This window comes from Equus quagga, chromosome 9, assembly GCF_021613505.1.
Source record: "Equus quagga isolate Etosha38 chromosome 9, UCLA_HA_Equagga_1.0, whole genome shotgun sequence".
Lineage (NCBI taxonomy): Eukaryota > Metazoa > Chordata > Mammalia > Perissodactyla > Equidae > Equus > Equus quagga.
The window spans coordinates 109546146-110122861 of NC_060275.1; the positions used below are offsets into that span (position 1 = coordinate 109546146).

Genomic DNA, 576716 nt, shown 5'->3' on the forward strand with positions numbered 1-576716 from the left:
TTCAAGCAACATTTGTTGAAAAGGCAATCCTTTCCCCATCGAATCACCTTGGCATCTTCATTGAATACTAACTGATTATATATGTGTGGGTCTATTTCTGGACTCTCTCTTCTTTTCCAGTCATCTTATGACTATCTTTTGCCAATACCACACTGTTGATTACTGTAGCTTTATAGCAGTCTTGAAATCTAGGTAATATAAGTACTTCAACTTCATTCTTCTTTTTCAGAATAGTTTTGGCTAAACTATAGGTCCTTAGCATTTTTATATAAACTGTAGAATCAACATAACGCTTCCACAGAAAAGCCTGCAGGAATTGATAGATTCTTCCTTGAGCATGAATGAGGTCACCAGGCCAACTCATGGTGCTTGTCAGCCTCTGGAGTAACAAAAACAGAATTTAAAGTATTAATGATATTAACCAAAGATAAGTGGAGGTCAAAAGTACAATAATAAAGTCGGAAGGCAGTGTTTGTGCAGTAGAAAAAACCCACAGCTATGGGAGACAAACTGTCCTGGATTCATGTCCTATTTTCCCACTTTCTCATTGTGTGACCTTAGTGCAAGTGGATTATAAGACAGATTTTCTGCCGTGAAGATTAAAAAGATCTCTCCAGCTATCTCCTGGATATCAAGGTAACTCACATTCAATGACAAAAATGAACCCCTCATTTTCCTTCTCAAGCCTGCTCTTGCTTGGGGGTTTTGTCTTATTGACATAGCCCCAACTCCCCACCATCTGCTCTAGCACGTATGTGCTCTTTGTAGCAGCCCAGAATCTTTAGAACATCTCTTTACATTTTGATTTTTCCCCAACATAAAAACAAAAACCAATGACGTTTCCCAGCCTCCTTTGCCACTAGGATGCAGACATGTGACTTCAAGTCCACCAATCAGATGTACCAGCAGGGACTTTGATTCCCAGGGGAGCTGTGTGAGGGTCTCCTGATGTGAGGAAAGAGGCAGGGCAGGTCGTCTCCATCCTGCACACGCAGCATCCTTCTGGAGTCTCCCTGCCACCTTCACCAGGGAGTTGTTCCTTGAAACTCAGCCTAGAACCTGATCTACACTTCCGTCCAGATTCTCTTAGGCAACTAATACCCCACTGTAATCCTCTTTCTTTCCAAACTAGCTAGAGCAGATTCTATTGCTACAATTCCAAACCCAGAGCAGTACCCTAGGAGCAATACACACTAAGTACTGAAGCCACGTGACCAGCCCTAACTCCTTATTCTCCCTTACCACTGTGGCCAGTCCATCACCAGGTCTTACTGATTCTGCCCCCGTCCCTCCAAACATCTTCTGAATTTGTCTACTTCTCTGCTCCACTCTCCTAGCCCTACTCAAACCACCATTATCTCTCATCTGGACTTTGGCAATAGCATCTCATGGGTCTCTCCTTCCACTCTCAGTCCCACCTTCCAATCTCATCTTCACACTCTATCCAGCGTCATCTTTAAAAAAGGGCAAATCTAATATTATCAAGTTCCTGATTAAGACCCTCCAACGGCTCATTATTGCTCCTAGTGTAAAGTTCAAAATCTTCAAACAGGTTTACCCAGCCCTGTGTAATCTGCCTCCTGCCTCTCTCCTCAGATCCACCAGGCACTGCTCCCTGCTCCCTCTGTCTCCAGCTACACCGGTATTCTCTCTGTTCCTTGAATGGGCCAGCCCTTTCCCATCTCAAGGCCCTCCCTCATTCATTGTTCCTTACACCTGGGAAATGTCCCATTTCCGCCCAGCTGACCCTTCCTCATCCTTCAGACCCAGCTCCACTTTACACCTCAGTGAAGTCCCACATACTCTACTTCCTCCCAGCATTTCTTATCGTTGTGATGAAGTCGCCCTGTTTCTGATGGAGTAGGCAGTATAGCATAGACTGTCACGGGTTCTACGGCAGACTGTAATACAGACCTGCTTCCTTCATTTCCTACGTGTGTGACTTTGAACAAGTTACTTTATCTTTCTTGCCTCAGTTTTCTCATTGGCAAAATGGGCATAATAATGGCACTATACCTACATCTAAAGTTTGTTGTACTTAGAACATGGATTGGCATATTTTCTTGTAAAGGGCCAGAAAGTAAATATTTTAGCTTTCATGGTCTTCGTCTCAATTACTCAGCTTGGCTGCTCTAGTGCCAAAGCATTCATAGACGATAATCTGTAAATGAATGGGTATGGCTCTATGCCAACAAAACTTTACTCATAAAAACAAGCACTGGGCCATAATTGGCCCATGGATTGTAGTTTGACAACCCCAGCTTTGGCTAGGCTTGACACAAACCACATGATCAGTGTTAGCTATTATTACAAATTGCTTAATTTCCTTCCTTTGTGTTAGAACATAAGCTTCATGAGGGCAGGGACTGTGTCTCTCTTACGTGCTGTATCCTCAGCCCAGCTTGGTAAGTAGTACACAGCATAGGCTCAATAAATTCACATTTAATGAATGAATATGTCAAGAACTTAACCCAGAACCCAGGGCAGAGCTGGTACTCAAGGACTGTTGGTTTTCTTCATCTTTTTGTTTAAGAATGGTACCACTAACTCACTCTTAATAGGACTTATATTTTGAGGATTTTTTTTTTTTTAAAGTAGAAATGGGGGACTTGCTTTCCTGGGCATTGATTTTCAAGGGCAGAATTTTCTAGTTAAATAACATGACTTTAATGGTTCTTGATACATGACAATAACATTATATATTATAATACAATATCTAGAACTTGTAGGGTGCCTACCAGTCGCCGGATGTTTTAATATAATTCTTTCATCTTCATTACAACCCTATGAAGCAAAGATTCCCTATTTACAGATGAAGAAACTGAGGTTTGGAAGGTTAATCATTTCGCCAATGAGTAGTTGGCAGAGCTGGAAACTGGCCCCAGGTGCATTGGCTTCACGTTCTATCCTCTGTCTGCTAAGCTACATCGCTCCTCACATCACCAGACTGCTTTGCAAGGGGGCCGACAACAAGGCTCCCTTACCAGCTCTAGGTATTATCATTAAAACAAAAATGCTTTCTAACTTGTTTGGCAGAAATCCATAACAACGTAAAAATTGTGCAGATGCTGTGGAAAACAGTTTGGCGCTCCCTTGATAAGTTAAACATAGAATTCCCATATAACCCAGTGGTTCTGTTCCTGGATATGTATACTCAGAAACTGAAAATAGGCACTCAAACAAAAATGTGTAGAAAATGTTCAAAGCAGCATTATTCACAATAGCCAAAAATTGCAAGCAACCCAAGTGCCCATTTACAGACAAATGGAAAAACAAAATGAGATATCCATACAATGGAATATTATTTGGCCGGAAAAAAAGAATAAAGTTCTGATACATGTTACAACATGGAGGAACCTGTAAAACATACTCAATGAAAGAAGCCAGAAGCATTAGGCCACATACTGTATGATCCCATGTGTGTGAAATGTCCAGAATAGGCAAATCCATAGAGATAGAAAACAATTAATGATAACGAGGGGCTGGGGGCAGGGAGAAGTGGGGGTGACTGCTAGTGGAGTTTTTTTTTGGGGGGGTGAACATGTTCTAATATTAGTGGTGATGGTTGCACAACATGAATGCAATCAAGCCTCTGAACCGTACACTGTACATTTAAAGGGGTGAATTTTATGTTATTCGTAATTTAACCCCAATAAAAAAAAGGCCATAACAAATCTGGAATATGATAGGGAAATAATTTTCTAGAACTATCAACATCCACTCCCACAACCCCTTCTTGCTACTGCTCACCCTATGCTCTTTCTTCTTCTTCTGGAGAAATATTTAGCTTTCTCCCAACTACACTTGGGTCCAAATGGCCCACAGACAACCTCTCCCCGCCTTCCGGCTGTCAGCCGCCTCTGGACCCGAGCACAAGGCTGCCGCTCAGCCCGGTGAGTCTAACCTCCTCTGCTCTGTCCTCAGGAGATCTGCTGAGCTCCAGCAGAGAAAAGCAGGCTTTCTGCTGATGCACGAGGCTTCCTTGGACCCAGGTGGTTTAGTTCTAAAATGCCCTGGGGGCCTCTTGCTCACGTTCTCGCCTGTGGCTGAGGGAGGAGGACGAATTCAATGGGCCACTGCCGGGCGTTTGTCCACGGCCACGGTGATCTTTCTCTCCAACCTGGAGAGTTTCCTTGGAAACCAAGTGAAGAGACCGTCACTCACCGCTTTCGACTCTTCAACTTATTAACTCTGTGCAGTTTTGAACAGTTTGTCTTGCTCGAAAAGAAACTCCAGAGGCTGCACTTTTGTTGCTAATTCTTTTTAAACCTGGGTTCTTGCCAGGCTTTTTAAAGGGCCCGTACAGAGTTCCCCTATGAATGCTTGAACGCAGTTAACAACACCACAAATTGTACCTACCATGTGTCAGGCTTTCCATATGATCACTCATTTCATCCACATGACAACCCATGAGGTGGGTACAACTGCTATTCTCATTTTACAGATTAGGAAATTGAGGCACAAGGAGGTCAAGTACCATGCCCAAGGTCAACAGGCAGCACCATTTTTAGACTATATTGAGTAATTTCTTCAAACCCCTATGGGATACCTGCATTTTACAGGAGGCCTCTGGAGAGGGGAGCCTCGGCCCAAAGGGTGGACTCTCAGTGATGGAGTGGCAGGCACTGTCACAGGTGGCAGGAGAGAGATTTTGAAATTTTGAAAGGTCAGGTACCTCTCGGCAGAACTCCTCACATCCCCCCATCTGGGCATTCCGAGCACCGGAAGCAGAATGTCCCTGTTTTGACAACCCTTGTCATATGACAGACAGGTTTAAAAAGCACAGACTCGGGTCAGGCAGAGCTGGGAACAAATCTTGCCTCCATCACTTAGTCACTGGGCAGATGACCTCGGAAATTCCTGAGGTGAGGCTGGCGGAGCCAGGAGGGAGTCTTCCTGAGAACACGTCTGCCTGGATGGGATTTTGGGTTTCTCGACCTTGACACTACTGACATTTGGGGTCACATAATTCTTCGTTGTGAGGGGCTGCCCCGTGCCTTGTAGGATCTTGAGCAGTATCCCTGGCCTCCGCCCACTAGATGCCAGTAGCATCTCCCCAGTCTTGACAACCCACAATGTTTCCAGCCGAGGCCAAATGGGCCCTGAGGGGGCAAAATGGCCGCTGGTTGGGGACCACTGGATTAGAGGACTTAAAGCCTCTTCTCGTTCAGAGATTGTTTTATGATTCCAGCGTCTGCTCTCAACAAATAGGGCTGTTTTACGTGACATCATCCGTTTACACGGAGTGGGATCAGAGCTGAGAGTCACCATTAGATATGCTGAAGGGGAACCAGACTTCTGGAATTTGTTATGAGCAGCCTTTTCCTCTCAGTGGGAATAATCTCGCTCCACTTCCACCCAGAAGAGCAATCTTGCCACTCAAGGTAATCCTGTATTTTCTGGTGAAAACGAAAGCCTCTGCTGAGTCAATTTCTCAGTCACCTCAAAGTTCAAAGTCCCTCTCAGGCCAGTCCCGTCCCCCCCCCCCCCCCCCCCCCCCGTCTGTGTGATCTCTCCTCTCTCACTCTCCTCCTCCCTGAGAAGTCCCTTGGGCAGGGAGGAGCTTCTGGAACGCCGGGGTGCCCGAGGCATGTGGCTGGTTCTCTGAGCAGGCCTAGGAGATGTGTCTTCCAGCTTGGTTTTGGGGCGGGACCTCGTCTTATTTTCTGCGTACACTGATTGCTCCCCTGGATCCTGACCCCCTCCCCTTGCTGCCTGGGCGCCCAGCCACAGCCTCCTTCTGGCTCCAGCTCCGGGCTGTCCCCCCGGCCTTCTGCGTCCCCTTGCTCCAGTCCAGATGACCCCTGGCAGACCCCTGATGGAATCCTGTTACTGCCTGGCCCCTCCAGGGCTACAGGAACGTCCCTGGATCTCCGTTGTGCTGGGTGGGGTGTAGGTGGCTCTCTCAGGCCATTCTCTTTCCAGATCTGCACCGTCACCACCATTTCATCGCTGCAGCCCATTCCCCTCTCCCCTCCCACCCCATGTTCTGCCTCCTGCCCGGGTTCCAGGAAGGAAGTGGGGCACAGTTCATCGTGCCTTTGGAGCCTCAATCTTGCCACTGCGATTCTGGAGAAAAGTGGAAACACGGCCATTTCAGTATTTATTTTGCATAAAGCTAACTTGAAAGTATTTGGCATTGACTCTATAACTCCTCTAATGCCCCACTCCAACAATCTTTCAAGACCATGGGGACCACGAGCCACTGAACTCACCACCAGTAACTTGCCTCATCCCTCCTGGGCCTCCACATTCCTCCTTACCCAGCTGAAAGCCCACCCTTGGTGGGTTGTAAACACCTCAGTTCCTTCTCTTGTCTCACTTCATTACTTTCAGTTGGTGTGTTAGTCAGTGTTCTCCAGAGAAACAGAACCAACAGAATGCATATATATATATATATATATATATATATATATATATATATAGAAAGAGATTTATTTTAAGAAATTGGCTCCCATGATTATGGAGGCTGGCAAGTCCAAAATCTGCAGGGTGGCCTGGCTGATGTTTCAGCTCAAGTGCAGAGGCTGTCTCTGCTGGAGAATTCCTTCCTGCTCAGGGGAGGTCAGTCTTTTTTCTCTTAAGGCCTTCAACTGGTTAGATAAGGCCCACCCACCTTATGGAGGGCAATCTGCTTTACCACCAATTTAAATGAAAATCTCACCCCCCCCCCCCCAAATCTCTCAGAAACATTCAGAATAATGTTCAACCACATATCTGGTATCTGGGCACTGGGGTCCAGCCATGCTGACACATAAAATGCACCAAAACAATTGGCTAAAACACAGCCCTGGTTAAACTCACTGGCTGCCTGCTCTGAGCCTGAACCCTACATAGCTGAAGGTGTTGGGAGCAAGATGCCCACCATGTCCCACTGGAAATGAAAGATCAGTAATCCTCAAGCCTGTCCAGCAATTGTACTGTATTCCCTGGTCCAGTCACTCCCACTCCTACATGACTATTTCGAGCCTCCTCCCCATCCTCAGTTTCAGTGGGCAACCTTGGTCCCTGTGACTCAGAAAGAGACTTCTGCAGGTCCTCACCACAGCATCTGCTACCTCCAGGCTGCACCTGTGCTCACGAGCTCTCCCTTCTCCTCTCTCACCATGGATGAAATGCCCAGGCTCCTGGCAAAGGCCAATCCCTGCCTTGTGTCATAGGTGTCACCTCTCTCCTCTGCCCAAGGTCATTCTCCAGTAATTCCTTCCTGTGTCTCCTGAATCATCGATTTTGTCTTTACTTCTTGATTCCCATGGGTACACACACTTTTCTTGACCTCACTAAGAGCTCCCACTCTATTTCCTTTTCACAGTACAACTTCCATTTTTGCTGCTTTCAATCTCTTTTCTCCCATTCTCTTAAACTTTTGTTTCATTGTGGTAAAATATACATAATGTAAAACTTACCTTTGTAACCATTCTAAAGTGTATAATTCAGTGGTGTTAAGTACATTCACAATATTGTGCAACCATCACTGCTGTCTAGTTCTAGAACTTGCTCCTCATTCCAAATGGAAATCTTGTACCCATTAAGCAGTCATTCCCAATTCCTCCCCTCTTCCAGGTGCCCCCAGTCCCTGGCAACCACTGATATGCTTTCTGTCTCTATGGATTTGCCTATATTGGATATTTCATATAAATGGAATCATACAATATGTGGTCTTTTGTGACTGGCTTCTTTCACTCACCATAAAGTTTTCAAGATTCATCTGTGTTGTAGCATGTGTCAGTACTTGCTTCTTTTGTATGGCTAAGTAATATTCCATTGTGTGGATATACTACATTTTGTTTATCCATTCATCTGTTGATGGACGCTTGAGTTGTTTCTTCCCATTCTCTTTAAACCCTTTCCAATCAGGCTCTTATTACCACCAGTCCACCAAAACTGCTCTTGTCAAGGTCACCAATGACCTCCATGTTGCTAAATCTCATGGTTGCTTCTCAGTCATCATGTGACTTGAACTACCAGGAGCGCTTGCCCTGGCCAATCACTCTCTCTTCTCAAAGCACTTCTTCACGAGGCTTGCAGCACACGCATTGTCCAGGTTTTCCTTCTTCCTTTCTGGAAGGTTCTTCTCCGTCTCCTCTGCTGGTCCCTCCTCTTCTCTAACCTCTTAATATTGGAGTGTGGTCCTTGGACCTCTTTCCTATCTGCTCTCCCTCCTTTGGTAATGTCGGCCAGTCCCATGGCTTTCAGTACCATGTAAATATGGGCAACTGCCAAATTTCTATTTCTAGCCTCAATATCTTCCCTGCACTCCCAACTTATATTTCCCCTGCCTGCTCAGTATCTCCATTGGGATGCCAGCAGTTGTCTCAAACTTAAAAATTTGTCTCAAATCTCAAAATTGCTGAAATCTTGGACTCATCCTTGATTTCACATTTTCTCTCCTACTCTGTATCTAATTGACCAGCAAATCTCCTTGGCTCCATCTTCACATACAGCCAGAATCCAACCACTTTTTGCTACGTCTACTGCTGCCCCCCTGACCCAAAGCACCAGCATCTCTTCCCTGGATTACTGCGCAGTCTTCCCCCTGGGCTCCTGGCTTCCACTTTCTTTTCGAGTCTAGTCCCAACACAGCCACCTGAGTGTTTTTGTTAACACGTAAGTCAGACCATGTCTCTCCTCCACTCTAAACCCTTCAATAGCTCCCTGTCTCACTCAGAGTAAATGCCACATCTTCATCATGACCCCTCCCCAAGTCCAGGCCAGGACAATGAGTTTCCTTATCATTTCCCTGGGCCAACTGGCAGATTTTCTTTCTTAGACCACCGCAGGGGCCTCAGTTCCAATTCTCCACCTGGGACAGACCCAGGGTCTTCTCTCCTGTCCATGTGTGGTCATTAAAACATAAATTCCTTAGTTACCAAATGAAGCCACCTATATCACGCCACCATCAGTTCGTGTTGACTATGCCAGCTGATTTTCAGATTCATTTTTGTTTTTGGCCCCAAGGCTATCCCTTACTTGTTGAGGAGCTTGGGTATGAATTAAAAAAATTGTTATATTTTGGTCAGCACTTCTTTGTTATGTTGTTTGCCGTATTGCCAGAAACAGAGCTCTCCCTTTTCTCTGCATCCGGTCCTGATGTCCCCCAGAAGCCCTCATTGCTTGGATGATGCTTTTGGGCCGTTGTCCAGCTCGAAGCTTTGCCCCTCTCTCAGACGTGGTTCTGTAGTCAACTTCTAGACCTGCGACTAACAGCAAGAGGTGTTCTGTCATCTTGTTTTCAGCCCTCAAATTTTGTGTGTGAGCCTCTAGCCTGCCAATTAGGGGGTGACAGGGTGAATAAATGCCCTCCTCTGCCCAAAATGTGTGAAATCCCTGGAACCTGTGAAAATCTTACCTTATATGGCAAAGGAGAATTTGCAGACATGAATAAGAGTCTTGTGGGGCTGGCCCCGTGGCCGAGTGGTTAAGTTCGCGTGCTCCGCTGCAGGCGGCCCAGTGTTTCGTTGGTTCGAATCCTGGGCGTGGACATGGCACTGCTCATCAAACCACGCTGAGGCAGCGTCCCACATGCCACAACTAGAAGGACCCACAACGAAGCATATACAACTATGTACCGGGGGGCTTTGGGGAGAAAAAGGAAAAAAATAAAATCTTTAAAAAAAAAAAAAACAGTCTTGTGATGGGGAGATTCTCTTGACTTATCTGGGTGGGCTTGATATATTCACAAGGACAAGGGGCCTTCCAAGAGGGTTGGACACGGGGAGTCAGAGAGGAGAGAGAAGGCCATGTGACGATGGACACAGAGGTCAGAGTGATGTGCTTTGAAGACGAAGGAAGGGGACACAAGCCAAGGAATAACAGTGGCCTCTAGAAGCTGGAAGAGGCAAGGAAACAGATTCTGGATTAGAGCATGCAGAAAGATTGCAGCCCTGTCCACACAGGGATTATATTCCAGGGACACTGATTTCAGACTCCTGACCGCCAGAACTGTAAGATAATATATTTGTATTGTTTTAAGCCACTGAAGTTATGGTAATTTGTTACAGCAGCAATAGAAAACATACCCAGAGGATTTGGGTCAACTAGATGGGGATCCAGCTCCTTGTTCCTTCATGTCAGCACTGTCCAGCAGAGTGAGGGAGGTGACTGGATGCTGGAGACTGGTCTGTTCTGCGGGTCGTCCTGGGTCTGAGATGCCTGCAGGGCCAGGACAAGTGCGTACGCTTCGGTGCTTTGCTAGAAATGGGTTGTTGCCAGTTTCTCAGTCTGAGACTCTGGGAAATGAAGCCGGACAAAAGCTGAGGACGGGGGTCAACTGAAGCCTCAGGCTGGAGGGCTTCTGCCAGGGCAGTTGCAGGTGGTGGTGGAGAGTGATGGTCACTTCCATGGTGGCCAGGGACACAGAGAAGTTGAGCAGGTGGAGAGGGGAGTTCAGCACCCATGCACTGAGCATTGACCCTCTCAGGGGCTGCCTTTTTTCTTGATCGTGGTAAAATACACGCAACATAAAATTGATCGTTTGAACTGTTTTGAAGTACACAGTTCAGTGGCATTAAGTACATTCACATTACTGTTATCCACCTCCAGACATTTTTATCATCCCAAACTGAAACTCTGTGCCCATCGAACACTAACTCCCCGTTCCCTCGTCCCCAGCCTCTGGCAACCACTATTCACCTTTCTATTTCTGTGAATTTGACTGCTGTAGGTACCTCATGTAAGTGGAACCTTGTAGCATTTGTCCTTTTGTGATTGGCTTGTTTCATTTGGTATAATTTCTTCAAGGTTTATCCATGTTGTAGCATGTGTCAGAATGTCCTTCTTTTTTTTAAAGACTGAGTAATATTTCACTGTATGTATCTACCACATTTTGTTTACCCATTCATCCGTTGATGGACACTGGGGCTGCTTCCACCCTTTGGCTATTGTGAAAATGATGCAGTGGACATAGGTGTACACATATCTCTTTGAGTTCCAGGGCCTGACTTAATGTGTTGCTTTGTTAGTTGGGGAGCAAGCTCTGAGAGGGATAGTGTGAGCCTCATATAGGGCCCCAGCCTCTTGTCCTTTATGTGGGGTCAGGTGTGTTTCAGAATTTTTTTTTTTTAATTTTAAAAGGATAATTCAGTGTATATATGGTATGTTATGTGATACCCACAGCATCATTATAGATAGAAAATGAATGGACCTACATCAGTTTCAGGTTTGGTTTTGCCTTCAAATGTGTTTGCCACAATTTATTTCCAATGTTTAGAGCTTTTTAGATTTCAGAATTGTGGATAAGGGATTGTGGACATATATCAAAGGTTATCAGTTTGAGGAGATAAGAAAAAAAATAAATGTCTTCACTTCTAATCCATTACTGTCCCCTGTGTGTAGTTTACCTCTAGAAGCATTTTGGTAGAATTAATTAGTCAATTCAGGGAAGAAAGTGATTAAATTGAAGCAGCCAATTAAGTATTTGGTAAGTCTATCAGTACGGCCAAAGGACTTCAGGGCTGCACATAGCTCTCAAGTCAATGGGAGCTGTGGAGAGGATGATGCTTTGACAACAGTGATAGGGAGGAAATGAAACAGACTATGTTAATCATCTGAAAATTAAAATTCAAAGTTGAGGTCAGAGATGTACTCATAGCACTCATTAAAGAAAGTTAAGCAGGATTTAACTAAGGGTCCTCAGATGGGTGGGAGGCCTTGAGAAAATAAATACATTTGTTTTGGATTTATTTTTATTTATTTAATTTTTTTAAAGATTGACACCTGAGCTAACATCTATTGCCAATCTTCCTTGTTTTTAATTTCTTCTGCTTCTCCCCCAACCACCCCAGGACACAGTTGTCTATTCTAGTTGTGAGAGCTTCTGGTTGTGGCATGTAGGACACCACCTCAGCATGGCCTGATGAGCGGTGCCGTGTCCGCGCCCAGGATTTGAACCTGTGAAACCCTGGGCCGCTGAAGAAGAGCATGCAAACTTAACCACTCAGCCACGGGGCCGGCCCCCACTTTGGATTTAACTACCTAATTGGGATGGTTTTACCATTTTTGAGATCTTATTCTATGTGAAGCTTTGTGTTATGCACTTCAAATCCATTCTTTTATTTAATCCTTATAAATCTCTGCAGTGTATATTTTCCTGTCCCAAGATAGGCTCTGCAATTTTTGGGACCCAGTGAAAACTGACAATGTGGGACTCGTTGTTCAGTAAGTATGAAGAATTCTTTTTTTTTTTTTTTTTGAGGAAGATTAGCCCTGAGCTAACTCCTGCCAATCCTCCTCTTTTTGCTGAGGAAGACTGGCCCTGAGCTAACATCCACGCCCATCTTCCTCTGCTGTATATGTGGGACGCCTACCACAGCATGGCTTGCCAAGCTGCGCCATGTCCGCACCTGGGATCTGAACCGGCGAACCCCGGGCCGCCGAAGCAGAACGTGTGCACTTAACCACTGCACCACCCGGCCGGCCCAAGTATGAAGAATTTTAAGATTGCAATAGCAGAGCATTAAACCAAGCACAGGGTCCTTCTAAGTGTGGGTCCCTGTGCGGCGGCCAGGAAGCCAGATGTTACTGCCCCCATTTTTCATATGAGGACACTGAGACAGAGAGGGGCTGTGTCTTGCTCACAGTCAGATAGCTCCTATGCTGAAGGCCAGAAGACAGGTGGGCCTTATTGGTCATTGTATTCTGGGTTCAGCCCAGGGTAGATTCTCAGTGAGTACTATAGGACAGCAAATCAAGATAATTCAGTAAGTGCTAAGGAGTGTCTTGACCCTTCATATGTATCGATGAGAAGCATAAGAGAGAGCAAGCTAAAATCTGACAACGTATGCAAATAGTTCATGCTAGTAAATCACTATAAATATATGAGACACGTGTCCTGACTCTCCCACCAGGCTTTGTGGGATCTGTTTGTTAATTCTTCTTGGAGGGTAATATGAGCCATCTAACTTGTGAAGATTTCTCATTAAACAACTATTTGCCTAATTGGGAGAAATCAAACTAAGTGCTAATTAGTATCTTCCAAAGAATAAAAATAGATCTCTAATCACTCATTTATTGCCTAGCACAGAGAGCACCAGGGAGCTGTGTCTTCAGAACCTCAGTCTTATGTCATGTTTTACAGAATTCACGCAAACCCCCACACGTCAGTTCCACGGCAGTAGCGACGCGCAGCTGAGATGCTTGAACGCGGTTGATTTCCAGAGGCTGTTGTCATGAGAAACTCATGTGCTATAATTGTGCTTGTGCAGCTCTGACAAAGAATTCCTCCACAATTATGTGGCTAGAATTACGCTAGTGAAATGCAAGTGACAGCTGAAGACAACAAGAAGGAATGAGAATGGCTAAAGGTATGACAAATAGTTACACTCACCAGATATTGGGACTTGGGGAACAGCTTTTGGCAGATGATGGCACATTTGGACTTCTGTGTTCTCCTTCTGCAGGATTCCGGAGAGATGGTTCTGTGACAGCTGACATTTCCAGCTGACCTTCTATCTGAGACTCTTGGCTTCACTGGTTTAAAATTAAAATGCTTCTTTTCCCTGCTACTGACATGGACGTCCTGCAACATCTTGGGGATCACTTAGGGTGCTCCAATGAAAGTGGCCGAATGATGGAATGGGGACCTATCATCTCCTTCCAACAAGAATGGAGGGAAGGAGTTCGGGGGTGGGATGGGGTGGAGTTCAGCATCTCAGGGATGTCACAAGGGATCCCCCAACTCTTCTCATATTTCCACTCCACCATCCTCAGCATCTTGGCTCTCTTCTCAGCTTTGCCTTCTCAAGTACAAGACGTCATTTCTTCATAAAACTATGTCCAGATACAGGGAAGGTGTCTTAGTTTGGGTTCCCCCAAAGCAAAGCCAGATCCCATTTATCTGTGATCTGATCCAGGAAGCAGGAGTGGGGGACCAGGGACATGAGACAGGGAAGGAGGAAAAGCCAATACAAGGGTGTGTCACTGAGCTGCTGCTGTGGGTACCAGGGGCTAAGTTCTGCTGGATCTCCTGGGAAGTACACAGAGTGTGGTCAGGATTGTCCACGTGGAAGATGAGGCTCCTGGTGTCTTCATCCACCGCTTCTGTTCCCCAGAGGCTGGGAGTGTTGAGAATGTAGGTGTTTGAGGCGGCAGGGAGCAGCATAGGAGAAGACAAAGGCAAAAATGTAAAGAAGCTCAGTGTGTGGGCTAGAAGTGGGATGCTGTCAGCTCAGGGTGAGTATGAGCTCCTAAGAATGACCACCACTGTGGTGGAAGGCCGGAAATTAAGGCTCAATGGTATGTGCTGCCTTGATGTCTGAAACTGGGAGGGCAAGTTCTTCTCCCTACTCTGCTCCCACAGATAAGGTCCCCTAGCCAAACATCCTCCTCATCACAGGACCAGGCACTCTTCCTGCTTATTCCCAGGTATGGGCGCCAGTCTCCTGCCAAACAACAGAATTATTCAAACAAGCCCATCATATGCTCCTGTGGGAACCAAAGGGCACCCCACCATCTTGATACAAAGCCTGCTTAGCCCTGCTTGTTCACTGTCCCCGAGTGCAGCCTGTGTGGCATGCAGTGTCCCCCTCCCCTGGGTGTGAGTATTTGTGACTGATACACTGCTGTCACTCTCGTCTGTTCAGGGTCAGGTGTTGTGTGTTCAGCCATCCCCACAACCCTACAGTGGGAATCCCTCCCACCACCGATGGTGTGAAGATATCTGGCTAAGAACGTCCACCACGGCTGTGGCTGAAATCAACGTGGACCAAGGAGGGATGTGCTGCTTCATCCCTGGGTCCGCCTGACATTCATACCTGAGTTTCATATACTGGATTGCTATTGTCATGCCTTCCTATGAACCGGTCATAGGCTGACCTGGCTTGAGCCAAACATCATCCCATAAACAAGCTGCCTTATTCCTTCATTGTGTAAGTATTTATTAAATAGCTATGTGCCAGGCATTGTTCTAGGCTATGGGCATCCAACATGGAAACAAGTGGGCAGAGTCCCTATTCTCTTGACACTTACGTGACATAAGTCATATAGTAAACAAATAGATACATAGTAATGGGTTGAATTGTGTCCCTCCCAAAATTATGTGCAAATCCTAACCCCTCTTACCTGTGGATGTGATCTTATTTGGAAATAGGGTCTTTGCATATGTAGTGAAGTTAAGGATCTCAAGATGAGATCATCCTGGATTTAGGATGAGCCCTAATCCAATGACTGATATCTATAAGAGAAAGAAGAGAGAGGTTCTAGACGTGGATACAGACGGAGGAAGGACATATGAAGACACAGGCAGAGATGGTCACCAGAAGTCAAGGAACACCAGGATCCACCAGAAGCTGGAAGAGGACGGGGCGGGTTCTCCCCTAGAGACTTCGGAGGGAGTGCAGCCCTGCTGACACCTTGATTTAGGGTTTTGGTCTCCAGAATTGTGAGAGAATAAAGTTCTGTTGTTAAGCCACCCAATTTGTCATAATTTTTTATGACAGCCCTAAGAAACCAATACACATAGTAAGTCAGGTAGTATAAGAGCTGGGAAGGAAAATAAAGCAGAGTTAGGGGCTGGAGAGGCTGGACGGGTGGAGGAGATGCCCCTCTGGGCAGAGTGATCAGGAAAACACTGGTCCTCGCTCATCCTTGTGTCTGATTTCCCTGATCACAGCCTCCTGGCCTCTGCATATGTGTCTTGCCCCAGCTATGTTCTCAGATCTTGATTTATGATCTTGTCTTACACTCATCTGAAGATGGCAGCTCAGTGGGGACTCTGTTTACTTCTCTGCAGAAAATATACAGCTTCCTTGTGGGTAGGGGCGGGGTGACAAACTCAGATGAGGGCCTGTGAAGGACAAGGTGGAGGGCAAGTGGCCTTTCCTCAATCTGGCAGCTGCTGCTCTGCACCAGCTGGTTGTTGCCATGTGGTGGTGAGGCCAGCACTGCCAGATCTTCCATTGCCTCAAGTGAGGCTAGAAATCTGACAGAAGTCTCTCTCTCTCTCTCTCTTTTTTTTTTGCATATACTTTAAAAAAATCGAGGTGAAATTGACATATAGTATAAATTAACCATTTTAAAGTGGATAATTCAGGGGCATTTGGTCCATTCACAATGTTGTATAACCACCACTTCTATCTAGTTCCAAAATATTTTCATTACCTGAAAGGGAAACCCTGTACCTATTAAGTAGTCACTCCTTATTTCCCCTCCCACCAGCCCCTGGTAACCATCAATCTGCATTCCATCTGTACGGATTTACCTATTCTGGATCTTTCATATAAATGGAATCATGCAATTAAATGTCAACAACAAACAGCAATAAGACACGATGTGGGCCGAATAAGGTGGCCTTAAGACATTCAGTTTCTGACCTCTGGCTTGGCCATTGACAGGTGGCCCCTCATATCAAAGTGATGGGTTCCTTTGGCAGCTGTCTCTGTGGCCTGTTAGGATGCCGATAATGCCAGGCTGGGGAGTGGCCAGGAAGGTCTGCTCTGGGTAAGTGGTTTTGGTGGCTGTGTTCTGATTCCAATATTGTCCCCAAGAAGAAACATGGTTGTGACCACTGGCGCTGGAAAGGCAGCCCCTTCCCGGTACTTAAGAGGGCTCTAAGGGGTTAAAAAGGATGCTCCCTCTTTCCATGGTCTAGTCTAACCAGCGACTGGGGGAGAGAGAGTGCTCCAAATTGGCATCCAGACAGGAGATGAGTGGAAGGAAAATGGCACCAGCATGGGATTCAGATTTCATAGCCACATGGTCCATGTGTTCAAGAAGTCCCCTTTTCAACCTGGAATTCTGCTCTGAAGAACAAAATATGTACTATTTGTTTGTTTTCCCACAGGGAAGATGAGATCATACTCTTCCTTTCAGTTTAAAGTGAGGAAAAAATTAGATGTTACTGTTCTAAGGCTGTGTTCATTCTTTCTCAGTCATTCATTCCTTTAGTGAATGGTTATTGAGCACCTGCCAGGTACCCAGTGGGATAAAGATACATTACCTGACATCCTTCGTATTTATTAGTAGAGGGTGGCTGATAAATTAAAAAAAAAATAGTGTTACCAAGTGTCAGCAACAAGGAACCATGGGGTTAGAACTAGGAAAAGATAGATTTTACCCAGAAGAGGGGGAGGGAGGCATTAAAACTTGCATTTACTTCTTCTCCGACCACTGAAGGTGGTTCTGGAATTCTTTATCTGTACAGCAGTCGGGGTGGGAGCCAGGGGCAGGGGAGGTTGGGAGTGGAGGGCAGAAAGAGTGAGTGGGGACTGAGCCCATTTGCTCAGCTCACCCAGCTCTGCACACAGGCTCTGGGCCGCTTCTAATTCCTTGGCCCTGAGGGGCCAGTTTTTCCTAATTTGCACAAAGGCATTGTATAAGCCTGGTTCCTGGCTCTCTACAGTTCTGCTCTTTAGTTTGGGGTTCACATTTGCAATGCTCTTGTTGTTGTTTTTGGAATATAAGTATATAGAGTAATGGGATTTATTATTGCTGTAAGTGATCCTTCTCCAGCCAGCTTATTAAAAATAGGATTCCTTCTCTTCTGGCTGGAGTGGTCTAGGTGTGGTGTCGCCTCAGGCCGAGAGAAGGATGCAATGACTCACTTAGGTTCTTTTCCAATGTCTACTTCAATGAATCCGGTTCTCCTTAGAGCCTATGAGTCACTTTCCCTGCTCAGTGACTTGCATGACAGGGTGGTGAGATAACCAACAGCTCAAGGAGCCAACTGGTAGGTTTTGTAAAGGATTGCAAAGACATGTAGACTTTTAAAGACCTGGGGGAAACCCAGAAGTGTGGAAAATATAGTCATTTAAGAATATGGCTCCCCAAACAAGGAAAAATATCTTCCAACAGTCGTGTCACTTTCCACCTTCTCACATTTCACTTTTGTTTAAGAAAGCACGATTGGCCATGTCAGAAATACTGCGGGTGCCTTTGCAAACAGCTGTAGCGTTTGTGCTCTGCTAATTGTGCAGTTTGGGTAACTGTGTCGTCCACTGAAGTTAGAGTGTCCCCTACCCTCTTCTCCACTTAGCTACTCAGCATTCCTGGCCTGCACTGTGAGACGGATCTAGAGAAAAGGCATTTTCATCTTAGCATCATCAGGTTAACTTGAGTAATGTGAGAAATAATGTGTGAGAAAAGACCTTGTATTTCTGGATGTTATTAAATGTGGCTAAGGACAGCGAGGAGAAAAGAGATGTTATCTCTTGTTGCCTCATCAAATTTGACTTGAACAGTGAAAAACCTGTTGGGTGTCAAAAATGGAAATGGCAAAGTTATCAAAACAATGTCCTATCTGTCTGAGGGGGTGCTCTCACGGACATTTTCTTTTTATCAGAGTTTGATAACTTTCAAAGGAAAAATTATTTTATGGAGGATATTTCAAATAAGTCCATGGAAAGGTGAATTGTCTGAAATGCAAACTCGCCATCCTCTTTTGTGTGGGGGAACTGCCAGATGAAAGACAGGAGCTTGATTTGTTCATTAAGACTATTTATTCACCTGGGCCCTGGCTATGGATTTGTTTGGCACCACGAAGAGAAGGAAACTTTGTAAAATGAACTTATGGCATATTCTAGTTATCTTTTGCTGTGTACCAAACTACCCCAAAGCTTACTGGCTTAAAACAATAGCATTTTTATGATGCCTTGTGATTTTGTGGGTGAGGAATTTGGGCAGGGCTCTGCGGCATAATTATTCTGCTCCATGTGGTGTCGACTGAGGCCGCTCGATGGTATTCAGCTGGCAGATGAGCGGGTCTGGAGGGAAGACAGCTTCACTCATGAGTCTGGCACCTCAGTGGGGATGGCTGGAAGGTCGAGCTCAGCTGTGACTGTGGACTGGATGGCAACTCCAGCATGGCGGCTCAGGGCTCCCACAGACCAAGGTGCAGATATCAAGCTTTCTATACAGCCTACCCTTGGAAGCCAAGCAGCATCCCTGTCTCTGTGCTCCAGTGTCTAGTGCAATTACAGATCAAGGGAAGTGGAAATAGACACCCCCTCTCAATGGAAGGAGGGTCAAAGAATTTTTGGCCATCTTTAATCCACCACATAGTCTAAGAGATATATTTTTCAGCCAGGATCTTAGGAATACTAGAAACTTCTCATACTTTACCAAGATTGGATCCTTTGGTGATCCCCAAAGCAGCCGTTTGGAATCTTTTCCATTTCTTTCTCTTAAGCCTTCAGCTTAGCACCTCCTGACTAGGAGATGTCTTTATTCTCACTTTCCTGATAAAACATGGACCATTAGGCATAAACTGAGCAATGCGGAAAAAAACATGGATTCTTGAGCCAAAGAACCTACATTCAAAAGTTATTATTTACCATCCTTAGCCAAGTTACTCGACCTCTCCGACCCTCAGTTGCCTTGTTTGCAAAAATCACTGTGGTGTTATTGACAAAATGTGTATAAAAAATGCTTTATACAAACTTTGTTGTTAGTGCCATTGAGTTGATTCTGACTCCCAGTGAGCCTGTGGAAAGCAGAGTGGAACCCTGCCCAGTTTTTTTGAGCCGTCCTCTCACCTTCCGGTGCTACATCAGACTATGCTCTGCTGCTATTCACAGAGTTTTCATGGCCAATTCTTTTAGAAGTGGGTGGCCAGGTCCTTCTTCATAGTCTGTTTTAGTCTAGAAGCTCTGTTGAAACCTGTCCACCATGGGTGACCCTGCTGGTATTTGAAATACCAGTGGCATAGCTTTCAGCATCACAGCAACATGCAACTGCCATAGTATGACAACCAACAGGTGGGTGGTATGGCTCCCTGACTGGGGAACCAACCTGGGCCGTGGCAGTGAGAGTGCCAAATCTTAACCACTAGACCACCAGGGCTGGCTATACAAACCTTAGTGAGTGTAATTTCAAATGTCGTTGACTTTGAGTCCCGTTCTATACAAACTTGTCTTGACATGGGTTATTTTCCTGACGGTGGCATTGATTAAAACAAATCATCTAAACTCCGAGAATTTTAATTATTTACAAGGTTGAAGAGATGATTAAATAAACGATATGAAACCCTCTGTAGCTGTCAGTGCATTATAACGATAAATAACGTATCAACAGTATCAGCATTGCAGTCCACTTTTAATTGCTTTGTATTCTATGTGGTCAGAAGTGACTGCCCATTTCTCTGACCATTGCTTATTTTCACGGTGCCCTGATGTTGGTGATACTATGGAATGAAGAATAGAGGAAAGAGACTTTTTTAAGGGTGGGAACAGACAACCAGCTATATCCACAATAATTTATGTAGTCTAAGCATATGTGCATAATTCACTATTATAATGACATAAGACCCAACCAAGTTGATCTGGCACATCTAATGATATACATAATCTTTGCTTTTAGTGCATGGTAATTAGGCATTAAAAGTAAGATTTCACATAAATAACTGTAATTAGTATCACTTGGATGCTACCAAAGCAAATTTTTAATCTATTCTATCTTTTATTTTTTTCTAGTATCCATAACTAGCAACAATGCTAACAGCTTTCCCTGATAACCTGTACTGTTTAGTTCTTTTCATTCATTCATTCAGTCACTCATTCACTGATTCATCAACCATTTATTGGGCGCTCACTGCATGCTAGGCATGGTGCCAGGTACTGCAGATAGAGCAGGTAATGGAGAGGCAGACAAGACAGAGGGGTTATTTCAAGGCAGTGTTAACCCTCCTGCAGCAGGATAGTTCAGCATCATTAGAGCACACAAAGGGCACATTATCTAATTATAAGGTTCCACTGAGGACTCCCTGGGGGAGAAGATGAGGCCTAAAAGAATTTAAGCAGGACAAGGGATTGGGTGAGGAGGGGAAGGACAAAAGAGAGCACAAAACTGGTGCTGAGACATCAAGTGGGCAAGACCAGGGAGGGGCTGGGAGGGGCCAGGTCAGGAAGGCCCTGCCGGCTATGTTAAGCAGTGAGATCCGATGAGTGGAAATATTTAGGAGGTAGACGTGGCAACTTGCTCCATGAGGGGCCAAGGGAGAAGGGGAGCCAAGGAGGACATCCACGGTTTTGGGTTGTGAAAGAAGCATCTTTTCTGAGACAGAAGGAGGAACAGCTTGAGGCAAAGACATTTGTCCTGAACACGTTGAGTGAGTGTGAGCTGCTCATGGGATATCCAAGAGGAACTGCCCTGCAGGCAATTGATACACGGATCTACAGCTGCGCTGTCCAAGATGGTAGCCGCCAGTCCCTTGTTGCTATTCAAATTTAAATTAATTAAAAAGAAACAAAATTTTATTTCTTCAGAATTTCAGTTCTTTAGTCATACTGGTTATGTTTCCAGTGCTCAGTAGCCACATATAGCCAGTGGATACCATATTGGACAGTGCAGATACAGAACACTGCCATCTCTGTATTAGAGGTGCTGTAACAAATTACCATGAACTAGGTGGCTTAGAGCAACAGAAATTCATTCTCTCATAGTTCTGGGGGCTAGAAGTCTGAAATTACAGTGTCAGCAGAGCCACACTCCCTCTGGAGTCCCTGAGAAAGAACCTATGACTTTCTCTTAGCTTCTGGTGTTGCCAGCAGTCCTTGGAGTTCCTTAGCTGTACATGCATTGCTCCAATCTCTGTTCCCGTCCCTCCACGGCATTCTTCCCTATGTGAACATCTCAATCTTTCTCTCCTTATGAGAACACCAGTAACTGGATGGCCGCTCTAGTCCAGTATGACCTCATCTTAGTTTGGTGACATGTGCAAATAGCCTATTTCCAAATGGGGTCATATTCACAAGTACCAGGAGTTAGGACTGAACATATCTTTTTGGGGAACACAATTCAGCCCATAACTACTGCAGAAATTGTATCGGACAGCACTGTGCTGGAGTCTAGAGGATGAAAGAGGGAGCTTCAAGCCATGGGAATAGAGCCGACCCTCCAGGAGTAGATGTAGAGAGAGAAAGGAGGAGTCTTGGAACAGACCTTGAGGAACACTGATATTTATGGGATGGACAGAGGAAGAGAAACTCACAAAGGGACTGTGAAGGAAAGGCCAGTAGGGTAGACGAAAAACTAGAGTATGGAGGTTTGCCAGTGAAAGATCCATTTCAAGATGATAAGTGTGGTCAATAAAATTAAAAACTGCCAAGAGGTCAAGTAGAAAAAGGACCGAGGGGCCGGCCCGGGTGGTGCAGTGGTTAAGTCTGCAGGTTCCACTTCTCAGTGGCCCGGGGTTCACCGGTTTGGATCCCAGGTGCGAACATGGCACTGCTTGGCAAGCCATGCTGTGGTAGGTGTCCCACAAATAAAGTAGACGAAGATGGGTGTGGATGTTAGCTCAGGGCCAGTCTTCCTCAGCAAAAAGATGAGGATTGGTAGTAGTTAGCTCAGAGCTATTGAAAAAAAAAACTTAAAAAAGAAAGAAAAAGGACCAAAAGAACCCACGGGATTTAGCATCAAGGAGGCTGTTGGCAAAGACTCTTTCAGTGGAGTAAAAGGGCAGAAGTCAGATTGGGCTGGGAGTTAGTGACAGTTACGGCAGAAGAGGTGGCAGCGGTGGAAATGAGAAAGGAAACACAAATTCAAGGGATGCAGGCCAACCATAGGGCTTGGTCACAGGATGCGCATTGAGAGAGGAAGCGAGGAGATGTGGGAGACGCCTCTGGCTTAGGGGCCTGAATATTTGGTGATGTTATGCTCTAGTTTGGCACAAATAGAAGAAAGTTTACTTCTGGGATCTGCATGGATGAGGACTGGAGCTGGAACCCTGGCTGATCACCCCCCTGATGAACTGTGACACATGCCCTCTATTTGCCTCTGCACATCGCCTGCATTATCCATCTCTACTGTCCTAATCAGCCTTCTATACTTATTCATCCCCCTCAAAACTTGGCTGTAAGTGACTTTAACTTGTCCTCTCTCCCCCTCAGGGTGTCTGCATGATCAGCCCCTCCTGATTTGCCTTGCTCCCTGCACTCTAGGCACGTGGGTCTTATCTCAGTTTCTAAAAGAGGCCACATTCACGGCTCTGTCTGGAAAGCTTTCTGCCATCACCTCTCATAGACTACCCCTGCTGACTCTAGGTTCCACCTTTTATGTCACTTTCTCAAGGAAGAGTCTTTGATCTTAAATCAGGTCCCTCTGTTCTAATCTTCACTACACCCCTTCCTTTCCCTTCATAGCCCCGATCTTGGTTTGTAATTATATATTTACTAGTATGATTAACATATTGATCCGCCTCCCCCTCTAGAATGTAAACTCCATGAGGGCAGGCACTGTGTTTCCTGTTCACACTGAGTCCTCAGTGCTTAGCGTAGGAGATATTTGAGAAATACTTATTACATTAATTACTTAAGGAGTGATATCTTTTGATGCATCCTTCCTCCCACCCCCAGCATTTTATTATAAACAGTTTCAAACAGACAACAGGGCTGAAAGAACCTGACACTGAATACCCAATACTACCACCAAGAGCTACCAACATTTTACCACACTTGTTTTATCACATATCTATTCCTCCGTGTATTCCTCTGTCCTTCCGTCAATCTGTCTCGTTTTCTTGACTGAGCCACTCTTTGATATTTCTTCATGTGTGTAAATATGTCAGTCTTTCAGTTTCCCAGCTCAATATTCCTGAAAGACTGTCAATCCAGGGCAAAGGCCATATGGAAAGCCTATGGGTTGGCTCCCTTTAGAGTTGGTAGCCACTTCCTTGGTCCGATCAGCTGTGGTGATGTATATGGGATCCTATGGTCCCAATTAGTGGGGCTGTGGGTGTCGCCATCTCCCTTTGGTGGTGACATGAGTAGGATGGGCACCATGATATTCCTGGTATAAGCTTCAAACAGGTACAAGTGAGGATCAAGTGAGAGAAATGATATGAATTTCAATTTTGTACTTGTTGGGTTTTAGGTGCCTGGGGAATAATTGATTGCCACTGTCCATCAGGGACTTGGAAACGCTATGTCTGAGGTGAAAGTAGTGGTAGGGCATGGGTGTATAGATTGGACATATAGGTTTGTATTCAGTAGCATTTCCAGTATATCTGTAAAGGAGGGGCAACGATTTGACTGGAAGTCGGGCAAGGGGACCACACTGCATAGATTCTTGCATAAGAGGAAGAAAATGTCAATCACCTGTGAATGGAGGGGGAGCTGATGTGGATTGTCCCCAGAACACTTGGCCACCATTGCTATTGTCTAGAGATGATGGCTGAAGCTGTGAAGGTGGGGGACATCCCTCATAGACAGAATGACTATGTAACTTGTTATCTAAACATGAGACACTTCTGCAAGTGAAAGTGGGGCAACAGATGCAGACCAGATTGTCCCAGAAACACTGGTCTGGAAGGTCACCGGACCCATAGAGAGAGAGTAGAGAAGAATGAGAGAGAGCGACCAGGGACAGAGCAGCAGCTATATTTCAGGGTTGGGTGAAATAACGAAGCTGATGAAGGAGACAGCAAGCTTACAGCAGTGAAGAGGGAAGAGAATAATGCCCTGTGGGTCAAGGTTCAAGGTAGAAGGGAGTTTAGGGAAGCGATAAGGAATGCGGCCAAGTCTGTGGCTGTCAAGTAGGAAAAGAACCAAGACACGGTCTGTGGCTTTGCTCTTTAGAAGCTCACCCAAGACACATGTCCTTCATGGAACTAGGCTAGTGGAGCAGATTACAGGGGCAAAAAGAGAGCATGAGGCAGGAGGAAGGGGCCATGACACTGACTGGTTTGGAAGGAGTTCGGCAGTGGAGAGCAAGTGAGAAAGAAGACACTGACTTCAGGGCAGGTGTGCAGTAGAATCCTGTTCTCAGGAACTGTTAGTAGGTGCTCCTGGGTAACAGAATTTGGGCAGCAGCTATATAACATTCCCCTTTTCAAGATTCACAAATAATAATTAACTATTGATATTAACTATGATATTAACTTTGAAATAACTATGATATTAACACATTAATGATTACTATACATTAATTATATACATAATATAATACACATTCATATTAATACACATTGATATTAATACACAGTGATACTAGTACACAATGATAATAATAGCGAGCACTTACATAGGGTTTATTATATGCCAGTCACTGTCTTAAATTCTTTACCTAAATAAATTAAAATTAATTCTTTCAATTGCCCTATAGGGTAGGTGCTACTATTACCCTTGTTTTATTGATGTTGAAACTGAAGTGCAAAGAAGCTAACACTTGCCCAAGGCTGCAAAGCTGGTGCGAGGACTTGAATGCTCATCTATGCAATAACCTATTTATCCTATAAGGGGTGGAGGGCTGACCCTTGGTGGTGTTTGGGACACTTCCTGAGAGAGATCAGAAGGAGAAAGTGAGACCCAAGCCAGAGCAGAGGAAGGGATTTTGAGCCAAAGGAAGGGATGCTGATGGACGTCGCAACCCATAATACTATATTTTCACAGAAGGTGAAATTCACTGTGGGGAGAGGAGGGTAGGGGTGGAGGTGGGGAGCTGAGAGAAGGCGAAGGCTTGTAACAGCTGCAGAGAGGGATGGAAAGGAAATCATGTAGTGATTAGGAAAATGATTGTCAAGAAGCATTCAGAACCCAGCTGTGAGATGGAAAACATAAATGTGTAGTGGAACCACTTGGCTCAGTTAAAATTTTTGGTCATCAGCATTTAGGCAGTTACAAAGCAGAATATATTGTCTTGACCCCAACTCTTGAATCTACTTATGCTCAGAGGGTGTTAGATATTACTGCTCCATTAGGTCATCCGACTTCCACTCTCCTTCCCCTTCCTTCTGACTAATGAAATTGTGTCTAATTCTCTGCTCCCACCCCAAAGACTTGAGACAAAATTCAGAAGGTGAATTCCTTACTTAGGACCTCATCACGGGAGCGAACGTGATGGCTCTGGAGAACCAACAGCCCAGAAAGAATGGCATCAGGGAGGAACGGAGGGTGGGAGGAAGGAGAAAATGGAAGCTCATAAAGCAGCTCAATTGTCCCTCTATCCTCAGTGCCAAAGTCAACCCAAACAATGACCACCCCGAGTCAACCTCCGTGTTAGTCTTTCTGGGAACATCTGAAAGGAGACCCAATCACTGATTCTGAGGCAGGTTGAGCTACGTCACTCTTCCTGCCCAAAGGAGAGGAACATTACAAGCTTCAGCACGGGGTAGAATGCAGGCTCTAAAAGGACAGAAGCTTGTGCTGGGGGTCTGGTAAAAGGGCAGAGCATGCGCTCACAGAGAAACAAAAGCCATTTCAGAGACAGTAAGAAATTACCGGTAGATCCTTTTGGGGTTCGTGTTGTTACAGACATGCCACTGATCAAGTCCTAGAGGATAAGCATAGTTTGAGCAGAGGATGAGAAATATCTGCAAATCATAGAGGCTCTGAAATAAGAAAGCGCTATCTGAGAACCGACCAGACTGAGGCCAGAGCACTATGGGACACACAGAAACACCTGTTAGAAGCAGCGTGAGTTGGGACCACGAAAACCTGGCTGGACCAGCACAGAAAACATTCTCTTACCCTCCCATTGTTCCTAGTGGGGAAGTCAGAAATTACTAACTCTAAGTTCATTTCCTCCTACTCTATATCATTATCATTTGGGGTGTATAATTACACTTAAGTCAACGATACTGTAAACTACATTTAGTTTTCATTCCATGGCATGAATTCAGTCATTCTTACCAAATCCATAAGCACTGTTATGAATAATTTTCTGGACTGGTTGGCTCCCTCCTATCTATCAAATTCAAGATTCTAATTCTCAGAGTGGACGAAACAAGGAAATTTAGTGATTAGCATTTCAAAAATGCTGCTCTTATGAGGCTTATTTCTGTTGGGGAGTGTTATTCATTACATTGGAATTTACATTCAAGAATGTGTCTAACTAATTTGACCTTGAAGCATTTCCTTCTCTCTCATTTTTACAGCTTTATTTATATTTCACATACCATGAAATTCACTTAAAGTATACAGTTCAGTAATTTTTGGTATATTCACAGCATTGTGAAGCCATCACTACAATCTAATTTTAGAATAATTTCAACACTCCAAAAAGAAACCTCTTCCCATTAGGAGTCATTTTTCATTTCCCCTCTCTTCCTCCCAGGCCCGATGTAACTACTAATCTACTTTCTGTCTCTATTGATTTACCTATTCTGGACATTTCACATAAATGGAATTAAACAATCTTTTGTCTTTTGTGATTGGCTTCTTGCACTTAGCATTATATTTTCAAGGTGCATCCATATTTTAGCATGGATACGTACTTCATTCCTTTTTAATGCCAAATAATATTCCATTGTGTGGATATATTACATTTTGTTTATCCATTCATCATTTGGATGGATAAGGTGGTATTTCTATACAATGGAATATTATTCAGCAATTTAGATGATTTCCATATTTGGCTATTATGAATAATGTTGCTATGAACCCTTGTTTCCAAGTCTTGTTTGAACATGTATTTTTATTCTCTTGGGTGCATGCCTAAGAGTAGAATAGCTGGGTCGTATAAGTCTGCATTTAGCATTTGGAGGAACTACCAGACTGTTTACCAAAGTAGCCACAGCATTTTACCAGCAATGAAAGAAGGTTCTAATTGGAGAAATCCTTACCAACATCCTTACCAACACTTGCTGCTGTCTGTCTTTTTAATTTTTTCCATCTTAGTGTGAAGTATTATCTCATTGTGGTTTTGATTTGCATTTTACTAATGACTAATGATGTTGAGTATCTTCTCATGTGTTCCTTCTGTCTCTTTATCTTTGCCCCTCCTCCACATATTTTTGGAGAGACTTCAACATAAAAAGCATGGGGACAAAATATCACATTCTCCATGGTTTTACAATCTTGTTAAGGCAACAAGAAAGTGGCCCAATGAGAGTCTCAAGCAATAAGGGATTCGGAAGTTCAGCAATACACTCATCCGCTGCATGATGACATTTCAATCGGTGACAGACCGCATAGACAACAGTGGTCCCATAAGATTAGTGCCGTATAGCCTAGGTGTGTAGGAGGCTCTACCATCCAGGTTTACATAAGTGCACTCTATCATGTTTGCATAACAATGAAATCGCCTAACAATGCATTTCTCAGAAGGTACTGCCCAGCTATGTATACTAATAAAGCCTCCCATTCAAGAGACACACATGCTCAAACATTTTTAACTACAGTGACATGGATGTGTTCAGAACTCATTTGCAAATGTTCTTCTCTTATTACTTTCCTTGATCCCTATACCTTGCACATATCTGCTTCTGTTATTTAAAAGTGTCATTGTATTATATTTAATGGTTGACTGTTGGATTTTGAGACTAGAGGCCATATTTGTCTCACTTTCCCTGTATCCTATTGCCTATATATTTTAGTTCCTGCTGTGTAATGTGTCCAAAAAAATGCTGAACAATATCAAAGAGGAGCCAAGTACTCACAGATATTATTCTGCTCAAAAGTTAAGATAGAATTAATATCTCCTTTTGAAATGCATTTCTAGGAAACAGGAAACAGAAGAAAGAATTTTGACCGTAATTTTACTTACATTAATAGGCTCACATACACACAAACCGATGTGTAGTTCCAACGTCCTCTCATGTAGACACACAAGGGCCCAGGTCCTGAAGTGCCTGAAGGAGCAAGGGAGGATCCTTGCCTTATTGGGGCAGGATCAGCACAAAAAAAGAGAAGGCATTCAGTGGAGTGGAGAAAAAGCCCAGTGTCTAGAACTAGAGGCAAGCTGGAGCAGAGCCAAGTTTAAATTTTGGTCTGGGACTCCGTGTAGTTCTCGTTCTGGTGATTTCAGGGTCTGGAGAGGGCTGAACGTACAGATGGGCTGTACCCATAGGCAGGAAGTTCAACAGACAAGCTGTAGAAAGGAATGTCCAGAAAGGGAGAGATGGTAACTGGGCAACCCAACTGCAAGGGACTGGCTATGGCTTCAATAGTTGATTAATTACCCTATTACCAGACCTGAATGTGGAAGGGACTTTAGATTACGACTCTAATTCGGATGTGTGGGTTTTTTTCCCCCACACCAAGCAATTTTCCGACACCAGCTGGGTGTCCTACAATTCAACTCAATTCTGACACTATCTACCTGGAGATAGTGTCAGATCCCACAGGTTAAGGACTCAGTTGTACAAGACTGCCCCTCCACTCCCTTTCAGATGCTATTGCAAGTCCAGGTTGGTGCCTGTGTTATTGACCAACCAGCTATAGATTGGAGGTTCCAATGACCCCCTCCTTGGGTTCAATTAATTTATTAGAGCGACTCACAGAACTCAGAGGAAAATTTTACTTACCAGACTACTGGTTTGTTATAAAAGGATGTAACTCTAGAAACAGCTAGACTGAAGAGATGCATAGGACAAGGTATGGGGTAAGGGCCTAGAGCTCCCATGCTCTCTCCAAGCATGCCGCTCTTCCCAAATCTTCACATGTTCACCAACCCAGAAGCTCTCTGAACCTACCCTTTTCAGTTTTTATGGACGCTTCATTACTAGGCACGACCCACTGAATCATTGACCGTTGGTGACTGAACTCAACCTCCAGCCCCTCTTCCCTTTCCTGAGGTCAGAGGGGTGGGACTGAAAGGTTCAACTCTCCAATCACGTGGTTGATTCTCCTGACAACCATTGCCCATCCTTAGGTGCTTTCCAAAAGTCATCTCATTAATGTAGCAAAAGATACATTTATCACCCTCATCATGGGAAGTTCCAAGAGTTTCAGGAGGTCGGTGCCAGGAATGGAGATGAAGATCAAATACATATTTCTTATTATAAATCACAGTATCACAAAGGGTCTCAGAAGATCCTCTAGAATGAGTGGGGAGATGTTGAGATTCTCACAACCTATACTATTAAAATCTGCCAAAAGGAGGAAAGAAAGTGGAGAGGATGCATCTTTCACAAAATAGATTGTATTGTTGAACTGTAATGTCATCAGCCATTAACTTCTTGTTGCAGAATAACCGAAAGAACAATATAGTGAATGCTAATCCAAGTGGTATTTGATGTTTATAATTGGGCTCAGCATTCATATGTGATCTTCCATCCATCACAATTCTTGCACTTGATCAACCATCTGTGCTTCTCAGAATTTAAAATCACATGTTGTTAAAATATGCACACTCAAAGTAGCTTGAACATTAACCCTCTTCATTACGTTCCCTGGTGTGATGCAACCTTTTAAGCAAACTGAAGTAATGCTGTAGTAAATTGAGAACTCTATGTATACTTTCTAGTACCTTCTGCTTGTGGAATTTGGGAAATAGGTCTTGCCACATTTTAAGGGACATGTGCCTTTTGGTATTAATGTAATTGTTATTGGTGGACATAGAAATATGTTTCTTAGGACTAAAAACTCTTAAAAACTCCATTAAAGAAAGCTAGTTTTGAAAAGAGTGATATAATCACTGTATTTCTACAATGAACCTAAGAACAGAGGAGCCTTTATTTAACCTGAACCAGGTCTATAACTTCCCCAGGATTTTGACTCCCACTATTTATGACTCATGCTGTACAATGTGCACAAACACTTTGACAAGGATTTAGAGGGAAATAAAGGAACATTTTGGAAAAGTGGAGACTAAAAAGAGCACTGCGTGCTTATTCTCTGCAATGAATTTTCCCAAATATTGGCTTCACCCAATAAATGGTCGTTTAGAGAAATGTTTTAAAGGGGGCTACATGTACTTATGACGCTAAAGAATGAAAAGGAAATAAACAAGAATAAATTAAAAAATAAAAAGGAAAAAATGTTGAGCCACCGTTCTTCAAACACTACCAAGGAATGGTGTGGTCAGGGAGAAACGGAATGGAGGTGAGCATCTTACTATTTGCCTGACCTGTTTCTCCCTCCAGCTATTCAAATTGAGATTGTCGCCTGCATTGTTAGCCCTCCTAGAAGCACAAACAAGGTCTTGGTTGCTTGAATTCAATCTTCTCAAGCCTGTCCTAAAGGTATGGCAGGAGTTAACAAGAGGGAAGTATTTTCCTGTATTCTTTTGGTGGTTCTATTCATTCATTTAAATTGCTTTTGAGATATCTCTCTGAGTAGTGGCCAATGGTTCCCTGCGCAGTCACAAAAACAAGCTGTGACAGCCTTGGGTGTTCTGGGACAGTTTCTCTCCAAGCCTCCTCAAACTCCGCACTCTTCCTGGCTACAGTTCTCCATTTACTCTCATCTTTCTGGAAAAATACGAGCTCTGAATTTAGAATTCCTTAGGACCAACTTTAACTTTATCTCTGTGGCTTTTTGGACATCAGCTTTTCTACGCTTTTGTGTTCTGCCCCTTCCTTGATTTGGAAGCGTCTGGGCCCCCAGGTCTGGAGCACCTCACCGCAGCTCCTGGCCCTGTCCTGGCCTGGTCAGCCAAGCACCCCATCCTCACTCCTCTCAAATTCCCAGGGAGAGGAAGGGCCATTCAGATAAGGAAAACTGAGAGAGATTTCTAACTATTTATGCACACACACACACATCCGTATTTCTCACTAATTCAGACAAATGAATGAACTTCAGCCTGTTGGAAAAAGAAGTGCCATGTTTATTACTTTTAAATATACGCAGCGATTAGGCTCAGGATAGCAGAGCACTGCTTAGCAAGAGTCCTGAGGGAGTCAGATTTGATGAATATATAAGAATGCTTTCCAATTAACTTACCAATGATTTATGAACACATAGTTCTCGGGAGCGCTTACAAATATTTGAAAACTGTAATCACTCACAGAAGGATTCAACAGGCCAAATTTTTTTCCCCCAAATAAATTTTGTATACATCATTCATTTACTTAGCGAATCTCTTCTTTACAAATAAGGAAAAGACACACTGGAGCCCAGACTTGTTCACGAGATCATGAACGTCCAGGCGTGTGGAGGCTGAATTATGAAACTTTGCACATCTAGGGTCTCGAGAAGGTCTGTCTCCACGTTTGCCTTAACGCACTGGATTTGTAGGGTCACTTCAGAAGGAACATGGCTTCCCCAACGTCTTATCACACCGTTCTTGCCTTGGTGAGCAAAACCCAAGAGACTAACAGTGGTTGTCTCAATAGTGGCAATGACAAGTGGCCTAAAATGAGATTCATTTAAGTTTTAAAAATTACATTAAAATATTAATTTTATTTAAGTCTTTATATACTGCTTAAGTCTCTTTCTTAAAGTCCCAAAAAATGCACAGTTCTACTCAGAATGATGGTGATTATCTTAATGCAAGAGCCCTGGGATAAAGGAGATGACGGCAGCCTGACTGTCGGTCAGTCAGCAGCGGCCACATCTGGGGTGGATGGAGCAAATGAGGAACTGGTTGGAGAGGGATCTGAAATGTTAGTATGTTTGGCCATTAAGGAGAATAGACATATTTCTTGAACTAAAATTGTCTTTATTTGTTCAAGGAATTTAGTGGACTTTACAAATGCTCTTTCATTTGACAGTAAAAAAAGTGTTTTACTCATCTTTTTTCCTGAGTACAACATCCGGCACACGGCCAGTGCTTACAACATATTTGATTGTTGAATGAATGAACGAATGAAGAAATGAATGGAATGGTATGGTGTGAGATGGCGGTTGAAAGGGTGAGAAGAAAGTTTTCACATCCTCGAAGTGGATTGCAGTGGACACCTACTGCATGTCTGCCTTTTCCGTACCCTGCCTCCCTCCAGTGATGATGGGTCCCCACGTCTTGTCGGCTCCACTGGCCACAGCTGAGTGGGCCAGGGTGAATGCTAGATCCAAGATTCTCCTTCAGGAACTGGGGTTAAGACACGCTTGTCAGTCTGGCTCTGCTGGGTGCTTGAGCTAAGGAGTTGTAAACTGGGTGTCATCGAGAGCAACCTCCTGCTGTGTCACTGGAGGCAAAGCTCTGCTGGGAGAGCTACTTAGAGGCGGAAGCTAGGGAGCAGGTCACACTGGGGAGCCACAGAGGAGCTCACTGGATGCTTCCGTCCTGCTTCCAGGCTAGACCTCCTGCCCTCGGGCTCCTGAGATACACCTGTAACCTCCCTGTTCCTCATCCTCTTTGCTTAAGCCCATCGGAGGGGGTTTCTGATACTTGTCACCAAAGCAGCTTGACAAAGATGAGATATTTTGAAGTTCACTTTCCCTTCCTGGCTTGAGTTTTCAGAAAGGACAATAAAGATTATGAAGCGTGTCAGAGCCATGTGACAAAGTCTTGTCTTTATTGGCAGGAAAATTTTTTTTCCTCTGAGGAAGATTAGCCCTGAGCTAATATGTTGCCAATCTTCCTTTTTTTGTTTGAGAAAGAGTGTCCCTGAGCTAACATTTGTACCAATCTTCCTCTATGTTGTATATGGAATGCTGCCACAGCATGGCTTGATGAGCAGTGTGTAGGTCTGCGCCTGGGGTCTGAACTGACGAATCCTGGGCTGCCAAAGCAGAGCATGCAAACTTACCCACTATGCCACTGGGCTAACCCCTGTTTTTTTTTTTTTTCCTTGAGGAAGATTAGCCCTGAGCTAACATCTATGCCAATCTTCCTCCATTTTATATGTGGGTCGCTGCCACAGCATGCCTGATGAGTGGTGTAGTTCTGCCCCTGGGAACCAAACCTGTGAATCCAGTCTGCCCAAATGGAGTGTGCTGAACTTAACCACTACGCCACAGGGCCAGCCCTCCAGGAGAAATTTTTTAGGTGCCCAATTCTAGTAATCCTCTAGCATATATTCTTCCTGATCTTCCTCCTCCAGGATAATCCTGTGAACTACTGTAACTCTACGGTTATTTCTGTCAATCAATGATAGTACACATACCGTTTTCCAAATTCAAAATGGCAACTGAGGAAAAAAACTGTCCCAAACAAGGTCTGGTACAGAAATTTTTTACAGACATAATTTACGACTCCTTCTGGGAAGTAATTAGCATTCCTGAGCAGTTTTCTGATAGACTTTAAGGAAATCCTTCTAGAAAGTTATGTGCCTACCTACCTACTCAATTGGTCATCTCCTGTGAGGAATCTGATGTCACCAGGCATATTTTGTGTCGTATCATATCAGAGGATAATTTAAAAAACCTAAAAGTATGATTCTTATATAAATATAAAACAGCATGTGTCAAAGATTTTTTTTTTTTGGAGGAAGATTAGCCCTGAGCTATCATCCGCTGCAATCCTCCTCTTTTTGCTGAGGAAGACTGGCCGTGAGCTAACATCCATGCTCATCTTCCTTTACTTTCTATGTGGGACACCTACCACAGCATGGCTTGCCAAGCAGTGCCATGTCTGCATCCAGGATTTGAACTGGTGAACCCTGGACCGCCGAAGTGGAACATGCACAATTAACTGCTGCACCACTGGGCCAGCCCCTGTCAAAGATTTTTTTAACTTATTAATAAGAGATCCAGCTAGTTTAAAAATGATGGGAAATATTGAATGCTATCAATGAAACAATGCTGAATGAGCAATAGTTTGATACAAAACTGGTTAATATCCTATGTGACAATAAAATGGTGACTTTTATGATTATCTTTTCTCCCAGACAGAAATCATGTTTCATTTTCACTTTTACTGCACAGAAATCTAAAAGCTAAATTGTAACTTCAGAGTCTGTATCATATTCAATGGTAAATAATAATTCAAAGGAAGGTAACATCTCCTGAAGAATTAAATAATCCTTGAGTGGGCCAGTTAATAAATGATGCTCCATTATAAGACTGAAAAGTCACACAAGCTTCTTTCTTTCTTATTTCCAAGTTTTGGAAAAGTTTCTTAACAGCTACTTCTTTTTTTCTATAAATACCTCTAACAGAAGGGATATCTTTGAATTGGCTGGCTCTACTCTTGTGGAAAATTTGAAATAAAACTTTGACACATGCTCTTTGCAATTTGGCTGAGAAATTGCTTTAACACTTCAATATTAAAAATTATTAGTAAGGTCGCCCAAATGCCAGAAAGCAGCTGTTTCTTTGATAGGTTATTTCATTCGTTTTTGATAATCTGAGGCCATACCTGAAGGCCCAAAGTAAAATATACAATGTAAAGACAATTTAAATAACAAGGAACTCTTTATGCATTCATATCATTTTTATTTTTCACCATTAATTTTTTAAAAACACTTAAGTAATGAATGGTCTATATTCAGATATAGGTGGAAAATATTGTTTTGACAAAAATCTAAATCCTTTTTATGGAACTTTATTATTTTATTAGAACATTTCACATTGGCCGAAAATAAATGTAGTTTTATTATATATATTTCATACTAGCATTTAACACTTTCTGTAACTGCACACCCCAAGTTACATGTTACAATTTACTATTAGATATTGAGGTCCCTGCACTGTTTTTTTGGGTAATACCGTCTCCATTTTCAGATAGAAATATTTTGGTAAACCGTGGCTCAACAAATATAAAGTATAAAGTAATAGTCTTTTCTGTTTCTTTTATAGTGTGTACCTTTTAGTTTAATCCTCCTGTGGCAATTTTACATTTTCTCAGATGGATTAAAAAATCATTCACCCTGTGTGCTTAGCTTTCTATGCTATGAGATTTTATTTTTGGTGGAATGTCTAAGTTTTAATTATAAAAGCATTTTTATCACTAAAATTTTGCAAATAATGACGCTTCAAAATATATCTCTCTTTTGTTTGTTTTGTATCAGATTGTTGTTGAGTCACTAGTAATTGTTGAAAGATCTGAAGAGCAGAGCTGAGGTTTCCTTGAGAAAGAAGAAATTCTGCCTGTGGGCTGTGGCTTCAGCTCCTCCCAAGTGTTACCAGCCTGATCTTCCTGACAGCCTGCCCTGTGGACTTTAGATCTGCCAGCCCCCACGATCGATCGTGGAAGCCAATTCCTTGAAATAGATCTCCTTACAATATATATATTTAGATACAATATATATAGTTTGCAAACTATATATATTATGCAATATATATAGTTTTCAATATATATAGTTTGTATAATTATATACAATATATATAGATACAAAATATATAGATACAATATATATAGTTTGCATATGTGTGTGTGTATGCATGCAGGTATGTATGTACTATACACATATATCCTGCTGGTTCTGTTTCTCTGGTAGAAGTCTGACTGATATACCTTTGAAACTGGTAAAGAAGGCTAGGAACTAGCAAACTGCTCCCCTCTTCACTATGAAGAAACTCTCTTTGAAGAGTTTTTAACTTTTAAAAATTTGCCCCCTAAATTTGAGGTTATAGTTACTACGCTACTTTAAATTTCTCCTTCCTTACTTCCGTAATTACTCTAATAATTAGTATTTCCAAACTTTAACAAAGTGCATCACACACACAACAGCCTCATGTTGATGTTGTTAAGGGGATTTAAAGGATGGGGGCAGTATTGAATGCATGGCGGTCTCAACCAGGGTTCTTAACTGCAAGCAACAGAAATTGACTACAGCTAACTGAATCAAAAAAAAAAAAAAGAATGTATTGAATGCATACTGGGCAGGTCAGAATAGCTGAGAATGTTGGACAGTGAGAGTGAGGCTTGGCAAGTGGCCAGGAGGATCTATAACAGCAGCCAGGAACTGGTCAAACATTCTGCCACAAAACCAGCCTGTTAAGGATATTGCTACCTCCCCGATCGACTTCTGGACACGCTGCCTAGGAGGCACCTCTGCCACACTGCCTCGGGAACTGGCAGTGTTGTTGCTGCCACCCTCTGCCAGAATCTGTTCTCTACTGTCCCATGTTTTGGGGTTACCAGCTCCTGTTCAAGTCCAAGGTGGGTGCATTTGGTTGCTCACGCCTGGGTCACATGCTGATCCCCTAGTGGTAAGGGTGTCTGGGAGAGTGTTTGGTACTTTTGGTTTCTATAGAGGAAGGAGGGCTCTGCTTGGTGGGAAATTCTCCAAATATATGAAGGGGATTTGGATGGGGTCAAATGTCTACCATAGTACCTTCTGGCACCATCCTTCTGTGGAAGCCTGCATGATGGTAGCAGCCTAGACATCATGGAACAGTCATGCTGGAGCAGCTGGCTGATACCAGTGGGGAAACAGAGCTGAGTGAGACCGGTAGGAGCAGCTGGAGCAGCCAAGTGGCTGGAGGGCACCTGAGGATGGTGCCGGTGGGCTTTGTGGACCACGAAAGACCGGGAGGGAAAAGGTCATCTGCACGGAAGGACCTGGCCAAGACACACAGACCCTTATAGCAGCATCTCTGAATGATGCCTGTGGAGAGGAGCCATGCCTGCAGCCCTTCTCATTAGCATCAGACAAAAGCATCCATAGGATGGCTGGCTGCCAGGCATCTGCTCATCTTCCAGCAGGACTGACACCCACCTGTGCCTGGAGGCTTTGCTCAGCTCATGTTACCTACTCAGAGGAGACATCCCTGCTTCAGCATCCAAGGGCGTTTGTAAGCCCTCTTATCCCCGACCTGCAAAACAGATAGTGGGGATTCTGGACACTGAGGGAGATGGCGGTAGCCATGGAGTAGAAGAGAGGCCACCCATCCAGAGTCTGTACTTGGGTGGATCTGAACATAACCAATTGGATATTTTATTCACAGGTTATTTGATCCCTGTCACCCCCCCCCCCCCTTTCCTCAGGCTGGGACAGTGGTGAAAGTTACTTCTAGTTTGTGACTGTCTAGTTTATAACTCTTATATTTGAAAAATAAAATTAACCCACAAAATATCTAATAGTTGGCAGTTGCCATGTCACTTAGGAATGCTTTCAGTTGCAGGGAACAGAAAACGCAATCTATAATGCTTTAAACAAACAGGAGTTAATTTCCCATTATGACAAGTGGGTCTGGGAGTGGCAGTTGCTACTGTTCAGAGACTCAAAGATATTAAAGTAATTACTTTTGTGATTCAGAGAGCTTTTCCCTCAGGGTCATTGCAATGGACTGAATATTTGTGTTCCTCCCAAATTTCATATGTTGAAATCCTAATCCCAATGTGATGGCATTAAAAGGTGGGGCCTTTGGGAGGTAGGTAGGTCATGAGGGTGGAGCACTCATAAATGGGATTGGTGCCCTTAGAAGAAGAGGTCAGATTCTTTCTGCCGTGTGAGGATACAATGAGAAGCTGGCAGTCTGTAACCTGGAAGAGGGCTCTCGCCAGAACCAGACTATGCTGGCACCCTGATCTTGGACTTCCAGCCTCTAGCACCATTAGAAATAAATTTCCGTGGTTTATAAGCCACCTTGTCTACAGTACTTTGTTCCAGCAGCTTGAATTGACTAAGACAGTCCTAATATGGCAGATTGCAACAGCTCCCAGCACCATGATCGCATTTCATCTGGAAGAAAGTGTGAAGGGGACAGCTGAATCTGTCTCTTTCAGGAGGAAAGCAAAAGCATTCCCAGGAGCATTCTGCCATTTATGGTTCATAAGCCAGAACTGCGTCACATGGCCACCTGTAACTACACGGGAGCCTGGGAAATATTTACCATTTCCTGCATATGTAGGAGAGATAGGCAAAGAAAAATGAGATTGAAATGGGGGCGGGCTAGCCAATCAACAGTGACTTCCATTGCCAAGTTTTATAATTTGAATTAATATTGAGTGTGAACTGATCATTCCTTCACTGTCTATTGATGCTTGCTAGCCCATAATTTGTGAGAGGCAACAAAAGTTTCCCCCCCAAATTAGGAATAAAAACAGTTAATAACATTCCATCCAGTAATCTATTTTTTATGAAATTAGAGGTTACTATCATATGATTTCAGTGACAGACAAATACAAGCAATGACATGGAATGCTACATTCCTGACAGAGCAGTGTAAAGCACTGTGACTTTGAAAATCAGACCTGGAGAAGGAAATGCATCATTTTTAAGTCTTGAAATACATTATAAAACACAGTACAAAAAAAAGAACCTGGTTTCTAGTCCTGCTTCAGTTAATAAAAAGCTATGTGGCCTCTGGCAATTCACTCTTCGTCTTCTTTTCCATAAAATGATCATCTTTTCTATTAAGTGAAATCATAAATTATATTGGTTCTTGTCAGATCTGAAAATTTATGATGTAATTAATCTTGATGTCTTTGATTCCATGTGGGTGGACAATAAGTAAATCATCCTGTGTTTCTTCATTTCGTCCTCTTAAATTCAAGAGCTATCTTTTGAGCACCTACTGTGTGTTGGGCAACAGAGGTACCAAGGATGGATCTCTCGTTAAAAGATCAGTTTAAGTGGGGGTTTTAGTTTGAGGTTTTAAAATTTTCAGGAAAAGAAAGAAACTGAGTTATTTTCCCGAGGCACATTAGCCCAATTCCTTCAACGGTGGGATCATTTCTAGCCATGGTCTGAGCAGGCAGGATCTAAGGAACCCAGAGTCTCTTCCAGCTCAAGCATCTTCCCCGCCGCTTGGTCATCACATCAGGGTTCCTATGAGTGAGCTGACTCTGTCTCCAGAAGATCAAGTTTAAGCATATGGCTGTGGGAGGGGCTGGAGAGCTGCCTGCGTCTGCTATCTGCCCAACTACTAACTGCTGGAATTAATCTAGAATACTGGTCAGGAAGCCACAAGGAGGTCCTCTGAGGATGGTGCCTAGGGCAGGAACTCGTGGCCTGGGATAGCTGTAGAAGGTCTGGAACTCAGGCCAGATCCAAGGAAGTCTGCTCCAGCTTGGGGATCCTGAACAACATACACCCCTCTGGGAGCAAAGAAGAATTTTCAGCAGGAAGAGAAGACCAAGGACAAAATTGTCTAGTTCACAGTTTTGCCTAAGACGGCACAGACCAGGGAACCATAGGACTGTATTGATTGTCTCACCCCTGGCTTTCTTTCTGAATTCACCCAGATGCATGTTGGTGGGCCATCATTCCTGGAGGTGTCCCTCCTTTCTCCCACCCTCTCACCTTCCTTACCTTCTGTCATCTCGATATAGTCTAGAGGTTAGGCACCAGGTGGAGCTAAATTGCCAGTGCTTACAAATCATTCCACTTTTCCGGTTATGTGGCCTTGGGCAAGCACTTCATATCTCTTTGTGTCTCCTCTGTAAAACGGGGGCAATGTGATAACGGCCAAGCTTGGAAGGTGTTTTAAGATAAAATGAGTTAATGCACAATAATCACCGAGGAAAGTGTTAGCTCTCATTTTCCCTTCTCAGACCTACTTACAATAGACACCCTTTTTCCTTGGGGCTGTATTCCCAAGGTCAAGCTGAGTTTTCACCTCTAATAAAAAAATGACTCTTTTCTTGAGGGTCTGGTTCTAAACTCTTCTAAGGTGACTATTAGGGTGCACAATTAACTTTGACAATATGCTAATGAGACCTGCAGGGTGATGACACTGTGCAGTCCCTGAGAAAGCAGGGGCAGACGGAACCCAGCTACCTTGAGTCCCGGGTTGGCATTCCCTTTAGGCTAACACGCAGGGCATCATGGGGCAAAGATGCCTTTTGCAGGCAAAGTTACACAAATTGCCCACAAAGTCAGACAGTTAAAATGTCATTTATTTCCACTCAATTTTGCAGTCAACCTAAAACTGCTCTAAAAAATAAAGTTAAAAAACTGCTCTAAAAAAATTAAGTTTATTAATTAATAAAAAAGATAGGGCCAAAGAAAAAGTCATTTCTAATTTTCTTAGTTTCTGAAGAGTATTTAGTTTATCACTGCTTAAGGATTTTTTTTCCCTAATACGAATGTGAACAATTGTTCAAGACTTAATCTTAGTAGCCCTTACGAGCAGATGCATCTTCTCCTCTCTGTGGAGATTTGGGGCTGGTCTTCCCACAGTTTATGTAGAGCTTTCTAGAGATTTAGTTTAATATGGTAGCCACCAGCCACACTGGCGATGGAGCATTTGAAATGTGGCTAGCCCGATCTGAAATGTACTGTTAGTACACATACGATTCCGTGGACTAAGTATGATAAAAAGAATGTAAAATATATCATGAATAATTTTTACATTGACAATATATTAAAATAATATTCTGGATATATTAGGTTCAATGAAACATACTATTAAAATTAATTTCACCACAACTAGAAGGACCGGCAACTAAGATATACGACTATGTACAGGGAGGGTTTGGGGGGATAAAGCAGAAAAAAAAAAAAAAGGAAAGAATTTCCATTGAGCTCTAAGCTGAAGAACCAGCTGTGGATGTACCTGACAAGGAAGCAATGAGAGGAACCGAAGTATGAGTCAAGGCTGCGGGAAGATGTGTGAACTAAAGTTGAAACATTCTATATTCCATTTTGAATTTTTTTCTCCTGAAGCTAGAAACACATAAAAGTCCACATTTAAACAAAATAACGTGGACTTGGCTGATGCTAGAAGTAACAGTCAGCTGAGACCTAACAGAGAGCTGATGGAAAACAGGCAAGAAATGGCACCTGGGGCTCGGTGGAGGAAAGCTCTGATTTCCGTTCTCCCGGAGCCGGCTTTCGAGCGGGCTGCGGGGTAAGTGGCCCGGGTCGCGCGGACCCGGGGAGGCGCTCGAGCGCTAGGAGCAGGAGGGACCGGGTCCAGGCGGAGCATTGCTCGTCGCCATGGCAACCGCGTGAGCAGCAAACAGCCGGAGGTGCCGGGCGGCTGGCGGCCCGAGCGGACGCCGGGGAGCAGCTGCAGGAAGAAGACGGCAGCGGCGGCGGCGGGGCCGAGCACCCGACGACTGGCCACCCGGCCACGTCGCTGCGTGTCCCCGCAGAGCGCAGGAGCGCAGCGCCATGGACAAGCTGGTACCGTGCTTGCTGGGGGCGCGCAGCTCCTGCGTCCTGCCCGCCCCGCTGCGGCGCATGCGCAGCCGCTGGGTGCCCGGAGCTCTGGGTTCCATGGGGTCCACGCAGGGGCGGGTCTCTCTTCTGTTTAGGGCTTGAACTTCAGAGCGTGGGTCCTGAAAGCGCTGTCGTGAGCTTGTAGGGCTAGAGATGCTGGTTTTGAGATCTGCAGGTTTTTCTCAGGAAGTGCTGGTCAATCATGTGCACCAACCAAGGCACCCATAAAATGTAAAAGCAATAGGTTCAGGGACTACCTCTCCCCTTTGTCTTCAAGTTGCTGTTTTCCCTCTTCCTCTTACTGCGCAAAGGCCCCTGGTGGTTAGCGACGTGGACCCAAGCAACCCATTGTCCCATTGAGAGCATCAAAGATACCCAGGTGTGGCGCAGGCTGCTTTTCTATGAAGTTGTTGGCTGTTACTAGCTCTCATTGGCTCTTGGGCTTGGACAAAAGCAAATGTTTAGTTCCCTTGGAGAGAGGGAGAGGGATGGTGTGCCGAGAATGCGCCACCGGGTAGTTTCGTTCTGTCTTTTATACTTGCGTCGGTGCACAGTAGTGAGAAACGGCTGGAGGCGAGCTCTGTGCATTTAAATCAGCTTTCGCATTTGGTCTCTCTCTCTTAAATGAATACTGTGGAATGAAAGAAAATCCAGGTACTTGTTTTTGCATTTATCTTCAAGGGAGATTATAGTTTTTCATTTTGCTACACTATCTATAGCTCCATAACTCCAGAAACCTATTATTCTAAGAATAAAATATGCACCCTGTCATTACGTTTAATAAACGTAAATTCATACTTATTTAATGAAGAGCAATGCATATAGTTTATGTGAATAATACTTAAAGGTTTTCCTCCTCTCTGTAGAGGTTTACCTTGCTCAAAATTTGCTGTTTTATTCTTGTGAGCATCTCGTTATGGAGGATATATTAATGTTCTTATTTTCATATAATTTAGATGTCATAAGTACTTGGAATATCCAATATATCTATTTTGTGTTTCATTAAGACAAATACTCATTAGTTCTTTTTAGTCTTTTTGGTGACTCCTCTCCCTATATTCTGTCAAAGAAAAAAGTGACCCTGAAATGACGGATGGTATTTCTACTGCTAATACCTGTAAACCAATGACTTTTTTTGTATGTCCTAAGTATAAATCCATGTATTATATAATCTTACCTAAGTTTATCAAGTTTTATGCTATAGGTGATGTGGGGTCGGTGAGCTGAGGAGTCGAAGAAAGATTTCTTGGACTCTCAAGGTCTGGCAGTGGTGCTCTTTTATTTAGAGAATAGTACAGAATAGCATGGGGACAGGACCCATGGGCATTCAGAGCTCCTGCTGCTGCATGGGGACAGGACCCATGGGCAGTGAAGAGCTGTTGCTGCTGCTTCATGGGGACAGGACCCATGGGCAGTCAGAGCTCCTGCTGCTGCCCTGAGTTGAGGGTTAGGGCTAATTTTATAAGGCATGGGTACGTGACTTATTTTTACTGGAAAAAGAAAAGATGATGTAAAAAGTCATTAAATGATTTCAGTGCAGATGGGGTCTGGTTATTGTGCGGTCATATAACTTTTAGATACGAATCTGGCCATATAGATCGGCATGTAGGTGAGGATACCCTGGGCTTCTCTCCCTGGGGCAGCCCTAATTCATACCATAAAAAAAATCCACTGGGTCATATAGTTTGGCATGTAGACCAGGTCACCTTGGGCTTCTCTAGCTGGGGCAGCCTTAATCCACATCATAGGGATGTAAAACACGGCTATTAGCCTTATACCGTGTTCTTAAATTGATTATGCTTGCTGTAAGATTTTAGTGCTGTGTCCTTTTGCTCTACTTTCCCTTGGTCTGTTCAAGTTTGCATAAAAACTATCTCATATCTCTTGTTTAACTTCTGTAGTAATCTAGGAAATTAAATTGATATATCTCTTTTTATCTACTAAAATTGCAAAGACCAAGAAAAAAAATTATTGAAGAATGTTTAATAACATGGAAAAATGTTCACAATTAATACGTGAAAAAAGTAGGTCACTGAAGCAATATTGTTCCAGTTTTATAAAAATAAAAAAGGTATGTAAATATGTATGGAAAACAGAATAAAAGGACACACTGAAATATTGGTGGTGATTATCTCTGTCTGGTGGCATTAAAGAGGATTTTATTTTTCTTTATTTAAAAAATTTCCATAATGAATATACATATGATAAAAATATATTTAAATATAAATTATCATATTTAAATACCTAAAAGTATATATTTACATAAAAGTACAAATATATTTATCAACAATGATAAATATTTATATAAACATATACATTTTGTAGTTTAGACAATTATAAAGAATAATGCCCCCTAAATGTTTACAGAACTTTCTTCTCCCAAGACAAACTTAAGTCCTTTGGTAAAGATTTTCTGTGCGCACTGGCAACATCCTTTGTGAGGATTGTTTTGCACCTCATGCTCTCTCCCCCAGCTGAGTGAGCAGCCCCTATTTTACATAAATTGGAAACAGAAGGAAGATGGTAAATGAGCATGCCCAGATCAATGTGAAGAGCAGCAAGAATGAAACAAATGTATGGCTCAGTACTGTTTCTTATGCAACATCATTTTCCTGACCCCCATCAGTGGCAGTTTGTTGTCCCTAATCTGAGGTTGGTGTGGAAAGGATTTTAGTAGCTATAATAATTTATCATCAGTGCTGTAAATATGGATTTCAGTGGTTACAGTATTTAGGAAAAATAGAAACAGACTGAGGCACATAAATTGTTACAGCTGTGAAATGTGAAGTCTGCAGGACTTTAAATTGCCCTGAGGAAGGTGGCGGGGGTGGGGGTGGGGGTGGGGGTGGGTGGAGGGGTGTTCTGTTTTTCTCTCAGGTCCAGGTTGTCTGAGGCTAGTATCAGCATTTGAAAAAGGCTGCTGAGTATAGGTATTTCGAGGAATTGGCTCCCCTGTGTAAGAAATGTTAGGAGGAAGTTTACCTGCTACATTTTCTCCTTTAGTCATGCTAAGTTCTTTCCTGGCATTGAGCGCGGTGGCTGTTTATTTATACCTCTCTCCTGTTTGCTTTTGGCTTTACTTTTTGAGGCCTTACTTATAACAGCCAGCAGAGAGTAAATTTGCCTTTCCTCTGCCTTTTAGTTCTATTTAGGCCCTCAAAAGATTGGAATGTCCACTCACATTGGTTTTTAAGGGGGAAAAGGTAATAGAAAATGACTCATTAGTAGACTTCAGCTCAAACTGCTGCTGTCCAGGGTTAAAGACCCATTGGGCCATGCTGACCCCACATTGCTTGGATTTCAGAACAGATCTGTGGTTTGGCACTCATGACTTTTTCCTTCTCCCCTTCCCTTCTCTGCTTTAGGCATCAAAAGCCTTTCACTAGCTTGCCCACCACTCATGGCAGAAAGGTGGCTGTTACCTTTCAGATGAAGAACAGCTGGGACCAGACTTTTGACTTAGATTTGTGGTCCCTATATCACAGTAAAAGATATTTACACAGGCACTAAGCAGTAATATTAGAAGCATTTCCTTTCAAATAAAAGAGGAATCTCCAGAACATTGGAGACTGCTGGTTATCGTTGCTGCACGTCAGATCACCCCCAAACTTAGTGGCTTAAAATAGCAACAATCATTGTATTATCTCTTCCAATTTCTGCAGGTCAGGAAGCCAGGAGTGGAGTCACTGGCTGGTTCTGGCTTGAGGGTGTAGGGAGGAAGAAATATTGCTCTACTCTTCTAGGTTCTTCTGGCTAGTCTAAGAATTAAAGTGACATGAGACAGAGTAACCGGAGAAAATCAAACAAATTTAATGACATGTTTACATGGGAGAAAACTAGGGAAACTGAGTAACTTGCCAAAATAGCCAAAGCCACCACCTTAAATACCATCTTCAGCTAAAGACAAAGGAGGATGTTGGGGGTAGGGGTTTGGGACTTCAAAGAGGAGGAAGGCAATTCACATGGAGATTGAAAATCAAATGTTTGGTAAACAATGTTTGTCATGCCTTGCACAGGCAATGAGACATAGAGAGGACTTTGATCAAATGGGCCTTGCTAGGTTCCTCTCTGTCTACCACACCTTGTTCATCTTATACTATAGTTATCTATGGTGATAGCTTCTTCCTGGAACAAGCCTATTGTCTTAAGTTATTTTAGGCAGTTAGGGGGAAGATCAAAGTTTCTTGCTGAGTCTTTTGTTCTTAATATTCAAACCAAAGAGACATATTTGGGGTAGGGAACTGTCTCCCCTACATTCCCACCTTTGAAACGTCAAGAAGTTTCACAGTCCAGAAGCTGAGTTGGTAGATTGTTCCATCTCATTGAACCAGTCTCTTAGTCCTGTCAATAGGTCAGTCCAGTTAAATTAATTTTAGGAAGCAGCAATGCAGGTGAGCTCCCCAAGTTAGGCCTATATTGCACAAGCAAGCAATCAGGTATTTAATAAGAGGCATTCTATGGAAACAAAAAGAAAAAAGTTAATGGTTGGAGCAAATTATAAACCAGTTTCTGAGCCCAGGGGACAGCCAGTCACGAAGATTTCTGGATGTCAGGGTTGAAGCATCTTTTGTAGTTTGAAATGTCTCTGATGATATCATTGGGTGTTCAGTTATCTTTCTAAGTAGCTTACACAGCAAAAGCCATGAAGGTTGCCTAAGTATGGTCTATCATGGTGATCTTTTTAAAGTTTATATTGAGTTGCCAAGCTTTAGCTTTCAGGGCTTCAGAAAAAAGGGGATTTAGTTCTCAGTGATTCCAGATCAAAAGGATGGAAAAAATTGAAAATGTTAGTTTGGAGATTTGTAGCCACATATTTGAGGAACCTAGAAGAATTTAGGATCCATACAGTTTACAGGTGGAAAGCAAAAACCTCAAAGACAGTTAACAGAACTAGAATCTAATGTCAACACAGGTATGCTACTGAAACCTAATTTTTCCCTCGAAATCACCCTCATTTCTACCAAAGATAGCCAAATTAAGAGTAATTTGTTTGCAAAATGTTTTTTTAACAAAGTTGGCCAGTTTATTTACATACATACAGCAAGAGTGCTGATTGATCATATAGGGTCTTTTAAATCTGCTTTGCTGGAACTTTTCGTGAGGAATTTCAGATTGAACTTTTAAAGGCCTCTCGAGGCCAGGAAAGCCAACCTAAGGACTTGTCATCAGACTCTGCCTGTAATACCTGTAGATTTGAGGGAATGCCTCTCTTCTCAAGGTCCCCAAAATATCTTGAGGTTCTTTTACCTGCCAGGAAGTGACCTTCTTTACTCACTTGCTAAGTTTGCTGGGAACCCTGTAAGCAAAGTACCAGGCTGATATTTCCAAAGGGCTTTATTTATTCCATAAAGTCAACCTTTGTTCCTTAATGCTGCCTGGTAGTATTTGAGTCTATGCATGTCTCTCTTAAATATGATATTTCAGTCAAAGCCTTGGTAATATAACCAATGTTGGCAATTGTGTCCTATTACAAGGAGAACAGATTATTTTATTTTATTTTATTGAGTTCATGTTGGCTTATAACATTGTGTAAATTTCAGGTGTACATTACTTTATTACAGTTTCTGTAGAGACTGCATCATGTTCACCACCAGTAGTCTAGTTTTTATCTGTCACCATACATATGTGTCCCTTTAGCTCTTTTGCCCCTCCCCACCACCTTTCTCCTCCAGTAACCACTAATGTATTCTCCTTATCTATGTGTTTTTTTGTTTATCTTCAACATGTGAGTGAAATCACACAGTCTTTGTCTTTCTCTGTCTGACTTATTTCTCTTAGCATAATACCCTCAAGGTCCATCCACGTTGTCACAAATGGCATGATTTTGTGTTTTTTTTTTTTTTGGCTGACTAGTTATCCATTGTATATTTACACCCCATCTTCTTTATCCATTCATCCATTGGTGGGCACTTGGGTTGCTTCCACATCTTGGCTATTGTGAATAATGCTGCAATGAACATAGGGGTGCATAAATCTTTTTGAATTATTGATTTCATGTTCTTTGGATGAATACTCAGTAATGGAATAGCTGGATCATATGGTATTCCTATTTTTAATTTTTTGAGAAATCTCCATACTGTTTTTCATAGTGGCTGCACCAGTTTGCATTTCCACCAGCAGTGTATGAGGGTTCCCTTTAAGGAGAACAAATTCTTATTAAACTTATGTAAAGAACTAAATTGCCATGAAAATAAGAATACTCATTTACTAAGAGTTTCCAAATTCTGGAGGGTTCAGGTAGGGAGAAAAAGATAAATGTTTCAATTCTACTTACAAAGGTATAATTTGCCAAATTGCTATAAGTCATAGTTAGCTTACGAGAAAAGAGGAAAAGATTTCCTTAAATCTGGAAAACCAAAACATGCTTAAAAAGCAATGTTTCAAATAAGTCACAAAAATTATAATCATCTTCATCAGTTCATTCAGTCCTATATAATCAATTCTTGATCTTTTGTTAGCAGTTTTATGAAGCCATCAGTTTCTCTGTTAGAGTTCTGTAATTTCTTACCCAGTTCAGTTTTATGATCTTACGGTTTATTAGAAACCTGGATTGTAGAGTAAGTGTCAGATTCCTTTTTGTGAATCTCTCAGAAGATGAAACATATTTGCAAAATCATCAGAGTAAAAGAATAACTGTCTGTAAATGACAAAAGACTTACAATGGTGTGGTTAAAGATCTGACTACAATGCAAGTGACAGGGAAATTTTGTTATTTTTGTAACATTTTAAGATCATGACTAGAATTATATTAGGACATATCAGATTTTTAGGAATTTTATATCAATTTTTTAAGAAAATGTATATTAACAACATTTACCCATGTACTGTAACCTAAGGAGGTTTATCATCATTTTTTGACAGTGATTCCCATGCAATTTAACATACTAAATAAGCCTAATTAGTTTAGTATCTCCCTCTTTGTAGGAAAGAACAAATTCTTTGAAAGTCTCAGGGGCCCACTGGAAATTCTCAAAGTTACTTTCATATCAAAAGAAAGACTTTGTTTATGGTTTGAATTTTGGGAAGTTTGTCAAAAAGTATCAAAAGATTTTAAAACTCTTAGTCAGATAGGATCATAGGTCACTGTGAAACAATGCTTAGTTATTCATTTAACCAAAGTGACAAGGGAAGATGTTAAAGGCAAACACAGAAAGTGAAGTGTTAAAAAACCTTAGCTGTCTTAATAGACAGGCCTCAGCTTTTAGAACATAGTAAATTATTTTGACAAAATTTAAGAATCCTTGCCTTTTAGGTAGACTTACTGAAAAATAGGAAAAACCTTTCATAATCTTGTTATCAAGAGCAGACTAAAAGTCCAAGAAAATCATCCTTTTAAGAGAGAGAAAACCAAATCCTAATTTGGCAGTAGTTTACTTTTATATTAAAGCTCATTTGCTTTCTTAAATTCATTCCAATCTTAGCCAACTTGACCATGTACAAAACTCTTTTCTCAGGGTTCCTCTCCCAAAAACCTTTTGTAACTTTCTTTTTTACATTCAAAATTTGTCCCATGCTTTCCCTCATTCTTAGCCTCTCCTTAGGGCAAAAAATACTTTCCTCTTTCCCATGACCAGTATTACTTTAGGACAGATTTTCTTTCTCAACAAAACAAACAAACAAAAATATCTCCATTCTTTATACCTTCTTTTACTGAAAACATACAATAGGTCTGTCATTTAACTTAATTTAGCAAAACTCTAAGGTTTCAAGTTACCAAAATGATTTTGGAAGCTATTTTAAGGACACATGCCATAAAATATAATTATTTTTGTGTGTAACAATATAATTATTGTTAAATAAATATTATTGTTATCTATAAACTCTTATCTCACTTACATCTATCTAAATCATTTGCTCCCAACAATTATGTTTAGATTATCCACAAAAACTTCATGAGACATTAGACAAAATTAGCTATCACTCTAAGTTATTTTTACTGAGAAATTTTATAACAGAGATAATGTAAGCTTATTTGACTAATAAATTCAAGTAGAATAAAGCCTGTATGTCTGCATTATGTCCAGTGCTGAGGACATAACTTTGAAGACATGCCTATTTCAATCAAATCAACAAACTTAAGTAAGCTTTTATTTACCAAAGATTATTTTATATCATGTTAACTTGAAGAAACATTTGGGTTATTTTCCATTACACTTAGAAATAATTTATATAAGGGCTTACCTTAAACCAATTAAATAGAACTCTTAATTTTGGCCATACCATCTGGGGATAGAAAAATATCTCACATTTACAACACGTATATGTAGACATACATGAACACATAGACATAGACCCTATAGCTTCTGTTAAATTTTTGCTATAAATTAGGTAAGATACAAAACTCACTTGTTTATAAAAGAATAATTGGATCCAAATTTTATTTTAGCAGTTGGAGAGAGTTAAGTTCACCTATCAAGTCATTATACTAATATTTGTGGAGAGGACTTTTAAGTTTTTTTTTAAAAAAATTGCCAAATTTCCAAATATTTCCTCTTTCTCTCTCTCTCTTTTTTTTTTTTAGGTTGCATTGATTGAGCTAACTGGGATCAGTCTCAGGCCATTGTGGGCTGTGTTTACATTTCTGATTTTGTTGAGATTTGCAAGACAAAGGTAGTTGCTTTTAATTTCTCAAATAAGTGGGGTTTAGCCTGAATGATATCAAAAGGCTGATCCACTCATCCAGTCACATTTTCTTCAATTTGCTTCTTTATATCAGGGAGATTTTTAACTACGAGGTAAATCAAGAGATTTTTTTAAGTTCTAAAACTTCAGGACAATGTGCCATACCTTTAAAAGTCTGCACAAAGTATTTAACAAAGACCCTCTTCCCGAGTGCACAATTGAACCCTAGACTAATTCACCTTGGGGTTTGGCTTCCATTATCTTTCCTATTAGCTGTGGAATATCAGCCACCAGTTTCTGTCTCTCACTGTGTGGGCTCAGGCAACCTTATTGACTCCTTTTAGCATGTTTAATTAACATTGCATAAAGAGTGGATTTATATGTCCTCTGTTTTACAATATCAGGCGGGGGAAATGTTCCCCAGTGAGACACCATGTCTATCCCCATAATACAACCCATATATTTAATCAGGCAGAAGAGATATAGTCACTTCACATAAAGCCCATTTAAATACACCAATTCTTGTATGGAGTTTCATCTTAGTTCCATCAACTCTTATACCTCTAACCATAGCTTCTGTTAGGATTTCATCAACAAGTCTCAATCTTATAATATTGGGTAGGGGAAGCATTCCTGGCCAGACATATGGGGCATCTATTCCCATAAAACACTCAGGCAAAGTTGACGTAACTGCTTCATATAATCCTAGCTCAAACATTCCAACCTTTATAATCCTATAAACTCTTACACTTTTATGTTTTCTCAATCTAATTGTAGCCTGAGTCAGTGTCCCACCAATGGGTTTTGGTAGCATAGCTCATGGGGTTCCTGCTTCAAGGAGTCTCAGAAATTTCTCCTCTCCATCTCCCAGTCATTTTACCCATTCCTGTGTAAAAGGCTTTGAGTCCCCAGGGAGGGGTTGAGGGGTTGAGCCAAGAGACCCTGGCCTTTTTGTCAATCTTTAACTTGATTAACTGGCTTCACTGTTGCACTAAGCGATTGTTGGTCAGGCTTCTCATTGTGATCTCTGCCTTCCAGCTTTTAAATTTCTCCAAACTGGGGTAAATAGACCAGACTAGTTTGGGGCCCTTTAATGTTGGGTTGACTAGCATGGGGTTCCTTTGGCCTCCCCAATCTTAGGGAATAGTGTATTAAAACCTTTGTTTTAACTCTATTAATGTCCATTTTATTCATCCTATTTTTTTTGTTGTTGTTGCTTTGTCTCCCCAAATCCCCCCAGTACATAGCTGTATATTTTAGTTGTGGGTCCTTCTGGTTGTGGCATGTGAGATGCCACCTCAACATTGCCTGATGAGTGGTGCCGTGTCTACGCCCAGGGTCCGAACTGGCTAAACCCTGGGCCGCCAAAGCGGAGTGCACGAACTTAAGCACATGGCCACGGGGCTGGCCCCCATTCTATTTTTTAATAACCATCTAAAGATTTCCATCCTGCTAGGATGAGTCCCATGACTCTTTCCTTTCTGATTTCTCTTTGTTTTGCCCCTTCCAATATTTGCTTTATTTACCTTGTTTCCTAATAACCTTTAAAAAAATTTCCACCTTATTGGGAGGTGTCCCTTGATTCTCCCCTCAGTTTGTTACCATTCTCTTGTTAATTAATTTAATGCTTCATTAGTATCTGTAAGACCATAAGAGGAAGCTGAGACCCCAAATTCAATTAAGTTCTCAAGGCTAATTGTTATTTCTTTGTATTTCTTTTTAATTTGGTCTTTCCATAGGTATTAATAAAACTGCTGTTTATGATGAGAGCTCTCTAAAAATTTTTCCAATTTAGAAGTTTTTCCAATTTAAGGATCCATTATCTGGCCATTGATGAGTAGAATCTTAATAGCGACTCAAACCAATAAGCCTTTTATGGCTTAACCATGGAGGTATGAGTTGTCCCCATAAGTCAATGCAAAAGAAGCAGACCTCAGAAGATCCAGAAAGTTCACTCCCAAAAATAGTCTAAGAAAGCAAAGGCCTTTGTTGCACAGGTGGTCAGGATGGTGTAGTGAAAACAGCATTAGCAAGCAATGAAGGTTGAGACAACAAGTGCCCCTTATGGACTGGGATCCCTTATGATAAACTCTCCTGAGAGTTGACACAGCCAGACAAAGAGAGTGCATCTCGGAACCCCAGGCTGTTCAACTTGCTGCTGAGATGCATGCTGATATGTGCATCTTGGATGGTGGAGATCAGAGAGGATATTTTCACTGGTCACAAAGCCAAGCTTTCAAGACAGATCTAGATGAAAGGGAAAACCTCATCTGATTTTTTTTTCTTATATGCACATAGCGGCTTTAGCTAAGCCTTGGGTCTCTTGGAGCCAAACTAACACCTAAGAGCCATGTGCCATGGAGTTGGGGATTGTGTGTTATCTTTTTGAGGTGGTGATTGCCCTAATGGCTCTTAAATGCTTGATCCATGCGCACCAGTTTTGTAGCTTTGGTTTCCAAGATGTCCCTTAGCAATAGCTTTTAATTCCTGTCCATATTAACCCATAGCAAAGTTTGTCATCAGACTATGGGGCAGGCCCAGACAACAGGTTTATAGGGCTTATGCCTATGTCTTGCCCTATGGTTTTTCTTTTTTATGACAAATGACACAAATGACAGAGACAGGGAAAAACAGGGACCATCTCTGGGAAGAGAAGGATCAATAACAACCAAAGAGTACTCTACCGAATTTCCCAGAGTTGCCGAGTCCAAGAAACTAGCTTCACAAATATTTTCTCCTGCTAGTCTAAATTTAGAAAAGGAAAAAACTCACCACTCCTACTTCCACTGGACCCTACAGGCAGAGATTTGGGAAACTGACTGGTAAGAGCTCTTACCTCCTGCTGGCTGTTGTCAGAGGTCCAAGATCTCTCAGTTGCACTGGTGTTGGAGCGTGTATTATCCAGTCAGTTAAGTTTTCTTCCATCCTCATCGCCAACTGTAGGGAGGAAGAAAATTTTCTCTACCCTTCTAGGTTCTTCTGGCTGGTCTGAAAATTAAAGTGACATGAGACAGAGTAACAGGAGAAAATTGAACAAATTTAATAATATGTATAAATGGGAGAAACCCAGGAAAACTGAGTAACTTGCCAAAGTGGCCAAAGCTAACACTTTAAATACCATCTTCAGCTAAAGACAAAGAAAGATGTTGGGGATAGTAGTTTGAGGCTTCAAAGGGGAGGAAGGCAATTCACGTGGAGATGGAAAAGCAAATGTTTGGTAAACAAATGTTTACCGTGTCTTGCAGAGACAATGAGACATGAACAGGACTTTGATCAAATGGGCCTTGCTAGGTTCCTCCCTGTCTACCACACCTAGTTCATATTATACTACAGTTATCAATGGTGATAGCGCCTTCCTGGAACAGGCCTTCTATCTTAAATTCTAATAGGCAGTTAGAGGGAAGTTCAAAGTTTCTTCCTGAGTGTTTTGTTCTTAAAAATATTCAAGCCAAAGAGACACATTTTGGGGTAACAAATTCTGCTCCCCTATAAGGGCATCTCCTATGGTGTTTGGGGGGCTGGAGAGGCATCTGTATCCATGAGTCTTAGATGCCTCCATGTGTTTTTTTTGCATGGGCTTCCTCAACAGCACAGGCGGCCTACGTTCATGGTGGCCGAAAGCTTCAAAGAGAATATTCTAGAAAGCAAGGCAGAAGCTCGTGACCTTTATGATCTAGACGTGGAAGTTACTTCTGCAGTGATCTATTGATCAGGACAGTCACACCTCCTCCTTCCCTGCTTGTAGGGTGGAGACCCCACTCAATGGGAAGAATGCCCACCTCACATGAGGACACCAGTTATATTGGACTAGGGCCCACTCTAATGGCCTCATCTTAACTTGGTTCAGTCTGCAAGGATGCTATTTCCAAGTAAGTTCACATCTTGAGGTACTGGAGGGTTAGAACTTCAACATATCTTTTTGGGGGAATATAACTCAACACGTAACAGTAATATAATGCATCAAGCTATTATTAATAATTTTCCTCTTAGTATGAATTCTTATTCTTTTCTTTAAAATATATTATATTATTATATTATATATAGTTTTTACTTAAAAAGTAGTTAATGGTCATGGGAAAAAAAGGAAAAAAACCCCTTACGTAATATAAAAGGGTGTACAATTCAAGGCATATCTTTATCTCAGCCCTGTCCTCTAGCTCCCTCACTGGAAGCAATCATTTCAATGGTCTTTTTGGGACTCTCCTCTTGGAAACTTTCTACATACCTCAGTATTTGCATCTATGTTCATCAGTGATATTGGCCTGTAGTTTTCCTTGTCAGGTTTTGGGATCAGGGTGATGTTGGCTTCATAGAATGTGTTAGGGAGTGCTCCATCTTCCTCAATTTTCTGTAATAGTTTGAGAAAGATAGGTATTAAATCTTCTTTGAATGTTTGGTAGAATTCTTGTATTCTCTTTCTTAATGTGGGACTCCCCAATTTGCATAAGCCTCAGACCCCACTAGATTGAGATCCACCCCATATTGGTTAAATAAGTGCTATTGTGGGTGACTTGAGAACTCTGGGCTCTGGATGGATGGGAGGTGAGAAGGAGAAAGGGGGTGAAAGGGAGGAAGAAAGGAACAGAGATTAATTTTGCCTTTGTCACAGTTTTCCCTCCGGCTAGCTTTGGTGGTTAGGGCATCAGACATCATTTGTTAAATGCCCATTGGATGTGTTACAAGGCAATGTGGGAGACTTAAAAACTGAAGATATGGGTCTTTGTTCTCACAAAGGTTTAACTGTCTCATTGGGAAGACAAGCACACCAAACACTGCTGAAAATCCTAAACAAGTTAAAATGAAAACTAACTCAGTGCAAAATGCATGAGATTATCATGTCATGAACGGCACAGTGGGGATCAATGTGGGGCAGAGCTTCAAACTGACCTCCATCAGCTGCTCGGAGCCCTGTCTGATGATGAGCTTGTGACTGGGAGCTCCTGAAATGTGGTTATTCTGCCTGTATTGACCTGGGTTTGCTGCTAGTCATGTGTGATGGATGGATGCTGCTGAAGATGGATTGTGGCAATGAACCTGCACGGTTGTTCCAGGTGAAACTAAGGATGCAAACAGCTAGCCATGCAGATAGAAGAATGTTATAGCAGATGTGGCAATGCAGCAGACAGACAAATTGCATGAGCAGCAGTCTTGGAGCAAAGAGGCAGAGCCTGGTGAAGAGCTTTCAAATTGAGGTCATTCCTCCCCAACCGGGTTATGATTCCTTTTTCATCTAAGCTTATAAGTGGAGAAGACGGTCAGACCACCAGTGGCTCCTTTGTGGTAATAGTACTGAAGAATAGGGTAATGTTATTTTCCGTGTCATAGTGGGCTTTGATGATATGTAGTTGGGTCTGGGGTTAGGTATCTTTTCATATCTGTCACACGTAATGAGTCGTTCTACAGCAGGGTTCTACTCTTTTGTCTTTGTTCTTTGCTGTACAACTGTTTTGCTGAAGTTGATTATAGTCATGATTTTCAAGGTCTATATTTCTTTAATGTATCCTAGTTTTTTGGCTATTATAGAATTGATGAAGGTACTTTTCCAGGAAGGTCAATGTAAATAATTAATTATCTCAATGGCACAATTCCTTTTGAGGGAGGAAATTGCTTTTGTTTGGGAAAAACAAACAAACTCCAGCTAAGTCACTAGAGGTAGGAGGGCAAAGCCTGAACAACCCAGGAGAATGTCTTATAGCAAGTTCACTGTCTGGCAGGGTGGGTGGGTAGGTGAGGGGTGTGGGAGATGTGGAGGTGCTCAGGAGGAAGGCTGGGGGATACCTGAAGCTGGAGGCTGGACATGTGCAGTGGAAGAGTCATGGAATGATCCCCCAGGTGTGAGGTGAGTGGAGAGCCTGGGAGTGGGGATGCCTAGGGTTCATTTGGAAATTGTCTTCCCTCTTTTGGCCTCTGAGGAGGTCTGCCATATTCATGAGCCACGTTGTTGTCTCCTGGAATTTGAGCAATGGGCAGTGTTATACATCTGGTCCCCTCAGAGGGAAAAGCTCAGAGCTGGAGGGGGTCTTGAGCCCTTCAGCCCCTGGGGGGCTGTAGAAATCTTGCGGAGGGCACAGAATTGGTGCTTGGGCCAGATTCATCTAGATCTCCAGAGGCTAGCACATCACAGCTGACTTCTGGGTATCTCATTGCATGGGGTGTGAGAATAAATCAGCAAAGATGATTCCAGAACCATCCCTGAAGCAAATCTTTTTATGGACATGCTCATACTTTTTAAGGTTTTTTGAAGGTTGGACTATAGGATTCATTTTATTTATGCCCTTACGTTGTTAAGGGGAAACACCTATGTCTTGCTCTGGCCCAATGCTGAGTTTATTAGGCAATTAAAAATGCTTATTAATGGAATAATCTTTTCATAAGACTAAATTCTATGTAATCTCCATTTTATTAGCTTTAGAGTTAATAATGCAGTGGGTGGAATATTTGATTTTCCTCTTGCTGAGAAAATTAGTCTTAGAACCCTTGGGTATTCAGTACCCTTTTCCCAGGCTTGTGTAGACCTAAAAATTTAAAAATGAGAAATCCCTTCCAGTCACGTCATTTACCTTTAAACTATGTTCTACCTGCTTAAAGACAAAATTTAGAGAGAGTAATAAAATGCAGCGTATTTAACTTCCTTCTGAACATGTTGAAGCATCTGCATCATGATTACATTTGTTCACCAACTTCATAATGATTTTGGGACTTAATTTTATTTTTGTTAGAATTCTAGATTCTTCCTTTTAAAGCTAAACGTGTAGAGAGGTGCGGCCAAGGGAAAAGACAGACGCTCATTCATTGAGGATGTTAGTCACATCCTGTGTTTGCGACTCCCCATTGCCATTTCATTGGCTTATATATGCTTTAAGGGTGTTAATGAATAACAGAAATAGGTTTCCACTCTCAAAAAAGAGCTTTGGCGTTTCTGGCCTCGTTAAGGCATCTGAACAAGAAACTGGGTCACTGCCTAGGGTCCTCTGTAGTGGTGGTTGGGTGGGGCGGGGAGAGGCTGGCAAAGTTTCACCTTGGGAGTTTTAATTATGTCTTGGTCACTGTGTGCAAATATATGCCCAATGAACTAATGTTTTAAATCTTATAAAAATTTAACAATGGCTAATAATGTATTCTTACCTTCTCGATCTCCTTTTAGAACTGGGAAATCACATTAGATGAGAGTGGAATACTGATGAGTTGGCAGTTTTTCCTTAAGTGTGTTACACAAGGACAGCTCCATTACGACGGAATCCCTTGGATATAAAAATGTATTCTTGAAGTGGAATTTCTTAAAAACAGACTTTGAAAGTCAAATTTTTAGGCCACTGGCACCAAAATGAAGTAAAATAGGGTCCAGCACATCATTAGTAAATTACTAAGTGCACAGAAATTCAGTTAAAATTTTTATGTTTTGGTTAAAGGCTAAAAAGCAAAGATTAGATGCAAATGATCTTTTAAAACAAGAATGTAAAAATTCTGAAAAGAGATGTCACGGGCTTCCTTTCATTTTCACCTTTATCTCTGTTCTCTGAATTTCTTAAATGTGCTGTGTGCAGTTTTGTGAGTAATCTGGGAATGTGGTGGAGGTTTTGGTTGGGGCCTGGGATTTGTATGCTTGTGGAGGAGACCATGAGGATAATCAGTCATCTTCGGCGGAATGTTGGGGTTTTGAAGAATTCCCAGCAATTCAGAGATGCGCAGTTCAGCTCAGCAATGTCTATTCCTGCACCTGACCCATCTTTTGAAGATGCGCACCAAACTGTTCGTTCCATCAAGTAGAGAGCCCCTCTCTTTTTTTTTTTTTGAGGAAGATTAGCCCTGAGCTAACTCCTGCCAATCCTCCTCTTTTTGCTGAGGAAGACTGGCCCTGAGCTAACATCCGTGCCCATCTTCCTCTACTTTCTACGTGGGACGCCTACCACAGCATGGCTTCGCCAAGTGGTACCATGTCCACACCCGGGATCCGAACCGGCAAATCCCGGGCCACTGAAGCAGAACATGGAAATTTAACTGCTGCACCACCGGGCTGGCCCCGAGAGCCCCCTTTAACACGACTTGGCAATGGCAGTGACATGAACAATATTATTTTAAAGCAATTTAATCCCGACGATTTAAAAAATACCTGTTTCCTGGAAGGTTGCTAAAGGAGTGAGCTGACTGGCCAAAATGAACTTTCGGCGCATTCTCTGTGCGTTTGTAACACTGCTTTCCAGCTCTTTGGGGTTGTCTTCATCTCCTGAACAGCGCTTGCTTTATTTATATTAAGATTACTTTTTTCAAAAGTCTGTTAATTCCTGCTTTGTGTACTGGAGGATACTGCAGCGAAAAAAAGGATTTTGCTTAATGCTTGTTACGTATGACACCCAAACGTCTTTACAAAACTTAATCCTGACCGTGTTTTTAAGAGATAAAGACGCATTCACTACTTTTGCAAATGGGGATTTTTGCCTGAAGTCTGTGTTGAGGGACAGAGGAAAAGAAAGAAACAGTTCTCTTCCTGTTTTTAGGCTTCCTGAGTTTCCACATGTGTTTGTGTCTGCTTCCTCGACCCGTAAAGCCCAGTAGTAGAAAAAAGAAGAGCTCTGCCTCACATCCCTCTCTTCTGTCTTCCAACACCTCCCTCCTTTCTCTCCCTACTCTCCTCATTCCGCCAGGCTTCTTCCTGCTCCCTTCTCCTCTTCCACCTCCTCCTCTCCCTTTTCCTTTCCTTCCTTTCCCCTAACCCCTGCCTGTCCCCGTGGGTCTGGGTCTACCTGAAAAGGACGGCTCTATCCAGAGGGGACGATGCAGGTGACCCCCTCCTCCTCAGGGCTGAGCATGGCCGTCTGCAGAAGTAGACTTCGCGTGTTCCTACAGCCTTGGTCTTGAAGGAGACAAACTCAAAGAGTGCGAACTAATATTTAAGTTTTCTCATACTTTCAGCTTGGGTGTGACATACACTCCTCCTCCCCGCCCCCCTTTTTTTACAGTTTGGTTTTCTTTTGCTTAGTTAAAAAAAAAATGATGACTTTCATGCTGGTCAGGTTGAGGCACGCTCGAGAGAGGTGAAGTCCACACTTGTAGGTAGAGGTGTAAATCCAGCCCCTGGTCACCTATTGTGCTCTGGGAGGGCGGGCAGCCAGCTTGAGGATTCAGAAAAAAAAATTGATAGCCTCTTATTTAAGACATTTTACCTGCCTGTTTCTGGATTCTTGCAGTTAATTTATTTGGGATTAACCATTTCAATATTTTTAATCTATTTTCCAGCTTACGTTTTTCCTTTTCCTTTTTTAAAAAACCAGACTCTCTTTAATAATAAAATCTTGGAGGCATCAAACAACTTAAATTTGTGGTTTTTTTTTTCCTGAGGAAGATTTGCCCTGAGCTAACATCTATGCCAATCTTCCTCTATTGCGTATGTGGGCTGCCACCACAACATGGCTGCCAACAAGTGGTGTAGGTCCGTGCCCAGGAACTGAACCCTGGGCCACTGAAGCAGAGTGTGCCAAACTTAACCACTAGGCCACAGAGTGGCCCCCTTGAGAAATTTTTTTAAAGCAAATGTATGTTGTTCCTTTGTGGCACACAATTTCCTCTCTGCCTCCCTCCCTCCCTCCCTTCCTTTTCCTTTATGTTCTGTATTTATTTTTTCTCTTGTTTTATTAGTTAAGAACACAGACTCTTGAGGCAGATTCCCTGGTTCTGAATCCTGGCTCCACTGCTCATTAGCTGTGTGACCTCGAGTAGGTAACTTGACCTCTCTGTGCTTCCATGTGTTTTAATCTATAAAAATGGGGATAGTAATAGTAACTATTTTATAGGCACGTTGTGAGGATTAAGTGAGTTGATATTTAGAGGGCCAAGTAGAGAGTAATACTAGGAAGGAAAATAAAAATAAGACAAAGTAAACTAGGAAATACAGATAAGCAAAAAAAAACATGAAAACAAGTCAGCCTACCTCTCAGTCTCAGAAATAATCACTGTCGATAGTCTGTCTCTCTGTGTCTCCACATGTATGTACTTGTAATTTATTTTTTCATTTTTAATTTTTTCTACAAAAATTGATTCATATTCTTTGGGATCCTGATTTTTTTTCATTTTACAACATATCATAAACAAGTTTCAATTTCATTAAAACGCTTCTTTAACAATTTTTAATGGGTGCATGAATTTCGTTGTATAACTCTGCAGTAAATTATTTTGTGAATCTCTTACTGTGAAGCTGTAAAGATTTTATTGTAAAGTATTTCTCACATTCATAATTACAAAGAAACGTATACTGGCTGTTGTCATCACAGTATCGCTGTGCTTCTCCCATCCTACAAGCAGCACACCCTCCGCTCCTGGGCCCTTTCTACCTCCTGTGGGCCTCCATTTCTGCCCTGGCTTCATCTGATAAATGCTGTTCTAGGAGGTTTTTTTGGTTAAGCAGCAAACACATATTCACCCCTCCAAAATAAAGTGAACCGGAACCAAAGACCCCGCAAACGCTCTCTAATAAAAATGCCTCCCTCGCGAGAGTAGGAACCTGAGGAAGTAGTAACAAAATGCACACGGCTAGTGGACAAATAAAACACTCGGTGTGGTTTAAATTTATCCTACTTTTACCTAAAAGCATCTGTAATAAAACAATTTTCAGCTTTTTAAATTTAGAGATTTCTTAAATTCTCAGATTATTGCAAGTAAATTTCAATTTGTCAAAATATCCAATTCTCATCAATCAGAACTGAGCCAAGCCTGGAGCGAATCTTTAACTAGGTAAAGAATGCAATGAATGGGTAAAGCTCCCCACCTGGTGGCTGTCCAGGAAGTAGCTTCCTGGAATTGGCCTTTTTTGCTTTTGGTTTCCAAGTGACAGGTTTGTATGTGTGTTAAATGAACACTATGTGTTTATTTTTCTCCAGGCAAAAGTAGTCATTATTCGAGGAGTCCCTTTGAAGCATCTTATTAAATTCTCTCATATTTGGTGGATAGTGAGGCATTAAACTGAGTTTAATGCTGATACGATCTTTCGTTCTCTTGTGTGAGAAATGGATTGGTGATATGTTACTAAAGTAACTCTCCCTGTAATCCGCTCGCGGGGAATCAATTGTTCTATGTCTTGTGTTTCAGTTACTGTAGTATCCTATTGCATTTTCTGTTACAAAAAAGAAAACTAGCCAAGAATTTTTCCTCTCAACCATAGTCAGCTTCTAAGTTTACCATAGACCTCATTTAAATCAAGAACATCTTGAAGGAGTTCCCTGAAAAGCAGAGCCCAAGGCATGGATTTATGTTACCAATTTATTAGGAGTGCCATCGCAGGAAAGCAAGAGTGAGGGAAAGCGGAGTGAGGTAGGGAGGGCGGGGGAACCAATGTGAGGGTGTGTTATTTAGCTGGCTGCCTCCAGGCGGGGGTCTGGTCGGCCACGTGAACCTGGGGCAGTCCAGTAGGTGGAAGGACGAGAGTTTATCTCATGCTCCACTTCCCCATTGGTGAACGTCTGCTTCAGTGACATTAATTCCCTGCTCTCCTGGTCATGCATCATGAGTGACAAGCAGATTCCAGGTGTCCTGTTGCAACAGGAAAGCTCTGGGGCAGGAGGTGAGAGGCATGCAGTCTGGGCATGAAGCAAGAGATGTTGTGGGGCTGTATGTATGAGAAGGTGGTCACTGCCCAACCAGAGCTGGATGCAGCAGTTGACAGCTGGGGCAGAGCAAGTGGTCCAGCGCCCCAGAGACAGGTGAGGCTGAGGGATGAGAGGGGGTGCATGAAAGTGTGTGACCCAATGACCTTGTTTAGTGCGTTTACTCCAGATTCAGCTCACAGGAAGCTATGGAGGAACTAAATAAATATTGGCTATGGATTTTAATATGTTTCTAGTAAATTCTTCCTGCAGGATTCCATGCCATTGTAGTAGTGATGTCATGTATGGGTTAGGATTCTTTTAGTTGCAAGAAACTTAAACCAAGTAAGGAGAGAAAGGGGAATGGGCCAGAGTTGTCTCGGGGAATCACAGTGTGGATAGTGACGATGCTGGATCTGAGAAAGGTGCAAGGGCTGGGATTGGCAGGTCACCCAGATGCTCTTCATTCTTGTCTCTCTCTTCCTGAAGACTGGCTTTGTTTGCATCCACAGTCTGCGTGTAGGCAGAAGAAGCCAACCCATTGTTTCTGAGCTTTCACATTTGCAGTCACCAGAGAGGTTCTCTCTTAGTTCTAATTCCAAATTCCAGGAAGAGAATCTCTCCAGCCTAGTCAGGTGTTCTCTGATCCAAACAACACCGTAGGGTAGAGGGGCTGGGCCTTTCTGAAATGACTCCCGGGGGCCTAGAGGCCAGAGAGAGGAGGTTACGAAGCCGGGGGTGGAGGGGGCTTACTGTCTTCTGGACTGATACACCAGTTGAGACAGGGTTTTCCATCACTGGGCCGCTCAGAATGCTCACACATCCTCCTTCCAACATTCATTTCCTTCCGTAATGGATGCATTGCCTCTCCCATCCCCCCCACCTTCCCCCCGCCCCCTGCCAGGAGACAATCTGAAGTTGTGTCCAGCTTTTGCACCTAGTGGTGATGTCCCCAGGTCTCCTGATGGTGGTCACTCCTTTGGTGTGGTCATGATCCAGGCCAGGGAGTGCTTCTATGGCTGGAAACGAAGTGAGAAATTGTTTAGTCATCCTCAGGACAACTGATGTAACAGCATGGGGTGGGAGATGGGGAACAGGGCCACTGAAACCCAAATGCCCATTTGAAAGACACTGGAAGGATCAGAAGCCTTAGTGAAGCCACTGTGGGCTGGTCACTGGTTCAGAGCATAGGCCATTTGTGGACAGGGGCGCAAGGGGGATGGCGGGTCCGGGATTCTCATGGCATCCTGTTGCCTACTGGCCAGTGCCCTGAGCTCCTTGCTTGGTCTGTTTCCGCCAAGCTCTGTCCACAGGAAGGCATCCCTCCTTCAGGGCTCTCTGGGCAGTTCCCTGTTAGGTGTCGGGTTCGAATGCTATATAGCTTTCACAGGTGAGTGAATGTCCTATGGCTGTTGTAACAAATTACCACAAACCTAGTGGCTTAAAACGACACTAATTTATTATCAACAGTTCTGTAGATTAGAAATCAGACACTGGTTTTACCTGGGTAAAACCAAGGCATTGGCAGGGCTGAATTCCTTTTTGGAGGTTCTATGGGAAGCTCTTTTCCTTGGCCTTTTCCGGCTTCTAGAGGCTGCCCACATCCCTTGGTTTGTGGCCCTTTCACAGCCGGCAGCATCCCATCTCTGCGATCATTCTTTAGTCACATCTCTTTCTCTGACCCCCCACTCCTGCCTCTGTCATCTACTTTTAAGGGCCCTTATGATTACATTAAACACACCTGCATAATCCAGGATAATCTCCCGATTTTAAGGTCAGCTAATTAATTCCATCTACAACCTTAATTGCCCTTTGCCATGTACCCTAACATATCCACAAGTTCTGGGGGTTAAGATGGGGATGTCTTTGGGGGCCGTTATTCTGCCTGCTACTCTGCTTGTGGTCCTGGAACCCCCGCCCTGACGTGAGGCTGGTGCTAGGGGATTGCGTCAGCATCAAGTGGGAGTCAGGAAAAATACAGCTTCCTGGGCCTTTCGCACAATGGCTCTGATTCAGTGGCTTTGTAGTAGGCTCGAGAATCTGTGTTATCCCCAAACATCCAAGATAATTCATATGCCTTCCAGGTTTAGGACGGTTGCCTAACCTGTCAGGTGCGCCCATTTTGGGAATCAGGTGGTGGAGGTTGTCTATACAGATACCACAAGTCTAAGAAGGATGGGGTGGGATGAGGTGGAGAAAGAGAAGATGGAAGGAACTAATTTGGGAGTGAGGGGCTCACAAATAATTGCCACTTTCCCTCCTTGACTGAGAAGGATTGAGTGACCAAGGTGATGTCAGACCGATGGAGATCAAAGTAGTTATCTCTTAGTACTGATAAAGCTGATTGGAAAACACTGCTTTCTGTCTGCAGCTGTTCAGCCTCCCCCACCAGCTGAATAACAGAGACCTCCCTCTCAGGGCTGCCCCTTCTAGAAAGGATGGCCACAGCCAGGCAGCAGACTCACAGAGGAGAGGGGAGAAGAAATGAGAGAGAGCCAAATGTGAACAAGACACCATCCTGGCTCCAAAGAGCTCACAATCAGGTGCAGTTTTCTTCAGAAGTGTGTGTCCTAGACCACGGATGTCCAAATCATCAACACATATTTATTGAGCACCTGCTATGAACCAGGTGCTGTTCTAGGTGCTGAACTCAACAGACCGAGTCCCTGCCCTCCTTAGCTTCCATTCTGGTGGGAGAATACGTACTATGTCAGCTGCTGATGAGTGCTCTGGACAAAAGTAAGGGAAGCAAGGGGGCTGGAAAACTCTGAAGAGTGGGCGGGGTGGTGGGGCTTGTTATTTTATATAGGGTGGTTGGAAATTGCCTCACTAATAAGGGGGCATTTGAGTAGGGTCCTGCAGGACTTGAGAGAATCATGTGGATACTTGGTAAACAGAGTTCCAGGGAGTAGGAACAACGTGTGCAAAGGTCCTGTGGCCTGAGAGTGCTTGGCATGTTAATAGAATAGCTAGAGGGAGGTCATGTGTCTTGAGGGGAGTGGCAAAGAGGAAAAGTGGTAGGATGTGGAGTAAAAGAGATATGGGGAGATCATGGAGCACCTAGTAGGAAGAACACACTCTGACCTCCATTTTGAAAGGACAATTCTGGCTTGTGTGGGAAAGAAGAAGGGGAAAAGTAGAAGCATTTGGTAGCTATTGTCATAATTTGGGTAAGAGATAATGGTGGCTTGGGCAGGAGTGGTAGTGTTGGATGAGCTAAGAAGTGGTCAGATTCTGGATGTGTTTTGTAGCAGTGCTGAAAGGATTTTGTGATGCATTAGAAGTGAAAGGAGGTGAGAGAGAGCAGAGTCAAGGATGACTCCATGGTTTTTCGCCTTAGCACCTGGAGGTATGGTGCTGCCTTCCCCTGAGATGGGGAGGACCATGGGAGGAGAAGGTTCAGGAGGGAAATAGGACATGATTTGGGAAATGCTGAGGTTGATGTCTGTGAGACACTCGCAGGGAAAATGTGAGTTGGATTTCCATGGCTGGAGTTCAGAGGAGTGGTCAGGGTTGGAGATAGGAATTTGAGGTCATCTAGGAGGACATCAAGGAGGACATCAAGGAGGACAGAGAAGAGCGCTGAAGCCTGGGCTCTGAGGTAACCTGAACTTTGGAGGTCTATAAGGTGAGACAAGAAGAAGTCAGTGCGTCAGAGTAGAATCCAGAGAGAGTGTGTCCTGGGTCAAGTGAAGAAAGTGTTTCAAGAAATGAGGGTGATCAACGTTGCCAAACCCAGCTGAAAGTTAAGATGAAGACAGAACTTCCCTTTGGCTTGAGCCACATGGAGTTCCCAGTGCCTTTGATGGGCTGTCTCAGTGTAGTTGAGGGAACAAAAGCCAGATTGGGGTGAATTCAAGAGAGAAGGAGGGTTGCAATGGGTGAGAGTAAGTAGAAACCATTCTTTAGAGGCGTTTTGATGAGAAGGGAAGTAGCTGGGGTAGGGGGATGTGGGATCAAGAAGGAATTCATTCATTCCACACATGTTTTTTGAGCACCTCCGCTGTCTCAGTCATGGCTTTAGGAATTTGGGTGATATCAGTGAACTAAACCAAAAAATCTCCGTCCTGCTGAAGCTTACATTCTAGTCAAGGGAGGCATTATACAATAATGTGAAACTAGCACATTTTATTTATATGTTGGAAGGTGATTCATTGAACAAAAGGAGAGAGAAAGGTAAGGAGCTTCAATTGAGGATGGCCAGGGGGATTGAGATTTTCAATATGGTGGTTGAGTAGGCCCAATGATGAAGGTGACATTTGAGGGAGGGCTTGTGGGTTGTGTAGGTCTGGGCCATGTGGACATTTGGGGGAGGACCACGGCAGCAAAGGGAACAATAGGTGCAAAAGCCCTAGGTTGCAGTGTGGCTGGAGGGCAGTAAGCATATTATCTACCTACCTACCTATCTATCCATCTATCTATCTAGATTTATTTTAAGGAATTGGCTCACATAATTGTAGAGCCTGGCAGGTCCAAAATCTACAGCCTAAGCTGGCAGGCTGGAGACCCAGGGAAGAGTTGATGGGCTGCAGTTCAAGTCCAAAGACAGTCTGGAGGTAGGATTCCCTTTTCCTCAGAGTACTGCCATCTTTTTTCTCTTAAGGCCTTCAACAGATTGGATGAGGCCCACCCACATTATGGAGAGTAATCTGTTTTACTCAGAGTTTGCTGATTTAGTCAATCTCATTTAAGAAATACATTCACAGCAACATCTAGACTAGTGTTTGACCAAATATGTGGGTACTGTGCTTAGCCAAGTTGACATGTAAAGTTCACCATCACCATAGGGGTGAAAGATGTTGGGTTCTGGTACTGAGGCATCTCTTGGTTCTTATAACCTGGCTGGAGGCAGGTGCCCTCACAGACTTGAAGCCTGTGTGTCTGTACATAAATGTGCTTGATGCCTTTCTTCTTGTGAGGGGTGATGCTGGACCCCATGAGATCAAAGCTGCAGCCCCTTTTCCCCTTGGTTCTTACAGAATTCCCATGGAGCTCCTGTGCAGCCTCTTCCCATGAGACTCAGGCCTGAGCCATAGTTTAGGGCCTGAAATATTGTCTGGGAGAGTCACCCTTCTGTGTCCCCTCCCTGGTGCTCCCCTGAGATTCCGTGCTGTCTTCTGTGGGTCCTTTTTCTCCATTGGCCAAAATATGGGAAGGGGAAGAAAATCCCCTAAAATTCTTAGTAATTCAACTCTTATGAATCACCCTCTGTGAGGACTTCCCCAGCTCATCTCACACGTCCGCATGTGTCTAGATGTGTTTGAATCCCACTTGGCCTGGGATGGGATATTGACATGAGAGATCTGGGATGATTCCTTCCTCCTTCAAAGGAGAATTTGGAGCTTGGAGAACTTGTCTGGCAATGAACCCGAGGGGCAAGAAATGGGGAGGCATTTAGCCAGAGCAAGGAAAGAGGAAGGCAGAGGAGAGAGGCGACGGGGGAGGGAAAAGCTGTGGAAGGTCTGAGTGTGAGAAATTCTGGAACAGCTTTGGGGGGTGAGAGAATGAGGGGGCAGAGGCAAAGGGCTTTTGAGAAATGCTGCTGTGGGTTACAAATTGAATCCTTTGAATCCCCTTTAATATTCTTGGAGATACGCAAGCAAAAATTAGAATTTTTTTAAAACTACTTTTGCCTCAAGACTCTAATACTTTCTATAAGACTCCCTGGTGAGACTGAGCCATGTGGCTCCCAGCTTTTTAGGTAGCGTTGCAAATATCTACTTGACCACCATGTGGTAGAGAAGTCAGAAAACTTTACAATCAGACAGACCCTTACTCCAGCTGGGCCACCTACAGTGAGATGCTTTTCAAAGCTGCATTTTTCTCCTCTATAAGATGGAGTGAATCAAGCTGCCTTGCAGGGTTGTCATGGGGATCCATTGAAATGAGGCACGCAGAGGACTTCCTGGCACACAAGACTTGGTCAGCAAGTTACTGAGCCTCCCCCAGTCTTCCCACTTTTCTGCCCTGCCCATCGTCTAAATAGACCTGAATAGATACTCTGCTTCTCCTGAGCTGATGAAAATCTTCTAAAGACCTCTGACACTTGGCGTGGCATTTTTTTTTTTTTTTCTGAGAGGATGAGAAGCTAAGGAAGTGCCGATCACTGGGAACAAAGATACAAAAGCTGCATGCTTCGCACGCCATTCACATTGGCCTTCCCAGTGAAGTCGAGGACTGGGGAGATGAAGCGCGCAAGCCTGGACTTGAAGACCACTGTGTGAACGAGCAGAGGCTGAGAAGTGACAGCTCCTCAAATGGTCCTAGAAATATTTATCCTTTACCTTAAGGAATGATTCCTGGAGTTTCAGGTAGTGAGCCATCTGTCAAGACTGCTATCATGAGTGACACTTTGTGATCAAATGTTTCCAAAACACCAACGCATCCATCCTTAGCAACAGAGTTGCTTGGAGACTAGCCCCACCTTGTGGAGAAGCCTAAAAATATTTTAGTGACACACTGCTCCAGGTTAAGGAATTGAGGCAAAATACATTTGAGTTTTAATATTATTCCTCTTTTCAGAAAATACTTTGAAGTTTTATATAATCAGACCAGTATGTTTTGTGTGAAACTTATAAGTGTTATTTTTTGTAGGTGATGAAGTCACTTCATCAGGTGATACTGACTCTTTGTAATTGTATTAATATCTTTAAAAAAAAACCAACAAAACTCCAGGTGGCTTACCCTTAATTTCTTGCACAAAGCATTATTTTTACAATTCTGGTGCTTTCTTTTATGTCAGTTTTAAGAAAAATCTAGGATAAAGCATGCTTGTGATTCCCTTGAACTTGAATAAGGCTTCCTACAAGCTCGAAGAGGCCAGGGAAGGAGGAATGAAACAGAGCTGGACCGATGAGAAGGTTTTGTGTTATGTAGTCAAAACTTTCTCTATTTTTCTAGAAGTTTAACAATGTTGTGAAATGCAACAGATTCATACATATTCTCTCTCTGGGTGTGGTAAATGTTAAGGAAAGGGCTGAAGAAGGATGCAGAATCACTTCTTACTGGAGACTCTTACACCAGCTCTTTACTTTCAAATATGCAAAAAGACCATGAGCTAGGAGCCCCGAGTTCTTGTCCTGGCCAGTCACCCCCTGCCTCCATCATTGGGAGAAGTGACTAAACCTCTCCAGGCATCAGTTTCCTAGCCTTTCCTCTGAGGAAGTTGGAAAAGATGATCTTGTAAGATTCCACCCTTCAGGTTCTAAGAGTGGAAGCAAACCCAGAAACATCGCATGATGTATTGGAGGAGAGTGAAAATGACCTCTTCCCCCCCAGAGGCCACAAGTGTGGGCTGAGCGCGAGGTGGCAGTGCACAGGTGCAGCTGCACCGGGAATGTGAGCTTGCTGGACATGGAACTCCCTGTGCCTGCAGGACCTGGTGGACGGTGATCACAAAAGCCCAAAGGTATGACTTGAAGGATCAGAAAACACTGGTTCATGACGGGAATTTCAGGTACCATGGTCACTTGGAGGTTCTACTGGGCTCACTGGCAAGTCAGGAGCTGCTTGAAGAAGAGAAGAGTTATTTCCAAAGTGGGCAAGGGACCCCTGCTATGATTTTCTTCTCCAGGCTCCCTGCAATATCCCACCTTCCCCAGAAACTTCAAGTTAGGTCAGAGGGCCAGAGGGGCTTGCACCAGATGGAACCATGTCTTGCCCTGGGCCCAACTAAAAGCTGGAAGCCTTATACATTACTGTGTACAGGGCAGGAGCGCTACACCCAAATATGGGATTTTTGCCTGCAAAATCTAAAAAGGCTCAGTAAGAATTGTGCTTCTTTTTAGTTCAATAAATCATATTTGGAACAGCAGCTGTAATTGGAGTCAGTCTCTGATTAAGCTTACTTCATGCTTCTCAACCAAGAGCAATTTCATCACCCAGAGGACATTTGGCAATACTATCTGGACACATTGTCACAACCGAGGAGGGTGTGCTACTGGTATCTGGCAGCTCGAAGCCAGGGATGCCGTTAAACATTCTACAGCGCAACGATTATCCAGGTCAAAGGCATCAGTAGTTCCAAGATTGAGGAGCCTGCTCTAAGATCGTCTGTCTTGAGACAGATACTGGTAGAATAGGAGAGTTGAAAGCATTTGTGGTAGGAATTGCTACCTGCATCTGTCACATCTCTGATGGTGTTCGCTGCTTTCTGCTTTCTGTTTTCATAGGGAGAGGGTGTTCCAGGAGAGTTCATACCTGGAAAAATGGAGGATTCTCCCATTTTCCTATGGTATCTATTCTGACTATATACCTAAGCACTGTGAAAGTGACCACAGGATGAATTCATGTGTCCCCTGGGTCACAGGGTGAGTTTATGTATCCACTGGGTCGCTATGAGACAGACTTGGCACCATGCACCGTTTATTACTAACCACTTTGACTGGTGGCCCACGATGGCATGCTTTATTAATCCAGAGCAGGAGTCACTAATTTCCAAAGGTTTGGAAATCTCCCTCCTTCAGTACACAGTCACCCTACTCAGTGGCTGCCACTCTATGGGTCTGTATTCTTCATGCTCCCTATAATTGTCATTTGTAGGAGAACTTGGGGTTTCTAAGGCCATGGCCTTCAATATCACTTCATTCTAGACAACCACAGGTGACAATTTAAGTATCTGCTTTGCCACTGTGTGCCATGACTGTAAGTGTCCCAATGTCTGAGGGCACCTGGATACAAGTCAGATTCCACATCACTGTGGGGAGCACTTTCCTGAATCTCACTTCTTGTACCATTTACTTGGAGGTGGTTCTCAGTTATAGACATTAATATCCACTTTAGCTGTTTAAAGAGCAAAGGACTTATCAAGGGGTACAGCTCTCATTCTGAATCATTGGGAGTTTTGAATAAAATAAGCGGTAGGCTGAGCTTCTGAAACCACGTGCAGAACTGGGCTACTGAGGGAAGTGTGGCCTCTGTGATTAGTGAGCTGCTCTCCTGGTTCCAGTTCCAGGATGACATCACCTCTGCCATAATTTGCGCTAGTGCAATGGATGTCTCACACCCTATCTCTCCTCAAATCTTAGTCTGAATCAAAATCTCATGCAAGTTCATCTGATTGGAAGAACCTTAATTACATGTGGATCCCTAGCTGCAAGAGAGTGGCAAAGGAGTCTGGGAAATGTAATTTTGAGCTTTCAAGTTACTGCAATACGAAAACCAAATACTAGAAATGGATTGGCATGGATGGAAGGAGCAAATCTTTAATATTCACTGCAGAATGCAAAATGGAATTTTGTATAAGGCTGAAATTCAGCAGATATGTACTGGTACAGCCATACTAGTTGTTGAAAGGTTGAGTACCTCCATTCCGTATGGCAAGTAAACTCTGTTTCAGAACCCTTGAGGGCCCCATTGTTGCCCTGGCCACTCTGTCCGCTCACTTGGAATCCTCAAACTTTCTCCATTATCCAGCAATTTAAGGATTACTGCCTGGCCAGAGCTTTGGGCTGGCATCTGTTCTTTGTGTTGGTGTTCAAGTCCATCAATGCCCCTAAAATTCTGCCTCTTGGGTGCCTCTTATTTTCCCTCTCCCTCTGTGGATGCCACAGGGTCAATCTGTGCCCCACCGATAGTCCCCAGCTCCTGGGAAGCCCCAAGGCAGCATGCCATAGGACAGTCCTGGTCCCCACCAGCCTCTTAACCACCTAAACCAGCTTTCCATGGCTTCTGGACCATCCACATGTCTCCTCCTGGCCAGGTGGGCTCCGAGTTGTTGGGGCAAATGCCTGGTGCCCACCTGGGCCCATGAAGCTGCAGTTGTGCGCTCCTGTAGAAACTGGTCTCCTTAGGACTTTGGTTATAAGAAAGTCAGGGAAAGAGGGTGAGTAGTAGTGGAGGCCACCCAGGTACCGATTTGGCATTTTAGTCTCCCTGGACACGATGGGTACTCCTGAGGCAGGAGAGAGACCCTAGGGGATGCATGGGACGTGTAGGGGTGGTTGGGGCCAGGGAAAGTCACTTGTCAGCATCCCTGTTGAATTTTACTTCCATTTATGGAACAAGTTCATTAAAACCCTTCCAATGCGAACATATCATAGGCATTAATGAATATGTATATATACCAAGTCTATCTCATAGCGACCCATATATATGCTATATATATATAACATTGCTCTGTGCCATGCATGTTCTGAAAAAGATTAATTTAGGTACTATAATGAGCATCCTCCTCCTCTCCCTTTTATGAAGGAGGAAACTGAAGCATAGAGAAGATGCGTTGCAGCAAAGCAATAGAGGAGGCAGCCCAGCCCGAGAGCTGTCCTTCTTAACCACAGCACTGCACCCTCTCTCACACACCTCAATGGTTTGGTTGGCTTTGACCTTCAATATGACATGCCAACAAGCACCCTTGAAGACTTACCTGTTTATTATTTTCCTTCTGCTGCTGTAACAAGTGACCACAAACTTGGTGGCTTAAAACCCACATCTATTCTCATCCAGCATTGGAGGTCAGAAGTCCAAAGACAGTCTCACTGGGCTAAGAGCAAGGTGTTGGCTGGGCTGCGGTCCTTCTGGAGCCTCTAGGGGTGAATCATTTTCTTTCCTTTCCATCTTCTAGAGGTCACCCCATTCCTTGGCTGATAGCCCCCTCCTTCAATATCTCTAACATTCTTCTTCACGTCTGCTTCTCTCTGGCTCTGAACCCACCTGCCTCTTGCCTATGAAGACTGCATGATTACATTGGGCCCACCCAGATAATCCAGGATACTCTCTCCCCTCCCCCAATCCTTAATTTATTCACATTTTCAAAGTCCCTTTTTCTGTGTAAGGTAATATATCCACAGGTTTATGAGATTAGGACATGGGACATTTTGGGGGGCTGAATAATAATATTTAGCCTATCACAGTTACCGGAGATTCTGAATATGTAAAATCTCAGTATTATGAGGGCTAGGAGGCATGCATTTGTGTATTCTTCCATTTTTACACCAAAAGTAGCATTCAGCATGCACTGCTCTGCACCATGGTTTATTCGCCTAATACCATGTCCGGAGATCACTCATAGCGCCATAGAGGAGTCTCCCTGTGCCTCTCTACTCTGTTGCGTGGTTGTACCATGGTTTATTCAGACAATCTCTTATTGATGGACATTTGAGTTGAGCTTAAATGCTCTTGAGTGGCTGGCCCCGTGGCCAAGTGGTTAAGCTTTCACGCTCCACTTTGGTGGCCAAGGGTTTGCTGGTTCGGATCATGGGTGTGGACCTACTCACCGCTCATCAAGCCATGCTGTTATGGCATCCCACATGGAAGAACTGGAATGACTTACAACTAGGATATACAACTATGTACTGGGGCTTTGGGGAGGAAAAAAGAATAGAGGAAGATTGGCAACAGATGTTAGTTCAGGGCCAATCTTCCTCACCAAAAGACAAAAAAGAAAAGCAGTTACAGAACAAAACACTCTTGACTCCTTTTTTTCCCTTGAAACATTTTTCTATTTTGCTTTGAGTTCCAATAGATTCCTCTTTCTTGGCTCTCCTGCTGCCTCTCTGACTGTTCTTAGTTTTATCATTTTCTCCTTTCCCTCGACTCATACACTGAATCTCACTGTTTTCTGATGCCCCATGTTCAGGTCTCTGCTCACTTTCCCCCTTCTCCTTAGGGGAACTGATTTACATCATTCTCACTTTTATGCCGATGACCCTCAGATCCATGTCTCTAAGCCTCATCTCTTTTCTGGGATACAGATTTACATTTCCAGCTATTCATTGGAACATTGCCACGTGAGTGTTTTTTAGAGACCTTAAATTCAACATGGCCCCAAGTGAAACTCATCAATTTTCCCTCCAAACTGCTCATCTGCACGCAGTTTCTTATCTCAGATAATAGCTTTATCATTTACCACATTGTTCAAATGAGAAACTTAGCATGTCCCTCAGATCTTCTCATCCCCAACGTCTGCTCAGCCACCAGATACTGTCAGTTCTGTCTCGTCTCTGTTCCTGTGGCCGCTGCCTTGGTTCAAGGCCTTCAATCCCCTGGTCTGGGGCTTGGAATCTGGAGGGAGTAGTACAAGGTCAAGGTGCTTGTAGCCTATTTGTGGTGGCAGCTGGGGCAGGGTTGAAAGTCATGGGCATCTGGTGACTACGTCTCTCCCTGTGACCTTGGCTGATGTTTTTTTTTGTTTTTTTAAATTTTTCCTTCTCCTCAAATCCTCCCCAGTACATAGTTGTATATTTTAGCTGTGGGTCCTTCTAGTTGTGGCATGTGGGATGCCACCGCAGCATAGCTTGATGAGTGGTGCTAGGTCTGCGCCCAGAATCCAAAGCAGTGAACCCCTGGGCCGCTGAGGCAGAGGGCATGAACTTCACCACTTGGCCACAGGGCCCGCCTCTTGGCTGATCTTTTGACCTCCAGCCTTTCTTAGTTCTCATCCAATTTCTGAGCCTGATCCTCCACTCTTCCTTTCTATCCTGTGTCCTTTTTTCAATATCATTCCGATAAATTTCTTTCCTGCCATTTCCCCAGTTATCCAGAGTTGATTCCAGTTGTCTATAACCAGGAGTTCTGGTTGATCCACATAGTGATAGGAACAGTAGAAACCAGGGGAGAAGGAGAAGGTTGCAGCCATCAAAATGGTGGAACACTTGGGCACGGAGAATGCTCTCTGCATCCGGAGCCTGACCACTGTAGTGACAGATGACCTCCAGAGCCACTGTGGGGTGTGATGGATGTGGCACTTCTCTGTGAGGCTGGCTGAGCAGTTGCTGAGATGATTTTTTATTTGCTTATTTATTCTTAAACTCCCGTTATCTATGACAAGGACCCCCTCCTTGACCAAACTTTAGTCAGCCTTCTCTGAGCCCTCTTTTTGACTAGGCCTCATCCATGATCTGCCAAGCCCAGTTTTAGCAAGAATCCTGCTAAGCCAGTAGAGCGAGAATCCCCCACCTTTGGTATCTAATCAAGTTGCTCATCCCCCGACTTGATATCTAATCCTCTTAGTAATTTTCTGTGCACTGACCCCTGCCTGTGGCTCTCAGTCTCCAGCTGCCCTTGCTGTGTTTGGAGTTAAGCTTAGCTCCAAACTGAGGTCTCTCTTGCTTACTGCAGTAGCTTGAATAACATCTGTTTTGCTGTTTTTAGCAAGTGTCCTTTGCAGTTTCTCTTTAACACTTGTGTTTATGAGTGTTTTTCTGTTCCTTGCAATCCCAAAAGAACCTCAAAAAGAAGAAGTGTTCTATAATATTAAAATTTAAACACATTGAATGTTTTATTAGAAACTTATTGTTTTCTAAGGTATCAACATGTGATATTTCATTATTTCTTGGAGTCATGTTTTTTTTTTCTGTGAAAAACTTAAATTATGACATCTAAGTGAGAAAATATCTGATTTTCTAAAACTCAATTTACACACAGTAATTCAGGTGCTTATCTGTTATATAAAAGTATCTATACACATTGGCACCTGCTTGGAATTCAAATCAAAATGTAGACATCCAAATAAAATAATATAAAATAAATACAAATATAAAAAAATAAAAAAATAAAATAATATCAACAAATAAGAAAATTTCTAAGGGTTGAGTTCCATGTGGAGGACTGCTCAGAGTCAGGAGAGTGTCAATCAGAGCATCCTTTTGGAGGAGGTAAGTTTGGAGTCAGGTGGTGAAGGAGTTGAGAGTCAGGGATTAGTAGAAAGACAGAGAGGCATTTTATAGAGAAGATTACTTAAAACGCTGTGTTATCAACACAGAGATACTTTTCCATGGGCCTTGACAAGTCTCTTTATGTTTATGACTCTCAGTTTCCTCTTCTGGAAAATGGGAATAGTAACATCCACTTTTATTTTAAAAAGCTGATTTTTATGTTATCAAATATATGCAAAAAAGAACTGAAAAGTGATCAATGGAGGGAGATATGGAAAAACATACTCAGCCAAGAAGCTCCTTATCTCACCTGCCTTTCTTGATTCAAAGAAACCTGCCCAGAGCAGAACTGAGCCCCGGGAAACCCATATTCCAATTTCTTCCCTTTCTAGGAGGTTTGGGAAAGAGTGGAAGGTTCTTAGGCCTTCAAGGATATGGAAGAAGCTATGAGGACAAGAAAGGAACTACTGCCTTATTTCTAGTTTTTCTCCATTCTTATGAAACTAAACCCAGCCCCACCCCACAGTACTTGATACCAAAAGAGGACCTTGTGGCCTGGGCATACTTGGGCACCGACGTGCTGATCAGTGAGTCTGGGTCAACAGGAAGTGGGTGTGCTCTACGCGGTGTAGGAGTAGGGAGGTGGTAGAGATGGGGGGGAAGGATGCTGAGGGACTTGTGGAAGGAGGTAAATGGAAGCCTCAGAGATGGTTTTCCAGGATGCAGCTGAGCTGTGCCTTGTCCAGAGTCTTAAAGGTTCCCTGTATACTGATGAGAGGCATAATCAAGTCGGGTATAGCATTGGTCCAGACCAGAGGTCAGCAAACGATTTCCGTAAAGGGCCAGATAATAACTATTATAGGCTTTGTGGGTCTCAGTTGCAACTACTCACCTCTGCTGTTGTAGCATGAGAGCAACCATTGGCAATAGGTAAATGAATAAATGTGTCTGTGTTCTAATAACATTTTATTTACAAAGACAGGCAGTGGGCCAGATTGTGCCCATGGCTGTGGTTTGCCAATCTCTGGACCAGACGTTAGGAATGCTGAAGAAGGGGATGCTGATTTAAATCACACCTCACCAAGATGATGTGGGTCCCTCGGTGCCCAGATCTTCACCTCTCCAGTGTTGGGGGTGACTTCTCTGTGCACCTTCCTCGCATTCAGTGTATCAGAGTGGGGTCCCTCCCAGTTTCTCCTCACCTTGTTTCCTGCATTCGTTCCCCCAGAGTTGCAAACCCAACAAATTCTTTAAAAGAACCATAGAATGCTGAATAACACTGAGGGTTTGGATACTTTTTAAAGAGAAAAAAGGGCTTTCTTCATATTGTAGGGAAGCAGGACACTCATTTTCTACTGGGATCTTCATATTTCACGGTAGCATGGAGTGAGTCCAGATTTAGGGGCACCTTTCCTGGAGAGCGTGATAAGGAATCTTGACAGAACAGACCTGGAATTTCAGAAAGGGGACCTGGGGACCAGGTAAGGAATGAGTAGGAAGATCTAAGGTGCTAAAACCACCTCCAGTTCCCACCGCTTCTCTCTGCTCCAGCTCCCCTCCCACCTTCATGCCATTCCTTCTCCTAAGCACCTGGGGGCTCCAAGGACTTGTCGTGGGTGGTGGGCTGGTTCTGAAAGACCTGCACTCAAGGCATCAAGGGACAGGGCTGGTCATTGAGTAGGGGGTGGTTTGGCTAGCTCAGCTTGATGAGGACCCCCCACCCCCACCGACCCTCTCCGCCTGCGTTCCCTGGACGCTGTCAGTGAATCTGCGTGTGTTCCTCTCTTCCCTTTCTCTGTTCATCAGTCCTCTTGAGTCTTTAGTGGGATTTATTATATTCCAAATGGCCTTTGTGATTTCTGTTCTTTAAAATGCGTTAACGTTTTCTGTGTTCTAATAAATGATTAATTTTGTCAACTATCTATGCCACTATAGAAGAATAATATTTGGGCAGTATAAAGTTTAATATATTTCTATTAAAACATTCTATTAGCATATCTTTTTGTTATGGTTTTTCTGTTAATGTTGACTGTATTTCTAACAGGTTTTGCTTATTTTATTTTAATGCTGATTTTTGGCACACAGCTATCATATGTTTATAGTGGATTATACATTTTATAAAAATAAAATGCCTGTCTTAGTCCAAACCTTTAAGACTTTTGTCTTTAATTCTACTTTGTATGATAGTAATATTGAAGCCGCCGTTCATTTTCTGTATATGTGCTGTATCTTTTATCCAGTCTTAAAAAGAGCAATTACAAATCAATAGAAAGAAAATTACCAGGAGAAAAATAGGAAGGGACATTAATAGGCAATTCACAAAAGTAAAAAACTCACAAATGTCCAATAAATATTTTTAAAATGTTGAGCTTCACAATTGTCAAAGCTTTGCAAAATATTCCGGCAGTGGGATAATACTGATCCACCATTTCTCATCTATCGTATAGGCAAAGAGGAAACAAAATTAAATAAATTTCTCATGAGAACCAAGGGGTATAATTTTTAAAGAATAAATTTTTTCTAATAATTCATTGAAATAAGCAGAGATCTATACAAGGATTTGTACACAGATATTCATTATAGTGTTGTTTATGGTAGTGAAAAATTGGAACCAGTCTAAAAGTCAAAAAAGTATTGACGAAATAAGTGAAGACCTATCTAATCAATATGATATGCAATCATTACATCATATTTTGAAGAATATTCACTAGTATGAGAATTTTCATGATAGCTTGTAAACTAAAAATAAAGGTATATATATGTGTATACATCTATACATTATATGGGTATATGTGTGTATGTATATATATTTTATGAAAATGGGAGCCAGGGCATTTCTCATAGAAAGTAGACTGGAAGAAAATATGCTAATAGTGTGCAGATTAGGGTGATACTTATTTTTCTTATATTTTCCACAATGAATGTGTATTATTTTTACAATAAAAACTTCAAAACTGTATTTGAAAATGTTAGTATTAGAATTGTTTAAAAGAGGTTGAGGATCTTCAAGAAGAGAATACTATTTCCTTTTACATAAGAGAAAATGATCAAAATCATTCCAAGTGAATTCACTATGTAACTGTATCAATACTAGAATCACTCTATGGATATATTTGCAGTTTTTCTTTAGAGATTGATGTCAAAATTTTGCCTCTTCAATGTGCCATCTCGTGTAGTCAGATATATTTTGTCATTCATAATTATTTCATTATTTACTTTGGTTCATATGATAAAGATAGGCAAAGTTTCTAAATTGGGAATTTTTTCAAGGGAAGCCATTTGAACATAAGTTTTTTATGGCTTAGAATTATGAAAAAGGAGACTTTGGCTTCTCTTTCATTAAAGCCTTCAGTAATTTCCCCATCATTCTGTCTTCTTTGTAAATATGAGATGGTAAATGTAAATTATTGATAACCCTTGACGTCCTCAGGAGACATGGTTCCGTCTTGCATTTCCTTAGCTCTTCTGGTGGTGGGTATGGGTGAGATATTCTTCCAGCCACTGGATGGCAGCTAACCTCCACTCGTAGTCCGCTTTTTCCAGAATCCTTTCCACAGTGTTAGACGGTGCATCATTTAACTTATTGTGCTTGAAAGGAGAAAAGGAAGGAACCCAACGTGTAGTATCTCTGGATTAATCTCATTTTATTAACCTCCAAACATAAGATTTTATAGGGCATAAGATTGAAATGCTGTAAATCTCGTGACTGGAATTCTGAGGATTTCTTTTTAAAAGGAAACGTAAAAAGCCCGATAAAGCTAAGCCTGTTGATTGCAGGCCCAGTGCTCCTTTCATGTGTCCGTAGATCCATTATTAATAGCAGAGCTTGACCAACTTGACATTCCCACACTACAAATAATACTGCAACAACAATTCCCTGTACGGGAAATATTTGTAAACCTTAGCTGATGGCTCAGAGCCATGGTAAGTTGATGCTCAGTACATTGAAATCCACTCTTCTGAATAATTCAGTTCACAAAATTCCAGTTTGCACTTCTATCCCATTTGATGATCACTCAGGAAAATGACAATAAAACAGTGCACCTGCTTGTATATTTCAGCACAAGAAAAAATGTGAGAGTCGATCATGGTGTAAACCTCACGCTTCAGTCTCGGCTAATGGCAGAAAGTAGAAATGCAGAACAAACAAGTACACGTCCCCTGTTTATGGGCACAGAGGAGGAACAGTGGCACCTAAGGAGGGGCTGGAATTTGCCTTTTATGCTTATCAATGATTCCTTTTACTGCACATACCAAACACTGCCACTACCGATAGCAACAAATTAAAAAAGGAAAATGACAAGAACTGAATAACGACGGCATGAGCAATGACACCTTGCAGAGGGTTAGAAAAATAGAAGGTACATAACAAAAAGAAGTATCATCCTTGTGTATTACCATATACAGTATAGGTGATTTAAAAAGGATCACTTGATTTATTTTTAATGAGCGCCTGTTGTGTGTCAGATGCTGTGCTAATCACAATATTCAAAACCCTTGTTAAAAAAAAATCGTAGTACGAATTTTATTTCTAAAAAGTAATTATCATTCAGGATGAAAACTTAGAATCAAGGAATGAGAAATAGATTTTCAGAGGGGGGCACCCTGAGATTCAGGGACTCCATACAGGAAAGAATGTGGGAGCAGATTCTTGTCACGTGAATGGGCGTTTGACCTGCGTGGAAGGAAGGAAGTTTCAGACACACTCTGAAGGTGCGTTTGGAGACGAGCTTGCACCCCCACTGGTGAGAGTGGACGATGGGTGGTGTCCTTGCACAAGGGGGTGGTTTGTAGGGAAGGACAGGAGATGCCTTGAGGCTCGCTCTTTTGTCAATGTTGCACATTCTTGGCAAAGACCTCTCCTCCCCTTTAGGACTCTCCTTTCCCTATATATTAGAATAAAATTTTAATATTTAAATAAGAGTTTTGAACTGATTTTAATATTTCATCTCTACAAGAGTTGAATAGAACTAAGCAGGGAAAAATAAACTCTAAACCGACTGCTTACCACTTGGAAGACTTTCTACGGGACAAAATTTTGTGATTTAAAAACGTTTTGCGTTTCATTAATTATCTTAAAAAAAGAGAGAGAAAGAAATGTGATTCCCAAATGGGGATAACAGTTTGGAGAAAAATTGCCTTCAATTGGAGTTTTTTTGGTAGTAATTGCCTCACGTTTTCTCTTAGGGGACTGCTATTTTTATCTTTGTGCGTTTTCTGGGTTAGAAAAGCAATCGATTTTCTCCTATTGCTCTACATCACTCGGTGAAGGAAGGCCTTCAGTGTCTGTTTTTCTACGCTTTGTTATTATTATGTAATAAGCGATTGGGCACCTCAGGTTGTTTTCTTCCTTTGTTCAGCAGGGAAACCCACTCACCAAGCAGTGCTCCTTGGTCTGTCTTAGCCTTAATGTTGATGATGTGATCCTAATTTGTTTTAAAATGATGCTCAGAATGGCAAGAAAATCAGTGACAACGTGAAAGAGAACATGTGGGATCTGGTTGAGAGAGAACTTTCCTTAAGGCTTTAAGATGAGAAAAGGCGGAGACTGAGCAGATGGGGAGGTGAAGAGAGAAGGAAGAACCACAAGGTGGAATGGGGCTCACTCAGGAAGCAGCAGAGATGTGAATGCTGGGGTAGTTTCATGGGGAACAGAGAGGTGCTGTCCTCTTTCTAGAATTTTCTGTTGGAGCAGATGCAAATGTTAACCCTTTGCTTTGGGAAAGGGAGAGGAAGGAAATAGAAAAGCAGAGAGAAAGTATTTTCTCCTGGCCTGCTCTAGCTCACTTTCAGAACACTTACCTCAGGAACATATTTTCCTTTATTTTCTTCTCTTATGAAAGGAAAATAATACAGGTGTTTTTAGTGTTTTAATTTTTCCCTTTAATTTTTGGGTATGCTATTGCTCCTACTTTATTTCAGTGATTTAGACCAATTTCAAAACTGAGTTTTACGAAATGTTCTTTTCTTATTCTTTGAACCATATTGCATATTAAAGATATATTTATATACATTGACCCATGAGCTTAATATAGCAGCCTGGATTCCCATATACCTTGATAGGGTCTTACAATTCAGTACTTTATTGTTGACTAATTGTAGCTTTATCTCCTTTGCTAGATTATAAACTCTTTATATCTTATACTTGAATAACGTTGTGTTGGGGGTATCAGAGAAACTCAATAAATGTCATGGTGGTTGACTTTGATGAGATTAATGAGCTATACCAAAACGTTTCTCAAAATATATAACACTTCTTAAATCACACCTAAAGAGGAAATTAATTTCCTTACCACATAGAAAAAGAATTACACCACCAGGTTTGATCCTTTGGGCCTTTCTTTGCTATCTTTGGTTCCTATTAAACAGGAACCTTCCCACGTTTTTGATGACATAATAACTGAAAGTTAAAACCACCCAAAGAAAGTAACTGTTCAGATTAATTTCATGTCAAATACTAAATCACCAGGTAGGGCTACGTTTTCAAAATCCTTTCCTTATCCTGGCCTTCATGTTTTCATCTCTAGGTTTATACACAAAGAACAAGTATCATGGTCCAGAGGGCATCATTTGTTCAAGATATGGGCATCTAGAATGGAAAAAAAAAAAATCTCTGTGGGGAAAACAGTATTACTGAAGGTGTCACAGCATTGCAATGTTAAAGTGATCAACCTTGTTTCAGGTGGTTCCAGTGATACCATAATTTTTACAGTGTTTTGTATGTCATGTTATAAGATTGTATGTGTAGGATTCATAGTGAGAGAATGTTTCAATAACTTTAAGCATGCTGTGTGCTTGGGATCCAAGTGGTAGAGATCGCTCACTAAGGCCAAACATTTTCCTTAGAGCCGAAAGGTGCCTGCAAGATCATCTGGTCACCTACCTCGTGTTGTTCTTGGGGAAAAGCGGGCGAGTGTCGCTGGTGGTTTATTAACATCACACAACCTAGCAGGATCAGGATTAGAAGTGTGGCTTCTCAAAGCCAAGACCACATTATTTCTATGGAGATACATGGAAGTGTCAGCAGGGGAAGACAAGAAGAGAAGTGGGAAGGATGTTCCTGAGATTTTCTTGGTGTATCACTCTCTCAGTGCCAAACATTCTTAATTCTTACACTTTCCACTTGGAAGGTACATACAAAATAATGTCTGGAACGTGCATTCAGCATCAAGCATCTCTCTTCCTCCAATGTGTACCTGTAGAACCTGGATGTTCTGTCTAGTGTATGCTTTACTGTAAATGAAGCAGCTTTCTGTGCGCAGAATCTCTGGGAATTCTCCCGGCTTTCCTCCTTCCTCTCTTTTGAATTTTGACAGATGAGGCTTCTGGAAAACTTATGCATCTTTTTTAGCTTATGCTGTACAATTTCAACTCCTGGAAATGGTGGCAAAACCAAAAAACTATACCACTTCATTTGAAGCTTTAAAAATTACTATTTTTTGAGGGGAGGCAGCTCAAATGATTATTGAATCAATATATTATTGGTTCTTTTATTTTCTTTTTATCATGACGTTTTTCTTTCTATTATGATAAAATAAAGAGAAAGGTGCTGGATGCTTTTGGTCTCACATATACTGACCTTCATGTTTTCAAGATGAAAAGGCCAATAGGAAAAGTAAAGAATCAGAGGTTTATTAACATTTCTTTAGTCATCTAGTCTAAAAAATGTATCCTTTCTCTAGATTCCCCCATTCCTGTTTGAGATATTATGATTCTTCACTTTGCCCAAGCTTGACAAAATGGAATTATCTTTGACAACTGTGTCTACTTTGCTCCATTACCAGTTGTAAAATTCCTTCTATCTGTTCCTTCCCGTTGCTTCTTCACCCCGGCTTTGTATTTAGGAGTAACTTAAGGGGAGCAAAATGGTGGATGGGACAAGAGGACTTGCTTCTTTTTATTTAGCTTGTTTATTTGTTTTGGAGTGGCTTGGGTGACCACTGCTTCCATCTGTCTCTCAAATCCTTTATTTCCTCATGCCCAGAATGCTGACTTGAATCTTTCTCCACCTCAATTTTTCCTGTATGCAACAACCAGCATAATCTTCCTAAACAAGACTTTCATCAAGTTATTCTCCAATGACTCCCTAATGCCTACGAGAGCCAGCTACCTTAGGTTGACACCCACGTTCAGCCTCCACATACCGTTCAGAGATTAGTCAATCACGTTTCCTTGCAACTGCAGCAAGAGAGAGGCTCTCTTTTGAATTCCAACCTCCATCCTTGCCCGTGATATCTTTCCTGTAAGTTATGTCCTGCCTTTCCCTATTTGAATCTTACCCTTCTTCAAGGCTTGACTTAAGTCCTACCTTCTCCAAGAAATTTTCTGTGATCATTAGATATTGCAAAACTGTATTTCATCTGATTTAAGCCATCATGAGATAAAAGACACACCACTATTTCATTCACCACTGAGATAGAAAAACAGTTGTCGATTAAACTAGGATGCATTGCTGTCTTCAATTTTTATTTTAAGTGAGAAATCTCTTTTAGATTTACTTAAACATAGATTTAGAAAAATTATATATCACTCTTGTGCATCTATACAAATATAAATGTAATGAAAGGTTAAGAAATGTCTAAAACTTCTTCTTATTCAGACTCTGAGTCTTCTGGGATTTTCTTTCCATCCCCTGTCATTCATTCCATAAGTTGTGATGCTGGTGTTTTCTTGATCTTCCCAGAAGGTGTCAGTGGAAGATTTTCAGAAAACAACCAGGACACACAGTCCTTTCTCAAATGGATCTTCAATGGTTTGTTGACTGTAATATCAAGGTGCTGCAGGGGACCTGTCATGCCATCTGGAGTGACAATCGAGTCTGTACAGACTCTGGCAATGACAACTATGTCATGATTGCTGCTGACCAACAGCAGTTATAAGGGGACGTTGAATATCAGATGCATGCAGTTTCATCGTGGTAAAAAGTGGAAAAAATGTGCAACTCAGAATGGATGAAATATGGTGCTTTCTCATCCCATGGAACTCATTTACCATTTTTATATGCTGTCCCTGTATCATTGTTTACAAGGCCATTAAACTGATGAATGTGTTTGATTCCGCTGAGCCTCAGTAAGACATTCTTAGAGATGGAAATCTATGACAAATATGTAGATGGTAACTGGTAAAACTTAGATCCGCTCTTTTCCTTGGGACATACTCAGAAATGAGGAGCAAAATTTCCAGACAGCTCTAGACTGGAATTTGTGGGTTAGGTTAAGTTCCTTGGAAATTTATTCCCTACTTTGATATTGTTATTAATTGTAGTCAAACTTTTTTGCAAATAAAAAATATAGTTGTATCTTTTGTTAGGCGCCTGTGAGGATCCAGGAGTTTTACATATATTTAAATCATCACAAGTCAGGTGGGTTTATTTCTAATGTACAACTTAGGAGACAAAAGCTCCCAGAGCTAGAAGAGGACAGAGCTAGGGTTTAATTCTAGGTCTGTCTGACCCCACCGCTTGCACTTTCCTATTATGCTGCATGGCACAGTTTGTACATACAGGGCTGCAAAGCCCAAAATAGGTGACTTCATAATTTAGGGAGGAGTTTAGGAAATTTCACACTTTGGAATGTAAGTTTAAAATGGCAATAATTCAGAACACAGATCCAAGTGAAGCTTGCACCTTCTTTTCTTTTTTTTTTTTTCTTTTTTTATTTTTTTTTAAAGATTTTATTTTTTCCTTTTTCTCCCCAAAGCCCCCCGGTAGATAGTTGTGTATTCTTCGTTGTGGGTTCCTCTAGTTGTGGCATGTGGGACGCTGCCTCAGCGTGGTCCGACGAGCAGTGCCATGTCCGCACCCAGGACTCGAACCGACGAAACACTGGGCTGCCTGTAGCGGAGCACGCGAACTTAACCACTCGGCCACGGGGCCAGCCCCCCCTTCTTTTCTTTTTTCATGGCATTTTCACAACTCGTAATTATATTTTATTTATAATTGTGTATTTATTTATACTTATTTGTTTAATATCTTTCCCAAGTGACGGCAAGAACCACGGTTTTTCATTATTTCTGAGACGTACATTTTTCACATTTTAACATCTGTGAATTCAGAATTCATCTTAACATTGATGTTGTATTTAAGTTTAATAGACAGCATTTTACTTTTTCTCTTTGTGTTCCATAAAATAATTATGCCCCTCACAATGAATGTTTTTTGTGTTTGATTAAATGTGTGCTTTAATTAGCTGCTCTATGCTTAGTACGTAGTACAGAGACTGATCCCATAAAAGGCACTCACAAACGTTTGTGCAATGAAGGAATGAATGAATGAAAGTGGAACTTTCAACTTTGCCTGAAGGTATTTGGATTTCTGGATGAAGTCTCCTGCCTACATGAAGCCCATTGTCTACTCTTGTTTTCTCGTTCTGTCTGACTTGAGATTTGTGTATGGCCAGTTTTGTCCGCCTAGAAGGGTACATGATCCATCCAGACAGGCCTGGAGAACTTAGCTTAAGAGTTCCTGTAGGAGGAGCCTCGTCAGCAGAAGCTGTTGCCTGGTGGAAACTCCTTGTAGGAAAGCCCTCTTGAGTTTCCCGCTGAGCTGTGTTTAGCTCCTCTCCAATGACCAGAAATCAGTTTTATTTCAGGCAGGGAATTAGGTGCAGGTGGGCGGGTGTAGATTCAGGCTTGTGCTTGGCTTTGTTTGTGCTGCTAAAGGACATTTCTCAGCAAGCCTCCCTCAGTGGTCTGGGACCTTCAAGGGAAGACCTTAAGATACCTACCATCTCTACCTTGCCCAAAGGGGGTTGAAATTCAGCCACAGAGGTTGGAAGACTTTACAGTTTACTGTGAAGCCTCGAGAGAGCCATGGTTATGCCTGCCAAACTCAAAATGAATGCCATCAGCCATCTATGGAAATCTTCCCAGAAAGTAACTCTCCCCAAGAGATAACGTTGTAAATGGGCTGCTGATGAAATGAGGATGGTGCCTAAAATACTATTAGGGAAGCACCGATTTAAATGTCACTAATGAAAGATAGGCGGTGATATAATGAATTGTAACCTCTGTCCTGAGGTCATGTATTGACAGAGGATTCTTAGGACTGATACTGAGATGCTGAGCCAGGAGGATGAGAAAATACTGCTATTTGCTGGTGACGTTTCAGCATCCCACAGAGGGGAATGACTTCCAGTCTAGATAGTGTCTTCATTCCTAATTAGAACAGAAAACAGCTGCTTACCAATACCCGGAGGCTGATTTAAAAAATATCCCATAAACAAACTCTACCTTCCTGTGCTCTAGTTGTTTGCTTACCAAATAATACTCAGGTCTAAATGTTGTCTCTTTATCAACCCTACATATGGAGGCCACCCTCCAATGTTGGCTACTGACCAGGCGAATCTCCCAAGTTGAGAGACCAGATTGGCAGTAGGTGTCTTAAAACCGAATTATCATCCTTGCTTTCAAGTTCATCTTGTGAGGTTGATTAGCAGGATATTAGCAGGACGAGGTCCCTGTTTCCTGATTATCCTTGGATGACTTGATTGGATTTGAGTTCCTAAACTGGAATTCCAAGGACTAAATCCTGGATTCAACAAGCCCAACCTTAAATGTCCTACCTTTTATTCGTCTTGCAGAGAGAAATCATATCTACTAGATCTCTCAGATCACGTTGGCTGTGATTTCCCATCGTGTCTTCACAGTAAGGATGATCAAGATGTTTAGACACATAGAATAAATTACCTTGGTTTATTTGTATGTATAGCTGTGTGAGCACAAGTAATTTATGGACACCATTTGCTATTTGCATATGAAATAGGCTTCTTGTTCTTTATGGGGAGAAAATGGCTCCTTTGGGTCACAATTAGCCTATCTGACAATTAGTCACAATTAGTTACAATGCTGGTGGTTAATTGTGCACGCAAAGTTGTTTAGACAAAGTGAGACTGAATTTCTTCAGTCTTTATTCAGAGCAATTTATTCAGAGCTGTGGCTTCTCTGCTTTCTATTTTGATATGGTTTAACGTTTCTCACTGTTCAAAGAAATTATTCAAATATCTCTATTGACTCCCACCTTATTGTTGGGCGGTGTAGAGAATCAAACGAACCTCAGAAGTGTTGCGACAGAGCAGTTCAAATGTTTGGATTGGTTGATAAACATGATTAAGAGGCACGGTTAAACTGCATAGCGTATAAACAGTATTACCCTAACAACACTAGGCTTTGGGACAGAGGAGAGGCTCAAGGGGAGAGACTCTAGAAGGAAAACTTGAATAGTACAGGTGCACTTTTAATTTTCATTTTGTGTGTATGGTGAATAATACATGCAAATTAGAAATGTAAAAGTGAACTTCTGGTCCTCCAGAGGACTCTTCATTTGAAAACCTGTTGGATGATGGGTAGGTCTCCCAGGAGTTAGAAGATCGTTCTGGAAGAGTCCATCAGCTGAACAGGTTGCTGTGATGTTTAGGACTGGTAGGAGACAGCTCTGGAAGCAGAGCGTCACCCGCGTTTTAACGGTAAGGATCTGTCGTCTGTAAGATTGCACGTGGGTCTGGGACTATCATCTCTCACACCTCTGTGGAAAAATACCTAAAATAGTTCAGTTACACACTGGTGAACTTATGAGAAATATATTCGTCTCCTAACTTTTGGAGAGTGCATAAGGCTACATGTTGATATTTCAAATTAAATAAAAAAGGATTGGCGTCTTTAGGCATTTCTGTACCTCGCTGCCTAACCTCTAGCTACTTTTAGAAGTACACACTACATCTTCTGGGACGATGCTTGCCTGAGGGGAAAAAACACATTCAAGGTGCTTTTGGGACTTCGCATTCTTTCAGACTCATAAGCTTTTGTTGGCTATGACAGACAGGTAAGGCAGAATCTAGGCTGCGAGCTTTCTAGGCTCTTTGGAATCGCCCCCTTGTTCTATATGCCTGGAAATGAGGTCACAGACCGTGAGATGCAAGGATGTAGGTTTGGAGTCACATTGAGGAATGAGCTTCCCCAGCATTGGGCTCAGCGCAGCAGCTCTTTATTATGCAAGTGCAGAGACAAGCATTTGGAACCTCTTCCCCTGCTGATTAATGTCAGAAGAAAATGGAGGTTTCTCTAGGACTCCCTTCTCCACTTTGACCCATGCTTCCTCAGGGCTTGATCACCGTATCTTTTATGCATCCCCAACAGCCCAGATGATTCCATCTAACCTTGCAGCCTGTTTCCCCGACAAAACAGCAGGAATGCTATCTCTGCATCTTCTATGCATATTTCTAGAATGTTTCTGCATTCATTCTGCCACCTGCCACCCTCCACTTCCCCGAGCCCCATGATTCTGCTGCATCCTTCCCAAGGTTGACATCTTCCAGCCAAGCCCTTGAACTTGTTTGCCTGCAAACACTTATTCATTCTTTAGGACCAAGTGCAAGCGTCGCCTCCTCTGAGAAGCCTCCCCGACACTTTGAGGAGGAGGTGAGAGTTCTTTCCCTCTGCCCTCTCAGTACTTCGCTTCCGCGGAGCCCTTGTCACATCACTGTAGTGAAATGACGTTTGTCTACCTGTCTCTTTCCCTCCCTAGATTGTGAGTTCCTGAAGGACAGGGGTGATGTTCTCTCCATTTTTATACAGCTGTTCATTAATGCGGAGCCTGATACTAATACCCCTCAATTTGTGCTTGCGCAATAAATGGAATGAATTGAAATTTTCTCATCTGGATGTTTTTCCTGTCCTTTACTACTGAGTCTAAAACATTAACATCAATGATAAAATCTTGAGTATAATTATTGAATTAGAGTCTTCCTTGGCAGGAGCTACCTTTTGGGAGTAAGCTAAGTTTTTTGGAAGTTTCAAGATATGTTTAGGACGCTGGTTCTGTTCACACCACTGAAGTACGATATTAACAGAATTACGTTAATCATGTTGCAGTATATTATGTAAATAATTACATGTTTTCAATTTAGTGCACTGATATGACAATTTGTTAAATGATAAAGTCGTGAACTAAATAACCAATGGCAAAGACTCCAAAACTACTTAACGTATAAATCTGTTTTTATTTAATTTTGGTCTGGAACTATTACTTTAATGGTGCTATATTGTAACTAGGTTATTGTCATATAATGACTCACTTTAGCCAGAATATATGTGCAAGTAACAACCAAACGTAACATAAGCTCTATGGCGTTAGAAAAGTCAAGCCACATATCCTTTTTCCTGTATAATAACCACAAATGCTTTTCAATAAAAAAACTTGAAATAATTCTGTTTATATTCACTCACTTATTTGCAAAAATATGGTCGATATGATATCTGCCTTCTTTATGCTTTTCTCATAGATAAAGAATGCTTAGTACCAAGTTACAAGTGTACAATGGACACGAATTCCAGACTTGTGGATTCTGTTATTCTTTCTTTCCCTAAAATTAAACCGAAATGTATAATTTTGTTGGTTGACTTTGTTGACTTCCAGAAAAAAACAACTTGCAACATTTATGACAGCCCTCGACTTAAATTCATCTGCTTGCAGAGCTGGTTTTAAAATGAAGGAAAGTACTCCCCCTGCTGTGGGGATGTGTGGTGTTCTGTTTTACGCTGTGTTTATTTCTGCTGGAGAATACTGCTGCTCATCGAGTTTCAGGTTGCTGGGTTTCTCTAAACAGGGATTTGTGTGGGAGTAGAGACTGTGGGGGGACAGAGAGGGCATGCTGCTCTGGGGAGGCTCAGCTCCTTCCTCTGCTGAGCAACTCTGCAGGGAGGCAGCCAGTGCCCCCGTGGGAGTGCACAGTAGAAGCCAAGGCAGAAAAGAAACTTTGCTTTCAAAGAGCGTTTGAAAGCTGAAAGGATGTCAGTTTTGCTATTCTCTGGCAAAATAGCCAAACCGGTTTCAGTATCCTGTGTTAATCAGGTCCGGGCTTGTTTGGCTCAGCAAAGAGATTTCAAATATACAGGGCAAAAGAGTTTCCTTGGAGCTTCAGGAGGTCAGCGGATCTAGGATTTAGCTAGTGAGCGGGGAGGGTACAGATGCTGCTTGTTAATACCCAGGTGAATACCCTTGAGCCTGAATGCGATAATGCCCAAGATACCCATGTGGTAATCATGTCATAGCTAGACCCCAGGGAATGTAACTCTAAGTGTAAAATTCACCCATTCCACAAATATCCATTAAATGCCTACTTTGTGCCAAACTCTGTGACCCGCGAAATGTCAGGGTAGAGCACATCTCAATCTCATGGAGTTTAGAGACGAAACTTGTTCTATCAATTTTTGCACAACTCTAGGAATGAAAAAAAAAGAGATCTAGAGTTGGAGGGACCCAAAATTTATGCCCCTGGACTTTCTCTATTAAGTTCCTACCTCAAGTGAGAACCTGGTAGAACGAATCGATCATGATCAATTCATAAAATGATTTCCTTTGGAGAAGTGTGCTTGCTGGGCTGCATGTTAGACTCCCCAGGCAGGCTTTTGAGAAATACCAACACCAAGGGCCCACTCAGGAACTAGGGAAGTCAGTGTTTCTTGGGGGTGGGAGGCCCAGGCATCAGTATTTTAAGGCTCCCAGGTGATTCTAATGAACAGCCAGCTTTAAGCATTTTGGTTTATTTTGATAAATAGGGGTAGTTTGGAAATTTCACCCCGAGTCATATATAAAGTGAAGTGGCATATTATATTTTGTCAGCCTATGGGTGAAAGCCACTTGAATTATATGGCCCCTGCTGCCAGAGGGAACTCTTGGAATTCTGTGAGAGAGGTATTCCTGATTTTGGAGTAAAACCACTGTGGGGTTGCGGGAAGATAGAATATATGGCCCTGTGAAGGTCTGATAAATCTTGATCAGGAGTGGAAATTTGGTGTGCAGAAAATGACTAAGTTAGAATTTGGATGATGGATCTTGTGGGGAGAGGAGGCTGTGGTGATGGGGATACCCCTAGAACAGGTTTTGGGGCGGCTTGGCTGAAAAAAATCCCATGTGGTAAAAGCTAAAGAGGGGACCTTTTATTTGCTTGGAAAGAACGACAGATAAGGGAGTTAGTCAATGGGGAGATTTAGAGGCCCTGAAAACTCCAGCGAAAAGAGACAAGATTCCAGAACTTACTTTTCTGACACAAGAAAATGGATGGGACCTTCGCTGTTTAAGTGCTATCTCTTAGCAATGGAGGGAGAGTGCAGCTCTTGTCAAATAAAGGAGGGCTTCACTGTAGCACCTGCTGTGAGTGGATCAGCCAGCGTGGAGTGTCTTTTCCCTCCAGAAACCACTTTGCTGAAGTGCTCTTAATGTGGGGAGACGTGCAACACTTCCTCTGCAGCTGTGGCCCTTCACCTGGAGAAACGAAATGAAAGAGGACTAAGAGGCGAGACGTGAAAAGTACAGTTAGGAGTTGAGAGTTGCTAAATTGTGGTTCTCCCAGCCAATTAAGAGCAGGTTTGGATGGTCCAGGAAGCATCACGCGGCAGCCTCTCTCAGAGAGGAAATAGGGCCCTGTGGGTTAAAATGAAGATGCTGGAAGACGAGGACGGAGGTCTTTCTTTGTTGGAAGACATGGAAATTGGGTTAAGTTTGTAGAGACGGCTCTACATGGAAATGAGTAGGAGAAATTGCTTCTCTCAGTTTCTGTAATTCGACGTGTTTAAATGGGATGTAGGCTAAGTGAGGTTAGGTATATTTGCTGTAATTTGAGGGAGAGCTATGACCCATACTAACGGTAGAATTTCATGCAGTGCTTTATGCTCAAGTCACAACAGCATCGAAGATCTGGGAGCTTATTGACTGAACTCTGAGCCTGCAATTGTGGACTCACATTGAACCAGAATAATTTGTTCCAGCCCTTAATTACTTGAGAGTGACTTGTGAAATGATTAACTTGGTTAATTTATCCACTGATCAAGTATCAGTTGAGACTCTCCTCTCTGCCAGGCACTGTTCTGGGCCGTGGGGTATTGCAAAAATCCAAATAGAAAATATCGCTCACTGTGGAGCTGACACTCTTGTAGGAATGGTGAGATTCAGTTGATATTTATCTTATTTGACTGCTCAGGTGGTAAGAAGGATCAGGTTAGGTATAGGGCAGATAGGTGAGCTGAACCAGCGTGGGCCATTTGGGTATCCTCCTTAAAAAAAGAAAAGAAATACAAATTTTACAAGTAACCAGGCATTTCAGCTAGGCATATACTTTGAGTAGTTTTCCTTTCTGCTCCTGAATTTGCCCAGATTCATCCACAGTTGGGGGAAATGGAATAGAGTGAAGTTAACTGGCCTAAAATGATCAAACCCTGTCCTTGGCCTCTTTTGCTCCATGTTTCCTTGAGTGATTAATTATCTGTGGACTTGAGATTGATGTTGGGAACCAAATCGAAATCAGTCTCAGAGGTATTTACTTTGGCGATTTAAGATAAGGAGTTTCAACTGTAATTCATAGACTCCACATTATTCACCGTTATCTCCAGTGGGGATTTTAATCAATGTTATACTGTCTTCTACTTAACTGTTTGTTACACTGCTATATGCATACATATACATAAAAGAACAAAACACCCACATCAAATAAGTAGAAATATATTCATTGAAAAATATGCAACAGACCCTCATTAAAACTGATTTCTTTTTCTTTCTCAGATTCAGAAATGCAATAAGGCTAATTGTGTTGCCTAGAAAAACTGTTTTTTTTAAGCAAAGAAATATTTTTTTGGCTGAAGAACCCATTCCTTGCCCCTCTCACTTTGCTGTTCAAAGGCCTCGTATGAGGATCTAATGTATTCAGTATGAAGTAGATAAAAGTGAAGCTGTTCAGGAGGAAGCACCCATGGGCCGGGGACGCACGGAGCCCAATCTACCAGCTGCCCAAGCAGGGAGCTCACCTCCCAGGCACTTTTAGGAGTCAAGGGTGGGGTGGAGAGTTGCCATTCACTGAGACACAAGAGTGTGGTGGGAAAGCTGGACACAGGGTGTGCCAGGTGGAAGCAGCAGTCCATCCTGGCCCTAAAATATCACTGATATAACTCTGAAAATGGTACTACCTTAACTCTGGTCTCTACCCACTATAACTCATGAAACGTATACGGGGTCTAGAGTGCCCTAGATAACCCTTGAGTGGAAATTTAAAGAAAACATGTTGGGACTGGCCCCATGGCCAAGTGATTAAGTTTGTGTGCTCCACTTTGGTGGCCTGGGGTTCGCCAGTTGGGATCCTGGGCGTGGACCTACGCACTGTTCGTCAGGCCATGGTATGGTGGCATCCCGCATGAAGGAACTAGAATGACCTACAACTAGGATATACAACTATGCACTGGGGCTTTGGGAAGAAAAAAAAGAGGAAGATTGGCAGCAGATGTTAGCTCAGCTTATCTCCTAACCAAAAAAAAAAGTGATAAATCTTGATATTCTGTGCCCTTGATATGATGTGGTGAAAATGGCACTAAAAAAAAAAAGAAAATATGCTTATGGAATATCAACTTGAATGGACGCAAAATTTTTAGTTGCCTGGGACACCCTGCATCCTGTCTTGGCCCTCCAGACACCCCAGGGCTTGATCCCCAGCCCTGCCACTTACTTGGCTGTGTGCTCTTGGGAAAATTGTTAATAGTTCATAGTCTTGATTTCCTGATGTGGAGATGATAATGTCTGCTTTGCAGGGCTTTTGTGACAATGAAACCTAAACACAGTAAGTAAATGATGACTAGCAGATCCATAGCTAGCAATGTAACCAGGAGAAACAGAGCAAAATGCCCCCTGACACCTTTAGGAGGGTTGGGGAAGAGATTGTCTCTGCTCAGCCACAAAGGGGCTCCTAGACCTGACAGCTCCATCCTCCATTTCTGGCTGCCAGTGGCATCAATGGGGTGGGCCTGGATCAGAGACAAAGTTGCCAACAGGGCTTTCTAAGGGTAGAGGGAGCTTAAACATTTGTACAATTAAGAAATCGTGCTAAAAAGGTTTTGCTTCATCTAAATTTTGATGTCCAAGGTCAAAGCCTTGGCCATGCCATTTAAATTCAAGTGCTGATTAGTATTGTCTCAAGACTGCACCCAATTTAGTCTTCACAAATACCTTTTGAGTTTGGACTTTTCTCTCCATTTTACAGGCAAGGGTAAGTCTCTCACGTAGTTGGGGATTATCAACCTAGAACCAAAATGAAATGTGTGTAGTTCGTACACAGTTTATACCCAACTGTGTAGACCTGGGCTTGGGTTCTACAGAGTGAAAGGCAAAGGTTAGTATATCAAAAAAATTGGATGGGTGGGTTTGTCATGAGAAAAACTCACAGAGCTTCCTCATGAAAGTATGTGACATTGGGTCTTCACTGAGATTTGTATTTTAAAATCTCAAGTCTCTGGTCTGTTTTAACTTTTGAACCAATGAGAAGCAGCCCAAATGTTAGAGAAGGAATGGAGCTTAGCTGTCGCTTAGTCCAACACTTTGATTTTGGAGTTGTGGAAACTGAAGCCTGGAGAGATTAAATGACAGATGCAAAGTCTTGCAATTAGTGGCAGATTAGGACCAGAACCTATGACCCCACTCTGCCACCAGGACTTGATTGTTGCCCGGCCTTGAAAGCTGCGCTTGTTTCTCGTGAGGTAGCACGTCTATCACTCTCGCATTCCAAGGTGGTAGTAATATACCCTGTCACCAAATTGCAGAAAGAGTTTAATACTGTTCTCGATTCCTTTGGACAGTGAATAGGTTTCTGGCCATCCTCCCCACTCCTGTCAGCTGGTGCTTGCTCATGCAGCGCCAAACAGTTTTAATGTGACTTAAAAAAATTCTATAATTTCCTTGTTGCTGTCACCCTGCCCTCATTCTCCAAGTGTTCTAAACATTTCAAAGGCCAGCAGGACGAGCCGCCTCTGAACGGCTAGTCATCTGACTGCTTGTGGCTGCAGTTCCTTAGCAGCCAGGAAGCTGTGGGTTTAAGTTTATGGACTGACAATGCACTGATCGGATCACTAAATATTTGTTTGACGTTGTTAACTTTTTGTGCTCAAAAAAAAGTCCCTTATTGTACCAGGATACCTTAGTACAAGGCAATGAATGTTGAGACTGATAAACATTGTGGTCTTTTGTCTGCATGGCGCTGGGGTTTACTTCATATTACTTGCCATTAGGAGATAGAACAGTTTATGTAAGAACATATTCAATGCTGAATGTGCTTTTTAATACAGCTCTGAAGGCATTTACTGTAAACACACATTGATGATTTGCTTTATATACATAAGCTGCTTTTGGAAGTGTTTTTCCTCTGGGATATTTAAATAAAAATAGAATAATTAGTGTTCTGTTTTAGGGACCAATCTCTCCTTTCCTACATTAGAGTATATAAATATATATATTTTAAAAAATATATGTATCTTCTTTTCCTTTGGAATCTTATAAAATCAGGTCATGGAGTAATGTGTTGCCATGGCAGAATCTTATTTAAGCGTCTGTATTCTTTGCAAGCCTTCGGTTGCTTTACGTCCTGACTCTTGTGGCTTTCTGTTTCTTCTCTTTCTTTTTGGCCACCCAGCATTTGCCATCTCATTGTTTTGTTGCTCAGTTCCTGGCACCCCCCGGTTGCCTATCATGTTCTCAAGCTGCTGAAGACATTTAGTACAAACTCAGAGAGGTCACTTTGAGAAAAGCCTTTTATTCCTCCCTGCTAAGAAGGTAGAAAACAGTCAAAACAACAGGAGATCTTCCTGATTTTAGCCACATTTGAAAAGAGATTTAAATTTACTTCTATTTGACGTTTCTGGACTGTATACTTTGTGTCAGGACCTGTGTCAGTTCCTTTTTAGAGAAATGGCAAGAATATAGGTAAATTGTTTATTTTTTTTAAACTTAAATGCTCCCTCCATCCGTACCCCCAACTCATTCTTCTCTCAAGTAGTCCTTTCAGGCTCAGAAAAATGTGTGTAAATTGCATAGGTCTGGTGATGGCCTTTCAATCACTTTGAAATCTCTAACATTTTCCTCTTTACTTTTTCTTAAGTCTTTTGTATCTTAAAATATTCTCCTCTGACTCTAAATTCCTCTCTATCTACTAGTACCACACCTCTTTCCTTTATAGTCAAGTTTCTGGGAAGGGTATTTTATATTCAATATCTTTGTATTTCTCTTTTCCCAATCATCTTTTTCTCAAATCTACATTCATTTGCTTTCTGTCCAACCAATGAAATTATTCTCATGCGGATTACTCTATCTCTGCTGCATAACAAACCATACCAGAACTTGATTGCTTACAGCAGCAACAACTGTCTATGCTCTCTCTTGGGTGGGTGACTGGGCTCAGCCGGGCAGTTCTTCTGTTTCACATGGCATTGGCTGGGTTACAGTCATCTGTAGGCTTCACTAGGTTGGAATGTCCAAGACAGCTTGAGAGTTGGTGTGGGGGTGTCAGCCAGGAGGTTGGCTGGGCCTGTTGACCAGAATGCCTTGGTTGTTTGCTATGTGGTCTCGCAATGTGGCTTGGACTTCTCACAGCCTGGTGGCTGGGTTCCAAGGGAGCATTCCCAAGTGCAAAGGCAGAAGACAAAGGTGTCTTAAGGACTAGCCTAAGAAGTTTTACAGTCTCACTTCTCTCCTCATTCTTTTGATCAAAACTGGTCACAGAGCCAATAAAACTCAAGAGGAAGGGAAATAGAGTTCATCTCTTGATGGGTTGGTGGCATGATCACATTGCAAAAGAGCTGTGGGATGCTGCAGCCATCTTGTAAACACAGTTGCTAAGGATATCCTACTTGACTCAACCAATCCTCCATAACATTAGAACTATTGGCCATTCTCCATGGTTACTGGTGCTGCTGCCTCCTGGTTCCCTTTCTATCCCTCTGCCTACTTATCTTCAGCCTTCTCCATTTGTTCTTCTTTCCCTCCCTATTCCTGGCATGTTAGTGTTCCCCAAGGTTCTTTACCTTCATGTCTTTTCATTTTCCATTTCTTTCTTAGAAAGTCATATCCACCCTCATGGTTTAAACTTTGATTTATTCATTCATTTGACAAATATTTATTGAAAAACTAGTATGCATATACCACCTGCACAACCCCAAAAGATACCATTTACATTGGAGTTTTTATCTTGGCTGTCCATGTCTGTGCTTATTTCCAGCATATCTATTTTATATCATAACAATGGTTCTCAGTGGGGGGTGATTTTGCCCTACAGGGGATGTTTGGTAATGTCTGGAGACATTTTTCATTCTCAAAACTCAGTCTTGGGGAGCTACTGGCATCTAGAAGGTAGAAACCAAAGCTGCTGCTAACTACCTCCAGTACGTAGGACTGCCCCTCACAGCAAGAATGATCTGGCTCATAGTGTCAATTGTGCTAAATTGAGAACCTCTGTCTCTATCTGTATCTGCAGTGCAATTTCTCCTTGAGCTCCAGATCCACATTCCCAGTGGTCTGTCTCTCTCAGGCTCTAGGAATGCCACCATGATCCACCTGATTGGCCTTCCTCCCTCCAGGCTCACATCACTCCAACCCACTTTGCACGGTGCTGTCAGAAGTACTGATTTTTTGATGTAGCACAGACAACTAAACATCTCTCCTGATTTGAAACTCATCAGGGATCCGCCGTGGACTTCAGATAATGTTTAAACTTTCTAATGTGGTCCACAAGATATTTTATGATTGGATTTCTTTCTCATTTCCCATTGTATCTTTCTAGTCCTTTTTAGTTCAGCCATCCTGGCTGCCCTGTGGTTTCCAGAATGTGCTGTGCTTTCTTATGCCTCTTGACCTTTACATGTGCAGAAATGCCCCTATGGCAGGGAGTGTGGCCAACTCTCCTTCAACTCTAGGCTCAAGCCACTTCTTCCTGCAAGTTTTCCTGTATCGCTCCCTCCTATTCCTCAGCCCCAGGCTAGAGTGGGGGCTCCTCCTTTTTGTTCCTTCTCTGAAGACCCATAAATGCCCCTGCCTATGTCTCATTCCCCTGTAACAACCATAATGCCCTCCTGTTGTATTTGCTTTTTCTGCTTATGTCCTGCCAACCAGACTGGGAACTTTTTTGAGGTCACTGGATTGCCTTTGCCTCTACAGTGCTTGTACAGGTTTGGGGTTTAATAACTGTTTGTTAAATAAAAGAAGGCATCCAGGGGGACCACTTCTCCTCTTCCAAGTAGGAGCTACTTGTTGTTAAAGATACTGCACTTAATTCAAGAAATGAATTGGAAGTTGCATATTTACCAATGGTATAATGGTTGAATAAATTATGGTGAATCCATGTTGTTAAATATTTTTCAGCTATTATATAGGTTGGAATACTCTGAATTAAACCAGAAAGAAGTCTGTGATGTATTACTAAGGGGAAAATGCACGAAAAATTTTTATGGTATAATATAAAGAAGTACACACATCTCTATACGTTTGTATATGTTTGAGCATTGCACATATGGAAAGATATGCTTCAAAATGCCTTGTTTACATTGCCTCATTATTGTAATTAACAATCAACAGTTAAAAAGTAAGCAATGGCATTCAGAAATTAGTTTCAAGACCAGATATGAACTTGTAGACAAACAATAAAGATAGGAGATAGTGTAGAAGAATATTATTTTAGTAGCTTAGGGAATGTTTACAAAGTGGGTATCTCTTTTCTTGTGTGTCTGTTGAATGCTTATGTATGCATAGAAACAAGTCTGTAAAGATTTAGAACAAAATATTAACAGTAATACTTTCTGGGTGGCAGATGATTTTTATTTATTCTTTTGGCTTATCTGTATTATTTAACTTCAGAACAATGAGCACATCTTATTTTCATAATAGAAATAACATTCTCTCTAAAAATAGAAGATAGTACAAAAAGAACTGGTACCGTTACGCTCTTATCTGAACACTCAAGACTTGAAAAAGCAACACAAGTATGAAGTTATTACAAAATGAATCCATTTGAGAACAGCAGGTACTACATAAGATTTTTGTTCCTTTCTTGTAGCAACGACTGAAGGAAGAGAAGGAAGCCAAGCGGGCACGTTTGGATGGTCGGCATGACTACCTATTTGCCATTGTAGCTTCCTGCGTGGACCTGAACAAAACTGAAGTGGAAGATGCCATTCTCGAGGGGAATCAGGTGCGATGCATTTGAGTTCTCACTGACTTGATTACGGAGGGCGCAGAGGGTCTGTTGACACTGTCCTATGTCAGGATCCATGCTGAGCCTCAGAGGAGGGCATCTGTTTTGACATGGACAGGACTCCATTCTGACTCTGTAAAAGTGATGGCAGGATAAGCTTAGGGCTCTCCAGCTCTCCATGTTGAATGGGAACTTATAATTGTCATTTGAGTTCCACGATTCTGACCATGATGTCTGCATCTCTCTACATCCAGTGAAGCCCGGCTGAAGTACCATTTTGGAACCAGAGGTTGCAGAACAGAATCTCCTCTCAGCTACTAATTTATCTTTTTTGGCGTTTATCCTGTTCTAATCTGGGAGATTGAATTGTGCCATAGTTTCCTGGATTTGACTTTGGTTTGGCAGCTGAATCTTGTTTCTTTTTCTTCCTGACCTTGATTTCCATTTTCTGCCATGATCTCCCTCTAAAACCTGGGATATAATTTGCTTGGTGATTTGACCACGGATGGGGAAGACAAAACTAGGGGAAGATATAATTTCCTGGGGCTGTAAGGAAGGCCTCCCAGGACGCCTGTGATCACTCCTGAAGTTTTTTTACATTTAAAAAGAGAGAAAGCGGGCTCAGCCCCGTGGCCTAGTGGTTAAGTTCAGCACTCTCTCCTTTGGTGGCCAGGGTTGGGTTCCCAAGTGCAGACCTACTCCACTCATTGGTGGCCATGCTGTGGCAGTGACCCACGTTCAAAATAGTGGATGATTGGCACAAATGTTAGCTTAGGGGCAATCTTCCTCAAGCAAAAAGAGGAAGATTGGCAATGGCTGTTAGCTCGGGGTGAATCTTCCTCAGGAAAAAGAAAAAAGAAAGCAAACAAGGAAGCCCTTTTTGTTGTCAGGGATGTCACACTGTTGATAATGCTTTTCAGTAGTAGGCTTGTAAATGTTTAACAACCAGCTTTGGGAAAGAGGGTGGAGGGAGGTACTATTTTGAGTATTTGCTGATTTCCATGGCCCCAACCATGGCTGATTCCAACCTACCAACATGGTGTTACTAAATGCTAAGTTGGGAACTGTTGTGATCAGTTGGCTGCCGTGAGCCAGTATGAGCCAGCTCCAGCATTCAACTGGCTTTGTACCTTCCTACTGTGCCACTCTGGTAGGGTTAATAGGAAGCAGTGGAACAATTAAGGGTGGACAACACTCAAATGGTTAAACTACAGGATGAATCAATCAGGAGTTGAAGAAATGTCCTTTTCTTCCTCTTTTTCCTCTTCATCACAGCTAACATTTATTGCATATTTACCACGTGTTAGTCTCTGTTCTAAGTGATTTTCATCTTATATACCATTTAATCTTCATAATACCAGGAGGTAGATAATGTTATTCCCCAAAAATGAGGCATAGAGGGAGAGAAGGTTACACACCCTGCTTCCCAATTCAGACATCTGGATTGGGGATAATACAGGTGGAATAAATGAGTAAAAGTTCTGAACTGTAGGAAGCCCAAGTCAAACTGCCGTATCGTATTCAGGACCCAGAAGTGTCAGAACCTGGAGGGGTAAAGGCAGCATCCTAGCTCAGGCTCAGAAGCAAGGCTAGGGAGGTAGGACTTTCAATACTGGCCCTGGTGGAAGTATCTTCTTTACCACATTCTTTACTTGGAAGTTAATCTCAATGAATCCATCCTGCTCGTCCTCATGGCATCCTCAACCAAGGAAATGTGACAAGGAAAACAGAGCAACTTGCTTTTCCTTATACATGATGGTTTTATTTATAACATGGTAGAAATTGAAGGAGGCTCATTTTCAAACTTAAATTTCAGCTAGATTTTATCCTTTAAAAAATTTTTATCTTAAATTGTGGTAAAATACAACATGAAATTTACAATCTTCATCATTTTCTAAGTGTACAGTTCAGTAGTGTTAAGTACACTGACATTGTTGTGCAAGCAATCTTCAGAACTCTTTTCGTCTAGCAAAACTGCAACTCTATGTCACTAAACAACAACCCCCTCTCCTCCTTCCGCTGCCCCCTGGAAACCACCCTTCTACTTTCTGTCTCTACGAGTTTGCCTGCTTTAGATATAGCCTACAAGTGGAGTCATACAGTATTTGTCTTTTTGTGATGGCTTATTTCACTTAACAAAGTGTCCTCAAGTTTCATTCATATTGTAACATGTGTCAGAATTTCCCTCCTTTTTAAGGCTAAATAATATTCCATCATATGTATATAGTGCATTTTGCGTATCCATTCATCTGTCAATAAGCAGTTGGGTTGCTTCCCCCTTTTGGTTACTGTGAATAATGCGGCTATGAACATGAGTGTGCAAATATCTCTTCGAGATCCTGCTTTCAATTCTTTCGGGTATACCCAGAAATGGAATTGCTGAATCATATAGTAATTCTGTTTTTAATTTTTTGAGGAACTGCCATACTGTTTTTCACAGTAGCCTCACCATTTTACATTCCCACCAATAGTATACAAGGGTTCCAATTTCTCCACATCCTTGCCAACATTTGTTGTTTTCTGTTTTTTTGATAGTAGCTATCCTAATGGGTGTGTAGATTTTATAGTTTTTCTTCTCATTTGAATTCCAAACTGTACTATTTCATTCAACATAAGACCCTCAAGGACCATCCATGTTGTCACAAATGGCCGGATTTCATCATTTCTCATGGCTGAGTAGTACTCCATTGTGTATAAATATCACATCTTCTTTATCCATTCGTTCCTTGATGGGCACCTAGGTTGCTTCCAAGTCTTAGCTATTGTGTATAATGCTGCAATGAACATAGGGGTGTCAGTATCTTTATGCCTTTGCATTTTCAAGTTCTTTGGATAAATACCCAGCAGTGGGATAGCTGGATCATATGGTAGATCTATTCTTAATTTTCTGAGGATACTCCATACTGCTTTCCATAGTGGCTGCACCAGTTTGCACTGCCACCAGCAGTGGGAGAAAGTCAAATACCGTACAATCTCACTCATAAGTAGCAGATAAAAACAACGACAAACAAACACATAGCAATGGAGACTGGATTGGTGGTTACTATGGGGGAAGGAAGGGAGAGGGAAAAAGGAGTGATTAGGCTCATATGTGAGGGGATGGACTATAATCAGTTTTTGGGTGGTGAACATGATGTAATCTACACAGAATTCGAAATATATTACGATGTACATCTGAAAGCTATATATTGTCATAATCCAATGTTACTGCAATAAAAAAATTTAAAAAATTAAAAAAACAAAAACAAAAAACTCTACTATTGACTATGTGTGGAAGTGCTTCCATTGGTAGCAGGCCGGTTGACTGACTTCTAGACATGCAGTGAACCTCAGGGGCGGGGCTAAATTCCAGGCTGCTGTTAGATGAGTGTTCTGTAGTCATGTGTGTTCTCATGGCAGTTTTCAGTGATTATTGCAATTTCATTGTAATTATCCCTAGTGTGTTAGACTGGGTTTTGAAAGGTTTGTTCTCTCTTTCTGATCTGCAATTGAGTGACAGTGAAACATCTATATTTATATCTGCTATCAACAGCTTAACACTTTAGGAAATTAGTGAACAAAGAGGGACAGTCTCTTCAAACGTGTGTATATAGCAAATATTTTTATGATTAATGGAATTACTTCTTTGAATTGGATCTTCACTATGGTGAGACATTTATTCTTTCATGGTTTTTATGTTGAAAAATATATGATCCCATCTATGTGGTTTGGATTAGATGCAGTCCCATCTGAATAAGAAAGCTGGTAGTAAATGCTGATTAACACAGTTTCTACGTCAGAACAAAGTCCTTGCCTTGCCTTTCCTTTTCCCCAGATTGAAAGAATCGATCAGCTTTTTGCTGCTGGAGGCCTTCGTCACCTCATGTTTTACTATCAGGACGTGGACGTAGCAGAAACAGGTAACCAAATTTGATGTGACATGACATAACCCAGAAATGTGTTGTTCGGCTTATCCAAGGATGGCATGAAGGAGGGCCGCTGTGAGAACTTCCGCCCTGGGAGGTGGGACAGGTGGGGAGGTGTGGAGGGTGAGGCCCCAGGGGAACGGGTTCTATTTTCAGCCCAAGCAAAGGGGACAGATAATGGTGAGTATTCAGCCTGGTTCTTCTAACTTTATTTGGGATGTTTTGTTTCCTTTTGCAAGCTGTGCTGGTGATTGGTGAATAATAAAGTAGTTTGCATTTTGAGACTTCCTTTCCTTACATGCTAGTTCATTCTATGTAGTTATGTTCTAGGACTTCTTATGGCCGTCTGTGTTTTCTCTAGATAGGCACTATTTCCTTTAAACATTGGAATTGTTGCCAGTAAGTGTAACATGAGTTTTCCAGTTAAATATCATATTATGTTTATTTTCTACTGACTGTGATTCAAACTGTCATACTGAATGACAAGTTCAGGCATTTTCACTTAAGAAAAATTTCAGATCTTTGTGTGGATTCAACTGGCATATCCCCATTCAACTTTTATGTGGATTCATATAATTTTAAAGCCAAAGTAGGGACATAAACAAATATATTATGACTGTATTAAAATATCATGTGCAGTCCTTTTATGACCTTTTTGAAGAAAGGGAAAATAGTTATTGCTGTTGGCATATAGTATGACTATGTTTCTTTGTTTAAAAACTGAGGAAATTATATATGCATACTCCAAATGACTGGCATTTTCTCCAAATTATCATCTGATATTTTGTGGTTAGAAAATCCATTACATTTCTAGTGAAAAATCAAAACAAGACAGAAGTTTTGAATTCTATCCCCAAATGTAAGCCTAAGTCAGTTCACCCATGGACTAGGCACTGAGTGAGTCTGGCCTTTGTGTATCAACCTTACATTGAACAAGAAGAGTTCATGGGATGTAAACATAAACGGAGGTTTATTTTTGTTTCCTACTCTCCCTTTAAAGCTTTTCGGTGGGAGTAGCTTTTCTTCTGAACTTGGATTAAAATTCAGACAATCCCATGACTTTCTGGATATTTTTGGATAAGAAGAATTCCTATGGTCACTTCAGATTACAGACACAATTTCAATTCAGAAACTGAGAATACCTAGTTAATCAAAACTAGTTGATCTAAAGTTAAATATTCCCCACTCTTGGCCCTCCCTCTTTCTTTCATCCCCTCTCCCTCGCAGCAGGGGCCTCTGAAGGTCGGGATTTGCCATGGGAGAGGAGCGTGGGGTCCTCCTCTGTTTCCTGAACTTATCCCTACCCCTTGTCCACATCATGTTAATCACAGTTTCTGACTGTGTCAGGCTCGAAGCAGGACAGACACAAGAGGTAAGACGTGTCAGGGAAGTTTTTGCTTGAGTGGCACTATCTTGTGCTGGCTGACCTGGCTTTCCCTGGGCCTTGCTCAGATGAGAAAACTCAGGCACAGAAAGATTAACTGACTTACCCAAGGTCACATGGCTAGGAAGTGCAGCCTGAGACTGGAGCCCTGGGAGTCTGACTCTAGAGCCCACACTGTTCACCACGCTGCTCTCCTGCCTCTGCATGATCCTGACTCTAGCAATATACTGAAGGGCCAGCCAGACTATGACAGAGGATGAGAAGCAGGGGGAGTGGAGGGCTGCAGTTTTGTAGTCAGAGATGGTTTTTGATCTTGGCTCTGCTACGTGTTGGCTGTGTGACTTGGGACAGGTCACAGCTGCCTTCAGGTTTGTAGTAAGTTTTAATAACAGACAAAGTGTCAAGCAGAGGGTCTGACACACAGCACCAATAGATGCTGTCCCCTCTCTCTCCCCTTCTCACTTCCCCTTCTCACTGTCTCCTCTCTCTCCCCTTCTCATCTCCTTCTCATCATTGAAGATGGAGAGATGACTTTTACAGCTGTAGCAAGAATCTGCTCTGGACAAAACTCTCTTATTCCTGTGCCTCCCATTCCTGTTTTTTTCCTGGAGCAACAATTTTGAAATGAACCTATGATCTAGAATCAAACAGATCCTTTTAGATCCCTTTAGAGTTCAGGTTATAGATTGCCCAGATGGTGGACCTTCTAGGGCACATGGACAAGGCAGCATGACAGTATTTTAACAAGAAAATTTCATTCCAAGAGGCAACCATGTGGACTGTATATAGCATTTGTGAAACTAAAATTCTTTTGCATTTGTAGGACAACTTGGCTCTCCCACAGGAGTAAATTCTATTTCTGGAAAGATTAAAAAACCTAAGGTGTTTGTGACCGAGGGAAAAGATGTTGCTCTTACAGGGGTATGTGTCTTCTTCATCAGGACCGACCCTTCCAGAGCCATCACCCCTGAGAACATCCATCGGGTAAGGGGCAAAAGCAATCCTTTACCCCGAATTACCAAAATCACATAAATTTTACAAAAACATCCTTCCCTATGGAGACAACCATTGTGTTCATTAAATATTTAAAACTACTTTCAAAGAATTATTTTTAAAAGCATTTAAAACAAGTAATTAAGAGGACGTTTGCTTTAAATCTGTTGAGTAAGAGGGCTTAATATTCAATTTATTAACAAAAATTGATATAACATTATATGTGTGTATGTTCACATGTGCGTATATGTGTGTGTGTGTAACAGTGAAGTCTGTCCTTTTAGAAAGTATTCCCCATACGTAATTTACTTAGTGTCAAATTTCATCCATTTAAAAGTGGGTATACAACTTTATTTTTTGTGCGAAGTAAGGTCTTCTGTACCAGTCTCGCCTGCCCTCAGTGGGTGCATAATCTGCTTGGAGCAAATAACTGGTAAACATCCTGTGTCTACTTGTTTCATGCTTTTATTTTGATGATTGCAATTTAGAATAGTATAAAGCTTACGTCTTAATCAAGGTGTCAGAATAATAATTTGCTGGATTGAGAGACTGAGCATACAAATGGCCAATGGCTAGACCATATAGAAAATAGAACTTTGACCAAGAACTTGCAGCAAGCTGCCTGGGAAACCGACTCCCTTACCTGCAGTAAACAAGCAGGTAGCCAGCCTGCTATGTCAGACTTGCAGGAAGCCAGCGAGGAAGCTACACGATAGTTGCTCTAACAATCGGCCAGCAGGGCCAGGACTTGATTGATGGCTGACAGCTTCCCTAATTTTTGTCCCCACTTCCAGCTTGGGACCAGCCAGAGAAACCCAAATGTGTACCCCTAACCAATCACACAGGATATCCCCTTTCTAGCTAGCCTGCCTCCAGCTTCCCCATGCCAACAGCCTCTGTCTGGGGCACACCTTCCCTGTTCTCCACTGTGAAGCTTCCCCACTCCTCTGCCTGCCTTTGAGTCTGCCAGATGCAAGTGATGTGGTCAACTCCCTTGCTCTAGCAAGCTCTGAAAATAATAGCCTGTGTTTTTCTCATTTGATTGGTCCTCACTTATTTCCATAGGATATTTGGTTAATTAACACATTCAGAAACGACTTAGTAGCTGTGTTGCAACTGAGGATAATCTTTATGGTAGAGCATCCCCTAATCGTTTTCCAGGAGGTGAGCTTCAACATGTTGGATACCGCAGATGGAGGCCTGCTCAATAGTGTGAGACGTTTGCTGTCGGACATCTTCATCCCTGCTCTCAGGGCCACGAGCCATGGCTGGGGTGAGCTCGAGGGTCTGCAGGAAGCATCCAACATTCGGCAGGAGTTCTTGAGCTCTCTGGAAGGCTTTGTGAGTGTCCTGTTGGGCGCGCAGGAGAGTTTGAAGGAGAAGGTAAGAACAAATACGTTATTCTTTCACAAATAGTCAGATGGTGAACTAATGCAACATATAAATGCATAATCCTTCTCTTGGATGGTCTTAATTCCACTACCCTGCAAATCTTGAAAAAATGTCGTGGGCATTTTTATGATCCCCTCAAGATCTGGCAGTGACTAGATTTAAGTTCCTATAGTTTATAGTGATTAATACATTAGGGGTTCCATAGAAATGTTGGCTGTGATGTAGGGCTTTACTCAGTCATGTCAGATGTTTGACTGCAGAAAGAAGAGTATGAAATGCTTGCGGCATTGTTCTGCATTTGAGAAGGAAAGGGGTTGGAACCAGAGAGAGAGAGAGAGAGAGAGAGAGAGAGAATGTGTGTGTGTCTAATGGGTGGATGGTGGGTAGGGATGGAGGAAATCCTGAAGAGAAGGGAGGAGAGAGGAATTGATATCTCGAGAGAGTAGATCTGGTCCTGTGGTCCAGCTAGTGACCAAAGGGCCTTTAAGAATAAGTTTGGCAAATGTGGAATTTAGCTTCCATAAAATTTGTGCTAGCTACAATAAGCCTGTGTAAGTGATTACTCAGGGTAGAGGGTGGTGGATGCGAAACTGTGACAGATGACAGCCCAGATCAGGCATGTATCGGAGGTAGAGAAATGGATCCCGTGATACCAGTGACAATGTAGCACTCACCACGCTCCAGAGGATACTGAGACCTGTTGGGTCCTATTGGGATATTGGGCCAGAGGGAGGCATTAAACTTTCTAAAGGATGTGGAATGCAGGAGGTGGGTAATTTTATCTGGACAGGAGCAGGTTGATTCCAGCTAACGTCTGAGTTGTATTTCCTATTAATTATGATGCAGGCCATACTAAAATGCAAGTTGAACCAAATTAAATTGCTGTTCTACTGAGAAAAGCCATGCTTTCATATAGTTCCACTTCATATTGTAGTAGAGGTATTAAACAAAGGGTGGGATGGATCCCCACACAGGAGGAAGGCAGTGCCACTTCATGAAGCCCAGAGCCCTCCCCTGTGGAATGAAGGAGTCTTCTAGATGTGGCAGGAGGAAGGTGCAGTGTCGGGGAGGCAGGGGTGGAGGCTGGGAGGTCCTTCCAGTCTGGAGGCAGCCTCAAGGCACAGGGGTGTAGAGCATGTGGCTGCCCTGGTGGGTTTTTGGAGCTCTTGAGAATGTAGTAAAGTGAAAAACACTGAGCAGGGAGGCCAGGCTCAGGGAGGACAGAGCAGTGCCTCTGAGCCCCATGTGGATGGGGCAACACAGAGCTTCTGAGCAGGGGTGGGCTTGGGAACCAGGACTGAGGGCCATCAGGGGTCAGAGCTGGCAGGCCTTAATTAGGAAGGCAAGTAAAGGAAACAGGAAACCTGGAGGGGGCCGGCCAGATTGCTACAGTGTCCCCTTGCAGCAGGCCTCAGTAGCGGGCTACTACCTCATCCCACAGGCCTCTTTTGGCTGGTTTGAAGGGGGCAGAGTGTGAACCCAGCATCTCCCCAGCCTGCACCTTCCACACATCCCAGCACACTCTTTGGTTTTACCTTGGTTTACCAAGAAGCTCTTAGGGCTGGGCTTTGTGAAGGGCTCCTCGGCCATGTTGGCATTTGAGGGTGACAAACAGCCATACCCTTTCCTGCTGGTTCTGAACCAATTGAGAGAAATATACTAGCTCTCTTGTTGGTATAGTGGGGTTGGACCTGAGATATGAATTTAGAGATTTACAGTGCCAGGTGCACCTTTACCAGAAGGCCAATGTCCTTATCAAATATTAAGGTCCATTTTGTGTTATATGTGTTTAAAGATACACTAGGTTTCTTTCTTTCTTTCTTTTTAGAGGAAGATTAGCCCTGAGCTAACATCTGTGTCCATCTTCCTCTATTTTATATGTGGGATGCCTGCCGTATAATGGCTTGATAAGCGGTACACAGGTCCGCGCCCAGGATCTGAACCAGTGAACCCTGGGCTGCCCAACCCGAGCGGATGAACTTAACTGCTGCACCACCGGGCTGGCCCCTTACACTAGATTTCTTTATCAAGTCAAAATCCAACACCCGGCCTTCCCTACCCCCTTCCTCTCACTCTCCCCAATGAAATGAATTTGTGTTTTTGCTATTGGTTAGTTTCAAAGAAAAATGTGATAGATTATAAATCACCCCTCCCCTCAATCAATTTCCTTGAAGCTCCTCCACTTTCCTTGGTTTCATGAGTTGATGCTTTAATTTCTAGGTTCCTTATCCATTCCCAGATTCTATGATCTTATGACTCTCTATCTCTCTAGTTCACTCTTTCTTTTTTCTTTTGACCACAAATTTCATGTCAGAATCAATCCTCTCAAGTGGTGTCCTTAATACATGGGGAATATTGGGCATTATACGTTGCGCTATGCTTTCGTGATCTTTCTTCAGGGAGAGGGGAGTTGAGACTAGAGGATTCCCTTAAGATCCGTCTAAGCCGAGGGGTCAATCAGAAGTGTGTTAGTGTGTGTGAGTGTGTGTTTATAAAAGCATCCACTTATTATTTAACTTTCATTTTAATTAGGTGAAGCTTCAAAAGTGTGACATATTTGAACTGAAAACCCTGAAGGAACCAATAGACTATTTGACTCTAGCTAACAACCCTGAGACTTTGGAAAAGATAGAAGGTTGTATGAAAATATGGATCAAACAGACAGAACAGGTAATTTTCAGAAACCAAACATCAGTTTCAGATGCCATGTTACTGAACAAGTGAATGGAAGAAGGTGTATCATATGCCATTCCCATATGCCTAAATATTTTTATCACAAGTCCCTAAAAAGTTGACAGGTTCAATGTGGTTTTAATTTATAGTCATTAGTAAAGAAGAGAGAGTAAGAATTCTAAGAGGTGAATGTAAGTGACTTTATATACTTATTTAACTAGAAGACTGAATGTCGCCAATTTTTTTCTCACGGTATAATTCACTTTGGTGAGAAACTGTAGAGGTACCAGGAGTTTTCCAATTCAGCATGTCCTCCAAAAGGGAGCTTTAGACTTAACTTTCAAAAAAAATATTTTCAGAAAAGTCCTAAGTGAAGGTGGACTTTGCATCAAAAATTAAGCACAATGAAAATTAACCAACTTAAGGCGTGGGGGCTTTCCAAGGTTATACTGCTGAGAGCTTATAGTAAGTGAACAGCCAAGGCTGAGGTCAGGTCCTCCAAAACTTCATTAAAGCTCCTTGCGTAAATAGTTTACAATTAGAACCAGGCAACTAAATTTTTGTTGAAGTAGTAAAAGGCTGTCATTTGAAGCATGCAAATGAATGAAAATATATCATGATTCAAAAAACATAATTTACTTATTTCCTTACTTTTTTGCTTATGTATAACTTTCCTATCTCCAGTCCAACTCAATGGTTTATGGTTCTCCTGTGCATTTACAGGTCCTTGCTGAAAACAATCAGCTGCGGAAGGAAGCGGATGACCTTGGGCCCCGAGCAGAGCTGGAGCACTGGAAAAAAAGGCTATCCAAATTTAACTACCTTTTGGATCAATTAAAAAGCCCGGATGTGAAGGTTGTGTTGGCAGTGCTCGCTGCTGCCAAGTCAAAACTTCTGAAGGTTGTCAGCCATTTCTTTTTGCTTTACGAAATGGGAATGAAAATTCTCTATGTGTATTTTCATGTCATAGAGTAGTTAGGAACATAAATATGTTATTATAACTTTATGAAAAAAATTTAAGATTGGATAATATTGCCTTTTTATACTTTTGGATACTGTGGAAATAGCCTTTGAATTAAAGGTATTTGTTGGTGTATATATATATGTATATGTATTATTAGAGGGCATTGCATATAATTAAGATGTAACATAATAACATAATTTTATATATATTATGAATTCAGACCAACAAGGAATAGTAATTAATGAAACTTACCTTAGCTATGTTTTTTTTAAATCCTAGTATATTAGTTTTATATCGCTGTGTAACAAATTACCCCAAAACTTAGCAACTTAAAACACACATTTATTATCTCACAGTTTACGTATCAGGAATTTGGGTGCAGCTCAGCTAGGTGCTTCTGACTCTGGGTGCCTCAAGTCTCTCATGAAGTTGCAGTTGGGCTGTTGGCTCATCTGAAGATTCAGCTGGGGCAGGATCTGCTTCCAAGTTGTTCATGTGGTTGTTGCAGAATTTGATTTCTTGCTAACTATTGGCTGGAGGCTTCCTTCAGTTCTTTACCACATGGGCCTCTCCACAGGGCGGCCTCCAACATGGCAGCTGGCTTCCTTTAAAGGGAGTAAGTCAGAGAGTGCAAGAGAGCACCCCACATAGAAGCCATGGTCTTTGGTAAACTAATACCAGAACGGACATCCCCTCACTTTTGTCACATTCTATTTATTAGACGTGAATTACTAGATTCAGCCCATGATCAAGGGCAGGGGATGACACAAGAACATGAATACCAGGAGTTCATGATCATTGGGGACCATTGTAGAGGCTGCCTACCACACCTGGCATTGGTGCCATAAAGACACGTTAGCTATTTGCATGGATGTTTCAATCTGTGAAAATAATTTAAATAATCAATAATAATCCATTTCAATGACCGTGCTTTAGATTTACCTTGTATCATTGCTCAAAGAAATATAGTCATTCATTGGGTTACAGTTCAGAAATATTAATAGGGGGACTTCCATGAAGTCAAATGAACATGTTAGCTTGTGCTAGATAATTTCCTTTCACTTCTCCCACTCTTAGATATCTTTCCATTTTGAAGTGTCTGGCTCATAGCACAGTCCCGGCATATGGTTGGCAGTTAATAAATAATTGCCATATTAATGGATGAACAGAAGTATAGGGTTATAAGGAAAAGGAGTTCAGATTAGAATGGAGGGAAGATAGAAAATATAGGGGTGAGGTACAAAGTGGATCCAGTAGCCAGTGGAGGAGAGAAGGTATGTGCTTAAAGGGAGGTGCTGCCCTCTTGATCCTCTGTCTTAGTTATTGAACAGATTTTGTAAGAGAAGGCCTTGAAGAGATGATTTTAAAGATATAGTCAAAAATTTTAAATTGCTCTTCAGTGTGGCAATGTCCTTCATCTCTCTGGATTCAGTTTTATGCAAGATGTACAGGACAAACTGAAGGTGTGACCCAAGTAACTTGTGGTGACTCTTAGCAGCTTTAAATTGGAAGTTCCTCTGTTAATAATTGCATGAAAATTGCTTTCCTGTGTTGTGCTTAGACTTGGCGGGAGATGGATATTCGAATCACTGACGCAGCTAACGAAGCGAAGGACAATGTCAAATATTTGTACACACTTGAAAAGTGCTGCGACCCCTTGTACAGCAACGACCCTGTGAGTTAAAGAGTTCTACTCCCTTAGTCTACTGATGGTCCTTTGATACTAGCCGAGTTGAATATGAGGTTTGGTTTGTTGATACTACAGCTTGTTGGAAAAGTCTTAGAAACCTCTTTTATTTTCAAGAAAATTGTATATATATACATGTCTATATTTCTATCCATCTATCTATCTATAGATCTATCTATCTATTGAAGGTGTATATGTCATGTTATATTTTAAAAACATTTATTGCATATTCCATTAAATATTGAAATTGACGTTCTGGACTATACTCAAAGAACTGTAGGAAGACTCATTGCTGTTTTTTCTTTATCTTTTAACTTTAGGAAATGCCTACTTTTATTTATTACAAAATGGACTGTTAACACCACCTCCTTGTCATTAACAGAAAGCTAATGCATTGAAACCATTCATTGCACTAACTGCATGCATTAACTGCATAGGAATAAACGATGCAAATAAAATTACCAATTAAATATATTTATGTAAAGTATTAGATAATATTTTAAAAATTTAAATAAAAATCTCTTAGTTAAATTTTATTCTAATGAAGATAAAATGATTAGACCTTAGAATTTTGCTGAACTTGGTAATTGTTTCCCTGAAAACTTTTGTGATGTCTTCCAGATATCCATGATTGATTCTATTCCTACACTTATCAATGCAATTAAAATGATCTATCGTATCTCTCATTACTATAACACCTCTGAGAAGATCACGTCTCTCTTTGTAAAGGTAGGTGCATGGTGTAGAGTCCATGGTCACTTATATTTCTTTACCAATGGTCAATTTTTTGATAATTAAAAATTACCGCATTAGCACAATTCAGTAACTATGTAGTCTACAATTTTAAAAAAGCTTAATCTCTCAAGAGAGATAGAATTAAGTTTATGTGAGAGGCTGATTCTAGCAAATCATAAAACATTATTTCTCAAAGTCATTATATTAATATATATTGTGTTATATAATAAAAATTAAAAAAGATTCTTTTTTGGATTTTCTTTTTCTATGTTATTTAGCACATTATTTATTCCTATTGGGTAATTTTAATTAAGAAAAACTACATTTTACTGGCTACCTCCTGTTTCATATTTTATATGCCACTGTTTCAAATTTATTTGATGCCACAGTTGTTTACTTGATGTTATTAGAACAGTAATCATGGTAATAAAAGCCACTGCAATGTTCTAGTAATCCATAAAGCAATTATAATGATTTTGCCAAAAAACATAGCAATGTTTAAACCTTATGTCCTAATTCCTAAGTGTTTGTGGTGAGCACTATTGCTTTTCCCATTTTGAACATTCTCAAAAAAGTAAATGACTTTTTCACTACCAAGGCAAAAATATTAAATGTTGTATCAAGATAGAGGCATTTTCAACTCATCAGGACTTGTGTTGTGTATAACTAATGCAGTAGGAGTCATGATTCTTCCTGGGAATAGGGACATCTAGCCTTGAGAGCTCAAGGGGAGACTTCCTTCTGCTCTCGTATTTAAGCAGAAAGGTGGGAAATCCACTAGATCCTTTCCCAACTTCTTCACACTTTAAAACTATACGTTAGGGTCATAGGGGATATTCCCTGGGGAGACGTCTCAAGGCCAATATGCATTATTACTCTAGGTTTCATGTGTATTAATGCAAGCCTTGTTTTTGAACAAAATTGTGAAACTACCATCTACCTAAATTTCAAAAACATTTCATTATGGAAATTTTGAAGAGGTACAAAAGGAAAGAGAATTGTAACCTGAACCCTCGTGTACATATCATCCAGATTCAGCAACTATCAACACACGGCCAATCTCATCCCACTTACACTCCTGACCTTTTCACTGCAAATCCCAGCCACCATATCATTCCATGCATACAGCAGTCATCTAATTTTCCTTTTAATTTATAAAAAAGTCACCAAGAAAATTCTGAAGTTTTTTTAAAGTTGGGAGGGATGAATAAAATGTTAGAGGTTATTTGTATTAGCTTTAATTTTCTCTATTTCCTTCTCCTTTTGACATTTCTGCTACAGATCATGTGGCATGAAACGATCGGGGGGACAATCCTTTACGTGGCACTTAGAAACTGTGAGTTAAAATATAGAGCAAGCCACCTAAGGAGATGGGGGAAATTCAACAGCTTTTAGGTAGAGAAGTGAATCTTTTCGTGGTTGGTTAAGACTTTCATCCAGCATAAACAAGGTGCCCCGAATTGTTGATTTCCCATAGCACTTCTAACTCTGTGATTTCACAAATGATTTTGACAATACATGTGTGAAATCTACAAAAGTCGAACAAATAGAAGCAGAGAGTAGAATGATGGCTGCCAGGGGCTGGAGGGTGGGGCAAACGGGAGATGTTGGTGAAAGGGTACAAACTTTCAACTATAAGATGAATAAGTTCTGGGAATCTAATGTACAGAATGATGATTATAGTTAATAATACTGTATTGTATACTTGGAAGTTGCTAGGAGAGCAGATCTTAAGTCTTCCCTACACGTGTGCGCATGCACACACACTCACACACTCACACAGACACAAATGGTAACTATGTGAGGTGACGGATGTGTTAATTAACTTGATTATGGTAATCATTTCACTGTCTATACGTATATCAAACCATCACATTGTATACCTTAAATATATACAATTTTTAATTGTCAATTATGCTTAAGTAAAGCTGGGGAAAAAAGGGTTAGTGCTTGATCATAGTTGCGATGGGAAAAAATAACCCCAAAGTTCCGGTTCACAGGCTGTCCACTCTGAGAGGTAGAAGAGTTAAGGACCCTCTGATCCACTTTATAGCTGATGGCTGTTTTATGTACATAACATGATTTTATTGGGAAACTTCAGGTGACCAATCAGATGATATCTGCATGTAAAGCTTATATTACCAACAATGGAACCGCTTCCATCTGGAGCCAGCCACAGGATGCTGTTGTGGAAAAAATATTATCTGCGATTAAACTTAAGCAGGTAATGGTCAGCCTAATATTTAGATAACGTTTCATTATTTTTATGTTGTTTTTGCCAGTGCATCTTAAATTGTTATCATATTATTGGTTGTTAAGAAGAACAGTAATTCTTTACCATTAAGAAAATTGAATATTAATAAACCTTTCCAGAAAATTCATTCACTTATTCTACCCTCTTTGCGTGCCTACTATGTCCCAGCACCACACCAAGTACTGGAGATGCAAAGATGACTGAAATGAGGTAGTTTTCCCTAAGCTTCTTATAGACTAATAGGGAGATAGACATACAGTGAGACTGTTATTAACATGGTAGGACCAAGGTCGAAAGACTGCATCTTTGAGCTGCATCATGAATAATTAGAAATTTACTAGATTGGAGGATGGCAAAAGATGATATTCCAGGCTGATGGACGAGTAAATACCAAGGGATGAAGCTGTGAAAGGGCTTGCAATGATAATCCATCCTAAGTTTGCCATCACCTTTACTTAAGAGAATAAGGTTGATATCTTTGTTATGTTCCCTTTCTTATATTTTGCTTTTTTATTTTAAGGAATACCAGCACTGCTTTCACAAGACAAAACAAAAGCTTAAACAAGATCCAAATGAAAAACAATTTGAATTTAGTGAGATGTATATTTTTGGAAAGTTTGAAACTTTCCACCGACGCCTTGCCAAGATAATGGATATCTTTACAACATTCAAGACGTATTCAGTCCTGCAAGATTCTAAAATTGAAGGGCTGGAAGAAATGGTCACTAAATACCAGGTATTCTCCTTTAAATTTCTACTCTTATCCATAACTAAAACTTTAATGTTTTATGGAAATAACTGTACTTAGAATGATTCAAATAGTCCTTAATGTAAAATATAACCTCATCGCCCTTAAACAATAAAGAAATTCAATTAAATTTGTTTGAGAATTGTATAATGGTGCTAATATGTTCTTTTCAGGTGTGTGGTTATGAGAATGACTTCCCAATGGCCTAAAATTAATCCTCGTTAGTAAAAGCATTTTCATTAGTAGCGCAAGAAAAATGTTTAAATATGACATTATTTCATTTATTCATGCAAGAAATATTTAATGAAGCATATACTATGTGTCAGGCACTAGTTGGCACTGAGTTCTGAGTGGCAGGTGATTATTTCTGCATTTAAGCATTTTATTTGGACACATGTTAAAAAATAAAAGAGACTAGATTTTATTGTAGCTCTACCACTCCTAATTATTTTGACTTCTAACTGCTTCATCTTTTAAGGGTATACATGTGACTAATCCTGGTTTATAAAGTGGGCACAGTGATCTAATGATGTTTTGAAGATTTTTTAAAAACAATTTACAAACAAAATGTGTTTTAAATTCTTGATGGGGATGTAGTGAATTTTTTTCTTGTTTGGGGACAGTGACACTAAAACTTGAATTTGAAAAGGATCATATAATTTATTGCTATACAGTAGTTTTTGTACTCTAACAGTTTAGGCCAATATAAGGAGTCTCTTTCATTTCCTGAGTACACCAGATTTTGGAAGAGAAAAAGAGAAGACCTTTTTTATATAGCAGGAAACATTTTAGGTGGGCTGTGTGTAATCTGCAAGGTGGATAATCTATACTTTGAAATCGACAGTTTTTCAAGACAAAGAGAGAATATGTCCATTAATTTTTCAATTTGGAATTTATTTGTTTTCTATTCTTAATGAAAAATAACTTTGGAACATATTGCAAAGTTTATTTTTGAATGAGAAGTTGAGTTATACGTCTAAATGCAGATAAAGACCATTCTAACCTGATAAAAATACTGGGAGGAGAAACGGCTTTGAAATCTAACGTGAAATACTGATTAGAATGGATGTGCCAGAGGGAAGTGAGATAAAATGTAGATGGTTTGTGAAAGCATAAGGGGAGATTTTTGTGTATTAGTCCCAGTGTTGGAAGCTCAAAATGAAACTCGGGTTCCTTACACGGCTGTCAAGGCTCTGTCCACCCCTCCTGCCTCCTTACTGGCTCCTTTCTCCTCATTGCGTGTTCTCCAGACACAGGACAGGTCAGTTCGGCCCACTTTATGGTTTGCAGAGCTTCTTTTCTGCAAAGTTCTGCCCTTGGATCATCACATGGTTATTTCCTCCATGGGCGCCAGATGTTAATTTAAACAATTGTCTCGATTAAGTTTTCCTTTGTCTCTGTTTCCCCTCAATCACTCGATGTCACATTACTCATTTTATCACTGTCTGAAATGATCCTGTTCATTTATTTGTGACTTACATACATTCTGACCCCTTTTCCCTACCAAGGATGTAAGTTTCCCGAGGGATGTTTGTTCTGTTCATTCCTGTATCTTCAGAGCTTCCTGGCACCTAGTAGGTGTGCAATAAATATCTGTCAAGTAAATGATTAAGTAGGTTGAGTTTGACTAGTTGGTTTAAAGGTCGTGATTAATCAGTTTATTCACTTAATTTAGTACTCTTAAGTGACCATTAAATCCAATCATATAGTAGAATTTTCTAAGGTCCCCAAATCTTTTCTTTTTTTTTTTGGTGAGGAAGGTTGGCTCTGAGCTAACATCTGTTGCCAATCTTCCTCTTGTAAGTGATTCTAGTTCTTCTATGTGGGATGCTACCACAGCATGGCTTGATGAGTGGTGTGTAGGTCTGTGCCCAGGATCTGAACCCACGAACCCTGGGCTGCCATAGCAGAGTGCACGAACTTAAGCACTACACCACAAGGCCAGCCCCCTCCCCAAATCTTTTTAATTACCCCATTGAAATGTAATGCAGCTTTTCCGTACTTCTTTTAGACATTTCATATAATACAATGGGTCATATTCTATATATACAACTTATAAATTGAACTCATTTTGTAGTTATATAGCGTGAAAGTGTAGGTTGTTTTAACTAGTAAACTTGATTCACGAAGTTATGCAGTTTATACACTTTTGTCTGTTGAGAGATTTGAATTGATGGGTAAATGGAAATGACTTTGAAGAGGAGATTGTGGAAGGAGGGCTAACAGTCTTCATAAAAATTATATGCCTGTGTCAACAGTGTGGGCTCCCGAGTTTGAGAATGGCTTAGAATCTGGTTAAGAGTGATCACAGAGCATTATAGCTCATTATTCAGAGCAAACAAAACTTCAGATAATAGTATTTTCAAGGAGATAAGTTGCCTAATTTGTACTTTTGTAGTCACAGACTGCAGCTTTGCAGGGTGGGAAGAAGCAATTAATTCTAGAGATTCTTTAAGCGGTAGATTGTGGTTTGACATTTTATTTAAGATACTTGAGGCTTAGAAGATAGTATTTCATCTATAGATATTATAACCGTTTTCTCCCTCAGTTTGTGTTCTGTTAAAGTCTTATTTACTTTCTGAGGAGATTTAACCTTTTTAATAAAAAAAATCTTTTAGTGCATTCTCCTCTGGGCTTCTTTTTTATTATTTCAGATGTGATTAGTAAGAAATTTTTAGAGAAAAGCACCTTTCTCACTTTTAAGATGTAGTTTTTATTTTATATTTTTCTTCAAAAATGCATAAAACCTCATGAAAATGCTTTCCAAATGATTTCTTTGAAGGCAGTAGGCAACGTTCTACTGCCTGGAATAAGCATTAAGCAATGTGAGTCATTAAAGAAATAAGGCTCCTTTTAAGTGGATTTTTTGAAAATGATTCTACAGGTTCTATGTTTAAAGGTCATTTTAATTAAGTAATGCAAGAATATTAAAATATTGTCTTATTTCTTTCATCGCTTTTCAGAGTATTGTTGCCACTATAAAGAAAAAGGACTATAATTTCTTAGACCAGCGGAAAATAGATTTTGACCAGGATTATGAAGAGTTTTGCAAGCAGACTAATGACCTTCATGTAGGTTGTATAATAAATTCCTGATGACAGTCGTGTGTTTATGTTTTCCGTATGTATAATGCTGCTAATCATTACCCATTCAGAGGGGAGAGACGTCTTCATCGTGGAGGTGACCGATGGCAACCTCAGCCTGTGTTTTGTGATTTCAGATTAATAATTGAAGGCTCTTTTTCATGGATTAAAGGGTCTTAAATATAGCTTTGGATAATGATCTGTAATCACAGACTTTTGCATGTCTTCCATTCTAGTTCTTAGAAAATTGACTTTCATCTTCTGTTGAAACGTAATGCTATTAGAATATAGAAATTTGTTACCATTTGTTTGTTACTTTATAGCAATGATTATGACCAGAGGTTGCCTAAGCAAACGGTCAGCAATGGCTGCAGATCCCAAAGGCAGGGCTGCAACTGGCCTTAGAAATAGCGGCACTAGGACTGACTCAGACTCTGGACCCCTTTCTCCCTTCCTTCTCTCGTTCCCCACCCCTACTCCTACTCACTATTACTGCTAGTACACAGACCAGCCATCCTGACCTCCAGTCCACATGAGCAGCGTATGGCCACCTTCAGCTGCTGAGAACATATCGGAGGACCAACCCCAGCTCTAAATGCCTAAGGAAGAGTTTGGGTTGGCCAGTTCTAGTGGGGTGCCTCACCCCAGGCATATCACTTGTGGGGTCATGTAGTAAAAGCAGGGGGATGGGACCCCCTCTGAGGTGGTTGGGAATGTTTGTATCAGAGAAGGGGAATCAAGGAGGGTGAGGTGGGGAGACAACCCAATAGATATTGACCATAATTCATATGCAGACTTCTTTTTATCCCAGTGAGGTGCAAAGTGTGCACCTTTCTGATTACAAAAGGAAAATGGCCATTCTGTTGCTTCTTTTCCAAAATTTTTGGTTTGAAATAAATTGGTATACCTCAAGGGGAAAAGACCTCTGAGGCATTTTTGGAGGGGTGCGTTCAATGGCAAAAGGAATCATCACAAAACTAGCTAATTCTATACATTAGGTTCTGATCTAAGCACGTTATAGGTGTTACTCCATTTAATTATCACAATAATCCTATTAAATTGGGTGTTCTTATTACTCTCATTTGTGGAGGAGGAAAAAGGTAAAGTGAGGTTCAGGGACTTGCCCAAAGTCACAAAGATAACAAGTAGTACAGTTGGGATTAAATGCAGGCATTCTGGCTCTAGGATTCAAGTTTTTAACTATTATGCTGTAAGACACTTTTCATTTGCTAGGACGATACAGTGCCTGTAATAATTTAAGCAGTGACCTCTTTTGGGGGCCAATTCAGACATAAGGACTTGATCTCTTGTTGGAAACTGATGGCCAGTGGCAGATCCTGATTCTCTGCTCCTTGGTCAGTGTTCATTTGTCAAGTCTTCATGTGTGTTTTCCATCAGTTTCTGATCACATGGTACTTCAGTAGATTATATGTGGAATATAGGTATTTGGTGAACACCTTGAGGGCAGGAATCGTATTCCTTCCTATCTGTGTCTTCAGGGCCTAGGGGATGGCACTTTATATAAATGGAGAGCAAAGAATGTTGGCTGAGTTAATGTGTGAGTAATGAATTAATAAGAACAAGACTTATTGCAATTAAACAAGCACTTACTGTACATCAATTATGTATTGAGCTCTATGCTGTGGGTTATGAATACAGAAATAAATTTAGTAGGTTTGCCCTCGAAGCTCACAGGCAGACAGAGGCAGACATGTGATATGATTGGAATATAAGTACATATATGTTAGAACAGAGTAATGAATATATCATTAAAAAAAAGACAAATAGTAGCTAAAATGACAAACTATGAAAGTATAATATTCTGATATTGCACCAGGAAGTAAGGATTCAAAGTGAAAAAGATAAAGTCCAGAGAAGTCCTAAAGAAACTTACAGGGAGGACAGGCCTCAGAATCTGAGAATTGCTACAACTCATACAGTAGGATGTGAACCTGGGAGGAAAATAATCCCGCACTTCTACTTACCCAGGATTAGGAAAGCCTTCAGAGAGAGGCTGTGCTTGATGCTAGAACGGTGTGTATGTTCTAAACGTAATGGAATGAGTGTGACGGAGAGACCTTTTCAAACCTGTGTCCACTTTTTATAATACCAAGAATATAATTTTATAATTGTTCTATGGCCTGGTTTTTAAGCATTAGTTATAGACATTGGTTCCTATTCTCCTTAATCTCTCTCTCTCTCTCTCTTTTTTAAATTCAACACTATTATTTATCTTATCTTCCATTTCAGAAATAGTCCATTTCTCTTTGGTTGGATGACTAGTTTTCCGTTGACTTCTTTGTCCCTTTTTCCATCCTCTTTCGCTTAACCAACCTTTCTACTCTCTCTCCTTTAAATCACACACCCACTCTCATGAATTCAGCCCTTGTCTTTATAAAACAGGAGTAAAAATACTGACCTTCCTATGACCCTGGATGGAGTGAGTAGGGGGGATGAGTCTTGGCGAGGAAGAATGGAGAGGACCAGTAACTGTGGTATCTCCAAGATGAAAGGCTGGAGGGTGGGGGGGGTACATGACTGATCTGAATTAGGATTGTGTTCAGGGCTCCACTGTCAAGGTGATTGGAACCTGGAAGCCTGTCCAGATTTAGGGTTCATGCTGGTACTAACAGGTCAAAGGGAGGCAGTACGTTGGAACCAGGTGGGCCATTGGAAGTCTAGAAGCCCACTGATTCCAGGAGGTAACGTAAGGCAGGACTTAGTAAAGGACAAGCTGTTAAGGTGGTAAACTGAGTTAAGAGAAAACTGAGTAGGAGCTGAGAGCCCAGATCTAACAAAAGGACTAGTATGAAGATTCCATGTCTGGACTCCAAAAGACTGTAAGAATGGACCAAAGGCTCAGAGAGAAAAGAAGACTAGTTTGAGGTTTTAGATGTTCATAGAGAACTCAACTTAGGCCTTTGTGAAGCCATAGGGTGGAAAGCAAAGAAAACCAGGTCCAGGTGTTGGGGCTCAGTAAAGATTTGCTGGTTTCTGATGTTAGAGGAGGGAATGGAAGCATCACCAATGTTCTAGTTGTGCATAGTTTATACACAGAGACTTCTTTATGTGGTGAAAACATCTGAGTGTTTATTTATGTAGGCTAACTGTACTGCTCTGTAGGGTGGGAAGATTTCTTGATCCTGGGATGTGGTGTTTACAGATGAAATAACATCACTTAAAAATATGTAAACATATATTTTTATATATACTTGTACATAAAGTGTACATATATAAAGTGTACATATATATATATATATATATATATACAAAATGTACATACGCTTTCAATAGAAGTAGCGAGAAGTACTGAAGGCAATATTATAATAGGCTTAGTGATCCTTCAACTTTTGGCTTTGGTGAATGGAGGAGGGAGAGTGCTACTTGCCTCCTAGATAGCGATGTCTTTTCCAGTGTAAAGTGTTTCTAGGGGTGTCCTGGATATTTCCGACTGGTTATCTTGTCAAATTACTTGTGTAAAATCAAGTTCATCCAGGTACTAATTCTGGCTGCATGTGCAGCTGGCTTCCGGATTTTATCACTGCAGGAATTAATGATCTCTTTAGAATTGCAGAGGCTCAAAACTTCTGTCTGGTAAATCGAGAAAAAAAAGATTGATTGGAACTTTACCTTGAAGCACAAAATAGAAAATAATGAAATAATGTTTTCTGCCTTTTATTTAATTCAATTTGGATTTTAATGACCACTCTGTGCTAAATCTTAGAATGAACAGAGAATAAGTCATGTACTTCATTTTTTGGTACAATTGTTTGGGAGGACAAAATTGTACAACAGGATAAGATGTGTGAGGCTCTCAGGACAACCCATAATGAAGTTCATTTTGGAAAATAGATTTGCGGGCTTTATGAAAGAGGTGTTTCTTAAAACTTTGATTATTATTATTATTTTTTTTTGCTGGGAAAGATTTGCTCTGAGCTAACATCTGTTACCAGTCTTTCTCTCTCTCTGTTTTTTTCTCCCTCTCCAAAGCCCCAGTACATAGCTGTATATCCTAGATGTAAGTCCTTCTAGTTCTTCTATGTGGGATGCCACCACAGCATGGCTACTGACAGACAAGTGGTGTGGTTCTGTGCCTGGGAACTTAACCCAGGCAGCTGAAGTGGAGCATGCCAAACTTTAACCGCTAGGCCATCAGGGCTGGCTCAAAACTTTGATATTTGAGTCATTCTTTTTGAATTTATCTTTTGAGGAGCTCTTTGTTTATTTTTCCTGTAGGGATCTCGTGGCCCTGGAAGGGTTTCTATAGTGTGGTTTTGCACTCCTTCTGCTGGGGTCCTAGTGGTTTTGCCATCCCAGATAACTGTTCTATTAATTTCTTGGGTTAGACCCCTCTCATCTCATGTGCAGTATAGACTCAGACCCCTTATCTAGCTGTGGCACAGGTAGATATCAGTTGCTCTAGGGCAGGGCACAGCGAACTCCCCCCACAGGTCAAATCCTGCCTTGCCTCTCTGTTTATGGATTGTCTGTGGCTGCCTTGGCACTGCCGTGGTTGGTGAGGAGTGAAACAGACCTATGTCCCATAAAGCTGAGGAGAGTTACTATCTTGCCCTTTACAGAGAAAGTGTGGAATCCTGCTCCAGGGAGCCTATTGTATTCACTCACAGCTCTAGGCTGATGGCAAGACCCTTTGTAGATGGAGTCCTTTAACCCCTCTTGGGTGGGCTGGAGAGCACTTCAAGGCCCTGGTTTTCTGCAGGGGTCTGTTCAGAGTGTTAGGACCCCACGGCTGCTCTACCCACATTGTGATAAAGCCCCCACCCCCTAGGCCCTGTATATGGCCCAGTACCCCTGGAACCTGCTGCGCCCCAAGCCCCATGACTGCTCTCGCTTTCCAGTCCCTCTTTCTTCTGGCTTCTGGGCATTTATCTTTCTTTCAAGCTCAGGTGAGTATTAAATTTTCTGTTATATTTTATCCTATATTATATGTGTTTGTAGAGAATGGGGGGCTATTTTATCTTGATACTAAACAGGACTTTTCGCAATGCTAATTCATTGTGCATAATCAGACTTTATTCTATTTTAGAATGAGATGCAGAAGTTTATGGATGGTACATTTGCAAAGATTCAAAACACAAATCAAGCTCTAAGTATGTTAAAGAAATTTGAAAGGTAAAGATTAGAAATGTTTTTCTAGGTTTTATTTTCTAAAATTGGGGTAATATGAACACAGTTTAGTTTATGTTATCATCATTATTTTTTCATATTCTAAAGGAAAGACAATCCTCTCTTGACAATCTGGATAACAAGGTCACAGTTTTTAAGTTCTTCAGAGGATTAAGAGTTTGTTTTATTTCCTCTTAGCTTTGAAGGACCTCGTGACTGCCTGTCATAATATTACTTAATGTTTAAGTAATTTGAAGAAATTCTTAACCAAGTTGCTAGTTTTGCCTAGATTTTGAGCATTGATATTATTTTTTAAAAAACCACTTTGTTGAGATATGATTGGTAGATCTATACAATTTTGATGTTTCTAACATACCAAATAAATATCTTATTCTCTTCCATTAGCATATGTTTTAAAATAAATCTTAAAAAAGATTGCTAGGTATCTTCCCATTAATTCAAACCTTTCACTTTTTAAAAAATCAGATTGAATATACCCAATCTTGGTATTGATGACAAATACCGGCGTGTCCTTGAAAACTATGGGGCTGACATTGATATGATCGCAAAGCTGTATACAAAGCAGAAATGCGATCCTCCTTTGGCTCGAGACCAGCCTCCCATTGCGGGGAAGATCCTGTGGGCCCGTCAGCTCTTCCACAGGATTCAGCAACCAATGCAGCTTTTCCAGCAGCACCCAACCGTGTTACGGACGGCTGAAGCCAAACCTGTGATTCGCAGTTACAACAGGGTGGCCAAAGTCCTCCTGGAGTTTGAGGTTCTCTACCACAGGGCATGGCTTCAACAAGTGAGTCTCTCTTTTGTATTCTTCAAAGACGTGTCCATCGTCTAATCAGTGGGAAAGCCTCCGCTAGCGTTGGGCAGTTTTATTCCATAGAACGTTGGGTTTACAGGGGGTTAATAAGACAGGTTTGCTTGAATGTGGGTAATCAAAGAGTAGAATATGTCCATGAAGAAAAATAATGATTAATTTTGAAAATATATCATAAGCCAGGTAACAGAAAATTATTTGTATTTAATTTACAAACTCCTGAGGGAGAAAATCCTGTTTATTGGTTCCTTTATCTGGTTGGTTAGGACTTTTTTCTTTTTTTTCTCCATTACATTCCTTAATGTGTCAGTAAACACTAGTATGTCTGTTAAACAAAATCTTAAATTTCCTTTGGCCATACTAGGTTAGTCAAATGACATTTAATACCCTGTCAACCTTTGTATTTCTTTGTAAATTGGCAGGAAGCATTTCGGAGGATAAAATTCAGCCTTACAAGGCCTTTAAAGTGGTATCACATTTTCCTGGTTCAATTTTTGGTGTCTGAGCTAATAACAGAGATGTCTCTGTAGTGATATGCATTGCTTTTCTAGATAACTGAAAACTGAGTTTAATAGGTTTCATGAAACTTTTATTAGGAAAAATAACTGAGTAAGCATGAAGGTATCAGGGAGCTAAATGGCTTCTGAGTAGTCACCATTATGCGGTATCCACTTATCTGTCAGGTGTGAGAATCATGACCCATGCATTTTGTTGAAATTGACTGTGCAACATTACTAACAAAATGTGAAGGCCTTTTTCTGAAAATGAATTTAGGAGAAAGTGAGTGATCCCATGGTCTTTACTTTGAGAAGCTCAAGTCCATGGAAGAACACTTAATGATCCTCATTCCCAGAAATGGCCAAGCTAGAAAGCCTGTGTATGCATTGAACTTTCTAATAGCAATAATGTTGATCTCTTCTCACAGATTGAAGAAATTCACGTGGGTCTTGAGGCTTCTTTATTGGTGAAGGCTCCAGGCACGGGAGAATTGTTTGTAAACTTCGATCCTCAGATATTAACCTTATTTAGGGAAACAGAGTGCATGTTGCAGATGGGTCTGGAAGTTTCACCCTTTGCAGCTGCCCTTTTCCAGAAACGGGATATATACAAAAAGAACTTCAGTAACATGAAGGTATAGTACTTTCATTTTTACCCCTTCCTGGCTATCCCCAGTTTGCATTAAAAAAAATCTGGTCGTGGTCCCTCTTGAGGAATAGAAAATTCCCAGGATGGCAGGAGTGGGGTGAGTAAAGGGGAGAGCGCCATGGAGTCAGGCTGTAGAGTTGGCCAGGTCATTACAGATCTCATAAACCAAGGTTATAAGTTTGAGTGCACCAGGAAGCCATAGGAGGAATTTGAGCAGGGGAAAAAGCATGATGTCTTTTATAATAAAAATCCTTCTTGCTGCTGAGTGGAGAATAGATTTTGAGGCGGCAACAGGGTCAGTGTAAAGACAGTTTGTAGGCTGTTGCACGGGTTTGGATGGAGATGTTGGTGGCTTGAACTAGGGTGGCAGCAGAATAGATCAGTGAATTAGAGAGTTACGTCAACAGGCAAGTTATGAGAGAACTTAAGGATAAGTCCTGTATTTTTGATGTGAGCAACTCACTGGATTTACTCGAGGTAGGACTATTATATATTGCTGTGTAGGCTATATTCTGCACAGCTTGCTCAATAGCATGCAGTGGCTCTGAATGGAAGTTGCATTTATGGAGATGGCAAAGACTGGAACTAGTTTATTTTAGGAGACAGGAGGGAATCAATAGTTCCCATCTTAAGTATAAGATGATCTTTAGATATTCCAGTGGAGAAGTTGTCCATGTAGTTAGTCTGGAGTTGAATGGAGAAGTCAAAGTTCTGGCATACTTTGAGAGTTATCAGAATATAGTTGTTGTTTAATGTCATTGTTCTGGATGAGATCTCCAAGGAAGAAAATATAGATAAGGAAGAGTAAAAGGCCTAGACCAAACTCTGGGTTGCGCCAATCTTAACAAATCTGATAGAAGAGGATGAATATGCCAATAAAACTAAGGATTTGCCTTTGAGGTGGGAGGAAACCAAGTGTCAAGGAAGCCAAGAGTAAGTAAGGCCTCACAAGGGAGGCACTGGGCAGCAGTGACAAATACCGCCCAGAGGATGATCAAGATGAGGTCAGAGAGGCAGCCATGATACTTGACAACATGGAAACCATTGTTACAATTTCATAGTGCTTAACATCATGGGATAAGGCCAATAAGTCCATGCATTTGCATAATGCTTTACATTTTAAATCATTTTCATGTTCATTATTCCATTTTATCTTTTCTGCAACCATATTAGATAATTGGGACAGAATACTATTATGTTATTTTATAGATGACAAAGCCATGGCTTAGAGAAGTTGAATGACTTACCCAAGGTCTCATAGCTATTGGTGACAGAAGTAGGGCTAGAACCCAGACTTGTAGTCTACTGTTTTCTCACCCCTTCATGTTATATTAAAATGTTAATATTGGCAATGGACAGACGTTCTTCAAATGTAGGCTCTTCAAATACTAGTCAGCATGTTGGGATTCGCTTTTAGACTCTTCTTACATGTTAGGAAAATCCATTGGTAAATCTACATATTTACAAAGAAAATAGTATTTTTACTAAGAAACAAAATTTGTCAGGATATAAAATTGCTAATGATAATTTTGTCCACAGAATTGGTGTTTCAGTTACCTGTTGCCTGTGACAAACAATCCCAAAATGTAGTGGCTTAAAACCACCATTTCATTATATCTCATGATTTTATGATTAATGAATTTAAGCAAGGCTTGGCTAGATGATTCTTCTGTTCCCTGCGGCATTGATTAAGGTTATTTAGCTCAGCTGGCAGATGTTCTATCTGGAAAGTCTAGGATGGCCTCATTCTTATGTCTGATTCTTTGGTGGGGATGGCTGGAAGCTTTGCTCAGCTGGGACTAAGGACTGGGGTGTCCATGCGTGGCCTGCTAGTATGGAGACCTCAGGGTAGTAGAATTTCTTATTTGGCAATTTAGGGTTCCAAGAGTGTGTGTTACAGTAAACAAGGAGGAGGCCTCATGACCTTTAGGACAGCCTCATATGCCTCACAGCATCACTTCTGTTGTAATCTATTGGGCTCCATAAGACCACTCAGATTCAAGAAGAAGGGACATACCCCATCCCATGAGGGAAGGAGGGTCAAAGGATGTTTTAAAACCGCCACAGTTGTAAATGACAATTTGAGCAAGTAAATTATCATCTGGTTGACATTTATCATATCTTTGAGGTTGGAAGAGTTGAAGGTTCCTACCCAACATGAGTAGCTGGTAAGAGCAGATCTATTGGCAAGTTTGGGGGACCATCTCAGGTGTTGCAGAAGTATTGTGCTGACTATTTAACAGAGCTTTCAGGCTTCTACAGATACGCCAAAGTAGCTGAGAGCTTGTTTTCTTCATCTGTTCCTTGGAAGGCAGTTCAAATGAGAAAAGATGAGCCAGCATAGACCAGTAGTTACGAGTATAGGTTCTGAAACCAATTTGATATGCATTCAAATCATTATTTTTTGGCAAATTACTTTACTCTTCTGAGCCTCAATTTCTCATTTATAAAATGGATGAATACTACTTCATAGGATTAAAGAACTAAGGTTGGAAGCAGAAGGCTAATTGTAAGAATTTCTTCCCAAATAGAATAAGTGATGGACATTGAAAAAAAGGTGAGCAGTGGAGAAAAGCTTTAGGAAATGTATAAGTAGCTGCTAATAGAACCATCAAATTTAGGCTTTTCCAGAGTGGCTTTCATGGAAATTGAAAGGATATATAGAAATTGTGTAAAAGTATTATAAGAAGAAAGGATTATGTGGCCCATTTGGGAAATGTTGGGTTTAACAAAATTCACAAAGTCCAGTGGGCTTCTTATTTCCTTTTGTAGTTTTCCAGAATCATTAATATTAACTAACTGTCCATGGGGGGAGACATTGTATACAGTGCTTTCCAAACTTGTCCATCCAGGGATCTTTTTTCTTATAGGATTTCTTGAGGCTAGTATTTCAGGTAAAACACTTTGGGAAACATTAATCTAATGACAAAGTAATACCAACATGCACATTACAAATATGAGCTTAAAACAATAGTATTTAAGAAGTGCATTAAAGTTACTTTCTTATAATTAATAAATAGTGACATTAAAAGGTAGGCTGGAAGCTCTATTAGTCTTATTTAAAAATGGTAACATACGAGCAAAATACTGACACAGTTCAACATTATACAACAGGTAAATTTCAATAGGGTACTAGAATCCACGAGTTTCTGATAACAAATGCTCCTTCTGATAACAACTAATTAACTAATTAGAGAAATCTTGATTGATTATCTTCTATGTGCCTGGGACTGTTTCAGACAAAATTCTTGTCCTTATAGAACTTATATTCTAGTTGGGTAAGATAGGAAATAAGCAATGAACATTATAAATAGATAAATTATATAGTCTATTAGAAAGAGGTAGGTCCCATGGAAAAAATAGAGCAGGGCAAAGAGGAAAGAGTACATAGGTGGTTTTTGGTGATGGTTTACAATCTTAAATAGGTAGTCAGCATAGGCCTAATTGAGAAGGTGGCATTTAAGTAATTATTTGAAGGAGATGTGAAGGCCCTAAGGCTAAGGACCAGCAAGGAGGACAGTAGGGCAGGAGCAGGTTAGAGAGGAGAAGAGTGATTGGAGATGAGATCAGAGAAATAATAGGGACCAGACTGAATAGGTCTTTTCAGACTGACATAAGAACTTGCAGCCCGGAATGAGATGGGAAGCCATGTGGCCAGTAAGCAAAAGAAGAACATGATCTGACTTACATTTTGAAAGGATCTCTGTTGCTGCTAAGCTGAGTATAGGTTGTGGAGGGCGTGAGTGGAAGCTGGGAGACAATGGTAGACCATCACAATAATTTAAGTGAGTCAGTGATGGTGGGAGCAGTAGATATGGTAAGCAGGTCAGATGTAGGATCTCTTTTAAATGTGGAACAAGCAAGATATCCTGATGGATTGCACATGGGTGTGAGAGAAAGAGAGGGGTCAAGGATGACTGTAAGTTGGCCTGAGGACTCAAGAATGGCATTGCCATCAATTGAGTTAGAGAATGCTATGGGCAGAGAAGGTTTGGAGTACGAACCAACTTTCAGTTTCGGACACATTAAGTTTGAAATGTCTGTTGTATGTTCAAGTGGAGATGTTGAGTAGGCTGTTGCCATATATGAATCTTGGCTTCAGGAGTGAGATCTGGGCTGGAAATGTAATTTTGTTTTTCTTTGGCATATGGATGACATTTAAAGCCATGACACTTGTTGACATCAACAGTGATTCTGGACTCCTTGTATACTTTGGGTCTTATGTCAACACTTGGTCTATAATCCTAGCAATGGGCTGAGGCAGACCTCTGGTGACTCTGACACTTTGAGTGATGTGTATGGTTCACAGGAAGTGCCCAGAGGAGCAGGAATCATGTGGTGCCAGTGTACAAAGTTGAGTGAATGCGCTTAGTGATGCACAGGCTAAGAAGGCACAAATAACATGACTTGACCTGGTTTAGAAAAGTCACTAAACCTCAGAACTTATCTCCCATTTTGGGCTGGATAGGGGGTGAGAAACTCTTACTTTTAAATTCTTTTTTCTCTCCTCCTCAGTTGTATTTTATTGGATTAGGAATTTGTATTTATAGAAAGATTTCTCATTTTCTGTTCTAATTTTGCTTTGGCCGCTCTACCTGCAAGGTTGCTATTGGAGCCCTACATCCAGACCCTAAATAACAGTTATCCTTTTGGATAAAAAAATGAGCTATTAATAAATATTGAAAGTGCGATACTAACTGATTATTTAACCCCCATTTCATTGCAGATGATGCTTGCTGAATATCAGAGAGTGAAGTCAAAAATGCCTCTCACTATAGAGCAACTGATGGTCCCTCATTTGGCCAAAGTGGATGAAGCTCTCCAACCCGGCCTGGCTGCACTGACCTGGACGTCACTGAACATTGAGACGTACTTGAAAACCACTTTTGCAAAGATCAGTAAGTCTGTCTAAATGGTTATTATTTCTCAGTTTGAAAGGCTGAGTTCTTAATGTCTATTGTATAGTTTCTTATAGATATTGTGATATAAATAATGAAACAAGAAGTGTTATTCTTAAGCTGTTCCATAAGGAAGTTACCAAAATATATGAATTAATTAATTTCCTGGAAACAATATATGTTCACTATTTAATTTTATCCCCAGAGGTTAACTGCGTTTTAAAATTATGCTTATTGCTGGACATTAGAGTTTAAAGGATCTTTAGAGTCATTCAACTTTTTATACTAATAGGTTAGTGTGTTTTGAGACCCTCATTTGAAAGGTTGGAGATTTGGACAGAATAGAGTGCTGAACAACAGGATATATGGGAAAAGTTCAAGCAAACATTTTTCTTAATGAGGGATAGAATATGTTTTAAAATATATGTAAGGTGATATATTCCATAAAAGATGACTTCCCAGAATGTGTACAGGTATGTCACAAAGAAGGGGTCTGGGCTTGGGTGAGTCTGGGAAATCCAGGTTAAGCAAAGTCAGGCAGGTTTCTTTTCTGGAGGACTTCTCAGAGCCTTTAATATGCCACCGTTTGGTGGGTCTCGAAAAGTGGGCTCTTGTAGGTGGCATTTCCCAGAATTCCTTGACTGTCTTCTAGGAGAACATATTAATACCTTATAGAGCTTCCGTGGTGGGCAGTGGAACACAGTGTGGAGTGGGGTAATGGAGTGGTTTTTCTGGGAAGACTTAGACTGTCTCCTCTCTTACGCAGTGTCCTCCACTTTCTCTTCATGGTCCAATTTTCCCCACACTTTATAGACCAGAATAAGTCTCACTCCTGAGAAGCCCACTCGGACTATTCTACTGCCTGGGACCACTTCCTCCTGTGCCTCCTGTTGTTTTCCAATTGGGACCAGAGACTCTACATTTTGATTTCTTCCAATGGTTTAGTACAGTTCCATCTTTCTCCCCAAATTGACCACAAACGGCATGAAAATCAGGCTATTTCTTTTGTATTTTCTTGGGTGCATACTAGACACCCATACATTTATGGATTTATAGTTGCAATAGTTTTATTTAATTAGTCTCTTTCTGTGTCTTTACCTCCCTAACCCCATTCCTACCCTTTGATCCCATCACCTCATTTCTCGGGCACCCTTTCCTGGGCCTCTTTTCTGGATATTTCTCACGATGCCTCCTTTTATCAGCCTTTTCTCCCTCTCCCCCTTTTTCTCCCTTTTCCTCTCCCTCTCTCTCTCTCTTTCTCTTTCTTCCTCAGGTCTTTCTCTTGGTCTTGTATTTGTGGCTGCTAAAGTAATACCTAGTCTATTTATAGCCTAAATTGTCAAGAGCTTATCTCATTGGTAGGTTTTCACTGTACTTTCCCAATAACTTAGAGCTCAGAAGGGCCCAGCTATTTAGTTTACCAGGTGCTGCATACTGAAGAATATTTGAGAGATACTGGATTGGGCATTGCAGTGGAGTAAGGGATTAACAGGTGAACCCTCCTGCCCTCTTTGTTTTGCTTCATAGGTTGGGGGCTGGATTCAAAGACAAATTATAAAAGCATCTTTAGATATGATAGAGATGTGTTTCAGGCTCATTACAATTTGAATGTCAAATAATATAAAATGCATGATCAGACAACCACAGCATTATAGGAGTGGAGACGATTGTAGAAATAATCTTAAATAAGATCTTCAATTTAAAGTTGGAAAACTATGATCCAGAGATGCCAAATGGCTTCTAATGTTGTATAGATGTAAGCAGTAAGGATGAGTCAAGCACTGTTCCCTTGCCTCTAAACCAATATTCTTTCCAAAATATATCTCCTCAGGAAGTACAACAAGAGGAAATTGGCTAAAATTTTAGAAGGAAGCATTTATAAAATGTATAAAAACTTTGTATAAGAGTTATCGCAACCAAATTAGAACAGGCTATCAAGGTAGACTTTATTAACATTCTCTCTAAAGAATATTAGGATTAGAGTATTAACAATTTGAATGTCTTATTAGAGTGTTAGCTGGAGACAAGGAGATCATTTCTAAAGAAACTCTTGTTAGTTCTCTGGTTCTGTTTTCTTTTTGTAATTTAAATGAAGGAACTGAGGTCAAACAAAGGTTAAGTGTGTTCGGGCGGCAAACCGTCGAGTCTCAACAACAGTTGGATTCTTTATTGGGTTAGAGACCTAACCTTTCTATCTGCAGGTGGTTATTTGTATCACACATTGAAGAGAGTATTGACCACTCTTCAAAATATCACACAGGACTTCTATCGACATGATTTTGCACAATCTATGCATAGATGTTGTGTGAGTTTCCTATTGCAGCTGCAACAAGTTACCACAAACTTAGTGGCTTAAAATAACAGAGTTATGGGGGTGAAAAGTCCAAAATAAGTCTTAAGGAGTTAAAATCAGGCTATTAGCAGGGATGCTTCCTTCCAGGGGATCTAGGGAGAGAATCCTTTCCAGCTTCCAGAGGCTGCCTACATCCTTTGGCTCTTGGTCACTCCATCTTCACAACCAGCAGCATAGTATCTTCAGATCACTTTCTCACTGTCCCTCTGTTTCCACAATCACATTTTCTTCTGTCTGCCTCCCTCTTATAAGGACCCTGTTGACTACCTTGGCCCCCCCTGGATAATCCAAGACAATCTCCACATCTTAACATCCTTAACTTGATCATATCTGCAAAGTTCCTTTTGCCATGTAAGGTAGTATTTGCAGGGGATTAGGATGTGGACATCCTTAGGAGGCCACAGATGTCCTTGAAGATGAATCACAGATTCTTCAAAGGCAACAACTTACTACAGATGTCTTTGAAGCAGCTTTGAAGAATCAGAAATAGTAAAGAATTTTATTGAGCACACATGCTTAGATAAAAGCATTGGCTCTCTTTTGGTTTTGAATAAGTTTACTGGGCAGAACTATTTGGTATCTTCAGTAGCCTCTTTAATAATTAGCTTAGAAATGATTGAAACTTTTAGGTCTTTAATCTTTAGGAAGTCAAGGTATTTTTCTAAGGAAGTGTTTACATCTGTGATACATCATGAATGTGTAATGTGGACTTTTCTGTATTTGATTTTGATTTCGTTTCCTAGAAGAAAGTCATATCAGAAAAAAAGAGAATTTACTGTTTAACATCCGTTGAAAAATCTGTTTACCCCTTAGATGGAGATCCATTAACCATCGTTTCTACTTTTGATGCAAAGCTTAATTTCCTTCAGAACAGGCCTTTCCATCCATGGAAGTTAGTGTCCAAGATTACTTCAGCGCAACTTAAAAAACGTACCTTATTATAGTAAGAGTAAAAGAAAAATTGGGGGAATTTCACTTCAATAATATATGTTGAATACCTCCCATGGAATAGGCACTGGGCCAAGTGTTGAAGGAGCAAGAATGAAAAAGATGAATTCCAGAAGTTAAGACAATGAGTAGACAATACGGTATACACAGAGGTGGAAGGATGCTCAGGGGCCAATGCCAGTGCAGCAGGATGGGGCCATTTGAATACGTGCAGATTCATAGAAAGCCTCCCGGGGGGATGCATTTAAGCTGGATCAAGTCTGCATCAGAGTTAGACAGGCTGAGACAGCTGGGAAACTGGTTCAAGAAAGAACAGTGTGAGAAGCACTCGAGAAACAACAGTGTGGAGTGACTTTAATCCCGCTTTTACGACTGCAGTTTAATCAAGTGTTGATTTATTTCTTAAAACAAAATGCCTAATCTCTTTTATTCTCTTTTATTTTTTCCAAAGAGGACCTGGAATTGCTGCTTGACAGGGTCAATGACTTGATAGAGTTCCGCATTGACGCCATTCTAGAAGAAATGAGTAGCACGCCTCTTTGTCAACTCCCCCAGGAGGAGCCACTTACCTGTGAAGAGTTTCTCCAAATGACAAAGGTTATTACAAGATTGATGTTTTTATTTGAATACATTTTTTATGATTCATTTTTCTATAAAGGACATTTTTTGAAGCATAAATTACATTTTTTTCTCCACCCATGATTTGTCTGTGATATATTTGATTCAAACACAGAGCCTTCTGACAGTAATTTGAAAATGAAGAGGAATGTATCTAAGGAGTCACTTAGACATGAGGAACAAATCATTTCTTTTCAGATCAGTAGAAGATAAATTGCCTTAGAACACATTTCTCATTTTACCATATTTTTTGAAGAATAGAGCTATTCTGCTGCAGAGCTTTTAATAAGCTAAGGTTAATTAATAAAACAATTGTTTTAAACAGCTTCTGGACAGAATTTCTTCTTTAGACTTTTCTGTAGACCAGTGTTTCCCAAACTGGTGTTCTGTGGCACACAGTCCTGGGGCTGTTGCCAGGAAACCTGGGAAAGGGGGAATCTGTGTTGAAACTGCTTAGGGTAAAAACTGTACTTTCCCCTTACGGATTCTTTACACGTTAGCATGTCAGAAGAAGAGCTTCAAAAGGTCTCCTGGAAAAGAGCCCATTTAACTTTCTTTAACCCATTATTTCTCAAACTTATTTGCAAATGGGATGCTTGCTCCCCTGTGCCAGGATTAAGATCCTGGGAGCAGTGCTCCATGAAGTGCCACTTTGGGAAAGTCACTTTAGCATTGTTTACAGTATTCCTGATGGGCATCCTGATTATAAGAACTCATCAATGGTGCTTATAATGCAGTATGTCAGGAGTCGCCGAAACCATCCCCACTAGAAGGAGACTCATGGAATTCAGAAGCTAGTTGCACTGAAGGCTGAGACATTACTGCAAAGTAACGAGGACACACAGTCAGACCATAAGGGAAAAGACAGGTGGAGTTTAGAGGAATGTGTATGCGGCTTCCTTAAGGTTTCTCTGTCTCACGAGGGGCCACACAGAGCTCTCTCCTCCCAGCAACAAAAATGCAGCAACACATGTGCAACATTTCTGCCCAGGAAAGTGCGTTAGAGACTCAATGCCCAAGGTTTTTGTTGGGTCTCGTCATGTAGGCACCTTCTGCCTATCATGGACCAAAATTCCAGACATCCGGAAGAAAAGCAAGAGTTCAGCATAAACCACTCTGTTTCCACAGGCAGTCTAGCCACAGTGAGCCACTCTTGTCAGCTAAGGAACTGGGAGAATCCTCCCGAAATCCCGTCTCCCAGACGCCAGCCAGAGACCAACCTCACAAGCAGGCTAGCAATCTCAGGCTTGCGATGTTCACCCTTTTCTGTGTGTATGGTAATCTTCAGTTTATGTTCAATCATTGTTATATAATGAATACTACATGTCTACATTTTAGAAATTTCTGGTTCTTCCTTCTCTCAGACTCGCTAACTATGGGTAGACCCCAAACTCCCCTTTGTTTCTCCTGCTTGTTTGTCATGCTTTTCCCCCGAGAAATCACTTGACTCCATGGTTTTAAAATTACCTCTATTCTTATGATTGTTTTATAAAATGCTTTTGTTGTACTTTAAAAGCAAGTTTTAGAATATTTTAAAAAAATGGGAAAAAATAGCATTTTTATCAATCACACCACCGTTGTTATAATTTTGATGTACTACCTATTTACATGTCTCTTAATAAATTTGTAATCCCAACCATAGACACAGCAGTTTTTGAATAGTGTTTTTTTTCTTTTTTCCACTTGGCTTTTCTTCACAAAGTATTTTTTTTTTTTTTTAAGATTTTATTTTTTTCCTTTTTCTCCCCAAAGCCCCTCAGCACATAGTTGTACATTCTTCGTTGTGGGTCCTTCTAGTTGTGGTATGTGGGACGCTGCCTCAGCGTGGTTTGATGAGCAGTGCCATGTCCGCGCCCAGGATTCGAACTGACGAAACACTGGTCCGCCTGCAGCGGAGCGCGAGAACTTAACCACTCGGCCACGGGGCCAGCCCCTCTTCACAAAGTATTTTTGATGTTGCTGTATGGCTTTCACAGCCACTATTTTAGTCTTGCCTTCAGAATGTTCTATTGAGTTTGACGTACCTTAATTTTCTTACTAATTTCTTGTTGCTGGACATTTAGATAGCTTCCAAAGTTTTGCTCTTTTAACAAGTGCTACAATGAATATATTTGCATGTATCATGCTTTTTTCCCCTTTAGTATTATTTTCTCCTCCAAAGTAAGATTGTCACGTCAAAGAGTGTGGCTTTATTTAATGGATCTTAATATTTGTAACCAAGCTGCTGTTCAAAAGGATGGTATCAATTTACAATGCCACCAGCAATGTGACAGTACCGATTTCACTATTGCCCAACAAACACTGTTTCGTTATGATTATAATAAATTATAATAAAAATTTTATTACAGTAAATTATATAATAAATAATATATTCATTATAAATATAATAATCTACTCCAATAAATTATAATAAGAAATGATAAATTATTATAATTTTTAAATTGTAGTTTAAGTAGCAAAATCATAGAACTTAATTTTAATTTGCATTTTTGATTACCAATATAAATGAATGATTACCAATATAAATGAATGATTTTTCTTGAATTTGTTTACTTTTTATAATTCATTTATTCCTTCAACAAATTCTGTGGAACTCCTATGCAATCACTCCTGGGGATACAGGAGTAAGCAAAACAGATGAGATCCCTGCCATCATGGAGCCCACTTTCAAGTGGAGGAAACAAACAAACAAACAAACAAGCCAATAAATAAACGATGTTTCAGGTGGTGATAAGTTAAATGGAGAAAAATTGAGGGTAATGGAGAAAAGGAGTACCTGATAGAGAGTTGTGATTTTATGTTGCTGGTCAGGCATGACATCTGTGATTACATGTGAACACAAGAAGTGAGGAAGTAGAGGCACATGAATATCTTTGGGGGAAAGCATTCCAGGCAGAGAGAATAGCAAGTGCAAAGGCCCTGAGGCAGAAGCTTGTTATGGTAGCTGGAGGAAGATGCTGAGTTGAAGTTCTTTGAGTATATTCATATGCTGAGGGGGGAAATCAAGTAAAGAAGGACAAGGCGAATGGTTGGTAAGTGTGGTCTCTGAAGAAGCAGGACTGTCTGTGACTTAGAACTCAGATTGTGTGATTATTCTTAAACAGAAGGAGAAACATTACATTCACTAAAAGGGGGTCGGGGGTTGATGATGGAGGCTGGTTTGTCTTCTGGGTGAGAGCATGGGGTCAGGGAGTTGGGTGAGTCCTGTATCATGGCCATCATTTGCTTTGTGCTGTAGAAATCAAGGTCATTAGCTGAGTATGATGGAGGTGGGTGGTGTAAAGATTTGAAGACACAGTGATTTGAGGACACAGCTATTATAGGGGCTGGTAGAAGAATGTGACTGGAGTCACATAGAAGACTAGGGGCCTGATTGAGTTCAGGGACCATGAATTCCCAATGCCAAGAACCTGCATTGCCATGTCTTGTGTGTGCAAGTGGAGAGGGTCGGTCACCTGGTTCATTTGGGTTGGGCTTCTCCTGGGTGGGGCAGTGGAAGGCTGAGGGAGTAAAGGATATTGGCACAAGAGTGGTTGAAGTGAGAAATTATGCTGTTAGGAGAGGGTCTGTAGAGTCAGGATTTAAGATGCAGACTTTAAAGAATATTAGTGATCTCTCAGAGAACAAGGAGCTAGCTTATATGGAGTGAGGTGAACAAGCTTGACAAACATTGGTTCTGTGGTTCTGTGTGATTTGCTAACCAATAATAATAACAAGCACTTCTTGAGTACTTACTTTGTGGCGGGCACGGTTCTTAGCGTTTTATGTACATTATCTTATGGAATACTCACAACAATCTAAGGTAGGCTCTGCCATAATCGCCATTTTGCAGATGGGGGAACCAAGGCCCGGAAGGATTTCCAAGAATCACACAGAGCTAGGATTTGAACCACATTGTTTGGTGCCAGACCCTATACTTGTTACTAGATGATGCTAACTCTATCCCATCCCTTACTCAATGTCTGAGTTGCCTCCTGTTCATAGCTATCTTTGTCTCTTTTTCATGACTGTCTCTGGGCTGGGGATGGAGATTGGTAGTTGGGGGAAGTTCTGAGTTGGAAGAGAAATTGTTATTTTATATTTTATTTGATGATAAAGAAGTTTAATAGTTAGTTTCAGGACACATCAGAATGTTCCTGTGTGAATGGCATCAAAATGTCATGTGCCCTGCAGCAGTGGAGTGGAGGTGAAGGTTCTGGGTGATAAGGAGGTAAATGAATTGTGAAGCTGATGTTTGGAATGGATGGTGCCTGAGTACACAAGAGTCTCAAGATGAATCATAGCGGAACCTGGAATGGAGCTGGAGACTATGACCAACAGAGTCTATTGCTTCATGAACTTATTTCCAACCAGGGGGTAGATCACTTACTGTTTACATCTATCCCTATCTGTCCACCTGTCTGTCTGTCTATCTATGTATCTACCTATCTATTTACCGTCTGTCATCCTACAGAATTGATCACAGTGCCCCAAACACATTAGTTTATGTTTTTTAAATCTCATTCTTGAGAAATGTGTAATCTAGTTGGAGGGGAGCGGACTATCTGAAATTAATTAGGGGTTGACTGTGGCTTGATGGCAAAGGTGAGGAAGGAAGCCTGGCTAGAGCAGATTTATGTGAAATGAGGGAAACTTCATGGAAAGAGTGGCTGCTCATGGTGCTTGGAGTTGTCTCCTCTGCTGCTGGAGAAGTAAGTGTAATTTTGGTCCATGCATGCTGTTCCAGTTGGTTTCCTTGTCTTTAATGCATTCCTTTACAGGATGCCTGGCCTGGGTTAGGGGCTGAGCATCACTGGAGGTCAAAATCTCATGTGGAGGCTGAACCTATGGCCTTACTACCATTACTGAAGTGCCTGCAAGAGCTCGGTCAACAAGTATGACACTGTGCTAATTTTTTTTTGGTAGGACCTTTGTGTAAATGGTGCTCAGATACTACACTTTAAAAGCTCATTAGTGGAGGAAGCCGTCAATGAGCTAATAAATATGTTGCTGGATGTGGAAGTTCCATCTAAAGAAGAAAGTGAAAAAATATACAGTGTGAATGGTGCTGATTCAAAAACCAAAAATTCAGGTAAGAGATGGGGTCTTGGAAGGTCTTGTTTTTCTAGGACATTGCGGAAAACTAAAATTTAATTTCTACATATCAATTAATTTCACACTTCTATAAACACCCTCCCAATTTTAGAGGGACATTTGTAAATCTGAAATTATGATTCTGAGCATATTGTAATGACTCTATGTCATTAATTCCCATTATTTTTTGTTAAACTCTACAAACATATACTTTGCATTGGCCCCTGTTAGCTCTCTTTGCAGGTATGTGTGCGTGTTTTTTATCTTATCAGTGGAGTAGGATGGATTCTGGATTGGAATTCCTGTTGAAGTACGTCTACACTAGAGCAAATCTTTGGTGGGACAGATGAGGACACTGAGAGGCAGAGAAGGGAAATTATTCCCCCAAGCTTTTATGGCTGTTGGAGGAGGAGCGAGCACGAAAACCCAGGTCCCTGAGGCCCAGTCTTGCTTTTTCGGCCATAGCTCCTGCCTCTCCTCTGTTTCCTTCCTTTGAGGAGGAGAGGCTTCCATCAGTGCACCTGGTGCCCGGATTTCCTTTTCCTGTCCTTTGATGGCTTCAACTTCTAAGAAGTGTGACATTTGTTGTTAAACTTGCCTGTCATTTATGTTAATTTTCCTGTCTTTAATTGCAATAGCTGGTTCTCCCTCTCTCTCTCAATCTCTCTCATCTTGTAACAGCAAAAAGAGAAGAAGGAATTTCCGACACTTTGACATCTTCCCTTAATGCTGGGGCAGGTCTCCTGCCTTTGACGACTATCGCGAGAAAGAAGAAAGAGACGGAGATGTTGGAGGAAGAAGCCCACGAGTTACTCTCTCATTTCAACCATCAAAACGTGGATGCTCTTCTGAAAGTCACGAGGAATACGCTAGAGGCCATTCGCAGGCGCATTCATTCCTCCAACACGATGAACTTCCGGGGTAATACCCAACACAGTTTAACTACTGGCTGGCCAGGCATGGTTGCTGGTTGTGTGTATACCTGTTCTATTTAAATAATTAAAAAAAAACCCCACCATTTATTGAGTGCCTCCTTATAAGTTTATATGTTATGAACTTTGTTTATCCCAACAATTCTATGAAGTAGATACCATCATTACTCTCATTTTAAAACTGAGAAAACTGAGCACAGAAAGGTTAAGTAATTTACCTAAAGTCATTTAGCTTTTGTTAATAACATAATAATTGACATCACTTTTAATCTTTTTGTCATATGATGAAAACATGTAAAATGAATTAATTAGTGAAAGAAAAAAATACATACTTTAAAAAGAAGATATATAGAAAGATAATTTCATTGTTAAATTATTAGGTTATTAGCTAGTCTCATAAGGTGATAAAGATCTTATTAATGCCATCTTTTCCAAAGCAGAAAATGCTTTACTATTTTTGTGTAATAGTTTGTATTTTTTACTATTTTGTGTCAATATACTTTCAGTATACTTTCTTGTTGTTTTCCTCCTTCTCAATACAATCATCTCTTCCTCAGCACATTTCACAAATAAGTGTTGCATTTCCCAGATGGGCCACAAAAATCCATCAAATATAGAGACATTCTGAAATTAAATTTTAAATTAAAAAATAGTAAAAAATAAAATAACTAATTAATTAAAATGGAAAAGGAATAGGATAATAAAACCTTTTTATTCATTTTGAATACTGGCATTTAAGGGAAACCATCTCTAATATTTAATTAAAAGTGGATGAATAAAAGTGGAAATATTGAAAGAATTTTTTGTTTGGTGCCATGGTTTATTACGTTTTATTTCACTTCAGAATGGAGGGAGGATAGTCCTTTTCTTTGACACATGGATATTATTAGAGCTTATCAACTGTTGGTTGATATGCTGAATATTGAATGACATATCTTTCCCAACTTTATATATTGTAGCTATTTCCAAATATGTAAAAAGTTACACCCCCCCCCACACACACACATACATACATAATACATATCTGTGTTTATATACCTATACCTTTACTCAACTTTGAAAGCCCTTTGGATGTAAATGCTGAGTCACACTTTATTTCTTCTCCACTCTTTAACTGCTCTGAGTTTGGGTTATACACAGGGTGGTAGGAGAGGCGTATGTTTTATTTGAAATTCTAAACTGGTTGCTTGTTCTGACTTTGGCTTCGTCTGGTAGCTATCCTTGTTCTTCATGCCTTGCTTACTTATTCTACATTTAGCTAATTTGTTAGCATCCTGTTATTTGGACAGCGTTGTCTTTAATATTTTAGATAAGAGTTTGCACAATAAGCCTGAGCCCACACAGCGGGTGTCCTTTGTGGAGGGTGCCCCAGTAGGTTGTCATCAGCAGAAAAGGACTTGGATTCCACTGAACTGCTCTGTTATGTTGAGCAAAGCTAGATCCCCCATTAGCTTTTATTCATTCATGCATTCAAAATATTTGTCCCCTTATATACCTACGCTGTCTTGTTCTAAGTGCTTTAATTTTTCTGGTTAAAAATGAAATAAATCCCATTTTGAATTAAAAAGATTAATCTTTCCTCTTTTGTGTTAACTCAGACAGTAACACTGCGTCTAAGATGAAGCAGAACAGTCTGCCCATTTTCCGGGCAGGCATCACTCTGGCCATTCCCAACATTGCGATGGCGCCCGCCCTGGAAGACGTACAGCAGACACTGAACAAAGCCGTGGAGTGCATCGTCAGCGTCACCAAAGGGGTTAGACAGTGGAGCGGTGAGCTGGTGTCCAAGGTGGGTGTGCGATGAAGAAATCGTTTCACACGGAAGCTGCTTCTTTTACACATGGGACTGAGCTGAGAAATATCCTTTTATATTACAGAAAAAGATGCATGAAAGAAAAATGGCTACTTTGCGGAATAATGAAGACAGTGATTCTGATGTTGAAATGGGAGAAAACGAACCTCAAGGTAAATGTTCTTTCAGTTCTTTTTAACTAGTCGTTGGAAACCAACATTTACTGAGCTAAAATGTATTTTCCTTCCATACAATTCTCAATCAGATTAGGTTGGAATACTAATCTATGAGCCAATTTTAAGTTTGCAAAATACGTAATCCATGTATTCTAATATCATCATTTAAAATAGCACATTTTTAGTGGCTGTTTTACATTTGTGGCTATGTCACTGATTTCTGATCCAACGGGGCACAAGAAACATTTTAGTTTCACAGTTTAAAGAGAAACTTCTCATCACAGTGAATATTTCCTGACATTTAAGAGACATTTTGTATTTTGACCTATTATGTGTCCTGTTTTGCTAACGTGTGGTGATTTTTGCTGTATGTCTTATGGTTTTCATTTATATTCTGTAAAATTAATTACTTGTTGCTGATTGTCTTTTGACAAATGTCTTGGGATCAGGATGTTTTCACTCAGGGTGTTCTGAGTCAGGTCAAATAAAGGTAAGCTCTTTGATTAGGGCTTTTCCAGGGAGCTTCTAGACAGGTCAAATAGTGACAATTCTGTGGGGCTTCTTGAGGAGCTGCACACCCAGTCTGGCCCCTCTGGTGACTTCTAGGCTACTGCTAGGCTGTGGTTTCCATGGCCACAGTGGTTGCAAGGCTCCTGTTTCTCAAGGTTCTATGTAGCTGGTGAGGGGGCAGTGGGTGTAGAACCAGTTGAAACACCACAAAACTCACTGCTGTTACCAAGACTCAGCATTTTTTCTTGAATAAGCAAGAATTCCTTGGATTGTTGCAAGCTTTGGTTCATTTCCAGAGTCCTGAAAATTGATATTGACAAATTTTCCCACTCTTTTCGGTTGCTTTTATAAAGAAGGTTTTAGAGGTTCTTGCTTTACCATTAGACAAATCCCCTCAACTTTTTAAAGCATGTGCTCTATGCTGTCGATATAATCTTGTCTCTCTTTTTTTTGCTTTTAGATACCTTTGAAATAGCATCTGTAAACTTACCCATTCCCGTGCAAACCAGGAACTATTATAAGAATGTTTCTGACAACAAAGAGATTGTAAAATTAGTTTCTGTGCTTAGCACTATCATCAACTCCACCAAAAAGGTATGTCAAGAGGATTTGTCGCCTGGGCCCTTTGCTTTACAATATGTGTCTGTGGGAAGCTAAGCATCACAAGCTTGTCTGACATGCACCCCGGGGCTCACCAACTGTGCCTTCAGCGAGAGGCTTCTGGCGTCTTGTATGCGCTCGGCAAACGTTTACTTAACTGAAGATCTTTTGTTCTAGATTACAAGGTGAAAGAGAACTGTTATTCCTATGTTTTATATTGTGTTCTGTTTAATGCCTGTAACCTCCTGATTTATTTAGTACAAATAAATCTGTTAAAAAATTTGCTATGTCCCAAACCACAGGTCAGACTGGTATTAAAATTACCCTCCAAAGAGTCCGTGACACTAGTACATTTGAAATAGAATAAGATTTACAGTCGATTTTTCATATTTGTGTTGTCAGGCAAATCCTATAAAATATCACATGAAAATTTATGTATATTGCCACATGGAAATCAGACAATACTGAGAATAAAGAAAATATTAGTATTATCAGTACAAACTTATACTGGACATGGATGTAAATTTGGGTTAATTTTTTCTTTCAACTTAGTCTTCTCTCAACTTCCCCTTTTTGTTCAGGCAAATCTGTTGTGGTGGTCAGAGACTCAAAACCCTGAAGTTAATTTATACTTAAAAAAAATCTGTGTTCACAGTGCCTCTAAGACCTGTTGACTCTTTAAAAATGTTTCTCAGTGTTGAGGGAATAGTTGTCACTCACTCAACACATCTTTTCTATTACTGAGTTTTGACAGAATGAGTTGCGTTTGTTTGAAAGCATTTTGAAAAGCTACCGTGGCTGTAAACATGTGCGGAAATATTATTCAGTTTAACTTTAATTAGTTCCCAAGGGAACTGGAAGCTTTTGCGTTTGTACATTTTCAATTTTCCTTTTGTAATATAATGAAGGTCTCGTATTTAATTTTGCCCTAGGGACAGTGTTCACATAATTCAATTTAACAAATATTTATCTATTGCTTAGTTTAGCAAGCTCTACACTAAATGATAAAGGCAAGTAGAATATTCTATGATGGTAATAAACAATCAGATATATTTTCAGATGTCTCAGTAATCATGGAAAATACAGTAAAATAAATCAATAATAAAGTACATTACTTTCTCTGAATATAAACTGCCAGTATTATGAAAATCTCAGGGTAAGATATAGTAGTTGAGATTAACATACTGCTGGCAACAAAATGCTTCTCTCTGTGTTACTTTTGTTGCATTTGCTATTATATGAAGGAAATGTGTAGCTCTTAGTCTTCTTAAAATAAGAGAAAGGGTTTTAGCACATAGAATAACTTGAAGGACTTTTTTAAGATTGATAGGATGGATAAATTGTTTCTGGAAGAATAAATACACACAGTGATGGAGTTAGACCAGCCCTCCACAGCCGAAGACCCTTCTGAATGATTCTCGCTCAACGACAGACAATCCTCTGATCCCATCCCCTTTCCTCTTGCCACAGCTGATTGGATCAGCACGTACGCCTGACCTACATTCAGCACATCCCTAGGCCGGCCATCAACTGAGAGCATTGCCCGGCTTGGAAAGATGTGCTGGTCCAAATAATAAAATAACCTTGGCAATAAAAGTGACTTAAGCAGAACAGCTCTGCATGTGTAGTTCATGTAATTTTTCCTTTAAGCTCTGGGTTACCTCCACTCAAAAAAGTTCCAATTTAATAAAGACTGACACTTTCAGATACAATAAATGAGAGTCTAAAACTTATTTAGTTAGGGTATAGTCTTATATTATGAACTCTTGCATGTTGAAAGAGCTCAAGATTCTTGAATTTTTACCCATATTCATGGGTCTTTGATAACCTATAATTCATTCTCCAAGTCATCATACATTTGTGAATATGTCTACATGCTGTTGCAATGCATTCTGGGTATGCACATCGACATCTCAGCCCATGCCAGAGGATCAGTTGTAGTTGGGAGAAGCAGTGGCAGGTTAGCTTTCTGTATGTTAATGTGTGGGAAATCTCAACACCTATTAGGCCTGAGGCTCTGAGGGACCTCTAGCTGTGTGTGGGAAGTTGGAGTGGAGCTGCTTTGGTGCGGGTTGGTGAAATTCACTTAAAGCAATTGGGACCATTTGGAATGCTGTTGGTGATGCTCTATTTTTTCAAATAATGGCATTTTTGATTCTATCTCAGTTTTGAAAATTGTTTCTTGTGCAGATGTAACCATGAAATTATAATATAAGCCAATAGAAAAAGTTGATTCCCAAGAGGTAATTAACTTAGAAATGAAGAGAAGGATTTTCAATTATTTGTAAATGATATGATTATCTACCAAGTAAATCCAAGAGGCTAATCTGAAAAAAATTATAGCCCAGTAAGAGTTAAGTTAGTAGTCAGTTGAAGGATAATTATAAGCATTTTTGCTGTAATGCAGTAAACATGTTCCTGAAAATACTGTCTTGCAAAATTGCACATTTAATATAATAAGGATTATGAGAAGAGCAGGGTTGAGGCAGACACACAAAACATAGGAAATTTTCTAACCAGAGTAGCAACAAAAGCATTAACAATCATAGTAAAATATTAACCCATTTAGTAGTGCTATAATAAGAACTTTACTATCAAAAAGTGAAAGAAACTTGGTAGAAGGTCGTGTAAGAAACAATTGAAGCTGCTGAGTTATAAAAATAAGGGTAAAATATGCAAAGATCAAGTTGAACTGGGCAAAGAACATTCTCAAAATGAAGTGGTGGCCAAATTGACCCAAAAGCAAGAAGTGGCACAAGGAGTGTGGCACAAAGGATTGCCACTTCAGCTGGTAGAAAACAAGGGGCTGGGAAAACAGCGTTTGATAATGTGACCTCCCCATTATATTGACATCATTCCTAGTTTCCAGTTGTGAGTGAGCCAATTCATCTTACAGAAGCACACTCTCTAGCAAAGAGGACTATTTATTAAAAAGTATGTCAGACGGAGAAAGCCAAACACTGTATGATTTCACTCATATGTAGAAGATGCAAAAACAGCAACAGCAACAAACAAACACATAGATACAGAGAACAGATTGGTGGTTACCAGAGGGGAAGAGGGTGGGAGGAGGGCAAAATGGGTAAAGGGACACATGTGCATGGTGTCGGATGGCAACTAGACTTGATGGTGAACACGATGTAGGCTATACGGAAGTCAAAATATAATGACGTACACTTGAAATTTATATAATGTTGTAAACCAATGTGACCGCAATAAAAAAGAGAAAAAAAATCAGTCTTTTTTTGGTAAACATGTGCCTTCCATAACCAGTTATAAAAATAGTGGAAAAAGATCCAATAACATCATCATTGAAAAATACTTAGGAACATACATAATAAGTGTTTGGGGTCTCTAAGAAGATTCATCTAAAACTTAAGAAGGAATTTCAAAAAAAGATGGAAATATTTGGAAACGCTATGTTCCTGGATGGGAAGATTTAATGTTGTACAGATGGCCATCCTTATCCAGTGAATTTCTACATTGTATGTGATTTAATACAATCTCTCAATGGGATTTGATGCTGGATATATTCTGTTTGCCCCTCCAGAGTCTAATCTCCACCTTCTGACCTTAGGGAACAAGTCAGTAGGTTTCCACTGAAGCTTTCAGTAGATTCGACCAATGAGAGTCTGGGAGGAGGTCTGGGGGCAGGGGGGCGGGTGGGAAGAGTGAGTTTAGAGTATTTTTTTCCATAGCACTCTCTCTGTGGCATGATTTGAGCTGTGTGTTATTTTGTGTGTGTGTGTGTCTGTGTGAGGAAGATTGGCCCTGAACTAACATCTGTGACAGTCTTCCTCTATTTTGTATGTGGGATGCTGCGACAGCATGGCTTGATGAACAGTGTGTAGGTCCACGCCCGGGATCCAGAACCACAAACTCCAGGCTGCCAAAGTGGAGCATGTCAACTTAACCACTACACCACTGGGCTGGTCCCTGAGCTGTGGTTTTTGACCTAAAGTCCAGCTCCAACCAAGAAGGCCCTATCTACAAATCTTCCTGGACTCTCTCTCTTTTTGCTAGAAACTGTCCCCTTTTCCTTTGGCTAGGGATGGTAGCAGTTTCATTGTTACTAGTCTTGGGTTACTATTTGCACAATTGTATGCAGTTCCAGTTCTGTGGCATTTCCAACTAGTCACACAGTTCACTAATTAAGCATTTTAATAAATCTATGGGGACCACCAGCAGTTGGCAAATATTCACTTATACCGTGGTGCCGTTTCTGATTCTTCCCTCTCAACACAAATCTGTTATTTGTATTCTAGGAAGTTATTACATGCATGGATTGCTTCAAACACTACAATCACATTTGGCAAAAGGAGAAAGAAGAAACCATTATGACGTTTATTATGAAAAACCCCTTGCTGTCTGAATTTGAATCTGAGATTCTCTATTTCCAAAACCTAGTGCGGGAAATTAATGCTGAGCCGGAATATATCTGTGTGGGTGCCATTGCCCTGTACACAGGTTGGTCCATTTTCTTTCAGACAGAGATTAAAAATTCAACAGTGTTATACTTAGATTAGTATTCTAGACAGTTCTAGCTATCTTAAAGATTGACTTTCCTTTTATGGGCCTCAACCTTTAAGATCAATTTGTAGACTTGTTTTTAATTCTTTTCTGTATAATTATTTATTTTGGGCTATTTTGGACACTGTGCTCCTAAACCTCGATAATAAATGCTAATTCAGAGAAAGGGGATGAGTCTGTTGTATTTGGAATTAAAATGTATCTTTTCTTTAATAATAACAAACATTTAGGCTTATCTCCAACGGTTTTGATAGACCCTTTTTTTTTTTTTAGCATTTTGAATTGTGTTTTGAATTGTTGCAAAACAAGCTTTGTAAAATGATGAATATATAAGATTAGGAAAACCTAATTTTTTTCCAGGTTGATTTTTCATGAGTTAGAGGGCTATAAGCTTCAAATTATCTACTAGTGGTGGACAGTAGCACTGTGTGTTCTCACACTGGTTCAAGTTTTTCAGACTGAACTGTGGACATTTGGGTTTTACAGCAGACCTGAAGTTCACTCTGACTGCTGAGACGAAGGCCTGGATGGTTGTCATCGGCCGTCACTGTAACAAAAAATACAGGAGCGAGATGGAAAACATTTTTACGCTTGTTGAAGAATTCAGTAAGAAACTGAATCGTCAAATTAAAGACCTCGATGATATTCGGATAGCTATGGCGGCACTGAAGGAAATCAGGGAGCAGCAAATCCCCATTGACTTTCAAGTGGGACCTATTGAGGTAACTGATAATCGTTTGTTTATACAGAAATAGCTCCGCATATTGGGAGATATTAGCTGAAATACCGACCAGGTCTGGACTGGAGTTACAAAGGGATGCTAAACTTAAGAACAACAATTTCAATAATGATGATACCTAACATTATACGGTGCCTTCTATGGGCCAGTTCTAATCCTTTCAGTGGCATTTAAGATCCCTAAGAGCAGAGGCTGAGATGAGCATTTCTGTACAAGTGATTTATTGATGCGTGTTCATGGGAGAAGGGGAAGGGGAGAAACAGGAGAGGATGAGATTGGCATGGGGGTGGGGGAGCTAAATAAGGATGTGCTCTTAGCTGTAGACTGACTTCAGCCTGATTCCACAGGGAGCTCTGGAGCACGAATTGTATCACACAGTTGGTCCCACCTTGAGGCAAGGAGAACTGTCCTTTATTCCCCCAAATCAGTTGGTCATTGACCATAATCTTCCCATGAAGAGGCTCCTATTCAGCTGAGGACAATTTTCAAGGGAAGAAGGCAGCTTGATCCCTACAGCCAACTCTCCCAGCAGTCAGGGATGCAAATAACAGCTGGTAAACGGACCTGGATGGGGCACAAATGGTGTCCATTCATATATTGACTTTGTATTAACTTTTTAAAACTTGCTACAACCCTTACTTTACATACAAGGAAACAGAGCCAAAGGAGTTATGCAATTCAATTAGTATTGCACATTACTTTTGTTTGTATTATCCTGCTATCTTTTCTAGATGAAAATGTTTTATCAGGAATGGGTCACTGTATTTATTCTCTTAATTGAGACTAGTATAATTGTAGCTTTAAACAGTTCCAGACATGAAAACATCTTTTCATCACACCATAACTTGAATGTCTGGGCTTAAAGTCTGATGGTCAGGATCCTACTCTAGTCCCACATTTTCTGTGTCCCTCTTTGGATTTTGGAAAATTTCAAACTCCTGTGAAAATGGTTCAGATGACTGCATGTTTGTACCCCTGCTGTGTTGGGTCTGGGAAATCACATGGTCCACTGTGTTCTTCTTGGGAATTGAAACATCAGGGCAAAGAACTTCTGCTTTGTGTAGGACCGAGGGAGACCTGGGCGTTTGAAGAGGAGGACTAGTAACTGACAACTCTGTTTTCCCCCACCTTAGAGTTAAGAAAAAACTGTAGTCAAGTAGTCAAGATCAAAATACAATCCTTATTACTGATAGAACTTGTTTGGAAGAAGTGATTTAGTGTACAGCTCCCGTATTCCCATTATACCCCCCCTTCATCTCGCCACCCTGTACATATACACCATGGGCTTGTGCATACTAGATCCTGGAATTGTACTTACTCATCCATCAGAGGCTGCATTGGAAGGCTGCAGCCCTCTCTATTACATTGCTTCATTTGATTGGTGCTGGGGTGCAGACCAGAGGCATGCCTTCAAGGAGAAAGAGGGAAGAGGGAGAAAGGCTATGCTTGCCCAAGTCAAGGATCTTCTCCCAAATCAACAATCAGATATCCATCCTACCTCTATGGGGAGGAGTAATGGTGGGAGAAGAGGCCAGGAATATTTAGGGAAAATCTTTTCTCATGAAAACCAACTTTTCCCTCATTTTAATCTTGTAGCCATGAGAGTAGTCCAGGAATTTGCAACCTGAGGGCAATGACTTGTTCCAGGCTCTGATTCAAGAATGTTCTCTTGTGTCCTACTATTGGAACCTCTTACCAACAAAGTGAAATGGGATAGAGTTAAAACCTTAGTTTATTTTGTTATTTTAATATTATCAGTTAAATTGTTTCATGTTTCTCATTTACTTGATATAATTTTGTAGTCTTCAAATAGAATTTAAGGGCCTAAGTAAAAATTACTTTTTATTTGTATAATTTATAGTTTCAAGATGTGTTTAAAATGATACTTTTTGATATTCACAAAAATCCTATGAAGCAGCCAGGGAATTTTCCCATTTTACAGGTGAGGAAACTGAAGCTTAGTGGCTGAGTTGCTCACTTAAGCTCTCACAGTTTGCAAGTAGAAGAGCTAGAACTCTCTGGGCAGTTTCCCTAGCATGCTGGTCTTTCTCATTCTGATGCTTTAATAAATGACTGTGTGTAGATTTATGCATCTGACTGGCAGAAATTAAACTTTTCTTCTTCTGTATAGGAATCCTATGCCCTGCTTAACAAATATGGGCTTCTGATAGCAAGGGAAGAGATGGACAAAGTGGATACTCTGCGCTATGCTTGGGAGAAGCTTCTGGCACGTGCCAGCGAAGTTCAGAATGAATTGGTCTCCCTGCAGCCCAGTTTCAGGAAAGAGCTGATTAGTGCTGTGGAGGTTTTTCTCCGAGACTGTCACCAGTTCTACTCGGACTATGATTTGGTACGACTCTGGCTTACTCTGTGTGTATTTTTGGAGAAGAGTGAATAGAGCATGCAAAATGTAGTTGTTGTTTAAAGATTATGTATCACATTCAATGAAATTCTCTAGGAATGGGAGTTTTATTTTCATGAGAACAAAGACATTTCCCTTTCACAATCCTTTCCACTTAGAGTTCAGCCAGAATAATTTCAACAGGAAATGGGGAATTTCAAGGTGCTGTTTATATTATATCGTTGATCTGTTACTGAGTTGTTTGATGCCTTCTAGATTTCTGTGGACAAATACTATTCACATATAGTTATAATGGTTGTCCTTCCCACAGCATTCATTAGTTCCACAAATACTGTAGAGCACCTGCCCAGCATGTGCCAGGCGCTGCCCTTGGTGCTGAAGACAAAAAGTGGACAAGACAGGTGGAGTCCATATTTTAATCATACATATATGAGTTTCAGTGCAGAATCTTCTACTGCGAATATGTGTGTAATGAGACCCATTTCTAGCCAATTATAATGTGCTACATAAGGGAAATATGTAGAGTATAGGATAAATTTATACCTATTGAGTGGCAGCACACCAAACCACAAAGTGAGTAAAGTTAGGAGGTTGGATCCATGCACTATCTTCATGGATGAAGCAGCACAGAAATCTACGTATTGAAAGTATTCTAATGTAGGAAAACCTAATTGTAATGTTAAGATTATAGGTCACTTTACAAACAGATATTAGAGTGGTGAAATCCGTGAGTAATGTGGCATTAGTATTTTAGTTTAAAACCAGACATTACATATAGGCTTCTTAGAGGGTAGTTACTGAGCCTTCTTTGCCTGTGTCATCTAAGAAATGAATAGTACATATTTTTAGTTTTCAGAATTTCTTGATGTATGGAAGTTGTGGCATTAACTCAGCCTTTTTGAACTTGAAAATATTTCCCAATGAGTCACTTTCCTGAGTCCTTTTTGCAAATAAAAAACAAAACAAAAAAACTTTCATAGGATGAAGGTTTCCTATCATGTATGTGATATGCATGAAAACTAACTTTGATATTGAAATACTTTGAGTTCTTGAGATTTGTATGCAAGCATTTCATTCTATTTTGTGTTTGACTTTTTCTTTCAGAATGGTCCAATGGCTAGTGGCTTGAAACCCCAGGAAGCTAGTGATAGGCTTATCATGTTTCAGGTAATCTTTTTAGTTTCTATGACCTTCTAAAACCAAAACCTTAATGGGTTTTAAACACATACTTTTTTTTCCTGAAGACAGAAAGGCCTATTGTGGAATATGGAATGTTCTTACATTTTTAAAAATGTGATTTGTTGTGGTTATAATTAGAGTTGGTTTTTATGTAATTAACTACTCATTTAGTATTCCTATTTACATGTGCTCAGAGATCATACATGTTTGCTTATTTGCCAATCTTCCTTTTTCGTTTGCATTTTTGTTCATATGTAAATCGTTTTGAGGAGTTTTCACTTGTGTTTTTATTAGAATCAATTTGATAATATCTATCGGAAATACATCACCTATACTGGTGGAGAGGAGCTTTTTGGTCTGCCAGTTACACAGTATCCTCAGCTTCTGGAAATAAAGAAGCAACTAAGTCTTCTACAGAAAATATACACTCTATACAACAGCGTCATAGAAACTGTAAATAGCTATCACGATATCCTTTGGTCAGAAGTGAATATTGAAAAAATCAACAATGAACTTTTAGAGTTCCAGAACAGGTGAGAAATTAAATGTTTAGCATGCCCAGAGCTGTTGAACCTCAAATGCTTTCTTCTTTGATAGGCTGTCAGGTTTTCTTTTCATGCCAGATGTTTCAAAAGCACATCGTGCTGTGTTGCTGTTGTCTGTTGACATCACCCTTGTCAAATGCTATTTATTAATTGCCCTGTGTGTACATGGTGAGACACGCACATCTTTTAAACCTGGATGAATCTTGTCAGGGGCTTTTCTGCAACTTGGAGGGAGCTGATCTATATTTATATTATACTTATCAAACATTTGAAGTTTATTTTAGGTGATTTCCTGGAATAAAAGCAAGAGCTCTATGATTTTTCTACATCATTTTAAGTGTTGAACCCAAAGAAAATGGAGGGTCATTTGTTGTATTTTTTTGGTTGACAACTCAATACACTCTGCTGTGCTTTGTATTTAGTAGGATCTTAATACTGTTTGTAGAATTGAATCAGGAGGCACCTCTATCCTTTAAAATAATGCCTTTTACTTAGTTAATTGTTATGAGGAATTGAAGAAAATTCTTTCCTGGTTGGGAAGGGCAATTGTTTTGTAATGGAAAAGTATATTATATTAACAGATATCCTTTGACTCATGAGATATAAAATTTGATATTCAAAGTGACTATTTTTTATTTTTTATTTTTGATGAGGAAATTGGCCCTGAGCTAACATCTGTGCCAATCTTCCTCTATTTTGTATGTGGGTCACCATCACAGCATGGCCACTGATAGACAAGTGGTTTAGGTCCATGCCTGGGAACTGAACCTAGGCGGCCAAAGTAAAGCAGGCTGAGCTTAACCACTAGGCTGTGGGACTGGCCCCTTGAAGTGGCTGTTTTGGTAGAAATGCTAGCAGGCAGTGTTGGACTGGAGACTTATGGGCTCATATGCCAATGATCTTTCACACTGGCTTCCCTTTGCAGGTGTCGGAAGCTGCCCCGGGCCTTGAAGGACTGGCAGGCTTTTTTGGATCTGAAGAAGACCATTGATGATTTCAGTGAATGTTGCCCACTGCTGGAGCACATGGCCAGTAAGGCCATGATGGACAGGCACTGGGAAAGAATAACTGCTCTCACTGGGCATAGTCTGGATGTGGGGAATGAAACTTTTAAGTTAAGAAATATCATGGAGGCACCTCTTCTGAAATACAAAGAGGAAATAGAGGTACAATTGATGGAGAGCAGGATATGGTGGGAGATTAAAAGGTCTCATGAAATTTATTTGATAGTGTTACTACATTGTGGAATGTTGGCTCAGTAAACCATTCTAGGACAATTAAAGCTCTTTTCCTGGCATTCAACTATTAATTCCTTCAAGAAATGTTTATGTGACAGGTTCTGTCCTAAGTTCTGGGGACATGAGGATGTATTCCTGCATTCATACATTATTAAATAATTTATATAATTAAATAATTATACAAATAAGGGTATAGGTACAAGCTATGGTAAATACCGTTAAAGGAAAAGTATGCTTCTCTATGAGGGCCTACAATAACAGGGCTTGACCTATTTGGGGAGTGATAAATATAGGAAAGGCTAGGAAAATGTGCATGACTGCTGGCTGAACAGAGTGTACTTGTGTGGTGAGGGTGAGGGATTTGGAAAGTGCAAAGAAGATGATGCCAGGCAGATGGAACAGCATGTGTAAGGGTCTGAGGTGTGTTTGGGGGACCAGAAGAAGGCCAGAGTGGCAGGGGTAGGGGGGTAGGGAGAGAAGAGACAGCTGAGGATGGGGAGATGTAAAGGGGCTAGAACATGTATCGATTTCGGTCTTTGGAGCAATGGAGAGCCATCTGGGAGATGTATTGTGAACAGGGAGGGGATGACATAGTTAGATTTGCCTTTTGTAAATATCACTCTTTACAAAAAGTGGAGAAAAGATTGGAGCAGGGCATGGGGGAATGATGGGAAAACCAATTGGGAAGTTATCAGAATATCCCAGGCAAGAGATAATGAATAGTGTGTTGGATGAGGGGGCAGGGAGTGAAACAGGAGAGAGTAGAAAAGATTGAAGAGAGCTTTAGGAGGTAAAACTGGGTAGAATCTGTTGGTGGTGGGAATGTGGTAGGAGAAACAAGGGGAGGAGCTAAGGATGAACCCTAGATTTCTTGCTGAGAGATCTAGATGGATGATGGTGCTTATGATTGAGATACGGAATATTGGAAGGGAATCAGGATGAAGGACAAAGTGCAAAGACTATGAGCTTATTTTACCCTGATTTTTAAAATTGAGATGTAATTGACATATGACAATGCGTAAGTTTAAGGTATACAACGTATTGATTTGATACTCATATATTGCAGTATAATTGCCCTTGTAACACTAGCTAACGCCTCTGTTACATCACGTCACTATCATTTCCTCAAGTGGTGGGAACAGCTAAGATCTAGTCTCTTGGCAAGTTTAATATTTATAATACAGTTTTGTTGTTTATAATCACTCTATTGTGTATTAGATCTCCAGGACGTATTTGTCTGCTAGTTGTAAGTACGTACTCTTAAACAACATCGCTGCCATTCCTGTACTTCTCAGCCCCTGGTAACCACCAATCCACTCTGTTTTTTTCAGTTTGGTTTTTCAGATTCCACATAGAAGGGATATGTATTGTTTGTCTTTCTCCATCAGACTTATCTCACTTAGCCTAATGTTCTTGAGGTTCTTCCATATTGTCACAAATGGTAGGATTTACTTTTTTCTCTTGGCTGAATAAAATACCATTGTTGCATATCTTTTCTGTCATCTTTCTTTGTGAAATAGTTTGATAGGAAATTTTACAAATTAAGCTTCTGTTACTCAGTAATATCTCTATCCCTAAATCTATATCTACACACACACACCGTATATTATATTTCAGTTTAGATCTGGAAATCTGAGTATAGATACATATGAAGCAAAGAGGGAAGATAGGACCTCTGCTGAATCTAGACTCTTCAGGAATAGTGGGTGACTTTCATGTGATAAAATGAGAACTTGTAATTTTAATAGGACATCTGTATCAGTGCAGTGAAAGAGAGAGACATTGAGCAAAAGCTGAAGCAAGTCATTAATGAATGGGACAACAAAACATTCACATTTGGCAGCTTTAAAACCCGCGGAGAGCTCCTCTTGCGAGGAGACAGCACCTCAGAAATCATCGCCAACATGGAGGACAGCTTGATGTTGCTGGGCTCCCTCCTGAGCAACAGGTAGGAAAACCATCCATCTTTTTCCTGAGAATTGGGAACATGACAAATATTTCAAGGGAAATTAACTTAAAAAATGCAACAATACCCCTCATATAATTTACTCCATATGAAAAATACTTGTTTTAATTTTAGCTTTTGGTACAGCATGTGTGATACTGTTTTTATTTTGTTATCTTCTACTTGTGGGATGTGTCTGAGACCATCAATCGGACAAGATAATGCAACATGTCATTAGCCACTTGGATCTTGCGGCCCATTTCAACGTTGTTACTGACAAGACTCACAGCTGACAGCTCAACAGGCCCTAGAGTCCAGAGGGAAAATGATTCTGAATTTCAGAGTAATCGTTCTACTTGGAAAGCCTTTTTGCTAACGTCTATGGACTAGAAACTCTTAGTTGTGTACATCCTTTAATGAGATGACAGATTAAGATAGAGAATGAATTTAATTCATAAAGAGAGGTAAAGCAGCACAGACCAACAGGAGTCTAACACTTCTATTTGACAGTTACGTCAAAGCCATTGTGCTTTGGACACACAAGGCGTGGACTCATGAACTTAGATTTCTTCGGTTCCTTGCTTCCCTTTGCTCTTTCTGAAATAATTTTTTGTTTACCAGGATCTTCTCAAATATAGGGTAATTGTGTAGAATGTGGACATCATCAAGATATGAATTGATTGTGCTATTTTATCTTTAAAATGCCACTCTATTCTCTGTGTATATGTGTATCAATAATTTTACTATAGGAAGTAATAACTACTTAATACTGTTTTGATAAAAAATTCCTCTTCTTTCCATTTACTTGGTACACCTAAGTGTTTCAAATAAGTAATATAAAATATGAAATTTGGCCTTAGAGATTAGACTATTGGTAATGTTGAGTTTGGACAGCTTTAGGATTTGGTGAGTTTTAATGAATTTGGTTACTATTCATACCCAACCAGAGTGAAGGACAAATGGAAGATAACACATAAACTAAGTAAAGATAATCTGTGTTTGGGATGGGGAAACTTTCCTTACCAGTGGCATCGAATCCACAGACAGAGTTGTGTGAGGAACATGCATTAACAGAAATTTATTGAACACCTACCATGTGCCGTGCTGTCTTCTAGATGCTATGGATAGTGGAGTAAATAAGAGATCGCTATTTCTACGGGACTACAATCTCGTGAAAAACGTAAACAAAAAGCCCCAGAAAGATGTGGGGAGTATTAAAACAATCTATTTAACAGTTAAGAATATGGAAATTAAAATTGTATTCACTAATACGGCTAATATCTGAGAAGTCTTCAAGTCCATATTCTGTTGGAGTGGGAGAGATCAATAAAGGGAGAAAAGAGAAGAGGAAAAACAATGCCAGGCAGTATAATCGTCCAGGATTAAGTTTGTCTGCAAGTAACAGAAGCACAAACAAGACTGAACTTTCTGTCTCTCTCATGTAAAAAAACTCCCAAGGTCGAGGGTTCAGGTTGGAGTGGGGGCTCCTCCACGTCATCAGGGGCCCAAGCTTTGCGTGGCTGATTTTCTGTGGCCCCTCTCCTCCCGTCCACACTATCCCTTCCATCCGCTCACTTCTCTTCTAGAAGAGTGGTTCTCAGCTTCGGCTACACACTAGACACGTCTAGGGAACTTTCAAAAATCCCGGCCCCAGGGCCACAGCCCAGACTGATTGAAACGGAGTCTCTGGGGGTGAGACACAGGCAGACATTGGAAGTTTTTAATGTTTGCTGGATGATTCCAATGTGTAGCTAAGGCGGAGAACTCTTGATGTGGAACCCAGTCCTGGGACTGTACATGGCTGCAAAAGAAGCTGGGAAATTCTATATTTTAACTGGGCAGCTACGTATCCAGGTAGAAATGACATCTAAAGAAGAAGGAGAAGAAGACATTGGGAGGCCACTGTCGGTTTCTGCTTCAAGAGGAAAAAGGGGAAGATAGATTAACTATGGGAGAGGCAGAACAGTGGCTATCAGGGTTTATAGGCAACATGCATAAGCCCTCACACACATACACACATAGACATGAGTGGGTTGGAGTTCAGTGGGGCGGGAGTTGGAAAGAGACCAGGAAGAGAGGAGGCTAATGAGATATTCCAGGTATTATCACATTTGGAAATTGAATTAGTTGTTTGGCCACCACCAATGGCTCTAATTGCTCTATGTTATATGAAAAACCAGAGACTCCATGGAACAGGCACAGAAGCTCAGTAGACAGAATACTATTCTCGTGGTGGTAGCAACAATGACCTGAATTATATTACTCCGGCAGCTGGGTCAAGTCAAGTCTAATGCCTGATCTGCTCCTTAGATAACACATCTCCCACCTCTCTATGTTCTAGATCAAAACGTTAGTCTGACAATAAATGGTGGCGAATTAATCACTTGGTAGCATCATTTTAAAAGGCAGCAACAAAATCTAAGTTGTGAAGAAACAGGTAAAAATTAGGATTAAAAAAATCTTTTTCGTTTGGAAACAACAAAAATAAAAACAAAACACCGAAAGAACAAATGCTGAAACTGTTTCTCATTTTAGGTACAATACGCCGTTCAAAGCCCAGATTCAAAAATGGGTTCAGTACCTTTCTAACTCCACAGACATCATCGAGAACTGGATGATGGTGCAAAACTTGTGGGTCTACTTAGAAGCCGTCTTTGTGGGAGGAGACATTGCCAAACAACTTCCCAAGGTTTCAGAATTTTCTTTAAGATTTTGTCAGGTTTTTAACTTAGAGAAGTATCTAATAGCTGATAATTCCTTTAAAAATGCAGCAACGTTTCAGCTTCTAGTAAGCCAGCCCCCTCCAATCTTTTTGTTGTTGTTGTTGAAGTGTTCTTCAAAGAGAGAGAGTACAAAGAAGGGGTGAAAATCAGAGTAAGAATGCTACAATTCTGTGAGGCTTTATAGGAAACAGAGGGTTAAAAAAACAAAATGAAAGCTTGCATAATTGAGATCCTCCTTCAGATAATTTGCAGGTAGAATTTGGAATAGTGTAGAATTATGGAGTAGTTATCTTGACGATAATTTGTTCTACTATTGACAGTTTGAAATAACTCGCGCTATACAATATACGCAATTATATCTCTACCGTAAAATTGAGGGGTGGTAATCTGTGGGAAAAAAGCTCCAAACCGAAAAGGGCCTTTTCTCAACATGTTGAGTATGTTTTTCTCATCAAATTGTAATTATCACACTAGGTATATATGGAGTGTATTTTGAGATTCTTTTAGAAAAACATTTTTACCAAATCTCAAGGATTCTTGTTCAATTACCTTAAATTGTTTGCAAAATTATAACGTCAATATATTTGAGTTTTAGAAGCATGATTATGTTGAACATTCTTTTCACTTACATTTCCTAGCTTTCTCTTTGGTTAGTTTTCAATTTAATTACAGAGGACAGAAATGTTACCCTTTTTATTTTTTGGTCACCAGTGAAATGTATCAATACACTAAAATTTTAAGTATTTATTTATTCATTTTTGCTTTTTATATTTGGGTGTGTTTTTCTTCGTGATGGGTAGAGAAGAATCTCAAATTGGACTTCATAATGGAAACTTTAACAGTATTGAAGGAGCTGGATGAGATTTTGTGCTCTCCTATTTAATAGCATGTGCTCATTGGTAAAATTCAGGAAGTTTTTTGTTTTGCTGAGGAAGATTTGCTCTGAGCTAACATCTGTTGCCAATCTTCCTCTATTTTGTATGTGAGCTGCCATCACAGCATGGCTACTGATAAAGTGGTGTAGGTCTGCGCCTGGAAACTGAACCCAGGCTGCTAAAGTGGAATGTGCCGAGCTTAACCACTAGACAACCTGGGCTGGCTCCTAGAAAGTTTTAAGGGAGAAAATATCTGTCAGGAAGAAGGTGACTAAGGAAGAAAATATCCTACTCTCTCAAAATAGTCTGTGTATTTTCCTTTTTTCTGCAAAAAATATATTTTTAAAAATTTTGCAATATTAGGTTTATACTATAAGTAATTTTGTATCATTTTTTTTTTTTCCTGAGGAAGATTCGCCCTGAACCAACATCGGTTGCCAGTCCTCCTCTTTTTTCACTTGAGGAAGATTAACCCTGAGCTAACATCTGTGCCAATCTTCCTCTATTTTGTATGTGGGATGCCCCCACAGCATGGATGACAAATGTCTGTCCATGCCTGGGATCCGAACCTGTGAACCCAGGTGGCTGAAGTGGAGAGTGAGAACTTAACCACTATGCGAACAGGCTGACCCTCCTGTATTTTACTTTTAAATGTTTGTTTTATATTCTAAATACACAAACAATTCAATGCTTGTGTAGGAAACTTGAAAAACGTTAAAATTCATTTCATTTAGAGATAACTGGTGAAAACAATTGGGAGTGTCCTTTCCTCCCAAATTATCTCATGTTGTATTATTATTTTTGTATCTGTTTCTTGTTTTTAGTTAACATAATGGGGGTACCAGGGTGAGCTAAAGATTCTTATTTAAGAACAGGAGTGGTATGGTGCAAAAGGCACAAGAATTGAAATGGAACAAATGTGACATTCAGTGTATATGGCTGGGGTGTCCAGACTGGGCCAACTCTGGCCTCAGCGGGGGGTATGTGAGATGCTCTGTCCTCAAGATCACAGACGCGTCCAAGTGTGCTTTGTTACCTTGTTCTCACAGGAAGCCAAGCGCTTTTCCAACATAGATAAGTCTTGGGTGAAAATCATGAGTCGTGCGCACGAAATGCCAAATGTGGTTCAGTGCTGTGTTGGAGATGAGACTATGGGGCAGCTATTACCACACCTGCTGGAACAGTTGGAAATGTGCCAGAAATCCCTTACAGGGTAAGTTCACTGGCTCTGTGAAGGCTCTCCTAGCACCCTAGAGATGACCTGAGAGACCAGCTGGCATTAGTCAAATTGGTTTTCTTTTGCTAAGACTTAATTCGTGTCTAACATTATTGCATGGATAAAACTCATGGTTTGGAGCCTTGTATTCTCTCCAGGCACTTACCAGATTTGCCCTGATGTTGGACCACAGGGCTTAGGCTGCTTCCATCACTGGGACGAGATTTTGCAAACATTCTCATACAGTCCTAGCATTTTAAAATTAATATACCTCTTTTTCTGATATACCTTCTTGGATAAACATCTGAAGAACCAAAATATTTCATTATACTCAACCAAAAACAATATGAAACAGTGTGTAGTATACACAGGTATCCAGACTATACAGAAATGAGAGTCTGTATGATATCTGTCGATATACACAGACATAGACACACAGATATACAGACACACATACACACTTATGTATAAATAAGAAATATTTTTCTTTTTTTCCCTTTGGCTAGTCAAGATAAAATTGTGAAAGTAGAAATATATTAAACAATAGTTTTCTAAAAACAGTTATCTATACATGCTTTTAAATATTGCCCCATCTAAATTGTTAATCTCTTTAGAATAGTCAGTATGTATGGAGAAATTTGGGGTAAGTTATATGTATATATAGAGAGAGAGAGTAAGCGAGAGAAAGATAGATAGGTATGTGACTGTGGAGACTGGCAAGTTCAAATCTGAGGGTAGGCTGGCAGGCTGGAGACCCAGGGAAGAGTTGACACGATTGTAGTTTAAGCCCGAAGGCAGTCTCCTGGCAGAACTCCCTCTTCTTCTACGGAGATCAGTCTTTTTTTTAAATTAAAGTCTTCAACTGATTGGATGAGGCCCATCCACATCATGGAGGGTAATCTGCTTTACTCAAAAGTCTACTTATTTAAATGTTAATCTCATGTAAACAAATACCTTCACAGAAACATCTAGAACAGTGTTTGCCCAAATATCTGGGTACCATGGCCTGGCCAAGTTGACATATAAAATTAGCCATCACAATTATCTGTAGTTGTGGGTTGGAGGAGCATCATGGATAATAACTGTGCTGGGATGTACATTGACACTTATGACATGCCATGTATTTTGAGCATTTAACTCAAACTAAACAGTGATGTCTCCTTGGCCAACTCTGGAAGATGGATGACCTTTCCCCAGACAGATCTCCCCATCTCCTTATTACCTATAATAGTGTTCTGTGAATAGTCAGCTTTCCTGTGCACTGAGGAACCTGGGTCACCTCAGCCAGGCTGTGCTTATAGACGTGGGTGATGGTTAAATACTCTTTGAGAGAATCTCTGCGAAGAAATAGAGGAGTTGCTCAAACTTGAACAAAAGGGTTACTAAGCTGATAAAAAAGGAAACACCTGTATGATAACATGTAAGTAATATGGTTTACTTACTTATTCTTGGCTGAGCAAAAGAAAGTTTTGAGATAGCTGCTGAAAAATAATAAAGGGGCTGGCCCCGTGGCTGAGTGGTTAAGTTCATGTGCTCCGCTTTGGGGCCCAGGGTTTTGCTGGTTTGGATCCTGGGTGTGGACATAGCACCACTCATCAGGCCATACTGAGATGGCATCCCACATAGCACAACAAGAAGGACCTATATCTAGAATATACACCTATGTACTGGGGAGCTTTGGGGAGAAGAAGGAAAAAAAAAAAGACTGGCAAAAGATGTTAGCTCAGGGCCAATCTTTAAGAAAATAAAATGAAGTCATGAGAAAATTAAGGTCAAAGGAAAATAAGGGCTAATAAACTCAGATGGTAAATTTGACTCAGAGAAAAGCTATAAATGGACCTTAGATTCAGAGACCAAAGGCCCTTCCTGGGGACCAAAGCAAATAGCGACGCATGATTTGGTAAAACATTCGTAGGATCCATATGATAAAATGTATCAGTTGCTCAGGAAAACAGTATTTTTTTTTGCCTTGATGCATTGGAGGAAGTTCTATTGTGCATCCTCTTAAAAGGGAATATTGAACAGAATCCTCACCTACTTTCTCAGCACGGTGTGAGTCAATCATGAGTCTTCCTGATGAATGGCTTGATCCAGGGAAATGAGGGAACGGAGTCACTGCATCCTCCACAGAAACTGCTTCCTGAATGTCATTGTCATATCCAAGTTAGCGGAAGGCATTGGGCAGCATTAAATGTGGTAGACTAAACCCCGACAAGAGTCTAGAGTGTTGACAGTCTGCTCTCTGGTCAATGACAAATCCATGGTCTTTGGCATTCAGTTGTGGAGACGAAGTTGGTATACTTTTAGGAGAGTTGAAGAGCTTAAACAAGACCATGCCTAAATGGATGTCTACTCCACTGCATACAGAGACAGGATCAGCAGGAGCTAGGGGTAGGGTCAAAGTTTTCCTTAGCAAATATTTGCAAGGTCACTCTCCCCAAAGCCTATGCTATGGGCTATGCTAATACTTTTCCTTTGGAAAATTGTCCTTAAGCAGGCATTATTAAACATCATGATCATAGTCAATTAAAATATCAGTAAAGCATCCTTTAAATGTCTAAAGCAAAACCACTTGCAAGTGAATCCTCCAGCATGAATTTTTCAGAAAAATAGACTCTCAGGTATTAATGATTTGATGTGTTTTATAAAATTATTGAATCAATTATCTGTTGAAGAACATTTGACAAAAGTAAAGATTTTTGTTTTCAAATGGTTGATGCTGTGCCTTTCTTTGTAACCATAATGATTGTTTAGCACGACCAACTGTGTTGCAGGCACCGCTGAAGGTTCTTAGATGTAGCCCTGGCATGGTGGCTGTGCAGTCTACCACCAGGCTCAGGCCAGAGGGAAAGAAGAAAGGAATTAGAGAGGATCCATATTCCCAGGGCTGTTCAAGATGAAAGACTGAGGGGCCTGGATCGTTGGGACATCGTGCAGGATTCAATTACCACTGAGAAACTTGCTGAGGAATCATACCACTGGTCCACCTACAGCTAGCTTTGTTACTTTTCCCTCCCTTCCTTCTCTTCCACTTACCACCGTAGATACCCACTCACCCATACATGCCCGCCTACCCATATACACACATGCACACACAAGCACCCTCCTCAATTGTTCTCTTTTCTCCTTATTTCTTTCTATCATGGACATATTCTGCTTTATCATTTGACATTTTGGCATTACTTTATTACTCCTAAGAGAAAAATTCTACTCTAAAATTATTCACAGCTTTTACTGAGCTTTCCTTGGCTTTTGATTCTGTTACAAAGAGGAGTTTATGAGCCAAAATGTGTAAGCCCTTGAGTACTTGAGTAAGCACATGAGTACTAATGCTTACACAAAAACAATGGGCTGATGAGGATGTGCATCGACAGGAAGGGTCTTCCCACAGCTCAGGAATAAGCTGTCTTCCCTCCTCCATCATAGAGGGTTGGTTGTCACATTGCACGTGCCCCCTTCCATCCTGGTCTAACTGCATGGAAAACTTTACCTGTTCTCACCAGAATTAGACTAGGCTACGGTGAAGAGGGCAACAGGTAAGCGATAGGAATTAGTCTCAATAAAGAATGAAAATGAAAGTTATACAAATAAGATGGATTGGGATATTTAAAATAAATTGGCATATTTAAATTAAGAAAAGTAAAAAGTTAAAACAAGCAAAATAAAACATTATGAGCATAAAAGTAAGACTTTAAGAGAAATGCAGGAAGATGTAAGAAAAGAGTCTTTGGGCAGCCTCTGCTCTTTTCCTTCCACCTCTTTAAGGTCTGATTTTGTGGTTTGTCACGTGCCCAAAGTGAAAAACCCACTGGCCACAATGATAGCTTGCCATGTCTGTTTTACTGAATATCCAGTGAGAGCTGGAGAGGAAGATTACAGCACAAACAGCAAAGCTCATCCGTTATCATCACTTTAGACATGCCCGTTTCTTCCCCAAGTTCCTCACTTACCACGAACCTCTCCTTCCTTACTTTGCCTCGTTCAACCTCTGAAAAAAGGAATTTCACTCTCCCTCTCATCCTGGACATCCCACAACAAAATAAAAGTCCAGCAGTTGACTGAATATGGACCGTCCAGAGTTCCCCATGACTGCCCTTGGAGATTGCCTCCTGGCTCAGCTTCTGATCCACGTAGTCTTTTCGTACACTCTATTTTCCTACAAAGAGAATTCTACTTCTATGAAATAAAAATATTTCCCCCATAATTTTACACAGGGAACAAATAAATAATACAAATGATAGGGAAGGAATAGAAGTGAAACACAAAGACAAAATTTAAAATGGATTTCTGATAAGATTTCAAAAAGAAATTGCAATTTAAACTGCATTAATTAGTATATCAAAATGTGATAGAAAATGAACATACAGAGATACAGTTTTGAGAATAACAGAAAGAATATATCCATCACATAAGGAATCACCATAAAATAAAGGAAATACAGAAGCAAAAGTGCCGTTGAAAGCAGGGCAATGATAGGAACATTCACTGGGTTTTGGTCACTCCTGGAGGCCAAGAACAATGCCAGGGTCATTGCATGTAGCTCATTCATAGCTAGATCTTTCTTCTGCTTCAGTTTATAGATTCACTGGATTCTTTTTTTTTTTTTTCTTGAGGAAGATTAGCACCAAGCTAACATCTGTTCCCAATCCTCCTCATTTTTTTGCTGGGGAAGAGTCACTCTGAGTTAACATCTATGCCAGTCTTCCTCTATTTTGTATGTGGGTTGCCACCACAGTGTGGCTGACGAGTGGTGTAGGTCCATACCCGGAATCTGAACCCGCAAACCCAGGCTGCCAAAGTGGAATGTGCTGAACTTAACCACTATGCCACAGGGCTGGCCCCTCATTGGATTCTTTTACGATACAAGTCCATGGATGAGATGCAGCCATTAGCTGACACAGCACTGTGTTTGCAAACAAAATAAAACAACTCCCTGGGTGTATTTTTTCTGTTCTCTACAAAGAAAAGACAAGATTTTCCAGATTAAGTCAAATGTATACCTGTCAAATGTATGCATCACACTTGTGAAAAATGAAGAAATTCTCTAATTCTGGAAAAAGAATTGTTTCCCCACCAGAAAATGGAAGGCTACTTGGCAAAATTAGCAACAAAACGAAACAAAAAAGTTGAATAGTATGAGAGAAAATCAAATTGTCTCAAAATCTTTCCCCCTTTTCCCATCCAGATTAATTTATTTCTAGAAAGGACTGTTTTGTGTTTTTATAAAGTTTTCTTTTTCCTCCCCACTTAGATACTTGGAGAAGAAACGTCTTTGCTTTCCTCGGTTCTTCTTTGTCTCCGACCCTGCCCTTCTGGAGATTCTGGGTCAGGCATCAGACACGCACACTATACAAGCCCATTTGCTGAATGTGTTTGACAACATTAAAACTGTCAAGTTCCATGAAAAGGTTTGCCTGATTCTAATTGCTGGTCAGCAATTACCGTATCTTAGAATCTCAGCTGTCTTTATTAAATAGCTCTCTAATATTGTGTTTACAAAGGATTACTTTCCTGCCCATGAACTCTCAGCCAGTGGCTAAAACCAAACTTTCGGGCCCAATTTTCCTTCAGAACTATGTGATTTCTTAATAGTCAAAGCGTTGATTTGAATAACAAATAGTTTAAATATGGTTAGGAATGCACTGTATGTAGCATTCATGGTTTTACATGCCAAGTTAGCTGTTCAGAAATTCAACAAAACAAACCATTTGCTCATAAAATAGTGCCTTGACTAAACAGAATTGCCACAGTGATTAGATTGTTTTAGGCTTCAGGAGTTTTTGGCATGATGGTCTTCCCTGTTTTTCATCATGCATGATTGATACTTCTTTTTTTAAACACTCTGAAGAAGTTTCTAGAATCATGGAGTTGTATGGGACCCAAAAAAGATCATTCAATGTGAGGAAGACTCCATTTGCACAGCTGCCAGAAGATATTGTCTAATCCATCCCTTTACTCAAAATTCCCTAGTTAAGTGACCCTTCCGGTTTGATAGTATATCCAGTTCCCCTCTGGAGCTCCATACAAACCCTTGGTATCATTCATTTATTCATCCTAGCATGCAATTTGTGTTTGTTGAGCAACTACCACGTACCAGATGCCATGCTTAACAATGGCAGTATACCATCCTCATGGAACCTGTGCTCTCGTGGAGTCCAGAGAGTGCAATTAGTGCAGTGGTAGAGCTATTCCATTGTAAGCAATTAAAAGACAGTCATTTAAGTTCAAGCCCATTGCTCTGTGCCAGGCATTAGGCCAGTCTTGAGGTTCCAAGGAAGAATATATCATAATCAAACTAAAGTCGTTTTTATGCAGCACAGCATTCAAGAGAAATTTGGTAAATAAACTCTTGGTAATTTTGGACTTGCTGTGCTCGTATTATGCACAAGGAGCGTGGGAATGCCCATCGGGGAGCCCCACCCTGGGTGTAAGGGGTGTAAGAGAAGCCTCCCTGCTGGAGAATGTGGTGTTGAACTGAGTTTTGAAGGTGAGTGGAACATAACCAGGCAGGGAGAGAAGAGACGCATGGTCCCGTCAGAAGGAGGGGCATGTGCAAGGGCCTGGAGTTGTGGGCAGCTAGGAGGTCAGAAGTGTGGCTATGTGAGGGAATGTATTGGTTTCCTAGGGACCACTCTGGGTGAAAACAACAGAAATGTAGTCTTTCACAGTTCTGGAGGCTAGAAGTCTGAACTAAGGTGTTGGCAGCGTTGTTTCCTACTGGAGGATTGGAGGAGAAATCTGTTCCATGCCCCTCTCCTAGTTTCTGGTGGCAGTCGGCAATCCTTGGTGTTCCTTGGCTTGTAGACACATCACTTCGATCCCTGCTTTTGTCTTCGCACGACCTTCACCCTGTGTGTCTGCGTCTTTGTGTCTAAATTTCTTTCTTCTTATAAGGGCACCAGTCATTGGATTAGGGTCCGCCCTCATCCAGTATGACGTCATCTTAACTTGATACTATCTGTAAAGACTCTGTTTCCAAATAAGGTCATATTCACTGGTATCAGGGCTTAGGACTTCAACATATATTTTTTGGGCACACATTTTAACCCACAACAGGGAGGGATGAGCAAAGGGAGAAGGAGGCATGGACCAGATTCCAAAAGGCCAAGTGCATCATACTATAGAATTCTACTTCATTGTAAATGGGACAAAAGGCATGGGAGGTTTTTCGGCAGGGCAGTGACCTGATTCATGTTTCAGAAAGATTGTCTGGCTCAGTGTAGGAGTTGGAATAGAAGGCAGCAAGGTAACCAGTGTCAGAAGTGATTGCAAAGTCAGGTTGGAAAAGGCTGAGCCGCTACAACAAAGCCTTGACGAAGGGAAGACAGTGTGGATTCTAATGGTTTAGAATCAATGTTTCCTGTAGATCTACTTGACATGTGGGTTGAAAGTGGGGATTGAATCAGCCAGGAAGTTCTTCCTGCTGTTTGCTCGCGTCCTTCTGTGATGGCACCGGGCCTTCACGGTCCTCCAGTGAAGCTTCCTACTCTCGTTTTACATGGAATATAATTTAAACATCCTTGTTTTTAGACTCTATTCATAGCAATGACTTCTTAAAATACCATTGCTTTTTGTTGTTGTTATTCTTGCCATAAGGTTTTTACAACCAGGGGCAGATCTTGATGTTGTGTGTCCTAAGTCTTATAAAATTATAAATACAAATTTATGTTCAGGACCTAGAAGGATCTGTGCAGGTGAGGAGCCCTGAAGCTTCAGATCAGTTTGCTTCTTGGGAGACCACTTCTGTCTACAACTAAGGAGTGGTTAGTTAATACAGGACTAAATCTGAGCCCAAGGGAACAATCTTTCACTTACTGAAAAACAAAAACAACCAGAAACATTTGTATTTACTTTATGGTTTGCGTTATTTTGTTTAGTTGGTGTGGACAGACTGTGAGGTGGATAGGGAAGTAAACAGGAATGATTTTTAGGGGTTAATTAGAGGTAGGAAACCTAGTCTCAGAGATGTGTCCTCCATCACCGTCAGTGAATTGCAGAGCCTCATTTGAACCCATGTTTTAGAACTTCAAATACCATGCTGTTCTCCTTATGCCTTACTGCATGGAAACTGAAGTGAAATGACCAGATTTGGAGCTGGGTTAGAATTAGAAGACATTACGTGCAACCAAGAGCTCCTGTCAAGAGCACCCTGTTTAGTACAGAATCGGAATTACCTCGTAAGGTGTTTGCATTGATCACATTGGCCCGGTCATTGCTGATGTCAACTTGATAAGCTTGTGATATGGATGACAGGCTCTTAGAGAGTCCCATTTCATTTGGGAAAGTTTAGAGATCTTTTGATCATCACGTTTGTATTGAATATTTCTCCTAGAAAACAAATTTTCCCTCTCAAGTATAGACTGTTTAGAATTGATTTAGTATTCTCTTCTCAATTTCATGGATAACTATTTTTTATTGCTTTGGAATTGATTTGATATCATATTTTCCCTTTTATTTTGTATTCTGTCACTTAACATTCTATGGGAAGGATAACATTGACAAGAGGGCAATGGAGGATTCATTCTTTTTATGAATATAGCTATTTCTTTTGGCTTCTAACATAGATCTATGATCGCATTCTGTCAATTTCCTCCCGAGAGGGTGAGACGATTGAATTGAATAAACCTGTGATGGCAGAGGGCAATGTGGAAGTTTGGCTTAATTCTCTCTTGGAGGAATCTCAGTCCTCATTACATCTTGTGATTCGCCAGGCAGCTGCAATTATTCAAGAAACAGGTTTCCAACTGATTGAATTTCTTACTTCCTTCCCTGCTCAGGTCAGTGTATTGAAATTGGAGTATTTTTCACAGAATAGTCATTTTAGATCTCATACATTGTCTATTGTAAACTACTCAACTGACTATAATTTAACTCTGGACCAATATGAAGATTTTTATAAGGATTTTTTAAATATAGATAAGTTTAAAGATTTCAACTATAGATTATTTGGTTATATATACATATACACACACACATATATATGTATATATATGTGTTTATATTGCAGAGATATTTGATATATTTTCTTTAACTTAAAATTTTTTTCCCTACTGAATGTCTTTAGTATACATATCAAAAAAATGCACTGAGTGTATGCTTTACCAGAAAAATTAGAAATATATTTCATCATTAGAATACAGAAAATGATGTTTTCTTAGTCATGTGATCAATAAAGATTTTGTGGGTATGTACATGTGTAAACCCTGTCTTAGTTTAGGGAAAGCAGGATTAAGACTTATTTTTCCCCTGCCAGTAACATAAAATCTATCTAGGGAGAAATTTGACTTAAACAATAAAGGACTTAAAATTACAAGAAAAAAATTATTAACACATCCTGAGTCTGTACATATTTAATTGTCAGGTAAGCAATATGAATAGAGTTTCTATAGGTTTTGAAGCAACATATCAAGTTGATGTGGTCAAGGATGACTTTACATTTGGATAATAATCAAAACTTTTCACTATGTTGCAATTTCTATTTAAATATATTTGTATGCCATACACACTCATGAAGCCTTTTATTTCCATAAGGTGGGATTATTAGGAATTCAAATGATATGGACACGGGATTCAGAAGAAGCCCTTAGAAATGCCAAGTTTGATAAAAAAATCATGCAGAAAACCAGTCAGTCTTTCCTGGAGCTACTGAATAGCTTGATAGACATCACAACAAAGGATCTGAGTTCCACGGAACGAGTTAAATATGAGACTTTGATTACTATTCATGTGCACCAAAGGGATATCTTCGATGACCTGGTAAATGCTTTCTAAATGCTGTGGCATATACACAGAAGCAAACATGAGAGCCTGTCTGTGTTTACCCACCAGAATTAGTTTGAATGAATTCAAAGAAAAGGTTAAATTCAGGCAAAGTCATCTTCATGATGAGAGCTTGTTTGTCAGATTTTCTTTCTAGTCTTCAGCTGAAATTTCAGTCAAATTCCCATGATCTCTGTTAAGATGTTATTGAGGCAATTAGGTTTTATTTTGAAATTCGTTATGTGATGATTTTTAATGAGAAAATGTCATGCAGCATCCTGAAAAGCTTTCATTCGTCTTGTGTTCCTCTTAGTTATTAATTGAAGATGACCAGTTTCTTGCTACAGAAGTAAGAAGTAACGTTGCTCCTAGAGCCGCTCAGTACTCCCGTGAAGGCTTTTGAGAAATCACATCTTTAACAAGTTTTGCTACGTTTCATGTCATTGATTGTAAATAGTCTTTCCTAATATAGTTGGTGACATTCAGGTGTCGTGCAGATTTTTTCCTTTAAAAGAAAACAGGGTGGACAAGAATTTAATAGTTATAGAAAATAGGAAATGTGAAAAGAAATGAAATTTGTCCTCTACTATAAAATACCACGTTAGATAAGAGGCAAGAAGCTCTTATTTTCATAATACTTTTCTGGATGGTGTCTCACCCCATTATGTAGAAAAGATTAGGAAAGACTGGTTCTGATGTAATGGAAATGAAGGCAGCACATCCATGCTGTTGAGTGCTAATCTCCTCTCTTAATAGTTAAGTACACTATTTGCCTCTGAGAAATAAAGGGCTCAGGGTAATTTTAGATTTCTTATTTGTCAAAGAAAAATGATTAAAGTGGCTTAAAATTTTGGTTAAAAAATTCAGACAAAAGCATTGCTGGGCAATAACCCGCCATTTTGATGTTAGAAATTTTGGCCCTCTGCAAATCCTAGGAAAAATAATTAATGGATTTAAAAAAACCCAACAGTGTACTTTGTTGTAATCATAAGAGATGCCTTTTTCCTAATGAGATTGTTTGGTTCTGTCTTTGTATGCCAAAACATGTTTTTCATAGGCTGTATTTCATGGTTAGGACTATGGCATTTGGCATTTAAGGGTGGAATCTAAGAAATGAATATCTTACTATTAAAAATATATCATGCTCTTTAAATTAGGAGGCACAATTAGAGATTTCTCTTGAATTTTCACATCCCCATATCTTCTAAAGCATGTTTTTTGCTGATCAGTAAGTGAATGGGTTGGATGGTGATGTAGTTGACATCTCTGAACTAGTTGGGCTGTCTTTGAGTTCCGTTTACTTCACGTTACGGTCTACTTGAATGCTAATGTACATATTTCATAAATGACTCTCATCTCAGTTTTAACATATACCTTTTGCATTTCAGTGTCACATGCATATCAAGAGCCCTACAGACTTTGAGTGGCTGAAACAGTGCAGATTTTATTTTAACGAAGATTCTGACAAGATGACTATTCACATCACCGACGTGGCTTTCACATACCAGAATGAATTTTTAGGCTGCACTGACAGGCTTGTCATAACTCCGCTCACAGACAGGTGATGGCAGGATTCTATGATTCCACAACCTCTCTCCTCCTGCCCCTCCAAAATTTTTTTTCTCTGCAGTTACTCAGGGGATTTCTGCTTAATGTCTCTTTAGGATTTATAAACTCTTTTATACCAAAGTCTTTGAAATTCAGTATTTTTAGTTTTACGTGTGTCTTCACGTGGGATTTAAGTTTGTGTTTGAAACAGACATTGCTTCCTTTGCCTTTGGGCTTATAGAGGCAAAGTTTAAATGACCTCAGTGGACATCAAATGGGCAAGAAAGGGAATTAATTGCTATGTGTCAATAGGTGCGAATAGCAGTGGGTCTTGAGGGCTGCTTTGGGGCCTGTGGCACCTGTTGTCATTACAGAGACAATACAATTAAGATGGCTTTTTAGTAGGAAAAAAATTGAGTATCAATGCAGGTGAAAAGTGATGGGGAGGCCATTGGCCTGGACATCTGGAGTTCTTGGTTTTGCCCTCTGCCTGTTATTTACCAACTGCATTAGCTGGAGCCACCATGCCACTTCCCTGGACTCAGTTTCCTCATCTGTAAGATGAATTGGACTATTTCCAAGGGTCCTTCCATGGCTATCATTCTGTAGTTCACTTAGTCAAATTTGAACTTTGTGGGATCAGCCAATTGCATAAGCTCTGTTCAGGCATCCATTGAATACATAATTTGGACAAAACGGCTGAGCATTAAAATTAATGTTTGGCCTAAGTAGAAGCTGAAGCTGAATATCAACGTTTTCGCAAATGAACCTCTGGGCAATACATTAGACTGAAAATATCAGACCAAACGTAAAAGTTTGATGTAATAGCGCTGTCAACTGCTAGATTGTTCCTTCTGCTCATTCATGATACTAAATGACGCGCTCACTTTCAACTGAGAATGAAGGATTTTGTTGTGTGTCATTTTCCTCTAGCATTTTCGCATCCTCATACTATTTATATTCCTTCTTATGTCTGGGTTCAAGATGATTTTTCCTGGCTGCTGTTGGACATCCTTTTGGAGTTTTTTCTCTTTGTTTTGAAATGGCGAGGTGGATAATTACAAAATGTGAAGAATTCCTTGAAACACTTGGGGCTTAGGCAGTTATTTCAGACCTTTTTTCTTCTCAAGACTCCAGCACTTCCCTCCCTTCCTCTCTCTCTACCGAAGGCCTCTTTCTTATTTTATTGAGAAGATGGATGCTATCACAGGAGAGCACACACATTCATTTCCCATGGTCATGTCTGCTCACCAAGCCAGCTGTCCTCATGCAGTCGGCTTTCTCTCCTGGTCCTCAGGATAGATTTTGTGCTGCCATCCTAGGCCAACACGTCCACCAACACAGTTATTTCCTCTCTGGGAGCATCATCAATTTTCTCTTTCTACTGGATCATTTTCATCAATGTACAAATATGCTGTAATTGCCTCCAGAAAGAAAATCCTACCGTGAACTCTCCGATTTCCTTCGCATTTCTGTGCTCCCATCAAAGCTCCTCAAAAGCACAATTTCTCTCCACCTATTTTACCCTGAATTCACTCCAGGCAGTCCCTCTGTGTTAGTTTTCTATTGCTGCCATAACAAATTACCAAACATTTAGAAGCTTAAACGACACAAATCATTTATTTCACAGTTCCGTATGTCAGAAGTCTGCTGCCTGTTTGGTTGGGCTGACTTCAGGTGTCTGTAGGACTGTGCTCCTTCCTGGAGCCTCTAGGGGAGAATTCATTTCCTGCTCTTTCAGGTTGTTGGCAGAATTCCTCTTCTTGCAGTTGCAGGACCTACGTCCCTGTTTTCTTGCTGACTGTCAGCTGAGGGCTGTTCCAAACTTCTGGAGGCTGCAGCATTCCTTGACTCATGGCCCTCTTCTTCCATCATCACAGCCAGCAAAGCTGGGTTGAGACCCTTTCATGCTTCCCATCTCTCCTCCTTCTTCTGTCTCATGTCTCTGGCCCACTCTTCTGCCTCCCTCTTCCCCTTTTAAGGACGTGTGAGATTAAATTCGTTCTACCCGGTAATCCAGGATAATCTCCCCATCTCAAGGTCGTTAACATTAATTACATCTGCAAGACTCTTTAGTCACGTAAGGTAACATATTTACAGGTTCTGGAGAGTAGAAGGTGGATATCTTTGGGGGCGTCATTCTTCTCTCTATCCCACTTTCTTCCCCCTCTCTGGTGAGATGTCACCCAGAACTTCATGTTGCTGAATCCAATGGTCATTTCTAGTTCTCATCTTCCTTGTCTCATCAGCAGCATTTGCACAGTTGGTCACTCTCTCCTTTTTGATACACTTTCTTCGCTCAGCTTCCAGGACACCATGCTCACTGTTCTGGTTGTCTCTTTGTACCCTCTCCTTCTGGGTCCTCTTCATCTTCCTGACCTCTAAACCTAGAACATGCCAGGACTCTTCTTGTCTCCATCTACACTCACTCCTTAGTTGATCTCACGTGGCTTTAAATAGCTTCTAGATGTTGACTTCCCAATCTCTGCACCCAGCTAAGCCTTCTCCCCTGAACTCCAGACACATACATCCACTTGCCTACGCCATATGTTTACTTGGATGCTTACAGGGAATTCACACTTAACACATTTGATTGTCTCCCACAAACTCACCCTCCTTCCATCTTCTCCATTTTAGCAAATGGCATTTCCATCCTTCAGTTGCTCAAGCCAAAATCCTTGGAGCATCCTTGATGGCTTTCTTTCTCTCTCACCTCATTATGCAATCTATCATCAAGTTTGGTCAGCACCACTTTCAGAATTCATCTAGAGTGTGGCCACTTTTCACCTCTTTGCTGTTATGACACTAGTCTAAGCCACCGTCATCTCTAGCCTGGATTATTGCAATAGACTTTTAACTGCTCTCCCTGCCTCTGTCATTGTCCCTGTACAGTCTATTCTGAATTCAGACACTGGAATATAAGTCGTATCCTATCATCCCTTTGCCTTAATTCCTCCACTATCTTTCCATCTCACCCACAGTAAAAGTCAGTGTCCTCACCTTGGCCTACAGGGTCTGGCATGATTTGACACCCGTGACTTCTTTGTCTCTCCTTCCTCATTCAGCTCCAGCCACTTTCTCCTTGGTTATTCCTTGAGCAGCTCCAGCACACTTCTGCCTCAGGGCCCTTGCACTTGATGTTCCCTTGACCTGGAACTCTTTTCCCTTCAATACTGGCATATCTCGCTTCCTCACCTCTCAGGTCTCTGCCTAAATGTCACTTTGGTGAGGTCTTTGGACCCACCACATTTGAAACAGCAATCTCCGCACTCCCTACCCTCCTAACCAGCTTTATTTTTCCTGTTTCCTGTTTCCTGTTCTTAAATAATCTATTTCCTTCTTTTAGGAGGTCAGCTCTTTGAGGCATGGACTCCCTGTGATTTATTCACTCTACCTAGAAGAGTTCTGTCACATGTTTATATATATGTCAAAAATCTTTTTAATTTTTACGTATAGATATCAGACTATGCAAACTTCTCTGCAACTTGATTCTTTCACTGTATTTATTGTCTTGTACATTGCTCTGTATCAAAAACTGGAGAACTTTAAAAGCAAAGTGGTCTTGATAAGTATATAAGTGGAGGTGATTATGAAGTTTGTTTCAGCCTGTTTCACCCTAACTGTTCACTGGTTTGTTTTTCTCTAACTTGATTATGGGTGAAGTGAGTTACCAGGTTTTGCTGGCCATTGGGTTCCATTGCAAGTTTTGCTCCCCTTTTACAAAAGAATTCCTCACTAAAACTAATGCTTAAAAACAATGAAAGGCCAGAGGCATTGGCGTCTTGTCAGCCTTTCACCGACTGCCCTGAGAAAATTCAACAATGTTGGCAACATGGTATCTGGAAGCTCCATGTCATGTGGATGGAGTTGCAGATATTTTAGATGATAGCATAGTCATTATAGTACACTAAAAACGTATAGCACCTTTCTCTGCACGCTTCTGGTGTTTTTCATGATCAGTCCTTCCTTCCACTTCTGAGAACAAGTAGAGAAGATTGGAATTGTTCTTACTACTGTGGTCTCTTTAGACAGAGGGCAGCAGAAGTCAAAGGCTGATAGAGGCATCTTATCTGCTTGATAAGAAATATAGACAGGTCTACAAACATGCATCTTTCTCTGATGGATTCTCACAGCTTCTGTGAGATATACCTGAGTGTTGGCCACTGGACTCTGCCCTTAACAGCTGTGTATTCTTGGCCAAAATGCATAACCTCTCTGATTCTCTTCATTTGGAATCATTTTGTAGACTAGTGGTAATATAAGTTGTACCCAGCACAGGGCCTGGCACTGAGTAAATGTTGGTCATTATTATTATTATTGTTGTTATGACTATTGTTTTTCTTAATCAGTGATAACACATTCTTTACCAACCTTCCTTGCGTTTCTCCTTCAGTGTGTTCTGTAATCAAAGAATCTATAACCAAACCAAGTTCTTGACAAAGAAAAACACCTTGCTGATTCGTTCACCATAACTGCCTTAAAAAGTTTTTCAGCATTTTAGAATCTATGCTGTTTAAGAATAGGAGCCGAAAGCTCTTCTGGTTTATGTGTGGTGAAATGCACCTAGAGTGCTGTGACTACTTAGTGCTGAAAGTGCTAATGAGCCCTGCGTCGGGGTTGGTCATTGTTCATTTGGCACTGTGGTCATATTCTGCGTCTCTGATTCCAGTAGCTATTGGGACAAGAGGAAACAGATAAGATTGTACGGCTGGACTGGCACAAGCCATTTATTCAACCCATGTTCAGATAGCACCAGGTGCCAGAGGTTCGGCAAGTCATTGGGGGTACAGGTGTGAAACAGACCCAGTTCCTGAGAGCAGAGGCCTTACGGCAGTCTAGCGGGTAGGCAAAAACTGAAATAGAGCTGCAAAAAGGCGACTAAATCACATAAAAGTTCAAACCCCGTCAAGAATGATGACATTTTTGAAAGCAGCAAAGAGACTGGAAAGGAAAGCAGAGAAGAGAGGGAGCGAGGTACACACATGTAGACTCTGGGGAGAATCACAGAAACATGGGCATGAAGATGCTCTGGCAGATCCGTGCTTGCCTCTGCAAGACAAGCCCTAGAGGGTTTGGGTGCCAGCTTAGCGGTTACACTGAAGCCCCACGTAGCGGAGAAAGGGAGAGAGAAATCTCCTGGCATGCCTGCCCATTCTTGATGTACATGGGATGATTTCGTTCAGGCAATTTAACAACTTGTTCCTTCAGTTGAAGTATAAACCCAAATGATTCCAGTTATAAGGAGAGTTTTCCAGACAGAGCAGCTAGGTGGCCAGAGTTCCTGGAGATTAATTCCTTCCCATGACAGGGTGACGTGTTCTGGAGCCGGGTAGCGCAAGGGCTGGCAGCCAGACAGGGAGTCTCAGCTCTCCCACCACGATCCTGAGAAAAGTTGTTCCCTCTCTGTCAGCCTCTCTGCTCATCTGTAAAATGTGAAACATAACAGTAGCTTCCCTGCAGGGTTCTCTAGGGTGTAAGTGAGATAATGGGGTAGAGCACATCACGTTGGCTGTTATCATAGAGACTGTTCTGCAAGGGATAACAGAAGTGCGGTAGGAGAACCAAGCCCTTGGGTTACAGGCAAAGTCCAAGTGAGCTCAGGCATCCTCTTGATTTGATACCCCTGTGGTCTTCTCTGCATCTAGGCTCCACGCACATTCAGGGCAGAGTCATTTACTTGCCTTTCCTGGAACATCTTTCCAATAAAATCGAGACCCTGGAGGACCTCCAGTTGGTGTGCTCTCTGTTTATGCCCACCCACCATGCTGGATAATCACTTTATTTCCTTTGAAATCTTTTTCAAGTCCAGATGAATGCTTTAGAGTTTGGCCATAGAAAGCCCTAGACTGCATCGCTTTATAAATTGTCTCCTTTTATGTCACCAGGTATGCTAGGGAAACGAGTAATTTTGAGCAAGTTATCAGGTTAAATTTTTCCTTCGTAGGCATTCTTGTGTTCTCTCACCAAAATTTTTATTTCTTAATATCATATAGTAACATAGGGCAGATGGTATGTGCGGGTGTAGTAGATGCTCCCAGAAGTAGATTTAAGATGTGGTTATTTAACAGTGTGTGGTTTAAATCTTGTGGGATCAGTGGTCCCCAAGTGTGTCAGATTATCAACTCAGATTCAAAAGGGGATTAATCTACTTTAATGGTTCCCAATCTGTTTCCCAGAATACTATTCTTTAGATGTTGGTAGATTTCTGTGGAAAAATTGCCAAATAAGTTTTGGAATGCTATGTACTATTTTTCATACTTGGAGATACTCAATATATATTATCATAAGAAAATCTGTTTAATCTTTTTAAAAAGGAGTTCTCAAATTTATTTGACCATAGACCACTTTTTTACCAAGTGTTAATATCCATAAGGATAAGTTTGTTTTAGGATGCAGTTTTGGAAATGTTATGTAGGGACAGTGGCCTGGATATTGTGTTTTTTAATTTCGCGTGGGTTTCAGTTCACTGTGATGTCTCACAAGTACCTTCTGGATGCCTGTGGTATGGTTCTAGCGATGTCTCTACCATTCAAGGTGTTACATCACATTGGCTCAAGCTCTGGGAATGAGCATGGGGGGAGCCCCCGCTGGACCTGCAGGAACAGGCAAAACAGAAACTACCAAAGACATGGGACGATGTCTTGGGAAATACGTTGTGGTTTTCAATTGTTCGGACCAGATGGATTTCCGAGGACTTGGACGGATTTTTAAAGGTGAGGGTTATATATATTTTTTTATCTGATGAGAAATTTCAGTTAAAGTGGAATATCTTGTTAGGATTTATTTTTCAGCAATTGGCTACATTTTAGAATCATTTTTCAACTACCTAAAACTTTTTGGAAAATCTGTATCTTACCAGTGTTGTGTGAGTCAAATGTCAATATCATTTGCCTTTTGTAATTTTTTTTATCACTGCAGGCTGGGTGTTTACAGATAAAGCGCCACATTGCAAGCTATTTTGGGGGGTGCTTTATGCGTGATCTATTCAATTTTATTTTTGAACAAAGTTGTCTCTGGCTTGTCTTGCAGCTGCGTAATGCCCTTTTCTTTGGCTTTCCAGAATTATATACTAATTGGATTTTCTATTTAATGTCCTTTCTAAGGACTGGCCCAGTCTGGATCTTGGGGTTGTTTTGATGAATTTAATCGCATCGATCTACCAGTTCTCTCAGTTGCAGCCCAGCAAATTTCCATTATTCTGACATGTAAAAAGGAGCATAAAAAATCTTTTGTTTTTACTGATGGAGATAATGTGACTATGAACCCTGAATTTGGACTTTTTCTAACCATGGTAAGGAACCATACGAAGAGGTACTGAATTTCAGCCTTCTACCGCAGACTTCTTTTCATGCATCTTCCTGGTCATATGTTGCCTATTTTCCATGAGTGGAAATTGGGACTGTAATTTTCATGCCTGATTTGAAAGCCTTTAGTGTTAAACAAAGCTCATATTAATATCTCATGATTTCGTCTCTCCACTTAAAAGGAGAGTGAGATAAGTAAATGAATTCTCTGCTTGTCATTCCGGATTTGTAGTATGTACATAATGAATCTTTCAGTATTAAGTTGGTGTGTGCTTGTCCCATGATTGTATCATTCCTCCTTGGGTTTTATTTTCGCATAGAATCCTGGCTATGCTGGGCGGCAGGAACTCCCTGAAAACTTGAAGATTAACTTCCGCTCCGTGGCCATGATGGTCCCTGACCGACAGATTATCATAAGGGTGAAGCTGGCTAGTTGTGGCTTCATTGATAACGTTGTTTTGGCAAGGAAGTTTTTCACACTCTACAAACTGTGTGAGGAGCAGCTTTCTAAGCAGGTGAGACATTCTGAAGGTCTCTGTACTTACGCATGTTTAATTTTTCTGTTCAGTTAAATTTTCTCGTTTTGAAAAATCGTGACTGGGGTTGTTGACAAAGTACCTTATTGATACAAAGTAGAAAGTTGTATCATTACAAAAATAATTTTATATTTTTCAGAATATATTTAATATTCTTAAGTATTTAATATTTATTTATTTATATTTATTAATAAATAAATATTTATTTATTTTAAGTATTTAATATTTACAGTATAGAAATGATACTATCTGAACTGATTAATGAGCCAAAGAATTATGGATATTAATATTTATTCTTTATCCCACCTGTACATTCATCATAATGTGTGTTATGTGTCCTCATGGTTTTCATGAACCTCTCAATCAATTTACTCTTCTCACGTCCAAGCTCACTCTGGTATTTGGCCAAGCTTTGGTAGTTATCTTTTGTCTGTTGTAACTTTCTTGCTAGTTTCCTGCACTGTTTATAGTAGCAAGTTCTGACATCATATGGTTTCAGAGTTAAAAGGCATGAAATGAATCATATATTACTTTTGTATTAGTTATCTATTGCTGTGTAACAGTGTTACCGCAAACTCACTGGATTAAAACAATACACATTTCTCATTCCACAGTTTCTGTGGTCAGGAATCCTGGCACAGCTTGGCTGCTCCTCCGCTTAGACTCTAACAGGGCTGCAATTGAGTCTTGGCCAGGGCTGTGTTTTCGTCTGATGCTTGACTGGGGAAAGATTTACTCCCGAGGTCGCTCAGATTGTTGGCAGGATTCTGTTCCTTGAGGCTGTAAGACTGAGGGATTCAGTTTCTTGCTGGTTGTCAGCTGGAGAAGGCCACCTTCAGTCCCCACAAGCTGTGTGCAGTTCTTTTGCCAAATGAGATTCCCCAACACGGCCACTTACTTTCTCAAAGTCAGCAGGAGAAAGAGCTTCCAGCAAGATGAGTGCTACAATCTTGTATTAGGCAGGATTCTCCAAAGAAGTAGAACGAATAAGATATATATGTATACATATAAAGAGATTTATGATCAGATATTGGCTCAGGCAGTTATGGAGGCTAAGATGTCCCATGATCTGTTGTCTGCGAGCTAGAGACCCAGGAAAGCTGGTGGTGTAGTTTGAAGGCTTGATGGTGTAGATTCCAGTCCAAGTCTGAAGGCCAGAGAACCAGGGGCATTAAGGGCAGGAGAAGATTGATATCCCAGCTCAGTAGTTGGGCAGAGAGAGGGCGAATCCAACTTTTCTCCACCTTTTTGTTCTATTCAGGTCCTCAGCAGGTTGGATAGTGCCCACCTGCATTGGGAAGGGCCATCTTCTTTTCTCAGTCTACCAAATCAAATGCTGATCTCTTCCAGCAACTCCTTCACAGACACACCTGGAAATAATGTTTAATCATTTCTCTGGGTATCCCATGGCCCAGTCAAGTTGACACATAAAATTAACCATCACAAATCTAATGTAATGTGACCACATAATCACGTACATGTAATCAGATACAGTTGATCATCTTTACTGTATTCTATTTGTTAGAAGCAAATTACAGGTCCTTAAGGGGAAAAGTTCATACAAGGGCACAAACACCAGGAGACAGGGATCGTGCTAGAAATTTCTAGAACATATAAGTAAAAATTACTAATTGATATGCTAAATGATAATACATTGCAATAACATAAAAATATAACATGAACAAAACCTCCTAACATATATAATCTTTGATCTCTCTCCTCACTCTGGCCTCCATTCCAAACTTCTTAGAATATAGATTTTTTTTTTACCCATAGTTTCAACTAAATTACATTCCCACTCAAAACATTTTTGGCTTCTTCTGCTTATTGCAGCCTTTACTCACTCATCCTTCTCTTTTCCTCTGTCAAAGAAATATTTTTCCATGCTGTCTCTTGCATGTAGAAAAACTCCCCATCTCCCCATTTTCTCTGGTATTTCATTTCTACTTCTTCCCTCCCACAGCCCTTGTTCACAAAATCACTGTGAAATGAGATGAGTCAATGCATACGAGACAATTGGCCCCATGCTGATCTCTTGGTGAACATTCTGTGAATTGCACTTCATGCCCACAGATTTAACTGAGTCCAATTTCAATACGTTTTCCTTAATTAATTTCACCCACTAGCACTTTCAAGTCATTGTTACTTTTATGCAAGTTTGCTCACATTTTTGTTTTATTACCTCCGTTAGAATTTAAACTCCTTGAGGGCAGGCACTCAATCTGAATATTTTTATGTGCTCCATCCTCCAAATGATCAGTATTAGGTGATGTATACTGCTCCCAATAACCTTAGCAGTTTTTTTCTATAGGCATTTTTTTTTTATTCTGGTAAAAAATACGTAACTTTAAATTTACCATCCTAACCATTTTTAAGCATACAGTTCAGTAATGTTAAGTATATTCACAATGCTGTGAAATAGATCTCCATAACTTTCTCATCCAGCAAAACTGAAACTCTGTATCCATTATTCAACAACTCCTCTCTTTCCTTTTGCCCTCAGCCCCTGCTAGCTATCATTCAACTTTCCATGTCTATGCATTTGACTGCTTTAGATACCTCATATAAGTGGATCATGTAGTATTTGTCTTTTTGTGACTGGCTTATTTTAATTGGCATAGTGTCCTCAAGGTTCATCCATGGTGTAGCACGTGACAGGATTTGCTTCCTTTTTATGGCTGGATAACATTCCGTTATAGGTATATGCCACATTTTGTTTTTAGATTCATCTGTCAATGGGCATTTGGGTTGCTTTGACCTCTTGGCTATTGGGAATAGTGTTTCTATGAACATGGGTGTGCAAATTATCTCTTTGAGACCCTGCTTTCAATTCTTTTGGATATATACCCAGAAGTGGAATTGCTGGATCATATGGTTGTTCTATTTTTAATTTTTTGAGGAACTGCCATACTGTTTTCCATGGTGGTTGGATAATTGAATTATTTGAATTATTCACTTTACAGGTGCTGAAATTTGGCGTGATTGAGCTTTTATATATATATATATATCTCAAGGAAATGACAAAGCTAGGGCTTGGTTTTCTGATTTGTCCTTATTCTTCCCTCTTCTAGGTAATCCTGGAATGTAGCTACTTTTCTTCCACCTCAATGCCCCTGTCTTTTTACTTGTCTATCTGTATATCTATATATGTCATGAGCGAGATTTCAGTTTAATTCTGGTTCAGAGTTATAGCTTTATGAACATGAGGAAATTTTCTTATGAATGAATGATTGACTAAGAAGAGTCTCAAGGGGGTGTGTATACTTCGAGAGGAAATGTATTCCTTTTTCTCTGTCTTCAAGGTATTCCTATTAGTTCGGATCTAAGGGCTTAAATTAATGATGGTACATGAGAAGACTCTTTTGGGCATTCTCTATTTGCTCAAAAAAATACTGATAAAAAGATGTATTGCTCCGCTAACTGTACAAGTTTTCTAAAGAAAAGTCAGCATTTATTTATTATTGAGAATAGGTCCTCTGTCAAATATGCGTAGTGTCCATAGGTAAGTTAATATTGAAAATAAGCCTGCTGTACCTTAAATTCTTCAGGTTCATTATGACTTTGGTCTGCGTAACATTCTGTCAGTTCTGAGAACATTGGGAGCTGCAAAAAGAGCCAACCCCACAGATACAGAATCCACGATCGTCATGCGCGTACTACGAGACATGAATCTTTCTAAACTGGTAGGATTCACAGATGGAAATGTTCCACCCACTTTAATATCAGTTCAACTAACCAAGCACAAATGAGCTTTAGAAATACTTATTTAAAACACATTTAAAATGCTTAATTATCAGACAAAGTGCTGGAGAGCATAATTTTAAATTACACTTTTTCAGAAGTTATTTTTATGGTGACTCATATCTAGTTTAACATATGCCTAGTCCAACAGAATTGAAATGGGTTTTTAAAAATCTACATGTTAAGTTTCCAAATCCTTGAATCATTTTTGTGTTTTAGAGCTAAAATCTCACCTTCTTTAAAGTGTGTAAAGCTTGGCAGGAAATTGTATGTAAATGTTAAAAGCATGTAATAATTTCATACTCTTTCCTTTCTCAGTAGAGACTGATAATCAGTTGTCCAATATCAGTAGATCTATGTACAGGATGACACAATGATATATTTTTATTTCAAAATAAAATTATGAACCAAATTCCAATTCATGAATTTGTTACTATCTCTCATTTAAAAATTCTTTTTACTTTAAATTAGAAATTGTAGGCTACGTAGTAACTCCCAAAACTGGTTATTTTAAGGAAAGGTTGTCATGTAGGCAATATTTTCTTTCCTTCCATTTCTGTCCTTTTTGTTTTCTCTTTTTCCTTCTTTTCCTCCCCTTCTTTTTTTTTAAATACTTTTTTGTGTGTGTGTGTGAGGAAGATTGGCTCTGAACTAACATCTGTTGCCAATCTTCCTCTTTTTGCTTGAAGGAGATTGTTGCTGAGCTAACGTCTGTGCCAATCTCCCTCCTTTTTATATGTGGGAGGGCACCACAGCATGGCCCGATGAGCAGAATGTAGGTCCATGCCTGGGATTGGAACTGGCAAACCCCAGGCTGCCAAAGCAGAGCCCGTGCACTTCACCACTGTGCCACTGGGTCGGCCCCTAAATAATTTTTAATTTATTGGAAACATGATGAAAGTATTCTTCAACTTCAATGACGTTGATATTTTATATGTTAATGCTTATGATAAAGTAATCAGGGCTGTATTATGCATTTTCAGTTTATACGTTGCTATTTTTGTGCCAAAATAGTTGGTTTGATTTCCCTTTCTCTTCTTTTTCAGATTGATGAGGATGAACCTTTATTTCTGAGTTTGATTGAAGATCTCTTCCCAAATATTCTTCTGGATAAAGCAGGATACCCTGAACTAGAAGTGGCAATTAGTAGGCAGGTAATGTGTTTCACAGGGCGTCAGGTGCTGGGTCTCTTTCATCTGAATTTATTTTATTTTTACAAATGTATTTATTTATTTTGTAGAGGTCACACCACCAAAAGTCTAGTTTCCATCTCTCACCATACACATCTTCTCCTTTGCCCTCTTGCCCTCCTCTGCCTCCTTTCCCTCTGGTAGCCACTAATCTGTTCTCCATATCTATATGTTTGTTTGCTTATCTTCCGCATGTGAATGAAATCCTACTGTAATTGTCTGTCTCCATCTGACTTACTTCACTTAGCCTAATACCCTCAAGGTCCATGCATATTGTCACAAATGGCACAATTTCCTCTTTTTCATGACTAAGCGGTATTCCATATATATATCACAGCTGGGGCCCTGGAGTTTGCCACATTGCTTTGACCTCTGGACTCCTGCCTATGAGTGTCATTTGCAGTGATCTCAGCTGTCCTACTTTTTCCCCAGGCCCAGGATCACTTGTTTCTTCCTTGAGTTTTGGGGAATCAACCACGCTATATGGATCATTAGGTGTCTGGATTTCCCATGATCCTTGGTGCAGTTTTAACTTGTTATAGTCTTCCTAGGAATGGAAATGAAGCATGTATTCTTGTGCCTCAATTTCCTTTCCTAGGAAGAAGAGTTTGGGAAAAAAAGTTGCATAGAAGTGGTGATTAGCTCATATTTATAAAATGCATTTCAATTCCTTGCAGATATTTGTAATAAAAATCCACTATGGTATTATTTAATGGATATTTTTCTTTTACAAAGTCAGTATTTAAAAGTCTTGATCTTCTAATCAGGTAAGATTGATGATTCCTTTTGCAAGTGGTTTCTTCATCATATGGCCAAATTAATTGCAGCATTTCCTAAAAAGTTAAGTATAAAGTAATTGATAAGGTGACCTACATTAGTAGTTTGTAGCACATGAAAAATCTGAAAAGCAAATACATAGCACAATTACATAAATACATGATTATTATCCAAAAATTATTCAAGTAAAAATAAAAGTGTCATTTAGAGTGGATTTAACTATAGCATGATGGCTAAGAACATGGACCACGGAGTCGAATTTCTTGGGCTCAGATCTACTCCATAACTTTACAAGTAATAATCTTGGGTATATCGTTTAGTCTCTCTATGCCTCAGTTTCCTTATCTGTAAAATGAAGACATCAATAGTACCAATCACAGGGTGTTGTTATGAAGATGAAACTTGGAATAGTGTTTGGCAGAGTAACTTCCATATATATGTTTGATAGATAAAAACTACCCAGATTTATTAAGACAGCTTGAAGTCTATATGAAATTTCAGTCAATTTGTAGTATGCTACAAATTTTTCCATTATTCAATATCTTTTAAATTAAACATTTAAAATACATTTTGATATTTGAGCCTTTATTCTTAAGTTGCTTCTAAGACATAGATTCCACAGAATGTTAATGTAAATGTATTTAATTCCCAAAGACAAATGCAGATATTTCTTATTAGCTTGGGATACCATTTTGATTATGTTCAGCCTGCCTTTTGTCTATGTATATATGTATATTTTTGCAATTTGTTTTATTGTGGTAAAATACATAATATAAAATTTACCATTTTAGCCATTTTTAAGTGTACAGTTTAGTGACATTAAGTATATCCACATTATTGTGCAAACATCACTAGCAGCCATCTTTAGAACTTTTTTCATCTTTGCGAGTTCAAACTCCATACCTGTTAAACACCAGCTCCCCATCCCTCTATCCTCCACTCCATGTCTATGCTTATTGTGAGCAAATGCTAAGTCCAGATCGCCATTGATGTGGCCTAACGTGGGGGTTGTGTTATGTTTTCAGGTTGAAGAAGCTGGTTTAGTCAACCATCCTCCTTGGAAATTGAAAGTCATCCAGCTGTTTGAAACACAGAGAGTGCGGCATGGGATGATGACCCTGGGGCCCAGTGGAGCAGGGAAGACCACCTGCATCCACACCTTGATGAAAGCCATGACAGGTAAGGGGCAGCCAAGCTGCGTTGCTCTGGTGACACATTTAAATAGTTATGACACATGCGAATGCCCCAAAAAGGGACACAATGGTAGATACATTAATATATTTTTATAGCAGGAAATGTTGCTTTACTGATTATTGGGTACATTTTAGAGATAACATATTACATTAATGGACCAGACGGAATAACATTCTTTTTAGCTTTATTGAGATATAATTGACACTTAACATTGTGTAAGTTTAATGTGTACAACATATTGATTTGAAACATTTATATGTTGCAAAATGATTACTACCTTGCATTGGCTACCACCTCCATCCTGTCACATGGTTACCATTTCTTTTTTGTGGTGAGAACATTTAAGATCTAATCTCTTACCAGCGTTCAAGTATCTGCTACAGTATTAATAGCTATAATCACCATGTTGTACATTAGATCCCCAAACTTGTTAATCTTATAGCTGGAAGTTTGTACCCTTTGTTCAATATCTCCTCATTTCTCCAATCCCCTAATCTCTGGTAACCACCCTTCTACAATCTGTTTCTCTGAGTTTGATTTTTTTTTAGATTCCACATATAAGTGATATCATATAGTATTTGTCTTTCTCTGTCTGACTTCTTTCACTTAGCATAATGCCTTCAAAGTTCATCTATGTTGTCACAAATGGCAGAACGTCCTTCTTTCTCATGACTGCATAATATTCCTTTGTGTGTGTGTGTATATATATACATACATACATATATATATGTATATGCCACATCTTTATCCTTTCACCTGTTGATGGACACTAAGGTTGTTCTATATCTTGGTTTTTGTGAATAATGTTGCAGGAAGGAGATTTTTTTAAATGACTTTATGAGCTGTGTTATATTTTACATATGTTATGTCATTTACTTTTCATAATGATCTTGAAATGCGGCTGTTATTTTTCCCACTTTGTACCAAAAAGTCAAGGCTCAAACTCAGAAATGTTCATGGTTGCAAAGATAGTAAGTGATGGGACTCAGAATTAAGGTCAAGGCCCACTAATGAAAAACCCAGACTTTTCCCAATATACTGTGCAGTTTCCCAATAATGATTTAATAGAACATGCAACCTCTCAATAAATAAAAATTAATTGCAATCCCAACTCTTAAAAATCTAGGCATTGACGGCCTGGTGGCGCAGCAGTTAAGTTTGCACATTCTGCTTCGGCGGCCCGGGGTTTGCCGGTTCAGATCCCGGGTGTGGACATGGCACCGCTTGGCAAGCCATGCTGTGGTAGTCATCCCACATATAAAGCAGAGGAAGATGGGCACGGATGTTAGCTCAGGGCCAGTCTTCCTCAGTAAAAAGAGGAGGATTGGTGGCAGATGTTAGCTCAGGGCTAATCTTTCTCAAAAAAAAAAAAAAAAAATCTAGGCATTTAAAATCATCCTAATCATAAACTAATTTCCTGCCCGGAATCAGATATTTTTATGGTGAAGTTAAATAAATGCATTTAATTTCCAGATGTCCCTAAGCCTTACATCTAAGTCCCTAGCTTGAGGTCATCCAGGGATAATGGGACATTGATGACTCTCTTCCTAAAATTCCTTAGCCATAGAAGAGTTGAGTTCCAAAATTTCACAGACCTTTGGCTTTTGGAATGCATCCTACATGGTCCCACAGGAAAAGGTGCCTGGCTGGGTTTCCAGTCAGCTCATGGAGCCCCGGTGCACTGATACTGAGTTGGTGGTTGCTGGAAATTGTCTATGTTTGCTCTAGGGTCCTGGATTTAGTCTCAGTTTCCTCAGCTGTGGGATGAAGTGAATTCTGTACATCAGGACTCCACTGGGGGTCTTCACACTGAGACAGGATTGTGCTCAGCTGTCACCTGCCTTTGCCAAAACTGAGAGCTCACACCTGCAAGACCTACCATGAGGTTTTCATGTGTGCTGTTAAGATTCTGTTTGGGGATTTTTGCGTAGCTTTAAAATGATGTATTCTCCTCTCAAATTATGCCTAACAATACTTTTGTTGTTGTTATGTAGCTGCCTTCTGTTAACAATAAACTACAAATGCACCTGGCACTTGAACAAAATGAGTGCTAAATATTAAACAATATAGATACATTATATATGACATGTTTAAATTATGTAATCCATATGGCCTCACTGGTTTTGGAGAAGTTCGTTGCAAAGATGAATTAATCATTAGACTATTTGCTGTTTATTAACCTGTTCTTGGTTTTAGTATGTAGAGCAAACATTTGTTATCTTAAGTGAAACATTATTTTTTGGTGAAACTTTAATTATCCAAAAGAGGAGAAAGTAATTGAGTTGAACTTCTACTAGATCCATATATGTTATTTGTTCTCTTATTCATCATATATTTGTTCAACAAATATCTTTGATGTTCTTTACTTTGGGGTTCTGCTAGCTTCTGTACTAGAAATGGGAAAGGAGGCATGAAACAAAATGGTCATGTCTTCAAGGAGCTTACACTGTAGCAGAGTGACACTGATGATTATAAATCAACATGGAATTGCTGTGAGGAGATTTGGACAATTATGCGGTGAGCAGAGGCAAAGGAGATCAGAAACTTTTCTAAGGAATTATAGAAAGGCTTACAGAGCAGGTGCTACTTGAGTTGGGGTTTGAGGGTTGCGTAGTAGATGGATGAAAGGCATTCTTAGCAGAACAAGGAGGCTGTGCAGGTAGGAAGGACTGGAGAGAGCATGATATACCCAGGGAAGTGCTTTGGCATGGATGAAATGTAATTTGTGTGTGGGGTGGGAGTGGGGGGAGATAAAGATGTGTAGCAGATGCTCTTGGTGCCCAGTGCCACATCCCTGTGGCCCTCCTCTGCTACAGATGCAGCTGTTGGTCAGTTTCTCCCCCAAACTCCCAGTGATGTTGCCCAGTTTTTCAGCCTTATAACTCTCCTTGAGGCTAGGGAACTGGGTCAGCCTGGATGTAGGGGTTGGGGGGGAATTAATACCCCTGAGGCAGCCATACCCTCAGCCAATGGAGGAGAAGAGTTGAAGGCAAATGTCCTACCTCCTCCTATATATTAGAGGGACATTTCATCTGTGACCAGCTCACCAATGAGCCCATTATTGGCTTTCTCTCTTTTCCTGTCTCACTCTCTTTCCTCTCACTCCGAACTCCCAGCACACACTTCCTTGCTTCAGGCTTTGCTTTCAGGGGGAATTCAAATTAATGCAGTAGGCTTGGCATGGGGAGCTTTGTGAGTCACACTAAATACTTAGATTTTATTCTGTAGGTGATGGGAAGCCATGGAGCTGGGGCGTGGTGTGATCAACCCTGTGTGTGGAAGACCATTTGGTGGCCAGGTAGAGACTCGTCTGCAGGATAGGAGGGGCAGCATAGAGTGTATAAGGAGGTGAAGCCAGAAAAGGGTATCTACTCTAGAACAGAGTGCATGAAGGAGGAGTGATCAGAACAAGTCAAGAAAGGCCTAATCAAGCATTTTTTTCTTAAAGTGCTCTTATAAAAATATAAAGGCATTTTAAGTGAAAATAATACAATTCTACCCACTACCATAAGGAAATAAGTTGATAGTTTCTCTTGTATGGGCAACAGACCAAGTCTAGTCTTCACCTACGATACTGTCAAACACTTTAAGAATTTCTGGCCTTTTGTAAAGTGTGATTAAATGGAAAAATGTTGTCAGTCTTATGGGTATCATTTATTGTAAAAGCTGAATTGTGACAAAGTTGAGCTTCAGTACCATAAAAATCTTGCAAGTGATTACCCCGATTCTTTCTGCAATTTTGAAAACAGAGAACTACGGTCAATTTTCTAAACGGGTTTTAATGTAGCACCTTTTCTAATGTGCACATATGTCTATGTGTGCTTGTGGTTGTTGATTTTTATTTCATTTTATATTTTTATGGTTTTATACTTTAAACCTTATTTTTCACTTTTCTGCTGATTAATCACAGTCCCTTACATACAAGCATCCAGCCCATTTAAGAGTAGTTTTAGGGTTTGAACGATTTGAATACCTTTCCTGAGGTTGGCCACAAAAGCTAAGTCCTTGATTTCTGCAACATTCGTTTAGCATATTTTTTCCAAAGGAACAAGAACACATCTCAGCAAATCAAAGCTGATAACGGAGAGAAGAAGGCATCTTTTAGGTGAAATTTCAGATACAAGATTTAATTGTGGACACTATAAACCAAAAGACTTTTGAGCTGTGAAATTTGAAGAACTTCCAGATTACATTAATTTCTTTGTCAATTCCAACATGGTAGCCTTTTTCTCCCCTTATGTAACATGTAATTTTCTTTTACAGAAGATAAAAACAAAAGTGCTCTAGTCAATAAAATCTAATGAGGCTAATTATGATAATTTGGAATGCAGTAAGACATTTATATTTTCAATGTAATTTTGCATTTTTCATATTTTGAATGCCTGCTGACAGTACACCGCAAATTAGTGCGATGTTGCCTAATGATGGTTCACTCTACATCTGAGTTGTTTAAAATTTGGATTTACTTGGCATAGATTGTGGAAAACCACACCGAGAGATGAGGATGAATCCCAAAGCAATTACGGCCCCACAGATGTTTGGTCGGCTCGACGTGGCCACGAACGACTGGACTGATGGAATATTTTCTACTCTTTGGAGGAAAACATTGAGGGCTAAGAAAGGTAGAAGATAAATTACAAGTGTTATTTTTGACATGTCCTTCTAAATCAAATCCTTGGTGACTATTTAGAATTAGTGGAACAACTGTATTCTCCATATAATATCTTAGCCAAGACCAAGAAGCCATAAATCAGTATATTTGTGAATGTTAAAATACTGAAATTATTGATTAGTGTATTTAAAATCTCCCTCTTCTCTCCCTTTTGTTCTTTCTTACAAAGGGAATTATTTTCCTTTTGAAAAAAACATTTCTGTATCCCTGTGATATCTTAGAATAAAATAGATAGGAAAATCTGTAAAGGAAAATTGATAGTATTGAATAAAGTGACTTTACCATAACTATTTTCACTGAATATTTTTAAAATGTTACTCTTAGTTAAGTACAGCCTATTTTTAGAAAACTGATTCCAAGATAAAATCACGGGAGGAAATGGGCTTTTTTGGGAAGAAAATTGTGTATATCAAAAATGAAGTCTATATTGAACTAACAAATTATTCTGTTTAGATGTACACTGGTGTTTGGTGGTTGTGTAAACAAACCTGTTAAGGGCTAGTGGTTCATGCTGAATATTCTTTCAGTTATGGGCTCTGTAAATTCAACCCAACATTCCCAGAATATAAGCTCAGATGGAAGAGGTGGTAATATCTCTCCTCTCATCGTGTTTTCTTACTCCCGAATGAATAGGAGACAGGAACAGTGAATGCAATTGCAGAGAGAGAGAATATAGGAGGACAAGATATTTGTGATATCACTTTCTGAGTCTATGCTTTGGGCAACAATGTTCTACTGAAAAATGTTGAAGGTGGTGCCACTGAGGTTCTCACTTAGGGAATGTGGCTGATCAACCTAACATCGATTGTCCAAAGAGAAATGAAAATGCTTAATTTCTAGAGCATGCTCGTGTTAGAAATTGTTGTTGTTTTACTGGAAATCAAATTTTGTTTATAATTTGTTCCACTAGTCTTTTGTAAACACAGATCCAGTGCCCAAATGTTACCTCAAGAAATACGAGCTCAGAGAGGTGGTTTTTTTCCTCCTTCAAAAAGGCAGCATAGGCTTTTTCTTTTAAAGGGTCTCTGGTGATTAGATCATCATTTTACTTAAAATTCGAGTCAAATGAGTATAATTAGGATTTTGAAAGCAGTTTATTTGACATAGAATATTCCACAGTTGTTACACAGTAAATAAAAATTAGAGCCACAACCTTGGTCATGGTGTTGGTGAATAAGAGAAACTAGTAGTTAAGAAATTAAGAAGAACTATTAAACTGAATACCTGAATTTACAGGGGCATTCCTGTTGAGAATTCTGCCAGTGTTTGTCCTGTTTGTTACCTCCAAAGTGATTTACCTCCTTAAGTGATTCCCGTCAGATTCCCTTCCCCAAACTGCTGTCTTAAGGACACGTGACCTCCAGCTTGTCAAGCACAAATTGTCAGTTCTCGGTCGAGACCCTCTATCAGCAGCATCTGGCTCAGTTGATCCTTCCCCTTCTTGAAAGTCTCCTGTCACTTGGATTCAGGGATGTCTTACCTGGTGTCTCTCCTCCTTCTTCATGGAGAGGTAATCCGGAGGGAGGAGCCAGCAGAGAAGGCCCTGCAAGAAGTCTACCAGAAATCCAAATGTTGAAATGGCTCTGTCCTCAGACCTCCTATCTCTATCTGCCCTTATTATCTAGAGGAAACTCACCCGGTCCATAGTGTTAAATGCCGTCTCTTAATGGATGGTTTCTGTGTTTTAATCCCCAGCCCTGACCTCTCCCTTGAATTGCCAACTCAACAGCCCTATGGGATCTCTATTGGATATCTCAAACTTACATGTGCAAACCAGAATTGATTCCAAGGCTCTGCCTGTCTCACCCCACCTATCCTTCTATCACTCACATCCCTCTCCTCCTTCCCCTCTTCTCGCTAACCTGGCTCAACTTCTTGCTGTTCGTGGAACATCATCACCCTAAGCTTGTACCCATTTCAGGACCTTTGCACTTGCTATTCCCACTGCCTGGAGAATTCTACCTCTAGATCTTTATATCACTTCATTCTCCTCCTGAAATATTTCATTGACCACCTTTTCTAAAACAATGCCTCATCCTCTTATCCTGCTTATTTTTTCTTATTTTATGTATTTCTTTGCTTGTTGGTTTATCATCTCTACCCCTTAGAATGTAAGCTCTGTGAAGGCAGGACATTGTCTTATGTTCCACAATATTCCCAGACCCTTGAACAGTGCTAATCCATAGAAGGTGCTCAATGAATATTTTTTCAACTGACAAATGACTTTTTGCCTTGTTTATGGGCTTTAACCAACTACTATATAAAGAACTGGAAAAGTCCTGTGTGATAAAATGAGATAATCATTTAGATCAAAGCTATATTTAAAATTATGAAAAATTGCATCAAATTATAGTACTTCTTCAAGCTTAGTAGTTATGTATATATGCGTATATGTCAACGTATGCTTTCCCCCACCTTTGGTGGGATATTCTAGGGGAACATATCTGGATAGTTCTTGATGGTCCAGTAGATGCCATCTGGATTGAAAATCTGAATTCCGTTTTGGATGATAACAAAACTCTAACCCTTGCCAATGGTGATCGGATTCCCATGGCTCCAAACTGCAAGATCGTTTTTGAACCTCATAACATTGACAATGCTTCGCCTGCTACTGTCTCAAGAAATGGGATGGTTTTCATGAGTTCTTCCATCCTTGATTGGAGTCCTATTCTTGAGGTATGATTGGAGTCTTTCTTTTGTACAATTAAAGGAGAAAAGAGATCCTTTAGCATTCATGTAGCATGTGTGCTGATTTCTCTGCAGACTGTGGTGTAACTGCACTTTCATGCTAATGTTTATGGCAGATCCTTGAATGCTCTGGGGCCTCTAAACCCGCCGGTCCTCATGGTTCTTCAATGCTCTTCTAATATCTCATTAGACCCGTGATTTCCAACCTGTGGGTTGTGGAGTAATCAGAAAGCCTAGGTGAATCAATAATCCTGCCAAACTGTGACTGAACAAGTAAAATTTAATTTTATCACTTTGGGGATTCATGACATTTTTAAAAGGGACTCATTCAAATAAAGTTTGAGAGCAATCATCTTAGCATATGAACTTGAAGAAGACAACTTATTAAATTGCATATACAGAATTTTTATGACGCTCAATAGTCATAATACTGGTTTTAAGTTTGTACTTGGAAATAATATTTCAGATAATCTCTCTCCAATTCATAAATATTATTTTCTTACCACCAATATATTCTAGAGTATATTGACTATAATTAGAATATAATTAAATGCCTTGTATACATAGATATTTTACTAAGTAAATACTATAATGTAAGGCAGGATGCGTATTAGATAAGCCATCTGTAAAATCTTTTTTGACATTGTTGGTCAAATTTATTTTAATTTACATAAGTTTTTTGGAGATGATTTTGATCCAAAACTTATGAACTTATAATTCAAATAAAGTAGATATTTATTTTATATTGCCATTACATTTTTGTGCTTTTCTTTCTATATGGGTACATCCTAACTTTTAATGATATCTTTTCAGAATTTACACAACTCTGTGTTGCAGAAGAGTTTAGACTTGGCAAAGTATGAGATGTGAAGAAGGAGGGGATTATATAGCAAAATGATACTGACAGATAGTTGGATATGTCACTAAAAATGCTTCTAAAGATTTTCAGATTTCACAATTAAATTATCCATCCATTAAGGAGAATACAGAGCAAAGGTTCTCAACCCTGGCTTTGCAAAAATAATCATCAATGACAGTTCTTTAAAATACAGATGATTGGGTCACACCCCAGTCCTACCAAATCAGGATCTCTGGGTGGAGGAACAGGGGTGGTGGTTGTCTTTAAGGCACCACAGTAGATTCAGGCTCGGGAACCACAGACAGCAATCTCTAAGTGAAAATGTATTTATGTGATTTGTCCCAAAATCCTTCAAATTCACAGGGGCTTTTTAACAATACTTTTACAGTACTAGCTAATGAGTATTTAGAGTTTGCTATTTATGAAATAAGCTTCTATTATATTCTGTCCATGTTGAAGCTGAATAAGGCCTTTACATTAATGCTGCACCTACCTAATATTTCTATATGCTTTTAAACAATGCAGTTTCTCCTTGCAAATGGGTAGGAGGAAGCAAGACACACAAAGTACCTAGTTGGAAATGTTAAGAGCAGTGCAAGGCAGCTCTGAGAGTGTTACTGGAGGGCAGACCAGTGGAGAAGTTGTGTTTTTGGAAATTTGTCAGCTTTTGGGAGTCAACCTAATTACTTGGCCCTGTGTATGATGGTTTTTGGTTCCATCAACTCAAAAGTGCTATGTTTTGTTTTTGTTGCTATGGAACCATGGTAAATTCGTGAATTGATGAGTAATTTGGAGTCAATATTTTATTGCTTCCGTTCAGACTCTGTACGAATGAGTTGATCTCTTATTGCCAAGAGAACTTGCCTCACTTTAAGAAAATGTTTGTGTCAAGTGGTGTTTTATAATGACTGACTTGCACTTTGCTCATATCGGCATTCCCAAATGACTAACTTCTCCATTTTCCTGAGTATTCTTTGATATTTTGCTACATTCGTTATTAATTAAATTAGAGGAAATAAAAGGAAACAACTAATTGTGGTAACTCTTTGTTTCCATTTAAAAATTCTGGGTATGGATTTCTTCCGTTCAGCTTTTATTCCTTTTTCTTTTAAAAAATTATTTCCATATATATGCCTTCTCATTTTCTCCTAGCGTATTTTAATCAAGAGCTGAAGACTTTTCCTCCATTGAGGCTTCAAGACCTGAGCATAGGTATAGTGTAGAAGCTGAAGGTGTAGACATGAGCCAGACTCTGGGTTTGAACTCTGGCCTTGCCACTTACCAGCTGTGGGATCCTGGGCACTTAAATCCTTGGGCCTCAGTTTCCTCATCTGTAAAAGGAGGATGATAATAATAACTCCTACCTCATAGAGTTGTTTTGACATTAAATGAGTTCATACATGAAGGAGTTTATAGCAAGGGCTGGCACATTACAAGTGTAATACTCATTAGATATTGTTATTATTGTTAATTGATATTTTAAAAAGTTTTGTCTAAAAATGGCCATTTTCCTGGTGTGCTATAAGATTAATTAGTGCATTAATCTGTGAACTAACAGGGTTTTCTTAAAAAACGCTCGCCTCAAGAAGCTGAAATTCTTCGTCAGCTGTACTTGGAGTCTTTTCCAGATCTGTATCGCTTCAGTATTCAGAACTTAGAATACAAGATGGAGATGCTTGAGGCCTTTGTAATCATGCAAAGCATTAACATGCTTCAAGGCCTGATCCCTACCAAGGTAAATCGCTCAACTTTCTAGAAATTTCTCTGTTATTAGCTGAGCCATACTGTGCAGAGAGTACAATATTTGAAATTAACTCTGTTAGAGCTATGGGGAGGGGGAATGTTTCAAACATGCATCCTGCATATTTTGTATTTTTTCATTTCTGTTTTTCACAGAGAAAGACGTGGATTTGTAATTTAGTTGTAGGTTCGTAATCATCTAATAAGCATCCCCAATTTATTTCGGAGACCAGCTTGGTATTTCTAGGAATGCGTTCCGTATTTGTTCTCCAGTGTTATTCATCTTTCCCTTGGTCTTGTCTTCGGGAATACTGTTGTCCTTTTTATATCTTTGCTATTTTCTTTAAAGCTCAAGGCAAAGTTTTGGTTTGAAAATTAAGTAATTTTAAAAAAAGTTTCTTTCGTGCTCAGGAGCAAGGTGTGGAGGTCACGCCAGAGCACCTGGGGAGACTGTACGTCTTCTCCCTGATGTGGAGCGTGGGGGCCGCGCTGGAACTGGACGGGCGGCGCCGCCTGGAGCTCTGGCTGCGCTCGCAGGACGCGCTGACCTTGGACCTGCCGCCTCCCGCGGGGCCCGATGGCACCATGTTCGACTATTACGTCACGTCCGATGGTGAGGACCCTCGCTACCATTCTTCCACTCTTAGCTACACAGACACATACATACACGTGGGGACAGTTTTTCCAAATGGCTAATATTTACACCAAATATATAGATTTTTCTAGATGGTAATTAACACTCTGGCCATAAAGTGAAACTGCAAGTTTTCATGTGTGAAGAAAGCTAATTGTTTCTTTTTTCAAAAACTAATGTTGATTGTGTTTCAAATGTACATTTTCCTCTTGTTAAATATATTCTGTACTGAATTTTTAATGAATGAACAAGTATCCCAAATCGTTTCTATTTCAGTCATTTGATATAATCAGCAATTTATATAAAAGTACGAAGTATATTTTTACCAAGTATGTGTATGTGTCTATAAATTTATAGCTACATATATTCTTTAATTTATTTATATATGTGTACATATATATGTAAAGTACATATATACACATATATGAAGTTCTTATATGTACAATGTTTATATATCTTTTTTTTTGGTCTTACAATTAAGGAAGTGTGTAATGAAAAGCTTATGAGATTAGATGTTTTAAAATGATTTCAGGTACATACTACTATCACTGTGTTCTAAATTTTTATGCACACTTTGTGTTATTGAAAACCTACATATTTAAAAAGAAAATTTCAAGGCACTTCTGAATATTTCCTAATATTACCACTTTTGGATAGTTCCTTGGGAAATTTTGACTGGGCTAACACTTAAATACTTAGATCTCTGATTGTAATGATCTTTATTTTACGGGAGTGTTTGAAAGATGTCTTCATGAGATGTCAAGGATGTCTACTCATTACAGTTAGGAGTTAAATTATTAACGGGAATAGGAAGATGTAAATGTTCTCTGTGCACCTCAGGTAAGTGGATGCACTGGAACACGTGTACCGAGGAGTACGTGTATCCATCTGATGTCACCCCAGAATATGGCTCCATCCTGGTGCCAAATGTTGACAATGTGAGGACTGACTTTCTGATTAAAACCATCTCTAAACGGGGCAAGGTATGGCTCTTTAACTTTTATTAAAAATAGCCTATTTTAAAATGTCACTTGAAAACACGAAACAGCTTAGATTTATTTTAGAATGTTTTATGTTGCTGTTTAGAATAAATGAAACTATTACCCCATTTAGTATACCTCTTTTATTATTCCCCAGTAACAATATTAGAGTTGAATAGTCCTAATGCATAATTAAATAATTATTTCTCATGCATTAGTTGAGAGTAAATTTTGACTTGTTTTTCCAAAGAGAAACCCTTCTTTTGGGATCTTTATATTAGTTTGCTAGGGCTGCCATAACCAAACATCACAGCCTGGATGGCTTAAACAGCAGACATTTCTTTTTCCGCGGTTCTGGAGGCTGGGAGATTAGGTTGTTGGCAGGTTTAGTTTCTCCTGAGGCCTCTCTCCTTGACTTGCAGATGGCCGCCTGCTTGCTGTGTCCTAACATCGTTTTTGTGCGTGAGCATCCCTGCTGTTTCTGGGTGTCTGTATATTTCCTCATCGTATAAGGATGCCAGTTAGATTGAATTAGGGCCCAGCTTAATGGCCTCATTTTAACTTAATCACCTCTTTAAAGAGCCTACCTCCAAATACAGTCCCATTCTGAGGTACTGGGGGTTAGAGCTTCAATATATGAATTTTGTGGGGACACAGTTCAGCCCATGACGATGGTTTTATTGTATTTCTTATATTTGTTTCTCAACTCCTATCTTAGGCGGTGCTGTTAATTGGTGAACAAGGAACAGCTAAAACGGTCATAATCAAAGGGTTTATGTCAAAATATGATCCTGAAAGCCACATGATCAAGAGTCTGAACTTTTCTTCTGCAACCACTCCACTAATGTTTCAGGTATTGGCTCCTTGGTACTGTTCATGGAGCCCAAGTTGGTGGTAAACTTTGGAGGCCGAGATCTCTTTACTATTCTGCTGTGCCTGCTGAACTCCATCTGCACTTTCACAGCCGGGGCAAATCCCCCACATATGTCTTCCATTATCTCCATTATTCGACTGCAATAGAATCCCTCCCTAGTTAGATTATAATATGTAAACGTCTTAAATTATGGAGAAATGAAAAGCTTATATAAGATGTTAAAGCCCTCAATACTGTTTAAAATAACCGTGTAGAAAAGCCTGCAAACATGCAAAATCCAAAACTGAAAGAAATATAATTTCTTCCCCCACCTAAACCTACTTCCTTTCCTTACTGTCTGCTTTTTGGTGGGTGTTACTATTATTCTAGCCTTTAGACTAGATGCGTTGGAATTATCTTTAATGAGTATCTTGAATCAAGAGCTTCTCACATCTCTTCCTTTGTCTTCCTTCTCCCAGTCCACCTCTACATAACCCACTTCTTCATCCTTCCACACCAGGTATTAGCATGGAGGAATTCCCAGCTGGTCTTGGTTCAAGTCCAACTCCCTTCCAGTCCAGCTCTTAGTCCTCTTCCAATCTCTGGTGCCCATCTTGCTACTTTTATCTTGCTGTTCCCTGACTTAACGTTCCACAATGGCTCTCGTTGTCAATTGCAACAAGAGAGAAAATCTTAGAATCTTAGCATATTGAAGATTTTACCCTATCATACACTGAGGAGTATCAGAAAAAACCCCTTCAAATTTGCATTGCTTTTGTCAATGAAATTGCCAAGAATGACTGGGTTGGCAGTGGCTGACTGGTTGTTTTTCTCCTGTTCCTAAGTTGTTTAAGACTGGGGTGGAAAATCCTTCATGTCAGTTCAGGCTTCAGTTGTTTTCAAGTCATCTCTGATGTCTGTATTAGAACATGAATACATTAATACAAAAGATACATTTCGTAAATTGAAAATAGAAGGGGAATTTTTAGGAGAATCCAAATCCAAAGAGCTTTGCTTTTGATGAACTTTGTTGTTCTTTAGTTGTTGGAATGAAAATATCAAAGAGCAGTGAAAATTCTCGAGAGCATGGCTAAATCATGTACCTTTATCACTGAATGTAATTCGTAACTGCAGAGTGCCAATAAACTAAGACCATTGATTAAGTTTCTAAATAAGACTATCAACTATGTTATGCTCCTCTGTTAGAGATGAAATTTCCAATACCGGCTAGGCTTCTATCAGATGAGTACCATTTACACAGTGTCCTGATGGAAAGGTCTGAATAGAAGGTCGACCTCGCCCTGCACTGACTCAGCAGTGGTATTTTTGTGTTTGGGGAGCAGCACATTAAATTATCCTAGGCTGGCAAGATGCTAACATTATGCACATTCCCTTGATATTGTTTTACATCTAAAAACTTTTGTTTGTTTTACTTTAGGAGCCATCCTATTTAAAGGTTATAATTATAACTTTATTTTTGGCTGCAGATTTTAAAACATTAAATCAGACTGTGATTTCTTTTTCATTATGTTGGGTGATTATAGCTGTTCACATTTCTTGAGAGTGGATTAAACCTTGAGGACTGCAATGCAGTTCTGGTGATAACTACCTGGAGTTACTAAAGATTTCACAGGTGAAGGACTCAGTCCCCACAAGACTTCCCTCTCTTTGGCAACCAGCCACAAGCTCAGGGGTTTCCAGGCTACCAGTACTTCTGAACAACTGGCTACAAGTTCAAGGGTTCTTATGATCCTCTCAGTTTTGATAATTTGCTATAATGACTCACAGAATTCAGGAAAGTACTATGCTTGTGATTATGATTTTATTATAAAAGATATAAATTGGATCAGCCAAGAGAAGAGACGCATAGGGCAAGGTTTGGAGTGATCCCAAATGCAAACCTTCTGTGTCCTCAGAATGTGTTCCCCTCCAGGCACATCAGTGTACATCATCAGCCAGGGAGCTCACTTGAACTACAATGTGCAGAACTTTTATTAGGGTTTCATTACATAGGCATAGGTGATTGAATCATTGGCCACGTGATTTAACTAAATCTCCATACCCCTTCCCCTCCCAGGAGATCAGCTGATATGTGGTTCAAAGTCCTAACCCTCAAATAACACGGTTAGTCTTTCTGACTTGAGTGGTCTGAGGGACCCACCATGAATAACAAAGATATTCCTAGGAAATTCCAAGGGTTTAAAGGCTCAACCTAGGAACCAGGGACAAAGGCCAGCCATTCTTTAGTATATGACAAGACCTTGTCACTGTATTTTTGTTAGCAACTCATGGTGATATTTACCCCTTTAAGGTGGTAAAGATCTGTGGTCTATGTCTCTGTAATCTGAGAGATTTATTAATTTTCAGGAAAAAGGCATACATTATCTAGAAAGCAACCTGTTTGTTGATATACAAATTTATAAACTCTATAATAAATTTCTAGAAGTGGTACCGTGTTGAAGTAGAATAATTAGAAGAATAATAAAGCAGGCTTTTAAAACGTGAAAATCTGTATTCTTTAGAGTGCCATCTGTTTCATGACCACTTGAGCCCAATTCCTTCCTGTCCTTCAGTGTGAGGGTGGCATCATCACTTCACGATTTCCTCTTCTGTTCAGAAGCATCATAGCATCATAGCATCATCTACTCTGTTTAGTGCCTGTGTTGACTGCTGAGCATCAGAGCTTTCTATTAAGCTAGACTCATTAGTTTTAGAAAGCTTTCAATTAGCCAAACTGCTGTAATTAACATTCTCACTATAATTTTCATGCTAAACAGGGGCTGATGGAGCTGAGCCTTTGTCTCTGGTCTCTCACTTGTCTGGATCCAAACCAAATTGAACTTGTAGATGAGAAAATAGATACTGTCCATCCCTCCTGGGTTCCCATGATGGCACACGTCAAGGACACATGTCTGTTGCTTGACAGGTTGTTTTCATCAGGGTTTCCTTTGTTTTCCCCGTGGTGACGCTTCCACATCTTTCATCAGTAGGAGGACTGCCTATATGTCCCTCTTTGCCCAGGACCATCCAGTTTACTTCCATTTTCTCAGATTAATAATTAATGGCGTCCCCTGTCACCATCAAAATTGTGTGATTTGAACAAAAACTATATGGTCTCCTTGTTTTTTGACTGAGGGAATTCAGTCTTTTAAGAGATTTTTTTTCCCCCAAATAAATATTGTTTTAATGCTTTTTTTTTCTATTTTTGAAAGTAATCCATACATATATTTAAAAATTTAAATACAGAAAGGTAAGAAGGAGAAAAAGTTTCTTAACAGAATTTCTGAAAAGGTTGATCTCTTCTAAAAAAATCTTAAAGTGTTTTGAATACGACAATCATCTTACAAATGGTTGCGTAGCAATAAGTTTTGTTTTTTAAAAATGAGAAATCATAGAACCTGGAAGGAAATTCCACATTTTTTCTAGACTCAGAGCTACTTTTCCAAGTGAAATCTTACGCAGGAGACTAAGCTATAAAACAGGGAGCCATGGATTTGCTTGGTGGAAGTGGAGCCAGGCTCCTGAAATCCCCTCCAGCCTCATCCTGCTTCCTGCAGGGCCCCGGGGGCTACAGAAAAATCCTTTTGGCTCCTCAGAGCGCAGTTTGAAGGCTAGGTTCGAGAGGAGAACCATAAGACATAATGTGTGAAAGTATTTTTTTCATGGCAAAGTTCTCTAAAAATGTCGGGTTTTACTGTTAATATTAATGGACTCAGGTGGAAGGAGATTGAAGTACTTGTCTGAGTTCGAGGTTGCTTGGTAGCGGAACCTGGCCAGAAACCAGGTCCCTGCATGTTCCACTCTGCTTTTCCAGTTCACCCATACCCCTCCCTCCAATGGCTTTTCTTTACCCACATTAATATTCAAATGACTGATTTATCACTTTAGTGCATTTGTTTTATTTTTAGCTTCTAGTTATGCGTTATTGTATTTCCATGTTATTTTAGATATCACTTTACTTTTTTTTTTTTAAATAATGCTTTTAAACATAGCAAACTTTTTTTCTTTTGGTGAGGAACATTGGCCCTTAGCTAACATCTGTTGTCAATCTTCCTCTTTTTTTCTCCCCAAACCCCCCCAGTATGTAGTTGTATATCCTACTTGTAGGTCCTTCTAGTTCCTCTGTGTGGGACCCCACCTCAGCATGGCCTGATGAGTGGTGCTAGGTCTGCGCCCAGGATCTGAACTCGCGAACCGTGGGATGCCAAAGTGCAGCAGGCGAACTTAACCACTTGGCCATGGAGCCAGCCCCTCAATTTACTTTTTACAATGTACTTTTGAGCATTTTAAACTTTACTAATGTAAGACTGTTTTCATTTGGTTTTGGTGAATTATAATAAAGTGGAAGATCTTATTTAGGCAGTAGATTATTTTTAGCAAAGAGCGTAAGCTCTCCATTTTTATCTTTTAGCTAAATAGCAGATATATGGAAGCCTAAAATTAAGTATATTTTATATTTCAATTTAGTTGGATATAATACTCTAGTCCCCCTCTTATTTGCGATTTCTCTTCCTGTGCTTTCAGTTAGCCCTTTTTTCCTGATTTTAAACCCAGTTGGAGCTATTGTATAAGGCCATGCATGTTATGCAGATATGTGTGTGTCCCATTCACAGAGACAGTTGTGTGAACGGTAAATCCAAGAACTTGGAAGTGCACAACCTTTTTGACTGTACATCACCCTGCCAATACCCCTTCCAGTGCAATGTTTCTCCCTCTGTCTGGTTGAGGAAACAGACATGTGCCCAGTCAAGTATAGCTGATGTGATAAGTGCTACTTATGGTATAATCTAAGTATTGTGGAGCCCAGAGGAAGAGGGGGTTAATTTCTTTAGGGGATTACAGAAATCAATGAATGTAGAGAAAGAGTTGACCATTACTTGAGGGAATTTAATATATACATTATATTAATATTATATTTATTTTTTAAAGAATTATAGAGGTTGAATTGTCCATTAAGAAATCAAATCAGAAAATTGCATTGCCCCTAGTTTTAAGGCTCCTAGCTTAGAATAGAGAAAGACAGCTTTCCTTACCTCCATTCCTATATCTGGATTTCTAAAAGTCTAGTTTTTATTTCTTAAAATGCCACTGTCACAGCTGGGGTTAACCCTGGCGTCACATGTGTGTGAGATAGTGTGTCTATCTAGACAGCAAGATAAGAATGTTTTTTAGGTTCCATGTATTGCTTAAGAGGATGACATGCTGACCACCATTCTCTTATTTCAGAGTAAACTTTTTGTTTATTCTCAGAAAACAGCATAAACTGCCCTTAGTCAGGCCTTTGCTAGAGATTTCAATATTTTATTAAAAGCTGGGTTGAGAGAAGTGACATTTATGGAAGATCATTCATCTAAATCAGTATTTCACAAATTGTGTTTGGCTAATGCTAATCCTGAGAGATTTTTTGGCTCAGAAATGGCTACTCTAGGAATATGTAAATAAGGATCTCGTAATGAACACTGTAAATCAGCCTGTGAGATGAGCATCATTTCGTGGTATGTGTTTTATTGTTACCTGAACATGAGTGAATTAAGACCTTGAGGGACTGGAACAAATTGACTGAGGAGTGTTTAGAAATGAGACTGGCAGGGTAAGCAGGAAGCATCATGGGGTCCCTTGTAAATCACTAAGGGAGCCACTGGAGTAATGGGCAGGATTGCATCGCCCCTTAGAAAGTTCATTCTGGCTCCAGAGTAGAGAACAAGATGGAAGAGATGTGGCTGCTCTCAGAGAGACCGGAGAGGAGATGGTCATGGTAATTCCTCAGGAGGGAGGTTGGGCTGGACCGATATAATAAAAGTGGGACTGGAAGCAGGACAGGATGCATTCAAGTTGTAGTTAGGAAGCAGAACTTACAGGATTGTTGGTTGAGTGGATATTGCTGGAGGAGAGGGATAGAAGAGAGAGAAAAAAGTTAAAGATGACTCCTCAGTTTTTTGTCTTTATTTATGTATGTATCAAATATTTATTGATAAATATTTGGTATCAGATACCTTTCTAGACACTGAGGATGCAGTGATGAGCAAGATAAATGAGATGGCTTCTCTCCTTACATTCTAGTGGGAGAGATAGATAATAATCAAATAAATGAATTTTTATTAACTGCGCTATGGTTTATACCACCAAAACAGTGGATGAAGTGGGAACACAGATCAAGGAGATCAGGGAGAATGTGGGTAATAGAGTACTACAAAGATGATTAGTAATCTTTGGACTGGTTTCTTTGGGGAGACAGAAAATTCTAGATAAAATTGTAAATTACACAATATAGACAGCCTATATGCCTTGTAAAGAAGTTTCCAGGACTGACTGGAGTAGTCCGGGAGTGGAATTTAAGAGGTTGTGACATTAATCCCCACGAGAAGGACAAATAACTGACCTAAGGCATGTCATTGTTCAGAGAGGAGGAGATTCATTAAAAGGTACTAGTGAAATTATCGTAGAAAGAAGTTATCGTTGTTGGATGTGGAAATGTTTGGACGAAGCAATTAGGTAGTTTGTGCCAATTCCTGAAATGAACACCCAGGAGGGGGTGCAGACTTTGGGGTAAGAGGCATTTATGTTTGACTCCGTTGGTTTTGTGAAGCTATGGATCATCCAAGTGAAGTCCAGTTGGAGATACCAGTATATGGTTTTCCCAATCATTCCCAAATAGATATGTGGTGGAGTAAAACATCTAATTACTGTGTTTTAGGCCTTCAGGGGGTCTTATCAAACTCAAAAATTCATTAGGTAACTATTCAATGGGCAGCAATTAAAAAAGCAGAAAGAAATCCCAACTTCAGGTTCACAAGCTATTTAATTTTTCTCCCTTCTTTGTTTTTGTTTTTGTCAATTTAACTCTTTTATGACATACATAATTTACTAATAATATCCTAATATTTCAGAGAAATTGGGGTCATAATGAAGGGGAAGAAAGTGCAGATATGTGCCTATTATTGCATATTATCCTACCTATTCCACCTATGGCTTTTTGGGGTTTAGAAGGCCCCCAAGACCTTAAATCTTCATGTTCCTATGAGTTCTTATTAACAGACAAAGGAATGTCTGAAGGATCTAGTTTGCCAGAGGGAGGTGTCAGGAGAATATTAATTGCCTTATCCATTTAAATTCATTGAAAAGCAGAGCTAAATTTAGCCTAGTACATTACTCTAAACAGTTTGCTTTTATGTCAGGGGAATATAAAATTCGTTTTGCCATTGTAGTGTTGACATGCGAGATTTGTTTTGTAGTTGAATGAGTGCTGTATATTTATATACCTTTCTATTTAAAAATGGTGAAAAATTTTCACCTCTCTTGCTATTGTTCATTGAAATGATGATAGAAACATACAATTTGAAATTACTAAACTACAAAGATTTCCAAGGACAGATGTGTAGTTTTTTGCTTATATCTTGGCCTTCTTTTGTGGTTGTATCTTGGATTATTAAAGTCATTTTTAACTGGTTTACTTTTCATCATAAAATAAGAAAACTTTTTTGGATAGGAGGAGAATGAATTTTAGCTCAATATACCTCCACTGTCTCCTATATTTATACATTATCTTTAAGATGACTTAAAATCATGGATCAGTAGATTCCTACCGTAGTAGGAATGAAAAGAGTCTTTAAGACAGAGCTTCTATAGCATGAGAACCATGAAGCCCTTTCTGTGTTCTTTGCAGTACTAGCTCTGGTTAGTCAGTGCGTACATTTTGAATGAATGATTGATTTCTGAACTACGTTGTACTACATGGAAATGATAATAATGTAGTCAATAGTCTGAGGTGCTTCCCCCATGTCCCCTTTATCACTTCCAATACTACTTCTGTCAGTTTTTTTTAAATTGAGGTATGATTAACACATAACATTATATTAGTTTCATTGGTTTTAATATTCTTTTTCATTTTGCGAGGAAAGTTTTTTGTAGAACACAGTGTAGTGTCCTCCTGGGCCACCTAAGCTCAGAATGTAGAAATGAGAGAGGATCCATAGGTGGGCATTATTCTCCATTTTGTATGAGGGCATGAGAAGTGATTCAGTGTGATTGCATCTGCCCCAAAGCAGCGGATCTGGGTTGCGTCAGCCTACAGAAGCCAGTTGCCAGCCTTCTCAATAGAGAGCAGTCTTCAGATTATGGCAGGCTGTGTAGCTCAGAGCATAGACCTAAGAAGTTTCTTGGATGGTATCCCTGTTTGACTATGTCCCTGATTGTGGGGAAACTTTTAGCAGGGCTGGACCCTTTGAATAATAGGGGTTGTACACTAGAGTGTCGTCAAGGCAGGCACAATAAGACAAAAGTAAATCTGCAGAAATGGACTGAAGTGTCTCATCCCATTAAAAATTTACATTGATCAGAATTTCATTTACTCTTTTAAACCAGATCTTCAAAGGTTGTAAAAGTTATGCAAGATAATTTAAGTACTTCATGCCCTACTATCCAGAATTATGGGGAGTTTTTCTGAGTAGTTCCTGTCAATTCAAATGTTTCTAGATTTTTAGAATAATTCACAGACGTTTTTGTTGTCTTTCTTGTTTAACAGAGGACAATAGAGAGCTATGTGGATAAACGCGTGGGTACAACATATGGTCCTCCTGCGGGAAAGAAGATGACTGTTTTTATTGATGATGTGAATATGCCAATAATCAATGAGTGGGGAGACCAGGTATGTGGATCCTATTGTGCACTTTATTTCTTCAATTCAGCGTTGATTTATTCTTTGTTGAGTAAATATTATTCTATCTTTTCAACATGCAATTCCTGAATTCTAATAAAGTCCATTATTTGGAAACACTCAAGGAGTTAGGTTCTGGGATATAAAGGAGTGACATTTTAATTCTGAAAGTTGTCTTTCTTAGGTTACTAATGAGATAGTACGACAGCTGATGGAACAGAATGGATTTTATAACCTAGAGAAGCCTGGGGAGTTTACCAGCATTGTGGACATCCAGATTTTGGCAGCCATGATTCATCCTGGGGGCGGACGCAATGATATACCCCAAAGACTCAAGAGGCACTTCTCTGTATTTAACTGCACGTTGCCCTCTGATGCATCTATGGACAAGATCTTTGGTAAAATGAGTGGCAGTGGGGCATGGGGAGGGAAGACCACTTGCTTATGTTCCAATGAGAAAATATCCACCCAGAGGTCAACACGGAAGGAGCACTGGGTGGCTTCTTAGTCTATTGTCCTCATCACTTTAAAGTAGTGTATTTTGTTTATATGAGGATTTATTATATATATGTACTGAATTACGTGCCTCAGTAGATCTTTTCTTCCTAGGTTTTTCTTAAAGTAACTGTTTCTAGCTTCTTAAGCAAGGAAGTTAACCATGGAGATGGTGAGGTTGTTTCCCCATGGATAAACATATTTGAGGTCTGGCTTGATAGAATACCATGCCAAAAATTTATGTAGCTGATACTTTAACCAACCCATCTAATGATTTTGGCCAAAGAAATAATTTTGCGTAGAGTAGAGATTAGCCAGAGTCTGATCTTCAGAGTAATTTATAGGATGTTAATAAGTTATTGATTGATTAAATACATAGTATTTCAAAAATAATTAGATTGAAGAAACAGTAGCCCAATAGATAACCGTAATTATTTAGCTGAGCAATTAAAATAATTGTGTAACTGAGTTTGGAATTACTCTTTGCAGAAAAAGAGTGTAAAGTTATGTATGCAGTCATGTTAGGTATTAATTTACCATTTCTGAAACTGCTACTGAGAAAAAGCTCATTAGGGTTACCCTAATTAATTTCTGGCAGACTAAAATGTCATCTTAGCACCCTAGGCTAGTGGAGTGTGGCAGTGTCTGCCTTCAGTCACAGCAGTGGGCAAAGTTTTGGAAACCAAATGCATGTGAATTATCTAAACTTGGGATAAGTAAAGTGGACCAGAAAGAATGACTGTTATCGCTTTTAATTGTTCTTTTTTGCCTGGAAAGTTTTATATATTAAGTAAACTGAAATGTTTTATAATGCACGGAAAGGCAACAACAGAATGGAAAAATCTTGAAAACTCATGAAACTTCCCTTTTTCTTATCTTTTCTAAGGTAACTTTATATATTTATCAGTTATCCAGTTAGTAATATTGAATTAGTTCAGCTAGGGCTTTCAGTAGTATTTCTTGATCAACTTTTCAATATTTGAAACCCAACTTACGTCTATTTTTTTAGGTTTAAAAAAATAAGAGAACATTAATCAATATAAATTTCTTTAATATATGGTTGTCTATTAAAACGTGTAATTATATTTGTGCAAACTCTACATTATAAGGCTTGTCATCTTAACGTAGTTGATTTGAACCATCAGTCAAATGTTACAACTTTCTTCCCCTCTCAGGTGTCATTGGGGTAGGCTACTACTGTCCCCAAAGGGGTTTCTCAGAAGAAGTGACAGATTCAGTGACGAAACTGGTTCCCCTGACACGCCGACTATGGCAGATGACTAAGACTAAAATGCTCCCTACCCCTGCGAAATTCCATTATGTATTTAACCTTCGAGATCTTTCTAGGATCTGGCAGGGAATGCTGAACACTACTTCAGAGGTTATCAAGGAACCAGATGTAAGTGATACATAAGAGGGGAAAACAAGTGACATTGTTATATATTATACCCCCTAAAGATTCTTAGTAATGTTATTTTTAGTGGAATTATGTTTTAGCATGGAGATTCTTTACTGCTTTTCAGTTAGCATAAACAAGGGAACATTTCTTTTAAAAAATTCTAATGAAATTAAGTTTATGTTTAAGGAGATAGTATATACAATTATTTTCTAATGAATAGAATAAAAGAAACAGTTGATTTTATTTTTCTGTTGTAAGATATTTTACTTATACGAAATAATAGAAAGAATCATTGTTGACTTTATTATATAATAGTCTTCATATTTTATGCTTGACATTTTTGTTGTTGTTGTTGAGGAAGATTGACCCTGAGCTAGCATCTGTTGACAATTTTCCTCTTTTTGCTTGAGGAGGATTTGCCTTGAGCAAACATCTGTGCCAATCTTCCTCTATTTTGTGTGTGGGTTGCCGCAGCAGCTTGGCTGACAAGTGGTGTAGGTCCACACCTGGTATCCAAACCCGTGAACCTGGGCTGCTGAAGCGGAGCACGCCAAACTTAACCTCTAGGCCACAGGACTGGTCCCTAAACTTGACATTTTAAGTTAAAAAAAAAAGTAATTATCAGAGCTGGCCCAGTGGTGTAGTGGTTAAGTTCGAGTGCTCTGCTTTGGCGGCCCGGGGTTCACAGGTTTGGATCCTGGGCACCGATCTACACACTGCTCATCAAGCCGTGCTGTGGTGGTGTCCCACATACAAAGCAGAGAAGATTGGCATGGATGTTAGTTCAGAGACAATCTTCCTCAAGCAAAAAGAGGAATATTGGCAACAGATGTTAACTCAGGGCCAATCTTCCTCACACATGCACAAAAAGTTATCTTTATCAACAGTAAAAATTGAATAAACCATTTTATTGTTAATCATCCATGATTTTTCCTTTTCGTGTAACTAGATGCACTAAAAGAGTTACATATATTGGTAAATTGAAAAAAGGCAGAAGAATAGAAATTTCATTTGATAGAAAAATAAGCGTTTGTACATATCCTTGAATATAACAGTTCCTAAGATTATTAGAATTCCCTTTGAATGAGGAACCTTATGTGAAAATCCAGTAAGTCTTTTTTTCCAAAGTGTGACCTTAGTCCTCCGGCTTAGGCAACACTGGCCTCTCTTTCAGCCTTTTATGGAAACTTTTATGGAGGTAGTTAAGCAGGTGGGTTTAAAGAGACTTCTCCACATAAACATACAAAGGCGGTTGAGGTACCAACCAAACCATCACTAGGCGCTTCAAGCGTTGACTATCGGAAAAACCACTCTGCTCCAGAAGCTCACAAAGTAGGTAACCCCACCGCCTGACTTGAGAACAAGACATTTTGTAGCAAACTCTCTCTCCTTGTTACAGAGAATCGAGAGTCATTTTAGCAGCAGTGAACGTTTTAACATGACTTTTTCCTCAAGTTATTGACAAATTAATGGCGTTGTGAATGCACTTCTCCAGTATGACTTTTTGAGTAGCTGGTTTTTGGTGCTTATTTTAAATTAGCATCAGCAGTTCCAGCAAATTGTGTTATCGTGAACTTTTGTCTTTCCTGAACCTTTGACTATATTTTACTAAACTCCTTTTATATTCTGACCAAATAGTATTTTATCATTAGTAACATAAGGGCTTAAAAATCTTATAACTTGTGGGACTGGCCCCGTGGCCAAGTGGTTAAGTTTGCATGCTCTGCTTCTGTGGCTCAGGCTTTCGCCAGTTCGGATGCTGGGTGGGGACATGGGACTGCTCATCAGGCCACGTTGAGGTGGCGTCCTACATGCCACAACTAGAAGGACCCACAGCTAAAATATACATCTATGTACTGGGGGTATTTGGGGAAAAAAAGCAGAAAAGAAAATCTTATAACTTGCAAAATGTTACCAAGTTAAGAAATTTCCACCAGTCTTTCTTATCAAATAATGAGCTTAGACAAACATTTGTTATTCTTACTGTAGGAACAGGTGTATTGGGTCATTAATTTCCTCAACTTCCAGAAACTTTGGGGCTGCATTATCTGGACTAGGTGATTGCACTGTTCAGATAATCTAGATTTTTGCCACAAATTTTCTTCACCTTGTGTTAAGTGAATATACCTTTGTAGTATATTCTTTGTATATACTTTGTAGCTCAGGTGTATACGTGCGAGTGGTTTATAGACTGCATTTTATAGTATGCTCTGGTCATATGAATGTAGGTGTCTTAGTCAAACAGATTAATTTGTCACAAATTTAAGACTTTTACATAGAATATTAGTTCATTGGTTGATCAGTGTGATTTTAGATTTCGTCTGGGGATGTTTTCGTTTTAATTTAAAGACTGAAAATGAATAGGCACTTCTTTCTATTTAATGTCCTTGAATGAGACCAATTTGAAATGAAGTTAAGTATATTTTAACCTTCACTTTTTAAAACGTAGATCTTAAATCAGGAAGGATGGTACTTTACAATATCATCCACTTGAACTCCCAACTATGGCAAATAGCAGTTCGTAATGCATTTGAATTGTGCTTTCAACAGGAGCTGTTACGGCTGTGGAAGCACGAGTGTAAACGGGTTATAGCTGACCGTTTCACAGTGCCTGATGATGTGACCTGGTTTGATAAGGCTTTGGTAAATTTGGTGGAGGAGGAGTTTGGTGAAGAGAAAAAACTCCTGGTGGATTGTGGAGTTGACGCTTATTTTGTGGATTTCTTGAGGGATGCACCTGAAGCTACAGGTGAGCGATTGAAGCAGAATTTGGAATTCCCCAAAGGGAAATCTGAAGACAACAGCTTCAGTTTAGGGATGTTGCATTTGTGTCTAGTAAACTACGGAAACCATCCTGGGACCTAGCTGGTACTCAATAAACAGAATGAGTGGCTAAGTGCGTACTCCTGGAGTTCAAAGATGGTTTTTTATGCATGCCAGTCTTGCATATTAGGGTAGAATTGGGAGGAAGGATGAGGCAGGAGAAAGTGCACCGGGCTAACAGCTGTCACACACAGGTAGATTTGAGGAAGGGGTTTGCACACGTTCACTGAGCATCTCTGAACTTTCTTGGACTCATGCTCCTCATTTATAAAAATGGAAATATTAATGTGTGCATCATGGGGCCCTGTGGGGAATAAATGAAATGTTATCTGTAGAATGGCTTAGGCAGTCTGTGGCTCAGAGTCACTGCTGAATGAAAGGTAGCAAAAAGAATGATAATTATTATTTGGGCCACCCTGAGTGTTGAAAATAAAAAGAAAAATCTCAAATTATCTGAGACGGCCATTGAATAGAATTGGAAAGAGATGAATGATGTGGAGGCAAGCCTTTGTGCTTAGGGTTCTGTGAAAAATTGAGATATATGTTATTTTCCTTATGAAAAGAAGCAGTGCTCCAATTATTTTTTTCCCTCAGAAATAACTGAGTGAAGTAGAATATTTTTCTTTCATTTAATTACCTTTTCTAATACTGAGGATGAATTTTAAGTTAATTTCCATATTTAAAAGGGCATGTTTAAACATATGCTGTTTATATCTTTGAAATGATTGAAAATGACCAGGCAGCCCTTATTAGATTTGATAAGGATGTATGTGATCTGTCTAGTTTCTGAGTGACAATTGCAAAAGGAGGTTTATTGCTGGCTATGCAGTTAGAGCCATCCTTCCACAGGAAGAAGCTGACACATTTTATTTTCAATCAGGTCATACACATACAAAAATCCTGTAAAGGTAAGAACATTGACCAGATAATTAGAATTTATGTATTTTGCTTCCTCTAATTCAGAAGGATCCATAATTAGAGTATGGTTTTCATGGAGCAAAGCACAACTGCTGTATTTTCGGGGGGGGGTGGTTGGTGTTGGGAGGCAAACACTTAACCTTTTGTGACTTCAGAGCACTTTATTACTCAAAGCTTGAGTTGAACATTTATGAAACAGTGAAGTGAGTCCTGAAATTCAATTAGTGAGAGCTTTGCAAATAGGCCAATCTTAATGATTATGTTAAATCAATTTCCTTCCTTTGTCATAAAAAGGTTAATATACTGTTATATTAGGACAGGGTCAATTGAAAATAATTATATACTGTTAGATTTGGAAGATCAAGTCACTCTTAGTACCCAGAGAATTTCTAAGTTGTTATTAGTATATTCAACTAATAACGTGTCACTTTTTTCCTGTTACTAATGTTAACTGATAGTGAACTTATGTATGCCCAATTTAGCTTTTTCTTTGGTATTATGCTTTATAGTCAAAGTTGGAAAAGTGTTAACCTGGTATATTATGTGTTTATAACTTTAAAAAGCTATATTGATTTCCATACTTTTCCCAGTGAAATAATTCAATATATTTGTTTATTTAGGAAATCATTTTTCTGTTTTCTCTCAACCCTCCATCTCCATTCCCTCGAATTTACTTCTGTCCTCACCCGCTAACCTGAAATTCTTGAATCATAAAAATGTCCTGAGCAAAAGCAGTGACCTTTTTCTTTTTATTCTTATTAAAAAATCGTTTAATTCTTGACCTCTCTTGCTGATTTTGGCATTAAATCCTTGCTTTTTTCGATCTTCATTTTGACCATTGAGCAAATATCTCTGGGAGGATCCTTGAAATGCCAACATTCAATTATGGATTCAAGTTAAATTCAATGTATATCACATTTGAAGTTGGCCCTTTTCTAGATAGGAAAGAACTAAGACTGCATATGATCTCAAAAATTCTAATGCTTTTACTGTTGTTTGCTTTCTTTTCTTTTCTAAAATATGTAATATGACAAGTGGATGAAAATCAGTCTTATTCAGTGTTCAATTGTAGAGCTGTGAGTGTTTTAATTTAGGTTGAAGGAAGGAGTAAAGTCCAGAGACTTGAAGAAACTTAATTGGTTCTTCCTCCGCATCCCCAGGTGAAACTTCTGAGGAAGCCGATGCTGAAATGCCCAAAATTTATGAGCCAATTGAATCTTTTGATCATCTGAAGGAGCGCTTGAATATGTTCCTGCAGCTCTATAATGAGAACGTCCGTGGTGCTGGCATGGATTTGGTGTTCTTCGCAGACGCCATGGTTCACTTAGTCAAGGTCAGTGGCCACGCTCAGTAGCGCCTCCCCAAAGTGATCGACACTTGACTTCACAGCAAAATTTTTTCCCTCCTCTTGCATTTTCGTCTCCTAGGAGAATATTCAATTTCAAAATAAGCTCAATGCTATATTCCAATTTAATTTCTAAATTGAATGCAACATGTCACACCTATAGGCTTAGAATCAGAGTGTGTGTACTTCAAATGTGTGATATGATAATTTTATTCAGTGTTGCTATACAGCTTTCAGCTGAATGTTTTCGCTACGTGGAATGAATGTGGTTGACATCTGAGTTCAAAGCATAGGCAAAAAGTTTGCTTATTTTTTGCATCATGCGAAGGATAACTATAAAAAATAGTGCCTCAACTTTGAAGAAATGCTAAGCGAAATAAGCCAGCCACCAAAAGACAAATACTATAGATTCCACTTATGTGAGATACTTAGAGTAGTCAAATTCATAGAGATAGAAAGTAGAATGGTAATTGCCAGGGGCTGGGGGCAAAGGAGAAAGGGAAGGGTTAATGGTACAGAATTTCATTTTTTTTTTTTTTGTGAGGAAGATTGGCCCTGAGCTAACATCCGTGTCCATTTTCCTCTACTTTATATGTGGGATGCCTGCCAGAGCATGGCTTAATAAGCATTGGGAGGGTCTGCTCCCAGGATCTGAACCTGTGAACCCCAGGCTGCTGAAGTGGAGCGCGTGAACATAACCACTATGCCACTTGGCCGGCCCCCAGAGTTTCACTTTTGAAGAGTTTTGGAGATGGGGGGGGGTGGTGGTGGTGGTTGCACAACAATGTGAATGTACTTAATGTCCTTGAACTATGCACTTAAAAATGGTTAAGGTGGTAAATTTTATCTTCTGTGTATTTTACCACAATTAGAAATGATAATTAAAACATAATGCATAAAAATTGCCTTAGAGCTGGACGAAAATTCTGTTAGAATGAAATCTACCAGGAAAGTACAATTTCCTTTCTAGCCTGTCATGTGAGTCATTACAGATCCATTCATAGGACAGTTGATCCTCGAATGTTGAAAATAAAACATATTATTTACTTGATAACTTATATGACCTAATTTATCTATGGTGGAAGATAATGCCATTTAAAATCCATTGTTGATATTCTCACTTTGTTGATGTCAACTGCTTTTTCAGATTACGTCTTTTTCTTTAGAAAGAAGACAATTCAAGGCTGTCTTCCCTTACTGAGGTTTAACCATGAGGGACAATCTCATAATTACAAATTGTCAATTCTAATAATGGCGGAATCTTCAGAATGGGGAGGGTTTTAGAGGTTGTCTTATCAACTCTCCCCCTGACATGGAAGAATGGGAGAAAGGCATTTCTGCACAGCTGGAGTGAGTCCGGGAGAGGGAGGAAGACAGAGAGTTTGTTCCGAGGTTGGGTCTCCCCGGCATGAGGACAACCAGCTTGGAAACTGAATTTTCCAGAACCTGAGACATCTGTACTAAATTATGAGTGCAAATGTTCTTCCAAAGGCAAATATAAATAACATTTTGAAATTAGCTCCTAAGTTATACTTGATTAAGAGTTAAGTGTTTCAGGAAGAATAGGCATTCTGTCATATTTAATCATTAAAAGGAAGAAGAAAAAAAGCAAAGCATATTTTCTAAATAAAAAATACCAAAGGCAACTTCATGACTAAGTGTCTATTGGAGACAAAGTCTGATTGACCGGGGTTTCACAGTGGCTCCAATTGAAGATGAGGTTATTTACGTTAGTCTTGTGCTTGAGGAAGTTCGCTATAACTATCTTTTTTCCATTTTCTCAGCACAGATGATGAGCGATGAGCATTTCTTCGCTTTGTCTGGATGTGACATTCGAGGCGTGCGTGCCTCAGCACAGCTCCTTGACTGTGTTTTCCCTCACTCTTAGCCCCCAGTGTGTCTGCTCTAGGATTGGCCAGAGAGTCGGTGACTGGAGTTTTAGAGCTAAAATACCACATTCCTCACTGTCTTCTAGGCCAAATCTTTCTTCTACCCTCTTATTTTTTGTGTACAGTACATCCAAACTGTGTTGTGTGGGTGTGAACCTTGAAATATGTGACCCAGTTACAGTACATGATAGAAGCCAAGAGACAGAATTGACGATGAAAACTGCAGCGAAACAGAATGTGATATGAGAGCACATGTATTTCTTAGTTCCATTGTTAATTCAAATAACTATTTTCTTTCAAAATGGAGAATATCTCTGCAATATCTCTTGTGCCTCTTTGGTTAAAGTTCAAACCATGGCGCGTGTGGTTTTTCACGATCTAGCCCCTTCCTACCACTCTACCCCTCGTGAGTCATGCTCTGCCTGGTGTGTAATCCAGAAAAATCAACTGCTTGTGATTCAACACACCCTGGTTCCGGAGCATCTCACCAGCACCTCATTCCCAGCAGGTGCTGCGTTGTGTAGAATTTATCTGTCTGTGTGTTTGTCTTCCCTGCTGGACAGTAATCTCTGTGAGGGTGGGCACCCAATTTATTCACCTCACTATTCACAGGATGGAGTTCTGCTGAGTCAGGTACCCTCGAGATGCTTGCTAAATAGGTTTGGAATTTAATCAAGTCCTGAATATGGCCTTGAACAGCCCTTTTCTCCCTTATCTCCTGAAATTTCTATACCTGGTACTGAAGTTCCAACCCCTATGGGGCCACCTCAAGCCTTTTGCTGACTCTGAGACTTTGTGCCTCCCATTCCCTCTTCTTAAAATGTAGCCCAACCCCTGCCCGGTGTGCCACCTTCTTTGTGTGATAAATTCTAGTTGTCTTTCAAGATTCAGGTCAAATTCCAGTTGCACATCTAAGCCTTCCCTGCACCGAGCATCCTTGTCTCCTTGCCATCCTTTCCTCTTCCTCCGTCATTCCTGTCCGTCCCAGCATTCGCCAGGGCACATTACCATCTTTCTATTAATGGGTCTCTCTCCCCTGCTGCAGTGGAGCACCTGCAGGGCAGGATGGGTGCTATCAATTTTTGAAACTTTTGCTAATTATTTAATTAAGAAATTACTATTAGAATTAAAAAACGAATATCTCTATCTCACAGTCTCTACATAATGGGACAAAATAACCCCATTTGAAGGTCTCACCTGACTGTGTTTTCTCCTATACTTTGTTTTTAACCAAATTATGAGTTTTTTGAGTCCACTTTTAAAGCCTTCTATTTGTTTGTTCCTATATATGTTAATTTGTCAAGTATGTTTTAAGGATTGACCGTATACTAATAACTGGGAATCGAAAAGTTTAATATTAAGACCTAGGCCCAGTTGCAGGAGGAGATGTTGGGGTGAAGATTCCCAATACTTAATTAACAACAATTATTTAAACCCTTACTATATTCACTCGCATCAATGAAAGGAAATGGTTATGACAAAAGCCATTTATTTTGAAAGATGTTAACCAAGGAAAGACACAGAAAGTTCTAGTGTGACCTACAGTTGCTCCTTACCGTGCATTATCTGTGACTCTTGAAGGAATACCGGGTAAAGAATATGAATAGATGTTGGCAAAATCCTAAGAATTCTTGCCAGTACGCCTCCTCTCCTGCCTACAGCAACTTCGGAGAGAATCCGTGGAGAGGGTGAGTGGGAGGCTGGAAAAAAGGGGTGTGTCACCTGCCTTTCCCACAGACCCTCAGGGCCACAGCAGAGACAGGAAAATGGTCTCCATTTCCTGGACTCACACTAAATATGGGAAATAATTTAAAAACCAAGAGCAGTCCCAACAGGAATAGAGCATAGCCTCTGCCAGTGGAGAGAATCCTGAGAAAGGATGTTTAACAAAAGCTTGGCAGCGTGCAGGCTTGGATTACCCCAGGAGGCTTCCCCAGCCGAAGAGAAGTGACCCTTCTCAGCCCCCATCCCACTCTCTGTCATCTATCTCCATCATCTGTCTATCTCTATCATAGAGAAAAGTGGGTATTACAGCAATACCCCAGGCTTAAAATGCAGTCAGGAGGGAAAGATAAACAGTTATTACACCAGATGAAGAATGCATCAAGGAGAATTCTGCACTGAATCCCCTCCAGGTGGCGCTGGAGGCCTGATGGTGTAAGTAGTTCATTCAATACCAGTAAAAGTGGAGAAACATGGACTTCTGTCACAGGTGATGTGGAGTGGTCTGGGGCTACTGACTGGCCCAGAGTGCACTTCTGGTCCACCCATAATCACTTCTTGGTAGATATCTTAGGTATCACTCTCTTGACCAAATAATAGGAAGGTGTTTATGCTTATCTTCTTTAAAAAAAAAATTCCATCATTTATGCCATATTTTGGGAATTTTCTTCACTTTAAACTCTTTGTCATTTTTCAAATGTGGAAGATATTCCAATCAACAGTGTGTTCTTTATTCTAAGGATATATGTTGCTTTGAAATTTCTATTCTCTTTCCTATCCTACTGCATTAGGTTGGGCAAACTAAAAAGAAACTTAGTCTTCTTTATTTATCTCCTTGAAAACACAGGGCAAGCCCCGGTCTGGGCTGCCTGCTGACTTTTCTGTACTGGTCATCTCCTGGTTTCCCAAAGGCACAGCCCGTACTCTACATCCTGTCCAATACTTCCCAAACATTGTTCTCTTTCAGAGATGTCCTCGTTCATCCAGCCAATATATCTCTCCCTTCTGATCCTGGGACACCTACATCTTCTAAAATGCTTATATTAAATAAATAGGAAAAAATGGACTATTTAAATGTTGGACAATGCATGCTTTTTCTATTCCATATTCTAGATCTCACGAGTCATTCGTACTCCCCGGGGAAATGCCCTCCTGGTTGGAGTGGGTGGATCGGGAAAGCAGAGCCTGACAAGGTTGGCTTCTTTCATTGCTGGCTATACTTCCTTCCAGATCACTCTGACAAGGTAACAAGCTTTCACTTTAATTAACCTGAAATAGATTTTGATAGCAGGTTCTCAGAGGCCACCTGATGTTAAGAATGCGTTTTTCTTATACATAAGGGATCATAATAGTTTTCCTTCTTACATGTTGACTTGTCATCTTCTCCTTTCAACCTCTGTCATGGACCATGAAAATTTCACATTAATAATTTGCTTTTGAAGCATTTCAGCCTCTCTTTGCAATGAAGAACTTCCTCACTGTTTTTCTGTTATGCATGGTATAAGTATTATGAGTATTCCTTTTGTGCATTTCAGGAGAAATTTATCCCTACTAAATATTAATTCAGATTTCAAGAATGTTAATAAACTAGGAGAATAGATGAAAAACTTATATAGATTTACTCATTTATACATTTAAAAATATTTATTGAACACCAACTGTGTATCAGTCACTGGCTTGTGGCCGGGGAGTACATGGTAAGCAAGGTACACCTGCCCGTGTCATCATGGAGTTTACGTTATGGACAGACAACCGGATAACTCATTCAGTGAGGTGTGATATGTGGGGGCTCTCTATGAAAAGGAAATAAATGCAGGCCAGATTCTATTGAAATATGAGAGAGAGACTCCTAAGCTAGTCTAAGGGATGGTCAGAAAAGGCTTCCTGGAAGAAGAGATGTTTAAACTGAGACTTGAATATGAGCAGGATTTATCTCAGGGAAGAGGAGCGGTAAAGAATGTTCTAGACAAAACGATGAACACATATGAAGTCACAATTGAGGCCGTGGAAGACATTAAATATGGCTAGGTGTACAGCGTAAAGTGGAAGATGGGAAAGGAAGGGAAATGGAGGCCTTTGAAGGTGTGATAAGGAATCTGGACTTCATTCTAGACCAATAGGAAACTGTTAATGAGTTACCACTAGGGAGGGCATGTCAGATTTGTATGGACAGAAAATGGATGGAAGGAGCTGAGCTGGAATAGTTATTAGGCTGTCTCAGGGATTTGGGCAAGAGATGATGGTGTCCCAAGTGGTAGCAGTGAGAATGGAGAAATGAAGACAGATTCAAGAGATGGTTAGGAAGTTGGAGCTTTTGGGCTTGGTCCACCCTGGTTCTATCTGGGGAAACTAGACGGTGCTGGAACTCATCAAGATGGGGAACCTCAGATGGGAGGTCGTCGGATAGATTTGTGTAGTGCTGGGAGAATTAGGAAGTGAGAACTCAACATGAAGACATAAGCAGGGGTGATTCAGAGAGGCTAACCTGAATTTCATGATTAAGCAAGAGAAGATTCGAAGCAAAGGACCAGTTTGGGAAGTTTATTTCGGCTGAAAATTATTAGATGTTAATTTCCAGGTGTGGGAGCACACTGCCTCAATAAAAACATCTTCTGACTCCTCTCTCTATGATAAACTAATTCCTAGCCTATTGGGCATAGACGTAGAGCTTTGTCTTGGCCCAATAAGGTAAAACATCCAACTGATCTGTCTCATTGATGGGGTGCATAGTCACCCGCTAGGACAAAGGTTGAAAATTATTAAACATTGGGTTTGGAGATCTAGATATTCAAGTTGCTGTTGTTAGACTTTTATTTGGTCTGAATTATAGGGTTCTGCTTAGAGAATAAATCCAATAAATACCTTGTGTATAATTCTTTTAGTTTGTGGATAGAAGCAGAGTTAGATTAAAAATAACCCATATAGGAAAGAGATTGGACTCTGAGAGTTTTGATCCTAATGTTTGTATAAAACCTTATAGTTTTCAAAGCACTTTTCCATGCACTTGTTAATATGATCTTTAAAAGAACTTTATGGGTTAGCACGGCATATAACATTAGCCTGTCTTACAGCTGAGACTCAGAAAGGCTATAACTTGTCTGAAATCCCCACTCTCCCTGGGAATGACCATGATATTTCTGGTTTCTGGTCTGGCTTGACCTTTTGCACCACACTGCCTCAATAAAAACATCTTCTGACTCCTCTCTCTATGATAAACTAATTCCTCAGCATGTCATACTGGGAATGCTTCATTACTGATGGAAAGAAGGGTCAAGGCCTCCTTGCCTTCTCATAGCCTTCAGGAGACCATCCTACTGCATAAGCCTTTGCACAGCCATGTGGCCAAGGCTCAGGAAGCAAGAGCCTCGCTTTTGGGAAGCACAGCCATTTGTTAGATAACTCAAGTCATATTATTTGAGGCAGCGGGGTCCTTGATCCAGGGGACTGGGCTGGAAGTTTTCCCCATATCCTGAGAAATTGGGGTGAGTTATTTTCCTTTGTCTTTTTTTTTACGGGGGACTGTGTCTTTAAACTTCTTGTCTAATTTCTCAGATCTCACTTCTCTAGAAGTCTTCTTAAAATATTGATGCAGGCTAGTGGTATTTCTGGTTCTAGGGTTTAGGTTTTAGATGTTAAAAAAGCACAAAGCGTAGAAGTTAAATATTTAGTAGCTTTTAAAAAATCAGAAGGCCATTTGCTCTTGTGCTCTGAACTCTGACTTTATTTAATGACACAAAATTCAGATAATAATTTAGTAAGTGTGACTTCCAGGATTGGAATATCTTTATTTTCACTTTTGGAAGTAATGGGTTACTCTATGTTGGGACCTCTCTAACATTTTGTGATTGAAAGCTGACTTCCACCGAAGGATTGCTTTTGACAATGCAAGAAGGTTTAGAGAGGGATGTCCCATAACGTTTCTAGCTATTGTACGACAGTGTACTGGATGCTCAGCAAACCCTCTCACGTGGGATCCAACGATGCAATGAAAATAATTGTGTTAGGGGATGAAGAGTGCACCATTTATAATAGGGCATCTCCCTCACCCCGTGTAATAAAGGCGTGAAATGATTTAGTTTAGTTTCATTTAATTTATGAGGTATCTTCTAAAATATCGTTGCAGGTGGGTGCTTAGCAAATATGCCCATTTGACTTTTCTATTATCAGTCCTGACAAATATTTTCAAAATGAGACATGTACACATTCAGATGACATTTGTGGTAAAAATTATATTTTTGTTTCAGGTTGACTTTTCACTTTCAATTTTTTGCATGTGGAAGAAAATTCATTATAAAGTTTCAGAAAATGTGGAGTTTTAAAAATCAATTTTATCTTTGCAAGTAAATGTAATGTTACTTGACTTGCTGTTAACTAGACTTACTGTGGTGATAATTTTGCAATATGGACAAATATCAAATCAGCACACCTGAAACTAATATAATGTCCTATGTTAATTCTACCTCAATTAAAAAAATAGTTTTTGACTTTAGTGAACAGCAAAGTACTCAGAACTTAACTAAGATGGTGCACCTCTGTTACTCCCAAAGCAATAGATATTAGAAACTGAAAGAAAAAAAAATCAATTTCATCTTCGTAAGTAAATATAATGAACCAGTAACACTCACATACAATAAAATAACCTATCTGATGGAACAATATCAGCTTTTTTTGGTTAACTAAATGGCATAAAGCATTGTGATAAGGATCTGTCCTTCTTTTCAAAGTAGTTTAGCTAATGACACAATGGCCTTATTTTTTAGATCCTACAACACATCGAATCTGATGGAAGACCTGAAGATTTTGTATAGAACAGCGGGTCAGCAAGGCAGAGGAGTCACTTTTATTTTCACAGACAATGAGATTAAGGACGAGTCATTTTTGGAATATATGAACAATGTTTTATCATCGGGGGAGGTAGGAGCTCACTAATTCTTCATGTGTTTTGTCTCTTCTGTTTCCCTCCAACATTAGAGCTGTCTATATTTCCTTCTATTTGAGTTTTGGATAAGTGCTGTTATTAAGGATTAGGTGATCACTATGAAGGAAGGCTTTTTCTATCGAGTTTTTGGAGAGTAAAACTCCCAATCAAAATGTGGAGCTATGCATTTAAAATGTCAATGAATACTCCAAATGACAAGTGAAAAAACACAAGAGGGAGGTTACAAGGAAAGCCGATTGGCTTCTTGATATATCCATTTAACCCCTTAGAGGGCTACGACTTTTCAGTTAATAAAATTGTTTGTGTATTTTAAAATGTGTCTCATCTTGAAGACTTTTGGTTAATTTTGTGAAGGTGAGTTTGAGAACACAAATGGAGGAAAGACCATATATGTACTCAGCTATATATTTCAATCTGTTGTCACGTGCCTGTACCGAATTTGAATGTCTGCACTTCTCTTTTAGGTCTCCAACCTATTTGCTCGTGATGAAATTGATGAAATCAATAGTGATCTCATATCCGCCATGAAAAAAGAATACCCCAGGCGCCCTCCGACCAATGAGAACCTGCATGACTACTTCATGAGTCGGGTCCGACAGAACCTTCACATTGTGCTCTGCTTTTCACCAGTTGGGGAGAAATTCCGAAATCGAGCTTTGAAGTTCCCCGCCCTTATTTCAGGATGCACCATTGACTGGTTCAGCCGATGGCCTAAGGATGCCTTAGTTGCTGGTTAGTGTGGTGGAAATTTTTATGTCAGAGTTTCTGGTTTACAGTCTTTGTTTATTTACGTTCTGTGCTCTTTGCCTTCTCTGGACTGGGTTGAGCCAAAAGTCACTTTGTCCAATGTTTGAGGATTTTTGCAAGGTTGTGCTCTTTCTCATTTGGTAGCTAATTTTTCTCAGAGCATGGTTATCAGAGAATGAGATCTTCAGTCCGTTACCCCTTGGAATAATGTACAGTGATTCTCATCTTTTCAGAGATGCCTGAAGACTTTTTCTCAGTTGGATCCCCAGGCAGGTTCTGGGATGTCACAGGAAGGCACTGAGGTTTTAACATCTTTGATAGTGTTTGTGTTATTTTTTACGTAGGTTGGTTAACCTCAAAGTAGTTGAAGCCAGGAGTCTCTTGGACATTTCCTTCTTGTGGCTGCAGTGCTGGAAATCAAAGAGGAAATCTTATCCAGCTATCCTCTGATGGTTTTGTCTCCTTGAAAAGGATGTTACCCACAATGTTCTATGGCTGGAGTCCTTGCTTCTGTCTAATCTTTCATCCTATGGAATGTTAATGCTACTGTTACTCTGTAAATGACACTGATCATAAAAGTGTAGACGTTAGAGATCATTCATGTAGTTTATGCTTTTTTCAGCTTTTGGTGAGAAATTATCTGTGAATTATTTAAATGATATAAAAGTTCCCTTGATTCAGGGCAGTGGCTTTCAAACATTTTGTCTGATTATTGTGTTTTAATAATAATTAAGAAGCGTCTTGTTTACCAGGAAAACCTTACAGGTAGCCCTAAGAGATAAAACAGTGAAAAGTGGAGGGGAGGAAGGATTCTGGAGCTTTGCCCTCTCACCTCACCCTACTCCTGCCACTCGCACACCTGCCTTTCCAGCTCTGTGGTACCCAGTGAAAGAATGACTGATTAGCCCGTCTCCTGCCCTTTAGATGGAGAAACTGGGGAGAGTGAAGCTGAGGGAATTGTCAGAGGTTCAAGAAGCCAGCAGCATCAGCATTGGGGCTAGAGCCCAGATGTATATAGATGTATGTATGTATTTGTGTATGTATGCATATATGTATATATCTATTTTTTAACAAACTCTTATCCACTGGGGAAGTTTTGTTCTCAACCCACTACTGTTGGCGATAGTTTTTCCAATTTGTGGCTTTTAAACACAGAATGTTTTAATATATTCAAAGTACAAATGTACAGTTTTCTCTTTTGTATTCAAGGTTTGAGAAAAGACCAGTGATTTAAAATTCTAAGTTCTATTAAAATGTAACTACAACTAAGGGTAAAACTTTAAAATCCTTGAAGTAGGATATAAATGCAGAGCACAAAATGACAATATTTAGAGCTGTATTAAAGTTTACTATGAAATACAGTTTTGCATCACTTATTAATGGGGATACGTTCTGAGAAACACATCATTAGGCGATTTCATCATTGTGCGAACATCATAGAGTATGCTCATATGAAACTAGATGATATAGCCTACTACACACCCAGGCTATATGGTAGTAAAATTATGAGACCACGATTGTATATGTGGTCTGTCCTTGACTGAAACATTGTAATGTGGCATGTGTGATAATTAGTATGCAAGTACTTTGTAAAATATCATGTAAGATGTTATTATTAACCATAAAAATAATTTCAGGTGACAAACTGTAAATACCATAATTAAGATGATTTAACTTAAATATAGAGCCCTTCCAGCCAAGTCCCTATTTCGGTCATCCCTCCTATAACAGGATGAATGTCTTATTGATCTTTCCTTTGTTAATTTCTCACAAATCTGCCCCATTATTTTAAATCTCATGGCGTCAACCCAAGCCAAGATTACGTGGAAGACAGGAAAACTTTCATTTCTCTGTCCTCAGTTTCTAGTAAGTCTTCTGACCTTTGTGCCTGCATCTATTTGCTCATTTATTCGGAACATATTTATTGAACTTTATGCTATTTATTGAGCCAGGCTTATTGGAAGGCAGGGCAGACTCCTTTCTTCGCTCTAGATTCTCTTCCCAAGAAAACTCATACTCACCTCCCATGTATTAATGTCTCATCAATTTTTATCTCTAGTCTGGTCTGTCCTCTGGCTTGAAGTCTGTGCGCTCAGCTGCCTGCTTCACACATTCTCATGGATGTTTCACAGGCTCTTTAAACTCAAAATGTCTAAAACTGGACTGTTCTCCATTGGTCTCCCTCTCTCAGGAGGTCTCACCATCGTCCATCGGGCTGTATGGTCAGAGGGCTCTTTGTCTTTTGCGCTTCTCATTCCTTCAGCTCTCAAGGGTACTCCATCATCAGGTCGTGTCGACTTTGTCTCGTAAATATTGGTGGAATCTATCCAACTCTTTCGCCTTCACTGACATCCTGGGCTAAGCTATCATTGTCGCTCACCTGGAAAAACCCAAATAGCTTTCTAATGATCTCTCCTCCTCTTTCACCTGTCTCCCATTCATTTCACATTGCTGACAGAATAATGATAAAAACACAAACTCAATCACATTGCTTTCTATTTAAACCTTTCATGTCCTCCATGTCCTCTCATTGCTCCTAGGAAAAAGGTCCACGATCTCTGGCATGGCCTTCAAGGCTGGGATGAGCTGGCTCAGCCTACTTCTCCAGCTGCACCTGAGGTCACTTTTTCTTCCTGCTCTGTTCTCCTCAATCCTTGAACATGCACTTTTTCTTCCCACGCACTGCGCTCCTCCTCCCATCCTCCCTGCATCCTCCTCCCTTTGCCTGGATAATGCTGGCTCAACTGAATGTCACTTCCTCCAGGAGACTGTCCCCTGATGCCCCTTTCCCCCACTAAGCCTCTTCCCCTGTTATCCATTTCACAGTATCTTGTGTGCTGTTTCTTCCTGGGACTAACCACAGTTTGCAATTTATATGGTTACTTGTGTGATTTATTTGATTAATGCTTGTCTGTCCTACTAGACTAAAAACTCAATGGGATCAAGGACTTCATGTCTTTTGTTCACAATTTCAGCAACTACCATGTTGAATGAATGAATCAGTCTGTCAAAATTGATCATCCTTCCGTAATATGACCTTAACTTACTTGCAATCATCAAGAATGTTCTCTCCTATCCTCTTTATCTAAGTTCCAAAGCTTAATCAAGACTCACCACTTCTTTTGCTCTTCCTTTGTTCACTTAGGAATATTTAAATTTTTTCTCCTTTCTTGGACCTCCTGTGTCTGTAGAAGTTAAACTTTACATAATGCACCTGGACATTTAAATCTTTTTAAACCTTTTGATAACCAGTAAGCTTTTGTGGTTATAACATCTCTAGTCTAGTCTAGTAAGTATTTACAGCTTGCATACTATGTGAATATTTAGTACCAGGATATTCACAGCAGTGGATGAAATAATTATCAGACACGAGACAGAGCTCCTTTCTTTAATAAGTGTAAAATCTTGTTTGGAAAACCAGCATCTACACCTAATACTAACCTGCCTTAGGTTGTTATGCAAGAATACCATCCATGGGTATTGGAAGTACTTAATTCACTTAGTGATTTAAGTATGATTTGTTCTTTTTAGAAAATTAGCAACAAGTTTTCTAGAAAAACCATCATTTAAGTTGCCTTCAGGATGCTGATTCTAAATTAAATTATTATCTCCAGCCACATCAATAAGGAAATATATCATTTTGTTTGTGTTAACATATTTATTTAGGTTAAGATAAATATTTCCCATAAAAGTATTGTTATATATTTTTCGAATTTATTTATTTATTCCTTAAGATGCATTTTATTAAACCATTTTTTGAGGTATGAATGACATGCAAAGAGCTGTACATATTTAATGTATACAACTTGATAAGTTTAGATATAAGTATACATCTGTGAAACCATCACCATAATCTATGCCATAAACATATCCATCACCTCCAAAAGGTTCCTCCTGACTTCTTTAATGATGATAACGATGATGATTTGGTGATAAGGACACAACATGAAATCTACCCTCAGAAAAATTTTAAGTATACAATGCAGTATTGTTACCTATAGACACTATACTGTACAGAAGATCTCTAGGACTTATTCATTTTATATAACTGATACCTTTTGACTAATACCTCCCCCTGTCCCCCTCCTCCCATCCCCTAGCATCCACCATTCTATTCTCTGTTTCTATGATTTGACTATTTTAGTTTCCTTATATAAGGGGTATCCTGTAGTATTTGTCTTTCTGATCTGGCTTATTTCACTTAGGATAATGTTCTCCAGGTTCACCCATGTTGTTGCAAATGGCAGAATTTCCTTCTTTTTTTAAGTCTGAATAATATTTCATTGTACGTATGTACAACATTTTCCTTATCTGTTCATCCACTGATGGATGTTTAGGTTGCTTCCATGTCTTGTCTATTGTGAATAATGCTGCAATGAACGTGAGCTTGCAGATATCTCTTCAGGAACTTGATTTCAATTTCTTTGAATATATACCCAGAAGTGGGATTGGTGGATGATATGGTAGTTCTATTTTTAATTTTTCAAGGAACCTCATACTGTTTTTCATAGTGACTGTGCCAATTTACATTCCCACCAATAGTGTGCAAGGGTTCCCATTTCTCTGTATCCTGGCCAACTCTTGTTATCTTTTGTTTTTCTTGAGACTAGCCATCCTAACAGATGTGAGGTGATATCTCATTGTAGTTTTGATTTACATTTACCTAACGATTAGTGATGTTGAGCACATTTCATATACATGTTGGCCATTTGTATGTCTTCTTTGGAGAAATATCTATTCATTTTTTTTTGCCCATTTCAATCAGGTTACTTACTTTTTTGCTCTTGAGTTGTAGGAATTCCTCCTGTAATTTGGACTTTAACTGTTTATCAGGTTTGCAAATATTTTCTCCCATTCTGTAAGTTGCCTGTTCATTTGTTGATCATTTCCTGTGCTGTGCGTGAGCTTTTTAGTTTCATGTCCCACTTGCCTATTTTGCTTTTCTTGCTTGTGCTTTTGATGTCACATCCAAAAAATTATTGCCAAGACCAATATCAAAAAACTTTTCCCCTATGTTTTATTCTAGGAGTTTTACCCTTTCAGGTCTTATGTTTAAATCTTTAATCTGTTTTGAGTTGATTTTTTAAGTTTATTCATTTGCATGTGGATATCCAGTTTTCCCAACACTATTTATTGAAGAGACTATCCTTTCCTCATTGAGTATTCTTGGCATCCTTGTCAAGGTCAGTTGACTATATATATGTGGGTTTGTTGCTAGACTCCCTATTCTGTTCCATCGGTCTATGTGTCTGTTTTATGCCAGTACCATAATGTGTTTGTTTCTATAGGATTGTTATATATTTTGAAATCAGGATGTGATTCTGATTTGGCCTTGCTCAAACTTGCTTTGCCTATTTGGGGTCTTTTGTGGTTCCATATGAATTTTAAGATTTTTCTTTTCTATTTCTGTAAAAAATGTCATTGGAATTTTGATAGGGATTACATAAAATCTGTAGATTACTTTGGGTAGTATGGACATTTTAACAATATTAATTCTTCCAACCCGTAAACATGTGATGTCTTTCCATATATTTGTCTAATTTCTTTCATTAGTGTTTTATAGTTTTCAGTGTACCGGTCTTTTCCTCCTTGGTTGAGTTTATTCCTAAGCATTGTATTCTTTTTTTTTTTTTTTAAGATTTTATTTTTTCCTTTTTCTCCCCAAAGCCCCCCGGTACATAGTTGTGTATTCTTCGTTGTGGGTTCTTCTAGTTGTGGCATGTGGGACGCTGCCTCAGCGTGGTCTGACGAGCAGTGCCATGTCCGCACCCAGGATTCGAACCAACGAAACACTGGGCCGCCTGCAGTAGAGCGCGCGAACTTAACCACTCGGCCACGGGGCCAGCCCCCTAAGCATTGTATTCTTTTTGAAGCTAATGTAAATTGGCTTGTTTTCTTAATTTCCTTTTTTTTAGATAGTTCGTTGTTTTTGTTTAGAGTATTTTTCTCATGTAAAGATACGCAGAAGGAGCCAGGTATCCTCCCCTTTATCCCACACATAGCACAAATACTAGATTTTGTAGTATTTTAATAACTATACTGCTTTTGAAAAAAAGTGGGTTTTTTATATGTATGAATTTAAATTGACTGAATCTCTTGATGAACGTTTAAAGAAAACTATACTTTGTTTTATGTTGTAAAGTCCTTGTCCTTCCCAGCATTTAGTAATCTTTATTTTGGCACATCTTTGTTTTTAGCTTTATATGGAATTGTTTTGAGTTAATTCTTTCTAAAATCTGTATTATTTTCATTGTGCTGGTCTTGTATTTCTTCATGAATCTCCGTGATTCCAAGTCAGTAGTAAGTCAATTAACTTCATTTAGATTTCTCCAAGGTAAAGAGAATTATTAATGTTCTTCTAGATTCCATTTTAAATCAGTACTGTTGTTAAAATAGCCCATCCTCACTTGGAAAAAAGTTTCAACGAGATCAGTAGCATATATATGGCATATGTATTGTTTTCAAAGAAGGTCGTTTTAATTATGTAAATAAAATGGCTCTCTTTGAAAATTGCTTGATTTATACTCTACAAGATTTTAGTCTCATAACTTAGCCACCAACTGCTTCTGCAGCTGCTCACAACTAGTGATGTAGCATAAAGAGAAATGAAGCAATTGCACACAGTAACCCCTCAGAAAGTAATACCAAAAACGATACTTCCCTCTGTTAAAGAACAAAATTCAACCGAGTAAATTTGAAGGTCTAATTGGTTTTATTAGGCAATTCATGAATTGGGCAACATCTCATCTAGCAAGCAGAGGATACTCTGACAGGTTGTACAAAATGGAAGGTTTTTATAGGAAGGAGGGTGGGGCAAGGGAGCTATTAGCAAAAGAAAAGAAGGGATTATTTGGGGCCAGGACTTCTTTTCTTTGAGGGGAAAGGAATGCAAGGGTTTTATCATGTGGATTGTCTCCCATTACCCTGGGGGTTGGAGAGGACCTACGTGACAGATCACCTCATTGGTACGGATCAGAAAATTCCAGACTGGTTGATTAAGATTATATTTCTGGGAGAGGTTGAAACTGCAATCAAGTTTTGGTTTGCTGTGATGAAGGTCATTTTGAGCCTGTTATTTTTTTTAGCATTACCTTTTCCCTGAAAAATTGGTATATTTTCTTTATGAAGCACGTTAGTCAGTAGATATTTTTGACTTTTGGGCTTCAATTAAAAATATTTGTTTAGTACTCCAAAGATTCTACCTGGTTTGGTTCTATTTGAATTTGTAAACCAACGTGATCTGGACTTTGCTGTTCGTTATCCTTGGGTTGAAATTCCAACTCTGTAACCAGAGGCAAACTCTCTATGCCTCATTTTACTTGTATGTAAAATGTACATAAAAGTGTCCATCACTTAGGATTTTATAAGGATTAACTGATAAAGTTTTATAATTTAGGATCTACCAAGATTAGTCACGCTTGCCGTCTGAATGTGTCAGTTAAGAATGTGTTTGACTGTAAGAGAAAACCAGATAAATAGTGGTTTAAACAAGTAGGGCTGTTTTTTGTTTTCTTTTTTCTGTTAGCAAGAAAAAGCAGAGATGCACAGTCTAGGACCATGCCGTTGGGGATCTCACTCCTTCTACCTTGCTGTCATCCTTGGGATGTGGCTCTTTTCCTCTAGGCACAAGATGGCGGCTGGATCTCAAGGCATCATGTCTGTAGGCGCCTCATGAAGCTTTGCCTTTTATTTCAGGACAGGATCTTCCCCAGGAACTTTTGACTACATGTCATTGGCCACAATGGGGTCGCCCCTAGTTACAAGAGAGTCTGGGGAGTCAAAGAGTTTTAGTTGGGTATATTGATACTCTGAACAAAATTGGGATTCTTTTAGTAACGAAGAGAGGGGATGGATACTAGATAGGGAGCTAATGTACCTTCCTCACTTTGTTACCTCAGTTCTTTGAATCCAAATGAAGTAGAAATTCTAGGACACCAAAATTCAGGGACTCAGCCCAGTGTCCTCCTTTCTGACCCACACATACCTCACCTTATTCCCCATCAAGTGACGTGAACATACAGTACCAGGGTATAACTCACACCAATCTCAGACATCAGCCTGAAGGTGGGCCCCCAAACTGGCCTTGCATCCTCAGGGACTGGATGTTGAAGATGACAGAAGGGTTTTCCATGGCCTCTTGTCTGAGTCTCAGCAGGCTTGGGTCACTCTTAGAGGAAGTGATCTGATTCTTTTTATAACCTTTCCTGCATCAGAGATTGTGGGTCTGTGGAGAAACATACTTCAAATCCATCCCATTTTTATTTTCTTTGACTTTTTGGAGAGACAAAAAGACAACTTGCCACATAAGAAAAAAGTCACTATTATTGATACTCTCTCTTCACATAAGAAGGAAAAAAGTCATTGCATAGTAATTACAAGGAAGTTTTCGCAAAGTGGGGACTTCCCTGAGGATGTCCCGTAATGCCAAGTAAAGTGCTGAGTATTATGCCTGGTACATAGTGAATATTACAGCCATTGTGGTTAACACCTACAAAAAATTTGTCACAGACAAGAATTGTTCCTATGTTTCCATTAACCAGACTTAAACTTCCTAGAATTTTAACTGTTCTTTATGTGGTTTCTTAATGCATGTGAGAAAAATGACTTCTGAGTGTCTTAATTTATTATTATTTATAAATTACTGATTTATAAATTATTAATTGCCTTTCAGTGTATATGATAAACTATGTTAAATAAACTGATAAATGGTCTCTATTATTTACACAGATGTAAACACTACCCCACAATTACTGCACTAAGAACTTACTTTAGTGATCAATTACTAATGGTGAAAAGATACCATTTTTTATTTATTTGCCCACTGTTACCTGATAGGTTTGCTCACTTGATTCTTTCTCTTTCTCTGCCTTTTTATTGGCCATATTTCTATTTGCAACTTTTATATACATTATTCAATACTTTTTAAGTAAATGCATAGGCCATTTTTTCTGAGATACATAGAGAGGGTTGTAATAATTTTTAACTGCCTTATGCACAACCCTTGTCAATTCCATGGGGTTGAGACCAAGTTTCATACAACTCTTTCGCTCCATGGCACCCATCACAGTGGTGGATGTGTAACAGACACCCAGTATGTATGTGGTGATTGATTAGCTCGGACTTTGTGGCCTATTCTGATAATAGGAAATACTGTCTTAGGATTGGTCCCATATTTGGCGCTGTTAGGACGATAAAGGTCTGCAACAGGAGATCTTAACCCAAACATTTTTAAAGGATGCTATAAATTTGAATTGACCACAAATGGCTAGCTACCACATTTGAGAACAAGATGGCCCAGGCATAGAAGTTTAGTGATGAACATTCCACATGCCAAATGTAGTCACAGCCTAGGGGAATTAAGGGTATGTCAGGTTCTGGGTAAAAAATAAATAAGTGAGATTCTTAAATATGAGTACCAAGTTGGCACTGATTTCTGAGTTATTTGTACCACTTTTGTTCTTATGTAAACTGTAAAACAGGCTGGCTGACAGCCAGAACCTACTGTTGCGTCAAAGAGAATTCTCTGTGTAAGTACGAGAAAACAAAGAATGATGATAGGCTTACAATCTGTTATAGTTTTGTACATGAAAGGGAAAAGAAAATTGTTGATATCATAGTCTTGGGGCCAAAAACACTGACATGTATCTACCTAACTGGGGCTATAAAAATGGTACGCAGTCCTAAGAATTGTCTGTCTTTTAAAAATAGCCAGTTAATTTTTAAAGTGGTAATTGATGTTCATCTTTCACAGGCTGTCATCTTTCTTCTTTCTAGTGTCTGAACACTTCCTCTCTTCCTATGACATTGACTGCAGTTTGGAAACCAAGAAGGAAGTGGTCCAGTGCATGGGCTCCTTCCAGGATGGGGTAGCTGAGAAGTGTGTTGATTACTTCCAGAGATTCCGACGTCCTACCCATGTGACGCCCAAATCGTACCTCTCCTTTATTCAGGGCTACAAGTTCATATATGGAGAAAAGCATGTGGAAGTGCGAACTCTGGCCAACAGGTAGATGTGAAGTTAAAATATAAAGGTATTTTAAAGCAGTGACTCTCAGCTGGGGGCAAATTTACTCCTAGTGGACATTTTGCAATGACTGGGGACATTTTTTTTTGTTACAACTCAGATGACAGGGGGCAGAGGGGTGTCCCTGGTATCAAATGAGTAGAGGTCAGGGATGCAGAGTGCATAGGACAATCCTCCACAGCAAAGAATTATCCAGCCCAAAATGCCAATAGTGCTGAGGCTGAAGAACCCTCCTCTTGGGCCTATCCAAAGGATTATCCTATGGTTGCTAGGGAATTTATTGTTGCCCAATGGGATAAAATGTTGCCAGGTTTTTATCTGGCCTACCACTTTCTATAACACTGGATGAAGTAATGATAGAAATAACAGACCTGGAAGGGAGTTGAGAGTACAGACATCCCCTCTCCCTCCTCTCCTCTCTCTCTTGCCACACTTTCTGAGTGGCTGGGATAGAAGAGTCTGGCTGATGCTTACGTTCACTGCATAGTAAACGAAGTTTGGTTCCACATTTCTCTGCTCTGCCCTGCTCTTTTCTGAACACTTATATCTTCTGCCTGAATATGGCCCATATCAGCCTGGGTTGCTGCATAAGGGACCCCTGGGTGGGTGATTGGACTGAGTGACTCTGAGGGCTCCATCTTTAAGATCACATTCTTTCAGGTCACGCAGGCAGCTAGTCCCTTCACGAGGCTGTTCTGATGGCTTTAAGTTTGTTTCTTTTCTTGATCTCAAATCTTCTTTTAACTTCATTGATCTCTTTTAAAAACAGAAGTTATTTATTTTCCTTTCTGTGTGACAGGGCCTCAGGCATTTGAAGTCTATTGTCATTTAGCTAAACTTCCTTAAGCATGTTTCCTGTGTGATCTAGATTCTAGACCCACTGGTGTTCCTCACGTCGTGCAGAATGTTTTTAGCAGGTTCACTCTTCCTACATGTGGTCTATGAAGCAGCTAAAAGTGTCTTCTGTCTGGAATCAAGCCTGGGCACGTACCCCTTTTGTCAAACCCTCTTGGATTGGCTATTGGTCTATACACTCCTACTTCCCATATTACCATTACTATCTATATGAGTGGACCAGTACTTGGAAAATGTGGCCAAGTACCATAAATTTCAACATTGCTCTCTTGGATTTTCAATCCCAGAATGAATACAGGATTGGAAAAGCTAAAAGAAGCTTCGGAGTCTGTTGCAGCCCTGAGCACAGAGCTGGAAGTGAAAGAAAAGGAGCTGCAGGTGGCCAATGATAAAGCTGACACGGTGGGTGGACATTTACGCATATACCACATTCGCTTTGAATTCCCAGTTCATAAATGTTAATGATGTATGCATATTTACCAAGTTATAACCATGAAAGTCTAAATTATTTATTTCCATTAGAATACTGTACTCAATTTTATGTATGAAAAATTGTGTAAGTGGAGAAAATCAACAAATCAAGGCAGAAATGTGCTGGGTCTTTGGTAATTTTTGAAGAGGTATCTTTTTAAATTTTGTATTGAATTAGGTCTTAAAAGAAGTGACGATGAAAGCCCAGGCTGCCGAAAAGGTCAAGGCTGAGGTACAGAAGGTGAAGGACAAAGCCCAGGCCATTGTAGACAGCATCTCTAAAGATAAAGCCATTGCCGAAGAGAAACTGGAAGCAGCAAAACCAGCTTTAGAAGAAGCGGAAGCAGCCTTGCAGGTAAATCTATGTGATATAACAGGTGTCAGCTTTTAGGGCCTAGGAGGAGGACCAGGGCAGAAAGGATGAATAACAACCAGGAAGTGCTCTGCTGCTCCCGACCACAGCTCTCTCCACTGGAACGGTTTCAAGTAGTATTTTCTGCTTGGAGACGTTATTGGCTCTTTTTAGATTTTGCACATGCTACTTCACATCTCATTTTCCTCCCTCGTGAATGATGGGCAGTGTCATATAATGGCGGTCAGGAGTCCTGGATTCTCATTTCAACTCTGTCACCAGTAAGCTATGTGACATTGGGAAAGTCACATAAAATTTTGAAAATAGCATTTCCTCACTCATTCATTGAGGACCTTGGAGTAGGTCTGTAAGATACGACATCCTCTGAGTTTATCCGTGAATTATCCAGATAGAGAACTAGTGACCTATTATAGCTCATTAAGTCAGAGTTTGAGCAGGCTTCCGACACAGTTATTCAATGTAATTGTGGAGCAAGGACAGAAATGGTGAAATTAGAAAGGAAGTTGGATTCTGAGAAACCACGATGAGTGACTGAAATAGGCCACAACTTTAAGGGCTGATCTAGTATTGAAGACTCATTTGAAGATTGTCTGGGGCTCATTTTAGGATTGCTTTTACTCCAGTCTTACTCATCTACTGCCTTACGTTATTGATTACTGGCCTAGAAATTGGAGAAATGAAACACTACTGATCTGTCTACCACTAATTCAAGTCACATAACCTCAATTGAGCATGCATCATTACTTGATGATGTAATTATTTTTTTTTACCATTTCCTTAGGACACCACCTAGAACATTTCTAAATCTTTTTGATCCAAGTGGAATCTTTAAGCTTTCTGACTCAATTTTCAAGTATGAATTTCTACTCTTTTGAGACAATGAAGATATTGCCTTCTCTTCTATCTCTCCAACTTTTCACACTACTCTTACATGCGCTCTATCTTTCCTTATTGTTTTCCATTGCTCCTTACACTGGCTAAACTGTTTTTAATCCTTGAAGTCCACCGAGGTCTTCAGTCTCTCACATTGGTGGGCATCTCATCTCCCTCCCTCTTTTTTTTTTTAAACAGACTCTACTTTTTTTTTTTTTTTAAGAATGTCACCTGAGCTAACAACTGTTGTCAATCTTCTTTTTTTTTTCCTCCCAAATCCCCCCAGTACATAGTTGTATATTTTAGTTGTGGGTCCTTCTAGTTGTGGCATGTGGGATACCACCTCAGTGTGACCTGATGCTTGGTGCCATGTCCACGCCCAGGATCTGAACTGGCGAAACCCTGGGCTGCCGAAGTGGAGCACGCAAACTTAACCACTTGGCCATGGGGCTGGCCCCCCCAACCTTTTTTTTTTTTAAAGAAAGACTAACTTATCAAGGTATGATTGCCATGTAAAAGGTGTGTGTATTTGATATACACAACTTGAAGAGTTTGAGATAAGTGTAGTACCCCATGAAATCATCACCACCATCAAGCCATAGACATATCCATCATCTCCCAAAGTTTCCTCTACTCCCTTTAATATTACTATTGTTATTATCTTGTGTGGTAGAACATTTAATCTAAGATCTACCCTCTTAACAAATTTGAAATGTATAATACGGTATTGTTAACTGTAGGCAATGCTGTATAGTAGATCTCCAGAATTTATCCTGCATAACTGAAAACTTGTACTCTTTGACTGTTACCTCTCCATTTCCTCTTCCCACCAGCTCCTGACAACCACCGTTCTATCTCTCCTTCTATGAATCTGACTATTTTAGATTCCACATATAAAAGAGGTCATGCAGCATTTGTTTTTCTGTGTTTAGCTTATTTCACTTAGCACAATGCCCCCAGGTCCATCCATGTTGTCTGAAATGGCAGGATTTAATTTTTTTTAAGGCTGAATAATATTCCAGTGTATATATCACATTTTCTTTAGCCACTCATCCGTCGATGGACATTTAGGTTGCTTACATATCTCGGCTATTGTGAATAACGGTACAATGTACATAGGGGTGCAGATATCGCTTCGAGATCCCAATTTTCATCCCCTCCCCCATTTTTGGGCATTTTGGCTTCACTGAGAATCTCTAATCAACAGAAAGAAGACAATGATAGTGTAAAGAAACTTCTACATCTTTATTGAACTCATAATACCTAATGGCATCATAAGAATAGATCATATGGCATCTCACGTCATGCTTAAAGGCATACATTTTTCCAAGATTTAATAGGCTTGGCATCTTTTTTGATATTATGAAATGTTTCGCACTATCCTCCTAATTTCATGCTTTCTACCACTAAAATATTCTGCATTACATAATCATCAAAACAGAAATGTGTGGGAACAGATGTAAGGTGATGGGGTGTGGGGGAGAGTATTTCAGCAATTTCCTTCATGGATTCTGCCACCATTTCATTTCCTCTGTGAGCTTTTGAAATCTTGAAATGTGGTACTACCAATTTCTACTAAGAAAGTTCCAGGTACCTTCAAACTCTAACATTTTGGCATCAGGTTACATAAATCTATGTAACAAATAAGGTAACAGCAAAGAATGTATCCCCTTCTATCTCAATGCTACTCTGACTCAACACAAACACAAAATAACTCCAGATGTTGAATAACTATTATATTGCAATGATGTCTAGGAAATTATGTAATAGTCATATTGCTTTGCTTGCAGAGAAAAGAGGAATCCAATACTTAGCTGAAATAGGTTGAATTTCAGACATACCCCTTACCTGGGTACCTAACATAATTGAGCCCAATTCTGTTTGAAAATTCCCCTTTTTAAAGCTAAAGTAAAAATAAGCATCTTAGATCAACCCTTATGTCTTATATAACTTTACTTTGACCCCACTTTCCTCAGTGGCTGCTATTATATTTCTCTCCTTTCTTTCTTTTATAGCCACACTTCTCAAATAAAAGTCTATCTGCCATTTCCAGTTCTTTACAGGAAATTCTCCTTCACGGCAGTTGAGCTTTCACAAATGCTAGTCTATTGGAACAAACCTTTTCAAAATGTATAGTTTCATTCCTAATTACCAAGTTCAGTGATTTTCTTCTTTTTCTTTCTCAATCCTCAGAGAAAAGATCCTTTGCTTTGATAAGAGGTCATTGGTTGCCTTCTTTTGAAAAAAGAGATGCAAATGAAAGTAAGATGGAGGGTTTTCAAGATCTGGAAGGAATGAATGTCCACTATTTGTTCTAGAAATAGGGCTGTATCAGATTCTTATATTTAATATTTTTCCAATCCTTATTCCATAGAGTGTGTAAGAGATAGAATGATTATTATCAACCACAACGGGTCTATGTGACTATTAAATAATTTACTCTATAAGAATCTCCATACTAGAAATGGAATGGAACTTTTCTAAGAGCTTAGTGAAATTCGTATTGCTCAAGTTTCATCATTTAAAGGTCAGTTCCCAGCTAAGAAACCTCTAATTATTCAATCTGTCAGCCCTGAGGCTACCTGCTAGTGTCAGTCCTGTGTGACAAGTCTGAGTTCCTTAAGAGAGAGAGGCAGATCCTTGACCTACATAACTAATGAGTAAAAACGCACTGCCGGAACTGGCGTTTCCCTGGTTTAGAATCCCTGGTCTCTGCTTAAATGCTGAGTATTGTTTTTCTTTCACATTACACTTTTCTGTTTTCTGACACAAAGTGGTCTGCACAATTTTAGGGAAGTCACAGCTCCTTATCTGCTCGCCAACATTTCTCTCACTGTCTGTCCTCTCCCTGGCAGTTTGAATTGTAAAAATTTAAACTTTTGGGGACATATATTTCTTTGAGATTAAATATGCATCTAGCCCCCACAATTCTACATCTAGCTTAGAAATGCTTGCTTTCCTCGGTCAAAATAGTAGCATTTAGAAATTAAAGGTTTGCTTGTCTGCACTTTCTTACCTGCGATTGCATGATGACCTCCTTTCCTCCCCCAGACCATCAAGCCCTCAGACATTGCTACTGTCCGCACATTGGGTCGACCCCCTCACCTCATCATGCGGATCATGGACTGTGTGCTGCTGCTGTTTCAAAGGAAAGTCAATGCGGTGAAAATTGACCTGGAGAAAAGCTGTACAATTCCTTCCTGGCAGGAATCTTTAAAACTGATGACTTCAGGGAACTTTTTACAGAACTTACAGGTTGGTAGTTCAATAATCATGGGCCAAAGGAGGACTCAACGTTCATTAGAGTATCTGAATAGTCCTTTAAGAGAGTAAATTTCTGAAAAGAATTTACTGTACGTACCTATTTTTACTTATTAAATATTTTGCCATCTTTATTGAGGTATAATCGGCAAATAAAAATTGTATATATTTAAGATGTGCAACTTGATATTTAGATATACGGATACATTGTGAAATAATGGCCACGGTCAGCTAATTAAAGTATCCATCACCTCACGTAGTTACTGTTCTCTCCTTTTTTGTGGTGAGAACACTTAGAAAATTTTAAGTATACAATGCCGTATTGTTAACTATGTTCATATTGCTATACATTAGATCTCCAGGACTTATTCATCTTGCATCTTGATACTTTGTACACCTTGACCAACATTTTCCCGTTTCCCCCTCCCCATGGTCCCTGGCAAGCACCGTTCTGCTCTGTGCTTCTATGAGCTTGACTATTTTAGATTTCACATGTAAGTGAGCTCATGCAGGATTTATCTTTCTGCGTCTGGCTTATTTCTCTTAGCATAATGTCCTCCAGGTCCCGCCATGTGTCGCAAATGGCAGGATTTCCTTCTTTTTTAAGCCTGAATATTCTGAACATGTATTTAAGTATTTTTTCAGAGAAGAATTTTCTGTTTTGACTATAAGCCATTGTAAGCATTATAACTTTTCCTGACAGATTTTAGGCATATTAAACCATCATTAGTGATATATTGCAGTAGAAGTAAAAAAAATCATTTTAAGGAACCAATACATATGTACATATATTGTATGCATATGAATACAAATATATATGTATTTATGTTTTGCAAGTCTCCATAGGAACTTTTTGAGAATTAATTTGCATCTTTTTATTTTATTATGAGATAGAACTTACGTATGATAAAATTCACACATTTTAAGTATACAGATTAATCAATATTTACATATGTATATACATATTAATGAACACTGAAATCAAGATTTGCATTTCCAGACCCCAGAAATCTCTCATGTCCCAACCCAGTCAACAACCTCCCCTATGATAACTATTATTCTAACCTTTATCCTGATAATTACTTTTGTCTATTTTGAAATTTACGCATATAAAATCATATCATACAAATGCTTTTGTTTCAACCTCTTTCGTTCAACATGTCTTTGAAATTCATTCTTATCGTTGCACAGGACAGTTTTCATTCTTTTTTCATTGCTGTATAGCTTTCCAGTATATGAATATGCAGTAGTGTGTGGTAAATGTTTAACAACTGATTCTCTGGGGAGAAAAAAATGCTTTCATTTGCAGTTTTTGCCAATTTCCATGGTGTAAATATCCCCACCATAGCCACTGTCAAACTACCAAAGTGATGTTGCTGAATGTGGAGTTGGGAAGAGGTGCATAGTGGCACACCATTATATAGTATTCCCACCATATAGGACAATAGATGTAAATGATCTCAAAAACATAGATAGTAAAATGTAGTAAAATAATTAGAAAGTGATGACTTTTGACTATACATTATTTTTATTTTAAATAAAATTTATTTAATTGTAATTTTATATAATTTAATTTTTAACACTGGCTATATTTAACAAGCAGTTTACAAACTTCCTGAAAATTTAGCAGTCATTTCCTACGAGCTTGTATGAACCAGAACCAGTGTGAAACTCCATAATATGCTTCAATGTGCTTGTCCATTGTACTGTTGATGGATTTTTGGGTCATAACTAGTTTTTGGCTGTTATAAATAAAGCTGCTATGCATATTGGTCTACAGGTCATTTGGTGGGCATATTTGCATTTCTGTTGGCTCTATACTCAGGAGTGGAATTTCTGGGTGTTAGGTTATACATTTAATCAGCTTTAGTAGATAGTGCCAAAGAATTTTCAAAAATAGTTGTGTCAGTTTACGCACCCACCAGCAGTGTATAAGTTGCTCCATATCTTAACCATTTTCCATTTTTAGCTATTCTGATGGGTTTGTAGTAGTGTCTTATCGTGGGTTTAGTTTGCATTTCCTTGATGACTAATGATGCTGAAAATCTTTTCATTGATTTTTGAGCCTCTTGAGAATTCTTTTGTTAAATGCCGGTTTAGGTCTATTGTCCATTTACATTTATTACATTGTAGAATTTCTTTATATATAAAATATGAGTAATTTGTCTTTTATACATTTGCAAATATCTTCTCCCACTTTCTACCTTAGTTGTTCATTCCATTGATGGTGCCTTTTGATAAACAGATCTTCTTAAGTTTGATGTAGTCCAATTTATCAATATTTTCCTTAATAGTGCTTTCTATGTTCTGTTTAGGAAATCTTTGCCCACCTCTAAGGCAGAGTAAATGCTTCTACGTTTTCTTCTAGAAGTTTTATTGTTTTATTTTTCATATGTAGGTCTGGAGACAACTAATTGGGAATATCCAACCCACATCCATTTCTCAAGCAATCACTTTAGCACTATTTTTTATTCAGTTTTCAATTCAGCATTGCCCAGATGGCTGCTGTGGCTAGAGCATCTTGTGAGGCACCTTATAGCAGCTATAACAATAAGTAGCTTAGGAAACTGTGGGCCACACAGACTTGTTCTAGGTAATTAAAACATGAGACCATGATGAAAGTGCCACTGTGAGGAAATAGCACGCTATTGAGTGGAGAGGAGGTGGTGTTTAACTCTGATTGTACCAGTGTGGGTGGCAATGGTGACAGGGGACACTCAAACAATTTTCACAGAAAAATGTGTCAATAGAATTGGCATCCTGGCAAGTGACCCTGGGTTCCTGCTTTATATACCTGGTGCCAGAGCCACTGCTCTTGGAAGCTCCCTTGCTATTTGCCTTTTGTCACCACCACCCCTCTCTTGCTCCCAAATATTCTCATTTTTTCTTCTGGCTTCACAATTTTTACGTCTCATAAAGGAAACTTGCATTAAATGAAGTCTGAGTGGACTGTGTTCTACCCTATGTTATGTGTATTCTGTGAAGGCTTGTTTCTCTGAATTATTTAGGTGCTAAGTTTCTTTCTACTTGGAAAACATTTAGTCATCCTCGTTTAGATGATCAAACACCACTTTTAAAAGATCCAGTTTTGTTTTTTGGCCAGTCTTCTCTTTTGATGCAAGAAGGCATTCTTAATCCATTTCTGCTACTGTTTTTAAATTTTATCCCTCCAGAAGATAACAATTCTCTCATATTCTCAAGAGTTCTATGATTAAAAATGGATTCATCACCCTTAAGGCCTAGTGTCCAAGTTATTATTTTCACATCTCAGGTGAGATTAATAGAACCTCTGTCTGAATGTATTAAGCATTTAGTTGCTGCTAAATGCTAAATATACATATGTCCTTGGGCTGAATAATACCTGTCTGTGTTTGTTTTCCATTGTTGATTTTATGGGTTTGTAATTTGCCTATTTAGGACTAATGACATGAAAATTTTATTGCCTTGGAAATTCTAATAACCATATTAGTGTTCATCACCTAAATAATTTATTCTTTCCCTGGGTCCCAGAAAATTATTGAGGGTTGTTATCTCTTGTCCACAGAGGATAAAGTATACTCTAACTTCTTTGCTCTCACTGCTTACTCTGCTTTCAACTTCAGGACTTTTGGCTAATATCCTGAAATATCGACAAAATATGATGTCGTTCATCCATTCTTGGTTGTTCAACAGTTTCAGCGGCATTGTGAACATAAGGTGAGTATGACTTCATGGAAAGTATTTTGACTTTATTTTACTCTTTGCTTCCATAGCAATTCCCAAAAGACACAATCAATGAAGAAGTGATAGAATTTTTGAATCCTTACTTTGAAATGGCAGACTATAACATCGAAACTGCTAAACGTGTGTGTGGGAATGTAGCCGGTCTTTGTTCCTGGACCAAAGCCATGGCTTCCTTCTTTTCTATAAACAGAGAAGTCTTGCCTCTGAAGGTAAGCCTCCTTGGTAGGACTGCCTGATGTGCACCTGCAAGGGGTCTCTAGGTCAAGTGGTTTTATCTTGTCATGCTGCACAGGAGCTTGTGGCCTCTGGTGTTATTGTACTCAAGTCCACGGAGAGAGGAAGTGATAGAAAGGCCAAGTACAGAATGTTTCTTCTTCTCTGTAATCCTACTCCAATCAGAATTGCATGAACCTGTAAGCATGGACTCTCTACAAGGATGCTAAGTCCATTGTGGGCTGCTGGATATTTTTCCTCCACAATGTCAACTTGAAAAAAAGAAACACAGAAAATTATAGCATAGAATCCCCTGATAATGTCCACTATCTCCTGCCAGGGAATCCTCTGAGTGAGACAGGGTCAGTCAACACATAGACACTGGTGGCTGGTCTTGGTTGCACGGCATGACACAGTGCTCCCTCTCCTCATCTTTGTCCCTCAGGAGAGAAACTGAGTATCATTTATTATTTAATGTGATTTGAGAATATGCCTGTGTTTCCCCTTGAGTAATTGCATTTCTAAGCTTCATTCGTACACAATCCCCCACCATTCAGTGACACTCAGTCTTCAGCAGATGGAGAGACAAGTACCTGTTATGAAAATGGAATACCGATGTCTCAAAAATCACACCTTATGGCTTGGTTGATTATTTTGCTTTTGTATAAGTCTGATCTCTCTCAACCATCAGTTAAAATCCACTTACACTCATAAACTACTCAAGGAACTTAATACTCATGATAAAAATAATTGAGTAGAAAGAAGACAGGGATAAAGTTGTTGCAAATGCCCCATTTTATTTTCTAATTTTTACCATACCGGGGTCATTTATTCAGTTGTTGATGTCCTTGGGTTGCCAGGGCAACTTAAAAGAACAAATGTTCATTTGACTCAGAGAATTTTAGAGCAAATCATTGATGTCATGCTGTCTAACATTATGGACTTTTGGACCATTGAAGGCTCCAACATAGATCAAAAATGGGCCTTCTGATATTGACTGAATTATAACCACCATATAAAATGGACAGTACCGGTGTCCTTTGCAAATTTTTCTCGTGTGTAAGCCTCCATAGTGTCTTTAAAAGGATTAGTTGAATTCATGATGGGTAGTTTGTATTTTGTGTGGTTACTTTAAATAAAATGAGCTGAATCAGTACAAAATAATGGGCATTCTAAATAAGACTTACATAAGGACAATGAAGTCTCCTCCCCTCTGTTCAGTACATTCCACCAGTCCCAGGACAATCTAGATCCTACAGTAGGGAGTGAAGGGAACACCATCAGATGGGGAACCTTTTACTTACTCCTAGAACCTGTGCTTCTCTTTCTGAGAAGTCTGGTCTGGAAGTGCTGTCGTATAATCTTAAGAGCATCCAGCATCTGGGGTCTCAGTTCGCTTGTTCCTGGAGGGCCGTCGCTCGCAAACTCCTGCTTCCTAGGTTAGGAGAGATTGAGGGCACTCCTTAAACTCAACTGGAACCTCTTCAACACTAATTAATAACAGAGACTGAGGGGCAGTTTTCTTTCACCTTACAATCTCAATAGACAGGCCAAGTGACTTCTAGTAGTGAAAAAACAAACAAATATTTATTACAACAATAACAATTTGGATTCTATTCAAGTTCATCATAATGAGATTTCTCCTTGAGAACTCTGTGAAAAACAGAAAATATCAGGCCATATAAACAGAACATTACAATAGGAGAGCTTTAAATATTCAACACTGATAATAACACTAACAATATCTATTATTTACTGAACTCTCCTTATATGCCAGGTCCCAGACTTGGGTTTTTACATAGGTGATTTTGTTTAATCCTCACACACACACAAACCCTAGGAGGTAGTTTTTGAAAATCTGAATGGAGAAACTGAGGCTCAGAGTTTAAGCACCCTGAGTAGAGTCCCATAGCTCCTAAGGGGGGGCCGTCGGATTTGAAGGATCCAGTACCTTTTGGTTAGCAACTTCTGAGAGCTTTATTTAAAAAAATTTATTTATTTATATTTTCTGAGTAAAATCCTGGAATATATTTAAAGTCTTTGGGGCTGTGATAGTTTGACATGAGTGGGTGGCTTTAGTGAGTTGACACAGAGGCTCTGCTTTGCTTACATGTTTAAGCCATAGCAGCAGCTTAGAGCAGAGCTGAGAAAAAATGTTCCAAGAGTCACATTCTTTTTAAATTATAATTAAAACAATTTTTTTACATTATTTAAATTCATTTTTACTTTGAGTTCATAATCATTGACATCATGCTGAAGTTTCAGTTGTACGTGATTTCTTGTCCATCACTGTATAAGTGCTCCCCTTCACCGCCTGTGCTCACCCTGTACCCCACTTCCCCTGGTAACCATGGAACTGTTCTCTTTGTCCATGTGTTTATCTTCCACATATGAGTGAAGTCATATGGTGTTTGTCTTTCTCAGTCTGGCTTATTTTTCTTAATGTAATACCCTCCAGGTGCATCCATGTTGTTGCAAATGGGATGAATTTGTCTTTTTTATGGCCGAGTAGTATTCCATTGTATATATATACACCATATCTTCTTTATCCAATCATTGATTGATGGGCACTTGGGTTGCTTCCATGTTTTGGCTATTGTGAATAGTGCTTCAATGAACATAGCGGTACCTAGGTCACTTTGGATTGCTGATTTCAGGTTGTTTGGGTAGATACCCAGTAGTGGGATAGCTGGGTCATAGGGTAGTTCTGTTTTTAGTTTTTTGAGGAATCTCCATACTGTTTTCTATAGTGGCTGTGCCAGTTTGTGTTCTCACCAGCAGTGTCTGAGCGTTACCTTTTCTCCACACCCTCTCCAACGTTTGTTATTTTTAGTTTTAGTGATTATAGCCATTTTAACACGTGTAAGGTAGTATCTTAGTATAGTTTTGATTTGCATTTTCCTGATGATTAGTGATGTTGAACATCTTTTCATGTGCTTATTGGCCACCTGTATATCTTCTTTGGAAAAATGTCTGTTCATATCCTCTTCTCATTGTTTGATCAGGCTGTTTGGTTTTTTCTGTTGTTCAGTTATGTGAGTTCTTTATAAATTTTGAAGATTACCCCTTGTTGGATATATGATTTGCAGATACTTTCTCTCAATTGGTGGGTTGTCTCTTTGTTTTGATCCTGGTTCCTTTTGCCTTGCAGAAGCTCTTTAGTCTGATGAAGAGCCACTTGTTTATTTTTTCTTTTGTTTCCCTTGTCTGAGAAGAAATGAAATTCGAAAAGATCCTTTTAAGTCCAATGTCACAGAGTGTACTACCTATCTTTTCTTCCAGAAGTTTAATGGTTTCAGGACTTATCTTCAAGTCTTTGATCCATTTTGAGTTTATTTTTGTGTATGGCTTGAGAGGATGGTCTGCTTTCATTCTTTAGCAAGTGGCTGTCTAATTTTCCCGACACCATTTATTGAAGCGACTCTCTTTTCTCCATTGTATGTTCTTGGCACTTTTGTCAAAGATTAGCTGTCTCTAGATGTACAATTTTATTTCTGGGCTTTCAGTTCTGTTCTATTGGTCTCTGTGCCTGTTTTTGTACCAGTCCCATGCTGTTTTTCTTACTATGGATTTGTAGTACATTTTGAAGTCAAGGATTGTGATGGCTCCAGCTTTGTTCTTTTTTTCCAGGATTGCTTTAGCAATTTGGAGTCTTTGCTCCCCCATATGAATTTTAGGATTCTTTGTTCTATTTCCATGAAGAGTTTCATTGGGATTCTGATTGAGATTGCATTGAATCTGTAGATTTCTTTGGGTCTATGGACATTTTAACAATGTTTGTTCTTCCAATCCATGTGAATGGAATCTCTTTCCATTTCTTTATGCCATCATCTATTTCTTTCAATAACGTCTTATAGTTTTCATTGTATAAATCCTTCATCTCCTTAGTTATATTATTCCTAGGTAATTTATTCTTTTTCTTGCGATTGTAAATGGAATTGTATTCTTGAGTTCTCTTTCTGTAACTTCATTATTGGGGTATAGAAACACAACTGATTTTTGTAAGTTGATTTTGTGCCCTGCAACTTTACTGTAGTTGTATATTTCTAATAGTTTCCCAATGGATGCTTTAGCGATTTCTATATATAAGATCGTGTCATCTGCAAATAGCGAGAGTTTCACTTCTTCATTTCCTATTTGGATTCCTTTTATTTCTTTTTCTTGCCTAATTGCTCTGTCCAAAACCTCCAGTGCTATGTTGAATAAGAGTGATGAGAGTGGGCACCCTTGTCTTGTTCCTGTTCTCTGAGGGATGGTGTTCAGTTTTTCCCCATTGAGTATAGTTTTGGCTGTGGGTTTGTCATAGATGGGCTTTATTATGTTGAAGTAATTTCCTTCTATCCCTGTTTTGTTAAGAGTTTTTATCATAAATGGCTGTTGGATCTTGTCAAATGCTTTATCTGCATATATTGAGATGATCATGTGATTTTTATTCCTCATTTTGTTAATGTGGTGTATCACACTGATTGATTTGCAGATGTTCAACTATCCCTGTGCCTTGGTATAAATCCCACTTGATCATGATGTATGATCTTTTTGATGTTTTGCTGCATTCAGGTTGCCAATATTTTGTTGAGGATTTTTGCATCTGTGTTCATCAGCGACATTGGCCTGTAGTTTTCCTTTTCTGTGTTGTCCTTGTCAGGCTTTGGTATCAGAGTGGTGTTTGCCTCATAGAATGTGGTAGGAAGCATTCCCCCTCTTCCCTAATTTGTTGGAACAGGTTGAGAAGGATAGGTATTAAATCCTCTTTGAAAGATTGGTAGAATTCTCCAGAGAAGCTCTCTGGTCCTGGGCTTTTATTTTTTGGGATGTTTTTGATTACTGTTTCAGTCTGTTTACTTGGGATTGGTCTATTCAGATTATCTATTTCTTCTTGATTCAGCTTTGGGAGGTTCCAGGAGTCTAAGAATTTATCCATTTCTTCTAGATTGTCCATTTTGTTGGCATATAGCTTTTCATGGTATTCTCTTACAATCCTTTGTATTTCTGTGGTATCTGTTGTAATTGCTCCTCTTTCATTTCAAATTTTATTTATCTGAGCTTACTCTTTTTTTTTTCTTTGTAAGTCTGGCTAGAGGTTTATCAATTTTGTTTATCTTCTCAAAGAACCAGGTCTTTGTTCCACTGATCCTTTCTACTGCCTTTGTTGTTTTAATTGCATTCATTTCTGCTCTGATTTTTATTATTTCTCTCCTTCTGCTGACTTTGAGCTTTCTTTGTTCTTCTTTCTCTAATTCACTTAGGTGTAGTTTGAGATAGAGATTTTTCTTGTTTGTTAAGGTGAGCCTGTATTGTCATGAATTTCCCTCTTAGTACCACTTTTGCTGTATCCCGTATGAATTGGTATGGTATGTTTTCATTTTTATTTGTCTCCAGATGTTTTTTGATTTCTCCTTTAATTTCTTCAATGATCCATTGGTTGTTCAATAGCATGTTGTTTAGTCTCCACATCTTTGTCCCTTTCTCACCTTTGTTCTTGTAATTAATTTCTAGCTTCATAGCATTATGATCAGAAAAGATGCTTATATTTCAATCTTCTTAAATTTATTGTGGCTTGCCTTGTTTCCTGACATATGGTCTATCCTGGAGAATGCTCCATGTGCACTTGAGAAGAATGTATATTCTGTTTTTGGATGGAGTGTTCTATATATGTCTTTTAAGTCCAACTGGTCTAGCTTTTCATTTAGTTCCGCTGTTTTCTTCTTGACTTTCTGTCTGGATGATCTGTCCATTGATGTGAGTGGAGTGTTGAGGTCCCCTACTATTATTGTGTTATTATTAGTATGTCCTTTTAGGTTTGCTAATAGTTCCTTTATGTACTTTGGTGCTCCTATGTTGGGTGCATAGATATTTATAAGTTTTATGTCTTCTTGGTGGAGTGTCCCCTTGATCATTATATATTGGCCCTCTATGTCTCTCTTTACCTGTCTTATCTTGAAGTCTACTTTGTCTGCTATAAGTATTGCAACACCTGCTTTCTTTGGTTTGCCATTAGCTTGGAGTATCATCTTCCATCCCTTCACTCTAAGCCTGTGTTTGCCATTGGAGCTGAGATGTGTTTCCTGGAGGCAGCATATTGTTGGATCTTGTTCTTTAATCCATCTCGCCACTCTGAGTCTTTTTATTGGAGAATTCAATCCATTTACATTTAGGGTGATTATTGATATATGAGGGCTTAATGCTGCCATTTTATCGCTTGTTTTCTGGTTCTCCTGCATTTCATTTGTTTCTTGTCCTGTGTATTTCAGTCTACCAATTGAGTCATATAGTTTTTATGTTGGGTTTCTTGGTTTTCTCCTTATTTATTATTTGTGTCTCTGTTCTGCTTCTTTGTTTAGTGGTTGCGATGAGGTTTGTATGCAAAATCTCGTAAGTAAGGTAGTCCATTTTCTGTTGGCCTCTTATTTCCTTACACTAAACTTATTCAGAGCCCTCCCTCTTCCCCTCCTATGTTGTTTTTGTCGCATCTTATTTCATCTTGTGTTGTGAGCTTGTGGTTAAAATGACAAGATTATCTTTGTTTTTGGTGTTTTCCTTCCCTTTTTCTTTAATGTTATACTTGAGTATTTGCTAACCTGTTCTGTTGTATAGCTACAACTTTCTGATTTTGTCCAACTATTTACAGCCTTACTCCATGCTTTGTAACACCTTGCTCCCTTGTTTTTCAGATATGAGGGCCTTTTTGAGTATTTCTTGTAGGAGGGGTCCTGTGGCTATGAACTCCCTTAGATTTTGTTAATCTGGAAAAGTTTTTATTTCTCCATCATATCTGAAAGATATTTTCACTGGATAGAGTATTCTTGGCTGAAAGGTTTTGTCCTTCAAAGATTTGAATATATCATTCCTGTCTCTCCTAGCTTGTAAGGTTTCTGCTGAGAAATCTCCTGAAAGCCTGATAGGGGTTCCTTTGTAGGTTATTTTTTTCTGACTTGCTGCCCTTAGTACTTTTTCTTTGTCATTGACTTTTGCCAGTTTCACTACTATACGCCTTGCAATAGGTCTTTTTACATAGACATATTTAGGAGATCCAATAGCCCTTTTCACATCAATTTCCATCTCCTTTCCCAGGTTTGGGATGTTCTCCGCTATTGTTTCTTTGAACAAGCTTTTTACTCCATTCTCCTTCTCTTCTCCCTCTGGAATACCTGTAATTCTTATGTTGCACTTCTTAATTGTGTTTGATATTTCTCAGAGACTTTCTTCATTCCTTTTTAGTCTTAGTTCTCTCTCCTCCTCTATCTGGAGCATTTCAACATGTCTATCCTTGATTATGCTGATTTGCTACTCAATGATGTCCACTCGAGCATTCAGGGAATCCATGTTTTGTTTTGTCTCTTACGTTGTGTCTTTCATCTCCAATATTTATGATTGGTTCTTCTTTATAGTTTCAATCTCTTTTGTAAAGTAGCTCCTGAACTCATTGAATTGTTTTTCTACATTCTCTTTTAACTTGTTAAGTTTTTTGATGATAGCTATTTTGAATTCTCTGTCATTTAGATTGCATATTTCTGGGTCTTCAAGATTGATTTCTGGGTACTTGTCATTTTCCTTCTCAGGAGATTTAATATAATTTTTGATTCTACTAGAAGATGTGGCTCTGTTCTTTCACATTGTGGTATCATTTGGTCACCCTTACCCCCTATCACCGCTGGATAGGGGTCAAGAGCTGCATATTCTGATCTCTCTGCATTCAGCCAGGATCCCAGGCTCTGGAGCTGGGTGCTGGGTGGGTAGGGGGAGGGGTGCTTTCTTCTGTGTACTTTTGGGGACTTCTTGCTCTGCCCTCGCTATCTGCTGTCCTGGAATGTTGGCTTGATGAAGTCACCCCTGCGATAGCTTTCACCTTGGTAGGGGGCTTTCCCATAGGCTGTGAGGGACCTCGGGGATCTTTGATGTTCCCACAGAGGGGTGCCCCCCCAATTCCTGCCCTCTCAGAGGCTGCATGCAATCCCCACATCTCAGTCTTTTGAGGAGAGAGAAAAGCTTTCTCTTACCCCATTCCACCTCCTCCGAGGGGGGCTCCAGCCTTTCCACCTCCAGTGTATGGCTGTGTGGGTCTCAGATGTTTTTTGTGTTGTGTGGATGTTCTCTGTTGGAATATGAATGTCCTCTTCATTGTATCATGGATGAGAGAGATCACTGGGAGAGCTCACTCCGCCATGATGCTGACATCACCTAAACTATAATTTTTAAGCTGTGCTTTTGCCTGTCATTAATTCTAGTCAGTTATGGGACTCTGACTTTTCTTTAACAAATTATTCTGCCGAAATTTGGGAACCTGAGGTTTTCAGATAGGAAAAGAATTTATTTCAAAAAGAATGCTTTAAGATAATCTTTTCTTCTCAAACACACAGAAAGAATATCACTCAAGTAGTGGTTCTCCCCATTAAAATCCATTTTTACATTTTAAAGACTTAAAAAGGAGAAGTTGGATTTTGAAGATTTTTTGAAAAGTATCTAAATTCCTATGAGTGTGGACTTTCTTCTACACCTCATCTTTTGCTATTATTGCTTTTGACTGTGTCTTTTGAGTCTAATTTAGTAGCTTCCTTAAAACAAATGTTTTTAATTGGTCGCATCTCAAGATATCAATTCTTTTCTGGAAGGTGAGCAATATATAAAAATTATAGGAACAACATCAAGACTCCCACTACCTACAAATCCTAGATCTTTATATTCAGTGAACAATTATCTTCCATTCTTTGTCTTGTTTTAAGATCTTTGTCAATAGTGATGAGTCCTGCTGGGCAGGTGGTTCTAAATATTCAGTTTTGTTCTTTTTCTGCAACTCTTAATATTACAGTGTTCTTTAAGGTACCTGAATGCATTTAATATTACAATACTGTGATCTGGGGGTTGGCGAACTATGGCCCACAGGCCAAATCTAACCCACCACCTGTATTTGTGGTTCAGGAAAAAAGAATAATTTTTACATTTTAAAATGTTTTAAAATAAGTACCTAAATAATAGCCTTGATTTTGCCTCTTGGGCCACAAAGCCAAAAATATTTACTATCTGGTGCTTTATGTAAAAAAGTTTGCTGACTTCTATTTTAATGAATTATAATTTTCTGCTTATAAACATTTATGTCAAGTTCACATTAAGATTTGGTCTTGTCTTAAGGCAATTTAAAAACGCTGTAGGGGTGGATCAGAGAAAAGATATAACCATGTGATGTGGCTGAGTTCTCACACTCTGAAATGCTGGATGCTCGCTTTGCTGCCCATCCCTTCACCTTGTGTGTGTCCTGTGCAGGCCAACTTAGTGGTGCAGGAGAATCGCTACGTCTTGGCCATGCAGGATCTGCAGAAGGCGCAGGCTGAGCTGGACGAGAAGCAAGCAGAGCTTGATGTGGTGCAGGCCGAGTATGAACAGGCCATGACTGAAAAGCAGGTAACTGTCCTCTGGCATGGGAGGGACTGTCACACCCCTCATGGCTATTATAAGCCCTTTGCTTCCTTTTCTACTTTCTCTCTCCAAGAGTTTGGTTTCTAGCAGGGATTCATTTACACGTAATCCACACACAGCACGTAATCCCTCACTAAGTCCTGGAGTTTGTTTCTAACAGACACAAGGATGTTTGGTGAGATGTTAGGATGTTCAGCCCAGAGAGGAGTCAGTTCTGGAATGTGAACATTCTGAGTTTCCTTATTAATGATGATGATAACAGCATCTTATGTAGCATTTTTTGTTATGTTTTTCAACTCATGTCCTCCCACTTTATCTCATTTAATCTTTGAAACAATCTTTCAAGATAGGCAGGGTAGATATTTTGATTTTATCCTCCTTTTAGAGAAAGGAACTGAGGTCCAGAGAGGAGCAAGAGAATGGCTTCTGTCCTAGGGCTGGGCAGTCTTGACTGGACCTTGGTCTTCTGAAGTCCACTTCAGGTCTCTCCGCTAGACCAACGTGACTGACCATATGGCTGTATCCCAATGACAATGACCATCTACAGCTTTCTCAATCTATTCACATTTTGCAGCTTTAGAACCTTTCAGAATCTAGTTTCAAACATTTCTTATCCATTGAGCAACGAACTCTTTATCTCATTTTTACTCATTCCAGATCCACTGGGGCCTCCTTCTTTCTGGTAATCAAGGCAGATTTAACATGGACCTAATGTAACTGAAGCTTCATGGCCCCTCACTTGCACAGGCACCCATGGGTGCTGGGGTTACTGGGACTTGCAGAGTGTTCTATGAGGAGGGAAACTGGGTTACAATTGTCAAGCATGAGTGTGTGAGCATTCAGATAAAATGCCTAGAGATCTCAGAGGAAAGGCACCTGAGTTTCTAAGTCATCAGGACTTTGTAGTAATTTTTTCCCCTCATTTGAACGACATGTTCACTTTGGTATTTTGTATTTGTAAAAATTCTTTAATGATTTTCTTAAAGTGGTCCACAGATTACATAAGCTTCTGGCCCCACAAAATCTGTAGCTGCCTCGGATAAATCCTCTATTTGGTAAATAAGAGCTAGATTCACTCTGTTATTCCCTCAGTGATTTTAAGGAATTCGCTCCTGCCCCGTCTCAGCCTTCCCTTGGCTGCACTGAGATTCTTGCTCTGTTAGTCTATTAGGAGTCCCAATGAGGAAACTGAGATAAACATTTCAGTTTCACTATATGTAGAATTTGTGATATTTCCTCTTAAAGATAAATATTCTGAAAGCAAAATAAGAGCTTTGTAGAAATCTAAGAGAAGTAATTATATAGCACCTATTTGGCTTTGTTACTTATGCCCTATGGAATTCACTTATAATATAAAAAGAAAATTACCATTGCAGTTTAAAAGAGTCTACTTTAGAAACTATGAGGAAGACGTGTTAATTTCTACCCTTCTGGACATTCACTTATACTGGGAAGCATTACTGAATACAGTAAAAATATTTAACATCCTCATTTTATTATCTTTCCATTTTAACATTTTTACGTTAGTTCATTCAGTAAGCTTTTTTGTTTTTGAGCATCTGCTATTTGTGAGGTAAACAATTATAAGACCACATAAGAACTGCTACTGGCAAGTTATGGCTCTAACTTTAAAACTTGAGTTTCAACAAATGTGAGATTTTCTTAATTAAACAATCAAAATCTTGGGGCCAGCCCGGTGGCACAGTGATTAAGTGTGCACATTCCGCTTTGGCAGCCCAGGGTTCGCCAGTTTGGATCCTGGGTACGGACATGGCACCGCTTGGCAAGCAATGCTGTGGTAGTCATCCCACATATAAAGCAGAGGAAGATGGGCACGGATGTTAGCTCAGGGCCAGTCTTCCTCAGCAAAAAGAGGAGGATTGGCAGCAGTTAGCTCAGGGCTAATCTTCCTCAAAAAAAAAAAAAATCAAAATCTGGCCGTGACCCCCCTGCTCCCAACATGCTGGAGTGAACTTGACCTTTAGTCATTCTGTTGCTCCTTGCCCCAACCCGTAGAGCTCTCTGAGATCCAGGGGTCTTATGGGCTACAGGAAGGCAGAGGACAGGCCTCGGGTCCACAGTGCATCACAGTCCCAAGCAGTAACCTTACAGTCCAGACCTGGGCGGGCCCTGAAGGGGTGTGTGTCCTCCTACCCTCTGGACAGGGCAGGGCCTGTGCTTAGGGCCTACTTCCCTGGGTCCTCTGGACAGCAAGTCACACTCTGGGAGCGCTGTGAGGCGGGCCGGGGCACTGCTCCTGGAATCCAGTGAATTCTGCACACTCCCCCCACCAGCCTTGGAGGGAAAAATCTGCTTCTCCCTCCTGTTCTCCCTGACTTCTGTTCCTCTCCCTTCCCCATATTCCAATCCCCGAAAGGGGCCTGGGCTTCCGGAACATAAAAGCCAGGAGAGGAGGGGCTGACCATTTTCTTATTTGGCCAATTGGGAGTGGGGATGGGGAATTTGGGAAGACCTCTTAATCTTAAAAATATCTTTCACAGGAAAAGTTTGCTTCAAAGGTGGGCGGGAATAAATGATGTAGCATCATACTTCCCAGCTGGCGTCTTTCTTCTTGGGGAGAAACAAACAAATACGGGCGGTGTAGACGTGGGGGTCTGCCTCTCAGCTGGGCCTTTAGGTTTTCTGCATTATTTCTAGGGGGAAGGAAGACAGAGAGTAGACTAAAACAAACTGGAATAAGTATCTTGCTTTTGAAAAGCACTGCATTGTGTTATTATTACAAAAGTAATTCACGTTCCCTGTAGAAAATACACATAGGTAGCTCTAGAGGTGAACACTAAAAATATTTTACTCTTTTTCATTTCATATCTGAACATAGGCTTTGATTTATATTTACCATCCTGTGTCACTTAATGACACTTAATGACAATGTCACTTAATGACATTATTTTCTGACAAGTGCATCGTTAAGTGATTTTGTTGTATGAGCATCATAGAGTGTACTTACACAAACCTAGATGCTACAGCCTACTACATACCTAGGCTACATGGTACTATTCTTATGGGATTACCATTGTAATGGGATTCATCGTTGACCAAAATGTCATTATGCAACATATGACTGTATTTTTAAATCCATTTAAAAATATAACGGATAATTCAGTACATACTGCTTTATAAATTGAATATTTAGCTAAATGACATATTATGATTAACTTTCTGGTTATAAAAATGTTTATAAGATAATTTTTAATGACTTCAGATTAGTCTTATCCACAATATACTATAGTCTATTTAAATGATCCCCTATTGTTAGACATTTAGCATATGTGTATGCTAAATGTGTATAAATATTATATAAATAAATATTATACTTGAACTTCCAGTGACTGGTCACCTAGCTAAATCTTTATATCCATTATTATTTCGTAAGTATAAATGTTTACAAGTAGAATTAGCAGTTGTCTCTTGAACATAGAGGAACAGAGCCATTTCTTTTTAAGAACTAAGCACTGAGCGGCAAGAGTATGTAGGCATCTGGTTAAAGGTCTTTTACTGACACAAAGACCACAGGCAAGAACCTGCTGAGTCGAGTGTGGCTGGAATCTGTGAACGAGCCTCAGAACACCACTATCTGAAGACAATCTAAAGTTTCACCTAAAGGAAAAGAAGATGTGGACTTAGATAAAGCAGTAATGATGCTAAACTTTAACGTGAGAAATATTTCTAATTTTAAGTGGGGCTATGTATTTCTTTACATTTTTTTGTGCTCTGTGATAGTAACATGTATGCTTGTATTTTATTTCTATTTTTTGTTGTAGGGAAATCACAAATGATGCAAATCTCCATTATCTCTCAGCTGTTAACATCTGGGGAGGGTCTGGCCCATTGGCTCAGGGCCCCACATGAGGAATCCGTCTAAGTTCCATGGGTAGGGTTGAAGAGACAAACTTGGGCTGACCAAGTGCATGGAAATTTAATCTAATGCTTCCTATGAAATAAATGGCTCACTTGTCTCAGAAAGGCAGATAATATATAATGTTTTAAGATTTTATTTTTGAACCAGAGGCTATATTTATCTGAACAAAAGTTTTCTTCTGGTTCTGGCCTTTTTTAGACCTTGCTTGAGGACGCAGAGCGGTGCAGACGTAAAATGCGGACTGCTTCCGCACTGATCGGTGGCTTGGCAGGAGAAAAAGAAAGATGGACAGAGCAAAGTAAAGAGTTTGCCCTGCAAACTAAAAGGCTTGTAGGTATGTAAATTCCTTTATTAACGAGATCATGTGTTGACTGTGATAGGGAGTTAGCAAGTTTAAGCTTTAATCAGAATACAAACCAATACTTGATTACTTAAGATTCTTCTGTGTGTGTGTGTCTGTCCAACTATTTCAGAAGGATGCATATTGGTCTGGCATCTGTGCAACCCTTATTAGATGTATTAATGACCTTTAAGCCACTTATTATCAGGTCACTTTTGGATTCTCCTGTGAGTGAACGGTCTTATTGATCGAGGTCACTTTGAATGGGCGCTCTGTCTTCTGAAGTTTTGTATCTCTTAAACTCGGAAGTCATCGTCTCACATCCAATAAGAGTCAAAATAATCTCATGCTTGACTACTAGCAGCTATTACTTGGTGGGTCATTTAGGGCCTTTTTAACAGTGAACTAAACTACTGCTTATTCACCAAGCCACAGCAACCTGTGGTTACAATTGGGTTTCTGGAATTTAGTTTAAAAGGCTGGCTGTCTTCTTTTTGTTTTTCATTTTTAATGTTCTGCACAGTTGCAAGGCTGATCATAAAGTGTTTCAGTGATATTTTGTTTTCCGTTTTAGGGGATGTGTTGTTGGCTACAGCTTTTCTATCTTACTCTGGTCCATTTAACCAAGAATTTCGCAATCTGCTGTTAAATGACTGGCAGAAGGAAATGAAAGCCCGGGAAATTCCATTTGGAGATAATCTAAATCTCAATGAGATGTTGATTGATGCTCCTACTATTAGTGAATGGAACCTCCAAGGCCTGCCAAATGATGACCTGTCCATTCAGAATGGAATTATTGTCACAAAGGCGTCTCGCTATCCTTTGTTGATTGATCCACAGACTCAAGGCAAGATCTGGATTAAAAATAAAGAAAGCCAAAATGAACTCCAGGTAATTTGTGTTTGAGTGTGTTTATGTTACTAGTCAAGTTTTATTGCCCCAGATCAAGAATAAAGAAATAGTTGGTATTTAGAAATAATTTTAGATGTTAATATTTGGATATAATATTTAGAAATAATTTCTAAAAATTGCATTATTTGCATTTGTGTTGATCTCTACTAGTGAAATCTTTCAAAGGTTTCACACTCTTTTCTGTTGTGGCCCAAGGCTGTCTTTGAAATACAGTGTGCAGCACTTTATAGGGACACTTCATAATTATTCCACGATTATTTGTCACAAAAGTTGTGGTGGTGAGGAAAAGGCAGCGTTGCTATACAGAGCCTTTACCTGCTTCCAAGTGAAATAGAATGACTGTTTGTTAAGGAAAAGAATGGAAACAGTTTAAGCTTTCTCTACCGTTTCACCAAGTATAGTTCCACGTAAAGCTCTCTGAAAATGTCTGTGTTTGCTTCCTATTATAGAATGCTTAGGCACCATTTACTATCAGTTGTCTCTGTGCATTGCATCATGATACTGTCTGTCAAGAGCAACATTTTGATCTTGTTTCTAGATCACATCTCTAAATCACAAGTACTTCAGAAACCACCTGGAGGACAGTCTTTCCCTTGGAAGGCCCTTGCTTATTGAAGATGTTGGGGAGGAACTAGATCCAGCCCTGGACAATGTTCTGGAGAGAAACTTCATTAAGACTGGGTCTACCTTTAAGGTAGGTTAAGACTATTGATTGCAATGTGCACAACAATTACCACGAGGCCAGGTTAATGCGACATAGATGAAATTTTCTCATAGACAGCAGCTCAAATTTGAGTCAATGGCAAGAGGCGTTTGCCTTTCTCTTCTACACCTCCTGAGTTGGGATTAAGGTATCCAAGAGTAGTCCTTTGAGGAATATCTTCCATGCTTATGTAATAAAGTCTGACTCCATTTTGATGTTTGACTGTGGACAGTTTTCAAGGCCCATGATGCCCCTCTCCCCTTCCATCCCAAATCTGGGAGAGCTGATAAGAAAACCTGGGTGCTCTCTCGTTGGCACTGATGGGAAATTCAAACCATGCAACCCCCTGGCCATGTCCATGTGTGGGAACTCTCATCCCAGCCCCATCCTCTAACTACCAGAAAACCCTAAGACAGCTGCCCCTCCCTACAATCTCAAGTGATTTTTTTTATCTTCTTGGGAGCCTACACTAATCTCAGAAAATCTCCTTATGTGAATAATTGACTTTTTAATACCCTTTTGGTGCATGTGTGACGTCATCAGTCTTGACTTCTGAACCAAATTTTGGGTGAGGAATCCATCTCACTGCTGTGGTATCATCACAACAATTTTGGTGACAAATTCTATGTTTATTGCTTAGTGTATATTGAACTAACTTCCTTCCTTCCTTCGTCCTAGTGGCTTGAAGCCCTGTGAATGCCTAATGACCATGTCTTTTTAGTATACAGATTATCTTCAGGCACATAATTTTTTAAAGCTTTGCTTGATCCTATACAGAAAGAACACAGTAAAGTATATCTCTGTTTTATTATTTTCAACTTCCTTTTTATGAAAAAGGTGAAGGTCGGTGACAAGGAAGTAGATGTGATGGATGGCTTCAGACTCTACATTACCACCAAACTGCCCAATCCAGCCTATACCCCTGAAATAAGTGCTCGAACCTCCATCATTGACTTCACTGTCACCATGACAGGCCTAGAAGATCAGTTACTGGGGAGAGTCATTCTCACAGAGAAGCAGGTGAGTGAAGTCTGGCCACTTCCTTTTCTCTACTGTGTTGTGCTTCTTTCATTGATGAAAATAATATGATGAAAGTTGTAATAAGATTGAGTTTTCCCCCTTTGATTCCTATGTTTTTTTCATTATAATTCCCAAGTGTTTTAAATAACTGCTAACCAATTATCTACCCAATATGTTTCATCTGCATCTCATAAAGCATATATATCATCAATTGATTTTTATATAGCCTAATGGTATAACTATGAGAATATCAGTCTCATCTTCAGCATCATTATTCTGGTTTGATTTTGTTTATTTTTCTGAAGAGTTTGTTGTATTATGAGTTCTATTCACGTGTTGACTTTTAGCTTTCTAGTGTATGTCTAGGTTTTTATTTCATTTGATTCATTATTATGCTTTTGGAATATAAAATTAAAATGTTCTAGTCAGATGATGCATGACACAGTCAATTCTTATTTGTTATCTAAGAGAGCTCTGTATATGTTATGAGAGGGCAGAAGTTTGTGACACCACAGTTTCACTGTGCACCTTCTGGGGGCTGTTGGCTTAATTATGCTCTATAAGCCTAACTCCCTATCTGTTTTCTCTACTTCTGTTTTATGGGATAATTTAATGCTCAGTGAAAAATGGCCAATAATTTATAAACGTCCTTGTTCTGAGTCAGCATTTTCTCTAGGGAACGTGTGAGTCTTAATCAAAGAGATCTAGAGGATTTTAATAGGACCGCTTTGGTGAAACTGCATGAACTCTGAAAGTTGCTATTGATTTTCTCCTGGGTTCAATAGCAATGAGGAGTTTGGTTTACTTTATGGCCCCCTTCTATACTGACCTAAAGATTTATTTAGGTTAAATGTATTGGCAAAATCTTTGGAATCTCTCCCTCCCATTATTTTTACCTTCTCTGCTTGCTCTTCTGAGCCCTTCCATATGTTTATCTCTTTCTCCTTCTCCCCCTCCCCCCTTCCTTTTTTAAAGAAACTTCTTTGTTTATTTTTTAAATGTATGGTACATAAATCATAGTGTCATGCAGTTGGGAGTTACATTAAGGGCATTTAATCCAACTTTGTAGATTACATTGGTTCATGACCCCAGTATGGCAGGAGACGATTGATGCTAGAGTTCCTCCTGCAGACTAGCTGTTGAAGTAATAACAGCCTTCAAAATATGCACTTGTTTATTTTTGGAGTCTCCTTAGAGGTGGGTGGGGAAGTTTAGCCCTGCCGTATCGTTGCTTCAGGAAGAACTGGGATTCCTGATCAGCAGCGTGTGATGCTGAGCAGGGGAATCCCTGAGAGTCTTGAGGGGCAGCATCCATTACCCATATCTCAGGCTCTCCTTTCACCAGTGGTGTTGGTTTCAGGGAGATAAGGGACTCTGATGGCAGTCTGGATAATAGCCTTGTCCTTGGTTTTCTCTCTATTCAGCTGAGATGAATACAGTCTCCTTGGAAAAAATAATTTGGCCTAATAGATTTTGATTGCAACAAAACAAAACAGCTCCAGCACTGAGCCGTAATTATTATAGCAAAGGTTTAAGATGAAGCAAGGAGCACTTTATGCTCCTTTGAAAAGAGTTTGAACAGCCTTGAAAAGCTAATATGGATCTCAGGCCAGGCTTTTTCTTACTTCCTGGGAAAGTTGAATGAATTGAGAAATTATTCCCTTACTATGATCTCACTATCAGAATCTGTTTCAGGCTCACAAAACAGTTCTTACAAAGAGTGGCCAGAGTAATGTGACACTTATTCTCTTATAATAATAGAAGGTCAGCTGACTCTGAACCACATTATTATACAACATGTAACCTGTATTTTCTTTTCTCTAAGGCAAAAGCTCATGCAAGAAGTAAGCTGCTGGATTGAATTTTGATGGATTTTAAGTAGTATGCTTTCTTTTTGTTTTTAAAAATTATTTTATTGAGGTCATATTGGTTTACAACATTACGTAAATTTCAGGGGAACATTATTATTTTCAGTCTCTGTGTAGACTTCATTGTATACTTTCAACGAGCAGCTTGTTCTTTTCATGGTCTTTTCTTCCCACCACATTCCTGAATCTGCTCACATTGCTGAATCTTTTCAGCCTGAGTGGTGGCGAGTGGGTCTGAGCTGATCTCTGTGCTTTCAGGGTATTTCCTGTAACCTAGTGACTCAGCTGAAAAGAGCCTATGTCTGTGCCTTGTACATACAGACATAAAAAGTTCTTTTAAGCCCAAATTGTTCCTTTGACTTCAGTGATAATGCTCTCTCTCTGGCTATGATTACTTCTTGGGTGATTATAAATATAAAATATCAATATAAAATGTTATTGAGCCAAGTGGAGGGGGGGTGCTATTGGAAGCTAGGAAGATCGTAGATAGGCAGTTGATGTTGGGAAGCATCTAAGAAATCCCCTTAGATGTGGGGCTGAAACAAACAGTGAGCCTCTTCAGTTGGGATGAGTTATGCCTACACTGGTCTGTTGACTCTTTCCATGAAGTTGGAACAGTAACTTACGATGTGAGGGAAAGGCCATTCCTCTTTGATTCCATAAATTCACCAGCTCTCCAGTGTCCTGGGGATACGGGCAGGGAGCAGCCTTATTATCACACAGGATCTGCTCTCATGAATGCTCAGCTGTACAGCCTGCCAGACCCTGGGGTTTGTTTGCTTCAGAAACAAATGGAAACCTCAGAGCATGTGAATGCAAGGAAGGCAGATTTTTTAACTGACTTTACACTTTTCTATGTGCTTCAAGGCAGCCGTTTTAAATGCGTGAGCTGTTCAAGTTTACATCAAGGCCATATTCAATTGTTGACGTTCTGCGATTGGGTTTAGACAGCTTACTGTTGTCACCAGAAGGTTTATATGGAAACTGTTATGATACAAGCAAACCTGTAGCCCTCCAGAAACTTTCCTTTCAGGAAACCCAATATCTTAGGCTCACTCTCACCTTGATCCTAGAGAACAAGACAGAAACTCAAAGATAACTATGTATTATTAGGAGAAAAATACTAATATCCATCAATAGCTTCTACTTGTCTCACAATTCAAGGCCTCAGGGGTCTTCGTTGTTCAGAATTTCGGATGAGCAAACAGGTGTGTGATTTCTCTCCCTTGGAGGTGGAAGGACCTGAACTCGGTGGAACTGACGTGGGGAGTAATTTAATAAAGACACTAAACAGACGTTATCACCAGCTCACTAGTGGTGGAGAAAAAAAGTAAATCTGTTTCTGAGTTCTGTCGTTTAATCTTTCCATTTTAATTACCAGTGCAAGCTACAGAAGAGACAGAATCTTTGGGAATGAAAGCCTGAGTGATACCTTAAAAATAACAACTCTGAAAGGCTGTCATCTCTTTCTTTTTCTTGATTTCAAAACTTTGGTGACAGATGCAGGGTTATTTACACAAAGAATTTTAGTTTTCATTTGCATCTTTGTTGAGCCACTTAATTTTTGATCACTTAATTAATAAATAGTATGTTTGATGAAATTGTACTGAATCGCTGCCATACTTTCTTACTCACTTTGGGGATACTTTTTACATTATCCCAGTTTATATAAAATTTTACATTGTAACCCTATTATGTAGAATACATAGCACAAATGTTTCCTGCTTTGTGTCTGTGTGTATTTACGTTAAGAGATAATCCCTTTGGAGGGCAAAATGCTTATAGACAAAATTATTTTAATTAACTTTGCTCCTTCATACTAATTTGAAAAAGAACTATCTTCTTAGATATTGATGGAGCTAAAGTCGTAGAAATGTGTTTCAACAGAAATTTGTTTAAATCAGTTTAAATCAAATTTAAATTTGTTTAAATCAAAATATGCCTACAACCTTATCCCAAAGTAGGTTTTCCATTTTTAAATATTGAATGAAAAGCAAACAGCAGTTGTCCTATTTTCTTCCAGAAAGAACTGTCTGTTTTACATAACTATTGTCCAATTCTAGTATTTGGCCACTTGTATGCTGTTTAATACACAATTTGTTTTCATAATCCCAAATATTACTTTAAATTGTACTATTTACTTTAGAGTATATTATTTCATCAGTTTCAAACTTTGGGGGAAATCTACTTCTTAGCCTTATTTTAATTGTTAAGCATTACTTTAATTCACAAATTTGTTTAATTAGCATTGTTAACAATGATGTTAAATTGACCACAACCATCTTAATAATGTTCAAGCTTTGACTGACTACTTTTTAAATCAGTAATTAAATAATTTGCGCCTTATTGTATCTGTTACTATTAACTTTATTTTATTAATAATGGTTTTCATAAGTAACATGGAGGCATAATTTTAGTCCTAATCCCACAGTTCTCAAGTGCAAATGAGCTTGGAAATATAGGTTATAACGGGTTTTGGAAACTATGTTGAGAATTTTGGACCTTGCCACGTAGCTGAGGAAGATTCCCCAAATGTCTAGGAGCAGAAAAGGGGTGGTGGGAGAGAAAAGGATCAACAGGGAGACCTGTTCCGGTTAGAGTAGTCCACCAAGGAATAATTAAAACTTAAGTTAAACCGGCAACTATGTAATTGGAAAAAATGTACAGAAGAAAAATTATTATTCAGGAAGACTCAGTGAGACTTGGCGCAGTTTTTAGATTTGATAGTCCACGCCCTCGTCCCCAGCAGACACGAACACATGCATCCTTAGCACTATAAGTGCAAGATGAGAAAGTTCTCTTTTTCTTTTTAACCCTTTTCAGCTACTTTATTATGCTTTTGTGATGATGTGATATTCTAAGGTATGATTCATTTTGTGCCAACTTGTAGTTTTATTTTTCAAACTCATTTCTAAATAAACATTATAATGCTTCTGGCAACTCATGCTGGAAAGGAGTCAAGGGAGGGGGTAGAAGGGAAGAGACATATTCTGAGCATCTCTCATGATCCAGTCACTGTTTTAGCTGCTTTACTAGTGACGGCCTCACAATCACTCCCTGAGCTGTTTTCGTGGCCATTTTGCAGATGAAGAAACTGAGGCTTATAGAGTAGCATGGCCAAGGTCATGCTGCTTATAAGTCCTGGTTGTTGGGACTCAAACATGTCTTCTGACATCAAAACCATCACTCTTCCCACTGTTTTACCTCCCTCCCCTTACATGTCTTCAGGTGAGGACTTTTGTAAGGCTCACCTTTTGGAACTCAGAAACAATAGTGTGTGAAATTTAGGAATATGGCAATAAACAATATTTGAATTTTCTCCCTTGAATTTTATTATCACTTTATTTCCTAATGTAACCATAGTGGGAATAATTTTATTATAACTCCTTATGGAAAGGAATTTTCTAGTAGCCATTAAATGTCACTTGTTTGTACTAATTTCCACGTTATCTCAAATTTGAGATTCTTATGTAGTGAATAAATGAATTAAAAGAACCACTAAGGAAGCTTTCAAATGTAACCAAATAGATGGAAGCCAAGATGAGAAAAGCGGGTTTTGCTTGAGTTGCTGTATCACAAGTAGTTAAGAATTGACGACGTCCTGAGCTTTTGTTTTCTTTTTTTTTCTAAAAGATTGACACCTGAGCTAACAACTGTTGCCAATCTTTTTTTTTTTTCTTTTCTGCTTTATCTTCCCATACCCCCTCTCCCTGTACGTAGTTGCATATTTTTAGTTGCAGGTCCCTCTAGTTGTGGGATGTGGCATGCCACCTCAACGTGGCCTGACGAGCAGTGCCATGAGCGGCGCCATGTCGGCGCCCAGGATCTGAACCCTGGGCCGCCAGAGCAGAGCGCGGGAACTTAACCACTCGGCCACGGAGCCGGCCCCTTGTTTTGTTAAAGAGGGAATTTTTCTTCTCTAGAATGTCTCCGGCCCTGAGTCACTGTGCTCAGAGCATGGGTTGGGAGCCTGATAGCCTTCTAACCGCCATTACTCTTCAACCAGTGTGATTGACTGGCTGGAATACGAGGCAGAGGCCAGCGGCCTTTGCTCTTTGCCTTCCTGCAATTTTGTTACCACAGCTTTCCTTTTAACTTCATGGTTTTCAGGACAGAGTGAGAATTTTAATGTCTATTTCTGGCCCTAAGACGTGACTAGATTTTCTAGTACACTATGAGTTTCAGTTTAACAGATTGAAATAGGTATAGCATTTAATCATTCACTCTACAATATTAGTTGAAAGTCTACTATGTACCAGGCATTATACTAAGAATTGGAGAGTGTATCAATGAACCAAAAAACCCTTGGAGCAGAACTAATAAGTAAGTCGTATGTTATGTTAGAAAGTGGTAAATGCTGTTAAAAAAAAAGACATAGAGTGAGTGAGGAGGGAGAGCGAGGAGATCAGGTAGTGGGCTGGGATTTTAAAGAGTGTGGTCAAAGTGGGCCTCGCTTAGAGGGTACCATTTGAGGAAGTTTTGAAGGAGAGGAGGGAGGGAGTTATTTGGGAGAAGAACAGGCCTGACAGAACAACAGCCAGTGCAAAGGCTCTGAGGCAGGAGAGGACTTGATGTGTTCAAGGCAGTGTCTCAAAGTGTGGTACCCAGAATAGGATCAACTGGGACTGTGTTAGAAGTGCAAATTCCCGTGGCCTGCTCCAGATTATTGAAAAACCACTGATTTAGGGAAGACCGTGTGTGCCTAGAGCAAAATGAAGAAGGACCCTCACAGGCCTTGGGAAGAGTCTTAGCTTTTACTCTGAGTGGGATTGTTAGTCCTCGGAGGGTTTTGAGAGAGGAGGGGTGTTTCAAAGCATCATTCTCACTGCTGGGTTGGGAATAGACTGTGGGGAGTAAGGGTGGAGGCAAGGGACCTGTTTGGATCCTGTAATTTAAAGGAGAGGTGATGGTACCTTGGACCAGGGTATTGAATAAGTGGAGGTGGTGAGAAATGATTGGATTATGACTCTATTTCTGAAGTAGACATGGTAGGATTTGGTGATGAATGGGATGTGGAGTTTGAGAAAAAGAAAGCTGTGAAGAAGAGGTCCAAAGTTTTGGCCTGAGCAGTTGGAAGTATGGGGTTACCCTTTGCTGGGATGGGGAAGGCTTGGGGGATCAGGTTTGCAGGGATCAGATCAGAAGTTGCATTTTGCTAATGGTGCTAGTAGGAGGCATCTCTTATATGTTCACTTGGAGACATTGGAAGGATGTATGACCAGAGCTGATGAAGAGCTGAGATATGAGTTTGGGAGCTATCAGCACATTGATTAGTGTTTAAAACAAGACATAATTTGTGGAGTAGTTATGGGGATAAGTTTCACATATTCAAAAAGAAATTACTAATGTGGATAAATGTATTAAGCACTAAAGAGAAATAACTTGAGTAATGATTAACAGTGGCAGTTTTGACTACATGTGGCCTCTCCCTTCCCTTGATGTTTGTGTGAGTTCAGGATCAGAACAAAGGTAAGTCACCTAATTAATTATGTAACTAATGAGTAGTCCCATTATGTTTTATATGATTTCATATGATTCATCATGCATAACTTTAGATTCCTAGTTCTGTCAGTAGGGAGTAGAAGCTACAAAACCTACTGTGCCATACCCCGAATACCCAACTGAACATTTACCTTTCTGAAGCTGCTCTAGAAATTTGAGCTTGGTACCACATGCCCAGGTGGCTGCACTGAGTCACAACCAGAACTGCCAACAATTGTGATTTTATTGTTCAAGTCACCTGCTAACTCTAGTTTTTGTGTAATGTATTTAAACCAAAATGTACGTTACTTTATTAATGCAGCTAAGTGTAGGTACTTTGTCCATGGACACTATTTAAAAAGGCTTTCAGACAAACTTGCTAATGGATATCTTTCTTTTCAAATTTTTAAATACTATTTACTCATTGTCCTTTCCGTTTTTGATTCTTGTATTAACTTCAAAGTTAGAACCTCTCCTAACACAATTTGACTGTCATGCACAACTTGACTCGGTGCCAGCAGCCTATCCTCTCTGTTGTCCCCAGCCTCTGGCCTCATGCTTACTCTGGCATGTTTAGTGTCATGGCTATTTCCTCCTTCCCCCATCTTCACCAGCCCTGTCTTTTCTTTCCTTCTCTTCTACTGTCTCTCTCTCTCCAAACTACCAAGAGGAAGAAATAACCAATAGGGGCAATAATCTTCCAAAGCCATTCTCTTCCCGGCTGTCTATAAAGGTCCTTGAGGACAGATACAGGACTTCACTTCTCTTGGACTGATCAGCACCTTTTCAAGCCAAGATGACTTTTTAATTTAAATGTACCTGCAACAGCAGCACAGATTGCCTGCCTAACTTTTTGGACAGTTACTTTTCACAGAATTGGTACTATTTCAACCAGCAAGTTGCAAATAATCTCATTCAAAGCACACAGCTCTTTTAAACAAGAAACTAAACAGAAGTGTATTTAATCTAAGCCATATGTATTGGGCTTCAAATACATTTCAATATGCTTTCAAATATTTTTAACCTTCAAAACAAGCTTAAATATAATCACAAAAGTCGCTTAAAATGATTTGACTTTCAGAAATAAATAGATGATAAAAGGGATATTGGTAATATTTTTAGCCAGTTTCACACTGCTTGCCACCAATTCCTTCCTCCATCAATTCTCCTCTTATTTTGATTTCCGTATTTCCTGCAGTACAGTCCAGGAGCTTGAGAGGAGACCTGTAGGTTAACTTTTTAAGGAATGATCAAACAATAGTTGTTAATTAAGGAAGAAAATATATTTATGCAAATTAACAGGAATTGGAGAAAGAAAGAACTCATCTTATGGAAGATGTAACTGCAAACAAAAGAAGGATGAAGGAGCTAGAAGATAATTTGCTTTACCGTCTGACGAGTACCCAGGGGTCCCTGGTGGAAGACGAGAGTCTCATTGTTGTGCTGAGTAACACAAAAAAGACAGCTGAGGAGGTGACACAGAAGCTGGAAATTTCGGCCGAGACAGAAATTCAAATTAACTCAGCCCGGGAGGAATATAGACCTGGTGAGTTTGGTAATGAAAGACAAATGTCACAGGAAAATGAGAGAAAGAAATGAGATTTAGAGAAATTAAAAGAAGCAAAGATGTTATGCAAATGACTGTGCAAAGTGGGGTGGCCATTTATGTTTCCTTTGGGAAATATTCAGTAACATTGGGATGAAAAAATTTTATAATGGTGTAAACTTTCTAGGTGCTTATAATTCATTATAGCTGGCAAATCCTTTAAGGTTCCTATGAACTTATTTTTAAACTAGAAATTAAAGAGGGAGAATTTCTAAAGAAAATCCGACTACAAATGAGTGAAATCTGGGGCTGGCCTGGTGGCTTAGTGGTTAAGTGTGCGCACTCCACTTTGGCGGCCCAGGGTTCACTTGTTCAGATCCAAGGTGCAGACCTACACACCACTCATCAAGCTGTGCTGTGGCGGTGTCCCACATACCAAAAATAGAGGAAGGTTGGCACAGATGTTAGCAAAGGGACAATCTTCCTCACCAAAAAATAAAAATAAAAAAATAAAAAATAAGTGAAATCTGAGGAATTAGTGCAACAGTTGTGGGCTGTTCACTAGTTTATCATTTAGTAATAATGAGCCAGTCTTTTATTTGTAGCCTTTGTATTAGGAAGGTGGTTGTCTGGTCTCATGGGAACTCTTCAGTCTTATCCACCAATTTGCAAATTGATGGTGTTCATTGGTTACAAGAGGAACCTGCTGAGAAAATTCAATTTCCTTTAGTGATTTATTGTTCCTCCTTGAAAAATAACTGAAACAATATCACCTGCTGGTGGAGAGTCAGGAGTATCATCTTTGTGATGCCTTGTTTTGCCAACTTGAGGCCAAGGTTAGTCAGGGCTTCTTCATGGAGCTTAAGAGTGAAATTCTTACAATGTCTATGCAATTTGTTGGGTGTTACACTCTTTGCTATCCCTTCGGTTGTCTTTTCTACCTTTATTATAAGAAAACCAGTAAAATATATTTATAAGGGATCTAGAGATTCTGAAATGAAAACTACCCATTTGATAAACACAAATAGCAGACTACTTACCCAAAGCTTCTAAGTAAGAATTGAGTATATATACATGAGCATTTCTCTAGACTCCATGGTGGTAGATAGTTATTGAGAAGGTATAAAAATAAAACTTGTTTTCGTTTAGAGTTTGTGCTGATCTGTGCATGGGTCGTTTATTTTCCACCCTCGTAGCACGTGCAACCTTGCTCTTTGTCTTTTAGTGGCTACCCGGGGCAGCATCCTCTACTTTCTCATCACCGAGATGCGCTTGGTTAATGAGATGTACCAGACTTCGCTCCGCCAGTTTCTCGGCTTGTTTGACCTTTCCTTAGCCAGGTATGTCTCAACTCAGGAAGCTGAGCTGAATTCTATATCTTTGGGCTAGAATGATGACATTATGCTTATAAATTCCTTTCTCTTTGCTACTAAAAGTCTTTTTTTCTTAAAATCTAAGATTAGTGTAATTACCAGTGTTTAACAAATCATTCTCATTTGTCATTTTATGCTGAGAGAAAGCTCTCCCAAATATTCATCCATTGATTGATTCCTTTGCTTTGATGTGTTTCTGTTAAACAAGAAAATCCCCAAAACGTTTTGAGTGATAATGCCCTGCAGGTAAAATTGATTTAGACAACATTGAGGATCCTGCTATGCTATTTCACGTTGAGAGAATGCTTGTTATTTTAGATTTAGGAGGCTTACTCTTGATGTGTAAAAAATAGAACTGGTGCTCCAAAGTTGCTTATTCTCTGTTAAAGACGTCGTTTTTATGGACAGTTGAAAAGGGCAGTGAGATAAGCCTGATGTAAATGTTCTCTCCTCCAGGTCTGTCAAGTGCCCAATAACAAGCAAGAGGATTGCTAATATCATCGAGCACATGACCTATGAGGTTTATAAATACACTGCCCGGGGGTTGTATGAAGAGCACAAATTCCTGTTCACCTTGCTGCTTACCCTTAAGATCGACATCCAGAGGAACCAAGTCAAGCATGAAGAGTTTCTCACCCTTATCAAAGGTCAATAAAACAATCGAAAGTATTGTACACAGGTGCAGATGTAGGAGTTATTGTGAAGGTCCCGTGTAGCATTTTTTTTCTTCTGGCTATAACAGTTTCCTTGCATTTCATTGAAGACTGCGTTTACATGAGATATTGTATTTGTTCATTTATTGAATGAATATTTATTGAGAACCTACTGTGCGCTGGGGAACAGAATAGGCACTTGGGACGCATAATAAAATAATAAGTAAATTATGTAGTTGTGAGAAACTAGTAATCACTATGGAAGTGACAAAGCGGGATGAGGGAGGTGGGGCGTTACAGGCTCTGTGAAGTGGGGGAAGTTTCAGATTTTAAATAGGATGTTTAGTGGGATCTCTGATGGGGTGGGCCTGCCTGAGAGATGGACAGGTGAGCAGGGGACACTGACCCTGGGGACATTTAGAAGAAGAGTGTTGAAAGAAATGACATTAACCATAGCGTCCAGGTTTGGTTGGAATACTTAAGCTTGTTACAGTTTGGCGTGATGATAACAATCATGGGATTTATAGTTAGGAAGATTCAAGTGAAAATGTTGGCTTTGCCTCTTAATTGATGAGTAGTCTCGAGCAGGTTATTTAGCCTTTTCAAACTACAGTTTTCTTATCTATAAAACAAGGATAGTCAAATCTACACAATAGGATTATTGAGAATTCACCCAATTTTATGTAAACCCTGACACATAGAATATATGCTCAGCAAATGATAGACATTGTCATATTATCTTTAGTATTTTGGTTTATTTCAGATTAGTCTGAGGCTCATGTAGCTTGGACGGGTTATTGGTGGGCCTTTGGCATTCAACAGCTATTTATAATACTTTCAGAGGAAACTTGGAACACACTTATGTTGTAAGATTGCCCTTTGCTAGTTATGTTGGTGAGAACTACTCAATAACATGAGCTCCCTCGTACAGAATTTAAAATCTTGTTTGAAAATGTTAATTTAGATAATCACAATGTTTTGATACTGGTCTTTTAATTTACTCATCTCTAAGATGTGAAAAAATCAGCCTAGATGACTTTCTAGGTCCGCCTTAGCTATGACACTTTGACTATGTGATATAACTTGTATAAATCTTTCTTTATAAGCACATATCATTTTTACAAAGTATTATGATGAAAATTTAAACCCACTTTTTCCCAAAGCAAGGGTTTGAGGAGTGAAGTGACTGGCATAATTTTCAATCATCTTGGGAATTTATGTTGAATTATTCCCATCCCAGCTGTTTATTTATCAGGAGTCCCTCTAATCTGGTGCCACATTATCTGGGAATATGCCTGCTGCCATTACAACCATTCTTTGTGGCCCATTGTGCACGTTTAAAGCAGGCAAGATAGTCATGACACAGTTACCCTCTAGTAAACAATGAATGATGCTTTGGCTGCAAGGAACACCCTTTCCGTTCCATAAATAGCTTCTCCCTAAATCTCTGGTGACTACCTTATTCTTTTCAATTTGTTGGAAAATGGACAGTCTCCAAGGAAATTGGGGTGACATTTTTCAACACAATGCCATTGTCCTTAGGTCGTTAGCTTCTCCATGGCATTAAAACAATCTGTTTTGATTTTATGAGCTAATATTTTCATTGAAATGGCTTCAAGGCCACACTTACCTTGTTGGAAATATACCAAGATGGATTTGGCAAAAGATAGCAATTTAATGGGATCCATGGTGCCTGGATAAGGTAGAAATTGGCTCAATAAATATCTTGACTATTATTTGTTTATGACCTATTCTGTTCAAAAGAGTATTTTAAAAGTAGCCCAATGGATTGGTTATATCCTTTAAAGAATTATACTCAGAGAATATTTTCCCTGGAACACTTTAATAGATGTTATTTATTAAACGATATATTTTATCCTATAGATGACTTGCTAACTTTTTCTTTGACTTAAAATGTGATAATTCACATATTTAGGTTTTCTGAGGTGGGTAACAATAACATTTTTAAGGTGTCATTTATATTATGGTGCTGTGAGAGTTATATGACTTATGTGAACTTAGGTAAATCATCAGCAAAAGGATAGGAGTCAGTACCTAGTGGAATCTTTGCCGTGGTTAGATTGACCAAATGTAAGTGATATAGCACAGGGCACTTGGGGTGTGCGCAAAATGGATGTAAATAATATACTGATTTATAGAAGAGAACCCTTCAAGCACATGTAGTGCTACTAACATTTCTAGATAAATCTCTCCTTAAAATGAGCTTGTGCCAACATTGGGCACATCTTAATATTGACAGTAAGTGCTCGTTTACTGACCCTCTTCTATGTTCTTGATCCTGTTTTGTGTGCTTTACACATATATTTTCTGTCATGCAGTCATCATCATGACACCCAGGCTTCACTATTCCCATTTTACATGTTTGGAAATAGGCTCAGACAGATAAGCTAGCTCATCGCAGACCCAAGCCAGGTGGAGCTAGGACAGAATCGAGCATCTCCCAGGTTCCAAACCTATATTACTGATTCTTAAATGTGTTTTGCTAAAATCATTTATTCCTTTACTAAATTTTAAAGCTTGTTCATCACTCTGATTTGTATTTCTGAGCTGAATAAATGTCAAGGTAGTAAAATAATTGAAATTAAAATAGTTTAAGCAAAAGTTTTTACAAACAATATGTTTCACAGTATATAAAGAAAAATCTAACAACTTTATGTGATTAATTTGAAAGGTGGTGCCTCGTTGGACCTTAAAGCTTGTCCTCCTAAACCATCTAAGTGGATCCTAGACATGACCTGGCTGAACTTGGTGGAACTCAGCAAACTTAGACAGTTTTCAGATGTCCTTGATCAGGTAACTTGTGCTTTGAATAAACTTATGATAATATCACTGTGAGAAGCTTTCTGATTTATCACTTGCTGCGATATTTGTGAAACAGAGAGACTTCTTAATATTGTCACTCTTAAAATGGTATTAGCTGTACTTGACCTTCCTCACAGCTCGCTCACACTCTGATAAAGCATACTCCACCCATTACAGACCAGTCTTGAGGGAAGAAATTATTTGCCCAGGAAGTTTAACTAGGGCTGTCCTGGGCCGTATGTCAGTATCACCAATTGGAGATCCACAAGTGGAAAAACTGATAGAGTCGACTAGGGTAAATCACTAGATGCACTTAAGAGTTATTGCCTTCTTTCTAGAGATTAAATGAAAAGAAATACGAACAGCCTGCCTTTCAATGCTAAATATCCTTTCTTGCCTCTTGTTCCTCTCTCTCCTTCCTCTCCTGCTCCTCCTATTGTACTGTCTTAGTTGGCGTCTGGGTATGAATCTAATGCAAACACTTGGACTTTTCTCTCTAGAAGTTATTATGCTTTCATAATTAGTCAGTTCCCGATGAATTGTGTAAATGTCGGGATCATGGAAGTTGGGTATACAGAGTTGCACTAGAACAAGCCAGGAGGCAGTTTCTTGAAAATCAAATGACCAGAGAGAAGTCACATTGACAACAAGGTGGCCTTATTCAACTACAAGTTGAAGGCTTTCTTTAGACCAGAAAGTGTGCTAAGACTGGTTCTTGACTTCCCAGTTTAAGTTGACCAGAAGCTTAAATTCTGCTATATTTTTATGTTTTGGCTTACAATTGGTGATTACCATGTAATTAGAGTGCAAACCATTCTTTTGGGTTAAATAACTTTCATTTGGAAGATTTTAATGCACTCTGGCTTGTTCTTCTTTTCCCAGACTATTATCTGTTATTGATATTGCTATTTCCTGGAGATTATATATTATGCCTATAATCCCTCCACATTATGTATCTTTCATGATTGAAAGAGGTTATTATTTTTTATTCTTACATTATACTTTCTAAGTACGAACCTGAATGATTTTGACTTTGATTAGACCTCAAGAAATATGCTTGGGGCTTTAATCAAAAGGAGTGTACCAGAGAACATGATTGTATTTATCTGCAGACATTATTTGCTTGTTCTGTGCTTTTGAGATGCTTGCCTGTGCAATGCTTGTCTCTCTTTGATTTTTTAAGTTCCAAAGAGTAACAGTCTGTGTTCTTTTCCTTTATCAACTGCCTGAAGGAAGGAAGTGTCTGATTATTCATTTGATGATGATATTAATAAGTGGCATATTTCAAATTACTCCAGATTAATAGAATATTGACCAAAAAGCTTCATTCAATAATAAGCATGTATTAAATGTGTTTTTTTGATTCTAAGAGTGGTCCTGGGAATGAGGACATATAAGCGAATGAGATTTGATTCCTGATCATGGGAGAAATTTCACGGAGCAAATCAGATTTCCTTAAAATAATGAAGAGGAGTTTCCATTGATTTCTTTATTCTTTATAAATTTGTTATCACAAAGGCATAGAAGAAATTAAACACCCGAGGACGCTCCCTACTTTGAAAGCTAGCTGTAGGCTAGTGTTAATAAAGACTGACTTTAGAGCAAATCACATTTGATTTTAAACCCTCAAACTTTTTGGCACTAGAATGTAAAATATAAAAAAAGTCAAAGGATATCATTCACACACGTCTGGAATGGTCAGAAGGTTTGATGAAAAATATCTGTGAACTATTACTGAAAGATTTTTCTGTGGTATGACATATTTCTTACCCCCTGGTATTTTCAGATATCAAGAAATGAGAAAATGTGGAAAATTTGGTTTGATAAGGAAAACCCTGAGGAGGAACCGCTTCCAAATGCCTATGATAAATCTCTTGACTGCTTTCGGCGTCTTCTCCTTATTAGATCCTGGTGTCCTGACAGAACCATTGCCCAGGTAAAAAAATCATGTTAGAAAACATGGAAGACTATTTTAAAGGGGAATTTTCTTTTAAATTTAAAGAAATATTTAAATGTTAATCCCAATGAAAATTTTCCTGTAGGCTTCTATGTAATTTTCTAGCAATACAAATACGAAAGATGAAAAAGTAAAGAAAAAATAAATGTGCCGAGGTGTACTTTTGGGCTAAGTGATTTAATAATTCTTCTTTGGTCTAAGTGGTGCAACAAAAGTTATTAAGAAAACCGTGTTTTTAAGGTGGGCATATAGGTATAACATAAAGGTAATGTGTTGTTCTATATCATTTTTATATTAACTCAAAAATGACATGGCTGTTCCATTTTGCTAGTAGTAAAATAATGTTTCCTTCATAGGAAGAATGAGAAGGTACTAAGAAGAGAGATAGACTAGAGGGAAGCGTAGCATTCCCAAACCCATAGTCATTTCCCCGGAACATGTCACGACCCTTGATGCAAGAAAGTAGATTGGTCTCAAATGCTTTGAATTTTACATATGGTTGAAATGTAAATCCTGCCTCCAGAAGATACATCTTTTCAAAGACTTTTAATCTGCTGGCCTACCATCATGGAAATTTACCCACTAAAAAGACGTGTAGAGTCTTACCTTCACAATTAAAAATTTAACTCTAGTATTGAGCCTGAGTTGGTTCTTTAAGGACTTCTCCAAGAAAGCCACAGAGTAACAATAGGCTGGTTTATAATAGGATGGAGGAAGTTTTCCCCTTCACTCTCCAGAGGGAATGTTAAAAATGTATGGAGTAACCACCTCCAAGACCGCGTAGGTACTGTGGAACCATGAAAACAACTAGATACAGTGATTTACTGAGAAAAGAAAAATGAGTTTTGCAGCTCAGGGCACTGAGATCACCCTTCCTTCAGTTTTTCTTTTCGATTTCATTACTTTTATTCTGCCCAAATGAATTGTCAAACAGTTGCCGTATTTAACGGCAGTGTAGAAGGTTCACGTAGTTTCATTTTTCTTTCTTTCTCTCTCTTTTTCTTTCTTTCTTTTCTTCTTTCTTTCTCTTTTCTTTTCTTCTTCTTCTCTCTCTCTCTCTTTCTCTCTCTCTCCTTTTTATTTTTTTCCCTATAACACTTTATTTGGTTCAGTGTTGAAATCTGAGTCTCCCCTATACCTTTGTAACTTTGTCATCTTCATCCTGGTTTGTGTTGTCTGTAGACTGATGACAGCCATGGCTTCCTAACTGGTCTCTTGTAGTTAATTCTTGCCCCCTCTTCTGTCCTGTAAATTCTAGAAGAAATGAAAATATGATTATGCCACTCCCTAAATGGCTTCCCGTGGCCCTTATGATAACACCCAAGTCTTAAAGTCTAGAAGGCCCCTCTAGAAAAATGTTCTTTCCTCTGAAGTTCTTATTCTCGCATTAGATTCCTTTTGTGATTTTCAACCAAATGCCTTCTTGGGAAGCATATTAGAAGGTCTACAATGCTGCCACATTCAATCTCCATTCCCCATAGTCAGTGTCAGGCTGATTTTCAGTATTTTGGCTGAGCTTGACTGTCTGCATCAGGGGACCTTCATCTGCAAGAATGACACACTGTCAGAGGGTGTCTCATGCTACATACACATTTGTGTCTCAAACATACTCAACAAAGAGAAGTCAGAACAGGTGAAGAGGTTTCTTTGTTCAATTTTTTCCCTGACGAAGATTGAGCCTGTTTCATTGGGACCAAGTTTTGGGACAAAAATGTTTTCCAGGGTTGTGAGAAGAGTAACCTGTGAAAATGTGGTACTCTATTTCCATTCATGCCAGGGAGGTGTTAGCTTTCTTTATAGATCAGCAGGCTGTGTGGAAGCCTGGGTGGCCCACACCGGGATCTTACGTGAGTTATACTGGACATCCTTCTGTCCCCACTTGGTGATTTGCTCTTTTGTACTTCAAAGTCTCAGCATATGTGCTCTCTGCATGAAATGCTCACCACTCTGACTTCCCTAGCTGTCCTCTTTGTCTAGATAAATCCCACTTATCATCCCAGAGTCGCCTTAAATGCTTCTTTCATGAGGGAGCTTCCCTGATATATTGCTGCAAGAATAATCTATTTTGTGCTTGCATCTCACCCTGTAAGCTGTAAAGTCCTAAAACTAGTTTGTTTGCTATTACTCGCTCAGTGTATGTCTAATCCTGGGGAGATCCCAAGGCTGGGCTCATGTGTTCACTGCTCTGCCCCTAAAACCTGGTACACTGCCTGGGACAGAGGAGAAGGTCATGGCCCAAGGTTCATACCTGTGGCATGAAGGGAATTATCTGGGGTTGGGGGATCCAGTAATGCCTGAAATTATTGTCCTGCTGGTCCAGTGGGATAGTGCACGGTGTTGGATTGGAGTTTAAGTTTAATAAAATGAAGAAATGCACTCTTTCTGGCTTACATATACTGTGGTTTCAAATCAATGCCTACTATATTGCAGGCTTATCTGGAATTGCTGAATAGCCTTACATAATATGTTTTTGTCCCTCAGACTCATTGCAACCCTTAAACTTGGACCCAATTTAAACAAATGATTGTTACCCTATTTGAGAATGTCTCTTTCCTAGGAACAGGAATTTCATCCCCAGAAAAGATCTTCAGTTATAATTTCCATTAATAGCAAAATAGACTTCTGCATAGTCTGTTACATGGATTGGCAAACTAGGGCTTACTAACAAAATTTGGTCTATTAGCTGTACATGTACAGCTGGTGAGCTAAGAAGGGTTTCCATATTTTTAAATTCCTGAAAAAAGTCACAAGAAGAATAATATTTTGTGATATGTGAAAATTATATAACATTCAAATTTCAGTGACTATAAAGTGTTGTTGGAACATAGCCATGCTCATTTGTTTATGGACTATCTATGGTTGCTTTTGTGCTACAATGGTAGAGTTGAGTTGTTGCTACAGAGATTATATGGCCAGTAAAGCATACAATATTTACTATTTGGCCCTTGATGTATACAACAGAGCATGTTAGCTCATAACATGGATGGTAGTGTCCGTATTGGGTCAATGCAGAATGCTATGGCTACGTTGGCCATTTTGATCTCCTCACCATCCCAGGGTAGAAAGCACCTGGATCTTGATGAGGTACATTGTAGAGATCCTGCAGTGATGGCAAGAACCCATGGCTGAGAATGAAACTTGTAGAATGCCTGAGCATCCAGCCTTTGATGTACTTCTTGATCACAAAGCACGCTGCCTCAGTGACTGTAACTGAATCTGTACGTAGAGTAGACTTCTAGAGAAGCCAAAGAACATGTCAGGCAGACTTTTAAAATACCTGTCAGAAGCCTGCAGAAAAACGTGCAGGCATTTAATACTCAGGTTAGACAATTTGATACTGGATCTGGGCAATCTAGAGAAAATCTTGAGAGATACAAAGACAAATGGCAACCTATGCTCCAAATTCAACTGGACTGAAGTCCACCTCCTCAGAACTTCTCCCAAGCGCTGAAGCCAGTGAAGAAGAAGAAAGGTGGAATGGACGATCATCTCCATGAGTGAGGGGCCCAGGCACGGGTTGGTTACTTCATTGCCGCTGGCCAAACCCTGCCAGCCGGGGCCCCAACTGCCACTGCTTGGACCTATGGAAAGATAGCTGGGGTACTTTTCCCTAAAGTAATCTAGAGATAATTACCAAGGCAGGAAAACCCATGCACTCTACCAAATTGACATGTCTCTGAACCTTCCATTGATATGGTGGCTGGACATTATAGAGAGGGATTATGACTTGAAAAGAAGGAGAAGGGACCCCAGAGCAAAATGGCCCAGCCCATTCCGAATTACCTACTATGGGTTTATGGAATGGGAATGCTCATCTTTTTTTTTTTTTTTCAAGGAAGATTAGCCCTGAGCTAACATCTGCTGATCCTCCTCTTTTTTCTGAGGAAGACTGGCCCTGAGCTAACATCCATGCCCATCTTCCTCTGCGTCATATGTGGGATGCCTAATACAGCATGGCTTGCCATGCAGTGCCATGTCCGCACCTGGGATCTGAACCAGTAAACCCTGGGCCGCCAAAGCGGAACGTGTGCACTTAACCGCTGCACCACCGGGCTGGCCCCGGGAATGCTCATCTTTATCTTTGCATTCTTATGGGGAAGATGGGTATTTCATGGCAGACTGCTTTTAAAAGAGATCCTTTACCCTGTGATGTAGATGATAAAGCTTGTTTGGGGAGTGTCCACAAACCAGAAGGAATCAGGAAGTAGAAACATTCTGGGCATTCAACAGTGTAGACAGCTGGCACCCATTTCCCCTCTTACCAAGGTATGAGAGGAGATAAAGAGGTAAGCTGGAAGATTCTCTTATGTAGGGGTATGGCAATAACTTTGAGGATGTATAGAACATAATTAGATATCCAAAATGGAGGAAAAGCCTGTCTGACTGACTGAAGTCAAATTCTGGATGTTTTTCAGTCAAAGAAAACAGTTTAACCAGCTCCACCTCCTCTTTGGTGCAGGTCTATCGGAAGCCTCTCTGATTTAAGGGAAATCGGTCCTGCCTAAAGCTGTTTTGTGTTTCCCTAGGAATGGCAGTGGGGAGGCTCACCTACCCAGCCCTTGGAAAGATTACAGGTCATGTTGCCCCTGCAGCTGGGCTCTGCTTGTTATGTGAGAATGACTCTTCTGGGGAATCCCACTGAGGAGAGAAACTTGGGTTTGACCCTCTTAGGGTGGAGAATATTATCAGAATAGGAAGAACTTTTTTTTTGCAGGAATCCAATTATTTGCCAGTGGGAGAATATACACCAAGGGTCATTTGTTGAAAAATAATTCTTTTACCTTGTTTGAAAAAAGGACTGTGTTGTTATTAGAAATATTTTTATATAGTTGATAATATACTTGACAAAATCTGTGATATTGTGAGCATGGATTTAAGCAAAAAACAAAAAAAAATTAACAGTAAAGGAGATAAGCCAAGAATGGGAAGGGATGGTGATAATGGTTAGGAGAAAGATTATGGATTAAATCTTTAATAAATTAATTAATTCACTCATTAAATATCCAATAAATTTCATTCAATAAGTGGTCATTCAGTAATTATTTATTTGGTAAGTGCCCATTGAATCCCAGGCATGTCCTGCTTCCTTGATTATTTGAATGCGTATCTCTTTCCCTTAACGCATCGTAAATAATAGAGTTTCCTAATATTTTTATTTTTTATGCCCAGTAGGAAGCAGCCAGTGTATTGTTCTGGGTCCTAGACGAAGAGTCAGCCAACTTGGCTTCTGGTCTTTGAACTGTATGATTGTGTGTTGGCAAGTCACACAGCCTCCCCATCCATAGAACAGGGATTCAAAAAAGAAGAAAAGTCTCTGCCTTAGTTCCCTGGCAGGCTACTGTGGACATCATTGAGATAATCTATAAAATTGAATTTTGGAAAGCACACTGCATTATATCTGTGAAGGAGCTGGAACTAGTTTTAGTGATGCATGTACTGTTTTTGGCAGGCCCGCAAGTACATCACAGACTCCATGGGAGAAAACTATGCAGAAGGGGTTATCCTGGACTTGGAAAAGACGTGGGAGGAATCTGATCCACGGACACCACTCATCTGTCTCCTGTCCATGGGCTCAGACCCCACAGATTCCATCATCGCCTTGGGGAAGAGATTAAAAATAGAAACCCGTTATGTGTCCATGGGCCAGGGCCAGGAAGTCCACGCTCGCAAGCTCTTGCAGCAGACCATGGCAAACGTGAGGCCAAATGTCTACTTTTCTGTTGTGTTGTTGATTTTACAGGTTATGGAATAGCAATGCAGCAAAGAACTCATGAATCATTGAGTTTAAATTTACATACTGCATGCCATTTACTAAATAGGGAAAAGTATGGTGTCTATTAGAAAATTTTGATGGAAAAACAGATACAATTTAAAACTTTTTGTGCTGAGCCTTGACTTATGGACAACTTACCCAACCAGAACATCTTATTTCCCAACCAGTTTTAATAATGCTAACCCCCACTCCAGATCCCAAACCCTCTGTGGGTTTCACAGCCCCACCCCCTCCGCCAAATACTCCAGCCACTTCAGCTCCGTTCTTGAAATATCCAGCACTCCAGAATCCACAATGCCATGCCTTTCTTGGGTTCCAGAATGCATAATTTGTGCCCTGGAGTCCCCCAGGCCTGGCCCGTGTCCCAGAAGCCAGGAATCTGTGATTACCCTGAAGTGGTGCCAGAGGTTTTAGGAAACCTGACCTGTCACCTTTCAGGTTGGGGCTCCTAGAGCCCTTTGTGGTTTGTAAATTCTACAGCATGGAAAGCATGTCATGCTCAGGCCTGGCCTGGGGGCCTCTAAGGGCTGGAAACCAGGAGGTGTCTCTGTTAGGGACAATTAAAGCTGGAGGTGGGGCATTTTCGTGAACTCAAGTTAATTGAATATAGACGGCCCTCCATTTCAACTCCAGAACTCAGGCTCCAGGAGAGGGCAACTCATGTGTTCACTTTGATCTAGCTTTTTCTGGGGTGTCTGGCTCTGTCTGGAGGATCCCTTCACCTGTGCTCCCTTTTTCCTCCTCACTCTGGCCAAGCAAGGTGGCAGAACCACTTGGCTTCTCATTCCTGCTGGAGAACACGCAGTCTTGGTCTAGATGCCTTTCTGGCCTTGTCTGGACTGGACCTTACTTCTTTCCTGAGTCTGAGCTTTCCCCCGTATTGCAAGACTCCTTCTGTGCCCTCCATGGGATCCCCCTGCTGAGGACAGAACTCACTGCTCCTCATCCCTCCAACCCTCAATGCCTAGCCCAACCTGAAACCTCCGGGTTTTAGGTCCTGGCTGCCAAATCTAGAACCTTCCCACTGTGTGACCTCCTGGTCCCTTTTCTCTGGTCTAGAACTGATTCCACTGTGTTCCAGAACCTGTATATTTGCCTTAGGCTCTTCTATCCCCAAGCTGTTCCCTGCCCTCAGCTTTAGTGAAAGGGAGGGGCCCCCTCCCATGTGCCATGCTGTGTCTGATGCACTTACTGTGCAGTTGGGAGGAAGGAGTGGGATTGCATTGTGTCGAGAGATGGAAAAATACATCTATATTTAAGAATCCCAGGTCTGGTTCAACAGGAGGGATTAGTGGACTTCCATCCCGGCCCCTCCCTCCTCTTTACTTCCTCTGTCCCTCCCTCTGTCTATTACTGTACTTAGAACAAAACCCCTAACATTAATGGGGCACTTATTTAACTTGACTTTAAAATAAATAGTTGTGTAACTGAGAATTACAGTTTCAGGCAACTAGATTAGAAGTTAAATGGAGTATTGTTAGCCTTCGGTTTATTTGCGTTTTCTGTTTAGTAGTTTTATTTCAAGAAAAAAAAAGTCTTTACTATTATTAGCATGCTTATAACTTGTCAGAGGCAATAGTTTTTTAAGAGTTTTGTAAGAAAGATTTGAGACAATATGACAGAATGAGCCAGCTACCCAAGAATAGCAAAATAGATGATCTACTCAGTAAGAAGAACACAAAACATTTAATACAGAATGCGGCAGTACCAGAGAACGGCCTTGGCTGCAGGATTCTGTTGGCGAAGACTGAAGATCAAAGTTCTTACCTATGAAACCTAGCTCGGGACTCGTCTGTGTCCTGGATGCAGGAGAGCAACTAAAGCCTTGTTGCTGTTGTGTTTTATATTTAATTTATTTTGTTTTGAACTTTGGACAGTATCAATTACATTTTTCAAAGGACAAAAATTAGATAATTTATTTATTCAGCAGGGCTCTGTACTTCTGAGGAAAATATAAGGGAATATGTGAAATTCAAAATGATCAGTTTTATCTGTAGGTCTATTAAAGATTTTCGTTATGGCACTTAGTTTCATACAAAGAGAATTAACTCAGGCTGCACGAGTGAAATCTAAATGATCCAAAGTTACAGAGCCAAGAAAAGAATTCAAGATTATGATCTGGATATTGTAGATTTTAGCAAAAATATTCTATAGATTAGATATTGGGTAATTTATTATTGAGTGACTTAAGATTTTGCTTGTGTTGCTTTATAGGAGGAAACGTATGCTTATATAATACTTTATAGGGAAGATACGGCTTGTTGTTTCCTTAGACTCTTGTTCTTAGAGTGGTCATATTCCTCAGAGAGGGTTCTTCCACATTCTAGAGGGTATATACCCTGCTGCCAGTATTCTGGAAACTTAGTGGGAGAAGGGTAGGAATAGGTCTCAAAATTCATAAGGTAAACTTTGTTTTACCTGTTTTCAGTGAGATTCTTATACCCTTAATGTACCGATATCTCTAAACCCTGTCTGTTTTGCCTTCTACAGAAAATCAGCTTTCCATCCTCCGTTAGGGGAGGCAGGAACCTGTTGTGGGTCTGGGTCTTGCGTTAGCCCGTCTTCTTACCCTACCTGCAGGGGGACCTCTTGTCACCTGTTCTTGAGTGTTTTGGGAGTTATGTGTATAAATCAGTTACATCTCACTTTTCCCCAAATGCCACTTGAGAATTCAGTTTTCTTGAGTCCGTTTTAAATGTTATTGTTGTTGTTTTCACCCTCACTGTTTTTGTCCTTAAGAGTTCATGCTTTTAAAAAAGTCCCTTTGCTGTAGTTTTCATGGAGTTTGGTGAGGGAGCTGAGCTAATCAACCATCTTTACTTGAAAGTGTTGTTATCTCATTTTATGTTTCACTTTCAAGTGAAAACTTTTCAAGGAGTTATTTTCATGACTCCTACCATATATTATTGCTACAATTGCTGTGATAGTATACCGAGGGAAAAATACATGAAACAAGAAAAAAATATATCTTATGTCAATTAAACATTATTTTATCCTTAGATTTGACCTAGATTAATTTAAAGAGATTATTGTGTTTTTCTATTAAATTTTAATTACTTAATTTTTAAAGAACATACTAATTGAAATCTCTGGACGAAGCACAAAATAGCCTAATTTCCATTTACTATTGTTGACTTAGGGAGGATGGGCCCTTCTGCAGAACTGCCACCTGGGGCTGGATTTCATGGATGAGCTAATGGATGTAATTGTAGAAACTGAGACTGTCCACAATGCTTTCCGGCTATGGATGACCACCGAGGTTCATAAGCAGTTTCCCATTACACTCCTTCAGATGTCCATTAAATTTGCCAATGAGCCTCCACAGGGCCTCCGAGCAGGACTGAAAAGGACATATGGTGGTGAGTTAAGGAATACTTCCAAGTCTATGGGATTCTTGTACTTAAATTGTTTTCTTAAATAAATTATAAAAACAGAATTAGCTGGGATACAGTTGTAGCACATAGTACTATTATAACATGATGGGAGGGGATAGCCTGCTTGGTCATGCTCCCTGTGGAATATGTTCTGGCAGTGTTAGGGCATCAGAGCTTGGATTTCCCACCTGATATTTTCCCTGTTTTCCCAATATTTCTCTATTTTGGCCTACGTTGTTCTTCACTAGACACCTGCCTTTTTATGTTAACATCTAAAATTGATAATTTGGGCGCCAGCCCTAGTAACCTAGTGGTTAAGTTCAGTGCATTCAGCTTTGGCAGCCCAGGTTTGGTTCCTGGGTGTGGACCTACACCACTCATCAGTGGCCATGCGGTGGCAGCCCACATACAAAATAGAGGAAGATTGGTGACAGAGGTTAGCTTAGGGAGAATCCTCCTTAGCGAAAGAAAGGAAGATTGGCAACAGATGTTAGCTCAGGGTGAATCTTCCTCAGCATAAAAAAATAAAATTGACAATTTTGTCATTTATGGTCTCCGTGCTCCATACCTAAAGTTGGGCAGTAGCCTCTTCCAAGAGAAGAGGCTAAATTAAAATAATGGTCTGCTTTCATTTAGTGAAGCCATATATTAGAATGTTAGCTAAATTAGAAGTCAAACAGTAGCAACAAAACCAGATCAAAACGTCCCTCAAATTACAACCTGAACTGAGATATTCTCCTTGCCTTTGCTTCCTCTGCTTCGTGGCTTCCTGTCTGGGACTCATGGTCATGAAAAGATCATGGACCTCAGAGTCAGAAATCTTGATCCTGGTCCTTCCTGAACAAATGCTTTGTTCTCTTGGGGGCTGGTCAGTCAAGCAACCAGTTTCAATGTTCTCATATGTAAAATAGGGAAACAAAAATCTATCTAGGACAATTGGAATAAATTTTAATAGTGTTTATTTATTTAATCAAATTTTATTCTTTAATAATAAAGTAATGTATTTAATAATAAGAATGAATATAATAATTATTACATATCAATCTGAAAAATCTACAAAGAGATTTATTTTGGAGTTGCTAACAAAACTCAAATTCCTGCCAATCTACAAGGTAATTTGGGGATAAAATAGATGTGGAAGGATAATGGCAGTTAAAAAAATTATCAAATGAAAAGATATATAATAATATATATACAATATAATATATACATGTATAATAATCATAATTATTTGGGGCATATACTCAGGCTGCAATGGGCTTCTATATACACCATATTATTAGTGATGTATATAGAAGCCCATTGTAACCTGAATACATGCCCCAAATAGTAATAATAATTGTATTATATATATAAATATTACATATATTATTATTATTACCATAGTATTATATAGTAGTAGTATTTATTTGTTGCCATCACTCTTCCACTCTATTTTTATCCCCATGTTATCTTGTTAGATTGGCAATAACTTGACCCATCTTAGCCAGCCCTCACCCCCCAAATCTCTTTGCAGAGTTTTCAGAGAGAAAAATGCCCCTGGACACCCAAAAGTTAAATTATAATTGTCATTTGAATTTGAAAAAAATAATTCAAGGTAGGTGAAGTTTAATATCAGGAGTTTACAAAATAATAACATAAAGATAATAGAAAAAAAAGATGTTTGAGAGATGATACAGTTTTCTGTCCAACTAACCATGACAGGTGTGAGCCAAGACTTGCTGGATGTGAGCACCGGGGCCCAGTGGAAGCCCATGCTGTACGCAGTGGCTTTCCTGCACTCCACGGTCCAAGAGAGGCGGAAGTTTGGTCCCCTGGGGTGGAATATCCCCTATGAATTTAATCAAGCTGACTTTAATGCCACTGTGCAGTTCATCCAAAACCACTTAGATGACATGGACGTCAAAAAGGTACTGTTGTGTGCGCTGCTTCGTGCCTCTGGTGATTGTGTGCTTGGGTCTTCAAGCTAACATGACTGCCCAGCTTTGGGGTAAATCCTGTAAGAGTGATGATTTTCTGTGCTTGCAAAGTCATAATCTTTAAGTCATAGCAACTTGGGTCATATTTGCCTCTTGATTTCAGGTAAAAATTGGACAAATTTTGATTGTCTTTTTATTTCCCAAAGTCATGTTGACATTACATATGAGACAACCTGAAAGAGTCTATTGGGGTTTGGGGAGACTGGGAGGGGAAACTTGTTTTTTAAAAAATCCTAAAAAATGAAAATGAGCGTCTAGATTCCTTTTTTTTTTTTTTAAAGATTTTATCTTTTTCCTTTTTCTCCCCAAAGCCCCCCGGTACATAGTTGTATATTCTTTGTTGTGGGTCCTTCTAGTTGTGGCATGTGGGCGCTGCCTCAGCGTGGTTTGATAAGCAGTGCCATGTCCGCGCCCAGGATTCGAACCAATGAAACACTGGGCCGCCTGCAGTGGAGCGCGAACTTAACCACTCAGCCACGGAGCCAACCTCTAGATTCCTTTTGAAATGTGTGCTTTTTAAAGAACTGCCTCAATAGTCTCAAAAAATAAACATGTTTTTCCTTTGAAATTAAAGTATGAATACATATGAAATGCATCAGGGAGTCTACGTTGAGTCATGACCATGAACTCTGAGTACTCTTCGCGTTTACCTCTTTAATTTTCTTTCTGAACTTTTCACATAACTGATGAAGAATGAATAGATGAATGAATGAATGAATTACATTGTTGACAATGAACATAGATGTTACTTGGCAGGGAAAAGGGGTATGAGACAGTAGCCGGTTCCACACAATTATATTATAAACTTTCCCAGGGCGTCTCCTGGACCACCGTCCGCTACATGATCGGAGAGATTCAATATGGAGGCAGAGTCACTGACGACTACGATAAGAGATTATTGAACACATTCGCTAAGGTTTGGTTCAGTGAAAATATGTTTGGACCAGATTTCAGCTTTTATCAAGGATATAGTATTCCCAAATGCAGCACGGTGGATAACTATCTTCACTATATCCAGGTTTGTCAACTTCAGAATTTTATGCATAGGGCCAATATCTGCAGCCATTTGACCTTTCTGGTATTTATTTACACTCCATATACTTCTTTTAAAATAAATTTTAATGGTGATGCACATTGAACCTCCCACCATAGATGCTTTCTTCATATGTTTATATTCACCTAATGATTAAAATGTTTATATTTGTTTTCTGTGTGTTTTGTGTGGGCTCCCTTCCTCCCTTCTTTTTTAGTACCTCAGTGAGGAACATTGGGGAGATGATAGATGGGGCAGATTTAGAACTCGGGAACCTACACAAATCCCCTGGAGCTCTCCACCTGTGAGGCTTCGGCTCCCTGTGATAATAGGACAAAGGCAGCTTCTAGACCCAATCTCTTCTATTTGTCAAAACACTTGCCTTGTCCTGCGACATCTGTTCCTTAATCCTGGCCTAATGGGCAGCATATGAGTATATTCAGGAACCCGCTCTGTGTAAGAGCTTCCTGTAAGACTGGCTTTCTCAACTTCACCACCTTTGGCATTCAGGACGGGATGCTTCCTTGTGGTGGGGGGCTGTCCTGGGTGGAATGGTTAGCAGCGTCCCTGGCCTCTGCCCACTAGATGTCAGTAGCATCCACCACCCAGTTGTGACAACTAAATATGTCTCCAGACATCACCAAATCACCAAAATCACCCCCAATTGAGAAGTGCTGCTCTAAGAAGGGATAAGATTTTGCCAGGAAATTTGGGAAAAGATTTGATTTGTGTTTCAAGGTAACTACATTTCCTGTCTCTATACCTTGAATTCATTAGACCATTAGTTAGCAATCTCTTTTGCCTCTATCTAAGATTTATCTTAGAGTCAACAAAGTAAAGCATAACAGCCCCAAAGGGCTAAATTTATCAGTATATTTAGAGGTTCTGTGATTTATAAATGTAATGAGTTTATCGTATATTACCACCTCTACACTTTTATTAATTCAAATCAACAAATATATGTGTCTTAACGGTACTATGTGTGTCTTTAAATCATTAGCACTAAATAGAAAAATGTCTATGAAGGTATAAATTTAAGTATGCCTGTGCATATATTCATTTCTATACACCTCATTTCACAATGAAGTTGAGATAGCTTGTAAGAAGACATTATATAAAAAAGAATCAAATAAGGGAGTAGAAAGGGGGAAAAATATGAATAAGACAATAATAAAGTTAAGGATACAGTTGACATGAAGAAATATATGTCGAATTGTAGTCAATTTTCTTTTTCTCAAATAGCCGAAGTAGCTTTTTGGCTACTTGTTCTGCTTCTGATTGTCTCTTGCTGTCTGTTTTCGCCTCTGACTTTGTTGCTTTCTCAATATTTCTCTTTTCCTAATCTCTGTCTTTCCCCTGGGAGTGTACAGTTCCCACCTGCAGCCTTATTTGGACTATAATTGTTAAAACTGTCATTTTCTGGTATCTTAACAACATAGTAACCATTGGTTATACAACATTTATTTAAACAACTGGTTTGAGTTCGATTAGATCTTCAGAATACAATATACTGATGCACAGCTCCCTTTCCATGTCATGTATTATAAAACAAGACAGTATTTCCTTGATTAAATTTGCTTGAGGTTCAGACCTTTAAGAGCTATGAAACTGTATAATGTTTCTTGATGTTAATTTTTTTTTTGAGGCAAATTTTGATCCTTCTCTGGAGAAATTATTGGGATGGTAGCCTGACACAAATAAGGCATATGATATAAATGCTTATCCTAATAAAAACGTTTATTTCTTAAGACAATATAATTTAACTGCTTGTGTCGGTAGTCTGTACTCACGCAGGGTGCTTGTCGTTCAGAGCTTGCCCACCTATGACAGCCCTGAGGTGTTCGGGCTACACCCCAATGCTGACATCACCTACCAGAGCAAGTTGGCCAAGGATGTGCTAGACACCATCCTGGGCATCCAACCCAAGGACAGCTCTGGAGGAGGAGACGAGACCCGTGAGGCTGTGGTGGCCCGACTGGCTGATGATATGCTGGAAAAGCTGCCCCCAGACTATGGTCCATTTGAAGTGAGTTGAAATCTTGACAAAATGTCAGCTGTGTGTGTGTCTGTGTGGTTGGGAGGCTGAGGGAGGGCAAAAAAGAATTTTTCTGAAATTCACTTCCTGAAGAATCAGAAAAAGAAGTTTTTGAATCTATAAATGTAATCATTTCAAAATATAAATAATAAAGAAGCCTGATGAGAATGTTAATATTCATAAATAAATTACAGGTGTGTACACTGATGCGTTGGGATTGCTTTTCTAGAACTTCCCTTGAAGTACTTCACATTGTCATTCGTTCAAAGGGAAGTAATGTATTCTTAAAGTACCTGATTATTTTAAAAAATGCTGTGAAATTTAATGCATACCTTAAAATTCAGGCCTTCTCAATTTCAGGGACTCTATATTTATATCATTAACTCTTTGCAGTTTCTTCATCTTATAGGTTTTGAAAATTATTTGACTTTTTAATATGTGAGTAACTTTTAAGCGAAATTTATGACTACGAAAGTTAACTTTTTAGACATTTTAGCAAGTACTGTGAAAAGATTTACCTTGATAACATTTTTAAACCTTTGATAAAAGCAAAAGTAAGTGGCTTACGTTTTTGCTGTAGTCTTAAGAAATGACCTGGACTAACCATCTGATACTTTTGTCACAGGACCACCATGTTTCTTTGTCTGTTGCCCCTTTTCCACCTAATTTTCAAAAGGAAACCTGCAGCCTTTTCTTTCTTTAGCATCCTATTACTTTCCACAAAGAAGGTCATTTCGACTGCTAGGCCTACAGACTGAACTCAAGGACCTATCGCTGAGGGAATTATTTCCCCGGGAAGAAACTCTGCTCACTTGCTTGGAGAAAATCAATACTGTTATCAGCTTTCATAAGCTCCTTTCATTATCATATCAGGAAAGAGGCCATTCTTGTCTAGCAGTGGTTGAAATATTTATGATGCAATTAATATATCTAAAAATATAATAAAAATAATTACATAAATAAATATGGTAAGTAATGGAGTTTAGAAGCGTCTCCCTCCTTTTGCTGAATTTGTCAGTGTTGCCTTAGGATAAAGCAGCTCACCCTACCACAATATCTGCTCCATAGAGGACTCTCAATTAATGCTTGTAGGGTGGAAATGAATGGTCAGATGGCTGGGTAGATGGATGAATGGATGGATGCTTTCATGGAAAAAATAGAAAGCTTTTAGAACAAAGTCTAGTCTTTTGAGGCAGCCAGCAGAATGCTTGTGTATGTACACGTCTGTTTGTGTGTGTCCATGTGTGTGTTTGCAAGTCTCAGATAGGCAGTATGTGAATATTTCCCAGTAAGTGCATTTGCTCCTTGGAAGGCTGTGTGGTTGTGGTTGTGCATTTTACGTTCTTCTGTGAATCAATGGCTGCTGTTCTCTTCCACATGGCATGAATAATTGGCTGGTCATCTAACAGACGTTTTCTTTTTTATTTCTTCTCTGTGTTCTGGCAGTGAAAAAAATTAAAAGCTTATCATTTATGGAATTGTAAAATTTCAGAACTTTTCAAAAGTCCTAGGGAACCAGTTGCGTAAACATTAGTAACTGTCCAATTTTTGACACATGCTGAATGTCTCCACGGCAGGTAAAAGAGAGGCTGCAGAAGATGGGGCCATTCCAGCCGATGAACATTTTTCTCAGGCAGGAGATAGACAGAATGCAGAGGGTACTCACCCTGATCCGAAGCACCCTGACTGAACTGAAACTTGCTATCGATGGCACCATCATCATGAATGAAAATCTACGAGATGCGTTGAATTGCATGTTTGATGCCAGAATTCCTGCTCGGTGGAAAAAAGTACGTGTAAGCCTGCTCTTATGCTGCCGAATCACTTTGTTGTCATGAATAGTTGTAATTGGCAAGTAGAAAGCATCCAAGGATAATTTACTTAAAAATTTTCTTTTGCTTAGGGACTAATCCTCTTATGGCCTTTTATTTTTAGATTTAAGTAGGGAAGGAAATTATTTAGCATTTCCCAGATGTCAGGTGCTCTCGTAGGCAGTTTGCATGCATTATTTCATTTAAATCTTGCATTTTATTGCCCTTATTTTACAAATGAGGAACTTCAGGTTGAGAGAGGTTAAATCTTTTCCCAAATCACACACCCAAGAAGCCCAGGAATCAGAATTTAAACCCAAGCTCTTAGCCTTCAAAGCCCATGGTGTTAGTTTTATAGAAGAGAATGTCCTAGCCACACATACATATCAAAAGTCATACCAAAGAGAAACATTTTTCCTAGCTTTGCCTGTAGATATGTGAGTATGTCTCGAGATAACAAGATAATAATTTAACAGTACGCTTACTGATTACCTGTTGGTAATTGTGCTAAATGACAGATGTGGTTTTAAGAAATAATTTTCTACTTGGAAAAGCAAAATAAATGCCCGAATGTCTTTGTAAGTAGGAAAACTTGTGTATTGGAGGGGATGGAACCTAAATGAGATTCTTTTCTTTGTACTGTATTTAAGTGTGCGTGTGTGGTGTATGCAAGCACATCTGGTGGGGAGACATGAGTGAAAGTGCTCAGATTAATTATGGTGGAGAAAAGGCATGAGGAAAGGGTCGGAGGTGTTGCTATGCTTCTATCCCGTATTTCCTGAGAAATCTGGATCTGCCATTTGCTTCCTTCCATTCCGCCTGACCACAGCCATCACCTGGGGTGACTCTGCACCCACGGCAGGAAGTCAGCAAGTCCTGACCTCACAGCTCTCTCCGAATGTCTCTGCTCTCAAGGTTTTTACTTCTACTCCTCTTTGCAAATGCATATGCTTTCCATACCCGAAGGTTCAGAAGAATGAGGAAACTGGGATAGATGCAGGTAGAGAAATGTCACAGGATTCACCAATTTGCAATCTGGAGTTATGAATGTAAAGTGAACCTGGTCTGCACAGTTGTGCAGTTTCCTCCAGTGGGCCTCAGCTGACTGGGAGCAGGCCTGGGAATGGGGAATGATGGAGGTTGTGTCCTGCTGGGCATTCGCCAGGCAAGTGCAATGGAAGATGCGTTAGTTTTTTGGGGCTGCGGGACAAACTACCACAAGGCTGGGTGGCTTACACAATAGCAGTTTATTGTCTCACAGTTCTGGAGGTGGGAAGTTCAAAATCCAGGTGTCCGCGGGGCTCGCTTGCAAAGACTTCCTGTGACACTAGAGCATGCAAGAGCAGAGCAGAGTGTGTGCAGCCTGCAGGCATCTCTGTCCCCCGCAAAAGGAGAAAGGGGCTAGGTTTCCGAACATGTAGCTCCATCTTTCCTGCTGCTGGTAGGACTTGCCTAAACACTTGCTGCCTCAGAGCTGAGCTAGTGACACACATTTTAGGAGCTTGCTGTGCCGGCAGCACCCTACTTCTGTTTTCCCATGGAGGTCAGATGGGTCCTCGGCTCTACAGTTACTCTGGGACTACCTGATGGAGGCCTCGCATCTGGTGGTGGCTGTACCACCCGGAGCATATGGCCTCTGAAGTCATCACAGTGTGGGGAACAGAGTTGGACAAGGTACTGAGTCTAACTTCCTGAGTCAGAAAGTGACCTGTGTTACTTCTGTTCACAGGCCATGGAACAGAACGAGATCTGTGGACTCAAATGCGTGGGAGGCTGGGAAGTATAGGGGGGCACATGGGATGTTTGATGAGCACAAATTGTCTCTGCAACCCCCCTCCCCCCATCCACACCAGTCAGATAAGTTTCTTTACCTCCTTGGAATGAGGGGAATGAGGGAGTAGAGGAGCCTAGAGTGTTCTGTAAGTGGAGCTCTCTCTCTTTGGAATGAAATGCGGTTGAGGGGAAAATGTGCCCAGCCCAACAGGACAGTGTTTGATGATGACAAGATTTAAAGTGTGAGTGTGGAGGTAGGGGAAATGAATTGGAAGGACATGAGAATCATTAGAAATCGGAAGTCATGAGATAAGAAGGTAGGGTATTCAATGGGTCCACATGGATCCTAGTGTTACCAAGAATGATTAATGAAGGTAAATAAATGAGCTGGACTCTGGAGCCAGAATATATGGGCTCAAATCATGTCTCTGTCACATCCAAGCTGTGCAACCTCAGATAAGCTACTTGTCTCGCTGTGCTTAAATTTCCTCATCTGTAAAGTGGGAGTAGTTATTCCCACTTTATTACATAAGTTGTACAGTTCTTGTGAGGATTAAGTGAGTCGATGAAAGTAAAGTGCTTAGAACAGTGCGTGGCATATCCCAGTCTTATGTAAGTTCTTGCTATTATTATTATTAAAACCACACACCTCCAATACCCCCCTCCCCACCGTTTCTACCACCACCATCTCCACTACCACCACGACTTCCATCACTACCACCTCCATCACCATTACCACTACCACTACCACCACCATCACCGTCTCTACCCCCTCACCTCCACAATCACCACTTTTACCACCACCACCTCTATCACTACCACCAGCGTCATCACACCACTGTCATCACCACCACCACCACCATTTATACCGTCACCATCACCATCTTCATCATCCTCATGATTCTTTTGGGGATGGAGTGGAAGAGTGAAGCAGGAGCCAAATTCCTTGATAAATAGGAGGGAGTGACCAGTAAGTGATAGACATAAGAAGGGATGAGGATGGTGTGTCCAGATGGCATGAGACGCAAAGGAAGACAATGACGGGAAATGCTGACCTGACAATAACAGAAACAGTAAAGATACTTACTTCTTTCCTGGTCCTGAGGCCTATGAAACTAGAGTGCAGTAAATGGTAGCCTACATTTGAGAAGGATGCAGAGGAAGCAGTCTTTCCTGGGTCAGGTTGGGGGAATTGATTTCAGTTCAGAGAGGAACTGAGGGGAATGTTCAGGGAAGAGGTGAAGGATCTAGAGGAGTTTGCTGATCATAGCACTGAAGATCCTGACGGTACAGTGGAAAGACTTGAGAGGGTGGGAGGGTTGGGGATTGGGTCATACTGGGGGATGAACAGGAAGGGCAGCATTTAGAGATAAGATTGGATCATGGGATGACAGGAGGCTTGGCCTTTTGGAGGTTATTCTGGTAAATGGGAAGGTGAGACGTGATGGAGTTAGAACAGGTGGTCTCCTAGAAGATGCTCATTTAGTGCTGAGCCTCTGATATCTCATCCAGGAATTCAGATTCCAAGGCAGTGGGTCCTGCAGGCAGCCTGTAAGTACCTAGGGTGTGCTCTTTCTGTTGTCTTCTCCATCTTATTTGATGACACCACCATCCATCCTTCTAGTCACACAGCTTAGAAGCTCCGAATCAGCTTTGACCAGATACCTTCCTTTCCTTCTTACCTTCAATAAATTCATTGCCAAGGTCAGAGAGTTTCTTATCTGAATTGCCTCTCTTCATTGCCAGTGACAGAGGGAGAACCCCCCTGGTCAGGGGCCTTTGTTGGTTCATTCACCACTAAACCAGCTCACCCGGCTCTGCCCACACCTGGGAGGCTTTGGAACAGGGGTCCATGCCAGGAGGCGCCCTCTCATTAACGGTTCCCTGTGCCCTCCGATCGAAGGGAGTATAAACACATCTCTTTTAGTTAACACGTCTATAAAGACAGGATAGAATGAGTTGCATAATTTTTAAGTTATGATCTTTTTATACAGAGTTTTATTTTACTCAACTTATTATTGGTCTTTGAAATCTCAGTGTCTCTTGAAAAATAGGCACATTAATTCTTAAGATATTTGAAATTCAAGTGTTATATCTACCCAGGTTGATCACTACATTTGTTCATACATAAAATATTGCAATTACAGTAAAATGTCATAAAATGTGATTTGGAGATACCTACCAGGGTGGCTGCTGATAACATTAATGGCGGATCCATGCCAATTGTAATAATAGAAGTTCCACACGTGAATTCAGGCAGAATATTACAAGCAATAAAGGCAATTGATTTGTTGATGATAAAGAGCCTGTGTATCCATTTCTGTGCCTTCATCAGAGAAAATAAAAGTGCATTCTAAGTGACAGAAACTTCAAAAAATAACTGTTATTTGCCTCATTAAAAATGATAAGTGGAGAAAGGCTTTTACGATTTATCATCCACAGAGTATATTTTTAAGGTGTTGATGAGGCCATGAGCACATTTATGTAAATAGAAATCTTGTTTTATAGTGTATCTATTGAAAATGTAACCTAAGGAAAAATAGTTGGAACCTGTTAAATTTAATTCAATTAGTTGTTTTAATTGCTTTGTAGCAGAGTTGCTAATGAATATATTCGTACATGGAAGGTGATTCTGTTGACATCAGGCATCTTGAATGGCATACTGAGCTTTGAATTGATCTTGTATTCATGTGATGATTAGCCCATTCTATCTTAATATCATTAAGGAGGAAGAATAATTTGAAAACTTAAATGTCAGAACCCAGGGGAAATTCATATCTTAGGGACTTTCAAAATCTAAAAGTAAAATAGATCTCTCATCATTTTTTTCTGTGAACATAGCAGTTACACAAAAGAACTAAACCTGTGCTAATTAACTGCTTTAATGTATGCATTTCAGGTGTCCTGGGTGTCAAGTACGTTGGGTTTCTGGTTTACTGAACTTATAGAAAGAAACTGCCAGTTCACCTCTTGGGTTTTCAATGGCCGACCCCACTGCTTCTGGATGACAGGCTTTTTTAACCCCCAAGGATTTTTAACTGCAATGCGACAGGTAAGCACTCTGGTTTGCACCTGTTGTTGTATTATAATTTTCCTCTATGACATTTTCTTCTTTCATTATAGCTTTAAAGGATAGAGTAAGACAGAGAATGACTGACTCTTTTTGGCACCAGCAGTAGCCTTGTCCTGAACATAAATCCAGCAACTTGTTCTCAGGCCACTAGCTTGAGTTTCAAAACATTTATTTGTTATTTTTATATTTGATTTTATATTACATTTCTTTTTAAAGCACAAGTGGTTAAATTAGGACATGGGTATTGTCTATGAGAGAATATTTTTAACTCTGTAAATACTATTCTACTTCTTTTGAATTAGGGTAATTTGAGGTACACTGTCGTCACTATTATACTCTTTATATTAAGACAAACTTTTAATTGCTGATTTCATCCTTTGCTTTTGATCTTGACCTGAGAAGGAAATAACTCGGGCCAACAAAGGCTGGGCTCTGGACAATATGGTGCTTTGCAACGAAGTGACCAAGTGGATGAAGGACGACATTTCTGCCCCTCCCTCGGAGGGTGTCTACGTCTACGGCTTATATCTCGAAGGTGCTGGCTGGGACAAGAGGAACGTGAAACTTATTGAGTCCAAACCCAAAGTGCTCTTTGAGTTGATGCCTGTCATAAGGATTTATGCAGAGAACAATAGTAAGTTGTCTTGTGCATTCAGGGATGGTTGGTGTTATCAAGTTGGATGACATTATAAACACAAATCTCACTATTTTGTTATCATGTAAGAAGGATTTTACTATTTTATCAACTAGTTTCACATTTACACCTGTGTTTATTGAGTACTTATTGACCACTACACACTTTCTTGATGCTTTTGTGAGGCAATGGTTCTAGATAGTTCTTGCCTGTCTAATAAAGCAGATAAAATATATATGGATACTCACGAAATGTTAGCTGATGAGATAAGAAACAAGTATTTGGAATACTTAGTAAGTGGTGGGAAAGGCAGGTGAGTAAGGGTGGGATGAAGTGGTCAGGGGCTCAGTGTCAGGAGCAGTTATGCCTGGACTGGACTTGGAAGGACTAATGTGATGTGGTGGGTCAAGAGGTGAAAAGAAGCAGGACCGCACAGGGCTCCCCTGGAGGCAGTGGCTCCACCAGACTGGAGCTTTAAGCCAGGTTATGAAATCCAGATTGAATTCAGGGATGTTTGGCTTCATCTGGTGGCTAATGGTAAAATGCTGGCTTCATATTTCAGCCTATAAATGTCATAACACTTCTATGAAGCACACATGTATTCTGCTTTGACAAAATTGTCAAAACTGGTTGACAAGTCTAAAAATACCTAAACTGTTTTCCGGGTTGGTTTGATGTTTTCTGGAGACTTCGGTTGCATTTCACTCAGCAATAACCACCTTTCAGCACATGAGGAAATTCTCTGTTCATTTTTTAAAAATTTATTTTATTTTTTAAATATAAGTTATGTATACGTAAGGTGTACAACATGATGATTTGATATATATATATATATATATAGTGAAATGATTCCTGTAAGCCATAAATTCTAGGGGTAGCCATGATAGTAGATTTCAAGAAAGTACTGATTTTACGACAGAAGCACCGAAGATTTTTCTTTAAACAAGGGATAAAGTAATCTCTCTTTAAAAGATACTTTAGATAAGTTTTACATTTGGAAACACAGGTCAAAGGAAGAGAGTTTATAAACTATGAATATTTATTTTCTAAGCAAATATTTGCTGGATGCCTAATATATACCAAGCAAGACCTTAGGTGCAAGGGATGCAGAAATAATTATGAACCAGATCATGCCCATGAGGAACTCACATTCTATTGAGGGATTCTGATGAGCAACTAATAATTAAAATGCAATTTGATACATGTTGTCCTAAAGATACAGTCAGGATGCTCAGGGAGCCTGAAGGAGAACAGAGGTAGGCCTGGGACGTTAGAGGAGATTGCTTCTGAGGTGTGCTTTGGAGGACAAGAATGAATGTGATAGGGAGCTAGAGTTAGACTTTTCTTGGCCGTGGGAAAGAGCATGAGTTCACTCAGTCATTCAGTGAATATTTATCTGGTATTGACCTCACACTACTCTAGTGCGGGGGATGCAACAGTGAAAAAAACCCAGGCAGAATCCCCATTCTTGTGGAACTCAGTCTCAAAGAGGGAAGGGTAGCTGAAAAAGAAGCAAAAAATATAGTCGATCCTTGTTATTCATAGATTCTGTATTTATGAATTCGCCCATACTCTAAAATTTATTTCTAGCCCCAAATTCAATGCTCGTGGCACTTTCACGGTCATTTGCAGACATGCCCGAAGCAGTGAAAATTTGTCACCTAATGTGCACGTTCCAGGCTGAGGTTGACTAAGGTGACACTCTGCCTCCTTGTTTCAGCTCTCACACTGTGAACAGCTGTCTTTTTTGTGGTTTCTTTAGTGCTGCGTTTTTCACACTTTTGTACTTTTCTCTATTTAAAATGGCCCCCAAGGGCAGTGCTGAAGAGCTGTTGGTGTTCCTAAGCATAAGAAGGCTGTGTGTGATGGGCCTTATAGAGAAAATGCGTGTGTTAGATACGCCTCATTCAGGCATGAGTTATGGTGCCGTTGGCCTTGAGTTCAGTGTTAATGAAGCAACAATGTATGTGAAAAGCTGTCTTCAAACAGAAATATAAAACAAGATTATGCATCAATGGGCTGACAATGTTGTGACTAGAGGCTTGCAGGAAGCTAACCCCTCAGAGCAATGGTCCAGTGGTCGCTAACTCGGTGTTCATAGAGACTTTGCATACATAAGCCCCATGGATAATGAGAATCACTGTAAACAAACATACTGATTTCAGATAGTTCTTACTTCTATAAAGAAAACACACACATGATATGCTAGGGAGTGAGATAATTTAGGGGTTTGAGGAAGGCCTTGTTGAGGAGAGAGCATTGCACTGAGATTTGAGTGACAGAAAGTGGCTGTGCTAATATCCGGGGGCAAAGGCAATTGTGCCAAGGCATGAGGTAGCAATGGATATGCTGTGTCTGAGGAACAGAAGGAAGGTGTATGAAGGAAGAGGAGCCTATGGAGAGAGCTGGACATCAGAAAAGATACGTGAAGGTGCTCAGCACAGTTCTTGGCACGTGGAGTTGCTCAGTATGTCCTAGTTGAATCTGCAAGAATGAATGTGTCTTCCTGGGCTTAGGCAGGAATGCTGCCTGGGGCTTTCTATTTATTGGTTCTTAGGATGGTGTGCACTGCTGGGGTAGGAATTATTTTATAGAAATAATAATCAAATGTTCTTTTAGGCAAAAATAATATTTTAGAAATTTTGCTTTCTTGCATTATTGCATCTAGTCAAAATGTTGTAGAAATGTTTTCCTTGTAAAGGAAAAGAAAAATCGTTCTCACATTGAGTTAGGTGTTATTTTTTTATTTCCTGTAACTAAGCTGTAAAAATCCACTGCAATGTGACACAGAATATCTCAGCGTGGCAGTAATAAAGTAATAATTTTATAATACAGGCAATTCTTTGTTATTTAAGAATAGATTTCTGTAGAGAACTGTGCTTACCCTGCTGGGCATTAGTCAGTGATGATGCTCATTAGCTGCAGGTAAGGGAGGAAATAAAATAAGCAAAGGAAAAAGTGACTAATTTCAAGGTAGTTAAAACAAAAGAAAAGAAAAACTTTAGTTCTTTATTCTCCTTTTGGTTTCAATAGAAGTTGGTTGAAGCTTGTTTTATTAATTCACTTTGTTGTTAGAGGTGTTTTCTTAGTGATGAAAAGCTAACACTTCATCCCTCTTTTCATGCTGTAAATCTAATTTTCATTCAATTTTGATAACTGAATAGGGCTCTAATTGAGATAAAGAGGGGTAGCACTGTGAATGACCAAGGACACTCCAAAAGTACGGTGTTTTAAAATTAGAATTCGTATAATGAATTGTTTTTATATTAACATGAAAGGCAATTTTCAGTTTAAATAATTCATTATTGAATTTACCTAGAGGACTGGTTTATTTGTTTGCAAAAACAAGCCAAAGATTTATTTTAACTCTAAAAATTGACTGATATATCCCTGGATGTTTATTTTATTCATGTTTCTTGTTGGGACGTTGTGGGAAAGTCACCCAAATAGTACTAAATTCACGGAGAAGATGAAGCCGCCCACACCAACCCTAGATGCTCTGTTCTCAAGGGAAGTTGAAAAGACACGGATACAGGAAAGATCTGTCTCTTCACAGATTTGATGTGTAGACAGAGTGAAGCTTCTCGGTGAACTTCAGTGCTGTAGCTGATGTGATGGGAAAACAGTGATGAAAACGTTTGGGGAGCAAAGCAAGACTTATATGTCCCTCTGGTCACTAAGTAGGGTGGGACGGATCTCAGGGTCCCTGCAGCTAATGAGGATATTTCCTGCTAGGGAAAAAGTGTTTCTAAGAACATCCCATGACCCACCCTGATCCAGCCTTGCAGATGAGGGGCTGAGGGTTGGAAGAGCCCCACTGGTGACCAGGCAATGGAGACCTTACGCCTGAGCCCCACAGCATTTAACCCACTTCCAGTGTGTAAACCTGGAACTCTGTTAAAGTTATGGGCAACATGAGTCTGGGGAATTTGTTTTAGTAAAAAGGTAAGTGTATGTGTGTATGTGCATGTGTCTATGTGTGTGTGTGTGTGTGTGTGTGTGTGTATTTAGAGAGAGAGAGAGAGAAAAGAGAAATCTAACACATCTTGGGCATCTATTGCATCCAGACATTGTACTATGCCGGGCATTCACATATATTAACCTATTTAATCTTAACAACTGCTCTGTAAGATATATCATGCCTATTTTGCAGATGGGCAAAATTAAGGTTTAGAGACATTATGTAATTTGCCTATCATTCCTAGCTACGAAATCACATTTGTCTGTTGTGGGATGAATGCGAACCTCTGGGAATTCCTGTGGTTAGTGTTTTACTTAAGACTATGCATTTAGGGAGTCTCTGTGGTGTTTGGGATGATGCTTGAAAATAAAGCCTAAATTGAAAATGAGGACAGCTCCCTTGGATTTTGAAGTTGTGAATTTCCTTTTCTTAAATGCATCTGCACTATGCAGATGAGTGTGCTCACTCCCTATGTTCTCCCTCTCTCCATGCTGCAGGCTCAAGGTGGTCATCCGCCGCTCCCCCCACTGCCCTATGGGGGGCCACATGTTCTCAGGCAAAAGACAGTGAACCAGGAGCCTGGATATTTGAGTTACTGTCTGGGCTTTACCACCCTAGTAATTAGTCATGTGGCTTTGGAGGAGTCTCAAGTATGCCACAAGTTGAAGTCAGATATTCAGTGAGCTCCAGTTCATTTTCACATATTCCTGCAAAGACGTAGAGGCACAGAGCATAGTGTGTCCCGACTATTGCTGAAATGAAGAGCATAGGCTCAGGATCCATTCTGGCCGGGTTCGCTTCTTATCACCTACAGCTTTGTAACCTTGGACGAGTAACTTACCTCTTTAGGTTCCAGTTTTTTTGTCTGTAAAATGGATTTAATAGTGGTACCCATCTCATAGGGTTGTTGAGAAATTAAACTGACAATGTCCAGCATGTAGTTAGCATACAATAAATCATTTTGTTATTATTTCTATTATTATGTGTAAAACACATGCTTGTTGAAGGATCAAAAGAATTATCATATGTAAGAGTGCACTCTCTAATGATTTAAATGTCATTAGCAAAAGAGAGGTTAAATAAAGGAATGACTTAAAGGTTATATAGGGAATCTCTATGTAGTTTGGTTATTCCGTATATTGGAAGGAATATATGATGTAATGATAGACTAACTTTTGGATGAAAAATGTAGGCTTGAAAGGGAAGTTACGTGGAAAATGAAATTCCCTCAAGATGTTTTATTAAAACCTTTAGGATCCTAAAGCATATAGTTCAGCAATTTATACAACCTCTTCTCTCTGCTCCTCCTTCTACCTACCTAGCATGTTTATTTTTGCCTTCAAAGTTATTTGTCTGACTAGGGGTAATGGTTTCCAATCATCTGATAATGTGGCTCTTTAGCATCTGTCAGCGCTTTCACTATGAAATTATATTTTCAGTGGCTTCTGATCCTGCTGCAGAAGCTTGCTGCATGCTGTGACTTGGCATGGGCACCTTCAGTTCTGGAGCAATTAAAAATAAATAAAATTGGGTAAATATTTCAGAGAATTGTTTTTCACCAGCTTATTGAAAAGAATGCTATTTTTTTTCCAATTCTATTTTTCTTTTGGGATTAAAATCCAAGCTGTCAAATGCTTCCCAAGGTGTAATTATTATAGTTATCATTTGGTTCAAATGTAAGACTCCAATCTTCAAGATTTATAAAGACGTTGTTAGCCAAATTTGCACCAAGAAGAACAATTAGTTATATATTTGTTACATGTTTACAGATCCTAGGATTAAAGCGTTTAAATATATCAGTTAGTATAGTTAATATGAGTTGGACTCCATGAATTCACGGTCCTTCACTTACTTAATCAGATTTTTTTGGTATATTTGCCTAATTATTATTACTAATGATATTCTCATAGTAACAATAAAAAAATAACATCTAGACCTAGAAATTAGGTGTAACATTAGTTTAGACAATTTCTAATGATTAATTTCATGGGATTAAGCAAACACATAGTTTTAAAGTATGGTAGAATATCTGTGTCTTCGTTTTAGAATGGGCCTCTCAACCTTGGTATTATTGACGTTTGGTCCAGATGCCTCTTTGCTGTGAGGGGCTGTCCTGTGCATTGTAGGATGTTAGCAGCATCCCTGGCCTCCACCCACTAGGTGCTGGTAGCACCCCCACAGATGTGATAACCAAAAATATCTCCAAATATTGACAAATGTCCCCTAGGAATAAATGGTTTTTGGTTAAGAATCACTGCTTTAGAATATTCATTTTATGTTGAAACGTATGGATAATTTTATCATATTCAAATGTTTAATTTATTCCAATAAAATTTCTTAAATTTCTAGTGGAGGTATAAAGACACAGGGTAAGCACGCTGAAACTTTTATTGGGTCAAAAATGAGAGTTAAACTTATGATAGCGCCTTGCTTTTGTAATTTGCTAGAAAAGCTAAGTTGCGGAGCACGTTAGCTTGGGGAAATGAAGTTAGTAAGTTTGAGATATCAACATTGCGTGGACAAAGTTACTGTTTCTGTGTTTCAGTTGCCGTGTTCGTAAGACTAACTCACCAAGGCAAAGTTATCCTCTTAGTTAAGTGTGTTTTTGTCTCAGTAGTTATGTGAGGATCAATTATAATACTGGCCTTCTGGAGGAGAACAAGCATGGTGCAGACACTACTTTGGTCCTAAAAGAATTTATAATCTGGAAGAAAAGAGGAAACGGTACACTGCTTTCTGAGACGATGTTATGAGATGTGCAGATAAACTGCTATGGGCAGAGTGGATTTAACAAGAAGCTGATGAAGCTTGAAGTTCAGGGTTGCTCAATTCAGAGGCTCTTTGCAAAGCCTAAATTTGTATTTGTAAATTTTTACTCTTTTTCTTGAAGACCGCCTCTCTGCCGCCCCCCCCCCCCCCCCCCCCCCCCCCCACATTCTATAAGGGTAAGGCCCCACAAGACCTGGATCTGTCCCTGATTGTGGGATTTCCAAGGCTGGAGAGAAAATGAGCCTTTGGTTAGGAATGGATGCGTTAGAGAGGATATTTGAAGGACAGACATACACCTGTTGTCTTTTGTTGCATATGTGGTTTTGAAGAGTCCATCTATTCATCTACTCCAGGAAGGTAGATTAAATCTCAGGGAGCTCAACTGTGCCATGGCTCTCTGCTTCCCAGGTGTTTTTATTCCTCTACACATGGAGAACTCACAACACCGGGGAGGAGCGAGGAACATCCTCTGTCCTGTGATTTCAAATGTGGTTTGGACTGTGGTACAGGGAGTTGAAGACAGGATTTTGAAATAATAATAATAGTGAAATAATGCTCACTGGTGCTGGATGTCTGATTAAAAGTGACAGGTGCCTTGTGCCAAAGGCAAGCTATGAGGGAAAAATGTGGAGAGCGTGCGCATAGGATTTGGTGGGGAAGTACAGGAGAAAAGGTGGAGGGGGAATGTTGAATTGACATGTGGAGAGGACAGGGAGGAAGCAATGGAAGGTTCATGGTCATGTCATGTGGGCAGAGGTTACTGTCAAGGACATGGGACAGAGGCCAGTGAGGCAAACCTGAGGACCTCTCGGTGTCTTGTCACATCCATTGGAAACCTGTGATAGTATCTGCTTCACACATCGGGATTGACTGACTTCAGGAAGAATTTCCCTCATTCTACCAAAGCCACCTCTCTTTGGAATGACTTTCAGAATGCACAGATTTGGCTCTAAACTCTGCTTGGGCTGCTTAAAGTAGAAATTCAACAATTTTTTTCTTTCATGAATTTTTTGTAGGTTTAAAAGATCCTCGGTTTTACTCCTGCCCCATCTACAAGAAACCAGTTCGAACGGACTTGAACTACATCGCGGCTGTGGACCTCAGGACGGTCCAGGCCCCTGAACACTGGGTGCTCCGCGGGGTTGCCCTTCTCTGTGATGTCAAGTAACATGGGGCACGTCCCCCACCCAACGCTTGGGAAAATGCAGGATCCGAGTGATCATAACCTTTAGTCTTCTACGAGTGCTGGACAATGTGCCAATCAGGTTGATGGTGAATTAATGAACCGCATAGGTTTTCCCTACTCCTTAGATAGTTGCTTAATTACAGTTAGCCTCTTTCGTCATTAATGACCAATCAGTGTGTATTTTGAAGTTACTTGGTGATTTAAAAGTAAAATTTACAACTTCCTAATGAGGTGTGGCCCTCAAATCCACGGTAATACATATTCTTCTTCTCCACTCTAAAGACTGACTGGGTTAAGCAGATATTTCCCTCGAAGGGCTTATTCTTCTGTTAATGAGGTTCTGGTGACAGCCCAGTTCTCTAAGGTGACATGGCAAGTTTGTGCTGATTTTGCTTCTGTTGCCTTTTGCATTTAGGTCAGGTGAAGAGATTTATGTTTGTAGCTCAAGCAGCCAATTAAAAAGACCTTTTAAAAATGGACAGAAATAGAAGAATGGGTTAAGAATGGGTGAATAGTTGAATAGACAATTCACATAAACCTATAGAATAAATGTGTAGAATAATGTTCAACCCCATTGATAATTAATACTGAGATACTGATATCTGTTTAAAAAAAATAAAGCTAAAAATGAATTGTGGTGAGGTCTTCATGAAAGTGATACACTCACAGATTCCTAGAGCAGTGTAAATTGACCCCATTTTTTGGTGAAATAAATAACTAAGCACAGAAACAGCTGTAAATACACTTTGACCCTTATTTTCTCTCCTGGAAATCTATACCAAGGAAAGCATTTAAAAGACTGAAAAAATCATATATAAAAATGTATTTAATAGCAGAAAAAAAGGAAATGCCTTAAATGTTCACTAATAAGCCTATGTTTAAGGAAATTAGGAGATATTAGGCAGCATGAAAAACAATCTTGACGATTTCATGACATGGAAATGGTAAGTGCATACTAGTACGTGAAAGATATAGTTAAAATAGCCACTACACTGTGATTATAACAGTAAAATGTATTTGCATGTGGATAAAGATTAGAAGGTAACACGGGAAAGTAACAGATGTGACAGTGTGGCAACAGTGTCAGTTGACTTGAAAAAATGTAATGATTGGAAGAAAAAAACAGGGAAAGGATAAAAGTCTTAGATGGTGTGTGAGGACTTCACATTGGCTTTTATTAATTGAGAAAATACTCTCTAAGGAGCTTTTCATATGTTTTTATTTTAAATTCTGATTATAAATTATAAATTGCTTCATCTATAACCTATTGACTAGAAAGCTTGCTGAATATTAAATTCGAATTGTGGCTTACAAACGTTTGGTTAGCTTTAGATCTGCATAACTTCATGTTTCTGGTGATGAAGGGTTTTCCAGGGAGAGAAGGGTACTAGGAGAGACGTGTGGGTCCCTCTTACTAGGCTCTGCTCTGTGACAAGTATCATTTTATGCTAGTTATGATGAGAGTTAGGCTTGAGTAGTTCATGTGACTCTTATTAACCATCTTGGACGATGTTGTTTTCATTTGAGCAGCTTCTTTTGGTCTCTATTAATATATCAGTTAATTGGTATGGATTTCTCTGTAAAAAATTTTCTGTGATTTGTATGTAGAACAATCATTTTATCTTGAAGAACAAAAAATGAAAATATAAAAATGTGAATTAATAAAAAGTTGTTAACGAATGTCTGAATTGTAATTGCTGTTTATTAGCAAGGGGGTGTCATTGAGTATCCAGAAATATCAATATAAGAGTATCCAGCTTCAAAACTGGATTTTGGGGAGCCGGCCTGGTGCTGTAGTGGTTAAGTTTGTGTGCTCTGCTTTGGCGGCCCAGTATTCACCAGTTCGGATCCTGGGCATGGACCTACACACTGCTTATGCAGCCATGCTGTGGTGGCACCCACAAAGGAGAACTAGAAGGACTCACAGCTAGGATGTACGACTATGCACTGGGGCTTTGGGGAGAAAAAAAACAACTGGATTTTTTTAATCAAATAACTTAAAAATATATAATTAATATAATTTTTGAGATATACCCTGTTGGTTTATGTGCACGATTCCTGGAGACCAAAATAGAAAAGGATACCATGAAAACAACTAGACGTTTTCAGAAACTAATTCAGTGAGGAATGTTGCTGACGTGGTGATGAGCCAATGAGGCCCCTTTCTGCCTCACCTGCATCTCCCACCCCCCCAGCTCCCAGGAGAAGGGGGCTCAGCCTTCTACTGAAACAAGGGGTGGGGGTTGAATCCTTTCATTGAGTTGACTGACTCTTCTGCGTGATGGAGAGAGTTGCTCACTGGCTTGGAGGTGGAGAAAACCACAGCAAGGGTCTTGGTGCCATCACAGTGGCAGAGCAGTCTTTTTCATCTGTCTCAATATTGATTTGTTTAAATAATTATTTATTTCGCACCTCCTGTGTGTCAGGCATGCTGGTGCACTGATGGAATAACGGTGGAAAAGAAATGGTCAGAGTCCCTGATTTCATGGAATTCATGTAAGAGCACTTGACACAGAAAATAAACAATTATTCAGGTATGTCATTTTATATGACCTCAATTTCTGATTGTATAACATGACACGTGTGAGATACATAGAAAAAACATATAACGATTGGGGGTTAAGTGCTATGAAGGAAAATGTTGGATGCCATGAGTGAGAAGAACAAGGGGAGACTGCAGCTATTCAGGTGTCACAGATTAGCAGGCAGAAGACACACTACAGCGTCCTTGTTTATTTTCAACAGGGACGTAGGATTTAACGCAGCAAGGAGCTCCCCTGACCTGAAACAGCCACCACGCTTCTTTGCCTGGCTTTCCCTGGTCCTCTGGTTCTCCTGTGCAGCTTACAGCTGCCAATGACCCTCTCTGTGCAAGTAGGGTCCTTCCAGAATTGAGACAAATGAGAAAATTTTGCCACATTCAGAGCTGTCTTTTTATGCCTGGGGCTAACATCACCATTGCACAGCAACTTACCTCAGTCTTCTGTGAGCCTCCCTCTAAGGAAATGGTGGCAAACATCCAAGCAACTCAGCATCAGTGTGGCCTCATCTCCATCAGGGGACTCGGTGGAGCCCCGGCCCACGTGTTCTTGGGCAACATCTCTACCATGGATGCTTTTTCCTTGCAGAGGCCTAATTTGACTGTGACATAAGGAAAGGCAGCTGTGCGGAGGTGACAGCTAAATTTAGATGTGAAGGGGAAGGGGAAAACATCTCGGACCCACAAGTAGTGGGGACTCACCTCTTGCTCCCTAAAAGGAGGAGCTGAGCACAGTGCTTGGAAGAGTGACAGGAACCCTGGCCTGGAGTGCAGGCCTGAGCTGGGCTGCTTTCCAAATGAAATTTCAAACCTTGTTATGACGGCTGCCAATTACAGAATAGTGGCCGATGGGAGTCGTGTTTTTCCAAGTCACTGGAGTGAGAAGTACTTCTTTGTGTTAAACGCTATTTGCAAAGGAAAAGTCTTATTGTAAAGAATGCAATATTAAGAGTCATCATAACAAGACAAACCGCAAATGTTACTGCTAAGTAGCTTGCAGGATTCTCCTGTGTAGACAAAACACACAACATCAACACTGTCTTTATCACTGATAAATCTTTGTTCAAAGGTGTAGCATTATAAAAAATTAGATAACCTAATGCATGCTGATAATGAAAGTTACAAAATTTTTGCAGCATAGAAATCTCTAGTAATGATATAAATAAAATACATAATCACGAGCAATTTTCTCTTAAAGACACAATTTTCGCTCTCCCCAAATCTGCAACACATTTTTTTTCTTCTATCAGGCTCTCGTGAGGTGCATAATTGCTTTTACATTTTAAATTCTTCTCTCTTGCAAGAATTAGGAGTCATTTAAAAGAAATTATATTGTGCAACTGATTACTGTTGCTTAGCGGCCCCCGTCAAGATGCCAAAATAATGCCTCTTAAGGGCAAACAAATGCTGCACTTACATTCACTATATGGTCCTCCAGATTGACTGAATGCTTTGGAAAATGAATGAACTAATCAGGAGGTTATGAAAACAGGAAATCTAAAAGTTTGGGCTTGTAATATTTCTAGTGTTTCATTCTCGTAATTTTCTTTTTTTTAAAAAAATTTTTATTTTTTTCGGATGTACATCATATTTCAAATTCTGTATACATTACATCATGTTCACCACCTGAACACTAATTATAGTGCATCCCCTCACATGTGACCCTAATCACCCCTTTTGCCCTCCCCCCTCCCCCCTTCCGCCTTCCCCAATGGTAACCACCATTCTAGTAATTTTCGATGTTTATGCATTCTGGTCAATTGACTGACATCTGTTCTCTCCAAAATGGCATATTAAGTGTCTGCAAATACCTCTAATGAAGGACAGAGGAGAATCCAAGGTCAGCTATAGAATCAGACGTGAGATTTGGCTAAGATGCTGCAGCTCCACAAACACGTTCTTACCTGTCTCGAATGGTGAGCCTCACTCTCTGCTGTACTTTAAACACAACAAACCTCACCATGAATCTCATCAATGCCAGAGTGGAAGGTGTGGGTTGCCCAGTCTGCACCTGAGGGGCTTTTCTGCCTCTGTTCTTCAGCCTGGACAATCGTAAAGCTGAGCAGCCAGGTAGACAGTAATTATACTCACTCCTTTCATCCGCATGAAAAGAAATGAAAATATATAGAGACTAGGTGGGAAGGCAGAAGGTGAAGGGTGGAAGGACATATCCTGAGTGGGGTGGGATGGCAAATAAGGAGCGTACAATTTCTTGTCCTCAGACACTGATAGAATTTGATGATTAGCAATAACACAGGTAGATCAAGACAATGAATAAATAATCCCCTCAAAACTCTTCAAATGAGCCTTTAAAAGATAGCTTCTTTATCCCCTGGATTTCAAAGCTTTCGTTACAAAATGCCAATAGCATTATGACCTAATATTTTAATTTCAATGCCTTGAAGGATTTAATCTGAGGTTTTATGAAAGTCCTATCAGCTCCTCTCTTTTAGGAACATCCATTAAACCACTGTGTGGGTTTGGCTAATGAGTATTCTTCCTGTGCCTTCTCTGATTTAGGGCTCCATTTCGTTTCCCAAGGCTCTGGATTTATAGGCAAGCTTAATTGTTTCCAGGTTTGAGTTTATGTTGGGCGGGTGCAGAGCCACAATTGGGAACCTTGCCCTCCCTTTAATTTGCATGCCCAAAGCCATTTTTCTTTGGGCTGTACATTATTGCTCCTTGCTGGGCGTCATGTGGGTAGAGCCAAGACATATGTACAGCGTGATGATGTTTTATGATTACTGGTAATACCTTTCTTCGTTTATTTCTGCACTTAGGCTAATATGCAGAGCATTCATATCAAACGTAATCACAAACAGACCTGCCTGGAAAGCCAATTAAGTTTCCCCCAGTACGTTGTGCAGGAATCAATTTTAATAAGGCCACAGAGAGTGTTCATGTGTGCTTGAGAAGGGAGAAAGATTAAATGTGGTGAAGGACACCGAAGAGACTACTTGGAGAGTCACAGAATGGGGAGATTTGTGGAGGATCCTGAAGCAAAACCTGTGCTCTAGCTAATATTGAACACTTCTTTTTACTGCTGGGCACAGTTGGAAATTCACTGTGTTGACCAGCATCTCACTGCTCGCAGTCTGCCGTGATGTGTCCATTTGTAATTTATTTATGCAAATAAAGCAAATCCCAGGACACCTGTAGAAAAGGAACTTATAAAACATTTTAGTGTTTTATCATTTCAAAAGTGATCATTTGACTGCACTAATGAAACTTTTTACTATTTTAGCAAATAGTGAAAAATGTTTTTAGTGTCTTAAGACCATAACAAATTGTTCACATCTTATATCACCTGATACATCATACCACTGAGTGCAGAGATTTATACGTGGCACAAATTTGCGGCTTTAAGAAAGGCGGTCACTGGAACCTGAATAATATTCTTGGAAAACAAAAATCTTTTTCTAGGTATTTTGATGGCATTAGAAGTCAAAAAATTGAGTATTAACTGAAGAATATAGCTCATGAATACGTCTAGTTTGCTTAAGCCTGCTTTGGTTTATTTTTATTTGTTTGCTGTTGGTTTTCCCCATGCTAAAAATCTACAAATAGTCTGCAGTGGAAGAAAGCAGAACACGTTATTTAACCACATGGATGTCATGCCAGGGTGGGGAATTTACTGATAAATTTGGGCTGAGTGTGGAATAGCAAGACAACTTTTCTAAGCTGATGTTGGAGGTGTGAAGTCTTTGCAGGTTTAATTATTTTGATCCTGCTAACACTAACCTGTTTGCATTTAGATGTAAGTATGCTGTTGCTAATACAAATATGTGTTATGTTCGGTACAGAGAACAAATATATAATGTTCTAAAATCTATGCCTTGTATGTGAATAAAAATCAACCAGCTTATTTCAGGGAAATTAAAATCCCTTTTTTAGATAATATGAGTGGGTCTTTAGGTGAATGGTAAAAGAGAATGGGAAATCACCTGGAAATTGAATAGATCTTAGCAGTATAATTTCATGCCAACCTTTTCATAATTTATAACGATATATCTTACAGAAGAAATATGACTCCAGACAGAGCCTTATCGTACTGTTGCCTGTGGTGCGGGTCTGTATCTTGCTGCAATGATGTCCTCGTGGTTGTACTGGGATAGAGTCCACAGCCCCAGTCCCTGCTAGGGGAGTGCACTTGGGGTGAGCTGTGGCGTTACAGCATCTGCAGCCTCTAACATAGATCCCAAGGTGGTTTACAGGATTGTACACACTGGGACAAACCTTTGCCAAGTTGTGAAAGCCTCAGATTGTGTCTTTGCATAAAGACCCTTTCCTCTACCCATTGCCACCTTCAGTTATATCTTTGGTTCTCAGCAGACTGAACTGCTAATGGCTTAAGATGAGACCCCCTTGGGGGAATGCTTGCATTTAGGTAGAGACCCAGGCTTAAAGAGACCTTTTCTTGCTCTGCTTCACTTCAAAAGACTATGCTTTGCTGTTCAGGAAGCATCTTGACCATGTAGGGGGTGTTTGACTTGTGGATATCACAGGTTATCTTTCAAATTTAACCCCATGTTGAAAGAAGAACTGTGCATCTCACACACGAGACCAAGACAGAAGCTGCAGGTTCAAACTCATCCTGACCTATTTCAATAGAAATTAACATGATTTTGTTACGAAATGAAAAGTCCATGAATGCCAAAACCAAATGGCACCCCAGGACAACAGTTATAAATCTGGAATCTCCTGGCCAGATCAATCACTCTATTTGAACATGTTCTTTATGCTTCAATCAGCTTGCTAAAGGCTCTGTCAACCATGAATATCTTTATAACATAATCATGATACCAATCATAGGTAACAAAATATCCACAGGAAAAAGTCAGAATTCAAAATTAGGATGCTAATTCCCACCCCTATCCACACTCCCATCTCAAGCCCTTACCTCCAGCCCTGCTCTGCTGAGGGTTCTAGTTTCTCACCTTTACCATCTCCTGGCACGGCTCAAGTCACCTGATGGTGGCTGTTATCCTCTGGGGCACCGCAGGAATGGGAGTATGAGTGATTCTAGGCTCTGCAGGTCCTGCCTGGAGAACTCCCTCCTCTCCAAGACACTCCTTATCGCCAGATGACTACCTGAGCCCACCTGTTCTTGACAGCTGGGATGCCTGGGAGGTCGGAGGGTGACCAGAGCAAGAGGAGCATTTGGAACCCATAGATGGGTTCAAGTCCTGGATCTATCATTTACCAGCTGGGTAAATTTGGCGGAGTTGGTTAACCTTTCTGAGGCTTTGTTTCCTCATCTTCAAAATGGATACACAACACTTTCCTTGTTAAGCTGTCTCGAGGAACAATAGAGACAAACAACTAGAAGTGCCCAGGACAAAGGTGTACTCAGTGAAGGCCACTCCCTCTCCCTTTATGTGCTATGGGTCAATTTGGATAAGGAGGAAAGGGGTAGGCTGCCACCACTTGGCATGAGGACACTTTTTTTGGGAGATGACCCTGATGGTCAGCAGGTGCTGTCCTTCTACTCCTCTTCCTAAGGAGTTGAGCTTAGCTTTATCTCCATGGAGCGCCATTCCCTCCTTGTTTTCAGTTTAAAAGAGAACTGATTTCTTGGGATTCCTTTTGTTTTTATTGTTTTGATGTGAGCGTGTTTGTAAGTCAATTCCAAAGCAAAGCTCTCCAACCTCCACAGTTTCTTTTTGCACGATGTGTCATAGATATACTACGTATGTATGTGAATATGCCTTTTAATGCCTGTCTGATGCTGATATTTACACTGTAAGTTGTCAAATGATGCTGCTTTTCCTTTGTGTTTGTTCAGACCAGCAAGGCAGATGATTTATTTCATTCATAAACCAGTGACAATCTATATGAGGTGACAAAAGGGAGATGTAAAATAAACAGCCTATTTTGGGTGGCAATCAAAGTTACTACCTTTGTTTATTTTTTAAAAAAATCTCAATTTGTTAAAATAATGGTTCTTAACCTTGGTTGTACATTAGACTTTTTGGGGAGCTTTTAAAAAATTTTGATGCTAAGACCTCGCCACAGTCTAATGAAATTAAAGTATCTGGAGGAGGGTCCAGGGCCTCCTGTTAAAGCAGTGAGGGCCGAGAACCACAAAAGCATAAAGTGTGGACTATTGAAAACACCCAACAATAAAATAGCTGGGAAACACAATTGTGTTTCAAACAGCTTAGAGCAATTAGGCAACTGAAGAGAGTTGAGATGGTAAAAACTACTTTTGAAAAAGTGATATTAGACTGTTTCTCATATTGACAGTCTCTTGAAGCTCAAAGATTATTTTTTTAACTTTAAAATAATTGTAATTATTGGGCTGAGTTCTTCACAGCTTTATTGAATTGTCTTATATTATTTAATTGGAGAGTTAGTGGTGGAATACGTAATTGATTTTTTTTCCCAGCTTTGCTGAGTTACAATTGACAATTAAAAATTGTAGATATTTAAGGGGTAAAACTTGATGATTTGGTGTACATATACATTGTGACATAATCTTCATGATCAAGTTAATTAACATATCCATCACCTCACATAGTTATCCTCTGGTTTTTTTTTGGTTGGGGAAACTGCTATGAAAACATACCACCTGAATGTTTGTTCTTTACTAAAAATGTGGGATAATGCACTTTATCAGTGTTCTTAGATTTTAATATGCACTTGAATCACATGGGGATCTTGATACAAATGCAGATTATAATCGGTAGGGCCGGAGTAAGACCTGAGGCTGCAGTTTTAGCAAGCTCCCAGATGGTCCCAATGCTGCTGACAAGACACCATACAATGTCTCTTCGTGGACTTTTAAGCTCTGTTTTTAGGCACATGCTCATTTATTATTGTTATGTCCTCACAGTGAATTGACCTCTTCATTATTATGTATTATCTCCTTTAGCCTCTTTATCTCTTTATCCTCCTGGTCCTTCTTCTGGTGTTCTTTGTCTGATGTTAATATAGCCCCTCCAGATTTCTTATGATTATATTTTCTATCCTTTAATTTTCTATCTTTTTGACCTGTGTATACCTTCCTATTTAAAGTGGGTTTCTTATATAGTTCAGTCTTGCTTTTTAATGTAATCAGATAACCTCTGTCTTCTAACTAGGATGTATAAACCATTTATATTTCATGTAATCATTGATATGGTTTATTTAAATCTACCATCTTATTAGTTGTTTTCTATTTGTTCCATCTCTTCTTTGTTCCTTTTCTTTTTCTGCCTGCTGTTGGATTGACTATTGTTTATTATCCCATTTTATCACCAATGTTTGCTTGTTAGTTACAACTCATTCATTTTCCTTTCTTTTTGATGAATGTCCTAGGGTGACCGAGATGGCCTTATTGCACCCCTCAGCTTGACATAACTTTAGAAAGGTGTCTTACTGACCATCGTCCATGATTTCTGTTTTCTTAGAGCATTTACTTTAGAAAACTTGTAATTGTAAATCGTTTCTCTGCCCCTTTGTGATGTCAATCTTTCTCAAGGACCTGGGAGTCATCCCTTTGAAATGAAATCATCAAGAAAGATAGGGCATCTGTCTTCCAGTCTCTGTGGGAGGAGAGGAGCCTAACTTTGAGGAGCAACAATTGCAAACACAGACGGCCTGATCACACTTACAGGTCTCCCCCCTAATGTCCTCGAGTACTTTTCCGTTAGCTCACCCCAGCATTTATAAATCCTCCTGTCTTTTGTTTCAGTGGGGTTGAATTCAATCTCTCTCTCCTATTGCAATAGTCTTGAATAAAGTTTTCCATGCTGTTTTTAACAAGTGTTCAGTGTAATTTTTCTTTTACAAGGGTTTACAACATATACTTTTGCTTATCAGTCTACTTTCAAATTATATCACTTCTTGTATAAGAAACTTACAATTGAGGCTGGCCCAGTGGCATAGTGGTTAAGTTTGCATGCTCCACTTTGGTGGCCCAGGGTTTGCCAGTTTGGATCCCAGGCGTGGACTTAGGCACCACTTATTAAGCTATGCTGTGGCAGGCATCCCACATATAAAATAGAGGAAGATTGGCAACAGATGTTAGCTCAGGGCTAATCTTCCTCACCAAAAAAGAAAAGAAAAAGAACGTTACAATTCCTCCCTTTCATTCTTTCTGCCATTAGTATATATTCTACTTTTACATGTGTTTAAAGCCCTGTAATATGTTGTAACTATCTTTGTCTTAGTCAATTATCTTTTAAAGTGATTAGAAACGTTGTTTATATTTACCTTACTTTTTCCATTTTATTCACTCCATTTCTTTGTGTATGCAGCTTTTGCGTGATGAAACTCTTTTAACATTTCTTTTTTTTTAAAGATTGACCCTGAGCTAACATCCATCGCCAATCTTCCTCTTTTATTTTTCTTCTCCCCAAAGCCCCCCAGCACATAGTTGTATATTCTAGTAGGAGGTCTTTCTAGTTCTGCTGTGTGCAATGCCACCTCAGCATGGCTTGATGAGCGGCACTAGGTCCACACCCAGGATCTGAAACAGCAAAACCCTGGACCACTGAAGCAGAGCGCATGAACTTAACCACTCTGCCACGGGGCCGGCCCCTAAACCTTCCTTGAAGGACATTTCTGCTGGCATTTTTCAGCTTTTATTGTCCAGAACAGTATTTCCCAAATTTTTATTGTGTATGGAATTCTGTGTTGTCATTTTTTTCTTTGAAACTCCTTTTAACATATGGTTAAATTTGAAAAACAAACTATGATAACCAAATAACCCATTTCTCTTTTCCAGTCTTTTCAAGGATGGTAGGCTGGCGCTTTCTGATAAAACCACATACTCTCAAAGAGAAACTGTGTATGATTCCACTCATATGTGGAAGGTAAATAAACACATGGGCAAAGAGAACAGATTAGTGGTTACCCAGGGAACGTGGGGTATGGGGTGGGCACAAAGGCTGAAGGGGCGCACCTATAAGATGACTGACAAATAACGTACAACTGTAGTTTCACAATGTTGTAAACTATCATAACCTCAATAAAAAATTTAAAAACAAACAAAGAAAACCTCGTACCCTCAGAAGTGAAAGTCTGAACACAGCTGAAAGCTGGCCTCTTCCAGGGGCCGACGGGCCCTGAGAGCATCAGACAGCCTCTGAATCAACCATTGCCTTATGAAAATGCTTCAGTGAAAATTCTGGGAGTGTTCCCTGAGAGGTAAAAGAATAATCTAGGGCAGTGAAGCATAACAAACAGAGGTCTCTTCAATTCCGGGCCTCTATCTAAAAAAGCTTATAATTATATAGTTTATTTGGCTTTTGGGACAACTTTCTTTGAAACTTTCTGCATTTTATATGGAAGCAGAATATAGGATTTTACTAATTTTTGAAATAAAATCTCATTGTTAATATTACCATCAGTCTCTTTACTCTTTCTCTGAAACTCAGAACTTTTTTTAAGCAAAGAGAAAATAATTTATTCTGTAAAATGCTTAGCTTTTGAGGTATTAGCAACTTAACTTCTACACATATAAACATTTTACTTAAACCAATTGTATTCCTTTCCTATGTGTGCTGTAACAAATTATCACAAACTGTGTGGCTTAAAACAATAGAAATATATTTTCTTACAGTTCTAGAGGCCAGAAGTCCAAAATCAAGGTGCCAGCAGGGCTGTATTCCCTCTGGAAGCTCTGTGGGAGCAGCCTTCTTTTCATAATATTATTTCAGCTATACATCATTATATTTTGGCTTCTGTATAGACTGCATCGGGTTCACCACCAAAAGTCTAGTTGCCATCTGTCACTGTAAACATATGTCCCTTTACCCCTTTCAGCCACACCTACCCCCTTCCCCTATGGCAACCATCAATCTATTCTCTTATCTGTGTGTTTATTTGTTTGTCTTGCACATATGAGTGAAATCATGTATTGTTTGTCTTTCTCCATCTGACTTACTTTGCTTAGCATAATACGCTCAAGACCCATTCCTGTTGTCATAAATGGCAAGATTTCATCTTTTCTGTGTGTGGCTGAGTGGTATTCCATTGCGCGTGTGTTGTATGTATATATACATACATCTTTATCTATTTATCTATTGATGGGCATTGGGTTGCTTCCAAATCTTGTGAATAATGCTTCAGTGAACATAGGAGTGCATCTACCTTTTCAAATTAGTGTTTTCATGTTCTTTAAATAAATACTCAGAAGTAGAATAGCTGGATTATGTGGTATTTACCTATTTTACAAATGAAGAACACAAGGCTTAGAGGGTTTGGGTAACTTGCTCAAAGCCACTTAATTAGCGGGGGTGGATTCTATAATCCAGTCCTCATCGCCTTTTCCCAGATGGTGCTGGTAACCACCTATGATATCCTGCCTCCTACTACAGCAAACAATGGATGTTGACTCATTAGGAACACAGGGAAACCTACTTTCCAGTAGCCCTTGTAAGTTCCAAGAGTTCATAGTACATTCTAAGTTTTTCCAAGCTAGTCATTTTCTCAAGATTAGCCCTATGGGGCTCCCTAAAAACACCATTTCTATGTAATATCATCCTGGATAAATTCTGTAGACTCGCTACAAGGATCAGTTAATCAATTGCTTGAGTGTTAGTTAATGAAATGACTTTATTTTGCACAAAATAAAAAAGTGCCGATTAGGGGCGAGCCCAGTGGTGCCGTGGTTATGTTTGCGCATTCTGCTTTGGCGGCCCGGGATTCACCAGTTTGGATCCAGGGTGCGGACCTAGGCACTGTTTGTTGGGCCATGCTGTGGCAGGCGTCCTACATATAAAGTAGAGGAAGATGGGCGTGGATGTTGGCTCAGGGACAGTCGTCCTCAGCAAAAAAGAGGAGGATTGGTGGCAGATGTTAGCTCAGGGCTAATCTTCCTCAAAAAAAAAGTGCCAGTTAGAACCAAAACACGATGATTATAACCCCTGCCATCTGCCTCCTGTTCATTTGCATTGATGAAAAAAGTAACAAGCAGACACTTCATTGCAAGGGGGTGGAGACCTGTTTATGGTCCATGAAGGGGTTATAAGGGCTTTGTGGCATTTTCTATCTCTTAACTTTATGTCTGCTGATTTGAATTACTAATTTCTCTGGAAGTGATATTAGGTGTGATGCTCCTGAGTGACACAAGTGGGTGACATGAATATTCCCTTTTCTCTCCTTTATCTGAGCTTCAAAAATTGTTTTCAGCTCAAACCTCCTTCCACTCTAGATTTGGTCATGAATTCTCCACATCATGTTTATTAACAACAAAACTGCTCTTCTTAAAACAAATTTTCATGAAGAATTATCAATCTTTACTTGTAAAGGTTTTATTTTAGACTTATTTTTTAAGCTGGGAGTGACAGTAGGAAAAATACTCTATATTTGCCAAATTAGCTTATAGGTATTTTACCCACAGTGTCTCATTTATGCCCCAGATCAATCTTGTGAGGTAAAAAGTATTATCTTCCTTTTGCATATGAGGAAACTGAGGCACAAAAGTCAACTTGAGGGGCTGGTCTGGTGGCATAGCGGTTAAGTTCACGTGCTCTGCTTCGGTGGCCTGGGGTTTGCCACTTCAGATCCTGGGAGTGGACCTACGGACCACTTATCAAGCCACGCTGTGGCCGGTGTCCCACATATAAAATAGGGGAAGATGGACACGGATGTTAGCTCAGGGCCAGGCTTCCTCAAAAAGTTAACTGGACCAGGGGCCAGGTTACACAGTCAGTAAATGGTGCAGCGTAGCTGGCTGAAGTGCTTATGTTCATTCCTCTAGGTTCTCAGGATTCAGTCCAGTATCCTCGCATTAACCTTAACTAGTCTTTATCAGCTTACCCTGAACTTCAACTCGGAGGCAAACACTTTCTCTGTCAGATGTTCCTTGAGCTCCAGGTTGACTCCGGGCTGGGAGCCTTCGCCGCTCAATTCTCAGCAGTGCTTTGGCTTTGCTAGGTCTCAGCCACAGGTTGCTTGTTAACTCCAGGAAAAGTAATTTTCTGTTCCAAGAAAAAGGACGATATTATAGTTAGTATTTCTCACTCAAGAGAAAGGCTGTTCTTACAGTGTTATAGAGGAAAAGAGTACAGCCGTGATGGTACATGTCATTAAAAATATAAAAATGCAATGATGAAATTCTCTTCAGTCAAAGAAAGACTTTCCTGTTAACTCACCTCACTCTTCTCTTCCTTCACATTATTTGTTTACTGTTCACAGATTCCTCAGATCTAAGATTTATAGACTCTTTATTAAAGGCTTGTCTTTTACACAAACGGATTCACCTTGAACAAAATGCACAATTTTTGAAGAGATTTGAAATGATGAGAATGGCAGGTCCCTTCTGGAATGGTTCGTTGCTGGAATAGATCTGAGGTTTTGATGTATTATGAAGTGACCTGCAGCCCAGCAGTTTGGAGTCCTTTCCCACTGGTGAGAAGACTCATATGGAAAGATGGGGAAATAATCTTACAGCAGACATCACGGTTGTAAGTTCAACTTACTCCTATTCCTCTAGGCATGCAAAAATGCCATGTGAATTAAATGACCTTAAAGGAAAAAGAGCACACACATTTGTCTGAGGCAAAAAAGAAGTACAGGAATCCATATGCTCTGCAACTCATTGTTTAGACATATTTTGAAGTCATGTGGAAAGTGAAGAAAAAGCAGCTAAGACCAAGTTCTTTTTCCATAAAGCTTTTAGTACCATTTGGACAATAATCCTATTATTCATTTTTGAACTTATAATAAAAATTGCAACCTGGCTGGTTTTCCAGAATCCTGAAGATTCAGTTAAAACTGGTTCAAGCTCCGTCTTAAGTGCAATGCGAAGCCCAACATTCTTTGCAGTTTATCAGCTGATTCGTGGCTGCTGTGGTTCAGTGCACTCTGGCTTTGACTTCTTGATCTTTCTCTCATTTTACTACTTGTGCCCAGTACTTTCTTCTCCATCTCAGTGGTTCTCTTTTTAAAAAAATTTCCCCAACCAACACTAATCACATCTGGCTGTTGTGTATAGTAGATTTTTGCTGAAGAATTGGGTAATATGGTGGTAGACTAATAAAGCACAGCATGTAATAGGAATTACATCGCCTAATGAGTAGAGGAGAGGAGAAGAGTGAAAGAATAAACCACACTCCTTTCCCAACTGGAGGTGCGTGGACCATGGGACAGGCCTTCGTGAAGCAAGAGGAGAAGTTTTGAATTAAATATAGTATTATACTGTAACTCTGTGACTGCGAGTTCATCCCAATGATCACTGGGATTCAAGGAGCCAAAACTTAACACTCCTCTTCTTTGCAACTAATTGATTCAGAAGTTAGACAGAGGGAAATTTAAGCTACAATGTTGTTTCAACTTTTTACAGATAAACCTGGTTGGAGAATAAGGCTTCTGTTGTGCCCCACTTAGCTTTGCTAAAACCTATCCCAGAATTACTTGCTCACAGGCAGTGTTGGCCTGCTGCTCCTGGTGAAGTAGCGAGGGAGGCAGAAGAGAGACACGAGAGCTTCCTCCAATGGTTGTTCTTCCACTCGAATATGGGAGGAGTGGTGAATAAGTGCCCTTAATAGTTAGCTGAATGAAGTTCTTAAAACTGAAAATGACCAGAAAATGATGAAATCTTCTACCAATACTGACAAAAGGCGGGAAAAGGATGTGGACAGAACGTGTTGGAAAACAGTGGTTGGTTGGTGTAAAATAAAGCCATTCCCTGAAACTCAGGTGTTCAGCCCATTCCACATTTCAGTGACATTTGCACATGAAATCATTTATACTCATCTTCCATATGAGGGGAAAACACATCGCACTAACTTGTTTCTAAGTGCGAACTATGTTCCCTCTTCATTTATTTATTTCACTTCATTATTTATTTATGCTATTTATGCTTTCCCCCATCCCAGTTCTCCCATTGATTGCAATGTTGTTCAAATTAATTTTCATAAATAAGTTATTCCAACAATGGATTAAGTATAAATTAGTTGACATAATTGTGCATCCATTTTGGGAAATACAGAGTATGACGTTAAGTATTTTATGCTAACATAAGTTCTTGGTTTCTCTGATCATTAAAATTTTCTGAATAATAATACATCACATGCTCCTTATTATCCTTAAGGTTTCTTTAAACACCATGAATTTCAGTTGAGAGTGATGAAGGGAAATGAAACAAGTTCTTAGCTAGACTCCTGCATAGGACACAACAGAATAGAAAAATATGCACTCTCATGGCTTCCTTTCTTAATGAAAGAAAGTATTTTTCACTCCCATTGGTGGATCATTTTTCTGCCTTAATTTTGAAGGACTTCCAAACACAGCAAGATTTAATACAGTCATTTAAAGAAATTCAACCCTTGAAAATTGGTAACTCCCTTCCTGTGTACAATTCAAAGTAAATTTTGGGCTCAAATACCATTCTAAGGTAAAAACAATTTATTTCAAAGATACGTTGCATAAGCAGGATTCTTGATCAGTGTCTTCTTTTCCCTTTCCTGCTGTCCTCTTTCCCTTCTGCTATTCTTCTCCCCTCCCCCTCTTCCTTCGCTCCATCATCAGATTCAGACTTATTGGATCCTTAGATCCCAAGACCCTGAAGAGAGAGTCTTTTTCCTCCAAGAACTCCAGCAGAGCCCTTGGAAGCCTTTGTCTGGGCTGGCTCAGGTTACATCCCCAAGTATGTGAAGTGGCCTGAAAGATGCGGGCCAGGGCTTGGTTTTGATCTAGAACTGGAGAGAAGGGATGGTGACTCATAAGGAGTGAGCAACAGAAGGAACGGCTCCTGAAAACATCAGAAGTATTCTTTTACTGAAAAAAGGAGAGAATGGGTGCTGGCAAGAAAGAACAATAGAGTATCTCTGTAGTTGTGTGTGTGTGTGTATGTGAGTGTGTACCTAGGTGATGTGCTGAAAAAGCCTTTTCCTGATATATGGTGTAATATTTTTTATGTTTTTACAGTTACATTCAATGCAGTAAGAATTTGGTTCAGATGTGAAGAAGAGGTATCTTTCGAATCTCTTTTCCAAAAACTGTTTATTGAGTAATTCATCCTTCCTCAGCTGATTTTAATGGACATCATTTTTGAAATCTAAACTGCTGTAAATACACACAGGGTAAATAGAGGACTGATGGCTCCACCAGTGGCTGCAACGCACTTCACGTCATGAAAGTTCCACAGCTTCTGTAGGGAGCTCCACGGATTGGCTCTCACAGCCGCCCCACGCCAAGACCTGAGCCTGACATCTCCATTCTCTGCAGACCACTGTCATGGCAGCATTTGGATAGCCAAGGACGCTCTGTTTTTTATACAATCACTTCTTTATCCATGGGTTATTAGAAAAATAATTGTGAAGAAAACACACTCTTCAAATCAACTTAAAGTAGACATATGTATAAGCTTTTTTTGCCAACTCCAGCAAATAATACCAGATGGTATCAAAGATATTTTCTTTAGATATTTTAAGATATAAGAAATTAAATTAATTTAAAATAGGAATATTAGGTAGCTATTCCATGATGGAAATAGCACGAGATTTGAAGTCAGAACACTCCTACTCGTTATCTGCTTCACCTTGGGCTAGTTGCCTAACTTCTAAGCATTGTTTTCCTTATCTATAAAGTAAGAGCAACATTGTGACCTACAAGGTTATTTTGAAGGCTAAATGAGGCTTATTGAATGTGCATTATAAATCTGGCAGTATGCTAACATTATCGAGTCAATGCTTAATTAGTTGCAACTCATCTTTAAAGCCTACAAAATTATCCTCACACATCGCCATAGCCAACTCTTTCAATATAGGAAACAACTTAGTACTGCATATTCATGTTAATAAAACATCCCCTACGTCTGTTCTAGCACTATCTATGGTGCTACTCAAATTCAACTCTATGAATTCCAAGAATTAATGGAGGACTAATAAGTTGACAAAAATGTAACTGCCTGGCTCATAGTAGAAGCTTCTCAAATGCGTGTCATTTTAAAATGCAATCAAGACAATTGAAACAGATGTTGCAAATATGGTGTACTATCAGCAGTGAATATTTTGGATATGCTCCCTATGGAAAAATTTTTTTCAAAACTCAAAATAGTTATGTGTCTGTAGGGTTCCTGCAAGTGGATTTATTTTATTCTTTTTGCCTATTTTGTAGCTGTTTTGGAACAAGCTTTTCTTGCCACATCTATCGTCTCTCACTGAAGAGCATTCACAACTTCATTTGAGTGAATGGTCAGAGCTTGCCTCACTTTAAGACCCTTCACTGGAGCTGTTCCATCTGAGTACAGCAGCACTTCGGTGCATTTTCAAGGCAAATTATATATGTGGGCACTTGTATATTTTCAAATGTCAGTTGCATATGAATGTGATCTTGGTATCTTTGGATCTCTTCTATGGGGGACAGACTCTAGGGTGGCTCCCAGTATCCCCTCCTCCTAGCATTCTCTTGAGTGTGGGTAGGAACTGTGATTTGATTCTAACCAAGAGAATGTGGCAAAGGTGACAGGGTCTTTGCAATTACATGTACATGATTCTGTGGTGATCTTACATAAAATTATAGCATTGTCTTATGGGATTCTCTCTCTCCCTTGCTGTCTGTGAGGAAGCAAGCTGTCATGTTGGGGAAGCCCGCCTGGCAGGGAGCTCCAGGCAGTTCCTAGGAGCTGAGGGCAGTCTCTGTCCCACAAACAGTAAGAAAATGGGGCCTTTGGTCCTACAGCTACAAGGAAATGAGCTCTACTAACAACCTAGAGAACTGGAAGGCAGAACTTCCCCCAGGTGAGCCTCTGATGAGACCACAGCCCCAGGCAACATCTTGCTTTTAGCCTTGTGCAACCCTGAGGTAGAGGACCCAGCTAAGCTGCACTTGGACCCCTGACCCACAGAAACTATAGATACTATTACAGAAACTGTAGATAATAAATAGGTATTATTTTAAGCTGTTAAGTTTGTAGTTATTGATTATGTATCAATACATACATTTCCCCCCCCAAATTTGTCACTAGATCGTATGCTCCGTTGTTAACATCTGGTAAACCAATGAGTTGAAGTAAGTAATTATCTTAATCTATAATATAATGCAAATGGATGCTATCAAGCGATAAATCATAAGTCAACATTTAAGGACCAATGATCCAGTACAGATTGTATGAAGCACTTGCCTGGGATTCAGGTTCTGGCTTCTAGGTGCAACTATGACATTTCTCGTCATTTCTGTTGTTGGACCCCCTCTCAGCCCCAATCTGTACAATTTAAAAATTTAAAAGTTTAAACTAAATAAATTTTAACTTCTATTGTAGTTATAAAGTTATTAAGGCCTTTAAAATTACAGCTTTAAGAGTTATAGCTCTATTGCATCTAGTTAACTATTAAATAAACCTCTTGTTTATTTTGGAATTCCTGATGCTCATAAATGCTTGGTTGGGATTAAAAGGCCTTCTTTAATGAATGAAGAGAGCACATTAACTTCTCATTGGAAATCAGCTGATTAATTTACATAATATTCTTTCATCTTATCTGTTTTGTTAAGCTGGCAGATCTACCAGCAGGACTATGACATTTTAGATACAGCTTGTTAAGTATAAACAGATTTTCTCAATTCATTGCTGTATTAAAGAAAATCGATACTTTTTCTTTCCAAGCCAAAAAATTTGAAATGTGTGACTTTTGTACATTCCATGCCCACAAAAAAGGAAAGAGAAAGAAAAGAAAATTAATTTGGACCACACAAAGAAATTAAAAATTAATTTAGTTAATCCCATCCATTTTATTCTTTAAAAAAAAAAACCTCATGCATCACAATTAGAAGGAGAATCTTTATTGCCTCACTTGTGTTCATATGTTTGTGTAAAAGATCCTATCCAGTAGGGGTCAGCAAAGTAATCTTCCAAATAATCAGAGGGGCCTTCTTGTATTAGCTTCATAATCACTTCTAGGTCAATCATAACTTTTCTTTCTACAGAGAAAGATGTTATTTCAGCGCATCTACAATTAAAAAAGAAAGAAAAGAAAAAGAAGAAACTTCCTGATTCAAAAAAAGCTACTTTCTCTTCTTTTTTCCACCATGTAACTAAAAGTCCATTCTGAAACATCACATCGAGAACCAATACAGTCTTGTGGTTTCAGACATCTCAATAAAACAGGGGATCTTGTGTACCTGAGAAGCACTACAAGAAGACATTACGATGTCATCAAAAGATTTTAAGATATATGTGGACACATGTATATCTATCTATCATACTTGAAGAGGCCCAGAGGGTAAAATTTTAGCTGGAAACTTTATGAAATAAACAGCTCCATATAGACAACATTTTGAAATATATAGAATATAAGAGGAAAACAGACGCAGTATGTAGGAAGCTAACCTAGGGTGGAAGGCGTGTTCCTTCTTCCCCTCCCTGAGAGAGGCCATGGTAAGGGGTTGTGGGAAGGCCCAGCACAGCCAGAGGGGTTTCCTATGAGTGGGGGAAGGTAGTTCTTAGGAGAGGAAAAGGGAGCTGGTTTCTCAGGGAAGATGTTTACACTCCGAGGGCAGCCATGTTTTGAGGAGGACTTGGGTAGAGGGCAGGGTGTCCATCAGTTCACAGGGCAAGAAAGGGACAGCAGTGCAGAGGGGGATGTGGACCACGAATCAGGGAAGACAAAGAGAAGGGAAGCAGAGCAGGACCTGGAAAATTAATTTCTTTTTTATTTTTAGTGAGTTTCTATTGAAGTATAATAAAGGTCAAGAAAGTGCACATATCATTCAGTAGAACTCAATGAATATATATATGTATATAAATACTAATATGTAGTATATAAATATGTAGTAATAAAGATTAAAATTTGCCCTTCTAGCAGCTAGACTGTGAAGGGGGAATTAAGAATTGCAACAGAAAAATCAATTTTCAAAAGGCTGGGACTATCAGTCTTCTGGAGAGGAGCTTAAGAGGATAAATGTTTTAAACAGTCTTACATACAATTTCAATGTTTCATCAATATTAATAAAAAATCATTCTTACTAATGAATAAGGCAAGTTCTTAGAAATATCTACCTGGCAGGGCTCTGTTAAATTTTTCTTTACAGAATCCTGAAAAGCTTTGGATGCTAAGAGTTACGGCCCTTGGTTCTGAATATTTGCTCCCTGGAAGCCCATGGAGGGTTCTGTTGCTCTGGGGCTGCTCTGGCTCCCGTCCCTCTCTCCCAGGACAAGCTTCCTTCTAGCTTCCGAATGTCAAGAAGCGGAGGCTAAGAGCTATTGAACACTGTGTCTGAGGTCCGCCACTCCGAATAAGTGGTCGAGTACGGGACTTGAACCTAGACCCACTGGATCCAAAGGCAGCAGACTGAGCATGCACCAAAGCATCCTGCCTCTTGATCGAGTCTTATGATTTGAGTTCGAAAAGAATGTTTATAGAGCTACAGTTGCGTTTCAGACACATTTAGGCCTCGAAATAACATGCCATGGCCTCTAGTCCATATCCCACATTTTCGTTCTTAAAACTTGCATTATAGAAATAGTAAAAATCACCTGCTGTATCTAACCACACATTTACTGAGCATCTACAGTCATGTGCCACACAACGACATTTTGGTCAATGACAGTGGTCCCATAAGATTAGTACCATGTAGCCTAGGTGTGTAGTAGGCTACACCATCTAGGTTTGTGTAAGTGCACTCTATGATATTTGCACAGAGATGAAATTGCCTAACGACGCAGTTATCAGAATGTATCCCCATGGTTAAGCAATGCGTGATTGTAAAATGGGCATGACGGATACAGTGATAAGTCAGACAGACCTAGTTCCTGCCTGCGTGGAGCTCACTGCAGACAACTATTGCAAACGAGGTTTAAAAGGCCTACAGAGGGGCAATAGAATAGATGTATACCTGTGGTTTTGGGGGGGCATGAATACAAAACCAAGGATATTGAGCTCAAGATCCTATCCTTTCTTGTCTCTTCAGAAGTCTTGATTAATCTACTGTTCCAAAATTTTTTCTTCTATGTACTGTCTCCTCATCAGAATTTAAACATATAAGTCTTTTTTTCTCTTTAAATGAAAATGATACCAAGAGAAAACCTCCTTCCATGACCCTACATCCTCCCACAGCTCCCTATTACACCACTCCTTGTTTCATGCCAAATCTCTTGAGAGCACATTCTTATCCTGCTTCGTTGTCTTCATTCAGTCTTCAGTGCACTCAGTCTGCTTTTGCCAGTGGTCTACTGAAAAACGATGCTAGTGGTGCTGTATTTAAAGGATGCTTCTCAGGCTTGACCTTTCTCGTTTCTTAGCATCATGCAACACGGTTGAGCGTGCCTTTATTCTTCTTGCTGGTTTTCCTTCTCTAGTTATTTTCATGACTTCTCAGTCTCTCTGGGGGTTCTTTGCTGATTGTCTCTCAGGGTATTGCCCTAGAAATTCTTCTTTCTCAATACACTCTCCTTAGCCATCATCTCACCCCATGATGACACTACCCAAGTGTATCTCCAGCATGGATGACTCACAACTGAGATCCAGACTCATGTATCCAACTGTCCATTGGCCATCTCCATGTAGATGTGTGACTTCACATATTCTAATTAAATTAGCTATCTTCATCCTTTGTTCTGCTTCACCATCCCAAAAATCAATGAGTGGCACTCGCATCTAAGAAGTTATGAGTCATCCTTGAATCCTTCTTTTCCTTCATCTCCCACATCAAGCCAGTCACAAAGTTTACCTCTTGAATTTCTCTCACATCTCTTCAGCCTCCATCATTTCTTGCCTTCTTTGCAAACACAGCCTCCTAAATGGTCTTCTGGCCACCAATAGTGTTCCCAACCAAAGTGAGTTTCCTCATAGCAGCTGGAGTGACCTTTCTAAAAGGCAAATTGATCATGGGACCTGCTCAATAGCTCCCTTTAATCCTCAGGAGAAATGGCAAGCCTTTTACCTGACTTGTGAAATCATTTATTGTCTACCCTGGCTTACCTCTCCCTCTCATCCCTCATCGTTCTGCTCCTTTGATGTCTGCACTGCTACCATATTAAACCTATTTCTGGTTCTCAGACCTGCTCCTCTTTCTTTCACCCTCAGGCTTTTCTCTTTTGTGGCACTTGTCTCCTCTTCCCACACTCCAGTACCTTGCTGCCTTCTGTTCACCCCTCAGTTCTCAGCTTAGCTCCCACTCTCTCTGAGAGGAATCCTCCTCTTCTTCCTCAGGCAGCTGGCGTTAAATGACTCATCTGCATGTTTTACAGCTCCTAACCTACCTTACTCAGAGCTATGAATTGAAATTGTGTGACTACCTGTGAGAACAGGTATGAAACTGTTGTATCAGCTTCATTACTTCCCCCTTAGCATCTAGCACAGGGTGGAGAGAATGTTAAAGAATTGTATTTACATTAAAACTGGTCAAATATTTCCATACCAATGTTTTTTAAAGCCAAATGTAAGAGTTCCTTAGCTGAGAGGAAATGCTTCTATGAGGTGATGTCTGCCGGACTTTATTACTTTCTGGCTACTGCCATTACATTCCTTTAAGTGCCCTCTTTACCCTCTGTCTTTCGTCCCCAACTCTCCCATAGTTAGAGAAGCATGTGATAAATTATAGGACAAACAAGCCAATCATGCATTTTTGCACTCTCTGCCAGAAGCAAAGCTGGAGACAATATTCTCTATCTTCATGATTTCACATGAGCAGTGGGGAGACCTCAGCGGTCTGCAGAACCCCACCTGCATTTTACATCTCTTCCATTTGGGGGATTTGGAGGGACTTGGGCTTCTCCTCTGAGAAATGGCATTCAAGAAAGAATGAAATACCAAAAATGTTACAGGATTTGGTCTACTATGGTGACGCCGAGGATTGCTATGTAGGTAAGTTCTCTCTCTGTGTATGTGAGTGTATGTATATGTGTCACATAATTGCCATTCCACAGAAACCTCCAAAAATTCAATCCTAAACATTTAGGAACGTGGTTAACATCCTTAACTTTAACTTCTCTCTAATTGCTAGTTGTGATTGTCCACAACTTTTACCCAAATCGGGGTCTTCCAGAGAATTTTCTGTGGAAACTAGTCCCCTAAGACACACATCTAGATGGAATTCTTGTATTCAGTAGGCTTGGGAGCTTCATGTTCTCTTTATTCGTGGAGAGTCACACTCTGCATCAGACGAACGCAGGCTCTGTGATGTGCACAGTCACGTCAACTCAGCATTTCTCATACATGTTTAACCACAGAACACTTTTTCTCTAAATTTATTAATTTTCTTCAGAATGCAGTTTGGAGAATATTGCTTAGACTCCTTTGGGCTTTTTATTTCTGCTTTGCAGTACTCCTTGTACTAACCAGATCCCTAGATTACTAGATATTATATAAAATAATAATAGCAGTAATAGCTAACGTTTATTGAATGTTACTGTATCCCAGGCATTATTCTAAGTGCTTTTTAGGTATTAGCTCATTAATATTTCTAGCAACCCTATGAAATATATATTGTCGTTACCCACATTGTATAGACAAAAAACTATGAAACAGAAGGGTTAAGTATCATCCAGGGTCACACAGCTGGTGAGTAGTGAAACTGAGAGTTGAATCCAGGCAGTTTGGTTCAGGAGTGTGGAATCAATACCATTCTTGGTGGCTTCCCTACTTTATCTTTTTGTCCTAATTCTCCTGAGCCTGGCCCATGCACTGTTCATGGCAAAGGAGAGGTTTTTATGAATATTTGATGCTACATGAATCATCTAAAATTCTGTCTTTGATAAACGAGCCAAGTTTCAGCCCATCTATATCATTCCTAACAGTGTGGTTTCCTAGAATGGGCTGAAACAATGACCCTCTCCTTCCTTTACCCTCTCCAGGGCCAACTCTGCTGGCTAATTAAGGAAACAGAGCAAGAATTATATTGTGGTGTGAAGCCAGCCCATGGTGGGCATCTTCAAATAATGTTCCAGAACACAGCTTGAAAAACATACTATAGTCATGGGTCACAAAACAAACAGAGACATCGCAAAACAGACTGCCAGAGGATGACAAACATTTGAATATAAATTAAAAGAAGCTTTGCAGACACAGCATAACAAAAAGCCCAATTAACAAACCAACCATATGCTACTACCAGAATGGTTGGACACAGTGAAAACACACACACACATTAAATGCAAAGAACCCTCAGATGAGACAGCTTTATCAGACACACTGGAGCCAGTGCCAAACTGAAATACTGCAGTGATAAAAGACATTCTCCAGAGAGTCACTCTGAATGTCCCCCAATAAAACAGCTATTAAAGGTATGCACGCCCTGAAGCCCTGAACAAACAGTCATAGAAACCAAAGCAAAACGAGAAGCTTTTGGACCTGTTTTATTTTTCCTTGCACGTTGAGTTACCACAGACCTTGATTTATTTAGCAACATTTTTAAGGGTGTTACAAACTAGCGGTGAAGAGCATGAACTTTGTAATCAGCCAGGCTGGGTTTAAATCCTGGCTGAGGAACATGCTAAAGGTGTGAATTTTGCAGGATAGTTAAAGTATCAGTTATTACATAAGGAAATCGGGATAGGAATACTCACTTCTTCATACTTATGTGAGGACTAAAACTGATGATGTATGCAAAGGGCATGGCATGGTGTTTGGCACAGACTAAACATAGACTCTATAAATAAGAGCCATTTTTGTTTATTCTTTAAAGCTATATGTGTTCCAGGATGTAAATTGGAACCTACATTTCAACTTGTTTACTGTTCGGTTTAACCCAATAGAAGAGAATTCCGTCTTGGAGAATTCTGCCCTTGGTGTTACATTGTTGCGATGATAGTGACAGTGATAGGACATAAAACATTCATTTGTTCATTCTTTCATTCATTCACTTATTGAAACTATATTGGGAGAATGATAGACAATTCTTCTCTAGGACCATTCAAATAACTTCTAATTACTCCACACAGGATGGAAGAATTTTCCAATACTCTTCAGCTTATTCCTCCCCACCAGCCTCTGAAGAGAACAGTTTTTAAAATGTAGATATTTAAGAAAGAACATGGTCTTTGGGGTTTTCTAGACTTGAGTATGAATTCCCTGACCGTTTTAGATATGGGGCTTAGGAAAGTCATTTAACTTCTTTGATCTTCAATTTTCATCTGTAAAATCAGAAATTGTATATGCCTTATTAGGTGTTGGGCAGTATGTGGCTACAGTTATGTAAACCTCAAGAAACTGGGAAATGAGGTGATAAAATTATTCTTGGAGACTTATGAAATTAATATATAACATTTCAGAGCAGCATCCCTTTAAAAAAACAAAGCAGAGATTCTCAAGAGGAAGTAATCCCACTCAGGACACATTTCAGAATTATATGGTGGGAACGGGAAGGAAAATTTTTGAGTTAAGGTGAGAACGTGTTCCTGGGTAGGGGAGGTGGTCAGTCATGGATTCAGAGAAAAATGGGATTCATTAGATCAAAGGTTAGCAGTGCCCACCATGTACAGGAGAAGTGCCCGCCATATTTATGTGTACATCCAGTCTGCTTTACGTTGACATTTACGACAGTGAACTAATGGATTCTTGTTAGCACTTTAGTGTCTTATGAGTGAGCAGACCCAGTCTGATCAGCAGTGGAATATTGACCCAATCACATTTCTGAATGATCAAGATGGAAAGTAAAGAAACTGCAATGCGGATAATTCACCCAGTCAGGTGCCATATGTTGATTTCTGCCTGGACAATCATGCAGTCTTTCCACATATCTTGCAGTTTGTCCATGCCTACTTTGACATCTCCACCGGGTTGTCAAATAGACATCTCAAATATAATACTATGTTTTTAATTGGGATGTTGGTTTTTTTGTTGTTGAGCTGTATGAGTTCTTTGTATATTTTGGATATTAACCCCTTATCTGATATATGGTTTGCAAATATCTTCTCAGCCATAAGAAATGACGAAATAGGCCATTTGTGACAACATAGATGGTTCTCGAGGGTATTATGTTGAATGAAATTAGTCAGAGGGAGAAAGTCAAATACCGTATGACCTCACTCATAAGTAGAAGATAAAAACAACGACAAACAAACACATAGCAATGGAGATTGAATTGGTTGTTACCATAGGGGAGGGCAAAAGGGGTGACTAGGCTCACATGTGAGGGGATGAACTATAATTAGCTTTTGGGTGGTGAACATGATGTAATCTACACAGAATTCGAAATATGTTACGATGTACATCTGAAACCATATAACGTTATAATCCAATGTTACTGCAATTTAAAAAAAAATGGCTAAAAAAAATACAATACTATGTCTGAAAGCAAACTCTTGATTCACCACTCCTGTGTTAAACCTTCTACCTGATCTTCCCTGTTTTAGTAAATGGAAGCTCAATTCTTCCAGTGGCTTGGGCAAAGCAGCTGGAATCATCCAGGTCCCCTCTTTTTCTCTTACACTTTCTGGGGGACATGCCCTAAAGTGACCTCCATGATTTCTGTGCCTCAGTATCCATACCCTTATGCAATCCCCTCCCCTTGAGTGTGAGCAGGACCTATGATGTGCTTCTATGCTATAGAATACAGTATAGTTGATAGGATATAATTCCTGTGATTATACTAAGTTTTATGGTAAAAGTAAAGGGATAGGTTCCCTAATAAGTTTACTTTGAGTTAATCAAAGGGGAGATTATCCTGGGTGGCCCTCAGCTAGTCAGGCGAGCCTGTTGTCAGAGGACCCAGACACTCCCTGGAGTCAGAGAAGTCAAACAGCAGAGATGCTCTTTCCCTGTCTTGCCAGCCTTGGAGAAGCAAGCTGCTGTGAATTCTACAGCGGCAAGGAAAGTAATTCTGCCAGCAACCTGGGGACACTTTAAAGTGGATCCTTCCCTTCTTGAGGCATCAGATGGGAATGTGGCCTGGTTGGCACCTGGATGTCAGCTTTGTGAGACCTTGAAGAGAGGACTCAGATGAGCCAGGCCTGGACCCCTGATGCACAGAAACTGAGATAACAAGGGGCTGTTGTTTTGAGCCGCTAACTTTGTGGTAATTTGTTGTGCAGCAATAGGAAATGAATACACACATCGTGCCCAATCCATCAGCAAATCCTGACAGTGACTTCCTAAACAGATCCGGAGTCCCATCACCTCTGTACCTCTCACCTTTTCCTCTCTAATCAAAGCCACCAATATTTATTGCTTGGATAATTGTAACTGATTGCTGGTTGGTCTTCCTGCTTCTACCCTCACATCCCAACTGTTTTGTCTCCAAACAGCAGCCAGATTATTCTTTTAAAACACAAATCATGTTAGGCCCTTCCCCTGCTCAAAATCCTGCAAATGACTGCCATCCTGTTGGCCTTACCAAGATCCTCACCTCAGCCTGCAAGGTTTTGTATGATCTTGCCAACAGCTACCACTCTGACCTAACCCCTGTCACTCTCCTCTTGTTTCTGTTTTCAATGCCACACTGGCACCATTTCTTAACTAAACCAAGGTCGTTTGTATTGGGCGTAAGTGTGATTCATGATGAATCTGCATCAATAAGTATTTTCTTTGTATTGACTCTGGCTTTCAAAAGAAACACATTTAAGGACACATACATATGAAAATATATTAAATGATTTTGGCAGGCTTTTTTTTAAAGGCTTCAAGAAACCAATACACACACATGTCAAACTGGGTATTCGGACTTTATTGGAGCGATGTAGGGAGAAGCAGATAAAACATGAACAGCCGTATCTGCAGACTTCAGGGGAATTGATGTTGAACTAATTGCTTAGAATGCTGTCCTTCGGTTTCCTCATCTGTAAAATGGAAATTATTATAACGCTAACGGAATGAGTTGTTGTGGGGAAGAATGATTTAATTCATGTAGAATGATCAGATCAGTGTCTGGTATAAGGTAAACATAAAAAAAAAGCCCATTATCTCTTTAAATTATTCTTAGGCAGGGTTAGAAGTAGTATCAGTCAGGACAACAGAATCATTGAAAATATTAAGGGGTAAGGTGCTCTTCCCATACAAATGTAGGAAGAGCTGAGGAAATGAAGTTCTGCAAGAGGGAAGTCAGAGAACCTGAGAAAGTCACAGACTAAGACACCATGTATAAAGGGTTAACTTGAGCCTGCATTTTCCAGATAGTTTCTGCGGACTAAAAAAGTGTAGCTTTTTCTGCTGACTCTCACATAGTCCACATGGGTGGTAAATCAGGGAGCTATGTATCTATATTGTGTCTACTCTTTGGCATTGCTGCCTGCATGGAGACCCAGGGGTTGGAGGACTAAGAAAAAGTGGATGCTCACAGCCCTGGTGCCCTACGTAAGTTGACCTGGTTTCTGAGCAATTTGGGGCAACTGGCTGCAAGAAATACCCTCTCTGCCCTTGCCTGTGCCCAGGCAGGATGGGCCCAGCTGGAGAGAATGCAAAGGCAGTTGCCTCTTGGGACCAGTGTCTTTTGTAACTCCCTCATCAACAAACGTTAATTATTTTGTCCTGTGTGATTCTCACTACGTTGATGCCTGTTCTCACGGTCTGGGCCTCTCCTACCAGTTCTGCCATCACAGGCTGACTTTCCTTGCCTCGCACTTCTGCTTATTTGTGCATTCTGTTGTCTCATGTATGTACATATGTGTCATTTAGCTTCTGTCCCTGCCGTTGTTAGATTCTCTTGATATTTCTCATTCTTCTTGCCCAAGAGAGTTTTTTCTTGGTTCAGTTAATTATAGTCATACGTTTAGAGCAAACATTTTTGCATTAGGCCACCTCATGATTCTCTCATCGAGCTATAGATTGACTGTCCTTGTACCAGGCTCCCTGCCCTGGTCAAATCCACCTTGGCCTGGGTTCAAATCATGAGATTCACCTGCAAATGACCCTTCAGAAGGGGCCTGGGTGAGTGGCAGCCGTCAGGCTTCCCACAGGACAAGTGGTGTGGTTGGCAATTTCTATATACTTATTTTAGAAAACATGGAAAGTGTCAGGCCCTGTACAAAACACCTTATATGCGTTATTCAGTGTCATATTCAAAACCACCTTGTGATGTAGATTTTGTTAAAATGTTCATTTTTCTTTTGAGGGAGAACTGAGACTTATAGAGGTTCAGGTCACATGTGTGGCGTGAGGTGGAACTGGGATTTAAACGCTGGCAATTGGCCTCTGTAATGCACTCTGCTAATCTGAGCATGCCTCTTAGAAGCATGATTTTAATTCTCTTTTAAATCTGGCGTCATTAAATATCTGAGCTGGTTATGCTGTGTTGCAATAGCTGAAAGCAGACCAGGGAAAATTGCACCATTAATAAAGTCTTTCATTGGGGCAAATAAAACTTTTGGGGCTATCAATAAGTCATTCTACCACGCCATTCATGAACTCAAAAAGAGTACACTAAAATTGAGCCCCAGCTCCCCCTGCATACCTAAGTAAGTATATTTACTCCTTAGTCGTTTTTTTTTTTTTTAAAGGATTTCATTTTTTTTCCTCTCCCAAGCCCCAGTACATAGTTGTATATCCTAGTTGTAAGTCCTTGTAGTTCTTCAGGGGATGCTGCCACAGCATGGCTTGATGAGTAGGTCTGCGCCAAGGATCCAAACTGGCAAACCCCTGGCCACCAAAGCAGAGCGCGCGAACTTAACCACTGCGCCGCTGGCTCTGCTCCATTTTACTTCTTATTCTTAATTCGAAGTTAAAAGTTTGAGAAAAATGTATTGTGACTTCTCAGAAACCTCTTGCCTTAAGTAATTTTAAAAACAGCTCAATTTCTCCTTCATTAAGAAATGGCTATCATATTATAAATTTGAAATGACTGAATTGAAATTGTGTTTGCTGGTTCCACTGCACATCACAGTGTCTACCTCCAGAGGGCGGCACAGCACGGCAACCCGTGTGCTAGGAAGCGCTGGGGGGCTTAAAGACAGGGAGGATAATGTCGTACTATTTTCCATATAAGTAAATCCCATGTGTTTGCTTTTCCTGTAAGAAAAAAATTATCCTTGTCTTTCTTCCATTAGCTCCCAGTCCTCCAGTCTGTCACTTGTTATACATGACTTGCATTATTTTTCTGAAGAGGGAATGCTTTATCACTTTAAGAAAACCAAATGTTAGAAAAGACTTCCTTTCATTGCTATGTGGATGCACTTATCGTTCAATAATTATCCACCCCTCCAGACAAGGAATTCAAAGTGAGAGTTATGATTTGCCTGGGCATCTCACAGTTCCAGCCATTACTGTTCAGTCAGCTGAAGCTACAGGACTAAAAATAATCCAATTAAATAACAACTGCATATTTTGAATCAGTGGTGAACAGATGGTAAAGTATCCTCCGTTCATCATTAATTAATGTTCGTTTAGCGCCCACAGAGAATGACTCTGGGTTTCTGCTTTCTCAAGACAGGAACAAAACCTCCCCTGCATTGGAAGTTTGTTTGGTCTTCTTGGTGAAAACCACCTTACAGGATCTGAAATAGTTTTGTAAAATAAATTACCCCTGGAATTGGGGACAATAAGCCTTCACTGGATTTTAGGACTTCAACAGAAGATTTGAGGAATGAAGACCCTAGAAACTATGTTTTCTTGTTTACAAAGAACTTAAAATTGCAAATATATCTCCATCCTTTCTGTACTCAACATGCCAGCAGAGACACTGAATGCTTTTCTCTTCTTTCATATTGCCTCTACATTTTTTATTTCCTGAAGATTTAGCTTATATGTTGTTTCTCTTTTTCCTGTCTTGACCTCTGTTTGATATTAGCATGCACATATGTGAGTAACATTTAAAGTTGGCAAAATGATGTTCAAGGATAACAATGTCTTCTGAGGATTTTTGGACACCAGTATTTCAGAGGGTATCAACTTGGCCCACATTGGTGCCATAATGGAAATATTTTTCTCTGCCATAATAAGTGTAGAGTAGACGATGCCTTTCTTGTACCTCTTTGCTCATAATTATCTTTGAGCATCATGTTTTCAGTTGTATCCCCACACCAAAGTAAAAGAGCTGTCCAATTTTTCTTAAAAGTTTCCCACTGATGGAACACTCACGGAAATAGTTTCAAAAATTGGTTTACTCCTTTATTTTAAATAGCATTTTTATTATTCACATTTATTTATTTTGTGGATAAAATGACTGCCCAATTCAGAATCTCACTTTTAAGTTTATCCAACTTCATTTTCTGGTTAAAAGCTATAAAAATTTTAATCATCTACGCCAGCTAGTTGCTCATTCAATTCCCATTCTTCTCTCTCCCTTAATGAATTCTTAATGTGAGGATATGACAATGTATTTAGCTAAAATTCAATATTTCCTAACCCCTATTATAAAATAGGGATTGCCAATGGTATGTAAGAATATGTCTTTGGAAGGTAGTTTCTGAGAATGCCTTTTAAAGGGGCTTATTCAGCTGGCCCCTGCCTGGAATGTAGGCATTGCCTGGAGTTCCAGCATGCATCTTATGGCCATGAGGTAGTCTTAAGGATGGAAGCCACAGGCTAATGAAACCAGAACAGAAACATAAACAGAGCTTGAGTTACAATGATTGTAACACTCCTGGACTGTCTCTGAACTGTATATTAGTTATGAGGAAACCAACTCCCTATTTTACGAAGGCACTCTTTTCTTGAGTCAATTCTCTATTCTAACTGAAACAGACTTTCACAGCCAAAGTGAGTCCTTACAGCCACCTACAACGGCCCTATTGGATGTGGTTTTCCCTTCCAATCCCCAATATCTTTCTGATCTTGTCTCCTACCGCTCTCTCCTGCATACACTATATTCCAGCCCCGTGGCTTCTTTGGTGTATACATTGAGTACACTCCCCCCTCCAGGACTTTGCACTTGCTGTTCTCCCTACCTGGAGTACCATTGCCCTGAATGTTTGCCCTGCAAGTTCTTTCACATCCTCCAGGCTGTTACTCAAAACCTCCTTTCCAGTGCTTCATTTCTAGTCACCCTCACTGTCACTTCAACCTCTTATCCCCTAACATTTTATGTCTCCTTTCCCTGATTTAGTTTTTCTCTTGAGTGATCTAACATATGGCATATTTTACTTTTAATTCTATTTCCTGTTTCCCCCGTAGAAAGTAAGCTTCAAGAGACAGGTATTTTTGCCCATTTTAATTACTGGAATAGGGCTGAGTACTAGGAGTGTACATACATCTTTGTTGAATAAATAAATATGATAAAGAATTGATTGGCTGAGGAAGATGTGGAGGAAAAATATTAAGGCTCAGATATGGAAAGTAAGAAAGCTGGTAAGCCTTATTTGGCTTAAATGGCAGGAAATTTAAAAGCATAAGTAAAGAGGGAAATAATATGTATTTTCAAGAGCAAAGGAATACAGAATAAAGCAAGGAAATGCAGAAAGATGGGGGCAAAGAGCTCAGTTAGAAGCAACTGCTTCCATCAAGGGGAGGGATGAGCTTTCTTGAGAATGAAAATACCTAGAGATTGAATACCAGTGAGATTTTGTGATGGCTAGGATGGAAGTGGAGGAAACTCAAACTGGACAGTCTCAACCTTCTAAGAATGGGATGCAGGCAGAGATGGAAGGATAGAATGAAGGGGAAAAAGTTTTCTATTATTTCCCACTGTGGAGAAGGGAAATAATGAAGAACTGAATGAAAGTTGCTCCTGAATGTTACTGAAAGCCTGAGCTCAGGTAGATAATGAGAATTTATAACCTGACCAGCTGCCATGGCTTTATTTCTCTTCTGATAATTCCTTGCAGCTTAGAAGTGGGAGAGCGAAATAAATAAGTACAGATGGTCAGCTTTTCCCAGGATTGGTAAATGGTAAGGTGGGCATGACAGAAAGGCAAGGTGGACATGGTTGAGTAGGTTGTAGAAATGCCTGAAAATGGCATCCAAGTTGGAGAAGCGAAAGTGGAGCTAGAAGGAGGAGTATAGTACTTGGATTTTCAAGGCAGGACATGCCCTAAAATCCCAGGGTGCTCCTTGGCCATGGTTGCTACCTTCATCCTCAACTGAAAGATGTTAGACTTTTCATTCCACTTCTGCCTATACCACTTTACGTTCAAAGACTCACAGCATTTCTTATCCCATGTTCCATTTGGACTGATGTATAAATGTGACCCAGCAGAAAACCCCGAGGGCAAGGTTTATGGTACACACTCTCAGGTGCTCATGCCAGGAAAGGCATACAGCTCATCAATGTAAGTGCTAGTGTGCAGCTGGGGGAGAAACGCTGCCCATTTCTGCTTGGTTCTAAGAGAGTGAACTTCACACTAGCTTTCATTCTTCCAGCTCTACTTTTTGCTCACATGCTTCACACAATAGCAAAACAGAGAGGTTGGAAGTCGGGAAGTTGGGCTTTGGAGTCTGTCATCTGGTATCAAATCCTGGTTCCAGCACCATCTAGCTGTGTGATCTGGAAGAGCAAGTTGCTTGACCTCTCTCCAACTCAACATTCTCATCTGTGAAGCGGAGTTGATGGTAGTGCGCACCATGTGGGGTTGTTATGATGATTTGTGAGATGTGTGTAAAGTACCTAGAATGGAGTCTAGCCCATAAAACACATTTAATTAGCTATGATGATGATGATGTTGATGGTGATGATTAATTCAATAACTACAAGGAGCCAATGAAACTCCATAAGGAATATACCCATTGTTTTCATGAGATGGAGTGAGTGGGGCTTGTGTCCCCTGAACATAAGCGACATACAGTTAATTATTATAATCATGAGTAATACATCAATTAAATGTTTGGCCTAAGGCTTTCCACACAGTATATTCAGATAAAATGAACAAAAACTTCTAAGAGACATCTCAGATGTTCGATGGTCTTTAAAAAATTCAGATAAAAATATCGATTCTCAATTCAAATCAACGAAGCTATAGTTTCATTGTAGAAAAAGAAGGAAATAAAGCAATATGAAAATAAAAATCTTCATAATCTGCTATCCACATATAATCATAAATAGCTACAGAAAACTGAGGATATCTTGACCCTCTGAGCCCTTTTCCATGTATATACATCTCTCTCTTCCAATTTAAAGGAATTTGTTCCAAATATTAAAATGCCTAGAAATCCAGGCCAGGGTAACTAGAGAGAAATAAACGCTGTTGATCATACTCATTAAGTACTCATTGCACATACTCATTGCACACGGAGGGAAAAAACACATCAGAAGGATTCCTAAAGAATGTTGAATCCAGATGAACAGAAGGATGTTCAGCCCACACATAAATTTTCTTTCTCTCTCTTTTGTCCTTTGTCATGTCTGAATATTGCTCAGTTTGGGCATGTAATTTGATGGTTTGGGGCAGATTTTGAGGATGAATGGAAGCTAACTTGGTGTTCAAACGAAGGAATTATCAAGAGCCTGGTTGGAGTGGGCTCTGGTCATCTCTTCAGCCTGCAATATCAATATCAACCATTCAACTTGAGTGGATAAATATCATGACCTTTAAAATGAATGGGGAGGAGGTAAATCTACTGTAGTAGATTATTCATGTTACATAGAAGTCACTGTAACCAGAGCTGTAAATTCTGCATCTACAAGTGATTTGCCAGGGTGTCTACCTAGTTTTCTGTCTGAAAGACGTCATGTGATTCTGATTCAGGGGAGCTATGTTACAACTATAAAGTTGCAGCTAACTGGGAGTGATGCAAAATTCTTATTTCTCTCTGCAGTAACAATGTAAGGCAAGTGCTGGTCTTCCATGGTGTCTCTTCCTGACATGGCTGGTGGTGACAGAGGTTGACACGCCTCCTTTGTCCTAATTTCATTTTTAACTGCACTATTTAAAAGGTATTGCTCCTTGAGATTTGGACCATCCAGTTACAATGCCTCATGACTTTCTCACAGTAGTATACAATTTTCCTAACCATTTGGTTGGCTTATTTTGGCAGAAAATTAGGAGGGTGAGTGTGTTAGTACCACAGACTGGGAGGTTAAACAACAAATATTTATTTCTCACAGTTTCAAAGGCTGGGAGTGTGGGATGAGGGTACCAGCATGGGTCAGGTCCTGGTGAGGGCCCTCTTCCTGACTTGTAGACAGCCTTCTCACTGTATCCACACAAGGCTGAGAGAGTGCTCCTTATCTCCTTATATGGGGGCCCACCCCCATGACCTCATTTAAACTCAATTACCTCCCAAAGGCCCCACTTCTAAACACTACCACCCTGGGGATTGGACCTCAACATATGAATTTGGGGGGGACACATTGAGTGAGGAGGCCAAATGTATCCATTTGGTGTATATGGCATTCTCAATTAGAATTAGAGACTTAAATTTCCCCTTTGATCCAACAGTAGTTTAGGAGATTTTTGGTTGTGTTTATTCATTTTTCTTTTTGTCTTATGAGTTTTCATATATATTTGTTTCTAAATTACTAATATTGATGCATTGTGAGTTAGAAAAAGTTCTACTGGTGGGAATGTACTGTGAATTTCTTTACAATCTTAAATATGATCATTTTAAATAAATATTTTTTTAGCCAGATAAAAACAAATATGTCCACTGATAGGTTGTAAAATATATTTTGAGGCATTTTAAGGTTTTAAGTAATATTTCTCAAATGCCTTCACCTCTCCCTTACCAAATTAATCATTCCACATAATTCAGAGTTCAGCTTTTCTTTCTCTCTTCTTTCAAGATTGATTGATTGATATTTATTTTAAGGAATTGGCTCACATGATTGTGGAGTTGGCAAGTCCAAAATCTACAGGGAAAGCAGGCAGGGTGGAAATTCAGGTACGAGCTATATTGCAGCCTCTAGTCCAAAATCCACAGGGAAGGCTAGGAGGTTGGGACTCAAGCTGGCTTTCTATGTCATAGTTTTGAGTTAGAATTCCTTCTTCTTGGGAAAACAATTTTTGCAGTTAAGGCCTTCAATTGATTAGATGAGGCTCACAGCTTTACTTAAAGTTAACTGTTTATAAATGTAAATCACAGCTACAAAATACCTTCACAGCAACAATTAGACTAATACTTTTTTGTATCTTCTTTTCTTTATTTTTTAATTGAGATTCATAATAGTTTACATCATTGTGAAATTTCAGTTGTACATTATTTCTTGTCTGTCACCACATAAGTGCTCCCCTTCACCCTCTGTGCCCACCCTCCACCCCACTTCCCCTGGTAACCACTGAACTAATTTCTTTGTCCATGTGTTTGTTTATATTCCGCATATGAGTGAAATCATATGGTGTTTGTCTTTTTCAGTCTGGCTTATTTTGCTTAGCATAGTACCCTCCAGGTCCATCCATCTTGTTGCAAGTGGGATGATTTTGTTCTCTTTTATGGCTGAGTAGTATTCCATTATATATACATCTTCTTTATCCAATCATCAGTTGATGGGCACTTGGATTGTTTCCGTGTCTTGGCTACTGTGAATAGTGCTGCAATGAACATAGGGGTGCATATGTTACTTTGGATTGTTGATTTCAAGTTGTTTGGGTAGATACCCAGTAGTGGGATAGCTGGGTCATATGGTAGTTCTAATTTCAGTTTTTTGAGGAATGTCCATACTGTTTTCCATAGTGGCTGCACCAGTTTGCATTCCCACCAGCAGTGTGTGAATTACCTTTTCTCCACATCCTCTCCAAAATTTGTTGTTTTTGTTCTTGGTCATTACAGCCATTATGACTGGTATAAGGTGATATCTCATTGTAGTTTTGATTTGCATTTCCCTAATGATTAGTGATGAGCATCTTTTCAGGTGCCTGTTGGCCATCTGTATATCTTCCTTTGAAAAATGTCTGTTCACATCCTCTGCCCATTTTTTGATTGGGTTGCTTGTTTTTTTTGTTGTTGTTGTCGAGTTGTGTGAGTTGTTTATATACTTTGGATACCAACCCCTTGTCTCATACATGATTTGCAAATATTTTCTGCCAGTTGGTGGGTTGTCTTTCCATTTTGTTGATGGTTTCCTTTGCTTTGTAGAAGGTTTTTAGTCTGATGTAGTCCCATTTGTTAACTTTTTCTTTTGTTTCCCTTACCCGAGTAGACATAGTATTTGAAAAGATGTGGCTAAGACCAATGTCAAAGAGTGTACTGCCTATATTTTCTTCTGGGATTTTTATGGTTTCAGTTCTTACATCCAAATCTTTCATCCATTTGGAGTTAATTTTTGTGTTTGGTGCAAGGTAATGGTCTGTTTTCATTCTTTTGCATGTAGCTGTACAGTTTTCCCAACGCCATTTATTGAAGAGACTTTCCTTTTATCATTGTATGTTCTTGGTTCCTTTGTCAAAGATTAACTGTCCCTAGATGTGTGATTTTATTTCTGGGCTTTCAATTCTGATCCATTGATTTGTTTGTCTGTTTTTATGCCAGTTCCTTGCTGTTTTGATTACTGTAGGTTTGTAGTATGTTTTGGAGTCAGCAATTGTGATGCCTCCAGCTTTGTTCTTTTTCTCAAGATTGTTTCGGCTGTTCTCAGTCTTTTCTTGTTCCATATAAAGTTTTGGATTCTTTCTTCCATTTCTGTGAAGAATGTCATTGGGATTCTGATTGGGAGTGCACTGAATCTGTAGACTGCATTAGGTAGTATGGTCATTTTGACTGTGTTTGTTCTTCCAACCCATGAACGTGGAATATCTTTCCATTTCTTTATGTCTTCCTCAATTTCTTTCAGTAATGACCTATAGTCTTCAGTGTACAGGTCTTTCACTTCTTTGGTTAAGTTTATTCCTAGGTATTTTTTTCTTTTTTTTGCAATGGTAAATGGGATTGTGTTCTTGATTTCTTTTTCTGCTAGTTCGTTGTTAGTATATAGGAATGCAACTGATTTTTTAAAATTGATTTTGTACCCTGCAACTTTGCTATTGTTGTTGATTATTTCTAGTAGTTTTCTGGTGGATTCTTCAGGGTTTTCTGTATATATATATGGAATCATATTATCTGAAAATAGCAAAAATTTCACTTCTTCCTTTCCAAATTGGATTCCTTTTATTTCTTTTTCTTGCCTAATTGCTCTGTTCAATACATCCAGTACAATGTTGAATAGGAGTGGCGAGAGTGTGCACCCTTGTCTTGTTCCTGTTCTCAGAGGGCTTTCAGTTCTTTGCCATTAAGTATGATGTTGGCTGTGGTTTTGTCATATATGGACTTTATTATGTTGAGGTACTTTGCTTTAATACCCATCTTATTGAGAGTTTTTATTATAAATGGCTGTTGGATCTTGTCAAATGCTTTCTCTGCATCTATTGAGATGATCATGTGGTTTTTATTCTTCATTTTGTTAATGTGTGTATCACATTAGTGGATTTGTGGATGTTGAACCATCCCTGAATCCTTGGAATGAATCCCACTTGATCATGGTGTATGATTCTTTTAATGTATTGCTGTATTTGGCTTGCCAATATTTTGTTGAGGATTTTTGCATCTATGTTCATCAGTGATATTGGCCTGTAGTTTTCCTTCTTCATGTTGTCCTTGTCTGGTTTTGGTATCAGGGTAACGTTGGCCTCATTGAATGTGTTAGGAAGTGTTCCATCTTCTTCAATTTTTAGGAATATTTTGAGAAGAATAGGTACTAAATCTTTGAATGTTTGGTAGAATTCTCCAGAGAAGCCATCTGGTCCTGCACTTTTGTTTTTTGGGAGGTTTTTTATTACTGTTCCTTTTTTTTTTTTTTTTTGAGGAAGATTAGCCTTGAGCTAACTACTGTCAACCTTCCTCTTTTTGCTGAGGAAGACTGGCCCCAAGCTAACATCCTGCCCATCTTCCTCTACTTTATATGTGGGACGCCTACCACAGCATGGCTTTTGCCAAGTAGTGTCTGCACCTGGGATCCTAACTGGCAAACCCTGGGCTGCCAAGAAGCAGAATGTATGAACTTAACTGCTACGCCACCGGGCTGGACCCTGATTACTGTTGCAGTCTCTGTACTTGTGATTGGTCTGTTCAGATTCTCTTTTTCTTCTTGATTCAGTTTTGGAAAGTTGTATGAGTCTAGGAATTCATCCATTTCTTCCAGGTTAGTAAATTTGTGGGCATATAGTTTTTCATGATATTCTCTTATAATCCTTTGTATTTCTGCAGCATCTGTTGTAATTTCTCCTCTTTGATTTCTAATTCTATTTATTTGAGCCTTCTCTCTTTTTCTTGGTGAGTCTGGTTAAGGGTTTGTCAATTTTGTTTATCTTTTCAAAGAACCGGCTCTTAGTTTTATCGATCCTTTTTACTGTTTTTTTTTAAGTCTCTGTTTCATTTATTTCTGCTCTGATTTTTATTATTTCCCTCCTTCTGCTGACTTTGGGCTTTGTTTGTTCTTCTTTTTCTGGCTCTTTTAGATACATTTTAAGAAAACTTATTTGAGATCTTTCTCGCTTGTTGAGTTGGGCCTGTATTGCTATGAATTTCCCTCTTAGGATTACTTTTGCTGCATCCCATAAGAGTTGGTATGTTGTATTTTCATTTTCGTTTGTCTCCAGGTATTTTTTAATTTCCTCTTTGATTTATTCAATGGTTCAATGCTTGTTCAATAGCATGTTGTTTAGTCTCCACATATTTCTGACTTTCTCAGTTTTGTTCTTATGATTGATTTTTAGCTTCATAGCTTTGTGGTCAGAAAAGATGGTTGGGATGATTTCAATCTTTTTGAATTTATTGAGGCTTGCCTTTTTACCCAACATATGGTCTATCTTTGAGAATGTTCCATGGGAACTTGAGAAGAAGGTATATTCTGCTGTTTTGGGATGGAATGCTCTATATATGTCTATAAAGTCCGTCTGGCCAAGTGTTTCATTCAAATCTACTATTTCCTTGTTGACTTTCCGTCTGGATGATCTGTCCATTGAAGTAAGTGGGGTGTTCAGGTCCCCTACTATTATTATGTTGCTGTTAATTTCTCCCTTTAGGTCTGTTAATAATTGCTTTATATACTTTGGTGTGCCTGTGTTAGGTGCATATATTTTAATAAGTGTTATGTCCTCTTGGTGGAATGTCCCTTTTATCATTAAATACTGCCCCTCTTTGTCTCTCATTGTCTTTTTTAACTTGAAGTCTGCTTTGTCTGATAAAAGTATGGCAACACCCACTTTCTTTTGTTGTCTGTTAGCTTAGAGTATTGTCTTACATCCCTTCACTCTAAGCCTATGTTTGTCTTTGGAGCTGAGGTGCATTTCCTGTTGGCATCATATTGTTGGGTCTTGTTTTTTAATCTATCCAACTGCCCTGTGTCTTTTGATTAGAGAGTTTAGTCCATTTACCTTTAGAGAGATTATTGTTATATGAGGGCTTAATGCTGACATTTTATCTCTTGTTTTCTGGTTATTCTATGTTTCCACTGTTTCTCTTCTTTTGTATTTCTGACCGCCGTTTCATTTCATTGGTTTTCTAAGAGGGATTTCTCAGTTTTCTCTTTTTTTGTGAATTGTGGCTCTGCTCTATTTTTTGTTTAGTGGTTACTGTGAGTCTTGTATGAAAGATATTAGAGATGAGATAGTCTATTTTCTTATAGCCTCCTATCTCCATCAACCTGAGCAGGTTCCTTCCCTTTCCTCTCCTCTTCTGAGTAATTGCTGTTACACATCGTTCTGTTATTAATTTTGTGAGTTTGTGGCTAAGTTGAAGGGTCTATCATTACTTTGATGCTTTCTTTCCCTTTCTCTTTTAAGTTGTCATTGAGACTTAGCCTCCCTGTTCTAGTAGAGAGCTTCAGGTTTCTGATCATGTCTGTCTATTTGTCTCTTTACTCAGAGCTTTGTAGACTTTTGTCTTTTTGTTGCCAGTCTGAGGGCATCTTTAGTTATTTCTTGTAGGGGAGGTCTTGTGGCAGTGAACTCCCTCAGCTTTTGTTTCTCCATTGTATCTGAAGGATAGTTTCACTGGATAGAGTATTCTTGGCTGAAAGTTTTTGTCTTTCAGTATTTTGAATATATCATTCCATTCTCTCCTAGCCTGTAGGGTTTATGTTGAGAAATCTGCTGAAAGCCTGACAGGGTTTCCTTTGTAGGTTATTTTCTTCTGCCTTGCTGCTCCTAATATTCTTTCTTTATCCCAAACTTTCACCATTTTTACTATTATATGCCTTGGAGAAGGTCTTTTAGCATTGATAAACTTGAGTGTTTGATTAACTTTGTTTATCTGTAAATCTGAAACCATGCCCATGTTTGGGAAGTTCTCAGCAATTATTTTTGTACAAGCTCTCTGCTCCTTTCTCCCTCTCTTTTCCCTCTGGGATACCTATAATCCTTATGTTGCTTTCCTAATAAAATCAGATATTTATCAAGGAATTTCTTCATTTTTTAAAAATCTTAGTTTGATCTCCTCCTCCACCTGTAGAATTTCTATATTTTTATCCTCAATAAGACAAATTCTTTCCTCCACAAGGTGAATTCTATTTCTTAATGATTCTAGATTATTATTTGTTTCATTAATTGTGCTTTTAATATCCATAACTTCTGCTTTTTTTTTTTTATAGTTTCAATCTCTTTGGTGAAGAGATTCATTTTATTGCTGAGTTCCTTGAATTGTCTTTCTTTGTTTTCTTGTAAGTCGTTGAGTTTCCTTATGTTGGATATTTTGAATTCTCTGTCATTTAGGTTGTATATTTCTGTGTCTTCAGTGTTGGTTTCTGGAGAATTATCATTTTCCTTCTGGTCTGAGTTGTTGCTGCAGTTTCTCATAGTGTTTGATGAACTAATCTTTTGTTGGGGCATTTGTGGTATTCTTAGGATGCAGATCCCCCCTGTTACCAGTAGGGAGGAGCAGGAGCAGTGTTTCTGGCCCCACTCCCTCTGTTGGAAGCTTTTGGGGTATTATGGGTGCTTGCCCCAGCCTTGGATGTGTTCAGGCACTTGTGTGGACTGTCCTTGTTGGGTGGGGCTTCCTTGCTAGGCTAGGGCCACTTTTTTGTGCCTCAGGGGTGCTCTAACCTCCCCCTCCTCAAAGTGATCCACCAGTGGGCTAAAAGCTCCTGTGCCTATTCCCAGAGCCTCCCAGATCTGTTCCCTTTTTGGGAGCACAGCTGCACTGTGAGCATTCCTATGTACCTTGGAAGAGTTTGCCCCAGCCCAGAAATCTGCTGAGGTCTCTGTTTATGATCCACAGGCTGCAGGGCCTCTGTGCTTGTCAGGTGGGGTTTCCTTGCTGGGACCCAAGCTATGGCTACTCCTTGAGGGGCCTGGGGCATGGTGGGCTCCCCCTCCCTGCCAGGAAAGTGAGTGTACATGGGTTCAAAACTGCCATGCCTATTCACACAGTCAACTGAACCATTACTTCTTTGGGAGCACAGCTGCACTGTGAGAGTGTGCGCACCTGAGAAATGTTTGCTCCAGCGCAGAAATCTGCTGAGGTCCCTGTTTATGATCCACAGTCTGTGGGCCACTGTGCTTGGCAGGCAGGGACTCTAGCTATGGCTGCTGCTGTACAGCACAGGGGTTCATGGGGGCTTCCTCTCTCCGCCGGGAGAGAGACCATGAGCACAGGCTAAGGGTTATCACCTCCTCCTCTTATGGTCACCCTGCTGCATGTTCCCACTTTCTGGGTGCTTGCACTAGGTTGGAAAGTATTCATGTGCATGCACAGGGCTACTGGGGAAGAGCAGGGTGTGCTCACCTATCTCTGCCACTTCCTGGGGAGCCAGTCCAGCCACCCTCAGATGTATAGCTGCGTGTATCTCTCAGGAGTCTTTTGTGCTGTGTGGGCTTCCTTCATTGGTCAGTGAGTGCCCATTTAGCTGTGGTTCAGAAGAGGGAGTGATGAAGGGAACAACTCACCCCACCATGTTGCTGATGTCACTCTCTAGCTGGACTAATATTTGACCAAACAACTGGGCACCATAGCCTAGCCAAGCTGACACACAAAATTAACCATCACATCCTACAACTAGGATAGAAGCCCTTGTGAAATTCTTTCTGGCTACTTGGTCTCCCATATATTGAGAGCAATGTATTAAGACATTATAAAAGTTGTGCTTTTTTTTTTTAACTATGTATCATACATTTCTGTTTTTAGGCATGAAACCCTATGGCATTTTATGTGGGTGTATGTCATCTCTGCTTCTTTGGCTGCTATTATGTGTTATTAGTAAGTGAGCTGTGGTTCCCTTGGAGCCTGTTAGATTTCTTCGCTCTCCTCTTCTCACACCTGTGCTTCATGTGCCCATCACTGGGGGCTCCTTAGCAATCCAGGCAAGAACTTGGGAAAATTGAGCCTTTGTTGGGCTTCCAGCCTGAGCTGTGGACTCCTGTCCAGCTTCACCAGGAATTTTGCTTTGGAAGTGCATTAGGAAGTGGCCTAATATTAATAAAGTGCCTTTCATTTCCACTTTTCCTATTAATTACCATTAGCATCAATGGAAAAGACAAATAGGAGGATTCTTAGCTCCCTGGAATAAAATACCATCAAATGCCGCCAAATTGAAACCAGGTAATGACCCACCTTGTTTCTGACTCCACGTAAGTCCTTGTATATGCAGCTGAATATGTTCTCTTTCTTTTTAACAGTAATGAGCACAAAGCGCTGACTATAGCACCTGAAGCAAAGTGAGCACTTAATCAATTTCTTATAATTATTACTTTATCCTTAAATACAATAAATAATAGGATATCATTGCACTCTTAAAGCAACTACAATATACCATATCCCTTCAAATAATCACTGTGTTGGAATTTGGGCTATTCAGTTTCTTAGATGTTTCTAGTTACTTGCGAGTCATCCACCAATGGAGTGAAGTCACTTCCACCCAATGGAGTGAAGTCACTTCGGCAAGAACCCCCTGGTGAGAATTTAGGATTATGCACCTGTCAGATTCTTTTCAAGGTCGTTACATTGCATTGGTTTCCCTTTGGGTTGTAAACTATGAGGCATTCCACAACTTATCACACAATGTTCTTGCTTGTTAAACTAAGGATCAACAGAGTGCAAGTTACTTTGATGATTTTAAGCAGGTTATATAGCAAGAGAGGAAAATAAAATAATCTCTAAAATATGACATGGATGAAAAGAAAAAGATTCTGAAATCCATGAATGAATGCTTTGTGGATATCCAAGTATATACAAATTTTAAAATAATGATAATGAAAATTGTGATGCTTTATATCTATATGAAACAACTTCTAACATTTGGTTTTGTGATTTTTGTAATATCGTTGTAACTATTTAACTACGCATCATACATTTCTATTTTTATGAATGTTATCCCATGGTATTTTATGTGGATGTGGCTCATCTCTGCCACATTTATAAGTAAATGATGAAAAAAATGGGAAATACGTTTTAAAGTGCAGAAGTTAAAAGGAATAGTAAGGAAAATATAAATGTGAGGTTGCGCTATTTCTTTACAGATAGAATAAACCTAAGTTCAAGATTGAACACTTAGTTTTAATCACTGCAACACAACAATTTTACAAATGAATTAGAAAAAAATTTCAAAATTTCTCAGGAAATGACAGATAATGCACTAAATGTAACTTGTATCTCACCTAAAATATAAAGTGAGTTTAAATAAAAATTTTATAGCTTGAGCCAATATGACCACACTCATAAAATAAGTTATAGTTTTCAGGTGTGATTTAACCAGAACACCAAAGCTGTAAGGTGTTGAATATTATTAAGACTTTATTTTACTCATGGTGAGACATAATGTCAGTAATAATATTTTATGGTACTATGATGCATGCAGAGTCCTTTTTTTTTCCTTCTCATTTATTTGACATCTCAAATCAGATAACTTTTCAGTGAAAGTCTTGGGGGTAATTAGTCATCTGTAATATAGCCTGGAATGTTTCCTTTCAACCTGGGATCCTTCACTTAAATAAAAATGATAACTTACTTTTGCATAATCCCTTAAAAGGTATTAAGTGTTCAGTGTAATTTTTCTGGCTTGGTCTGCAGAAGAGTTCTAGAAGGTATGCTTGGCTTCTTTATATAGGACAGTGCAGTATGGTGGCCAACAGCATGGACACTGGTGGTGAAGTCTTGGGCTTGAACCTTCGCTTTGTCCTCATTCCTTTGCTATGTGACCGTGGACAAACAGCCCAACCTTGGTTTCCTCCCCTGTACCAGGAGGATGGCCACTTCATAGTGGTAAAGACTGAGTGAGTTGACAGCTGTGAGTTGCTAGGAGCATCCCCTGGCTGTAGCAGGTACCACGCCAGCCTCTGCTGCCCTCGTTTTGCACAGGAGGAGCCCATGCTCAGAGAGGTGACGCACTCTTTCAAAGTGAATTTTCCTTTCCTTTCTGGACGATTAGCCCTTTATTGTGAAACAAAGAGAAAGAGGCTGATTATGCAACAAAGAACGATGAAAAGCAAAGGGACTGTGCTGAAGTTTGTCGTTTTCAAGAGTCATTTTAGACGCTTTTAGAAAAGAGTTTAGAAAAGTCTTCTACCTTGTTTTCTTCTGGAATAATTGTCTTCTTATAACCTGAGAGCTAATATTTAAATAGGGTAGCAAAAAAGAAAGCACATTTTCATTTCCCATCTATGATAGCAAAAGACTTTTCTTAACAATGGATTATTTCCACAATGACGAGGACATTTCATACATGTACATACATTTCTAATGTTTTATTCTTCATTTGGTGGTTACTAGTTATGAATTGATCATATAAATACTTACATACGTTGTTTTTTCATTTCATTCAGGTATATAGAGAGTGCTATAGACTGAATGTTTGTGTCCCGCACCAGTTCATATGTTTCAATCCTGCCCTCAGTGTGATGGTATTAGGAGGTGGGGCATTTGGAAGGTGATTAGGTTGTGAGGGTGGGGCCCTCATGAGTGGGGTCAGTATCCTTATAAAAGAGACTCCAGAGAGCTCCCTTGCCCCTTCTGTCACAGGAGTACCTAGCGCTGGCTATGAACCAGGAAGTAGGCTCTCACCAGAGACCAAATCTGCTGGCACCTTGATCTTGGAATTCCCAGCCTGCAAAACTGTGAGAAATAAATGCTTGTTGTTTAAGGCCATCCAGTCTATGGCAGTTTATTACAGCAGTCCCACAGAGTAAGGCACAGAGTAATGAGATTTTCCCCTTCTGTTTAAGGTTACTTTAAAATTAAATAGCAGGTATTAGAAAATTTGAGCTACTAATCAACTTTTCTATGAGACTTTGAACCAACTTGAGTCACAGGCTGGGCAATTTATGGTAATACAATAGCTTCTTTTTGAAGTATAATGACAGTGCTGGGTCAGGAAGGGGTAGAGGACAGCAAGAGAGAGCTGTGTGTGGTGAGTTATCAGTTTTATTTAAACTCTAATCTTCTCACTTTCTAAATTCCCTAAAGTTTGGCTCAACTTCTTACCTGTTCTCAATCTATGAGTCTGTCCTGGCTAAAATTTTTAGTATTTTTCGTGTGTTAGGTGCTAATTAATAAATAATATGTACATATAATATACCTATATACACATATACATATGTATATACCTCTATGCTTACATTATATTTTCATATACAGACCTCTTCTCTCACGTGGGCTCCAATTAGTATCTTGATCGACTCTGTAACCTGAATGACCTCACTGCTACCATTTCGTAGCACCCCTGTGCACACCAAGATCTTTCTTCTTTCTATGCCAAGAAAGCTTTGATATAGCTGTTTCCTTACTGGGATGCTTTTTCTCTTCCCTTCCTCCCTTCTCATCTCCTAGTCCTTTGCCTGGAGCCCTGGATCTTCTCCTTTGAACTCCTACATCAGTCACTGCCTCAGTTCTCATTTTGGCTTTGAATTACGCAGGGCTTTCTACTTAACCACTCCCAGCACATCCATCCTGCCCCTTCGATTGGACTAAAGCCCAGGTAGGCTAAAACCACATACGTGCTACTGCTGTGCCATGTGCTTAGTAATTATTATTTGAAAGAATACATTTCCTCTAGGTCATGTCAAATGATGGTATAAAGGAAATAACTGTTAATCAGGATAGTTTTAGGCTGTAATCAATCTATTAACCACAACCAATCTTTTGACTTTAGCCATGTAACCAACTACTTACCTAACCTTTCTCCTGAGATGTCTGAAGGCACTGAAACCTCTCATTTGACCCCTGACTATGTCAAATAACTTGTCAGTGCTCTCAAACTTATATCTAATCTAAAATTTTACTTTTTGGGTGTAATTATTTGCATAATAACTGATTGTCTCATTGGACTACACCTCCATGAGGGCAGAGAAAATGACTGTTTTGCTCACTATTGTGTCCCCATAAAAATCAGAACAAATGAAGGAAGGAAGGAGGGGAGAAAGGATGAGAGAAGGCAGGAAGGCAGGGAAGCAGGAAGAAAAGAATGAGCTTTCTCCAGTTCTGCTGCTAAAGCTTCAAAGGCTGATAGTCCCTTTGGCTGCATGATTTGATGTTTCTTTGTAGACTGCACTAATATTTCCAAACAAAATTGCTTTTAAAACGTAACACCAAGAGCAATTTCCATTTCAAAATTGTGCCAGTTATTGAAGATGTCTTCAGTTGTGTTACAAATGGTCTTGAAGATTCCCCAAAGGTGCTAGGCATTTAGTAATGGGTGTCTGTGACTGTCTCCTAGAAATTGCTTATCTAGTTATCTCTAAACAAAAAGAGGGGGAAAAAAGCCTGGAGAAGTAATCACCATCTGTGTGTAAAATAAGTGCAGCAAATAGCTCTGTAAAATAATATTTTTAAAAGAGTCTTTTTTATTTTGTTTAATGTCCCAGAACTTTCCAACTTAGAATTAAAAGAAACTGCTATAGGGAGTAAAGTTAGTTAAAATTACTTTAGGACCAAATGCAGGAAAAAGAAAAAGGGTTAGGGAGATCCAGATAGACATTTACATCCTGAACAATGAAGCGTGCATAGAAATAAAAGTTTCCTTCTGTTCTAGGAGACAGGGTCCTCCCAAGGCGATCCTCAAGCAGAAGGCTTACCCGGGTCTGCTGGAAGCAACTTTCCATGGTCACTGTCCAGAATATCCAATAACATTTACTGTGAAATGTTTCTTCTAAATCTGGGGATCTCTGACCTCAGGTAAATTTCCCTACCTCTCTTAAAGAAGTATCCCTCTACTCCTGGATACCAGATCATTCACCCATGCTAGTGTTCATCCTACCTATGAGGTCTTGCAGGTCCCCCCTTCAGGTGGGGCTCTCAGACTTTGAGCGAGGAGCTCTTTAAAAATCAGATTTGAAAGCCTCACTCCCTAGACAGTCTGTTTCAATAATTCCAGAACTGGGGACCAGGAATTTGTTTTTATTTTATTTTATTTTTAAGGCTTCATAAGTGATCCACATGGATCACTCCAGGCGAACCCAATACAGAAAACACAGCGCAATGGTCCTTAGCCCTTGAGAGAAGTTGTATATACATTATGTTAGCAGAATCTTAAACTCTTTAGTATACTTGTTGTTTCTCTTGAATTAAAAAAATTTCTTTCTTTTTCTATTTTCTAGTGCCATTCTTTCCTTCTTCCTTCCCTGCCCTGGAGCCCTGCCTCCCCTCACCCCTCAGATCTCAGAAATTTTAACTTTGCTAAGCTGACAATTCACCCCAGTTCTTCTGATTTTGTTCAGCACATTTTTCTATGCGTCTCATTTGACATCCATTCCCTTTGTAATACTCTTGATCTCCAATACATTCCCCTTTTTCTTCAACTAACTTGCCCATGAGGACCATCAGCCCTCATTGTTTGAGAGCCCTGACTTCATAGCATTTCTATTCTTCAGGGTATTGTTTTTCCTTGTATTCATATTTTCCTGCTTTCAAATATATTTTAATTTTCTGGTTAGGAGGAGTTAATTCTCCATCACTTTTGGCTGAAGGTTGGGTAGGGGAGTGTATTAACAAAGGCTGATATAGATAAATATTTCCCTGTCTTTGCTAATAATCCTCCTAAAACTGTGCTTCCTAGCTCTGGTTATGATGGTTTCTCTGTTATGGGGCAATCAGAAGGCAGAAACCACTGTAGGCCTTTCTACAGAGGGAGTTGAATTCAGGGAATTTGTTTTTGGGTAATGGAAGATCTGAGAAGCCAATAGGGGTGGTTGATGGACCCAAAAGATTAGCAACCGCGGGAAGCTATGCTCACCTGGAAGACTGGAGAGACAATGGGAGACAGCGATGTTACCAGAATCCAGGAATAAGAGTACCTTCAGGGAGTGAGAACCTTAGCAGAGCAATGGTTGAATCTGGAGTTACAGGGAGGACAGAGCTACTGCTGGGAGTGCTGCATGAAGCAGAGCAAGAGAGGGAGAAAAACCTGAATTCTCTCCTCCTGCCCTCTGGTCTTTTGCCAGTGCCTTTCCCTGGTTGACCCTATGTGGAATCCAGGTGACAAGGGAGCCTGGAAATGTAATTCCTGAGAGGAAGAAAGGAAAATGAATTTGAAAGCAAAAGACATATGACTGGCACAGTTTCTGTACAAGAATAATCTGTTTCTGTACAAGAAGAATAATAATAATATGTGAAGTCTCTCTTTTCTATCCAAGCAACAGTTACTCGCCATATCAAGGTACCTGATTATATGCCATTAGATGGTAAATGAGAGACCAGACAGTAATAAGACTCGAAAGAAGCTGAGATGAAACCCAAGAATAAAGATCTGTATTTAAGTGATCACTTCCTCCTTTGTTCTGCCAACAAAGATCTATATCCCTCCTCTCCGTCTTGTAGTTGCCATTTCTTCCCATCAGTGAGTCTCTCATCGCCCTGCAGTGAGATGAACGGGGTGGGGGTTGCAGCTAGGGAGAGTGTAGCAGGAGGCAAAGTTTTCAACTTCTGGAGGGGAATGTGAGGCAAAGCAGGAAATAGCAGACAAGTGTCCTGGGAAACTGGAGGCAGTAAGTGAGTCCCAGCGCTGGATCCCTGCTTCAAGCCTGTGAAAAGGGAGCTCACTAAGCATGTAAATCTCAGTAGCCACAGAAAGAAGAATGATCCCCTGAAGATATTTATTTTGGCACCCACGAATGGTGTCAAGGAGCATCAAACTGCAGATGGGACCAGAAAGGTTTAGATGATGCTGACCTCAGACACAGAGGTGACAAGCTGCCACACATGCACAGCAATTGTCTTTTACGCAATTTCCCTTTTTTTGACCCAATGTTATGAGGTGGTGTCAGTGTTGCAGGCTAGTGTCTCATCACCCTTTCTACTCCCCTATCTGCCTTTCTATCTTCAGCCCATTTCAACTTGGCTTTGGTCAATCCCGCCTCAGAAAAAGTCCTCTCAGCATGACCTGCTAACTGCCAAATCCTGTGGTGACTTTTCTGTTATTTCCGTTGGCTATTTAGTAGCATTGAAAACTGCTGAGCACATTCTTCCTGTTTGAAACTTTCCAACTTTCATTTGAGATAATATATATATACATATATTTTTTGTTTTCCTCCTAATTTTTGACTGCTCTTTCTCCAATTCCCTTTTCATCTTCAATATCTGTGTTGCCTGGGATTCCAAAATTGGGCTCTTACTGCCTTTCAATTCACTCCCCTTTTTTCCTGATACACGCTCCCTGGACCTTCTCGTGCATGCATTTAACTACAACTTGAACCCTTCTGACTCTCACATCTCCTTCTTTAGACTGGAAGTATTTTCTGAACTTCAGGCCTCATTTTCCTCTGTCTACAGATTATTTCCACCTGGAAGTCTTACCTCAAATTCAGCATGTCCCAAACCAAACCTATTACTTTTCCTCCTCGAACCAATTCCTATCTCAGTTAACAGTAGGAGGTTAATTAGAACATCTCTTGGTATCTGACCCCCTCCAAGTAGAGTTAGCTACTGTCATCTGTGCTTCCAAAACATGAAATGTATTAGTCTCATAATCCTTTTTGCAGTGAATTCTTATTTGTCTCTCTTTTTTTAAATCAGACTGTGAGTTCATCAAAAGTAGGGACTGTATCTTATTCATTTCTGTATCCCCCAGACCCAACTCACTGCACAGCCAGCCGCCTCTCATTATCTCTTTCCTTCTCAAAGATGCTGATCACCCTCTAAAGAAAATTACATCATTTGTACAAAGAGTAGTTGTTTGGAAAATTCATGTTATCTTTCATTTCCTTAACTGTGTTTAGAGCACTTGTTTATATTTGCTAATTCATTGTAGAGAGTTTGGACATAGTTATTTCATTTCCAACTGCCTGAGGATATGAATTCCAGCTACTTGAGAGATGTACAAGTTTTGAGCTCCAAGAAATCAATTTGTCTAGACCATGAAATTCATTGTAATGAGAATTTTACTTGTTACCTATATTTATTTTTATAATGTGGATAAAGAGGATAAGTAATAATCTTTGTCAATTTTTTGGTTGTTCACCCCAAGTTTCATAGATCCTTGATTTTAGGCATATCAATTTTTTTTTATGGTAACATTTTTATTAACACTATTTGGAGTGCTTGAAGGACGACAGTTAATTATAAAAATTTCCAAGGATATTTTCTTTATTTAAAATCGGTGAGTTTGTGTACATCTCAGTATTTCCCCCAAGGACCTGATGCGTTTAATTTGAACTTACTCTTGCTTATATTTGAAGTCTAGAATTTGGATGAACAAAAGAACTCAAAAGTCAAGTTTAGGTGAAACTTCTTAAATTCAGTCTCAGCCTTGGTTTCTTAGAAAACAGAATCTGAGGCAAAGATTTAAAGTGCCAATGTATTACTTGGGAGACACAACCCTAAGGCTGTGAGAGTGAGGGAAAAGCCAAGCAAAGACAGGAAGGAATGAGTTACCAAACCAGCCGCTGCATCCCAAAGACACATCCCCAAAAAGCTGGGAAAAGACACCGCTGGGCCCACAGATGACTCTCCTCAGCACAGAGAAGGACAAAGAAGCCCACGTGGGCAGAGCAGTCCATGGTGGGTGGGGTTTGTTACCTCCTGTTTCTTGTTGATCGTTGCTCAAAGTTCACTCCACAGAGAGTTAATGTCCCTCTACTTTTGGGTAGCGTCATTCAGCTCTGCCTGTGGCCATTAAGGATGTCAAATTCCTTCTTGTGGGGTGGCATTCTCTTCATTATTTCCCTGTTTGTACAAGCTACATATCACCAGTGGCCTAAGCTAAGGCATGCTGTTTGAATTCCGGAAGCAGAGGCAGAAGCCACATACTTTGGCCAAGGCTGATGGGCCAGGCTGCTGGCGGAAATTAAAGGCAAAGGGCTGGTTGGCCCCAAGGAGGGCTCAGGAGGCAGGAGATCCACATATAACTTGAGAAAGGTACATATAATTAGTATTAATAGAATGATTAATAGAATCCTAATAGAAGCCCAATAAATTGACTGAAAACTCTCCCTTTCCAAGTTTACAGAGAGGGAAGGGGAGCAGAATACTTCCACACAGAAGTTGCATCCATCGTGAACAAGTGCCACGAATAAGGCATCACAGATTTTTTTTATTGAGATACAATTGACATATTACATCAGTTTCAGGTGTACAACATGATAATTCTATATATGGATATATTTTGAAATGATCACCACAATTAGTCTAATTAACATCCGTCACCACACATAGTTGCAATTTTTTTTCTTGTGATGAGAACTTCTAAGATTTACTCTCTTAGCAACTTTCAAATATACAGTACAGTATTATTAACTATAGTCACCATCATCACAGACATTTCGACCTGGAAAAAAGCGTTGAGACCTAAAATGTCCTCATAATTCTCTTTTTTTTGCTTGTTATTTTTTGAGGAAGATTGGCCCTGAGCTAACATCCATGCCCATCTTCCTCTATTTTATATGTAGGATGCTGCCACGGCATGGCTTGATAAGCAGTGTGTGGGTCTGTGTCTGGGATTCGAACTGGCAAACCCTGGGCTGCCAAAGTGGAGTGCGTGAAATTAACTGCTACACCACCCTCATAATCCTTTTTTTTTTGTTAAAAAACCCCAACAATCCTGGGCATTACACTTGGAGAATCCTGGGCTATCCTTTGGTGGGAGATTGCTCCATGGAACATCCTCTGTGACCCTTCCAATGAAACCTTCTGGTCTGCTTTCCTTTTTCCAAAGCGTTTTAAGAGAATCTAGGTATCTTGCCACTGGCTTCTGCTGTAATAACTATAGGAAACTAGAAAAATTAGTGAGCTGCAGTTTTCCGGTGCTGAGTCATGCACGGAGGAGCTTTGTTCTGAGAACTTGTGACTCAGCTACTTTGCTGGACTTGAAGCATCATTTTCAGAGAATCTATGTCCTGGCCCCAATTGCATTTCATATTTTCTATTTTTCTTTGGTGAGAACAGAGCTAACAGGACGTGTTGTTTTCATTGGACATGTTAGGAACAGCCACACTGTGTATAGCTCTCCACACAGCCCTACACAGTCAATTGGTTCAAGGGGTGCCTTCAGAAATAAGCAATCGAAGCTTTGGCTAGGACCATTGGCCAGCTCAGTTCTCCATGCTTGGGCTTTGGACACCAATCCTAGACTTGACTAAACATGGGGTCAGGGAGTTAGCACTCCTGACACACTCTTCTGCTGAGGTTAATATTGGACTACCATAATGTAGTTTTTTTTTTTTTTTAAAAGATTTTATTTTTTCCTTTTTCTCCCCAAAGCTCCCCCGGTACATAGTTGTGTATTCTTCGTTGTTCTTCGTTGTGGATTCTTCTAGTTGTGGCATGTGGGACGCTGCCTCAGCATGGTCTGATGAGCAGTGCCATGTCCGCGCCCAGGATTCGAACTAACGAAACACTGGGCCGCCTGCAGCGGAGCGCGCGAGCTTAACCACTCGGCCACGGGGCCAGCCCCTACCATAATGTAGTTTTGAGAATCTTTCCACAATACCCAGAATCCTCTCCCTCTTAACTTGATTCATTCAATCCCCAAAGCATTATAATAAGCATCTTCTTTTTATTTTTTTTTCTTCTTGCTGAGGAAGACTGGCCCTGAGCTAACATTTGTTGCCAATCTTCCTCTTTTTTTTTTTGCTTGAGGAAGATGATCCCTGAGCTGATATCTGTGCCAGTCTTCCTCTATTTTGTGTGTGGGCTGCTGCCACAGCATGGCTTGACATGTGACGTGGCTGACAGTGTGTAGCCTGTGCCTGGGATCTGAACCCATGAACCCTGGGCTGTTGAAGCAGAGTGTGTGAACTTAACCACGACACCACAGGGCCAACCCCATAAGCATCTTCTAATAGTATAGTATCTTTGAATTTTTCTCTCTGAATTGTGCTTCTTTATTCTATGACTGAAACAAGTGGTATCTAGACCTGAGTGTAAAGCTGGGGTTAGAGTCCTCCATACTGCTGGGTCGCTCTTGTTCCTCAGTTGGCTGCTTCTTGTCGGTTCCTGCACTGTTGCTGCCTTTCAGCAATTGCCTTAGGAAATCTCCCACCTGGAATTCTGAATGATCATTTGTGAACCAGAGCAGTTTCCCGGAATTGGTTGATAGACATCTTATGGCATCTCAGACTACTTAGAAACAGCTGATAAAATGGAGAGTTCTTTTTATTTTCCTGTTTTGTACAAGCTATATCACTAGGGGCCTATGCCATGTGGCTTGACTTCTGAGATATACGTCTTATCATTATTAGAAGTCAGTGTGAAGTAATTTTTTCCCCATATCCTGCTGACAGAGAAGAAGGCGTGATACAGAGGCTTTCTTACCTTTCTTCCTGAAAGGATAGACGGACTCTACAAATTGGTGTCCAGCTTGACAGAAATCAATGAAGTCTACCACTAGAAATTCACACTTCACCCACTGATGTGAAAGCGCAAATAAATAAAAGTCTATTCAATTCTGCAAGTGCTTTGCAAGCTCTGTTTTGAACGAAAAATAAAAATAGGATGACTTTGCTGATTTGAAATTCATTAGGATGTTTCAATTGAGGTTAGCTCGCGGTTTTATCGTGGAGATTTCAGTTACTTTTACAGTGAATAGCTGAAAATTGGGGCCTGCTCAGCCTTCGTCAAAGAGTAAGTAGTTTGATTTTATTGGACATTCCTCTGATATTAGTCTACTTTTGGCAGGTGCTTTGTGAAGTATTGTGGGGGAAACAAGGACTTGCTGTCTGCCTTACAGAGGTTATGTTCCAGTTTGGGCGAGAAAACGTGCATGATACAAAGATAGCATATGCCATTAGAGTTAATCAGGCTTGTACACTATAGCAATCACAAACGAACATTGCAGTGCCCTAATTTATTTATTTATTTATTTTTACCGGCTTTATTGAGATATAATTGGCATATAACATTGTGTAAGCTTAAGATGTACAACACACTGATTTGATATACTTATATATTGTGAAATGATTACCACTATAGCGTTAGTTAACACCTTCATTGCATCGTATAACTGCCATTTATTTTTTCTGGTGAGAAAATTTAAGATTTACTCTCTTAGCAACTTTTAAGTATATAATACAAAGTTAACTATCATCGCCATGCTCTACATTATATCCCCAGAATGTATTCACCTTATAAAGGAAGTTTGTACACTTTGACTAACATCTCCCAGTTCCCCCCATCCCCCAGACCCTGGTAACCATCATTCTACTACTCTGTTTTTACATGTTTGCCTTTTTTAGATTCCAAATATAAGTGATATAATACAGTATTTGTCTTTCTCCGGCTTATTTCACTTAACAAAATGCCCCCAAGTTTCATCCATGTTGTTGTGAGTGGCAGGATTTCCTTCTTTCTCATGGCTGAATTCCTTTGTCTAGATATACCACATTTTCTTTCTCCATTCACCCATTGATAGACACTTAGGTTGTATCTATATCTTGGCTACTGTGAGTAACGCTGCAATAAGCACAGGACTGCATAGATCTATTCAAGATCCTGTTTTTCTTTCCTTTGGATATGTTCGCAAGAGGGGATCGCTGGATCACGCATTGTCCTAGTTTAGCTTCTCCACCAATCGTCCTCACTTGGCTAAAGCTAGACAGTAAAACAGTAAACCACGGTCTTGACTGGAAGATAAATACTCTCAGAACTATCTCATAAGGTAGTCATGGGCTTGAAAAAAACAGAAATTATATTGAATGAATAAATGAATGTCAGTAAATAATTCCTATTTTTCTATTGAAATCATGAATTCCAAAGCTTATCTAGATTCTTGAACGTTGGAAGCCCCTCTTTAGGTCAATTTCTTTTTCTAGTCCTGCAGAACGCACTCGTGTTTTCAAAAGCAAACTTCAGAGTGTAGTTTTTGCTATTCATTCAGTTTTCCTAGACTTTTATTTCTCATGGGAAAGTTAGCGTCTGTGGAGGATTATTGAGGGTACTCTGTCAGCACACAGTACTCAAAGCACAGTTTAGTTCTCACTGGGTCTTTCCATTCCATCCCTATAACCTTCTATTTTGCTTCTATTCTCGCCTTATTGTCAGTTCCCTATATCTGCGTTTTTCACTTTTTTTGGTTCTTGGATCCTTGGTAGAACACCTTCTGTTCATCTCTAGTACAAAACTAAATCCTGAAGTTTCCCCCTCTTCCCCAAAGAGTCTTTGCTACTAGAAACTGCGTTGAAATACATAAAGGCAAAAATAACTAATTAAGTGAAAGTTCAAAATTTCCTAGAGATAAAGCATCTGTAGCAGCGACCTCGAGCCGGTTCATGAACTGGCACGGCCCAGCCTGGGACTTGTTAACTCAGCTGCCAGCGCCATATCCTAGCAAACCAGGCTCCCTGGAAAGGAATCATAACCAGTTGGTGCTTCCACAAATAACTTGAAATTATAGAGTGAAAAGGAAATCAGAAGACAATTTACAAGTTTAATGGACCAAATTGTTGCTGGCATTCATTGAATATAAATGGCTGGGGCTCCAGGTGATCTGGTCAAACATTTTTTTTGAGAAACAATTATTGGGATGTCAAGACACTTTTGAGTGTAAATGGTGGATGCCTCTGAGGGCCTGGGGTGATGGATATTCTTTTTGTTAATCTGCATGTTCTGTAATGAGAATGCATTGTTTTTATAAGAGGAGAAAGTAACACTTTAAATTACAAAACAAAAGCAGTTGGAAAGTTTAATTTAAAATATATTTTTTGGTCAATGATGTCTGCTATATTTGGTAGAGTTTGTATAATTTTTTTAATGGTGCAAATTAGAGGGAAATTAATGTTGTCAATCACTAGTTTGTGTTTCTTTTTCTACAACTTTTGCCTATACTGCTTGTGCCGCCTTTCATGTGGGCTATTGTAATTTTTAAAAATTAGGTGTTTCTAATACAAATCTCACAGAGAAGGAATAAAAAGTGATTAGAAGTTGAAAAAATAGAGAAGGTAATAACGTTCTGAAAATGACATGAAGGATTACGGAACTTCCCTAGGATACCCTAAAAATTTGCCAATGTGTAAAAATCAAGTTGTTAGGGAATACATGTTTTCTATAAGGCCTTCAGTTTTGACTACTCTCTCCACCTGTTTAATTTTGTCCAACTCTTTTCGACCAAATTAAATGCTCCCAGTGGAGCTAGTTCCATTGTTTGTTTCCTCCAGGTACTAGCAACCCATCTTTAATTCTCTTTTTTTAAGTAAATATTTTTATTTAACTTTTTGAACAGGTAACTCATTTGCATGATTTGAATATCAGGAAATTATTTTTAATCGAAGTAACATTGGTTAATAACATTATATAAATTTCAGGTGTACATCATCATATTTCAGTTTCTGTGAAGACTACATCGTGTTCACCACCCAAAGTCTAGTTTCCATCCGTCCCGTCAGGGTACACACATGTCTTTTTACCTTTTTCGCCCTCCTCCTTCTCCTCTTCCCCTCTGGTAACCACCAACCTCTTCTGTGTCTATGTATTTTTTCTTTTCTTTTTCTTTTTTATCTTCCATACGTGAGTGAAATCATACGGTATATGGCTTTCTTGGTCTGACTTAATTCTTGTATCAAAGGAAAAACCAAGCTTATTAAGCCCTGTGCATCTCTTTTAATCAAGGATCTGGTGTATTTGTGTCATTCTCTCTCTGGTAAGGGAATCTCCATTCTACTTCCTCCTCCCTGCCCTCCCCTCCCCTCCCTGCTAACCTGACCCCTCCCCTTCCTTCTCCTCGTTCTGTGGCTCTATTTCTGTCTTTTCCCTTCCCTTCTCCCTTTCTCTCCTTCTCTTCCCCTCTCCTCTCCCTCTTTCTCTGCCCTCCTTTCTTCGCTCACCTCCCCTCACCCTTTGTTAAATAAAGCTGGACTTAAAACAAAAGAATACAAATGAAAGGAAACACAGGTACTAATTTTAGGCTTTTCCTGTTTCCTGGAAATGAATGGAAAGATTCAGGAACATCCTGATGGAAACTCTTAACTCTATTCTAAATTCAACTCTATTATAAATTTCATCCCTGTAAGGGAGACTAAGTATTCCCCAAGAGGCTCATGGTCAATATTTTGTCTTACTTGGCCAGGTCATGAGTTAATTGAACATTATGTTAAAAAGTCAATAAACGGCTTTAATTGTACTTAATCATGTGATAATGATTAATGAACTTTTGTGTCATATGGTTAAAAACTTCATAGCTTCATAGTTCATGTAACATAATGAGATAAAGACTAGGGCGATGAGGTTAATACAGGTTAATTAATGTAAGTCAGACTTGCTCTGGTTTGTTTTGTTTAATCCAGAAATAACCTTAAAACAATTGAATTTGTTCTATAGTACTTATGTTTTGTTTCAGATTTAATTTTAAAGAAATAAAACTTCCCAAATACAGTTAAAGACTCCTCTGTACCCTTCCACATTCCCATTCCTCTCTCTGTCCCCAGAAGGAATGACTCCCTTTGAAGTTGTCTGTATCCTTTCTAGCTACATGTTCCTATTTGGACAATGTATATAATTATTTTGCATACTTTTAACCTTACGTAAATGTCACCATCTTGTCTGCAATTTGTGTTTTTCATATTACATTATATTTTTGAGATCTATCCACTTTCATGTCTGATCTACTTCTTTCATTTTATTTATTTATTTTTTATTAAGGTATATGTGGGGGACTGGTCTTGGCCACACCAAGATATGTCTCTTTGGCACGAGGATTATTTGAGGCTGATTACTTTTGATAAACTGGGACAGGGAAGGAGGCTCTGAGGGGTGGAACTTGCTTGCCCTTTGTTAGGAGACATTTGCATTTGTAAGGTAAATCTCTATCTGTAAAGGTGCCTCCCTCTCTGTACAGGAAGAAGAAAGGAGATGACCTTCTCTCTAGAAACTCTTAATCAATGCCAAAAGCAAGGACTTAAATCTGCATAATAATCTCATTCCTGTTTCTGGTAACCTCCTGTAACTGACTTCCCTCCCCCTCCCAACGTTGGCATTTCTTTAAGGATTAAGCATCTTTCCCTAGTCTAGGAACTGATTGCTGCACTCACCTTTGACCACCCAGCTCAAGACAACAGACTTGCCTCCTGCTACGCCCACCGAGATAGCAGACCCACTATCTGCTGTGTCCATAAAGTGCTCTGCCGACAGGGCAATCTTGTGACTACTGTGGGAGGGACATTTCAATCATACGTGAAGCATCCTGTTTGGGGGTATATAACCACTCTCTCCACCCCACTTCTTCGGTGTCCTTTCTTCCTGAAGGAAGAAAGGCCCTGGGCCATGGTCCTCATAAAGCTTTGTTTAATTTTCTCTTGCTATTCTGTCTCATGTGAATTTAATTCGTTCTCCGGCCAGACGAACCCACGTTAGGTAGAGGAAAAGTCTTCCTCCCTTACATATAATTGACACAGAACCTTATATTGGTTTCAGGTGTACAACATAATGATTTGATATTTGTATATATTGTGAAAGGATCACCACAATAAGTCTAGTTAACATCTGTCACTGTACATATTACAGATTTTTTTCTTGTGATGAGAACTTTTAGGATCTCTTCCCTCAGCAACTTGCAAATATGCAGTACAGTATTACTAACTAGTCACCATGCTGTACATTACGTCCCCAGGACCTACTCATTTTATAATTGGAAGCTTGTACCTTTTGACTCCCTTCACCCATTTCACCAACTCCTCCTCCTACAACCACCAATCTCTTCTCTTATCTATGAGCTCATTTGTGTGTGTGTCTGTGTTTTACATTCCACATATGTGTGATCATACAGTATTTGTCCTTCTCTCTTTGACTTATTTCACTTAGTACTTCTTTCATTTTAAATGCCCTAGTGTCCCCTAAGATACTCTGTGATTTAATGAGTGAATTTAAAAGATTTGCATTTACTTTAATTATTGATATATTTGGATTTATTCTAAACTTTTGTTTACCAATTTACTTTTTGCTTCTTTCATTCTTTTTTTTTTTTGCCATAGACTAGATAATTGATAAAGTTTTCTTTCTTTCTTTCTTCTTTTTTTCTTTGTGGTGAGGACGATTTGCCCTGAGCTAACATCTATTGCCAATCTTCCTCTTTTTTTGCTTGAGAAGATTAACCCTGAGCCAACATCTGTTCCAGTCTTCCTCCAGTTTTGTATGTGGGTCCCTGCCACAGCATGGCTGACAAGTTGTGTAGGTCCACACCTGGGATCCGAACCTGTGAACTATGGGCCACCGAAGCAGAGTGTGCTGAACTTAACCACTATGCCATGGGGCTGACCCATCTTTATTTCTATTTTTTTTCTTTCTGGGGAGTTAAAAGTCCTTACATTTTTAAAATGTTTAAAAATAGTCTGTTTTTGAAAAATTTTATATTGATAGAAAAATTGCAAAGATAATATAGAGATTTCCCATGTATCCCACATCCAGTTTCTCCTACTATTAACATATTCCATTAGTATAATGTATTTTTTATAATTAATAAATGAATGTTAATGCATTATTATTAAAGATCCTACTTTTTTCAGATTTCCTAGATTTTACCTAACATCCCTTTTCTGTTAAGGGATCCTGTCCAGGATACAACATTGCATTTAATCATCGTGTGTCTTTAGGCTCCTCTTGGCTGTGACAGTTTCTCCGACTTTCCTTGTTTTGATGACCTTGACAGTCTTAAGGAGCACTGGTCAGGATTTTTGTAGAGTGCCCCACTATTGGGATTTTTCTGATGTTTTCATCATGATTGGACTGGGGTTATGGGTTTTGGGGAGGAAGACCACAGAGACCAAATGCTACTTTCATCACATCATGTCAAAGGTACATGCTATCACATGACCTATCACTGCGAATGTTGACCTTCATTAGCTGGAGGCTGAGGTCGTGTTTGGCAGGTTACTCCACTGTAAACTTACTATTTTTACTCTCCCTTCCCATACTGCGCTCTTGGAAGAAAATCACTAAGCACAGCCTGCACTTAAGGAATGGGGAATTAAACTCCTTCAGAATTTATACATAAATCATTGGAATTATTCTGGACAGGAGATTTGTCTATTCTCCCCATTCTACTTATTTATTCAATAATTTTTAAAAAATTAGTATGGACTCCTGGATATGTATTTGAAACTTTGCGTTATAATCCAACACTGCTTAGTTTGTTCCTCATTCTGTTTCAGCTCTGGACATTGGGACCTTAAATTTTAATATGCATACTAAAGTGCAATTTTTTCCAAAGGTTTTAAAATTAGCAACAGAATTTTTAGCCTGCTTTAACTTTATTCTAATTATTTTTCTATTTATTATTGTCTAGAATTTTGTCCCACTTTTTTAAAATGCAAACTTAGATTTTATTAAAACAATCAATAGCTAATTAAATGTGCCAAAACATTTAGCAATCATTGAGGACATTCTAGCTTTATTTTTCTTTTCCTTGAAGTAAATCCTTAAGTGATTATTTCCATGAGGGTCTGTGAATGGTGAGCTCTTGTACTCATGTTGCTAGAAGAGCCCAAGACATGTGTAAGGCTTCTCAGTTTTCCTGAGACAGATAATTAGTTTAGGTTGTTCTCATGCTCCAAGCAGTTAATTCCTGACACTAAGTATATAAGTAAAAATGATGTAAGTTGAATCAAATGCTTCCGTAGAAACAATGAGAAAATAAAGGGTAATGGGTCCACTGAAGAGGCTGATACTTAAGTGTCATGAAATGACCGTAAACCCTGGCTTGAATCAATTGATGTCTTTTTGTTTTTAGATTTTTCTATCACGGTTGGATTTTTGTCTCACTCTTTTAATTAACTGTTGCAGTGGCCTCCTATTAGTCCTATTTCCTTCTATTTGTCCTCTCCAATTCATTCCATTTCCTTGCCAAGTCATCTTTTCTAGGGTAGAATGGAAACTCATCAACAGTCTGCTTGATTCCTCAGACATAGATTCTTCAGGAATTCCAAGAAACTTCAGGATAAAATCAAAGCTTCAGCTCCTTCATGGTCTGGTCCCTACACAGCTTTTAGATCTATTCTAACATTTTCGTCTTCCATCCATTGCCCTTGCCTATGCCCACCACAGTTCCAGATAAACCAGGCTTTTCTGCCTTTTGGATGTGCTGCGATGTCCTCCCAGGTCTTCCTAACTGCAGCGGTTGCCTCTACCTGGAAAACACATGCCCTCATTTTTCCTTTGGGAAAACTGACCCTGAAACTGATCAAGCAACAACTTCTGAGGTTGGTCTGCTCTGATGCCAACAGGCTAGTCTGAGAGCTCTTTCCTTGGTCCTCTGATAGCACGTACCCTCAAAACGTTATCTTTGTTTGTTTTACCTCCCCCACCAATCTGAGAACATTTTAAAGTTGGCTCTGGACTTTGTCCTACTCATCTTTGTATTCTAGGCAATTAACGTTAATAGGGAATTAATGAATAATGAATAACAATAACAATTAATGAATGAACACCTGTAAATGCTTATTGAAAGGATAAGCAATCTGCTAGTAGAAATCAAATCTTACTGTCAGATAATAAGGCATCACACGAAATACAGATGACGGTCCCAAACAATCTCCGCTTGGCTCCTTGAGTGCCCTTTGGTTCATGACAGGCTGACTTGGGATGAATGCCAGGTGTCCCTTTCTTTATTACTTTTCATCTTTCTCTCCTTCTCTTACCTCTCCAGTCCCTTGGTCCCCATGGTCCTCTCAGTTCATTTTGTTTTTTTCTTTTAACTGCTTTGCCTTCTGGTTTCCCTTCTTTTCTTTTCCTCTGGCTCTGGTTATCCATTTCCATCTGGATTTAGCTTCTGTAGAATAAGGTGGAAGTTGTGGTCTCCTCAGTTTGGGTGTATGAGGATGGATGAACAAATTGGTCCTACTGAATCTAGCCTTAGGTAGATTGTATACAAAACTAACTCTTCCTTTACAAATATTAACCACCTCTTAGCACAAAACTAGGGGGTTGTGCTAAAGAATATCTGTCTTATTTCTTTCTCTCATCAAAGACTACTTTCAATTATTCCAGCTTACTGCGAGCCAGGGCTCCAGGAGGATGGAACTAAGTGTCCCAGTAAGTGGACAGGTATTGGGGAAAGTGAAGGAGGCTATCCTGCTTCCGTTAATTTGCACAGAACTATACAGAATGTATACAAATTACTAAGGAAGAAAATGTTCTTACATTTTACCCAGCATGCTTTGTATCCCTAAGCATTCTGTCACATTGTAAGTTCTCACCTCCCACCCCATCTGTCACTGCAAGAACCCTTTTCTCTAACTGCTCTGCATATCCCTGAACCTGGCCCTAGCTCCAGCCCCTCCCCACTTTTCCACCTGTCCCCCCTGTGATCTCTTGCACAGCCTGTCTCCTAAATGTTTTCTTCAGCTTTTTCCTCCTAACCAAAAATTGTCTCTTCTCCAAGGACGCCTCTCTAAAGAAGAGGCTGTGTTTTCTCTGAGCACCTGTGATACCTCAGCACCTGGTGGAGGGATCTCTGCTCGCCTTTCTTCCCATCATTTGAAACACACATATTTTGACCCACCTGTATATTTTAATCTAGCTCTCAGAATCAGTTATCTCATCAGAAAATGTCAACGTTAACTAGGCAAATATTTCAAAGATTGTAAACAAATATGTAAACGAGGCCTGAAATACAAATGTGCAATAAAGTGTTATGTTCTAGCTAAGCACGGGGCAATATTGGTGTGTCATGCTGAGCATAAATGATAATTTGGATCATTCAGCTTCATTTCTCAGTACACCTAGGGAAATTATCTTTACAGCAAACTGCATAGTTTGGAATGATTGTACATAAAAATGAAGAGATGACATATGAATGAAATCTAGCAAGTATTACCTCTGGAATTTTGTATCCTAGTCTTAAGAAAGCAGCATAGTGTTAGTAATGCAAAACTCTATGGAAATATAGATGGCATTTCAGAATTTCATTGAGCCTCATCACTGCAAATGGAATTCCTCAAAACATATCTACTATCATTTGATTTTCTTTTTTTAATTTCTGGGAAACCAGTTGGATTTGTCATTCATTTCTCTGAGCCTTAATTCCCCCACTATAAGATGAAGGTGCTGGGTAGATGGTCTCTAATGGATATTCCAATTCTAATATTTCATGAAGTAACACAACCAGAATTGCTCAAGTCCTCTGTTGGTGAGCCAATGGATAGTTATATTAGATGAGGCTGTGTGTGGTGTATTTACTACCAAGAATGTTGTTTGTCTTAATGTCTTAAGGCTATGAGAGTCTTCTCTCCAGATTATCAACTTCTTATGTCTACCAATAACTCCTATTTCTTAAAATATCAATCTTATTTTGGCCTTTGTATCTAAAATACCTTGACCGTTTGTCCATCTCTATAGAGGCTGTGCTGACAAATTTTGTGCTAGTTATGGGGAATCCTTGTGGTCCCACCGTTGGCAGCAGTGTTCCTGGGATCAGTACGGTCCTACAGGAAAGAGGATAAGTTTGGAGTCACCAGGCCTGGGTTGGAACCCTGGTTTCAGTCTCTAGTCCATGTCACTGAAGTTTCGTTGTAACTATTAAATGAGGCATCAAGAGAAAATGAATAAAAATTTCTAAAAGGGAATTTCCAAATAGAGAGGAAGATTTTTAAAGGAAGTATATGGGAATCAGTCTCACAAATCCCCAAACTAATCACCTGCAAGGAGATTAGAAAAATAAATTCCAAAAGGGGCTGGCCTGGTGGTGTAGTGGTTAAGTTTGTGCACTCTGCTTTGGTAGCCCAGGATTTGCATGTTCAGATCCTGGGTGCAGACTACACATCGCTCTTCAAGCTATGCTGTGGTGGCGTCCCACCTAGAAGAACTATAAGGATTTGCAGCTAGAATATACAACTATGTATTGGGGCTTTCGGGAGAGAAAACAGAGGAATATTGGCAACAGATGTTAGCTCAGGACCAATTTTCCTGACCAAAAAAAGGCATAACTTAAAATAAATTCAATTAAAAAAAAAGATTCCAAAAGAATAGAGAAAGAAAATTTGAGAGGAGGATGATTTTGAAAGAGTTTTTGGAGTTCTCTGAGTCTCATTCCCCCTCCACAAGCTGTTAATGAGATCATTTGGGGCTTTAACACTTGAATGGCATGAAGTTCTCCTTCTGAGGTGCACACAATGGCTTGGGGTTATCTCTTGCTTGAGAAATCTCTTGCTGCAGAGAGCGTGGCTGGCGAAATGTTCTGAGAGCTCCGTTGATGGAAGAGGGGCTGTCTTGGGGTTCTGCATGAATCTCTCCTGTTGGCCAAATGTGAAAGAGCTGACCTGGAGTCAGTTTACATTTTTCCTGAAAGGACCTCCTTGAAGAGTGATGGGACTCCAGTGGAGAGAGCATTTCTATGGAATAAACCAGCAAAAATCCAGGGTGGAAGGCCAAGGGACACCCACAGGAAAACTGTGTGTCCCCTGGGTCTTGAGAGTCATTATCATGGAGTCCATGAAGGTGCCCTCTAGAGATGGAGCCAGGTAGCTCCCCTACCAGGCCCTTGGCAGGCAGTCAGCGTAGGACAGGACCAGCAGATTGGACGTCTCTGTGTCCTGCCCCTTCCTCCCTCCCTTTACCTGATCAAGAGGAAACCTAGAGGTGGCCATAGTGTGGGTGGACCTTTCGGGGAGAAGGTGAAAGAACAACTAGGTATGGAGAAGAATGAGTTTTCCTTTCTGTGCTTCCTGCTTGGGGAATCAGAGGTGATTACCAAATTGGGGCTGAACTGGCCATAAGACTTACATTTTCTGAGTGACCAACAAGGTCTTGAATTTGCCCGACTTTCCATCCATCTTAAAGGGATAATTTAAAGGAACAGAGGGAGACAAAAATAAAACTGCATTCTGAACACATCACAGGTGAGGTGATTCCATTCCGCTGTTCCCCATAGATAGCACCATCTAGGAGGATTTAGTTGACCGCCTGATCCCATTTCCTTATCTCTAAATTAGCGATAATAGTACGTCTTTAAGCAGAATCAGAGTGATAATGATGGTAAAGCGTTTCACTCTTGGTAGGAGTTTGATCAATGTTATTTTCTTTCAAACCTTCTTACTTAATTTTAAATTATTTCATAAAATAATAGCTTTGATTTGATTACAACCTTCTAGGGAGAGGAAGAAATTGAGAGTAAAAAGTGTGTTGAAATGTCCCAATTTTATTCCGATGAAAAGGTTTCTTCCTCCATCTTCACAGCCGCTTTTCAGCCTTTAACAACGGCAGGCAGGCGGTGAGCCACGTTTGCTTTTGCTCTGACAGCCTGCAAGGGGAGAGCAGGATTTCCATCTCTCCTTCTCAAAAGAGAGGGGACCTTGCAACACAGCTCATCTCCTATGAGAGCACCTGACAAAACAATGCCTATTTTTAATATCCGAGGAAGCTATACGTTTTCTCAGAAGATTCTTAAGAGCAAGGGAAAGAGAAATTCTGCTCTGACAGGATCTTAGAAATTGTCACCTCCTCTGCTGGCTGTTGGGGTGACAGTAAACAGGTGACACAAGAGCAGATCTTAAACAAAAGCTATAATTAGACATCAAAGAGACTCAAATATCGCCACCCTTCTCCCCCCACCTCCTAACGCGGTACAGAACCACAGCGACTCACATAAAGTAAAACTGCTCGTTTTGAAGCATAGTTTCTGTTGACTTAGGACCACTTGCTAACTCATGTGCTCTTTCTGTGAGAAAGGAGTATCATGGAGCTCTCTTTTGAGATTGCACTTGTGCTGAGTGCAGAAATATGGGTAGTCCCCACAGCAGAATTTTCAAGGGGTACAGAACTGTTGTCCATTTTACTGGGTAAAGGAGGCCTCTGCGAGTCCTCAGTGGTCGTGAATGGAAATTCAGCCCAAGACAATTTAGGAAACATAGCCCATATTTCTGCCGTTGGCATGCTGGGCTGGGCAGAGCTCTGGGACCATGGGACAAAATAGAGATGACACACAGACCCATCTGTATCAGAATCTGGAATGACAGGCCTGAGGGGCCCATTTAGAGTGGGAAAAAAAGCCCCTGCTTTAGGTCCTAGCAGGGACTACTTTCTGTAGCTGATGTGCTCAGGTAATCAGATGGAACGGTCAGGTCTGCATGTGTCAACTGTTTCTGCATGGTTTAGTCCAATATTAAAAATTCAGTTCCATCAGAAATTTGGTAGAATTGACTGTGTTGAAAAGCACATTTTTGTTGATAACAAACAGCAAATTTATCTGTCAGCCTTTCTATTTTTCAATCGAAAAAATTTGTTGAAGTCTTGTGAGTATAAAGATTACAAGTCAAGTAGTACTAGAGAGGATTTAATGAAAAATAGCTGTCCCCTGTCCCACCGTTTTTCACTCCTCAGTTCCACTCTAAAGAGCAAACCATTTCTAAATCAATAGTGCTTTATTCCCCCTGGTATTTATTTCTGTGTTTCTAAAGAAATGCAAATGCTTGCTGTTCCCTTGTTTATTCATTTTAGACATTGTCTATTGTCTTCCCATCACAGAAGATAAAAATTTGAAAGGTACCTTTTTTTCAGATGTTACATATTATAAAATGTCTTTTTTTTTTCCTGTGAGGAAGATTGGCCCTGAGCTAATATCTGCTGCCAATCATCCTCTTTTTGCTTGAGGAAGATTGTCTCTGAGCTAACATCTGTGCCAGTCTTCCTCTATATTTATGTGTGATGCCACCACAGCATGGCTTAATGAACAATGGTAAGTCCATGCCCAGTATCTGAACTGCAAACCCCAGGCCACTAAATCAGAGCGTGCAAACCTAACGACTATACCACTGGGCTGGCCCCTAAAATCTCTTTTTTATGATCTCACTCTTAGTTTAGAAGTTGTCTCACTAAACAATTCTGGGCTGGAAATCATGATCATTTCGATTTTTAGGCCTATTCCTCCATTTTCCTCTAGCTTTTATTTGATTTCTAATTTTTTGATTGCAACCTTTTCCCCACCTTTCCAACCCTCTGAAACGTATAGGGTCTTTTCTTTATTCTTGGTTTTTCTGGATCTTTGTAGTGATGAGCCTTGGCATGAGTCTTTTCTGTTTCATTGGGCTGGCATTTGCCATGTCCTTTCAGTAGGGAAATTGTATTTTATAATTTATTTGATAATTTCTTCCCCTCTATACTAAGTCCAAGGTATTGTAACTTGAGTGGCTAACTTAGGGGTTGATTATATGTTTAAGGGCTCTAAGTTTCTTATCGTTTCTCTATTATTTCCCATTTCTTATTTTTTTCCTACATCTGATGATATTTTCTTGACATGTTTTCTAGGATATATTTTTCTATGATCATTAATTTCTAAGAGTGTTTCAAGTTTTTTTTTATATATGATAATTTTCATGTTTCATGGGTGAACTCTCTCATCTTTCTGGGGATGTTCATTAAAGATTTAAAAAATATTTCTTCTGGGGCTGGCCCCGTGGCTGAGTGGTTAAGTTCGCGTGTTCCACTTCAGCGGCCCAGGGTTTTGCTGGCTCGGATCCTGGGCGCAGACATGGAGCCACTCATCAGGTCATGCTGAGGCGGCATTCCACATGCCACGACTAGAAGGACCCACAACTAAAAATATACAACTATATACCTGGGGGGGGGGGGGTGGGGAGAAAAAAGCAGGAAAAAAAAAGATTGGCAACAGTTGTTAGCTCAGGTGCCAATCTTTAAAAAGAAAAAAATATATATATATATTTCTTCTGTATCTCACAATATATCTGTTTCCTCTTTCGTCTCAGTTTTGTTTCCATGTTGATTTATTTTTTGTCTCCTCACCTGTCTGGTGGCCTTAGCTGTCTATTTACAAGTCAGACTGAGGCACTGAAAACCCAATGTGGAGCTCTGTGGATGTGGGTGAGTCATGTTGTTTGGTGGCTTTTTAGGCTCTTTGTCAGCATGTGTAGGACTTTTTGGGGGACAGTCCTCAGCTGGCCACCGTCTCTGGGGGCCAAGTGGAAGAAAGGGCCTGAGGATCTCCCTGTTTTATTACTCTCTTAATTTGAGCTTCTCTCTTTTCAGTAAGGTGCTTCTCTCTCATTTTTCCCTCCAGCCTGAAGCCCCATCTGGTTCACTGTCTCCAAAGAACAACTTTACATCTCCTGTTAGGCTGGAGGAAGGGTAGTAATGGAGGGAGGATGTGCTGGGAGGTGGGTGGTACGTGAGTTCTCCTTGTATAGACTTTACACTAATTCACTTGCTTTGAGCCTCTTGCTTTACTCTCACCCTCTGTGGTAGCTGACACCTCCAAGACCTGAGCCTTTCCTGGGTTCTGAGGCTCAAACTGACTTTCTTATCGTTAGCTTCCTCCTCTGCAGGCTCTTAGAAATCAGCTTTTACAGATCTACTAGGTCCAATATCACTCTGTGCCCCCAAATGTATTGATTTCTCTTTGCCTTTTTCCTTTTTAATTTCTATTTACCTATAGGTTTTAAACCCCCTTTTTGTAATTTTTCTTTACTATTTTAGGGCCTTGGGGAGAGAACAATGATAAAAAGCATGTTTAATCACTCAATTTTTGCCTTCTTTTTATCTAAGATTCATTTTACCATGGAGCCATACTGGTGTAGGGGAGGAAGAATTATTCCTCTACCTTCTAGATTCTTCTGACTGATCTAAGAAATAAGTTGACGTGAGAAAGAATGACAGGAGAAAAATCAAACAAAATGTAATAACATTTACACATGGGAGAAACCCAGGAAAACTGAGTAACTTGCCAAAATGGCTGAAGCTACCACCTTAAATACCATCTTTAGCTAAAGACAAAGGAGCATGTTGGGACTAGTGGTTTGGGACTTCAGAAGGAAGGAAAGCAATTCACATGGAGATGGAAAAACAAATGTTTGGTAAACAGATGTTTACTGGGCCATCTATAGATGTCCAGACCCAAGAGGGAATTTTGAGACCACAGGTCTTGCTAGTGCTTTTCTGTCTACCACACCTGGAGTTATCTATGGTAACAGCTTCTCCTGGGGCAGGTCTTCTATGTTAAATTCTTTCAGGCAGTTCAAGGGGAAGGTCAAAGTTTCTTTCTGAGTCTTTTGTTCTTAAAAATAATAAAGCTAAAGAGACACATTTTGGGGTGGCAAATTCTGATCCCCTACACTGGCCTGAGACTCAGTCCTGCTATCACTTACTATCTATCTGTTTGATCACTTAATATGCCCATCTTTAGTATAGATATAATAATGGCTACTTCATTGAGTTCATGGAAGCCCCACATGGAATAGTATCTGGAACAATGCTAACCACGATAGTACAAACATTAACAAGTATGTTTGCTTGGACTAGTTCTCCACCATTTGTTCCTACCCACAAGTCACCATCACAATCTGATGAAGCCCAGTGGCTATAGGACCTCCATGTACAATTGGCAGATATTCTTTACTCTGATTCAGGCCCTGTCCTTGCACTGGGGCTCTAGAGCTGAATATAGTCACTCCTCTCGAGGACTTACATTCTAGGGAGGGAGGAAGGCAAATGAATATGCAGGAAACCTATAAAATGTCAGATGATAACAAGTGCTGTGGATAAAAGTAAATTAGGTCAGTACTGAGGTGCATGTGGAAGGAAGCTGCTATTTTCTATAGGGTGGGCAGGGAGGATCCCACTGAGAAAGTGACCTCTAAGGAGAAACCTGGATTAAGGGGTTGTGAGTAAGCAGGCCACACAGGCCTCTGGGGGAAGAAGCTTCCAAGCAGATGGAACGGGCCATGCAAAACCGAAGGTGGGAGCATAACGGTCAAGTTCAAGGAGTAGCAATGGGGCCAGCATGGCCCAAGTGGAAGGAGATGAGCTCACACTTTGCAGGACCTTAGATGCCTTTGCTAAGACTTTGATTTTCACCTGAGTGGACTCATGAGCTATTGGAGGGCTTTGAGCAGAGAAATAACATAATCCCTGATGGATGGATGGTCCCAATTTCACTAGGATGTGCATGATTATTGGTGGCATTATGCTGACAGCGTCATATCTGTTGGGTATGCAGGTACTATTGCTTGCATTAGCTGTGCCTCAGTTTTCCAAGACCAGGCTCTATGCCCTGTTGGTTTTTCAGGCTCAACAAGGACCAGCTTCTAGTTCCTTTCCATGCCCAAGCTTTTCTACTTCTTTAACAAGTAATCTCAATAATGTGTTTCAAGTCACCTTCCAATGTTTGCCTAAATTTACAGCTCTATTATTTGCTTGAGGATAATAAGACTTTCCACTCTCTTTCTTCCCCTGTCTCCTGTTTGCTATAAAGTTTCTGCCCACAGATTCTGGGACTTAATGAAACTTGTCATTTGATCGTGATATGTCTGGCAATTCACATGAAATAAATCACTAAGATGAGGTGCTCTGGAATGGATCTGAGTAGTTTCAGTTCTAAGTAGTCTCCCCAAATATGCTCTTACCTGAAATGGTTCTACAGAGACCATGTGGACCCTTGGAGACACTGCTTGGCTACTTACCATGGAAAAGCAGAAGTGTTTGGTGAGGTATGCTGCCTGTCCAGTCTTGTGTTACACAGCTGCAATCTTTTCAATGTCAAACTCAGTATGGGCTACCAAGCATTTCTTCCAGCCAAGGCTTTTATGCTCAGAGGAGCTACAAGGAGGAGCAGTATGGCAGGGATATGTGACAGTTTCCCTTTGCGAAAGCCATGCCGTGGTTCACAGAGGCACCATTCATGGGAGAGCATTCTGGTTTACAATTTGTGAACAACTCCATCTTCTTGGCTTCTTTATTGGTCACTCCTTTGCTCTTAGTTTAATATTATAAATAATAATACCATTTAATTTGCCTTAAGTTTTTCCTGGAGTCAATGCTCCCAGTGAAGGTGTCTGGGATCAGCCAAACCAGCTATTTCAGGATACAGGTAGGCAGTCATTTTTTTCCTAATGATAATCATAATCACAAAATCCTTGAAAGGGACTCCAATACTGCATCTATAGACTAATAATGTAGGGCTTAGGGAATCACTGGGACTGTCACTTTAAACATGTGTATTGGTGCCTCCTTTGTGATAGGAACTGTGCTAACGTCTGAGCATATAATGTGAACAGGATGCAGTTCTCAGGAAGCTGACACACTGGGAGGCAGAGACAGACCAGGAAGCAGGTGGAAGACTTGCCTAGCTCTGCACTGGAGAGCTCTATCTTCTCCCATAGTGCAGAGTTGCTGTTGGGAAGTGGGTTCTTGGCCTGAGACAACGTTTCCCAGTCCCCTTTGCATATAATCAAAACCATTTGGCTTGTTCTTAACCAATGGAATGTGAGTGGAGGTGATGTGCACTGCTTCTTGGCAAACATGGTTAAGAAGCAGGTGTGGTTTCTTTACTGTCTCTACTCCCCTGTCTCCTGTCTGCTTCCTAGTTCTAGAGTAATTTTGGAAGGCACATATTGACAAGGGCAGAGTCTCTCTCAGTCTGAATCCTAAAGGACTGTATGGAGCCGAGATCCTCCATCTCCTACGTAACAGATCACCAACAATCGACTGTTACTGATATTGTAGTAAGCAAGACATTTAAAATTTTTTTTCTAACTGCAGATAGAGATGCTCTAAGTAATTCCGTTGGCAATTTTGTGAACACATAGGAATGGACCCAGGCTTGGAGGGTGAGGAATGTGTTCTAAAATGGCAATTACATTGAGTGCTATTGAGTTAGCAATCTGATTTGAGGATCAAACTCAAGGAATTGCTCTAGGCTAGAGGTAGAGGCTTACTGGTTTTCAGCTCCTTAGCTCCTGAGAGGGGAGTGGGGTCTTTGATAATGTGCATATCATTTCATTTAGTGGATTCTTTGTCCCTAAATAGTGAGTCCTTGGAATTTCAGAGTCATTTTGGCCGTTTTTGATTCGGCACAGCTCAAATTCTTTTAGGTAAAACCTGAGATGTAATAAATAGTAGTTAGTGTTCGTCATAATGTAAATTTTAAAACTATGTATCTGATTTAGAATTTTCAATGCTTTAAATACCGTCTATATGCTGATGGCTCATACATTTACATCTCTAGGCTTGACCTCTCCATTGAATTCAGACTCTTCCATCCAATTGTCTGCCTCCTTAGCATTTCCATTGGAATATCTAATAGGCATTTCAAATGCACAATGGCAGACAGAAACTTTAGATTTTGTTACCCTCCGAAAATCTCTATTCCCCATCTCAGAAAATTGCAAGAACATCTATTCAGTTGCTCAACTACAATACCTATGGGTCATTCTTCAGGCCTTTCTTTAGTCATCCTCACGTCTAATCCCTCAGCAAGAACTTTAAGCTCAATTTCCAAAATAAATCCCTCTTTTGTCTGCTACTTTCCTCTCCACTGGTATCACATGCTCCAGACTATATCGTCACTTGCCTGGACTACTAGAGTAGCCTGCTAATCTGTCTTTCTGAAAACTTTGTTGCTCTTCTCTCCTCCATTTTCCACATAGCATAAGCATAGCTGTTTACAATTTGAATCCGATCACTTCACTTTCTCCTTGCACTTTTTACTCTGGTCTACAAGGCTGTGCACTTTTTGACTCCATTATTTGCTCCCCAGGACCCAGCTGCACCAGCTGGCTCTGTTTCTCAACATACCATGCTCCTCACCACCTTGGACCTTTGCACTCGCTCTTTACTCTGCCTGGAGTGCTTTCTCTTGTCGACGAAAATAATCCATAGCCAATCTGTAAATGAAAATTTGGGTGAGTTTATTCTGAGCTGAAATCTGAGGACCATGGCCCGGGGCCTTTCTTCCCGAAGGAAGAAAGGGCACCAAAGAAATGAGGTGTACAGAGTGGTTATATACCCCCAAAGAGGGTGCTTTACATATGATTGAAATGTCCCTCCCACAATAGTCACAAGATTGCCCTGTCGGCACAGCGCTCGATGGACACAGCAGGTAGTGGGTCTGCTATCTTGGTGGGCGTAGCAGGAGGCAAGTCTATTTTCTCGAGCTGGGAGGTCACAGGTGAGCACAGCAATCAGTTTCTAGCCTAGGGAAAGATGCTTAATCCTTAAGGAGACGCCAAAGTTGGGAGGGGGAGGGAGGTTGCACCTTTATCTCAAGGGCCTTTGCTCTTGCCATAGGGAATCTCTAAAGCAGATATACAATGCATGCTCAACAGCCTCGGTCAGGCCCTTTTGGAAAGACAAGGTCAGGCCGAATTAGGTTTATACCACATGGCTTCCTCATATTCTCCAATATGTCCTATTGCTTGCCATTTTTATTTGTCACAACCATGCTATCAATAGGAAAGACTAGATTATCTTCCTATTGTATTTAAAGAAGGAGATATTTAAAACCATCATATGAGAAGCAATCAAAGAGCATGCAGGCAAAATGTAGGGAAAAAATACTCCAGGGATGCATTAATCAAAAAATTAATTTAAATGTTATGAATTTTTGATATTTGTGATATTTGCAAGGTTTCAATAGTTATTTGTTGCAAATGTTTTAATTCTAAATTAATATTTATTTTTGTATGTAATTTTATATTAACAACTTTTGGTATTCCCATTTTAAAGAGGCCCTCCCAAATTGGAGAAGCTAGGGGCCCACACAACCTGGACCACCTGCAGGCCTCACTCCTCCAGAAAGCAGGTGACTTGGGAATAGCTGCTTGCTTGCCTTGTTTACTACTGTGCAGCACATTGCTCACAGCAGACTCTCAATACACAAGCACACGGTTTCTCTTAGGCCTTTTGTGCAGACAGCGTTGAGTCTCTCCTGGACACCCAGAAGCCTCTCGGTCGGCATGCGTGCTAGATCTCCTATCCCTTGAGCTGCGTGGGTGAAGACTGGCAGCTTTCACGGGGTTGGTCAGAAAGAGATACTGGGAACCCCAATTCTGCGTTTGTTCTTCTCTTCCTTTTCCTTATCTTCATTATTCCTTCCTCACGTGTGTAGCTTTTCAAAATGTACGGCTTCTCATTTATATTCTTGTGAGTTTGTCTACTGTCTGATCATATTGTTCAATTGAATCCAAAAAACAGTCTTGGGTAAATTATGCAGCCCCTCTAAGCCATGGTTTCCTTATTGGTAAAGTATTTTGATTTGAAATACTGGGATTTGAAAGTATTTGGATTTGAAAGTATCTACTGTATGGGATTTTTGAGGGGATTAAAAAAGTATGTAAACCCCTCTGTACCGTGGCAGGTATATATTAAGAGGTGATTAAATCTTAGCTACTATTATTGTGATCTTATTAACAGAGCACTTGTCTCTCTGAAGTCATTGTTACTGAAAATATTGGTCCAAAGTGGGTTTTTACATTACCACATGCTCATCAAAGCCCTGATATGAGGTTAGTCACATGTGGTGATGGATGCATGTTCAGGTTCCATAGACATCAAGGTCTCCAAGCTGGACTAACAGCATCTTGCATCTTCTGTAGCAGGCACACTGGCATGTCGCTCACTAGAATCTTCAAAAACAATGCTTTAAAGTCTGAATTAGCTACAATTTCACGGTATATATTGAAATGAACTGTAGTCCTTGAAAATAGATTTAACTATTAACTATCATTTAACTATAATATTGTCCAGCTTTCTTTTTACTTTGGCCAATTTTTGTCAGAATATGTTTTATCGGGCAACAACAGACAGGCCGACCATGAGATAATTTCAAAAACAATTATTCATTGAGTCCAAAACCGCAGGATGAAGTCCACGGTCAAATTCCTACAGCAAAGAATGACAGAACTTAAAATAAGAAACACTAAAATTAAACTCTGGTATTCTTGGTATCAAAAACGAGCTACCCCCAAGTTTCATTTTCAGTTGAAACACTTGAGAACCGACCTTTAAAACTACAGTATACAACTTATGTTAGATCAACAACCATGAAGACAGAGTCATGAAAGCACAGTGATTTGTTTGAAATTAAGGAGCTCAAGCTTTGATGTTACAGCTTTCATTTTTTTTTTCCAGCAAGATATTGAACATCAAACAATGTGTCATTCTAGAATGTCAGGTTTTCCCCCTTTTTTTTTGGTGGAAATTTGAGTCCTCTCATTCTAACATGGAAAGGTTATGTGGCAGAAAGTTGGCCTTTCTGAATTTTGCTCCTAAGTCAAATAGAAGTTAATCTTGTATTGCTGGTGATGCTGTGAAGCAAGGAGATATTTTGCAATTTACTATGAAAGTCATTGATTCACTCCACCAGTGTTTATTGTATATCTAACTAATACCAGATATTGTGATGAGTCCTAGGGATTCAATTTCAGAAACCAATTCACCCTTCAAGGAGCTTATGGTCTAGAAGAGGCTGGAGTATTCAAGCCGGTCTTTGCAGGGCTGTAAGCCGGAATAACAGTACCACTGAGTGTAAACCATGGAGTGGTCAGGAAAGGCACGGAAGGGAGATGTTTATGGGGAGGCTTGACAAGGGCTTTGATATTTTTAGGATGTCTGGGGAAGGAGGTGGGGAAAAGGAGAGGCTTGGTGAAACAGCATTTAAGGGGTGAAGCAAGATTATGGAGATGCCTGTCTGCCATCCTACTTCCACAAGCAGTGGGAAGCCATGGAAAGGTCGTTAAGTCCAGAGACAAGAAGATATTTGTAACAAAGAAAAACCTTGTGGCCACAGAGCGAAAATAAGAAAGTGCAGTAAGCAAATCCCAGTTGGAATGTCTCAACTCCAGTGATTTTGTGGAGTCAGTATTTGTGCAAGTGTTTATTACCTGCAAAGAAAAATACCCTAATAAACGAAAAATAAACCTCTATAAATTAAAATTGGGTGATCATTTTCATTTCAAAGCTATCCTCTTGATTTACTTAATTCAGGGATTACTTTCCAGTAGCTAAGAGAGAATTTGATCACTTCACTCTAATTTTTAGAGCACATTTCTCTTTCTTTCTTTGTCCCTTTTTTCCTTAAAGTTCGATATATCCAGGTTAATAAACTATAAGCAAGGATTTTAGATGGAACCCTGAGGGAAAAATCCAGGAAAGGTTCCTTGGGATGACCACATTTAAATGATTTCTGTTATGCCACTTTAAATACAATAACCTTCAGGGTAATCATTTATTGCTTTACTTATTAAGCAATTCCCCTGCTCAAACTCTCCAGAGAAAGTGCCCAACTCAGAGACCTCATTCCTCTCGTTATATATTGCACTTTACTCAGGTTTTACTCAAGTTTTCCATTTCTCCTGTACCTTGGCCTTCCTGACATAATAAGGCAAAGACAAGAGACAGAGAAGTCGAAAGCCACCAGGAATGTTATCATCCATCTGCATCATGGATGTGCCCTCCAGCTGGTCCCTTTCTCTTGGGAGATGCAGTGAGGACAGGAGAGAGGGAAAGAGATTTAGGCTTACAGGAAGGACAGAGTTGAATGGCAAGTGAAACAAATCTACGCGCTGCGCAGTAACTATGCTCCCAGAGGGGCCAATCCATCAAAAAAGAGTTTGTTAGGGAGGTGAAGGCCACTAGGCAATTTCCCTGGGAGATGGAATTATGAGCCTGGAGAGAAAGCCTTGCAATGCAATAGAAGCAAAATGTACCAGGCTTGCAGCTGAAGTGACAGAGACATTCAGTGATGTGGTGCAGACTGTGTATCGCTGCCAGCTGCTCCCAGCTTTGCAAAGCCTACCACCTTCGAAGGCTCCATACCTTCTTGGGCTGCCGATATCATTTTGTGCAACGTGGCTGTCCTTTGGGATCACTTTGCGCAGCCTTCAGGAGAGAGAAGCAGGCAGTATTTGTCCCTCTTCTCTTCTCTACCATCTTCCAGGGTCCAACCTCTCAGCACATTTCTATAGTCCTCTGGCTAAAGGCCTCTTGACAACTCTTTAACTAGGTCAAGTCCCCCCTTGCCATGGGCATACGTCTCCATTTTTCTTCCCTCAAAACTTACCCCTACGTCTTAAGTCGAAGTTCTTAGAAGCAGAGCCAGACATGCAGACGGGTGCCAAGTATGCCATGTACTGAAACAGGGTTCTCAGGAGTGGGAAGTGAGGAAGCAGGGTAGGGGAGGAAGGTTCTGATGGATGTGGCCTTGGCTTGGATGCTCTGGAGCATGACCTGTACCACAGAGTCACCTCACCTTGAGCTACGGGAGCCGGCCATTTGTATCACTTGTCAGTCAATGATTGGTGATGGGCTGCCCCAGGTCAGGGCGAGGGCTGCCTAACTTTAGACTGAGGATAACTGTCTGCAGAAGGGGCAGCTATGAGCTGTTAGCAGCCAACACTCAAAGCAGCTGGAGGATAGGTTAACCTGGTGGAAAGTATAACGAGGGTGCACTGCCTGCGAATGGGTCAAGGAGGAGCACCAACTGCATCAACTGCTTGTGCACTCTGCGTTTAGGTCAAGGTTTACTAACCTTCAAGAGAGGGTAAATGCCTACCCTGTTTCCTCTCCCAGGAGTGTTTGCACCGTGTTCTAGGCTGGAGGAAAGATGGTGACAGTGGAGCCAGAGGCATTGTGTGTGACTGGTATGGAGATGCTTTTGGGCGGTGATTGGGACCATCCTGATATCTTCTGGTTTGTCCTATTCACATAACCTATCCAGGGTCCTGGCAGCAAGTGTAGTGGCTCTGTCGACTATAAATATTTCCTGATGAACATCAGGGCTGCATGATTTGATTTGTGCTTTGCATGCATCTCCAGAGAGCTACTTCTCCAACCATCCAGCATACACATATCTGTTACAGACATACAGCCCTGCCAGATTCGTGCAATTCTTTCCATAGTTCCTGGAAGCATGGATGTGATTTTATACCCTCATCATTGAAGCAAGCACTACCAAAGTGGCAGAACTTAGTGAAGTCTTTCACTGAGTTTTTGTTAAGCTCAAAAGTGTTGGTGTGATGCAAGCTGATACATGATCAAGACTTGGTCATTTTGTTAATGATGCTGTAAAACAATTTTGATGTTGCAGAGTAGCTTAGAAAATACAAGAGCGAGTTGATAACCTCTGAAATAAATCCTGGAGGAACTGACAATTCATTCTCTTATGCTTTTAGAGCATTTGCAAGTTATCTTCAAAATCCTTAAGAGATTACATTGTATGATGTAATTCCCATTTATTATGTCTCCATGGAGAGATATTAAATGAAGTCTTAGAATATCAACGTTACCTTTCCCCAAATACAGACAAGAATTCCTCATCATTTGGATGGAGGTGGTTGGCCTGGCTTGATTACCAAGATAAAATGGAAACATTTTAATTACATATTTGAGAAAATACATCATAGCTTCATCTTATCACTGGAACAGTTACTTGTCCCCACTGCGTCTCATGAAACCAAATTTTCAGGGAGGAAATGGGTCTCTTGTATTAAAATCTATTTCAAACTCACTGCTGATGGCAACTATTAGAGATGATACATAGGAAAGAAGTGATGCTAACAGTGTTCTGCAGAGACAGGATCAAGTCAAACGTGTCGGGAAAGCAGTTAATGTAATTCTCCTTTCTTCAGGCAATTGAATCAAGGTCAAGAAGAAAGCTCAATTCTTTTGAAATTCTTACATCATTTCTTTACTTTGGACTTGGAAGCTGAATGTTCACTTGCAGAGTTTTCTCCTTAAACAATATAAATGGACTAGATATTGCCAAAGTATTTTAGGAAAACTTAGAAACTAAGAGTTATTTCTCTTTTTTTGTTTAAAAACTATAAAAGAATCGTGTGCTTGCTCATTAAAAAACTTCAAGCAAAACAGAGCAAATATAGTATTCCCCCTCCATTCTCTAACCACCCTTCCCATTTACCAGGATAATTACTAATATTAGCTCAGTGTATATCCTTCTAGGTATAGAATATATAATATGCTATATATTATACCATACAAAGTATATCTAGTATATGCTGTATACTATATATTATGATATATAATTTATGGTCTATAATACATGAATAGAATATCTATATCTATACACATAAACTTGTTTAATAAAATAATATATTTTACACACTTTGTACAATTTGCTTTTTTCATTCAAGAATGCCACGGACAAATGACAAACTGGGAAAAGTACTTACGGTTTATGTCATAGAAAATGTGTTAATATCATAATATATATATATATATTTTAAAGATTTTATTTCTTTCCTTTTTCTCCCCAAAGCCCCCCGGTACATAGTTGTATATTCTTCGTTGTGGGTCCTTCTAGTTGTGGCATGTGGGACGCCACCTCAGCGTGGCTTGATGAGCAGTGCCATGTCTGCGCCCAGGATTCGAACCAATGAAACACTGGGCTGCCCGCAGCAGAGTGCATGAACTTAACCACTCGACCACGGGGCTGGCCCCAATATCATAATATATTTTAACCCTTCTAAAACTTGGGAAGAAAATGGTCAACCACCATTTAGAAAAATGAGCAAGACATGTGACCAGACATTCCATAGAAAAGGATGGACATTAAACAGGAAAATGTACTCAACTTCACTCATTATAAGGTAGATACAAATATAAATCTACATTGTGACACCATTTTTCACTTATCAGATTTACCAAATTCTACAAGTGTGGTACATCTTCTGCTAGTGAGCAAGTGAAAAACAAGCATCTTCACACATTGCTGGTTGAAATGAAACAGTAGACAAGCTTGTGGAGAGCAATTTGGCAATATCTAGTAAAAGTACATATGCATTTACCCTTTGACTCAGCAAATTCACATCTATGAAATTTCACTTCAGTGTCTGGGAAGATACATTGGAAAAACTACAAATTTACAGCTGAACAAAGCTATTGATTGTTGTAGTATTCATGAGCAAAAGACTGAAAACAACCCAAATCTGTATCAAGAGGGGACTAGTTGGATAAACACACAATGAAGCTATAGAAAGGAATCTCATGTAATGATATGTGTGGTCTACAGGATAAATAGGTCAGCGAAAAAAAATTATGGGCATAACAAACTATATGGCTTACATTGCCATTTATTTAATAAAGGGGATATACAGACACATAGACCAAAACCCATATGAATGATGGTTACCTATTTGAGGAAAGGGGCTGGTATGGACTGAATGTTTGTGTCCCTCTAAAATTCATATCTTGTAATCCTACCTCCAATCTGATGGTATTAGAAAGTGGGTGTTTGGGAGGTGCTTAGGTTGTGAGGGTGGAGCCCCCATGAATGAGATTAGTGATCTTATAAAAGTGACCCCAGAGAACTCCCTTATTCCTCCAACCATGTGAGGACACAGTGAGAAGATGGCCACCTGTGAACCAGGAAAAGAGCTCCCATCAGAAACCAGTTCTGACGGTACCTTGATCTTGGACTTCCTAGCCTCCAAAACTGTGAGAATTAAATGGATATTCTTCTTATAGCAGCCTACATGGACTAACACAGGAGAAAAGAATAGAGACAATAGTGATGGCAACTGGACTTTTCTGAATGGATTTTTTTTTTTTTGTGAGGAAGATTGTCCCTGAGCTAACATCTGCGCCATTCTTCCTCTATTTTTTTTGTGGGATGCCTCCACAGCATGGCTTGATGAGTGGTGTGTAGGTCTGTGCCTGGGATCCGAATCTGCAAACCCAGGGCGGCCGAAGCAGAGTGTGAGAACTTAACCACTATGCCACTGGGCCGGCCCCTGTTTCTTTCTTTTTTTTTTTTAAGATAGTTTTGACTTTGAGAGCATAAAAATGTTCTACATAGTAACAAATAAAAGTTAACCCAAAATTCAGAAGGCTATCCCTAAAATAAAGTTTTGTCCTTTTGAAACAAATATATATAATGACAAAGAAAATATATAATTATATTAATGACATTGGCAACCAATAATTTCAGCATAAGAGAAAAGAATCACAATCATAAAATGAAAAATATCACTATGAACTCATGATTTATTTTTCTCTGTCAATGTCTATGTTTCCAGAGAAAGGAAACAGAAGTTGTGAACAACCCAGTAGCAATGAGCATATCTAGCACCTAGCTGTATTTCTAAATACCATATTATACTAAAGTTAACCAAGACTCCTTTGGGGAAATCATGTAATTGAAGATCTGGAAGCAGGAAATGCACAAAGTATGCCTAGAGCATCTTGTTGCATTAAAAAGCAAGGATGATATCAAGGACTGCTGGGGATTGTGTCATCTTGAAGGGATGCCAAAAGTAGGACAATGTGAACATCAGAGTAATGACTGCAATGGATTGAAATAGGATTCAGTTCAATGAATTAAAATAGGTTAAAAATCTCGCATCATAATGACCACCCCGACCCCCACAAAGTCCCCTTTATTGATCATCATTGGAAGTTGTTACAGCCACAAATCATTATTCTTTAAGCTGGTAAATAAAAGGAATAAGTCAAACATTCACTAGTTTTTCCTAAAATTACTGTATTTCAGGGGAACCACATAGTCAATGAAAGAAAGTTCTTTTTAGAGAAGAATTTCATTTAATATATGAGAAGGGAATAATAGAATTTAAATATCACTCTTTGGGAGCTCCACTGAAAGAAGGAACAGAAGCAGGGAAGTTAATTCAGAGAAGAGAGAAGGGCCAGACAGAACTAGATAAGAGCTAATCAGAGAAGAAACCTGATATTCTGAAAGAAAAAGAAAAGTAGGGAATTTTTGGACCTCTGGTTCCAGGTAATATGGGATAAGTATCCCTATCCCATCTTTTTCGCTGGCTACAACTAATAACCTTGAACTCAAATACCTAAAGCAACTATCAGAAGACTCTGAAAGGTAGAAACATGTAGGCACATTGGGTAAGGATCTCTAGATCTGTGGAATGACCTGGCAGTGGGTTCCCTGAATTTTTTGTTTTGCCTACCATTTATTGCTGCCTGGGTGCTCGCACAACCTGAAAGCCAGAACTGCCATTGGGAGAAGACATTAAAAGCCCCTGGAAGACCCCATGCTGTCAAGCCAGAGGACCAAGAAGAGGAATTCGCAGGCGACAGAAACTTTTTGACTTTACCGGCCCCACTTGAGGTGAACAGAAGCAAAGAAGTGACACCGTTCTTTCTCCCCCTGCCCAAATTTCAGCTTTGGACCCTATGGGACAGTGCCCTGTGTACTCTCCCCACCCCACAGGAAGCAGGAGCCAGCAGAGGTACGTTTCTCCCCAGGGGCATGGTGGGCCGCACAGGACAGAGCCCAGTTGACTTTCCCCACCCTATACTAGTACCCACTCCCCTCCAGCCCGCACATACGTTCTGCTTGATTTTAATTATTATTTATTTTTGAGCATGTAAAACATGAAAATGGTTCCAAAAGTCAGAAACATACAAAACAAGCTACTCAGAGAATGTCACATCCACTTCACCATCTTACCCCATTTCCATTCCCGTGTTTTTTTCCACCCTATTTTCACCCCTTCCCCCCATCAATCAGGTTGGTTTCTGGTTTGTTCTTCTACAAATGAGCAGATATGTGTACATTTTCTTATTTTCTTTTCTTATCCTATGGGTTTGAAGTCTTTTTTTGAGTTGAACAGAAGCACACTAACCCAGTGGGCTTGGTACTAGCAGTTGGTTAGTTAACTGAAAAAAAATCCAGTTAGTGTTTGGAAACATTAGAGATATGACTTTTGGTTGGATACATTTTATTCTAACAATAAACACACACAAGAATTCATTTACAACATTTGGTGTATGGACAGGGGCTTTCTTTGAGCATACATGAACTATTTGGAGCTCCAAGTTATCTAATTTTTGTATAAAGCACTGTGATTTATAAGATGAATGGAGAGAGCGGTGATTAATCTGGTAGATCAGATAACTGGAGGTCAGTCAAGAGGTCTATTTCGAAAGTATTCAAAAATACAGGTTCTTGATTCAATTTATGAAGCTCATGTTTTTTTCCTTCTCACTAATTTCCACTCTCATTTTATTAATTCTTTGCTCTAATATTTTATCTTGCTTTGGTTTGGGGAGAGTGCTTTTTCTAGGTTCCTGAGCCGAAGGCTCATGTCTTGGGTTGGGTTCCCCAGAAGCAGATGCTGAGAAGGGATTCTTGTCAAAGTGGTTTGCTGTGGAAGAGCTCACAAGAACCTGTAAGGAGTGAGGGAGCAGGGAGGGAATGAGAAGTCTAACCTCACTCAGCCTGAGACTGTGGGGAGCTTTGTGGCATAAATTGCACTATAGCCTGTCCTAACTTGTGGCAAGGATGCAGGACCTTTGTGTCTCAACGTTATTGGCTCCAGTCACTAGAGTCAATGGGAACTGAGACATGACCCAGTCACCTCTAGGTGAGTCAATCTTCCAAGGGCAAGCCACTGTGAAGTGTGCAGGTGTAGGTCATCAGCAGGAGCACACTCCACTGCTGGTAAAGGATCCCTGGGGATCTGGGCAGGGAACCCACAGAATCTGCTCTGATTTAGTTTATGCATTTTAGTCTTTTTTCTTCAGAAATGAAGGCATTTAAAGCTATGACTCTTTCCTTCTGTTTATTTTTAGCTGCTTCCCTTAGGTTTCAGTATTTTATATTTTCATTTTTGCTGAGTTCTAAATGCCCTGTGAGCCAGACATTCCGCTAAGGACTTCGAGTCTGCTATCTCATGTAATCCTCACGGTGGTTGGTGAGGTCAATCCTATTCTTCCCACTCTTCAGTGGGGACACTGAGGCAGGCAGGAGGTGTGGAGTCTGGACTTGAATTCAGGCATTCTGACTTCAGAGTCTTCCTCTGCTCTCAGCCCTAACTGTGGGGTTGACTTGTCATTCTCAAGTTCTTTGTGGAAATGTCCTTCATCTTTGTCCAGTGTTACGCCTGGATTTTGCATTCTCTTTGTTGGGTCTTATCATCAGTTTGATATCTTTGAGAAGTTTTTCTTTGTTTTGATTTGCTGGTGAAGCGCTTCTCTGACTCAGCTTTAATTTACCTTGTGTCGTGTTTTACTTTGGTCACATCAGTGGGACGCTGGTTTCCAAGGCAGGCAAAAGTGTGTGATCTGTCAGCTCTTTTGAATTGGAAGTTTCCTATTTTTTTTTCCAAAATATTTGAAGCAAATACTCCTTTGAGTTTCTTGTAGTACCAAACGCTGTGCAGAGACTTCCTCCTTGTGTGTTGTCTTGTCATGGTCTTTCACCAAAATTTTTATTAAATTCTGGAAAGGCTTATATTTAATTTTTAATTTCTTGTTATTGGTTGCAAATTCCAAAAGTTCAGTTTTCAGTGTCTGCCTTGTGAACGTCTGTCTCAAGCCAAAAACTCATCTTTGAAGTAATTAGTGATCTAGAAAACACTTTTACGCCCTAATAAGACACATTAGGAAAAGCAGCACATTATGTGAAGTGGCAAATCCTTTTGTGTTGTGAAGAAAGAGCCATTAATTTAATTGTTTTATAAATCTTTTGATCAATTGGAATTATCCTTGTTTTGTTTTGTTTTAAAACAAGGTGTATCTGTTTAATACTAAGATAGTGTTTCCTACTTACGAGATACAAACTAGATGTAACAGAGAAAGGAATCCTCCTCTTGATCTATAGCTATACTTTTCCACTTTAGTAGGTTTACTTGATTATTACACAGTTACCCACTTTTTTTCCAACCTGTAACATTGCTAAGAATTTTTAATTACCATGCTTCCTCAAAAATATCGTTGCAAGTTTATATTGTCCATCCTTTTCCAGGGGGCAACTTTCATTTAAGAGAAGAAGGCCTTGTGCTTCATCCTTCCATCTTTTTAGTGGCAATACTTGATTTTATGAAATGCTTTATTATTCTAAGATTTGACTAAAACGTATTTGGTAAATAAAGAGAAGTTCTCTTGAGTATATAAACTCTCAAATGATTTAGAGATTTTTCTACCTTCCTCCCACAAAAATAATTTATCCTTGCTGTAAAAACCTGGTGAAAATAATCTAAATCTAGACTAATTTTAACCAAGACACTAGCAAAATATGAGTACACCACTGTGGTGAAAGAATTCTTAAGTTTTTTGTGTTCTGACTATAGGGGGTTTGACTGCAAATTTCTTCCACTGTAGGTTTTCCTTCTGCAATATTAATAGTTACAACAGATTGCCGTCTTCCCACTGCAGGGACTTTGGCACCAAAAAGAGCTATGATGGCAGATGTACTCTTACCTCTCCCACATGTAGAGTCGTTCCACTTTTTTCATGAAAAAAGCTCTAGAATTCAAAATTAAAGAAGTAACAGGTTTTGAAGAATAAACCTTGTACCAGCTGCTTAGCAACAACTCACTATTCCTTGTAATACCAACGAAAAAGGATTAACACTCCATTTAATGCTACTACTAATAAATAATGGTATTGCTTTCTATTTGGATAGCACATTTTAGAGAATGCTAGCCTGGAAAGAATGCCATTCCCACCTCACTATTTGAGGCTTGAGTCTTCTCCATAAAATTGTTGTCACCAGCCCTTTATAAGCCAGGTGCATCTGATGGAATTCTCTCAGGGACCAGAATTCTACTGAGATGCATCAACTAAAGAGGCTTTAACGAAAAACTGTAAAGTTTGTGGTGAGGTTAAGGGAAACAAAAGAAGATGCTGAGGTACACAGGGGCTAGCAGAGTGGGAAATCTGAAGGGCGAGGAGAGGAAAGAATGTTCGCAGAACCCTATGAGAGCTAGAGCCATGGAGAAGCTCTGGTATTGAAGGACATAGCCACCATCAGAACTACAGCTTTGAAGCCGGGAAAGAAGAGAGAAGAAATGCGCCAGCCTCCTCCCATCTCTTGCTGGTGCCTCCTAATGACTAAGAAGCAGAAAGCAAAGAAACCAGGACAATTCAGTGCTTAAGGATCAGACTTCTAGGGCACAGAGAAGGCAGCTAAGGGTAGGAAAGGAGTAGGAGACAAGAGGAGGAGAAGGCAAGCAGAGAATAAGCAGCACAGAGGGTAATATACTAGATGTTTTAAATAGATGCCCTCTGTCATTTATCTCCACAATGACCCGACAGGTTCTGTTGCCATTTATACATGAAGAAAGTAGAGCTCAGATCCCTTCAATTGTGTCCAAGGTCACACAGGTAAGCAAGAGTGGAGGTGGAATGCACACCTGGGTCTGTATGTCGTCAAAGATAGTGTTTTTATACTCTATACAAATGCTGACTTTAATACATTTCAACATAGGATCTTGCTATTTTTTTCTGCTATAAATTATTCAATAATTCCCCATTGTTTTTGAGATAAAATCAGATTCTTGAGCTTGTCATGAAAGGTCCTTCATTGCCTGGCCCTTTCTCCTTTCCCAGTCATCTTTTCCCTCATTCCAACACATGCCCAAGCTCCTAATATCTGAACCCCTTAATGTCTCCCTACTCCCCACAGGCTCGGTTTTTGCATTTCGAGATGTTTGTAAATGTTGCACATTTTTCTGGCACATCCTCTTTCAATTCCATGTTCATATCCAGCTATCTCATTTTGATCTTTCAAAATTCAGCCCAGCCTCGGGGGCCTTTCCTCCTGGAACTCTTCCAGCACTCTCTCCATCCAATCTGGTTGGCTACTTTTCTCCCAGTTTCCACAACATGACATGATGGGTATAATCACAGCACTCATCACCTGGTGCTGTGTGCATCCCTCAATGGACTGTGCCTGAGGGCAAGGACCACACTTTACTTATCTGTATGTTCCCTGTGCCTAGCTCCACAACTGGCGTATGGAAGGCTCCATACAGAGCTGTAATTGTTGAACAATGAATGAATATTCTGAATTATTGACTTAATATTCTTTGCACACAGTAACTGTTTTTGGAGGGGAAAGGGACTCTGAATCCTTCCCTGTGCTCTAGGTATAGGCAATATACATAACTACCTATGTGGTGCCATTTTAGGGGAGATGCTGCAAGGTCAATGGATTTCACGTATCAGTCAACTTCCCAATATTAAAATAAGTCCTTTGATTTAGAACAAAGGAAAGAGAAAATTATTAAAATGCATTTTATCTTAAAGCTGACGGATGGCTAGCCATCTTCTGAAGCACACCTGGTTTACCAGGATATGTGAATTTGCTAGACAAAGAATGGAAGAGGACCCTCAGGGGATAGGAAAAGATATGACAGGTTTAGACATCTGGATAGTGAGGAGAGAGAGAGAGAGTGAGAAAAATAAACATCACCACAAACCTGGAGATATTTGGGGAAACAAGGAACAATTGTGCAATTAAAAAAAAGTCAATGGAACTTCAGATCATAGTCCAAGGACAGGCATTTGACTTCTTCCCCTTCAGTTCTTGCTTATTTTGTGTGGCTCCATTTCAAAAGAGAGAAGAAGATGACAGAAGAATTGAGTAAAGAGGTGAAAGGTAAAATAGGGCAGTGCGTTCGGAAGACAGAAATGGACAAATGAGAAGACTAAAACTGAGGGTCAGAAAGAGGAGAGATTATCATAAGAGGTATTCAGATATGGTGGAGAGGGGTGGTAAAGGCAGTGGCACTTCAGAAGATTGCATGGCAGAAAGAGGACATTGAAAGACTTTTCCTTTCCCTGTGTCTTGCCTTAGCTTGGCCATGATTCCTTTAGAGGTTTAATTGAACATTAAATGCTAATGGGTTGGGGAAAAAGCTATTGAATGGTAGATGGGGCCAGCAGGCAAAATGGCCCAATAAGAAGGCAAAGCATTTCTTGGAATACAAGTTTACGCAGCAATGAACCAAGAGATTGAATGAAAGTCGTCACTCTGGGCTGTAGTTAAAAGGCCTAATGGGTGTCATGCAACTTTGCTACTTAAATCTGCTTTTGATTTCATGGTTTCCCAAAGGAAATTAAATATTAATTTTGTGAGCTTCAAAGTAAAAAAGAATTAAAAAAATATGAAATTTTGCAAGTGTTGGGAACATTTTGTTATGTAGAATTAGTGAAGAACTTTAATAATGTGAGAACAGTGACAGCATATTTGGCATATGTGGGTTTAAAAATATTATTCATAGGTAGCATATGTCATATGGGACTTCAGAATATGAGATAAAGAAACAGATTTTTCAAAATTGTGGCAGAATTTGAGGGAATTAAGAATTTCATTTAAACATGTAAACACCCCCATGCTTTTTCCCTAGTTATAGCATAAGGAGATTTGGCGTAATTATAGTCTGGAGATGTTGTGGAAGAAAGAAAAATTAACAGACCCCTTTTTTCCTATGAAGTGAAGGAAACATCTAGAAAGCTTTTGAGCTACTTTATGTGCCAGACAGTAATAACATATGTAAGTTTAAATAAAGTCTTGAAAGCAACTTTTGCCCTCTGGTGATAAAGGATTTTGCTATGCATTTCAATAAGGTATTTAAGTTTTCATTTGGCAGTGGATAGAAAATCTCTTTTCCAATGTGCGTGAAGCTTTGACAATTGTTCTTCAGAGGCTGCATTGTAGATTAGGAATTAGAGTCTAGGGACTCTGGGGGAGGCCTTATGCCAAGAGCCTAAACCCCAAAGACCGGTCTTTTGAATATGTTAACTGTGGATTTGGAGTCAGCACTTCAACTTGGTTTGAAGAGCAGTAAAAATCGAGTCCTGGGCCACGCTAATTATCTCCTTACCTGTGAAAATGAATACTAGAAGATTGTCTCTGTTTTTTTTTTTGTTTTTATATTACATTATCAACAGTATTCTTTAAAGAGAGAAAATAAGTGGCTGCAAAAAGCTATATTCTTTAATTATTTGCGTGATAGTATCATTATGTTTTCCTATTTAATCACATTTATTCTTATCCCAAGCAAATAATGTGCATGAAACTAAAGGGGTTACTTTGGAATGGAAACATACATCAGAATATAGGAATACTGGAAATATCAAACCATTATTTCTTTTCTCTGGACAGCTCGTGATTGCAGGGCAAACCTGTAGAGAGATGAGCTTTGGACAAATGGATGGGCTTGCTTTCCCTTTTCTGCATCAACAGAGGCCCAGTCTGGATTTGAATCTGAAGGTTGAATTGTACTATGGCTGGTAGTGCCTCTTCAGTGTCCAAAGGACAGATATGGATGAAATAGCAATACCACATTCGAGACAATACGAGGCAGTGGTCATTAAACATGAGGTGACTTAATTCAAACATCCAACTGCAATCAGGCACTTTTGGTCTATTTATATATTCATTTATTTTCTAAAATAGGCATCAACTTTACTAGACCATAAGCTTTCAGCAGTCAGAGCCTATGTCTTACTCAGTTTTGCATCTGCAGTCCTTAGCACCATTCCTGGCACATGTGTATACTTCATAAAATTATTAGATAAAACTCATACATGAGTCCCAGCGAAAAGGAAGCCTGGAGATAGAACTGAGTGACATGCTATGTGTTCTTGTTCATGCATAAGACCTCAACCTCCTGAAAAGATGATTTCACTCCCTACATCCCAAGAGAGTGACATAGTCTCCCTGCTTAGCCTCAGTCAACCGAGATTGGTTTCCAGGAACTCCCCTGCACCTAGGGCAGTCTTGGGTGGAGATGGTGAAAAACGTCCCACAAAGTCCAATGGCAGAAACAGTGAAAGTCACATGTAACTGAGTGGACTTACTTATGCCTCTATGTGCGACATCTGCTAGAAATTCTTAGAGGTGAGAGAAATTTTTAAGGGGGTTGAGATATCCTAGTTCTTGCCATTAAAACAATTCCTTTGTACTCACAGACTGTAAGATTTAAGGAAACTTCTTGATACTTCATAATAGATTTATTGTTGCTTCCTAGATGCTAGACTTCCCTATGGCATCAATTCAGAGAAACTTTCAAAGGGCACATAAGACCTTTTTTTCAAAAGGCCAGTTAAGCCTGCTTTATAAAGAGATTAATGTTGTTACCACATATTAATATTGACTGGACTTATCTGCTCCTAATTTTAGAATCCTGGCTTCTGATTTTGTTGGCCTCATTGATCTGGGGACAAATAGCACTGTTACTGAGGACGGTTCTTGTCATCGGACCCCTGATGTTCTTGTCATAACATCTGCTTTCCTTAGATGTTGTTCTCTAACACTAATGCCACTAATTGCAATTCTGAGTGTTAATAACATTCAAATGAATCAATTGATTTGCACAAATTGATGTGTATGCAAACTGTTAATAGAAAACATTAATAAAAGAGTATAGGATATTTTTATTAAAAAAATCTGATCTATGCACGTCAAGTTTATAAGACAAGTGATTGCTAAATAACTGGTTATAAGGGATTCTTCATGATATTTTAAATATTGATTACCAAATATATTAGAAATACAACTCAAAATGTTTTTACAGATTTTTGCACAATAAAATAACCTCTAAATCTTACAAAGGTTGCCAAAGATAGACCAAAAACAATGTCAGAAAGTACATAAAATGCCTAATAATATTTTGAAAATATGTAAAGAAATGCTGTTTTTTCTATTATAAAAACACAATATTTTCTTGACTCTAAAATTCAATCTACAATTTAACTATGGCACTTTGAAAAAACAGAAATAAATACTACAATGAACTTATACACGTGATATGTAGTCTGCATTCAGAAATGGTAAAGTGTGTAAATATGCACCTATTAGAATCTAGGACATGTAAATTAATTTCAGAAATTGTGGAAAACCCAAATAACTGGAAAACTATTCTATATCTTGGATGGAAATGCTAAACATAATAATGATATCAGTTTTTTCAAAATTGACCTAAAAAACCAAAGATATGGAAATAATGACTAAAGAAATTTGCACAGAATCTGACAAACTAATGCTAAATTTTATTGCAAATAATAGCTAGGAAAATTTGGAAATTTGGGAAAAAGTCATGGGTTGGGGAGAGGATGCCCTAGTAGATTACAATTATATTATAAAAGTAGATTTGTTTATTTTAAAAAAGCAGTGGATAATCAGATCAATGATATGAAACAAAGTACAGAGATATGTGAGCATGTGTGTGTGTGTGTGTGTGTGTGTGTGTGAGTATGTGTCTGTTTGGAATAAGGGAATTTTGTATTTGATAAAATTGATATTTCAAGTCAGCAGAGAAAATTCAGATTATTTAATAAGTGGTGTTAAGATAGCTAGGCATTCATTAGGAAAAAGATTAAATTACTTAAATTACCATACCACAGTCTATTTAAATATTAATTTCAAATAAATTAAATGTTTAAATGTAAAAAAATGAAACTATAAACATTCTAAAAGAAAATATAGAAAGGTAAATTTATAATCTTAGGATGTGGAAGTCTTTCCTAAATATGACTGAACACCAAAAAGATCAAATGAAAAGGGCTGAATGACTTAATTGCATAAAAATTAAAAACTTGCCTGCAGAAAAAGACACCATGAACAAAGTTAAAAGATTAAAATTATAATGAGATAAAATATATGCAATATATACCACAGACGAAGACTAATATTTTTAATAAAATGGTCCTACTTATAAAAAAATAAGAACAGGATGCAAACAATACATAGTAAAAGAATTGCAAATAGCCAGAAAATAAATAAAAGAATGTCAAACCCATTGTTAATCACAGAAATACAAATTAATGCAATTAAATTCTACCTTTATTTTCCCTTTTGGCTTATGATGCAAAAGATTAAGAAAAGCTCATCAATTACAGTTGGGAAGGATGTGGAAAAATGGGACATCATACCGTAACTTGTTGGTGTTATAAATCTACTTTGACAAATATGTTCCACATAAATACTTGCTGTCTCGCGGTTCCCTGTGGAGGGACAGGATCAACACCCACCCGAATTTGGTTCAGATTCTTGATGCCACACACACTCTGAGAGAGTATGAGAAAGTGTATTACTCACATAGCGAGGCTTTCTGGGGACAGCAGGGCAGGCTCCCGAGCAAGTCTGAAAGGATTTGAGAGAGTAAAGTGATGTGAGTGGTTTGGGTTTTTATTGTGGTTAGTGGGTGGGACTGGGGAAAGGGTTCACACTTGTCGGGGGGCCAGCGGGTACATGGTTTGGACTTCCCACCAGCACCCAGGAAGGGCAAGCATGGTCTTTCCTATCAGTTTCCCCGGACATAGACAAGAGGAGAAGAGGATGCTGTGAGACTTGAAAGCTGTCAGCAGTTGAACATCAAAAAGTGGCGTCACACTCTTCATTATACTTGCATGTAAGCTCGGATATACATTTACTAGGACACTCATTACAGTATCGTTTGTAATAAGAGAAACACAGCAACTATGTAAGTAAATCCTGGTCCACTCACATGGAATGCTGTGCAGTAAGAAAAAATATACATTATATGGGGTATGTCTATGAGTCCTGACGTGGGAAGATGTCCATGATATATTATCAAGTTAAAAAAAAAAAGATGTGTATTGTATGATCCTGTTTATACAAAGAATAAAAATGCAATTTTTATGTGATTTACATACATGATTCATATAAAATCAAGATTATTTGGAGGCCTGCCTAGGGACAATATCCGATTTAAAGGAACACAAAACCCAGCATACAAAATAAATAACAATTTATATCTTCACCATCGTAGTTGGAAGAATAAAGCAAAACAAACACAAGAGTGGGCGGAGATGAGGTCCTGGAGGATGCATTCAAGGCATTTAGCAAATACTAGAGCAAAATTTTAGAAATTCCTGTGATCCTTTATCTACCCAATTCTCTTCTGACAATGGAAGTAACTTTCTAATGAGTTTTCCTCTCTCCTCCTACTCCTTCAGGCTTCCCTCCAGCACCAGGAAGTTAGTCGCCAAAGTCAATTTTATCTATCTGGGAGCTTCTCCTTTTTGTATGTATGGTTTCCTTTCTCCCATCAGAAGCTCACTTCTCTTCCTTGTGTGAAACGTCCACCACCTCTCTGACATACTATCTCTCCCTCACTCATGACTTCCATCATCTAGATGTGACTGCATGAATTTTTTGTATTTTTTTACCAGACATTTTTAAACAAGTTTACAAACATATAGAATATATACATATTTGTAAGTTTGGGATCTGTTTTACAGTTTGCTTTTTTGATTTAACATTATATATCTTTCTCTGTGACGTTGAATAGCCTGCCATACATGAAAACAAGTTGTATTACCACAGTCAGATGAGAAGACTTAGTTTAGCCAAGTTTAAGTAAGTTGCCCAAAGTCAGGGAGTTAGTGAGGGGAGGAGCCACAGCTGGCCCCATGCAATCTGCCTCTAGAGCCAGATCACAGCTCTATTCTTCCTCCGGGAAAGCTGCTATGGAGAAAACTCTCCTCCATTTGTGTTTGGGAATTAGTTTAGGCATTTTTCAGAGAGTGCTATGTGATGTTTCTGTTAGTCACAGCCACTCCTCAGTTGTAACCGCGCCCATGCCCCAGGGCACTGACTGTTAGTGACCTGAAGCCAACCTTCTCTGGCTATTAGAGTCTACCATGGTTGGGCAATGTCTGGCCTACTTCACGCAAGACTCTGGAGGCAGTATGGAAAATTCTTCTTGGGCTATAAACAAGAACTCTAAATTCAGGTTGCCAATGAGAAGTATGACTACTAATCCCAGATATGTGTCTTTCTAAGGGAGATTTATTTTTGTCATTGGATATGACCGACTGTCTTACCATTTATCCAACTCAATAGCAACAGGTCATTATTTGGAAAACATTAAATGCTATGAAATGCTTGCACTACACTCTCCTTTTTTTCTCTTTGGCATGTATTTAATGAGTTATACTCACGGACAGTATTTACTTGAGCATTATATATGCACATATAGGAGAACTAAAGGAGCTCTTTGTAAAGATTGAAAATTTGCACATATACACATGGTTTTTTTGTTCCCCAAATTAACTGAAAAAATACACATATAATTTTTTCATTCCTAGTTTTTATAATTCTTGTATGTTATAGTACATTTGTAGCTAACAACTTACCAAACTCTCCATTATAGCATTGTTTTTCTAAGGGTATAACTCAGCTTGTCAAATTTCCCTCCAAGACTGAAATGTAACTTATTGTACAAGCTACTAAGCCCAGGAGCAATTTTTTGGGAAAAAAATTAGTTTGACCATTTTTTTTAAGCTCCAAGAGGGAAAAATAAATATGGAGGACTTTTTTTTTATTGCTGTTCTTTTGTAGCTTTAAAGAATGGACTTGTTACATTGTAAGATTTATACATCCATGTAGAAAACAAAAACAAGAAGTTCTTTTTAATAGATAACTTTGTCTTTTCTGAAATAAAATACTATGGCAGAAATTCATCCATAGTTGATGGCTAAAATCTTTTATTTGAAGGTAGCTAGAGAGCACTGATTTTATCATAAGATTAAACAATTAGAGCCAGTCACAGAGACTTCAAGGGTAACTAACACTTATTTATTATCTGCTATGAACTGCCAAGTGAAATATCCACATGAAGACCTTTGATGTCTAGGACTGAATGCCACTAAGAACATGACAGTTCGTATCCCAATACACTTTTGCTTATATTATTTTACCAACTTGTTTTTATACCTGTTAACTTCTAGCTGAAATTGCTTAGATGAGATGAACTCAAGGCAATGCTGCCTTCTTAAGTTAGGCATAAGGATCGTTTAGGGATTATTTAATATCTTGCGAGTTTCGTTTAATTCTGTCCATCTAATACTGCCCTTCAGCTGAATTAATCCAAAATTTTTTTAAAGAACAGAGCTCATAAGCATAAATATCTAAGCTATGAATATTCACTTTCCTAGTTTAATCAACTCCATGAAGGTTTAGCTTCTAAACTCAGGGTTGCTTCATGGTGAACATATCTGAACATGGTGAGATGTCCTTCTCACTTTGCCCTATTTGTGCAAAGAAATATTATTTAAGAAACAAAGTAAGAAGGGAAGAAAGACCAATGTCTGTTCCAATCTAAATACTCTAAATTCATAATTTTCCAATTTATTTCTCATTTACATGAGTGTACAATCTTGACTCAATTGTTATAACCAGTGGGGAATGAAGTGAGGCAGTCTGAGAAAAGTAGGGATCTGAGGGGGCGAGGGCTGATTGCTGCTTCCAGAGTAAGAGGCTGCCATTAAAAGGCAATTGTGGAATTTATCTGCTCTGTGCAGTCAAAAGCTCTCAGGGCAAAAAAACAACCCACTAATTGGGAAAAAATATTTACAAGTTATTTATCCGACAAAGGGTTAATCTCTATAATATATAAAGAACTCACACAGCTCAACAACAAAAAATCAAACAACCCAATCAAAAAATGGGCAGGGGACATGAACAGACATTTCTCCAAAGAAGATATATGGATGGCCAATAGACACATGAAAAGATGCTCACCATCACTAATCATCAGGGAAATGCAAATCAAAACTACATTAAGATATCACCTTACACCTGTTAGAATGGCAAAAATAACCAAAACAAAAAGTGACAAATGTTGGAGAGGTTGTGGAGAAAAAGGAACCCTCATACACTGTTGGTGGGAATGCAAACTGGTGCAGCCACTATGGAAAACAGTATGGAGGTTTCTCAAAAAGTTAAAAATAGGAATATGTTATGACCCAGCCATCCCACTACTGGGTATCTATCCTAAGAACCTGATATCAGAAATCCCAAGAGTCCCTTGCACCCCTATGTTCATCGCAGCATTATTTACTACAGCCAAGACATGGAAGCAACCTAAATGCCCATCAACTGATGATGGGATAAAGAAGTTATGGTATATATATACAATGGAATACTACTCAGCCATAAAAAAAGACAAAATCGTCCCATTCACAACAACATGGATGGACCTTGGAGGTATTACGTTAAGTGAAATAAGCCAGACAGAGAAAGATGAACTCTGTATGACTCCACTCACAGGTGGAAGTTAAACATAGAGACAAAGAGAATTGATTGGTGGTTACCAGGGGAAAGGGGGGTGGGGGGAGGGCACAAAGGGTGAAGTGGTGTACCTACAACATGACTAACAATAATGTACAACTGAAATTTCACAAGGTTGTAAACCATCATAATCTTAATAAAAAGTTAAAAAAGAAAAAAAAAAGCTCTCAGGGCAGAGAGGTGAAAGAGACAAGTGGTACAGCGCAAGAGACATGAGGAAAATCAGTGCAGAGTGGAAGGGGGCTTAGGGTCCTTCATACTCCCTCCCTCCCTCCTTCCTTCCCTTCCTTTTCCTTCTTTCTCCTTTCTTCCCCGAAATAGTACACCTTTCACTGTAGGAGAAAGCAGGGGACATCTTGGATGTCCTAGCACTGGAATGTTTAATGCCAGGAATGGAGTAGATTAGACTTTGCTGATCTCTTTACTAATGTCCCCCCATTAATGTGCTCTGTTGGTCTTCACTTCTTTGTGCACACTGATATTCCTACTGATACTATTTGGCATCAGCATCTTCTCTTTTTTTTCCCCTCAATATCATAGAGCTTTTCGGCCTCTTTATTACTTTGGCTTGCCCAGCTTTTAGCAGGAGCTAAAGTTGATTCTTTATTTTCCCTTTTATTTCCAAGAGAGAAAATCTGATTTACTCAGCTAAGTCCAGCTTTACTCTACTTAAGGAGGGCTATATGGAATGGGCTCCATCATAGGTCCTCTGAGCAACCCTCTGCTTGTGTGTCTTTCTACCTGTGTCCCAATCATGTTTCTGACTCTGGGACGTGGAAGTGAGGGCTCATTCTATGACACAGAACAGGAGTGCCTAAGGTCATTCCTCTGTAGGGCAATGTTGAGAAAGACCTGGGGATACCAGTCACCATGATTGTAGAATAAGTAGTATAAGAAAGATTTTTCTTTAGATTGGAATGGATAGGAGATTTTCAACGTTTTCCACAAAAATTTGGTCCATTCAGTGAAAAAATAACTGAACTGTCTTGGGCTATAATGTAGAGATCATTGAGATTTGTGGGTTTTTTTTTCTGATTAACTGTCAATATATTGAGGCATCTACTTTTCTACATACATTCATATGCATATGACTAAAAGTGTTTGCAAAATTGGCTTGTGGTGTAATTTCAGTGATGCTGGGAGGATGTCTAAATATCTTATCAGAGAACAGCTCAACTCCTTGAAATTCTATCACTAGAGATGATGTGTTGAAGTAGTCCTTTTTTTTTTTTTTTTTTTTAAGATTGGCTCTGAGCTAACATCTATTGCCAATCTTTTTTCTTCTTCTTCTTCTTCTCCCCAAAGCACCCCCGGTACATAGTTGTACATTCTAGTTGCAGGTCCTTCTAGTTGTGCTGTGTGGGGCTCCACCTCAGCATGGCTTGATGAGTGGTGCTAGGTCTGTGTCCAGGATCTAAACCAGCGAAACCCTGAGCTGCCAAAGTGGAGTGCACAAACTTAACCACTCGGCCATGGGCTGACCCCTGAAATGTTCCTGATTTCCCTTCTCATACAAATAGGTCCAACTTTGTGGATACTGAAATCTGCCTGGAACATTCTTTGCCAGTCTCACTGCATGTCTTGTTCATTGTTAACATTCAGGTCTCAGAGCAGCCATTTCTGATCATCCTAGTTAACTAGATCCCATCTTATTGTTCATTTTCTTCCTAGAATTTACCACAGTTTATAGTCACCCTTTTATTTATCAGTTTGTATGTTTATTTATGTCTCTATCACTAGAATTTGATAAAATGAGGGTAGGTCTCTTGACAGCCTTCTGAATGGGTCTGAACCCCAGCTGAGTGCCTGGCAAAAATTAGCATGTGATAAACATTGATTGGGTGAATGAATCAAAGAATCAATGACTGAACACAAAGAGGATTGACTCAGATTTATATTTCCAGGGATTCAGGAGTGCCTGGAGGTAGAAATAGATAATTAGGTGGGAGATGAAAGGAGTGAAGTCGTCTCTTCCCATGCCAGTCTCCCCAGGTTGCGTCCACTGTTTTTCACATTTGTTCTATGCTATTCACAAGTACCGCTCATGGCACAGGTGCCAAAAATTGTAAGCTGCTCTTAAGTCATGAAGTCAGATTTCCTGGGAATGATTACAAAACCAGTATAGTCACTGATCCTAGTTAAATGCCATCCTATGGACATGATAAAATCCTTGCCTCACCTTTGATGTTCTATAAGAATATTCTATAAGAATATACTTCGTATAAGATAATTTTAATATATATGGAAAGTATATCCTCTTGTAAAGCTGTGCTCAATCATGCAGATAGCTAATGATGATTTTAAGTTAAATTTTTGTAGAGAATTTAAATCTCATATAATTCAATTTATTATGTACTGAATGCATAGCAAATGCTGAGACCTGTGCAGAAAATTAAAAGAAGAACTTACTGTCATTTTTTATTGAAAAAACTTAAACAATTATAATATTATTTAGAAGAATCTAGAATTCAGTGTCAAATGAGTATATATATATAATATGTGGGTTAAGAAGTCAGAGAACCAAAGAATCAATGTACATTAGAATCATTACAGCAGGATTCATTTAAAGAATAAAGCTTGACAATTCTTTAAATGGAAAGAGAAAATGAAATAGGCTATGGTAATCCTGTTGAGGTCTGTAATGGTCAGGTGAACCTCCTGTAGGTTGAGATCAGGATCTCCTTGAAATATAAAGATAATCCTGACACCAGCCACCTATTCTTAGAAAGGCCTAAGGGACTCAGTCTCTCTTGTTTTACCTGGCAAGTCAGATTGCCTAAATTAATGGCACTCTATGTTAATTTCTGTTTTTTTCTTTTCTCCTCAGACCCTAATAAAGCCTTTGACGCTCCAGCCTATCTCAGCCAGAAGCATGGAAAAGGTGGGGGTTATCTCCACTTAGGATGATATAAAATAGAGAGAAGCCTCAATTCTGTGCCTCAGTATGAAGATACAACTCTGATCTCTGGGAGATTCCCAAGGGCAACATGATTGTCAGCTTCAGTTCAGAGACTCGGTCTGGCTGTCCTTGTCCACCTGGAGTGCTGTGTTTTGTTCCTAGTAGAGAAGTCACTGATGCCTTGTAGACTCCACCTACAACAAATTCCGGTCCTCTGCTTCCTCTCCTGGATATGTAATTTGATCAACATTATTTTGTCTTCTTCCTTACGACATATTGTATTTCATATCATATTTCCTATCTGGTTACCATCTTTTCTCTATTCGGCCCTTGGATCCCAGTCCCATGTCTCTCCTGACTGAAGGTACCCAGACCTGGTGACCTGTCCCAGGAAAGAGGGCAAGCTGGTCCCCCTGCCTATCCTTAGCCTTGGATTTTGAGGGCATGTGGATGGTGGAGGAGCTAGGCTTGACTTAAAGGATAAATTCAGTAATATTCTACCAAAAAATGGTTACTAAGCCACCCACGTAGAGGGAGGAGAAAGTTGATCTTTGTGGGAAGGTTGCATCTATCAGATACCTCAGTATTTTACTTGGTAGTTAATTGTATTTTTGTATTATTATTATTCTATATTACTTATTTTATTTTAATTTGATGATATTCTAGAATGCATCTGCTTAATTAAGTTTTGCTTAAGAAACTTGTGGCAACAGAATGTGTCAGGGGAATGTGTAAAATTGAGTGAGTGTGTCTGTACACACAACATATACACACATACACATATTTTTGCCCATACTTTGAACAAAATCCCAAGTATTTTGATACTGTGCTAGCTAGGAAAAAATAACCTATATAGTTTTAAAAGAGTTTAATGTTCTTGAATTCTTTAACCACAAAATATTTTCTGATGTTTTCATTTACAGACTTTTTGAAAATGATCTGGTTCCTTTGATAATTTCTTGGCCTACTTGTATTTCGGTTTGACATGAAGTAGATGGATTTCATTATAATCATAACAAATTTGAAACTCTATATGAACAATGATAAATTGTAAGAAAGTACCACTGCTCATTTTTTCTTCTCTTCAAGATGGAATTAAATCAATAAATTTTACACTATTGATTTAAGTGGGATGGTATTTTAAAGCTCTGTGCGTATACGATGTGTATGACCATGTATATATATTTGCCATTAGGTTATTGAACAACCAAAGTGACAGTTTAATGTTTATGCTTGGAAGACAGAGGTATAAAATATTGCACTAATTCATAGAGAGTAAAAGAACTTCACTCTTTTTTACTAAGTCAGTAAAAGAACACATACTACCAGAAAGAACTTCTTTCAATGACTTTAAATATTTAGTTGACTGGTTAAGTTAATCAAATCAAATCATTTTGTTTTTATATAGACTTTGTTTGTCTATATGTAATAATACCCACATCAATTACTTGATTATTTGCAAGTTGATTACTGTTTTACCAACTGATTAACAGCATCTTACATTTGCTTCAATGATCAGTTTGAGTCAACCATTTGGTGGTTGGTTGGTTAAGATAACGGCCAAAGTATATGTTCATAAAATATTTGATCTACTGACCACAAGACTTAGTTCCATATGAAATTCCAGTTTCTTTTCATGTCTATCTCTTTTTTGTAAATCTCTGGCTGCCTTCCTTGCTGGCAACTCTTTTCTCCTTCTGTAAATCATCTAAAGTTTGGTTAGTAAAACTAGATGTGGTTCTATCTATAACATGACAGAGTAAATTTGTAAAGAAAACACATCGGTCAAATTGCTAATTTAATGTTTTAAAGAGCAATATGGGTGTTTTGCTGAATTTGATTCATGATTCCAAATTTAGCAAAACCAATTTGTATTTGGGCAAAGTCTAAGTCTAAATTCACTTTATTATTTCCGATTTTTGTTTTTGGCTTGTTTAGGCTCATTGGCTAAAATAAAATTCATGCATTTTTGCACAAGGGCGGAGACTTCTATTTCCTTTGGCAAAGCCAATAGGTAAAGACGTTCTTTATTTTACACATTGCCATATTTCAAAAGGCAATCAGACATGTTTTTGAAAATGTATTTTCTAAAATATGTGGAAACAGAAGGAAATTTTATGAATTGATTTTCATTAAGCAGCACTATTCTATTAATGCTATAAAATGGTATAGTTGGATTATCGATACTGAAGACATTAAATTTCTATGAAAAACTTTTTAGATGGGAGGGCTGTGAGACTTCTTTTAATGCTAATAGACAGATGAAGTAGACTTGGCGAGAATCTGGCTCTAGACCAACTCCCACTACCTGAAGCTCATTCCCATTTACGCCCCCATGGTCCATGGGAATCAACCCCAGCATGAGAGAGGAATGGCTCACCATCATTTTATTTGATCATTTTAGTGATAAATATTGAACTAATCATCATATGAATCTTGTTTAAACTTTTCTATTTAAATTTTGAATTAATTTTCAGGACCAGCTTGGCTCTCTGCCTGAAAATAAGCTCCTTTGTTCAGAGCTGAGGTTTGGAGAGCTCTACAAGTATTTTGACCCCTATCCCAGGCCTTGGTAAAAGGCTTATCCTTACAGAGAGAGTTTACAGAGCCTTGTTTCAGTAGCTTAGATGGTTCTATTCTTATATTGTGTCCCCATTCAGATAAACTAGCACCTCTCTTGTTTCTGTGACCATATCCCCTCATTGTTCCAGTCATGAAATCTTATATACCCATTCTCGAAGTTCTGCTTCAGAAAGGTTCCATGACTGAGGCCCCACATCTGTTTATCAGCTAAGAGCCCTTAGTGTAACCAATGCCTAGATTGCCCATCACAGTGCTCTAGTAGTCAGATAGCACCTACCACTATTTTCTAGAACATTCTTCATATCAACTGTTTGCCTGAGGGTCACTTTTTACTCTCAACATTCTCTGTCAGGGAAAGGTTAGGTTATACTGCAGCAACAAATTAATTTCAATATCTCAGTTGGCAATACATACACATTTTTTCTTGGTTATACTACATCCAATATAGGTTGTTGTTGGTGGTCAGAGACCCAGGCTCACAGAAGTCCCACCATTTTGTGACACTGGCATCTCAAAATGTAGATCGGTACAATAGGGGACAAGAGCGTGGAAAACCCATACCTATTCCTACATGCCTCAAACTAGAAGTGGCATACTTCATTCCCACACACAGTGCATTGTCCAGAGTAGTTACTCAGCTCCTGCTACCTGCGAGGGAACTGGGACATGTTGAGAAGCGCATAGATATTGGTGACCAGTATAGGCCTCTCTCCATACACCCTGGAAACCATGACTCACATGTGGGTGATTTTATTCCATCATTAGAGTAACCACAAGAGTTGTTTCTACTGTAAAGAATACATTTTGCTTTCCAGTCCAGACCATCCTGGATAGGCCTGTGCTGTGTGCTGGGCATATTTCCATTAGTTTCTATAAGCATCAATTTCCACACAAACAATTTACATGTATGGATTTCTATGGTTTGTTTCTGTATCTGGCGTTAGATCCTGGTAACCCTAAAAACCAAAATTTTAATGATTGCTTATACTTGCTAAAAGTACAGAAAAGCCAGTGTTTAATGTCTCAGCCCTCAAAGTTCTTATTGGCAAGGCAGATGCATCACCTGATCTTGTAGCTTAGCTCAGCAAGTTTTCATTATTACAACTTCCAGGCTGGCAGTTCTTTACACCATGCAGACTTATAGGTTAAATAGTTTCTAATGGAGGGTGCCAAGTTTTGATGTTTGTCAGTCTGGCAGTGATGGATTCAAGACCAGGGAGACTCATTAAAATGGAGCCTTGGTCTTCAATCAGCTGTCAGCTCTCCAGCATGCATGGCAAGATCCAAAATGTCTTCTGGGCTTGGCTGGGTTTCTGATGGATTGGGTTGCCCCAAAGTGGAGCCAAGGTACATGGTTTCACATGGCACTGGAAACCATCGATCATTCCAAATGAATGCTGTATATAGTAATCAGCAACATTTGGGGTAGAAGCATTCCCAGGAAAGCTACCAACTGTGATCAGTTAGGAACATAATCTGATAATGGCAGCAGTGACCACGAGGTTGAACGTCTTTATTGTTATAAGCCACAGACATTTTGAAACGAATGCCCAATTCATTGCACTTCAGATTGGCTAATAGGCACGTGCAGGAATGCGGTAGCAATGTTTATTAGGTCTAAATCTTAAATACAGTTCATTCAATAAACGAAAAGTAATCACCTAAATTTTCCCAAAGACTGTTCAAGTATTATTGTTATAGCAGTTGTTCTGGGAACAGCTGCGTATCATCCATCTGTTTGGTATCTAAATCTAATTTCTCTTCGTTATATTATTTTCTCATTGCTTTAGTGTCTGAAGTTATACCTATAATATTTGGTTTAAAGAACTCTGTCTCTTACTCTAGAGTTGTTAATAAAAGAAAGATGACATTTTCACACGTTTTGATATGCAATTTTATTTCTTCCTATTTCTGTTTGTTTTACATTGTTTATTTTCCTGTTACTGATGCCAACAGGAATGATTCCTAGGAAGTATATATAGCTTTTTTCCACAGATTTCAAAGTAGGTGGCTTACAGAAAATATAAAGCATTATGTTTCCAATATTTATTGGAGATGTTATTTCTAAATGGTAAAAAAGAAAAAAAGACACAAAATGGATAGCATTGAGGAGATCAAATGAAAGAATTAATATTGAGCTTTAGAAAGACTTTATGTTTTTGTTAAACCTTAGGTTTAGTACTAAATTTGTTTATTGTATGCTTTTAGACAAGAACATATTCAACTAACCAAAATCTGAATTCTAACATTTGCCCTGGCTTTCTCATTTTATCATATACAAGTCAGTAAACTTTAACAATATAAAATTTATTAAATGGAAATTTATAAATTTACTTTTATCTTTCATATCACAGTGATTCAACATGACTAAAGAGAAAAAAAATTGGTTTAATAAGCTCAATTAAGAAATATTTACTCAAACTTTTTTTTACCAAAAGCAGTGGTAAAATAAATTAAGGGAAAGGAGTTAACTTGTAGATGTTCACTGATATACACTGAATATAATTGTTTTTGTGGTCCAGAATCTCTTTTAGGTCTCTGAAATTTAGAACTTAAATAGTATTTCGTATGATTTTAGTGCCTAAGTATTCTGTATAGGTGCTTCCCTTATACATGAGATGACAATTATTATTATCAAATTAGTTATCTCAGAAAACAAAAAATCATTTAAGATAGAGCATGCAGTGCAATGCTTTACTTCTCATGTTTCCTTAGGGAGTTCTTCCTGAGTCTCTCAGTGTACTATTCTAAGACTTTACTCTTTGTCCTTGAGTGAGAACATACAAAGATGGAGAAGAGGATATTATTTCTTTATTTCAAAACAGTGTGTGAGATTTGTAATATCATTTGTGAGAGAACAAGCTTTTAATGAAATGGCCATGATCTGTTGTTATTTAGTTTAATTTTTATCTTTTGAGGGGAAAAAAAAATTGGTGCGTATTTTTTTCCTCTTTGGAAGTGCATTCGTTCCTATGGCAACAATTTCATTTGGCAGAAACACAGTTTTCAAAGATTCACACATATAATATAAACTTAAGCGTTGGATTGGAATTTATACTTGTGTAGTTGGAAATAAAGACAATCATGTAGAAGTCATTCCCTTACTGGGGGGCATGGCCAGTGTGATTATTGCATATTTATAAATTCATGCATTCAAAGCAAGGGCCTAATTGGGACCTACACAGGGAATCTGGCTTTAAATTGTGAAAATTTCTTCTTTATTTATTACACCAAATTCAAATTTCTTGAGTCCACTCTATTTTTTTAACCTTCCAGACTTCAGTATTCTATTCTGGTCTGAAAAATGTGACCGATTTTAATCCCTCTTTACACATTTTTTTCCTAGAGAACCAGTCTGGAATTTTAATTTTCTGTCACTGGAAACTTTCCTTGGCTAGTAGAATTGCATCCAAATTGTTCTTCATGGCAGGACTGGACATTCTGCATTGCCAGGAATGGCTGGCCATTCATTAGAGAACTAAACAGTCATGACTCCAGATTAAGCTCATGACATACACTAACTAGGCATGGAAAGGAACAAGGAGGACTTTTAAGTGGGGTTCTTTTACAGATAACTTAAGTAAACTAAAAGCATTCCAGACATCAGGAAGTTTCAGTAAGCTGTTATGGTCTCTTAGAAGCTTCACTAAAAACTTCCTTTCTTTCTCCTCCCTCCCAAGCGGCAGATGGGGGGTAAAATGATTGCTAATAGTCAAGTTGGAGGATATAGTTTACTGTGAGTCACATGGGCCAGAACCCAAGGATGGTTACAATTATTGGCCCCGTTGCCGAAAATGCTTGATGCCAACCATGCTCCATCTATGAAATAGCAGCAGAGATGGTGTTTTTCCTATGGGGAGCTTGCACCTAAGAGGGAAAAAGTCAGAAGCCTATCTAAGCATTCTCAGTTTTGTCTTCCCAATTCAGTAGTCAGGAAAGGCATACCTCCTCCCATGGGGCAGAGTGAATGCATACAGAGAGAGACCACCAGGAGGGAAATACCAGGAGTTGGGCAGAAGCGATCCTTAACTGCAGATACACACGTAACAACTTGAGGTTTCTCTGGTCTTTCCAGTTGTTTGATAACTGTCAGCCTGTTTTGCATCTCTCCATTCCAGCAACATGAGGGACTTGGACACCTTCCGTCAGGACTGCACTTTCTGGTTTTTAGTTATCACCTTTCTCCCTCCATCTGGCACCCCTATGAATTTAATCATTCCCTCTACCTCACTCTTTCCTATAGTTGGCTTGTATGACTAGTGGTCAGCATGGACAGATTGCTCTCTTTTCACCCTGGACTCTCTCTGCACCCTGACCTACATCCACAACTACTTTGCTAAGTGTTTGCCTAGTGTAATGCTCTATCTGCTTTCTCTGCTCTTCCTGAATTGACAAACACTTCTGGAGAAAGTCACAACCCAATGCCAATTAGTTAACCTTGAAAAAAAAAATGACATTAATAATGGAGTGAGTGGTGAGAAAGAAGAAGTTAGTTTCAATAGAACCCTCCATTTGGATCGGCTATACTTTATTAGTATCTGATTGATTCTCTGTTTAAAAAATTTCATCCCGTATAGTGACAGTTTCAAAACTTTTTACTCTTTGCAAGAAACCAACCCCTAGCCATCTCACTCCCTAAAATGACTTCACTTTCTGTTTTATTAAAAGTTTAAAACCATCTAATTTGGTCTCTCTCAACTTTCTTCTTTGCATCTCAGGCTTTTCCTTCATAGTTACTTTTCTTTCCTCCAGTTTAGGAGAAGTGCCCGTCTGTCATTTTAAGGCCAGCCCCTTTCTCCGTGCCTGTCCGTCTGTCCTGCTGCTTGTTTTGGGGGATCCTGTTCCCTGTTCACTCCCTTCTCTCTTGCTTCTCCGAATCACTTTCTCTTCACTGGCTCTTCCCCTTTGCCTGCTAACACGTCCAAATACACATATTTTCAAATGTCCGCTAGACCTTTCTGTCTTCTCTAGAGATCACTTCTTGTTCACTGACACATTCCCCAAGATCATTCTAGATTTTTTGCCTCCGCTTCTTAACAGCTCATTCACTCTCCTACCTTTGGAGCTTGGACTTGGTTTTAACAACTCCACTGAAGCATTTTTGGTGGTGGACATCTTCCTGACGGCCATTTTCAGCAGTTCCTGCCTTATCCTATCTTCAGCTTTTGACCCTAATGAATACCCCTCCCTGGAGCCCTGCCTTTTCCTGGGTTTCTACTTTTCTGAGTGTTCTTGCCATCTTTAGGGGGAGATTCTCCTCCTTCTCTCAGTCATTTTCTGTTGTTATCTACTTTCAAACGTTTGTCTTATGACTACTATGGGTTCAGTAATTACTTCTGTGCAGATGATGCTGAGCATCAATTATGAATCCTGAGGCCCCTTTTCTAATTCCCTGATGCTCATCTCTACCTGATATTGCAACAGTGCCTCAAGAGCCACATGCTTGATCATCCCATTTTCCCTTCAAATCCCCTCCTTCTGAATTCTGATTTCTATTGTTATCCAGACTCTCCTTCTAGTTCTCAAGTCTCTTTTTTTATTCACATTCATTCATCTCCTTTTGGTCTACCTCTACCACGACTCTTGAGACAATTTTCCCATTTTTATTCCCACTACAACTGCCCTAGTTCAGACCTCACTTGTCTATAGCTTAGATTATTCAACAGCTGCTTATCAACTCCCTCTCCTTAAGTGCCGTCAAACTTCAACCTCGCCAACACACACTAGATGAATTTCCCTAAAGCAAAACTCTGCTTGTGCTGTAACTTGATGTTAAATTGAAGTTTCAGCAAGGCACTAGACCATAAGCAGATTTTCAAAGGAAATAGCAGAGAATCGGTTTCACAACTCTGAAATTCTGCACCCCTAAGGGAGGTTTGAATGGGTTGAGAGATTGAAGCTGGGAGATAATTTTGAAGCTGAAATTGTTGAAGAGAACTGTCCTGTAAGTCCCACCTTCCTGCAATGGGTAGGGATGAAGAGACCTTCAAGACTAAAAGCGACGCTTCAATGGGGCCTCTCAGAGCCCTCACTACATGTCCCTTGCAGTTGGAGGACACAGCAGGATAGTGCCTGACTCCTGCTAAAGCAGCCTGTTATGGCAGAACAGACGCTGCTACCCCTCTGAGAAGGAGCGTCAGCCTGGCATGGTTCAGAATGGGATTCTGCCCAAGGCAGCAGATGTTATGCTAGGGGAATTCAAGTAAAATGGTGCAAGGTATATTGCCAGGGGTGGAGGCTGACTGGGGAAGGTGAGAGGCTAGCAGAAGACAAGGTCCAGCTTCTGTCATGGATGTTGCAGGCAGAGCAGCCCATGGGAGACTCTGGAGAAAGTGCTGTGAAAAGGCAACTGGAAGTAGCTGCTAGGTCCAGAAATTACTGAGCCATCTCACAACAGTACTAGACAAGGATGGATTCTTCCAGTCACCAAAACTTTCTTCCTATCCCCAGCCCCTTCAACTCTGGCAGGATCAGAAATATCGGCTAGTATGTAGGGGCAGAGGTCCATGGGATAGAGAGAAATGTCAGTGCATGCTAGCCCCAGGCGCCGGGCAGCCCATCTGTAGCTGGAGGGGAGGGTGAAGCACGACACCTGGACGAAGGTTGAAAGGTTGATCAGCATATTAGACTGAATGCTTTTAACCACTAAATGAAGATTGTGTCTGGACAAAGTAGTCATTTCTGTTACCTAAGAATGACCAAAAATGTTACAAGACTCTGCAGAATTTTCTTTCTAGAGCAGAAGAACAGCCCCACTGAGCAGATTTAAAGAGACAATGAGAGACCCCCTCAAGAAAGAAAAAACAGGCTTTTATGATGATACACCATGAGTCCGGCTTGTGTGGTGAACTAGCTAAGATCACCTATGTTTTCCCAGTATCTACTGAAATGGAACAGACTTTCCATTGTGGCTTCCAGAACATTCTCCTTTAGCCTTATCTTTCACTTAGTTCATGATTTTTCTCTTTTGTGATGACTGAAAGAACAAAGATTTGAATCTCACTTTTGCTACTCACTATGAATTTTTCCATAGATCATATAATCTCCCAAGTCTTTATTTCTGTATCAGCAAAATTGACTATAATGTGTGCTGTAGAGGTTTATTGTGAGGATTAAATGAGAAAATGCATCTAAAACACCGGACACAATATATTAGTTATCTATTGCTGTGTAACAAACTACCTCAAAACTTAGCAGCTTTAAACAATACACTTTTATTATGTCATAGTTTTTGTCAGTTAGAAATCCAGCCACAGCTCATTGGGTGCCCCTGGCTCAGGGTCTCTCACAGGCTGCATCTAAGTGTCAGCTGGAACTGCAGTCATTTCAAGGCTGGGCTGGGTGAGGACATACTTTCAAGCTTCCTCCTGTGGCTCAGGTCCTTGCTGGATGTTGGCTGGAGCCATCAGTTCCTTGTCATGAGGCCCTTCCATAGCACAGCTCACAATATGTCAGCCCGCTTCTCTCAGAGTGATCAAAGGAAAGAGTGAGCAAGGTGGAAGCCACAGTATTCTTGTAAGCTAAACTTGGAAGAGATCTCTCATCACATTTGTAGTGGTTTATTCATTAGAAGTGAGTCATCGTATCCCATCAACAAGCAAGAGGAGGAGATTGCATAGGGCAAAAACATCAGGAGGTGGGGATCATTGTGGGTCATACTAGAGGCTGCCTATCACACTCGGGGTCTAGAATAAATGCTATTTCCTCCTTTACATACCCCCATGTCAATATGCAGCCTCCTATGTAACTTTCTTCCCTCCATTTGAAGGTACTCTCTGCTTCCTCTGTGTTCATGTAGCATGTTATTGTCCTGTGTATGTTTTTCTTATCACTTTCTTCTTTAGTTTTTATTTATTTATTAAATAATGAAAATTTGCTATGTATGAGCACACAGAGATGGATGAGGTATTTTTCTTGTCCCCAAGAAGGACTGCTGTGTGTTGCTCACCTCCATGGGAACTAGCCACATGTACAGTGTGCGCTTAGTTGGACAACAGAAGTGGCCCTTTCCCAAAAAGCTCATTGCTTGGCAGGAATGGTAGAATTGGAAATTAACAGTTGTCATAGTACAGTGCAACAAAAGAGGAAACTAATTCTGTATGGTGAAGCTGAGGATGACTTTATGGGAGAAAGGATGTGTGAGCTGGTATAGTAAAGTGAGAGGGCATTTTCCAGCCGGAGAAGGAAGGCAAAGAACATTCTAGATCTCATCTAGTGATCAGTCTCTGCCATCTCCATTCTCTCTCCCTCCCTCCCTGTTTGTGACAGTGGTTGGCAAACTATAGCCTGTGGGCCAAATCTGACTTGATGCACTTGATACCTGTATGTAAATACAGTTTTATTGAAACACAGCCATGCCCATGCATTTATGTATTTTCTATAGCTGCTTTCATGTTGAGTAAATGTGACAGATTCTTTAAAGCTCACAAAGTCTGAAATATTTGCTCTCTGTCCCTTTACACAAGTTTACTCCCTCCTGCTCTCTGATACACGTGTAATTCAGAAGTAGATACTCAGGTGTTAGCTGAACTAAATGGTTGAATAATCACCAGTAGGCTGTAGTCCTTCTGTTCATGGCTGAGTAATGAGTGAATCTGCATTCAGTCAGTGGCTTATGTGATTCCTTATCATGATTCTTGACAAATGTTTTAACTGACACACTGCTGTGCTTAGTAATGAGAGAGCCTTGGAAGCAAGAAATAAATTGCACTGTGCTATTCTCCAGATCTGAGAGAAAATGATGTAGTTTTTCTAGTCTAGAATATGTTATTTAAATGTCTTTTTAGTGAATTTTCTTCCTTTCAAAAAATAGGCCGAGCAAATCAAGGAAGATGCATGATAGATATAAGAACAGAACTCTTGTAAAGAAAGGGTAAGTCCAATAATATCATTAAAAAACATCCAGGAGAATTTTACAGCATTTGCTCTCCACTGAGGCTGAGGAATATCTTCTATGTAATTTATAATTATACAAGAACCTGAAACCATCAGCCACAAACTCAGCATCAAGTGACTTACACAGTTTTTGCAACTGTCCGTGTATTATTATCCATAAACATATAGTAGTACCACAGGCACATCAACTTTAATGAAATACAAGAATTTTCAGATATTAACATGAACTAGATAATAACAATCAGTTGAAGCATTTCTTTTTAAAACCTTGGATACCTAATCAATAAGCTACAGTGTCATAAATATTTGTGTTGTATCAAAACTGACTGGTGATTAAGATTTCAGCTTTTTAGTTTTTTAAAATGAAATATAGGTGTAAAAAACGAACTGAAATGTTTCAGGAAAACTAAATTTCTGTATCCTATATTGCCTTCAATCACACTTCTGTATATTTCATTTTAATTGGTAGTGTTCAATGACCAGAAATTATTGATCTAGTGGTCCAACTGGTTGAGTTATTGGTCCAACCAGTTGAGAATGCAAATAGTGTCATAAATGCTCTGGAAAAATGATTGTTTAATGATGTTTCTGACTGAGTTTTGGCCATGAAGGTATGTTCACTTTCTTGAGTTTTACGAAGCATCACTGGAATGTCAGTACCTCAGAAACTAGTCCTTAGAAAGTCCGTCATTACCTCAATCATGGGTCTCAAAGATGAAAATCGATTCCACTGTGGATATGAATGTTGGCATTTGATGCAGTGAGGGTGGAAGGGGTGTGTGAATAAAACTCCTGAGTTTGAACCAACTGAGAAAAATTAGGATAAGATGGAGAGTAAAATATATTTTTACCCATTTTAATATTGATATTTAAAAAATAAAATTTGTATTTTGAAACAGTTTCGTTTTCACAGAAAAATGTGAAGTGAGTATGGAGAATTCCCACATACCATACCCAGTTTCTTCTATTATTAACATCTTACATTGGAATGGTAGATTTGCTACAATTAATGAACTAGTATTGATACATTATTATCCACTTAAAGTTCTTACTTTATTTATATTTCCTTAGTTTTTACCCTAATATCTATTTTCTGTTCCGTGATCCAATCCAGGATACATTACATTTAGTGGTCATGTCTCCTTAGGGTTCTCTTGACTGTGACAGTTTCTCAGACTTTACTTGATCTTGATGACCTTGAAAGTTTTGAGAAGGACTGGTCCGGCATTTTGTAGAATGTTCCATTACTGGGATTTGTCTCATGTTTTATTCATGATTAGACTGGGGATATGTATTTTTTTGGAGAAGACCACAGGGATGAACGGCCATTTTCATTACATCAGATCTGGAGAAGGTACTCTCAACATCACTTACCACTGTTGATGTTTACTCTGATCATCTGACTGAAGTAGTCTTTTTAGGTTTCTCCACTGTAAAGTACTTTCTCTTCCGTTTCCATAATGTGCTCTTTGGAAGGAAGTCACCATGTGACGGCCCCACTTAAGGAGGGGAGTTATGCTTCACTTCCTTGAGCGTGGCGTATCTCCACAAATTATTTAAAATTTTTCTGCCTGGGGGATTTATCTATTCTCTCCATTTTATTTATTTATTTATTTATTTATTTATTTATTTATTTATTTAAATCAGTATGGACTCATGGATATTTATTTTATTTGGGGGCTTATAAACTATTTTTATTTATTTTTTTGCTCAAATTATTCAAGCTTCGGCCATCGTGAACTTTTATGTTGGCCCCTATGCCCCTTTGCCATGTTTCATCATTGTGTGTATGTGTGGGTTTTTTTGTCTTTTTGATTACTGCCCTACTTTCTAGTACTATAAGATGCTTCAAGCTTATCACGTGTATTTCCACTCTAGTACTAGAATCAGCCATTTTTCTAAGGAGCCCTGGCTCCTTTTATTGGATAATGGTGTTAGAAACCAAGGTGTGGGTATTAGGTGTCATGTTGTTGCTGGGGGTCATCACTTGTAGGCCCTCTCAGCTAAACAGAGCAAGGAAATATATATCTGTATACTAATCCGTGTGTATATAGATCTCCAGAAATACTTCTTTGTGTAAGAATCTATATTTATATGAAGTTAAATGTGACTTTATACTAATGTCTCTGACTCTAATTCATGACCACATGGGTCATTCTAGCCTCTTGTCATTCTAGACCCCTGTCTGTCTGTAACCTGCCACTCCAACAGTGAGAAACCTGGCTCCCACCATATGCCGTCCATTTATTTAACTTTTCAATTCCAGTATACATATATAGCAATATCATAATTGTGAACCTGTGCCTCCCCATGGGAAACAAACTTTATCAACTAGAGTACAGTGCTAATGTGCATTTTCCTTTGTCTTTAGTTTCATAGACTCCACTCTTTTCCAATATTACTTAGATCAGAAACTTTTGCTCCTACTCTAATCAGTAAGATTGTTTTATACATTTGTAATACAGTTGGATTGTTTTGTCACATTCTGTATTCCCTCCTTGGATCCCTAACTTCTTAAATAATGTTTAAAAAATTCGCATACAGGGGCCGGGCCAGTGGTGTAGTGGTTAAGTTCATGCATTCTTCTTCAGCGCCCTGGGGTTCACAGTTTTGGATCCCAGGTACAGACCTAGCACTGCTCATCAAGCCATGCTGTGGCTGCATCCCACAGAAAATAGAGGAAGATGGGCACAGATGTTAGCTCAGTGTCAATCTTCCCCAAGCAAAAAGAGGAAGATTGGCAACAGATGTTAGCTCAGGGCCAATCTTCCTCACACATACAAAAATTTGCATACAATTAAGGTTCACTGTTTGTGCTGCCTATGGGTTTTGACAAATGCATAGTACCATGGATACCTCATTATAGGATCATACAGACTTGTTTCACCACCCTAAAAAAGTCTCCATCTTCACTTATTCGACATTCCCATTATCTCCCCAAATCCCTGGAAACCACTGATCTTTTACCATCTCTATAATTTTGCCTTTTCCAGAATGTCATATAATTGGAATCATGTAGTAGTATATAGACTTTTCAGACTGAATTATTTCACTTTAAGATTTCAATATTCATCCTTGTCTTTTCAAGGCTTTATAGATCATTTCTTTTTATCACTGAATAATATTCCATTGTACTGAATGATACTCCTTTATACAGGTGTACCAGAGCTTGTTTACCCATTCATCTATTAGAGGACATCTTATCTGATTCCAGTTTTTGGTGATTATGAATAAAGCTGCTATAAACATTCATGTTCAGGTTTTTGTGTGGACATTGATTTTCAACTCATCTGAGTAAATACCTAGGAGCGTAATTGCTGAATCATATGATAAGATTAGTTTAAGTTTGCAAGAAACTAATAACCAATGAACCTCTATCCCTGGGGAATAAAACAAGACAAAACAAACAAACAAAATTCTCCCCTATTTACAGTCTCCTGCAATGATAGCAATGGATAAAAATCCCAATTCAGTGAGTGTCTTTTGCCACCCAGAGGTAACTGGGATGGACAAGACTCTGTTGCCTTCTCTAATAATATTAAATGTTTTCAAGGTGAGAAAAGAAGGTCATATTGTTGGTGAGCAGTTAGCAGCCAAAGAACTTAAGGAGACAGACCTATAGGGGCTAGTTTTACCCAAAACTGTGTAGTTTAGTTCTAATTGACCACTATCTGTGTGTGTTCTATAACATATAATGATGGCTTATTCAGGAAAATCTTGTTTTTTTTCTTAATACTATTCTATCGACACAAAGTGAAGGTTTAAAGAAGCAGCACATATAGGTCAGTATCCCAGTCAATAACATAAAGTACTGTTTTATTGCCAAGAAGCTGAATCCAGAACACTAAACACACACACACACACACACCCCCCATATCATTAGACAGATATGTACATGGCTAATTTTATGAGTGGAGCAAATGAGAACTACACTCCTGCGTCTACTGTTTTCTATGGAAGTAGACATTAGAAACATTAGCAGCATGAAGAAACAGCTGACAAAAACATATATCAAGGCTCTGTAATCATAATGAGAAACAGGAATTCCAGGTGTTTTCATGCTGTGGCAATGAGTAATTCCAAGCAGATTAATTAGAAAAATGCATACTTACCCACAACTGTACCATTTCCTCTTTTGTGGACACCATATCCTGGCTTGGCAATAGTGTGACAGTAGAGAAATCTGTCCAGCAGCATACATACTATTAGACACACTGGGTTGTTCAACCTATAATGAAACATTGTTTCCACTGAAATATCACAATGACTGTCTGCACAGCTTTTCCACACATTTTGGGCAGATCCCCTCGTTAGTGAACTGTTGAGGCCTTACTCAAAACCCTCTGGATCAACCCTCTTGTTTTTTGGGAATCAGCCCACTGAGCTTCAGGTGTCCTGTGAATTCTGACCTGTTCTACCTTATGACTGAGACTACTTCAGAGCTTCCAGTGAAAGGGAGGGCATCGAGGTGGTGATTGGACTTCTACTAATATGTCATTCAGCCACAGGCCTCATACAGATGCTGGCAGGGCTCCCATTGCATCTCCAGATGCATCTGTGCTTCAAGAGTTGAGAAGTCACTCCATCACATGGCAAAACAGAGCCCTAACACTGACTGAAGAGTGACGATTTGGGTCAATGTGACATGGTGGATAGAAGTTAAGGCACGCTCTTGTCAATGAATGTATTCATGGGTGGGTGTGTACTTTCCACAGCTCCTTTAGTTGTTTTTCCTAGAACTTCTTCTTAGGAAGCACTTGGAAGTTTATTGTAGCAGATGAAACCAAGGAGTCACATCAAACTTTAAGAATTTAGTTTCTGTTTCTTTGTTGACCAAGAGCAACAAATATAAATGACACATCGTTAGATAAAACACTAGAATTAGAGATCAAGTTGATTTGTATGAAATTTAGAAAATAAAGTGAACTTTGGCCAAATTCCATTCAAATGTAAAGTAATTTCATTGTGAGTCATTCTGTGACCCATTGAAATCAGCTTGGGATTTGGGGATCAAAAACTGTTGAGCTTTTAGGTTGATGGCTAGAGGACTATAGAACCATAATACATTTATTAATTTCCTTGACTGTGTCAGACACAGATCTGGCCATTATTATTCAGAAATGAATAAATCAAAGTTGTGCATGGGGAGCTCAAAGTGTGAGGAACAGAGTGGCTTTGAGTGCTACAGTGAAGGATGCAAGGTGATAAGTAAGTAAAGCAGAACAACCCAGAACAGATATAAGTCCAGAACACATTTCTAAAACCAGATCAATCTGAAGCTGGTTCTTAAGGAATACGTGGGTGTGGTAAGCCAAATAATGGCCCCTCAAAAATGTCCACATCTTAATCTCTGGGACCTGTTAATATGTTACCTTATATGTGAAATGGACTTTGTATAAACGATTAAATTAAGGATATTGAGACGAGGACAATATCCTGGATTATCTGGGTAGGTTCAGTGTAATCTCAAGGGTCCTTTTAAGTGAAAGAGGGAGAGAGGAGAGTCATAAAAGACATGTGATGATGGAAGCAGACGGCAGAGTGATGCTGTTGCTGGATTTGAAGATGAAAGGAGGCCATCAGCCAAGGAATGTGGGCAACCTCCAGAAGCTGGAAAAGTCCGGAAACAGATTCTCCCCTAGGAGCCTTCAAAAAGAATGAAACTCTACTAACACCTTGATTTTAGCCCCCATAAGACCCATTTTGGACTTCTGATCTCTAAAACTTTAAAATAATAAACTTGTGTTGTGTTAAGCTACTAAATTTGTGGTGATTTCTTGTAGGGCAAATAGGAAATGAAAATAGTGGGAATTAGATTGTCTCAACTGGTGGTGGGAAATGGTGGTTCATGTAAATAGAAGATATTTATTTGGGTTTATCAGCTTATAGAAAAGATAAAGCCAGGAATATCGAATACATTAACCAGAGGGTGAGAAAAGAAGAGGTTTAAGGTCAGAAGGTAAAGAAACTCAAAGTTTCATAGGCAGGCACAGTAAGAGAAAATAGCTAAACACAGCAAGAAAACATTGCCAGAGAATAAAACTAAGTTTGTAAGTTTTGAAAAATGTAGAGATTAAAACAAGGGGAAAAGACTTTAAGGAAATTTATCAAACAATGAATTAGTGCTGTGTGTCTTTAGGTATTGGAAATATGAATGGTTTCCTTTTCTTATTCCCCACTTCTTGCTAACTTTCTGAGTATTGCTTCTGAAATAAAAGATACATTTTATTTAAAAGCAAATGAAATTTAAAAATATACTTTTCATGAATTTTTCTTCCCTAGAGAAGAATAACTGATCAAGACTTTCCAAAGTCACTGGGAGAAGGAGCACACATATAAAACCTGGAGATAAGACAAATTCTGAAATCAAGTCTCTGGGCCCAGGGAAGTAATGAGTTAAACGGGAAGTCTCTCTCTTTAAGAAGTCTAGTGTTCAAATGGACTGATTACTCCATTTACTGCTTTGGGCTGTGGCTGTGTTTTCCTTTATTTTTTAATTTTTTAAACAGTAGACATAAAAAAATGAATAAAATATTATTCAAAATCGTAATAAATATGGTAGGTTCACAAAGTGAGTTTTTCAGGCACTTCAAATAGTCATTGTTTGGTGAAAAATACTTTATTCTTTGGGGAATGCCTAAGTTCTTCTTTAGAGCATCAGTTTGAAAACCACTGATCTCTTGTTTCAAATCACTGTTCATTTTTTCAAATTCTACCGTACTTTATAACTATAGACAGTACTTCTGTGTACAGCAAAGGGAATTCTATGAAAATAAACCACAATAGAGAAGAAAGAGGCAATGATATAGAGATCGAAAGAGAGCTTTGTCTTAGAGAAAACTTCAGAATAAATTGTTTTCTTAAAATGATGGAACTCAATTTAAATATATCTCAGGAGATCAACTCCTCCATCCTGCTGTCTCTAGACAGGTGTATTTGCCATAATGTTTGACGATGTTAGACAGGATGACTAAGCTGCTTCCTTTAAAGAGATGGGCAGTAATTAGCATGTCGAGGCCTCCTGGGGACCCCTGAATCTGCTCCGGAATGAGGTTCTTGGAGCACTGCAGTAATGGCACTGCCTGGGACAGAACTGAAGATGAAGTTTCTGTTGTTTTTCCCTAGCAGAGGACTCATGGTGAACGCTGTAGGGTCTTTCCCATTGGTGGGGTTTGATACATTCTGGTGGAATTAAAGTAATAAGCTGATTTCTCAGTGGACTTTCCTTTACAAATATCTGGGCCTTGGTATTGCCAATGTCGGCTTTATTACACTGGCTTGAAATGAAATGACGAAAGGACAAAATGGCAGGCGTGTGGGACAGGGTTCCGGGACCTCCGGGTGTGGGCGTGGGGGCTCCCATCCAGGCTGTACCTCCCGGGTTCTGTGTGCCCAAGCCCAGGAGGCCTGGCTGCTGTGCTGGCTTTGGTGCTGGCGCTGACCCCAGCCTTAACGCCGGCCTGGGGGCTGCTCACAGTTCTGGCAGGGCAGTCGCTGCACCCGGGCAACAGCAGGGAGGAGAGAGAGAACCCCATTCACACCTCAGTGAAAGACGAGGGGTTTGTTGTTACTTCCGGAAAGGACCAGGAAGGACTCCACCAGAGGGGGAGGTAAACATGTCCTTGGATCTTGCAGAGCTCACCCCTGACACTAGGGGTCAATCGGCCGAGGAGTTGGAGTCCCCAGAATCATGTCCTCAGTAAAGGTACAAAGCCAAATATCCCACTATCAGTTTCGCAGTCCTAAGCATTCTTAACTAGGACGGCAGCCCCAACCCCAGCCTGAAGCCCGGAGAACAGCCCCATTTTGACACAAAGGATGGGTTCTGATGTCCCATCTGCAGGAGCAGGGAGGGTAAAGCACCCAGATGCTAGCTCTCCTCCTGCAAAACAGGCTGCCTGAAGCCTCTGACTCACCCAAATCCGAATAAAGCAATTAACCTGGAAAAGAAAATGAAAAGAAAACAAAAACCCTTTTACAAGCCAGCAATACAGCCCCTTAATTTTAATCAGTTAACTCATTTTAACCTACTCACTATTGACAATAATACAAATACTTAGAATTAAGTCTGGAATACTAATATATTTTTTTTTTAATTAATGTTATGATAGATTACAACCTTATGAGATTTCAGTTGTACATTTTTGTTAGTCATGTTGTGGGTACACCACTTCCCCCTCTGTGCCCTCCCCCCACCCCCCCTTTTCCCTGGTAACCACCGATCAGATCTCCTTATCAATATACTAAATTCCACCTATGAGTGGAGTCATATAGAGTTCGTCTTTCTCTGACTGGCTTATTTCGCTTAACATAATACCCTCGAGGTCCATCCACGTTGTTGTGAATGGGCCGATTTTGTCTTTTTTTATGGCTGAGTAGTATTCCATTGTGTATATATACCACATCTTCTTTATCCAATCATCAGTTTCTGGGCATGTAGGCTGGTTCCACGTCTTGGCTATTGTAAATAATGCTGCGATGAACATAGGGGTGCAACGGACTCTTGAGATTTCTGATATCAGGTTCTTAGGATAGATACCCAGTAATGGGATGGCTGGGTCATAGGGTATTTCTATTTTTAACTTTTTGAGAAATCTCCATACTGTTTTCCATAGTGGCTGTACCAGTTTGCATTCCCACCAACAGTGTATGAGGGTTCCTTTTTCTCCACAACCTCTCCAACATTTGTCACTCTTGGTTTTGGATGTTTTTGCCAATCTAACGGGTGTAAGGTGATATCTTAGTGTAGTTTTGATTTGCATTTCCCTGATGATTAGCAATGATGAACATCTTTTCATGTGTCTATTGGCCATATTCATATCTTCTTTTGAACATACTACAAAGCTACAGTGATCAAAACAGCATGGTACTGGTACAAAAACAGGTCCACAGATCAATGGAACAGAATTGAAAGCCCAGAGATAAAACCACACATCTATGGACAGCTAATCTTCGACAAAGGAGCAGAGGGCCTACAATGGAGAAAAGAAAGTCTCTTCAACAAATGGTGCTGGGTAAACTGGACAGCCACATGCAAAAGATTGAAAATTGACCAGTCTTTTTCACCACACACCAAAATAAACTCAAAATGGATCAAAGACCTAAAGATTAGGCCTGAGACAATAAGTCTTTTGGAAGAGAATATAGGCAGTACACTCTTTGACATCAGTTTCAAAAGAATCTTTTCGGACACTGTAACTCCTCAGTTGAGGGAAACAATAGAAAGAATAAACAAATGGGACTTCATCAGACTAAAGAGCTTCTTCAAGGCAAGGGAAAACAGGATTGAAACAAAAAAACAGCTCACTAATTGGGAAAAAATATTCACAAGCCACTTATCCGACAAAGGGTTAATCTCCATAATATACAAAGAACTCACACTGCTTAACAACAAAAAAACAAACAACCCGATCAAAAAATGGGCAGAGGACATGGAATACTAATATTTTAAACATATTTCTAAGTTTAGTTTTACATTTTAATGTATCTGTTTTTGTCCCACTCTCTGTCATCCAACTTTCATAATCGATCAAAAATTGTGTTTGGAATCTTATCAGTTTTCATAATAGGAGACTGATTGTTTCAATATCTAAGGCAATAGGACTGAGAACACAAATAATGTGTGGGACATGTAATAAACAATTCTGTATTAATGGTAGCATTTTTTCTTATTTATTTCATCTAAACCCTATAATAACAGAGTGCTCCAATTTTTGATGGTTCTGACTTTGAGTGACAGAAAACTGAACCAACATTGGCTTAAAGCTAATAATCCGTGTACACTAACAAGCAGTCCAGGGCTGCGTATCTCGGCAGCTTAACAGCTTCACGATCCAGGTTCTTTCTAACTTTCCAACCTGTCACATTGGCGTGTTCTCCCATAAGCTGTCTCCCTATAAGATAAGTGCTCAAGTTCTAGACATCAAATAAAATCAACAAAGTTCAGATGCAGGAAAAGGTGGAAACCTCTCTCTTTTTTTTTTAAATATTGTGGAAAATCTTTCCAAAGCCCTCAGCAGATTTTCCTTCTTGTCTTAGTGCTCAGAATGGTATCACGGGCCCCCATCTAAAGAATCACTCACTGGGGAGAGAAATGGTTGGCTTGGTTCTTGCAGTGGAGTCACGGGACCTGTGGCATCAGCATCACCCGGGAACTTGTTAGAAATGCACATTCTTGGGCCCCATCCCAGACTTACTAGATCAGAAACTCTGGGGGAGGGCCCATCAAACTGCTTTTAACAAGCCCTCTAGGTGGAGCTGATGAGAGAGAAAGATCCAGAGCCACTGGCTTACATTGAAGGCAATTTACCCTCTGGGCCTGGGGAAGCATGGCTTTCCTAGAAGTGCACAGCCACAAAAGACTGAACAAAATCAGGATTTGGTTTACAGAAAAGGAGGGACCAGTGAATGATGGGTAAGCAACTGACTTCCGAGGCCTCAATATTTGCTTTTATATTTGGTATGCAACACAGTAATAGCTGCTTACGAGAAGGCTGTTAGAGATTTTCTTGCTTTATTATTCCTTTCCAGTCTGACGGTTAGAGACATTTTAAAGACTGAACCATTATTAAACTGTGGTCAAACGCCTGTCAAAATGACACCTCACTTGTTTGGGAGCTCCATTTAACTTTTTTAAACCTTCGGATAGGGTCAAACTTTTATTAGTTTTGCTTAAAATAAGTTTTCTAATAAAAGTGCTCATTTTGTAATGGAAACAATGAGCTAAAAGCTAAACACCTGAATGGCTTTTGCTTGTTGCTGTATTGATAGTTAACTAAAGGGAATTGAAAGAGTTTCCCTGGTGTTTAGTTTAAAGATAGCTTAATGAAGAATAATGTCAGAGATTATAATTAGGTATCTGTAATATGGACGGTTGTATTTCTCGGGTGGGAGACAGGGTTATTTTGAACATGTAAAAACTATTCAGTCTATTTTGAAGCTTTTATTGGGATGTTTTCAGGGGGCAGGTGGAGTAATGGAAACAGATTTGTCACAGCAAGTGCCTGGAGCTCTCATGGAGCCTAAGCGTTGCTCACTGCATGCCTTATTTGACTACTTCAATGAATTAGAAGAAATCATTGGGACTCCTGTGTTGTTGCCACAGCAACATTCATCACTGTAAAAAATGCCATGGGGACAAAAGGAGTGAGACACTAACACGTTTCCAGATCCCCAGGGGTGTTCCTGCTGACCCAGCTGTGTTAAGCCTGCCATACGGTGGGAAATTTCAAAGCCGAGTAGAGAGGAAGGTGAGCACCATCTGTTGATTAAATTTTCCCTCCTCTCTCCTCCAGGACCTTTCCCTTCTATTACTTACTATGTTCGTTGTCCAATGCTGCATAACTAATACCATAAACTGAGGGGCCTCAAGCAACACACATTTATTATCTCACAGTTTCCAAGGGTCAGGAGGCCAGACACAGATTAACTGGGTCCTCAGCTCAGGGTCTCCCAGGCTGAAATCAAGGTGCCGGTTGGGGTTCAGTCTGATCTGATTCTCAGGCTTCTTCTCCAAGCCCCTAGATTGTTTGCAGAATTCATGTCCTTGCTGTTGTAGGACTGAGGTCTCCCCGTTTCTCACTGGCTGTGAGGTGAGGTTCATTCTCACCTCCTAGAGGCCTCCCTCCATTCCCTGCTACATGACCCTCTCACAGGCCCTCTCTCCAACATGCTAGTTGCTCCTTCAAGGCTGGCAGAAGAATCTCTCTCTTATGTTCAAATTTCTGACTCCAAGAAGGGCCTGGTCCCTTTTAAGGGCTCACATTGTTAGGTCAGGCCACTCAGGATAATCTCCCTTTTGATGAACTCAAAGTCAACTGATTGGGGATCTGATTACATCTGCAAAAATCTCTTCACCTTTGTCCTATAAGGTAGCCTAACTGTGGAAGTGCTAGACCATCCTATCCACGGGTCCTGCCCACGCTCAAGGAGAGGGCGTCATATAGGTTGTGCCCACCAGTCCTGGGAACCTTGCCTGCCTTCTCAGAATTCTGCCTGCCACTCTTCCCTTTTCCTGCATCCCATCCTTCCAATTCTTGTTGCGGTAGATGTGCATGTGTGTGTATATGTGTACCTGTATGCCTGCACCTCTGTAATAACAGTAATAACAAAACCCACAGAAAAGCAAGAACAGAATTGCCGAATACATCAGGAAGAAATGGCTTGTGATTTTTCTCTGACAGTTTACAGCTTATGAAAAAGTTGAGATAATTGCAGCTCTGAAGGCTGCAAGTTCATTCAGACAGGTCCTTTAAAAAAAATAACCTTTGTAATAGCAAATCATAAAGTACTACTTTGTCTTGGGTTTGACAGGCCATACCGACACAAAGTGGGAAAGGCGTATTAAGTTCTAGATTTTAGGCAGAGCATGCAACTTAAGCAACTGTAATTCACTGCTCTCAGCGGAAATGTATTCTTGGTGTCATGGAGAGGAAAGATCTCAGGACTTTTCCAGACCCTGGTCTTCCGGTTCTGGCTCAAGTTCTGGTGGGGGATTCAGCTCATTTGCCAAATAAGGAAGTAATAATAGACGCTGTTTAAGGCCTCTTGAGCACCAGTGAAGCTGACTGCCCCGTTTTAATATTACGTGCCCTAAAACAAAGTCAAATTCATTTTTCGAATAACGCTGTTTAGCCAGATCCATGAGTAGAAATAAAACCACTTGACAATTCACTTCTTTGTGTCAGTAAAGTGATTGCTGAGATAAAGACAGCAGATAGACCTTGAATTTTCCAAAGCTATCTACAGATGCTGCTGCCAATTTACCCATGAAAAAAAAAACTAAAAATTCAGCTTGCTATCTAAAAAAAGAAAACTTTTATAATACGTTGTACATGTGATTTTCTGAGTTAATGACTTGTCAACAAACACATCCTGTAGGTGGTGAAAATGATAAGTGAAAATAGCAGAAAGCGTCTTAGGTTGTTGTCCCAAAAGCTTGTTTTAGGGGCTTCTGGTTGGTTTTGTGTATTAAATAACCTGATACAGACAGTGTACTTGTTCTTTGATATAATACTTTAAAATAGGTATTGAAATGCCATAGCTTTGCAATTCATTCACCTTTTTTTTTTTCACTGATTCTCAAAGGGGTGGGATTGGTTAACCCCAATACCTGTAAATGTGACCATATTTGGAAACAGGGTCTTTGCATACAATCAAGGTAAGATGAAGTCATTAGAGTGGGTCCTAATCCAATGTGACTGTGTCCCTATAAACAGAGGGAATTTGGACACAGAGGCAGACACACCTAGAGGGAAGTCACTATGAAGATACCATTCACTAGCCAGAGAATGCCTGAGGATACCAGAAGCTAGATAAGCTTGGAACAGATTTTCCCTTACAGCCCTAGAAGGAACCAACGCTGGTGACATGTTGATTTCAGACTTCTAGCCTCCAGAATTGTGAGACAATCAATTTCTCTTGTTCAAAGCATCCTGTTTCTGGTACTTCATTATGGCGGTTCCAGGAAACTAGTACATGTGGACTCTTGAATGTTTTTATTTTTTGTACGTAAGTGATTTCTCACCATTATTTTATGAATCTTTTAGAATGTAATCACCTCATATTTGATTTTAATACTCTTTTCTTTTGCAGATTTTTAAGTGGTTTTCAATCAATTCCCCCTAGTTATAAATGGATTTCTATGTGATCCAGAAAATTCCTGTTTCTACTCCCAAGAGTTCACTTTCGGTTGCTTTTAGGATACTACCTGCCATAGTTCGAGATTTTTGCACAGAGAGGATTTTTACCTTCTAAAGCTTTTCTTACCATTAGGAGCATCATTTTCTTCTGTTTATCAGTGCAGAACCTGAAAACAAGCAGAATTGTGCTAGAAAGATTTCCTTCATACACAGTTATTTTGGAGATGTCTAGAGAGAGAAATATAAAAATGTATTTTTTTTAGGTGAATTCATAAGGAATGGTATCTGATAGTTTTCCATGGGGAGAAAGGCCTGAGGAATTGACCTCACCCAGCATGATTCCAGGCCTTAAGATATAACATTCTTATTGCAAGGTTTTTCAAAAAAGTGAAAACCTTCAACCACACAGCATGAATTCTATAATACCACTTCTGTTGGTGGCACAGAGTGGCTCTGAAAAGGCAATTTCTTACTCTTAGAATAATTGTTAACCATCTGCTAAGGTGGTCTTTGGAGAGCACCTAATTGTGACTTTAAAGTACATGTCAAGGTATAAAAAGGTGCATAAATTCTATGTTTACAAATATGGGTAAAATATTCAGAGTGAGGCAAAATTCCAACAGGCTAACAGTAATGACGTTGGAACGGGAAATTTTATTTTTCTTCTCTCTGGTCCCTAAATTACTTAATACATACTATAGTCAAGTTGAAAATAGTACATAATTAGGATAATTAAAATACCTTATAAGCATTAGCACTGTGTGTAATTTGTATAGAGTCTTTGGTTTTTAGCTTGACTGACTGGATGTGTCTGGGACTTGATCAATCGCAGTTACCGAACTCATCATACCGATGGGGATGAGCCATCGTTGCAGGGGACGCTTGACTTCCAGGCCTGGTGTGAACTGAGGGAGGGACTGGCAAGGCAATGCTATGGGCTGTGTTGTCTAGGGTCAAAAAGACCTTATTAAAAACAATTTAAAAACTGAATACTCTATACTGTGATGGTCGAGTGTTGTAAGAGAAATATATGTTTAGCATAAATTTAAAATTCAGAAGTACTCTTCTTGAGCATACAATCTCTCAAAATAGCTTAAGAATTTATGTTTTAACATTTTCTCACAAAATTAGTTATCTTGAGTGAAGCTGCTGAGACAGATGGATCTAGTTATAGCAATCAAGACCAAGGAAAAGGAAACAATCTTGAGTTGGTGGTGGTGGTGTGAAATTTTATTTTTTGTGTATTTTTTGTGTGTGTGTGTTTTAATGTTAAGCCCTAGGCAGAAATATCTTGGAGTGACAATAATGAGAGGAAAACTAATAATAAGAGAGTTACTACGTGTGAGCATCCTATTATTTCTTTTTCCAATCTTTCCACGCTTGCTTTCATTTCAAACCTATGGCAGTTGCAAACACCATTATAGGAAAAGGCAGGTCTTATGCTTGTGTTGTTTGTTATATGTGTGTGTGAGGGACGAGTGGATGGTGGTCTGCTATATTAAATTAACACTTGTTGCTACTGTCCAAAAAGAAAGAAATCACAGCAGTTAAACACTATTATTATTTTACAAAATTAACTGTAATCATTTTTGAAGGATTCCTACTAAACTGGGTGGGAGAAGGAGTGGTGGAAAATTAAGCCCACAGAAGACATTGTAATTATTTTTTACTGGACACCTACAGTCTGCCAGGAACTGGGTTGCCAGCTTGTATGTGTTTTCTCATTTACTCTCACTACAGTACTGTGAGGTGGATGTTATTGTCTCTACATCACTGATAAGGAAATGGAGACTAGGCAATTGTGTTCATTTCTTTAATCTATTAGTTAGGGTAACAGCAACTGCTGTAACAAATAAACCCTAAGATTTCAGGGACTAACCATACTAGAAGTTGATTTCTCATTGTGTAAAAAAATCAATGTAGGTGCTGCTGGTCAGTTTGTCTCCCTGTCTCAGTGACCCAGATTTATTTCATCTTGTGGTCCCATCACCCACTACAGCCTCAGAGTTCTGAGCATTCATCTGGCATAGAGGAGAGCGGATGATGGAGAAGAAAAAAATCCTTCTTAAATACTCTTTCTTGCCTGAGAGTGACACAAAGCACTTGGGCTTATATTCCACAGATGGAACTTCTCTATGGAATATGCAACATGGCCACTTGGGTACAAAGTGGGGTGCGGGGGTGGTGGCTGGAAACATACTTCCCATTGGGTAGGCACATTACAATGGCAACTTCGCAATATATGAGGGGGAGCATAAATTTTGGTGGACAGAAAATTGTCTCTACCTCACCTGTTCATTAGTAGGACATTACTTACACACTAACTATAGCATCTGTAGTTTTCATATCAATGTAGATTACTTAAAAAAATCTTACATAAAATTCCTATTAGAGAAAAGGGTCAGATATTGATATGGTGATTCTACATTGCGATAACAGAATGTCTTCAATTAATTACCTTATACTTTAATATTAATATTGAGGTGAAAGGATAATGAAAGATAAATGGTGAGCCAAGAACTGTTTTACGGGGGGAAGTTGGCACAGTTAGGGGGTATGTTTGCTTAGAATAACTGGCTGTGATTTTTACTGGATAGTTAGATTATTTCTTTTAGGGTTTCTCACAATGTTGGCAAAAATCTGCCTCTGTAGGGAGGAGTTTTAAGAACTCCCAGAAATACACCCCAACATTTCCTTTTGAAGATAGCAAAGTGGGCATTGATGGCTACCCCTAGAGAGGAGGGGCCTCTGGGTTTACCCAGTTGCAGTTTAAGATGGTGTAAGCAAGGGGCGACACAGTGTCCATGTTAGCCATTCCTCCCGCATGACTTTGAGTTTAGCCTGCCTTAAATTTTCTGAAATCTGAGTGTTTGGATTGAGGGCCATTTTCAGCACTTTGGTTTCTCTCAAATTTTAACCCAAATCCAAGGGCATAGCAATCACACAGTCTGATGGGTTAGTACTAAACGCGATAACAGAAAGTCTTGCTCCATCTGTATGATTTTATAGACAAATTAACAGAAAGCCTCAAAACCTTTGTCCTAGCTTCAGTTAGTAACCAGACTAGAATTGGAATTCAGGTCTCACATGTCCCTGTTCATCATCCATTTCATCGATTCCTTTCCTTTTGGATTCACTTAATTCAACAAAAGTGTATAGAGCGCCCTCTGGGTACTGGGCACCGTGCTAACTTCTAGAGCTGTAGTGGAACCCAAGGTAGACAGCACACCACACTGCTTCCTGAGGAATTAACGCCCAACTCTGATAGCCGAGGCTCAGTGAAATCAGATAATGAATAGAACTGTGGTTGCCTCTTGCTTGGATCCCTGCTGTAAAGTCACCACGTTTCTTATTGTCTTTGTGGAACCCGAGCTGATTTTGTTTCTCCAATCCGGTGCCGTTTGGCATCCCTGTCTGATACTACATTAGAAGTGCTATGGAGATACATCAATAGATTTATTCAGTCTGAATCTACCATCATTTCATTGACCACTACCAACCTCTTTTCTAGGCACAATTTTGATTTCTAACTGGTGTCTCAGAACTCTAAAGAGAGGTGGCAGCAGCTAGATCGCCTGAATGATGTGCAGAGAAGTCCACGCAGTTGGTCAGTAGCAGTCCCCGTGAAGAGGGGAGACAGGGCAGTCCTCATTTCCCAAAGGTGCGTATGCTTGCCAAGTTTCCAATAAGTAGCAGCTACGCAGAGAGGTGGGGGATAGTTATTGGTGAATACAAACTCTTTCTCTGGACCCGTCTTTCAATAAAGCTCCACAGGGATTTTCCTTTTGGCCGATTAGCAAACATCCGCTGCTTGTTTCAAGAGAAAAATGCAGTTTTACCTGATTTCTGATTTTGACACAAATTTGGCTGAGGATTGAGAAATTGGACAATATATTTCATGTGTTCTAAGTTTTGTCTTGAAGCAAATTCCCTTAAAGATACATGTGATTAATTGTGGGTAGTTTCCCAATTTAGTCCATCGATAAGCTTTCACTCTCTACTCCAAGGGGAAGAACTGAAACACATGATTATATTCATACCATGGCTGAAATGTAATTCCATACAACTGGGTTGAATGGGGTAGCTTGGGAACTATCTTCATCTACCGTCATTTCTACTTTCAAACCCATTTCAAAATATGGTTTCCATTTGCCTGCTTTCCCTATATAAAGTTATATAATAAAAAACCTGAAGGAAAGAGAAAAAAATACTTTAATAAAAATTTTTTTTGGCGTGGAAGATTAGCCCTGAGCTAACATCTGCCAATCCTCCTCTTTTTTTTTTTTCTGAGGAAGACTGGCCCTGAGCTAACATCCATGCCCGTCTTCCTCTACTTTATATGTGGGATGCCTACCAGAGACTGGCTTGCCATGCGGTGTCATGTTGGCACCTGGGATCTGAACCGGTGAACCCCGGGCCGCTGAAGCAGAATGTGCACACATAACCACTGTGCCACTGGGCCAGCCCCCAAAACTTTTAGTATTAGAAGGGAAGCCAGAGGTTTTTAAGGTTCAACTGCTTCATTTTGCTGATAAGAAAACTGAGCCCTGGAGAGGTAAACGACAAGACCATTGTCACATAAGTAGAAGAAGACTAGGCTATATATGTTAGCATAAATCTAGTTCATTCTCTGTTGGTTTCGTGGCCATGCAAGGGTTCTGGAAATGCAGCACTGGCAGGATAAGGGTCACAAAAGAGTTAGTTGTCATCTGCTCCAGGGTCATTCTGAAAAGAAGTTCAAATACAGCTGAGACAATATTGACATATGGATCTTATTTCAACACGTACTTATTTAATGCTTGCAATTTCTTTTTTCCTTTTAGGTAATACTTGTTTTGAATCCCCTACTATGTGCTAAATGCTCTCTCATCTGTTATCATGTACTGACTGACTTATTTTGATGTTAGTTGTTTAAAACCTGTTTAACTGTGTACTGTTTTCAGCGAATGTGAATCACTAAGTCAAAGCAATCAAACAGATTGTGTGGGTTGAAGACCCAGACAGGATTCTGGGAACTTCCAAACAGTATGTGTTTGCTGTATTGTTAATAAATATAGAACTCCATCATTCTTTGGCACTCATTTTCATAATCATGGCAAGGGAAAATTAATAGGGAAATAATAGTGGTGAACAGTGTGTTGGTTTTAAAACAAGGCAAAAAATTTCTTGACATTCCTCCCATTGAGATAGGGGTGTATGTCCCCTTCTCTTGAATATGGGTGGTTTTATGACAACTTTGACCAATAAAGCATAGAGGAAATGATGCTATGTTACTCGGGAGGTTAGGTCATAAAAGGTTATATAGCTTTTGCCTTGTGTGCTGGAATGCTGTCTCTTTGAGCCCTGCGCTGCCATAGCGGAGCCACCTACTGTGAAGCTACCGTACTTAAAAGAAGCCTAAGCTGCACGGAGAAGGCACGTGTAGACAGTCCCAGTTGACCCCAGCTTTCACGTCATTCCAGTCCAGGCACAGGATAAATGAGTGTAGAAGTTTCCAGATGATTCCATCCCCTAGTTAATGAGTCACTCCCTGTCATATAGATCTTTCTAGCTGAGTCCCTAGACATCGTGGAGCAGAGACAAGTCATTGCCACCAGATACTGTCTGAATTTCTGACCCACAGAATGCATGAGCATAGCAAAAGTGCTAATTTCTTACACAATTAAGTTTTGGGGATGCCTTTTTATGCAGCAATGGATAACCAAAATCGACTGGAAACTGACGAGCTGGCAGCCAGTTGATTGGGAGAGCTTTTATTTCAGGAGAAGAAAAAAAGAATAATTCATTATAGTCAATGTAAAGACATCTAATAATAGTTTTCTTTCTCATTCCAAAAGTTAATTTTTTAGACTTCCCTTCTATTAGCAGAGGGCATGTTAATCAGAGAAACAAATAGATTGCAAACAAATGTCAACAGAAAAGCTGCCTTTCCATGGCAACTGAGAGCAAGTCTTGTTTTTAAGTTCACACTGAAAGCAAAGCAACCTTGCAGCCAATCCTCATAATCTTGAACTGATTTATACACTGTTTCTTTGCTTCTAATCAATCTTTCTCTTCTTCTAAAATACATTCTTTCTGAATTTAATGTTAATGTATGCTGATTCCTTGATTTTATTCCAGAGAATCTGAGTAACCATATCAAAAATTCTGTAAAGTATTTTATATGCAGAAGCATTTTGATTGATTTTATTTAGGAAAAAATATATATGGATATATTTCCTATTACAATGTTTTAATGTTTTCTTAGTGGCCCTATACTATATAACCACTAGGAAAAAAACCCAATTCAATTCAGCTACGAAACTACCCTTAAACATCTAAAGTATGTTGGGTACAGGCTAAGTCCTGAAATAATAAATTAATAAACTATGTTTGACATTAGACATCAAATATGAGGTAGATTAAAATGTAAAAATAAAACTACTATGATTTCTTCTGGCATACATATTTTAGCAAAGGGCTGGGAGAATTTTAGTGGTACGTGAATCAGAAGATCCTTAGCACACTGGTTGATCCTTGAATTTGGACTTGAAAATAAAGGTACACATATAAATATATTGTCTGTCTAAATTTGTTAATGATACCTAGAATTTAAAAGCGCTCACCCTTAATGTTCTCTCTGTTAAAAGTTTGTATTTTGGGGGAAGTAATGGATTCTTTTTACACAATATACAAGCATTCCTCATAACAGAACACGTTTTACACCTCCAAAAATATTTATTCTCCTGAAGAAAAAAGGATTAGATTACAGTTTCTGAATATTTGAATATTTTGAATACTTACATCCCAACTAGTCACTCTTCCATACTTGTAGCTGAATGTTATCAACTACTGTAATCCTTGTATGGAAACTGTTTAGGTGAAAGGAAATTTTTAGCTGAAGCAAGAGTGATGTTTGCCTTAGAAATGAACTTATTATTCGAGATCTCATGTCCACGAAACTCTTCTGCCCTCTGATATTTTATCGTTTTTATTTATGGTAACGTTACAGTTCTTAGCTACAAATCTTGTACTGCAAAAACATTTCCAGTATGAAGATTACTTTTTGAGATTCAGAAACGAAATCTAAAAAGTAGAAAGGGAAAAAGAATTGCATCCTGGTGTGCGTATAAATGTATGTGCACTGAACTTCTGTTTTGCTCCTGGAATCCCACTGGATGTTGTGGTAAGCAGAATGCTAAGATGGCTTCCAAACTTCTCTCTCCTGCTATGTACACAGCCTTCATAATCCTGAGGATTATGGATTTGATGGATTTCTCTCCCTTGATTGGGTTGTTATATGGCATAATCAACAACTATCTGAATGGGCCTGACTGGATGTCACAATCTGAGGTGTCTGGTAACCTCTGTGAACTGAAAGGTGCTCCCAGCTAACAGCCAGCAAGGAGACAGGGACCTCAGCCCTTCAAACTGAGGTCCCTGAATCCTGCCAACGATAATGAGCTTGGAAGCAAATTTTACCCAGAGCCTACAGATGAGAACTCAGCCCAGCCAATTTCAGCCCCGAGCAAGGAACATAATCACATGGTGCTGGATCTTCTGCAGAACTGGGAGCTGAAAAATGGGTACTGTTTTATGCCTCTCAGTTTGTGGTAATTTGTTATGCGGCACTAGAAAACTAAAACAGAAGTGTATTTATCAAGAATCCTTTTTGAACTCAGCATTCAGCTCTTAAGCCCACTTACCAATGATGTTTTATTGTCTTGTTCCTTTGCTTGTCTTTGATGGGGTCAAGAATTTGCACAGGGAGAAGCAGAATCACAGTAAATTTCTCCACCAGTCACGTCAATGTGGGGGATGTTTTCTCAGCAAAGAATGAAAAAATTCATTCAATGCTCTTCTTCATTAAGGTCTGTAGGATTGAGTTCTGTGAAAGTGTTATAATGAACACTTCCATGCTGTCTTTATTGCCATCTAAGTGTTTAGGATAATTTGGTAGAAAGTTCCTCTGAGATTCTTGACATACAGTTTCGAGTAAAAGAAAATCTGGGCTAAGAACTCTCCTATGATGAGAAACGCTGTGAGAATAACTAAGAAAGAAGTGCATCTAGGAGGTTACGTATTTTCAGTTCAAATCTTCCACGATTTAATTGTTGGCTCTGTGTTTCCTGATCATTGTATCTGCAAGATTAGTAAATATAAAAAAACTCCTAACTAAAACAGAAAGAATATACATAAGGTGTGCCATATAAATTGGATTGCGAAAAGTTGAAACTTTGGTTTCTACTAAGGGAATTAGGCAGACATTTCAAAAAGAGACAAAACTGCATATCATATAAGATAAAAAGCTACTATTTAATTGTGGCCTAGAATCTTAGATATTTTTCCTTCTTAGGACTTGATAAGAAAGATTATCCAGCATGATTTTATGTAATAAAACAAAGGACCTTTCAGCAGGCTCTGTCTACAATTCTAGCAACACTTTTCAGACCTCAATGCATGTGTGAAGGAAATTTTGTATTTCAAAATCCATTTAACTGTGCACTTGAGGAGCTTCCACATAACCTTCAGTTGGAAATGATTAATCTGAACCATAATGATATGCTAAAAGGCAAATATCAAGAGGAGAATCTAATAGAATTCTGTAAATGCCTGATTCCAAGTGATGAACATGCTCGAGTGAAATCATATGCTCATGGATTTCTGTCAGTATTTGGTAGTACCTATATGTGTGAAAAGGTGTTTTCAGAGATGAAATACGTAAAATCTGATCAATTTTAATCATAGGAAACACTAACTTTGAAGTCCTAAGCAAAATGTTATCCTCCCCTAAAAAGAATTCCATTCTCCTCATTAGACCTGTGTCACAAATAAAAATTATACTTAATGGTTATTATTATTATATCTTGATTTTTGTCAATAAAAATGTGAGAATTTCTTCTTTTCCTGATATAAAAAAACCTACATAATATCCTTGATTTTGCTACTTGGTCTGCAAAGCCTAAAATACTTACCATTTGTCCCTTTACAGAAAACATGTACTGACTCTGCAGAGGCGACCGTCTTCGATCTGACTCCAGCCCCCTCTTCGGTCTTTTCTAACACCATTTCCACCTAGCTCACTCCACTGTGGCCACACTGGTCTTCCCTCAGTTGATCAAAGTTCTTTCTTGCTTCAGGGCCATGGCAAATGCTCCGTCTTCGCTCTGCTAACATCTACGCATCCTACGGGGGCTCAATTTAAATGTCACTTCCTCAAAGAAGCCTCCTGTGCCCTATCCCCTCCCTGCCAGCTAAGGCTGGTTCACCTCTTCTAATTGCTTTTCAAATCCTTCACAGTCTTTTCTAGCATGCAAGAAAAATTTAAGTAGGTATTATTTATACTAATATTTGTTTAATTTCTGGCTCACCCACTGGACCACGCACTCCGTGACAGCAGGCAAGCATCTCTATTGTTCACTCCTATGTCTCCACTGGTACATAATTAGCAGTTGTGTTTATGTGCACAGCTTGGCTATCGTCGTCGTTGAAAATCTGTTGAATGAATGTTGTGAGAGTCTGTGGCTGAAAACTCAGCAGTGACCCTTGTCATAGCAAATATCAGGAATATTTCATCAGAGCAGCTTGTAAGGGTTGCTACCAGCAAAGCCTAAGTGTTTGTTTTATACATGCATAATAATCACAATGACTTATATCTAATTTCACCTGATGGCTCATTAGGAAATAGAGTAAAAGAAAGAATAAATTTTAATTAAAGTATCTTTAGACTTGATTCACATTTTATTGCTGATGGTCTTTAGGATTGGGGGACTATCTAGCAAGTTCTGATGGGCGGCTGAAAAGGCCACTGGTTTCAACAAAAAAAAGAAATTAACTTGATGGTTAAAACCATCTTTTTTCTAGGCCTTATTCATATCAGTTGAATTTCAGAACATCTGTAGATTAGCGGAACCTCATTCTGGAGTCAAACATGTTCCAACTTTGTCAGGTATCAATATCTGTAAATATTAATGATAGAAACTTTTTGTTTTGTAAGGCAAGGCAAATAGCATGATTTCTGGACTTGGATAAGAGAGTAGAGTGCCACTTTACTTAGGTCATGGCTAGCCAGTTTATGATTACTATAAAACATCTGTGCAAGAGTATATCTGTCTATAGGTGTTATTGAATCAAACTCCCAGTTTCACTAACCTACAGAAAATGGCAAGTCACATCTACCAGCATCTTTCCCTAATGCAGACCCATTAACACTTGCATGTCTGGTGCGCAAGTCCAAAGGAGGCCCACATCCCATATGTCCATGTATTTTAAGTTATACATTATGCTAAAATATGTTAAATAAAGTGTGTTCTCTCCTCTGGCCTTGGCAATTCTATCTTTATAACCATCAAGAAGATTAGGCTTAAAGTTAGAATTCTTGGACTCTTTAGATTTTCCTAATGGAAAATGGCAGCACAGTGGAGCCATTCTCTCCTCACTCTCAGTTCCATCCTTCAGCGTGGGGAACTCATGCCTATGTGTCTGGATGCGGCAGTTTGCATGTCCAAGAATAATCTGCACCCCAGCAAATCACCAATCCATGACTACCTCTGCCAGGACACAGGGGTGTACACACCCAGGGCACAATCTCTCCTTGAGAGGATGAATCTAAAGTTGAAGAGATTCATGCAACCCATGGAAGGAGACTCTGAGTCTTTTGGACAGACAGCTCCAGGGTCCCAGATAGTCTAGAACAGGAGGCAAATGTATTCTGCAAAGGGCCAGATAAATATTTTAGGCTTTGCAGCCCGTATAGTCTCTGTTGCAACTACTCAACCCCTCTGTTGTAGCTTGAAAGCAGCCATAGACAATATATAAATGAATGGTCATAACTGTGTTCCAGTAAAACTTTATTTAAAAATGAAGTTCATTTGTAAACACAAGGAGTTCTGGGATGTGGAAGAAGCTTGTGTGTAACTTCTTGGGAGCCTTGACGCTGTCTAGGGCATAGCAGATAAAAGCCAAATAGATCTTGGAGTTTGCCTGGAAAATCTCCTTTGCTGGAATCTCTGGTTAGGGTGGGGCTCATGTACTGTAGTTTGCCAGCCTCTGGTGGAGAAGAAAGAGATGCAAATGCCAAGGACAGGAGAACATGTCTGCACTGATTTGGAACAGGTAAGGAAGAAAATGAAGGGGTGGGCAAAAAGGGGCAACATCATATTTCTTAGCAGTAAGTAATGGTGCCGCCTTGTACTGACTAAGGTAGAGAAATATTGCAATATCCAAGCAAGAGATGATTGACAGCGGCTTGGACCAGAGAACTAGAGTGGGAGGGAGTGAAAATGGTCAGACTCTGGATTTAATTCGCAGGTAAAGCCAACAGGATTTGCTGATGGAGTGTATATGAATGTGAAAGACAGAGAACTTGCAGTCGTTTTGTCTGGGGTTTCTTCGCATGGGGTCTGTATTAGTTTCTTGGGTCTGCCATAACAAAATATCACAAGCCAGGTGGCTTACAACAACGGAAATTTATTCTCTCACAGCTCTGGAGGCTGAAGTCCAAAAGAAGATGTCAGCTGGGCCATGCTTTCTCTGAAGGTCTAGGGGAGAATCCTTTCTTGCCTCTTTCAGCTTCTGGTGGTTTCTAGCAATATTTGGCATTTCTTAGCTTCTAGATTCATTACTCTAATCTCTGCCTCCATCATCACGTGGCCTTCTCCCTGTGGACTGTGTCTCTTCTCTTTTATTTATAAGGACACTAGTATATTGGATTCAGGACACCTGCCTCCCCCCTGTCAGTACGACTTCGTTTAACTGGATTAGATCCGCAAAGACCCCATTTCCAAATAAGGTTCTATTCACAGGTACCTGGGATGAGGACTTGAACACATTGTTTAGGGGGTACAATTATACCCACAATAGGGTCCATAACTGGACTGTGGTGACTCATGAAGTATCTGAAATCTGTGTGTCTATATTCAAGCTCATATTTTGGGGGTGGAGCCCATCCCTTTTATTAGATTCTTGAATGTATCTGGGCCTCAGCAAATAAAAAATCTAATTTAATTTCCCCTTTTAGGAAAGTCTGAGCTCTAAAGAGGTCAAGTTACTTGAAGAAGCTCTTGAAATGAATCATAGTGGACCCAGGGCAAGGATCACCTGACTCTTTTCCAGAATCATTCAATGACTCCTTATTTGTGTGTGGATTGGAAGGAGTAATAATACAAAGAGGTGCTCTATTACTGTATGGAATAACATGCAAGAGTTTTTTGTTTCCAGTCTGCCTCTATGGGTTCTAAATTTGACTTCACTTCAGGGTTGGCATTCAACTATAAATCATGGTAACAAACAGTGTAATTGTACAGAGCATGACACAGTGCCTGGCACGTATTAGTGCTTGACTGATGTACTTACTCATGCTGACATATATGGTTTGCAAATGTATGTAGAATTGCTCTCAAGCTCCCCGTGATGTTAGGTGACATCAGTACATTTTTTCATTTATTTTTTTGCTCAAAGGACCTTCTAACCAGTCTTCTGCTCTCTTACAGGTCTTCAGTCACATTTTTATTCCATTCATTTCTCTCCTAGGGCTTACTGATAAGACAGGCTGTTGTGATGGTAACACACCCCCTTCCTGCTTCCCTGTCTTTCAGCTCCCACATGTTGGTTCTGTCTCTCAGACACTAGCAGAACAGGCTGTGTGTCTCCAGTTCCTGAGAACAGGGACCCTGTCCTCTAAGACAGGAAAGCACATTCGCATTTGGTTTCTAACAAGCGAGGAAGAAAATAAAGAAGGGCAAAAAACGGGAATATGACATTTATCACCAATAAGTAATGATGCAGCCTAGCACTGATTGAGGTAGAGAAATGCTATTATTCAGTGATTTTTCTTTCCTGATTTCCTGATTGTGTAGTTGAAAATACAGGCTTTTTTGTTTTTTTTTTTTTGGTTTTCTCTTCCCAAATAAATTGTAGAAATTGGCTGAAAATACCTGGGAGATGGCAGAGCTATAATTCACTTTTTAAAACCACTAGTAAAGTATTGCAATTTCACTAATGTTCTTTTTTATTACGAAGGAAGAGGAGAAATGATTTTTCAAAAATAATGTGAATGCTCAAAAGAAACAACTATCTAAAAAATCGCTGTTTCAATTTATTATAATTACTGATCAAAGAATTACTCCTTAATTATATTGGTTCAGTGTAACTGTCCTAGACTATCCTAAAAGCACTTACATCTCCTCCTCCTTACTATTTGCAAATTACAGTGCCTCTAACCTACTGAGAAAATCCCCAAACCACCTTGGAGCACTGTGGTGATTGGACCCCCTGCCACTAATAACATATGTCTCTCTATTCAGCCCTCCACCCTGCTCTGAGATCTTGAAAAGGATGGAAGCCTTTTTTGGTAGAAGGCTAATCCCCTGGTAAGTGGGGGGAACTTTGACAATCAATCATTCCTGCTCTAAAGCTGTTTACCCCTTTTTCTCTGAAGAATCTTTCTCTTCATGGTGGAAACATATTTAAATCTCTCGCTTCTTAGATAACATTCTTCTGTTTACCTCTAGCTATTTCTCTATGTCTTCATAGGAAGTTTCCTTAAAAAAAAAAAAAGGAAAATCAAAACAGAAAAAGAAGACACTTTACTCTGTATCTACTTTTTACATGACATCCATTACACTTGTAGCGTCATCCGCTACCCTCCCCACTATCCACTACCAATCACTTATCTAAAGTCATCAACAGTCTCCAAATAACATACAGCACACGCTTTTTAGAGTCATAATTTTACTTGATTTTTCTGCCAGATTGGTCTTTGATTTTGTTCCTCTTAAAACTCTTCTTCCTCTTGGCTCAGGTTCCTCATTTGGCCTCCCATGACCCCTTGGTGGAGGGGGGCTCCTCGTTATTGCTGGCTGGGGTTAGGAGTTTAGGATCCCCAAGTGCTCACCACTGACACCACAGTAAAGGTGGCCTCATTCCTCCCGGGTGGTGGGGAAAATCCTGACACCTCACCAGGCCTATTCTGACACACCCCAATAGGGAGGAGAGGGGCGCCTCGTAACTGCCAAGGGAGGGTGGACCACCAGGTCGGGCAGTGACTGTGGGGATGAAAGTCCCTGGGCTGTGTCTTTTTATCTTTGTATTTCTACCTGCAGCCTGGCTCAGACTAAGTCACTCCTTTGGTGTGGGCTGAAGGAACAAATAAATCAATATTTAAACCTCTCTGTTAGTCTTCAATCATTGTCATAATAAGTTACTACAAACTTAGTAACATAAAAACAACGCAAATGTCTTACTACCTAATTCTGTAGGTCAGAAGTCCAGGCACAGTATGGCTCTACTTGGTTCTCTCTTTTGAGTCTCAAAGGGCAAAATCGGGTTTTGTTCAGGGCTGCTGTCATCTCTGGAGGCTCTGGAGAAGAATCTGCCTCCAAGTGCATTCAGGTTGTTGGTTGAATTTGGTTTCCTGCGGTTGTAGGACTCAGAGTTCCATTTCCTTGTTGGCTGTCAGCTGGGAGCCAGTCTTTGCTCCTGGAGGCCACTCACAGTCTTTCTCATGCTTTCTCTGTGGCCTGCCTCCAGCAATGGCAGGTCGTGTCTTCTCCTTAAATCTCTTTAACTTCCCCTTCTGTTGCATCTCTCAGATTGGCTCTTCTGCCTTCCTCTACTGCTTGTGTGATTATGTTGGGCAAAACCAGATAGCCCAGGGTAATTTCTCTATATCAGGTCAGCTGATTATATCTTCAGAGGGCCTTAATTATATCTTTAGAGCAGTATCTAGATTAGTGTTTAACTGAATAACCAAGGGATAGGGATCTTCGGGGACATCTTTTGAATTGTGCCTACCACAATATCCTTGGGTAAAAATACATTAATGCAAAGAAAAGATACAAGATAATATTTAATTAAAGAAAAATTGTTAGTTCACCAAGACCATAACTGCAATGGCATTTCAGTGTTTTGTGTACATCCAATGGATTATGTTACATACAAGATATGAAAAAAAGTCAATAAGACATTATCCCCTCATGGAGCTTATAATTTGTTTCTAGAATGTTGGCTTCATGGGGGGCAGGGACTGGATTCTTTGTTTTCTACTCTGTCTTTGGGACCTAGTATGGCCCCTGATAACTAATAAACACTTATTTTGATTGTGTGACTGAGTAATTTTCCAAAATGTGACTATATAAAATGAAAGGAAGGGAATACAATTTAAAGCAGAGAAAGAGCCCTGTGAACTAAAATCCTCTAAACCATGCCTTGGATTAGATTTTTCAAGTTGAACTTTAATGGATGAACATGATGTAAAGAGATTTAAGTCATGGAAAGGAACATGGACCTGACCTTATGCCTTACAATAGGTCCACTGGAGCAGTGTTTCACCCTGGGGGAAGAAGGATGTAAGGCTACAGCTAGATGGAGGAGGGCTCTTAAAGCTGAGTAAAGATGTTCAAGCTCTTGTAAGATTAACATAAAGCCCACAAAAAAGTTTGAAGTGGGAAGGAATGGTGAAAGTAGATTTGTGAAAGATTAATTTGATGGCAAAATGGAGGCAGAAAGGCAATTGGAAGGCTGTTACATACCTGCTGCAACAAGCATCCCCGACATTTTAGTGGCTTAATACAAGCAAGATTTCACTCAGGTCATAAGATGATTAAATGTTGGGTAAGTGGCCTTCCCTGTGGTGATTTAAAGATGTGGTTCCTTTCTTTTTCGGGCACCACCATCTCCTATAGCTTCCTTGTAGGTCCCTAATGGACCCTCTGCATTCCACTTCCCAAGAAGTGAAGCGAGTGAAGAGAATGAGGTGGGACATTTGATGGTCAACCCTGGAAATGGCATATGTCACTCTGCCACGTTCTATTGGATAGAACTAGTCACACGGCCCCAACTCTAATATTAAGGCAGCTGGAAAATATGGTAATCTCGTGTGTCTAGGAACAGAAAACAGATGTGTTCAGCAGCTAGCCAGTCTCTGTTATGGAACTCTGAAAGCTCAGAGAAGTCCTGCAGTAAGACGACTGTTTAATTGTGTTTGACTTCATACTTTCCAAATTTACTTGATCATGAATTTTTATGTTTAGAATAATACCTGTTGCTAATTCTCATGACTGACATTATGAGGAAGACAATTTGGGAAATGAGTTCTAGGCATCTATCTTAGCAAATTTTGGAGATACATCACCTTTTTTAGAGCAATAGGCAGAATAAAGTAAGGACTTAGAGATCTTTGGCCTAAATGAATAAACATTTCTAAGATAGGATAATTTATACTTAGAGTATAACTCCTTTTCAGAAATAATATGATTTTATTACGTAGTATTACAACTTCATTAATCTAGTGATCTCAAATCTGGAAGCTTCTGAAAATAAGCATGATTCCTGTTGAATATTGCTTTATCCTTAACAGAGTTTATTGAACAAGTCAGAAGGTATGTCTCTTAATTTTTAAGAAAAAGTCTTAAAACAACAAATTATAAAGAATTTAAAGGGCAAAAATCAGGTCTGCTTCTTTGAGAAGCAGCCCTCAAGAAAAATAATGTAATGTTTGTTTTTCTAGAGCAAAGAGAAGGTCAAGTTAGTTATTTGACATAAATATATAAGAATGTCACATTCAGAGACCGTAAAAAATGGGGAATAGACCCAGAGGAAGCAAGACAAGGCATGAGGTACAGTGTTGTGAGGATTTAAACGAATGATTGGTGTCTTGTTGATCAGGTTCTGAAGAGGATGGGGGATTGAAAAAACATAAGAATAATAAAGAAAAAATGGAAAGTAAAATAAAAGGAAAATGACATGAAATTTTGCTTACTTTTTGATTTTGCTTTCTCACCGTATAAATATGCACAAGAGTTTTTGATGTTTATAGAAATGAAGAGAGAAGATGTCTTTTATTATTTTCCACAAGAGGTCTGCCAACTGTGATACCCTTTGATAACTTTCCATTCAGAACTTCAAAATTCCAGCCCTAATAAAAATTCTCCATATGAAAAGTTCTCTCCTCAATGTGCATTTTCTACCCATAGATTTTATACCACTTTGGAAAAGAAGTTCCTTGGGGACTTATTAAATAGTTTTGTTGTGCATCAAACTTTCTGTCATGGCCGACAATTATGAGGAAATAAGTTTATAATTTTGACTAGGGAGTGCTAATACAGACCTTGTCACATCTTTATATAAGCAGGTGCTCTAGGATTTTGCCTTTAGAATGGACTAGTACACGAGGCTTTGAATTCTCCCAAAGTTAAAGATTAACCTTTAGTTATTGGACAAGAGTCATTTCCAGATATTCGAGAAAAAATCTATGCATATTTTTTATTGTTGTTTAAAATGGTAGCATATTAAGGTCAACCATTATGATTAAAGCAGACAAAAAGACACAGTTGTTTGGAGAATAAAATTTGATCTAGTTTCCAGCTGAGGGTGGCGTAATAAATAATTCATGTCACCTGGAGACTTCTAGGGCACGCTTCCAACCAGCCGAGGGGGCTTGTACCAATTAACAGATAGCTCAAGTTCAAGGATGAGGGCAGGGTCTGAGCATCCTATACTCTACAAGCTGTGTGGGTCTAATACTCCTAGTCCAGTGCTTTATACATAATAGAGTGTTTATTAGGCAAACACGGATTCTTCCCGAATCGTGGATTCCTTATCCCATCCATGTTTGTCATCATGATGAAATGAACTGATGCCGAGGGCAATGATGTTCACTCTGGAGGGATTTAGTGGCTTACATATGAAAGTAATCTCTTTATTTCTATTACGAAACCAACTCTGGAAATAATTGAGGGAGGAACTTGATTGGTGGCAAGTACTTTTGGTCTTTTCCCAATGTATAAACCTTGTCACTCAAAATGTGGTCCCTGGACTAGCAGCACAGGCATCACCTAAGAACTTACTAGAAATGCAGAATTTCAGGCCACATATTAGATCATTCAAATTAGAGTCTGAAATTTAACAAGATCCACAGGTCATAGAATACATGGAAAGTTTGAGAATTCACTACAGGTACATATACAACCATAGGCATACCTGTGCACATGCACACACACAGAGCTTTGAAAGCCTGCTACCCAAGCTGTGCCAAATTCACTGTGGTTTGGGGGTAAGAAATGAGACAGCTAAGAGACCAATGTGTTCCACACCTTCTTGCAGATTTCATGTACCACCCACATTAAACGCCAAGACGTTAGGTAGTTCCCTCGAAGTGAGCACAGTGCCTTTCCCCACGGGTCACCAAGACCTTGAGGGCTAACAACAGAATGCCCAGTGGACGAGCTTTCTGATAGCTGGGGGCTCAGCAGTAAGACTGAGGGTGTGCTGGGTGTCAGAGAAGCTCAGAGTCTCATTGCTTTTCTCTTTACTTTTTCTCTGGATAAACAGAGGATTTTGGTCTCTTGGGCTGTCAATCCAACTCCTTCAGCAAGCACCAAATAAAACAAAACAAAACACAGCAGGAAGGTATGGGCAGAAATGAAGTGGATAACAGTCAAAGCAAATATCAGACAAGGCAAACTGAGTGGCCTATGCAAGGCAATAAAAGGAAAGAACACTGGAGGGGAAAAGTGGATTTCATAGGACTAAAATGTGGAGCTACTGAACGGTGCCACCAGTGACCTAGACAGTCAAAAGAAAATGATATTTTTCGGCTGTGGTTTCTGAGATTTAACCCCTCCTTGTGAGATAGCTATTTAAATGGAAGGTAATTCCTTTCATGTTACTGTAAATCAGTTAACATTTTCTTACATTCTGATATTAAATTTTATGGACCAGTTTATGTCAAGTGCAACGGTTGGGGGGGGGCGGGTCTCTAAAATTTGTGCACCAGTTGAGTTGTGGCTTTGGGGGACACATTATGTAACATGAAATTAATTTTTCATCAATATTTGTTACTTCATTATCGGGAGAAATAGACTGTATCTAAGACTTCATCAACTTCACGTGTCCCCCCACCTCCTCAGTTCTATATTGAGTTTTATTTCTCTCCTCTGCTCCCATCCCTTTAACTATTTACCTGGCGTCTTTGTGGCGAGTCCTCTAAATACAGATTGAAGAGTCAGTATAATATTACATCTCGCTGTTGGAATAGCACCTTTCTCAATGAATTCTAAAAACATATTGATCCTCTATAATGGAAAACTAAGATTTTGTTTTAGGAGATTCCTGGATTGTAAATAATCATGGGAAAATTGCTATCTAAGGATTCTTCAATGCTAAAATTCTATTCCATGATTTTCAAGATGCTTAATTCTTTAGAACTCTTGTTCCTCACTGGTGAAAAGGAGTAAATGTGTTTTTATGTTAAACTTTTCTAGTAAGACATGTTTTCCTGGATGGAGTAGTAGATTATTATCTTTCTACTTAGTGAATGTATGTATTTCATTCAGGAGACAGGTAGAGATAAATGCAATTTTTGGCTATGAGACTGCCCAAGATTTAGTTTCAGAGGAGACGCTCCTCTTTGCTTGTGAGGCAGGATTATTTCCCTCCACGCTCACTCTTTGTGTCTTCTCTCTTCTCTTTCAAAAAGCCTCACCAGTGAGATGGCAGAAATTTACAACCCAGAGGGCCCGATGTTTCAAGGTTAATGCAGTCAATCCTGACATGCTTCTTGAAAAATTATCCATCTCTCTACACGAGAACAGTTGGTGCTGGGCAGACATCAAACATTCCTGTGGCCATAAAGCCTGCTCATTTTTTATTCCTTCTCTTCCTTCCACAGGAGAATGGGATTCTTTCTAAAGGCTGTTTATCATTGTTGGCTCAGAAATACAATAAGGAATATAAAATATATAAGGATACTGCAAGAATAAATGTTTGCTTTCTTCTTTACCTAAGACATGCAGAAACCCACCCAAATACAGAGGCCCTGAACTACTGAGAGGGCGTATGCAAGGGGCAGAGACATAAGAGCTCACAATCTTGATGAAAGAGATTGGAAATTCATAAAGCCATGCTTCTCAGATTTTATCATGCATAAAATCATCTGTAGATCATGTTAAAAAGCAGATTCTGATTCTGAAGTTCCAGAGGGGGTCCAAATAGTCTGCATTTCTACAAAGCTCCCCGATGATGTCGATGCAGCTGGCTAGGTGACGACACATTGAGTAGCTAGGCCTCACATGTAGATGGAGAGTAAAGCTCTTTGCTAAGACAGCCATGAGAGCTTTGCTGCTCCAGTGTGACCTGAGACCAGCAGCAATGACCTGATGAGCCATATTGGAGCCTGAGGAAAAAGAAAAAATGTTCCCCTGTATATACTTATCAATATGAAAATATACTTATCAAATATCCTACCACAGTTCAAACCAAGCAGAAAATGTTAATAAAATATGTGCAATGAAAAAAAAAAGATTATGGGCTATATAAAGCCCTGCCATGCCTAATCTGTTCCCACACCATGGTTATCCCTCGTTAATGTGTGTGGTGGTGTCTGCGAGGCTGTATGGGTTGCAAATAACTGTTCCTGTTGCATGATAGTGTAAGGCTGTAGAGCAAATAACAGCCTGTCTTTGTTAAAATTTTTGATATATTTTAAACATGGATATTTTTACATTCCTTTTGATTTTTTAAAATATTGCATTAAAAGATTATTTTGATCACTGAGGTTTTGGGCATCTCCTTAAATTTTGTGCTCGAGGCAAGTGCCTCTCTTTCCTCACCCTAATCTCAGCCCTCACCAGGAGCATTAGCATCACCTGGGTGCTTGTTTGAGATGCAGAATCTCAGGCCCCATCTCAGACTTAGGGAATTGGAATCTGCATTTTAACAAGATCTTGGAGCAATGTGTGCACACACTAAAGTTTGAGAAATGTCCTTAAAAGATCAGGCTTTTCAAACTTGAGTTTTCAATCTGTGTGTCACCTTATCCAGGAATAAGACTTGTTGCTTAACATTGAATTGTCAGGCCTGAGATTCTAAGAGTTTCTGAAATAAAGATGGTCCTAAATTTCCCAAACTTATATGAAATGTATTTATATGGCAACTATCTTTTACAAACAGCCGTGAGGTCCTGTCTCCTTTTTTTTTACCTTAAACATGTGCAGAAATATTTCAACACAGAAAGGTGGCTTTTATAACTAGCAACCGAGTCCCAGAGGAATCTTAAGGTGACAAGAATAGATCTCATTTGGAGTCTCTTTCTATTTTTAATTTATCTCATCATGAAGGATGAAGGACTGCAAAAAATGCCCCCAATTCTTTGATGCACTCTTCTCTTGATTGTATCTTTGAGGAGAGCTCTGAAAGGCATCGACTAAATCCATTGTCAGAACAATCTTGGAGCGTAATGAGAATGGAAAAGGACACAATTATCTTTTCTTGTATCAATGATTGTGAGGAGAGCTTGGAAAGACATTAAATGAAGTCTATCCTTTGGTGACTTGAAACCTGTCCTCTACCGAATGTGCTGCCATGCCGCGGGGGGAAGTGAATACTTTAGTTACAAAAGGATTGAGTAGAAGTTTACAGAGGCTTTTCACCAGAAAAATGGTGAGTCTAGGTTTGTAGATGTTTAGTGAATTAAAATTTCTTTGAATCCACTGTCTTTTATGTTTCATTTACATGAAAAAAATGTTTTTCATAATGAAATAAGCAATATCTATTTTTAGAAATATCTTTCTTTTAATTAAAGGTCTCCCTTCCAGTTAGGCTTTACTTACTGTAACTCATTGCTGGGTAGATGGGTTATGCCATCTGACGGTGATATGTTGCTGGTGATGGGAGGAGATGAAGACCTATTTTCTTGTTAGTTATTGGTCGCATGCCTAAAATCCAAAACAAACAGAAATTTTGCAATTTTGTGGTCAACTTGATAACCAGAGGCTGCAGTGTTTCTCAGCCAGAGCTATACTGCCATGTGATGTGCATTTGAAAATGCATGGGGACAGTTTTGTTTGTCACAATGATTGGGGGGCACTATGGTATTTGGTGTGTAGGGGCCAGGGATGCTCAATGTCCTGTGCATAGGGGACAGTAACACCCAAGGAATAAGTGTCCCACCCTGTGGGAGACAGACTCTAAGGTGGCCCCCATAATCCCCTCCTTCTGGGATTCACGCTCTTGGGTAATCCCCACCCTTTGAGAGTGGGAGGGACGTGCGACGTGCTTCTAAGCAGCGCAATACAACAAAGGTGACAGAATGTACGTTGTTAGGTAAATGTGATTGTATTATAAAGGATTGTAATATCTGTCTTGCTAGAAAGTCTCTCTTTCTCTTGTTAGTTTTGAAGAAGCTGGCTGCCACTCTGTGGGCTGCCCTGTGGATAGGGCCATGTGGCAAAGAAACTGAGAGTGGCCTCTGGCTGAAGCCAGCAGGAGTCTGTGGCCCTCAGTCTGGAAGCCTACGAGAAACTGCTCGTTGCTGACAACCGTGTAGGCTTAGAAGGGGTCCTTCTAAGGGGAGTCAAGCCTCAGGAGAGAGACCAGTCCTCACTGACACCTTAACTGTAGCCTTGTGGAAAACCAAGCTATCCAGAGAAACGGTGAGAAAATAAATGTATTTAGTGTTAAGGTGTTAGGTTTGTGGTAATTTGTTACTCAGAAATAGACAACAAAAACACACTTGTTTTAGTCAGTTCAGGCAGCTGTAACAAATTACCATACACTGGGGGACTTAAACAACAGACATTTATTTCCTACCGTTCAGGAGGCTGGAAGTCTGAGATCCAGGTACGTGCAGATCCGGTGTGTGGTGAGCATCCACTACCCGGTTTTCAGAAGTTTCTCATCTGATTGTATCCTCACCTAGTGGAGAGGAGCGAGAGGAAGAAGTGCCATGTCTCCTCTTATAGGGGCACTAATTCCATTCAGAAGGGCTCCACCCTCATGATCTAATCACCTCCTCAGGGCCCCACCTCCTAATACCATCACACTGGGGGTTAGGATTTCAACATATGGATTTGGGAGGTCACAAACATTCAACAGCTAACAACCACCAAATGTCAATGGAGCCTAAATTGGGATATACTAGCTATAAAAACCCTTAATATATATTGCCTAAATTGATCAATTTTTTATTTCATTATTTATTTTTGTTTTGTTTTGAGGAAGATTAGCCCTGAGCTAACATCTGCTTCCAATCCTCCTCTTTTCCCTGAGGAAGACTGGCCCTGAGCTAACATCCATGCCTGTCTTCCTCTACTTTGTATGTGGGATGCCTGCCACAGCATGGCTTGCCAAGCAGTGCCATGTCTGCACCCAGGATCTGAACTGGAGAACCCTGGGCTGCCGAATTGGAATGTGTGAACTTAACCGCTGCACCACCAGGCCGGCCCCTAATTTTTTATTTTATTTATTTATTTTTGATGAAGAAGATTGGCCCTGAGCTAACATCTGTTGTCAATCTTTCTCTCTCTCTTTTTTTCTTGAGGAAGATTAGCCCCGAGCTAACATCCATGCCCATCTTCCTCTATTTTATATGTGGGACAACTGCCACAGCACGGCTTGATAAGTAGTGTGTAGGTCTGTGCCCGAGATCCAAACATGTGAACCCCAGGCCCCTGGAGTGGAGTGTGTGAACTTAATCCCTATGCCACAAGGCTGGCCTCACCAATCTTTCTCTTTTTGCTTGAGGAAGATTTTCACTGACCTAACATCTGTGCCAATCTTCCTCTATTTTGTATGTGGGATGCCACCACAGCATGGCTTGATGAGTGGTGTGTAGGTCCACGCCTAGGACCCAAATAGTGAACCCTGGGTCACTGACATGGAGCTCACGAACTTAACCACTACACCACTGGGCCAGCCCCTGATTAATTTTTTAACTTGAATTTCTGCTCAGACTTGATGACTTTATACTAACTGGATTCTTGCACACTGAATCTTCACACGGCAGTACGAATGCTTGATGTAGAGGTCTTATTTTCATCACTGTGGCCCTGGGGCACAGCTAAGAGCCCAGAACATAATACATGCTCAAAAAGTTTGTTAAATGAGTGATACATAAACTCAACCTAGTGAAACCATAACTTTGTATGAATGTCCACCGACAGTATCAAATGGAAGTACATGGGGAATAAAAGTGGAAAACCATTGGCTTAAAAAGTAATCCAATTGTAGATTTATCCAGCATCCAGGTTAGGAGCAATATTTGTTTGTACTTTTGTTGTTTTCCCCTGGTTATTTGTCGCAATATAATCACAGCCATATCTCCCCACCTCCATGAATTTAAGGAAAGCTTCCAGTGTTTAAATGGATGTTTCTTTGTTTAAGGAATTTGATAATCCCACCCATGAGGCTGATTTCAGCCTGGGATTCCTCACTCCTTAGGTAGAAGACAGAAGATGGTGTGGCTTCTCCAATCCCATGGCAGACATTCATAGAATTTCACTGGGCTGGAGGCATGGGGTGGGAAGGGGAAGAAACTTGTCATTTTGGTGGATCTAGGGCTAAACCAAATGAGGGCGATACACCTCCCTTCTTTTCTTTCTCAAGGTTCGACTGAGTGCATGCAATACCTCCTCCATCTAGAGATGACTGCATTTCTAAGCCTTCTCTGCAGCTGGGTGCTGCCGTGTGACCCTGTTTTAGCCAGTGGGGTATGAGCAGAGCTTTGGGATCACATCTCATAAGGAAGATGGTTACTGTTACTCTCCCTCACTCCCTTTCCACTGACTGAGAAATGGCAGAAACAAGAGCTGCTTCCTGGAACACAGAGCTGGGAGCAGTAGTGGGCTAGAGTGGCTCGAAAGGTGCATGAGAGTCAATGTGCACGTCTCCTCCAGCTTTACATTCAGTGACATCTTGTGGGTAGTGTGGCATCGGCCGTGGTAAAAGATTTATACCATGGAAATTGACAAATGGTAGAAATCACGAATTTTGCTTTGGTTTTTGGCAGCCGGTTGGAAGCTTTTACCGGCACACCACTTGCTGAGCATACTCTGTTGAGGATCGCAGGCTCCCTTGCAGGCTGAAGGCCCTTGGAGCAGAGCCTCCTCCTCGCCCGTACTGTTTACCTCTGGACTGTCCTATGAATGAGAAACCCCTTCAATTGCACTTCAGCCACTGATTAGTGGGGTCTGTTTATTGCAGCTGGTACACAGTAAGGCAGGCCACAGAATTCCGAGCTGGGGGCCACCTGCCCCAGTTCACTTACTTCCTCCATGGCCTAATCTGATCCTCTCAGCACTCTGAAAGACGCTGCACTGCTTCTCTGGGAGCTTTACCCTCTTCCTCCTGTATTTCTGAAAAGGAACCACTTGCCAGGTCTCAGATGTAAAATATCCCTTGATCTTCCCAGACCGGCAGGTCTTTCATGTGAATTGCACACTGAAGAGTCCTCTGGAAGATGCTCTGATGGAGCCTGTGGGGTTGACGTGGCCTCACAGTTGGAATATGCTCTGCAGTTCCACAGCGGCCGGGAAGCCAGGAGAGGCTTTCCAGGAAATCCTTGACTTTGTTGTTTTCTAAGAGTGCTAAGAAAATTTCCATTTAGTATGTCTCTCCCAATTTCCTTTGCCTTAACTGTCGGGGTGAACAACACTGCTTTGTATTTGCAACCTGCAGCAGGTGCAGGACTTTGGGGCAAGTTGCTTAAGGAGCCTAAGCTTTAGTGTCCTCATTTGTCAAATGGGACTAATAACAGTTCTGTTCTATCTCATGGCGTGACAAATAACACCTAGCACAGTCTATTTCACAGAAGTAGCATTCAATGGATGTTTGCCATGACTCTCCCGTGGGCCTGGCACCACCCAGGGCAGGCCTAGCTGCCCACTGCTGCTCTTTTTCCAGACCTTGAATCCCTATTTGATCCCAGCATTACCTCTAGATCCATATGGCATCATTTTGTATCTGCTCCCACTTTTGAAATGAGTCCTTCCTAGCTACTAATATTCCCCACGATATGCTGCCACCCTCTCAGGCAAAGAAGAAGTCTGGAAAAGCAGCAAGGTAGAAGACAGGGTCCTTATCATTTGCTGATAAGTGACGGAATATAATTCAAGTTCTCAAAGGGTCCTGATGACCTTTTACTCAAAATCCGGGTCACCTCCCGACACATGATTTTCGCTCCCTGTAGCAGGCTGCTGAGTCATTGCACTTGTTTCTTTTTCCCTGGCCACATTCCTGGGTGTCAATATCAGGCTGAGAGGAGAGGCTCTGGAGCTAATGCCCCTTCCTGGAAGCTCCTAACCCCCCCTTAGAAACGGGGAGATAGGGGCTTTAGCTCCATTGATGATCGTATCTCAAAGAGATGGCTCCCAGGGCCTTGAGAAAGACGTTGCTGGCACTTAAAGCTAAGAAGCCTATTTAGCTTTCAAAAAGATTTACATGTATTTCAAAGAGAGAGAAAGAACTTACAAGTTTCCTAAGTAATTGCTCTAAAAGAAGGGAGGAGGGTGGAATATCTTCCCTTATTTTTATTGTTGTTTCAGGAGGGTCAAAGCAATCCCCCTTCCTTGTGGAAGACTTTATTTAAAGAGGACACCTGCTGACAAGCTGGCCTGATTGCCTCAGTTGGACCAACCTGTTCTCTTCCTAGAAAACACTTCTGGATGGCTGAAGAACCTGAAGATGAGCTATTGATGGGCCTGGAATGGGCGCATAAGGGGACGTGTAAAAAGGGCTGCGGACAGAGTGAGGAGTACCGTAAGAGAGATTCCAGGCAAAGTAAAAAGATTTGAAAGGGACTCTCTTGTTTATTTTAGTCTACATTTCTCCATTTTATAAGGTATGACAGCCAATTATATGATAAAATTTAATATTGTTATTGGAATCTGATGGACACTTCATGTACATAGTTGAGGGGTATCTAGAGTCTACATCTCAGCACCCACATAGGCTACAGCATCCTCAAGACACAGCCAACTGACATAACAGACAGAACTATGCCCAAAAGCACACCAGGATTTCCCTGGTTCCCTTCAGTCTCTTCACTGGGAAGTTTTCACTGCTTGCCTTTCCTCCTCATGGAAGAGGCCTCGTCCTACATAAGAAGAATTTTTCCCCCAGTCTTTAATAATAATAATAACACCGTGTATTTTCCATGAAATGTTGAGGCATTGCTACTTTTGCATTATCTAATGTACTTCTAACAACAGGCCGTTTTAGAGATGAAAACACTGAGGCTCAGAAAGTTGAGTTCCTTTCTTCGGGTCACACAGCTAATGCAGAGTCAGGACAAAATCCAGGACAAGTAGGTAGGAATATAGCATGAGCCTAGTGGCTCTGATGATACACATTTATTCTAACCCTGACTTAGAAGTTTGGTGAGTGAGTGCTGAACAGCATCTCAAATACCATCTAGCCCAAGGAGTTTTAGAACTGCAGACCATGATCCATTCATGGGTCAGGGCATCAATTTCACTCATCCCAAACCACTTACATTTAAAAGAAGTGATATGGAATAGAAGATAAAATATGAGTAGCCACATATAGAAAGGGTAAGTACTGGTTGGTGAAACTTTTCTTTCAGTTGTGTTTGTATAAAATGAAATTTTTTTGTGAAGGCTTTAATTTGCAAGGCTATAAAGGCTTGATCTCCACAACGTTTTCATTTTACAGATGGACAGACTGAGGCCCAGAGGGGGTGAGGGGGTGGCCTGAGGTCACAAAGCTAATTATCAGCAAAGCCCTGAATAGAACGCCAGACACTTTTTGTTTTACCGCACATGTCCCTTCTTCCTTCTTTGTTCTCCTTTTCAATCCCTGTGTAATACAGGACTGGGAGCTCAAAATCTCATCTCCCGTCAGTCTTGGACAGTGGCTTAATGGGGCTTAGCTTTTCAGAAGAGAAATGAGCCCTGTTTGTTTTGAGAGGAAAGCTAAATCTAACAGACAACTGGATGTTGAATAAAAGTCTTGTGGGATCAGGGCAAAAGCAAGGAGCTTGTTTATGAAGTTTCTTGGGGGAGCTGGGAGTTGAGAAGTCCACGTGGTCCTGAGAAGCAGCTGAAATTTTCCTGCTCTCCTGGGCTCTACATGCAGAAGAAGGCAAAGGAGGCCGGAGGAACTGCAAAACACTAGCTAACCTTTGCTGGAGAGCTCCAGCCTTTGCAAAGGGCGTGGTAACCACCGTGTTGATTGTGTTGATTGCAAAGCCCACCATAATTGGAGAAGGGAGGGAGGCAATGGTGACCAAGCTCTCTGCGGGAGGGTTGGGAATTAAAGATTGGATTTCCCCAGTGTGGCATGCAAAGCTTTGGGGCATGCCATTTAGCGGTTGTGTGTCTTAGTTTCTCCTCTGCAGAATAGAGATAAAAATCCTTCATTATCTTGCCAAGCTGGATGTGGGGAGTAGTTAGGTACAATATGAAGATAAGTGAGGGTTATATATTTTAAAAACTGTTAAAATGAGAAAAGGAGGGAGAAAGCATGAAGAAAGAACAGAAAGCCAAGTGCTATTGTTCATTAAAATCATTAAAATCAAGTCCTAAGCATCTAAATTACATGGCCTATGTTATTCTCTCAAATTGTAGAAACCAACTTGCATTCATAAATGATATTTTTATTTTTATGAATAAGATACTTCTTCCAACTGAGAGAATTCCCAGTGGCCAAAGCTGGAACCAGTTGAGCGAGAAAATAAATAAAGGAGCATTGGACTATAACTCAAAGTATAAAATAAATTCCATGAGTCCGTGCTGACATAAATAAATAATTGAATAAATAAATAAATAGGAGAGAAGAGACGAATCTGTTCAGAATTTCAAATAATTCATGTAGATACTCTGCCCTCAAGGAAATGGAGCGTAACTCCCCCCTCTTATGTGTGGGCTACTCACAGAGACATTTTTCCAGAGTACAGTATGGAAATGGGGGAGGAAGAATAACTTTATGGTGGGAAAATCCGAGTCAGTACCTCAGCCAGGTGATCAAGGTGAACATCAACAGTGATGTCATGTTGATAGTATGTGCCCTTGATATCAGGTGATGAGAATGGTACTTTACTTTTTCTATCTTCCTCCCCAAACCCCTAAGAACAGTCTAGCCATGAGAAAAACATCAGACAAAACCAACTGAGGCACATTCTACAAAATACCTGACCAATACTCCCTAAAACTGTCAAGGTCATCAGAACAAGAAAAGTCTGAGAAAGTCTCACAGCCAAGAGGAGCTTAAGGAAATGTGACAAGTAATTGTAATGTGGAATCCTGGATGGGACTCTGGAACAGAAAAAGGACCTTAGGTGAAGACTAAGGAAATCAGAACAAAGTATGGAATTTAGCTAATCGTAACAAGTGTTGGTTCCTTAATCGTGACAAATGTACCATACTAACGTAAGATAATAGAAGAAACTGGGTGAGGCATATGAAGACTCTCTGTATTATCCTTGTACTTTTCCTCTAAATCTAAAACTATTCTGAAATAAAGACTTTATTAAAAAATGACTTTCTAATCTAAAAGTTACGTTCATTTCAGCAAACATACATGGTATGCATACCACGTGACAGGTACATAATCCCTGCCCTCAAAGATTTTAAAATATTGAGGGGGACATGTGTAAACACCCATTGGGATGTGGGGACATACAGAATGGAATAAATGCTACAAATTGTAAATACTGAGACCGTGGATAGAGGCTCATGAAATGGATTGCATTTGGCTACTCTTGGGAGGTTCCTCCAACAGTTGCAGCGTCTACCTTCACCAGTGGTGGTGTTATGAGAAGAAGCCTGTTGGTGGTGCATTTAGTTTGGAACAAGCTGAACTCGAGGTGCTTGTGGGATATTCAAGTTTAGATATCCAGTAGTAAGACCAGTCTGTGGTCTGCCCACAGGTATGGATTTGGGCATCATCAATGTTTAAATGCTAACTGATGGAAATAAGATGATGTAGAAAGCATGTGATAGTTCTTTTGCTAAGAGAATCTTTTAATTGGTGAGTTATAATGTAGTCTAGACAAAGAATGAGTCTCAACTGTGTCCATTACTCACTGAAATGGAAGCAAATTGTGCTGGCTTTCTGAGCCTCCGTTTCCTAATCTATAAAATGGGGATAGCAATAGCCCTGGTTATCGCTACCTTTCAAGTTGGATGGAGAGGGGGAAATCAGAGGATGTTATACGAGTCCTTTGTAATCTGTAGAGAGTTACAGAGATGTGACAATTAATGCTTAGTTCTGTTGAAAAAATTCCCTTCAAAACTTATATCCCTAAGAGCTTAGCTCTCTAAAGTCTCAGGTTTAACTGGGTGGCACTGCTTTTTTCTTGGAGATCTAAGTTCAAATATCATGATAATTTGCACACTATTTGGGGAGATCTTTGCAAGTCATGGCTCTTGGCTTACAATCAACTTTCCTTCCTAAATAGTTGACAAATTGCATCTCCTATCACCTATTAGTACCATTTATGTTTTAAAGATTGGCACCTGAGCTAACATCTGTTGCCAATCATATCTTTGTTTTCCTTCTTCTCCCTGAAGGCCCCCAGTACATAGTTGTATATTGTAGTTTTGGTCCTTCTGGTTGTGCTATGTGGGATGCCACCTCAGTATGGCCTGATGGGTGGTGCCATGTCCGTGCCCAGGATCCGAACTGGTGAAACCCTGGGCCACCAGGCGGAGCATGTGAACTTAATCACTCGGCCATAGGACTGGCCCCTTAGTACCATTTCAAAGGGAACCTAGAAGCCATTTTTGAAATTTTTCCAATGCAGTTATGTTTGCTCGCGACAAGTAGGTTTTCCGTTTGTAAAACTTTCTAAATAGGCCCTTTGCCAGAAGTTCTTGGATGTTTTATTAGCATGACATGGAAGGACACAAAAAACTGATGGAGAAACCAATGCAATTCTCACTATAGAAAGTCATATAATTTTATCCAAATGTGCCCTTAGTAGCCAACCAAGCCAAACGATGTGTTTAACTTGGGTGATAATCAAGGAAACGAAGAAGCATGGATCATGTGAGATTTGATTCCTGGCTTCCACACTGTGGCTTGATGGAGCTTTCTTCTCAGTTAATGTAAGCACACACGCTCTCCAGGTGTGAACTTGACTGTCTGCTGGCCGTGGACTTTCCCCGCTATTAACCTTTTCAAAGTTTCCAATGTCGGAATTAAGCGCTCCTCTCTGAGATTTCATGATGAGGTGGTGCAGTCTTTGACTTATTCATGCTAAGTATTCTCCTCCTTTTGCCTGAAGCCCGGGCACTGTCCTGCCACCTAGCAAGTTCCAACAAAGGTCATGGAGAAAACAGGGTAGGACTCTAATGAGAAGGGAGCCTTTTCTTCCTCCTTTAGAGCACACAATGTTCTTTCTTAATGAATAATCACCGACTGACCGGTTAGCCTTTGAGTGACTTTGGCAGCATTAAGCTCTCTCTGAAGCCCATTTAGAGAGGCCCTCCATGTGGGAATGATAATCTGCCTTTTGAAAACTTTGTTTGATACATATTTTTTTTTTTTAAAAAAAATCAGAATAAGAGGAGAATGAAAGTGAACTAAATGGAATTAAGGTAGAAGCTAGATCTTTTGTGATAAAACAGGGTTGTTCAGCTCAGGAAAATATTGATCACGACACGTCTCTCGTGGGAAGAAAGATGTATCAGCTGTGCAGTCAGGAGGGAGCTGGGGTCCTGAAGCGGTTATTGCTCACTTCACCTACAGGGAACGTGATGCACCAGGAAGGAATAATTTTGGTGAAAATTTTCTCTTGTGAGTTGTAGGATCACATTCTTGAATTTTCTCACCCTTCATCATGGCCATCTTTTCCAATTTCAAATAATTTCAAGAGACAGATGATCTTAAGCCACGTTTTAGCAGCAAAATGGTCCCAACTGCATTTGAATCCACACTTACCACTGAGGAGCTTTGTGACCTCCGTCGTTGGTGGGAATGTCTTTGAGGCTAATTGTCTTCATTAGATGAGGATGTTAATTTACATTTCATAGAGTTTAGAGGAGACTAAATGTGAAATACCTATGGGGAAGCGCCTTATAAAGCACCACAGAAATATGTGCTTGTGGTTATATTGTCTCTCATTTTCAGAGGTGAGCAAACAATATTTGTAAATGCTCAAAGAAAAACTAATTTATGCCAACCATAATTTAGGCTAAGCCTAACTCAATGGCGATCTGAATGACCTGGGTGCATAAGACTGGCCTCTGGTGGAAGATGGTCAGATTAAATGTTACTACGCACTTCTAGGGTCATGGTGAAATCAAGAGAAGGTGAGCACCTCTCAATAATTTGAAGAAGAGATTCTGACAACTTGAGAGAACCTAATGCCAGAGAGAGTGTGAATGAGTAAATGAATAGTAGTCTTGGTAAAACAGCTGGAGCTGGTACACTTAACCGTAGCTTTCCCAGTATAACACCATGGAGGGCTGACTGGAGAAATCCCCAAGGATTCAACTGGTGCCTCTGTGCTTCAGTTAGTTGGTTTCAGGGCCTTCCCACTTACCTGTTATGGGTTGAATTGTGTCTCCCCTGCCCCACAAAGATGTTGAAGTCCTAACTTCTGGTACTTCAAATGGCCTTATTTGGAAATAGAGTCTTTGCAGATGTCAAGTCATCTTGCAGTCATTAGGATGGGCCCTAATCCAATATGACCGGTGTCCTTATAAAAAAGGGAAATATGTGCAGAGGGAATATGATGTGAAGACACAGGTAGAATGCCATCTGCAAGCCAAGGAGAGGCATGGAATAGATTCCTTTTTTTTTTTTTTTTTGCTGAGGAAGATTAGCTCTGAGCTGACATCTGTGTCAATCTTCCTCCACTTTACATGTGAGTCACCTGCCACACCATGACTGATGAGTGGTGTAGGTCCACACCTGAGATCTGAACTGGTGAACCTGGGCTGCCGAAGCAGAGCATGCTGAACTTAACCACTACGCCATGGGGCCAGCCCATGGAATAGATTTTTTCACAGCTTCCAGAAGGAACCAACCCTGCCAATACCTTGATTTCAGACTTGTATCTTTAGAACTGTGAGACAGTTCAGACAATTTCTGTCGTTAAAGCCACCCAGTTGTGTTACTTTGGTATGGCAGCCCCAGGAAACTAATACACCATGCTTTGCCTGAGAGGCAAATATTACCTAGTTATTTGTCTACCTCCTTCATGGACTGTCTGCTTCCACAGGAATGTAAGCTGCACGGGAACAGAGAGTTTGCTTGTCTCCATCGCAGCACCTAGAACGGTATCTGGGAAGTAGTAGGTGCAACACAATCAATATTTGTTGACTGAGTTATTATTGGGCCCAGCACGGGGAGTGACAAATGCAGAAGTGACTGAGCCCTGGTTTGACTGGATCAAATGAAGTACACACAGTCGATGTGTGATATTTTTCATCTTAATGTTAAATACAGATTTGCTCTGGAAAATTACCTCCAGTTAAGGAATAAACCATCCCCGAATTGTAGAAATACTGTGCTCTGGTCTACAGAGTACATCTGATAATTAGGATGGCCTTGGTGTTGCTCTCATTTAATCTAAATTGGATTATAAATATTTAAAACATAACTGGCATGCAAAAGGAATAGTAAGCACTTATATTTAGCTGTGATGTAACTTCTGTAGCAAGCATGGTACACTTGGAAAGTAACAATTTTTAAGATCTATCTAAATGATCCTAGTGAGGTTCTATATTAGTTTTCTATTGCTCCCATAGCAAATTACCAAAAATTTAGTGGCTTAAAAGAACATGAATTTACTCTCTGACAGCTCTGGAGGTCAGAAGTCTGAAATGGGTCTCACTAGGCTAAAAGCGAGGTGTCAGCAAGGCTGTGTTCCTTCTGGAGGCCTTAGGGGAAGAATCTATTGCCTTTTCCAGCTCTTAGAGGCCACCTGCACTTGGTGGCTCATGGCCTGCTTCTGCCTTCAAAGCCAGCAGTGGATAGTTGAGTCCTTTTCAAGCTGCCATCTCTCTGGTTCTGATGTTTTACTGCTCTCTTACCCATTTAAAGGGAATTGTGATTACATTGGGCCCGCCTGGATAATCCAGGATGCTGTCTTTATCACAAAGTCAGATAATTAGCAATCTTAATAAATTTCCTTTGCCATATAACATAACATATCACAGGTTCCACAGATTAGGAAATGGCCGTCTTGGGGAGCCCATTATTCTGCCAACATAAAGTAATAGAGCACAGCTGGCACCATTACCTTATTCTGCCTGCCACAGGTTCTATGATGTTGGTGCTCTCTGTAGATAGCATTATTGTCAGGTATGAGGCGGCCTTTTCATGCCCAGTTGACGTCACACTCAAAATCCTAATCTTGAGGGTGATTTATGAGACTAAGGCAAGAATATGAGTTTCAAAATAGATCTAAGAGCAGCTTTTCACACAAATTTATTCTGCAGGATATGAAAAGAGGATTTCATGGTCAAATCATATCGAGAATGCAGATTAGGCACAACTAATTCTGCTGTTTCTTTGCTGAAAGACTTCAATGTCTTTATCAATGTGCACTGTGGTTCTCCAGGAAGGACATCATAGCATGCAGGGTTCCCCAAATTATTTGGCCCCAGATAGCTTGTTATTGCGGAGCATCTTGTGGGACTAATGGTCTGTGGAACATGCTGGGAGGCATTCTGGTATAAAATGAAGTGTAGAGTTCTAGAGAATTAGCAGCGTCTCTGGGCTGAAGGATCCATAGAAAATCAACTTCGAGAGTTCCCAACATTGATTTACACGGACAGTTCCTAAAACAAATGAATCATCACTTGGGGATTGATAATAAATTTGCTACTGAGATGTCTTCATAGCAGGAAATTTTAGGAGGCTGTCTTGACATCCCCTTAATTCAACATGTTCAAAGGTGAATTTATCATCTTCTCCCTCCCTCTCCCCAATCTATCTTACTGTTATGAGCTATGTCTCCCCCAAATTCATATATTGGAGTCCTATCCCTCAGTACTTCAGAATGTGACTATATTTGGAGACAGAGTCTTTAAAGAGGCCATAAGTTTAAAATAGGTTCATTAGGGTAGGCCCTATTCAATAAGACTGGCATCTGGTGTCCTTATAAGAAGAAGAGGTTAGGACACAGACAGTTACAGAGGGAAGACCTGTGACCACACGGGGAGAAGATAGCCATCTACAAGTCATGCAGAGAGGCTTCAGACCCTGCCAGCCCCTGGACCTCAGACTTCTAGCCTGCAGAACTGTGAGAAAATAAATTTCTATTGTTTAAGCCCCCCAATCTATGGTCGTTTGTTATGGCAGCCCCAGCAAACTAATAGACCTACTTTACTAAATTATGTTTGGTCAAAGTCACCACCATTTATTTCTATTTTTTCTTACATCTAGTCTATTTCTAATTTTAGCTTATTTTCTCGATTATATTTCTCAGGTTTGTCCCTTCTTCTACTCTGTTCCCACCCTACCATGCTTGCCTTAGGAGTCCTTACTCTCATAACTGAATTACTGCGCCAGCCGTTTCCTCTGAGATTGGCCTATGTTCCAATCCCTATGATCTTTCTCTCTCAGCCTCCTTTTGCTTTCCTAGCACATGAATGTCATCACATCACTGCTGGAAGAGAGAATGGCTCGATTCTGCACATCCTATTAGCAATAGTTTACAGTCCCATCTGGTCCTACATTAATTCCCACTCCGATCAGCCCAGTGCCTCCAGGGACGCAACGGGGTTCATCCTGCTGCCTTCTCTGTACTCACCTGCAGCTCTCTGCCCAGAACATTCTCCCTCCTGCCTTTTACCTATCCAAATCCTTGTATCTTTTCAGACTTGGCTCACATTTCCCTGATTCTCTTCAACAGTTTTTCAATCCATGCTGATTGTGCTTCCTGCTCTCCTGGAGCACTCATTGTGCTACCATGAAATGCTGCTCTTCTCAATAAAAATGAAGCTGGCGTCACCAAGGCTGTCAGAAGAAGGAAAACGAGCCGGTGGGAAAGAGTACCCGGTTACCCGGCCTGACTGGATGCCTGAAAACCCCTTTCTCATTGGGGTTGCTCTTGAGTTGCTGTCTCTGCAGTCAGGCTGGACTTTCCTTTAAAATTCTCATCTTAATGTGAGATGCTGACTCCTCACATAAATACCCTGTGTAGCTCCTGTGTAAATATCCCATAGATTACCTGAGAAAATCTTTTTTTTTTAAGTTTATGATAGGTAAGAGATAGAAGATAAACGAATTTTTAAAATGTGATTGGCCCTCATGATTGTAGACCACCTCTGCTGGCATGGGGCCTGGGAGAAACTGTACTTGCAAGGTCCCTCCTTTGTTGGCCGTGGCACGATTCCACAGGAGAAATCTCACTTTGATCCCTACTGCCTCGGTTAGTCACCTGAGTCCAGATAAGAGTGACACAAGTGTTCCTTTTCCTGCGCTCACAGCATTGAAGACCTGCCTCTATTCACATGATTGACCTGGGAAGAATTTCTCCTTTCAGGTAAACTCATAGGCTCCTCCTTCTGAGACACATAGCCCAACACGTGCAGAACCCGAGAAGGATGAAGCCACCACATAACACAATAACCCCAATGGTCATGAGACACCAGCTTGCAGCAATGGATGTGAGTGGAAGTTTGTTCCCTTTTATGCCTGAGTCTTTTTTGACAATCTGACTCTCATACTTGTCACTTCATTCATCATCAGAATTGATTTGGTAGATGTGTTAGTTTCCTACGGCTGCTGTAACAAGTTACCACAGACTTAGTGGCTCAAAACAACACAAATTTATTGTCACAAAGCTCTGGAGGTTGGAATTCTAAAAAGAGTTGGCAGGGCTATGTTCCTTCTGGAAGCTCAGGGAAGAATCCAATCCTTGCCTTTCCTGGAGTCTAGAGGCTGCCAGCATTTCTTGGCTTGTGGCCCATCCTCCACCTTCAAAGTCAGTAGCAGAGTATCTTCCAATCCTGCTCTTTGCTTCTGTTGCATCATTGCCTTTTTCTTCTCTGCTCTCCTCATCACATCTCCTTGAATCTTACCCTCTTCCCTCCCTCTTATAAAGACACTTGTGATGATACTGGGCCTTCCAAGATAATCCGGGATAATCTCCCTATCTCAAGATCCTAAATTTAACTACCTCTGCAAATTAGGGTGTGGACATCTTTGGGGGGGCCATTATGCTGCCTACCATAGTGTACATGGATAGATAGACCTCTTCCAACTTCAGCTAAATGCTACAAAGAAGATGACTTTCCAGAAAAGTAGATATGTTTTTTTTTTTCTTACCAAGGTTATGGAAGTAGTTGAGCATCTGTGTTACAATCTCAAATTATTTTAATCTATTGTATATCTATTTTAATTGTGATCTATTATATATATATATATATGTATAGTGTAATGTATTATACATATTTCTGTCTTAGTCCATTTGGGCTGCTATAACAAAAGTACCATAGACTGGGCGGTTTATAAACAGACATTTTTTTCCTCACAGTTCTGGAGGCTAGTTAAGTCCAAAATTAAGGCACCAGCAGATTTGGTGTCTGGTGAGAGCCTGCTTCCTGGCGCATAGACAGCTGTCCTTTCACTGTGTCCTCACAAGGCAGAAGGGAGGAGGGAGTTCGCTGGGGTCTCTTTGACAAGGTCACTAATCCCATTCATGAAGACCTAATCATCTCCCAAACGCCCCACCTCCTGATGCCATCACATTGGGGATCAGGTTTCAACCTATGAATTTTGGAAGGACACGAACCTTCAGTCTATAGCCATATATACATATATGCATGTGTGCATACATATAAATATATGTACACATATATACATATTTCTTATCCACCAAATTACCCATCCATGTACAAAGCACATTACAGATTCCTGATAAAGTCTAATAGAATTATAATGATTTTAACCAAAGTCTAAAAGTCTTCTGGGGCTGGCCCCATGGCTTAGTGGTTAAGTTTGCGTGCTCTGCTTCAGCAGCCCAGGATTCACCAGTTTGGATCCTGGGCGTGGACCTATGCACTGCTCATCAAGCCATGCTGCGATGGCATCCCACATAGAAGAACTAGAATGACTTACAAATAGAATATACAACTATTACTGGGGCTTTGAGGAGAAAAAAAAAGAGGAAGATTGGCAACAGATGTTAGCTCAGGGCCAATAATCTTCTTCACCAAAAAAAAGAAAAAAAAGCAAAAGTCTAAAAGTCTTCTGATAGAAGAGAGAAGAGAGCCACACTTCATTCCTTGAACTGCTGTTGACTGGGAAGTGATGAATAAGTGATGAACTGTTAAGGAAATCTATTGTGTTGAAAGACAGATGTACGAACGCTGTTTCTGGAGGCTGGGGAGCAAGTAGGTACCTTGGAATTGTTTATAAGTTTTAAGAATATGAGGAGATATTTTTCTTCCTATGTTTTTTTTTCAAATGAATACACACTAGAGGATATTATTTGCAGGATCCCACAGCTTCACTCTGAAATGCAGGATAAACGAAACAGTAAGAACAGAAGTTAAATGATGATTAAAAAACAGCATGGTGGGATTTAAACCTGCAGATGAAAGACGAAACGTTTTGCCAAAGACTATCAGGTGAGACATCTTTTCCTGCATATGAAAGACACTGCAGAGTACAAGATGTTTTCTAGAAAGTGCTTGTTCTAGATAAGAAATTTGGTTTTGGCTTAGTAAACAGAATAATTAGTAAAGATTAAAAAAATGCACCCCGAAGTTTCTTGGTTGATAATATTTACTTGGCATGAATTTCAGTAGAATAAAAGCTTATCAATGTAACCACGCATGATTTTCAAATTAGCCACCGTTATTTGATCTTATGCAGTCAAACTGAATTGCCAGCTTGTCTGGGTCTCAAAAACTACCCAAGTTAATTACCATCGAATTTATTGGCATTAGATCTTGTGACTTGAGGGTGACTTTATCTCCACACAAGCTGGCATTAAAGTAATTCAACAAGGAGGCCATTAGACTGAGGTGGCTCTGATGCCTCAGTGGCCTACGTAAGCAAACCAAAACCCAAGCCGAGTCAATGCACCCGCATCCGAGAAAGTGAAATTTAACAACAGTCATCACAAACAGCCAACTAAGCTTTTCCTAGCAAGGCAACCACTTAGGCTATAGCCAATCAAATTGCTTCCTTGCTTTGCTTCCACATCTTCTCCGTAAAATCCTCTCCCCTAGCCCCTGTTGGTGGTGTGCCCCTAACCACCTCTGCTTTGGCACTGACCCATTTGAATTGATGTATACTCAAAGAAACTCTTGAAAATTTCAATGTGCCTCAGTTTATCTTTTAACAGAAATCAGAAGGAAATGGAATCTCTGCTTTGAGTGGGCTCCTAAATGGTTTAATTCAGTCCTGAGAAACCCTGTCTGTATTTGTTTTCAATCCATTGATAACTCAGGGTGTGCTTTTCAGAAGCATGGGGTAATGTGAAAAAGAAAAATATCCACAAAACTTTGGAGTAAAACATCTGGCTCTTCACGTTACCAGTTGGGTTATAGTGAATGTTTACCCCGCTTGTCTGAGCTCAAGTTACCTTCTTTATAAAAAGAAAATAACCCTCTTCCAAAAGCTATAGTGAGGATTTCCTGAGACAGTTTAGCAAGAAGTGTGCTCAGTGTAGGCTGACGATGATTACTATTGATATCGATATATTTCCTTATATCTTATAGAAAGTTTGATGGTTCTGAATGGGGTACCAATAAGCTTGTAAAATATTGCGGGCATCCCTGACTGAGATCCCCTTCGTACTGACCCTTTCTCTCACAAAGGCTTACTTGTCAGGACAGCTATCAGCTGGAGGCACAGAGAGGTGACCTGCCACCTGGACTATTTGGTGACAAGCCTGATCCTGGGAAGTAGAGGGCGTACCTCCCAGGGTGACAGATTTTTCTCTTAGATACGAAATGCCCTGAAAGGTGTGAGAAATGCTTGTCCAGCTTTAAAAAAAAAAATCTTGCAATACGAGAGGGCCCAAGAGTATTACTTATTTCCGCTGGGCAGCTGGAATAAATTACACCGCACAAATTGGCTTTTGAAATGCCCATCTCCTCCAGTGAAAGAATGCAAAGAGCAGGGTTAGGCTGAGCCCTTTAATCTTGGTCAATCTCGTCTCTGTTTTGGATCCTGCAATAAAAATCTACAGAACCTATTTTTAGGATCAACAGGGAAATCTGGAAGATCGAAAATTGGCTCTGGAGACTGCTGTCTTCCTCTTGCTCACATACGAGTTTAAAAAATCGTATTTTTTTCTCTGAAAATCTGATGGTAGCCTCAGAATCTTTTGTCACAGAATCATATTGCAGTTTTGACAGACTGGAATACAAAATGTTTTAAGTTGTTTTAATTTAGTTTTTCATTAGTAGCGTTATTTTATTTGTTCGTTAGTTTGACATCCATCAATATTCATTGAGCCTCCTTCCCAGGCGGGCTTTGTTCTAGGTGTGAAGGACACAAATGTGAAAAAAAATCTGCTTTCCTGCTCCCTCACCACCGCTCCTTCTGTATCTCTTCTTCTATTTCCTCCTGCTCTCCCTGACTTCTTAGATTTGGAAGATTACCCCAGCCCACTCCTCAGACTTCCTCTCTTCAACTCTGCTCATCTCTAGGTCAGGAGTTGGAAATTTTTTTCTGTAAATGTCCAGACAGTAACTATTTTAGACTTTTGCGGGCCACACAGTCTCTGTCACAAGGACAGCGCGAAACTGTTCACAGGCAATACATGAGCAAATGGACGTGGCTGTGTGTATTTATCAAGACAGGGAGGTGTCCTGAGTCGACTGTAAGCCACTGTTTGTGGACATTGATCTAGGTCATCTCAACTCTGTGGCTTTAATGCCCTCTAAGTTCTGTGATTCTTAAATACATATCCCCAGTTCCAGTCATATATATTCAATTGCCCACTTGATAGCTCTACTTGGATATTAATAGGACTCTCAAACCAAACATTTCCAAGACAGAAATTCTGGTTCTCTCCTCCCTATCCAAACCAGATCCCTCCTCAGCTTTTCTCATCTCAGCAGATGGCATCTTTGTCCATCTAGTTGCTCAAGCCCCAAACCTTGGAGTCCTCTTTGATTCCTACTTTTTCTCATATCCCTGCACCAATTTATCAGCAATGCCATTGGCTCTACCTTTAAAATATATCCCAAATATGACTGCTTCTCCGTTCCAGACCACAATCCCCTCTTGCTTGGGGTCCTGCAACAGCTTCTTGAGGGTCTTCTTTCTCCACCCTTAAGCTAATCTCCAGCCAGTAGAAAGCCTACAAGGGCTGCCTGTCTCCACTGGAATAAGACCCAATTTTATCATGATCCTCAAAGCCCCACGTGGTCAGTTCTCTGACCTCCTGTGTACCTTATTTCTATGGTTCTTCTCCTTGCTTCTTGCTCTCACATGGCACTGGCCTTCTCGCTATGCCTTCAGCCTCTGGAGCCTGCTTCTACCTTGGCACCGTTGCACTTGGTTTTCCGTCTACCTGGAAGGCTCTTCCTCCACGTCGTTGTGTGCATCTCTCTGCCACTTCCTGAGTGAGGTCTTCTCTGACCACTCACCTTGAATGAAATAATACCCTCATCATTCTCTCTCAACTCACTCCACTCCAGATTGCTTAAGAACTTGTATTTCATATGTGTTTATTTGTTATTTACTTCCTTTATTAGAGTGCAAGCTTTGCAAGGTCAGGGAATTTGCCGTTTTGCTCACTGCAGTGTCCCTGTTCCTAGAACAAGTTGTGGCATACCAGTTCTCAAAAATATCTATTGGTTGTCTGAGTAAATGAATGAAACAGGGAAGAGAGACACATTCCTTTTCCTCATAAAACTTACAGTCCATGAGATGATTCAGAGAAGTAAAAAGTCAAATGGCAGGAGAAGGCCCACGAAGAGAATGGAACAGGGGACTATGGAGTGCCATTCCTCTCCTAGATCTTTTGTAAGTCTTATCATAGGGTTGCAATTGTCCCTACCAAGACAATAGCTATCAAATTTGTGACATTTATAGTGGTCAGAATTTTCTATTTGTAATACACTGGGCAGTGGCATCCTTAAGGGGCAAATCATATCTCCTACTGGGTAATGCCCTGGGGCTGTGATTCCAATGTGCCCAGTACCTTCACTTTTTGCACTCATCTTAATGAGTCATTCAGTCCTGGGGAGATTCAATTGTCTTGGATTGCCATGGCAACTTTGCAAAGCCTAAACTTTAAGAAAAACAAGATTAACAAGATGAGGCCATCATTCTTTCTCCTGCTTTGCCAGAAATTCAATTTCATCACACTTTTCACTTGCAAAATATATACCACAAGATTTACCTTCAATCTAAATGTGCCAACACTTTTAGCGTGTCTGCATTTTCATTTTAAGCTTCATGAAAGCTGCATGGGTGGAAATTATCCCCATTTTACATGGGATAAGTTGTTTTCCTTTTTCCTGCTGATGGTAGCCTTAGGTACATGTTTGAAAGCTCAGGCAGAATTAATTAATGAGACACCTCACACTGACAAATGCCACATAATGGCACTTGAAGTAGGGGTGTAATCATAATAATGCATTTCCCACAGTAGACTTTTTGGTAATTTCAGGAACCATTCAGGACAGGTATTCACAGCCAGACTAAGCAAGCCCATGCTATTCATTCTGAACACATGATATTAGGATTGTAAGTTACATGAAGCCATTAAATTTTACTTCAGACCTGCTAAGGGATATGGAAAATGCTTCGTATTCAGTCTTTGGAAAACTGTATCAGTCTTCCAGACAAGTGATGTCAACTCATATGTTAGTGGTATGGATCCCAAACTAATCTCTGAAGAAAGGAAATTATTTCGTATGGAATTGAGAAGAAGGTATAAGGTCTAATATGCTGAAATTAATAAAAAATAAACTGTGTTTTAAAAATAAGGATTTTTCCGAATCATTTCATATCTACCTATTTAAAGATAGAATCCCACAGATTTTAGATAGCATTCTCATCCTTCCCCAAGTCATTTATGATCAACGTTATGGATTAAATTGTGCCTCCCAAAATTCATATATTGAAGCCCTATCGCCCTACGTGACTGTATTTGGAGACGGAGCCTTTCAGGAGGTAATTAGGGTTAAATGAGGTCCTAGGAGTGAGGCCCTGATCTGATAGGACTGATGTCCTATGAGAAGAGGAGGAGACACCAGAGATCTCTGTCTTTCCACATTTGCAGAGAGAAAAGTCCGTGTGAGAATGCAGTGAGAAGGCAGCTGTCTGCAAGCCAGGAAGAGAGGCCTCTGAAGAAACCAACACTGCTAGCATCTTGATCTTGGACTGCCAGCCTCCAGAACTGTGAGAAAATAAATGTCTGCGGTGTAACCCACCCAGCCTGTGGGATTTTGTTATGGTGGCCCGAGCAGACTAAGACAATCACATTGGGGATACAGAGCACATACAGAATTTGAGTCTTATTCTCAAGGATCCTACATCAAAGATTTAATATACTTACAATACTTCACGAGTAATATCTATATTTGTTGAGCAATAAAGTGTGCCATTAATTGCATACATTAAATATGTGCAGGTTTAAGTCAATTATATTTCAATAAAACTGTTAAAAAATAAAGAGTGACAGACTTTTTTCTATATATCTTACTTCTACTTCAAAGAATTACAACTAAAATCCTTGGATTATTCTTTTCTGATTATTGCAATGTACATCTGATTGGTGACACATGGGCCACACGTAGGATGACCAACAGTCTGGTTTGCCTGGGACAGAGCAAGTTTCTGGGATGTGGGACTTACATTGCTAAAACCAGGGTTGTCCCAGACAAACAGAGACAGTTGGGCACCCTGGCACAGGCCTGTGCTGGAGCTGTCATGACCACTGAGCAAGTAAGTCCTGGGCTCCTGGGCCCCACCTTTGAGAGGCAGGATTTGCTATGGGAATTTACGTCAGGGTCCTGTTAGGATTGAGTAATCACACCAGTAATTTTAACAGAGATATTTTGGTCAAAGAATTGCTAATTAGGTGTGAGGAATCGTTAAATGGAAAACTGAAATGGCAAAAAATAATATCATGAGTGTGTCATAGAGTAACACTGTAGGTGACAGGGACTACCCCTAGGGGTTGGGAACAAAAGGAAGAGGTTGGAGTTACTAAAAGTTAGATACTTAAGACGCTTGGAAGAGGGGCTCCCATTGGTAGGGACCCAGACTCCTGGAGGGAGTGCTGGCTTGTTGGTGCATACTGTGTCCCTGACGGGGAGCAATGAGACCAGTTGTGTGTTAGAAAACTGCAAACTGGAACCAACGGCCACTAACCAGAACGAAGTGCTACTTTAGGGGTGAAGAAGCATTGCTCAAGTGAGGCTAATCGGAGCAGAAGTCACACTGGAAGGACAGTGTTCCTTCTCATGCCTCAAGCCTTGCAGTTTCCCTCTAGAGCCCCCTTTGCAGAACGCAACAGGGAGCAGCAGGCGAAGCGGACAATTCATTTAGAGAGTTCCGGTTCTGCATCGCAAAACAGAATATAGAAGGGTTGATTTGCAGATGAGACACTATCTTAGTGGCTGGCCCAGTAGGGGGATTAATGAAACACAGGAAAAGTCTTCAGAAGACTCTGGACAGCACAGACATGACACACATCCACTACAAAGTGATAAGCTGTCTCCAAGAGAAGAGGGCGGAGGCGCCCTTAGGCATTAGTCAAAAAAATGCTGTTTAAAGTGGAGTAGCTGGTTAGAAGCTGAAGGGACACGCAACAGCAGCAAGAAGTGACACCTGACAACAGAAGAGGAGGCGAGCATGAACAAACTTAGTATTACTGAGGATGTTACGTGTAGAGGCAGATAGCCTGTTTATTTCAATAACCATTGAAAGTAACAGGGAGAGGACAAAGGTACCATGCTAAGTGCGCTATTGCATGCTTGAAGCCACATCGTTTAATCATCAGAATTGTGCTAGGATGGAGGTATTATTTGCTTTTCTTGGTGAGGAAGATTGGCCCTGAGCTAACATCTGTTGCCAATCTTCCTTTGTTTGCTTGAGGAAAATTGTTGCTGAGCTAAAATCTGCACCAATCCTCCTCTATTTTATATGTGGTACACGGCCACAGCATAGCTTCATAAGCAGTGTGTAGGTCCACGCCCGGGATCCAAACCCATAAACCCTGGGCCGCTGAAGTGGAGGGTGTGAACTTAACTACTACTCCAGTGGACCACCCCTAATTTGTTGTTTTATAAAAGAGAAAAGAAAGGCTTAAAGAAGTGAATTAACTTGATCTGGGTCACATCGTGAAGTAATCTGTGGTGCAAGAATTTGATTCCAGGTTTGTCAGGATTTAAATATGTGCCCCAATGTTATCATGAGGCCTCACTGTATAAGTCACAAAGCATAAGGAACCCACTGCAGTAATGGATGCTTGCAACAACGGTCTTGAAATAGCAGCAAGGCTATCACTCTATACCTTCCCGGTAGGTAATAAGGGCAAAAATGGAGGCACTATAGAACTAAAAATGAGGGGGAAAAGGAAAAATTCTGCCATCCAGGGAAAAGGGGAGTTTCCCTCTTTTTCTTTCTAGGTCCATGGATGTGAGACCCCTGGCTGGAAGAGTGAAATGATACGAATCTAGGAGTCCTGGAGGAGGCAACTTTATTGGCGACAATTTGGGGGTGGTGGGAGTGAAAGTGTCTTCTTTTACCCTTTTCTCTTCTTTTAATTGGTAGTATTAGGAAGGGACCCAGTTTTGGGCTGGGTTTGTCTTCTGCAAAGGAAACAGAAGCTAGAAAACTAAGGCCATGCTGGGTTGGGCCCTAAGGAATAGGCTCCAGGAGACCTGGTTCTGCAAAACTCTGGGCTCTAGGTAAAGACAACTTTGCAATTCCCACATTGGCCAGTCCCATCCACCATGACAGGTAAGCCTTCCAGTAGAGTTAGAAGAGCCATTTGTCTGAAGTACACAGGAGCCTGAGTGTGGAGGCAGATGCCGAAGGGAGTTTGGATTCAGAACAGAAGAATTTACCATTAATCTTGCTAAACTCCATTTAAGAAAGCAGGAAAGGGTGAAACACATTTTAGAATGATCTCCCAACCATGTGTTTGGGTTATCAAATGAGTGAGACTCAGACAGACGGGAAATTTAATCACCAATGGTGCCAGGGTACTGAACAAAGATAACTGCTTTGATTGACAGGAGACACTTTTTAATCCTTGCTGTATTATTTCCTGTACAACATTCATGACTTCTCCCCATCCCCTGGTTCATTCCTCCCTCAAGTGTACCTGAGAAGAGAGTTTAGTACAAGGAGGAGCTTGCATGTTTACTGGCTGCTTCATTGCCCTTTTCTCTTGGGAGTTGGCGTGTCCACCGAGATCCAACGTTCTCCACCGTCCGTTGCCATGAGTTAGCTTAGCAGGGAGGGCCTGTCCCTGCGGTTCTGGCCTGGGGGCCAGGAGTTGTGCAATGGCTCAGGGTGTAAGTCAGCCCAGTTTTGGGATTCAGCATTAGAAAGTTGCTTACACCAGACAGATGCCAGCCATGTGTGCCAATATCAGCTTTATCAGAGATACTGGTAACTTTGCTTACTATCTGCTTTTATCTTAGTTTTAAATTAGTTCATAACTTGCCAGTAAAGATGGGTGGAATTTATCAGTCCCCCTTGAATCTGAATGATACCAAAAAAACCCATGTTCTTTTTTTAGATTTTACTTTGAGATGATTTTCTGTAAATTTATACCAGGGATATTAAATAGAAAAAAAAAAAGCTATTTTTGTTGTCCTTTCTGGACAATGTATATAATTACTTTTCTTTTCTCATTTCAGCCCACCTACATAGATTTTTACTTTTTTATTCAATGTTCAGAACTCTTATCTGCAAGTGTAGGAACTAATTAATAACTCCAATTATCCAATAACAATTAATTACATTGTATCGTCCTCAGATAATAAAAACTGCATGCAAACTATTATTTTACAAATCATAGATCTTTAAAAACTTCTAGACAAAACAATATTTTTATTTTTTTTACAAATATATTGAATATCAATAATTTAAAAAGCCTATGATCTAGGGTAGATTATGCAAAACTAGAGGGTTTTTTCTGATTATTTAATTCCTTAGACACTTCATGTGTTTGTGAAAAGCACATGTTGAAAAGTCACCCATCATCTCATTGACCAGAGGTGAGCGCTCCTAACATTTTTTTTTTTTTTTTGAGGAAGATTAGCCCTGAGCTAACTACTGCCAATCCTCCTCTTTTTGCTGAGGAAGACTGGCCTGAGCTAACATCCATGCCCATCTTCTTCTACTTCATATGTGGGACGCCTACCACAGCATGGCTTTTGTTAGGCGGTGCCATGTCTGCACCTGGGATCCAGGCTGGCAAACCCCAGGCTGCAGAGAAACAAAACGTGCAAACTTAACTGCTGCGCCACTGGGCGGCCCCGAGCACTGCTAACATTTTGGTATATATCTTCCCAGGCTATATTTGGTATATGACCACACAACATACATGCACACACACACACCACATACAACACACACCACACACACGTACACATAACACACACACACACACACACACCACTGTCTCTTATTTTTCCAATAAAAAACTGAGTCCCAGAGAGGTTGTGACTAGACTAAGTTAACTCTGTTGTTGCCCATGTGAGACAAAAATCAAAGCTTTTACATCAGTTTTAGAAATGGCTCAAGAAATCTTCCCTAGGGAAATACGTTTAAATACTGAAGGAAGGATCAGTGAATTGGCGTTTGCTTTTCTAAAAGTGCTAACTGAATGTCTGTTTTGACCAGATGCTCTCCGGGCTTCTCAGTAAAATGAGAAACCCCGGAAGCAGGACGGTGCTCTAGCGAAGACTCTGGGAGAGAAAGGTACCTCTTGCCAGGATTAGCACATTTGGGGCGCCGCGCACTGCTGCGCTTATTTTTTCTACGGCAGCTTACCGTAAATGACAAAAACTGCGAAGGTCCTCTCACTTCTCAAAAGGAAGAGAGGAAACGGAGACTCAGTTAGACCAATTGGGAGATTATATCTTAAACGACATCTGACGGGGAATTCCATGTGGAAAATGTACTATCCCCAGATGGAGAATTATTTTATAATGTCTGTTTTTCAGTTGAATCAGCATATAGAAAGATGCCATATCTGAGCCTGGCCATACGCTGCTTAGAGCTGCCATGCGCACACAACGGTCTCCCTACGGTCTCCTTCCTCCCCACGTTAAGGATTGAGCCTCTACACCACTTTAAATCTGACGACTCTAGGAGAAGAATTCTAGCTGAAGAGGAAGAAACACAAATACATCACAGTTCAATTACAACTGACAAATGTCAATTACAAGACATTTTTATCCTGTAGAATTTAATGCAATTTCTACGTCTTGCAATTTTTTTTAACTTTTTGTTGTATATTGAAAGTTTTATAGTTATAGCCTGATTCTAAATAGGCAACGTTTCAAAAATATCTGAAATCTTTATAATAGTCAATCATAGACCTTAATTTGGATATTGGGAGCCCACATTCATTTTCCAGAGGCTGATAACTGCTCCAAACATTATTCCAAGAGTTTTCTACTGGTGTGACCACGTGTAGTGGGTGAAGTATTTGCTCAGTTCATCAAGTAGAGTTATTCTCTTCCTCCAGGGTTGCAGCATCTTTGATGGGCATTTTGATATGAATGCAATAAAAAGTGTATTGAATATTCTGTTGCAGAATACAACGGAGAATTACATTTTGATCAACTAAAAACACGTATAATTTTAAAAAATGCTGTTTATGTTTTTCCTGGTAATATTTATAAGAGAAACGTATATTCATTATAGATTAGGAGAATACAGACAAAAAGCTCCCATGAGAAACTTTAGTCTTGACTGGTCACACCGCTCCTGGGTCACCACTGGGAATGTGTTGAACTTTCTAAGGTTACACAAAGACACACACACACACATTCAAATAAACACACAAAAATAAGTTTATGGTCCATACTGTTTATAACTTTTTGACTTATCCTTTATAATGTGAATATTTACCCATGTCACCAAATATTCTTTTAAAACATAACTTTTAACATATGACAAATGCTTGCTGTGGATATTTCATTATACTTATGTTGAAGATTTAGACTGTACACCTGTAAGTTGTTTCTATCTTTCTCCTCTTTATAAAAACCCCGTGGTTAACATCTTTAGTAACAAATAATGGTTTATATTTTAGATTATTTCCTCATAGTAAATCATTAGAAGTAGAATTAGGAAGGCAAACATTATATAAATTTTTAAGAATTTAGTGCATATTAATGTATTTCTTATTAAAAAGAACATAGCAGGTAAAATTCCCACCAGTGGCTTATAAATATCCACATTCTGATAACTTTATTAATACTGAATATTATCATAAAAATAATTCCTTATATGATGGGTTAAAAATGGCACTGGTGTTTAAGGTCCCTTTCTTTGATTTGCACATAAGTTGAACTCTACGAAATGCTTTCACTGTCCATGTATATTTTTTCTTTATGCATCAGGTTTTCACATTTTGCCAATTTTCTTACTGGCATATTCATCTCTTTCTTCTGTAGAAGAGCATTTCATGTATTAGGAGTAATGACCCATTGTCTGTTATTTACGGTGTAACAATTTTCTTCTACTTTGTGCTTTTCAGATCTTGCTTTTGGAAGCTTTTGTTGCATAAACGTTTTACATTTTTATGTGATCAAGCCCATCAATCTTTTACTTTACCATCTCTTTCTTTATTTCTACGCTTGGAAATGCTCTCCCTACTCTGAGACAGATATTTTTCTGGAAGAACACATAAAACATTGTTTTACAATTGTTGCTATTTTTAGTGGTTGTCTTGCGGATGGTCGTGCGAAGTGAGCCAGGTGAAAGAAGAAAAGTGAGCGATGAACAATGAGGGAGCTGAAAAAAAAATGATGATGGGACTTTCACTTCTGATTATGCTCCGAAGGCTTTTCCTTTTTCTATTAACTACAAGCAGTGAAGACTGATGTAAGGGCGGAAGAACAAATCAGCGTGCTCTGAACAACCGTCCTTTGGGAGGACTGAAAGGATGGGCAGCATCCATCACAATTGTGCCCCTGTCTGGCAAGCCTCTTGGGCGGCATTTCCCTCAGGGAGGCTGGGGTCTCTGCTGGCCCCTCTGGTTGATGTTTTCTCAGTCCTAGTGGAAAGGCTTCTACCCACCTAGTGAAGGTGTCCACAAACACTAACAGAAACCTAAAATTCCCAGCTACCTGGGGCATCTGGGTAAAGTCTATTTGCCAGTTGCTTCTTATCTGGCTAGAAATGGGAGGGGGCCCGAGGGGAGAGAGAAGGAAGAGGTGCACGGAGCACAAGGCAGCATCTTGTGTTGGGTGGTTTGTGAGGGAGAAGTCATTCTTCTGCGTCCCCACCTATCTCTACCTGCTCATCTTTCTCTCTTTCCTGAGTCAAAAATCAAAACACACGCTCAGATGTTTAATTCACAATAAAGGATACAGCACTAATGTGAGCTTTCATGGGATGGTGGGACAATCACTCCAGAATGAAATCAAAGGGATCAAGCAGAAGGAGCTGAGAGGTCTGGGTGCCTTAGAATTTGAGCCCCGAGGCAGCCAGGTTCTGAGGCCATCTTGTCATCTGATGTCACATGTGAGGCTGGTCTTGTCATCCTACTCAATTTCCACAAACACCATCAAGACAAATAAGCCATGATCTTGGCAGCCGTCATCAGGGCTCTCTGTGCTATGAGAGTTATTCTTGGCATTATACACATAATCAGCAGAGAAAATGAGACTTGGAGAACAGAACAATGTTAAAGCGTAAATATATCACCTTTAATTTCCCTTAAATGGTTGAGGTCCTTGCATATTATTTAGCTGAATTCTTCTCCACTGTGCAAATGAGGTCCTTTGATGTTGGAAGGAGAAGGTCCTCTTGTTCTTGTGGTTATGCTTAAGGATAAGGCACAAGCTTAAGACTGCCCAGAGCCCAGGAAAGGGACACAGAAGGAGGAAGAGTGAATGCTACTATCCATATCTATCAGAATCTGGTATTAAACATAAAAATGTTCCCTCTATATTTGTATCAGCTCATTCATCTGGCTCAGCAGAGAATAGATCTTTACTGAAATTTCAGAGCATGTTTGAAATGGTTTGATTCAAAAACAGACTCCTTGAGAGTGATAAACTCACCTTGGGGGCTCCTGCAGAGGCGGTCATCCTTCATAGACACAGCTGAAGGTGAAACTTCCTGCAGCCACTGGGCTCTTGCATGAGTGGGCATAGCTGTGGAGGGTGCGTGGCAGAGGAGATTCATCACTGTATTTCATGATAGGTCTCCTGACTTCTGATTCAAATCTTTACTCTAGTCAAACCCGACGCCCTGCGTGAGTATAAGGATTGAGCAGTAAGTCAAGAAGCGGAATTATGCTGGGCACCAGATGGTAAGCACATGCCTTTTGCTTTCCAGGAGTGATAACTGAAGAGCAGAAAGAAGAGACAAACAACTGCATAATTTATTATGTATATTGATTTGCCCTGAGGAAGTGGGAGAAGCTATAGGCCAGCAGAACCCAGAAGTTCTCGAAGAACACGGACTCCTGAGCTCTTTTATACATAATTTATCTTCTTCCCCTTTATGTCTGCATTCTTTTCTGTGGCTCAAAACCTCCATTGTCCTCTCTGACCCCTCTTCACATTGGAGGTGACTAGGCTATTAGAACTCTGTCTCTAACTACTGTTTATTTAATTCACAGGTAGGTTCCTTTTTTTTTTTAAAGTATGCGTTTTTTTTTGGTAAGGAAGATTGTCCCTGAGCTAACATCTGTTGCCAATCTTCCTCTTTTTTTCCTTCTCCCCAAAACCCCAGTACATAGTTGTATATCCTAGTTACAGATCATTCTGGCTCTTCTATTTGGGATGCTGCCAAAGCATGGCTTGATGAGCAGTGTGTAGGCCTGTGCCCAGGATGCGAACTGGCAAACCCTGGGCCACTGAAGCAGAGTGGGTGAACTTAAGCACTCAGCTATGGGGCTGGCCCTCCCACATGTAGATTCTTTATTATAAGATGATTATCATGTGGTAAGAGTCCTATTGTCAGGATAACATAGAACGGAATAAAGACACTCTAAACCAGCCTGAGACCTATGAACTTAGTTAGTGTCCTGGTATTCTTGGCTCAACTCACTTGCTTTTGTGATCCCAAGAATGCAAACTGTTTCCCAACTCTGCATGTTTTCCCTCTTTTTGTCTCTCCCGTCACACCCCCTGGCTCATCTGTACAGTTTCCCTTGAAATTGCTAATTTTACTCCTAATGCCTTCCACTCTCCACCGTAGAATAGTGGACAATGTTTCTCAGACTTTTCTTCATATTGGAATCATCTGCCTTCGTGGTACCGATGCCATCTGAATCCCCAGGGGTGAGACCCAAGCTTTGGTGTTTTGGGGAGCTCTCTAGGGGATTTAAACAGGCAGCCTAGTTATTTGAGAACCGGTGGACCAGAGCCTTACTACTCAGAGTGTGTACCTCAGGCCAGCAGAATGGGCATCGCTGGAGTTGTGAGAGACGCAGAGTCTCAGGCTCTGCCTCCATCCTACTGAGTCCAAATCTGCAGCTAAACAAGATCCTCAGGAGATTCAGATGCACATTGACATTCGAGAAGGCTAAAGACTCTCTCCAATCGATATGTCACAATCAACAGTGTCTCCCTTTCCATCCTCTTCAGCTAAAGATCGACAGGAATACACTGAATCAAACAAGGTTAGGTTTCTTTAGCTTGTTACAATGTGGGAAACTGGAAATTGGAAGAACCACGGGGCAGCTAGGTGCGAGGGAGTTGGGAGAGTCTTATTACTGGATTTGGGGCTGTGCCATATAATTTTCAAACAGTGGGCTGGAGCCCACTTTAATCCTCTCCACTCCTAAGTGAAAACAACCAAGATCCACTCACTGAGCTAATTCCCCTTCGCCTTCCTGATGGCACCCCTCCAGAACAAGTCTCTGCTCTCTTGAACTCTTCTTAAAGGGAAAGGCATTTCGGCATACACAACGCGGTGCTGTATGTGGTCAGGCAGCAGAAGAGCCTTGATGATTATAAGCAGTTTAGTATTTTTATAGCATGGAACTAACGAGCAGCCACATCACACTGCTGACTTGCGGTAAGCCGTGTAATATGGTGCTACAAAGGGTTGTGTGTAGCAATAACTTGAGACATCAAATGCTGCTCCTGACCACTCTTGCGCTGACTGTGAATGAATGCCTGGGCTCCAAGCAGACCTTGTCAACTGGAGCCAACACTGCTGAATAAGCTGTCAGCCTCTCTGTGTCTTCCCTATTCCAAGGAGGTCAGAACACTGGTTGCCGGGGGCTGACAAACAGGGGAAACAAGGAGATGCTTATCAATCAGTATAAAGTTTCAGTAATGCAAGGTGAATAAGTTCTAGAAACCTGCTGTACAGCATTGTTCCTGTAGTTAATAATATTGTATTGTACATTTAAAAACATAAGCATGTAGATCTCATGTTAACTGTTCTTACCACAAAAAGATGAAAATAAAAACAATAGCACAGATTTGGAAAGAAAAGGAAGAGTCTTTAGGAAGAGAATGTTGTGGAAGGTGTTCAGAGAGCAATGGAGTGTGAAGAGTTACCTTTTTTCTCTTTCCACTGAGGAAGGAGTCATCAGACATTATTTCCCCTAAAGACTGGGGTGTTTCTGAATTGAGGGCCTGAGGTCCAATTTCATCTGGTGGTTGTTCAGTGGCAGTACCTGTAGATAAGCTTCAAGAGCATCAGGGAAGTCCTTTAGAAGATAGTAAAGTGGTAGCGCTGGTCAGAAGAGGGCCACGGCCGTCTCCAGAGCCCCATCTCCTACCTGTTTTCTGTGGGTTCTAGATTGACAAGACAGGGAATCCTAGGTTTCCCATGGCAATAGCTTAGCTAGGGCTGGTCTGGATCTCTAGGCAGCCCCCAAAAGACAAAGGGAGTCCATATAAAGGCTTTGGGGTGGACCGCCTGCTGGGAATGAGGAGTTCGCCATACCATGTCACCAGTGTAGACCCTCAAGATCAGAAGGTTTCATGGGCAGTGTTCGGTTGAGGGTCTTGGGATAAGTTTCCACTATCAAGTATACCAGCCATGGCAGCCAGCTCTGATCCCTTGGGTCTCTGCAGCTGGACATCATCAGAGAAGTGGATGTGGTCCAGACATGCAAATTTGCCTCTCGCAGAGAGCTGACTCCCCTCCCCTTTCTACCAGTAGCAGAAGAAATTGCACAGAAACCTAGGAAGAGACAGAGAAAAGGGAGAAACACTCAGAGGGAGCAGCTATTAATGATAGAGAAAGATGAGGTCAAGGATAGGCAATCTCATGGCAGCCTCGCAGTGCCAATGGCTCACCACCCTGGTACTACTGAGATTCAGTGTCAGCTTGTCATCACATACAATTCACAGTGGTTGTATGCCATCAGCTATCAGGCTAACTAATCATAGAATAATCAAGCACATATTTCCTTTTCTTTTCTTTACATTTCCCACAAAACTATCCATGCAATTTTTGTCTAAAATCTTGCTGAAATCAAGACCCTGCATCCCAAGAGAAAGCTCTGTGGCTGAAATACTTATTAGTAACCCTAATGGCTCCTAGGCACTGCCTCTTCCTTTGCTAGGTGTTTACAAAATGCCTAACGGTTATCTTATCAGGGCCTTATACAGTGATGATTATACCTAGAATTACTGAGTTCTGCTGTTTTTCTGAGCACTTTACAGATATCTCATTTTATTCACTCTCAGACCTCTAGGTGGGGACAGAGTCCCAGAAACTCTCCGTAGATTTTTAGCCAGGCTTAGAGACGCAGAACCAGGATTTGGGCTGTAGGACCCGGTGGAAGGTGTGGCCTGAGGGAAAGTGTTCTAACCCAGGCTATAATTTCCATCCTGCTCCATGTTCCAAGGCTCACTAGAGACTCGCTCTGTGCTTCTGCCTCATCTCTGGTTTCTTTCACTACTCTTTTGGTTTCTTTCTCACTAGGATATTCGTGATGATATAAACGCGGTTTCATTTTCAAATGTCTCCCAAGATCTTTCAGCTGTGTTTCCTTTTAGGCTCTTTGCAATGGACCAATTTGCTCTGCTTGAGTTTTTGAAATTGAATTTTACTAAAGTCTATTAAATATCCAATGACTTTTGGTGTTCCTTTTCTTGATCTTTCTTTTCTTCTTTAAATTAGAAATCCCTTGTTTCTAGTCTACCAGAGTGATTTGTAACATTCCCTCAAATCACCTGGAATCACAAGATCACAGACGTATAGAGTATTTTAACCTCATTATTTTATATAACCTTATTACTACATGTCATTGGTATAGCTTCTAAAAGAGGATTTCCCCCCTCCAGGTGATATCTTTGTGAAGCTGGACAGTCCCACAAGGGGTTTTAGAATGGGGAGTTTGAGAGTCTGGACTCTGGGGCCCAGCTGCCTGGTTTCAAAGACTGGTTCCTCTTTGTGCTGGCTGCGTGACTTTTGGGGAGCCCCTTTACTGCTCTATGCTCTGGTTTTAGCATCTGCAAAATAGGAGCAAAACACAGCATCAACCTCATAGGCTAGCTAGGAGTAGGAAATGCATTATTCCCTGCAAAACATTTAAAATAGTGACTGGCAAAAGTCAGCTCACCATTGACACATCCCATAAATGTGTGTCGAGTGCCTGCTAGGTCCCAGACACAGTTCCGGGTACTAGCAAAACATAAACAAACAATACCTATGTATCTCAGCTGGTGCTGACGATGGGTATGAAGAATGACGAAAGTAGAGAAACAGAATAGGAGAGGAGATGTGCACACACACACATATACATATATATTTACATATGAGATGTATCTTAAGGAATTGGTTCACAGAACTTCAGAACTATGGTGGTTGACAAGTCTGAAATCTGTAGGGTAGGCTGGAAACTCAGGCAAGAGTTGATGTTGCAGTACTGAGTTCAAAATTTGCAGGGCAAGTCAGCAGGCTAGAAACTCAGGCAAGGTTTCTATGTTACAGTATCGAGGCAGAATTCCTTCTTCTCTGTTTTTGCCCTTAAGGCCTTCAGTTGATTGGATGAGGCTCACCCGCATTGTCATGGGTAATCTTTACTTAAAGTCAACTGATTGTAGCTGTTAATCACATCTACAAAATACCTTTCACAGCAACATCTAGACTACTGTTTGTCCAAACAACTGGGCACCATAGCCTTGCCAAGCTGAAACATAAAGTTAACCATCAGAGGGGAGGTATATGTTCTCTTGTAAGAGAGTCATATGTGAGCTTTCTGAGGCAGTGGCATGGGAGCTGAGATCCAAATAAGGTTGAAAGGGGGGTATGCAGGTTCTGGGGGCAGATAGCCAGAGAGAGGCAGCTTATGCAAAGACCTTGAGATGAGGGCATCTAATACGTGTTGGCTATCGTTTGCAAAGGTCTTGCACTTGCCTGTGCTTTTATAACAGTTCTACACTTTGTTGTGTTACTCTATTTCCATTATTTCTCCTAAAATCTTTAGATTTATACCTTAAACCATTTGGAAGTTTAAAATACCTTATTGAAAGTGCCATACAAAGAGGATAAAACGGTGACATACAACTGCTTATGAAGGCCAGCATCCCCGCATCATAAGGATACCCCTTAGCATTGTTCCCTTACTTTGGTTCTGCCACAGAATGTCTTATTTCACCCTGGAATCCTAGTATAGTGTATCCTTTTTTTTTTTTTAATGGTAAACAAGAAACCAAACTTGTGTGACATTTTAGAGTTGTTAAAATTTTCCAGGAATTCTCATAAATGCGCGACACACACCTGAGTGTGCACACATTCACACGCACACAGAGACACACATGCTTCCTCTTCCTTTCTGAGAAGGTCTTTTCTGTGGTCTTAATGACCTTAAGAGTTCTGGAAAGAGCTCTTGCTGTTCCTTTATTGTTTGCCTCAGAGCATATTGCAGACTTAGAAGTGTGTTTCCAGGGATATGCTGAGGATTCGGCAAGTCTTTTGTTGTTGATCTTTAAATTGAAAGAATGTTAACTTCCGTAGGATTTCTGCTTCTGAGGCACCGTGCTTTCTGTCCGTTAGAGTTTTCTTTTATGTCTACTCAGTTTGGTTTGCCTGTGAGGTGCTGTGGCTCTAGGGTCTGAGGGACAGCTATACACTCTGGGAAATTCAAAAAGAGTGGTAAACGACAGTTGGGACTTATCATCTGTGTGGCGTGTAACCTTTCACATTATTCTAATGAAAATGACATTTATGATTGTAGCTTTCTGTGAACTTTCAAAAGGCAGTTGTAATAAAATTGCTACCTGGGTTCAGATAGCGTCCTTAACTCTAAATTGTGTAATGATAGACCAGGGCCAAAGAGAAGCTGAAGCAAAGTTTTCTTCCCCTCTAAGAACTCAACTTTGATAGTAGTGTTTTATGTCCATACTGAGTTAAAATCTGTAAAATTCTAGGAAACAGAACAAGATTTGAAAAAAATGAAAGACAGATCATCTTGTGGGAATCTTTTTCTTTGGGTAAGGTTTACAGCCTAATTTTGTTTCTCCAAAGGGATCAAGATGCTGCCCGCTGGAGCTTACCTGAACAAACTCTGTAAAGTGAACCTTTTCAAATTACTCCTTCAATTTGAAATCACCTCTTCTAAAATCAGCATCTTCTGCTTCGACTACCTGGAAGCTGACATTTCCTGAGTCAACAGGGGGTGTGAATCCAATATGTTGAGGTTTTAAAGCAGGGGCTCCTCTGAGATTATTGCATTGGAGTGACCATCCGCAGAGTTTCTAGATTTGTTAACTTTGCACAGACACGTCTACAGTAGCATCTAAACATCAAATTGTAAGCTGTTTGGATGTTGAACATCATTCGATTAGTTGCTTTCAGAATGTCTTAAGAACAGAATCAAACTTACCTTTGTCTTCCCTATTTTGTCACTTTGATACTGGCTGTCAGAGCTACCCTGCATTTTTCAACAAGATCGATTGATCTGCCTCCAAGACTTGTGTTAGATTTGATCCCATCAATTATGCCCGCCGTGACATTCCCAGTTGCTTCGTGATTGGCCAAACATGCCCTATGGAAGCATCTTTCCTAAGCTCACATAGTCCTCCTAGAAAGGCCATGCTCACAATTCCTAATTCCAAAGGCCATGGGTACCTGAGATACTTGGCATCTGTGTATTTTTATGCCATTTTCTCCTTAATTCTCACAGGAGCAACAGAATGATTTTCCCATGTTTTTGGTAAATATTGAGAAATATGAACAAATATGTTTTTCTTTCAAGTCCTACTTTTTAAGAGAAAGCTGAGTAACCAGAGTAAGACCCAGAATCCTGAATCACAGCTTGTAATTTAATATTTCCAGGGGAAGTGATACCTCTTCATTTAAACGGGTGTCCCAAATCCATCTATCTTCTCTCTATTTTCTCCTAAGTTTGACAAGAATGGCTTTCTTTGAACTGCACCAGTAGCAAGCCAAACCTCCTAAAGGAAATTACAGTGAAAACAGGAGGGGAAGTGTGACAGTTATCAGCTCACAATATGACAAGAGCATCCATCATGTCTACTCTTAGAACTAGGGTCTAGGGAGAGGAAAAAAGCAATAAAGCAAATAAAAGTGCGGAGGGCCTGATTGATTTATCAGTAAGCACAGTGGTTGTTAACCTCTGACTGGGACCCTGTCCTCTTTGCCCTCATCACACCTAAGGTTGTCATCAGGCGCCTTCGTGGACCCAAGGCAGGTGCCAAGCTCTGCTCCATCAACAGCTCCCTTGGATTCTCTTTTATTATTGTTTACTTATTAATTTTTTCTTTTGCTTAATAAGAACTTTTTATTCTCCTATTTGGCAAGATGTTTAATCACCAAACAGTTATTCAAAGATATGCTGCTGTGGATTTTTTTTTTCCATTTTAATCTTTTAAAATGTTTAATTGTGAGAAAAAAACCACAACATAAATGGTTTATCGTCTTAACCATTTTTAAGTGTACAGTTCAGTAGGGTTCATTCTATTCACATTGTTGTGTAACAGATCTCTAGAAATTTTTCATCTTGCAAAACTGGCAGTCTATGCCCATTGGACAACACCTCCTCATTTTCCCTTCCTTTCAGCCTCTGGCAACCACCATTCTACTTTCCATTTCTATGAGTTTGACTACTTTAGATACCTCATATAAGCGGAACCATCCAGTATCTGTCTTTTTGTGACTAGCTTATTTCACTTAACAGAATGGCCTCAAAGTTCATCCATGTGATGTCATATGATAGGCTTTCCTTCTTTTTTAAGACTAAATAATATTCTATTGTATGTATATACCACATTTTCTTTGTCCATTCATCCACTGATGGACATTTGGATTGTTGCCACCCCTTGGTTATTGTGAATAATGCTGCTATGAAGATGGATGTGTCCTTTGGGTTCTCTTTTATGCAAATGTATTTCAAATGTTCAGGGAAAACTATAGCTAGAGATACTTTACAACACCTCTTAAACTGTAGGAGTTGCTAGTCTATAATAAAATATTTAGAAATCTATGCAGAATAACTTGCACTAGAAAGGCAGGTGAAGGGGGTAGGGAGATAAGACAAAAAGTATAGTTCCAAGGTATCCTTTGCCTGATTGACGAAAAACAAAAAGACAGTTATGGGGAAATTAAATGCATTTGTGGGTTGCGTGTTTTGGGAAGCTTCCATTGGCCCCACCAGGAAAAGGGGAGCAGGGTGATGCAAGGAGACAAGAGGAGGAACCCGGTTCTGACAGAACCCTCTCACCTGAATACCACCATTTCATTCCCAACTAATCACCATGTTTTCCATCAGAAGCACACACTACATTAATCAGCACTCCTGAAACACAGAAGTTTGGTGGCCTTCTGACTACAAAATAAAATTCTCTATCATCTTTATCTAGCAATGGAAGGTCTTTACTATGTGGCCCTGAATTTTGTTTTTTGGTTTTACCCTGAATCTTTATTTCATGGAGGTTGTATGGGGCAGATTTAGCTGTTCAACCTGGGTTTTAATCTTGAGCCTGCCAACCTTTTTAGTTGTGTGATCTGAACTGTTTATTTCGCCTCTTGGACTTCCGATTTCCCTATCTTTAAAACATTGCCTACCTTAGTTGTAAGGATTAAATAAAATTAAAAAGCAAATATTTGTTTAAAAATATAACCTTTAGAAAATTGAAAAACATTTCCTTCCCAAATCTTATCTATCAGTCATGCCTCATCCTTATCCAATGGTCTAATGAATAATTACTTACCTGTAATTTTTAAATTTACTCTGTAAATTTTCCCATATTCTCCCCTTTTCATGTAAAACTTCCATCTTTTCTCCACCCATTCAAATCTTACATATTTCCCAAGGCCCAGATCAAGTGCCAATTACTACATGGAAACTTTCTGGATGAATCTTAAAGGTAATAGGCAACTTGGCAAAGATATGACCTTGTAAGGTATGTAAAAGCTGGTCTATTCGGAACTGAGGTCCTCATTTATCCTCTTGAATGCCCCACACAACCAGTTTAATACAACAGGGCTTAAGTTTCATTCAATTAGTGGAATAGAATTGCTCAAAGACTGACTTCTAAAATTCAAGTCAGGCTTATTGAAATTCTCCCTAGTGTGTGTCTGAAATTTCATAACTACTTAAATTTTTTTAAAGGAAAGAGGAATATTTTGGGACATTGTGGGCAGAGAAGAAAAAGGTTTGAGTTGATCATCCCTATGTCTCCTACTTGTAGGTTAAGGTAAGCCTTTTGCGTGGTTAAGGAGTGCTCTCTTAGAGTGGGTGTGACTGGAGATGGGTGTGACTTTAACGGACTCTGGCACCATGCTTAGCTGCAGTGGTTTTTCTGTTTCTGTTTGAATTCTTCGTACAGGAAAGTCATTAGGTTTAAATTGGGGCACAGAGTATCATCTGAAGCAGAAAACTGAGTGTCTAGCTGAGAAATTTCCCTCCCAACTCTGCTGGGTCCCTCACATATACACCTTAGAATCAGGCTCAAGCCTGACTGGTCTTCTTCCAAGGCTGTTACATCAGAGGTAATGACTAATCCTCATGACATTTCCTCCTAAGACCCAGTCGGAGGAACAAGATCTAATTATTATTGGTTCAATTACTTTTTCTTAATTAGGGGGAATCACAGTATTCATGTGGCTAGGTTCTACTGACAAGGATAAAATTTGTCAACTCAGATTCTGTGTCCAATAGCCCTCAAAATACCTGGGTATTCTTTTTTCCTCAGTGCAGTTGCCTGAGTAAATGGCTACAGGCCCTTTTGTGGAAAGAGTAGGGGGATAATTATGGTTTATGCATGCTGTGGTGTCGCAGGGACCTTCTTCCTGGGGACTTGGCCGTCCTTTTAAGCAATGGGTTCTGGATCCAAATTGATTCAGTTCTGGAAAGTGGGCAAGGGGCTTTATATCTGGGAATGTCTTCACTTCTCCTTCAGTTTTGAGAGATATTTTTGCTGGATATAGAATTCTTATTTGACTACCTTTTTTACAGCATTTTGAATATGTCATCCCACTACATTATTTTCTCCTTCACTATTTCTGATGAGAAATCAGATGTTATTCTTATTGAGAATTCCTATCACATGGTGAATTGCTTCTCTTTTGTTACTTTCAAGATTGTTTCTCTGTCTTTGTCTTTTGACATTTTGATTAATAGTTATGGTTTAACTTAACTTGTTCTTATGCCCCTCTTGCCAGCATTGTGGGGGCCTTGAAAACCAGCAACTCCACCATCACAGTGAAAAACAGAAGACTAACAACCGCAAGGAGGGGTAGAATGTGGCTGGCTCTCCTCTTACGCCCCAATCCCAGAGAATTGTCAAGATTTGACCTGGGAAACTCCACTTGCGGGACTTATCTTTATTTGACCTGACTTAGATGTTACCCAATGCAAATAGCCTTTTTCTCAAGAGTGTTTGTCAAAAACAGAGCACAATTATTTGCTATCATAGCTGCCTGTGGTGGTGATAACACTGGAACAAACAACAGGCTGACCAAAAAATATTTTAAAGGAAAAGTTGAGGAATTACATGTTTGTAGAGGCTTTGAAAAGCTTCAACATATTCCAGGGACTCTAGAAGGCCATGCCCATGTATAGGGCTATGTGCGTGCTCAGGATACAGCCAACAAGACCTTAAGTTCTCATCTCTGGTTGACCTTGAGGGTCTTTGCAAGCAGGAAGTGAAGGCTAAGATAGAGTTGTAAACTGCCTGCGGAAGCTGCCCCAGACACATACAGAGACACTCAGCAAAGGCTGGGAGACTTATTGGTTCCAGGAATTTGAGGAAACCTCTGTCCAATCATTAGCTGATCACTAAGCTAGCCAAGCAGAGACTTTACTAGCTACACCTGACTAAGAAACAGGCTTTAACTGCTTAGTTCAGTAAAGCCACTAAACAAAGTGATAGCAGTGGAACAGCAACAACAAACAGCAACAACAGCAGTTTTTGGAAGAACAAATGCCTAAATAAATGTGTAAATATATCTGCAGACCAAGGTGGTGTTTACCCTAAACTTGGCTTCCTATATGCAATTCTTGGTATTTTCCTATAGCTAGATGGTCAAGGTACGCCAAACTTTTGCTAAAGACTCTTTAACCTTTGCAGATATCATGCTAATTTTCTTTACCACTATGATAGATTGGAATATTGCCCCCAGCTCTTCACTATCTTATTATAAATTCTGGACCCACCGCCTCTGCCAGGATCCTTTGCAGTGTCCTCTCACTGTGGGCACAACATATTTTCCTGCTCCTTTGATATTGAGCCTGGCCATATGACTTATACTATCCAATGAGATGTGACACAAGCTGAGGACTTAAAAATGATGATGTTATTTTACCTTGCTTTCTTGTGTTTCTGCCATTTGCCATGAGAAGAACATGCCCCGGGTTGCCACTGGCCCAAGGACAAGGAAGAGATGCATGATCCAGACGTGAATTCAACCTGCAGGATAGAGCCAACAGCTTAAATTGACCAACAGCCTAAACTGAGCCATCCTAACAGACCTGCTGAAGTATAAGGAAGAAAAATAAATGCTTGTTATAAGCCATTGAATTCGAGGGTGCTTTGTTACACAAGGTTATTACAGCAATAGCTGACGAATATTAATTGAGAAAAGAACAGTGTTCCTGTGACACGTATTTTAACTTTGGCAAGTGGTTATCAGACTTTTGTACTGATTTTAGTTTTTCACACTTTTACCCAGATTGTAACTCTTTGCAAGTCAGGGACAATATCTATTTAAAGAGTGGGGTTTAAACAAATATAGGACATCAAATCATGGCCCAATAAAAATTTACTGACAGTGAAGTATGAAATTGTCCTACTTTCTTTTTATAGCAGTTTTGCTTCTAATATCAGTTCAGTTGATAATTACTAGTAATTTCTTTACCTCCTCTGCAGTTGCAATTTCACTTGCTAGTGTAACTGAGAAAGTTAGGACTCTATTTTGAGACGAAACCTCAAAGGACTTTTCAGAGGTCTGATAAGGTCTCACTTTCTAATTAATTAGCATCCCTGTGAAACACCAAAGCTACAACAGAGAATAACAGTGCACATTTCTTTTCTGTTTATGCTTTTTAGCCAGAAAATAGATTACCCCTCAGGTATGACTCACAATTATTGGGCAAACTCCAATTTACCTGTTGGAGACAAATGGGCATCTTTCTTGATTGAAATGCTTGCTAAAAATAGAGTACTAGGAAATAAGAATTATAAAGCTTCAGCTGCATTAAGAAAAAAAATGATGTGGAAAAAGTTTATCTACTTTAATAAAAGAATGCTTTGTCATCCAATTAGTTTTTGCTTCTCTTGAAATATTGCTTTGTTCTCTGTCTTACACCAACTTTTTAAGCAGAGAAGCATTTATTAAATTAAAATCAGTAGTGAGTATGTGAAAAAGAAACTTTGGTATGATACAAAGGGACTAATAATAGCAATTATCTGTTGTGATACAAGATGGCAGTGGGAATTGGGTGGATTTGGGACAAGGGTTGGAGGGACATTTTTAAAATACATTTTTAGATTTTCTATTTTTGAATCGTGAGACTGTATTCCTTCTTTAAACATTATATATAATTTAATATAGAGTTTATGACTTAAGATAGAAACTAAATTTGGTAGCCCAGGCAGAGTTTGATTCCTTTACGTAAGTTATGTAATTGGATATGATTAGTAGCTAGTATCTTGTTACAGATAATAAATAATTTTTAAGTGCAGTGAAATCTTGACCCTCAAAGCCATCCCTAATGTGTATCTGTTCTGATTTTGCCGCTCATGGCTGTCGCTCCATTTAAGGTGATGGTACAGCTGATGTTTAAATGCTATGCCATTATTATCGGGGAAGAGAACCAGCAAGAAAATAGACGATTTATATACTTGGTTGGATTGACAAGCAACTGGTTTATTGCTATTTTCATGAAGAGGACGAATATGGATATAAATATAAATAAATACAGATATAAATAAAAGTTCTGATAGGAAACTCTATATTCAGCAAAATTCTTCACATCTTCATCGAACAACTTATTTTCTGCTGACTTGAAGTCATCCCAGTTGGTGTCAATTTTACCGTTTTGTGGAAGTGAGCTTTGGGAAAGTCCAATCTCAGAAAGCGTTCTAAAATGAAAATCTGAATTTTCAATGAGCAGACAGAAACATAAGTATCTAATTCAATTTCCAGTTCTTATCATTTTACGAGTGTGTTTTGAACACCCAGCTTTATCTCCGCATGGATAGGTAGAACGTGTTGGAGAGGTGGGTATCTCTGAGAAGGATGTAGTGAGAATTAATTAGGTCATGGTGAAAAGTGCTCTCTCTATGCGTTAAGTGACAATGATTACGAACTGGGGTTATAAGAAAAGATATATGTATATACATATATATATATACATATATATACACATGCACACATACATACATGTATTTTTTTCTCCCTCTGGTGTATTGCCTTTCATTTCTTTCTTACGATCTCGAGGACCTCTCTTCCTCATCCTTATCCAATTAATTTTGTCATTACATTGAAGATCCGCTTGCATGAGATTTATTTTTTGTAATGACTTAGAAGATTAATTTGGAAGAACAGAGTATATTACTTTTCCTGTTGAGTAGGTAGGAAATGAGGTCAGCAACTGAAGTCTTAGCTGGCTTAGTTCTGTGCCCCATGAAATCCGAGAGGCCGTATTCTCAAACTGAGGGGTCTCGATCTTGCTGGCTTCTCTGGAGAAGCATGAGGGCGTACGTCACCACTATCTTGGCTCTGGAGCACTGGCTCAACTAAAGCGAGAGAACAGTCTGCGTTTCCTTTCCGTTGCACTGGCCCTTCTTTCCTCAGGCATTCAATTACTTAAATTACAGAATTGGCAGTGACTTTTCAATTTTAGAAAGCTAATTGAACGTAGTTTCATGAGATGCAAGACCTGTGGTGCTTCAGGGGGATCCCTTTATATTCCATTGAGACTTTGCAATCAATATGCTCAGACACAGTCCCAGTCCAGTAGAGGAGAGGGAATTAACCGGGGGGTTGTTGTCATCCTTGAAATGTATGCTTTGGATCATCACTAAACGGGGTCTGGCAGTCCACTACTGGAGGCCAGTTATTGATACTATTGATGATAATATTGAAGATAATATAGCTGTAAATACGGCAGCATCGGAGCCTGCAGCAGTGTCTTAGTTAACTCAAGCTACTATAACCAAATACCATAGACCGAGTGGTTTAAACAAAAAACATTTATTTCTTACAGTTTGGGAGGCCAGAAGTCCAAAATCAGGGTGCCAGCACAATTGGGTTCTGGTCAGACCCTCTTCCTGGTTGAAGACTGCCTTATAGCCTCACATGGCCAAAAGAGAGCTAGCTAGCTGGCCTCTTCCTATAAAGGCACTAATCCCATCACGAGGCCTCCACCTTCATGACCTAACTACCTCCTAAAGGCCCCACCATCACATTGGAATCAGAATTTCAACATGTGAATTTTGGGGGATACACAAATGTTCAGTCCATTGCAAACAGGAGAAACAACAACAACCCTTTCAAATTCCCAAATGGTACTTTATAAAGACCCCCAACCCCACCCCATACACACACCAACACATAAGTGTAATGATGGATGATTTTATGGAAAGGGGACAAGAATTCAACAATGGAGTCTTCTACTCAGCACCTCTAATGGCTGACATGTATGCACCTGCGGCTGTTCTAATGATAGTGTTGACCAGGGCAGCCTTAATGTTCCCCTCGGCTTGGCTAAACTTTAAGCAGATTTCTTCCTGACTATAGGCCCCTGACCTACCTTTTCTTAGAGTATTTTCTTTAGCAAAAACTTGCAATTGTAAATTCTTTCTCTGTCCTTTGAAATGTATATAAATCTCCCAGGCTTTTGCCAGTTTTACAACCCAGGAAATGTCTTTCTGAAGGACCTGGAAACCGTCTCTGTGAAACTTAAACATCAAGTAAGAGAGCACCTCCACGTCTGTATTTCCAGTCTCTGTGGGAGGGTAGGAGCCTAACTTTGATGGACGTCAATTAGCAAACACAGATGGCCTCATTACAGTGAAAACCATTTGGAAACTGGGGAATAACTCTACGTGCTCAATGCATCCCATTGATCAAACTCACCCCTAATGCCCTCTAGCAGGTTCCCACCAGCTCCCCTAGTGCTTACAGACCATCCTGCCTTTTGTTTCAGTGGAGTTGAGCTCAGTTAGTTTCTATCCCCTTTTGCGATAGCTTGAATAAAGTCTTTCTTGCCTGCTTACATTTTTCTTTTGACACTGTACATGTCCTGGAATTGAGCAACAAAGTCTAAAGACATAGAAAGATAAAGGAGAGACAAAGAAGACTGGGGAAGCTTTAAGGAGACTATAGATGGAGAATGTGGCCTTAGTATATACTCATAGCACTGAAAGATAGATGGCATAATTCTAGTCAGGAAATAATCTCAGATCCACTACCCAGAATATAAGAGCTCATAGAAAATAAGGAATTGTTTGCAAATGAGGATGGTATGTTGCTCTACTTCTCCAAAGTTCCTCAGAAAATACTACATATTAGAAGATGGTTTCAAAAGGAGAATTGCTAAAGACGTAGAACTATAGAAAATAACCATGGTCTCTCTTTTGGATAGAACATTTTTTATAGAAATAACCACTGTCATAATGTGACTGATAGAAATATATAAAATTGCAACAGTGGAATGCAGATATTGTAGGACATAGAATTAAAAAAAAAAAACAAACCCTAAATATCTGTAGTGAATGATGGAAAGAAATGTATAAACTAATAGTTTAATGCCATATAGTAATGATCTAGGAGCCTATAGAGGGAAACTTATGTTCTACCAGTCTGCAATGCCTTCCTAGTCACCCTTTAAAATAACCCAACTCACCCACACAGAGGTTTACAAATCTGCTGCAAGTAGCTTCACTTGAGTGAAGTATCTCCTATGTGCCAGCCTTGTTGGAGGTTTTGGGGACATAGTGGGGGCCAAAGAAGGCAAAGTCCCAGCTGTCTAGTGTGGGGGATAAGCAATAAACAGATGCAAACAGATTTATAATATGTAAGGTAGTTATATGTGCTATGAAGAAAAATACAGCAGGATGAGAATGATGGGTGATGAGGGGAGGGGTGTAACTGTAGGTAGAGTAGTCATGGAAGGCCTGCGGGATAAGGACCGCTTGAACACAGTGCTGAAGCAAGAAGGGAAGAGAGCTGGAAAGGAGAGTCAGAGCAGTCATCAGCAGCCAACTCATGCGAGCCTTGGAGGCAAGGCAAGAGTTTTGAATTTTATTACAAATGTGATGAGGAGCCTTAGAGTTGAGAGTGATATGCTCTGGACCAATTAACATTTTGCAAGGATGACTCTGGCTGAAGAGGATAGAAGAGGAGGCAGGCAGGGACCTGCTCAGGAGGAAGATATTGAAATAATCCAAGTAATAGCTAGTGGTGGCTCAGATTTGTGTTTCTCAGTCTCAGCACCATTGACATTTGGGGCCAGATAATTCTTTGGTGTAGGGGGATATTCTGTGCATTGTAGGATGTTTAGCAGCATCGTAGGCCTCTACTCATAGATGTAGGAATACCCCCACAGTTGTGACAACCAAAAATGTCTCCAGACATTTTCAAATATCCCTTGGAAGGCAAAATCACTGCCAGCCAAGAAGCACTGACTTAGACTAAGATGGCAATGGTGGAGGTGATGGGAAAGACTGGATTCTGGATACATCTTAAAGGCAGAATGACTGCATTTGTCAGTCAGTTGAACGAGGGGTGTAATGGATAGAGAGGAGTCAAAGATGATTCCAAAATTCCTTAGGTGAGGAAGCTCTTTGCAGCTGAGAAAAAAACTTGATGTGCTGATAGTTGGAAGCTGTTTGCTGGTAGCCAGCAACAAGTCTTTTCACAAAGAGGAAGCTGGGCAGCACATCTCCATCTCAAGTTTTGCCTCCATGAGTCAATCTGACTACCTCCTAGAGCCTGTATTAGCTCTGTGTTTTCAGCCACCATGGCTCCTGACCATTACGTCCCCGCAACTTTTCCCTCTGTGACTTATTTATGTTATTGTCTTTGGAAATATATCTATTGGTATATGGAAAAGTAGATTGGACCCCCCAAAATTTGACTCTCAGGCCAAGACACTAATTTTGGTATTTTCCCTTTGGTCTCAAGTACAAAGTCCAAAAGCAAGAAATATTTCCCTCTGCTTTCCACCCTAATACTCTGGTCTATCAGCCAGGCCTGTACAGTAGGGGACAAAATCAGATACAACCTGAGATAGGGCAGTCAAAGAAGAAGATCCACAACGTGGATTTTACCAGGTCAAGGAACAATCTTTTCAGGTGCTGTCAGAAGAGGAAAAGCATGAACCAAGATAGGAGTATGCATGGCATACTTGGATTAAGGAATTTTGATGTATGGGGTGATTAGAGTCTTTCATTTGTGATTGGAAATTGCAATAGGTAAAGCTGGCATAGCACTGGTTTGTGAATGGCCTTGGATGCTGTGCTAAAGAGTTTAAATTGAATTCTACAGAATCAGACAACGGATCTGCAATTGGGGATTAAACTTCTTTCTGCATTTATAGAGATGACTCTGGGGGAGGTGTAGGCAGTTTGTTGGAAGAAGGAGAATGTGTTGGTGGTTTCTATTTTTGTGGATTTTCACCAGGTGAGAAATGAAGGATAAATAATGCTGCATCACACAAATGCCACATGAGAGAGTCATACTCCACCCTCCAAAATGGGTCCCTTCTATCCCTTCTTCCATCTTGGATGCCTGTTACAACAAATGTCAATTAAAGTGCAATGAAGCGTGAAGCAAGTGGCGAGTATTGGATGGATAGTGGCTTACTGTTTAATAGCTTATGCAAACCAAAAAAAAAAAATCGTGGCTTTTAGATATCAATTGCAGAAGGCAGAAAAACATAAATATGCATTTTATTTATAGCTTTTAGATATTATCTAATATTTTTCATGTAAATTCATATGTGCTGTTTTTAACTTCCTCCTAGCCTATTGTCTAGAAGTAATGATAAGTTCAATAATAATATTTAAATTTTATTGACTATTTATATGTCAAATACATTATTATTTATTCATTTAATTTTAATTTTTAATTTACTTTAGTTATTTGTAATGACAACATTATGAAGTAGTTTTTTTTTTTTTTTTTAAAGATTTTATCTTTTCCTTTTTCTCCCCAAAGCCCCCTGGTACATAGCTGTATATTCTTCGTTGTGGGTCCTTCTAGCTGTGGCATGTGGGACGCCGCCCCAGCACGGCCTGACGAGCAGTGCCATGTCCGCGCCCAGGATTCGAACCAATGAAACACTGGGCCGCCTGCAGCGGAGCGCGCGAACCCAACCACTCGGCCACGGGGCTGGCCCCAGTAGGTTTTGTTTTTACCTCCATTTCAGAAGAGGACATTGAAATTTGGAAGAATGAGGTCACTTTTCAAGGTCACGTGTAGGTGAGCAGCAGACCAAGATTCAAATCCATGTCTACAGAATCCAGAAACACCAGCTTTTCACCACCTTATTGCTCTGCCTTCCATATGACTTGCACACTTTGCTCACCTGAAGATGAGTCTCTGAAAATGAATGGAAAGGGAGAAAGACTTCCACTAGAGGTAGGAGGACTGTAGGAGGAAGAGAGATGATTCAGTGATGTTGGAGGTCACCTTCCTTGATTAACTGGATTAACGCTGAAGGACATGGAGGCAGAACATATGTTTACGCAATTGAAATTGGTTTTTATTGAACATTCTGACTTCATGCATCTAAATAGCATAGATTTAAAGGTATAGTTAACATTTCAGTCTTGAAAGAAATAAAGTTTGAAACTTTTTAGGGAACTATATCTCTACAGTATAGAGTCTGATTTCTACGTCAATGACATTTTCCAAGAAGTTATGTTTTTGACCTATGCTCATCCAAACTCAAGTTATTCCATAATGGTTTCATGTTCTTGCTGAGGTGTCCATATTTCTCCCTAAAGCACTGGATAGTTATGCTTTTTCCTGATTGGTGTCTTGCCTTTTATCAACCAGACTAAGTGGGAGACAAGATGGATTGGAACGGAGTTCATTCTCTAACTAGCTGGGCTCTGTAAGATAGGAAACTTCGGTGCTGAACATTGTTTCAAATTCTACAAGTTTACTCACTTTGGGGAAACACATTATTAACACTTGCATGGAATGTCTTTGAACATGCATCAAAATATTTTCATAATTTTAAAAGAAAATCCAAACACCTATCTATGAAAAGCCCTTTATACAATATTTTCGAAATGAAGCTAAATATGGAAAATAGCTTTGGTAAACCCTTTAACTTTTCTCTAGTGGTGGGTTTTCTGGTCTCTGTACTTACAACTTTCCCACACCACACCCACCCCCTTCACTAGACACACACACACACACACACACATGCACACACACACATCTGGAATGTTCTTGTCTTTTTCCCTGGTGAACTAGTTAGTCTTCAAGCCCTGTCAAAACCATCTTCTGTGTCATTTTTTTCTCTTTTGTCCTCCATCAGATTATAGCTTTCCCCATTCTCTGTACACACCTCTTTTGTAGTGTTCTGTGCTTGTAGTGTGCTTAGTATGCTCACTTTTAAATCTCTCACTGGACTGTAACACATCAAGGATAGGCCTCTAATTTTCCACAATTAGCACATTCCCAAATGCAAAACATGTAAGTCAACTGTCTGATTGGCCTGTTGGTATTTGTATCTCTGTCTCTTAGGCCCTGAGAGTGGATACTCAAAAATAAAAGGCAACTTCAGCATCCACCCTTCCTTCATTTGATCCATTGGCAGTTATGGTTTTGCAGTTAGTCTCAAGGGAGCCCCATTAACAAGATGTAGATTCCAGTTCCCTTGGACACCATCTTCTGTCCTCCATGATAACTATATTTGCAATTGAAAACGTTAACTGCAGTGTCATTTGAGCCCCACAACGACAGACAGGTAATGAACCTTTGAACACTGCTGGATGAATGCTGGAGAACACCAACCCAGGCAGGGAATAGATGAAGTTTACTCCTGCTTGCTATGGAGAGACATAAGAAGTCCATCAAAGCCAGGGCTCTAAGACCCACTGACCTTACACCCTAAAGTCAGCTGTGCTTCTTTTAGAAAGAGCAAACTTCAGCAATATTAATTTTGTCCAGAATATAGTGCTTTATTCTTCCTCTTTTAATTACCTTACTGTGCAGACAGATCTGGGCTTTCTGGATATCCTTAAGCAAGTTCAGTGATAATTTTCAAAGCATTCAATTAATATTAGAAGGAGCATAAGCCAAAATGAAAGTTCTCAGTGGTCTTCACAGTGCCTTGTCCGCTGTCCTGGGAGTCTGACTAGGGGAAATAAAGAACCATCTCACCACACTCTTCATGACATCCAACCTAAGGAAATCATTTAGGGTGCCCCAGTTCCATATCTCACTATTACAAATTCTCCATTTTCTTCTTTGACTTTTCCCTTTGCTCATTTTCAATTCCTTCAGCTATACCTGTATGTCTAGATCCAAATGCTCAACTCTTAGTTAAGAATTTCCCCCCAACGCTTAGTTCATCCCTAGATGTGTTGTCTTTTATGTGCTTGTTCACATGGGTACCCTCTTCAGGAGGTTGACTTAACCACACTATTGATGTTCACAACCACTCTCTACCCTTCTGATTCCATGTGCTCAGCTCTATTTTCCATAGAAATTATCACCTCTCGTAAGTCACTATACAATTAACCTATTGATTGTGTTTATATTTCACTGCCTATTTCCTCCCTAGAGTCCAATGACTCTACTAGAGTCCTCCACTAGAGTCTAATGACAGAGATTTTTGCTTATTTTATTTATTAATGCATCCCACCTGGGGATTGAAAAAGACAGCAAAGGAGATTGAGAGAGAGATGAGGACAACAAAGGAAATTAGGTGACCTGGAAGCCTAGAGAAGAAACTGTTTCAAGGAAAAAGTGAGGATCAATTCTGTCAAAATGTGCTAATAGGTCATGGCAGATAAAGATCCAGCAACGACCATTAGATTTAGAAATGAGAGACTGATGATGACTTCAAGAAAGACAGTTTCTATGGAGTGGTGGAGGCAAAATGTGATGTAAATTTGTTCAAGAAAGAAATTGACGACACAAGCAGGAAATGAGTAAGAGAGATGAAGGTGGGTGCAGGCAGGTGACTATGATAATTGAACATGAGACTTAAAGTGCTTAAGGAAAGAAGAAAGGGGAACATTATGGGTGAGGAAAAGTAGACAGATGGCTGAGTCAGTAGATTGCAGGTCCCGGGGGGTTTGAAGAATTGTTGGATAACTTAGTCAGCTTGATTTTATAGGAAAATATCATGGACTAAGTGGCTTAAACAATAGACGTTTGTTTCTCATGGTTCTGAAGGCTGAGAGCCCAAGATCCATGTAGCTGCAGATTCTATTCCTGGTCAGGACTCTCCTCCTGGCTTGCAAACAGCCTGCCTTCTTGCTCTGTCCTTACATGGCAGAAAGGAGGGAGCTGTGGTCTTTCTTCCTTTTCTTCTAAGGACACTAATCCTATCATAGGGGCTCCACTGTCATGACCTCATCTAAACCTAATTACCTCCCAAAGGCTCCGCCTCCAAATACTGTCACATTGGGGGTTAGGGCTTCATCATATGAAGTTTTTGGGAGGACACAAGCATTTGGTCCATAATACTAGATTTGGGTTAATAGAGAGTGTGAGCCAAAAGTTAAAAGGTAGTGATTGGTGTGTGATATTATTGAAATTCAGGTAACAGTGAAGTATGACCATGGAAGTAAGTGGCCAAGGTGAGGTTAAAGGGAAGATCTTTAGAGGAGAAGAATTCAAGGAATTGAAAGTTCAGGTTTTTGGAAAGACGAGAAACGTGGGTTTTAAATTATGATAGGAAAGTTTTGGGAAAGAGTGACAGTAGTCAGAAGCTAATTGCTTCTAGCAAGAGAGAATGTAGAGTCCCGTGGGCACAGAAAATGACTGCAATGGGGGGGCAAGATGTCTGATGAGATGACTCAATGCTGGGAGTTTCCATGGGGAAGGGAGGGACAATGTTCTGGAAATAATAATGAAGAAGAAGAGGGACACTCATTCCAGTTCCAGACCCCATAGCACACGGAGAGTGAGAGACAAGCAGCCTGCTCAAGAGGGCTGGAGAGGAGTCAACGTCCTGAGGAGGAGCCAGGTTTCAGTTAAATTAAGAACGTGATGGTGATGGGGGCTTTCAGAGAAGATACTGTGGTTAAAGGAAATGGTTGGTGACTGATTTAGAGCTTCAGGGGCACAAATCCCAGGAGCTGGAGGGTAGGAGATGGGATCAGAAGAGGCAGTTTGTGGAATCAAATGGGGAATAACCTTCAAGGAATGAAGAACGACCTTGGAGTCATGGGTCTTTGAGGTGACTGATACGAACACAGATAAAGACACACTGGAGTAGTCCAGTTAGTCCAAAGTACAGAGTGATGGAGATGCTGTGAGAGTTGAGGGGAGGGAGGGATGCGGAGCAACCTGACAGAAACAGGAAGAGTTCCGGCCTTCCACTGGAGTCCCACATACGAAGGCCTCTGTGCTCTTGGAGTTAGCTCAATGGTGGTCTGCAGGATTGCTCTTGCTGTAAGGGCAGGCACTTCCCTGACTCCTTCATACTGCTTTACACACCCTAAGTGCTTCATGCATATTGTTGAGTTGAGTTAAAAGTGCCAAGAGCGAGAATGATATGGGTAAAATTCAAGCCAATTCTAGGAATTAATCACAAAGGATCTAGTTCAATTCTGTGAGGGTCTTAATCCATAGTCTGATTTTTCACATAGGCAATGGGGAAAGGGTGGTCATGAAAGTTTTATTTCAAGGCATAAAAGGATAAAGCAGAAGTAAATTTTATGCAAAAAAAAAATATAGAGCAGAGGTTTGAGGTTTTTGTAACCAATTTATAGTTTTGTGAGTTGTACTGTCTTTTTTCTGGGGGGGGGGGTATATGTTTTGTTTTTGTTTTTGTTTTTTTACTGACCAAAAGAAGATGCAAAACAAGTGTCCCGAAGGAAAGAACTCCTATTTCCATCAGCACAAGCTCTGGAAGAATGGAGAGACATGGAGGAAGGGCAGATTGTGACAATGCACAGATCTTTATACCTCTTAAAACCTCCTGACAACTCATTAAAATGAATATCTCTTGGTGTTTGGAAATTTTCCAAACAAATGAAGAGTTTCCTTCGGCTTCATGTGCCTTTTTAGAAGTCAGCACATTTCCTGCAAATTTCCATGGTTTAAGCTATCTTTGCAGTGAATTTCTAACAGCAGAACATCTGCTAATGGAGAGTTTCTCTTGATGTTCCCCTGAATCAGAGAGCAAATGGTTACATGCAGACATTAGCTCTGTCCTCAGTTAAGAATAGTAAATTTAAAGAATTTGAGGAAGTTTTGGGGATTAAGTAACTCAGTCTGGGCTTTACTTCCCTCCCCCCAACTTCTCTGGGACTTTTTTCAAAGTGGTCCAGAGGTTAATTAGCTTGTTATGGCCGTGGTCAATTGAAGCTTACACCCACTTCAGAAATACACTAAGTTTGGATGCTTGGTGATTATGTACATACATGAACTTGAGACCCGTAAAGATATGATGGTGGTGTGGGTAGGTGGTGGTCCCTGCCCTGTAGAAGAGAGAACAGTTTAAAGTTAGACCTTTCACAAAGCGTGAGGTCTAACCTGTGATTCTCCCTACTTTTTCCAGCTGCAGGGGGAGCCATTTCTCCTCATATTTGTATCAGCCACCCCTGGGGAAGAAAGAGGGTGAACGATGGGATTGTGACCTACCAAGGAAAATTATAATTTATAGTTGATTTATGATTCATATACTTTATGACTTTTTTCTATTTAAAGAATCAAAAAGTATGGTAGAAGGGTGATTTTAAAGATATCACATAACAATCACTTATATGTGAAATTAAATTTGTTGTATTTATAAGTTTGCTAAGGGTGATTTACTGTAAATTAGACCGATTCTGAAATAAAATGAAAACTTTCTGAAAAATAGCTATCAAATTTAAAGACATTTTTATTTTTGTGTTTTAACATTAAAAAGGTTTTGTAATTTACTTGATATTTTTTAAAATTTATTTTTGAAACAAATATGCAGAAATTAAACCAGTGAAGTATATTTGAGTAAAGTAACTCATTGGAATTGGATTATTTACTTAAACACAAATAAATACTGACACCACGTGATTTAGAGTGGCTATTATTTTCCTATCTCTGATTATTATATTTACTGTGAAAACATAATTGATTATTTCCAAATCATTCGTATATATATTGCATCTATATGTATGTGTGTGTATATATGTGTGCGTGTATGTACATATATGTATACACAGGGATGTGTGTGTGTGTGTGTGTACACATATATTCAAATCGTTAAGAACATTTTTAAATCTTGCAATTGTTTTTCTGGTACTAATATCATCCAAACTAATAGCTTACACTTAAACTGATGAAGAGAAATTTGACCTAAAAAGCTGAAACCATCTGGGTTCTAGTTTCAGGTTTTCAGTGACCCTGAAGAAGGAAAGCAATATCAATGTATCTCAGATTCCTCACTTCTTTTAAAATACTGTGCCATTAATACTGACTATCTTTCAGAATGTGATTGATATTGCCAGTTTTTATGAGGATAATTGAGAAAGTCAATTAATAAGGAAAAAAAGAGATTCTGAGGTGAGAGACTGTCATTTTGTGTCCCCAGAAGCCTCTTGTATCAGGGCTGAGGTTTCACTGGACACATTTATATGATACTTGAAGACTCACCTGGGCATGCCCTTCCACAACCCTTCTCTGGCTCTTGGAGACTTTTTTTTTGGTGAGGAAGATTCACTCTGAGCTAACATCCATTGCCAATCTTCCTCTTTTTTTGCTCGAGGGAGATTAGCCCTGAGCTAACATCTGTGCCTGTCTTCCTCTATTTTGTATGCGGGTTGCCACCACAACATGGCTTGATGAGTGGTGTAGGTCCATGCCTGGGATCCAAACCTGTGAACTCAGACCACTGAAGCAGAGCGTGCTGGACAAAACCACTATGCCATGGGGCTGGCACTCTTGGAGACTTTTTTTTTTGAGGAAGGTTAGCCCTGAAATAACATCTTCTCCCAATCCTCCTCTTCTTACTGAGGAAGATTGGCCCTGAGCTAGCATCTGCACCCACCTTCCTCTATTTTATATGTGGGACGCCTGCCACAGCACAGCTTGATAAGAGGTAAGCAGGTCTGCGTCTGGGATTGGAACCAGTGAAGCTGGGGCTGCCAAAACGGAGCATGTGAACCCAACTGCTGTTCCGCCTGCCTGCCTCTCTTGGAACCCTTTAAACACCTGATTTCTTTTGATTATTCCTCTGGGAGCTGACAATGTTAGCCTGGCCTGTTGAACACTGCAACTCTCCAAATTCCCCCTTTCCAAGTTTCCCTTTTATATTATTTCCCATGTCATTGGCCCTGTAACTTCTTTTAGTCACTTCCCAGAAGTCCATGGAAGGGATGGAAAAGAAGGGAATTGTTACACACAAGTGATGGGGAAGACTCCGAATTGTTACACTGTCTTGTGTATGGATTTGTCAATTCCTGGGAGTTTATCCATGCCTAAGTCCAGCAGTATACTAGGTGCCGCAGGAGATATGAAAGAGTTTTAAGACATGAGTTCTCCATCACCTTTCCATCTGTTTGGAACAATAAGGTGAGCCAACAAGATATAATAAAATATTAATTGTTAAATGAAGATGTATGTATACAAAGGATATGACAGCCCCTGTACTAGATTCTTTCATGTATTACCCATCATTTAATGCTCACCAATCCTGTGAGGGAGGTATCATTTTACAGATGCTGAAACTTAACCCTAGAGATATTAGGTAACTTTCCTCATGTCACTCAAGTAGTAAATGGAAAAGCAGGGATAGCATACCAGTCTGTATGACTATACTCATTCACTTTCCACTAGTAATAATGATGCAGGGTCGGTGAGCCGAGGAGTTGAAAGAAAGATTTCTTGGACTCTCAAGCTCTGGCAATAATGCTCTTTTATTCAGAGAATAGTGTAGAATAGCATGGAGACAGGACCCATGGGCAGTAAGAGCTGCTGCAATCATGGGTTGAGGGTAGGGCTAAATTTAAGGCGTAGGTATGTGAGTTATCTCTTTACAAGACAAAGGAAAGAATATATAAAAAAGTTGTTAAAATGGTGTCTGTGCAGGTGGGGTCTGGTTATTGGGTGGTCCTATAATTTTTAGATAAGAATCAGACCAGATTAAGTCAGGATGTCCTATGCGTCCCGGAGGATGTTGGTGGTGGGAGGAGTCAGCTACACGAGGTTGCCAGACAAGCACATAAACAAGACTTAAGTCCTTGCCGTCCCCATTAACAGTTTCTAGAGATAAGGTCATCCCCCCTTCTTCCTGGTACAGAGAGGGAGACACCTACAAAGATGGAGACTTCCTTCACAAATGCAAATGTCTCTCATCAAAGGGCAAGCAAATTCCACTCCTCAGAGCCTCCTTCTATCTGTAGTTTTTAAAAGTAACCAGCCTAAAATAATCCTCATCAATAACACTGCTGATAAAAATTCAGGAACAAAACAATATCTCCTTTTCAGTGGAGATACAAATGAATTCCTGAGGAGGCTACTGACAGCTCAAGAATCTCACCAATTGGCAAAGTGTCTCTGTCTAAGATAATGTAATTTTCAGAATAATGGAAAAATTAATATATTCTTATGGATCTCCAACATCAATAACCACTTCTTCAGTTTTTCAGTCACTGCAGCAGAAATTAATAGTCTCAATTGAGTTGTAAAACATTTGCATGTTTCAGAAAGGCAAGTTGTAGGACAAGCACAGATGGCTCAGTAGACTTCCTTAGACCCAGAATTATGCCCTCCTCTAGTCACCTTGGTTTATTTTCTAGAGAAGTTGAATGAGCTTTCAGATCTGAGAAGCTTCAAGACCCTAGCAAAGGTGCAGACCTCCTGGTAAAGACATCGATCAAGAGATCAGGAGAATGCAGAGTGCTGGGTGGATGCATGGGAGGGTCTTGAACACACAGCTTACTCTGACTTATACTTAATAGTGATGCCATAGACAAAATTATAGGCAAGGAGTTGCTTGATGTGGGACCTGAAGGAATTGACCAGACCTCATCTTATGTGGCCTGGGGGAGGGAAAAATGTGCAATTGACCTCTGTCTCTGGGCACATGGCTATTTCCCTGCTTCCATGAAAACCCACATCTCTAAACTAAGGATAATTATACTTGGATTGTTGTTACTATTAATTGTAGTTTACGAGTAAAGCACTTCATGGTTCATAATAAATAGTAGCTCTTCTTATGAGAAAACATTTCCTGCAAGTAATTCAAAGTTTATTGGACATTTACTAGATGTTAATAGCTGTCGAAATACATCTCTCATAACTTGACCTTGATACACTGACTCTGACGGGTTAAATGCACCAAGTGCAGCAATATGATGTATTTGGAGACCAGGAATGCCCTGTACTTCTGCCGCTTTTAGGTATTGCATACCAATTTTTCTACACTATACGCATTTTCAGCTTTAGAACAGAACTTATCTGCATAATGTTTGTTTTTTTCTTCCTAGTCTTGTATTTGAATAATTTGTACCCCTGAGGCAGTTTATGCAATTCTGATTGTTTCATAATTAGGGTTGCTGTCAAGAGTTGAACAGCACATTTTTTACCATAACATCATAGTACAGCAACTACACTCCCATAGTAACTCTAACTGAGATATAGTAATTAACCGCTTAATTATTGTTTGGAAAAGCATATTATAGTTCTTTATTTAAGAAATGAGCATAGTATTAAAATACTGCAGTTATAAGAAAAATGAAACAGTTACAGAAAATTATACAGAAAGGCAAATATGTTTAAAAATACTACTACTGCAAATTATACTTTAATAAATTGCTGCTTCCTGTAATTTAATTTTCTTCATTTCCCTCTCAGGTTTGAAAGTATCAGCTCACCTTGACTTTTCAAATTTTTTGGTCAATTCCTTCTGTGTGCCTGAATAATACTTCAGTACCAGATCTTTCCATTCATGAGAAAAGCATGAAAATTTCCTGATTACGAGTTATTCTTAGATAGGTTTCTCTTTTTTCCTTTAAGTTCCTTGTGCACAACATCTTCTATTCTGGTCAAGTCACACAGCAAAGAGTGAAAAATAATCCTACCACATAAGGCCATTTTTTTTCCCTGTATGAATGACCCATATCTGATTTTCTTTTTTATTACTTTCCTCTCTTTTATCTTTTTCTTTTCTTTTTCCCAGTCTTTTCTTTTTTCCTCTGGTAGAAATGATTTCCCCCTCACATACAAGGACTTTGAGCCCATTTGAACCAAATCTTGTCATTCCAACAGGTGCAAATACCTCTATTCTAAATGGACCATTGCTCTTTTTTTCCCCAAATCATCAATTGTAAAACCTCATTTGAATAGAGTGTAACAGAAATAATAATTGTCAAATCATACAATATTTTTCTTCAGAAGAAAACCCAAATTTCAATGTAAACATTTATCTAAGTTAAAAAATTCAAATGAAAGTCTTGTAGTTTTCATTGTGTAGGTCTTTCACTTCCTTGGTTAAATTTATTTCAAGATATTTTATTCTTTTTATGGCATTTGTGAATGGGAGTGTGTTCTCCAGTTCTCTTTCTGTTAGTTAGTTATTAGGGTATAGAAATGCTACTGATTTATGTAAATTGATTTTGTACCCTGAAACTTTGCTGTAGTTGTTGATTATTTCTAATAGTTTTCCAATGGATTCTTTGGGGTTTTCTACATATAAAATCATGTTGTCTGGAAAGAGGGAGAGTTTCACTTCTTCACTGCCTATTTGGATTCCTTTTATTTATTTTTCCTGCCTAATTGCTCTGGCCAAAACCTCTAGTACTATGTTGAATAAGAGTGGTGAGAGTGGACACTGTTGTCTTGTTCCTATTCTCAGAGGGATGGCTTTCAGTTTTTGCCCATTGAGTATGATGTTGGCTGTGGGTTTGTCATATATGGCCTTTATTATGTTGAGATACTTTCCTTATATACCCATTTTATTGAGGGTTTATTTCATAAATGGATGTTGGATCTTATTGAATGCTTTCTCTGTGTCTATTGAGATGATCACGTGGTTTTTGTTCTCATTTTGTTAATGTGATGTATCACTTTGATTGACTTGCAGATGTTGAACCATCCCTGTGTCCTGGGTATAAATCCCACTTGATCGTGGTGTCTGATTTTTTTAATATATTGCTGTATTTGGTTTGCCAACATTTTGTTGAGGATTTTTACATCTACGTTCATCAGTGATATTGGCCTGTAGTTTTCCTTCTTTGTGTTGTCCTTGTCTGGTTTTGGGATCAGGGTTATGTTGGCTTCATAGAATGTGTTAGGAAGTGCTCCATCTTCCTCAATTTTCTGGACTAGTTTGAGAAGGATAGGTATTAAATCTTCTTTGAACGTTTGGTAGAATTCTCAAGAGAAGAAATTGATGATGACATAAAGAGATGGAAAGAAATTCCATGCACATGGATTGGAAGAATAAACATAGTTAAAATGTCCATGCTACCTAAAGCAACCTAGAGATTCAGTGCAATCCCAATCAGAATCCCAATGGCATTCTTTACAGAAATAGAACAAAGAATCCTAAAATTCACATGGGGCCACAAACGACCCTGAATTGCTAAAGCAATCCTGAGAAAAAAGAAGAAAGCTGGAGGCATCACAATCCCTGACTTCAAAACATACTACAAAGCTGTAGTAATCAGAACAGCATGGTACTGGTACAAAAACAGGCACACAGATCAATGGAACAGAATTTAAAGCCCAGAAATAAAACCACACATCTATGGACAGCTAATCTTCAACAAAGGAGCTGAGAACATACAAGGGAGAAAAGAAAGTCTCTTCAACGAATGGTGTTGGGAAAACTGGACAGTCACATGCAAAAGAATGAAAATTGGCCATTCTTTTACACCATTCACAAAAATAAACTCAAAATGGATCAAAGACTTAAAGGTAAGACCGGAAACCATAAGACTTCTAGAAGGAAATATAGCCCGTACACTCTTTGACATCAGTGTTAAAAGGATTTTTTTCAGACACCATGTCTTCTCAGACAAGGGAAACAATAGAAAGAATAAACAATTGGGACTTTATCAGACTGAAGAGCTTCTACAAGGCAATGGAAGACAGGATTGAAACCAGAAAACAACCCACCAATTGGGAAAAAATATTTGCAAATCATATATCCAACAAAGGGTTAATCTCCATAATATATAAAGAACTCACACAACTCAACAACAAAAAGCCAAACAACTCAATCGAAAAATGGGCAAGGGACATGAACAGGTATTTCTCCAAAGAAGGTATATGGATGGCCAGTAGGCACATGAAAAGATGCTTATCATCACTGATCATCTGGGAAATGCAAATCAAAACTACACTAAGATATCACCTTACACCTGTTGGAATGGCTAAAATAACCAAAACAAAAAATAACAAATGTTGGAGAGGTTGTGGAGAAAAAGAAACCCTCATACACTGCTGGTGGGAGTGCAAACTGGTGTAGCCACTATGGAAAACAGTACAGAGATTTCTCAAAAAATTAAAAATAGAAATAGCATATGACACAGCCATCCCACTACTGGGTATCTATCCCAAACTTGAAATCAACAATTCAAAAAGACCCATGCACCCCTATGTTCATTGCAGTATTATTCACAATAGCCAAGACATGGAAGCAACCTATGTGCCATCAACTGATGGTTGGATAAAGAAGATATGGTATATATATATATATATATATATATACAATGGAATACTACTCGGCCATATAAAAGGATAAAATTGTCCCATTCACAACAACATGGATGGACCTTGAGGGTATTATGTTAAGTGAATAAGCTGGACAGAGAAAGACAGTCTCTGTATCACTCCACTCATACGTGGAAGTTAAATACTTGGACAAAGAGAACAGATTAGTGGTTATCAGGGGAAAGGGGGGTGGAGGGTGGGCACAAAGGGTGAAGTGGTGCACCTACAATATGACTGACAAATAATAATGTACAACTGAAATTTCACAAGGTTGTAAGCTATCGTAATATCAATAAAAAGTAAAAAAGAAAAATTTCAAAAGAAGCCCATCTGTGGCTTGGAGAACAGCATCTTATGGAGAAAGCAGAAGATGCATCACCCTGAGATTGAAGGATTTTAAGGCAAATGTGGAGAGAACAGTAGGAGGGAATTATTTAATTCTTGAAACCCCTAAGAGCAGACGAGTAATGTGAAACTCTGCTTGCAATTTTTTTTTAAATACATAGAATTCTGAAGAATAAAAATATAACAAATGATGTTAAGTATTAGTTATGTATTCAAATCAAACAGAATGGGCAAGACAAAGTGGATAGGATACGTGAAGGGAATCATGCATGGGAGGGGAAGAAGCAACAGATAAAGTTTAGACTTAATCTTGAATAGAGAAAGCTCAATCTGTGATCCAACATCCGATGAGACACTGCCAGAAACCATAATTTACAAGTCATAATTCAATCAAATATATGAATGCTATTGTGAAGTTTTATTGTCTTTTTTCTTTTTCAGTGTAAGTCATTCTTCAAACTCTTAAAAGTCATACAATGTGGTTGGAAAAACATCTAGTATACAGAAAATGGTAGAAGGGGCCTTGGTTAGGTTATTTAATCTCTCTGGGCATCTGCTTTCTTGCCTGTAAAATAGTGATGACAATACCTCCTGTGCTTTAGTGGGTGATGCCCATAATGACTTTATGTGGCCCTGAATTCTTCTATGTTGTAGTTTATTTGAAAGTGAGGAGCTGGTGTGAGAAGCTGTCTTCAAAACGCACTACTAACCATGAACATCACACTTAAATCTGTGTCCACACACAGTAGGTACTCAGAAACATTTGTCAACTGAAAAATAAATTCTAACCATTTGTGATATAAAAATGACATCTAATAATGCTTTGATATTTTCAGCTATGTCCAGTAGTGTTTTCTTTGCCTGTTAGTATTATCTACTATGCCCACTAATATTACCTTTTTTAAAAAAATTGCTTTATTGAGGTCATATTGGTTTATAACGTTGTGTAATTTCAGCCATACATTATTATATACCAGTTTCTGTATAGACTGCATCTTGCTCACCCCCAATAGTCTAACTTTCATCCATCACCATACATATGTGCCCCTTTACCCCTGTTGCCCACCCCCAACCCCCTTCCCCTCTGGTAACCAGTAATCTGTTCTCCTTATTCATGTGTTTAATTTCCACATATGAGCGAAATCATATGATGTTTGTCTTTCTTTGTCTGGCTTATTTTGCTTAACATAATACCCTCTAGGTCCATCCACGTTGTTGCAAATGTGATGATTTTGTTTTTTTTATGGCTGAGTAGTATTCCATTTTATATGTATACCACATCTTATTTATCCATTCATCAGTTCATGGGCACTCGGATTGCTTCCACATCTTGGCCATTGTGAATAATGTCACAATGAACATAGGGCTGCATAAATCTCTTCGTGTTGTTGATTTTATGTTCTTTGGATAAATACCCAGTAGTGGGATAGCTGGATCCTATGGTATTATCTTTATTTATGAACAACAGTGAGATAATTTAATCAATGTGCTGACTGAACGTAAATGCTCATAGTTTGTAAGAACAATTTTGGAACTGTCCATTTAATGTACACACTACTATTGTATACACAATAATTTCAACTTCTATTTTTCACTGTCCAAGGCCAGTCTCAGTTTACCAAGGAGAAAGCCATTTAAACAGGCATAAAAAGGATCTGGTTTCCCTAGCAACTAGAAACCCTCCCAGCACAGCATCCCTTCAACTCAGCTTACATGTCTGCACATTTTCTTCTTTTACTTTTTAAGTGAGAATGCCATTGTAAAATAATGGGCACTAAAAATGGGTAATAGCACAAATCAGAAGACCATTTACATAAGTAATTGGGATGTTACTACATTTTCAATTCCATGTTCTCAAATAGTTGATTTGAATACTTAATGGTTAAATAGTGCTTATCTCTAATTATTTTTAGTAACTTTGTGAATTAAAAAAATAAAACGAATGTATTTCTTGAATTTGGTTAATTAGCAAGAGAGCATTATTTTTTCTGATCAATGAAACAACTATCGTCACTATTTAAAATATGTATTAATTATCTGTGTGCATTATATGTGTGTATAATATTTATACTATATTTGAAATATCCGTTAACATTGTTGCCAGCATTTTAAAATGCATTATGGGGGCTGGCCCAGTGGCACAGTGGTTAGGTTCACACGTTCTGCTTCAGCAGCCCAGGGTTCGCTGGTTCGGATCCTGGGTGCTGACCTACAGACCATTTGTCAAGCCATGCTGTGGCAGGCGTCCCACATATAAAGTGGAGGAAGATGGACACGCATGTTAGCTCAGGGCCAGCCTTCCTCAGTAAGAAGAGGGAGATTGGTGGCAGATGTTAGCTCAGGGCTGATCTTCCTCAAAAATAAATAAATAAATAAAATGTGCTGTGTTTGGACAAAACAATTAGAGACTAGCCTAGGTGATGGTGGGATGCTCTGCTAACACAAAAAATATTTGGAATGCCTCTGTTTAAAGAAGGCATCAACACTTACACCCAAAGTTCAAAAGAACCTGTCTATGCTTACTGAATGTAATATACTAAGCTTTAGTGCTTGAATAGATCCTTCGCTTTGGGCAAGACAATTAAACACTAAAGTCCTGGTGTAATCCTTCCAGTGACATGTTTAATGAGGCATATAGAAAATGACAGAGATCATAAAGATGATTTTCAGCAACTGTCACCCTTTGTCCTTTATTACTGCAGCTCTCTCTTGTCCTTTGCTTATCTAACCTTGCCAGATCCAGGAGACCCAGACCCAGTGTGCTGGGTGAGAGAAGGATCGCCACAGTGTCATAGCATCACTTGTATTAGTTAACTGAGTTTATTAAATGGAAGCAAGTTATCCTGAAGAAACCAGCTTATAAACATCCAATGGTCAAAAGTCTATACTGTGAACAATTGCATTTTCAAAATCTAAGACTTCAGAAAATGGCTCTGAAGGAAGAAGTTTGCATCCCACATAAACAGCATGAGAGCAGGAATATAGAAGACAGCCAGCCTCTAAACTTTTTTCTTAACCACAATACTTTGTTTAAGGGAACCTGGAGACTAACATCAGAATCTGCTATATTATCCTTAATGGTTTGTTGCTCTGGCATCTTCATAGACATAGGGGTTTCAGTTATTCTCAAGCTATTATTTGTTACCTCGCTGAGTCTTGGTGAGAGGACCATTCTAGTTATTACCATCTATAGGTTGAATGGGCACAAGAATAGGCACAGAATTAGGAGCCACACATCTCACACAAGACAAATAATTAAGTAGCTCTGTGTCTGGAATTAGTGACCAGGCTTTTTTCTTTTTCTAGGTGTTTTGACACAAGGTATGCTACAGATAAATGTGGTGATTTTTGAGAGATTGAACTGGAACGTGGTAATTAATACTCACAGTTAAGGCAGGAGTCAGATGCAAATCACAGATCAGTGTGAAGCCCTATTTTTTTCAGCTTTCTCTGAATTCCATTTAAGCTACATCAAAGCATCAAGGACCGCGTGATTGATCTTGGCTGGAGAAATAAACTGACGTGGAATAGACTAACTTAAAGAGATGAGTACATCCTTAGTTGAAGACTTTACAAAATTTGCAACGTCACCTAAGATGGTCATATTCACCATATTTACTGAAAGAGAATTATTTTTCTGGTTAATGAGGCAGTCAAATCTTGAGTTTTCTTTTCTAAGATGAATGGGAGCAAAAATGTCACAAAATTTCCTAAGCCATATCTAAATGTGACGAGAGTCCCTGATAGGTAAGTACACTGTATACATAAAGCCACCTCCACATACATGGGTGCTTGTGTTAGCTTGATCCTAATTATGACTCAAATGCATCTCTGTTCTTAATTCCTGAGGGATCAGGAATTCCTGATGTCCTATTTTGAATACTGTTTTTAGGCTCTAAGGTTGGAGCAACAGTTTGGTACAAAAATCCATGCAGGCTCAAACTTAAATTTGAATTTTATACATAATTTAAGTTTCTCTTTAATTGTCTAGAATGTATTATACCTCTTGGAGCATTTTAATGACTTTGGTACTAATTCATTAACTTGTGCTTCGATGGTTCCTTGAGGATGTTATATGCCCTGGTTAAGTTTCTCTGAAACATCTGTGCCTTTGCCAGACCGTTAAAGTCCCTCCCTGACAGGGTCCTCATAATCCCTCTCTGTCTAGTGAATTGCTGCTCATTTTTCAAGTCACAGCTCGAATGTCACATGCTCTTTGTGTCTTCCTTGATTTCACCAACTTGATTGTTCAATCATTTGTGTTCCCTTAACATTCATGTGCTAGCACTCAGTGAAGGATGCTGTAAGTGCTTTATTACAGGGATCTATAGGCACTATAGTTCACACTTGTTTGTAAGCTCCTTGAAGACAAGGAGCAAAGATCACTTCTGTGCATCTCTAGCACAGCGCTCAGTTCTGAATTTAGGTCAATTCATTTGGTGCGTGTTATAGGCTGAATTGTGTCCCCCCAAAATTCATAGATGGATCCCTAACACCCAGTACCTCGAATGTGACTGTATTTGGAGATAAGTTCTTTAAAGAGGTAATTTAGGCTAAATAAGGTCCTTGGGATGGGCCTTAACCCAATATGATTGGTGTTCTTACAAGAAGGGAATATCAAAAGAGCCGGCCCTGTGGCTGAGGGATTAAGCTCATGCACTCTGGTTTGGCGGCCTGGGGTTCACTGGTTTGGATTCTGGGCACAGACATACACACTGCTCATCAAGCCATGCTGTGGTGGTATCCCACATAGAAGAACTAGAATGACCTACAACTAGGATGTACAATGATGTGCTGGGGCTTTGGGGAGAAAGAAAAGAAAAGAGGAAGATTGGCAACAGATGTTAGCTCAGGGCGAATTTTAAATAAAAAATAAAAGAAGAGAATATCAGGACACAAACACAGAAGGAAGACCATTTGAAGATGTACGGAGAAGATGGCCATCTGTAAACCAAGGAGAGGGATCTCAGAATGAAACCAACCTTACCTGCACCTTGATCTTGGACTTCTAGCCTCAATGACTGTGAGGAAACAGTTTAAACTATGTTTAAACCATCCAGTCTGTAGTACTTTGCTATGGAAGCCCCAGCAAACAAATGCAGTTCACATATATACCATTTCTACACTTCTGGAAGACCATCAGTTCTATCTCAAAAACATTCAAGGGATCTGCATTCCATAATCATCTCCTTTTATTCCAATGTTTTCTGCTCCCTGTGTACTACTTTTCCTCCTAAAACCTGCAGCCACCCTTAATTTGACGCTATGTCTCACCTTTCTATTCGTTGCTTCAACATTTCCCCAGTTAAAAATAGCCAGGCTGGGAGTGGTTCTTTTAAGAATAGACTGTATTTCAATATGGCTCCATTTTAATCTCCCACTTTTCACTACAGAGAATATAGACCAATGTATAGGCTAGTTATACAATTCTTGTCTTCAACTGAATTCTTATCATAGCTTTGAGTGTTAAATATCAGCTTGGCTAGGAAGTGTGTGTGTGTATGTGTGTATGTATTTGTGTGTTTGTGTTTAGGAATATGAGGATCTAAATTATGCAGTTTCATTGCCAACTAGTTTTAGGGGAAATTTTGTTACTAATTATTTGTTGTTTATTTTGAGATTCACGCACTTTATTCTAATTTTTAATGCTTATCAACCTGCATCTTTGAGTTGTTAAATTCTTTCCTGCTCTGATCATTTCATCACCATGTACCTTTTAAAAAAATATAACATTGTTCTTAATAGTTGGCAGACTTGTAAATGCAACTTTTGTGTCTCATCATATGAACCCTCTGCCGGATTCTTCCTTCTGCTCATCTTTGAAAGCTCAACGACACTGGCATTTTCAGGAACTGGGTTACAATGCTTTTCCAACTGTCTTCCGCTATTAAATGTATAGTACACAACAAGGAGTGCATTCCTCCAATGTGTTCTCCAAAAAGTAGCTTTGAGCATGGCACATCAAAAGCAAAATGAGTTTGGCAATATTCACCCAACATCTGTTCAGGGATTTTTTTCCCCACACCAGGAGGGGGAGAAAAAGAGAAATAAATGTATACTATATGGCACATTAAAAAAAAATCAAAGAAAGCTGTTGTGTGAAAGAGGAATAAAAGGAAACCCAAGACAGAAAAAACACATGAAATTATACAGAGCCCCAAAGACAAATTCACATTTTATATTCTGATTATGGAGTAGTTATACAGGTGGCAACAGAACTATGGGGTGAATCACGATATACTTGCCTTGTGTTCCCCTGTCCTCAGTAAGCATCAATTACCTTTGGGCAAGTGATTTTCTCCAGATATCTGTGTAGTTATATATTTCCATTATTCTGCATTTTGTTTCAATGACCCAACTGTAGATAAAATGCCTCTTGTGCCTGCTGTGATGTTCATTGCAGCAGCTGCACCTGTTAGAAGAACATTTCTGCTTATTGCAAACATTTGGCAAACATTGTGGCCATGTCCGCATAAGGCAATTGTTTTTAAATTAGTATTGGATCACTTGTCTTCAAATACTGTTTTCCTCCGTTTTCCATGGTTCTCACATACACACAAAGTAAAAAATGTGAAAGCCCTTGATGGTTTTGAAGTGGAATCATCTTACTAGTGTCCTGGGGCACCAGTACATGCCCTTCCAATACTTAAAGTCACTTCAGGTTACTCATGCTAACTAATTCCTGAAACTCCCTGAGACAGTGGGACTGAGCTTGCCTTAGTGCTTTGTAAGTTCTCTCTTCTTTGCCATCCCCCATCTCCAGTATCTCACTCTTAAGTCAGAGTTGAAGGTGAAAAGGGAAGAAAGAAAAAAATGCAACTAACTTCTTCTTTTTTTTTTTTTTTTGAGAAAGATTAGCCCTGAGCTAACATCTGCCACCAATCCTCCTCTTTTTGCTGAGGAATATTGGCCCTGAGCTAACATCCATGCCCATCTTCCTCTACTTTATATGTGGGATGCCTGCCACAGCATGGTTTGAGCAGCGATGCCTAGGTCCATACCTGGGATCCAAACCAGTGAACCCCGGGCTGCTGAAGTGGAGCATGTGAACTTTGCTGTCCCACTGGGCCAGCCCCTAACTTCTCCATTTTAGAGGCATCCATAGCAGGAAAGGAGTAAATTGATATGGCAGAGAGGGAATAATTAGGTAGATGTTGGGTCTATCACTTCAATATCCACCTAACATACCTCTAGACCTCTAGTTTCTATCCCTCCATCATTGTTCTTCTTAAATCCTTTATTAAGTACCCAGCCAACTGAAACTCTTTCAAACCTGGTTGCTCCCTCTTGTCTCTGTTCCTCCAATTTATCCACACTTTTATAAAAATTGTCTTCCTTAAATAGAGGTTTCTTCACATACCTTCTTTGAATTAAGGTCTCTGATGGCTCCCCACTGCTATGAGAAGAACAAGAACTTTCGAGTCAGACTTGATCTTGAATCCAAATTCCCATTCCTGGTTGTAGCTAACCTTAGGAAAGCTGCTTCACGTTTCTGAGCCTTGGTTTTCTCAACTGTAAAATGGGGAAATCATACCTTCCTCATGATTTGTGAGAATTAAAATAACCAGAGACCTGACATACTGCAGCATGGCTTAGTAATTGCAACCTGTATTATCAAGCTCTTCTCCTAATTACTCCCCACTGTGAACTTTACTCTCTATAGACTCTCTGGTCACAAACTTCTTAGAATCATTCATGTTCATTCTTCAGGAACAAATAAAATCATACCCTTCCAAAAGAATTATTCTTGCTACTATGCTCACTTTTCCTATCTTTCTCTTCTTTTCTCAATCCTCTCATCTGTCTCTATCCATCTCCTACCCATTTGTTCAACACCTGACCTCTATTTTTCACTGAGAAAACAAGACAATTCATAAGAAAAAATATGAGGAACACACTTCATTGAGAAAATAGAAGTTTTATTAGAGTAGAACTTTTTCCTCCTTCTGCCAAAATACAAATATAATTTCCCCTATGCACAGATTTTACACTTATTTTCTTAGTTTGTGGAAGAATTGCCTCTGAACTTTTGGAATGTGAATTTCTCCACTTGTCCTCTTTTCCTTTTCAAAGACTGACCTCCACGCTGGGCCACAGTGTTAGAATCTTTTATGGATCTTTCCCAATAACATGAAAATATGCTCTACCACCCAGTAAAAACAAATTGTTTGACCTCATCTATCTACTCCTGTAGCATTATTTCTCTGCTGTGTGTTAGAGCATACCTCTAGAAAGGACTTGTCTATCTTGCCATTCTTCAGTTGTCATCTACTCACGTTATTTCCTCCTTAATCCACTCTTTTTTAGTTCACTTTAAGTCTTTATTAAATGCCTACTTCACATCAGGCTTTGGATACCAAGGTGAAAGGCACTGCCCCTGTCCTCCAAGATCTCTTAGTTTATTGGTAAATCAGAAGGGACTATGTTATAACAAACAATGTTCTGTAATGCATTGAGCAGAAATGCCCTTGAACCACTGAAAGCTCATTTATAAACTTTACCCTATTTCTCACTTTTTATTGAAATATAATTGACAAACAACATTGTTTAAGTTTGAGGGGACAATGTACTGATTGGATACATTTCTGTTGCAATATGATTGCCATTGTAGCATTAGCTAACACCTCTACCTTGTCATATAATTAGGATTTTTTTCTATTGGTGAGAACAATTAAATCCACTCTTAATGTGGCTTTGGCTTTCAGTACAACGATCTTGTCCAGGTCATCAAAAAACTCGATGTTGCTAAATCTAGTGGGCACTTCTCTGTCTTTGTGTTACCTGACTTCTCCAAAGCTTTTGACACAGCTCTTTGAAGTATTCTCTACTTCATTTCCATGACACCAAGCTGTCTTGAATATCGATCTACCTAGTTAGTGGCCCCTTCTCTTGTTTGTTGTCTTGACTTCCTCCTATTCTATCCTATCTGATCACGTTGAACTTGTTGCCACAAGATTCCATTCCCTATTCTTTTCTGTGTATAGTGTCTTCATCTATTCCCGTGTCTTTACATACATATTACCTACGACTTCCAAATATATATCTCCTGCCCAAATCTAGCCACGGATTTATCTTATATATCCAACTGGTCATTTAATAATCCCTTAAAAGCATAATGGGAATTCTTGACTCAATATTTTTGAAATGGAGCTTTTAATTCCCACCATCCCCTCCAAGATCCTACTTGTTTTTCTCATTCAAGTCAAAGTCATCATCATCTACAATATTTTATCAAAGCAGAAAAACAGGCATCATTATTGATTTAGTCCTCTTAGTCAATGTTTCAACTCTCACTTCATCACAAACTTCTATCATTTCCACCTTCAAAATAGATACAGACTTTGTTCCTATCTTTCTAGCTCCTTCACAGTTGTGCTAGTCTTCGTCTTGACCATCTTTTTCTTTCATAACTGGTCTGCCTGCTGCTACTCTTGCTCTTCTTGATCCTTCTGTAGAATGCATTCCCAACACAGCAACCAATGTAACATTTTTTTCCCATCACCTCCAAAAGATGCCTCCTATCTTCTTTCTTTATTATTATTATTTTTATTTTGTGATAAGGACACTGAACACATGATCTCTCTTAGCAAATTTTTAAGTATATTACACAGACTTGTTAATTACAGCCACATACCACACAACGACATTTTGGTCAATGACAGTGGTCCCATAAGATTTGTATCATGTAGCCTAGAAGTGTGGTAGGTCATACCATCTAGGTTTGTGTAAGTACATTCTACGATGTTTGCACAATGATGAAACCACCTAATGACACATTTCTCAGAATGTATCCCTGTTGTTAAGCAATGCATGACTGTATAGGCACTGTGCTGTATAGTAGATCTCTAGGACTTATTCATCTTGAATAACTTAAACTTGTACCCTTTTACCAATACTTGTAATATTTTAAAAATATAAATTACATTGCACACTGTGATCCTTCCTTGCTTGAAAACATTCAATGGTTTCCCTTTGTCTTCAGCATAATACCTGTTTTCTTTCCACGGATTAAAAATCCCAATATGATCCATCTCTTGCTTCTCTCACTAACCTTGTCTTATTCTATTCTCTCTTGCTCCTTAACTTGCTCCAGATATGGATCTCCTGGCTTCCTTTCCATTCGTTATACTTGTCAGCCTGATTCCTCTCCTAGAGACCAGGCTTTGTTGTGTTGCTCCAATGGGAACGTACTTCTCTGAGAGACAATTCTTCCTGAGTTTCTCACACTTCTGCACATCTTGTAATCAGAAACACTGCCTATCTTTTCCAGGATGTTTGTAGAGCCTCAGAAGATAGAGGTACTGTCTATCTCTGCAGCAAAGAGCATATTTGTCTACTGTCCAGTATAATAAAAACCATATATTCCTCTTTCACCAGGGTCAGGAAGATTTTCTTGCAGCTCTTCATAAAAGTTTTGGGCTCCGTGATGCCAGCTCACTGTGTGTACAGGATCCTCCTGTGCTTTTTCTGTGTTGCCTCCCCGGGATTTGTGGGGTAAGAGGAATGTATATGAGTATGAAGCTCATGCTACTTGCATTGCCGTGAGTAATAAAACCCTTTGTCTCTGACCCAAGAGTCTCAGGTCTTCCGCCAGCATCGATGAAACTGTGGTTACCTTCCAAGTAGGGTAAATCTCAGGCTCTTCACAGTTCTTGATAGGTTTTGACAGGTAATTTCAAAAAATTGCAGAAACATTATTTGCCTTATCAAAATATTCACTTCAGGGTTCTTTCCAAGAACACATTTAAATTAGCTACGATATTATATAATTTGCAAAATCTCCTCAATATCCTCCTTCCTCTTTCTTCCAAATCCTACATGCATTCTTTCCAGGAATGCATGACAGCCTATATATTCATAGGTTTAGGAATATATGTCAAGGAAAACAATAACTTACTTTGTAAAAATTGCTGCAGTTTACGAACAACCAAGTGTCAACAGAGTGAAAAGATTTTTCATATACTTTTCTACTGGTTTTGCATTAGCTGCAGAAGGCTCTTTTCCATGTCTTGTTATACACTTAGTATGATTCCAAAATAATGCACTCTACATTTAATAGTATCAAGTTGGTTATTTTCATATATACATGAAAATTTATATATTTCTGCTTTTAAAATTAATTGTTTTGAAAAAATAATTGGCTCTTATGTGTATTTTTAAAGTGTATTTTTAAAATTATAATCCGTTTTATGGTAATTTCATGTTTCACAGGGAAATAAATTATTGCTTTCATTTGAGGGATTCAAAGCAAACTTTTAGATATTGCCATAGCTGAATAGGAAGCCTGGAACAGGTGCACCTCAATAAATATAGCTCTTATTACTGACTATTCCTTTGGAATAGATTTTAAAAAAAATATTTTAGCATGTATCTCTATCGTTTTTAGGCTAATGATAAAAATTGAGTTCAGAATTTATAGAAGAAGATTTTTTTCCCATTCTCTCAGGTCGAACTCAAGTGACACATCCTCCCTAAAACTCTCAGTCCTCCTATAGAATAAATGACTGCTTGTTCACTCCTCCAGTATCCGCTAGATTTAGCTTAGCCTTTATTTGATAAAGTAAACAAACACATATGAATGAGATAAAGTGCTTAAGCATAATAGAAGTTTCTTTCTTTCCACAGACAACGTGGTTGCTCTATAATCACCAGGGATTCAAGCTATTTACCATTCACTATTGTCAGCATGTGGCTTTCTCCTTCCAAGTTACCTCGTGGTCCAAGATGGTTTCTGGAACTCTGGTCATCATGTTCTCATCCTAAGGATTCAGCAGAAGGGTAGGAGTCAGCTCTTTTTAAAGAGAATTTCTTGGAACTCTCACATAGCACTTGCTTGTACTCCATCAGTCAGAGATTGGTCATTTGGTGTCTTAGTCAGCTCAGGCTGGAATGACAAAAATACCATAGACTGGGTTGGTTAAACACAGACATCTATTTATGACAGTTCTGGAGGCTTAGGAAGTCCAAGATCAGGGCCCTGGCAGATTTAATGTCTGGCGAAGACTCTCTTCCTTGTTCATAGACAGCCGTCTTCTTACTGTGTCTTCACAGGGTGGAAGGAATGAGGGAGCACTCCGGGGCCTCTTTTATCAGGGCACTAATTTCATTTATAAGGGCTCTACCTTCATGACCTAATAACCACCCAAAGGCCCCATCTCCCAATATCATCGCATTGAGGGTTACGATTTCAACATGTGAATTTGGGGGAGACACAAACATTCAGTTCACAAAACATAGCTATTGCAACTTCAAAGGAGACTGGGAAACAGTTATTCTAGGGGATCATTTATCCTGCTAAAAATTGGATTCTGTTATTTAAGGAGGGAGAAATGGTAGTTGAGTAAGGAATTATCAATCTCAACCACATACTTCTACTTAATTCTTATGTTATCTTGCCTGATCATGATTAGCTTTCACATGAATGCTACCATCACTAGAAAACTATAAGTTCCCTAGAGGAAGGAATTGCGTATTATTTGTCTTATTTCCCAGCAACCTAGCAGCATCTTGTCCTGTAATTCATCCCCAATCAATCTATGTTGACTTGAATAGTATTTATTGAAGAACATAGGCTACTATATAGCAATTTTTAGAAAAAGAACTTTAAATTGCTTTTAGTAAACTATATAATTCGCATGATAAAAGTCTATGAGGGTACTTTTTATGTTCAAAATTTATTTAAAACATGTCTTAGTCAACCTTAGACAAATCATTTACTAGACACCTGAAATGAATTTTGAGTGTACACACAGAATTTATATGCATTAATTCCTTAATTAATTGGCTCCCTCACTCATAAAATATTTATCAAGCATTTTTCCTTGCAAGGCATTGTGGTATTTGTATATAAAGATGAATAAGACCTACTTCCTGCTCTCCAAGAACTCACAATCTGGTGCACATCTATTGTGTGCATGAATGTCATTACCTGCTCTATACTCTACACATGGTACGGGTCTTCAATATCTTTACATTCCAAAGTGAGCAATTCTCTTTTGTGATATTTTCCTTTGATTGCCACCATAGAAAAATTAATGACCCTTTGGGCAGAGAGAAAGAAAAGATTAACCCACCCTTTTTGGAAAAATCCATTTCAGGGAAGAACTGAGATAAATGGATAGAGTTTAATTATAGAATAAAGATTTTTAAAAAGACTACTTTACCTCATCGTTTCTTTTGGGGGATTGCGAATTTCTTTTTATCACCACATAAGATTTCTCCAAACAGGATATTCTTTAAAGTCTAATATAGTCTATTTCAACATCTTGTAGGACTTTATAGAAATCTATTATGTATTTTTGTCAGGTTAGTATTAACTTTGCCAGTGTTCCAACCTACCTATATGACAATTTTCCTATTGAAAACAGATTTACTCATTCTGTTGCAGTGCTAAATTTATTTAGTTTCATTGTGGATGTCAGTCCCAGGCATATTTACTAATAACCTTGTATAGTGGATGCTAAGGTGTGTCATCTAGATTCCAAGGCACTCATTCCCCCATTTGCTAAGAGTGTTGCTTGCCAATGGTTCAGTGCTCAGTCCCTACTCAGGATTGCCTGCAGCTAAAGGGAGTGGCCTCAGGGAGGTTATGAGGATTCCCAAAGGGAAGTTCCCATGGAATGGTTCCATGATAAAAGGGGTTCAAAGGTCTGGCCCTCTTTCTTTGAATTAGGACACCTCTTAAGGGCCATCTCAACTCCAGAGCTTTCCATGAGAGGGGCTGAGGTCTCCACTGTAACTGTTACATAGTGGTAGTGCAATGTAAAGCTTCCAACTGTATTGAATTGGGATGGGATGCAGTTGAAGGGAATTCAGTGGTTTTTGAAGCAGGTATTTGAGACATTTATGATAATTAGTAATTATAGCACTATGGAATAAAATGGTTCACGGTGAGTGCTATTGATGCATTAGAGAAAGAAAATTAAACACTTAGGGTGATTGATTCCCCATTTGGGCTTGAGTGTGAAATTTGCATAGGTTCCTTAGAAATATAAAAAGTCTCACCTTCTGGAATCCAAGGTCAGAAAAAGCTGAGGATCAGTCCCAGAACATAATTATAAGGGTATCATGGCTCTAGAGAAGGTTAAATTCTCAACCATAGAAAGTCTGCTATGTCAAGGATAGCAGACTGGGTAGGTATGGGATCCTGAGACTTGAGATGGGAGACATCTGTGTCAACACACTAGATAATCAATCTTGAATCCCTAGGTTTTCCTGACTGTTCTAGACCTGCATAAATGATCCATTCCTCCCTGATAAAGGATAGCACTCCTATAGTGACTGAAGATGATGCAACGGCCTATGCCTCACAAGAGAACATGTGTTCTTCCCACCCTCTGTCAGGAATCTACCTCCGCTTCCCTTCTAGCCACCAGACAAATAACTAGGGTTAAGTCACAGTATAAATCAGCAAGACACATGCTGGACCTACTAAAGGAGGAAACAGACTGTACCCTGAATAGAGCTGTAGGACTAGCCAACGTACAACAGCCAGGAGAATGTCTACAGGCTGGATGCTGAAGGGCTGGCTCAAGGTGGAGGGAGGAACAGAACATAAAGTTGGATAAGGGAAGATTTATCGATAAGAGAGGACATTCCTATGATATAGGACTTAAATAGCTGGCATGGATACCAGGAGATGGTGCTGACACGCTTTCTAGGTTGGCTGTTGAAAGCTTGGAGAAAGCTATGGCTCATCCTAACTAGGAGTGCCAGATTTCTGTGCCAATGGTGGAAACGGAAAAAATTTTAGGTAAGTGGGCCTTATAGGGTGGATATACTATGAAAAACTGGAAAACCCTCTGGCTATCTACACTATGGGGTGGTATGGAAAACACTTCAATTTCTCAAAGCTATGAGGTATGGTGCTGGTGAGAGAGACACCAACATTGTGGAGAAGCCCCATAGTCACTGTACCCATGTAACCGAAAGTTCGGTCCCTGAACCCGATGCCAATCCAAATAACGAGAACAGAGTCTTGAGTGGAAGAGGAAAGGTTTTTACTATACCAGGCACAGGGAGCAAAGCAAGGGCTCATGCCTCAAAAATTGCTAGCTCCCTGATGAGGAATGGGTAGGGATTTTTATTTGGGGTTTTGGGGAGGGGAGGGGAGCTACACACATGTAGCTGTGCAGGTCGATGCTTTTCTATGGGCGTCCTTCGCCCTTCGCCGTTGTCCTTTCTTCCTGTTTAGGTGGGTTCGAGCGCTGGGAGGGAGTCCAGGAGTTGAGGTCTAGGAAGCCTCCGCTCCCTGCTATTCTTGAGACAGCAGCTTGCCTGGCAAACTTCAAGGACACATGATTAGCTAAACTTTAGTGTGCCTCCAACTCCAGGCCACCTGGGCTTTTAACAATTTGTAACTCCCATTTAGTTGTAAAGCTCAAGGAGTCAAAGTTTAAATAAACAGGTATTTATATATGAGTGCAGCTAGAGAAACAGGAAAGGGGGTGGTGGGTTTTAGTTTTAACCCCATATACGCTGGGTTCAATGTGGGGGAACTGATATCAGGGCTGATGTTAAGAGCCTGTAACACTCAGAATATTGGAGATGATGGTAGAGATGTTCTTACAGAACTGAGCTTTCTAAACACAATGGGGATGATGTGATGACAGGAAATAAGAGAAGACAAATGGAAGAATTTACCACCAAAAACAAGGTAGGCACAATAATAACCAAAAGGGCAGAGTTGATGTGGATGTCAAGGGTCCCTGACCAAGAAGGAGCAATAAGGATGATTATCAGAACAAAGCAGCTCTAAGGGCAAGAGAAATGACAAATGTTTTGGAAGGCTTGGTGAGACACATTCATTCCAGAAGTGAGGAGATCAACCATATGACAATTAAGGAAGACACCTCATCACTGACGTTTTTAAGAGGTTCGGGTATCTGGGGTATGCTGAAACGGCCACGATGGAGTAAAAGACAAATTGTTGCATTTCACACTTCCAATTCTAAGACCAAAAACCGCAATGACTACTAGGGGTTTGGGATTTGGAGACAGCATAATCTACAACTTAGAAATATGCTCTGAGCCATTTGCCCAGTGACATGTGAGGTTACCATCTCTAAGTGGGGGCAGAATGGAAAAGGAACTCTGCTGTCAGTCCAGCTTGCAGTATCAGCAGACCCTCCACTTGAACCATACAATCTGGCAGACCTTGTGGTATTAGATGCATCTGTGATGGAAAAAATATCATGTGGAGTTTATGTCAAGTAATCTCTGCTAGGAGAATTACCATGTGGACCCATAGGTTTCTGAGGACAGGATCTTACATTTTTCAAAGCTTCTGGTTTGCTCCTGGATCCTGGTAGAAATGAAACAACTGACCAGGTGACATCAATTGAACATGTGTCCAGAGGTGCCCATAAGGAGTTGTGTTCTAGCAGACATACTAAGTCATGCAGGTCTATCACACTATTCAGAAGCTGGGATCTGGAACAGATTTTTGAAGATGCAGATATCCTGTGATAATGGGGTGCCATCCTCCCTCCAGAATATAGTACATATCCTAAATCAGTGACAATTGTATGGTATTGTGTCCCCAGTTGGCAGAATACATAGTCTGAGAACCAAAGGTGGAGATAGGATTAGCCCTGCTTATCACTGTTCCCAGTGATAAGGGAACTGCTTGGGGAATTTGTATGTCCCAGCCACATATCTCTAGGCTTTGCAGGATAAAAAGTTTATCCTGTGGGGAAATCTTCTACTAGTTGACAAAACAAAGTACCGATAAATGTTAAGAAATGACTCCCACCCATCCCTTTGAGATTCTTGTGCCAAGAGACCAGCTGGCAAGGAAAAGAATGATCATCCTCTAGGAGTTAGTGACTCTGAATATCAAAAGTATGTAGGGTTGTTATTACATAATAAGGGCAGAAAGAATGTATTTGGCACTCATATTGCTCACTGAACTTTCCCTTAGGAATCTCCTTTCCAATGGAGAAACCCTCTTGACCTGATAAGGGCTTGGTGACCAGTAGCTCCAAACCTCTCAGGAATGAGGGTATGGGTCTAGTCACCAGATAAGCTGTGTAGGCCAGGAAAATTGCTAGTGAAGAATGAGGGCAAGTCTAGAATGGATAACAGAAGAAGATGATGAGCATTAGTTGCGGCCCTGTGACTAGCAGCAGCAGAGGCTGTAGCTTACCCCACTATTCTTTCTTTCATAATTTTCCCCAGGAAGAGAGACAAATTTTAATCTTGAAGGAGATAATCCCTGATAACGTCAACATATTTTTGAAGCAAATATCAATTAATAGCGGACTATTGCAGGGGTAGACTGTAGCAGGTGATGTGCTGTGCTGCCCAAATGGCCCCCTTAGAGACAAGGCACTCATTTCTCCAGCTGCTGAGAGTGACACAGGTTCAAATCTGAGTCTCTCTTGAGGACTTGCCTCAGCCAAAAAGGCTACCTCTTCTAAGGTTACGCCCCCTCCAAGAGAAGCCTATGTCCAATGACTGGTCTATGAGAGGATCAAAATTCTGACTCTTTTCGTCAATAAGAAACAACTCTAAAGGATCATTGTAGTTCCATAGCTCTCCATGGGATCACTTGAGGCCTTTGTTGTGACTTAATCTCAGTTCAATTTCTCTCACTGCCTATCCTTGTTTCCTTTACATCCTCACAAATGTTGCCCTCAAGAGTGTTCCTTAATAAAATTCCTTCACGCAAATCTCCTTTTCTGAATATATTCTCGGGGAATACCTATGATAGCACCTTGTTCTCTCTAGTATATTTTTTTTAGTTTTCTATAATGCCTCATTATTACTTCTATTTGATCTCATAACTAATAATAGTTCATCATTTTACTTTATAATATATATTCTCACTGAAAATTAAGCATGGAGAATGCATATTCCTCCATATTTTATGCCTTTACTTCATTGTGTATTTTTGATTCAATACTTCCCCTTAGTTCACTGACTAATCCTATGGGAAACATTTTATCTGATTTGCACTTTCCCGAAGAACTCTAATTTATTATAGTAGCATTATATTATCTATTAGGATTATCTATCATTTTCTAATAAACGTAGAGTTCAAGCTTCTTCAATTTTATCCTATGAAACAGATTTTTAAATTCATGCAGAGATATTACTCTTCTGCTTCAGTGCAGGTTTCATTAAATACATAAATCAAAAATGTCTTTTTGCAGGATAGAGCAAATCAGGATTCAAGTAAGTAACTAAAACATTGCTTTTGGTAGTGCTAAGAAGTTTCTTATCCATTGTCTTGATAAACTTTGATGTATCAGGATGGCTTCATCCAATTTCCGGTTTTAAGCTCTACCTTTATAATGTATCTTTTTATCCATCCGATTAAGATCTATTGAGCATCTATCTTGTTGTACAAGATCCAAGATTATCCATGTCCCCAAAACACTTGAAGCTGGTGACAGTAAAGTTTATTATTTATGTCACTTACAAGAAGAGAAGAAAGTATAAGATCTCTCATAGTTGTTTCCCAGGGACATGTCTGGGCCAGCAGCCTGAGCATTCAACAAAAAGCACCCTTGAGGAAGAACATCTCTTCCAATCTGAGCTCCATATTTGTGCATTGGTCTGAAAGAGGTGTATGAGTTTGCTGGGGCTGCTGTAACAACCAAGTATCACAGACTGTGTGGCTTAACCAGGTGGCCTAAACAATAAAAATTTATTTTCTCACAATTCTGGAGGATAGAATTCTGAGACGGAAGTGTCAGCATGGTTGGTTTCTTTTGAGGCCTCTCATTGGCTTACAGATGGCTGTCTCCCTCTGGTGTCCTCACAGGGTCTTCTCCACTATGCATATATCTGTCCTAATCTCCTCTTCTTATAATGATACCAGTCACAGGAGTAAGACTCACTCTAATGACCTCGTTTTAACTTAATGACCTCTTTAGAGACGCTGTCTCCAAATACAGCCACATTTTGAGGTATGGGGGGTTAGGAAGTTTGGAGGGGACACAATTCAGTCCATAACAAGGGGGTAGGGAACTTCAAGTTTCTCTAAGAAACTAGAAATAGAACAACAAACCTCTAGACCTCAGAACAGTTCTGGGGAGTATGTATGCTGATGGCCAAGGTCTGCATACTGAGAGCCCTGGGGACAGTGTTGACATCATCTGAAAGCCCTGCTCTCTCTCCTCAAAATGTCTTGATCTAAGTGAGCCAGTTTGTTGCTGGGCATCAGGTAAGGAGAATGAGACAAACCTACAGACAGCTAAAATGATATGGATTTCTTCCCCTGCACTTCTGTTCTATAACAGGCACTGTTTCACTCCGTGTGGATGTAGCAGTGGTCAAGCAGAGAAGGTCCTTGTTCTTGCGAAGCTTATAGTCGAGTAGGAAAACAAAACTGATGTGAAAACAAGGTAATTTCGTATAATCATAAGTACTTTATGATAATATAGTAGAGGGTATTTGAATCGGTTGTAACTTAGTGCCAGAGGCAAGGAAGGATTTTCAGAGCTCTGAATGACAAGAAGAGCCACTCACAGAAAAGGGATTAGATACTCACCTATATTAATTTAATTTATTTTTCCCACTTTGTTAAACATTTATTTGAGATGGCTTTAAAATATATTGTCTTGTATGTATACACACACACACACACACACATACTTTATCTCCCCAATTCTTTAAATTCTTTACTCCTCCTTGCATCTATACCATTTGCAACATGATTTTGTAGCTCCTCTCAGTAAGAAGAGCTGTTTCTTCTTTGAATTTGGGTTGAGATCAACCAATTTTGGCCTAGACCAGAAGAAGTAGTAGATGACCTATGGACTATTGAGAAATATTAAATGCTTATTGTTTTAAAACTCTGAGTTTGGGGATGGTTTATTATGCAGCAACAGCTAACTGATACATATGATAAAATCACTTTTAAAAATAAAAATAGAGATTTAATGCAATCCCAATCAAAATCAACAGAGTGATTCTAAAATTTATACAGAGAGGCAAAAGATACAGAGTAGTGAACAGCATATTGATGAAGAGCAAAGATGGAGGACTGATGTTACCTGACAGCAAGGCTTACTATAAAACTACTGTAATCAAGACAGTGTGGTATTGGTGAAAGAATGGGCAAATCGATCAATGGAACAGAAGAGAGAACCCAGAAATAGACCCACATAAGTATAGTCAACGGATCTTTGACAAAGGAGCAAAGGCAATACAATGGAGCAAAAACAAAAATAGTCTTTTCAACAAATTATACTAGAACAATTGGATATCCACATGCAAAATGATGAATTTAGACACAGACACAGACCTTACACCCTTCACACAAATGAACTCAAAATGGATTGCAGACCTAAATATAAAGTGGAAAATTATAAAACTCCTAGAAGATAACACAAGAGAAAATCTAGACCTTGGGTACGGTAATGACTTTTTAGATATAACACTAAAGGCCTTTCATTTCACCAAATGAAATAAATAATGGACAAGCTGGGCTTCATTAAAATGAAAAACTTCTGCTCTGCAAAGGACAATGTCAAAAGAACGAGAAGACAAGCCACAGAGAGAGAGAAAATATTTGCAAAAGACACATCTGATAGAGGACTGTTATTCAAAATGTGCAAGGAACTCTTAAAATTCAACAATAAAAAAACAAAAAACTCAATTAAAAAATGGGCCAAAGACCTTAACAGACACTTCATTAAAGACGACAGGGTAAATAAGCATATGAAAAGATGCTCCACATCACATGTCAGGAAAATGCAAATTAAAATAACAATGAGATACTACTAGACATCTATTAGAATGGCCCAAATCCGGAACACCAACAACGCTAAATGCTAGCAAGGATGTGGAGCAAGTGAAACTCTCATTCATTGTTGGTAAGAATGGAAAATGGTATAGCCACTTTTAGAAAGCAGTTTTGCAGTTTCTTATAAAACTAAACGTACTCTTACCATACAACACAGCATTCATGCTCCTTGATATTTCCCCAAAGTTGAAAAATTATGTCTGCACAAAATCCTGCACACAGGTGTTTATAGCAGCTTTATTCATAATTGTCAAACCTTGGAAGCAACAAAGATGCGCTTCAGCAGGCGAGTGGATAAATAAACTGTGGTGCATTCAGACAATGGAATATTATTCAGTACAAAAAAAAATGAATTATCAAGCCATGAATAGATGTGGGGGAAGCTTAAATGCCTATTACTAACTGAAAGAAGCCAATCTGAAAAGGCTGCATACTGTATAACATCCTGGAAAAGACAAAACTATGGAGATAGTAGAAGTATCAGTGGCCACCAGGGGTTGAGGAGAAAGAAAGGAGGAACAGGTGGAGCATAGAGGACTTTTAGGGCAGTGAAAATACTCTGTATGGTACCATAATAATGGATGCATGTCATTATACATTAGTCCAAACCCACAGATATAAAGCACCAAGAGTGAGTTCTAAATGTGAACAACGGACTTTGGATGATTACGATGTGTCAGTGTAGATTCATTAATTCTAACAGAAGTACCACTCTGGTGGGGGATGTTGACAATAGGGGAGGTTATGCATGTGTAGAGGCGGGGGTAAACGGGAAATCTTTGTACCTTCCTCTCAATTTTGCTGTGAATCTAAAACTGGTCAAAAAAAAAGACAACCCTCCCTGCCATAAAAGTAGAGGTAGAAAAAATAAGCTAACCCCAGGAGGAAAAATTAGAATAAAATGCAAACCATATAAAATATGTGTGTTTCTTAGAGATGTGCTGAATATTTATTTCTGAGCTTCATAGCAACCAATGCGAGTAGGACTAGGTCATCTATTACATAGTCTGTAATATCCACAAGAAAAAAGTAAGACAGTTGTAACTATGCCTCTGTTATTCCTAATAAACATACAAGTGCAATTATTCTGCATTAGAAATTGAGGAAGAAATGAAGTAAAAGCAACTCTTTGCGTTCTGGCCATAGTCTTTTTTCCAGACAGGTTTGATTACTCTACAGAATTCTTCCTATTGCTACTTTACATGCTATGCTTTTATTCCTCTTTCATCTTCTTTTCTCCACATTATTTTTCTTGACTTTCCTTATTTCCCTCCATTTCTCCTCACTAGTAAAGAGCCAAAAAGATTAAAGAGGCAAAGTAAGTGCTAGAAAATATTTGGTCAGGATTTATAAGGGGGAATAATTTCTAATTACAATTTTTACTTTTTCCAAATTAGATTTAGGTACATGACATTTCATGCCATTTATCATCTAAAATGCTTCAGTAGTTAATGAACTTCCCTATTTCACAAATTTATCGGATATTATATTAATTAGAATGAACATATCACTTATTTATCAGTGCATACATGTACCAAGAGAAGTTTTTATAACATAAACAGCAATTGTTTACTAGCAAGTTTAGAAATATATCACCAGCCTTTTTTTAAAAAATTGTTGAATATGTGCTAACCTGTGTCACTCTGCTGTATTGGCTTCCCAAAGGCTAATTACCAGATTTACTTTCAAAAATTTACTGGGTTTTAGCTTCAACAGTCAGCTCTTCATTACAGATCATTTAAAAAAAAATGTAGGCTTACCAAATGCCAATACAGGCCACAACCAGATGGGAAAGGGGTGTCCAGAGTGGTACTTGCTAGAACACGAAGACAAATGAACTGTTACGGTGTCAATAATATAAATTGCTATTGGCCATGCTGATGTCTCTATTCCAGTCCATCAGCGCTTGGGGCAGGAAGGTGCTCCTGACACCCTGAGAGGCTGAGAGGAGGCAGCTGGTCAAAAAAATTGGACATGTACTAATTTAATAAAAATTTTAGTGACATGGAAGATTCTCAGAGATCCGCTGTGGAGTGATGGCTTGAATAGGAAATTGGATACTAAAGCAGACAAATTAAACAGTACAAAAATGTCCCTTCTCTTTCTCAGACATGTATTAAAGCAGGTAATTATTTTTAATGGTCTGTAAAAACAGTGAAAAAGTCTTTGGTTGAGCAGCTGAAAGGAGTTGCTTAATTCATTAACTCTTTCTAGCTCTGTTGACCTCTCTCTCTCTCTCTCCCCTACCTTCTTTCTTTTTTATTAGGGCTGCAGTTTTAGAGTAGGCAGGGAGAAGAAATGTATGTTAACAAGTAGTTGATGAAGAGGCTCAGGAAGGCTCTGCTATCTGCTTTCCTGCCACAAAGATGTTAGAATAAAAAGCCAAGCTGGTTTGAAGAGAGTGACCCTAAGAGAACAGACTTTGGCCAAATTTCCATACGCTCTCATTCGGCTTTAAGTGTGGGCCAGTGGGCTGATTTCTGAATTCCTGATGGACAAGGAAGAGAAAGAAGTGGAGAGAAGAGAGCAAAGATAGGAGAAGCAGAAGGAGAGCTGCTGAGTAGCTTCTAAGATAACTCCCAGTGATCCTGGACTCCTGGTATTCATGACCTTATATACTCTCCGCCCTTTGAGGGTGGTCTGCACTTCTAGATGTTTTTCTAAAGAAGAGACTACAGCAGAAGTGATGGAAAATCATTTCCAAGATTACCTTCCCCAAAATGTGGCTTCTCTCTTGGGTGTCCTTTCTCCCTCTCTTTCTCCCAGATCTGGGAGAAGCAAGCTGCCATGTTGCAAGTAATCCTACAGAGAGCCCCATATGGCAAGAAACTGATGTCTTTGGCTAATAGCTAGTGAGGATCTGCCAACAGCCATGTGAATGAGCTTGGAAGAGGTTCTTCCTCAGGTTGAACCTGAGGATGACTCCAGTCCCTGCTAACATCTTGATTGCAGCCTTGTGGGACACTCTGAGCAAGAAGCTCAAATCTATATATTTATTTATTAACCAATTATAGGAATTGGCTGAAATGGCTATGGAGGCTGAGAAGTGCCACTATCTGTAGTCTACAAGCTGGACAACCAGGAAACTGGTGGTGTAATTCAGTTCAATTCTGAAGGCTTGAGAATCATAGAGACTGATGGGGTTAAGTTTCCAACTGGGTCAGAAAACCCGAGAGCCAGGAATGCCAATGTCCAGGGGCAGGAGAAGATGGATGTTTCAGTTCAAGCAGAGAGAGAAAATTTGCCCTTCTTCTGCCTTTTTGGTCTGTTGTTTTATCTACAAAATTGTTTATTAGACTTTGAGGTTTTTAAAAACTACTGTGTTTGTAGTTCAAGGCTTGTTTGTATGCTACTCCTTTGAAGCCCAGGCCTTTCAGCCATACCAAACGTTCCCTACCTCTTTATCACACATCACTCATTGGTCTCCATTATCAATCAATCTTTTGAGGGACCTTGATCTGGACTTAAGAGATTTATAATAAATTTCGGTGTCACAATCCATTTAGCTTATCTTTGTGTGGATGTGTCTGTGTGTGGGTTTAATATGCTCTCACATGTTGACCACTGGCTAACTCAATGTTCATTTAAGTTTTTCTTCTCTCTATATTATATATATTAAATTAATAATGTATTAGTTAATGTATATAAAGTACTATCTGTTAGTTTTTATTTTTCTATTTATTTCTATTTTATTGGCACCTGAGCTAACATCTCCTTTTTTTTTTCTCCTTTCCCCAAAGCCCCTCAGTACATAGTTGTATATTCTAGCTGCAGGTCCTTCTGGCTCTGCTATGTGGGACACCGCCTCAGCATGCTTGATGAGCAGTGCTAGGTCTGCACCTGGGATCCAAACCCACGAAACTGGGCTGCTGAAGCAGAACATGCAAACTTAACCACTCGGCCGTGGGGCGGCCCCTAGTTTTTATTATTATTCCATCCCTCACAATTGGTATTACTTTTATGAGGTTACTTTTAGTATTACTTAATCCCTTATCAAGTCACGTCTTCCTTTGCTCTTTCCTTGTTCCATTAAGAAGAGACCTGCAATGTTTTGCTTTCTCTGCCAATTCAAAACCTAGTTGTATATGGTAGGAAGGTTCTTGATTTTAGAAAAGAAATAAAGACTTGGTATGTTTCTGATGTTTATTTGGATAATATATTTCATTATTATACCTCAAAAGCACGCGATAGTCTTCTTTCAGTGTGTTGGACCATGACGACAGGAAACCAGACTAGATTGTCACATATTTTCAAGTGAAATAATAGCCAAATAACTATATAGTTCACTGCTTTTGGATATTTTCGCAAATGAAAGCAGGCTTTTTACGACAAACCAGTTTCTGTATTCTTTCCTTCATGGTGAGCTCATTGTTTCTGTGGGAGGAAGGAGTTCTTAAAGTTGTGGGATGCTCTGAATCTAGGGTTTCTCAGTCTTCTCAGCACACTTGCAGTAAAGCAATCCATCTAATTCTGAAATACTCCAAGAACAGATCTGCCAAATAATTAAGTGAACAATAATTTAAATCTGGCCATCAACGTATCTGGGCATGAAGAATGGCATTTTTATTGGTGGCTGTAAATTACATAGTTCTAATACTGAATTTAATCTCAACAATTTGTTACAAAAGGATTAATCAGAATTTAAGTGTTTCAATATTGGGATTTTCTCTTAGGATTCCCCACCCGCCCCCGGCAATTGCATTTTCTTTCATGCAGTTTTAGATTTTGTGTGACACTGATTTCGTAAAACAAGGTATGTCAATTAAAGGGAAGCTAGTTTGTTGTTTTTTCCGAAACAAAGTTTTTCGACTGCATTAAATGCAACATCTTCCAACATCTTCAAGGAAGCATCTGGACTATGGTTATAGACGAACATTTCTCATTTCATTGTCTGAGTTCAAAGCCATTTATAGGGCAACTTATCACATAAACACCCCTTGGCATCTTATAATAGAAATCAATAACGCCGCAAAAAAGAAGACAGCTGCAATTTAACCATATGCTACACCAAAGAGGAAATAAAAGGTATCCTGTGAGTTTCTTAAAACTTAGTGTATACTATATTTACCTTACATTGATACCTACTGTATACATTTAATTTCCATTAGTCTTTGGCAAAAGGAGAGTGCAATGTTTGTTTTAATAGGAAGATTAGAAAAATGTAACCATTTTTGGATTTATGAAACATTTTCAGATTTCTTACTGTTTTTAATGTACTATCAATCATTGATGTATGAAGAAATGCTTTTGAGACATTAAAGGACGTGGGCAGGGGTCTCTTTATCAATGAGTAGAAATCTAGAAAGAAGCAGGAGAGGATTGTCTCATCTAAAGTAAGACCCAGGTAGGGAGAGATATGGACAGGCATATATGGATTATCCTAGAGAGGGAGGGTGTGGGTGGGGCAGAGGGGACCAGACGCTGAAAACATCAATATAGCTGATAATCTGGACCAGAGTTAGATCCCAGCACTGAAAAGAGAATGGTGCTACCCCAATTCAGACATGGAAGTGCCACATGCCTGCTCAGATGGTGGCTGAGGCAAAGACAGCAGCAGTGATCCTGGAACATCAACAGTGACCTCAAGAGGCAGCCGTCATTTAGAAAAGAGGTGTCTCAATGGCAAGGGAAGTAACGTGCTTGGCCTTGAAGGAAGGAATTAAGAACAGCCAAATTTGGAGAAGACACACTAAGAGACTAATATGGCCTTCTCACCCAGGACAACTGGAGCAGAAGGGAGAGTGTGGAGGGAGCTGGGGTCCCAGGATTGATTTATGGTGGTGAGACTGGTGCTAATTATCCCTCACGCTGTCCACAGGTCTTTATTTGGTCTAGGTACCTTGAAGACAAGGTGATGATGTCTAGTAGCCATGTCAAGCCCTCATAAATAACTCCAAAGTCACTGACACTGCAGAAGTCCCCAGTTGGAAGAAGGCAAACACCTGATTTGTGTTTTAATGTTAAGAGAAAGCCCAGTCAAGCATCATCTCTTGCGATAATAATTGACTGATATTCCTTTAGGTTTCACAGCTTTTTCTTTCGCCCCATATATCCTTTCCCTCAATTCCTTTTATTACTTAGAATCTCACATCACAGGAGGTAGAGTTTTTCTGTTCTTTTTTTTTCTTTTAGTACATTTAGCATTTGCTTTTGTAACTTACACTTACTTTTGTGATCTTGTTAAAGCAAAACACAGAAAATTTTAAAAATATTATTTTTGGGGCCGGCCCAGTGGTGCAGTGGTTACATTCACGTGCTCTGCTTTGGCAGCCTGGGTTTTGCTGGTTCGGATCCCAGGGGCGAACCTACGCACAGCTTATCAAGCCATGCTGTGGCAGGCGTCCCACACATAAAGTAGAGGAAGATGGCATGGATGTTAGCTCAGGGCCAGTCTTCTTCAGCAAAAAGAGGAGGATTGGCAGTGCATGTTAGCTCAGGGCTAATCTTCCTCAAAAAAAATATTATTTTAAATTTATGAAATAAAAAACTATAATCTCACTAGTCTATTGTAATTTTGCATTTCACTTCCAAATGTTGGAATGGACTATTTTTTTCTTTCCTTTTGCTCTTTTGAAGCAATCATCATCCTTGGATAAAGTATTAAGAAGCCAGGACTGGCCTCCTTTTCTTCTCTTTTTTATTTCGTAGCTATATTGAGATATCATTCATATACCAAGACGTTTACTCTTTTAAAGTCACATGGGGTTTCAGTGGTTTTTAGTAATCAAAAAGTTGTGCAGCTATCACCACTATCTAATTCAGAACATTTTAATCAGCCCCAAAATAAACCTCACACCCACTGGCGGTCGCTCTCCATGTGTCTCTTCCCCAGCCCCCAGCAATCACTAATCTACCTTCTGTTTCTCTGGAATTGCCTATTCTGGAGACTTCATGTAAATAAGATCTTATACTATGTGACTTTTTGTTTAGTGTTTGGTTTCTTTCATTTTTAACACAATTTTTTCAAGGTCCATCCATGTTTTAGCATGTATCAGTACTTTATTCATGTTTATAGCTGAATAATATTCCATTGGGTGGACACACCACATTCTGTTTATCCATTCATTCATCAGTTGATGAATATGACTTGTTTCTACCTTTTGGCTATTATGAATACTGCTGCTTTGAACATTTAGACACGTTTATGTGTGGGCATATGTTTTTATTTTTATTGGATATATACTATATTAGTTTTCTAGGGCTGTCATAACAAAATACTACAGACTGGGTGACAAACACAAGAAATTTATTTTCTCACAGGTCTGAAGGTTAGAAGGTCAAAATCAAGGTGTCAGCAGGTTCAGTTTCCTCTGAGGCTTCTCTCCTTGGCTTCAGATGGCCACCTTCTTACTGTGTTCTCACATGGTCACCCCTCAGTCTGTGGGTTATCTGTGTCCTAATCTCCTGTTCTTATAAGGACCCCAATCATATTGGATTAGAGCCTGCCCCAAAGACCTCACTTTAAAATTACCTCTTTAAAGACCTCATCTCCAAATATGAGTACTTTCTGAGGTCCTGAGAGTTAGAACTTAAACATACGGACTTTGAGGGGACACAATTCAGCCCATAACACATTCTTAGGAGGGAAATTGTTGAGCCATATGGTAACACTCTATTTAACGTTGTGAGGAACTGTCAAACAGTTTTCAAAGCAGCTTCACCGTTTTATAATCCCACCAGCAATGCAGAAGGGTTTCAATTTCTCCACATCCTCTCCAATGCTTGTTAGTGTCTGTCTTTTTGATTATAGCCATTCACAGGAGGTAAAGTTCTGAAGTGTATCTTTTTGTAAGTTTTCCATTTCCTCCTGCTTCTGTTTCTTCTCTTATGTTGTCCTCTTGACTGTGATGCCAACATCACATCTATGTGCACCTGTGGCATACTCAAGGACTTAACTATTTAATCATAAGACAGGTAATATTAATAATTAAATAGGTAGGGGAATGCTGTAAAGTCTGACAAATTGTCTAGTTTATTATAAAAAAAAACCAAACTGTGTAGATTCCATAGAAACATATTACTATTCAGAAAATACAATCTGGATGAGTGATTGACATATCAAGTGTTTGTTTATATATTGTTCAGCCGAAATTTGGAAACCACTAACATTGTTGGTATATATAAAGCCAATAAAACACTTACCATTTTGTCCTTTCAATAATACCTCTTTGCTTATTAAAAGGCATTACAACCAGCATGAAGGGACTGCCTTGGCTGAATTGCACTTTGGGAAGTGTATGCTCTATTGCAATCATTCCTCTTCGAGAATGAAACTTATTACGGAACAAATTGTTTACATGAGTTGGAAGTCCCTTCTGTAAACCTATTTACATTCCAATGAAGAATTTCTGAATTTAGTTTTTAAGTTAATTTATAGTTTTTCTGCAAGACCATAATATCTTCCAAAATTGCATTCAAGAATATTCATTTTTCGTAATAGTGAACAAAGAAACTATTAAAACACAAACAAAAGTATTCTACGAAGAGCTATAAGTGGAAACGATTTTTCTTTTTGCCAGGTGTCTGGGAAAGGAGTTTACATTTGCCTGAGGCCAATACTTTTCTAATGTCTTCTTAATATCTTTGAAACTTACATCGACGCAAAAACGACTAAACTGATAATGTTATTCTAAACATTGAGGTCTCATTTCCAGCTAGACTGGTTTTTTAAAGGCAAATTTATTCAGTCTAAGCTTCTTCTTTGGGTGTATCTTGTTGGGCTGGTCACACCCAGAAATCCAGCTCAAACGTCATCTTCTCTGTGAAGCTTTTGTGGATGCTCTCAGTGGAATCCCATCTCTCTCTCCTCTGGACTCCGCTTGTAGCCTCTTGTAGCATCATCACCATCAGGTACAATAGATCTGCATATACTCATCTCTTTGTTCAGTTCATTGGTTCTCAAGGGTGGTGACACACAAGTACTGCCTGAAGAGCTTTTCAAATATCTGCTCCCTCTGGGATCCTGAAATAGGAGGAGCTAAGTTGTGTCCCAAACTGAACAGACTCCTTCCAGTTCCCTGATGTTGGACCCTGGGATGGTTTATCAGAACCTAGAAAGGGGCAGGAAGCCATTCTCCACCATAATTTTAAGATGGGCTGTCTTTTCTTCACTCTTTCCATCTCCTTTGCCTATCTGTGGTCTGATTCTGCCCGAGGAGATAGTGGATGTTTGTACATAAAGAATTTAACAATTATGCATTTTATAGACACATCTAAAGAGGTGGGTATAGGGCAGGATTTTTAAGAAGTCTTGGCTGAAAAGGTCCTACTAGGAAAACTGAATAAAGAATGGAGATATTTTTATTGAACATGTGTTATGTGCTGGATAGTTGAAGTCCTTTATAATAATTTAATTTTCTCCATAACTCCATCCAGCATGCATTATTTTCTTGACTTAAAAGATGAAGAAATAGCCTCAGAGAAATTGAACAGTTTGCTTGAGATCATACACTAATAAGTAATAGGGCTGGGAGGAGCCCACCTTTCTTTCACCTCCCATGAAGTCTTTTTTTATGTTTATTTTTTAATGTTTGTGTTTTATATGTTATTATTATTTTATTGTTTATATTATTTATTATGTATATTATTATTTATATTAATATGTTAATTGTATAACTTAAATTATGTAGTTATCATAAATACTAGCATAAATATTGACATAACATGTTAACATTAACATATTAATGTCATTTTTTAAATGTCTGTTTCTAACCCAGAATGACAATGTCTAAATGGAAGTGTGAACTGTACTATTGTTCTTAAGTACCCAGGCTAAAGCTGAGTCTGCTGGTTGCTGCACCATCTGTTGATTTTCAAACAAAAGACAATTGCTTCAATATGAACTTGGCAGTTGGTGTGTGTCTCTTTGCATGTGTGTGTGGATGTGTGTGAGTGTGAACTGGATGTAATGTGTGTGGTGAGAGTATCTGGCTTTGGTACATAGTGTGTCCTTGTTCAGAGTCTGATGTGAGCAGCAGACTGCCAGGCATCCTCCCGAAATTAGTCTCACTCATTCTCTCAAATTAACCCCTTTAGTTTAAAGCACTGATACTATAACTGTGGTATATTTACAGTTTGGGGGTCCTGCCGGGTGTGCCTGGGGTGGAGAAACTTCTCCAGACATGGCATACCTATCAGAGATTTACTAAAACAAGCACAGTTAAATTATGAAGGGTCGAGGTGAAGTTGAGAGTGGAGACTGCAGAGTCACATTCACAGGTGTGTCCATAATCATACAGCGTCATATAAGGACTATTTGGAATTAGAAAATGCTTGTGCAAAAATAAGCACCAATTAAGGCATTGTATCAAGACCGTCTGCATCTTCCTAACATCTACTCATAACGTAGATTTACATTCATAGGTTAGTTCCTGAGCACACTTTCCAAGGAGAATTCAGAGATTCTATGGGGCTAGGAAGCTTGGGACAACACATAAAATGAAAGATCCCTGGAGAGGAGGTGGGGAGTGCTCTGCACGAGTGTTTCAATCCATCTGTGGTGAAGACCAGTTATTTTTCCCCAATTTCTTGCAGACCAATATTGATATCAGTTCACACCAGATGTGATTCATCACTCGTATTTGACGGCATTGAACTGGCTTACATCCTGCTCAGTGAGAGGTCTTCACTGATTACACACTTGGATATCAGACACCGTCAAGCTGCTATACATATATCTAAATGCTCACTTCCAATTTCTGTACTTATCTCATCAAAGGATGGATAATGGTTAGCAGACTGGTGCCCGTCTATGGACCACACTTTAAGTAGTGCTGCTGCAGACAAGACTTACCTACTGGACAGTTCCACCCAATGCCAACACTGCCAGTGGATGTTATGAGGATGTAGACACTCTTGATACAATGCCTTAGATGATGAGTATTTATGTACAAGGATATTCTGACCTCAGGATAGTCTTTATATAACACTGTATTATTTGAGTGGTAATGGTCTCGACCATTTTATTTCTTATTACATAGATATGATTAGGATAACAGCTTTTTTGACTTGAAGTGTGACTCCTTTGTATAGAAATGGCATGTGAACAAATATCATAGCTAGAAAAGCGATTGGGAACATTGCCCATATCTACATAGGACCACAGTCAGTAGTGTTAGCAACTTGCAAAAATGAGAGGGATGGTAGGTCGCTTCTGGTTAGAAAAACCATGGCTTGTGACCAAGAACAGAGGAAATGGTGCTGCTTAGGCAGAAAATTTGGGGAAAGAATAGAAATGTTTAAAAAGAATTCTTTAACATTTTGTTCTTTTCCCCATTTTCCCACAAAATCATCTTCTTTCTCTTTAAGGCTTTATGGAGTTTGATTTATTTTTCAAGTGCTCATTCTTTGAGAGACTTACTTCAAGTCAAGGGGTAAGAGGTGTCAGCAGAGAACACAGGCTATTCAACCAGAGAGAAAGATAAAGTAAAGAGAGTATTTACTTGATCTGCGTATTTAGCTTCATTAGCATAAAAATCAGCGTCAACAATCTGTGTTTCATTATTTGGGTGACTACATTCTCTTGCTTTCATTCAACATAAAAGTCATCCCTTCAGTGTTTTGGCACTTAGATCATTATGAGGAAAGGGGGTTCTTGTGTCTTCTTCCCTCTGTTATTTTTCTGTTCGTGGGATGTTTATTGGAGGGATTCTCTGGATTTCCTTTTCAGTGTTTTGTGCCAGAAGTAAATGTGGGACAATGAAGTTGAGTGTATTGATTGGGGACTAAGTTTTGGTGCAGAAAATACTCAGGTTGAGGCAGCGGGTCTAGTTATCAAGGTAAACATTTGATCTCCAGTGTGAGACCATGACAGCGCTAAAGCTTGTTTGACAGTCAAGCATTTAACTGCTAAGCACATTCTCTCCCTCGATCCCCAGGCAGGGTGCACATAGCGCATGTAGGATTTCTGCCTCTCACTTCTCCCAGCCCAGTAATTTTAACATCTGTGTGTATTTTGTAAGAGAAGCCTGAAAATGAGGTAAGGAAAAATTAGAAATGGGAACACTGCTTCTTTCAGGAAATAGGCATAATTCTTGGCAATCAGTACCCGTGAATTGCAACTTTTTGTTGACGACATGAAACTACAAGAAAGATGAAAATCCCTAGGCTCCAAGTAACTATAATTTGATTAATCATGGATTCTAGGAATAGGGAAAATGAAAGAGGAAATATAAAATTCTCTAAAATGTGGTGAATTTCCAAAATGGAAACCATCTGGTGAAAATTAATCTTCTTTTTTTTGATGTGAAAAGTAACATTCAATCCCTTAAAAATATTTGCTTCATTTTTATTTGGGGCACCATTCTATTTTATTTGGAGAATTATGAGCCTTGAACAGAGATGGCAGGTTACATTTGCAGGTTAATAACTGGTAGTTTTGAGCACAAGTGACTACAGCCTGTGAGCTAGAAAACAGGTGGGAAAATGGGGGTGAGCAGATATTGAATGCATATAACAGACAGTCGCAGTAGATGTTTCACCAAGGGCCAGCAAAAAATGAGAGATGGCTGAGATGGAGAAGCAGGGAGAGGGAGCATTTGTTGAGAATTCAATATGCTGAATTTTGAAGAATTGTGGCAGATCCAGAGTGCTGAATACTGTCCCAGAACACTCCTCAGCTTCCAAGAGTAATAGAAAAAGGAATATTAGTGTTTTGTTGTTTTTTTTTTTTTGAGGAAGATTAGCCCTGAGCTAACATCTGCTGCCAATCCTCCTCTTTTTGCTGAGGAAGACTGGCCCTGAGCTAACATCCATCTTCCTTTACTTTATATGTAGGGATATTTGTTTTAAAATATTCCCTTGGCTGCTTCTTCTGGCAGTTACTGTATTTCATTCAATCTAAGCTGACATCAATTATAAGGAAGAGTTTATTTTACTTCCACTAAGACAGAAAAAAGCACTTTTGATTAAGCTATGACACAATCATGTCTTCTCATTGAGACTTTTTATTATTTGCTTTTTGGAGGAATTTTTTTACACTTGATTAATTAACTGGTCACATCAGCCTTTCATTACTTTGAAATCCCTTTTTATCGTTTCTAGGAATGTGGCAATTTATCCTGTCTTCAGTTGCATGCTTGGTGTGTACTGGGTAGTCCTTTTATACATATCTCAGTAACAACATTTTAGCAAAGCTTTATATTCCTGTGGATTCTATCCTCTTTTAGGTTCCATAAAACTCTTGCTTATTGTTATTATTATTTTTTTACTTGAAAGAAAATATGTCTGGGTATATATCTGAAGGAAACAAAATTACTATTCCAAAGACATATTTGCATCCCCATGTTCATTGTGGCATTATTTACAATAGCCAAGACATGGAAACAACCTCAATGTTCAATGACGGATGAATGAATAAAGAAAATGTGGTATGTATATACAACAGAATATCATTCAGCCATAAAAAATAAGAAAATCCTGACATTTGCAACAATGTGGATGGATCTTGAGGGCATTTTGCTAAGTGAAATAAGTCAGACAGAGAAAGACAAATACTGTATGATCTCATTTTTATGTGGAATATGAAAAAAACTTATAGAAACAGAGATCAAATTTGTGGTTGTCAGAGGTGGGGCATGGGAGGGTGGGTGAAATGGGTGAAGGTGGCCAGAAGGTATAATGTTCCAGAAGATAAAGAAGTTCTGAGGATCTCACGTACATATGATGACTATAGCTAACAATACTGTTTCGTATGTTTAAAAGTTGCTGAAAGAGTAGATCTTGAAAGTCCTCACCACAGGAAAAAAATTGGTAACTATGTGAGTTGATGGATGTTAACTAAACTTATTGTGGTAATCATTTCACGATATATACATATGAATATCAAATTGCTATGTTGTACACTTTAAACTTACACAATGTTATATGTCAGTTATATCTCAATGAAACTGGAAAAAATAAAATAATAAAAGAAGAAAATATAGAATTGCAGTCGTTCCTCTAGCAATCAGTTTCACTACCACTGAATGTACGCCCCACTATTCTGTTTCTATGCCTTTCTGTTTAAATAGTAAACTTGTGTGCACACTGACTGGAGCTGTGTAAACAGTAAACTTGTAACTCAATGTTGAATCACAACGAAATCTTTTAGGATACATTTTAAATGGATGTAAAGTTCATGTGGGTATTAGCAAAAATGAGCACTACTTAATCAAGTTGACAACTGAACCACTCTGACCAAGTTCAGGAATTCACAGACAAAACTAATGGTTGCACGGCCAACAGCAACTGGAAGAAACAGACTGTAAGACACATCCAGCCGTCAGAGAAGTTAGAATATTAAAGAATTGTATTTATTAACTGAGTGAAATCAAGGGGATCCTAATATATCTATCATGTATGCCTAATATATGTATTACCAGCTCTGACTATATTTTGAGGAACTATTCAAATAACATATTATATAACTGAAGTGTGTGAATATCAAAGCCAGTTCAGGTGAGAAATGCATCAAGAGAATGGTCAACATGGTTTTCTGTGCTACATCTTCTTGGATTTCTCAGATCCTTATGAAACATAAACTTTATTAAGAAGGGCATTTTTGCTTTGCTTCTGCTTGTTTGTATGTGGTAGTCTTTATCCATATTAAAATAAGTTGACAAACAGAATAACTTTTGTTATTCTTTTTTTTTTTGAGGAAGATTAGCCCTGAGATAACATTAGCTGCCAATCCTCCTCTTTTTGCTGAAGATTGGCCCTGAGCTAACATTCGTGCTCACCTTCCTCTGTTTTATATGTGGAATGCCTGCCACAGCATGGCTTGATAAGCAGTGCATAGGTCTGTGCCCAGTATCCAAACTGGTGAACCCCAGGCTGCAGAAGTGGAGTGTGCAAACTTAACTGCTGCACCATTGTGCCAGCCCCATTCTATTTTTATAATAACAAAAATAATATACCTATGCAAATGTTGGAAATACAACAAAATGAAAAAAACGAAATAAAGATAGAAGTTGTTATTGTTTTTTTTTTTGCTGAGGAAGATTTTCCCTGAGCTAACATTTGTGGCCAATTGTCCTCTTTTTGTATGTGAGCTGCTGCCACAGCATGGCCGCTGACAAGTGGTGTAGGTCTGTGCCCAGGAACTGAACCCAGGCTGCTGAAGTAGAGAGTGCTGAACTTAACCCCTAGGCCACCAGGGCTGGCCCCTAGATGTTACTTTTAATGGTATCATCCAGTGATAAAGGTAGCCTCTACTACCTAAAGATAAAGGGCATTCAACACATATTTTGCATAAGACACTTGTTTTCTGTCTCATGGATTTTCCAATGAATGAAATCTTATTCCTGCCCCTAGTGCAAGTAGTTTCGTAGGGAAGATAAGAATTATCCAAATAACTGTGACATGAGATAATGTGCTGAGTGTCATGAGAGAGGTGCTGAGTACTAAGGACTTTGGAGAAGAGAAGAGAAGATTGGATAAGATCAGAGGCAGTTCAAGGAGAAAACACTCTGTGGAGGAGGTAATACTGGATATGAATCTTCACGTGTAGGATGTTCAGGTTTTTATGCAGGAAGCAGGCATTTCAGAAGGAGGGAACTGTTTAATCCACAAGTGAGAAGTTCAACTGGGCTGATAGAGGGGTCTTTAATTCTGATTATAAATGCTCCCGCTTTTCCTGGGCGAGCAGTAGGCTTCTGCACTCCCTAGAAGTTGGGTGAGGTCACGTGATGGATTTAAACAAGTGAAACTTTAGGGGCATTGCATGATTCTCCACATTCTCCCCTAGTAATGTTTGCCGTGGTGACTGTTCTGTGGGCCTGAGTTCCTGATTGATTATGATCAGGAGAACCCCTTGACTAATCCACAGAGGACACATTACAGGAAAAAGAAGTAAAGCTTATTTGATTTAATCCACTGAGATTCTGGGAGGTTGTTTTTTACTGCAACATAACCTAACATAGCTTGACTGTTACAGCTGGCGTTAGAACATGTGAAGACAAAGAATAAGAGAAAAGTTCCAAAATTTTGTAAAGGCTGAGTCATTCAAATACATTGAAGGGCTTGGACTTTACATTACAAGCTATATACAGACATTAGTGTTTTTTGTTCTTTGGTTTGTTTTGTTTTTGGTAAGAAAACGACATTTTCAGGAGTACATATTAAAAGGATTGGTTTTGGAGTGTTCTTGAGAATGCGTTGGAGGGAGTACAATCACCAAGTAAGGACATCAAATAGGGGACTACTGTTGCAGCCAAAATGAGAGCATGAGTTTTAACTAAGGTGGCAACAGTGGGAAGGGAGAGTAAGAGTTTTGCAGCAACAATACAGAAGTCAGGCTGACGAGATTTATAGACAAAGTGATTATTATGGGACACTATTGTTAGGAGTTGAGTTGTATTCCTCCAAAATAAATATGTTTGAGTCTCAAACTCGGGTCTCTTCAAAGGTGACCTTATTTGGAAATAGAGTCTTCACGGAGAAAATCAAGTTAAAATGGTGTCATTAGGGTATATCTTCATCCAGTATGACTGGCGTCCTTACAAAGGGGAGATTGACGCGGAGACAGACTTGCATAGAAGTTGAATGATGTAAAGAGCCACAGAGAGAAGAGAGCCATTTACAAGCCAAAGAGAGACACCTGGACAGATACTTGCCTCATAGCCCTTGGAAGGAACCAACCCTGGAACACCTTGATTTCAGCCGTCTGGTCTCCAGAAATATGGAACAGTAAATTTCTATTGTTTAAGCCACCTAGTTTGTGATATTTTGTTACAGCAGACCTAGCAAACTAATGTAACTATTAGAATATTTGTAAATGTTAGCCTCTTTGCTCTTTAAAGATTACAGACTGCCTCTTCCCCCACACGTGCTTCCTTTCTTGTCTGAATTAGATCAGAAGCACAGGAGTAACTCTCTGCTTCTCAGTAGAGAGACTGAGCCTCTTGGTCCAGCCAGCTGACCTTTGTTCAAATTTGCATTTTATCTTTTACCTGTTGCCTCCCTCCTCATATTTAAAAGGCAGTAAAGCTTAATATATTTTTGCAAACACAAGCTCAACCTTGAAAGATGGAATAAGACGGTTACATTTAAAAAAATCCAGACAGTCCTGAATTCTGCTTAATTGAAAAAAACCCTTTGGCGTGATGAATGCAGTCATTAATTTAAATATCTAGCTCATCGAAATTTCTTACAATCAACTTTTGAGTTAAAAGCATTGAGGTAAAAGGCTGCCAGGCCTTCACAGATTTCCTATCTAGTAGAAAGGGGCTGTGCACTGGGGATTTTTACTTTCTACCTTATGAATTCTACACAATGAGAAGGTGATATGAGAAATTCTTTACAGGAATAGAGGCTCCAGATTAATGAAGATTAGAAACTCTTATACATCAAATTTTAATACCCAACAGTTAATAGAATATTGCCTTATGAAATAATATTTATTATTTAACCACATTTGGAAAGCTCTACGCTAGGAACATACAAGTAATTTTCTTTGTAATCTTAATTTGACCTTGGGAAATTCAATCTCTTTTATTTTGCAAAATGACTATTGACTCAAACTATAATGGAAAATTTGGCTCAGTAAACTCTCCAATTAAGATTTTATCCAAACTTTGTGTCACTAACTCATTCATTTCACTCATTCATTGATGGATACAAAACCTCAGTTTTAAAATGCCTATCTGGATTCCCATGATAAGATTTTTGGATATATATTAATTTTATTCCAAAAATGAACTGAAAGACAGCCTTGAGAGAACTAAAATTTATACAATAAACTATGTGCTAACTTTTCAACCAGTGCTATTGGCAATGTTTAAAAGGGAGCCCTAAATTGAAATATTCCTGAAAATTAGATGTACTCAAAGTCTGTTCTAACACTCCTTGACATATAAGTTAGTAAAAATGTTGTTTCCAAAATCATATTCACAAAATATTTAATATTCATGTATTTTCATACCCAGAGTCTTGTTATGAGAGTGTTTCACATATAAGATGGACTTAAGGGATTGCATCATTCACTCGTCAAACATTTAAGGAGACCCTATGGATAAAACAATATTTTATTAATTTATTTATTTTTTTTGGTGAAGAAGATTTACCCTGAGCTAACATCTGTTGCCAATATTCCTCCTTTATTCTCTTGAGGATGATTGGCCCTGAGCTAACATCTGTTCCAATCTTCCTCTATTTTGTATGTGGGATGCCTCCACAGCATGGTGATGAGTGGAGTAGGTCTGCACCCTGGATCCAAACCTGTGAACCCAGGCTGCCTGAAGTAGAGTGTGCAGAACTTTAACCACTTGGCCATGGGGCCAGCCCCTAAAGCAGTATTTTAATACTAGGAACTGAAAGATGTATAAGGCAATGCCACTGGCACATTTTGAAGGAGGCATATGTGTAATGAGTAATAGAGATATAAAGTAACACACACACCCACACTCATTTAGTAAACTGTTAGTTCTACCTGGGTCTGGTGTGTTGGAATAGAGTAAAGGCTATGCTTGATTAACCTTCCAAGAACTAGTAAATCATTTTCAATTGGAAAATCTGGAAAGATATTCAGGGCAGAGGAAACAGCATAAGCCAAGATTCAAAAGAATGGAAGCTTGTGGACAGTCTGGGGCCTGGCACAGATTAGACTTGGTTCAAGAAAGAACTGGTTGTGGAAGAGGCCATTGGTATAGATTTAAGCAGGATATCTATCTAAATAACAGAGAATTTTGTGATTATAGAGCTGATGAAAATGGAAATTGAATCCAACACTCAGACTGGTTCAATCAGTACATGATTCCAGAGAAAAGCAAATGCGAAGGTCATGTTGAGCGTGCATAATTGCATCATTCCACTTCTAGCTCTGCAACTGATTATTTGGGTCATCTTTGCCAGTTCATTCAGTCTCCATGCATGTACCAAATGAAGTAGCTGACTCAGAGTGTCTCTAAGCCTAGTTACAGCTTTAAAAGACAAGCTGGAGTTCTGGGACAACCACTTTGGTTGTTACTGGATGCTAGAATTCTTACGCACTTCATCAAATACACGCATTAGGGCACCATCAGAGAAACCAACTAGAAAGCAATGATATGTAAAGATAGTTGATACACATCTTGACATTTTTTCTTAGCATTTAAAGGGACTTGAGGTATTTATTTAAACCTCACTTACTTTAGTGGCCATTTAGCATACATTTTCAGATACCTAGCACCACTTGAATGTCTCTCCTGCGCAAGACAGACGTTTCCATCTTATGAGTTCCATATCCTCAAGGTAGGAGCTGGGAACCCACTTTGCCACTTGCTTTGCAGCTGGGGCTTAGCACATGACCTCGACTCCATCTTTCAGATGCATCTGATCAAAATTTTATTTTAGAAGAGAGTGAGCTGAAGAAGGAGAAATCCATGTGGTGGAGACATCTAACTTTCCAAGGCCGCCATTGGAGAGGTCCTGGCAGAGGAATCCCGCAACCAGTGTCAGTGATGCGAGCTCAAGTGCCTGAGCTGCTAAGGGCAGCAGCCAGCCTCCACTGCAGCAGTCTGCCAGTGTGACTGGGGCATTTAAGCTCGCTCTTTAGCCTCCAGGTATCGTTCTTGACCCTCCTGGAAACTCCATGTGCTACCTATGTTGTTCAGTAAACATCTTTCTGCTTAAATCTATGAGAGGGGATTCTAGTATTTACATCTAAGAATCCTTTCTGATCTGGCAATCTGAACTTCTCCTGAGCCCCCTCTTTTTGCCACATTCTTTGCCTGCTAGATGGGTGGAGCTTTCCATCATGAGTCAGTGCCAGAATGCTATTGCTCTTTGAATAAATCAAAATGTATTTCTTTCTGGTGATCTTTCAATGATAACAAAAACAGACAATCTCCAAATAAATCATCTTAGAACTCAGTAGTGAGTCAATCTGATGCTATCGGAATTCTCTTCTGTCTGCCATCTTACTCCAAAATCTGATGTAGAAAATTGGTCCTAGAAAATAGCTGCTAAAACTTAAAATCTCTTGACAGAGTAAGTCATAGAAAAGGTCAGGGAGGGAGGAATCAGAAGGAATAGGGAAAAAGTGAATCTGTGATGAGAACGGAGGACAAAAACAGCTGGAAGAGAAGAAGGTGAAAGAAAGTATAATGGAGGCTAGTAATTGTCTTGCTGGGACTTTGGGACCAGAAGGATCCTCTATGTTTAAACAGTCCCAGGTACCACCGCGCCTTAAATTGTAGCCCTCAGGTATAATTTATTCTGATTAATTACTGCTCTCTCCAGTTGTCTCCTTTACAGTGGAGATGTCAAGCACAGGTAACCCACCAAGGCTTTAACAACTCCATGAGACAAAGAGCCAGAGTCTGAAGCTTCTCAATGCCTGGTTTAGCATCCTTCCTCTGTAGCCATCATCTTTTTATTTGCACTCTACCTTTTCCCCGAGCTGTGCCATTCCCTTTTCCTGAAAAATTGCCTTACCTGTAATCTCCCCTCCTGTTTTCACAGGCTTTCACAAAGATCTTTCGAAAGATTCACATTCACCATGTAACCATAATGGAGTTTTGCTTCCCAGAGGATGTAAAACCCCTGGATGAGGCAGACCTTTGATCCTTATCTTCTGGATCTGTCCCACCTCTGTAAGTTCTACGGAGAGGCATCTTCAGTTTTGCTTTGACCTAATTTTCTTACAGTGCATGGCTTCGCAGAGTACCCCGGGGCCCTAGTAGAGCCTTATGCTGATAGGCTCATGTGCTGTCTTTGTCCGTTCCTTTCAGGTTACTGAGCCTGACTTTGGCTCACCTTGAGGTCAACTGAATTTTACTCCACATTTCTGTATCCTTAGATACCTTAACTCTATCTTTCCACAGCGTTTTCCCCACCCCCCCAGAAGCAACATATAAAATACATTTTTGTGGGTTATTTGGACAGGCATATGATTATCTGGATGCAGCATCTGTTTGTGCCCGGGCTGATATAACCAGTTAATGTGTGTAGAGTTCTCCATGACTTCAAATCTGTGAGGTTACGCACAAAAAAAGTAAATAGTTCCTAGGGGTCCCAGCCAGGGCATATGTCCTCCAAAATAGTATTTCTCAATGTTTTTCTCCATGGAGTGCCCATGACAGATGCAGTTCCCAGGGATAAACGCCTATTGACAGTTCTCAGTACCTCCCATTTTTTCTCCTCTTTAAGATGCTGTAACCAAATGCGCTTTCTGTTAAAGAGATTGTAGGGAGTCACGGGAATCTGCTCTAAACGTAAACACGTCGATCATTCACAAACGTTACTCATGTTGGTAACACAGGCTTATGACAGACCTTATGGCTGATTAGAACACACCGGGAGGAAGTGACACCTCAGCCTAGGGCTCTATGACCAGATTTCTTGTCTACCTCTCAATCGCCTCCCAGACTTGCTGTTCCAACTCTGAATTGTTTCCCTCCTTTGTTTTCTTAGCTTTTACCCTTTTGTAATTGCTTCCTCTTTGGGCATGTTTTTCACAATGTAAAAGATACTCACTCTTAGTAACAGTGCCTTTTCAAAACTTTATAACACATTCAGCTCTTCTCTTCTCTGCTAGGAAGGAATGAAATATTCAAACTCCATTCATCCATTCTTACCTAGCTTAACTCACCCCACCAGCACTCACCCAGCTAGCTTGTCTGGAAGCAGATGAATAAGACACTGGCCGAAATCTTTACCTGGCTCTTTGCTTTCAGCAAAGCTGGGCTTATGCATTTAAGCAAACACTGACCTTTAGCAGGTAGCAAACTTCACTTTGTAAGTCCAAAAGAGGACTCAGCTAAGCATATTTCACCACAGTAGCACAGGTGAACTAGAACACTCAGCCCAGCAAATAAGTGTGACTATATCTTCTGTGTCTGTTCTGTGATTTCCCTCAGCCGCATGCCTTGAGGACTGCCGATAATAATTAGATAAACGGTTGATGTAGTCCCATTTGTTCATTTTTTCTTTTGTTTCCCTTGCCCGGTCAGACATGGGACTTGAAAATATGCTGCTCAGACCAACGTCATAGAGCATACTGCCTATGTTTTCTTGTAGAAGTCTCATGGTTTCGGGTCTTACATTCAAGTCTTTAATCCATTTTGAGTTGACTTTTGCGCATGGTGTAAGGGAATGGTCTACTTTCATTCTTTTGCATGTGGCTGTCCACTTTTCCCAACACCATTTATTGAAGAGACTCTCCTTTCTCCATCGTATGCTCTTGGCTCCCTTGTCGAATATTAGCTGTCCATAAACGTGTGGGTTTACTTCTGGGCTCTCAATTTTGTTCCATTGATCTGTGTGTCTGTTTTTGTGCCAGTACCATGCTGTTTTAGTTACTATGGCTTTGTAGCATAATTTGAAATCGGGGAGTGTGATACCTCCAGCTTTGTTCTTTTTTCTCACGAATCCTTCGGCTATTTGGGGTCTTTTATTGTTCCATATAAATTTTAGGATTCTTTGTTCTATTTCTGTAAAAAATGTTGTTGGAACTTTGATAGGGATTGCATTGAATCTATAGATTGCTTTAGGAAGTATGGACATTTTAACAACGTTAATTCCTCCAATCCAAGAGCACAGAATATCTTTCCATTTCTTTGTGTCTTCGATTTCTTTCAACAATGTCTTATAGTTTTCAGTGTACAGGTCTTTCACCTTTTTTGTTAAGTACATTCCTAGGTATTTTATTCTTTTTGTTGCAATTGTAAATGGGATTGTATTCTTAATTTCTCTTTCTGCTACTTCGTCGTTAGTATATAGAAACGCAAGCGACTTTTGTACATTGATTTTGTATCCCGCAACTTGACTGTAATCCTTTATTATTTCTAAAAGTTTTTTAGTGGACTCTTTAGGGTTTTCTAGATATAAAATCATGTTGTCTGCAAAGAGTGACAGTTTCACTTCTTCTTTTCCAATGTGGATCCCTTTTGTTCTTTTTCTTGCCTGATTGCTCTGGCTAGGACTTCTAATACTATGTTAAATAAGTGTGGTAACAGTGGGCATCCTTGTCTGGTTCCTGTTCTTAGAGGGATAGCTTTCAGTTTTTCTCCATTGAGAATGATATTTGCTGTGGGTTTGTCATATATGGCCTTTATTATGTTGAGGTATTTTCCTTTTATACCCATTTTATTTAGAGTTTTTATCATAAATGGATGCTGTATCTAGATGTATGTCAAATGCTTTCTCTGCATCTATTGAGATGATCATGTGATTTTCATTCTTCATTTGTTAATGTGGTGTATCACATTGATAGATTTGCAGATGTTGAACCATCCCTGCATCCCTGGAATGAAACCCACTTGATCATGATGTATGATCTTTTTAATGTATCGTTGTATTCGATTTGCTAGTATTTTGTTGAGGATTTTTGCATCAATGTTTATCAGTGATATTGGCCTGTAATTTTCTTTTTTTTGTGTTGTCCTTGTCTGGTTTTGGTATCAGGATAATGTTTGCTTAGTAGAAGGAGTTAGGAAGCCTCCCCTCCTCTTCAATTTTTTGGAAGAGTTTGAGAAGGATAGGTATTTGGTCTTCTTTGAATGTTTGGTAGAATTCACCAGGGAAGCCATCTGGTCCTGGACTTTTATTTTTTGGGAGGTTTTTAATTGCTGTTTTGATCTCCATACTGGTGATCAGGCTATTCAAATTTTCTACATCTTCTTGGTCCAGTTTTGGAAGGTTGTATGTTTCTAAGAAGTTATCCATTTCTTCTAGATTATCCAATTTGTTGGCGTATAGCTTTTCATAGTATTCTCTCATTATGTTTTGTATTTCTGAGGTGTCCGCTGTAATCTCTCCTCTTTCATTTATGATTTTATTTATTTGAGCCTTCTCTCTTTTTTTCTTGGTGAGTCTAGCTAAGGGTTTGTCAATTTTGTTTATCTTTTCGAAGAACCAGCTCTTGGTTTCATTAATTTTTTCTATTTTGTTTAGTCTCTATTTTGTTTATTTCTGCTCTGATTTTTATTATTTCCTTCCTTCTGCTGATTTTGGGATTTGTTTGTTGTTCTTTTTCCAGTACTTTTAGGTGCCCTTTTAGGTTGTCTATTTGGGATGTTTCTTCTTTGTTGAGGTAGGCCTGAATTGCTATAAACTTCCCTCGTAGAACTGCTTTTGCTGTATCCCACAGATTTTGGCATGTCGTGTTTTCATTTCATTTGTCTCCAGGAATTTTTTTTATTTCTTCTTTGATTTCTTTATTGACCCAATCAGTGTTCAGTAGCATTTTGTTCAATCTCCACATTTTTATGGCTAAAAAGCTTCTGCACAGCAAAGGAAACCATCAACAAAATGAAAAGACAACCTAACAATTGGGAGAAGATATTTGCAAACCACATATCAGATAAGGGGTTAATATCCAAAATATACAAAGAACTAATACAGCTCAACAACAAAAAAACCAACAATCCAATTAGAAAATGGGCAAAAGATCTCAACAGAGATTTCTCCAAAGAAGATATACAAATGGCCAACAGGCATATGAAAAGAGGCTCAACATCATTAGCTATCAGGGAAATGCAAATCAAAACTACAATGAGGTATCACCTCACTCTGGTCAGAATGGCTATAATTAACAAGACAGGAAACAACAAATGTTGGAGAGGGTGTGGAGAGAAGGGAACCCTTGTTCACTGCTGGTGGCAATGCAAACTGGTGCAGCCACTATGGAAAGCAGTTTGGAGTGTCCTCAGAACATTAAGGATAGATCTACCATATGATCCAGCTATTCCACTGCTGAGTATTTATCCAAAGAACTTGAAAACACAAAGGCATCAAGATACTTGCACCCCTATGTTCATTGAGGCAATATACACAATAGCCAAGACTTGGAAGCAACATAGGTGCCCATCAAGGGACGAATGGGTAAAGAAGATGTGGTATTTATACACAATGGACTACTACTCAGCCATAAGAAATGACGAAATCCGGCCATTTGTGACAACATGGATGGACCTTGAGGGTATTATGCTGAGTGAAATAAGTCAGAGGGAGAAAGTCAAATACCGTATGATCTCACTCATAAGTAGAAGATAAAAACGACAAAAAAAACACAAAACACGTAGCATTGGAGATTGGACTGATGGTTACCATTGGGGAAGGGGGGAGGGGGGAGGGCAAAAGGGGTGATTAGGGTCACATGTGAGGGGATGCACTATAATTAGTGTTCAGGTGGTGAACATGATGTAATGTATACAGAATTTGAAATATGATGTACATCCAAAAAAAATAAGAATTAAAAAAAAAGAATTTAAAAAGAAATTAGATAAACGTGTAGGGTCAGGGATCTCCATCATCTCTTCACCAAATCGGTGAAAATCAGACATGTCTATGAGGAAGACACACAAGCTTCCTTTTTTCAAAATGTAGAGTCACACTGGATTTCGGTTTTTATCAAAAACTTACGTTTGATGAGGTATATACATTTATACACTGAGGGGTGGGAGGATGAGAACTCAGAGTGAAAATAATATGATTTTGGGTTGTAATTATTTTTTGTAATTTACATAAAATGTATTATTTTAACTGAAAACTGTTTAACCAAAATGAAGTCTTCTAGAATCCTCTCAACATGACACAGTCTTACATAGGGCTACATGTATATTTCATTTGCTATATCTATATGTCTCTATAAAATTACCTCCTTAGAATTTTGATTTTTAATAAATTAAATTTTAATGAGAAGCTCAAATAAATATACTTGTTTTAACTGGTTGTTACGTTAATTTTTGGAAAATATTTTTAAAATATTGATTTTCTCATTCATTTTGAAAATATTTCCAATGACTTGAGCTTCATGTGGAATTTATTCACTTGTTTATACAACTCTAAGATTGTGCAGTTTTTCTTTTTGAAATTGTCATAAATAAGAATGTGCTTTGGTTTTAGCTGGTGTCATTTTATACGACTGGAAGAGGTTAGTTACTGCAGAGTCTATGTGGAAAGATATTGGTAAATTGACACTCATCAGAAAGGCCCATTTATTATTTCTGTGTCTAATTAAACATAATAAACCCACTTTGAGGGGCTTTGCTCACGTGATGTGTAATGCCATCCTTGTTCCATTATTGAACGCCATGCCCTTTATCATCCATGTTCATGTATAAAGGAACAAAAAAGCTGTGCAGTCAGTTCTGATGACACTGTCCAGGTTTTCCTTTCTGGGCACAATGATAGACAACAAGCTTTTCTGTCTTTTCCATACTATTCCTGTCTCATGATACATGGTCTGCACTAAGATGCAGGTGTCATAAATTGGATCACTTTTTACAGAGTATTAGTCTTCGCTTATGAATTTGCCTGGAGTACTGTTCGAGTTTCATGAGCCTTTAACAACTGGTTTCCATAGTAGCCTTTGGCCTCCCTCTATGGTGCTCAGAGAAAATCTGGTTGAGACTGTGGGGTGCTGCTACTCCCTAACTCAAGGGTCTGCTCCTTCTGCATCTTCTTTGCTGGGGTCAGCTCTCCCATGTACATGTTTATGTTGAGGAAAAAAATTTGTACAGCCTCACAATGCTAACAAGGTAACATCACTACACTTACCAAGATGACACTCATGTAGAAGCTACTGTTAATTATTTTTGTGCCAAATAATATATGACAGTAACATACACATGCACACATATATATGAATATACACATATACACACATGTATGTATATATACATAATACATTGCATAAAACAATAAAAATGATTCTGTTTTCTGTAGTTACTAAAATTTCAAATGTCTACATATAAAAAAGAATTATAAATAAGAAACCAATGTTTTCACATAATAATATCCCAAAACAGTGTCTCTATTGTGTCAGAAAAAAAATAAAACCCAACAAGCAAGCAGTCAAAAAAACAATAAAACAGTGTGTGTGCATGTGTGTGTGTGTGTATGTTGGAGGAGGTCATTGAGAGGATGTGACTGCTGGTCACAAGAACTAGACCTGGGCAACTGGAGGCTCCTCACCCCCTCCCCTATCCTTGTAATGTACACTCTACCCACTGTTCCCACAGTGGGAGCCATTTTCAAGGATGCAGCTTTGAGAGAACAATGCATTGTTGAGACTATCTGGATGGTATATGTGACTGAAGCCAGTTAAGGCCTCTGTATGAGCTTTTAAGATTCTGATAGGTGGACTCAGAGATCTACTCGTCTTGCAGCTGCTCAAGACAAGCCTCATAAATAAGTTCCCTTGCTTATTCAAACTGCCTCCTACCAGTCTGGAGTGATCTGTCTCTCTTCAGTCTCTCCTTGCCCGGCATGTACGGGGCCCAGTTTATGAACCAACAGCGTGTGTGAAGGAGAGGGGGTTAAGATGTGATTATGGAAGTAGAAATTACTTCTTAAAACAACAAGTCTTTTGCTCCAATGAAAAGATGATTTCCCGCCGAAGACAAAGAAAAACAAAAACCCAAACCTCCTTTGTTCTTAGGCTTTTATTTGGTCTTCCATTTAACAAATGGCCCTGCTGTCACAAAATATGGAGGCAGAAGTGAGGAAATGGGGTGCCTGCCTGGGTATACAATCTGAATTCTGCCATTTGCTGGCTGCCCATAGACAAGTTACTTAACCACTCTGGGTCTCGATAATCCTACCCATTGACTGGGATTGCCTTATGGGAGAGATGTTTACTGTATTTTCAGCAGGACCCATTTCCCATTCTAGAAGCTAAAAAGCATTTGTTTCCCAGCCTACTTTCAGCCAGTACATAAGCACATCAGATGAACTTTCCTGTTTTACTTTTTTCTTGTTTTTATTTTCGTTTATACAAAGAAAAACACAAAGAGGAAGAGAAAGATACAAAATGCCCTGGTCAGTGGAGCCTTATCCTGGCAGTAACGTCCAGAGTGACGTCCAGCGTGTTCTCAGTAGACCAGACCCACAGTTTCTAATAGTTTTTCAAAACCAATTCTTCAGAGTTCCCACTGATCCAAGAGTTTCCCATTATGTTTTTATTTAACCTTAAAATAACTTAAAGCATTTGTTTTATATTTTATGCACCAAAGAGTATCTATAAACATGCAATTTAATGAAGAATGAACACTCACACGCAATGCTATGCGACCACTCTCTAGCTTAAGAAGTAGCACATTAAGAATACACTTTAATCCCCTTAAATGTTCCTTGCCACTCGCAACATCTTCCTCCTCCCCAGATATAAGCATGCTTTGAAATTTACATTAATTATTGCTTTGCCTTTTTTATAGTTTTATTCCATATGTACCTATCCTCAAACAATATATTATGTGGTTCTTTTGGTCTTCTTTTGAACTTTATACGAATGAAATCTTTGTAAGTATTCTTTAGTGAATTTTTTTCTCAATTATGTCTTGTGAGACTCATTCACGACCGTGTGTATAGTTTCTATAGCAGTGGTTAATCAACATTTGAATAAATGGGGGTCTTTTCAAAACTATCAGTGCCTGGGCCCAACCACAGACCAGTGAAATCTTTATCTTCTGGGCTAGGACTTAGTCACTGGTGCTTTTTAAAACCTCTCCCTCCTGTTTCTGCTGTGTAGCTAAAGTTGATTCCCATCGCTTAGTACCATTGCATTTTACACCTATGCCACATTTGTTTCTCTTCTTGTTCATTGTCTTACTGTTATAAACAATACTGATGTACATATTATAAGAATATTATAAGTGGAAACATATAATATGTGTCTAGCTAATTTCACTTAATGCTTTCAAGTTCCATCCATTTGGTGGTATATATCAAAATTTCATTCCTTTTTAGGCTTAATAATTCATATGCATATATACACACAAAATTTCATTATATCTAAGGAAATATATATATATGTACACAAAATTTGAGAGAGATATATATTTTCTTTATCCACATTTTGTTTATCCATCCATCTGTTGATGGACACTTTGCTTGCTTCCCTTTTGACTATCAGGAATAATGTTGCTATGAACATTGGTATACAAATATCTGTTTGAGTTCCTGTTTTCAATTCTTTTGGATGTATACATAGAAGTGAAAATTTCTGAGTCATATAGTAGTTCTATGTTTAGCTTAAGGAACCACCAGTTTTCAACAGCAGCTGCACAATTTTATATTCCCACCAGCAATGCACAAGTGTTCCAATTTCTCTACAACCTCCCCATTTTTTTAATTATAGCATTCTAGTAGGTGTGAAGTGGTATCTTGCTATGGTCTTTGTTTGCATTTCCCTGATTACTAATAATGTTGAGCATCTTTTCATAGTTTATTGACCATTTCTGTATCTTTGGAAAAATGTCTGTAAGTCCTTTGCTCATTTTTCAGTCAGTTGTTTGTTTTTGGTTGTTGAATTGTAGGAGTTGCTTGTATAGTCTAGATATTAACACGTTAGCAGATGTGTGATTTGCAAATATTTTCTCCCATTCCATGGGCTGCTTTCTCACTCTGTTGATTTTGTCTTTTATTCACAGAAGTTTCTAGTTTTGGTGTAGTCCAATTTATCTATTTTTTCTTTTGTTGCCTGTGCTTTTGGTATCTTATCCACGAAATTTTTGTAAATCTAAAGTCATGAAGATTTTTCCCTAATGTTTTCTTCTAAAGGTTTTATAGTTTTACTTGTTAAATTTAGGTCTTTTGATCCATTGTGAGTAAATGTTTTGTATACAGTGTAAGGTAAATACCTAGCTTTTTTCTTTTGCATGTGGATATTTAGTTTTCCCAGCACCACTTTTTGCAAAGGTAGAATGTCATTTTGTAGATCTTCATTAAAATCTTAACTTATTCTAATAACTTGTCCATAGACAAATTAATCTGTAGATTAATTTGGTTTTCTATGAAGACACGTATCAGAGGTCAATAAGAATTATGTTTCTTTTTGAATTCTCATATGGTTTTTTTCTCTCTCTCTTTCTTTCTTTCCTTCTTTCTCTCTCTCTTTTCTTTCTCCCTTCCGTCCTTCCTTCCTTCCTTTTCTTTCTCTGTGTCCCTTCATAAACAATCTTTATGTGACTATGGATAGCCATCAATCCTGTCATCAACATTGACTCCTGACGATCAATTACCCATGGATTTGTTCTTTATTGCTGCTTTTAACTAGCTCATTAATACTTTAAAAGCATATATATTTTAAGTTTTACCCAGTATTTTTAGTTATACTGTCCAGAGTGGTTTCTATGAACATTGTCTCCCTGCTTAAACCAGTCATATTGATTTCTGTTGTTTACAACCAAGAGATTTAACATTTTTCTCATAGGGAAAATGGGGAAGATCTGATGACATAGCACTGGTTACATGATAACCATCAGTAAATTTTAATTATCATTACTATTATCATCATCATCATCGCTGTCATCATTTATCTTACGATTGTATCATACAATCTTGAGAATATTTTATTTAAGAAAGGATACTCCCTAGAGGACAACACTTAGCTCAAAGACGTGTATTTCTTTGGGCAAATATCAGGCATGGATGAAGTAGATGTTGAGGAGGAAGTGAGAAGTGTCCTATTACTTCATACATTATGGATCGGAAAACAGCACAAATTTTTTTTCTAGATATGCCACCAATCCTTCTCTAGGTTTTACTTTAATATGAAAAAGTTCCTATAGATATCAGGGCAATATTTCCTGTGTTTGTTTCAAACTGTAGAAGAAGATCATAATGAGGGCAAGACTACTAACTTTACTTTCAGAGTATTGATGTGTCAAACAACTGAGCACAAATTCATTAGCCAGATGGTACTCCTTCAGGGTGGAAGCTGGTGAGTAAGCAAGTGTTTGTTTCATTTCGAATCTTCTGAATTTCTCTTAGAATCATGAAGCTTCTGGGACAACATTTTATGCATATGCGCAGAGTTGTTAGTAGTGTCACATCTGAATTTCATGTGCTTCTGGTTTAAATTAGACTTCTAATCCTTAGTATCCCAATGTAATTTGCAATTTCCTTTTTATTTTCAGAATTAAAGTTTCCTAGTAGGTATAGATTTTAAAATGTTATGTACCTTATGCTTCTTTCTAGAAACTTCAGTCTTTGCCAATAGGTTTTGTGCATAATATGTGCTATCGTTCAGATGAACTGTAGTAATTTTAGTGTCCTTTAAAAGTTTTTCTTATGTGTTGGGAGAGCCTCACTCAAACTCTACCTTATATATTGTCTCCCTGAAAACTCAGCATTCATCGAAGGGTTTTAAAACTTTTTCCTGAAAAACGAAATAAGCTGCGGCAAGCTATTGTTCTTAATCAAGTTATACCTAAACTTACTGTTACTTTCTTAAGAAAACTGAATTCCACATTAGCACAATTAACAGAACTTGGCAGTTGTTAAAACTTTGCAATGTTCCTTTGAGAAAACATTTTCAAAAATTTGTGGTAACTTGATACTTTCTACTGCTATAGGGAGCAATCAGCTTGTTGAATCCACCATCAATGACGAAATGAAATTACAGCTTGACTTTATCTCTACAAATCATTTCTATCCAAAGGCAATTATAAAAGGAGCCAGACCTCCCTGCATTGTTTTTTGAAATAGTTTGTAGATAAAACTCTCTGTGCCTGCTTCTCCCTAGAATTGGGGTGTCAAAACTACTTAAACTTTTAAGATAATTAATCACACACATAAAGGGATATGGTAGATAAAAAAATGGCCCCCCAACAATGTTCACATCTTGATTCCCAGAACGTATGAATATGTTAGGTTAGGAGGCAAAGGAGAATTAAGGTGGCAGAGAGAATTAAGTTTGCTAATCAGATGACCTTAAAATAGGGAGATTATCCTGGATTATTTGGGTAGGCGCAATTGTAATCACAAAGCTCCTTTGAAAGGGAAGAGAGAGGCAGAAAAGAACTAGAGACATAGAGATTGAGAGGGACTCAGACCAATATTACTGGCTTTGAAAATGGAGGGAGGGGTCATGAGCCAAGGAATGTGTCCAGCCCTTAAGACATAGAAAAAGCAAGGGAGTAGATTCCCTCTACAGCTTCCAGAAAGAATGCACTCTGCCAACATCCGTTGAGACCCATTTCAGACTTCTGATCTCTAGAACTGTAAGAAAATAAATTTGTGTTGTTTTAAACCACAAAGTTTATGGTAATTTGTTACAGCAGCACTGGGAAACTAATACAAGGCATAAAATCAATGTGATAATATATGAAATTGCACATACCGTGTTGAGCAGAGAATTAAAAAAAGCTGCAGGACACCATTCCAACTGGCCTTTGATATTTTAGTCTAAAGTTTCAAACTTTTTTTATGTACCCTAATCTGGAGACATTGACAAGTGTCTAATACAGCTCAGTCTAAATGAGTGGATGCCTTGCTGTGGTCCAAGTGAGAACATATATTGAAGAGAAGCAATAGGTGTAATTTACTGTAATTTGAGCAATCTTTCAGACTGTTTCAGGTAGCTATGTTCAGGTTGCTTTGGACTGAAAGGAGTTATGGATTATCACCGTTTTAGTTTTGTCATAGCCAGGCAAGACAGCTCACCCATCAGTTGCTTAATTCTTTGAAGGCACTCAATGGAAAGTGCCAACTTCGATCTTATTATTAAACTTCAGAACAAAATTTTTATTTGGAGAAAATCAAACATAAACAAGAGATCTACACAAGGAGGTGCAGAATAATTGATGTGTAACTCACCACAGAAAAGTTACAGAGTAAAATTCCTGCCCTGGCAGCCAATGGACAAACTTTAAATCACGTTCCTGCAGCTAGTTAGAGTGACTCTGAAAGAGATGGAACACCACGAAGCAAAGGTTATATGAGTAATGTGCTAATATTTCCTGGGTTCAAAGTTATCTTTTTTCCTGTCTAAAGCCAGCAAGAAAAACATAGTAGATACTTTTTCTAGCTGTCTTTATAGTAGATTTCATTAACAAATATACAGCATGAATGCACGTTGGTGGAGAGTGACCCCCTCCTCCCCTGATGCCGGTGCTTTCCTGACATACGAAAGAGAAAGAGAATTATCTAAAGCCAGAGAAGTGAATCTGATGAAATGTGTGCAGTGTAAGCCCAGGGGACCTCGGAGTCTCTGCAGCTAGTATGCAATTTCTCATTTGTGAAGTGACTAGTTCTGCATTAAGTGGGGTGACTCACATGGACATTTTAATGTTGGCTGCAGTAATGAATCAGAGGATGATGCAGAAACCAACATCAGAAGGACAGAACCTCTATCCTCTCCTATTATGATCAAGGACTTTCTAATAAAGTAATTGGCAGGAATTGTTAAGTATGGAATCACTCTGCACTATCCTATGCCCATTAGCTATAGTTCCTGTGACCTTGTGATTACATGCATACGTGTCTACCTACATCTCTCTATGCTAAGTTAATTGCATTAGAGGCTTAGATCATTACGCATATTTAATTCCATAGAATGAGTTCACTTTCCAGTAATACTTTCCCATCTTTATAAGCCCTAGACAGGCTTATAAGCCCTAGAAATGACTTTATAAGCTCTTTAGAATAATTGCCCTTGTATTTTTTATGAGAAGATCTGAAGTGGGTGAAATCATTATTTTCTGAACCAAGAAGCTGAAATAAAGAGTAAACAAAATCTCTTATAAAATGGTGCTTAAACAGGACCTAATTCTGTTTGAGTACCACCTCTCACATAAATATTATTAAAGGGAGGGGTAACAAAAGTAATAAAACAATAACAATGGTATTTAATCTTATTCCACACATTATACTTAAAAGGACTTCAGTGGATTAACTAATTTAATACTCAAAAAAATACTACGAAGGATGGACTTTCATAAACCCCATTTTATAGATGAGGAAATTGGGACTGAGAGATGCTGGCAACTTGTCCCAAATCAGTTAAAAACAGTAAATGAGTCAGGATTTGAACACAGGCTTGCCTGATCCCAAGGGGTATGAGTTTAATGACTATGTGATGATAGGAGATCACGGTATTGGGTCATAAGCTTTAACGATATCTACATTTTTTATTTTGATCCCCTCCTGTTTCCAAATGCTTAAATCATGTAACATTAGACTGGATGAGACCTCAAGCCAACATCTCTACATGTCTAATTTTGTAGTCATGGAACTTGTGGCAGAGGACAGCAAAGATAGTGCATGTTGCCATTGAAGATGCCTTATATTCTCAGCTCAGCTTTTTTCTCAGTCCCATTATTTCCTGGGCTTCAGCCTCCTTCCCTTCCCTCTGTACCTCACTCTTGTTGACAGGTTTCAATGGAGGAGTTTGCCTCAAGTCTGACATGCACCTTCTCAGCCTTGTTCACGTCAATAAATACACTGACTCAGGCACCAAAGAATCTGACTGAGTTGGAAACGAAGTTATATATTTCCATTTATCAAGAAATTTAGTGAAACATCTCAAACCTGGGCCCCCACATAATGATTTATTCAATGGCATTCAAAATAGAATATTTGTACTGTCAGTGCTTCAGAGTGATGACAAAACTAAAGCACAATGTAAGCTGGTGATAAGATTGATAATTGTTTAGTGAGCCAGCAGATGGCAAATGTAGCTCAGTAGAGAAATGCAAAAGGAACTGATCACAAATGTTGTGTGCTAGTCATATGACATGTAGATTGGAAAACAGATTTTTTGTGGCTATTATATGAAAATGATGAAGCCATTAGTTTAATGCGTTACTAGTAAACTCCACTTTTAATATCCACTGTAATATGTGCATGCATATATTTAAATGAATAAGGCATTACTCAGTATATTTGATGTAATCTGAGAACTCTTATGCTGGGCCATTCTCAACAGAGGGCTGTTGTGTGTCTCTAAACCTAAGAGATCAACTTTCTGTAGAGAAGGTTTTACCATTCCAGAGTATTCAAGTCAAAATACAAGAGACTTCAACATTTTAAAGTAAACTTCTTAGATCAGTAATATAGTACTAATAGAGCAGAAAGATGCCTTTTTTAGAGGAAAATCCCCAAAATAAAACCAGTAGAATCTTAAATTGAATCTGTACTCCTGTCTGTATAGTTTGGTAGGGCTGCCGTTATAAAGTATGATAGACCAGGTAGTTTAAACAGGCAGCTTAAATAACAGAAATTTATTTCCTCACAGTTCTAGAGGCTAGAAGTCTGAGACAGAGGTGTCGTCTGGGTTGGTTTCTTCTGAGGTCTCTCTCTATAGCTTGAAGATGGCCATCTTCTCCCCATGCGGTCACATGGTCTTGCTTCTGTGTGTATTTGTGTCCTACTCTCCTCCTCTTTTAAGGACATCAGTCATATTGGCTTAAGGCCCATGCTAATGACCTCATTTTAACCTAATGACCTCTTTAAAAACCTTGTCTCTAAATATATTCACAATCTGAGATCCTGGGGGTTAAGATTTCAACATATAAAATTTGGGGAGATATAATTTAACCCATAGCAGTGTATTATAAATTAATCTCGGAAATCAACTTTTCCTATTGTAATCCGGTACTCTTACTATTGAATAAACATTAATTGAGATGTATTGTATGATAGATATAGTTATGTTGAAGTTTGCAATTATAATTGCCCAGAGGATGGAATCTAAGTACACCATCAATTAATATTTTCATTTCACATAATCATAGGCTAGATTCCAGATGCGTCTTTCCTTTTCCTCCCTACAGGTAGAACTTAATCCCTTTTGTATGCTCAGACCCACTTTCCAGTTCCCAGATGCATTAATTAATTACTTTGTTCATCAAATATTTATTGGAGTATTTGTACATTCTAGAGCTTATCTTGCTTCATTGTTTGCTTCAATACTGATGATGGGGGTTGGATTACAAGCTACCAATGGTGTGATTAAAAATGATAAAAAGAGTTGGGTGTTTACTATAGGCTTGGCACTGTAATAAAATTACTTACACTATTTCATTAATACCCATAACAATCCTGTGAGGCAGAGTTTTAATCCCCACTGTACACATGATGAATATGGGGCACAAAAGCTTGTATCAGAGTATTAATTTTCTGTTGCTGCATAACAAATTACCACAAATTTAGGACCACCCCTTTTCCAGCTAACAGTTCTGTAGGTCACAAATTTGTCATGGTGTGGCTGGGTTTTCTGCTCAGGAGATCACAAGGTTGAAATCAAGGTGTTGTCTTGGTTAAATTCTCACCCTAAGGCTCTGGCTCAGGTTGTTGGCAGAATCCACTTTCTTGTGGTTCTCAGACGGAAGTCCCTGTTTCCTTGCTGGCTGTCAGCCAGGGGACCACTCTCTGCTTCTAGACACCACCTGCATTACTTGCTCCTGGCTCCCTCCATCTTCAAGCCAGCAACAGAACATCAAATCCTTCTCATACTTCAACTCTCTGACTTCTGCCATTCTGTGACTTCTAGATACAGATTTAAAGAGCTCATATGTACCCATATAATCTCCTTTTCTTAAAGTCCTTAACCTAATTGTAGAGGTAAACATCATATTCACAGTCTAGAATTATGCAAATCATGTATACCAGGGTGTGAGAAATCTTGGAAAGCATCTTAAAATTCTGCCTAGTACAGTTAACTGTGGCCCCAATGATGCTGTATAGAAATCACCATAAAAACTCAGTAGCATGCAGCCCTATGCATTTTTTTTTTTTGTCTCACACATCCTTGTGTTGGTGGAATGAGAGGTCAATGGATTTAGTCCAGGCTTAGCTTGAGTAACTTAGCTGAGGCAGCTTTGCAACATGCATCTCTTGTCACCAGCAGCCTAATTGGACACGAAGATGGCCGAGCAAGAGGGCAAACAGAAAGATTCAAAGCACTTATGGTCTAGGCCCAGAACTGGTGCTTCTCATCTCGGTCACTTGCTCTTCATTCTTTTGGCAAAAGCAAGTCAAGTGGCCAAAGTCAAGGGGCAAAGGACTATTATCTCTACGTTTAGTGGGAAGAACTGCAAAGTCAGAAAGCAAAGAAGGTAGGTGTAGGGAGGAGTGAAGAACTAGGACCAAAAATAAATCTAGCAGAGCTAAGCTTTGCACAGTCAACTTCCCCTCAGCCCCCACTGGGATTTCCCTTCCGGCACCTATGCTGTCTGAACAGATGAGCTTAGTACTAATTTCTCCATGTATGAATGAGTCTTCTATGCTTGGTTGACCAGTGTTTTCTGTAGAGTGAGACAGTGAATATTTTGGGCTTTGTGGATTGTACCATCCCTGCCACAATTACTCTGCCTTGCCATCGAAGCTTAAAAGCAACATAGACAAGACACAAATAAAACTTTATTCACAAAAACTGGCTGCAGCTTGGATTTGACCTGCAGGCGGTAGTTTGCCGATCTTTGGTCTACACCCAATTAACTATGATTTGACTATACCAGGAATTTTGGTCAAATGCTGCTGTAACATTAAATAACAAATTATGCAAACACTCAGTGGTTTCCCCAAACAAACATCTATGATTATGCAGACAGCTTCACAGTGGAACTGCAGTTTGGCTGATCCAGAGTGGATGGCTCTGCTTCGAGATGTGGGTTTGCTGGTCTTGAATCTGGGTAGTAGGTTGAGTCGAGCCTGCTACACAGGTTTGTTTGGGGCCCAGGCTGAGGGGGCAGTGAATACTTGGTGCAAGCTCTACTTATGGTGGTTCACCAGAATGGAAGATACAACCCAGACCCTGCAAGGCCTCTGCTCATGCCATGTCTAGTAATATTCCATTGGCCAAAACAGTCACAGGGTCAGACTGAACATAAGTGAGGTACCCTCTGTCCATGGTGAGAAAAGAGGGGAAATGAATACTTAGAGGAAAAAAAATCCAAATGATCACACGTGGTTGAATTACAAGATATGACGATTTTCCCTAATTATTTTCAATGTTTTCTTTTTTCCACCTAGAAACATTCTGCACAAAAGAACTCATTTACTACGATATCAATGCGACTTATAAATGGTGAAATAATTTTATTTTTATTTTTTTAAGATTGGCACCTGAGCTAGCATCTGTTGCCCATCTTCCTTTTTTTTCCTTCTCCCCAAAGCCCCCCAGTAGAATAGTTGTATATTCTAATTGTAGGTCCTTCTAGTTGTGCCATGTGGGACGCTGCCTCAGCATGGCTTGATGGGTGGTACTGTGTCCACGGCCAGGATCTGAACTAGTGAAACCCTGGGACGCTGAAGCAGAGTGTGCGAACTTAACCAGTTGGCCACACGGTTGGCCCCTGGAATAATTTTAAATAAACAGAAAGCACTGCACTCTAAGTATGTACATAGGAAAGAAATGTTTGTATTATTCTTTATGAATTTTTCCCCGTTAATTCACTTGGAGTATCTATCAGCTACAAAACAACAGGAAGAAAGTTGACTAGAAGAGGCCAGTCACTGCTCACAGAAATTACATCAAGTCCCAATCAAATTCTCAGCAGGTAAATCTGCAGAAGCACGGCAAGGAGATGTGGAGAATGTACCCCACCACTGATCAGTTCAATTTCACTCACTTCATGGTGCATCTGGGTGAGACTGGACCAGAGAAACCAAGAGGAAAGCCCAGATAGAAAGCTGACTTCATGAGTTGAGAGTTACATATTAAAACTAGCTGCCTGTAAGCAAGTGGTTCTCAAATCTGGCTGGATGTTAGTGTCACCTTAGCGACTTCTTAAAAATTCTCTGCCGGGGATTCTGGGAAGATAATGGCAGTGGTAGTATAGTTTTATAATTTTTCAAATCTCCACAAAAAGCCAGCTATAGCAATTCAATAGGAAACTCGAGAACTTATGGCCAATCTTTACAACACAACGAGGTGACAGGGTGTTTCAGTTATCTCTTGCTGCATAACAAATTGCCCCAAAACTTAGGGGCCTAAAATCACAACATGTATTACCTCTTGTGATATCTGTAGACCGAAAATTTGGAAACAGCTCAACTGGGTTGTTCTGGCTCTAGGTGTCTCATGAGGCTGCAGTCAGATGATGGCTGGAAGTGGAACAGCGGGGTGCTGAAGCAGCTGAGGATTGGCCAGGCAACTTGCTCTCTTCATGTGATGTCAGGGTCTCTTCAAATCAGCTCGTTGGGGCTTCCTCAGAGCATGATATCCTCTGAGAAGTCAGACTACTTACCTTATGGCTAAAGGCTTCAAACATGTTCCATCAAGAAAGGTAGAAACCGACCATCCTTGATGACCTAGCATCAGAAGTCCCTAGTGACTTTTCTGCCACATTCTACTTAAAAATTCAGTAAAAATGAAGCCAGTCCAGTTTCAAGGAGAGAGGACACAGACTAGACTTCTCAGTGGGAATGGTGTAAAATATGTGAGCATGTAGAATGAAAGATATTGTTGCAGGCATCTTATTGAAAAGTATTATTCCTATGAACATATTCCTATGAACCCCAAAGATACCAGTAAGTTGGAACAAATTACCCTCAGCCCCAAGGCCTGCATGGTGTCGGCATGTGTGTGGAGGAAGACGAAGCAGCAGGCAGCATTTGATAGACCTGAAACAGAAAAATCACAAAATAGCCAACAGATATTCACTGGAAGTACAGCAGATGGATTTCAGAACAGGAGCTGAAATGGGGAGGGAATTTGTCTCTTCCAGTAGCAGGGGGTGCAAGAGTTCAGGGGTAAGAAGAAACAGAGAGGCTGGAACCGTCTAACCCTTTTGTACTCTTGAAACTGACCTGCCAGTGCTTCCTTATAAATCAGGGCCCACAGTAGGGAGAAACTTGTGAAAGCTGAATCAAAATTGAACAGGATGGGACATTAAAGAAAAAGGAAAAGATTCTCAGATAAAAGTTGGGAAAAGAGCAGATTCAGGATATCTCAGAAAGTAAGTTGCCATATTTGGATGCCATACAAATGCAATAGGACATTGGTTATCAGGGACATAGACAAAGGCTGATCATGCTGGATTCAAGAACTTGGCAGCTTAGGCCAGGACCCTGGCTGACAAAGCCTGAAAAAGAATCTAAAACAGGCCAATGCCAAACAGGCTGAGGCTGAAAAACAGGGTATTTTCACACAAAGACTCATGAGGAATAATTCCAAAGGCAGTAAGTGATAACCTAGTGTTGTCGTTACTTTTACTTTTTCCAACTTTGTATTTGTAAGACATGCCCAGGAGATGAAGTGCTGGCTGGGAGTAGCCATCACACCTTTAGCCAGTCGAACTTCAACTCATTCACTTGGGCATTCATTCCTTCAGTCCCCTGTCTTGGACCAGTAACTCAATAACTGCTACAGGAGCTCTTTGTTTCTTTGCTCACCTGTTCCATCCTCATTTTATTTCCAATCTGGTCTGTTTGCATGCTCACTCAGTTCAACTATAATTTCTTTGATCTTCACATGGCCTCAAAGCTTGTGCTTATTCCCTTGAGTTTAACTTCCTGTTCTCCCTAATGTGCTGGGATGGGCTAACGCCTTTGTCTTCTTACTCTGCACTGCAGAAAGATCTGCCCATCATAGACTTGGATATTTGGGTTCTGGAAAAATCAGTGGTGTTCCCTCTCCAAGGGGAGTAAGATGTTTTGGGTAGACACCATGGCAAGGAGATTTTGACATGATGAACAGTGATTAAGGGTTTACTAATGTGTTGGGCACAAAGGGCCAGTATTAGACCCACAGAAGAAATATAAGAGAATATATTTCTCATATTTTAATATAGCAATATAACTTAGAGAGCAGAGGGGGATGGATAATTATTATGTCTTTGACCATATTTCTTAATATCATATGTCTCAAGAAAGGTTGTGTTAAGTTCTAGACTAAAGACAACTCATATTTGATTTTTTTATAAGCACTTGAACTGTTAATATTCCGTAATTTTGATTAAAGTGGGAAATCACCATATGCTTTAGTTGTCAGAGGAATGAGTGGCAGCATTGGTAATTGATTTTGAGTATTAAGGAGCCTAATTAATATTCTTGCCTGAAAGTAATACCATTTTACTTTTATAGGGAAGTGGGTTCAAAGATTACAGACAAATAGCACTTATATTTCTTTTAATCAAAAAAGTATTTTTTTTTTTGAGGAAGATTAGCCCTGAGCTAACATCTGCCACCAATCCTCCTCTTTTTTGCTGAGGAAGACTGTCTCTGAGCTAACATCCGTGCCCATCTTCCTCTACTTTATATGTGGGATGCCTGCCACACCGTGGCTTGACAAGCCATGTGTAAGTCTGCACCTGGGATCCAAACTGGTGAACCCCAGGCCGCAGAAGCAGAACGTGCTAACTTAACCGCTGGGCCACCCGGCTGGCCCCCAAAAAGTAATTTTTAATCTGTTTTAAAACACGTGGTAAGTACACGTTTCTGTGTCATATTGCTCTTGAAACATTGATTTTGGGAATTAAAAATTAAAAAAAAAAAATGTCAGCAGGCAAGAGCATCCATGACAATAAATCTTAGAACGTCCATCAAAGAACTGCTAACCTTGAGTGGAACCTGGCACAATTCTGATGTGACTAGGAGTTAGCCATGATCAATCGGCTCATTGCAGAACCATTGAATACTGCCCTTTTGAAATCTGAAGAATGAAAGTGTAGCTTAAATAATTGATGTTAAGTTCTTTCTGACAACATTTAGCTAAAAGGTTTAATTGCTTCTTAAGGCAGCACC

At 39.7% G+C, this 576716-nt stretch overlaps 1 protein-coding gene across 6 annotated transcripts; it reads left to right on the plus strand.

Moving 5' to 3' along the window:
* Nucleotides 1-41355: 41355 nt before the first annotated feature.
* DNAH5 (dynein axonemal heavy chain 5) lies at nt 41356-307719 on the plus strand. Of its 6 annotated transcripts, none has more exons than XM_046670918.1 (80): nt 87510-87535; nt 87619-87772; nt 99161-99295; nt 103113-103197; nt 105411-105571; nt 106742-106963; nt 109505-109642; nt 110369-110545; nt 112171-112284; nt 112918-113025; nt 115133-115255; nt 115806-116021; nt 118997-119104; nt 124164-124249; nt 124730-125051; nt 126001-126207; nt 130948-131119; nt 134872-135017; nt 139944-140109; nt 140793-141032; nt 142642-142832; nt 142921-143008; nt 143982-144115; nt 148387-148588; nt 149138-149373; nt 151522-151740; nt 152857-152919; nt 153226-153464; nt 154402-154642; nt 156463-156662; nt 159195-159348; nt 161307-161470; nt 166725-166881; nt 170038-170250; nt 171005-171229; nt 172621-172793; nt 179315-179493; nt 179884-180071; nt 180405-180599; nt 184169-184303; nt 185408-185515; nt 187354-187507; nt 191998-192144; nt 194629-194870; nt 197300-197476; nt 197893-198094; nt 198956-199098; nt 199814-199948; nt 208470-208592; nt 208786-208999; nt 210272-210495; nt 213046-213244; nt 215397-215569; nt 220306-220436; nt 223953-224106; nt 224596-224863; nt 234653-234884; nt 236045-236159; nt 236407-236583; nt 240526-240729; nt 244488-244667; nt 253930-254067; nt 258161-258296; nt 258877-259193; nt 259753-259908; nt 260755-260937; nt 269589-269832; nt 271058-271172; nt 271662-271852; nt 274551-274672; nt 276468-276617; nt 282088-282333; nt 285551-285770; nt 287490-287695; nt 288579-288782; nt 290608-290823; nt 292410-292622; nt 297316-297468; nt 297892-298123; nt 305870-307719. In XM_046670918.1, the coding sequence occupies exons 2-80, from the start codon at nt 87716-87718 to the stop codon at nt 306019-306021; spliced, it is 13875 nt and encodes a 4624-aa protein (XP_046526874.1). In that variant the 5' UTR covers nt 87510-87535; nt 87619-87715; the 3' UTR covers nt 306022-307719. The 6 variants fall into 6 exon arrangements, with proteins under 6 accessions (XP_046526876.1, XP_046526874.1, XP_046526875.1 ...); XM_046670919.1 differs by having other exon boundaries at nt 149141-149373; XM_046670920.1 differs by lacking the exons at nt 87510-87535; nt 87619-87772 and adding an exon at nt 41356-41488.
* Nucleotides 307720-576716: the final 268997 nt, after the last annotated feature.

What these genes read in the sequence shown, in the direction of transcription:
- DNAH5 (XM_046670918.1), top strand. Translation starts at nt 87,716, where the DNA reads ATGTTTAGGACTGGTAGGAGACAGCTCTGGAAGCAGAGCGTCACCCGC. An exon ending in ATGTTAAAGAAATTTGAAAG is followed by an intron (nt 124,250 to 124,729) that starts GTAAAGATTAGA and finishes TTAAAAAATCAG; the next exon opens with ATTGAATATACCCAATCTTG. An exon ending in TTCAAAAACCAAAAATTCAG is followed by an intron (nt 140,110 to 140,792) that starts GTAAGAGATGGG and finishes ATCTTGTAACAG; the next exon opens with CAAAAAGAGAAGAAGGAATT.